The 559122-nt window shown below is 40.5% G+C and overlaps 35 protein-coding genes, 1 long non-coding RNA gene and 1 other non-coding gene across 56 annotated transcripts; 16 read left to right on the top strand and 21 right to left on the bottom strand.

Moving 5' to 3' along the window:
- Positions 1-35364: 35364 nt before the first annotated feature.
- LOC119719254 (corticotropin-releasing factor receptor 1-like) lies at positions 35365-86316 on the top strand. The gene is made up of 12 exons (XM_038188630.1): positions 35365-35765; positions 58582-58747; positions 75291-75404; positions 75578-75672; positions 76959-77041; positions 77307-77415; positions 78366-78525; positions 78842-78902; positions 79470-79551; positions 81164-81255; positions 81852-82041; positions 82893-86316. Exons 1-12 carry the CDS (start codon positions 35649-35651, stop codon positions 83403-83405), a joined length of 1782 nt encoding a protein of 593 aa, XP_038044558.1. The 5' UTR covers positions 35365-35648; the 3' UTR covers positions 83406-86316.
- A 3091-nt stretch (positions 86317-89407) lies between these two features.
- Positions 89408-100623, bottom strand: LOC119719253 (low-density lipoprotein receptor-related protein 4-like). The gene is made up of 13 exons (XM_038188629.1): positions 99488-100623; positions 98273-98512; positions 97460-97613; positions 97081-97227; positions 95864-95981; positions 94280-94457; positions 93680-93802; positions 92898-93143; positions 92377-92536; positions 91877-92004; positions 91437-91712; positions 90759-90957; positions 89408-90578 (listed from the first exon to the last, which is right to left on the bottom strand). The coding sequence occupies exons 1-13, from the start codon at positions 99558-99560 to the stop codon at positions 90119-90121; spliced, it is 2502 nt and encodes an 833-aa protein (XP_038044557.1). The 5' UTR covers positions 99561-100623; the 3' UTR covers positions 89408-90118.
- A 1660-nt stretch (positions 100624-102283) lies between these two features.
- LOC119719234 (leucine-rich repeat flightless-interacting protein 2-like) lies at positions 102284-124540 on the top strand. 2 transcript variants are annotated; one of them, XM_038188607.1, is made up of 12 exons: positions 102284-102470; positions 103770-104091; positions 105568-105654; positions 105784-105837; positions 109579-109683; positions 115399-115569; positions 116572-116664; positions 117240-117458; positions 117616-117736; positions 118521-118600; positions 119554-119658; positions 120314-124540. In XM_038188607.1, exons 2-12 carry the CDS (start codon positions 103951-103953, stop codon positions 120416-120418), a joined length of 1281 nt encoding a protein of 426 aa, XP_038044535.1. In that variant the 5' UTR covers positions 102284-102470; positions 103770-103950; the 3' UTR covers positions 120419-124540. The 2 variants fall into 2 exon arrangements, with proteins under 2 accessions (XP_038044535.1, XP_038044534.1); XM_038188606.1 differs by having other exon boundaries at positions 102285-102475.
- Positions 124541-126265: 1725 nt separating this feature from the next.
- LOC119719771 (uncharacterized oxidoreductase YtbE-like) lies at positions 126266-139567 on the bottom strand. 2 transcript variants are annotated; one of them, XM_038189259.1, is made up of 9 exons: positions 139258-139567; positions 134679-134759; positions 133663-133770; positions 132326-132514; positions 129858-129949; positions 128906-129004; positions 127900-127993; positions 127400-127581; positions 126841-126971 (listed from the first exon to the last, which is right to left on the bottom strand). In XM_038189259.1, exons 1-8 carry the CDS (start codon positions 139304-139306, stop codon positions 127427-127429), a joined length of 867 nt encoding a protein of 288 aa, XP_038045187.1. In that variant the 5' UTR covers positions 139307-139567; the 3' UTR covers positions 126841-126971; positions 127400-127426. The 2 variants fall into 2 exon arrangements, with proteins under 2 accessions (XP_038045188.1, XP_038045187.1); XM_038189260.1 differs by lacking the exon at positions 127400-127581 and having other exon boundaries at positions 126266-126971.
- A 1453-nt stretch (positions 139568-141020) lies between these two features.
- Positions 141021-154316, bottom strand: LOC119719837 (all-trans-retinol 13,14-reductase-like). The gene is made up of 11 exons (XM_038189333.1): positions 154154-154316; positions 150241-150477; positions 149927-150109; positions 148995-149239; positions 147480-147681; positions 146514-146711; positions 145751-145873; positions 144793-145044; positions 144241-144407; positions 143004-143163; positions 141021-141523 (listed from the first exon to the last, which is right to left on the bottom strand). The coding sequence occupies exons 2-11, from the start codon at positions 150455-150457 to the stop codon at positions 141393-141395; spliced, it is 1878 nt and encodes a 625-aa protein (XP_038045261.1). The 5' UTR covers positions 150458-150477; positions 154154-154316; the 3' UTR covers positions 141021-141392.
- A 1225-nt stretch (positions 154317-155541) lies between these two features.
- LOC119719835 (short transient receptor potential channel 5-like) lies at positions 155542-168885 on the bottom strand. 2 transcript variants are annotated; one of them, XM_038189331.1, is made up of 16 exons: positions 167371-168885; positions 166777-166947; positions 166217-166341; positions 165578-165685; positions 164437-164652; positions 163895-164089; positions 162312-162502; positions 161758-161951; positions 161308-161447; positions 160215-160300; positions 159156-159536; positions 158398-158593; positions 157718-157888; positions 157083-157124; positions 156795-156919; positions 155542-156159 (listed from the first exon to the last, which is right to left on the bottom strand). In XM_038189331.1, exons 2-16 carry the CDS (start codon positions 166931-166933, stop codon positions 156003-156005), a joined length of 2484 nt encoding a protein of 827 aa, XP_038045259.1. In that variant the 5' UTR covers positions 166934-166947; positions 167371-168885; the 3' UTR covers positions 155542-156002. The 2 variants fall into 2 exon arrangements, with proteins under 2 accessions (XP_038045259.1, XP_038045260.1); XM_038189332.1 differs by lacking the exon at positions 167371-168885 and having other exon boundaries at positions 166217-166369; positions 166777-166864.
- Positions 168886-169272: 387 nt separating this feature from the next.
- On the bottom strand, positions 169273-173242 carry LOC119719834. Its single transcript, XM_038189330.1, has 5 exons — positions 172883-173242; positions 172321-172417; positions 171789-171876; positions 170429-170595; positions 169273-169683 (listed from the first exon to the last, which is right to left on the bottom strand). Exons 1-5 carry the CDS (start codon positions 173088-173090, stop codon positions 169497-169499), a joined length of 747 nt encoding a protein of 248 aa, XP_038045258.1. The 5' UTR covers positions 173091-173242; the 3' UTR covers positions 169273-169496.
- Positions 173243-173556: 314 nt separating this feature from the next.
- Positions 173557-197206, top strand: LOC119719833 (DNA-directed RNA polymerase I subunit RPA2-like). The gene is made up of 25 exons (XM_038189329.1): positions 173557-173664; positions 175325-175462; positions 175677-175751; positions 176869-176988; positions 179146-179286; positions 179686-179784; positions 180530-180625; positions 181400-181476; positions 182252-182452; positions 183426-183543; positions 184194-184281; positions 184825-184931; positions 185193-185328; positions 186054-186334; positions 186534-186731; positions 187044-187151; positions 188148-188324; positions 188786-188927; positions 189805-189901; positions 191239-191380; positions 192000-192156; positions 193501-193626; positions 194290-194417; positions 195906-196070; positions 196934-197206. The coding sequence occupies exons 1-25, from the start codon at positions 173557-173559 to the stop codon at positions 197162-197164; spliced, it is 3456 nt and encodes a 1151-aa protein (XP_038045257.1). The 3' UTR covers positions 197165-197206.
- A 2234-nt stretch (positions 197207-199440) lies between these two features.
- LOC119719581 (CD209 antigen-like protein E) lies at positions 199441-200496 on the top strand. The gene has a single exon (XM_038189057.1). The coding sequence runs from the start codon at positions 199604-199606 to the stop codon at positions 200372-200374; it is 771 nt and encodes a 256-aa protein (XP_038044985.1). The 5' UTR covers positions 199441-199603; the 3' UTR covers positions 200375-200496.
- Positions 200497-204241: 3745 nt separating this feature from the next.
- On the top strand, positions 204242-223991 carry LOC119719205 (polyunsaturated fatty acid 5-lipoxygenase-like). 3 transcript variants are annotated; one of them, XM_038188569.1, is made up of 12 exons: positions 204242-205048; positions 215724-215768; positions 216352-216477; positions 216842-216939; positions 217472-217604; positions 217870-217965; positions 218298-218512; positions 219495-219754; positions 220195-220286; positions 220555-220728; positions 222059-222222; positions 222644-223991. In XM_038188569.1, exons 1-12 carry the CDS (start codon positions 204455-204457, stop codon positions 222756-222758), a joined length of 2112 nt encoding a protein of 703 aa, XP_038044497.1. In that variant the 5' UTR covers positions 204242-204454; the 3' UTR covers positions 222759-223991. The 3 variants fall into 3 exon arrangements, with proteins under 3 accessions (XP_038044497.1, XP_038044499.1, XP_038044498.1); XM_038188571.1 differs by lacking the exon at positions 204242-205048 and adding an exon at positions 206041-206762; XM_038188570.1 differs by lacking the exon at positions 204242-205048 and adding an exon at positions 210861-211682.
- A 1168-nt stretch (positions 223992-225159) lies between these two features.
- LOC119719207 (tubulin alpha-1A chain-like) lies at positions 225160-227979 on the bottom strand. The gene is made up of 3 exons (XM_038188572.1): positions 227829-227979; positions 226810-227032; positions 225160-226680 (listed from the first exon to the last, which is right to left on the bottom strand). Exons 1-3 carry the CDS (start codon positions 227829-227831, stop codon positions 225551-225553), a joined length of 1356 nt encoding a protein of 451 aa, XP_038044500.1. The 5' UTR covers positions 227832-227979; the 3' UTR covers positions 225160-225550.
- Positions 227980-230951: 2972 nt separating this feature from the next.
- Positions 230952-272397, bottom strand: LOC119719203 (polycomb group protein Psc-like). Of its 3 annotated transcripts, XM_038188567.1 has the most exons (11): positions 272378-272397; positions 267965-268032; positions 251625-251688; positions 238624-238757; positions 236043-236139; positions 235471-235526; positions 235259-235306; positions 234491-234705; positions 233971-234069; positions 233598-233687; positions 230952-233468 (listed from the first exon to the last, which is right to left on the bottom strand). In XM_038188567.1, exons 4-11 carry the CDS (start codon positions 238736-238738, stop codon positions 232002-232004), a joined length of 2187 nt encoding a protein of 728 aa, XP_038044495.1. In that variant the 5' UTR covers positions 238739-238757; positions 251625-251688; positions 267965-268032; positions 272378-272397; the 3' UTR covers positions 230952-232001. The 3 variants fall into 3 exon arrangements, with proteins under 3 accessions (XP_038044495.1, XP_038044494.1, XP_038044493.1); XM_038188566.1 differs by lacking the exons at positions 251625-251688; positions 272378-272397 and having other exon boundaries at positions 267965-268028; XM_038188565.1 differs by lacking the exons at positions 251625-251688; positions 267965-268032; positions 272378-272397 and adding an exon at positions 243347-243538.
- On the top strand, positions 253626-271038 carry LOC119719204 (polycomb complex protein BMI-1-like). The gene is made up of 8 exons (XM_038188568.1): positions 253626-253909; positions 262511-262667; positions 265633-265729; positions 266936-267042; positions 267382-267599; positions 267982-268080; positions 268722-268811; positions 268947-271038. The coding sequence occupies exons 2-8, from the start codon at positions 262547-262549 to the stop codon at positions 269136-269138; spliced, it is 924 nt and encodes a 307-aa protein (XP_038044496.1). The 5' UTR covers positions 253626-253909; positions 262511-262546; the 3' UTR covers positions 269139-271038.
- A 2759-nt stretch (positions 272398-275156) lies between the features above and the next one.
- LOC119719179 (phospholipase DDHD2-like) lies at positions 275157-291308 on the bottom strand. Of its 2 annotated transcripts, none has more exons than XM_038188537.1 (16): positions 291132-291308; positions 289691-290253; positions 289303-289513; positions 288930-289126; positions 287354-287561; positions 286521-286610; positions 285436-285577; positions 284840-285048; positions 284032-284285; positions 282911-283006; positions 282197-282356; positions 280163-280329; positions 278361-278466; positions 277386-277608; positions 276177-276311; positions 275157-275356 (listed from the first exon to the last, which is right to left on the bottom strand). In XM_038188537.1, the coding sequence occupies exons 1-16, from the start codon at positions 291241-291243 to the stop codon at positions 275239-275241; spliced, it is 2991 nt and encodes a 996-aa protein (XP_038044465.1). In that variant the 5' UTR covers positions 291244-291308; the 3' UTR covers positions 275157-275238. The 2 variants fall into 2 exon arrangements, with proteins under 2 accessions (XP_038044465.1, XP_038044464.1); XM_038188536.1 differs by having other exon boundaries at positions 276177-276309; positions 277375-277608; positions 291132-291307.
- Positions 291309-291356: 48 nt separating this feature from the next.
- LOC119719180 (MOB-like protein phocein) lies at positions 291357-300011 on the top strand. The gene is made up of 7 exons (XM_038188538.1): positions 291357-291467; positions 292265-292327; positions 292578-292721; positions 294404-294490; positions 296386-296465; positions 297601-297712; positions 298536-300011. The coding sequence occupies exons 1-7, from the start codon at positions 291399-291401 to the stop codon at positions 298677-298679; spliced, it is 699 nt and encodes a 232-aa protein (XP_038044466.1). The 5' UTR covers positions 291357-291398; the 3' UTR covers positions 298680-300011.
- Positions 300012-300676: 665 nt separating this feature from the next.
- On the top strand, positions 300677-315632 carry LOC119719726 (protein white-like). The gene is made up of 19 exons (XM_038189224.1): positions 300677-300732; positions 301243-301571; positions 301803-301851; positions 302010-302199; positions 302602-302673; positions 302838-302936; positions 303657-303823; positions 304955-305129; positions 305445-305534; positions 305868-305899; positions 306178-306286; positions 307689-307820; positions 308620-308712; positions 308909-308966; positions 309252-309329; positions 310282-310387; positions 310655-310755; positions 310922-310995; positions 313302-315632. Exons 1-19 carry the CDS (start codon positions 300677-300679, stop codon positions 313401-313403), a joined length of 2112 nt encoding a protein of 703 aa, XP_038045152.1. The 3' UTR covers positions 313404-315632.
- Positions 315633-317321: 1689 nt separating this feature from the next.
- LOC119719081 (growth/differentiation factor 8-like) lies at positions 317322-329527 on the top strand. Its single transcript, XM_038188389.1, has 3 exons — positions 317322-318085; positions 325248-325630; positions 326039-329527. The coding sequence occupies exons 1-3, from the start codon at positions 317515-317517 to the stop codon at positions 326426-326428; spliced, it is 1344 nt and encodes a 447-aa protein (XP_038044317.1). The 5' UTR covers positions 317322-317514; the 3' UTR covers positions 326429-329527.
- Positions 329528-330911: 1384 nt separating this feature from the next.
- On the bottom strand, positions 330912-339546 carry LOC119719082 (protein Abitram-like). Its single transcript, XM_038188391.1, has 5 exons — positions 339373-339546; positions 337723-337774; positions 336889-337018; positions 334488-334634; positions 330912-332432 (listed from the first exon to the last, which is right to left on the bottom strand). The coding sequence occupies exons 1-5, from the start codon at positions 339530-339532 to the stop codon at positions 332235-332237; spliced, it is 687 nt and encodes a 228-aa protein (XP_038044319.1). The 5' UTR covers positions 339533-339546; the 3' UTR covers positions 330912-332234.
- LOC119719080 (cholesterol 24-hydroxylase-like) lies at positions 332431-346951 on the top strand. Of its 2 annotated transcripts, none has more exons than XM_038188388.1 (13): positions 332431-332517; positions 342456-342533; positions 342851-342932; positions 343272-343432; positions 343583-343721; positions 344569-344682; positions 345025-345259; positions 345451-345523; positions 345655-345739; positions 345844-345954; positions 346223-346311; positions 346450-346516; positions 346672-346951. In XM_038188388.1, exons 2-13 carry the CDS (start codon positions 342472-342474, stop codon positions 346810-346812), a joined length of 1359 nt encoding a protein of 452 aa, XP_038044316.1. In that variant the 5' UTR covers positions 332431-332517; positions 342456-342471; the 3' UTR covers positions 346813-346951. The 2 variants fall into 2 exon arrangements, with proteins under 2 accessions (XP_038044316.1, XP_038044315.1); XM_038188387.1 differs by lacking the exon at positions 332431-332517 and adding an exon at positions 341462-341856.
- Positions 346952-347790: 839 nt separating this feature from the next.
- LOC119719078 lies at positions 347791-353193 on the top strand. The gene is made up of 4 exons (XM_038188386.1): positions 347791-348696; positions 349042-349208; positions 351503-351715; positions 352293-353193. The coding sequence occupies exons 1-4, from the start codon at positions 348386-348388 to the stop codon at positions 352670-352672; spliced, it is 1071 nt and encodes a 356-aa protein (XP_038044314.1). The 5' UTR covers positions 347791-348385; the 3' UTR covers positions 352673-353193.
- A 435-nt stretch (positions 353194-353628) lies between these two features.
- LOC119719077 (polyribonucleotide 5'-hydroxyl-kinase Clp1-like) lies at positions 353629-363439 on the bottom strand. The gene is made up of 12 exons (XM_038188385.1): positions 363010-363439; positions 360607-360693; positions 360098-360211; positions 358550-358675; positions 357921-358034; positions 356740-356938; positions 356351-356440; positions 356033-356133; positions 355671-355809; positions 355470-355550; positions 355187-355280; positions 353629-354844 (listed from the first exon to the last, which is right to left on the bottom strand). The coding sequence occupies exons 1-12, from the start codon at positions 363061-363063 to the stop codon at positions 354730-354732; spliced, it is 1314 nt and encodes a 437-aa protein (XP_038044313.1). The 5' UTR covers positions 363064-363439; the 3' UTR covers positions 353629-354729.
- LOC119719854 lies at positions 361198-361332 on the top strand. The gene has a single exon (XR_005270009.1). It is a non-coding gene; the product is annotated as a U8 small nucleolar RNA (small nucleolar RNA).
- Positions 363440-367042: 3603 nt separating the features above from the next.
- Positions 367043-382560, top strand: LOC119719449 (dnaJ homolog subfamily B member 6-like). 4 transcript variants are annotated; one of them, XM_038188903.1, is made up of 10 exons: positions 367043-367220; positions 368707-368847; positions 373240-373349; positions 374466-374534; positions 374863-375000; positions 375132-375213; positions 376200-376265; positions 377449-377523; positions 377795-377902; positions 380406-382560. In XM_038188903.1, the coding sequence occupies exons 2-10, from the start codon at positions 368783-368785 to the stop codon at positions 380503-380505; spliced, it is 813 nt and encodes a 270-aa protein (XP_038044831.1). In that variant the 5' UTR covers positions 367043-367220; positions 368707-368782; the 3' UTR covers positions 380506-382560. The 4 variants fall into 4 exon arrangements, with proteins under 4 accessions (XP_038044831.1, XP_038044834.1, XP_038044832.1 ...); XM_038188904.1 differs by lacking the exon at positions 367043-367220 and adding an exon at positions 367300-367429; XM_038188905.1 differs by lacking the exon at positions 367043-367220 and adding an exon at positions 367366-367442.
- Positions 382561-383225: 665 nt separating this feature from the next.
- Positions 383226-407755, top strand: LOC119719285 (adhesion G-protein coupled receptor G6-like). The gene is made up of 14 exons (XM_038188684.1): positions 383226-384197; positions 398326-398642; positions 400775-401031; positions 401446-401654; positions 402125-402384; positions 402581-402668; positions 402954-403084; positions 403919-403957; positions 404159-404259; positions 404559-404821; positions 405142-405223; positions 405394-405515; positions 405902-406050; positions 406647-407755. Exons 1-14 carry the CDS (start codon positions 383864-383866, stop codon positions 406965-406967), a joined length of 2673 nt encoding a protein of 890 aa, XP_038044612.1. The 5' UTR covers positions 383226-383863; the 3' UTR covers positions 406968-407755.
- On the bottom strand, positions 394852-397857 carry LOC119719288 (E3 ubiquitin-protein ligase TRIM33-like). Its single transcript, XM_038188687.1, has 2 exons — positions 397700-397857; positions 394852-397499 (listed from the first exon to the last, which is right to left on the bottom strand). The coding sequence occupies exon 2, from the start codon at positions 397467-397469 to the stop codon at positions 395673-395675; it is 1797 nt and encodes a 598-aa protein (XP_038044615.1). The 5' UTR covers positions 397470-397499; positions 397700-397857; the 3' UTR covers positions 394852-395672.
- A 117-nt stretch (positions 407756-407872) lies between the features above and the next one.
- LOC119719286 (tolloid-like protein 1) lies at positions 407873-420618 on the bottom strand. Its single transcript, XM_038188685.1, has 13 exons — positions 420070-420618; positions 416835-416967; positions 415830-416045; positions 414871-415233; positions 414452-414502; positions 413834-414181; positions 412460-412828; positions 412202-412249; positions 411612-411971; positions 410911-411100; positions 410055-410233; positions 409345-409566; positions 407873-408926 (listed from the first exon to the last, which is right to left on the bottom strand). Exons 1-12 carry the CDS (start codon positions 420163-420165, stop codon positions 409358-409360), a joined length of 2562 nt encoding a protein of 853 aa, XP_038044613.1. The 5' UTR covers positions 420166-420618; the 3' UTR covers positions 407873-408926; positions 409345-409357.
- A 1918-nt stretch (positions 420619-422536) lies between these two features.
- LOC119719287 (bone morphogenetic protein 1-like) lies at positions 422537-430154 on the bottom strand. Its single transcript, XM_038188686.1, has 9 exons — positions 429268-430154; positions 427576-427696; positions 426971-427186; positions 426182-426547; positions 425947-425994; positions 425688-425833; positions 425079-425283; positions 424375-424756; positions 422537-424006 (listed from the first exon to the last, which is right to left on the bottom strand). Exons 1-9 carry the CDS (start codon positions 429412-429414, stop codon positions 423493-423495), a joined length of 2145 nt encoding a protein of 714 aa, XP_038044614.1. The 5' UTR covers positions 429415-430154; the 3' UTR covers positions 422537-423492.
- A 2794-nt stretch (positions 430155-432948) lies between these two features.
- Positions 432949-440729, bottom strand: LOC119719333 (probable proline iminopeptidase). Its single transcript, XM_038188747.1, has 7 exons — positions 440483-440729; positions 439158-439281; positions 437954-438129; positions 436498-436582; positions 435722-435909; positions 435417-435561; positions 432949-434058 (listed from the first exon to the last, which is right to left on the bottom strand). The coding sequence occupies exons 1-7, from the start codon at positions 440686-440688 to the stop codon at positions 433951-433953; spliced, it is 1032 nt and encodes a 343-aa protein (XP_038044675.1). The 5' UTR covers positions 440689-440729; the 3' UTR covers positions 432949-433950.
- Positions 440730-441809: 1080 nt separating this feature from the next.
- Positions 441810-454629, bottom strand: LOC119719330. 2 transcript variants are annotated; one of them, XM_038188744.1, is made up of 11 exons: positions 454566-454629; positions 448578-448614; positions 447725-447809; positions 447413-447538; positions 445467-447184; positions 445262-445357; positions 444541-444688; positions 444068-444211; positions 443596-443892; positions 442964-443126; positions 441810-442614 (listed from the first exon to the last, which is right to left on the bottom strand). In XM_038188744.1, the coding sequence occupies exons 2-11, from the start codon at positions 448604-448606 to the stop codon at positions 441980-441982; spliced, it is 3441 nt and encodes a 1146-aa protein (XP_038044672.1). In that variant the 5' UTR covers positions 448607-448614; positions 454566-454629; the 3' UTR covers positions 441810-441979. The 2 variants fall into 2 exon arrangements, with proteins under 2 accessions (XP_038044672.1, XP_038044671.1); XM_038188743.1 differs by lacking the exon at positions 454566-454629 and adding an exon at positions 449922-450146.
- Positions 450096-455577, top strand: LOC119719332 (tetratricopeptide repeat protein 19, mitochondrial-like). Of its 2 annotated transcripts, XM_038188745.1 has the most exons (8): positions 450096-450182; positions 451030-451633; positions 451764-451852; positions 452841-452951; positions 453250-453407; positions 453742-453979; positions 454602-454764; positions 454993-455577. In XM_038188745.1, exons 1-8 carry the CDS (start codon positions 450165-450167, stop codon positions 455166-455168), a joined length of 1557 nt encoding a protein of 518 aa, XP_038044673.1. In that variant the 5' UTR covers positions 450096-450164; the 3' UTR covers positions 455169-455577. The 2 variants fall into 2 exon arrangements, with proteins under 2 accessions (XP_038044673.1, XP_038044674.1); XM_038188746.1 differs by lacking the exon at positions 450096-450182 and having other exon boundaries at positions 451020-451633.
- A 3681-nt stretch (positions 455578-459258) lies between these two features.
- Positions 459259-464891, bottom strand: LOC119719725. Its single transcript, XM_038189223.1, has 3 exons — positions 464773-464891; positions 461333-463116; positions 459259-461115 (listed from the first exon to the last, which is right to left on the bottom strand). The coding sequence occupies exons 2-3, from the start codon at positions 461970-461972 to the stop codon at positions 459386-459388; spliced, it is 2370 nt and encodes a 789-aa protein (XP_038045151.1). The 5' UTR covers positions 461973-463116; positions 464773-464891; the 3' UTR covers positions 459259-459385.
- LOC119719608 lies at positions 464451-465668 on the bottom strand. Its single transcript, XM_038189089.1, has 2 exons — positions 465588-465668; positions 464451-465171 (listed from the first exon to the last, which is right to left on the bottom strand). The coding sequence occupies exons 1-2, from the start codon at positions 465612-465614 to the stop codon at positions 464707-464709; spliced, it is 492 nt and encodes a 163-aa protein (XP_038045017.1). The 5' UTR covers positions 465615-465668; the 3' UTR covers positions 464451-464706.
- A 952-nt stretch (positions 465669-466620) lies between these two features.
- Positions 466621-484002, top strand: LOC119719221 (lysine--tRNA ligase-like). Of its 3 annotated transcripts, none has more exons than XM_038188591.1 (16): positions 466641-466729; positions 467814-468081; positions 468809-468953; positions 470463-470628; positions 472549-472642; positions 473255-473337; positions 473605-473708; positions 474665-474790; positions 475054-475173; positions 475833-475995; positions 476812-476988; positions 478786-478871; positions 480556-480641; positions 481703-481829; positions 482764-482907; positions 483245-484002. In XM_038188591.1, exons 2-16 carry the CDS (start codon positions 467924-467926, stop codon positions 483314-483316), a joined length of 1851 nt encoding a protein of 616 aa, XP_038044519.1. In that variant the 5' UTR covers positions 466641-466729; positions 467814-467923; the 3' UTR covers positions 483317-484002. The 3 variants fall into 3 exon arrangements, with proteins under 3 accessions (XP_038044522.1, XP_038044519.1, XP_038044520.1); XM_038188592.1 differs by having other exon boundaries at positions 466682-466729; positions 467890-468081; XM_038188594.1 differs by lacking the exon at positions 467814-468081 and having other exon boundaries at positions 466621-466729.
- A 2524-nt stretch (positions 484003-486526) lies between these two features.
- LOC119719220 (urea transporter 1-like) lies at positions 486527-506249 on the bottom strand. Its single transcript, XM_038188590.1, has 6 exons — positions 505858-506249; positions 503188-503695; positions 493431-493656; positions 488621-488768; positions 487755-487889; positions 486527-486996 (listed from the first exon to the last, which is right to left on the bottom strand). The coding sequence occupies exons 2-6, from the start codon at positions 503628-503630 to the stop codon at positions 486758-486760; spliced, it is 1191 nt and encodes a 396-aa protein (XP_038044518.1). The 5' UTR covers positions 503631-503695; positions 505858-506249; the 3' UTR covers positions 486527-486757.
- Positions 506250-508447: 2198 nt separating this feature from the next.
- LOC119719595 (short transient receptor potential channel 5-like) lies at positions 508448-524986 on the bottom strand. Of its 3 annotated transcripts, none has more exons than XM_038189074.1 (19): positions 524629-524985; positions 524104-524230; positions 522875-522990; positions 518072-518176; positions 517178-517366; positions 516776-516969; positions 516184-516392; positions 515804-515946; positions 515403-515473; positions 514987-515060; positions 513511-513573; positions 513334-513375; positions 512594-512960; positions 512033-512228; positions 511583-511741; positions 511120-511167; positions 510631-510678; positions 510054-510178; positions 508448-509893 (listed from the first exon to the last, which is right to left on the bottom strand). In XM_038189074.1, the coding sequence occupies exons 1-19, from the start codon at positions 524737-524739 to the stop codon at positions 509839-509841; spliced, it is 2442 nt and encodes an 813-aa protein (XP_038045002.1). In that variant the 5' UTR covers positions 524740-524985; the 3' UTR covers positions 508448-509838. The 3 variants fall into 3 exon arrangements, with proteins under 3 accessions (XP_038045002.1, XP_038045004.1, XP_038045003.1); XM_038189076.1 differs by having other exon boundaries at positions 524845-524985; XM_038189075.1 differs by lacking the exon at positions 513334-513375 and having other exon boundaries at positions 524629-524986.
- Positions 518761-522047, bottom strand: LOC119719596. Its single transcript, XR_005269988.1, has 4 exons — positions 521616-522047; positions 520622-520820; positions 520134-520240; positions 518761-519805 (listed from the first exon to the last, which is right to left on the bottom strand). It is a non-coding gene; the product is annotated as an uncharacterized LOC119719596 (long non-coding RNA).
- Positions 524987-543244: 18258 nt separating the features above from the next.
- On the bottom strand, positions 543245-558262 carry LOC119719262 (ATP-binding cassette sub-family F member 2-like). Of its 2 annotated transcripts, none has more exons than XM_038188642.1 (13): positions 558097-558262; positions 555787-555952; positions 554918-555136; positions 552859-553047; positions 551353-551620; positions 550196-550298; positions 549784-549879; positions 549292-549411; positions 548855-548944; positions 547853-548026; positions 547193-547321; positions 546280-546483; positions 543245-545230 (listed from the first exon to the last, which is right to left on the bottom strand). In XM_038188642.1, exons 2-13 carry the CDS (start codon positions 555899-555901, stop codon positions 545051-545053), a joined length of 1887 nt encoding a protein of 628 aa, XP_038044570.1. In that variant the 5' UTR covers positions 555902-555952; positions 558097-558262; the 3' UTR covers positions 543245-545050. The 2 variants fall into 2 exon arrangements, with proteins under 2 accessions (XP_038044570.1, XP_038044571.1); XM_038188643.1 differs by having other exon boundaries at positions 558093-558231.
- Positions 558263-559122: the final 860 nt, after the last annotated feature.

Below are 559122 nucleotides of genomic sequence, written 5' to 3'. Positions count from 1 at the left end.
TATTAGTGAGACTAATTTGAATAGGACATTCCTAAGTTTGAGCATGGTTTGAGCTACGCAGAAGGGTGGCAAACAACAACTACATGGGCGTACATATGATGTAGTCTATAAATTGCAAGTTGTAGTTTTGCAGTAATTTAGTTCTGAAATCTTGACCACACCACGACTCGGTCACACACGTGCCCCACGTGCATGAGCGGACCACTGGCGACCTTTCGTGACCTTGTCCTGGGGCAAATCTGTGTGCTGCACATGGGACATTGTGACCAGTTGTGTGGACAAATAAACGGTTTGAACATACGCCCACATTCACCGAGCTCACTGACCCCTTCGTTCTGATTGACCATTGACCGACAGACAGCCTTGTCTTTCGCCAGAGAAATTCCGATGAAATTTCACTGTTGACTTTGGAACAATTGATGTAAACAGCTGACTGAAGAACTTGCGAAACTGTTGGGAAGTATCGCTAAAGGAACATCGGAAATATATCTACTGCAGTGTTCATTGGAGTTGTGTGGAGATTGTGTTTTGCTGGATTGCAGGATATATATCGTCATCTGGGGCACTGCGTTGCGTAACGACGATGAAAACAATGGAGGTGAGTAGATTACTAATCGCATTATCGTCAACAGCAATGTTGTAACGTATGGCAAGTGAATTTTAGCATGGAATATTTGCCATGTTTTTGTGATGTTTCTGTATTCGTGCACGAGGCATCATTGTGGCAGTGTTTGCTGTATGCCTAATATACATGATGTACATGTAGAGAAGAGTACTGAGAGTGATGTAGCAACAACGCGTTTGGTATGATAAGCAAGCCCCAAGTTTTGCATGTCTTCAAAAATGTGTAGCATATGAGATGAGGATGTAGCCTGTCCCTGTACCCCGCACCAAATATCATCTGTTGCCCCTCAGTTCTACGGCTATGTTGTACTTGTGTAGTAGGCCTATACCTCACCATGCACTTTCCAAAGCCCCCAAAAGCTGGAATGACCCTCTCAACTTCTGATGGACGTAAGGCAGAAAATGTACCTTATCCCCCAACACATGTCTTACGATGGTCGATAATGAATCGTAGGAATTTATGGGGAATGTTTGGAGTTCTATAAGAATTGTAACCTCCTGTTTTATGTCTGAAGTTGACCAGTACAATGACCTCAGCGGTATGAAATCCTGTGTAGTATAACTTTCTGTTTTGTTGTGGAAGTGTAGTTCATAGGCCTCATTGAGCCAAGACTGCCCGTGCCTAAACTTTTATACTCGACCAGTTTGATGAAGATTAGGGATTGGGTTTAGCCTTGTTATGCGTGCTGGTAATGTCGCTGATAACATGTTCAGAAAATTGTAAGAAACAGATAAACCTGCCCGGGCATGAGATAAAGCAGGCGACACTTTAGGATCATATCTTTGCAACTTCCCTGACCTGATAGGGCATGCATTTATTTTTTATTCATCTGTGAATAAGGGAAGTAAAGCAAGCTAGGGCAAAACTATACCAGGAGAGGAGTTGAGATAGTTGGTGGGATATGCGTGTACTGGCATTTAGAGATTCTTTCTTATCAGACAAATAAATGTAAACATTTCACATTTGGAAACATGTTGACGACGTTAGCTCAAGTGAGATGAGATCGGTCGACAGCAATTCCTCTATATGCAAAATGATATTAAGTATTTGTTTCACTGGTCCAAAGCCAACAAACTTAATCTCAACCCATCCAAGTGCAAAACAATGCAAGTTTACTTTGGGGGAAAAATTCCCCAGAACCACCCTCTGTAATGATTGGTGATAATACACTCGATGTTGTGATAGAAACAAAGTTGCTAGGAGTATGGATTCAGAACAACCTAAAATGGAACACCCAGACCCTCTGGTTTCTCTTCAAAAGTTGTCTATCGAAGCAGTAAAAAAAATGGTCTTTAGAAATCATCTTTGACCATGATTATTCCACCTATGTCTAAATTTAATGTTTATACCTTGAACAACAGGAGGGAAGTCCTGTGGTTCGAATTTTCCAAATCTTGTATTGTCTCTGAGCGTTTTAAGAGCTGTCTTTCCAAAAATATTCGCATGCCATGGAACTTAGGCCAAAAAACCCGACATTTTTTAAGCCTAAAGTCATGGCTAAAAGGTGTGGAAAAAGAACTATCCCGAATCTTACTAAATTACTTAAAATACACACTTGATCTCTGACAGTGTTTGGGATTAGTTATCTAGACCGACATGGTTGTAACAACTTTTACATATTAATGAATTGTACATTGAACCGCAATTCGGCCTTTCGGCCGTGCTGGTTTTCATAATTAAAAAATAAATTAATAATTTCCTATAAATATTTCCTTCAACAACAGAACATATAAGTAAAGCTCAGAGCACAGCCATCAATTAAACCAAGGTAAAGGGACAAAGAATTAAATGTAAGCTTATAATCGGCCACGATATTCGATATTATTGCCTTTCCGTCTGTTGCCATGAATATGAGCTGGTATCTTTTGGGGATTTTCTGGTATGATTTATTGAGGGAGAGAGCAACTGTATATGATGGAATATGCATCATAAATTCCAACCCAAGGCTGAATTAAATCTCTTGATGTACCAGACGGTATGCAGATTCAATTTTATTATCTCTGACTCAGGATTCATACATTAATTGACGTTTCTCTTGTTACAGGTGAATTGGGAAATAGTCGGTATATTATATTACTGTGTTCTCAAGTCGAGTCTCGGATTTCTATTATGCATTTCTTTGGATTAAATAACTGTCTGCTGAAGTACTTTGTCGGCCGTTGAAGTACTTCAATTTTCGCTTATCGTATTATAAATCTCTTTGTTCGTATCATTAATCTAAGAATGATCTAAGCCTTTATCTTACACTTAAGTTCTTACTTTGCATGTACGAAAAGTTGCTTTCAATGTTGTGCTTATATTGCAATTTTTTTTTACTATAACTGTCAATATGTACCGAGTTGAATATTTAGCTGTAGTCAGCTATAGGTGCCAGTTTACTATTTTCAAAGAGTGTATTGTTGTCAGACACTCAGACAACGCTTTGTTTTGCAATAGTAGCACACTTTTTCTGACAATCGATCACAATAGAATACTCAGGGTCTGAAGAAACAATGACTTATAGCTTACATTTGTGTACAACTTTGTTTTTCTCCGAATATCCGTTGCTGTCTATCGTTGGTTTGTTCAAAGCAAACTGAAATCACAAGACGTCCCTTTGAAAGCAAACCTCTGCTGCAATGTTTGTGGAATGGTATTATACTTTATCCCATCAGGAATTATCCAATGTATGTTCAGCTTCATTCTCTATTTTGTGGTGAAGGCCTAATCCACGCTGAATGAAGATACTCTTATGTTTGACCTTGTTGAAAAGTCTGGCGGACAGTTGGCAACATAAATAACATCATGCAAAACCGTGAGATATGAAAACATTCGACTCATGGGAAGTGACATCGTTCCGTGCGGTGGCACTTTAGTTCTCATTGAAAGACGGATGGTCGCCCAAGGACAGTGCCATAGTAATAATATATTAGTAATAATATATCGTATCACATAATCACGGGTTTAATTGTTATAAAACTGATGACTGTTAGACCTTATGCCTGAAAAACAATCGTATGTTTATAAACCTGTAGTCGTGTTGGAGTTTTTGTAGTATATAGTTGTGTCTTTTTTCATGATTCCATATTGCTATTAGGTATAATCGCCCACGAACTTACGAAGGAATAAAGATACAATAAAAAATATATATATATAATATAAGAATATTTGTATTCCTATTTTCCTTCATGAATCACCAACACCTTTCTAATATCCATATCAAAATGATGAAACTGAATATACAGCAGTCGCCTAGTGAAATTATGATTTGAACTAAATTCACCCATTTTGTGTATTACTACTTTTTCTGACTTTTTTTTTCTTCAAATGGATGAAACGTTTGATCTCCATGATAAGAACGAACCATTGCTTTATGGTCCGATTTCGTGACGTAGTTCTTCTTTCTGCTATGGCTGTAAACCCTTAAAGGGAAGATACAGCATTTGCAAACATCAAAAAACGAAATGATCAAATTATCACGAAACTAAATGATCTTACTTGCTTGTTAAGGAATGCAGTCTAAAGCATCCTGTAAAGTTGTGGCTCCCGGTGTGCTGACATTTTCAAGAAAAACCGACCAGCGTTGGAGAAAACTGGCTTTTTTTTTCAAAAAGTGCTCCTAGTTTTTCATATTTAATTCGTCTGCATTTTCTTTGCAATTGATTACACGCCTGTGAAGACTTCAAGCCTGCTAGACTGATTCTCTGATCGTACAGTTCCCCAAAGTCTATAAATTGCTCCGTTTCATCTTAAGTGGGGTCTGGGAACCTGACTACAAGAATATGATTGGTTTTCTTGGTTTTCTACGAACCCAAAACGCGAAACAAGTCAGTGTAACAATATTTGCTGTAACATACTAATCCTCCAAATCCATTTATTTCTGAAAATTGCAGCAAGCAAATGTTGTACATTCTCTTTAAGTGATTATAAACTGTTGCACCGTGTACATTTGGAACCAGTTAAGAGATTCTCCGGAGTTTACTCAAATGTCTTGAGGCTGTGATGAAGGCACGTCCAACACGTGTGTGTTTGTTTTACGTCTCAATTAGGGACTGTTGGAATTCACGTTTTGGTATGTCAAGGTGAAGCAGTACGCATACGGACATGTCTATTGTGAAGGTGTTGATCTTCGCCATAAGTAAATATTTGTGTCTGTTGTGCAGGACGACTGTTGTCAAATGGGGACTAGCTCTGTCCATGGTTGGCCTTCCTCCATGCTCTATCCAATGTTAATAAAGAGTTATTATCTGAACTATATTTTACTGGCGTTAATTATAATTAGCTCAACTTCAGTATATCTGAATAGTATATCTAATTGTGGAGTGCCATGGCCTAGTGGTCTGGGGCATTAAAGTCGTGGCCTGCGGGTAACACTGCAGATTGTGGGCTCAAACTCTGCCTGGGGTACGACACTTCTACGCCTAATATGCATAGAGGCATTATTAATGCCTTGCAGTGGACTAGATACCCATTATAGCTCCATGCCCATCCCAACCCTATTCATACTGTGAAGACATTAGATTATCTTGTCTTGCTTCAGTTTGAGGGGCTGGTTCGTCCACACTTTCTTCTGTAGCCCACACCTCGAGTGGCCTTTGGCCTTGTGATGGGCGATTTGCATTAAAAATACATTTAAAAATGTGTGGTTACCTTGCGCCGCCTTCCTACCATTTAATTGTCTCGCTCTTTGCTTGAAATTAGCTTTGACTTATTCAGTCCGTAATAAAAAATTAAAAATGAAAGCGTAATTTGTAAAAACTTTTCAGAAAAACAAACTCAGATTTATATTGATGAATGTAAAATGTCAAAATTTCATCAGAGCAATAACCACTTCAAATCTTTCCTAAATCTGGCGTGGTGTATCTTTCTGTAACTCGAGACTGCAGTTGAAGGTTGACCAAATAGTCCTCCAGAGTTCGGCCAATTACTGGATAAAGTGCTCCTTATTGTTAACTTCAATGGCAAGTAAACCTTTTAAAATCCAGCACTGCTAGAAGTTCCTTTTTCAACGTAAGCTCCTTATCTTAGCGAACGCTCAAGGGATCAGTCCGCAAGGACATCGTAGCAAGGTTTCTCTATTGACCCTTTACAAACCCATATTACGGTGACGTCAGGTTTTCAATAGGAACTTACTGCTAATAGCATGAAAACAAACGGTGACGTCAGGTTTTCAATAGGAACGTAATGCTAATGGAATGAAAAAAAATTTGGACAAATTTGTAATAAGAAAGTTCAACGTCCTTAACGTCTCCCACACTCAGTGCAACAATCGTTTCACTCTCAATTTTGTGCTTTCAGGCAAGAAAATTTAGTACTGTTTTTTAGAAACCTTCATGTAGTTAGGCGAAACAAATTGCAAATTCGAAAGCTGTATTTTGTGTACTGCTTGGATCAATTTCTGACCCTATTCAAAATTGGCTTGTGTAGTTATGCAAGATGTGAAATCTGTCATCCTTGGAGACAAACGCGAAATTGCCACTTAACGTTTCAACGCCAAAAATTCAATTAATTTTGGAAAATCTAATTGTTGTAAGCGATGCAGCACCATATAGCTCCTACCCCCTGTAGGGGTCTCTTTAATTGACGGCGCCTAGTTTAATTAACTCATCGATTACATGTAACAGGTGTTGCCTTTAGGTTTGGTGTTTTGTACAGTCTTTTTGAATGGCGTCAAATCCACCTGTTGTTTTGTTGACTCTTTTTGTCATCCCAACGCAATTTTCGAAAATCTGTTCGGCCGAAAGATGATTTGTGATGGGAATATGCCTGCAGTGGTACGTGTTGAAAAAAGCCGAGTTGAATTGGCGTGGTGTTTTATTTCAATTTCAATTTCAGATCGGGTAAGAATCCTGTAGACGAATGAATTTTGAATGCAGAGTAACAACTGATGATCGGAACACCCTTACTCTGAAGACCTTAAGAATAGAATTTATCATGATGAAACCACTCTGTAATCCTTCTATCCCTTCGAGAAAAAAGAAATAGCACTTTGAATCCCTGGAATATATTGGCCTACAAAGGTTCAGATACTTAGCATGGCAACTTCTGCGCTTCAATTGATTTGAAAATATGCTCAGACTCAGAGAGAGTTGTGGCAGGTCAAAGAACGGATGAAGGACATTGTTCTTTACTTGGACTCTCGACCAGCCCAGCTGTACAAGCATTACTGTCACTTTGTGGACTTTCGAATAAAAGAAGTCCACATAAACCAGGTATAGCACCAGCAGCGACGTTGTGTGGACTTGCCCACGTCCACATAATGTTTTCCCGCTCTGGAAAACAGGTTTAGAGGCATTTTTGGGTTAGGTTTATCGGTAGCAAAATGAAGAGAAACACTAAATGGAATCATAGGAAAAAGTGAGTTGAAAGAGTTTTCACAGTGTGAATAAAATGAGTTTTTTTGCACAGGTTTTTCTTAACTACACGAAAACAAAAGACTGTCCACACTAGGTATGCAACGTAAACATGTATGAGTTCGAGGGTAAGGAGTGGGTGCAGAGACCCTTAATTTGTCCATGGTTGTATATCTAGGTCTTTTTTGGGATTCTTGTTTTTGAATAAGTTTCTTTTAAAAAGTTGAGACACTTTCAAAGTCATGGTCACGAAGCCTGGGTATTTTTGAACTGACTGCAAACGCAGCCCGGCTTTGTCATAGAGCAAGGAGCCACGAATCAGACCAGTTATTAATTATTGATTTCCTGATTTTCTGGGAGGCTTGCCAACACCAACAGATGTTGTATCGTCCACAGTTGTGCCTAATTTCTATACCTCTCTCGAACATTGTTTATGGAATTCAATTTACAGGTTCATACCAGCCGTTGCCTGGGGCAACATGTTTTCCTTTGACGTTCGCCGCGTGAATGAACACATGTCAGCTACCGGCTAAACCAACTTCAGAAAATAAGTCATGAGTCAACTTATTAAATGAATTTTTTCGTTCGGAATTCTCCTGTGTAGGGTTATTCAGACAACATTCAAACAGCTTGTAAATAACAATTCAGCTTCAAGTCGGGTCTTTTCTTTGATCTTTGTGCTCAAATAATGTAGACCAACAGGTTCGCGTCGGGTCTTTTCTTTGATCTTTGTGCTCCAATAATTTTCAGACCTTTTGTTTTTGATGAAATGTCAACTTGCATTGTCTATGCATGCATATGTTTGTATGCATGTTATCAGTGCGCATAATCGTGACTCATATTAAATCCACCCAATTTTATAATTATACCGTGAACGATTAATACTTGGATGTCGTTACCTTGACATATCAAGTCGTATTGCGGGCTTATATTCATTATCTCATAATCCATTGTACTTAAGAGTAACGTATAATTTCAGTCATTGTACCACCTGTTAAAATCACTGAGTCGATGTATTTAAGGAATCAATATGGCTTATACTTTTTTATACTGCAGATTTTTCTCATTTGAATTGCAAAGTATATTGATTGATAATTGGACACCTGTGGACGCCTGTGGACTTCTTGAATAATTTGCTTTCAAATTATGTGAACATCATAGAGTTATAGTAAAACAAAATGCGCGCGATGAACACAGTTCCTATACATGAGGTCTGCTAACAAGCCAAGTCAAAAGAGCGCAAGCTTACAACATAAATATGTATATGGACTTCAAATTTAGGAGTAAATGATATTCATCTCGATATGTCCATGTTCTAAGTAACCATATAAATATTAACAGTAGACATATAATATTGCGTTATATGTCATGATGTGTTCGATTCAGCCACGCCAGATGTTCAGCCTTCAGGAATCTTTGAAAAGTAGATTGAACCTTTCGTTCAGTGCATGAGTTGGTCGTAAACTGAGGTGAAATTCAGTTCTGTTCAAAATTTATGGGCAAACATTTTGATACGGGTACATTTGCTATCTGAATATGTACACTGTGGATATACGGTCTTGCTTCGGCAATCAAGTGGTATAAATCCATGCAAAATGGGCATTAGACTTCAATATGTCAATGTACTTTGTGAGTACTAACTGTCTTTGAGTGATGTTAAATTCTGGTAAGATTTTAGCGCCTGGAGTGGAGATATTTTGGAGGAGTCGCGTCAGATCTGTTCCTGTTCCTACGCAGTGTACATGGGCGTCGCCAGGATTTTTTCTAGAGGGGGGCAAGACATATTTTTCCCAAAGAATTCCTGAATTTCTCAACATATTCTCGATTTCTCAGTTTTAGAGTGGGCAGGGACATTTTGCCCCCCCCCCAACTCATTAAATTTACACCACTATGACTTCGCGCCTCTTTTTCGTTTTTTTTTTTTTGGTTTTTTGGGGGTTTTCCAGGGGGGAGCAAGCGCCCCCCCCCCTTGCCCCCCCCCCACGACGCTCATGGCAGTGTACTGTAATGCTTGAGCTAAGAGCACAAATCACTTTATGTTGCTTGAAATCAAGTGACATTGGCCGTGTTCGAATGACTTGGCTGCAGCTGGCAAGTACACACGCGCCTATGGAAGCGGCTGCAGATACTTCCCATAGAGCCGTGTGTCATTTCAAGTCGTAGCCAATACGGGCGATTCCCAATAGTGCGCCTCCAAGAGTTTACAACGCGTTGGCCAATCACAATGCGCGAAATCAGTCGACCTTTTCCAAACGCGCATTGGGTCGACAGATTTTGCGCATTGTGATTGGCCAACGCGTTGCAAACTCTTGGAGGCGCACTATTGGGAATCGCCCGTATTAAATCGGACACGGCACATGGATGTTATCGGTAACGCCATTATCAACTGATACCGCCCTCTGTTGGCATCTGTTTATCATAAAGAAGCCATGACCATTTTATTGGTAATTTCACCTTATATTTACATACATTTGTAAAAAGGATTTTTCCAAGAGATAGGTATATGTGCTTATTGTTATGCCATTAAATACAAACAGCGCCCCCTATATGGTTGGAGCTTATCATGGCGGTAACTCATGCAGTTATGCTTCCTGTACATATGAGAATACACTGTCGTTAAATGGCTCGGAGGTGCCTCGATTTCTGTTTGGTGCTCAAGACTGTGATAAAAATGAATTTAAAAGCCCTGTCGCTCTTAATTTAAACTTAAAGACTCATTTTCCATCGTCTCTTTTTCGGATCATGATGCATTTTATGTTTTAATTTAACATGACGTAACATGTTGTGATTAAAGGAAGCTCTTTAAAAAGAGCTTTGATAACGTAGACGAATCAGTTTGGTGAAATACCCAAGTAGCAGCTTTGTTACAACAAAAACATGGGTCCCCTTGCCAAACACGAACGGGTTCGTTAGTTTGCCCATTCACTGTGCCTCAATATAAACCACGGAGTGCCTGTCAAAAATCTCTCCCGAGTGTTTAACCAGGCGTCATCAGCGACAAGCTGCCGTGAATCAAGAGCAATCAACGGTACTCCTTGTGTGCCGGCGCACGCTGCGGATTCCTTCCTCGTTGGGAAACCCTTATTTATTCATCTGGTCTCTGACGTTTAAAATGAAGCAATTAGCTGCCGATGACAAGTCTTGTGTAGAAGGAGGAAGTAAGCCCCGGGTGTTTTTTTTTGATAGAGTGTAATTCTCATTCGAATGTAAATAACTTGACTCGCAGCTGCGTGTTGGTCGTTGAAAATGTTTCAGTTCTCGTACTGTAATTTGAAACCAAAGGACTCCATCAAGTTCGTCAAATTTTCATTAATTAAAACTCCAAAAAGTGAAGATACTTAAATCTTGTCATAGTTTGGTATCTTTTCCCGGAAAGATGTATATTTTCGTAACATATATTTTGAATACAAATAATCTGAAGAAGAAAAACCATCGAAAATTGACAAAATTCAAATACGAAAAATGATGTAATTCGGTCGTTGACAAAACCAAACTGAGATGGGTTTTGTCCGTTTGGGCACTGGTTGCAATGCTCTCAGCAGTCAGCAACTAACCTTTCTACCAGTAACTTTTTCGATTTCAAAATAACTGTAGACAACATCTGCTAAATTCCCAGGTCGCACAGAGAAGGTGGAAAGTACAGTGACTCGATCGTATTTTTGTTATCGTTTGACTGGCCTTTTCTTTTCGATTGCACTGTGGCCTGTTCTTATTCGGGCAAGGTAGCGCGTTGAATCTATAACCAAATGGTAAAACAGTTGACTGAGTGAAAAAAACGATTTTTTTCCCCCCATATAGGGACTAACGCAGTGAGTATTTTTTGCAGTGTTTTCAAAGATAACATCGCCTATTTATATGTCAGTTTCTTTTCTTTTTTCTAGTTTGGATGAACAAATCTCAACCCACATCTGAGTTTAGATAACTATTCTTGTCTATATGCCCGCTGGGGCATCACCTCACATTTCGTCAATTACCACTTTCTCTACTTCGTCCCAATTCGATCAAATCACATTTTTATTTTGGACGGTGCACTTAAAAGATTACCCCCCCCCCCAAAAAAAAATCGAAGGAAAGTGGGCTAAGTAGTGAGGTGCATTGATGTCTCGCTTGCCGTGTCAGTTTGCTTCATATCACACTCAGAAGTCGACGAAATGCTCCAAGCAGCTTTTATTATACTGCCTGTGTCACTTAACAGATTTGAGGGCAAAACCCAGAAGTCAACAGAAAAGAAAAAGAGACACCCATGAACGTCTTAGTCGTTCCGTGCTGATTCTGATTTTCTTGGCATTCCATGGATATTTTTTCAGCGTGTCTAACATCGAATCATTACACTTCAGTAGAAACCAGTGGCATAAATTCACAGTTCAAAACAGACTCAATGTCCTCAAATCTACCGAGGGATCTGGAAGAAGTCGTAAAAGTGTCAAGCTTAGTACAAGTCGCATCGTTTCAGTTCGAGTACCCGCGATGAATGAGACACCAGACCTTTGACAAACTGGTAGGCTTCATCCTCAACGTAATCCCCTTTAACAAATATCTTTACATTTCAAGAACGTTAAAGGGATTTCTATCGCGTTAAAGGCCATTGGTGCTGTTTGGTACCAGTCCCTAACCCATATAAAATGCCAAGATAATTTAAGCAGCTAATCAGCTCTGTGTTACGTCACCTTTAATTTCGATCCCCTGGAATTGTTCTTAAGAAAGCATCGGTTGTGCCCCCCCCCCCCCCCCCATTTAAAAAATATTTTTGGACGGGGGGATTTATTTTACGGATCTGAATTTGTTCAACTAATACAATATTCAGATCTAAGTAGACAAAAGCAAGAAGTCGACACGAATTGGCTACTTGTTCCAACTTGAAGAAAAATCCGATTAAACATTAAATGAGTCAGGATATAGTTTTGGCAGCTTAGTATTTGTTAAGCTTGTTAAGGAATACATACGGACGGTTGTAATAAGTGCAGTGTATGAATCTATCGCCCTCTATTGTCAGATTTCACCGCAATAAGTATTGACAATTGGTAAATGTCTGTGACTACAAATTATACCTTTTTGGCTATTTGTAGAGAGAACAGACATGTTTTATTACGCAAATCAGCAACTTGGCAGCGTATACTCATATGGAGAGAGTGAAATAGCTAAGAAATATCTTGAACAAAGCCAGTTCTCTTAATCTTACGGTCTTTAAATTTGCAGATCTTTGCTTTAAAAATTCGTCACTAGTTTAATATCATAGGATGTACATTGTTTGGGTCCATGAGACTCATGTTTGTTTTTGATGGGGATTTGTTTAAGGTAATGTACAACATTGCAAACATAAAAAAACAGAACTACCAAATTACTATGAAATACCTTACTTGACTGTAAACTGAATTATAGTCTCAAGCATCCTGTGAAATCATGGCACCTGATGTGCTGTCATTTTCAAGAAAATGGGAATTTTTGTGTCAATTTCCAACGATAGTCTGCTTGCCATCGTTGGAAAAAAACTGATTTTTTTTCAAATACTGTCCCCAATTTACCACTAACAGGTGCAAGCCAGCTAGTCTGGTTCCCTGCCGACGAAAACTACTCCGTCTCGTCTGAAGTAGGATCAGGGAACCAGACTAATTACCAACCCCCAAATCCATCCATTTCTGAAAATTACAGCAAAAGCAAATGTTACCTTTCGCTTTCGGCGACATTTTGGTGCAGCTCACAGCGAGGCTATAGCCTCCAGTGAGACTTAGGTCCTGTGGATGGCTACCAGCCTAGTCTCCCTCTCGAGACGTTTCCATGCCAACCCTCTCAAAAGAAACAATTGGCTTCCCTTAAGTTATTGACGTTGTCCACTGACTATGCATGTACTGGGACTTACTCAATCACAAAACTTCAGGATGCAATTTTTTTTTTTTGGATTCTGACATACATGAGGCGTCGGTCGAATGTGCATGATGTTCGTACATGAGACAGGCAACAATATGTATGTATTCCATGCCATCTACTCTGTCCCAGACATGGTTCAGTTTTTGTTCATTTCTAAGATTTTGCCTCGAGGGGTAAAGATGGGCTTGCGAGACGGAACATCTAAGGCACATTTGGCATTGCATTGCTGTCTATTGGGAAATCGGTGTCCTGTGTATCTTTTCTTCCCCCGCTAGAAGAGGAAATTTTATACTATGAATTTTTCAAGATTGCTTTGACGGTGTATTGTTGATTTTGATTGATTAGATTGAACGCTTATTTCCCAAGCGGGAAATGCTCATCACGACGCACTACACCAACTTGAGCAACAGTTCAATGTCTGCTCGATTGAAACTGGGAATATTGCACCAGTTTCTTCGCGATCCCAAAGCAAGAAGATACGGTCTATTTCCCCATCGATTACATTGTTGACAAGTTTGCAAGGCTATGTATCTTGACTAAAGACAAATATTCAACTGATACACAGAAAGGTAAAGCATATCGTTATAAGTGCATCCGAAGTGGTGAATAATGGGAAAAGCAGCCGAAATTGTAACTAGATACGCTCAGAGCTGTTCTTGAGCCATAAACGGCCGCCACAAAGTGGAATTTTTGTTAATTCACTACTGTTGGATGTCAGAATCATTTTCCCATCCTTTCATTCAGGATTTAGCGCAAGGGCCGCGAGAAAGCGATCTTTATTACAGCCAATTTGTCGTTGACCTGGCACCAATCATCGACTGGAAATCAGGTTAAGCAATTTTCCCACTCACTGTGTGACTCCGTAGGCGCGTGAAGACCCACGCGGAAAAAAACCCTAAGAAATAGTTGATCAAATCTTTGAATTTTCCACCTGAATATTTCGATTTAATTGTCTGAATATGTCAAGATTTCATTTGCAGTTGTGTTGGTGAACCTCATGCGTCGAAGCAAATGCAGGGTGTCACAAAAAAATGACGCCAACGTTTCCCCCGTCACCTCAGTTAAAACTGCACAGGCGCGGATTGGCATACGAGAAAAGAAAGACATATTGAATACAGTCATTGAAATGTCCTGGCGAATGTGCCAATAAAGAAAAACAGAAACAGTGTTTGACCTTGTGACATTTCCAATGAACATGACCTGGCGGGATCTCCGGCGTGTTTGTTTGTGGCCCTTGAGCCCTGCCTGCGTGAGACATTGTATACCGGCTGCACTGCACCCAGGATTGCAGCCACGAAAGACAAAATGCCCAGGTCCCTGCAGACAAATCGAAATTCAATCAACTTTGTCAGTCTTTCCCTTCTTTTGTTGTTATCTTCAAAGGTCAGTATCTGGAATCTTGGGATTCCGAAATTCCAAGAGAGGGAAAATTTATATTTATAATTATTGATTCCGAGTACAGCTCCCGTATTCCCATTTGTTTGTCCTATCATCTCGTTTTCATCCGATAATTTTTAGCTGCGGGATAGCAGCTCAACAAATAATCATGTCTCTCCGTTATTTTAGTTAGGTAGTTACAACCGTTGACATTGTCTATTCCTCCTACATATTTCGACCGATTTCAACCAAACTTTTGTGAAAAGTATATAGCCCAGCCCCAACATGTCACATGACCAAACTGGGGTCAAAGTTCATCAGGGGGTCACTGGGGTCAAAAGCTGATTTTTGTTAAAACTCACAGCACTACTCCTTCCAGAAATTACATGGCACAGTCACGTGACTCATGCATGAACATGCATTCGTTGGCCCGCAGCTTCCAAGATCCGATCGAGTTTGTTTTGTATCTTGGTAGTTTTCTGCATCATTTCCTCCTCTCTAAAGTATCGAGCTAAACTTCTCCATCTCATGTACAATGAGAAACGCACTCGAAATTCGCATTGTTAAAGAACAGACATTAGTCAATTCATGTTATCCATAATCCATTAAAGCATCTAATTTTGTTCCAGTTAAAATTGAAATCAAATTGATAGTGTATCGCCAACGGCTTGACAGTGCATTAATTTCCACTTGCAAAAGACAGAATAGCACCATTGCATATCGCACTGGATGGACATGCAGGCTTATACGCATACGCAAGCCGATTGTACCGCACAGTGCCGTTCCCAAATAACTACGAATTTCTCAAATTGAATCGCAACGTAGCCGACCCTCCAGGACACCCCTTTACTTGTATTAGTGAGAGAAAGAAAATTGCCGAAACCATCAAACAACTGACTGGTGATTGATTATTGCCCTTTAAACTGTACCCGCCAAAGAAAAACATCATTATTGTAATTTGATTTGAAGAAGGTGGTTGAGATAATAGCGTTTTCTGCCCCTCTGGACCAACTCTTGTTCCCCGGGGATGGGGGGGGGGGGGTACCATCCCATCCTCTGCATGACTAGGGGCCTGCATAGAGATTACAATGTAATTACCATTGACTGTTAGCGTGAACGTCAGTTTTATTAACGCCGGCATGTGGGCGTGAGATTCGCAGCGGAGGTGCAGCATTTAATTTCGCCACATCCTCAGTTTCTTCTCTTTGTGATTGATTCAAGCGTGTGGGCAAACCAATGGCCAATCTCATTGAATCTAAACCTCCTTCCCAGCTTTATGACGGACCATCTCCTCTTACAAAAGGAGGTTGCAGATTTATCTTTTTGTGTTTGATGAGGCGATACGGTTTATCAAGCCTAGTGTTGTTACGAGTCGCTTTTACCAAGAACAACCTGTAATATTTTGCTCTCCTGAGATAACACTCTTAGTCTTACCAACGGACTGTTTTTAACTATGCTCACGCTCTAACGCAATCGAGAGTTTCATTAAAAAAAATGTGCGGGTTAATCAAAGTGGTGAGAGAAGACTTTCAATGCATAAGCAAGTTTGATATTTTTTACGCGATTCGGTGATGCGGTGTTCGTGTACTCGAGAAATGAACTTCAACTAAATTGACCCCATTGATCAACCGAAGAGGACACTGAACATTAACAATCACGAGATGCAACTACAAGGTATTGAGTGCGAATGGGGCAGACGCAGAGCAGAAATGACGTCAGAGTGTTCCCTTTTAGCATTAATGTTACGCATTTGTATCACTGACTAGATAACAGCCAACAATATAACGCAATCCCAAAGCTTGATCCAGGGATCACTAGTATTGAGCCCGACCATGGAGGAATGGCTGTACCAAATAATGCCACCTTCCCCTCCTCACAAAGAACACGTGCAATCCTCACGAGTAAGCAAACACCACCGTTGCTCAGATTCTCCTAAATCTCGGAGGGATAAGGTAGCCCAACCTCAGCCCCTCGGGGCCACGAGGCTTGTTCAGCGCGGCAACAGCTGCCGGCTACCTAGCCCTAAATCCAGGACTTATTTGTCCAGTCCTCGGCAAGCCTCAGCGGACATTCTCATTTCGAAGGTGTAACCAGAACCTCCCAGATATGATACAGTGGTTTGTGACGACAGCACTTCGAGACGAGGGGATGTCTTCAAGATTCATCAGCTTCTCAAACTCGGAGGGATTTTGCGTCCTGGCTACCTCTTGAATCGAACCCCGTGCTGCTTGCTGACCACCTAGGGCATATTAATATCTCGCTCGCCTACCTCATTCTCGATATTTTTCTACCCCTTAATTGGAAATCCCGGAATGTACAACCGGCCATGACGAATGCGTCTGTTCACATCAAAAACTATCATCTGAATTAGTTTTTAGAAAACAGCAAGGTATCTTTAAATTATTCCGGACGACACAGGGGATCGTTACACAAGACCAACGCTTTAAAGTCTTTTTCTCTGAAAGCGTATTTGGTGTGAGATGTGTTGATCGTAGTACACGTGTCAAATTTGAAACAAACAGTTCCAAATTTAGACACCATTTTGTGTTTCTACGCAGTACATGTGCGCAATGGGAATATCATATATTTTGATTTGCAAAGATACATTTCTCTGAGGGCTTCTATTATTTTTTTTACGTAGAAAGGAAATTCGGAAATGAGAAAAAAAGAGGAAAAATTTAATATATTCATTTTTTAAATTTGTTTTTATTTACATGTATTTATTTCTCCCAGCCAACAGCGAAAAAATGGCAATTACAGGCCGACTGAAAACATTTAAGCGAATATTACAATATAAATTTAAGATAAAATTATAAGAATAATAATCTTACTTGTGCTACAAATTGATAGAGAATAGATGCAAGACCGTAAGACATATGACTGTCGTAGAATATAGGTATTAAAATCATTTGTGAATTATGTTGAATCATGTACTTGACATTGAAGACTGGCATACGAGTCAATGGACGTAATGTTCACTGAACGAGAATACATATATATATCCCTGTAAAAGTTGTGGAGTTAACTATATTCAGGGTATGTACCGGTAATATCCGCATGTCATCAGAGGTATAAAATAAATTTGCTGTGAGGCGAGAATTCTGAATCTAACCTTATGTGACCCGAAACCTACTCTAGGGTTTTGAGCGTCTGCCTGCTAATTTGCCATAAGGAACACTGAAATCTCCTTCAAATCCTGCGGTGAAGCAGTCCGCACTCAAAGGGGTTTTTTTCCGTTGCAATTTCAAACTATTAGATAAACCATCAAAAAATGTTGTCTCACTAGCGACGTAATATGTGTAAGAACAACCGCGATGTCGCGTGAAATCCCGGGGAGTTTTGTTCTTTGAACATTAAATATGGCCATTGAATTTCAATCTCAGATAAGCCCTAGCCTGAGGTTGGTAAGCTGCACCATGAGATGGCTGCATATTTCACGCATGTGTAAGTAACATGGCAGGAGATGCTGGATCTCGATAGTTGCAGACAATAATGTTTTGCTCGGAGCTTTCTAATCCGTGTGCAGATTCGTAAATTGTCAATTGTCGATGTGACAGAAAGAAGCCACAGGCTCGCGAGAGATCACCCTTCACATGATTAGAGAAGGTCAGGGATCATGGATTGGAATGTGCATGTAAACAAGCTTGAAATGAAGAACAAGTTATATATTTTATAAGATGAAGTTCGTTAAATCCTCTTTTATGTAAAGTTGATCATTTGCAGCTATCCAAAAAGTAACTGAGAAATTATTGTTGAAAAGCAATAGTTGGCTTAAAGATAGTGATGACACTAAACTCCCTGTGAAATTATTCTTTCAGGCATGCTGCAGTGTCATTTTGAAGAAAACAATAAATAAAGCCAATTTCCAAAGATGCGTCAAGTGACGCATTTTTGGCAGTTTCCGTTAGTAATTAATTGTCGGTTCTGTGCGTGACATGACATCACATACATGTAGCTGCAATCGGCTGAATGAGAACGTGTCCCAGATGCTGATTTCGGGCGCAATTCAAAACATGGCTCTGCACCTGTTGAATTGAAATTTAGATCCTAATATATTGTTTTCTTGCAATATACAGCATTCATTGAGCTAAAACTCCTTCAGGTTAGTTGTTAAACACCCGTCTTTAAATTGAGAGCACTCTTTTTGCTTCAAACGAAAATAAATGCGCAATTGACAAGTGATCTACTCTACCTTTAAGCGAAGGTGCCGTTATATGTTTTTGTGTTTACAATGTAATGATTGCAACAGTATGTTTTTTTTAATTATACAAGACTTAAACTTCGGAACGATTGATTTATTTGAATCGGATTATTAATTCTGAAGCTGGCAACAGTTTTTACTTCTGTCAATGTCGTGCGTATATTTGTCATCAAAATGTGTATGTAGGCCTAAGCTTTAACAAGAATGACATGCATGTTGAGTTTTCCTACTTTCTCCGAACCACAACCATCTGAAAGGTGCACTGAGCTGATAACCCACTGGAGTGGACGCCGTGTGCTTTGCGCTTTAACGACGAAACCAAGATAGTGTCAATATTTTTCAGATTCTTGTCGAGGCAGAGGGAGTGCTTTTTTTTCTTCAGAAGTCGTTGCCAGGGGAGATTGATTGCCCGCAGTTATTCATGATCGTATCAAATTTTTGTAGCGGAGTATTTACTTTTCAGTCTGCGGCTGTTATGATAACAGGTATGAACAGGGAAATCATGGGTATTTTATTGGTTATTAATAGGTTAGTCGGCAAAGGTATATTGTGAATGTTGGACACTTTTTTAATGGATTCTGTGTCTTTTAAGAGATATTTCGGGTGTTTAGATGCACTGCAGTGGTTCCCTTTTTCTTCTTTTCAACGGCTGGAGAGATAATCGTGATCAATAACCGCAAAACTGTAAGATGGAAACAAGCAACTATTTATTGAACAAAGAACAGTTTCTTTGTTGGGAATTAAGAAAAGATGATACTTCCGTTGAAAGCTCTTGTTATTCTTGTGTGTTATGACCGTTTAACCTGATGGCATTGCATTTATTATAATGATTGTTTCTATAGCAAGAAATACCGCAGGTGTAATTGGGGTGGCGCAGGTGTAATTGGGGTGGCAGTTCATAAATTGATTTATATTTATGCCTAAATAGAAGTTAACATCTTATTTTTGGCTAATGAGAGCTACATATCACAGAAATAAGGGATGCAGATTGTCTCCACTGTCGGCTGTCAAAGTCTAATTTCCATAGCTTCCCCCGTAAAGCAACGAACAGCAAAGATAACATTTCACAAGACAGGAGATGTAAAAATAGCCCGCAAATCGATCTAGCTGTAAAAATAGCGCCGAAAAAAAAACCATTGCAATTGTCGTCGCATGCAGCAGGCAGACTTTTTTGATCGTCCTCGTGTCGCCGAGACAGCGTAATCGTACAAATGGTAAGTCGTTTGTTTGTCTTCCTCTTGGAAAGAGTCTATTATAGACATTAAATGATATACTTAGACGTCTTAATGATGTTGCCATCCTAATATATATATGTCATTGAGACATATATAACGATGATGCTTTTGCAGTAGCCGAAGTCAAATGACGCCGCTGTTTTTGTTGTTGATGTTTTAAGTTGTGATTGTCGTAGTGATGACCTCAGACACCGACGTAAGTTCAAATTCTACTTTTGCACTTTCTATATATATATGCCTTTCGTGTTCCTTCGATTGGTTGTTTGATGTTGTTGTTTAACACACATAATGTGTTTAGCAACAGGATAATAATTTGTCGTTCAGTCCTGTAGCTGATTAGTCGTAACCATAATTTTCCGCAGCTTCAACTGGGGTTATCGCGCACAGATTTACATTTGCTTGTTGTTATTCCTCCAGGAATCCAAGATGGTCTTGCCCAATCAAAGCATTTCTTATTTCCTCATCCTTCCTCAGCATTTCTTATCATTCCTGATTCCGTCATCTTTCTTCGTCACACCCATCTTCCTTCGCCATGGCATCCTTTCTTTCACGGTGTTTGCTCCTGGGCTCATCAATTAAATTTCTAGAACAGGACTGGCGTCAGTGCTTTCTGCGTTTCTGCGAAAAAAAACCCCAGGATAATAAGACTTGAGGCTTTGCATATAGAAATAATGTAGAAATTTTGTCGTTTAGTCCTGTAGGATAATATAGAAATTTTGTCATTTAGTCCTGTAGCTGATTTGTCGTAACCACAATTTTCTGCAGCTTCAACTGGTGCTATCGCGAACAGATTTGCATTTGCATGTTGTTATTTTATTCACCTTCGATCCGTTTGTAAACCGTGCACCGCCCGTTCCATCAAACAGTTTGGTTTCACCGGTAGAGACGATGAGATTCTCGGCATTCATTGCTTAATTACTCCGAGCGGTACTCCGTAAATATCGAACCTGAGCGCGATCTATCAACCACGGGCCGTGGGGAAACAAGCAGCGGGAGCCCCGGGGAGAAAGTTGCGTTTTCCACCCTTGGTTGCCGGCCCGGCACGCGCCTTTGTTTATCCTCCCTGAAGAATACCATTTGCGGATATTTTTCTTTCTTCCTTTCCCCGGCGTTGCTGATGTTGTTAATGGTGATGATGATGAGATGAGAGCAATCTTGCTTGGGATTTTCTTAAGGTGTTTGCTCACCGGTCTCCAACTACACGAATTGCCTGGAATTGTCTAAACTAATTTGTGTAGAGTGTCAACATGTTGAGGGAGCACCGTGCAGAGAGGCTTGAGGGAAGATACTCGTTTCCTTGTCTTTGCTCAACGATGCCTTATCTACGTCATTTCTCTGTGGCGTAAACGTCAATGCCCAATCATCAATTAGAGAAGTTTCCACATTTATGCCGTTTTCTTTCTCCTTGAAATACTTCTTTTCACAACCTTTCCTTTCGCCCCGATTGACACTTTTACTTTTGTGGTAAATTGTAGTTTTGTTGTTAATTAGTGATACCTGTTAAAAGGCGTTCAATTGTGGTGTCATTTTTTTTTCTCCAAAAACGAGTTTGATTCTTTTGCCGAGTATTATTTTACGGACAACTTTTTTCCAAAAAGAAAAAAAGAGAAAGAAGACGAAAGTACCCTTTAGTTAAGGTGTTATATAAATTAGTGAACAAATAAAGTACATCCATCTCAAATCATGAAACATTTGTATTCTGATTATCTTGACAGATGCCCTTAAAAGAAATCAAAAACTTATATTCCGATGATGGTATTTTACATTGAAAAAGTGCCTCGTGGCCTTTCAGAACACTTGTGGTAATGTTGCAATTGAAGCCGCTGGGGTTCTGGTTTTCCACTTTCTCATCATCATCATCTTGACTATCTGTCCCTTTGGCGGTGTTGCTGTCTCTTCCTAAATTGAATCTTCTCTTGCCAGTCTTGATGGAGTGGACCTTCGATCACTTAAAATATTATGTGTACATGTTTACGACTCTGACAGAACATACTCTAAAGAATTGTTTATTGAAATTCCGGGTTGGTAGAAGGAATCTTTCACCTGCAAACAACCAATCTATTACTAGTTTTGTTCAGGTAGTTGTGTTTTCTTGTTTTGTATGTTAGGCCAACAGGAACTAGGAACTGCGTTGTGCATTCTCGAGAAGTACTGATGATGGCTGATAAAACTTGCGAGCCACAAGAAGCTGAAGCCTTAAGCTGTAATCGGGCATGTAAAACTTTCCTAAAGCATGCCTTCCTGAACCAAAACTGCATGTCTTCAAAATACAAAGGCCATCAAGGGAACCGAACACACTACCGAGCTGCTTTGCTACCGGCAAGACCGGTCTATGGCAAGACCCTTGGATGTGTTTGGTATGTCATACGCAGGAGATATATTGCCCGATGAGGTTACAGGCTGAGAAATCGAATGATAACAGAAAAGCGTTTGGAATAGTCGCCAGTGCGGCGATTGCCGCATTTCTGAGGCAATTCGGCTGTTTTCATCGTTTTGATCTGTCACTCCATTTTTACAATTCCACAGAAGATCCTCCGATAAACATCCTAATCTGCTTTCGGCAATTTGGTCTTGTACCGTACCGCTTGGATCAGTCTTATCGCCGCCGCATTCCTACACCTATATATTGCCCCAGATCTGCATAGGCATCTGTATAAACTACATCTGGACATGTGCTGTAATTAACATTGAACCAGACTGCGGTGTAATTTCCTCTGGAGTCGTTTCCTCCAGGAATCCAAGATGGTCTTGCCCGATCAAAGCATTTCTTATTTCCTCATCCTTCGCAGGTCTGATTCCGTCATCTTTCTTCGTCACACCCACCTTCCTTCGCCATCGCATCCTTTCTTTTCATGGTGTACTCCCGGGCTCTCAAATTAAATTTCTAGAACAGGACTGGCGTCAGTGCTTTCTGCCAAAAAAAAAATCAGAAAAGAAGATACATGTAGAAAGGTGGTACGGAGAGGAAAAATGGCACGATTACACCTTTCATCGCCAGATTCAATTTCCGAAGATGGATTTTTCCCCATGAAAGAGATGGGATTGAATTTGGCGATTGGAGAAATGGGGAAGATGGTAACATGTCTTGTTGCAAGGTTAGGCCTGAGCAGAAAGGGATTTAACAGATGGCTGCTCTTCTTAAGTCGTCGGTCTAGGAGAAACAAGTTGTCCACGTCTGCTCTCTTTGATCATCGGAGCTTAAGGTTAAGAAGAAGAAGCGGAAGGTCTGTCTGCAGATTGGATGTGATAAGTGTTGCAGTGATAGATGCTGTCTCAATAAGAACTGATCGAACGTAGACCCCACCGTTACAAGAACCCACAAATCCTCTCCAACAAAACGACACCGGCACCAAAACATGCCATTGCAGTTCTATCTCGATCATGTGTGGGAAAATGTTTAAGAAGAAAACTAAAACTTATTATCAGGTTGATCTCAAACTTTCCATTATGATGGCTGGCCTTTATAATAGCAATTTGTTTGGCATGGTACCTCTTGGAAATAATGAAAAGTAAGTTTAATCCCATGCTTTGGGATTCTTTGAAGTGGTGATCTATTTGTAAAAAAACAAATACTGAGTATTAAAAAGATTAGCTAGCAAAACCAAAGTGGAAACCATAACATATTTTAATATAGTTCGAGAGGCTATATAAGGAATTTCGAATATCAATACTATGGCGCTCTATTAGGTGCACGTAAACTGCACATCACTTTCTTATAACTGAAAGGTCGGCATCCTTAGATACAGCCAAACGCTGTTCACATAGAAGACTTCAACAGTGCATCAAATTTCGGAGCAATTTTGCAAAAGGGTCACTTATTACCCACTTCGAACCACAAAATGTCTTTTCAATTTGATAACGAAATATCACCTGTTTCCACTAAACGAATAAGTCGGCCTCCAAACTGCAATAGTCCGTGCATTAGCGACCGACTTACGCCGAGAAAAAAAATGGATCAGCTAGGTTTGTGTTTGCCATCGCGACGGTAATTATGTCCTCTAAAAGTACTCAGACGAATCTAACCGTGGCCACCTGAAGAGGCTTTTCCCGCCTTATTTTTCCTGCCTTATTTTCCCCGCCTTGTTTTTTTCCCGACGACTTCAGCGCGGCATCGGATGTTTCGCGGTGAATCGAAGACGGACGGGCAGGACGGTCGGAGAAAATGTCGCGGTATAAAAACGTTCCTCCTCGGGGCAACTTTGGTAAGCAAAGACGAGGACGGAGGAGAGGAGCAACCTGTGAGAGAGGAAAGAGAGGTAGCCGCATCCGGTAAAAGTCTGGAGTGGTTTGCTTGTGAATTCAGCTCTCCAAAGGTTTCCGGCCACTCGATAACGAGCGAGTGCGCTCAGTCAATACAACTGGAAGACGGTGATTATGTAATTTTAATTAGGACAAGGGTGAGGAGAGGCAGCGACAGAGGTTTGGTGGAACGAGAAGGATGACGGATGGGAGTTGAGAAGGATCTGGCATGGCACACTGCCATTTTGAATTAATGATATCATTGATGGACTAACAACAGACGGAAGCGTGTATACATCAACCATTCCATTAATGAAAACACTTCTTGAATCAGAATCATATAGAAACACGTGTGTTCAATATCCTATGCCTTTGGCTCACACGTCACCAGAAAATCTGAGAAATCAGGCTTCTTTGAGGAATGACGCTGAAAGTATAATAAGATCCCTGACAAACTACCACTACATGTATATAACTTTGAAAATCAGCAAAGTGAGCATGAAATACCGTGAGCATGATCTGATCTTCCAACCCAGCACTGCCAGGATACATGAACATCATATTGGTGGTACACTTAGAGCAGGTGGTTTTTTTTTTACTATTTTCCTGAAACTGACATACCTAGAATGTATTTGGCGTGCAACAGTATCAATGCCTTTAAACATATCAATACCTTTGACGCTCTCAATATAGACATTGTGGGCATTTCTCCTTCATGAACTCCTTACAATTTAATTATAAAACAGGTTGGTATCGACAGACGTGAGTATAGCTTACATCAAAAATAAATTTCAAACCTTTTTCACCAATGCGTCTCTTTTATGTTTCCAACTAGGTCAACTACGTGTAAAGCTTATCACCAATATTAACAAAATCCACGAGTTAATCGTTATCCATATATTCTTCCAAGCAATTTTGTTTATATACATTTGATCCTGCATTTTGTCGTCGTATATTCTTTTCTCGGTTGATGAGAGGCTGAAGTATCTCTGGGATTGAATTTCTATCCAGAAGAATACACACTCAGGATTGTGTTTATTGGTTTTTGATGAAAGACACACTTCTGGTATGTTGAACATCACGGCATGATGCAGTGGCGGTATTGCGGTTAATTTGTGAGACTGTCTAAGGACTGATGAAAATGCCACATACCTCCAAAGGTTTTGGTTGCTTTTCACTCGACCAACGGCGATAAATCAGCGGTCATTAATGTACATGAAACAGATACCTGATATAGTCGTCATGGATATTTGCCTTTGTTAACTCTGCGTTGTTTCAGTCACGACTGTTTCATGATCCGTATAACGGCCTAGCTTCTTTATCAGGAAGACTTCCAATATTTTCTGTGTATTAAATTCATTTTGGGTCCCTACAACTCAAAATTTGCCACAATTATTAAGCCACGGTTTGAAAGACCTTTTTCCTATGAATTTTTTTTTCGTTTCTGACTAAGAAACAAGGACAGAGTCTCACTGAGTGTTCTATTTTTCTGGCAAATGAAAATATTCTAAGACAGTTCGAGTTAAGGCTCAGAACTGGATGCCAATGGTCGATATCGCTAACCTATACAAGTAAAGGCAATGACTAAAAACTATACATGTACATTTGAAACCTTTGAACTATGTTTGTTTTCTCGTTATGCCTTCTTTGGTAAGATATCTTCCTTGATGCAGTTGCAGTACTGGTCAGATTGGTTGCTTATGAGAACAAAAAGACGAATTAAAAGTTATATATTTATTTCATTCCGAGATTCATTACTTTTTTATATATAATATACAAAATCGATTTCCAACAAAATCTGTACTCGTTGAGCATCAATGTCATTAAACTTTTAGGGCTTTGATCGTGAAATTCAACGTTTTCAAGCGAATATATATGATCTTTGAATGCAAAAGTGCACTCCAACTGGATGCAAGAAGGTCTTTGTTTTATATCTTAGGTTTTCATCCAACTTCAGAAAATGTCCCACAAGTTATCGCACTTTAAAGAAGGCGCGCACACGTACATCGCCCGTCGTCGTCCTTCCTTTCATAAAATGCCACCCATCTGCCATGGAGCTTCGCCCTGAGATGATGATCGCAATTCAAGCGACCAGGAAAAATCGATGCGGTGGAAATTCACCTGTTTCCGAATGACTTGAATGAAATCTTTTTGGGGGAACAGAAGGCCAGGAAAAACAGGATGGAAATATCCCGGAGCAATGCTTTCAACCGTGTTTTTGCTCTTGACAAAAGAGGGCATTCACTTGAGAAAATTGTCCATCTCACACTGAACTACATGAACCAAATGCCTTTGCTGTGATCGATACCGAGCGGAAACAAGCTGGTTGAAACTGTAATGTGAATTATATACAATGTATAACTGATTAAGAGTCGATCGTGCAACGCCTTCGTTCCCAGAAATGCCAGAGTCCCTTAGCTTCATTTCATAAACATCACTGAAGGGCTTTGCAGCTTGGACAAGCGTGGATGCGCTTGCATTTGTTTGATCAGGTTCTTAAACATTTAAGGTTATAATATAGGATAAGGAACGTTGTGTGTTGTATAAGGTGCTGTTCATTCACGCCATTATATTACTTTATATTTCCTATTTAGGTCAATTATACTTCCAACGTTTACTCAATTTCCAGATCACGCTTGTTGACAGGTTGAAAAAGTGCATGTACTGATTTCCCATTCACAATGAACGTGTCATGAAATATGCATGCAACTCATCATCGCTAGCGTTGTAAATCCGAAGGCATCAAGGCAAGGTGGAGGAATCGAATGCCTTGAGGTCTTTCTTCACGCTTGAATGATTTGGCGCCTTGAACTTGGCGGGATACAGAAAGTGGATTGCTTTTCTCTACAGAAAAAAAAACAAAGAAATGCCATGCATGAAAAGATCCGTCGTGGTCGTTCTTTGCTGACCATTTCAAGTGCGTTTGGTGTCAGGCATGTGCTATCATGGTTTGTGTGTGTGTATTATGTGTGTCGAATTATGTGTTTATTGTTTTATCAGTTTAATCCCGTAGTTAATCTGTGCAATGATATTCGAATAGGTATCATCGATGTCCGTGTAGCTCAAAGGTCGCTTGTCAGTTCTGTATCATTTATACACTGCATGTACTGGTAGCTTTTAAAGTTAAACGTCAAAAGGTGACCGGCGTAGGTCAATTTGTTGGAACATTAGGCATGGGCGATTGGATTCACCGTCGATGAAAGTGGAGCTCCATGATCCCAAAGCCTTTTTCAGACCTGAGAGTTCTGTTCCTATGGAATAACGTCCGATCAGTTCTCTATACTTCGGATAAATATCTGAGTCTGCAGCTTGGATATTATGACAGTGCCGACGACTTGAGGGCGAGTCTAATTCTACCTTAGCCAACCTTCATCAGGTGACTAATACCAAAAATCTTCTTTGTACATGCACATTGATCATGTGATTTCTGTTTTATACACGGACTGGGACGAGAGTCGCTTGTGATGGTGTGTGAACTCAAAGTCTAATGAACAATCATGTTCCCATTTGCCTTCTGGTCTGCGCTACCAGTTGGCACACTCAAGGGTCTGTAATGACCGCAACATCCCTTACTCAAATATTGACCTTGTGTACACTGGGAGTATGGGCGTGCGGTGATTTCTGCATAACGGATTGAACAAGCAGATACCAGTGTGGTACAAGTTACCTATTGATCGTTGTTCAGAACCTGCACCCGGATTTGTGTATCAGTCTGCGGTTGAATACTGCCTACTTCTGACGGAGTATTATTTTGGACATTTTGGTAACATTTGGCGTCGTGATTTTGGTAATAGCCCTACCATGGAATCAATTACAGCGATGGTGCAAAGGCGGATTCTGCTATCGGTAAGTTGACGATCCACCTGTGTCAAACCATGGAGGAATGTGTTTTTATTCCTCCATGGTTAAACCATGGACCAATACATATGCATTTTTTTCCATGGCAGGGTCTTCTCTTTAGTGTCCGTGTGTTTGTCGTTGCATTCAGATGGATCTCCATCGGAGCCCAGATCTATATAAATTGGATATTTGCTCATATACGTACTGGAGCTCTATAGGTTTGGTTGCTAGGTATTGAGCAAGTGTTCTTGATGGTATGCCTCGGTCTCTGTCCCTCGTGCAAATTTTCCAGCAGGTTCGTATATTGGTGGAATTTCTTCCAAAATGTTATCAACATCGTAAATGTTAGCGACATCGTTCCAGCCTGCCCTAGTATAAGCTGCAAGTATTATTTCAAGTCTTGTTGCACAATTTCCTGTAAGCATAGAAGTAACTAACATTTGTTTAAAACTTAAGAAGGTGAAGTCGTTGAAAAGCATGCCGAATCAGTAATTGTAATAATGTGCAATAAAGTAAGAACGACAATATTAGTCATATTAACTGTATACTACCTCTGGTACAGTTTGCTTTACGAATAGCATAATTTTATGCGACATATTCTTCTCCTTATCATAATTCGTATGACAAAAACCATAATGTTTTTGCACATGACCAACAAACCCTAAAAGTGCACTGAGCTTTATTTGGTTTGATCTATCCTCTCTCCACATCGCTACAGTATTCTCTGTTCTCTTGCCCTGAGGCCATGCCCGAGCCAATGAGTTCATTGTTATTCACCTGTCGCCTTCGACGGGGAAGATAATTGATGAAGTGTCCGACCATAAAGCATTGTGTCTTGTACCGTAGAGTACAACATCACTTACAAAGGAGCTGCCTCTAGTACGACCTTGAATTTATTTGATTTCCGCGCTGATAAAAAAAAATCCTGGCTTTTGGCCAGTTTGAGGCGTCAGAATTCGCATCTGATACCGATATTATCTCTCGTAAGGTGTAAATTGAAAAAGGAGGTTAGTCTTCCTGGCTTGGAATTTAGACTAATGACGCCCGCTACTTAAATCTGCATAACACCCAAAGCATTCTCCGCCTGTTCTTGATGATATTGTTTTGATCTGTAAAATATCAAGTCCGATTTTTACTCAGACCATCTGAATAAAACATATAGCCTCAAAGGAAAGCATTCTTCGAGGTATAGCTAAATGAACAAAACAGCTGCAAAATGCAAAATTTAATGTGTCATAAACACTGAGATGGTTGCTTGGAAATTGGCGGCGGCGAAGACTCTTGTCCGTGTCTTGGAATTCGGACTCGAAATCCACATTTGTTTTGTTTGGAGACGGGAGCGTAGTTTTGCAGGAGAGTGGATTATGTCATTATGCACAGTGTGCCGACACTTAATGTAATTACAGTAAGAAGTAGTTTTATTTGGTGCACCATCGCACTGGCAAATTTGTACAGCTAAATTTATGGGTTTTCTTTGAAGTCCACTCTCAAAAGGGAACGGGGTGTTTGAAATAAAATCAGTGGATGAATTTAGTTTGGGCCCTTATTTTTCTAACATGTTACTTTGTCCAGACGAGGGTGATGCCATGGCAAGACAGGATAACAATCTAACCAACATGGCGCAGTGTAAGTATGCGATATACGCGCATTGGAATGCAAAATAAGCATATTAGTGTATTATCAGCGCATAAATCGGATCATAAGTGGCCTTCTCTTCCGTAATATTTGGGATAATGGCTTTGCACTTTAACCCTTCAACCCGTGACGTCGGTAGCTTTTTACACTATTATAATTTTGAGGAAAAGTTGGACTCCATCGTTACATCAACAATTTTGGTATGGACATAACTTAATTGTTGGAAGGCAGAGCTATTCTCACCTTTGATAGAAATATGTCTTTTGATAATTAATTCTCAGTTTTGTGATGACATCTTCCTCTGCGCACTAAGCATCTGTGGATACACTCTTGTTCAATCAGTCAGAAAGCTCCTTAATATTTAAGTCAGTAAGACATTTTGTTATTACCTAAGTCCAGTTTCCAACTTGGTCACTTCGTCATAATGTGTGAAAATCCTTAGTTGCAGTAGAAAACCTAAAACCTGGCATTGCTAACACTCCCTAGAGACAGAGCAAGAACACATTCAACATTACTAAGACCGCGTCAGCTTAGAATCCTTTAGCAAGTTGTCGGTAAACAAGTGCGTAATGAAGCCGCACTGTTTGATATAGGGCCAACCACCGAAGAAGAAAATACACCGGGATGAGTTACATGTCTTATTTACGAGCGAGGAAGATTTGCGGTGAAACTTTTAAATCAAAATGTGACGCTTGAATTGCAGGTTGTGTCAAATTGGCTGGCTGTGTCGAATAACTGTCGTCATGTTATCACCCTTGAGCATGATGATTTATGTTGTGGCTTGTTCTTTAAGCACATAATCTTTACTCATTAGACACCTCGAGGTTTATTTTAGGATTCAATGGCAGATCGTGTTTTTCCTCCAGGATATATATATTTTTTAATGCCGCCGGATATCAACAATGTATAAAATGGTAACGGATATTTGAGCTTTTGATCATTTTCACACTTTAAAGGCAACTAGTTGTGGCTTTAGGGAACTGTGGAAACGGCTATTCAATTAATCACCACCTAATAACCTCTAATCTGTGTTTTTTTCCAATTAATCACCACATAATAACCTCTAATCTGTGTTTTTTCAATTAATCACCACATAATTACTTCAAATCTGTGGGTTTTTTTCAATTAAACACCACATAATAACCTCTAATCTGTGGATTTTTCAATTAATCACCACATAATAACCTCTAATCTGTGGTTTTTCAATTAATCACCACATAATTACCTCAGATATGTGGGTTTTTTTTCAATTAATCACCACATAATAACCTCAAATCTGTGGTTTCCCATGCGTGAACTGAAGAGTATATTCAGATTCTTCTCCAGTGATTTCGTAAAATGTAACATCCTTCATTAAAGTAAAAATATCAAATATAACTTTTCGTTTGAAGTGTTATAATTTTAGTTAAGTTTAAAGACAAACAGAAGCTGAATTCCTGAACAGAAAAAGTATAATTTCAAAACATTGTTTCTGGAACACTTGCAAATTATTAGTCTATAGTGATATTAAACGTTTGGCTTTTTTTGGTTAAATCTCGTTTTGTTTCATTGAATCGTTGTCTGAGGACAAAATGACTTTGACATTTAGGCTACCTTTAATGGGAGATCTAGACATAGCTATCGAACACTTCAATCTCAAAAGGTCTCATCGCTCCGATGCAGTCGGGTTTCACCACACTCTCGAGGTAAGAGGAGCCCGTACAAATCGCCTAATAAACCCGCACCCTAGGACCTGCGTGCCCCGAATATGCAGTGACTGCGAAACAGTGTAGTCATACCCTACGAAACACCTAAAGGTACGTCCGTCGTATCAGAGCTGCTTGCATGTTTCTATTTACCCGGGGCTCAGTGGGAGAGGTTACAAAAATACCGACGACGCGACATTTCGGCACATCCATTAGGATCTGAATTCACTCAAGAGGCGAGGGTTAATTTCTAGGGGAAGTTTCTCCAAATGTTAACTTGCACTGGAGGCGTTCCGTCAGCAGATATTTATGAAAAGGAGCGATGTTTTTTTTAATGGGTTGGTCGACCCGTTTGTAAAAAGAAAAAATCAATGGAGTAATTTAATGAATTGATATACTAGACAGGGACCTATTTTGTTGGCGTTGTGTAAATATATTCATTTGGATATCTTGACAATTGGCTTGGGGTGGTTTTTGAACGTGGTGGCCCGGGATTATTTAATTCTGCTCGATTTAACGCGGAAGGCAAAGATGCCTGAATAAAGAAAACACTTAGCTCATGCTCCCACATGCCCTTGCGGTATTTTTCTTCCGGCAAAGATAGAAATTGAAAACTGATGTCGAGTACAAGCAGATGGTTTTCCTTTTTAGTTTTTAGTATTTTTTAAGTTTTCCCCGAATAATCTGGACATAACAAAAGTGAAGAAAAGTGCTTACCTAGATAGATAATGTAACGAGAAACAATGGCTTTTAACGATTCCTTAGAAGTGTTGGACCACATCAATTAATGTTTCTAACTTTTTTTCACTCACACCCACGCATGGTGACATTTAATCAACGGCAACTAGAGGAGAGCACGACGAATATCGGCTCCGAAATTGCAGCTGTGAATTTCAGAGGCATTCTGATTTAGCGCCGCTATCGCTGACATTTTCGAGTCACGCTAAGTCAAGTTTCGTCCGCTCCTAACTCGAGATTTTTTTGTCTCCGTCCGATCGTGCGACTGACAGGTCTACTCCGTATATTAACGCCTGGCCTAGATGGAAATTAGACGGAGCATTTTCTGACACGGGAAGCCGTGGGGATTGGTAATTTGCACGGTCATCGCATACAATTCCAATCTATCCCGTCACCTCGCCTCCCTCGCCCTCTGGAGTCCGGAGTCATCAACGGTGGGGGGGGGGGGTCTTTTCGGCGTGTGCGCGTGGGCAAAAAGAGCCATTGAGAAAATGGCGCCAGTGTCACACAGATTTGAAACAGAGCTCCGGTTTCTGGAATGAGACTTTGAGAAGGGATTCGTGTCTTGTCTTAAAGCTAGGTCTGTTTCGCATCAGGCTAGATGAATGCCAAATGTCTGTGGGGTCAGAGTCGGCGTGCCCGCGCCGTGCCGTTCCCGATACGCGCGCGCCCGCGAGGGCACCTGCATGATTCCCCGGTAATGTTTCGATGGGTCTGAGGTGTCGAACCGTAAATTATAAATAAATCGGGATTTGAGCGCGCTCGGGTGATCTTCCCGTCTTCGCTACCACCCCCTTCGTTTCAATCTGGCAGATTAATGGACCGAGAAGAGGCCGCTCTCGCTGGAAACACTACGCCGGGAATCGAAGTGGAATTACCGGTCACTAAAGCTGACGGCTACGGGTGATGAATGGCCCTACGGTGGGTGATAAAACCACGGCCCAAAACGGTCCGGCTAGATTATTGTAATGGAGACAAAAATCGAAACAGTAGATGAAACATCGGATACTTTTCAGAGATGCCCGGCTGCCCCGCTAAACCGAGATCGAGACGGATCCGAATTAATTGCCTGAAAATCACCACAGGGTGTATTAGCCGTCAGACACTATTTCTTTGTTTTGTTTTATTCCCTAGGTTTGGATTACTTGGGAAATTACCTTTATGGCATCCGACGAACCGATATTAAAACGAGTCAAAGCCAATCAGTTGCTTCTCCGATGTTTGCTTATCTTTAGTACATTGTTAAACTATCAGAATCAAAATCATCTTGATGAAGTGAAGTATCGTACACTGCAAAAACTGTAGTGTTAAGTTAACACCATTTGGTATCTATATAGGACGACACCAGTAAAATTTAACACCAGATGGTCCTATAAAGATACCAATGGTGTAAATTTAACACTGCAGTTTTTGCAGTGTACTGTCATTTCAACTCATTCCGATTAATTAAGCAGGATAAAGTTTTACCCTAAGGGATTTATTTCGTTGGTTGGACGAGCAGTAGCCTTGCATTCCGTTGATAACATATTTTGTATTACACCATCTAAGTCATGTGTAATCATTTATCTACGGTGGTTGAAGAAACACACACCATCGGTAAATTGTTTGCAAGAAAGATGTATGACATGAGGCACAATGTCTACAGTATCAATTAACAGGAGAGCTGTGTGGCGGTCGTTATAATACTTGCTCAGTTGCTCAACCCCCTGAGCCATACAATTCTGATCAAGGAGGATTGAGTCAGATTTGATGCCGATCCTTCCCCGTTCAGCCTCTAGTACGTCGGGCCACGGCCCAACCCCGAAATCTTAGGTGTAGTTGTTGCGCATTAGGAGACACCTCGGGAATTCAGATGAAACCCGCGCAACTGTACCGAATTCGGAATCAGCGTAATGGAATGAGAAGGGCCCGTGGCTCTCTGGCAGCGACTGGTAATATATAATGAGATAGCTTTGATTCACTGGGCTATGGTTTGACCTGAGCAAATGTGACAAGAATCTGAAATTTGGCTTATTTCATCAAATCCTTCCAAAGAAGGAGCGACTTTTGCATCCAGACTTCTTGAAAATTGTCCATATTGTGAGACTATACATCCATGCAACATTAATTATTGTGAAGATCTGAAGGGGGATCAGGTCGGCGCAGCGTACTTTCCTCGCCCGGGTTGTGACCCGGGTTCAACTCCCTCCTGTGCCAATATGTGGATTGGGTTTTCAGTCCCTGCCTAAAATATCATTCCGGGGTTTTCCTCCCACCACTAAAACCTTCCTTCATTTCCTTCCAAGTCTTCTACCAAGGGACTCCACTGAAAAAAAAGTCGAACAATTCAGTGGGCGATATCCCGGCCGCGAATTTTTTTTTAAAAAATCCTCCAAAGCCTCAGGTTAGAAAAGGAAAAAAAAATAGGGTGCAAAACCGAGAACCCTTAACCTCGCGGTGCAAAATCCTATCCTCTATCGACTGAGCTGTCGCAAATTGTGGGGAAACAAATAATTATATACCTGCCTGCGTATCAAAAAAGTATCGTAGAGGGCGCTAAACAACCATGTATGCGGATGTCGTTTGGGAAAAGAAAATTTGCATCACGGCCAATTGCCGAAAAAATGATATAAGGAAGTACAAAGACTTCTTTAATGTTAATGACCTAATTAATTTCCAGACATTTAGTCATCAACTGCTGCCATATTGGTTGCGATGTCACCTGTACTCTGTCAGTTTATAATGGCATTTTGCTTGTTGTTTTAACAACATCGAGGAAAACATTTGGCACTCAATGGGAACGAAATCTATTATACTCGCAATTACCGCAGTTCATGTTCACACGGCATGAAATTATATTCCCGTCTGGTAAAGTCCGGTCAGGTTAATGTACCGTACGTCGAAACCAAACTCGCCAGAAAATCGTTTGATATAATTACTCCCCCCCCCCTTCAACCTGCTTAATAGACAATTAGTCTAGATTCCCGAATACGATATGCATGGGGTCTTACTATGGTCTGGCTGACTGTTAGACTGGGGTGTCGTCCCATTCAGTGATTCGACCGGAATAATTTATGAGTTAATGGAATGATATTTAAGATTGATAAACGAGCTTGCGTTTGGTTTTCATTTTGGGCTTTACCGAAGCAACCGCCGGTAAAAGAATATGTGTTTTATGTAATTAAGTTCCCCGCCTTTAAGAGCTTGTCCTCTTCTGCTAAATTCCACTTGCAGAGGAGAATTACTGAATACATTCATTCACTTGTTGTGAGTCCTAAGTACTTTTCAAGGCCTATAATAGGCAAATAGATAGGTCCAAAGCTCCCATGTAAATATGGCTCTTGGAGCCGCGGCATGACCAAACAACTGGGCGTTGTCAACAAATAGACCCATCTCTTGCCTCACACTCAAACACCGGTCTTTCCTTCATACCTCAATATTGCTGTGCACGCTCTATGGAATCGCCCAGCTTGTCAGAGCGCAAGTGCAGAATCAATACTAATCTATTAAAACCCCAGCTCTAGGTGGGACCTGTGCGACGCACGTTAGCGATGTACCTGCCCTGTAGGGAAGTGACAATGATAGAACCCGTGCTTTGGGTCGTCTAGGCTCAATGCGCACAGTCATAAGCGCGGTGTCATTTTGACATCAGCAATCTTCCAACCAGTGCAGGGACCGAGTGGCGCGCGCGCGTGGGCGCGCTCAGTGGACCAATCACCAACCACTCTGTATTCAGGTGTTGGATCAGCAACACATCGAGTGCTGTGCTGTCGTGTGAATGTGGCCGTCATATCTTCACCCGATTCGCGAGGGGCGTTCGTGATCGGTGTTTCAAATGCTCCTGGTCGGACCATCCCTGTCTCAAACAAGGATCAAAGTGGGCATTTTTGTCTCCTGATGCTTTTGGATTTTTTTACCGGCAGTTGTGGCGTTTACACAGTCAATTTTATCGACAAGTGTGCTTTGGATAAAGTGTTATCGATCCTTCTGTGTGCCGCACCACGTTTAGCAATGGTAAGAATGTTCCCCTTCTTATTTGTTTTGGTCGAGCTTTCTGGTAGGAGCTAAGGCTTAAGAGGCCTACCTCAAGACGATTTAAATACTCATTCGTTCAAAGCAGAGAGCAGGTCATTACATTTACGCTACCAATATGTAAATGAAACGTTACCAAGATGTAAATGTTACGTTACCATGATGTAAATGTTACGTTACCATGATATGTTACGTTACCTTAATGTAAATATGTTACCGTGATGTTTATATTGTAAAACAAAAATTCAAGCTCTCCCAGAATGCTCATCCTTTGTCATCGTGAGGATACGGTATGTCTCTCAAAACGCTCTCTTATTTGAAATTTTTCTTTAATATTTATTTGTTGGATCATAATCGATGATGTTTTTAAACAATTACTGTTTAAAAACAGTAATTGATCTCCTGACACCAGTTCGTGTAGCCTCCAAGATGTAACCTACTAAGTCTGGTTTTACCCTTAGCCAAGATGTTTAGTTTTGCGGAGTGCTGTTTTCCAGTGTACTGGACCTATGACTTGTATTGTTTTCTGATTCAAATCCCACATTGACTCGCCATATGCATGACTGGCGGAGAATCAAAAGGTGCAGATCAAGTTTGTCACCATGTATAGAAGCTGGATAACCCAAATAGCATCGCTTCGGCCTGCAGTCAAAATTAACATCATGATATACAAAATGACATAATATCGATGCTACTTGGAGATTGATACATAGTTCCCGTCAGTATCCTCGTTTGATTTTAACAGCTAGGTGTTTAATACATTGTACGACCCAATCCCCATTGCTTATATGCAAGCGGTAGCAGACAGCACCCATACCCCAAGCTTATCTTAAAGGGAATGTACCAACATTGGCAAAACTACATTAAAAAACTACCAACTCATTATGTTCAGTATCCTCATTTGATTTTAATAGCTAGGTGTTTGCATTGTACGACCCAATCCCATTGATTATATGCAAGCGGTAGCAGACAGCACCCAAACCCAAGCTTATCTTAAAGGGAATGTACCAACATTGGCAAAACTACATTAAAAAAACAAACTACCAACTCATTATGTTTAGTATCCTCATTTGATTTTAACAGCTAGGTGTTTACATTGTACGACCAAATCCCCATTGATTATATGCAAAAGGTAGCAGACAGCATCCAGTCCCCCAAGCTTCGCTTAAAGGTAATTTACAACATTGGCAAAACTACATGTACATTAAAAAAAACCCACCAACTCATTATGAAATACCTTACTTGACTGTAAGTGAATACTCTCAAAGCATCCTGTGAAATCATAACACCTGGTATACTGTAATTTTCAAGAAAAGTTTAGTTTTTTAATCAATTTAAAACGATGGTCAGCCGACCATCCTTTGGAAAAAAAACTGCCTTTTTAACTGCCCCTAATTTGCTAAATATATATAGTCCACATTTTGTTTGCAATTGGCTACATATCCATAAACGGGTGCAAACCAGCTAGTCTCGTTCCCTGACCTGACAATTCACCCATGTCTATAAACAGCTCCGTTTCGTCTGAAGTAGGGTCAGGGAACCGGACTACAAGAACAGCATTTTTGTCTTGTTTATTTCCAGCATCTATGAACACAAAACTTAAAAGAGGTCAGTGTAGCAATATTTTCTATAAAATACTTACCCCCGTATCCATTCATTTCTGAAAATTACAGATAAAAGCAAGTGTTGTATTCTACCTTTAAACTTAAAGTGACCAATCTACGAACCACATCTTACCTTCGATTTCAGGCAGGCAGACAGCCATACATTCTTTTAAACTCCGTGCAGGGGCCACTGTTTTCCCAATCAATGTGCAGCGCAAAACCATATAGGTAGCCGCTCACAATGTACTTGTCCATAGCCAATATTGCCACGTTTATTGCTTATTGTCTGCCGTTATTGAACTCTTTTTTCCAGTTACGGCAAGATTATTCTAAGCCTTTCAGGCAACCGTTTGACGTAAGAGATCAATGTTTGAAAATTGAAGACTTCCCCGGCATCCAATTTCATCAGGTGGCGCTCCTGTTTAATAACAAAAACTGGCTCGCTGCAAATTGCTTTGCTGCTCATCAGAACGAGATTGCAATAACGGCAGGGAGTGACGCACAAACGAAATTAGTCGGGATCTATCGGGTTTAATAGATTTTGTCCGCTTTCCTCTGGTTAAATTTGTCAAGATCTGAAGCGGATTCAGGTCGGATAAACCGCAGCTACAACTCCGATAATGGACGTCCTTTTAGGGTTCACCCGATTCTAGACTCAAAGAAAACAACCTATGTTTGGATGTAAGGATCTGTAGAGTGGCTCTTATATCTTACTGTACTAAGATTAAAATTTTAATCGAACTGCCTCAAATATATTGTTGTCGTGGACATTCACGAAAGTATTTCCCCTTTTTAGTTGGTCAAATATGGAATTGTGTTTCAATTTTGGATTGGGATTGAGGTGCTTGTTCTGCCATACCTAGAAGTAATTCAAATGATTGGTGCCATTTAGTTGTAGTACCATTGTATCTGATTCTCCGTAGTACCACTGTATACACAGCCAATGCTGTGTATACAGTGGTACTACGGAGAATCAATTTTGTTAATGGATCAATTCAGTTTGTTTACTTCCGAACACTTGTCTTTTCCAATCGTAAAACTAGGGTATGACGTCAAGATAGAGCCTGCTTCTTGAACTTCACTTCGTAAAAATCAGGCGTTTCCCTTATAGGGTCTCTTGGCTAAACGCATTAAGGAAATTGGAGTGGTATTCAGTGACTGCGGACATAAGATATTTCCTTCTAACTGCGGTCTCAAATAACACCACTTGAGCCTCGATTCCACGTCACGATCTTTTGGATTGTTAAGAAATGCTATCTCAATGAATACGCTGTGTGTTTATCTAATGCTACGACTTTTGATTGCTTCACTACTGGTTCTGAAAAAAAATCCATATTATGAACTGCAAAGGTGCCTGTGAATTGCACATTCGCGTTCCAACAAGCACAGATTGTTTTCATAAGCCCATGTTTTGTCAGGAAGGTAAAGACGGCCATTAAGTTCTTCAAACACCTCAGCCAACCATAATATTACTCCAGGGGAATCTCAAACACAACCCTGTAAGCTTAGCGCCTTCATTAAAGAAAGATTATCCGGGAAAGGATACTCTGGCGTGCAATTATCAGTCCCTTGTTTTGACATGTGAGTTCAGCTTTTTGCAACAGTGACACTTCACGTGATAAGGTTAAGGGTAATATCGTGCTGTGTCGTCGTAGGAAGGAATCATTAGCAATTCCATCCCCTCGTCTCTCCATGCATTTCCACCTCCGCGAGCCGTATACATGAAACGAATATTAAATCAGAGAATTTTATATGATGAATATCATCCCTAACGAGTATAGGAAGTGAAACATCTAAAGATATCGCGATATATTCACATTAGCCCTTGAACACATCTCTGGAGGGCGCCACGTATTTTTGAATATAAAGAACACCTTATTGTTCTTCTAATTTACTTCTTTTTTTTCATTGCCCACGTGGGACTACATCTAAGATTTTGAGATTCTAATTATACCCATGTGACTTTTCTGCGTATGCCCTTTGATATTTGTCAATGTTTGATATTGTCAATTGTAAATCTTGATACTTCACTGTACATCGCCTCTTAATATAAATAATATGGAAGATTAGGTAAGGACATATACTCGTCTTAAACAATCCAACAATTTTTGGATACTTCCCCGACTCTGTATTTGCACATGCACGAGTTTACGTCTTTGGGTATTATAAAACTCACCTGAAGTCTGTCAGTTAAAATTTCTCCCCGAAGAACGATTGCATTTTAATCATTTTCATCACTTTCCAAATATTGCGGCAACTTGAGGGCATTTGACGTCGGCGCCAACCCCCGTTGAAAATAGGCGACGCGATGCTCTATATTCCGTTCACGCAACCACCTTCAACTTGTCATTATTTCAGTATTTGACGTGCACCATGGACTGGTAAACAGTGGCGTCACCAGACTTTTCAGTCTGGGGGGCACAGGGGGGGGGGGCACCAGCATTTGATGGGGGGGGGGGCACTTAAGTGGATACGGATCGCCGTTCTGGGGGAGGGGTCTAAGGGGAGGGGGTGCCCCCCTCCCCTTTGGAAAATTTTCGCATACGGAGGATGGGCTAGATGCAAAATGGTGCCACATTTGCAGCTCATTTGAAGAAAATACGAATTACTGTGCTTCTTTGTCCTTATGAAAAACCAACTCAGATGATGGGAGTTGAATATAACAAAATATATATATATTTTTTTACCAACCCAAATCTCAGATGGGGGGGCACTCGGGGGGGCACTAGGTTTTCCAGGGGGGGCACGTGCCCCCCCTGGCCCCCCTTGGCGACGCCACTGCTGGTAAAGGATCATGTTTATTTGTATATTATGCAGGCCTCGTTCGTTTCACGATGTGGATGGTTGGAGAACCTTCCATAGAAATAATGGCTAGCCACATCAGCAAAATACGCCATGTTAACCAAAATCGATTAGGTGTTATTTTTTAAAGAGAAAAGTTGATACTTTAAATTCTGATATTTCAATCACGAAGATTCAGCTAGGGATATCCAGTTTTCGTTCTGTGGCCTCTGAACAAAATTCATTAAGTTTTATTGCAAACAGAGAAGAAGAACCATTTTAATGCATTGATCGACGACAGTTTTCAACAAATTGCATTGCCCCGAATCTTCAGACCAAACCGTTTTCTTAAACTCCTCTTCCGCCAAATCAAAAACCAGACAAATCCAGTGTTTGAAACCCTGTGTAAGCCCCACGATATGAGTCTGTGTTTATTAATACAACCCTCTTTCTAATACGATGGGACAACGCATTGACATATAAACATTGCAGGTGAACATAACAGAATGTAATCCAAAATAGGCTGGCCCCGGAACGGTTACAAGCCTTGCCTCCAGTTATCTGTCTGTCACGATGTTCCACAGCATTGACAATTGGAGATCGGTCCCTGGGGACGAGGTTGGCAAGGTGTCATTAAAACCAGGTCGTGTAATGCGCTTGCTGTGGTAAAGGTTTGCATTGTTGATAAAACGTCTTAGTCGGTCAAAGGTTGTATTTAAAAGAGATTTAAAAGGCACTTAAAAGAGTATTTGAAATTTGCTGGAAAGCTGGCCTTACCTTATCAATAACATCTTATGTGTAAAGTTATGGTCTTATTTTTTTAATGAAAAATGCAAGATATATACGGACGTGAGGTCATGAATAATACCTGAGTTATGGAATTTGTTAGAAAGACGTTCAGGCTTTGTGTTCCACTTATATCTACCCCTGAGTAGCGGAATTCAGTGACCTTGAAGAGAACATACGTCGGCTTAACATGAAGGTGCGTATTAACGGAAGTTATTACGTTTTTGCCGGTCGACTAAACACGATTGGCCCATTAAAGAGGCTTTATTCTCACTTGAGTGATCTCTGTTTTAACATCGTTTAGGACGGTTTAATAATAATCGGACTGTATGGAGGAACACCCAAGGCTGTCATGCTGCTAATTTCTCAACAGAGGGCGCTGTTAGCCTTAAATACCATACACTAACGAAGGTGCAATCTTACCTTGGATTTTTCTTCGGGTTCATTTTAGGATTGTTTATACACGGTGACCCATTCAACCAAGGTTGTTTTTCAAGGGGCCGTGTTGCATAAAAACATAGTAAAATTGAACAGCACACAGAATATAATCGGTCAATTTAAATCATAATATGATAAAAGTACTTTTAAAACAAACTGACACATTGTCGGTGTGCAAAGTAAGATCAAATCTAAGTTAAAACAAAACTAATTATATGAATGATGCAGACTTAAATGGGATAAAGGAAGAAAGGTTGAACCAGTATTGCTTTACTTGCCTACCACCTCTCTACCAATAGGGTTCGAACCTCACCCAGGCCCACATATATGGATAGGATGTTCAGTTCCAACTGATTACTAGAGCATCACTCCAAGCTGCTGAGCTTCATCTGCACTTTTGAGGAATTATCCTCAAGGTTCAAGTAAATAATATTAATTGGTAAAACCAACACTGCGTTTCCATGCAGCGCAAGGCTTCCATATTAAACATCATGTGCCCTACAAATCATCCACTGATGACTGGAGATATCATGGATGTCTTAGATACGCCGCGATGATCACGGTGTCGCAGACACAGACACGCACACATGACGATCGGAGACCGAAAGAATAATCAATTATTACTACTCGTGCACATGTTTACACATCTTAGCTTCGGCCTTACCCCGTGTCAATATTATTATTATGCTTCCTATGCGAGTGTGAAGTTTCCTCTCTGCGTGCGGATTCCTTGTTTTTGGTTGCACTGTACTGTGGACTAGGAACCTAAAAATTGATTACTTATTTCTAAAATTGTATCTGTGAGTGTTGGGAGTGTTTTTCAGACTCCCGCACGTAGAAGACTCTGAACACGACAGCATGTTGTCCGGGGAAAGCAACTCACTTTTACAGCGAAACCAATCAATGGTTTCGTTTGCAAAATTACCCATGGTGCATTAAGCTCAATGGGAAAACACAAAAGCTTGTCAATAATACACAGACTATATTGCCCTAAAGAAGAAAAGAGTTGAACTCGTATAGAGCTCCGGCCAAACTCACCACAGAGTATCGTTTAATGAAAAAATGACGTCCAAACGTGCGATTTGTTCGACTCAAGCGAAACCTAATTCACTATTTTTCATTATGCGTTCTTGAAGAGCGAAGATTGTTCCTTTTCTCCTTCAATCCTACGTTATTGCTCTCATCGGGAAGGGTGGGTCTAAATTGGTTTAAGGTATTAGCCTTTCTGCTTTCTGGTGCATGAGCTCAAGCCGTGGCTCTAAGAGAAGGACATAAATACATGTATTGCCGCAAGATCGATGGCGGCGTTGTTGAGCTTTTAAAAATGCACAAGGGTTTTACTCTGGGGTATAAAAGAAGCAGCACGCCTCGCCCATCCCCTTGTCTGTTACAATCCAATATAGTACCAATGGTTGACAAATAAACACTGAATCGTTCATCTGCGGATTCGATAGTGAATCGATATTTCTTTCGAAGAGATTGATACTAGCTGTCAGCAGACCGGGAATGACCTAAGTGCTTGGTAGAGTTCTATCGAATCGATCTGTTGAGAATGAAAGGAAAAATCATTTGTGACCCCAAAATGGCCACGTGATCGCAAATAATGGCGGTGTTTGTGGAACGGTTAATGACTAAGGATGTGACATGTTATTTGTCACAGGCTACCGTATCATGAGGCATCAATAATAAAACAATGTCTGCGAGGAACTACATCCTTGTCCGTAATGGTGGCTTTTATACCAACTAGGCCTACCCTTTCCTTCATCAGAAAGGTCACCTTTCACTCGGATAGCCAGTTACGAATATTAGGTAAGGAAGCCTGTGTCCTTGGAGACCTTTGCCTGAAATATTTGATCTGTCATATACCACCTTGCGCAAATTACAACCGAAACGATGTTACTGACGTCCAGCAGGTCACGTTTTCCTGTTTTGGTTTTTGGTTAACTCGATTGGGTTGGTGCTTCGGACGACGAGTAATTGGGCCAAATTTCATTCTGATGCAGCAAATTCATGCAATCAAGTCAGCCTCGACGGCGAAATGGTCACGTATGAAGCCTCTCTGGTCTTGAGGTCAAACCTATTTTTGTGTGTCGACTCGCGGCTATGATTGACCACTTTAAACCATCGCTATGTTGAATTGGACAAAGAAGCTTGCAAGTTCCACAAACACAATGTTCGTCGTGCAACCACACCATACCAAAGACTTTCTCCACCAAACGTGTACTTCCTGGTCTGCACCAATTTTATACCTATGCATTCATGATAAGCGGACTCGGGGTAACGGGAGGCCACTAGCGAGATTTAGCAAAAAAATCGAGGCTTTGATTGGCTTGAAAGACATCCGGTCGTTCTTTTTTTTAATTTCGATTACTTCTGATGACCTCAATCAGAGCCCACTGATATCGGATACCATGTAGCAACTGGGTCTGCTGGCCGGCCAAAGGCTACATTTAACGGCTGCTGGTCGATCGTTAGCTACGCTGGACAGACAATCAGTCCGTAGCTGAACTGCATCTGAATATTGATTGATTGGCAACCTAATAGCAATGGTCTGTAATTGTCCAAGCGGTCATCTGTCCCTTGCAGCAGACTGTAATTAAGAACAAACCAATTGACCATCTCAGGACTAAGTTCTTTTTTGTACACATGTGGAGGAATACTCACCGTGGCTTGATTGGACAAATTTGGGCCACATTAGCCAAAGTTTAAAATTCTGAAATATCAAAGACAAATCTGATTTATCTTTACAGGTTGCACGAATCAGCCATTTTAATTATACCAAATGTGTGTATACTTTGTGCATTTCCTGGATCTGTACCTGCCTCAACATTTGCAAACCAACACTATCTCTTTAGCTTCTCTCCATCAAGTCATGCATGTGCAATCAGCAAACATTAAGCATTCCTTTCTCCTCTTCTGATCACAAGAGCCAAGATTCAAGTGTTTTCTGAGGTAACACGATACCCTCTCTGTGACTTGCCATGGGTACCTCGACACCTACGCAGTGTACCGAGCCTCCCTGATTCCTTTCTTTTGCACACACCATTCGCAGCTTCTGCGTAAAGGTATACAGAATGAATAAATCTAGTTAGGTACCATACCCTTATTGCTTTAGGATATGAGATCTAGAGCACGGTTACTTAATATGCTGAATGTCATTGATCGAAGCATGCATGATTTATAACTCGAATGTTAAGTTCGAACCTTTGTGGAACATGACAGCGTCAAGTTTAGCTAATTATCAATCATACTGCGTATACGCAGCCAGCTATGTTATACATTATACCAAGTGTTAACCGGAAGCATAATAGGACCACTATATATTAGCTTTTACATGGAAGTACGTCACGATGTTGTCATATTTACATTTAAGGTAAAGAGACGAAGTCACGATACTTAGAGATGATCTTTGTTTACCTCCTATTCAAACAAATACTCCCAAATCGATCCAGAATGTACCGTTTGTGTGGATTGTGAAACCCAATATCTATCGTTTTTTTAAGCTGAATCGTAAAATCACCACTGGCCACTCTGCACCATGTTTGAAGAAAGTCACAAATGCAATCAAACCGACGCAGAATTTCTTATTCATCGTCGGATTACTCTGCATAAGAACACTTTACAAATTCAATCAAATATTTATTTTTCCCCATGGAAAATTCACCTAAGAAAACTCCCTCCCCATGCACGGTGGAGCTGCCTGACCTTAGTTAATCCCTAGACATCTCTCCGCTCTTAAAAACCAAGTGGCTAACCCACTTAGCTCTAAGGTAGCGCTGCGGCACAATGCGATTACAACCACCTAGGCGGCTCACAAGATAAGAAACATTTCCAGCTACGGATCTGAGCAATGTAATCTAATAATATTAAAGCACAGGCGTAATGGCGCTGTCATTTAACCAGCCTTTTTCTTTCCCTCACCTGCGGTAACCTGCCGAGCTATGTCGGCGCGGCCATCAGCACCGAACCCGCTGAGATAATTTTTCTCGGTGGAGCAGGTAGGAGTTTTCGCACCCTTTCAGCGAGTGTATCTTTACAGCATTATATTATCAAGCTGTTTTGTCTGCTCGTTGTTATGGCTTGATTCCCCATGGGGTTTAATGGAACCGTTCGTAGTGGGCAGGCTAATATTCATGACCAATACGTATTGCTGCTGTAATGTCTTTTTGCTCTGTGGCACGATAATTGAATGTTCTGTGGCCTTGCTTCGCCGCTGCTGCCAATTATAAGGTAACAAATGAAGTCTATATTCTACGGACCGATTTTGAGAATAGGATGCATATAGGCTGGGTTATTAATAAGGTTATCAAACCTGCAACGCATACCTCAAGTTGCTCTTATTATGCAAAATGCCGAGTGCACACTGCATCCTGGTCCTTTTATGACTTGCAGGTTTTGCATGCTTGATTAAGCCCGGTTCATACTCGGCGCGAAAGCGAAAGCGAACGTGAATTTGTGACGTCGTGGCAAGTATTCGCGCTGCGAATTCGTAAAAGTTGAACATATTTCAACTCGGGCGAATTTCGCAGCGAATGCTTCGTGACACAAATTCGCTTCACATTCGCATTCGGGTGAAGTATGAACCGGGCTTTAGTACGAGATTTCAAATAAATCCATCATAAAATGATATTTCATTTGTACGTGACGTTACTCTACTCAAATCCGTAATAGTCCTGACAACCCTTTCACGTCATTATGACGTCAATGTACAGTCTTGAGACTGTCTAATTTCCTCCCTAACCAACCTTCCCTAATTCCCCTTCCAGTGGTGTGAGGTCAGTTGATGTAAATTTAGTACCGGCGAAGCTCTTCGGGACATTAGGAAAATTGGATTGAAATGTCAAGAAAGTTTCCGAAGAATCGCAGTGACTTCTTGTTTTAAATCTTCCCTGCAAAAAGTAAGACTCTGTGGTCATTTATTGGAACTATCTGGTACCAATTCATATGATTCTAAAGATCTGATGTTATCTCTGCAAACCCTTTCCCAATAAAAAAAAAAACATTAACTAAAAACCACCAATGGTAAGATGATTGTATTTGTATGATGAAATGAGCCCCAAATGGAATATTAAGGTTGTCATGCTAACCAATACCTCTATGCACTGTCGTCGAGGTTTTACTGTCTATCTTTGATTGTTATCTCCCAGTGAGCAATATTCCTTAATCTTATTTTCCACGGTCTTATTTTTACGCTGCACGGGTTTTACCTTCAGAAATACACCATACATCGCACGTAGGCTCTGTCATTTTGCAAGATTGATACCGCTCGGTCCGCCGTCGTCCTCCTTAAAAGTGACCCGTAGTTCCTTCTGATCCCCTAAGCCGATCAAAATCTGGAATTTCCTTCGGTTTTTGGCGCGGTAAATACCCCGTTTGCGGGGCGCGAATCATCCTTGTCAAAATGTCGAAGACGCGATGTGCCGTCGGATAGCAATCGATAAATTGCTTGGTTCACTTGTCAGGACTCAGCAAGGTCACAATTGACGCGCAGTCCAACTCTTTTTTTTATTTTTCGCTCTGGCTTTGTTTTTCGCCACCGTTCAATGTGGGCTAATTGGTATAGATTTTATGGAGTGATATCGGACAGGGGCAAGTCATATTTGCATAATTTCACACGTGCATTTGTTGTGTAAATGCATTGCCAATTGAACACTGCGGTGTGAAGAAATATAAGAAAACAGATGTAAATAGCGCGTTTAAGTTGTTAAAAAAAGTGCCTCGGATTTTGAAATCAATTTATGAACGCTTGACCATTTTCGGGAAATACTTTTTTCCCTTGACTACACAGATTAACATCAAAGCTTAGCGATACATGTTCAGTTGACTGTGGGTTACTTGATTGGTCAAGCATTATACGTGAAGGTAACATAACAATTGAGCGAAAAATGTTTCGAATATTAAGACATATTAATTTGCCATGAAACTACAGTTGTTGGAGGATGTTTGGGAAAAGTTAAGATGTAATCTGCGGGGTTGATCATTTTTCACAGTCTGCAAAAGACCCGACGAAAGCATTCTTTTAAACGTGCCATCGCCGCGCGTGTATAGATCACGGATCGCCATCGCGGTACGGGAAGTTAGAACTCCCGAATTACAAGCTATACAGAATGGAGAAAAGAAAAAGAAAACCGCAGTTGAGACGGTTGTCATGGCAACAGAGTGCATCTCTCCTCCGCAATCTCCGTGCTGTTGTTTCCGAAGCGACTGTGACGGGTCTTAACCACGCGAGGGCGATGCTTCCTCCCTAAGCATGCTACACAAAAAAAATATTCAAAAGCGCAGAGCTGGGCACTAATCACTGCTTCAGAATTCCACGCCTGAAGTGAGGAACGATTTCCAGTTTGGGAGTTAATTTTCTTGCCGATCCCCTGTCGACTCGACTGTCTCGTTTTTCCATCGCTTTGAGGGATGAACGGGACCGGGAGAACCAATTTAAAGATTGCTCATGATTATTGCGCGGTCAGTGTTCAGGCCGCTAGAAAGAAGCTGACATGTTTAAGTGGAGCCGCAATCCTATTCGATACTCTTTCGGAATCGTGCCTGACAGTTAGGCGCTAAATTGAAAATAGATGGCGTAAATTGTTGTGTCACTATATACCCCGTAATGGACAAATGAAATCGCAGCAAGAACCAACGGTGAAAGTGAAGAAATGTCTCAATATTTCGCATCTAAAACTGTAACCTTAGATAAATCCCGCTATGTTCCAATACATGTAACCTCTGATAATCTTAAAATAATATGTTGTTTGTTGACTCAGTGTAAACATACTATTTTAAAATTCTAGGGAAAAAGTAGCTAGTCAAATTTCGCTTTCAGTAAAAGCAGATCTGTGAAATTTGGCTACATTTATCCAACTTGATTAGCAGTCAGAAAGTACATCCTAATTTTTTTTCTCATTTTCTAAAATTAAATGCTTTTTGTGAAATGGTTATTTAGCCTTTAAAATAAGGAATCAATTTATAACTAAAAACATAAATCGCACACGGAAAATATTGCAATATCGGAGGTTCTAGATTCGCTTGATTAACTTCATGTTATTCTTTTATGGTAATGAAACCAAGAATTCCTCAAAAGTGCCTTATATTCCTCAAAAGTGCCTTTTATTAAAACTTGATATCCTGCAGTTATAAAGTTTCACGCAACATGCTCTGCGACACGCTTTGTAAATAACCCGCTTTGCAAATAACCATAATTGTTGGTGTTTCCCTGGTTTGTGTAGGTAAGACCTTTGTGATCTTGTCATGTAAAACGATCTTACCAACAATAACATGGTGCTAGCCCTTTTTATTGGCGTTTCAATCCTGGCCAATATGTCGTGTTATTTTTGATATCAGTTGTCACGAATATGCCCATTTCTTTAAAAGCTAAAGACGACAGATCTCGTAAAAGAAAGGCGAGAGATGCGTTCGTTCACCTAAACTCAAGGGAGAGGCGGCAGCGTTCTAGTTGAGTTGTTTCGTCGCGATACATCGACTTGTTTGTCCAGCGTTCTGCAAGATTTGACCCGACTTATCCAGCAATTTCCAAGTTTGTTTTCCAAGTCATATTTGTTGTTTCCCCAGCACATCCGCGAACGTGCCATGCGAGATATTTCCCCTTGTCTTCATTCCTTGCCGGAGTGTCGTCGCAACGATTATTTTTATTGCGACAATTAACCTCCTCCCCAGAGGCCAATTGGACTCGTTGCTTCTCCTCCCCCGGGCTCGTCGGCTTGTTTTTCCTCGAGTCCCTTGACAGTAAGAAAGCTAGAATACGCCCGAATACGCGTCTGTTCTGTATCTGTTGTATGTCTGCCTCCCACGTTGAAGCAATCTGGTGTTTCAAAGCCTACGCAAAATTCAAGATAGAAGTAATTCAATGAACAGAAAATTACTTTTAAACCACTGGAAATCTTACTATTGATTTCCAGCCACAGATATCGTAATTGGTTAACACACAACGTGCAAAAACAGAAAAACAGAAAAAAAAGGGAAAGTATAGTGTTCGAAATTTTTGATGTCACCGATATTAAGTCTGCTTTTAGTGTTATTCTTTACAAATCTTGTACCCTTGTTAGACGATGCAAAACTGTGGAAACAAATGCAGGCAAATATAGGAATAGGATAATTGGATGTATTTAAAACGTTGATTTTAGTTATCACAAGCTTTTCCCACCGTTGATCCGAGTCCGCACCTAAAAGTTTTTTAGCTTCTTTTCGAGATTGAAGGGTGACCTCACATTCACAGAGTTCGTTTTCATAAAAAAAAGTTGACACGACTCGTTGATACCTCTCGAAACGTTGAGTTGAATCCAAGAGACGAGGAAGTGTTTACAACACCTTTCTTCCCTAGACTTTGCTAGGTCTTAAAGTGTACTTTATTCGGTACTTTCTTGAATTGTTGATGCGCATGCAGTAATTCATCCGTTTGGAGTTTTGGGTAGCGTTATATAGTGTGTGGTTATACCTTGATTGCACTTTGCAGAGGCAGTCTTTGAAAGAGACTTTGAATATTTGTTTTTGCCCATTCCCTGGGCATTTGGATCTCGAATCAGCTGTCACAGCGGCAGTAACACACCGAGTCGTCGGGGAAATGTCAGAAAAAGTGCGCGTTACCTGAACATAGTACCCCGCATCTCGGCTGTCAGTGCAAACGTGAATGGCTGTAGTAGTGGTAGTAGTAGCAGCAGATTTCTCTGAGCGGTATAACAGAGCGTGCACACAATTAGTATTTTGCCAATGATGCTGAGATTGTAGTTCATGGCATTTTTAACATCGGTAAAGTCAGTCAGGCTGATTAAATATTAATTGGGCACTTCCTTTTTAAAATAATTCCCGGAATCTCTCCCTCGATCGGCAAGTAATGGAACCTGTCAGTTGATGCCGAGCTGTGTGGATATTCGGCGACTTACCGCTAGATAGGGCAGTCCCTTTGCGAGGAAGAAAATATCGGATTTCCGGGCACAATAAAAAAAAACTCGTTAAGCCTGGATTTTATTTTTCGTATTTTCCACGAACCTACAAAGTATATTCACAGCGGGGCATTTATAAATGGGCTTCCGGCTCAACACTCATAATTTTCTCAAGAAGTTGTCCCTTTTGGTGGTTAGTATGGGCAAAGTGCGGCGTCGTGTACTGAGCTGTATATCGGAGCTCCAAGGAACGACATAATTGCTTGCTAGTCCCAGCACCTCCGTAATCCGAGCCGCCAAATTGAAACTGCCGACGAAACGATCGGCGATTTCGACAAAGGGGGAAAGTGAAACCTAAGCTTTAAATGTATTTCAAATGAGGCGGAGTGCGTGTGCGCAGGGTTGTGTTTAGGACCTTAGTCTCGGAAGGGAGTTTGCTTTAAGTACTGTCGCACAAGTGCATCGACACCTGCTATATGCTTGTTGTTTGGGGAGGCGGTTCGATCCAATCTCAGGTGGACTTTGCTCCATTCCTCGGCTCATGATCACGATCGGGAATCTCAAATCCGGCTGTACTGTGCCCATGAGAGTCTCATGAACTCGTGATCATTCTCCATGTGTGCTTCGTACACCTCTAGCCTCACCCATCGATCACATATAATCTCGAGTGGGTTTCCCAACCTTTCAATGGCGCCAATACGTGAGATCTTTTTAACAAGATTTTTTGAAACTGGTCTGTGGCACGTGGTCGTGGTTGAGGCGCGTGCTCTGCGACGATTGCTCAGCTCGATAGTTGCTGATTAATGACATGAAGTGTCACTTGAAGACATCAACAGTCATGTGATTGACATTGACAGTCCCTTGATAGGACTGAACTTGTGAACTCCATAGATACAGGGATGCCCCTACAGCTAGTGCATTCCTGATCCTCCGAATCTGAGTATATCAAAAATTCGCCTATTTGAGCCTTGAACGGCGGAAATGGCGTGCAAGTCTTATATTCTGACGTGCATTCATGATGTCCGTGTTTGTGTTCTTTAGGCTTCCACTACCTTCGTAGTGGATTGGAAAATAAGAGTTGTTTTTATATACATTTTTGCTTAATTTGGATATTTAAAGTCGAATTGTATAAAATGCACTAGACCTATTCAGCGTTGCGAGAGTCGTTTGGTGAGTGAACAGTCACCTCACCCTAGTTTTTATTATTTTATTTTTCGTGGTTTAAGAATACTATATTCATGAATAAAACCAGCACAATCATAAATCACCATGGAAAAATATAGTCCACACATTTTTTATCCACCTTGAGCTAATAAGAAGCGACAGGAGAGACAATCACGTCTTCAGGGGTCGATCATTGGCGCGTATTACGTCATACACATTGCCATAGTAACGAGCAAAACCTGTATGTCTTTTCGCAGCGTGGTTTTTTCCGTCTCCACTGTTACGATGGCTATCGGGATAAGATACAGTGAGGGTGGAATGCCAATGTTTAATACGGGGTCGATCCTCCGCGACCATCCAGCCTTGGTATGAGATGAGGTCTTGAGATAGAGAGGCGTACGGCACAGGGACATTTGATCATTGCTCATGGCATATCTCATCGATTCTTGGTGTCCTCACGCGTCCCACTGTTCTCTTCATTCTGCGTTTTGTTTCTTACTTTCGTTTGTTCCTTTTCATCGGATGATGCTAAAGAAACAATTTTCCCATGTAGGAGATTCTCCAGGTCGACCTTCATGACAAATACGCGGCTCTGCATCATAACATTGAATTTTGATGGGGTAGGAAGCTCAGTGACTTAAGGTTTTGCTAGCTGAAAGCTGATTGGCTAAAATAAGTTGCCAGATACGGTAGCAGCCAATGGACCACTCTTTCACTTAAAGGTTGACCTTTTGTTCCCAGGTAAAAAAAAAAATGAATGCAGGTAGATGATGTTTTCGAATGGTTGAGATCTTGTCAAATATTTACTCTAGCGTTTATTAAAAAAAACCATGCCGTTTAATCACTTTAAGAATTCTTGAATTACAATTTATCATGATGCTTGTTGTGAAGGTTACACCTCTATGTTCCGACACCCCTATGTTCCGACTGCACATATTCCTATTCCTAACCCTAACTCTAACCCTAACCCTAACCCTAACCCTAACCGGGAGTAACACAATCTAGGTTGTCGGAACATAGGGGTGTCGGAACATAGAGCAGTCACCGTTGTGAAAACTTGATCTGGAGGGTTGTTTTTTGGTGCATGGGTGGAGGTATCAAATAAAGCCTGCACATTCGTTAAGTACCAATGTTACAGGACGCTTGAAAGGAGAATGGTGCTCCAAAAGACATTAAGTGCCTTTGAAAAGCACCGATATGCCGGATACAGACTCGCCGCCAGTGCAGGTGAATTTGTACACACCGTCCTTGAAGAGGAGGGGGTGTACATTTATCAAAGAAACATAAGTGCATCATGTTACCCGAAGATGCAGACCCCGTTGGCAAATGCCCCGGGCAAAAAGTGCCTTGTAAACACGATACGCCTCCATGCGGAAACATTGCCTTGGTGTATTGAGTTATGTTTGCGTGAGTTTCTTCCAACGTTTCCGGCGAAATGGTAATAGGTACGGTCGCATCCCGGGGATATTTACATCATTTTTAAGCGAGTTTGAAGTGTTCATATTTCATAAGGTTTAAATATTAAACACTTGGTCGAGTGGTCGTTAATAGTGGCAGTGCTGCCCGAAATAAAAGACTTTACTAAAATTGCAGACGTGTATAATTTAGATGGGAGCAGGGTCCTGGATGTTTTGCAAGAGATAAGGGCTTGAGATGAGACGATGCACGAATGTCACGGTTCGTTGAGCTCGCTCGCGAGGGCAGAGTCAAGGTCGGGGTTCTTAAAGCTCGATCGGCCTCGTGGCAATTGCTGTCTCCGTCCATGTACGTGTTTAATGCCTTGCGATTCTTTAGGGGAAAAAACACCTGAAACCCTTCAATTTTATAGACATATATTTTGATAATGCACTGGCATTGGATGAGCAAGTGCTCAATCAAAGTGGTTTGGGAAAAGAAATTATGCATCTTTAGTAATTTTGTTATCGAGGGAATGTTTGTTTTGGGGCACAGGCATGCTGCACCATAAAGGATTATATTCTTTTCTTTATTGGATGAATACTTTTCTTAACAAAAGAACCGTACCTCAGACAGAATCAGGTCTTTCATCCAAAGCTCATCTCCCAGGGTAAAAAGAAAACTAGTCCAAGGAGGTCTCCAAGAATAGAAAAATTATGCTTACATTGTATTCAGTATACGCTGAAGGCCTAATCCTTCTGCTTGTAAGTTACCCTTCACCTTGGTAAGCCTTTCACGAGTCCAGGATTCACGAAGGTCTGTGAAATGACCTGCCCCAGATGTCAATAATTGAATTCTAATGTCATTTGCGAGCTGTGGTTAATTATATGCCAATACAGTAACTGTCATCTTATTCACATTATTTCGCGGTGTTCCTGTTGTGAGTTTCGTATTGTTTTATACGTAGTCATAGGTGCCGAGGGCTTTGATTGCTACCGTGCCCCCTCCTGAAACCCAATGTGATTTGAGGCTAAATATATTTCACTTTGGCTCGTAATGCCGCTTTAATTTAATCTTAACTGCATCATGAATTACTGTATTAGAGAACAGAAAAGATATACGCGCATATTTTTTTCCCTGTTATTTTTAAGGTACTACATCGCTTAATAAAGACATACCAGTTACGACTGCTTTTAATATATAAAGGGAGAGTTATCTCTTTGAAGGAAAAAAATGAATCGATTTTTTCCCGTGTACATTTGGACATGTTCAACCTTCCTCTGGTAACACATGTGTCTTTCTCGGTCTTGTTTTGACATCATTTGATGCGCAATCAATACGTGCATATTTCAGGAAACCTATCTTACAACCTATATGCCCAGAAGCCTTGTTGTCCATGTGTAACTGGGACGCCCGTAATTAGCATCCGCGTACCTCTGAGCCATGTTTCTTCATGATATTCCTGTACAAAGTACGAAATCTCGGATACAGTTTGAGATCTGTTTGTGATAGATTACCGTAATTTCAAAACGAGACTGTTAGGCGTTATTTGTAGTGTACAGCGGAGTTAATTACGGTTAGGCCCCACAACATGTCTAATGGAGGTAAAATGAAGTGAGTCGATTACTCTCGGTTCAATGAGCAAATTTATCCAAAAGGTAATTCATCTCCTTGGTCATAGTGTATACTCGCCATTAGTCATTGATTGCACGGTACCGGTTATAAGGAAACGATTTTAAAGCTTTCTCTGAAATTCGTGGTTTAACCAGCGCTGGTATGGCGGAGTGAGAACGTGATGGAATTGTTTTGCACAGACACGCTGATGAGCTGATTGGATGATTTTGCCGCGCGCGCGTGTGCTTCGAATACATTGATAACCACTCGTCACTGAATGATCCTCGATCGGTGGCATGATCGCTTGTTACTTGCGCCAAAACCGTTACGTTAATGTCTACGGCTTTGGCTGCGAGCGCCGTTAGTTAATTGGTACATAACCTTAGACGAAAGCTCCCTTTCATCAAGTCTGAGTGAAAGGGCCATGCAGTGCTCTGTAACACACAACAATCCAAACTAGGCAGCATTCTCGTTCTTTAGAACTCTCGAGAATTTTTTTGGAGGATATTCATCCATTAAAGCTAGGGCGTGGTACCATGTACCCAGTAATGTTGCCGCTGTACCAGTGATTTTGTGTCGCTGATTGTGCGCATGCTGTGATGTGTTTTTTTTTTCGAGCATTGGCCAATGGTACGCAGATTTAGACGTAGCATGTGGCCAACACGTACGTCGCCAAAGTATCATTCCTTTGTACGATAAGTTTTTCCTGGTAATGGGAAAGGTCGCCATCTTAACTTCAATGACCTAAATTAAAAGGGCACTACCCCCTTTTCTGTATTCTATATAATAGGTCCCTACTACTGAAAATAGGCCTACTCGAGAGTTAAAAGCCAGTTTTAGCCTTGCGGGCGTCATATCGGCACTTGATTTTAGGTTTAAAAAATACTTTTCTCTCAAAGTGCACAGTCTCGATGCTGAACCAGGTTCGAACATGTCACAAAAGAGGAATGTTTTCTTAAAAATCATCTGCACTATTCCCATTAACCTTCTCGAAGGGCACTTCGCAAATGGCGGCGGTGAAAGCAAAGAGATGTATATACTCTCAATCATCCGTGTGACCGTTACCCAAAAACGTCTATTATCGACACCGCCGATCGATTTCCGGACCTAGCCATTAACGTCTATTAAATGCAGCCTATTTTGCTCTATTCCTTTTTTTAGGGGGGGGGGATGTCCTGGCGCCATACCGAGTGGACAGGTATTGATAGATCTGTCAAAGCAGAGAAACTTCTGGGTCGTCTTGCTTGATACATCTACGCACGTACAGCAATCTTCGTTTTGTCCAAAATAATGATATAGGCTTGAGAACTCGGTCCCTTGCGAAATGAAATGCCGAAGATTGACATTCTCGCGGTATCCACGGAATCCCGACAGTCAGTCTGTGGAATAAATCTCTGTGAGTTTTAAGAGTCAACCGTCATTCGCCGCTCTAAATCGGATTATCAAGCATAAAAGCATAAAACAGTTGAACTAATTGCGGACAGATTAAAACAAAACGTAAACACAGTTCGTCTTTGTACGTCATTCTTTGTCGCTAAGAACCCTTTAAAATAAAATCATTTCCTGAACCTTTTTAAGGGTAATGATCGCTTTCTTTTATTCATCTGACTATTTTTAATCCTGAAGTGCGTGCTACTGGAACCAGTCCAAACTTTCTTATTGGTGGCAGCGGTGGGATTTACGGTAATTATTTTCGAGTTTCGATGTCGCTAGAAGTTTCAGAGTAGATTAAGCCAGTGAAGCTTCTTACGTGTTTGGACTCAAATTATTCTCTTATTACCGCTTCTACCTCGGCTTCGTGCGTATGCGCAGCCTGTCCTGTAACAATATGTCGGTCACGAAATACCGAATTCGAAGTCTCCACCTGGTCTGAATTTCGTAGCCTTAGGTTAGGAAAGTGTTTCTTAAGATGAGCTGTGTAAAATTAGTCTGGTGCAGCTATGCACAGCCATGCTTCCACTTGTCTTCTTTAGGCGTCTTCATGACACAGCCATTAGGATGCAATTTACGAGAGGGGAAATATCTGCCCAGAGTGTTCCGGAGAGAAATATTTCCACTGATTATAGGCTCGAATGCAGTGTTGTTCGCACCGTGTAATCAGTTTAGGGCACAAGATACAGTTGGAAATTAGCGAGAAAAGTCCACTAGGTATGTTTGGACTTTAAAGATAATCTAATTACTCTCCGTATTGCATCTGATCCCAGAAAGGGATGATGAAAACACTTGTTTGGAGGTGTTGCGGATCAGATGCGTGTATGCTCACAATCTGTGAGCAGTCGAATCGTGTTTTAAGAAGTTTCAGTCAGTATTGCTGATGGCGGAGAGCACAGGAAGTTTTAGGAATAACTTCCCATTATTGGGAGTGCTGATTTAGGTATCTCGAATATTGTCGTTTAAAAAAAAATGATAGCCTCCCTTTTTTTCAAAATGATTGAAAGTGTTCTTCCACATCAATTAGTTGTTTCTGTCAACCATTTGCAGACAGCTTGCTAACTCTGAACTTTTTGTATAAAACTTATCTTGAAGCGTTAAGAAAGACGTTTCTAATAAAAGATGATGAGGCAATTTCACTTGTATTGTGTGTATTCTTCCGGCATCACTCTGCTTATGAGAGTGCTTTTAAAACTCCATTGGGGCAGATGTATATCGATAACTCTATGGGTTTTACGCGCGATCGTATCTGCTGCAAACACAAAGATCCGTACGCTTAGATTATGTGATATGTCTTTTTTAAAGACGTTCACAAAAAAGCACTGCAGTCGCTTTAGGCAAAACACTTGTGTCCGTCCCTTGGGTATTGCGAAATACTTGAAAACATGTTGAATGTACTGTCAAGATAACATCACTGAGTCAATCAAAGTCCTGTCAAAATTGCCATATCTGTCTTATCTGAGGCCTGCAGGAAGATTTTTTTTATATATTTAGAAACCCTTTTCTAAGAAATTTACAAGTGTCCGTTGACCATTTTGTATACAGTTATTGTGTAGTACCATAACGGATGTACGCAGTTGCCGGTGGATATTCCCATGCCTCATTTAAATTGCATTGTAATGCGTTTGTGCACGTGGTTTGGATTGCTAATGCGTTTCATGCTGGTCACGTGATGGACTCGCTAGGTCTCTGTTTGTGCCGATCATGACGAGTCTTGCCCGACCGGTATAAAGGAGGCGGTTTCTTGGTCAGTCGGCCTTTTCCCCGCTTAAACTGTCCCAGCTCATCAGACTGTGTTTTTTTGGCTTTCTTGGAGGCTATACTTGCTCACATTTGTGGCTACTAGCCTTAAACTTTCCAGCCGATGGGTGTTTTTATATAATTACCAAGTGGCTTGTATCCACACTCACATACCTTGAACTTTGTAGGGATTGCTCACGTCGTTCATCAAGTGGTGTGCTATCTACCCAAGATGTGTTTTTGCATGTCTGAACGCTTGGCTCAGCAGGAATGGTTTTGTTATCCCAAGTCAAGTACAATCGGTCCATTTTACTGACATTGTATGATCTGTTGAAGGTAAGTTTGAGTGGCTGTATCATTTTGATGTACAGCACATTGGCCGTAGATTAGCGCTGTTAGGGCTGGTGATCGTTGTAGTCTTGACTTCAGACTTTCTCCTGATTTAATTTGGGAACCCCACGGGCAGTTCAAGGAATGCTGCTAGTTTTTTTCTAGTCTGCTATGATTTTCTAATAACAACTGATTGGGAGTATCATCTTGTTGTTAGCTTTGAGACAATAACTGCCTTCCAATTATCAGCGGATTTCTTGGTTACATGCTTACTGGGTTCGTGATGTGTGGATTTGGAGGTTCAATGACTAAGACAAATCGTGACTTTCAGTACAATTTCTCATTTGCTGTCCTTAATCCAGTGCTTAATTTGCTCCAAGCTTGCATCGTCTTGGGAAATGAATATTGTTTTTTTTCAACAGGTTCTCTATGACAATCGTGAACAGCAGGTTCAAATTACAAAACTGTTTCAGTGTAATTAATGCCTCAAATTTGTATAATTGTGGAGGTATATAATAACTTTATTGTGGTCAAATGTGTTTTATATTTGATTTTAATTGTACCATTTGGACGGGAAAGGGTATAGATAACAGTTGTTTTTGTTCCTTGTTTGTGTTGTTACAGGCGCGTCTTCCCGTGTACTTGTTTCTCCTCATCATGTCCATCCACGAAGGAGTTCCCGGAGCAGAGGCATTTGTAGACATGGATGATCTAGAGACATTATTGAGACTAGGGCAAGAAGAGTGCAGTTTGATGCACGAGAATGTCACCTTTCCGGGGATTGATCCAGGTAAGATTGTGCGCGATTTGGTTGTCAGTGTCGCGTTGTGTCCTTGTGTGTCATGACTGTGTCCTTGTCCATAATGTTCATGGTCGCCGTATGCGCCATGATCCATCTTTGGGTGAAGTTTTTTGTCGGCGTTTCTCATTTTCCGTTAAGTCGTCTAATGTCCTGACACGTCTCTGTTGTTCGTTATGCTTTTTGCAACGGTTGTGCAGTTAAAGCCTCGTCATGTCTATGTGCCATTTAGTAAATCTGCCTGTTAATTTTATTGGGCAGTAGCAACGATGAAGAAATCCACAATTAAAAAAAATTGACGATAGAGGGACGAGTAAATTGAATCGGTCCGCAAATTAGTTACAAACGTACGTCTACGTACTGCATGCGTATTATACTACTTCACAATGGCATGCACCTATAATTATAACTGTATAGGCTTTTCTTGCTTTATGCAATAATTAATGTGGCACAGTGTTATTGTTTGTACCATTCAAGCCCAAGCCAGAAAATGTCATGGCCCGGGTTTTCTTGTACCGCCTGGGAGCTCGGTAGACGCAATGTTCCGTTACACTGCTCCCTGATTTCAACTCAGTGTGTTTCTGCTCATTAGTAACGTCTCAGGCTTCAATCATCTGCTTAATTGCGAGGATATCGGAGTCAGCTAGACCATGCAATATGCAGTTAACATTAGTTATTTAATAGCCCAGACGGGTAAATCGAGAGTCCCGGATAATTTCTCCGTAACGGTCTGTTGCAGCGCAATTTATTGTAAACTCGAATCTTTCACCAGTGCCTATTTTATCTTTCTTTAGAAAGAGACGATCACTCTTTTCTCTGTGTTGAGGCCAGTCGTGCATCTCTCCTGTCTATCTTGTCTTCGACTCATAAAGGCTCACGAATGTGCATCATTTGAATAAGCTCCCTCTTTTACCGGTTGATTTCACTCAGTTACTGAAATTTGAATGTCCCATCCTTGACTGTTTTGTATCTGCTTCTGAGCTTTACCACTCAAATACTTAACGGAGTCCCACTTTCTTGGGATCTCCATGTTACCGTCCCAAAATATTCCTTCCTTAACAAGGTCCATGCTAATCTTCCATGGTTCCCTATTAGCAATTGTCTGGACACTTCCGTTTTTGCTCCTCTCATCCCCGTAAACCAAATGAGATTGGAATCTTGACCTCTCCTGGGGTCATTATCCTGGTACTAGTAAAGGCTTTTTACCAATTCGGGTAGAATCCCTCTCCTTTCATGCGCATTGCTCTACCTTTACCGTGCCCCAAGCTGATCGCGTAAACCATTCACTGCACGTGGAAGCGCCAACCGCTCACGCGCCAACTTCTCTGTATCAGATTCCCGAACCTGTGAAACCTCTGCATTTCCCCCAGGAAAACCAAAAATTCTCGGTCTCATCATTCCCCCCTCTCTCTCTCCGCTGTTGTACCTCGTCGTATTTTCGTTTCAGCCTGAAATCCGGTTACCGTAAAGGCAAGAGGATATAGCGCCCACGGTCGGAGGGGCGACGAAGCGTAACGGTCGCGTGGGCACAGCGGGTCCTCTAGGGACGCTGCAGCTCTCTGTGTCGTGCATCATTGTCTACCAGGCATGACGTGCTTTCTACCCCATCTGTCTTGCTGTGAAAATTGTTTCGATCAACACAGAGATACGAATGTGTGTGAAGGCAAACATTCCACGAAACCGTTTCATGTTACAAAGAAAATAGAAAACGGTTTGTGACGGTATCTGTCTCACTGGCCAATCAACGACTAACGTTTTATCTCGTGACCCATAGAACAATGCCGATCAAGGATAAAACAAACGTTAACCAACGGTGTTTGAGTTTTCATTTTTTGGCATTTTAACCCAGTTACAATATATAGAACTTAACACAGCATCGATCGTACCACGTATTTGTATACTTTCGAATCGTTACCTTAACAGACCCATTTATTTGGTATTTGGTATGGTGTTCTTTACAACTGTCGGTCTTCAGTTTCAAATTGGTTCCTTGTGACAAATGGCAAAGGGGAAGGAACCAATTAATTGCTTGAATTCTTTACCTTCTGCATTTCGTCTTATGGGCCAATTAATTATTCCAATTTGTGAATGTGAGCAACTCGTTTTGTTACCAATGGACTTTGTGCGTTATTGGCGTCGATAAATTAAATGGCATTGCTTTTTACAACGGCATGTCCTGACGCACGAATCAAATACATGTAGTACACTTTCGGGTGAGTGTTGATGGAAATATTAATCCTGACTCAATCTTTCAACTTGAGAACACCGAAGATATCTGCCTTCAAATATGATGTAAGCAACTCTTTCTTACCAATGGACTTTGTGCGTTATGGCGTCGATAGATTAAATGGCGTTGCTTTTCATAACGGCATACCCTGACGCGTGAATCAAATTAATACATGTAGTAATCTTTTGGGTGAGTGTTGATGGAAATATTAATCCTGACTCAATCTTTCAAATTAAAAACACCAAAGATCTCTGCCTTCAAATATGATTAAGGAGGCACTTTGCGCACCTCGCGGGCTGCGCTATCTAATATTGCAGCCTATAGATAAACCATTAATTAAACATGCAAACGGTGATGTCAGGTTGGCAGGTCTATCCCCAACTCATGAATAAAACGAGGCATTTTTTCCCATCTACTTTCATCACCATGAAAGAGACTCGTACTTGATGAAGGCTGTCATGCTGGAGCAATTCCAATGACTCCTCTGGAGTGGTTGTGGATCTATTAGATTAACTTTGATTATTGTCATCCTGCCCTCGTTTCTTATTCACATTGTTGTTTATGTAAAGGGAGAGGGTTTGTCGCGAGAAAGGTTAAAAATGGGTTAATTATTCCCCGAGTGGAAGTGGAGTAGGGAGCAAAAGCAAATCCCAGTTTCCTTCTCCTTTCTCCCTGCCTCTGTTCGTTCTTTCTTCCCTGGCGCATTATTGTTGTCTTGTGGTCTGGATTTGCTGGCGAGGATACGAAACCCCTGCGGGGAATCCGAGTCGGTGATGAGGTGGGCTAGGGGGAGCGAAAGCGACACCGTTGGCCATAATGGGGGAAGATTACGCAGGCGTGAAGACAGGACGTAATGAGATAGAGGGTCTGCCGTGGCTTTGAGACCCCCTTGTGATAGACCCCGGATAGTGTAACCCTTATACATCATAAGTTTTCGTGTGGTGCATTTTCCGTGTGTGCTCATCACTATATCTTCTCATAGGCTTGTTGACTGGTATTGTAGTACAGTCAATGGAGAAAGAAAAGAAAAAGAGACGCGAAATCATAGTGGTGTAAATTTAATGGGTTGGAGGGGGGGGGGGGAAAGTCCCTGCCCCCCTCTAAAACTGATAAATCGAGAATATGTTGAGAAATACAAGAATTGTTTGGGGAAAAATGTGTTTTGCCCCCTCTAGAAAAAAATCCTGGCGACGCCCATGTATACACAAGCACAACCAAATCGTTTTGATTATTTCCAGTGCAAAACAATATGCACTAAGCAGTATTTTGTGCATGATTTGTTTCTCCCCATTGAGTATTGCGATTGTCATCGATTGTCGATCATTGCTGCAGCTGTATATTGACTGTTTATAGCTCGGGCAATGCATGTCAGGTGGAGTGGTGTTGAATTGATATGAACTTGATTCAACCATGCGTCTTGGAAAGTTTGTTTTCTTTTTTGTTGTTGTGAAACTGCCTTTGATCATTATCCAACGCGCTGGTTCTTTAGAATTCCTTTGCTATCTCGTTCATTGCCCGCAATCCATTCTTGTGACGTCTTTCTTGGCAACATTGCTCTTCTTTATCAAAACAGTTGACGCAAAAAAACATGATCAGCAGCTTTCATTACACGTTATTCGATCCCACGTCAATTTCATGGAACAGCAAGAATGCCCCTACCTTTATGAAGCTGTTCAAACCTGTCCATGCTTCGCTGTTAGCGATGTAAGCGAACATCGATATATTTGCACAGTATGACTTTTGCCTGAGGTTTTAACCAAATGCGTCGTGTGAGCTTGAAGTCGAAAACAACACATTTTGCCATATCTTGTAGGACCTTTTACCTGTCGACATGTCGTAAATGAACTTCAAATGGCGCCAGACTAAAAAAAAAAAAAAAAAATATATTGAACTGAGATTACGAGGTGCCTGTATAGATTTTTGAAGAATGCCACTGCCCTGCGTGAACACTCTGCAGTTGCAATGTATTCGTTGTTTTTTGATGAGAGAATTTTGTTGCCTTTGGGGTGATAAGCGATCCTTTTTATTACCTATGACTGTCATGAAAAGATTATTTATACCAACCATGAGCGAATGAAATACCATGTCATGCCGTTATGCGTTCAATACACTGTCAAAAAGGAAAAATGACAGCTTGAAGTTACCAAAGATAAGCCATTCACACGATGATTGCCGACCTTTATAGAGAACACTTCAAGACAAAATCATAGCAAGCTTCGCAAACGAGCATCAATATCTCCACACTAACAGGCTATTGCCGAGGCCCGGGTTCTACATCGTGCTGCATTGCTAATCATAGTTGTTTCATGCCATTTACTTCGTCTAACGATGCAGTCACATCTCCTCAAATGTCAACGCAAACACTGATCAAAAAGTGATAGAAAATGTCATTTGCGGTAAACCTTCGCGTATTTCTACGGCTCATTGGGTTCTGCGCTCGATGTTTGACGTACGTGTCTGCGCTTGCAAAAATCACGTTAGTGGCTAGCACGCATGAGTGAAGTGCTTTGCGCGGTAAAAATGCCGCCATTTTGATATAGGATTCTGTCTACTTTAAGGGGATGCTCATATTGTTCTTTGATGTTCACCTAAAAATCATACTTAAATTGGTAAGTGTTCTTCTTGTACGTCATTGGTTTTTTTTTTCAAACTTCATTGTATCGTTTCAAGTAGTTCCTTTTCTGAAGACTTTGATAACTCGTTTTGACTTTACCTTGACATCTTTGTATGAACTTTCTTAAATTCTCTGCATATGCACTACACAAAAATGGAGGCAGCCAAAAATTGCAAACTCCTTTTTGAATTGGCGCACATTAATATCTGGTACTGATTTCAGCTACGCTATAATCACCTAATCAGTGAGCGGGACCAAATTGGCTGCTTCTTAATGCCCCAATTCCATGTCACCTTGGCAACCAAGTCCAAGTGCGGCGAGGAATGACCTCCCCCAAACACAGCCATTCCATTCACCAATTGATGCGTCGGGCGTGTGATCTTGTATTTGCGCGCGGTACAGACTTCTCCAAATTACATCCGTTGCCAGGGTTCTTCATAATGTGGTTAATAATTGCGATCTTCAGGTTTCCCATTTTGGTTCTAATTTATAGATCTTTTCCAACATTTTTATGGATATTGGGTCATAAAGGGAGAGGTAAACAAGGTGCTGGAGGGGTTACCATGGGATTCCTCTTACTCGTGTTCGCATTGTTAAAGTGATTTCGGGCATATTTTCTTCTCTATTTCTGCCAGTATTCATTTTCAAAGCCTATTTACTGAGAGTGGGGAGGCTGTAGAGCGCCACTTGTAAACTTGCGGCGATGTGGGCGTTGATTTGGGCTATTCGTGCAGCAACTTAAGCCTCGATGGTGCTACTTAAACGTGGTATATTGAAATCTATAATGAAAACAGTGGTGAAGACTACGTCAATCAAACTCGCCAAGATTCCTGTTTAAAAATTGGTTCGTAGAAATTGAGTGTTATTGGATTCTGCTTTGGAGTAAAAACAATTTGCTTTGAATGCTTGAATGATGATTGAATGATGAATGATAATACAAGTTTTCGGGTACTAAATTCAATGGGGAAAACAAAGTTAAAAGTCTCTATAAACATGCAACACCCTGTAGGCTAAATGCAATATATGAGAACTGCATTCTTGGGATAGAACGAAAGTTAATATTTTAGCTCCAATAGATCCAACATGAGTGTGAGAAGATTGAACTAAGACCAGAGGGAAAGCTTAAGTTGAAGTGAAACTTCGTTGATACTTTGGATGACATCATTTCAACAGCTGTGGACGTGTGAAGACTGTCAACGAAATTGGGCCATGCATAAATGTTATTTTCTAGAACTGTAACGACCAAAAGCATCCGCAGTATGATTGCACCCAGCCGTCCGAGATATGCCTTATCAAAACACGGAATCGTAAAGCATCTTCTCTATTCAGCCGTAAATTTTCTTCAGCCACATAAAAAGCGATGTACCTCTTGTATAAACCGCGGCCAGACTGCGACGAGATTGCCCGCTACCGCATCCTTTTAGCGCCCGCGGTGTTTATTTTTGCTCGTTTCGCCAGACGCTGAGAATCCATTGGACTAAATGACGTGGGTTATACTATGCTCCCGTCTGACACTGCGCCAAGATCAAAGACACGGGCACGCGCTGCCGACTTTTTTACGACCTTTGGAACATAAAATATCATCCTTCTTATCGTCGCGATGTGACAAGAAAATTGCACGAAATAAGCCGTGATTTACCTTTATCGCCTAACTGCCCCACACAACTTATCGAAAAATGGGTGTTAATTTTCCAGGTTTTTTTGGTACAAATAGAAATATTTTGACATATAAGTGATACCAAGTATTTAGCATTCCTTGTGAATAATTTGTCTTATAGTTAAGGAGGGAAACAAGTTTTAAGTATTCAGTGCCTTTTTGTAGGATTGTTGAAAAAAATGACCAATGTGAATGCCAATCTTTGGGTGAATTTGGTAAAAACATCTGGAAAACACACATATACCGTTTCTAATGCAAATTGGCGCCACCTTGTACATTTTTGTCCAGTATTCAGCGCAGATGTATTTCAGCAAATTAAAGTTTATCTGTTGATAAATTGAGATGAAAGTGCCTAAACCTTATCTGCGCGGGCCCCGCGTAGGTCGCTCTCAGAGATATTTTAGTCCTCAATAAATTGCAATTACTTTCAATTTCGATTTCCATCTCTGCCTCATGCGGACGTCTAGCGAACCAAAGGAGCATGTATAATGTGTAGGGGTACTTCTTCGGCAGGTTTTCTCAGTATGCGAAGGGTGTTACCCTTTGTTTTTGCAAGGATATCTTATTTTCATCTTATTTTTCCTGAGGCTCGGTGCTCGAAGCAATATGAACGGCTGTAATTAAGACATTAAGGAAGTAATAGAAGAGGACAGTCTTGGGTATAGCTTTTCATGAATGTGTACTTTATGGATAGGATGGGTCAGATGACGTGAGTAATGTTTGGATGAATTGGAAGTGAGTGTTTAGAGATAGTTTTAGTTACACGATCTGTAGTTGAAAAGGGCGGTGTATAATTTCGTGAGTGGTCAATGTACGTCAAACGTATGACTTTCGACGTGCAAGTTATCAGCGAAAATCAACTTTATGAATGAATTAAAAGCGAGACTTAAAGAGGAATAATAAACCCCAGTCAGAAATTAACTTAACTGATGGAGATGTGTAGTTTCTGATAAGTGTTATGTTGATTGAATCCTTTTATACCATTCCGAGGGAGTCAGGTTGGCGCAGTGGTTGCTTTCCTCGCCTTCCACCGCTATGACCCGGGTTCAATTCCTGCCTCGTCCAATATGTGGATTGGGTTTTCAGTCCCTACCTGATTCCGTGGGTTTTCCCCAGAATATTCTTCTGGGGTTTTCCTCCCACCTCTAAAACTAGTTTCTTCTCATTGTCTCCTCTCTACAGGTTTCTTCAGGCTTTCGAGCTACAGTGCCTAGGGTACTTTTGAGTATGGCTTCGATTCATTACCAGAAAAGAAATAAAATAAAATAAATCAATAGTTTCGTATTTAATGTATTTGCTAATCGTGTTTCAGTTAATGGTTTCGGCCCAAATGTATCAGTATCTTTGTCTTAAGCTTCTCCCTTACATTATTGACAAAGACATTTTACCAATTTGGCAAAGTTTTTTGGCCTTTTATACAAAATCTGTCGTAGGTTAGAACTCAGGAAAGTACAAATGTATCCCTCTCACAATTTGGTTTTACACGGAAAAAACGGAAGTCTGTAGTTTCTTTATTTGATCACGTTGAGCATTGGCGCGTGTACTGCTCGTAATTGTCGGCCGCGTCAAAGCCTTTTTTAATTTAGCTTGCCCCTACTGTTTTCTAATTTTCAAAAAAGCTTGTCAACAGTTCCTTCAATTAAGGAAAGGATGGGTGGGCGAGAAGATTGGCAATCGTTGGAAACTCGGCGGCCGAGCGAGAGGCGAGAACCGTAATAGACGCAGGTCGTGTTCTGATTGGATTCATTTTAGCGTCAACGGGGTACTAGAATTAAAACCAGCTCAAGTGTAGTGTTTCGTGCAAACCGAGCTATTCCTTGATTTCACAAGGGTGTGTGGTTTTCTTTTCGGCACGACATAAGACAATACAGCATTTCGACGAACGAGCTTTCACTTTTTGGTGTAACATATTGTTAGTAAAAATGCCCTGTAATACAACTTTTCATTAGTTTGCTCCAGTGTTAAAAAAAAAAACTAAAAGAAGACTCAAACTAAATGTCGGGTCTTATTATAATCAGCTGTCAATGGAAGTATGTTAAGCGCGTGGAGCCATACATGTTTTCGATTGAGGTTTTATATCTTTCTTAATTGGTTTTACGCCCCTAGTTTTGTCCGCATCCTGTCACTTTGTGTTCCGCAGTTTGAGTTTTTTATGAGTTTTGCCGCCAGGTTTCCAGCTGAGTCAACGCCGCCCAAACTGGCCGGTTAATAATTAGATTTGTGGCGGGAGAGTGAATGTGCTGGAAGGGTAATACCAAAGAGAAAAGAAAAGGTAATAATAACAGTATTAAAAACATGATAAGTTAGCATTAGCGGGGTTTTGGTTGGTATTATTTTTTTTGCAAGGCTAGTTATTGGTGGGGATTGTCAAGTCTTGAAGCAGTATCATGAGTGCACTGTCCGCATAAAATGTCTCTCTCAGTGAATTGAATTAATAAATGAACAAGTTCGGACGACTAGTGATTGATTCGTGACGTAACCTATACGCCTGCGCACTTAGCAACGTGCGATCGCCTCTAGTCAAACGCTAGTCAAAACGTCATCACGAAACTTCCTGGTCCTACCTCCCTGCTGTGATTCATGATGCGTGCGGCTATTGGTCACCAGCGATGGAACCATGCCATGTGGCGTGGTTCCAAATAGTCGAATAGAGTAGTCAAACCGTCCTTCGCTTGAGCGAAGTTAGTCGAACTATGGTTAACTATATCTCGCAACCGAACTTGCTCTATTATAATGATGTCTCCCTGGTTAAGTGAACAGCCCCCTCTGTTGAAAAAATAAGGGGTAACCTTGTAGCAGTGGCTTTCTTGTTTGAGACGTAGTAAATACGCAGTCTTAATTTAAAAGTATATAATTATATATACCAATGACGTCATCATCAGTAGTTTGGATGAAGTGTTGGATATTTTTTTTTTTTTTTTTTTTAAGTTTTGGCACGATTTTCCCCAGTTCTTTTGTCGTGTTTGATTGGTGGATGAAGTAAAAGAAGTCCTTGAAATGCTCAAGTTCGCTTGTCATAACAAATTGTGACTAATTAGCTGCGGTAAGTGCAGCATTTTAGAGTTCCGAATACCTGTGTTTTGCTCTCATATTACGATAACTTCAAAACACTCGGACAGTTTGAGTCGAGGATGATAAATTGAAACCAAAGTACCTCGCTGGAAAGTTATCAGATTTCAAAAACATTCTGGCGGGCCGATCGGTTGGAAGTTCCTGCTTCGTACGGTTTGGCTTGAATGGGGCGTACTGGAGTGCCGACGCCGCCGTAAAAATAGACTGAAGTGCCGGTATTTATTTCATGCCTGGACGTGGTCTAGTTTCGCTAGTCCGTAAACGGACGCACCACTCGACGACGAGCTCCCGCTGTCGCCTGGTCCATTCAAAGAAAATCCTCTCTACCATCGGCAAGGGACTGCGTGCGTTATTACACAACTGCTAACGCACTCTGGTATCGATCCCGTTCAAGCCGGGCTCTCGAAAAAAACCTTTATTCGCAATTTGGTATCGTGCCAGCATGCATAATCGAATGAGGTAAAGTTTCTCAGCGTTGGTATCGATCCTCTTCTTGGCCTCTCGAGACTTCCAAATCTGTAATGAGTATTGCAACTGTTTGAATTAACCGAATAATTTCAAGTTTTTAGGCGATGTATCGATCATATCTAAGTGCTACCACGTTGGTTCAGATCTCCTTGGAAGTACTACTGTACCCTCTCCAAACTAACATCCTTTCTTACACTCGTCAAAGTATCTGTCTTCTTGGAGTGTTTGTGGCGGCACGTGTTGCATGTAGTCTATCCCTGAGGTGTGAATCTTACCAATCAATTTGAGTGTTCTTTATCACCCAATATCGAAGTTTTTACAACGGATTTAGAAATTGGAAGATAGCCCAAGGGAGCAGGCAATTAGAGTGTTTCTGTTTCAACCTTGAAGGACCTCATGCCCGTGTCTTTGACACCTTCTGTCCAGCAACACGTTGGCGTGATTGTGTTATGCTCTCTACACTTTTTGTGCTCGAGAACTTGAGTGAGAGAAGCTTTTAACATCGATTTCGGCAGGGCGACCTTTCTGTGCCGGACTTTTAAAAGTCGTCAAGGTGTCTGTCCAAGTACTTGAAGATGCAACCGATCCTTCATTCGGTCTTGCCTGAGTCTGGAAGCATCTGCTAATAAGTCTCTTTATCTGTTAGAAGCCTTTTTGCAGAGAGCGCGCCCAATTCGCCCTACAGTGCAGCGCAGTCTGTTCCCGCCTCGCGCAGTACCGGTCTATCCCTAAGGGGAGTTATCTATTTGCGTGGGTCTGCCGAGACATTTCGGGTTATTTTTGTATGCCTTTTTGTTGAGGGTGTATTTCCCATGATGCTGCGGACGCTGTCTGTCTGTGGAATATACCGTCTCCTCATTAAGCTAGCTATGTGTCTGTTTGTCTGTTTGTTTTGACAATCAGACTGTGTTCTGAAAAGGGTATAGGGATAAGTTTAAGTGTTCTAACCTTACATACTCTTTTTGGACCTGTGAGCAAAAGAGGTCCAGTGGAAGCGTGAACGCTTTGTGGACTTGCACACGTCCACACTAGGTTCCCCTCCTCTCTGGAAAACAGGTTTGGAGGCATTTTGGGGTTAGGTTTATGTGTCGCAAAATGAAGAGGAACACTCAAGGAACTCATGATACAAAGAGTGTTCACAGTGGGAGTAACATGAGTTTTTCCCCCAGTTTTTCTTAACTATACGAATACAAAGGAAGGTCCACAATAGGCATGTAAGGTGTAAAGGATACCTCTGTATGTCATTCAGATTGTACATGGAAACACTTTCCGGAAGTTCTGGAATGTAACTGTGCATGGCAATGTGTATGTCTCTAAAATGTCAAGACGATTATGTCCTGTTTGGTTCTTATGTCTGTTCCTCAGCATCCTGCCTCTAACTAGCTCTTTTTTCTGCGATGGTCAAATTTTCGCCACTTTGTAAGTTCAATTTCTCTCAGGATATGCGTTTATTTCTCAAGTATCTCAAACCATATCGTTTTACCTCTTTGCATGTTTCTCTTCACGAATTATTTTAACGTTCTTAGGTAGGCGATCCAAAAAAGACGAAAATATAAGTTAGAAGATCCAAAAATATCAAAGAGCGTAATGTTTTTTTTCATGATCAATATTTCATCGATTGCGCATTCCAGTAGAGCGCTCCGTCTTCCATTTTTGATCAGAAGACAAACACAGACGCATTTTCCGGCTCTATATTTGAACTGCATATTCCAAAGGGAGCCTACTTTCCCAGGAAAATGTCCAAGTTACTCTTCTGTTTTGCTCGGAATTGGTGGAGAGAGATTTGGTGTGTGGTATCCACGGGTCATTGAACTCTCCAGAGACCGTTTTCCTTTTTTCGCCGACGGGATCTTCGAGTCGACTAGGACAAGCTTCGGAATTGATTAATTTGACTCACGAGTTGTAGGAGTCCTGACGCAATCACGCCAACCCTCCCATCCTGGGCATCGGAAAATTTCAATTTCGTAAACCCTGGCTGTCAACATGTCTCTCTTAGCTCTGACTGCATGCGGCCAATATGTTGAGAGCGTTGATAGAAACTCTCCCGTTCTCTTCTTGTTTGTCCTCTTCTGCCTGGGATGACCGCACGGAGGCGGGTAGATGCCACGAGCGAAGTGCTTTAATCAAGAGGAGTCTTTCTTTTAGATACTTGATATCAGAAGAGAGGGTCTCTCAGGCGTTAAGACTATTCATTTTAATCTCCTGACCAGTCGGGCGCTGCTCTGAGGATTTCACCTCGCGCGTGAGATATTTGTTAAGATGTTAAAGTTTCGAGGGTGGTGGTTATTGAGTTTCAGCCTGTTGGAGTCAGAGCCTTCAGCTTTGAGTGATGCTCATTGCGGCTTGGCATCTTTCTGATTATGGTTTGCGAACATCAACAGGAAGTATTTTTTTTTAGCTTATAAACCCAGTGTACAGAGTGTGCCATAAAAGTGCAACATTCAGAAAACAAATAATTAAAACTGTTTAATGTTTTTTCTTCAACGAAATGATATTTTGTATTAAAGCTGGACTATTTCTCAATCCCCTCCTTTTTACTCCATTCCATTTGGGTCCCTAGATCCAGACCTACAATCAGTTAAGTGAAAGGGTGTAAACAATCACCTGTGATGTCACCAACTTCAGTGCCTTTTCAATGCAATGCTTAACCCAGATTCAGCATGTCCAGGCGAGAGTGGCCCAAGTAAAATGTACACCATTTCACTGAATTGATTGTATTCCTGGATCTAGGGACCCAAATGGAATGGGGTGAAAAGGAGTGGATTGAGAAATAGTCAGGGTTTAATGTAATATATAATTTCATTGAAGGAAATAAACATTAAACAGTTTTAATTATTTGTTTTCTGAATGTTACACTTTTTTGGCACCCTCTGTATACAACTCACTTACATATGGCAGAAACATTGCCGTTTGAAGTCTGCACTCATGTTAACTAGATGTTTAGTTTCAATCCTGAAGGATATCTCTAAGGAAAATATTTTTTTTTAGTTCTAAGTCCTTTATTTGTAAAATTATCATGGTCCTTTAGTTGTATAATATTATCATGGGCCGCTTGTCAATGATTCACTTCTTTGCCGCCCACTTATCGCCAGAGTCTTAAATTTACTTCTGTATCCTAACTCTGTACAGCATTTGATCGAACGTCGTCTTTTGTGACATATCCCCCTCAGGCTCGGCAGTTTGAAATCCTAGGTTTCATTATTTTAATCGTCATCCAATTGCAGATAGCCACAACCGATCTCAATTAATGTCATAACTGCCAACTCGAGTACGATCAGTTTCTCCTTGGGGCTTGATCAGACGATTGTCTGGGAGTTGTGAAGGATAGAGAGAAAAAAACCTCGGAATTGATGAGGTGTTCGAAAAGGGGACTGATTCAATGAGCTGCGACAAGTCTTGTGTCAAGTATCGCCCGCAACATGAGCAGGATGAGCCCAACACTGATGAGTTCAGTCCAAGTGGGTTTTTATTTTAATAAGAAAGACAACTTCGACAGTTTGCTCCTAGCATCTTCGAATGATGCGATTTCGCCCGCTGATAAAATTTATCTCAGACGTCATTCGGAGCTAATGCCTCTCTCAGTGCGTACTTATGACAGGGAACCGCTCGCGTGGAAGTTATTACATGTAGTACTGGGGATTATCTAGCAACATTCTGATGGAGGGGGGGGACAAAGTAGAGAAGGGTGTCTTAAATCCGGCACATGGAGCCTGATAAGACTCCTCTTTCCTGCTAGACTGTAGAAGACTCACGCCTTTTCGTTTGCTATACTGATTTGGTTTGCCTGACTAACACATTATATTTAACTTTCATGTTTGCACTCAAACTCCGTTATGCTTCATTGCGATGACCTTTTTATTGATGAATTTATCGGATTTATACTTATTCGAGTCCCACTCTTACTTCAAAGATTAACAAACAAGGGTACCTTCAGCCGATACCTCAAAGACCTAAAAATCGCAGCATTTTATTTCACAACGTTTTGGTCGGGACACGATGACTGTTAGCTGATACCAGTTCCTTCCTTTCCTCTTGGCAAATTACATTTAACGGATATTCCTTGCCGACTATTCCTTGACAATTTTAAGATGCCTGGGAAGAAAGTCGTGGCCAAATAACGGGGATTTATCTTGCTTGTAAAGTAAGTACAGGGACAGCATGAGGAGTTTATTTCGAAAGTGGCCCTAGGCGTTGGATATATGGTATAAGATATTTCGTCGCTATCATGAAACCCGAGCCTCATCCATTATAAATCGTTTCAGTTGACACAGCGGAAATCTTTCTTCTGCAAAAACAATTTCTGCAGAAACATTTTCTGCTTCTTCAGACTGGCATGTCCGGCAGACCGGACATCAAAGTCCACTCCGTCGGAAGTGAAGTCGTGGGCTGGGGATCGCTTCGGGCAGGGTAGTTTCGGGGACCGTACTTCGGAAAGGTTTCTTTTGGCGAGATAAAACGAAGGGCCCTCAAAACAGCTACAATGACAGGGTACAGTGTTGAATGACATTTGTTTCGGCTCAAGTTTCGAATGAGTTATTTTTAAATTTTATGAATCCGTAGAAGGTGACGGTTTCTGAATTCGAAGGAATCGATACAACATCTCATTCCTTCCATCTAGCAGTGTTGGTTTAAGAAATCCTTGATGTGTTCCTTCCTGAATGTCGACATGGAATTATTGTAGAAGCACACACCCAAGAAAATGTTCGGATCGAAAGTAATGACGATCCAGTATCGACATCAAGAAGAATCGATATTGGGAACGTGACTTAGGAAGCCTTCGACAACTCGCCCTGAGTATGACTCACTGTATGATGACTTTTAGTCTCCTCATCTTCAGCCAAAGACCAAGATGAAACCTGCCTCTCCGAAGACAGAATCAGATAAATTACCACGGCGTTCTTGCACGACCGGTAATTGTCCGGCAAGTACGGACGGCACGGCCGGCTGTGACTGTGGAGGTGAACTCGATTAGCTCTGGTCCTATATGACAGTATTGAAATTTTGCCGTGGAGGTAAAATTCAGCAGGGAGGCTTGGAGCTTTGGTGTTCCTTTTAAAGAAGAGCTTCTGTTGATGTTTGTTGAAAACCACAAATTTACAGGTTTTGTTTATGCTCTGCGCTTTAAAGATAGATTGGAATGCTGGTGATTCAAAGATGGCATGTTTACGATAGCTTTTTGACCTGCAAAATCCTCTGGTTTCATGGGAAAATTGATAGGTTAAAAGCCTTTGTTTAAAATCTCAATGCACCGCTCCACAGAGACATCGATGACATTTAGGCCGTAGCTTTACAGCGGACCTCGTTTCCTCAAGCAACGTGAAAGGTTTCACGGCGTGTGTGCTTGTCCTTGCAAGTACTTGGTCCCTTTGTAGTTCTTATAGGGAGTTGTAACTGAATGTATAAAGCTAATCATCCAGTAATTGGTATGTGTATGGTTAATGTATTTAATGGATTACATTATACTGTTTTTAAGTTAAACGATTGAACTTGGCTCCGATTACTAACTAAATAGGTTTTACATGTAGTGGTTAATCCGGATTAAAATGCAATTTGAACTTCCACGAGTATCGATCGAGTCGTTTATTGAGAGTCGTGTTGATTTGCAGCGTATTTTACGTATAAGATTCGGTGGTAAAACACATAGAGTCAGTGTTACCCTCCCTGTACCTCCGCATTATTATCGACTCAACCTCGACCCCTGGGGCCGAGGAGTGTTTCTTGTATGCAAAGCACGTACCTCAGCGGTGCAGTGTCAACATTGCCTCCTCGTTCCGATTGCGTGGCACTCCACAAACCGGAAAGCCTAGCCTGGCGGCCAGAGCAAGGCTAGCATGCCGATACACAGACTGTCGTTGTATCGGCATGTTAAGGGAATTAGGGTGTGACATGCAGGCTATTTCACCTACCCGTCTGAACATAGATTTTAATGATAACCCAACCTAACCCTAAATGTGTGGTATTTTCTTAGCGTAGGTTTTATGTTTGTTCTTTTAGTCGTTAATGGAGGAAGTATTTGGAGACTTTTTGGAGTGTGCCACACTACAAATAACAAATATTATCCATGGTTAGAACCGGCTATTACGAAGTCTGTCAAACTAAGCGTTTGTGGATTTTAATAGAAAATTTGAAAGCTTCAGCGGCGACATATTCTCACTCGTAGCTGCTGTCAAACTCGCATCACATTATGTTAAACATAACCTTTACAGGTTGCCATTGTCTCATTTTTTTCAGGAAAGCAGTTCTGTCAGTAAAATCAGTTGCTCAAGGACACTAATCTCATTCGTGGGTTCTATAATTATTGCAAGTTTCCTAAAGCAGGTCACCGTAAGATACCCTCCAGAGCTCTTAAATCTAAAATTCTCATTTTCTCACAAGTCATTCCTTATTGCATATAAAGCTGCTGTTGAATGGCATTCAGAGATGTAACATCTGAATTTGTTCCTCCTGATTTTTCATTTGTTTCAAGTATCATTCCATTTTGTTTTGTTTTATCTAGACTTTCACTGCGGCGCACAATTTGATGGTATAACCTGTTGGCCACCCACCGCCCCGGGTGTCATTGCGGAGCTGACCTGCCCAGCAATGTTTGACCGATACCAAACAACTTCAGGTAGGCCTATGCAAAGCAGCCACAGACATTACTCGACACAGATTTCTTACATTTGACCTATTTTGTTGGTTGCTCTACATTTATTTCTGCTGAACTGCTTTTTGGGTATTGATTCAGCGGGGTGCAGCCCAGTAGCTCAATAAGATTCACCGTTTCGTGTATTGATTCAACAGTTCACAAAACATGCTTCCCGAACGCCACATGGAAGGTGGACGATGTACTTGCTATCTACGGAGGCCAGGGGGAGTGCCGATGTGTCCAGTGTGAGGTAAGCAGGACGCCCTCCAGCGTCCAATTATACTTGTTAGAGTGCTTCTTACACAGAGTGGCCGATTAACGTTAATAGAAAATGCTATTGAGGAAATACATGTGCTAAGGAAAAATCTGCCACGAACAGGCACATCATGCAGGCAATATACTTGAAAACATTCGGGCCGGTAACCCATTTCTTTGTTAGCAAATTTCTTTCTGCTTAATTAGCAAATGTCTTATATTGCCCTTAATTGATATGATAATTGTGAGACCGTTGCGATCACAGTGATGGTCACATCGAGTTTCACCGCATCAGAGGTTCGCTTGGACATCTATGCACACTAGCTTCTACCATCTCTGTCAACCCCCTTCCTTTAACGCTGTGCTCTGAGTGAGTATGGCGTCTGGTCGCCTCGCCCACTCTGACTGCCTCAGTGAACGGCGTCGGAATTCCTGCGACTCGCTGGGATTTGCCGAGTCTTATTCCCGACAAGGTTATCACGCACGACACCAGTGTAACGAGGAATGATACAGAAATGAATTGGAATCGATCTGAAATTAGAACGAGAATGTAACATGACAAATAAAGTGATAGTGATTAAATACTCTGGAATTGAATTCCGGAGTTTAATTGGCCTGCATGCATGGACGGCAGTTTACTTAAGGAATGTAGGCTTAATCTTATAAGAGCCTAGGGCGGAATCCGCCCCTTCTCCGTAATCATCAACATGCGGTGTACTTCTGTGTCCATCCATGATTTCTTTCTTTGGTCCGATATCTTGTTATCATTATTATTGACATTCATTCCACAAGGTTTTGATCTTTTGAACTAAAATTAACCCTAAAAGGGCCGGGGCGGAATCCGCCCCCTTCCCTCCTCAAGTTTTTCCGCGATAGCGTTGAAAAAAATTGTGACTTTTTACCCTCGAGCCTTGCGCATCTTTTGGTACCAAAATTTTTCCCATATACGTCGTGTGCTCAGAGCAGAATTGCCATTCGTACATATTAATAATTAATTAGCCATAATTCCAAAACCCTTTGACCTATAGTCCTGAATTTTTTGGGGTATATTTGTGAAGAGTTGCTCTATGCATGTACCGAGTTTCAAAAATGTTCGTCACTCGATGCCCGAGATCTTAGGGGGCGGAATGCGCCCCCCCCCCCCCCCAGGCTGAGAGATGGTCAAAATAAACCAGCCCTTTTAGGGTTAAAACTCCCCTTTGTAAACTTAGTGTGAATTAACATATTTACCGATTAGTCTTCTTATTTGTAACTTTCGTTTCCTTTTCACGCTTGCCACAGGTTGTCGGCATTCTACTCAATCTGGGATACGGTCTGTCGCTTGCAGCATGCGCCGTCGCCTTCATCATATTCATGACCTCAAGGTACGTGAATTATATACTGTCAACTAGGTTTCTTTTTGTCAGGAGTTTTTTAGAAGGGTTTGTGAGTCTTTTAATTGAGAAGAGACTTTACATTTATTGTCATCCCTGCTCAATCAATACACATAACCTATAAGACGTCAAGGTGCAAAACATATAAACTACTTTCCTACCTACGTTAATACAGAACTATTTTTTTCGCATGTGATGCATCCTTTGTATGCACATGCTATTGTAGGACCTTACCTTTGACCTTTGACCTTTACAGAACCCTACGCTGCACGAGGAACCTAATCCATTTGCATCTGATCTGCTCCTTCATGCTGAAGTACATGGTATATTTCATCCAGCCTCCCGTTGTGGTCTTGGAGTCTTTGGTACGTCTTTGAACTTTGTATTGAATAGGCTTCCGTAGGTCGATTTGAATACCAAACGAATTCGAGGGTATTTTACCTAGGATAAAGTTTGGGAAAAGGTTTTGTTAGAACTTTTCAGGGTTCATGACGTAAAAGGATCCAAGCTCAGAATGTGTAAACTGACAGACAAGTTCTAAATAGACGGTGCCTGTTATCAGCGTCATGCTATTTGTATTAAGACCAGCTGTAACTTCTGTTCAACCAAAATATATTCTGTGATTTCCAAACTGTCTGTCTGATGAATTTTATTTCTTAAACCGGGAAACAAAGATTTGTCTCAAGATCTCAAATATCTCTAGGAGTTTCCTCATGTCTATTTTAGAATCTGATTGAGAGTAATCATCTGATTGGCTGCCGAAAATCAGAATAATAATCGAATTCATAAAGCGAAACAAGAACGATTTCATGTCTTATTCTGATTTACGTGACTATTTGTCAAACGTTCTTTCCAAGGCATGAAATCGGATTTCAGTATCAATTATTGAGTTAGAGTGACAGGTAATCTCGGCTTTTCTTCTTGCGAGTGGTAAGATTAAATCAGTCACTGAAGTTTAGAAATCATCAGATCGGGGCAAATGTGCCTCTCATCTTTTCTAGTGACTTGTAAGTCGTTATCGAGGCTACGTAAGTGGCTTATACTTTCTAAATGGGCCAGATTGTTCGCGATACGGAGTACGCTCGGCACAAAAAAGAATTGCCTGAGTTTGAGACCTATTGTTACAATGGTGATCAGGTTTTGGTAAACGGAGCACTTAAACTATTGTACTGCATGATGTTGTCACTATGGAAGATGTGTATCGTTGGAAGAGGGGTCGAGCGCCCTCCAGCGTTTTACATCAGTCCTTGTTCCTACCGAGATTTACTTCTTACTGTTAGAATGTAAAGGTAACCTTTGTGAAACCTTTCTGCAGCACCCGAAGCGAGTGGTCGTGTTCCTGCTCTACTACTTCGAGCAGACCAATTACTTCTGGATGTTTGTTGAGGGGCTCTATCTACACACGCTGGTGGTCTTTGCTCTCAGAATCGACGCAGACAAGATCAGCTTCTTGGTATACTGCGTCATCGGCTGGGGTAAGTTTTATCTAATGGGCTTGTGCATCTACCTAGAGGGCGCTGTTCGTTTACTGTCGTGCCAAGTGAGGGCACTAATTTGTGATATTAGGAACTTAAGCCTCCCCGTGGGACAGGTGTGTGTTTAGTCTTCAATTGAATGTGCACAAACCTATGTATGTGCATGCACTGCGATTAAAATGGTGCCGTGAGCTTTCTCATTGTTTCAAGTTTTGTGTATTTCGCCTCCAGAGGGCCACTGGTGAACCGTTAGCCTTATTGAAGTGTTCACTGTGCAAAGTAATATTGAAGAGAGTGTGTCTCTTTGTTTTACCAGCCATGCCTCTGGTTTTCGTGGGAGTTTGGGCCATCGTCTCTGTTGCACTGTATCCTGAAGGGTAAGCTATACGGAAAGTATTTTCCATACTTTACATATCAATTATTCTTTCATACAATCATATGACGCAGAGACATCACTAATATACTCAAACACACACAGACAAGTGTATATTTGCCGCAATCGGGGACCCCCTATTGTCCCTCTTTTGTTTGTACTCTTACTTTTTAGAGAAGACCTCCCATATGTTTTGTACACGAATCCAAATTCGAGGACCTCTCGGGAATTGGGGACCCTATTGTCCTCTATTGTTCAATGTCCCCCATTGAATGCAGAAACAAACTCACTCACACAAATTTCATTTGTACCACAACTGAAAAAAAACACTCAATGTCTTCCATTTTATATACACAAGGTATGTTTTGTACACAAATCCAAATTGGGGACCTTTCGGGAATTGGGGACCCTATTGTCCTCTATTGTTCAACGTTCCCCATTGAATGCAGAAACAAACTCACACACACACATTTCATTTGTACCACAAATGAACAAAAAAAAGCACTCAATGTCTTCGATTGTATATACACAAGGGAGATATAATATTATTATTGTATCTCTATGTTTTCAGTGATCTCATCGACTATACAGTGGAAACCACAGTGGTACACGAATACGTCTGCGTGATTGGGCCCATTCTCCTCGTGTTGGTGGTGAGTGTCTGTTAACCGTCAATTAGGTTTGTTAAACTTCTTTCAGAAAGACATTTGAGAACCTTGAGCCAAAAAGTCTGATAGTTTGCATAGTGTTTATATCAAAAGAGACACCAAACGATTTTGGCGTGTCATTGCATGTGTATTTTGAACTCCCTGCTTGAGCAGTCATATAAATGGGTCTTGTGGAATGGTGGCATGAATGGCTTGACCTACATAGGTAAGCGTACTTGAATGCCTAAAGCGAAAACATTTTTCCCCCATTCCATGTGCAAAGTTTACCAAGCCGATAAAATCGTGTATCGTACTCCGTATTTGTCTCTCCACCTCGCCTCCACTGGTGCCTCGCTGACTCGCGAGGTATCACCTTTCATATTGATTGCAGGACCGATAACTTTGCGCTATTGATGGCCGCCAGATCACGGCAAGCAAAACATTATCCATCATCTGTTATTCCTTTTTGAGCTCTGTTTCCTGCGGGTTGTTACAGCGTCATTATTGCCAGACTTGGGTAGTGTTACAGATTGATTGCTCTACATGAGCCGGACGGAGAGATTCTGTCACGCGCCAGAGCATTTCCAGACCGATTTTGAAAGGTATTTTCTCGGAGACATTGTTGGTGTCACTTTGGTGAACATCCATGGTTCTCATCAGTGAGCTGTTTGATAACCATTGCCATGAGAGGAACGTAAGCACATTAAAGTCATGTTCCTAGGAGTTGTTTTAAGTTGGTTGTACCATGATTGTAAGGCTGAGTTTTGATTTGTCAATGGGAGATAGTTAATTTTGCCAGATGATTTCTCTAGGTACTTAATCTTTCAAAGGATTCGCCTTTTTTCAGGCAGGTCAATATTTCTAAGTTCAGGCAGTGATAGCCTTCCTTCTTCCGACTTTTGTAAGGCTTTTAACCACGTCAGTTTTAAGGCAGAGTACAAAGTTTTGGTGAAGAAGGATTATCTGATACTATAGAAATTGAATCTTTGGGGTGGATTCTCGCCGTTTTGACTTTTGACTGGGAAGGATTAATTGGTTATGGATGTCGTGGGTCGTGCTTTCGCCTATGCTTGTTCTGTTATGTAGATGATAGATACCTGGCGTGCCTTGTAACGACAGCATTCTCGTTCAGAATCCACCTTATGCTAGCAAAGATTAGAATCTCTCTGTGTCGTGTCTGCGCTAATTAACCACACGAGGTCGTTCATTATAATTAGCATCGCATCGAGACCCCCTTAATCTTAATCTTAGTGGGTCGTGTTGAAAATCCATGTAAGTGTTGGTACAAGAGCCAGAAAACAAATTAGTTTCTCATTTAGTTGGCGTGCATTTAATTCGTCTTAATTAGTCATCATCGAGGAGTACCAGACAAAGTCTTTGAGACGCGTCAGGTGATTTGTTCAATTTGACTGATAACTTAAACTGTTCTTGATAACTTCAAGTTTTCTCCTGCTCAGCTGTTAACAGTTTTCTCCTTGGCCTAATGGCCTAGTTGCTACTTATGTACACGTACTTGCCTTCTCGACGCCACAAAACTCTCACACGATACAATCAGACCAAATGCTCGGAAATGAAGGCTAATGATCATCATTATCTCTTTATCCATCTCCCATTTCAGATCAACTGTTTCTTCCTCCTAAACATCGTGCGTCTGTTGATGAGCAAGCTACGCATGCAAAGTAACCGTACAAGTGACATCAAACAATACAGGTAAACAGCGGGGTTTGTCAACGGGTTGTTACCGGAGCATCTCCCGCCGTCTCAAGGGGAAAAAAATACCGCCTTGTTTGCTCTCTGCTCGCGTCCTTGCGATGAGTGTTTGTATACGGCTCTTTTCAGAAGAAGGCTGATATCTTGAGGAAGTGTTTGAGAATACTAAACACAGACTGACCGTCGCACGTCCGCACGCTTGTCTGACGTGAACAATTCTCGTCATGTTTCAGTTTGTGACTTGATGCTCTCGTATTTGTTTCTTGATATTGATACTTGCGCTGATAAATCACCAAGAATGGGGTGTTTGGATACCAATTAGGACCGAGGTACGATTCGTGACCAGACAGCGCGGCCTCGTTACGTCGAAATTCGATACTGTGTGACACTCATTTCCTTTCCTGGTATTCGGTTTTATTTCGTTCTCAAGAAAGATCATTTTGGTATTGATTAAGAGCCATAACTCTCAGTGAGAATATATGTAGTAGCTGGAGGAGAAACTAAGGGAGGCTACAATCGTGAGACTATGGATGGGTGTTGTGGCAAATAGTTCGACTTTTTCGATGAGTTTTTTGTGTGTCGTTTTGTTTTTACAGGCGAGCTGCGCGAGCAACTCTCTTCTTGGTAGTCTTACTGGGAGTTGGCTACGTCCTGATGCTGTGCCGGCCCTTCCTGGAGGAGAACCTGCCAAACATCGTCAAGCTCATCTTTGAGTACGTCAGTACCTTATTGGCCGGCACACAAGGTCTCGCCGTAGCTGTTATCTACGTCTTCTTAAACACAGAGGTAGAATCTTGTATTCTTTGGAGGCTTTACATGCATACCCTAAATCTGAATCGCATGCCACCCTGCAACACGGCTATCGTTTCGTACATCATTTTGGGACATCATCCGTCAGTTTAGCATTCAGGGTTCAGATTCTGAAGTCTGGTTTACCAAGGGCGAAGTTGAACGAGAGAAACATAGACAAACGATGTTTGAGAAAAAGTCTGGGTCAGTTTTTCTTTTGGTACGATTGGTTTGCATTTGTGAATCATGAGGCCGATGCGAAACGAAAGCCGTGTGGTATTTGGCTATTCGTGACTTATACAAAAGCGTGTATCTGGATTCTGTTTGGTAGTTGAGGGGCATTTTCAAAACGCTTTTAAGCATTCGTCTGTGCTAAGCACTGGAAACTCTGGCTTAGCATAACAGACAAATGCCAAATGTGTTAACTGCTTCTGGCTGATTTTAATACGGTTTTTGTTGCAAAACAATTATCTTACCATCATTCTCTGCTTAACAGCACTATGAATACAGAGCCTCGACACCTACCTATTCTAAAACAAAATGCATGAGTGTTTGTGTTAGCTGCGGCTGTTGGGATAAAATATTGTCTGCATGCGACGAATCTGTATGAGTTTTTAAAAAAAAACGAGCTGCTTCTCAAAAAAAGTGGTGAAAGCGAAACCAGTGTAGATGTGATGTTTCTCCCGCTTGGCAGGTGATTACCGTGTTACGCAGGAGATGGTACCAACGATGCGGCAACACAGCTTCGTCGTGCTGCTGCTTTAAGTGCGGCGACCGCTGGAACTCAGCCTAGCCCATGGCTGATGAGTGATTATTCTCAAACCATTCCCTTCCCCCTCCTTCACCAGGTCCGCACCGTGTTGAAGCGGAAGTGGCGCCGTCGATTCGGCCACAAGAGCCCGTCGTGTCTGAACCGCAAGCGCGCCAAGCCTCGGACTTCGTCCTACTCCAAGTACGACGACCAGACCTGCATGAGCACCATGCGCAGTGTGGCCCACAATGACACCGTGATGGACTGCTACCATGACGACGACCAGGGTCACCGGGGTCATCACCAGGGCAACAAGGCCGGCAACCGGGGCGCCACCACGCAGGGAAAGAACACGGGCACCGTTGCCAACGGGGACGCGAAGAAAACGGACGGCGAGGAAAAATTGGAAATGCAAGTCGTGAAGAACAACGGGACTGTCGGTAAATGGGATCGGACTGAGAAAGGAAACGAAGCGGACGAGGTTGAACCTCTCTTGGAGGAAGGAGGTAATCCTCCCAAACCCGCAGCCACCATTGTGATATCAGAGGCGACGCCCGTACACACAACTGCCAAGGAACCAAATGCCGAATATGAGGAAAACCAAGAGTGAGAATAAAACATTACTGGAGGTATCATACACCAACAATCTAACATTGAATACGGCGGCCATGTTTGTCGTGTTCCTCGTGGACTATGATCACTATGACTTTGGTACTACGACAATGGTACCAGTCTGAAATGGGACATATTGCGAGTTCCATAGACTCTTCTTAAAAAGAGAGTTGTCCATCTTGAGCGAAACTATCTGGCATATAATATTGTACATAGTGTACCATAGTGTATACAAGCTACTTGCACAGACGCCCCTTTTGATATCCAGTGTGCCCCGCCCCTCCTTCTATCCGTTTCAGAACTCGATTTTGCCTCTACATATTTCTTAACTACCTGTGTTTATTTATTTTTTGAAGACAACACACTGTTTTCTATTTGTTTTGAAATTAAGTATGTTTAATTATTCTTTCTATGTCAAAAGCAACTTTGGTCCAGCAAAAGGACCGTATGAAGTTAAGGATGGCGGCAAATTACGTCACTGCCAGGATGTAGTGATAGAAGTGTATTTTCTTCAACACAAAATTATTTCATGTGACTTTGGTATTCTTGTGTTTCTTAATGTGAACCTGTGTAAAGTGGCCACCAAGTCTGATCATGAAGTGGCCGCTATAGGCAGGTTGCTATATAATGTAAGCATTGCAGTCGCCTGGCAGATTTTAAATGACTTCGCACTTGGGAAATGCGAACTTAATTTGTGAACCTGTGTCTACATGGCCTATCCCTAACGCGTGTAGAACAAAGTTCCTCTTCAGGTTTCGGGATATATTTCCCTCTGGAAAAAAAAGTAACCCACTTTATTCTTACTCGGGATGGGATTTGTAGCACTGCCTCCAGAAGGATTTTTTTCGAACGCCTTGGTACTTAATTCTCTTAGGCTTAAAACGAAACAATTGACGCTCTTCCAAAGAAGTAGGCCTACGCATACCGCTGAGGACAAACCTCTTTGTGTAGGACATTTTTTCCAAGCTTGGGTTGTGCAGTTTTTGTGCAAAACCATTCAGCTTTTAAATTCATCAAGGTAAGGCGATTAAAGCACTAGCAAACATGGCTGCCGGATAAGGTAGCCACACGTTTAACAATACTGGTGCAATGTTCGTCGCGTGTAAGTGGCAAATGTGTAACTACAAGATGAGGGCTTGGACCTGACTTGTCGAAGTAAAAAACTTGCATGGTAAGGCCTGCTGTTTTTCTGTTTTATGCTATAACGTTTGAGTGCGAATGTTCTCACAAAATAACGGTAATGCTGTACAGTGTATTTCAGAGCAACTTGGTGCCAGTAAAAAATTGAGGTATAGGAACATTTCTCCCTCGTAATCTCCGCGAAAGTAGGGGTAACATTCTGACAAGCATTTTCTTTATCAGAAGAAATCATTGTAGTAAATTTCAGCTAGGTATTTTGTTGAAAGTCTTGTATGTCGGTCATGTTGTGCCGTCCGCCATTTTGTTGTGCCGTCGCCATTTTGCCGAAGTTGCGAACCGTCTCATATGTCAATGTCCGAGGCGTGCTTGGAGGCCTTTGCATTTCGAATTGGAAGCCTTAGATTCTTGATGCATTTTTTTTAAGAACGCTTTGAATGTAAAGCGAAAGGCGTTGAATTTTAGAGGAAAAGTCGTTGTTTACGCAGTTTCTTATGGTAGAAACCTTTGCAGTATTAAAGCTGCAACGCCGTATTCCTAACTATATACATTATTTTGGTGCTACATATAATTTATTCTGCCAACATCTTTGAGGGATATGGTCGGTTCTCTAATGTCTGTAATTAAGTTGACCCCAATTGACCCCGGTCCTTGGTTACAGCGCTCTGCTTTTGTGCACTCTACATAGAACATAATCCACGGAACGTGTACAACTTCATTTTGTACCGTTTGGAGAATTCTAGTCATATCAATACATGTATCTACTGTACAAAATTGTGTATATACATTGTAATCTGTATACGTGCGCTATAAATCTGCACTTGTTTTTACATTGAAATCACGATAAACTGAAATTAACCTTCCAGATTACATTTTTCTATACTTATGGGAAATGAGTTTCGGATTTGGTATGGTCGTTATTATTCCAAGGCAACGGACAAAAATATGACTATTTTTTTTTGAAACTAAATGCTGGAACCTCCACAGAACCTAATATTTCTGTGTTTTGTTTCTTTTCTTTCTTTTTTAGACTTGTTTTAAGGTCTTTATCAACTGCTTCACCTATATAACTTCCATATTTCATACACAACTTTATGAGGTATCTTAACTGACAACTACCAATCCCTAATTATGAAAATGAGTTTAAATATACAATCAGACAGGCGGGTGTTGTTAATTTCTGGGTTGTATTTCTGGTTGCCAGGGCAATACGGCATACCACAATATAAATGGTATTTCTCGCCAACGGAAAAATGTAAATTTTTGATACAAAGAAAGTTAGCTGTAGGTTATCGTTCGACGAAACATTCCAATAATTGTTCAGTCTTGTCATTTCGATTATCTGTAGCATTCTGTAAAAACAATTTGAAAGAACGAACCGTCGTGTGCCCGGCAGAAGGTCATATGTGCGTATGCCCTTATGTGCGAACACGTGATCACGCAGCAAAAGGGCCTATGCAGAAAACTGCCTCTACTTTAATGAAATTTAATCGTTTTCGTCAGAAATTAATACAAGTGTTGTTCCAAAACTTATGATTCATACGTGTGACAAATTTCATAATACGTGTGGGAGAACATTGGATTCATATTACGCGTGGGCAAACATTGGAGCCTTTCAAAACAATTTTCTTAAAAATGATTTTTGCGTCATAACGCTCATACCCTTCTGCCGGGCACCCAACGATTAATTGTACTTGAAAACAGGTGCTTGTTATTGTGACGAAGCGGTGAGTGATTAATCTGTCGAATGAAATGCACGAGTATTAACAATGTACAGTGGCTCGTTAATTAATATATATGCGTTTGCATCTTCGTCAGAGATAGATACATGTATCAACGATACAGGTTGAGACAAACGTTTGGTTTTGTGACTTAAGTTTTGGTGCTGTTTAACTGTGTTCTGTGAACAGTGACATTTACTTTACATGTACGTGCTTTCCAATCGACTCTCTTCATCGTCTTAACTACCACTGTGTGATGTAAAACGTGTCAAATTGAAACTTCGTGAATCTTCCCATATTTTGAAAATATATTCGACAAACTATCAATTCAGGGGAAATTATGTTGCAAACTGGTGAAAGCCTTTAGGCAAAGTTTTGGCTCTTTTTAACCCCAATGCCCGGAGCTGGCGACGGAGCTGAAAGCCGTCCGTGGGCAAACAGTTTGGCATATGAAATTTCTTAACTATCATATCTCAGAAACAAACACGCATTTACAATCAGTTTTTCGTCACTTATGTGAACAATATTTTAATACCATTAAATTGAATTTTTTATAAATATGCTCAACAAGTAGGTGAAAATTGCTGACAAAAGTTGGTTTCCTTCATTTTTACACCACCCTGTATTGTTATTTATTGCCTTTATTTTGCATGGCCTTAATTGTTGCTAGAAAAAAAATATGGCGGCGGTGGGATTTCTACAGCCAATGAAATGTTGGCTTCCAATCCATATATTGTATTACAACATGTAACATTTAGCAAACGCGTTTCTGATTAGAGGCAAGTGATTTTTAAAAACAAAATCAAGTGACATTATATTAACAAAGTGTTAACGTATCTTGATGAGCTTGGCGGAGTCAAGGTTGTTAAATTTGGTCGCGCTCAGTGGCGTACGCAGGATTTTTTCAAGGGGGGTGTTTCAAAATTGGATGTCGTCATTTACGACGCTAGAAATGAAGATGGTAAATTGTGTTGGCGCCAGAAATAAAAAATAGTATCAGTGGGCTAAACTTTACGCTAAAATAAAAGTCAGGAGTTTGTGTTGGCGCCAGAAATAAAAGAGGGTATATTTGGACGGGTTAAACTCGAAGGGCCGTGAACCCACGACCATCAGTTATCTTTTTGAGCTAAAGCATAGTAAATCGGGAAAAAAATGTTCTGTGTCTTTAGAGTATGATGAACATATGAGTAAAGGGGTCAATGTGGGCAGTCCCCTCCCTCAACAGCATTTAAACAAAAAAAGAAGAAGAAATTCAAGAGAAAAAGTTACACGGGCTGCGGAAGTGCTAGGATCTGTTCTTGTTATTGGCTAAAATCACTCAGCTTCGTCCCCTGGATCTCATGATTCTCATCCGTTGGGAATCTTTGTGTAAACCGCCCCCACCCCTACGGCCAAACTTCAGATACAGGATACATATGCGCTCTGGTCACAGGAGCGGATTCAGACTGCCATTTGCCGGGGGGCCTAGAATTATTGTAATGAAGGGTCCAGCTCCTGCGAAGCCCTTACGGCGTGGGGTCCGGGGCCCGCTTAAGGGCCCCGGAAAAAATTTGGATTTTAGATGCTCTGTGGTGCAATCTGAGGCGATTCCTGGTCACTTCCACCGTTTAGAAAACGTTTTAAACATCAAAAATTCCATTTAAATTTGTTATTTTTTTTGTTTTGTTTATAAAGTTTGTTACGTACAAACCATGTTCCATCTCCGTATTTTTTCACAATTTTCTATTTTGGAAAGGGATTTATGCCACTTGTAGAGCCATTCGCTGCTGAAGGTACAAAATGGTGGGGGCACCGTTAGGGTGAAATTATAGCATAGAGGGAATTTGAATCCCGGGACATACCGTTATTTCGTTTTACCGTTTTGGATTTCCTCAAAAACAAAAACAGTAAACGAATCATCGACCGTTTTGTCGTTTTACAGTGTAATAAAACGACAAGCGGTATTAAGATAAATACAGTTTCTCCGTTTTATAAGTTTAGTAAAATTCATTATAGCATAACGATCAATGATTTTTGTTTTACAGATTACACAAATACAGACTGTTTTTTTATTCCAGTGTCATGGTTAACAGTCCGTGGTGCATTTTGTGGCGGTGGGCAAGGGGGTGGAGGGGGACCATGTTTTACACGAAGAAGTGTTACCTCGGCATAAGTAATGCGTGATGTGATTCCTGGCGCGGACCCTGACCCCTTTCTCATGCGATTCAGTCAAGTTGGTGGGGCTTAAAAAGTTCCAAGCAAAATGGCGCTGGAAAACTTCAAGGGAGGACATTACTTTTCACAATGGAAACAGGATGGTAATAAGACGTTTGATGAAGTTGCAGACATTTTGAAGGAAACTGGGGTTCAAGTCGACGCGGCTCTTCAATAGCCAATTCGCAAATGTTGTCGTGAGAACGAAATGTAAGGAGCGGGGCCCAGGCAATGACTCGATCCCAAGGACGCATTAATTAACATTCCGGTGCATTGCTTAATTGCCGAACCTTAAATCAAAAAATGGTCGGCAAGACTATTGACCGTTTTGTCATTGTTATGATTTTGTAAAACAACACTCTAAAAATAAAGCAACTAGCCGTTTAACGCTTTCTACAATTAAAAACAACAACCCAAAGTATTTTGTGTGTGTGACTTAATACCGTTGACCGTTTTGCAAAACTGTAAAACGAGAAAACGGTCAATGGTTCGTTTACTGTTTTTGTTTTTGAGGAAATCCAAAACAGTTAAACGAAATAACGGTATGTCCCGGGATTAATTTGGCCGGAGGACCAATGCGAGCGCGGAGCGCGAAGCACTTACGGCGTGGGGTGCGGGGCCCGCTGAAGGGCCCCGGGAAATTTTGGATCGTTGATGCTCTGTGGTGCAATCTGAGGCGTTTCCTGGCCAATTTTCCCCGTTTTTTTAGCAGAAGTTTTTTTAAATTATGAAGGGATATTTTGTTTCATTTGTTTCAAATACATATAGGCCTATATACTCTTGCTCTTATAAAGTGTCTTCTGTATTCAAAGCTTAAAGTTGAGAACATGCACATAATTTGTAATTGTTCCGCGCTCGGTCACATAACTCTCTTTTCCCTCCATATTTTTACATGGCAAAGGGGGGTGTTTAACAGCCAAAACACCCCCCCTGCGTACGCGCCTGGTCGCGCTTGTAGGTTCGAATGTACAAATGTAATTAATAAATCCAGTAAATGTTTTGATTAATGTCAATTTCTGTAAATATATAAATAAAATTATCACTGTACACTAAAATAAAAAAATTATCGAAGTTGTAAATACAATGTATTCAGTTCATAGTGAAGAGATGTGTCGGCGGTGTAACTTTAATACGGTCTGCTATTTGTGTTTCATGTGTGTCGAGACAGTGTGTCGTTTGACAAAAATTGTTTTATTGTAAAGAGTAAACATCAATACTTTTGAAATAATACGTCGGGCCCACATGGTAATGAAAATTAGATTTCGTTCCTTTCAGCCCATGGAAATCCAACTTAATTCACTTAAAATAAAACGTGAAAATATGCTACAAAATTTTCTTCTTACGAATTTAAAGAGACGTGTGTTTTAATTTTACTAAATTATAACGGCCATAAATTCCCATATGCATTAAATTCCCATATCCACAAAATTTATATTAGAATTTATTTACTTATACAAAAATAGCATGGAAGAGCAATAGATAGGCCTGCCCAGTTTTCCCGTGAGATCTGAAACTAAAAGTATAATTACATCTGAAGTTGAACGTTTCGGCAATACTGCCTCAGCTCAGTTATCTAAAGAAGAATGTAGCCATTATTTTCAGACACCTCAGAACCCAACAAAATAGTTAATGCTACTCCAAGTTTTTTTCCCTATCCGACTTAAGGTGCTTGTACCCTTAAGGCCATATAGTCCTGTTCTTGTGCTGCATCTGGCGTCAGATACGTCTGATCCGGGCGTGGTTGTGTCTTCTTAGCTCCTGGTTTAGCTGGAGGTTTGGGCGCCGGTTTCTTTGCTTTCGGGCGTTGCTCTGGGTTTTTAGGAGGGGCTGGCGCGGTTTTCTTCGGCGCGTCATCGAGCGTGATACGCTTGACGTAACGCGCGGACGCCGCCTCGTCACCATCTCCTTCCCTGAAGGCCGGATTCAGGTAGGCCTGGTAGGCAGCCCCGGATTTCTGGTACTCGTCGATGTCCTCGTAGATGGGGTCGCTCTTCTTACGGGCTGGGGGTAGAGGTGGAGGGTTGTTGTTGGCTAGGACAGGGGAGGGGAGACCGCTTGGGTCGTAGGAACCGACAAATGATGTGCTCCGGACTGACATAGGTACGTGGTCATCTGGGCCCCTAATTCAACAGGAAAAAGGAGGGTACAAATTGTAAATTCAGTTAATGGAAAGGAAACTAAATATCCTAATTGATGCGTCAGAACGATTTTACCGGTAGCCATAATAAGCCATATTAATAGTAATTTGTTTTGTATTTTTTGATTATTCGTTTATTTTTTGCAACCTATTTTTAGCTTACCTGCCGCCTTTTGATCGCGCACATTTCACCACACAGCAGACGACAAGGACGATGACCACAAGCAAGGCAAGCCCGCCCCCAGCGGCGGCGATGATCACGGTGAGGTTGAGGGCGCCATTCATAGGAGGCGAGGCAGTTGTCGTAGGCGAGGCGGGTACGTAGTCAGTGACTTCTGATCCACCTTCCGTCACCGGAGATTCTAATGACGAAAACAAAAATCATCCAAAGTTGATTAATGGCCAACGATTTTATTTCATTTTCAATTAAAGTTTGTGGCTGGATAAGCAGACAAGAGATGAGAAAGCAATGAATTGAGGGTCAGAAGAGGTGTCAAAAGACTGCATTTATAGATGCGGTGGGCTTAAAACCACGATAAGTCCACGATGGATTTATCAATTGAACCTTTTTTCCTTGCAAAAAGTTCATTTGTTATCAAATTTTGGACCAGATTTTGTAATTGCTAAACGATTCAAGAAGGCATTGAAAGGGGAAATAACCTTCAGAATGAGTTACATGTTTCTTGCTAAGACAAGAGAAGTTTGTGAGGTAAAAAGTCAGTAGTGCGTTGAAACGTATCAAATTACAAAATGTATTGTTACTTTACTATTAGTACAACAAAGTACAGCAATTATAGAAGCTGACTTGTATCATTTTGAAGTGTTGTGTGTGTGTTCCTACCTTCCTCAAAGATGTCCGCAGTTTCAAATGCAACAAGTCCCTGCATCCGCAAGAACTCCTCTTTCCCCACTTCCTCCAACCCTTGCCCCGTCCACCTGTCGGCCCTCGTTAGCCTGTGCCTCAGCCAATCAGTCCAGTAGACGTAGTCACCGTAGATTACAAGAGAGAACGGGTGCACCTCTTCGATGAATTCCACCAGGGTGATGCGATTGCCACCGTCCATGTCTGACATCTCGATGCGATCACGCAGCGCATCGCACCAGTACATCACTTCATCTGAGTTTCAGAAAAATAAATGTGGGACCAGAAGTTCTTAAATCCAGAAACGTTTCTTAGAATTAAGAGCTTAAATTTCCATGTGTAGATGAGAAAATTCTTGCATCAAGCTGGCCCTACTGTATTCACAGAGTCTTTACTACTGTTTCCATCTTGGAACTTACTTTGTGAGTCTAATGCCAGGCAGTTGGGCCATCCAAGTTCCTGATCCACTAGGACTTCTCGGTTAGTGCCGTCACGTGACGCACGCTCAATCTTGGCCACCGCGCCCCAGTCTGTCCAATACACGTCACTGGAAGGAAAAGTGCACAACACACAATCTATAAGTATGATCGTGATGATATGTATGCTATGGTCTAAATGGTCAATCGTAATTATTATGATGCCAATACCCTTCTAGACCCATGTTTTTACATTGGCTGCAAGGTAAACCACTGATGCCTTGGAGTCTATAATAATAGGCGCAGTATATACTGGACTCTTAAAGAAATACACTTGACCCATTTCCAATGCACATTAAAAGTGATGGGACTAGCAAACTAAGTACTCCAATCTGCAGGATTACGGTTCACATCTCACCAGAGCCACTGCTTATGTTTCTACTGTTTTCATCCCGATTCCCCTCCACTCTTCCTCCCTCCCAAACTCTGACTAGTTGACTCACCCATTCAGCAAGTCGACAGCGATAGCGCGGGGCTCGTCAAGATCTTGGTCGATGAAAACCCTGGCCCCGAAATCTATGCTCGCCACACCAATCTCGTTCTTGTCCTCGTCGGTCCAGTACACGAGTCGTCGCCTCGTATCCAGGGCAAGACCACCCGGGTCTGGATAAGAGAAGAATACATCAGACACGACGGACAAGTTAACATACTTTGATCTCAACTCTGTCATGGTGTATAATCGGTCATCAAAAAACTTCAAAACTCTGTTACACTTTTAGTACATTTTACGAGTTTCCTGAGGAAACCCCTATCAAACTTTTGTAGTATCGAGCACGTGCTTAAAATTCAGTGGCATCTCGTTGTCTTGGGTTTGTCAATGGAATTTACACATAACATACAATTCGCCACAGGAGGGCGGTTTTTTGGGGGGGGCGGGGGTACGTTGTCGTTGCTTCCCTAAAAACAAAAATTTCGACAAGTGCCTGGCTCAATCCAATATTCCTAGAAGAAAGGACGGGCCTACCGTTGATATTCCCAATCAGCACACTCTCCGTCATAGATCCGTCCAGCTTAGCCCTACGGATAGCCGAAAGCGCCCGATCAGTCCAGTACACCATACCCTCCACATGGTCATAGGCCAAGGATACTGGGAAAACCAGATCGTCTATGGCTAAGGCTGCGATATCGTGGCTGTCGGTGGACGCGTCGATTTGGAAGATGGTGTTGAGGGAGGAGTCAACAACAAGGAAGAAACGCTCGTCGCTGTAGTCTGCAGATTAACAGAAGAAGTGATTGCCCAGATTTCGTTTCTTATAAAAAATTATGAGGATTGTTATCGTTTCTTTTTAGGAAAATCTTCTGACCGTTCGACAGAGGGATTACCTTCGTGTTTTTGCATCAAGCCTGCCGCGATTCTGAAGATCATTTTAAAGAAATTTCAACGACAGATTTATCGTTTGAAAGACGTTGATGCGTCTTAAACCGTCATTGTATTTTCTCTTTGGACATTATCATAGCAATCTCATTTTTTGCATCCTCTATTATCCTACTTTAACTAGCTTTTTATGGCCCACTTAATGTTGTATTTATCCACATTCAACAGCAAAGAATATTTGGTAAATCTTGATCTAAACGCGCTGAGTGACTCCCTGAGAAAGTCAGAGGATCGAGATGGATGGAGGAAGCTGGTTGACAAGTCTTCAAGGGGTGCCCCACGATCAGAAGACTACGGGATAGGGACAAGGGGAATCTAAAAGAGCAGATGTCCTTCAGGTTAATTACAATGCGCAAGAACACCAAACTCACCGGTTACACACGAGACCCCGTCGTCAGCGAGTCGGTACCCTGTTCGGCATCCACAGGCTCGTCTGGCTGCGCTGGTTGGCAAGCATAGATGGTCACAATCGCCATTCAGGCCACCACACGCACCTGTTAGATTCATCACGTGACTGACATTAGTAGGCGTGTCTCTATCCTTTGGTCCGGGTAATTCAGCCGGCTTCCACAATCAACATCAGCGCCATCAAGTAATCGGAGTCGTTTGTTTTTAATGGATCTTGTTTTACATTTATGTTTTGTGTAATATTTTGTATATTATTTTCTGTCCACTTTTCTTGTATCAGCGCTTTTATTTGTGATGGTCTAAGTTTATTTTCATGTAATTTCAATGTGAGGGCTCCTTTGGAAAGCATATTTTAAAAAAAATATTGAAATGGACTATTCTCTGTAAAGATTACCATTATATTAGACCAAAAATACAAAATTGTGGTTTCACCAAACAAATATCATAACTGGGCAATGCTAAATCATTTTACCTTACTTCTAAAATGTTTAAAATCTCCAAAACACTAAGAAACTAGATCTCCCTGTTAGAGATTTGGTACGAGAATTTCCAAGTAAACTTACCCGTTAATCCATTCAGTCGTCTTGGTTGGTAAGCCATATCCTCCGTAGTTATTCCCAAGGCTTGGCCTGTATGCTCTAAGGTTTGCAGGACCTGGCCCTCATTGACACCTTGGTAGGTGATGGCCATGATCTTCCCATCGGCCTCCGTAGACTGCCACACTGTGGCGTACAGAACATCCTTAAAAAAAAAGATAACATTAGGCCAAAAAAAAAAGTCTCCGGTTTCTGGTATGGAGCTTGCCCAAAAAGTGGTGCGGCGACGCGGCTTTTTTTTTTTTTACCTGTTTTTTTTTTGCTTCAAATGTCGGCTGATGACTGCAAATGGTGCCCGACTAAACTTAGTGCAAATATTATGGGAGACCAGAGAGGCCACATAAAGCTTATTCTCGATCATAACCCCATCTAAAAACACGTTAAAATTGTGCAGCAGCAGGATTCCAGTCAATCCAGTGAGTTTGGCGGTTTTGAGACATCATCTTTCATTGAAAAAAAAAACTTTTCATTTTGCCGACGCGCATGGCTACGGCGACGCGCGCGCATACCAGAAACCGGAGACTTGTTTTTTGGCCTTATTTACATTTAGAGGGTGAGAGAAAACTATTTCTTGAGGTTATATATGAAAGCCATGGAATTTGGGACATTTTTAAAGCAGTCAGAGACAGAAACAACACCTGGAAAGTCATACAACAGGTAATATAGGCCCTAAGGGCCGGAAAGGAATCTATATTCCGGTAAGGCACTCCAGCCATGCTCGTTAGCAGAGGAGGCCTCTGAACTCAATTTTATTTCAAAAAAAAATTAGGTTTGGGCAGATTGTTGGCGCATCCGTCAGCTAAGCTGGATGGTGTATTTTAAGTTGACACCATAACTACAGGGTGAGTCAAAAAAAGCGGAACCAAAACCCCAAAAATTATATTTTATATTTAAAAAAAAATATTTAGCACCAAAAATAATAATGACTGGAAAGCCAATTTCATTAGGTACTTTTAGATGAAAAAATGACTGAAATTGGCCAATCCGTTCAGAAAATATCACCATTTAAACACAATGACCCGAAAACCTGTCTCGTCCAAAAAATGCGATTTCAAAAATCGTTGTCGCAATTTGTTGTCTTCAAACATCACCAGCGATAAAATCTCGGTTTAAACGTTAAAAATATTCAACAGAATCCCTTTGAAGGCCCGTGCTTTTAAAAAAGTACATTTTATAAATCATATTGTTTGCCTAGCCAGGGTTGTTTGTGTACTACAGTTGGTGACAGTTGTTGAAACAAGTATTCTGTGTCATTTTCTTTGTTGTTCCAAACAGTCAAAACACAAAATGAATTGCTTTTTTTTTTGGGACGAGACAGGTTTTTGGGTCATTGTGTTTAAATGGTGATATTCTTTGAACGGATTGAGCAATTTCAGTCATTTTTTCATCCAAAAGTACTTTTTAAAATGGGCTTTCCAGTCATTATTATTTTTGGTGCTACATATTTATGAAATATGAAATATATTTTATGGTGTTTGGGTTCTGTTTTTTTTTACTCACCCTGTATGTACGATACATGTATTACATTACCCTGTATATGCATCAACTTACTCCATGGATTGTAATGCCAAAGAAGTCGGCGCCAATCTGTTGGTAGAGAACCCTTCGGTCTTGCCCGTCGTAGGTCACTGACTCGATTTTGTCGGTTCCTCGATCAGCAAAGTACAATCTGCAAAACAAAGACAATGTAATAGTAAAAATAATCAAATCTTCCATGGTTTCTCGCAGTGAGGAAGGTACCAATGGCGCCGTTTTAAACTTGTTTTGTTGTTTGATGTTCAGAAGAGTGTAGCTGTAATGCAGTTTATTAATGCAAAGCTGAGTTGCTAATGGATAACAGCTAATTCTTCGCAGGACCACGAACGCGAATCTCTCACCATTACTCAAGAGGTTTACTCCAAATTTCATCATTCTTCTTTCACAGCAACAGTGTCGCATTGAGTTTGTGTAGTGCGCCCTCTTTTTGAAGAAATTGACGTTGGTAAAATGTACGGGAGTGCCCTTACACACTGTAGTTTTTGTTTTTGTTTACATTTTTTTCTTCAACAGTTTCTGTCGAATTTGAAATGGATTGTGTCGTATATTACAGTCAATAATGGGACGCAGTTTCAAATCAGTGCAATGTGTTTTTCTTAAGTTATCATCTCCACAAAGAGTGCTTTAATTTTGTTCCATTAAAAGTGACTCGAATTCGAATTAAATTTTTCGCGATTAGTACACTGTATTTCCTTTATAAATCATAATCAATTTATTCTTCAATGGTTCCCGTCGAACATTTTGTGTCCCATATATCGACCAATTATTGGACGTATTTTCAATTCAATGCAATGTGTTTTTCTTGAGTTATCGTCTCGAGAAAGAGTGCTTAATTTTTGTTCAATTTAAAGCGACTCGAATTCGAATTGAATTTTTCCCGATTAATAAATTGTATTTTCTTAAAATCATATTAAATTTATTCTTCAAGTGTTCCCGTCGATTTTCGAAACATTTGTGTCCTATATCCTGAACAATTATTGGACGAAATTTCAATTCAGTGCAATATGTTTTTTTCTTGAGTTATCGTCTCCACAGAGTGCTTTATTTTTGTTCACTTGAATTCGGATTGAATTTTAATAAACTGTATGTTCTTTAAATCATATTAAATTTATTCTTCAAGGGTTCCCGTTGATTTTGTGTCCTATATCCCGAACAGTTATTGAACCAGATTTCAATTCAGTGCACTGTGTTGTTCTTGAGTTATCGTCTCCACATATGCATCTTTCAAATACCTTTTCTCTTGGAAGTCTATGACTAGTCCGCTAGGGGAGACTAGATCGTTGTCCACGATGGCAAACCGTGCTGTGCCGTCCATGTCACTTCGCTCTATACGCCCCTCTTGGTCGGACACGCCTCTTAGATCGGCCCAGAAAAGTAACCTTAAGAAAGAACACCATAATTTTGATAACGATGTAATGCTATAGTTAATAAACTACTTAGCGAGTCAGCACTTGAACTAGTTAGCTTTTAAGGCCGGTATCCGTCTCTCATCTCGCCATGAATGTCATCACCTAGCAAGCTTAGATCAGAAGGCAAGTTTATGAAACAAAAACTCCTTTAAAACTGCCATCACGCGTCTTTGAATTATACACTTGTAGAAAAAAATCTTACCCATCGAAAGGTTCGGTAACGATTCCCCTTGGGTTTAGCACGTCATCGCTGACGATGATCGCTCGATTGTTTCCGTCATATCGAGACACGCAGATGTGATTCAACTGAAAGTCTGTCCAGTAAAGATTCTTGGCCAGCCAGTCAACAGCAACACCTGGAGGAGAATGGGATGGTGGGTTGGTTACATGGTTGATTCGTTAGTTGTCTCAACGGTCGACTTGTCCCGAGTCGAGTTGGCTCAACGGTCGACTTGTCTGACATTCGTTTGATAAGTTGGTCATTTTATTTGTAGTGTCTAGGTCGATCGGTCAGAAGCCATACGGGTTGATTGGTGTTGGATGATACCTCGATTGCTTGCTCGGTTAATAAGGGTTGTTCGCTCGTTACTTTGCTGCTTGTGGCTGCATGGCTGACAGATCGACTGGCTTTCTGGATGGTTTGATTTGCTTGCTTGCCAGTGCTAGTTTACTAACTTGCTTTAATTACTTTCTTTCCTGCAATGAGCCAGCCGACTACGGTCACTGACTGATTGACCGATTTTACATGTATACAATTTCAAAATGTTTATCCTAAATTTAGACCTCCTGCCAAATCCACCTCGACTAGGCAAGGCTTGTTACGGGTTTTTTTTTGGGGGGGGGGGGGGGGAGGGGGGCGTCTATCTTTCAAGTAATTTCCCAAATATCTTTCAAGTACATCATTGAGCATTCCTTTGGCAAGCAGTTTATTAAACTGAAATTAACTACTCTCGTAAAAGATTACAATAGACAAATAAATAATGATAAGTAACTCTCTCATTTGCAGTGTCCTCACCTTCAACGCTACCCAGTCCATACAACAGTTGCGCAGGCTGAGCCTGGTCACGTCTGTACTTAAACAGCTTCCCACTGATAATATCAGAGAAGAAGATGATGTTTTCGTTTGCATCCGTTGCCAAAGCAACCACGAAGTCTTGATCATCAAGGAAACAGACGGGATTTGTGAGCAGCTTAGTTTCGTTGTCGATCCGATAGGAACAGATGGACTCCCCTCTAGCTTCAACAATAGTGTTGGCTGCAATTTCAAATAGATTCGCAGAAATAATTATTGTGAGTCTTTGGTCTCTATTTGACCACTGTAATGGCCCAAGGGCGGATCCAGGGGGGGGGGGGGGAAGGGGGCCATGCCCCCCCCCCAAAAAAAACAACACCGAAACCAATTTTTTTTTTTTTTATGTGACGTCGCAATAAAGGCAGGCAATGAGTACACCACCATCTTTTCCTCAAAAAACATTGGCTAAGGCCAAAAAAAAAAGTCTCCGGTTTCTGGTATGCGCGCGCGTCGCCGTAGCCATGCGCGTCGGCAAAATGAAAAAGTTTTTTTTCAATACAAGATGATGTCTCAAAACTGCCAAACTCACTGGTTTGACTGGAATCCTGCTGCTGCACAATTTTAACGTGTTTTTAGATGGGGTTATGATCGAGAATAAGCTTTATGTGGCCTCTCTGGACTCCCATATATTTGCACTAAGTTTAGTCGGGCACCATTTGCAGTCATCAGCCGACATTTGAAGCCAAAAAAAAAAAAAAAAACAGGTAAAAAAAAAAAAAAAAGCCGCGTCGCCGCACCACTTTTGGGGCAAGCTCCATACCAGAAACCGGAGACTTTTTTTTTTTTGGCCTAAAGTGGTCAGAAATTGCCTCAGATCGCACCACAGAGCATCGATCGAGAATCCAAAAAAAATTCGGGCCTTTGAGCGGGCCCCGAACCCCACGCCGTAATTTTTTGACCCACTTTTTGGGAGACACAAAAAAAATTTTTTTGCCCCCCCCCAAAAAGGGGGTTCTAGATCCGCCCTTGTAATGGCCTCCAGTAACGTACTGCATTTGAGTCAAAATGGTGTAAAAATTAGTTTAGTAAACAATAACGTGGATACATTTTGGTTAGGTTGCTTTGAAAGAAGCAACTTGAACCAATGCAATTTCCACTTTAGGACATGACCGATTACTGTCTAATGAAACTGTATTTTTAAAGACACCATCATCTTACCTTTTGTTCCATCGAAATACACATCAGCCATTCCAAGCATCACTAGTAACCACGGTGACAGCAAAGGAGCCATTTAGAGGGGTTTTATTCTGCTTACTTGTATAAAGGTTAAGTTGACTCACCGCGCATATAGAGTACAGTTATTATTGTTTTGGTGCATGGGCTTAAACTTGCATGACTAGTTCCTGTGTAACCCAATCTCTCGGAACCATGGACCAAGGTTGTCTGTGCGATCGTTGTTCCTTGCTCTATGAATGATCCTAGCAAATGTACATTATGTACATGTACAATCAGTAGGCCTAAACAACTTGTTGGCAGCATCAAGCCTCAAGGATCCCCGCGATCCGGCACGTACAGCCGGCCAAGCACCACGCAGAGCTCGCGGTACAAAAGGATTTACTCTGTGACCCGGGGTCACTGAGTGTTGTTCCACTGAGGCCTACACTTTGCTGAAGACACTGACAAGCAATATACGATTTGGGGTTCAATGGTTGAGTAATGTTCTCGGTTTGCTAACTAAACGCGATGTCAACATGTAAGAAAACTAATGTGTTTCCTCTGTTGTTGAGTTGATCATGGAGATGTGATATATTCCCTAGGAGAGATGACCGAGTTATTTCTCGCAAGTCATCACAAATCTCACAGCTCCAGACTCGATACTCGTTCTGAGATGAGGTTAAATTCCGAATACGACGAAACAAGGGTTCCTCCGTCACAAGAAGGAGTAAGGTTCTTGCTGGAATGTAACTGATGAGACCGTCCTGGGAGAATTGTGGAAGAGAGTTTTCCTTTCACGCAGCGAAATGTCTTGATGCTATTGTAGATTTCACACCAGAAACTGGCATCAGTAAAAACGACTGAATTCCCCGTACAACATCTCTGGCCAGAGTACTCAGCCAAATTGAATTTCCGAATCTTTTTCTGAAGTTATAATGAGGAAGACACTCTAGACGAAAGATGCTTGAGACGTTGTACCAGGAAGTGATGGTGTCAGTTTGTTCGCATCGTCATCCGCAGCACAATGATGATCCCAACTTATGACACAGCTACAGAGAATGCATCGTCGGGCCTAATAAGCTATTATTCACCACCAACACTGAGTGAGTGGCCAGTCACCCATAGGGGTGCACGATGGGGCCCACAAGGGGTGGTCAGGGAACAATAGAGGTCTGATTACGTAGGCAAGGTGTACATGTACAATAAGGGAATACTGTTACATGCACTTATGGTCAGGAGATGGAATAAGTTTACAATACAGGGATCATTGATGGATGCGTGTTTGCGGCTTAAATTTTCAGTTACATTCTGTGTAAGAAAGAAATCTGCAAGACTCGTATACTTTAAGGGAATGTACATCATTGGCTTTCGCTGTAATTTTCAGAAATGAACTATAGTTGAGGGGTTAGTATAACAGATCAAATAGGCCTATTGTTACACTGACATGTTTGAAGTGTTGTGTCCGAAAATGCTGGAAAAACCAAACAAATTTCACGTAGTCTGGTTCCCTGAATCCACTAAAGATGAAATGGATCAATTTTTAGATGCCAAAAATTGTAAGGTAAAGGAACCAGTCTAGCTGGCCTGCACCCGTTCATGAACATGTAATCAATAGCAAACACAATTTGGACTGAAACAAATGGTAAATTTGGAGCAAGTAGTTGAAAAATAGTCAGGTTTTTCAAACGGTGGTCGGCCGACCACCGTTGGAAATGTATACAAAAATACCATTTTCTTGAAAATGTCTTCACACCAGGTACCATAGTTTTACAGGATGCTTTAGACTGTCATTTATCAACATACTAGTAAGGTTTTTCGTAAAAACTTGGTAGTTTTATTTTTCGATGTTTGCAAATGTTGTATTTTCCCTTTAAGGCCTCACCGCAGCATGGCTATACTTCCATGGTCAGTTCAGGGAACCTAAAGAAAGAAAGAAAAGTCATAGGCACTGATGATAGAGGCAGGCTTGGGAGTGTTCTAATTCTTCCATCCATGGGAGAACTCGTTTATTTGGAAAACAGCTAATGGAATATCTAAAGCCTTCTGAAAGACACTCGTGTGCGTGTACTCGGAACAATAATAATAATCTCTCGCGAAGGCCGTTGAACGGTTCGGCTGTGATGAGAGTGTATATGGTTTTTAAAGAAAACGGAGGAAGTGCACATTTTTTTTTTTTTTTTTTTTAAAACGTCCGTGTTGTCGTCCATGGACAAAAAGGGCGTGGTGATGGACAGTACGTGGGACCACCGCTTCAATGAAAAGAAACTGTCATTCACTGGACCGACAATGGAGGGGAAAATTAAAGTGGCAAATGTTTCGGGGACGGATGTGAGTAGTGGTATGCCAATTAAGTAGGCCCCAATTGGCATGGGCGTCGCCAGGATTTTTTCTAGGGGGGGGGGAGGCAAAACATATGTTTTCCCCAAAATTCCTGTATTTCTCATAATTTTCTCGATTTACTAGTTTCAGAGGGGGGCAGGGACATTTTGTCCCCCCCCAACCTATAAGGGCCCCCCCCTTGCCCCCCCCCCCCCCCCCCTCGGGCATTCACGCAGTTCTACCGAATGCTAACGAGCGCACATTATTGTTATAAGACCTCTTTTTTACAGTCGGGAATTTAGATTTTTCTTAATTTTTATTGTTAGTATTATTTTCGCACAAAAAATTGTTTCTTTTTAGTCCTAATAACCCGAGGCCCCATATTATGGTCGCCGCCCACAAAAATACCAGGCGCCCTCTATAACAATATTTAACATCCGGGAATTGCTTTTGTCTCCTTTTCAGTGGTGCCCGGCGGTACGTGAAGAGCGTTCACACTTTTTAGGAACCAGCGACAATGAACTCGTTTAGCAAAACAGGAAGAATTTTGACATTGAGTGCTGAACACGAGAAAGGAATGCGGTCGAAATTTCCCGATAGAGGGAAAACTTCAAACCTCCTTTGGTTCTGCTTGTAACGTCTGATAGAATGTACTACATGGACTCAAGTATGGTAAATTTTAAGCATAACGAGTGTCAGAATTAGACGTAAAAAGGATGTTATTTTGGTGTGAAGCTTGGCCGGTACAGTTAAATCATAGTCTGGTTCACGTACATTACGGTAATGCATACTGCTGGATGGAGAGAGGACAGTACCCAGACTGTGTTATTGCGTGTGTAAAATTCTAAAAAGAAAAAAAAAAATTTTAATTTGTGTACATTTATTTATTATGATACACATGATGTAGGCCTAGGTCTAGTAAAAATGTTTTACGTCTGAAGTATCTTAGGGGAATCACACAGCTTTTGTTTTCACGGTCTTTTTCATTTGTTCACTCAGCATGCTCAGTCATCATGGTCATGTCTGTCAGTTTGTCTGTCAATGACGTTGGACAGTGTTGGAATAGCCTTTGAAAAAAATATAAATAGGCCTAGGCCTAGGCCTACATTTCAATTTTCATGACATTGCGGGCCTACAATCACCTACTTGCAGTTGCAATAAGGTGTTTCACGAAAATATGCGCCATCTTGCCTGCGGGGCAATTTTACACGCGTTGCTGTGTACGCATCGTCTTTCGAAAGCTTTGGCGCTTCCAACTTCCAAGTCATCATGCGTTCATTCTAAATGTGCCCGTGTCTAGCAACGTGTGTTCTTTTTGCCCCGCCAACAAGATGGCGCATGTTACTGTGAAACACCTTATTTAAATTATTATTATGCTGCCAATACCGACAATATGATTGTGTATATTATAATGACTTGAATAAGCACGGTAATAATATACGGCATATGGGACAAAAAGAACACGCTTAGCTGACGCGAGCATATTGGAATGAATGTACATGTATGATGACTTGGAAGCCCAAAAGTTTTCTATTGACGTGTGTACTACATCAACATCTACTTCCAGAATTGTAAGGTTTTTTTCGACCTCCAAACTCTCCCTTCACGTAATATTCGGCCCCAGTATTTCACATGTACTACTTTGGTGTAGATATGTACCTAGTCTAGGGTGGGTTGAAAACCCTCAAATGTTAACAAAAAATGTGAAATTTACCAGAATTTTGCTCACCAGCATAGGCTCCGCAGCCTTCACTCGGCCGTCTGTCAGTCTGTCAGGTCAGCTGTCGACTTAGGGCGTTTTAATTCCCTTGACCAATCACATTGCATCTTTCATTCACGGGCGAGATGCAAGGGCAATGGAGAATTGATAGGCGCATTTCTTTTCATATACATATAAAATAATCCAATTCATTCTGTGTTCAAAGAGTTAAATACAATTTTTTTTTCATTCCTCTTACATGTACAGGTATGGAGCCGTCATAGAAAACTGCAGAATTGAACCTTATTGAGGAGACATCATCTACGTGCATCATACAATTTCAAACAGTAGACTTTCAACAGTGCCCTTTTTAAGCTGTACAGGAATAACTGGTCTCGTTCAAATTTCATTGGTGCCCGTCCTGCAGTCTACCAATACCATTAGAATCATGAGCACGGTGACGACCAATGGGGGCAGCAGTCCGGGCGCGCTCAGTCCGGGGGTCAGCCCGGGGGTCAGTGGTCGCAAACGAACCACCAACAGGGCATATAAGGCAGAGGACCAGGCACTGTCTGATATCACACAGGAGGTAGGCATCGATTTCACTGGTTTCCATTCTCAAAATAAACATACGGTTAATGAGAGCATGTAAATTTATTTTCAGACTTTTCATGCAAATGGATGAAAGGGATGAAATGAAACTAAGGCCAAAAAAAAAAATATTCGGTCTCTGGTCAGACCAAAGTTCCGGAATTGACGCGGCGATGCAGCTTTTTTTTTTTTTTTTTTTAAGCTTGGATTGTACAGACAAGGTGGGGTACTATTTTGCTTTTTTGGTGTCCTCATGTACATTGGTGTCCTCCATAATTTGCCTTGGTGCTTTCGATCATTTGCCTTGGTGCAATTTCCCATTCCTTGGTGCTCTTTGGTAAAAAAAATTGAGGAGGTGCGGAAATAGAGGGTGCTGTTGGAGCTACCGCGGAACATATTGGGAAAAAAAAGATCGACGCGCATGATTAAAATCGACGCGCGCGCTGACCAGAGACCAACTTATTATTTTTTTTGGCCTAACCTTGTAAAAAGTTGAAATTTTTTCTTGTAAAAAGGTCTTGTATGCAAATTTTATCGAGTTCCATCATAAAGGACATCATGTACATGAATTGTTGAAAACAAGCTTTTCACACAAATCCTAACTTTAATTTCCTGCTACTTTTGATCGGATGTTTCCTGAATCAACCAAATTCCCAATCCTTATACGACCCTGATACTTGAACGGTCCGAAATCCATAAAAAGTACTACAAATCTACACAAAGGTGTTGGAATTTTAGCAGAATTTAGAGTAATAAGGATATGATGTGTTCAAATGAAATGTGTATTGAAAGATTATTGTGCTCAAATTCTTTCCATTTGACCAATACAAGGTATGTTAACACATATGAAATGCCAACAGCAATTCATTTATGTTGTCAATTTAGGACATGTAAATATATGCAATGACTCATAATAATGCAATAAAACAGGGATAACCAATTACCCATGTACGGTACTTGTATCGTATTTTATAAAAGCCAGTTACATGTACTTTATATGAACGCCCACTTTGTGTGGTGAGCAGGTGGTGTGCAGTCGATGCCTCACACTGCGAGGCGTCAAGAAATCGCAGCCGGGGGAGTTGTCTGTTATTGTGCAGAATATATTGACAATTTGATCTGTCTTTACGGTTTAAGCATATATAAAATGAGATTCACAAATGTACAAAAATGTAGTAGGGCCTATGTGAAAACTGTGGAGGGAAAATGATTTACACGAATTGAAGGAAATATGAAGGTGACCAAAAAAATATCTTTCTTTTGTTTAACTCACTTGTTTATTGAACTTTGTTTTGGTGTTCGTTTGTGTTTGTGATATTTTCATTTGAGGATATTTACAGGCAAAAACTTAACACAAAAATTGTTCTAAAATGTCCGTTTTATTAGCACCCCAACCTCCTGCACGGATTTCCCACCGTTTAAAATCGCATACATGTATGTGACTTACGTTTTTGTTTTTCTTTCTCTAATTTAGGCGGAAGCTAGACTGGCCAAAAAGCGTCAAGCGAGGGCCGAAGCGCGAACTATCCGCATGAGGGAGCTTGAAAAACTGCAAAAAGAGGTAATCATTTAATTTCCATTTTTAAAGGATTCAACTATTTCTCCACCTCTGTATATTTGTTTTCAGTGCATACACGGATCCTCCTAAAAGAATTTTAAAATGAAAACTTGTCTGTGTTTGATTTTCCAGGCAGAAGAACAAATGGATAAGGAATATGAACAACAGAAAGAAGAAAAGAAAAGCGTAAGTAGCTCAAAATGAACTCAAACTGAAGTTGTGGGTGTGTCTTGTTCTAAATGTCACTTGAGATCAGAGAGGTCACTTTTCATCATTCTAGGGTCGATCCCACGCACTTGACTTGCATCATTTTCATACCAGCTGGTTTATATTTAGAAAATGGAAGTCAGCAAATATGTTAGTGCCCATTAGCCATGTTTTCTAGCTGTTGACAATCGAAGTAGAGCTTTCAATGTGTAATTATGACATAAATTCATCTTTTTCTATTTTTCTTTGTGGGCAAAAAGTGTGTGTAAAGTACATAGGCATGTATTAACCCTAAGCCCTTGAGTAATTTATTAGGAACCTTCTTTACTCTTGCAAAATCCAACACCATATGGTAAACTCAACACCTAAACTGTTGGACTCTGATTATGGTGGTATGCCTGACCCCATGTAAAGCATTTAATCAGTTTACTAGTGCAGTACTCACTCCAACAGATTCCAACAAAACATGCAGTTGGATTTTGAAGGGTTGGGTTGGTTAGGGTTTTAGTGTATATTGGACCATATACAATAGATTTAGTGATCATTCTAGCTGTCTAGCATTAGCACTGTTTCATGCAATTTTTCTTAATCTCATCACTCGTTGCTCACCTTATTTGGGATCGTTTGTAGCACCGACTAAGAATCATGGTAAATTGGCATGCTATTCAAATTGTTGGGGTAGTGTGTACATCTTGTGAAGGTCCAATTAGTTATTCTTAGGCCAAAAAAAAAATACTCCGGTCTTTGGTCAGCGCGCGCGTCGATTTTAAACATGCGCGTCAACTTTTTTTTTTCTTCAAATTAACACGGAAGCTACAACAGCGCCTTCTATTCCCGCACCTCCTCAAATTTGTGTACCAAGGAGCACCAAGGAATGGGGAAATTGCACCAAGGCAATTGATAAAGGGCACCAAGGCAAATTATGGAGAACACCAATGTATAATGAGGGCACAAAAAAGCAAAATAGTACCCACCTTGTCTGTACAATTCAAGCTGGAAAAAAACAAAAACCAAAAAAAAAAAAAAAACGCGTCGCCGCATCAATTCCGGAACTTCGGTCTGACCTTAGACCGATTATTTTTTTTTTATTGGCCTTATGTGTTTTTTTTTATTTTTACATTTTTTTTTTGTAAGCCAAATAAATTGTGATATATTTTGATTTGTCAAAATGCATGTTCTACCACCAATTTTTTTTCTTCCATCATATTTCTATGTCGGTTTTGTTACCGTTTCCATTCTTACATTTTTTATTGACTTTTAGTATATCTTTTTGGAAATAACATACATTGTTACTTTCATTGACCATTCAGTGAAATACATTTAAATTAGTGATATGTACACAAATTTTATGCATCGTACATATACATATTTTGTTTAGGTATTTAGTCATGTGTTCTTATTTGACTTATCATCGTGTGGCACTTTGTCCCGTATGTTTTTAGATTGCAATCCTCACTATGTTAATCATTATGTCCCCATGCATGCACCCCCAGCTGTATTTGATATCCGGTGTATTTTCATTGCAAGTCATGTATGAATAGAGATTCTGTTTCTACACATAACACAGTGGCGTCATTGATTGCACAGTGGCCCAAATGCCACCCCGATGAAAAGATAGCATGTCAAGCTTTCAATAATTCTCATTGCATGCACTGTCTGCTTTCACAAGTTGTTTATTAGTTTTTATTTTTTTCCCTAACCCCATATTTAGTTCAAGCCTAATTTAAAGGGAGTATACAACATTTGCAAACATCGAAAAACAAAACTACCAAATTTTTACGAAATACCTTACTAGGATGTTGGTAAATGACAGTCTAAAGCATTCTGTAAAATTATGGCACCTAGTGTGAAGTCATTTTCAAGAAAAGTGGTATTTTTGTATACATTTCCAATGATGGTCGGCCGACCACCGTTGGAAAAAACTAACTATTTTTCAACAACTGCTCCAAATTTACCATTTTGTTTCAGTCCAAATTTTGTTTGCTATTGGTTACATGTTCATGAACGAGTGCAGACCAGTTAGACTGGTTCCCTTACCTTACAATTTTCCGGCATCTATAAATTGATCCATTTCATCTTTAGTGGAGTCAGGGAACCAGACATCTTGAACATTTTTGTTTTTTCTTGTTTTTTCCAGCATTTTCGAACACAAAACTTCAAACATGTCAGTGTAACAATATTTGATATATTATACTAACCCCTCAAATAGTTCATTTCTGACAATTACAGCAAAAGCCAATGATGTACATTCCCTTTAAAACGTGTGTATGCAAACTTAGTCCACATTTTTTTGCAGACATGTTATTATTATGTTAATGTGTTCATTATGTACAGTGTATTCTCCCCATGGTTTAACTTTTAAATCAACAATTTTTTTTTTTTTGCTGGTTGTTAAAAAAAAAAGCATTAAGTTGAATTCTGGAGCCATATCTGCAGTTGGCATCCACCCAGTACTCATTGTAGTTATTGTTTACGCGACCTGAATTTGAAGGACGTCTCGTGATAAAAAGGTTGAGGGGTTTCACTATGAATGGAGAAAATTTGGCACCAGAGTATAGAATGTTAAAGGTTTGGGAATTCTCTAAATTGTCAAGGTCAAAGTACTGTCAAATGTATTCTGGTTCCACCAGTAGTGTTACTTCTAGTGATTTTTGTCAAAACCTGTTTTGAGTTGAAATGATGGTTTAATCCACACAACCTCAAATATTGCAAAATCCAGTGATACGTTTTGTAGGATTTTAATGGATGTGAGATTTTGTAGTCCAGGAACTACAGTATATTATCAAAAGGAAAGCTTGATTTTTCTAATTTGTGTTGTTTAGCACACAAAAAACGATGTTATTTCAAGTCGACTTGGCCATACTTATATGTAGGTTTATTTATGGTTTCCAGCAAGTGTTAGAGCTACTGCAAAGGCAGCATCTTATGACCTACATGTATTTCACTATGTGATTAAATAACATTTAAATATAGTCTAAGGAGTGGTGACATTAAACAAGCCATCATTAGCAAGACATACTGTACATCAAATAATTGTTGCAGTCATCAGATTTTTTTTATAGCAGATGAAGTCATGCATGACAATATTCTGAAATATAATGAGTTTGGAAGGGCGTGGCAACAACATTAATAGGAGATATTAACAGAAAACAATATGATAGAAATCATAACAATACATTGAACATAGTAAGTGTCTAAACTTGGTATCAAGGATATTTTTAATGGCCCAGTGCCAACAGGAAACTTAGTGGTGTATTTGAATGTAACAGTCATTTTGTGATAAGGTCTTAAAAAAAGAAAACTGGTTATTCATCTCGGTATGGTTTAGGATTATCTTACATCAAAATAGTGACGCCACAGACCACGTAGGACAGGAAAATAATGTCCTATTAGTGAATTTCTTTGTGAGAGTTCTGGGTAGGATGATAAAAATGGTAAGAACGGCATGATGTGCCACGAACTTAATACTCTAAGTGAGCCGAATATTTGGGGGTTTGCTCCCTGCTTATAAAAGTAATGACTTACAGGAATGTGAATTGTCTTCAAACATTGTGTCCTTAAAAGTTTATATTTTTGCCAGGTCTAGATATAATAAGTTAATGGTTTTAGCATTAGGTTTAGCAGTCGTACACACTAACCTGCACATTCATGTTGAATTGTAAGTGTCAACACAAATATGTACAGTGTTGGCTCTCATTTTTAATTCCTCTTTTTCCCCAGAAATCTACCGGAGTTCTCCCGGCAACTGTCCCCAATTCCAGTGGGGGCAGCTCCTCTCGAAGAGGCAGCACTGACTCCAACGAGTTTGAATCGGCTACACTCAAGGTAAACCAGTTGTCAGTGAATGGGCATTATTGATACCAATCTGATAATTGTTTCTTTGTTTGTTTGGGTAAATTTACATACATCCGAGGTGAAAAATCTCAGAGGTCCTTTGTGAAATCTAGCATGTGTGAATGGAATTTTGAGTTGGCCGTCAAGGCAAAAGCTGAATATTCTAAGAGGTTTCTTTGTGGAATTCTGCATGTGTGAAAAGGACTTCTCACTGGTGCTTTGTGAAGGTCCTGTCTCTCAGTGGAAGCTTGAAAACCTTTGGGGCAATTCCACGGTTACTCATGTTACATTTTTAATGTACTTTTGAGTTTCCTTGGGCTGTAATTACCTTACTGAAAAGGTTTAATAACTGTTATCCCCATGGTAGATAGAGTAGACCTAGACCTACCTAAGCACCAAAGATGACATCCAGAAAAATATGTTATGTATGATAAACAAGACGCACAAAATCGGTTACTCACGTTACGAAAATGTAACGTAAAATGTGCGTCTTGTTTACCATACATAGCACATTTTTCTGGATGTCATCTTTGGTGCTTAGGTAGGTCTAGGTCTACTCTATCTACCCTGAGGATAACAATTATTAAACCCTTTCAGGCAGGTAATTACAGCCCAAGGAAACTCAAAAGTACATCAAAAATGTAACCTGAGTAACCGTGGAATTGCCCTTTGGTTGACTTGGAGATAACTTGATTGAAATGTGTCGCATCTAATCGGGCACAAGATTTTTGAGACTGTTGTCTGAAATCAGACTTTTTGAATCTGAGAGAAAGACAGTAGTAGTATAGAAAAATATGCATTTTTCAGACATTTTGTCTGTTTCAGACCTTTTTTTTTCAATTGACAGTCTCATTCCTGAATCTAATCCAGTGTAATACATATAGGTAAATTATAATAATTGGTTATTGGTGAAATTACATAATTTTTTGAGAGTTGTACTTTTTGTTTTTAGAGTTGTACAACTGTACATTTGTATTTCAGTGGTTTGGGTCTAGACAGTGCCTAACAAAGTTCAATAGGAATGAATTTTGATATTGATTTAAGAAAAAAGAAAAAAACCTATCTTGACGCTACTTTGATTAAGAACCTTTTTCAGACGTGATAAATGTTTGTGACAATTACAGGTTATGCGCATTTTATATTTTTTGCATGGGTAGCATAAATACAAGAATGACTTGCACATTGCATTTTGTGTAATCAATTGAAAAGACTCAAGTAAAAGTGGATATTTGTCCAGTCAGTGTGACAGATACGTGTGCGATACAGGCGTCCACATTTTTACGGAAAAAGTATCTTACCGTGCATAAGGCAAAAAAAAAAAAAAACACTCGGTCTCTGGTCAGCGCGCGCGTCGATTTTAATCATGCGCGTCAACCTTTTTTTCTCCTCAAATTAACATGGAAGCTACAACAGCGCCCTCTATTGCCGCGTCTCCTCAAATGTTTGTACCAAGGAGCACCAAGGAATGGGGAAATTGCACCACGGCAAATGATAAAGGGCACCAAGGCAAATTATGGAGGACACCAATGTATAATGAGGACACAAAAAAGCAAAATAGTACCCACCTTGTCTGTACAAAATACAAGCTTGAAAAAAAAAAAGCCACCCAAAAACAAAAAAAAACGTGTCGCCGCATCAATTCCGGAACTTCGGTCTGACCAGAGACCGACTATTTTTGGGGGGCCTAATTTGCATGTTCAATTTGTGTTTGATTAAAGTACAGCAGGTTGTTTTCAAAGAATGACTTCTTACAATCCGAGGTATAAAAACACAACTGTTTCATCAAGGTAAATAAAAAAAAAAAACCAACAACATTTTTCCATATGTGGTAACTTGCTTATTGGCCTTTGAAATTGTACAAGTATGTTAATTTTCCTGTGGGGAAACAGCCTATGGGTTTTCCAACACGTACTGCTCCTTATAAGTGCTAAATCGTCGGCCACTTTTCTTTCACTCACATCAAGTCACACGACTTGCCATGTTTAATGCTTCCTTGGAAGGTGATGTTCAAGTCTGCTTAAGTCTTAACCACTATAAATACACATACGAACTGTATGCATCGAGAAATTTGTTATTTTTTTGTAAACGTTGAAGAATGAGACTGAGTCCCTTGAAATTTATGATGCTCTTGTTTCATGATATCAAGTGAACCTGTGTTTTGAATGGTGTTAATCTTGAATACTAAGTGCATTTTAAGTATGATACATGTATTAAATAGGGTGACGGATTTAACATTTTGCCGGGTAAGAACATGTGGAGGTCAGAGGTCATGACCTACAACCTGAAATGGTACCTTTGAACAGTCAAGTGGATGGACACGTACGAAGCTGACAAAAGGTGGTTGTAGTCTGCATGTAATAAAGCATTGGCGCTTGGATGCATGTAGGGAACCCTGACTCCTCCAATGGGATGCATGCATGTCTTGGAACTGGGATGGTGCTGAATGAAGAACAAATAGTCCAACATGCCTGTCTTCACAGTTTTGTGTCAGGTTTAAGAAAAAAGATGTGCATATATGCTGGACAGAATACTGGCCAAGATAAAATTAAAGCTATAGTCCATCATTTGTAATTTGTGCATTTTGTTCGTTTGAAGCAACAATAGTGCTCAAAATCTAAAGAAGGGTACTGAACAACTAGCCTGATGAAGTTTCAGCTCAACTTCAGCTGTTAATATTTCGAGAAAAACAACATTCTAGGATCTCGATTTCAAATCAAAAGTTGCTGAATCATGTTTTAAATTGGGCCTGAATTCAGCGCCCGAGACACATTCTCACTGAGCTGATTGCAGCTGCGCGATGTCACGCACTGATCCGACGAATTCGGACGAATTATGGCAACCGCGCGCGTGTGCGTCGTGCCAATGCTTGCGCGCACTTCGCCTGCACTTCGCCTATTGAAAAAAACGAACTACTAACGGAAATTTCCAACGGTGCTTCTTAAGACGCACCGTTGGAAAGGCCTTCTTTCGTTGATTTCTTCAAAATGGCAGCTTGCCAGAAAGAATAATTTCACAGGGAGTTTAGTCCCCTTACTATCTTTCAACCAAGTATGTTTTTCAACAATAACTACGCCAGTTACTTTTCGGATAGCTGCAAATGATAGACTGTAGCTTTAAATACTGCACCAATGCATACAGATACAAGTTGGGTTTTGAGACGTTAAAATCCAATGTGTCATTCATTGAATACTCTGTCAAGTTCACTATTCCGTTGCATGAGAGAAAGTCAGTTCAGTGAAATTTAGGTTATTGCCATTCAGCCCCATCCTTGACTAAGCTAGGACTTGAGTCCATATTTCCAGTACATGTATAAAGATATCTCCGTCTTAATGTCCAAACAGAGTGATACATCAGAGCCCCTGGGTGAGGAAGAACCCAGTCCAGAGGAATTGGTACGTTGTCCAAAGAAAGAACAAACAAAAAGTCTGCACTTCGCTCAACCTCATTTTTGTTTTCGTTGTGGATTTCTTTCCCTATTTTTGATTGGTTCAAAGTATACTAATGACACCTGCTATTTAACCAATCAGTGCGCTCCTTACAGCTTGCTCCTTTTCCCTCTAGTAGATGGAGTTTAGTGGTATACAGCCGAGGGGTTTTGACCTTGTAGCTGAGGCATAGAGGTCGAGTCAAAATTGTAAGATCACAGTTTTCATGACTGTAGTGTATTTAAAAAAAAAGAAAAATTGTTAGTCCAAATATCTGTAACGTGAAACTAAATCACAAAATACCGTACACACATCCCTTCTAATGCTCTTTAATATGAACCCTGAGTTTCTTTTTTCTGTTTCAAAGATCCTTTTGAAACATTTGTGGTTTTGATTAAAAAAAAGTTGTACATTGCTGAGAACTGTGACTTAAAGAGGTTGTGGAATGCTCGAAGACATTTCCGTCATTTTTCGGGTATATGTAGCCTAAGGTGTGATGAAATAAAAACAACTATTGTTTCTGTCATAAAATGAGTACAAAAGGTACTTTTGAGAGCTGTTTTTCAAGTCCTGTCATGCCTGTTTCGACCCGAACGTGCAATTTGTGTAAAAGTCGTCGTTGCGGGCAGCAAACAAAACACAGTAAATCGTGACGTAATAAACAGGACTCCCGATGCAGAGTAGCATAAACGAGTCCTGTTTATTACGTCACGATTTACTGTGTTTTGTTTGCTGCCCGCAACGACGACTTTTACACAAATTGCACTTTCGGGTCGAAACAGGACCTGAAAAATAGGTATCAAAAGTACCCTTTGTACTCATTTCATGACAGAAACAATAGTCGTTTTTATTTCATCACACCTTAGGCTACATATACCCCAAAAATGACGGAAATGTGAAATGTCTTTGAGCATTCCACAACCTCTTTAACTTTACATTGACTCGAGGTACTTGGATTGTCAAGATAGCACTCATGGATAGATCGCGTAGTGTGTGAGCAAATAATAAAACAGCAGTGTATAATGGTCGGATCTGGGAATGTAAGATGGGTTTTAGCTGACCGCGTAGATGCTGGGCACTACAGAATGTCCAAATTAAAAGTGTGTCAAAATATATTTTTAAGTTGTAGGTCTAGTCATTCATGCAATAGTATTTACAATTCCATATTTTTGTGTAAACAATTGCAGAGAAAACATGACAATCTTTTGACTGTTTTTTTTTCTTCATGAAGTTTTCTATAATTAGAGTAATCGTACATTTTCTTACAGTTTTTTTTTTAGAAATTCTTCCATCAACTGTACATTCATTATATCTTTACTTTATGTGGATCTTTAAGAGCAGTTTTAGTAATACATGTACACTTCATAACTTTTTGTATGTGTTACATATCCATGAAGACAGTAGCACATGTATGTTGCACAATAGTCTCTCAATACAACGTTTGGCTAAAAGCTCACATAAAATTACCCGTAAATTCTCAGCCATACATTAAATCCCCAAGTTGCAAGTGGCTTGGTTTCCCTTTTATTTATAAGCAAGGTAACATCATTTGTCAAAGAGACCTGGATCGTGGATAATGTTTTTTTGCCCTCCGAGCATGAAGTTCCATGCCTGAATTCAATTCCTATACGATACAAGAAAATGAACAATGCGACTGTATGTTGTTGGCCTGAATCCCATAGAGTTAACACTAGTATTTTGCTGTACCTTATTGCCGTCCCCCAAAAATTGCAGTGATGGTCTGCCAGATTTTATGCAAAAGTGACCAGAATAACCGTAACGGTTATAATCAGAACCGGAGGACTTTGTTGACTCTAACCAATTCTTTTCTCTTTATCATCAAGGAGTGAAGCTATCAAGTTTTAAAGTTTCATCTGTTTCGAAAGATTATTTTTAAGAAATTGATTGTTTTGCTTCGAGAGCCGCAACAGGTGTATAATTGGTTTGCTTGAATTGATTTTTTAAAATGGCAGGTTTTGATTTTGAGGCAAGATTAACCGGCTGCTTTTAACCCAAGGTTTACCTGCAATTGAAAAGGTTGATTGTTGCTAATACATTTAATAATGCAAGTTCATGTATTATTCATTAGCTAGTGAATATTCATCACGGGTTTGTTAATACCGTACCTGTACCTACCAAGTATATTTCTGTCATCTTATCAGGCCAGTGTGCTCCATCTGAAAGAAGTACACGTACAGTAAACCTATGATGAATATGCATTAGCCTAATGAATATTTCATTTATATGAATACTCATTTGCATGTGTGTCTGCTGCCCGCAGGAAGCACTGGCTGACTTGGAGGAGAAGTACAAGAAAGCAATGATGAACAATGCCCAGCTGGATAACGAGAAAGGCACCTTGATTTTTGAGGTTGACATGCTGAAGGACCTGCAGGAGGAACTAGAGGAATCAATGATGGAGATACAGAGGGAAGCGAAGGATAAACACAGGGTAAGTGCTGGCAAAACCTCGAAGGTTATGGCTGAACCTCATGAGTGTGGGTAGAAACTCATTGCTTGTCAGCCACCTTGATGGTTGGGGTCACTTGAGGTACATATGCTCAAGGACCTGCAGGAGGATCTAGAGGAATCAATGATGGAGATACAGAGGGAAGCGAAGGATAAATACAGGGCAAGTGCTGGTAAAACCTCAAAGGTTACGGCTGAACCTCATGAGTGTGGGTAGAAACTCATTGCTTGTCAGCCATCTTGATGGTTGGGGTCACTTGAGGTGCATATGCTCAAGGACCTGCAGGAGGATCTAGAGGAATCAATGATGGAGATACCGAGATACAGAGGGAAGCAAAGGATAAACACTGGGTGAGTGCTGGTAAAACCTCAAAGGTTATGGCTGAACCTCATTAGTGTGGGTAGAAACTCATTGCTGGTCAGCCACCTTGATGGTTGGGGTCACTTGAGGTGCATATGCTCAAGGACCTGCAGGAGGAACTAGAGGAATCAATGATGGAGATACCGAGATACAGAGGGAAGCGAAGGATAAATACAGGGCAAGTGCTGGTAAAACCTCAAAGGTTATGGTTAACCTCATGAGTGTGGGTAGAAACTCATTGCTTGCAGCCACCTTGATGGTTGGGGGTCACTTGAGGTGCATATGCTCAAGGACCTGCAGGAGGAACTAGAGGAATCAATGATGGAGATACCGAGATACAGAGGGAAGCGAAGGATAAATACAGGGTAAGTGCTGGTGAAACCTCGAAGGTTATGACTGAACCTCGCGAGTGTGGGTAGAACCTCATAGAAGGAATGAGAGACAATCTGAAGGTGAACCTCAGAGCTCTGGTAGAACCTTATTGGTAAACAGAAAAACATCATTGATGTCAGAAGATCCTCACAGATACTGGTAGAACATCAAATGTTATTCCGGTACCAGTGACCGTTCTGAGGTGGGGATAAACAGTTTTGGTATTCATTTTTGTGTTTTGATTCTGTACAGGAACTAGAAAGTAAAAAGAGGGAAAACAAGCTCCTTCAGATAGAAGTGGACAACTTGAAGGAAATGGTGTCACAGCGAGACACCCTTATAGCAGTAAGTATAATATATATGTTGCAGCTTGGAGCTTAGGGGGCCTTGAAGTTTTTATATTCAGTAAAATCATGTCGGGAATGGGTGTATTGCAAAGCAGCAATGTGATGTGATAAAATCTGGTGCTTTCAGTTGATAAAGCTCTGGAACTGCATTCTCTAGGTCTCGGGTTCACTTCCTGGGTCAGTCAAATTGTCTACAATTTCGTGTTCAGTCCTTCTGATTTGAAAATCACAGGCGTGTGGAAAAAGGCACACCTGGATTTTTCTAGGCGTGTGTTTTTTTCTAGGTGTGTGGTTTTCTAGGTGTGTGATCTGTGGTCCAGGGAAATTCAGGCATGCAATTATTCACACTTCTCAAGAAGCTTTTAGGTGTGCGATGGTGTGGGGGTGTGATCGCACGCCTCAAATCAGAAGGACTGCGTGTTGGAATGTGAGACCCTCGGCTATAAAGCAGATGGTGATAACTTCTAAGGGCATAAACCTCAGCAAGTTGATAGAACACTAAACCTGCAACCAATAGGTCTCAGATTCAAGTCCTGATACATCCAAATCTTATTTATTTATTTATTTTCTCAGGAAAATGGTCTTCTCCTAGTGGGTGCCGGTGACGAGGAGCGTCTCTCGGACAAGGACCTCCCGGAGGGGCAAACCTCGCACAAACCCAAACTTCCCAAAGTCGGTACCATCGTCGTGGTCTCGCCTGAGGCTGCCGAACTCCTAGAGGTGGTCGGTGATGGTCCGCTGGACGTCCGGCTGAAACGCTTCGTAGAAGAGAGAAAAGAACTCTTAGAAAACGTAAAACATTCACGTTTCAGTCAAGTTTTTGTCTTATCTTTGTCCATGGCTATGGGTCTTTAATGTAGCACTCAATTGGGAAAAAAAACAAAGCATAGCTGCAAAGCAGCCAGAAGTCAGTTATTATCTTTGGATCTTTGATCTTTTTTTGTAACAGATTAGAAGATTAGAAATTGATTTAGAGGAGGAAAAGGAAAAAGTTGCTTCAGCGGAGAGAAGACGACCGGCCCAGACGTCATCGGTCAACGGACCGGAAATAGAGATGCTAGACATCCAAAGTAAGCGTCAGTTTGATTTATTGGATGTTGAATACTGTGAAAGATGGAGATTGAATAATTGAATGATTGGTAAATTGATTGATTGATGAATTGATTATTTGTTGATAATTTGATTCGTTGATAAATTGATTGATTAATAATTGATTTGAAGAATTGATTGGTTAATTGATAGATTGATTGGATTGATAAGTTGATTAATAAATTGATTTCATTGATTGATGTTGATAGATTGAAAATTGATTAGTTGATAAATCTATTGATTTTGGTCATTGATTGAGAAGTAAATTGATTATGTGGTACATTCATCAACTGATTGTGATTGGTTAATTGATAGATTAATTAGATTGATAAATTGATTAATAAATTGATTTCATTGATTGATGTCGATAGATTGAAATTGATTAGTTGATAAATCTATTGATTTTGGTCATTGATTGAGAAGTAAATTGATTATTTGGTACATTCATAAACTGATTGTGCAATTGATTATTTGTAAATTGACTGATTAGTAAATTGATTGGTCAGTTGATTGGTTGATACTGATTGTATTGATAAATAGATTTGAATGAAAAATTGATAGATTGATTGACTGATTGATTGACAATTGATTGTTAATAAATTGATGATAAATTGTGTGATTGGTTTAACTGACTGATAACTTTTTGGTTATTAAATTGATTGATAAACAATTTGATTGATCAATAAATTTGTTAGATTAATTGATTAATATCTTCTAAATGTTCTTTTATCTGAACTATGATTCTCTGATGTTCATATTTCACAGGAGAAGCCAGTAGGCAAGTCAATGAATACAGATTCAAATACCAGAAAGCGGAGCAAGAATTAGCAACACTAGAAGGCCACGTAAGTAGCTATTTTTCAAATATGGCAGACATGAAGTACTCTTTGTGTTACATGGAGAAAGGCTTTGAGAAAAGTGGGGCGCCTGCAACATGACACATAATAACATTGTTGTCTTGATCTCTAACAGTCCTCCTCTCGATATTAGTCTCCAGAGTAGGTTTTGCAGTTTTCGCAACGCAATCTTTAAATGTGGACCCTCTCTGTAATAGTCTGTAGCCAATGCAGCATTACACAATCCTTGTTTGGTATTTTGTAACAACTTCGTTGAACAGAAGGAATCCCGTAAAAGGTGGTATGATAGCGTACCTTTAAATGTGAAATCAAACTTGTCTATCCTTAGGAACGTAATTAATGTTAAAGACGGCGCTTTTGAATGTGAAATATTTAATGACGCTGACGTCTTCAACATTATGATATCTGTGTCAATTGAGTTTCATTTTCTTTGTATATATATATATACAGTCGAGTCTCGTTAATACAAACTCGTTCCGACCTAGCCAAATTGTTTGTTATATCAGAATTTTGTATTAAGAGGAACATCAGTCCCATTCATTGTGCACATAAATGCACAGTCGAGACTGAGGCGTTATGTTTGTTATAACCAGAATTTTGTATTAACAGAGTCTGTACTAATGAGATTCAACTGTATATGTTTTATATATATTCTTTGTTTTGTTTATTGTTTATATATATGTTTTAGATGAGCGTTTGTTGAGAGGTACAAAGCAAACAACCTAGGTCCCAGAGATCCTGCTATTTCCACCTCAGCTCCTTAAAATGAAACAAAATTTAATAGAAAAGTGGCATTTTTTTTGTACAAAGGGCACTGCCATACTTCATAACAACAGAACACCACCGCACTGACTGGATTGTTGAACATTTGGGTACAAAAGTGTGAGTGTGTAATGCATTGGGTCAGAGTCTCATTTTACTTGTTTTTTTTGGTTGGTCAGGTGATGAGGCTAGAAGGTCAGGTGAAACGGTACAAGACGGCGGCAGACACGGGAGAGAGGGTGGAAGAAGAACTGAAACAGGAACGACGCAAACTACAACGAGAGGTACATTGATTCTTAGTTAATTGAGATGGCATCAAGGGTTGTCATTTGGGCCCAATTTCATGGCGCTGCTTAACAGTTAGCAGAAAAGTTGTGCTTAGCATAGCAGAAAAATTTGCTAACCTTAAGCACTATTTCACGGCGTGGATGTGCTAACAGTCGTGCTTGGAGATTTCTATTGTTACGTCACTGAGTTAAGCAAATTTTTCCTCTGGAGTAAGCGTGCCTTTTGCTGTGCTTATGCTTACAGTCTCCATGAAATAGACGGAGGCTCTGTTAGCAGAAAATCGTGTGCTTAGCAGCGCCGTGAAATTGGACCCTGGTCATGTAGTCAACCTTGAAATTCATGAATCTGAATCCACGCAGTTCGATTTGATTTTCTCACAACCTAGACGGCAAAAATTAAAAAAAAACCACTTATTATTCCTCCATTGTTCAGTTATCTCATCTCAGCTTGACAAGTGCCCGATTTCATCTTATCAGCCATCTGCCTTAAACTAAGTCAAGTAGGGCTTGAGTAGCATCAACTAGAGTCCCCCCCCCCCTTCCTGAATGCAAGATCCGCCCCTGTGTCTGCATTTATTTCTACCTGTATTTGTCAGCCTCCAACATTTTTGGGCATTTACAACTAGTTTCTTTTATTCCTCTAAATCTACAGATCCGCACTCTGAAAGACCAGAACGAGGAGTTTGAAACGGAAAACAGCCACCTCACCAAGCGACTGGAGAAAATGAAGAGTGCCAAGCTAAGCTTGATCAAGTGACGCTACCAGACATCATAGTAGCGTCTCTCTTAGAAATAAATAAAATATTCATGTAGTAATAAATGACAAACTATTCACCTTCCATGTACTAAAATAAACTGTACCCATTTTTGTTTACAATTAGAGCGCCCTCTGTTGACTGAGTAAAGTGTGAATAGCGCCCTCTGTTGACACAGTACCAATTGCTTGGCATGAATTAAGTAGCATTTCATCTATAGCTATTAATTTTTATGGTTACTGACATCAAAGTGCTTAGCCACTACATATTTGTCACAACATGAATGCACACTTTGCAAACAAATGAGACTGTACCTAAAATATGCATACAATTTAAAGAGCATTTTGAAAGAGTTGGAAATGATGTAAAAATTCATGATTTTGTACAACTGTTTTAATTCTTGGTTCTTGAAAACTCTGCTGCTAAGGAAATGTCTAAAATTATTCACAACGCATATTTATGTCTATCTTACTGTGACATTCTTGCCCGTCAAACTGTGATTGATATCAATAGAGGGCGCCCTAATGTCAACAACTGACTCCCAATTGTAGGCTTTTCTGTACAAATCCAACATATTAAAGTAAAACAAAGGTGATGGGTGAAAAAAGGGTAATTGCAGAATGGGGAATTTTCTTCAAGCATTTTTGTAACTTGAAAAAACTTGAAAGTTTCTCGTCACTAAATTGGACCACGTGTGAGTTTGCTAAAACAAAAGCATTTGCATGAATTGAAACCCCTTTAACTGGTTTTGTTTCACTGACTTTTCATTCACATTTTAGGCCTTGGCTTTTTCTATCAAACTTGGAAGTTTCAAAAATATTGTAGGTTATGGTAGAGTGTTTAACCCAATGTACTGAACCATGCACAAAATCCTTGCTTTATGTTGGTCATGGAGTTGTAAACCTAAAGTAAAGGTCTTGAAAAATATTCAAAAAGCAATGCAACGTACTGGGCCAAGAACCATCCAAGCTTGTATATTGTACATTTTAAGATTTACGTTGTACTACTGTTAACTTTACATCTGTATTTCACTTTAACTTGGATAAGATTACCCAGCTTGCGTCAAATTACACTGACAATTATCAACAAAGTTGTGAAAAGAGAAGTCTTTCTTCATTCAATCTCACCAACTCCCTTGTGAGAGTTTCCAATTGTACAAGTGCACCAAAAGAACTGTGTATATTATTTTTTAGCTACTTTAGGACCACTTACGATTATGATTTGTAAAAGTAGATTTTACAAAAATCTGTAAAGGCCGTATATATAGTTTTTCTTTCCATATCTAAACATTATTTTTGGTGTGTCTGTTTGGGGACACTAGACGCCTAATACTCACTGCATGCATTACAAGGGCAAAGGTCACTATTGTTTGATTGGTCAGTTTGAGGATACGCTAATAAATTATTCATGATGTGAGATGCTCTCATTAGATTACACCCATGTGTAGGTTTCTTTGCAACAATCTACTTTTTAAGGTAGTTTTAAACCATTCAGATTTTGTAACAATGCCACAAATTTCTTGCATCATTAAAATAAAATCCTTATGTCCCCGTGAAATTGTTAGCAAATTGTTTTCCTAAATCCAGACTTGTTACATTCTTACGGGAGAAATTCATCAAAGTGCAGGAAAAAGTTAAACAAATAGTTTTTAATTTTAACTCACTCCCACTATACACAAAGATAAGATACTCTGGTAAGAAAGTCATCTTAAATTTATCAGTTTTATAATTTCTGACTGTGAGCAGATGAATTTACTGTAAAAATATACGGCAGTGCTGAACGAAACCCAGATTTTTGCATACTGATTTTTTTTTTTATATGAGCAATTTGTATTTAATTTGCATTTGATGAATATTCACATCATGAATATTCATGTTGTTTCGCAATGTTTTAACCTAAGGTTTATATATAAGGTCCGAACACAAATTTATCAAGAAGCAGTTGGCTCAGTAGGATGAGCTCAGGATCCGAACCGGGATGTCCCCGGTTCAGATCCTGGGTCCGTCCTGAGGAGCTTTTAGACTTTTTTCAAAATATATACTATCTTTTCTGACAAAATTGTGCATGGGTAGGACTTGAACCGGGAACCCTTGGGTATGTAGCCTTACACTCTTACCGCTACACCACCGGGTTTTTCTTAAAAAAGTAAGGATTCTGGTAATTAAAACCCTTAGGTTGTTCTGACTTAGTCTCCAGAGAGAGTTTGAAGTTGAGGGGTAGAGGCCTGGGGTCTGGGGTAGATTGGGACTTAGGTTTTTTTCGGCTGGTCTAGCTACTCACTAGCTGGATGCTTGATACTTATACTTTATACTTTATACTTAAAACATTTTATCTTCCCATTCATGTTCTTTGGGAGGTATTATTTTGGACTTAGTTTCTCTGGGAATTGATGGTGTTAATTTTTCAAGGCATTTATTTTTAGTGCTTCCAAGACTATCTGCTTTTTCATAATATTAAATTTAGGAAGACACCCTTTTTAAAGACAGGTAAATAGGAATAAAAAAATGCTACAATGCTAACATGTTTTACTTGCAATACCATGGTTTTGGAATTTATTTCTGCATTTGCAATCAAAACAACAGCAGTACATAACACACCAATTTCAGTTCAGTTAATGTACAATGTACACGCTTACAGTGCATCACAATGTGATACAATTTCTGTTAACAGTTTTTTTACTTTAAAATTACATTAAAGTGATGTAGAATTTTCACCGACGATCAATTTCGAATGAAAAGTTAGACCATTTAACCGGTCTCATTTGTTGTAATTCTGGGAACATGTATATAACCATAAAAGCACAATTTATATAATACACCTCCAATTACCACTAACAGAAAAACACTCATTTTTCTTTAAATTTTAAAACCAGTTTTGCAGTCCCGTTCAAATCACAATTGCCTAACAAAGGTTAAAGAAAAGGTCACTTGTAATTTCATTTTTGCGGCACTTTTAAAAAAAATAAATTGTGCATAATTGCATTGCATATAGCTCAGCTTTCGGAAGCCAAAAGTCGCAGTTTGACTCGATTTTTGTAGATTTTTTTAATACTAGGTGTAAATAACTTGGTGTAGGAAACAGCTTAATATTTATTCGTATAAAATTGCATTTTCGTGAATTGTAAACTCAGTAAAGAAAATTAATTTAGTGCTTTGTTTTTGTACACAAAAAAAAGGGTCACTTTTTTCTTAGCAATAAGTTCATGAATGTTCCTTATGCATTTGTCACTGGTACTGTTATAGTTTTTGTTTTTAGTTAATGAATGCTGTGCTATGCATGCATGCAAAGCCAAAGGGTACCAACGGTGCTGTGTTGTAGTATTCTTACGGAAGTGTAGTTGAGTCGAAAAATACAATCACATGCTTGGTTTTATCCAAAGTGATCATGATCTACGTGTACATTCCATCAAGGTAATGTAGGATTGTTCATTTACGACAGAAGTTTGACTATACTTTCCATACTTATCTAATGTCCAATAAGGTTGAATATATGGGTACCAGTGAATTTTACAACAGTTCACTCTCTTACAAGCAATATTAACATCAAGTGTGTTTACAAAATATAAACAAGATGTTATAAAAATGAAAATTAGGGGTTTTTTTACGCTTTTTTGTTTTGTTGCTACCTTAAACTTTTGTACATGTAACTTTGGTTGTCTGTTGATAGGTCATCATTTCTTTGGCCAAAAAAACCGAAAAATTCAAAAAAACTTTTTCTCAGTATTCTATTTTCTGTTGATAGAGAAAGCATTTTTGATATCTTTAAACTGTCCCTTATTACGCATTTGAAAAAATATTGATTTATTGGCAAAAAAATTTGCCAGACGAGTAAACTTCTGCCGTAAATGAACAATGGATTTTCTTCCTAGAATTTGCAGGAATTAATGCCATTTTAACATTAAAATTAAAAAAAAGATTCCACGTAATTAATTTGTAGAACTTCAGTGACTGCTTTTTGTAAACAGGTACTGCTTTTGAGTTACCCAAAAAAAAACCAAAAACAATAGTTTTTGGAAGTAACAGTAACAGTCATGAATGTTCGAAAGTCTTGTCAACCCTCGGACTGTTTGTAAGATTTGATTGATGATTTGAATTAACAATTAAAACAAACTTGACGAACTTTGATCGAATTTACCCGTTTTTTTTCCTTTTAGTGTCAAAGAAACAGTTTTGCATCATTCATCATGGCTCATAATTTTTCACTTATTCCTTCAATTCTAAATTGAATATAATATTGATATTACAAAGGTATATTTCCTAATTTTCCTCATCAAAAAATTAACGAGTAAAAATATTTCAGTAATTTCACCCTGATCTCTGCTATTAGCATGTCATCAACAACATTTAGGCCGAGACTAAGGCCAAAAAAAAAAAGGCTCCGGTTTCTGCTATGGAGCTTGCCCAAAAAGTGGTGCGGTGACGCGGCTTTTTTTTTTTTTTACTTGTTTTTTTTTTGCTTCAAATGTCAGCTGATGACTGCAAATGGTGCCCGACTAAACTTAGTGCAAATATATGGGAGTCCAGAGAGGCCACATAAAGCTTATTCTCGATCATAACCACATATTAAAACACGTTGAAATTGTGCAGCAGCAGGATTCCAGTCAAACCAGTGAGTTTGGCGGTTTTGAGACATCATCTTTCATTGAAATGAAAAAAAAAACTTTTTCATTTTGCCGACGCGCATGGCTACGGCGATGCGCGCGCATACCAGAAACCGGATACTTTTTTGGGGGGGCCTAAACACCCGTGTCTCCAATTACCTAACCTAACCTAGGAAACAATGCAGACTTAAATCTTTTCTTAAAAAAAACACCCCAAAATAAAAGGATTGATAATGCCTCCCCCTCGTTTTTGCGGGCATCTTTCTGCGCTAAAAAAAAATCTAATATTTTTAGTGATCCGCATGTGCAGTCTTGCTACACCATGCAGCGAAACCTATGAACAGCTCACCAAATGCAAGATGAAAAGTTGATCATATGTTTACTGCTATGAATCCATGAAAAAATATAATGAGAAATAATCAAAAATTATTTTGGGTATAGAATTTAGAGCACAAATTTGTTTAAATGTTACGCACCCACCCACCCTATTGTTTTTGGCAACATCGTTTCAAACTTGGCCTTTTTTCTTCAAAACAATACTGCAAAACTTGACTTTGTTTAACCTCCAAATTGAATAATTAAAGCGCCCTCTATCAGCTAATAAAATATCCTCTCAGCCCTTGGGACAATTTCATTAGGCCTAAGCTGCTAAGCTCAAAAAACTGCTACATGCAGCAAACATTTGTTTAGCTCAAATTGGTCACCAGCAAGAATGGCATGGAATGCATACTTTTAACTGGTTCCCCGCTGATTTTTGCTTACTGCATTAATTGTAGGATGCATTTTTCTGATTAGCACAGCCACAAAATTGAAGGTCTTCTTATTGTGTCATTTCTTTTTGACAAAAAATTACTCCTGCTAAGGCTGAATCTTGGAAGTCTGTTTAGGTCACGACATGAAACAATGGAAAAGTCTTGAGGTGAAAACAGTTCAAAGAATTGCGCAATCATGCCCTGCATCTTCAATTCGGGTGATTCACAATGCAGTGCGCCACCAAGAGTTTGCCACGGAGAGTTCATTTTTCAAGTTCACCGCCGACAAAACATGACCCATTTGAATGAGTGTCGGTAGACAACTTGAGCAAATATGTCATAGATTGGGGCATCGCGTTCTGCCGCCTTACCAAAAACACCATATTGATAACAAGAAAAGAAATGGGCAAACAGAGCCTCGAATCATACGCTTACGAAAACCGCTGACCGAAAACAATTTCAAATGTCCCGCGCTGCAAATTTGTCGACCATCTCCCAATGCACTTGGAAAAATGAACTCTCCGTGGCAAACTCTTGGTGGCGCACTGCATTGTGAATCGCCCGAATTAAAGGGAAAATCATTATACGTACTTGCTGTGTAGTTGAAAATGGTGAAAACCTTTCTGAATATTGTGTCTTTATCGTTATATTTTTCTCCCTGACTCGCTGACATTTCACAGGTTTTAGAGAAACGTTCAAATCATGGCTGTCCAAAAATGTGGCATTTGACAAACAGTAAAACTTCTCAACTTATAAGAATACAATTTCCTTACCGACTTTCATCATCATTTTGAGACGGCTCCAAATTTTGGGCATTCTTTTTGTTAAAATACTGATAATCACGGGACGATCAAATAATTGGATATTTGGTATACATGTATTCAGCACAGCTCTAAATACCCGTTTTTGGAGTCAGAAAAAAAGCTAGCAGATAATGGTCATTGTAAAACGGCGCCCTCTATGTTGCCTGCACAGACCCAATAGCCAAAAACAGAGCGCCCTCACTCAGCCTTTGCATCCTGGGAGTTGTACTCAGTATCATGCCTTGCCTTCTTCACACGATATCTGTCGGATCCCTGCACAGCCTTTCTCCCCTGTGAAGATTGGTCAACGCGTCCAAGTCGGCCTCTGCGAGTGGCTCGAGATCGAGCGACGCAATGTTCTGCTCGATGTGTGTCGGGGAACCTGACCTCGGAATAACACCTGTGGAAAGATAGTAAATAAAAAAATATATATATAAAACAAAAATAACCTTTATGAAACTAAGCCTGTCAACATTGAGTCTCTGAGGTAAAGCAGGTTTTTTTTTTTAATTTCAATTATTATTTTTGTGTCAACGATTACCTTGTATTAAAAAAATATATATAAATGTATTTAAAGGGACACTAGGTCCTGGAACAGCCCAATTGTGCTACAAAACGCGCTTTGAACGAGATGATGTTCATCGGAAATAACATTTAAAAGTAGGATATCACGGTAAGACATTAGGTTGGTTTCCTTTCAACCAGATGTTTGAAATAGGCTAAGTAAACAATCCAAAACATGAAATTTTCGGGGATTTCAGGACCTAGTGCCCCTTTAGATATTTGTTACCAGAGAAAAATATTGAAATAATTAAGAATATGCTTTACCTCAAAGGGACAATATTGGCCCCGGCTTCAAGCGACACGCAACGGATCCCAGCAAAACTTTTCCCCACGGTGAAGGTCCGAGATGTTACGCATATCTTCCTCTGTTAGCCACTTGTCGCCGTGTTGAAAGACGGCGATGTTTTCGGCTATGTGGTCTGGATTTGTTGACTTTGGAATGACACCTGTTACAGATTTTTTTAAAAAGGGGAAAAAAATCATCATTTGAAACCACAACTCAGTGTTTCCATGACCACATTAATTTTAAAACTCATATTCTGCATTGGCATTTGGCTCTGTAAAAAGCTAGGGTGAAAAATGTCCGCCTCATATCTCATTTTTGAAAATTTACGGGGCGGACAAACATTGCTAGCAAGTTATTAGGAAACTTTAGCTAGGAAAAGTTAAGCTGGGAACCGGTTGCCAATGGTATCCGTCACATGACAGAGGACTTGCTTTCCAAAACTTCTCAGTATGTAAAGATTTAAAGACAGTCTACGTACCTAGGTCTTGCTGTATGGCCCACTGGAGTAGAACCTGAGCTGGCATCTTGCCGATACGCTCTGCAATAGCTACTACCACAGGCTCCGACAACAGCTGTGAATATCAATCAAGGAGAAACTAGAAATTCAATTTTAAATAAGGGAATAAATGTGTGCTCGAGAGGTTTTAATCACTCTGTTTAAGCCTGCTTAGAGTCTGGGTGCTGATAATTACCCGAGCCGGAGGCGAGGGTAATTATCAGCACCCAGACTCTAAGCGGTCTTAAACAGAGTGATTAATACCGACCGAGCACATATTTATTCCCATTCATAAATACCTTTTCGGTAAAAAAAATCAAGGAATTCGTTCAAAAAATCCCGATTTTAATCAACAAGTTCACTCAAGCTTTTTGAAACATCCCTCTAGCAAAATAATGGAGTGTTCAGCTGGCGAGTAAGATGTAAACAACCCTTTTATGGAGATTGACGCGCGCGTAGCACGTTCTGCGCGTTGTCGCGCAGAACGCACCTGGGGCGTTGCGTTTTGAATTTAGAACTATAAAATTCTGACTCACTGGTAGTGTTGCGCATGCCTACGTGAGGATTGTGAACGTTCAACCAATGAAACGGTTAGAGGCACTGGATTTTTAGGAGTCCACATTTTATGTGACACTGGAAAAGTGTTTAAGACCAGCTAGCCATGTCTTTATCATCCGTTTAAGACCGGCTACATGACGGGCTCTCGACCAATAGGAATGGCTAAACTGTCTGAGGTATTTATGAATCAGAAATTAATGTGAAGAGAGAGAAGACAAGGAAAATAACTGGAGATGAAGAGCAGTCCCACAGTCAGCTCAAGCAGATAAAGTCAGGCAATTTTCAGTTGAAAAGACTAGTGGCTTAATTGGGATTCGAAGCAAGTTCAGAAGTCGTGTACCTGGGTTCTATCAATCTAAGTAAACTTTGGCAGGACTCGAACCCAAAACCTCCCATTTAATTGATGATTTTTTTTTAACCATGTACCTACCTTCCCTTTTCCAAGTGACCTGTATGTCTGCAGGAGAACGTTGTTAGCTTTGCACCACTGTAGCAGGTCCCTCTGGACAAGCAATGGATGGTACTCCACCTGTTCAAATAAACAATTAAGCACTTCAAATTAAGACATAATACCTGCATCAGTCAGATTAACAGAAATGCATAAACAAAGAAAAAAACATTTTGACTGAACAGCCATACAAGGATGAAGAACTGTGCAACTGAAATGGGTACCGGACATAGAGCTATATTAAATTACTAGAGCGCTAACTTGATGTACAAAGTAATGCCTGATGGGCCAACCATGTTTGTGCACAAACCTATTGGAAACTTGAAATTTTGTACGGCTTTTGTACGGCTATTTGAATATCTACATTTGTATTCCATACCGGTGCGTCATCGAAGCCGATACGCCCAAAACCGAAACGCAGGATCAGCAAATGAGCGTGTCATTTTGCTCTACGTAAACAGCGCAACGTGTGCGCGTATTCGCTGCAGATGCTTTTTGCCGTCACAGTTTCTGAACCGTCATGACGCGCTTAAATTGTTTGCGTATCTTCTACTTGCGCGTTGCATTTTTAAAAAAAATTTACAATTCAATCCATCTATTTTGATTGTGTTCTACAAACGCAGACATAAATTCAAAATGTCTGCGCCCAGAGCGGCTTCAAAGCGTTTAAGCTTGTGCACAAACATGGATGCGCCCATCAGGCATTACTTTATACATCGAGTTAGCACTCTAGTAATTTAATATAGCTCTATGACCTTTATGAACAATCTGAAGAGCACCTTTCAAGATTTGAATTTTGGGTTGGGTTTAGTAATGAACGGGTACCCAGGTACCCGTTTTTTTTTCAATCGGGTACCCAGTTCACATACCCAGTAAATGCACACCCCTACAAGGGTGGTAATTGATTAATACTTAAACACTTGATAATTCTCACCTGTAAGACAGCTGGCTGTATGCTAGCATAGGAAGCCATCTCTTCTAGATGTTTCAGGGTGTAGTTGGAGACGCCAATGTGCTTCACTTTGCCTGCAATGAAACAAGAAATCAATCAATGTACAATTATTTTACAATTGGGTTCTGCCCTTCACTCCTTCAATTACGTAATTTCAGAACAGCTCAAGCTAAGTGGTTTGTGAGAGCCTGCAAGGGAATTTGAAATGTACAGTAAACTCCGGCTAAGGCCAAAAAAAAGAATAGTTCTGCTTCCGGTTACCCGACCAACCCTATTTTTAGGCTGCGACCCTAAAAAATTTATCGGCAATTCCCAAAAAAAAAAAAAAAAAGATTGAATAAATAAAAATAAAATTTTGTTGTCTTTTCTGTCTTCACAAAATACCTCTCAACAACCCTTTTGCATCAAAAAATGCTTGTATTTATTTGTTTTCTTACTTACATTCGCTTTTTTCAAAAGAAACCTCCGTTATTTTTACAAATTCGCTTCGCGATATAAACTATGTCCGTACGGTGACTATATCACGTGGCGACGACTGGTTCCCGCCGCGCCGCGCAGGGGCCAATTTAGAAGACATGATGAAAATGCGGTAACCAGTCCATAGCTATGCGATCGCGACCGATAGCGCGCTAGCAGTGCAGGCCACTGTCAACTGGTCGGATTCGACATCGTGAAAAATGCCAAGAAAACACCGATGGAGAAAGAAAACACCGATGGAGAAAGAACATTTTTGCAAGTTAATTTACAGAATTGATCTAGCTTGTCTGTGTATGTATTTTCTGTGTTCAAGAGTTCATTTTGAGATCGCACTACTCGTATTTGGAGTGATACATGCCGCGTGTTTCCCGAAATTTTTGACCGTGAAAACAGGTCTGTCGGCCCATGGCGGGCCGCTCGCCACACATGCTCGCATCACACACCTCAGAGTTTTGGCCAGCTCCCCGCGTCTTGACTAGCGTTGTGCATATGGTGCGAACGACCTGAATTTTCCATTATTTTTTGAAATTATCGAATGTAAATATATTGACAATAATTAAAGGTAGGTTTCATTCACTTTTTGTTGCCATTTCGTGTATAGCTTTCGTAGTGCAATGGAAATAGTTCAGGCTAAAACTTCGCATATAATTGAATACCCCATTCAATCTGCATAAAAAAAATTGGCCAAAAAAAAAAAATTCTGACCGACCGACCCTATTTTTGAAGGGCATGTAATCGGAAGCAGAAATATATATTTTTTTGGCCTAAACCGGCACTCTCGGGACCTGAGAATTTGTGACGACTTACACGAATGCCAATATCTGCTGTAAGTTGTCATTTTGCCGACTTACATGAATGGTCTTTTGCACACATGATTCATTGCACTAATTGGCTTAGATTTACCCTGGAGTATCTCCTTAATGCTTGAGTTGAATCCAGCAAATTAATCCTCGAATTGTATCATCACATTTGGGGTATTGATAGTGGAGACCACAATACATACATGTATGTACGTGCACAGTAACGAATTTAATGCGTGCGTGGTCCGGTATATACCACGCACGCATTGACTGCAGCAGTAGTCATTCAATAAGACGACCCCCAAAATGGACAGAGCGCATGCGTACAGCCTAGAGGGGGTACTGGTATTGATATGCTCACGATGCATATGCGATGTATGCAGTAGGACACCCTTTTTCGACACTGATGCATGCAGCGATCACGGGCCGTGCCAAACCACTTTTCACTCGACACTTTGCCAACTGCAGTACAGGAAGTCGATGCAATGCGTGATTTTTTGAATGCCGACTTACACAAAGGATTTTGTAGTGCTTTTTATGGAAAGGGGACCGAGAGTAACACGACGACTTGAGCAAAATGGGGACTTATAAAAGCCGACTTAGAAATAAAAAATTCAATGGAAATGATGCATTACGGACAATCGGGACTTTAGTCAGACGGCCGACTTGAGCGATTTGACGAGTTGTACGATGTCGGTTTAGCCGGAGTTTACTGTATGCTCTATCTGGTGGGACTCGAACCCAAAACCTACTGTTTAATGCTGCAAATGTCTTATCACTCGATCACCCAGGTTCCTGGGGTCATCTGGCAGATCCCAGGGGTGTGAGTGACCAATGATAAAAATTGATGAAAACAGCTGGAAAAGGTGTGAAAAAGCTGAACTTTGGAAATCTCCTATACTTTTGTACACAGCAAGTGAGGGAAAAGCTGAAAAAAAAGCTGAAATGCAACATAAAAAGAGCAGAAATCAGCTTTAAAGCTGAGATTTCACACCCCTGAGATCCCAGGCACTCCCCAAGCATGTGCAGCGTAACTTAAATAAAATCATGATGAATTTGACATGTTTAGATTACAAATCAAATCCACCTCTGAAGAAATTACTTTGTTGATTGAAAGAAGCACGTTCAGCTAGCTCACTACTATAACAGTTGTAGTAATACAAACTAACCTACCTTCTTTGTACAGCTTTTCCAGGGCCATCCACGACTCTTTCCTGTAGCCAGCGTGTCTTGGATCATCCGACTTGATCTTGGCCTTGGCTGGCCAGTGGATGAGGTACAGGTCCAAGTAGTCTGTCTGCAGCTTAGCGAGGGACTCCAAGCAGGCTGTGTAGGCTTCCTCTAAGCCATGGTCCTTGGGATCTGAAGGAGGATGCAACGTTGAATTTAGACGAATCCTGGGGTCACGTAAATCTTACGAGTTTTGCTTTCTACGTTCTAATAAAAATTGAGGGAAATTTGTTGCTTGTTCAGAAAGAGGGTGGATGATCATGATAATGAGCCGCAGAACCTTGCCTGAATCAATACACAGTTCTTCTTACAGCATTAATTAACCCTAACCCACCTCACTCCTCCAAAATCCTCCTGGCGGTTTTGGAGGATTCTAGAGGATTGAGGATGAATGGTGATTGAATCAAATGAGGATTCTGGAGGATTGAGGATGAATGGTGATTGAAGCACATGAGGATTTTGGAGGATTGAGGATGAATGGTGATTGAAGCACAAGAGGATTTTGGAGGATTGAGGATGAATGCATTTTGAGGCAGGACTGTCTGATGATTTTGAAGGATTTGGCGTTGGTTATCTTTCATTTAAACACGAGTGCAAAGTTTTGGGATGAGGAGGATTTTGGAGGATTGAGGATGAATGCATTTTGAGGCAGGACTGTCTGACAATTTTGAAAAATTTAGGCGGAGTTGCAAAATTTTGGAAAATTTTGGAGGATTTTGGAGGATTGAGGATGGTTGTAAGCAACAAGGGCCTAGGGGGTTAGGGTTAACAAAACTTGTCTTAAATAGCGCCATTTTGTCTTGTTCCTGACAAGCCAGTGTCATGGGAAAACTGATATCAGTGCCAAGGGAAACAGTAAGAATGTTGTTTCTATCCTTCACTTTGATAATTAAACCTCAACCCCCTTTTACCACATTTTAATGTGTATACAACATTGTCGCGTCAGTGTAACAAGGTCGTAACTCGATTCTGCAACAAAGTCGAATCTCACCTGAATACCCTCTGTGCAAGAAGGTCGAATCTCGCGTATCGCGACGTCCACTGACTTTGCGTGTACATCCGGGTTAAGTGAGATACGACCTTTGAAATTCAAAACTCGCGTTTCATGTACGTGACGTCACACGCCATTTTTTGGGATACGACCTTGTTGCACGGACACGACGATACGTCTAATCTTTCTGGTGCGACCGTAAAATTCTCCTGAAATAGTTTATCCTTCCACTTTGTTCAGGATACCATAATTACAGCATCTTAATTCCTCTAAAACTTTGCCTGCTTACCAAGTTTGCTTTCCAGGAATATATCTTCCCGGCTTAAGCCATGTTTTGGAAGGAGTTCCAGCAAACAGTCGCCAATGTCTTTCTCATTTCTGTAGCAGGCTGCTGTATCTGTGGAATAAGAAAACACTTCACTTTAGGCCAACAAAAATAAGTCTCCGGTTTCTGGTATGGAGCTTGCCCAAAAAGTGGTGCGGCGACGTGGTTTTTTTTTTTTTTTACCTGTTTTTTTTTGCTTCAAATGTCGGCTGATGACTGCAAATAGTGCCCGACTAAACTTAGTGCAAATATTATGGGAGACCAGAGCGGCCACATAAAGCTTATTCTCGATCATAACCCCATCTAAAAACACGTTAAAATTGTGCAGCAGCAGGATTCCAGTCAAACCAGTGAGTTTGGCGGTTTTGAGACATCATCTTTCATTTAAAAAAAAACTTTTTCATTTTGCCAACGCGCATGGCTACGGCGACGCGCGCGCATACCAGAAACCAGAGCCTTATTTTTTGTGGCCTTACTGACCTCTCGCCATTTGCGAGTTAACCATGCCCCTTTGACAACCCTATGGAATTTTTGTACACTAATTTTGTTTGTCTCAGATTTTGCGCATTCCGCATCCTTTTGTATACAACATGTAATTGGACAATATTTCACAAGCTGTGTTGACGCGATTCTTCCATAACAGGTCAATTTATACCCCCCCCCCCCCTGATCTGATCAAAAAGTGGGGGCAGGCTGACATCATCCGATGAAAACATCTTTTCATTTGCACGCCAGTTTTCTTCGGTTGCCATGACACGCAAGTTTTCTTCAGTCTGCACTCCAGACTCAAGAACCATTGAGTTTCAAATTCCTGGATTTCCGTGCACACAAGACATTTTGGGCACACTATGTTTTTGAAAAACAAGCCTACTGGCTCTATGCAGTCACTTTAGAGGGCTCTGTTTATGTGGCCCATCACACAAACTTAGGAACGTTAAAGTTATGCTTCTTCAAATGTCAACATCAGGATTTATCCTTACCGATTAGTCTGTAGCCCGACTTGAATGCAGCATCAAGCGCGTTGTACACGACGTCATGGCCAAGCAGCTTATCACTTCCTACTGTTGGGAAAGACATGAAAGACGTTGGAAATAAAACCCGATTTTTATCCGTTTTTATAGCTCCGTGGAGGATTGAGGATGAATGCAACATACAATCTTGGAGGATAGAGGGCCATGGACATGATTCAGTATCGGTTGATTTTGGAGGATTGAGGCTGTAAGCATTTTGACAGGCAGGGTTGTTGAAGGCTTGCGGCCGTTGGCATCCGACCTTCATTTGAACATCCCCATAAGTGCAATATTTCTGAGGACTTTGGAGGATTGAGGATGGTTATACTCCTAGAACTATGATGCTCTGAGTAGCGGAGCCTCATAGACAGACAACTCCCTTATGCCAGAACAAGGAAATACTGAAACGTTGGGGTTTAAACTCATGCACGCGTCAACCCTAGTGGAACTATTTAATGAGCTTTTGCAACCTTACCCCCCATGCCGCCCCCCCCCCCCCCCGGCCCCCTATAAACCCAAGGGTCTCGCCTTAAAACTTCAGACTTGTTTGTTTTTTATGTAAATATATTTTTGCCATCGTTTTCAAACCACAATTGGATGTGAATGCCTTTTTATTACAGTTATTCAATCGACCTAGCTGTCTTGATTTGTGTGCTGATGAGAATTGTGTTTCCCTATTTTTCTTCTGTACTTAAAGCTATATATAGTCCATCATTTGCAGCCATCCGAAAAGTCACTGGCGTAATTATTGTTGAAAAACATACTTGGTTGAAAGACGGTAAGGGGACTAAACTCCCTGTGAAATTATTCTTTCTGGCAAGCTATCATTTTGAAGTAATCAACGAAAGAAGGCCTTTCCAATGGTGCGTCTCAAGACGCACCGTAGGAAAATTTAAATTAGTAGTTCGTTTTGTTATTCGGCGAAGCACGCACAAGCATTGACACGACGTGCACGCGGTTGCTATAATTCATCGGATCAGTGCGCGACATTGCGTATAGCTGCAATCGGCTCAGTGAGAACGCGTCTCGGACGCTGAATTCAGGCCCAATTCAAAACATGATTCAGCAACTTTTGATTTGAAATTGAGATCCTTGAATGCTGTTTTTCTCGGAATATACAGCTGAAGCTGAGCTGAAACTTCATCAGGCATTGTCAGGTGAGGCCAAGTTCGTGCAAGGACTATAGTTGACCAATGGTTAACTAACGTTTGCCCGAACTCTGTCTAGTCGACGGTGGTTGACTACGGTAGTCGACTATTTGGAACCAGCCTACTGGGGTTGGTTGCTTCGCTGGTAACCAATAGCAGAGAACCAGGATCCAGAAGTTTTGCGATGACATTTTGACCAGCGTTTGACTAGAGTAGAGACGTTCGCACGTTGCTATGTGCGCACGCGTAAGGTACGTCACAAACATTGATCTCCATATACACAGACTGGATAGGACATCGCGTACGAACGTGCGTCCGCGCGCGCGTTTTTTGAAAAGGGTAGAGAACACAAAATTCGCATTCGAATTGTGTACACTTTCGGACGGAGGATTAAAAAATGAAGTTGGGTTTTCTTCGGTTTCTTTGTCATTTTTGAAAGAATAAGAGAAACAGAGATCTAAATTGATCAAAATCGATGAGGAGTATAGTCAAGGTGTGCGCAGCATTAGATTGCTGGAGTCGGGAAGTAAGGAGCGTTGAAGAATAGGACAATTATTCGCAAGTAAGTTGCTTTTTAACGAGGCCTATACAACATGGCATGGAGGAATATGAACATAGCAAATTATAATATCGTTAGTGTTGTCGCTCTGAGTTTGAGGGGATGGAGGCCTGTGTGGTAGCTAGCGAGATATTCTGTTCAAATTCCATGCGATCTGAGACCTGTCATGCTGGTCGCCGTCCATGTTTTTTTAAGACATAGGCCTAAACGTGCATGACTGACCCGGCAATGGCAATGAACAAAAGTTGACTTGTTTAAAATAGTTTATTCGAATAACCTTTATAACTTTTATATGCAAAATCTGATTGAATTATATCTGCCTTGGCTTTAGCTCTACTCAGTGGAGCGCTGGAACTTCAGTACCCTCCGTACAAGCTTGTACGGAGGGTACCGAAGTTCCAGCGCTCCACTGAGTAGAGCTACCTTGGCTTAATGCCTACCGAAATGTTTCTATTATTTTTCTTTATAAAGAGAAACCGAGGAGATGGTTTATGCTAACTTACTGCACAACTGGCCGATTGACCTTCATATCAAACAAAGAACTTCAACAAAGCCATATAGCAAAAACCACCAGCTGCAGGACCGAGCCGGACGAAAATGGAGAACTTCACGGAGGGATGGAATGGACTGTATCATCCACTGAATGGAACATGCGATGTGATAGGCATCTGAGCGTTTGACTTAATCAATTTTTACGATGTGGAACTGTTAACAATGATTGCTTTTGGTTTTGGAAAGAAGTTGTGGAGTTCAACGCAAGTATTTTTATGAGCTCCCAAGATGACTGTCACATTATTGACAGTTTGTATGGTGAAGAAAGCAATGAGTACTTTTACGGTTTGAAATTATGTTGTGTACGCCGTTATATAAGATTACTAGCTATAGCCATATACACCGTCATATTCGCTCACAAAACGATTCACGTTACACTTATAAGTAATTATATTTATTTTCAGAAGTATAGCTAAACATTGAATTATAAACAAGACCGTGCGTAGCTTGAATTATTCTTTGACAAAATTAGTAAAGTACTATTTTGGTTTGTGATTCATCTCCTTTCACACAATATCACAAGAGATGAACGATGTCATTCCCTGATCAATCTAGGGACGGGAAGAAGTTTTTACTGATTACCTTGTTAAATTAAGGTTTGTTTACCTTTTAGATTGTAATTGGTGTATGTTCAGGTTTTTTAATAAATATATCAATCATTTGAATGAATCTCCATACAATTTCTCGTGTGAGTGTTCAGTTAAAAAAATATGATGTCATTTTAGCATATTATTAATACAATTATTCGTTTCGTTGATTGAGTAATTCAGTGTGCTCTCATGACCAATGTGCCAAAATGAAATGGCAATTTACTTACAATCATTTTTGGGAGGAGGAGGGATTAAAAAAAAAATAAGGGAAAAGGAAAGGGGGGGTTCTTTAGCTGGAGTTACCCAGCCCTGAGTTTTATCATTGGGTTGTCATCTAGGGCTGGAGCGCATTTTTCTCAAAACTTGTAGTATTTGCAAAAAAAAATTGGAAAATGTTCAATTTTGTCCCTGTTACACACTAATTGCAACTGCAACTCACCCCAAACTTGCCTGGAATAACCATTACACAGGTCCTTGAAGTAAAAAACGATCCACGATGAAGATTCAGCCTACAATTGCAGTGAAAACAGGAGGAATAACCGCTAACTTGACAACCTTGCTGGATTGGCCAGGACCGCTATTGGTTTGTGCACAAAAAAAATTGTGTACAATGAATGGCGGTCGATTAATAGGCACAGAGAGCGATCGCTGTCAACTACTCGTTTTTGCCGGCTGCGCTGGCTGTTGGCGCATGACGTCACGCGGAAGCGTAACACCCGATGACTGTTTTATGCACTAGTATAAGGTTTACCACTCGCATCACAGCTTTGGTACTGGAACCGCAACCAATAGTGCATGAAACAGTCATCGGGTGTTACGCTTCCGCGTGACGTCATACGCCAACAGCCAGCGCAGCCGGCAAAACGAGTAGTTGACAGCGATCGCTCTCTGTGCCTGTTAATCGACCGCCATTCATTGTACACAAATTTTTTTGTGCACAAACCAATAGCGGTCCTGGCCAATCCAGCAAGGTTGTCAAGTTAGCGGTTATTCCTCCTGTTTTCACTGCAATTGTAGGCTGAATCTTCATCGTGGATCGTTTTTTACTTCAAGGACCTGTGTAATGGTTATTCCAGGCAAGTTTGGGGTGAGTTGCAGTTGCAATTAGTGTGTAACGGGGACAAAATTGAACATTTTCCAATTTTTTTTTGCAAATACTACAAGTTTTGAGAAAAATGCGCTCCAGCCCTAGATGACAACCCAATGATAAAACTCAGGGCTGGGTAACTCCAGCTAGGGGTTCTTGAATTTCGAAAATGCATAATAAGAAAGTGTATATCAAGAAAGTGTGGAAAAGCTGTTTGGAGGGATTGAGGGTAACTCTTCATCGTTCAGTTATTCTTTTTTAAAGATTGTTTTCGCTTGAACTCCCTTCTGTAAGAAAAATTTCACTCAATAATCCATTTCCCAAAGTAAACAAAGTGAAAGCACAATGCGCGTTTGCGCGTTTACCCGTCTGACAGTAAACGCGCCGCCATTGTTCGGCCGCGCATTCGTGCACAAACACGGCGCGATGTCCTATCCAGTCTGTGTATATGGAGATCAATGGTCACAAATCAACCACTAGTCGACTAATGGTCCTTGCCCGAACTTGGCCTTAGTTGTTCAGTATCCTTCATTAGATTTTGAACACTGTTGTTGCTTCAAACGGACAAAATGCACAAATTACAAAGTAAGTGTCGCGATGATGTACAACTCACAACCAATTAGGGGCATTTTCAGTCCACTGTGGAGTGCCGTAAACTTCATGGTAAACACGACTGTTTTCGTCACCAGTAGGCAGTAAGCTTGATGTTCTAACCCCAATAAACTTGCAGTCTAGTTTCGCACGCCGCGTCTTTCACTCCGACTCCGTACCGTACCCGTGCAGTTTTCGCGCGCCCGCAGTTTACTCCATGGATTCTACCGCACGCATTAGAATACATACAGTAATGGCATAAAATACGGGATCTGCGAGCTGCCATAGATTTTTGTGATCATTCCTTCAATGCTCTCACTTTGGTCTTATGTTTTCGCTCGTACCCCCCGCCCTGCAAACAGGACGCTGGGATACTTTGATGAATTCACGCTCTGATTGGTTGGATTTTGCGTGACCAGTGACCTACGCGTCATCAAGGTCATGACTCTGCAAGGTTTGAAACGGCCGTTAAGACTGATTCATTACTCTTTTATTTATTAAAACTTATCTGTTGTAAATTTGCAATTCCCGTCACATGCTCAGGCTTCGTTTCGAATCACGAACGGTCGGATTGCATTATGCGACACTCAAAATTTTGTCCACATGGTCCGCGCTGAAACAGAAATCACATCCGGTATGGACTGTGCGCATTTCTACGGGAAGTTTTCGGATAGCATTTGCGCACATTGTCTAACTGAGGTCTTGAGCAGCTGCAGCCAGATGCTTTTTACATAGGTCATAGGCCACTTCCTTCACAAGATTCTGTGAAGCTCATCAGAGTATCCCAGCGTCCTGTTTGCAGGGCGGGGGGTACGAGCGAAGTCTTATGTGTTGCCGGTAATAAAAAGACATCTAGAACAAATATGAAGCAGTCAATCTTTATTTTTATAAAGGTATATTAAGTTGAATTTATAAATGGTATATACCCCAGTATTATCATTTATGAATGTTAAATTCCTAAGCACATGCCTAAGCACAATTCCTAAGCACAATAAAATTTAATCGCTCTCACAATTGCATAAAAACAACTTCATTTGTATCATACAGCAAAATAAATTATGATCATGCACACATTTAAGCGTTCAGCTATCATAATCATAATGCACATTTCTTCTTTGGAAGTTTATGACAGCATTTCTTTGGTGATTAAGGACAGAGTAATGCACCTTTCGTAATGAACCATTGAAAACTTGTGATTATTCTATTCATCCCCTCAATTCAAGCTGGTCATAAAAAAAATCATTTTCATGCAAAATCTGTTGCATGCACGGCAAACCAAGAGTAAAAACATACCTATTATGCCACCATAAACTGAGAAAGACTGTAAACTGTCTACCCTGGGTGGAGTGACCTGATGCCCCTGGGGCATCAGGTGACCAAATTTTTTGAATAAAAAAAGAAATTGAGGGCCAATGACGGTCACCTCCTATCTAATCCTCATTCAACCATTGCCAAATCAGCTGGTTCAATGAACTTTGCAGCCAGGGCTACACCCAGGCCGTGTCAACAAACTTTCGACCAGGCCTCCTGCCAAGTCTCATTGAAACATATACAAAGACCTGTAACTTGACACAGTCATCTCCCTTCATAACTGCATACCACAGCCACCAGTCAATTATCTTTCCAGCGCACTGTCTGGCAACTGTCTGGACACTGTCTGGCACATGGCTTTTTGTTGTATTGCTATGAATAGGGTCTTGCGTAGTGCGGGAAAGTACCTGCTGCCCAGAGGGCCCCCGTTGACGAGTTGTTGTATAGTTTTTTTGTAAACGCTGCGCAGGGTTTTAAACGACAGTTTGAGTTTGGCGTCTGATTAGGTTTGAACAAAAGGTACCTATTGTAGCACTTTCATGGGCACATTTCGGAATGAACCCATGATGACTTGGAAGTGCAAAAGTTTTCAAATGATGATCCGTAGACAGTAACAACTAACATGTGTAAATTTGCCCCGTAAGCAAGATGGCACATATCACCGTGAAAGTGCTTAATATATTTATAATTTTGTAACTCTCTGGAAAAAAATTAACAAATAATTAAAAACAGATAGCAAAATTCTAGCTGCTCTCCTTAGAAAGAATTAAACATTTGCCAAAATTGTTGTTCTTGCTAGTTGATCTGAGTCAACTGCAAGGGTACAAGGTTGACTTGTTCTCCATGTTATTTCTGCTTGATGATCCTCTTTCTCAGGGCTGCGGCGTCAGCCATCAGGTTGCGACCCAGAATCTTGCAGCAGCTGATCAGACCCGAGAACATCGCCCCACAAAAACCACAGGTCATCACATCTTGGCCTGAAAAGACAGGACAAACATCCAAACTTGTCAGATTGAGTGAATCTGAAAATAGACACAGTGCTACATGGAACGGGCAACGAGTTCAAAGGAATTTTGAAATAGGTCCAATTAATTAGCAAGTTATCATTTGCACATCGGCACTATCCCTTAGATGGGTTCCAACTTTTTGGAAACACAACTAAAACAAAGTTACCAGACTTTTTACATCTGTTGTTTCTGAGTTCACAGTTTGTATGGCTCCTTACTTTGTGCATGCACTGACGCGTAGCTACAGTAAACTCCGGCTAAACCGACATCGTACAACTCGTCAAATCACTCAAGTCGGCCATCTGACTGAAGACCCGATTGTCCGTAATGCATTTCCATTGAATTTTTTATTTCTAAGTCGGCTTCTATAAGTCGCCATTTTGCTCAAGTCGTCGTGTTACTCTCGGTCCCCTTTCCATAAAAAGCGTTACAAAATCCTTTGTGTAAGTTGGCAATCAACAAATCATGCATTGGCATCGACTTCCTGTACTGCGGTTAGCAAAGTGTCGAGTGAAAAGTGGTTTCGCACGGCCTGTGATCGCTGCATGCATCGGTGTTGAAAAAGGGTGTCCTACTGCATACTACTACGCGGCGCTATAGGATCTTTGCTGCATACATCGCATATATGCGCATCGTGAGCATATCAATACCAGTACCCCCTCTAGGCTGTACGCATGCGCATTGTCCATTTTGGGGGTCGTCTTATTGAATGACTAGTGCTGCAGTCAATGTGTACGTGGTATATACCAGACCACGCACACATTTAATTCGTTGCTGTGCACGTACATATGTATCGTGGTCTCCACTATCAATACCCCAAACGTGGTGATACAATTGCTGGATTCAACTCAAGCATTAAGGAGACAATCCAGGGTAAATCGAAGCCTATTAGTGCAACGAATCATGTGTACAAAAGACCATTCATGTAAGCCGGCAAAATGACGACTTACAGCAGATATCAGCATTCGTCACAAATTCTGGGGTCCCGAGAGTGCCGACTTAGCCAGAGTTTACTGTATTTTGGTTGTTGGGAGTCAGGTTGGCGTAGCGGTACTTTTCTTGCCTTCCACCGCTGTGACCCGGGTTCGAATCCCGCCTGGGCCAATATGTTTGATCGGGTTTTCAGTCCCTACCTGATTCTGTGGGTTTTCCCCAGAATATTCTTCTGGGCTTTTCCTCCCACCTCTAAAACTGTAATTACTTCTCACTGTCTTCTCTCCACAGGTTTCTTCAGGCTTTCGGGCTACAGTGCCTAGGGCGCTTTTGAGGAATCCTTTGTTTCATTACCAGAAATACATAAAATGAATAAAAAATAAATAAAATAACAATTCGTAATGTAAGGAGCTAAACTGGAAATACTCATGATGTAAACACATCCAAGGACGAATGTGCATTTTGATCGAGTTTCCTTTGGAACAAGTACAATGTAGTCAGAATGTTTGGGTCTCACCGGTCAGGTAGAGATTAGGGATGTCAGTCTCTGGACGCAGAGTGTGCCAGGTCTTGGAGCTGAAGCGTTCCTTGTTGTGGTCCAAGCCGTAGATTTCTCCCTTCATGGACTGGATGTAGTACTTATTGGTGACTGGACTACCAACGTTGAAATACTCCACCTGCATGGATCAAAGGACTCAAGGGTTTGAAACGGACCTGCCCTATAAAACCCTCTTCATGTACAATGTTCTAGATACACAACACTAGAAGCACCAGGGGCAAAATCTGCAAAGTGTGTTTTCTGCTGACAGCTTCATGATTACATTGCGTCAATAGCATATTAGGGGAGAATGCAAACTTAACCCTTTCATTACCACATTGTTTATTGACTTGGCTCTTCCCAGGACCAAATTGTTTGCTCAGTCATGTGGAAATCACCAGAGCGTGAACAACATGACCACAAGTCCAAAACTCACTTGTTTTCAACCCAGATTTTCACTGCCAAGTAGTGATTAAAATCATAGATGTTGTGTGTAAAGTTTGTTCCTTGATCTTTACTCTTTTATGTGATGTAAAAATGAAGTCCATATGTGCAAATATAAGAAAGTTATGCCTGTTTGTTCATCTGGTTCTATTTATCAAACTGCAAGCCATTTCACCACATGCCAAATGGCACTCCATACCTCAATTTGTGCGTGGATACTTCTGAAGCACTTTCCTCATTTTTTTTGTAATGGTAACACTGTGAATAAACTACACCATTAGAACGATCCGAAAATACTCTTTCAGCTGGTATTTGGCTAATGTATGGGCGGCCAAACATATCAACATGCCGCCTCTCTGAAAAGTAGTAAATATATCTGTGTTGAGGGTGTTCTGTGTGAGGTTTCCTGGTCGACTAAAGTCGCCCATGAGAATCAGCAGGGGGGTACTTCTTGTCGACAAAAGTCGCCCATGGTAAGGAAAGTGTTAAACCAGTGGTAACTTGATGTTTACCGCAAGGTTTTACAAGGTTATAAAGGGTTTTGTGGGGTACCTCAGGATAACAAATGGAATTATGTAACCCTTGTTTAATTTTGCATGCTTCCCTTAGATAAGTCAATCGGCTGATCTGAAGGCTGTGCCAGGATAACAGCGCCCTCAATCAACAACGAGGTGCAATGATCATGCGAACTTATATGGTAACCTTGGCCACTGCAAGCAGACCAAATAATATTATAAAGTTTTCAACTGTTAAGGTCAAAGGTTGAATTCACCTTATCTTTCAGATGAGGGTAGAAGGATAGACACTGTTCCCACATCTTGTCACCGATAGCATCTTTGATCTTATCGTACTCTTCGCCGCGTTTGGACATCTTGCCTTCCTCCCACTTAGAGAACCATTCCCACTTGGCTAGGGTCACCATGGTGCAGGTAGACTTGCCTGATTGGGAATCATGCCCGATTAAGAAAAGAAAAATTGTAAGTGGAGAGAAATATGTATCCAACCAATTCTAAAAGCCACTGGCAGATGATTCAAATTGCAAAAATACCAAACTCTATGGAATGAAATCACTGAAGGATTAACCCGTCTCTGTAAACCCCAAACTGCCCTGCCTGTTACTCCCTGTACCACCTCATCCGCCCCAGCAGAAACAACACTATATGGTTTGATGGATTCATCACAGAATAAGCACAATGTAATACAATGTAATACAATGTAATACATTGTAATACAATGTAATACAATGTAATACAATGTAATACAATGTAATACAATGTAATACAATGTAATACAATGTAGTACAAGTGCTAATGGGTTAACTAACCTGGGTATCTTTCAGCCCAGCTAGGATCTTTAGCGGATGGGAAGGTGATGAATAGCAGTGGGATGTCGTCCTTCCCTGCATCCTCAGCGCTTCGGTTGATGTACTCCTCCAGACTCTTATCATGGTCGTTATCTGTGAAAGCCCAGATCTGACCCGCTGGTAGTCCGAGCTCTTCCTTGGTTCCCTTCAGGCCGATGAAGACCGACATGGCACCAACGCCGTGCTGAACTCCCTTGTGACGCTTCTCGATAGCTGAAAGAAATGTAACAACTTTTTATTAGGAATCTGTAAAGGGCCATTCTGAAACTGCTCTGTGCAGTTATCACAATCACATCCACAATAATCTGGTAAAATGAGACAGAACTGGGCACAGGCCTTTGTGGAGAAAAATGAAAAAAAAATCAATTTTTAATTTTTTTTTTTACCCTAAAAGGGCCGGAATCCCCCCCCCCCCGACTTTTTCCGCAATAGCCTTGAATTGGGTTTTTTTCCCGCGACCCGAGCTGTTATGACTTTTTAGCCTCGAGACTTGCGCATCTTTTGATAACAAAAACATAAAAATCAGACCACAGGTTGACTGAATTTTACCATATACGTCGTGTACACAGAGCAGAATTACCATTCATACATATGAATAATTAATTAGCCATTATTCCAAAACCCTTTGACCTATAGTCATGAAACTTCTTGGGCATGTTCAGGATGAGTTGCTCTATGCATGTATTGAGTTTCAAAATTTTTCGTCACTCATGGCCAAGATCTTGGGGGGGGGGGCGGAATAAAAATTCAATACTTTAAAGGTCTTTTTCTCAGAATTTCACTTTTATGACCTGCCGATAAATGTGACAGAATGTACCATTGAAGTGCAACATCACATGCCAAATCACACAACAGGCCAATAAGTAACACTGGATATGCAATTGGCCTATCAATTCTAGGATAAGAGTGAAGTACCCACGTTTCTGAGCAGACGTGACTTTGGAGGGCAGAAGTTTCTGGAATGTGTTGTAAACTCCAGCAGCTGAGATGATCATGGGAGCATGGATGTCCACATCACCCGACGTCTTCTTAACCTTCACACCTAATGACGAGAAATCAAGACACAACTTGGACATTCAAGTACAGGGTTGAGTATGATGTACCTATGCAAGTACCCCTCAGCAGTGGCATAAAGATGTACGTCAAATACTTGAACGGCATTGCCAACGCAGAGAGGCTCTCTTCAGTCACAATGCCCGCCTCGCCGACAATATCCCGGCACACAAGGCACTTAACATCGCCATTCATGGCAGGGCAGAATTCCCCCAGCACCTGGCCGGTCAGGACCCCGAGGCCGACTTAAGACATCCTGGCTCGAGCAACTGGGACCGCCCAGCAAGGTTGACAGGCTCTGGAACCAGGCTACAAACAGCGGACACAGGAGATCAGCGTGATGGACCCCAGATGTCTATGTGGTAGAGTGAGTGAGTGATTGCCACAACATTCTTGGCAGCTACGCTATGGGACATTCAATAGTACACAAATCAAGCATCATCTATGCCATAAGTGCGCATAAGAATGGGCAACTAGCTGTCTCCTCTTATAGCTCTCATGTGCAGGAGACTCTTTGCGGTGTACGAATGCCTAAAGGAAAACTGCACAGCCGTAGAACATTGTCTCACGTTCCCTTCAACTTCCAAAAAAACTCAAAGAAAACACAAATTGAGAAACCTTCTACTCACCACACGCTTTCCCTTCACTGTCCAGCAGAATCTCCGTCACTGGTGCACGGACCAGCACCTTCCCTCCAGAACGCTCAATGGTAGGTATGATATGGTAGGCGATCTCACTAGCGCCCCCTATAGGGAAGAAGGTGCCCTTCAAGAAGTGGTTGACGAGGAGGCAGTGCATGGCAAAGCTGGTCTTGGAGGGCTGAGTGCCTGTGGAAAGGAAGAACTAGCTCGACAAATCTAGTAAACTTGGTCCCAGAGGACACCGAATTCTATTAAAGATATAGTCCATCATTTGTAATTTGTGCATTTTGTTCGTTTGAGGCAACAAAACTGCTCAAGATCTAAAGAAGGGTGCTGAACAAATAACCTGATGAAGTTTCAGCTCAGCTTCAGCTGTATATTCCGAGAAAAACAGCATTCTAGGATCTCGATTTGAAATCAAAAGTTGCTGAATCATGTTTTGAATTGGGCCTGAATTCAGCGTCCGAGACACGTTCTCATTGAGCCGATTGCATCTACGCAATGTCAAGCACTGATCCGACGAATTGTAGCAACCGCGCATGTGTGCGTCGTTTCAACGCTTGCGCGCGCTTCGCCGAATAAAAAAAACGAACTACTAACGGACATTTCCAACGGTGCTTCTTAAGACGCACCGTTGGAAAGGCCTTCTTTCGTTGATTTCTTCAAAATGACAGCTTGCCGGAAAGAATAATTTCACAGGGAGTTTAGTCCCCTTACTATCTTTCAACCAAGTATGTTTTTCAACAATAATTACGCCAGTTACTTTTTGGATAGCTGCACATGATAGACTCGGGCTTTAAATTGATCAGAATGTCTATTCGGCGGTAGTATTTTCGTGTATCTGGTCTACACAAATGGGCCCAGATTTATGGCGTAATCCTATATAATAGCACTGCCCAGCTCATTCCGCCAGTTTACAATCAGTCACCCACTGTGATGAATTACAAATCTTACCATAATCTCCAAAATTGTAGGACAATACGGCCTTCAAGTCTTCGTTGTCGGTCAGCTCGTCCATGACGTCTTTCAGAGTGCGATCAGCATAGGTAAAGTAGGATGAGATCAAGTTGATGATGCCGTAATGGATCAGGAAATCACAGACTTTCTTGGGGATAAGCTTCAAAGCTCCAGCAATCAGAGACTGTCTCTTCACCGTCTGAAATTATTGGTAAGTGATGCATTTTGTCAATACCAACAAATCACAAAAACAGACTCCCTTGTCTTTTGCATATTCAGGTCAAACCTCAGGTCAACATGGTCAACGATAAAATCTACGAACATTTTCTGAAACACAGCATACTAGTCATGAAATTAGGATCAGTGATTCAGAGAAGATGAAAGTCAGGACTATCATCTGTGTACCTGAAAAATGACAGAAAACAAACTATAAATTTCTAGTTCATAACTAAATGTACATTAAAAACAAGTCAGGTGTGTTTACAAACACAAATGCCCCGCAACCGTGACTGTTCCCATGACATAACACCACTCTTTTAACATCAACTTACATGTACCTTGGTCACATGGAACATTCATTGACAGCATTAGTGTCTTCTGTAGGTTTTATATGAATTAATCCCTAATCCCTATAATCTCAGAATAAATACAAGATTTCTATTGTTTTAGCCACTGTGAACTTGACCCTTGACCTTTTGGCCCCAAATTCAATAGGCTTCTTAGGATTGCCAAAAACAATCCACAAACCAAATTTGAAGTTCATATGTTAAGTATTTCTCAAGTTATCGCGCTGACAAGATTTCTATTGTTTTAGCCACTGTGAACTTGACCTTTGGCCTTTTGGCCCCAAATGTGAAAGGCTTCTTAGGATTACCAAGAACAATCCACAAACCAAATTTGAAGTTCATATGTTAAGTATTTCTCAAGTTATCGCGCTGACAAGATTTGTCCGGACACACACACCCACACACCCACCCACCCACCCACACAGACTTGTTTCACATACCTAGTGTGGACTTTCCTTTCTTTTCGTGTAGTTAAGGAACACCAGTGGAAAAACTCATTTTTCTCAAACTGTGAAAACTCTTACAACCCAATTTTTTTCAATGATTCCCTTTAGTGTTTCTCTTCATTCTGCTACGGATAAACCTAACCCAAAAATGCCTCTAAACCTGTTTTCCAGAAATGGGGAAACACTGTGTGGACGTGGGCAAGTCCACACTTCGTCGCTGCTACCTACATTATGTGGACGTCTTTTGTTCGGAAGTCCACACTGCGTATGTAAGACAAGCTCACACACACACCCACACACCCACCCACCCACCCACCCACGGAAGGACAAGGCGGAAACAGTATGCCCCTTCGGCTTCGCCGCGGGGCATACAAATCATCACGTTATACTCATAAACTTCATGAAAGTCACCTAGAAAATTCTAGGAGGTAGCATAACGTCTACAAAAAAATGATGTCAAATTTACATTTTGGTGTCAGAAAAACACGAAGAGAAATTACCCGCAACATCTTCATGAATTTGTTAATGGCCTTCTCCTCTCCAGGGAAGCTTTCCAGCAGAGCCTTGCGGTACTGGTCATTCCGTCCGCTCTTGATCGGATACCGACGCTGTTTGCCTTCTTTACCGATGACCACAGTGTCAAAGGTCTCGTCCAAGGGTTCCCACTGCAACTGGCCGTCGGTCAGCTGGTCAACTAGGACCTTGGAGATGGTGTTGTTGGCCATCTCACCGATGTAATGGATGCCTGGATTTTGAAAACATAATAAACAAAACCTGTTGAATTGACTTCGTCTTGGAGAGTAGAAAAGGCAACTTGAGCGCAGGTTTCAAAAAAGGGGGTCACTTTTGCGGAGGTGATGAATTCACAACTTGTTGAGCAGAGAATTGTTTTGTTCGGCAGGACCAGATACTAGCCAAAATGAATGTAATGGGGGACTTTTGAGACGTCCTTTTCAATTGTTTACGTCATGTTTAAGCTACAGCGCGCATGCTCAATATGACGCAAACAATGGACAAAGGACAGTGTATTTGCTGCCACAAACGTCTCAAAAATCTCCCATTTGTAATGCATGTGCCCGATTTTCATCTGAAGTTTGTTTTGCCAAGCGGGATACCCCATCAGTGGCTCCAAGAAAGCGGCGTCAAGACATTTAGATCCTAGTCCCTACGTCACAGTGAGGGTTGTCTTTAATTTTATTTCGTATTCCCGAAATGTAACGTGACAGAATTTATTTTTAACAGGTGCCAAGTTATACAACTGGGTGGAATGAGACAATTGAAGTAAAGTGTCTTGCCCAAGAACATAAACACAATCAGCATGTTCTCCCATCAAGGTACAAACCAGTATCAAACACTGTAACCATTGGACCAAGACAGGATGTGAGTGATTTAACTGAAACGTTTAAGTGGCCTGTTCAGCTGCAAGTCTTACCAACGTCAAACTCGTAGCCTTTCTCCCTGAAGATGTGACAGCAGCCCCCAGCTTGGTCATGTTGTTCTAGGACTAGGACCTTCTTGCCGATACGAGACAGGATAGAGGCGGTAGTCAGACCGCCCATCCCGCTACCGATCACAATGGCATCCAGATTGTCAGGAATCTTCTGTGCAGTGAAACCTGGTTTAGCGTGGGAAAGAGTTTAAAAAAAAAATATGTTCCATTAGTGAGTGAATCACACCATTCCTATAAAATTAGTTTAAAAATAGTTCCACTTTTTAAAAAGAAAATTACCAATTCTCCCAACTTACCCTGCTTGAGGACTTTATCCTTGACTGCATGGTCCTTCTCTAGGGGCTGTGGAGGCCGCCTGGTGTCCATGGCAAACGGGTTAGGAGAATTTGAGGTGATCATGAGTTTGTTGAGGATCTTGTTGAGTAGATAGATGAAGGTTATTGTGAGGCAGACGAGGCCAACTAAGGTGGAGTTGGCCGTGAGGAAACTGATCGCTCTCGCAAGTACAACCATGGTGGATAGCAACCTGTGGACTGTGGATATACATGATATATATGGAATTCAAAATTGATAACCATTCATGTAGTTGCTGGTTAATACACATGTACTTTGACCCTTTAATTACCACATTGTTTATTGACTTGGCTCTCCCCAGGACCAAATTGTTTGCTCAGTCATGCGGAAATCACTAGAGCGTGAAAAAATGACAACATGTTGAAAAATCACTTTTTCTCAACCCAGATTTTCACTGCCAAGGAGTGGTTAAAATCATAGGTGTTGTGTGTAAAGTTTGTTCCTTGAAGCTTACTCTTTTATGTGATGTAAAAATGAAGTCCACGTGTGCAAATATATGAAAGTTATGCCTGTTTGTGCATCTGGTCATCATTGATCTAACTGTAAGCCATTTCACCACATGACCAAATGGCACTCCATACCTCAAATTGTGCGTGGATACTTCTGAAGCTCTTTTCGTAGATTTATTAATGGTAACACTGTGAATAAACTACACCATTGGAACAATCCGAAAACACTCTTTCAGCTGGTATATGGTTGATGTATGGGCGGCAAAACACAACAACATACCGCCTTTCTGAAAAGTAGTGAATATACTGTGTTGAGTGTGTTTTGTGTGTGGTTTCCTGGTCGACCACGGGAATAAGCAGGGAGTACTTCCTTGTTGACAAAAGTCGCCCATGGTAAGGAAAGGGTTAAGAAAAGCCCTTCTTTCCTCTCCTCCAATCAAAATATTTTTTGTTAGAAAGAGTATTTCGTACATTTTATTTTGCGGTGTGATATGGCTCGGTGCGATAAACAAAACAATTTTGCTGTTCCTTTTAGTGACCGAACACCAGGAATACGGCCAGAAAACATTTTGACCTCCATAGGAAACCAAAATTGTTTGTGTTTTTATTGGCATTTTTCAACTCACAAAGGACCCAATGTTCCCAAAGGTGTCAGGTCAACTTGACCATTTGCCAGCTCAACTTCGACCAACGTGACCGTTTACCAACAAAACCGTTTACCAATAAGGCCATTGGTAAACGGTCAAGTTGGTACGACGGTCGAGTTGGTTGAGTCGAGTTGGCAAACGGACAAGTTGACTGTTATCCTTCCCGACCATGCTATACATTAAAAATGTGATCATCTTGAAGAGTATGGTTATACTTTCAAATGCTTAGGCCGAGGGAATGAAAGTCATAGAATACCATCCACCGCCCGCATGTGCCGAAAGGTGCCGCCAAAATTTTTCATTATTTACAAAAAAAATCATTATTTACCCAGAATATTAATCTGCCACATCAGTTTACTTCTAATTTTATCAGAATCCGCTTTACACAATTTTTCTAAGGCAGAATAGTCGTATTCGGTGTACCACATTGGCGCAAAACCCAATCTGCCCACGCGTACAGAGTACGGTGAACACGCGGTACATATACAATAAGTGCATACAATGTATTGCACACAGTTACCAGCACTAGCGCTGCTAGCTTGAGTAACTCCAGCTCTAATGCCTATCGCACTAATGCAATAGGCATTAGAGCTGGAGTTACTCAAGCTATAGCACTGCATGATACCAACGACTGCCTGTGGCCGTTTTCCCAAACACTTTCTTAAAGGGACACTAGGTCCTGGAACAGCCCAATTGGGCTACAAAACGCGCTTTGAACGAGATGATGATAATCGGAAATAACTTTTAAAAGTAGGATATAAACATCCACACAACTATCCTTTCAAAACTGGGCGTTTTTGTGTTATTCCTGTATTATGCGTGCGAGAACAAATTTCTGGGTCCACTTTTGCGACCCCATAAATTCGAGCTGTTTGGATGCTAGTTGTGATTTCATTCGTACACGTAAAGTGTTGAAGAAACCACAATTTTTTGCATTGGTGATTGGTCACCGCGCGCTGTTCCAGAGACACACAACGTGTATAGCGTGCACGAGAACGACACGAAAAACGTATTCGTACTCCGCCATGTCCGATGTAAACAAGCGGGGTTTTTTTTCGTCTTTTCTCGGGAACGGTAAGACATTAGGTTGGTTTCCTTTCGACCAGATGTTTGAAATAGGCTAAGTAAACAATCCAAAACATAACATTTTCGGGGATTTCAGGACCTAGTGCCCCTTTAATGTCCACGTAGTGACATCATGCAATTTGTCATCTGAACCGCACAGCGCGCAAGCATGGAAACGACCGGAAAAAGACTAGTAGGGAAGTCGCAATTGAGCAATTAGAATACCCCCTCTGGGGAATTGATTTATGGCAAGCGCACGTGTGGGGCGATATGGCTACTTCTAGCTGTGCTGTGGAAAGAACATTTTATGTGTAAATTGGTATACTGCATATATAGAGCTGTTTACCTATGATTTTACCTGATTCTGGTGTGGTTAGTACTTCAGAATAATGAATAATGAATAATGAAAAAAAGCCTCATTGTTTTTCAAAATCAGCAGGACGGCATTCTATGACTGCCATTCCCTCGGCCATTTTTTTTTAGCGATATGGTTAGAGATATATCAATCCTTTTTAACATGCGAAAGTTCAGAAGAGGTACAAAATGTATGTGTTTTGTGGCAAAGCACAGTGGGGCTGTGCCGTTGAACAAATGTCTGCAAGTTTTTTATATGCAATACACGTGAACATTAACACTAGACACAATGAAAGCATGATGCTGATTAGCTGATCAAAAACTAGAAGAAAAAAATGTTTTATCAGCCAATTCGCTTCAAGCTTAAGTTTCATTGCATCAAGCTTTCAAAGTTGCCATCTTGGCTTTTGAACCTGCTGCAGTGCCAGTGTTAAAGTTTTACACAATTTCCCTCATCAAACCCCATGGACTCTTCACACAAAATGAAACCTGCCAATGTTAGTAAGTAGGCCTACTGAGTACTGGCTGTTCTGTGTTCAGCTAGCTACACGATACTTCTGGAATCAGAAGGCAGACGGAGAGAAGCCTTCTGATTCCAGAAGTAGCTAGGCCTACACGACATACAGGCATCGCCGGACGCGGGGGGGTCAGACAAGTCGACCGTTGAGACAACTCGACCGTTGAGACAACTCGACCGTATGTGCGATAAATGGAAAGACAAGTCGACCGTTGAGACAAGTCGCCTCGCATGTTTTGGGCCTAGTTTCGGGGATAGTACCGGGGATTTTGACGGCGGCTGATCGCCATTTGGGAGTGATGACACATGAGTTTTTATTTTTGCATATAACAGAGCCGATATAGCGCAGCGTGATTGTCCGTGCACATCGTTCGGTTTTTTTTCAAGGCCACGTGCGCGCATCCCCGGTCAACGTGGCCGTACCGTGCACGGTGACATCGTTTTTGCCAGCCCTGTGCGCCCATTTGCCGCGCCCTCTGTACGTCGAGTATGCCCGCGCCGCACCCGTGATCGGTCTTGCCACAGATTTGTGCAACTTTTTCTGCTCCACGTGTATTCATTTCCATTAAGTCGAGCAGTCTCAACGGTCGAGTTGTCCCGAGTCGAGTTGTCTCAACGGTCGACCTGTCTCAACGGTCGAGTTGTCTCAACGGTCGACTTGTCCCGAGTCGAGTTGTCTCAACGGTCGACTTGTCTGACATTCGGACGCGGCCCCACCATGAATATACATGTAATAGGACTACTGACTGTGCCATGGACTCTGGAGTAACTTGGTCAACAATTTATTGCTATATCACGGAACAAACACTTCCCCATCACTTACCGGGTCCCCGTACAAAATGGAACAGAGGCCTTGGTAGAAGCAGCTCGCACAGATAACGAACAACAATCCGTACTCAGAAAAGCAAAGTCCACTTCTTTTGGATTTTATTTTTAGGACTAGGACGTACATGTACTTGGACCGCTTTCGCGTGTGGACTATGGGAATAGCGCCACCAATATTATTTAGTTCGGACCAGCTGGTTTGGGCCACATACTGTGCATGCAGGGTTATTGGCCTCTCAGTAAAATCTCATATGCTTATAGTGGTGCTTTTCAGGGAGGCACACGCACGAAATTCTAAAAAGGCACTCGTTACAGCCGCTAGTTAAAAGGGGCACTCACTTTGGTGTTGGAGAGGGCACTTGTCAAAAAAGGGGTTACAAAAAAATATTGGAATATTGGAAGGGGGGCGTTAAACACTTGCGAAAAAAAGGCACTTGAATGGAAAACGGCAGTCTTTACAAAATATTGGGGAAATACTCAAACAAGTAAAATCTAGGTGAGGGTATATTTTCCCCGGACTCCATCACCATCTTCTGAAGTGAAACAGAACACGATGCGTAAAAATAAATCAAGACCTTCCATTTTGTTTCTGAGTATTATTTTATTGTTTGAAAAGGAGCCTACTCCATTATTACAAAGTAAAATACGGGACTATGCGCTATATCGGCATGTACACTCTATCACAACTCCCCTAATATCATGCGATCCATTGTGAGTGAATAGAATAACATGCAATGTCACAAAATGTAATACTCCTATACTTCATTTATAATTATGATAATAAAATTATAAGGAATCAATCAATCAAACCATCCCACTCCTATCGAGAACAGTACCACTATAGCCGATGTACTCTAATATCAATTAATACAGTTGGCCAATAACAACGATGCATGGGTGTTGTGAGGGGGGACAAGGGGGCGCTTGCCTGCCCCTTTCCCCGGACAAGCAAAAACAAAACAAAAAAGGGGGGGGGGGGGAAGGAGGTGCGAAATCACGTTGCTGTTAATTTAATGGGTTGGGGGGGGGGGGGTGTCCCTGCCGTTCCCTCGAAAAAACTATCAATCGGAAAAATGCTGGAAATATAGGGATTTTTTTTGGGGGGGGAGGGGGTATGTGCTTTGCACCCCTCTAGAAAAAATCCTGACGACCCCCATGCAACGATGTTTTTTTTAATAATAATCGTAATAGTGATGAATTGTTACAAAAAAGTCATAATTATTATTTAAAGTTTGCTGCCAGTTTTGATGAAAAGATGCACTCCACTGATATTCTCGAGTTCCAACTCGAAAAGAAGGTTTTTCATTCAATTTTAGTAATAGCTAGCAACGGAAAAGTTACTTACTTTTTATGATCTGAATAAGACATTGAACCAAAAAAAAAAAATAGTTCGATTATATTATGCTTAGGTTCTGTCTCGGTCCAACTGCCCGTGTGTACTTTTTTCTGCTTTGTGTTTGTCAGTCCACAACAAGCCTAGGCTTCCAGAATATATATGTCTCCATACCAATTTATATTTTCGCCTTTTTCGTGCACTTTTTGACGAACTCTATTGATTTATGTGTATTCTATGCTTGTACTTCTCATTTTGGTATGGAAATAAATGTGAGTTTTGAATTGAAAATTGAATTAAAAGTCTATCCCAGTGCTTGTTAGACACCTACAATCCCGGCCAAAGTGGTTGGGACACTTCCTTAGCCTCCCACGGTCACCCACTCCCCCGCTCCCCCGGTCAATGTTGTTCTCTCCAGCTGATGGAGTACACACCACTCATGAGAGACAACATTGAACGGGGGCCGGGGGGTTGGGGCCCAGCGAGATTTAGCCGGGATTGTAGCCTGCAGCAGCTACATGTACGACTCCAAATCCTCAGCAATAGACACCGTCTCCAGTAGATCATTATTAGATATCTGCTTGTAGAACCGTCGCAGGTACGGGTCGGCTGCGACACCTGTGCTGTACGTGTTCTGCACTCTCCGCTTCTTGTAGACAGAAGAACGGGAACTAAAATATAAATATAAATTTGCCAGTGATCTGACACGGACAAAAAAGAATCTACATTTATACTGTAAGAAATTCATTAGATCTCGATGAACAGCTGCAGTGGTGGCAGAGGTGTCGCGCAACAAACGACGGCCAGAACAGGGGCTGCAAGATTTTCATAGCAACAGTAGCAACAGCTTAATTAGCGGACTTAGATCAAGCAAGTTGACTGAGCAACATACATTGCGGTGGATGTAGCAGTATAGCTAAATAGCAGCGGCACAGCAGAGACAGTATAAAGTAACAGCAGCAACAGCAGAACCCTACTGTTAGCAACAACATCTTTACAAGCATCAGACAGCATAAGCATCGTATCTTCGCATCTCCACAGCATCTTAAGCAGTGGTGTGGCAGCAGCTGCAAACAACTCCAGCAGCAAACTAGGAAATGCGGCATTGCGACATGCAACAAAGTGAGCAAGCATGCAGCCACAGCAACAGTAGCAGCAGCAACAAACATCAACATCTCACCTCAGAGTATCCACAACATACCATACCAACACATCATACCTCACCATTTAAAAAGTAACAGCATCAGCAGCAGCTGCAACAGACAGCATTAACCATTTTTACCTGCCCGCCACCTCAGCATCTTACCTGACCATTTCCACCGCATCCTTGAGGAGTAACAGCTGCGCCTGGACCTTATCCTTGTGTTTGACGCGAGATCGCATGATCTTCTCCTGCCACAGAAATCGCTGAACCAATTTCTTTACGATATGCTGTATGAGGAAAAATACATTATTTTACCTCAGTCCATATTGCATCAACTATCTGGATGGTGAACTTCTCCCCAACTCTTTGAAGGTACAAGTTGGTTTAAGCATATAATCACTATATTGTATATAACAATGTTGGAAAACATGCAGTTCTGTTAGACATTACCTTATAACCATCCTGCTGGAATTTCCTGCCCGCCTCTCTCCTCTATACGCAAAAAATAAAAATAAAAATAAGTCGAGATAACAGTTATTTCAAAGATGCAAATGAATTCGTGGTGTTGCTTTACATCCCTTGTTACCCGTGACAGGACTTGTGAATTGACTAGCTCCTTCCGACCTGACGTGTAAATTAACTCACTACTTCTGGCCGGACTTGTTAGGTCCTCGTGATCCATCGAAATCTTGACTAACACTGCTAAGGCCAAAAGTAAAGTTTCCGGTTTCTGGTATGCGCGCGCGTCGCCGTAGCCATGCGCGTCGGCAAAATGAAAAAGGTTTTTTTTTTTCAATAAAAGAGGATGTCTCAAAACCACCAAACTCACTGGTTTGACTGGAATCCTGCTGCCGCACAATTTTAACGTGTTTTTAGAGGGGGTTATGATCGAGAATAAGCTTTATGTGGCCTCTCTGGACTCCCGTATATTTGCACTAAGTTTAGTCGGGCACCATTTGCAGTCATCACTCATCAGCTGACATTTGAAGCAAAAAAAAAAACAGGTAAAAAAAAAAAGCCGCGTCGCCGCACCACTTTTTGGACAAGCTCCATACCAGAAACCGGAGACTTTTTTTTTGCCTAACCTGATGTCTAGGAGGCGAGCCTCTGAAAAATTTGACCACACGACGGATCAGTCTCCGAGTGCTCCTCGTAGACGGCACGATGTTGAGAGGCGGCGGTATGGTAGCGCTCTCTGACAGGTACTCGGTCATCAACCGCGTGCGGGCAACCTTCCATTCCACGTCCGAGTTTTCCTTCACGAGAACACACAGAACAACGTTAGTTTTTCGTTGGGTTTATCACAATTCTAAATTGCAACAAAAAGTATAGGTACCCCCAAAAAATTAGGCGCTATATATTATTGCTCGAAGAGTCCAAAACGAAGGAAGCAACATAATGAATATGCCTATAGTTTAAACAAAGAGCTAGGACCCAAGGAGTCAGAACTCTTGGGCGATTTACTTTTAACCATAACATTCTAATATTAGTTGAAACGGAAGACGAGTAAAGCTATACAAAACTAGCCGCGAAGACGTACTCTTGGAACATCATGAGGTATGGATGGGTTTCGGGTTCAAGAGAAGTTCGGATGATGGAAAATATTATTTATCACTGCCTGGACAATATTTTAACTTATCGGCAAAAATTATCAGAAAGAGCCAGCGTGGGTACAGAACATGCAAAGCTGCAACTACATGTAATATTCAAAATTTTCGACAAAGTTCCATCTAAGAGTAAGGCTTGTCTCTCGCATTCAGCCTACCTCAACACGGGTGTACGTGTTACTCATCATAGCGATGAGGGCGTTCATGAGCACGACCACGCCCAAGACGGAGTAGGCGGCATACAGAGCCGTGCCAATAGCCTCGGAGAACTTGAGATCGGAGGCCATAGTGAGATTGTCCAGATCCATCAGGTCAAAGAGAGACCAGAACAAGGTCCCTATTGTGAGAAACAAGCTGGGGAAAAAAGGTGTTGCCATTTAGTGCAAGAGCATTATAACGGACCGTCTGTTCCGGTGTGTTGTGGAATTTGGATAGTGTGAAATAGGGACTCATTGGTTGTATTGCGCATGCCTAGATGAGGACAGTGACATGTCACGTGTGAGGGTCAGAGTCCATCGGAACCCGAGTCACCTCAACTTCTCCTTGGACAAGCAACACTGCTTGTTAGGAGTCTACACATGAAACATCAAGCACAAGTCCATGGGTAAAAGAGACCCAATTCATATATGGAGTCCAAATTTCATATGACACTGGATTTGGCAATAAAGTCCTACCTATACTCTTTTGGTCTGAGTGAGTTCGAAGGAGCGTTTGCTCACCTGATCAAAAGTCGAGATCTAATTGAGTCTCCTGATGACGGGCAGAGTACACTAAACGTTGAATTTCCCCCGGTTACTCACAAATTCACAAAAGATCCTTTGTCACAAACCTTCAACTCTTAATTATCTAATAATCAAGCGCCCTGTTTGATTGACAAGCAGGAAGGTTTCGTTGATACGCATATCGACCATCTCACCTTCCAAATACATGCGGGTCACACTCTCCCTCGCAAGTCTGCTGCCTGACCATCTCATAAGTCCTGAAGATCTGCGTCATGCCCAACGAGAAAGCCAACAAGACGACGCTGAAGAGCAGCAGAAACTTACCGATGTCTCGGGCCATGCTGCCCATGGAGATTTGGAGCGGCCCCACGAAACTCATTGCCACCATGGCGTTCAGGAGACTGAGCAGAGTCAGCACGTTGCCTATGGCAAAGGCTGCCTCGGCAACAAAGAGGGGGTCGTAAGGGGACCATATCACGACGGTAGGAGACCTGGGGGTCCTGGGGCCACCCATGGTGTCGTTGTACATGGCGCGGGGGCGACAATTTGGCGGCAAGCGGCTATCTGGTGCCAGCCTGAAATTAACAAAATATTTGTCTATCCATAAAGATGGAATATATTTGCCCCAAGGATTTTCGTCATCGCGATGTCAACATGGTACGGTATCAAGTTACGTTACATTAAAGGTGTATTTTTCAAAGCCTTGTATCTTTTAAAGTACAAGTCTGATTGAGTCGACAATTTGGTTCGTAGACAGGGACTTGTTATAGATGAAAATGGAAGTGAGGTCATGATGACATCACATGTCATGTGATGTCACATTAAAGGGACACTTTTCTAAGGCCTATCTAACTGCTCGACTAGGTTGTAACTTGATATGTACCTATAATTCAAGTGACGTTATCAGCCATGACGTCGTCACATGTCACAGAGTCATTTCAAACAGCCGAAGCAGTTGGTGTTTGTCCACTTGATCTCAGTTTTCGTATCTTTTCATCAGGATTTGAAAGATGAAAAGGCTCTGCTATGTATTCCAACCTCACAACAGACCTAAGCATTCTGTGCCGACAACGCTCGGGCAGAAAACCCTGCGCTAACGTGACACTGCAAGTATTACGGGATATATAATTCCTTGCCAACCCGTGAAATACGCTAACAAGTAAGCGTGGAATTGTCTGTTATATAAGCTAGGACTTGTCGCTTACGGTAACCAAATTCAGCGTAGCCTTTTCTGATGAGTTTGGTTTACTCACTTATGCAGTGATGCACACGGCACGGCTGTAGGCAGGCCATGATCATCGTAGTTGCTTGAACCCAGCACGTGAAATAGATAATCCAACTGGACAAAAGAACACGATAAAAATGACGCTCATAACTTAAGGTTGGTGTATACGTGTGTTTTGGGCGTGGCAACTTGAAATATGGATTTTTAAATTGCATTGATAATTTTCTAGCATTACATTAGTTATGAGCTTTCCAATGAGACATCGCACGAAAAAATAATACCCCATGACAAGTAATCAGTTGAATTTCAACATGCTTCTAATTCTGAATAGTGTGCGCAATTTCTGAACTGGAACACGCCATTTTAAACCAATTTTTAAAACTGTATAAAGGCCTGTGTGGATGAGTATTAGTTTTCTTTGTACTTTTTACTCCCTTGCCACTTGTACATAGCTGATGCCAGATTTTTCCTCCTGCTCATCCATTCACTGAACTTAAGAGGTGTTGTCATTTAGTGCCGCTAGAGTGAATCTCTATTGGTGCTGTGTTGCTATTATCTATTATCTATTATCTATACTTTTCTCTTTCTTTTCCTCTCTTCTTCATACCAATTTTTTTTTTTTTTGCTTTTGGAAACCAGTTGAAGTAAATTTTGAAGATACGTTTTGAGTTTTGGATAACTAAGTGTTCCCCTTTTAAAATAATTTGTTGAGCAACTAAAATTTCTTTTTTGTGTGTGTTGATTTTGTTGAGTTTCATGTGAATAAAATATTTTGTTGTTGTTTGGAAATCAACTCCTGTTTCTGTCCCAGCTTCTTAAAAGTATTTCGCGCCCAGTCATTTGAACCAGGACAATTTCCTCTCCCACGTGTGTTTAAGACAGTGTGCTATTTTTCCAGGTTACACCTGCAAAAACAAACAAGCAAATTTGTGTGTTACAGGACATCATATTCCTTTAAATTTCGTTCGGAAAAGAAAATCGAAACGTGGGGAAAGCAGGGATATACATGTACCAACTTTAACAGTGACCGAAGTTATTCGACGGACTAATACCTGTCAAAATGAACCTATTTTGGTAAAAAAAAAAATCGTTTTTCCAATCATAAGAGAGGTCTTCCTTACCTTAAAATAGGAGACGAAGCTGAGAGCGATATAAGCCCAGTAGAATACGAGTTGAATGGTATGCAGCCAGTTCCAGGGGTTTTTGGCGTAGAGGCGGATACCAAGGCGCCATAAACCTTTGATCTCTCGCCAAGTCATTCCTAACAACGTGCAACAATTAACAACAACAACACTTCAAAAAGTAGGAAGACTGAATTATCAAGCTCATGCAAGCTACGAAGTATAGCTTGAACGAATGATACAGAAAACGGTGGCATATTGGAGTGCCAACGACAAATGTTTCATGTGGACTCCTAGGCAGGTGCGCACTCATTCCTAGCTAGATATCAAGCACAGAGCACACCTGTGCGTTTTGCGAATGCTCTCGCGTGAATGATGCAGCATCGTATTCACAGTTCCTGCATGGATAAACCCATAATGTTCGAGACAAATAATCTATAAATCGTATACCGATAATCCAGAACATGACAATCCAGGGTACGGCCTGGCTGAGCTGCACTTCCTCGTGCACGCGGTAGGATATCAAGGTGGACCCGTCTACCGAGCCCTTGACGCCTTCGAGATGAAGACGTGTCACGGAGGTGAAGATGAGAAGGAGTAGGAAGGTCAGATGGGAGCCGGTGTGGAGAAGGAACCGCACGTACCTGTGGGATAGTTGTGGAATTTTCACTCGTTCAGTTCTGGCGGACATTATTAATAGCCCTCTTTTTGGGGGGGGGGGGCAAATCTTCTATTTCAGGAATACTGAATGCATTTGAATTAACTATTTTGCTGAAAGTCTCACTGAAGACATCAGGTGGTTGAGTGTCAACATAATATAGCTAAATGATAAGAATGTTGTCGAATGTATCCATCGAGTTAGTTTGGGTGAGTCTGAGTATGGGAAACAGTCCTCTTTGACTTGGCGCACAGGTACGCCGACTAACTTCAACAGCTCCTCTTTTGGAATAAGTTGCTACCAAACAGGTGGTTCAAGACTTAGTAGAGTATCTATTTTGACTCACGGGGTACGGATGAAGTCCACCATTTTCCCCCTCGGAGCAAAGATGTAGAAGAGGCTGAGGAATGGCCACGTGACCATGATGAGGCTGGAAATGGCAGCCATTCTGAACGAGGAGAGCTTACGCCATGTTTTGTCGGAGCCGCTATACCAGCGGGATAGCATGTAGTCCTGGCAGGTGGAGTGGGCTACAAACTACAGGGCGAGTCAAAAACGGAAACCCAAATGGTAGGACCAATGTTTTAACCCTCGGAGTAGAGTGACCAAAAAAATCACACCGTGAAACCACATGGAGAATTTTATCACCACACTGTTTCTAGGTCCATAACCCCCTCATGCACAAGATATAGGCAGGTCACATGGCCTTTGTGTGCGCCAGGATTGTTTACGACCTGTCTGAGCTCTGGGCGGCACGAGGGGTTGACACAGAGAGATCGGCGGCACAAAGGGGTTGGCCACTAAGATCTCCAATTACTGCACAAAGGCATAAGGCGCCTCTTGGGGCTGCTGTCTTTCAACACTCCTTACTCGGCAGTGGTTAGGGTCTGGCCAATGGGAGTCTACAGGCTTGTGGTGTATAACAGGGATGAGGATTACATGGAATCTTGGCCTTATTGGCCCATTGAAAAAAAGTTATGACCATATTTGGAAAATGTGGAGAATTTTATCACCACGTGGCCACACCGAGGGTTAATAAAGTTCTGCAATGTAACACGATCAAAATCTAGGATTATGAAAGCCCAATGAATAAGCTTTCTTTAAGTACAAGAATCATTCAAATCACTCATGTACTGTTTAAGTTACGGAATTTTAAACACAGCCACCATTTTAAACTTCTGTCCATGCACGGATCACAACAAAAAGGTGTGTGTTCTTTCAGCAAAACGAAATCAATTCACACACATCCCTATGTGAATTGTTTTTAAACTCACACACACTGAAATTTGTATCATTGTGGAGACATTTCTTTGTTCTCGTGTAGTAAAGTTTTCGAGTTTGAAAGTGAAGTTTCAAAATGCTCTTATTTTAACCAGAATTAATTTCCTTGGCTAAAATTTGGACTTAATATCCCTTTTCTAAAACTCTTCAAATTTGCGACAGATCAACCCACCTTGGAAATTCCTAGTTTTTGAGTAAAATCCATGTATCTATTTCGTGAAAACCTTATTCATTTATAGAAATTGCCCTGTGGTGACGTATACAATCTTTTGTTCCCTATTGTACACACGTCTCCAGAGGGCACGGTGTATCAGATCACCCTTTACACCCACACAAGGGAGGTTGTGTGGTGATCTTGTGATTAGCAGTCACAAGGGACAGGAAATGAACATAAAGATATAAGGTGTGGTCACAGATCATCTGAACTTAGCTTGTGACTTGACTTGTGACTTGACTTGAGACTGACTTGTGAATGACGTGTTATTAATAACTAAACTTTGATGGACTTGTGACGAACTATAGTAATGGGCATGTGACACACTCGACCAAAAACACTGCATGTAAATCCCAGCACTTGAGATTCTCCCGAATTAATCGGAGTGGGGTTTAGACTGCCGCCTTTTCAGTAACTCCGGTAACTTATCCTACCCGTTTGAACCCGAATTTGACGGCTTCTTGCATTCTGACTGGCAGCACGTCGTGCGTGGCGAAGATCTCGGAGTTGGGTTCCGAGACGAATCGCTGAGCTCCCAAGACGGCCTCAATCTCGTCCAGATTACGGGCGAAGCCCAGGAGGCGGGTCACAAACTGCTCCAGGTGGGCGGATAACTCATCGTACTCTTCCTGGTAGGGAAGTAAGAGAATGTCTTAAAACGGACCATTCCAGCCGCTTGCCATCAGTGACGCATTGGCCACTTACATCTGGAGATTTTGGCGAGGTGACCACGGTAGAGCGGTCAAACTCGGTCACAAGCACTTTGAGAAATGTCAGGGATGATATTGTCAATTAAAAAAAAAGTCTGAAAACTGATGAAAGGTCTGAAAGATGCATATCTTTCCATACTAATGTCTTTCTCTCAGATTCAAAAAGTCAGATTTCAGACAAAAGGACACAATAACATCTCATGCTCAATAACTTGAAGGTAATAATTTTGCCGGTTCTCGAACTAACTGTGCCATTACATACAAACCTTGAGTTGGGTGACGGTTGTCGACAATGACCGGAATTTATCAGCGAGCCAGAAGGCGGCATCCATGGGGTCCTCGCTAGCCAGCAGCAGGTAGGCCTGACTGGTGATGGCCTGGTACCAGCGGAGCTGAGCTAAGGCTCTCTCGAAGCTACCGTCTTTGATGCGGGCCAAGACAGAATTCAGGCTGGGTATGCGGGCGTCATAGTCCAACAAAACCTGCCAACATTGATAGCGTTATATTTTGTATAAGCTTTACTTCTTATTGAAGGATTTACAGCAATAAGTTTTGGCTGAGCGGTTTCTTAAAATTAGACACCCATAGGTTAAAAAAACCCGACTGTTTGACCAGTGATGATGCTGGGCCTTGGCCTTAAGGCTGCCTTAAGGCTGGACTTAAGGGCCTTGGCCTTGGCCTCGAGGCTTGAGGGCAAAAGCCTTGGCCTTGGCCTTGGCCTTGAGAGATCAGTGCCTTGCAATTTTGAGTCAAGGCTCTTCAATGCCCATAGATTTTTTGCATTTTCCAGATAAATCTGTTTGTATACAATTATGGAATAGATCTGATTGGTTGTATATGTCTCCCTGATAAGTGCTAAAGATTTGCATGTATCTGTTTTAGATAATGCTAATATTTCTGACCATGTTGGCCCAGCAAATACAAATTTCCCAAATCAGTTTCTTGGATCCCCCTTTTGTTACACTCGGGAGAATTGTGCGTCAATATATCGTTATTTTGTTTTAGTTAAACCATATTCATGAAGACCTGAACTTATACTTTAATAGATACAGTGCAGTCATAAAACAGTGTATGCGAGCATGTTCTTCTTCTCAGTAATGAGTGATTCGTGATGATGTGTCATGTGACTATAATTAGTTCTATATTAGTGGTCATTTGATAAAACAGGGCCTTGGCCTTGGCCTTAGCCTTGAGGGTCAAAGCCTTGGCCTTGAGGGTCAAAGCCTTTGCTCCAACACTGGTTTGAACAATTTTTTTAGTCATCAATCTCTTTTTCAATCAGCAATCTCTAGTAACAGAGTCGACGGTAGCAACTGCAAAATTGTACGAGAGCTGCATTTTCACGATTTGTTGGTGGATTAAAATATTGGTCAGTGCTCGCCCGATTTGTCAGTCCATATACGGTACCTTCACGACAGCGTAGTCGTTGAGGAAAGCGGCTAGTTGCAATGGGTTAGAACCCGGCGGAAAATTCACACTGGACGGAAAACCGTTCACGAAATCTTTCCCAAACTCCTGCCAAAAAAAAAGAACTACTGCTTTGATTGGTCTTCAAGATTATTTCAGAAGTTGAAGGCAAAAACAAGGGCCAATCATTACTTTTTCAGGGATGTACGTATATGAACATCTTCATCCCTTAAAAATTCAATAAAGAGCCATCATTTTCCCTTGAAAGTATAGTTAACTAAATGTTCACGGATTTTTCAACATATTAAGCCAGATTAGGAGTCCGTGAAAACCGCTTTAGAAAGTCCTTTGTTTACCCATGGAGATAGACCCAGTGTACCGTTATGTATAACCAATGGTAATCCCCAGTGGCCAGGGTCATTATAAAAACCGTGAAAATACCCTTACAGGATTAGTCCTATATAAGCCCCATGTAAATGTCCGTGAAACATTCTTTTCACGGAGAAATGGACTTTTAATGAAAATTTAAGGGATCAGATGTTCATAGTCAGCCCAGAGAAAAGTCAAAGTCAAATTTACAGTAAAGTAAAAGTAGTATAAAAAGTATGAGGTAAAAGTGAAGGTAAAAGTAAAAGTTACCTTGACCTTCTCTGACTCCGAGTATCGACAAAGAGCCTTGACGGCCCCTACAAACTGCACCTCAACCGCCATCAGCAACGCGTCACCGATATACACATCATGCTTCAGTAGAATATTAATTACATCTGTGAGGTGAATGAATATTAATTACATCTGTGAAGTGAATGAATATGTATTACACCTGTGGGGTAAATGAATGTTTATTAATTCGTCAACTATTTATTAATTATCAGTGATTTTCCCCATCTTTTTCTATGTTGCGTTTTCTCTCATGCCATACAGCTTGTTTGGCGGCGCTGATTAAAAATTGACGTTGTAATTTTACAAAAAAATACATGTAGGCAACTTCTTCACTTGTTTTTTAAATAATTGTATTACAATCCAAGTCAGTATCCATTGTTTTATTTATTGAATAAATGCAATTAACAGTACAAAATCGCACAGAAGTCGAAATCATAAAATTCAAGAGCTAGAACTTTTGTATTGAAAAATACATAATTGTTTTCTATTATTGTTTTGAAGGCACATGAAATTGTGGTGTTTTTTGTTTCTGAACTCACCTAGATAGCCCTCCTGTATAGCAATCATGAGCGGGGTCCGTCCGTCCGTATCTCGGCATTGAAGGTTGATCATACCGCCATAGCTGCCCAGAATCCGTCTAACCTCGTCCACTTGATTCTGTTCCACTGCGTCCAGGAAATCCGCCTCCAAGGACATCTTGGCTGCCAGCCCTGGGAAAGAGGTGATTATTTTCCACAAGGTAAAATAATGTAGTTTGCACTGGCATCGAGAAAAATCCAGGGGGAAAGATTCAACACAGTCAAATTCTAGAAATATTCTAAAATGTTTGGGAATTATAAACATTAAATTGTGCAAATTTACAGACATACTTTCCCCAGGCAATCTGTACAATTCATAAAATATATTAAATATAAAAATATGACATTATTTAACAGACATTCCTTCCGTGTCGCATGAGGAATCACTTGTAGACATAAACAGACAAAAACAAAATTACGGGAAAACTAAGCTCTGGTGGTCCACTACAATACAGGAAATATTGATATTAAAGCAAGCATCGTTTTAATTGTACGGTCTAGCTAAGCTATAGGCCTTAACACGTGAATCAATTACGCAACTCAACGTGTACATACCTGTCTTTATATGTCTGTAATCTGCTACTCCTCTGTCAGTGGAAGGAATATGTTAGAATAACTTCAGAACTGACGTCACTGATGACGCAAGTGTGATGTCACAGACAACAGTGGATTGGTATCATCTGCTGGATTGGTTGGAAGATAGACATCTCGAGGAAAAAGTATACAGACGATCCATGATGTGACGTCTTTATTTTCAACAGCGCGTCTTCAAAATTGACAGTGCTATTCGTTTAGTGCTGCTTTGATGTGATTTTTACTGAAGTCTCGGAATAAAAGTACCAGCAGAAGTCGTAGAAATTCCCTGGTGATGGTTCTGGATCAGTGGTTTTATGCAACGAGCATCGAATCACGGCAGTGTAACACATTTCAAGAATCCTGTAAAGCCATGCATGCTATATTTTTTTTATGACGTTTACCTCAGTTCGCATCGGCGCAGTTTAAACACAGAGAATGTACTTCACGAAGTGGCTTGTCATGCTGGTATGATTCCAAACGACAAAGGGAAAAATACACATGAGATTCCAAACAACAGTATAATATGGCCTTCTATTCAAGCAAGTTTTTAATATATTCTTACAACTGTACAGAAAAGCAATGGGGAAAAAAATCACGTTTTTTACACAGATGTGGTCTCTCAACAAAAAAATAAAATAATGTCCAACGTTTAAAAAGTGGCTTTTCTTGTTTTGATTTTAAATACATGGTACAATTAAATTCAACAGAATATTTAGTCAATGTGACTTTTTTGACACGAGCACAACACATGATAGTAACCTTCAAACAGTTTGGTTTCATAATATCCATTGAAATTCTAATACATTTTATTGACAATGCTATGGAATAAGTACATTTTCTTTTCTTTTCCTCTCCTAAAAGCTTTTAATAACAAAGAATTAATAAATTTGAAAGAAACAAAACTTGCGAAGAAAAACAGGAATTGTGTATTTAAAAAAAAATAATATACAACATAAAGAACACGAACAATTATTGATTAACACAAAAAATGAAAACAAAATGAAGTACACGTACAAGTGAAGATATGTACTTAAATGCCAACCAAATGCCCTACCTACCGTGTCCGAGTTTAACTTGTGTACATGTATATGCTTCTTAATAAATGTCTATGAACCCAAAAAGTGTGAAATGTACTTGCACTTTATACTCTTTTCTCAAAAATTTTCAATTTTTTTGAATACTATACTGAACAAACAACCGTTGTACATGTATAACTCAATATGAGCAATCTATTTACACCAAAATCAATTGTTTGTGTGTCTATAACTTCAATTGTTTAAAGGGGAGACACAACATTTGCAAATATCAAAAAAAAAGAAAAAAAAGATCAAATTATCAAACAATTTCTTACTGGATTGTCAGGGTATGACAGTCCAAAGCATCCTGTAAAATCGTGGCTCCTGGTGTGCTGAAATTTTCAAGAAAACTTGTATTTTTCCAACAATGGTCGGCTAACCAGCATCAGAGAAAACTGGCAATTTTTTTTTTCAAAAACTGGTCCTTATTTTTCATATTTATTTATTTATTCAGCATTTTCTTTGCAATTATTTACACACGTAAAAAGGGGTACAAGCCTGTTGGACTGATTCTCTGACCTTTAATTCCCCAAAGTCTATAAACTGCTCTGTTTCATCTTCGGTGGGGTCAGGGAACCAGACTACGAGAACATGATTGGTTTTCTTGGATTTCCCAGCATCTACAAGCCCAAAAAGTGAAGCAAGTCAGCTTAACAATATTTGCTATAACATACTAATCCTCCAAATGCACTTATTTCTGAAAATGCAGCAAAAGCAAATGTTGTACATTCCCTTTAAAGCCATGATTATACATCAATTTAAAAAAAGTATTTCCAGAAAAGCTGGCTCAACTTAGAAAAAATAATTAGAGAACAAACGAAAATGCACCCACAGGGTAATTTCTGAGTGTGGGGTTTTAGTAATGGATAATAATAAGGAAAAAAACCAACACATTAAATTTAGAAAACAAGTAATTCATAAATAAAAACAAATAAATCAATTGAATGAAACAACTAACACAAACGAAAGCAAATAACAGACTGAACGGTGTAACAAATTAACACAACATCTGAAATCAAATAAACCACCTCAGACTAACTGGGTCAGGATCTTCAGGGTGAGCTCATTTTTGGCCGTCAGAATTTCTTCCTGACTTTTGTTCAGTTGATGAAGCTCTGCGATCATTTCCAACACTGCAGCCTTTCTCATTTTCGTTTTCTTGGACTTCTTTTGGGGCGGTGCAGATACTTTCAGGAGCTGGGCATTAATGTGGTCACTGCAAAAAAGAAAAGGAGGAAAACAAGGATAAACATTTATCAACTGAATTATTACATTATGTGGGACACTCGCTCTATTAACTGGTTCCCAGTTCTGCAGTGCCATGTTTTTGTTGCAACAGAAGGACTAGCCTTTTGTCCTCTGATACGACGGAGTCACAGCTGACTGACTGACAGTCAATGAAATTCGGGCGATTCACAATGCAGTGCGCCACCAAGAGTTTGCCACGGAGAGTTAATTTTTTCCAGTGCATTGTGGGAGATGGGCGACAAAATTGCAGCGCGGGACATTTGAAATTGTTAGTTTTTCCGGTCAGTACTTTGCGAGTTAGCCACACCCCTTAGACAACCCTATGGAATTTTTATACACTAGTTGTGTTTGTCTCAGATTGTGTGCGTTTCGCGTCCTTTTTGAGTATCATGTAATTGGACAATATTTCACAAGCTGCATTGACGTAATTCTACCGCCATTCTACCGCGATAGGTCAATTATTCAAAGATCTGTTTGCCCTTTTCTTTTCTTGTTATCACTATGGTGTTTTTTGTAAGGCAGTTGAATGCTACGTCTCAATCTATAACAAATTAGCTCAAGTTGTCTACTGACACTCATTCAAATGGGCCGTGTTTTGTCAGCTGTCGGACTGTAAACTTGAAAAATGGACTCTCCATGGCAAACTCTTGGTGGCGCAGTGCATTGCCAATCTCCCGCATTTAGAGCCGGTACCAGAGACATGGAAGTTTTACCTGAGCTCTTCCAGGATGGTGCCCTCATACCGTTCGCTCTCTTCCTCTTGAACACCTTGTGGTTCAAGCTCCAAGGTCCGTTCCACATCTCGGAAGAATGGCCAAGAAATCGAAGGGACTAACTTTTTGCCATCTCCTGCATCAATGGTGGGCTGATTCACAAGTCTCTGAGAGCAAAAAGTGATTAATAAAATGAAATTTACATTTTAGCATTTTAATTTTTTTACCAACACAGGGTGATTGAGCACGAACTCTGTGTATTTAATTTGACATTCTTGAGTTGGGTCGTAAATATGTTATGCAAACAGGAAATAAAAAAAAGGAATTCATATTTATTTATTTTTTGGTTTCAAACTGAACAAGTTTGTTCAATAAACATATTTTTTTGGTTTCAAACCGAACAAGTTTGTTCAATAAACATTTAATTTGAACAAATGCATCCTTTTGGGGTCGCCGATAGATTTCATTAAACAGATTTGGAAAATATGAAAAAAGAAAACTGAAAGTAATGGTCACTGCAAATAACTTAGTAGCACCTACAATAAAACGTCTTCATCAACTACAATACTGTAAGTGTACCTTTGCTGAAATCTTTATTTATTAACTAGTAAATATATTCTTCAAGTAGTACTTTTGCCTGGCAGGAACAACTGCTTTCGCTTACTGACCGGTATTGTTTTACTCAATTAACACCCTTCTTTATCAAAATTCACTAACTTTCTTTTTTTATTAGTACCTTTGCTCATGTGAAGAGCCAGTTAGAAATCATAGCCTTTTATTAATATTTCACTTTTATCATTCATTCATTCATTCATTTCGGTTTTATTGTTAAAAAAGATGGTGACCAAAGAAAAAGTCCAAGGACTAAAAATATTTGGTTTACAGTAATAATTAATATTTACAATGATTGCTAAGCATTACATACATGCAAACAGAAAAGCTTGAACAGATAAAAAACAATTAGTCGAATCTCGTTAGTACAAACTCTGTTAATACAAAATTCTGGTTATAACAAACATAAAGCCTTAGTCCCGACTGTGCATCTATGTGCACAATGAATGGGACTGATGTTCCTCTTAATACAAAATTCTGATATAACAAACAATTTGGCCAGGTCCGAACGAGTTTGTATTAACGAGACTCGACTGTACAGTGACTCACATTACAGATACAATTTGAGTAATTAAAACAGAATATCGGCGCCAATTGAATGAAATGTCGGAAACTTTAGAAGTATTGTTCTGAATTAAATGTAAAAGGGGGGGGGGGGGGAGCTTGGGCTAGTGATTGTTGAAGACAGTTGTCCTCTTTCGCTGACATATTTACTTGTGAATGCAACTCAGTGTGTAGTTTCCCTTACCCTGTAAAGCTGCGCCATGTTGTTCCATTTTTTACGAGCCTTTGAAGGAGTCACCTGCCCTGTCAGACCCATCTCCTCAAGAATCACTCTAATGAAACAGAAACATGGACAGCAAACAAATACAGAGTGGATCATCATTTTCATCTAATTATATGAAATAAATACCAATCAGGCCAAAAAAAGAAGTTATGCTTCCAGTTTCCCTACCAACCCTATTCCGAGAGCCCCACCCTAATATTTTTTATGGGAAAAATTACAAAAAAAAACACCCAAACCATCAATTCTTACCTTTTACCCTTGACTACACACATACGTTTAAAAATATCTTACAAAAAAATTGGCAAAAAAATAAAACAATAATTCCCTACTACCTACATCATTTTGTACATGCCCTATTTTTTGGCTTCAATAACAAATTGCAAGCACATAATTGAGTAGAATACAATTTTACGACACCCCTTATAAAGTAGTGAATCACCCCCAGAAAAACCACAGAACAAACAAAATGCACATTAATAATATATCTCCTTACGCATATGTGTCCTGGATGCTTCCTCGCTTCCCTGAGAAGAAGCTGTCGATATGTTTCCGCCGAAGTTCTAGGAACTTTCTTGTTTGTTCATCTGACCCTAGTTTGGCATGAAAAATACATGTATGCATTAACAAAAAATATTAAATAAAGAAAACGAAGGGCCCCTATTTTGGAAAAAGACATGAATCCTTTCTAATTTTGTCAGAAAATACTTTGAAAATGCACTCGAATTGATCTCCATAAACTTATTGCATTCTCTGAAATGAGCTCAAATTGGCATCTCTGAATTAGGCCTAGGCCCCTAGTCCTTACTAATACTATAAAAAAAAATTCTTTTCCAACATGTTTCATAATTCCAATAAGTTGTTTAAAATTAAGCTGCACAGTACAGATCGAGCTGAGAATTTGAGATTAAGAAAGGCCATTTCACCAATTCTGTAAAAATTAACAACAACTTGCCCGCACGTAGCCGGCGCCGCTTGAGCCAAAGAGCAATGAACAGAAAAAAACACATTTAATACAGGCATGACAAATAGTAAATACCCCATGTTGCTTTACGTACATTTGAACTGATCTTCGGGCTTTCTTAAGAATCTTTTGCATGGTTTGTGAGTTGTGGTAGCTAAACCTGGGCCGTAAACATGGTCAACTAAAGCTGGCGTCTCGTTTTCTTTCGGCAGAATCTCCTTCAGCTTTTCCTCGTTCACATCTAAATCATGTTCCATCCGAGATGTAGTTAGCTTTCCCTCGTTCACAACTATAAGATCCATCCGACTAGACGTTGTTGACGTTTAGCCGAAAAAGTTGTCAAACTTGCCCGGAGACAGCAGCTCTTTCCTGGATGGCTACAGCTCAAAATGGCGGCGATAACGTAATTTTATCGCGGGACCGGACGGACGTCGTACACGCCAAGCCTAGCCTTGTCACGTCACGTAGCCGCGCCAGAATTAGCACATAATTCTATGAAGGGCACAAAAGAAAACAAAATTAGTCTGCAGAGAAATTACAATATTTATAATAAATAAAGTAGTTTGATTGGAAAAGTGACTATTTAAAAAGCAAAGATTACATTTATAAAAATTATGAACTCGTGTTTTATGTTATAATGTATATTTAAATGTACGCCATGCCATTAAACACTTTTTTCTCTTATAATTTTTTAGTTTTTACGTGCCATATCTAATGGATATTTCGCTGGTGCACTACATCACTTGCAAGGTACACAAATTAGATTTAATGTGCACCAACGTGAACACACGTGTTCCTATTTCCAAGATGGCTGCGCCCAGCTTCAAGAATTTGCAGTGTGAAAACTACGGGAAAATATCTGCTGAACAGCACTTGGTAGGTTCCCATATCTGGCCACCATTAAATTTTCCCCTCAGTGACCCATCAGCCATCAGAAAGTGATAATGTCCTGGGAAAAAAAATCAAATTTAGCAGGAAAACATTCATTGTTGTGCACAGTCGGCCACAGCCACAGGTGACAGGGTGACACTGACAAGTCATGCAAGTGATGGCCAGATAATGAGATATGGGAATCTTTCCTCTGTCTCTGTTGAATACGGTGTTTCACGGTAATACGCGCCATCTTGCCCGCGGGGCAATTTTACACACGTTGCTGGGTATGCATCGTCAATGGAAAACTTTGCAGTCAATTGAGTAGTCCTAGAACTATGAGGCTCCACGTAGTCTCCACTACGTGGAGCCTCATAGTTCTAGGAGTATCAATTGAGTAGTGTTGTGAATGTTATTTGGTGTGATGAGCGATTGTCTGATTGTAGGCAAAGGGTAGGTACATGTAGGTAGGGATTTTTGGGGGGCAATTTTTTTATGTACGATCATATTAATATTATTATTATTATCATAATATGAAGGTGTCTGCATGCAGTCAAGGGTAAAAGGTAGTAACTGATGATTTTCATTTGACCCCTCATCCCCCCCCCCCCCCCAATCAGGGTAGCGGCTGTCAATATAGGGTAGGAAGGGTAAACAGAAGCAGAACTATTATTTGTTTTTGCATTATTGTTGGTGTTTTACCCTGTAATTTTGCTCCAAAATCAAAACACTATCCTCTCTCCACCAAATTAATCCTGCCGCATGACTTCGCCAGCTATTTAGGTTAGTCCGGAAACTAAAAAATGGATTTTCCTTCTCTTATAACTAGTACTACTACTAGGAACGGGGTCCTAAACTATGCAATCAGCTTATCCTCTTGCAATCTTCTTGCCAGTTGTTTTGTTAAAGGCACAAGCTGTTTCATGAACGACTGATCGATCCAGGAAGTTGGAGAAAGTTTTTTCCCTACACAATTGATGGATGATTTCACAAAAATTGTGCAATCAGTCGATACAATACGACTGATTGATGCTTTCGCTAATGATAAACAGTGCTAGTTAGTGCAGCTCGATTTACCCTTCCCTTGATCCAGTGTTCTCCAACCTGTAAAAATAACCTGGTGCCCCGCCAAGCTTTCTGAGGCACCCGCCAAGCTTCAAAAGCTGCCGCCAAGCTTAAAAAGTTGCCCGCCATGCTTAAAAAAAATAATAATAATAAAAAAGACAAACAAGTGGGACTACCCTTACCCTCCAGGGTATATTTTGGCCAGAAACTCTGCCAAAAGCAGTAACATGCAACACTTGTCAAACTGACAAGCCTGCCCTTTGTCGCAATCAATCAGGTCAAAAGTCTCAAGGCCAAACTGCCTCAGAGTCCCTGGTCAAGATGATGCTGAGCCAGTATAGTACTTAATTGTTAGTGTTACTGTGTTAGAAATGTCCTAAAAGCTGTTATCTGTACATAAATTACATGTTCATCTGCATATAGCGCCCCCTAGCATAAAGACATGTATGACTGCAAATAGCGCCCCTAACATAATTATAGCGCCCCGCCCCCTCCACTTTTTGACAGCGTACCGACCTTTAATTTTCAAAGTTGGAGAACACTGCTTGATCCACCAATTAAGTTTGGTTTCTGAGATGTTTCTTTTGCCATTCTTTCCCAGCCTTTACAAGAACTCACAAAGCCTCACATCGAGTCGTTCAACTATGTCATGAGAGAGGGGCTCTCCCTGGCTGTTCGGAACATCCCACCTGTAGAATTTGAGCTTGAGAATGGAGACAGAATATCATTTGCTTTCAAGGTGAGGACTTATGCCTTAAATGGACCAGACAAAACAAAAAGTCTCATCTTTTTAAAACTTTTTTGGGGTAACATTGATTCTTTTTATAAAGTAATGAATTGTTGACATGCAGAGTCCCTCATTGCAATTAATGAAGGCCATTGATACATATTTGTTTTGTTTGTTTTGTGTTTGTTAATTATTTCTATCTGAATTCTTTGTTTTCTTTCTTCAGGATGCAACTGTTGGCTTACCTATGGTCAGCGTTCGCAACCGCTATGCAACAACTCTGAGAATTTTTCCAACTGAGGTATGTAGAGAGGCTTTCAGTTTCAGACGAATAAAATATGCACACTGTATTTATTGTCCATTGACTAGACCCTTAAGTTGTTCAAACAGTCAAACTTTTGACGTAGTTGCTCATGACTTTCTGAAAATGCATAGAGCTATATTAAATTACTACAGCGCTAACTTTGTGTACAAAGTAATGCCTGCTAGGCGCATCCATGTTTGTGCACAAACCTATGGAGACCTAGAAATTTTGTACGGTTTTTGTACGGCTATTTGCATATCTGCGTTTGTATTCCATACCGGTGCGTTATCGAAGCCAATACGCCCAAAACCGAAACGCACGATCAGCAAATGAGCGTGTCATTTTGGTCAACGCAAACAGCGCAACACGTGTGCATATTCGCTGCAGATGCTTTTTGCCGTCACATTTTTTTTAACCATCAATGACGCGCTTAAGTTGTTTGCGTGTGTTCTACTTGCGCGTTGCATGTAGAGTACACTTTCCAAATTCAATCCATCTCATTTCATTATGTTCTACAAACACGCACATGAATTCAAAATGTCTGCGCCCAGGACGCCTTCAAAGCATTTCAGTGCGCAGAATGGTGTGCTGGAATTTACTACCTTACGGAGACATGAACACAATAGGGAACAAAAGATTGTATACGTCTCCAGAAGAACATTTCTATAGATGAATACGTCTCCACAAGAATTTCACGAAATACATATATGGATTTTACTCAAAAACTAGGAATTTCCAAGGTAGGTTGATCTGTCGCAAATGGAAGAGTTTTAGAAAAGGGATATTAAGTCCAAATTTCAGCCCAGAAAATTAATTATGGTTAAAATAAGAGCATTTTGAAACTTCAATTTCAAACTCGAAAACTTTACTACACAAGAACAAAGAAATGTCTCCACAGGAATACAAATTCCAGAATGGGTGAGTTAGCGCTGTAGTAATTTAATAGAGCTCTATGTGAAAATGTCAAGAGTTTTATGTTCTTAATTCAAATCTTTGAAATACTGAACAGTTCAGCACCTCTCATGAAATCCAGTCTGATAAGGGAGGAACCGTCCCATCACACACCAATGCTTTTCAGAATGTCGAAATTAAAGATGTTTCTGTTCTGTTTCAGTGCCGACAGCGTGGGATCACATATCGGGCCAAACTGCAGGCTGGGATCGTGTGGAAGAGCAGCAATGGCACCCTTGGAGTCAAGGATGTAATGATGGGTGAAGTGCCCATCATGGTCAAGGTAATGAACCTTAAAGGGAATATACAACATTTGCAAACATCGAAAAATAAAACTACCAAGTTTTTGCGAAATACCTTAATAGGATGTTGGTAAATGACAGTCTAAAGCATCCTGTAAAATTATGGCACCTGGTATACTGTCATTTTCAAGAAAATCGGTATTTTTGTATCAATTTCCAACGCTGATCGGCCGATCAGCGTTGGAAACAACTGGCTTTTTTTCAAATACTGGCCCCAATTGACCATTGCACTTGTTTGCAATCGATTACAAACCTATGAACGGGTACGAGCCAGCTAGACTGGTTCCCTGACCTTACAATTCCCCAATGTATGTAAACTGCTCTGTTTCTTCTTATATGGAGTCAGGGAACCAGACTACAGGAAAATGATCGTTTTTCTTGGTTTTTATAGCATTTTCGAACCCAAAACCTCCAAAAAGTCAGTGTAACTATATTTGCTTTATATTTCCAACCCCCCAATTCCATCCATTTCTGAAAATTACAGCAAAAGCAAATGATGTATATTCCCTTTAAGACTTGACTCTTAACCCCTCTATATCCTGCAAAATCCTCCAAAACATTTTGGAGGACTTTGCAAGTTTTACAGCACAGCTACTCCAACCTTCAACCCTAAAAGGGCCGGGTTATTTTGACCATCTCTCAGCCGGGGGGATTCCCATCGGCCATCCAGTGACGAAAAAAAACTTGGTACATGCATAGAGCAACTCATTATGAACATACCCAAGAAATTTTGTGACTATAGGTCAAAGGGTTTTGGAATTATGGCTAATTAATTATTCATATGTACAAATGGTAAATGTGCTCTGTGTAGATGACGTATATGGGAAAATTCAGTTTTTATGGCGTGTAGCGTTGGAAAAAAATTTTTGGTATCAAAAGATGTGCAAAAAGTCATAACAGCTCGGGTCGCGAACAAATTTCTTTTCAAAGCTATCGTGGAAAAAGTTGAGGGTGACGCACTCCCCCCCCCCCCCCCCGGCTCTTTTAGGGTTAACCTCTCTTGTCCATAAATGCAACAACAAGCAACATTTTTAGAAGTGAGAAACCTGACAAGTGCTACGAGAATCGAAGAGGTTAAAATTCCCAAGGCCAAACTTCCTCCAAGTCCGTTGTCAACTGCAACAGGATATATATTGGCGTTGCTTAATGGGATTCAGACTTTAAAGTTTATGCACTGCTGTCGAAGGCTCAGTACAACAAGGTCCTACAGACTTGCAGATTGTCATGGCCTAGCGATTAAGAGCACCGCACCAGACTCATGCTCTGGTGTTTCAGAGGCAGCAGAATGTGGGTTCTAGCCCGGGTCTGGACACTTGTGCCCTTAAGCAAGGCACTTAACCATTATTGCTTCATCCTTCAGATGGGACGTAAAGCCGTAGGTCCCGTGTGTTGTAAAATGCAGTGCACGTAAAAGAACCCAGTAACACTTATCGCTAAGAGAAGGGGTTTAGCCTGGTGTTGCTGGCCTCCTGTTAAACTCCCCTGCGGAGTATTTAGGAGAAGAACCAACCAAGTACTCTCACACTTCTATTCTATTCAACTTTATATAACCGACATACAGATCCTTGTCATTTGATTAGTGGAACGCAGATCACGTGACATTTGTTATTACATGTACTGCCATTCATGCCGGGGCTCAAAAAGTACTATCCGCCCATGGGGAATGGGAAATACTATTCAACAGTTAGGATCATTCTTGTTCCATGACGGGGTATTTGTGTGCAAATGCATGCTGGTGTGCGCATTCATCGTTGGGCGTAGCGCGTATTGTTCCAAAGAGCCAGCGCTACAGCGTTGGGTTCAAACATTTTCATGAAGGGGTGGTTTGGAAGAGAGAAATACATTTTTCACCAATTTTGTATGGAAATAAAAGTTCAAATATATCAAATGACAAGGATCTATATGTATATTAGCAAATATTGAGTGGCTTTAAATTGTGAAATGGGAGGAATATTAGCGCTCGGTAAAATCTGGACTTTTCCAGTTCACTCGGCTTCGTCTCATGAAATGGAAAGAATATTTTACCTTGCGATAATATTCCTCCCATTCCACCCTGATCCACTCAATATTTGTATACTATTGTATCTGGAAGGGATGGGTCAATTATAAATTTGTGTCTTCATTTGTTTTGCTTGCAGTCTGATAATTGCAACCTGCGGAAGCTCTCCCCGTCTCAGCTTGTCCATCATCATGAGGAGGCAGAAGAGATGGGTGGATACTTCATTGTCAACGGCATCGAGCGAGTCATCAGGATGCTCATCATGCCCAGGAGAAATTATGTACGGATGTGATTATCTGAAATAGTTTCTTAACTTTCCATCCAAGTATTTTCAAATCTGACCACGGGCCCTGGCAATGGTTTATTTTCTGTGGATAAATTTTGTTCACCCAGTGATCTGAGGTCACCATGATTGAATTTCATTGTGCATACAAATGTCCATGCATTTTTGATGGCGGTAAAAGTACTCGGAAAGTTGGGCCTTAATATCTTTGAAGCATTTTGTGGAAAGGTTTAGCCATTTTCAGTGTTCCTGGAATGAGTAATGGATATGAAACTACCCTATATACATGTACGGTTAGTAATGTCTGTAGCATGAAATCATAACATTGTGTCTTGAAATAAACGAATTTACTCTCTAAAGCAACACTGATACGTTTTTGTTTTGTTGGTTGATTAGCCAATGGCCATCAGTAGACCGAAATGGAAGACGAGAGGCCGAGCGTTCACTGAGTACGGTGTCACCATGAGATGTGTCCAGAACGACCAAACTTCTACAGTGAGTATGAGTTGCTTATTGAGTAACAAATCACTGAGTTCCAGTTGCTGTATCAAATTCAAAGTCTTCAAGCTGAATCCGTAGTATTGTTAGTAGTCTAACAATAACGAATCAAGTGCTCTTGAGTACAAATTTGGGTAATGGTTAGTTGTAGATGAGTACATTACCCTTCGTGGATCAAGCCCAAAAAATTTACGCAGTGGAACCAAGTGGAGAATTTTATCACCACATGTGCTTATAGGTCAATAACCCTGGCATGCCTGTACATGCTGAAGATATAGGTCATACACATGGCCAGGGATTGTTTACAACCTGTGTGAGCTCTGGGCGGCACGAGGGGTTGACACAAAGGGATCGACGGCACTTGGGGGTTGGCCACTAAGATCTCCAATTACTGCACAAAGGCATTAGGCGCCATCTTGGCTTCTGTCTTTCAACACTCCTTACGCCGGAGTGGCTAGGGTCTGGTCAATGGGAGTCTACAGGCTTGTGGTGTATATTAGGGGTGAGGATTACATGGAAGCTTGGCCTAATTGACCCATTGAAAAAAAAAAATTATGCCCATATTTGGAAAATGTGGAGAATTTTATCACCCCGTGGCTGCTGCGAGGGTTTGAGTTTCAGTTCAGAGAAGTGTACCTGAGTAGTATACAAGTTTGAGTTTTACACTTCTGTTGCTTTAGAAAGATGTTTTCCTCTTTCTTAGGATTAATTCGTTCCATTTGGATTGTTTTCACCTTTACAGAATATAATCCTACACTACATGAACAATGGAACTATTGTTCTGAGTTTCACTTGCCGGAAGGAAATGTTCTTCGTCTCGCTTGTCATGGTTCTAAAGGTATTTGTTCCTTTTTAAAGATTTAACAAAATATGCTACTATTGCAGCTGTTCAATTGACCATCTTTGTTTCTGTAACAGAATCGTGGACATTGAGAACTGCAGGAGTTAGTACCATTAGTTTTTCTTAAAGGGAATGTACATCATTGATTTTTGCTGTAATTTTCAAAAATGTACTATTTGAGGGGTTAGTATAATAGATCAAATATTGTTACACTGACAAGTTTGAAGTTTTGTGTTCAGAAATGCTGGAAAAAACAAGAAAAACAAAAATGTTCAAGTAGTCTGGTTCCCTGACTCCACTAAAGACGAATTTTATAGATGCCGGAAAATTGTAAGCTTAAGGAAACCAGTCTAGCTGGCCTGCACCCGTTCATGAACATGTAACAAATAGCAAACAAAATTTGGACTGAAAAAAAAAAATAGTAAATTTGGAGTAGTTGAAAAATAGTTAGGTTTTTCCAATGATGGTGGGTCGACCACCATTGGAAATGTATACAAAATACCACTTTTCTTGAAAACGACATAATTTTACAGGATGCTTTAGACTGTCATTTACCAACATCCTAGTAAGGTATTTTGTAAAATATTTGGTAGTTTTGTCTTTCGATGTTTGCAAATGTTGTATATTCCCTTTAACAAGATATTTTATGGAATCGCAAAGACATGATAACGATCTTAGTGTGCCAATTTTATTCAAGTTGAAAGAGTGTGCCATCGGTTAGGGTAATAAGGCATGATGCTTAAGTTTTTTTAAAAATATTTCTGACCTAAGGCTCTCATAGACACGACAGACCAACACATCTACAGTGAGATGCTGAAAGGAAAAGAGCAAGACACTTTCCTCATCGGGTGAGAAACCAATTCATCATTTCTAACTTGAACCGTTCAGTCCATGCTTGAGTCACAAGCTATTCAAACTGTGACACAGGTGTCCTTTGTTATTCACCATCCCCTGTTACTTCAGGCATGCAACTTGTCCTCAGATCTGCTGATTTCCTCATTTGTTTACTTCTCATGAATACTATTACAAATTGAAAAACACTGTACAAAGTCTTGTGTGGTTTGGAGTTTCTTCGTTTTGTCTAAATTCCCAGTCGCATGCCATGTTACTTGTGATCTGTGACTTGACCTTTGAAATTACTTGTGGCTAACTTTCAACCAGACTTTGTGATGCGGATAGCTGATCTGGTACACCGTGCCCTCTGGAGACATGCACACAATAGGGAACAAAAGATTGTATACGTCTCCACAGGACAATTTCTATAGATGAATACGTCTCCACAAGATTTTCACGAAATAGATATATGGAAATTACTCAAACACTAGGAATTTCCAAGGTGGTTTGATCCGTCGCAAATGGAAGAGTTTTAGAAAAGGGATATTAAGTCCAAATTTTAGCCAAGGAAATTAATTCTGGTTAAAATAAGAGCATTTTGAAACTTCACTTTCAAACTCGAAAACTTTACTACACGAGAACAAAGACATGTCTCCACAAGGATACAAATTTCAGTATGTGTGTTTTGTCAGAGTATAACGATTCAGATCCAGATCCAGACTTGTGATGGACTTGATAAACACATGTTTTCGATTAAGTAACTGGTCTTGTTTCCATCTTTCCCTTTAGTTGCGTGACTGAGATGCTTCGTCAAGCGCAATCCCTGAACCTGACCACACAGAAAAGCATCCTTACCTTCATTGGTGAACAGTTCCGTGTCAAGCTAGGCCTGCCTAGCTGGTACTCGGCCGAAGAGGTCGCCAGATTCCTGCTCAGACAACAGATCTGTATTCATCTGGACTCCAACGTGGACAAATTCAACACACTCATGTAATTAAAGCTATAGTCCATCATTTGCAACTATCCAAAAAGTAACTGATGTAATTATTGTTGACAAACATACTTGGTTGAAAGATAGTAAGGGGACTAAACTCCCTGTAAAATTATTCTCTCTGGCAAGCTGTCATTTTGAAGAAATCAACGAAAGAAGGCCTTTTCAACGGTGCATCTTGGAATTTTTTGTTAGTAGTTCGTTTTTTTATTCGGCGAAGTGTTGGCATGACGCACACAAACACGCGCGCGCGGCTGCTATAATTCGTCGGATCGCTGCGTGACATCGCGTAGCTGCCAACGGCTCAGAGAGAACGTGTCTCGGACGCTGAATTTAGGCCCAATTCAAAACATGATTCAGCAACTTTTGATTTGAAATCGAGATCCTAGAATGCTGTTTATCTCAAAATATACAGCTGAAGCTGAGCTGAAACTTCATCAGGTTAGTTGTTCAGCACCCTTCTTTAGATTTTGAGCACTTTTGTTGCTTCAAACGAACAAAATGCACAACTTACAAATGATGGACTGTACCTTTAACCCATTAGTCACAGTGACTGCCCCAAACTGCCCTGCCTGTTACTGCCCCAATATTGTATGGGCTCATTATCAAGGAGTGAATACAATTTAATACAATGTACTACAATTTAATACAATGTAACAATACATTGTAACTTTAAGTAGCTTTGTCTTCAGCCTCCGTTTGAGGAGAATCAAATCCTATATAAATGCGAGGCTATTGTCAGGAATATTTCCCCTTAGTTTGGACATTAAAAGCTTTTAAATGATTCCAAGGTTTCAAAAAACCCTGTTTGAATCAAGTATCTCTCCCCCTGACTTCTCTCCATGATTTAAAAAGCAAGATATTAGGCTGTCGTAAGTGAGACTTCAAAATGGTGACTCATAACTCATCACTCATGGACTTCTGAGAAGTTCATGTTCTCCTGTTTAGTTATCCTGTTCTGTTTCCCTGTAGCTTAATGGCTAGGAAGTTATTCTCTTTTGCCCGTGGTCAGTGTTCAGCAGACAACGCTGACAGCCCCATGAACCAGGAGGTCTTGATAGCAGGACATCTCTACCAAATGCTCCTCAAGGTATGGAATTGCCAAATTTGAAATATATTTCTGTAATCCCTTCCGAGAATTTTTTTTTTTTAAAGGGAATGTACAACATTTGCTTTTGCTGCAATTTTCAGAAATAAATGTATTTGGAGGATTAGTATGTGAAATAGCAAATATTGTGAAACTGACTTGTTTCACGTTTTGGGTTCAGAGATGCTGGGACAGCCAAGAAAACCAACCATGTTCATGTAGTCTTGTTCCCTGATCCCACTCAAGATGAAACAGAGCAATTTATAGACTTTTGGGAATTGTAAGGTCAGAGAATCAGTCTAGCAGGCTTGTACCCCTTCACGGGTGTGTAATCAATTGCAAAGGAAATGCGGAATAACTAAATGTGAAAAATTAGGAGCAGTTTTAAAAAAAAAAGCCAGTTTTCTCCAACGCTGGTCAGCCGACCAGCATTGGTTTTCTTGAAAATGTCAGCACACCAGAAGCCACGATTTTACAGGATACTTTAGACTGTCATTCCCTAACAATCTAGTAAGATATTTCGTGATAATTTGATCATTTTGTTTTTTGATGTTTGCAAATGTTGTATCTTCCCTTTAAATGTAGATTTAGCTTTGTTTACTTCAAATTTGAAGTAAAATGTGATATGAATTGACAATGTTTTTTCTGGACAGGAAAAAATGGAGTCGTGGTTACTGGGTTTGAAGTATGCTATCTTAAAGAAAGAAAAGAACTCGATGAAGAACTTCATCTTTAATAAAGGTAATTAAAATCCCAAGAAATAAACTATGCATACTTCTTGTGATTCAAACATCTCTGGAGAATATACTCTTAATGCTATTTGTGATGTAATATTCCTAGAAAAAATTGAGAATAAAAAGACAGTTAACATTTGAGGCCATTCCATTAAGTGACTATGATTTCCTACTTCTTCTTCTTCTTCTTCTGGGTGGCATTGGTGGCTTGTGCGTAAAGCACTCGCCTCTCACCAAGGTGACCACGGTTCGAATCCTGGCCGCGGATCGCATGCATGTGAGTAGAGTTGTGCGTTGGTTCTCTCCTGTGCCACGAGGGTTTTTCTCCGGGCCTTCCGGTTTTCCTCCCTCCGGAAAAATCAAACACTTTCGATCTCAGGTTGTGCTCCGTGGTTATAATGGGTCGATGTGGCCGGCAGCCATAGGCGCCTTTACGTGCCAGCGGCCCGACCACGTTGTAGCCGCGTCCTTCGCAATTCAGCATACCAGCTGCGAGTAAGGATGATTAGCCTCCCAAATTATTATTATTATTATATTCTTCTTTTGTCAGCCACCATGTCTGAGGTACTCAAAAGTGTTAATGATCTTACCCGACCGATGGAATATCTTCTTGCAACAGGAAACTTGGTCTCTAAGACAGGGCTTGGTCTCATGCAGGTAGGTATGGGAGGATCTCGATATATTTTTATGAAGTAATATTCAGTATCCAGCAGTAGCCCTTGCTGTATTCAATTTGCACTGGTCAGCCGACCCTGGCAAGCTCGGCAGTTGAGTAAGTTTGTGAATATTTTTTCTCAAAAACTTGCCGACAGCACTGATTGTGAAATTACATTGCTGAACAGCAACTCAAAGTTTCAACTCTGAACTCTGAGCGCATGACCTCTTGCTAACCGTTTTTGTGTTACACATCAATTCCAGGCTGCTGGAATGACTGTCGTTGCTGACAAACTCAACTTCATGCGCTTCGTCTCTCATTTTCGCTGTGTCCATCGTGGGTCGTTCTTCTCTGAGATGAGGACAACATCTGTCCGGAAGCTTCTCCCAGAAGCTTGGGGTGAGAGAAGTTCTTGAATTAAGACTACAAATGCCTATGGTATTTGATATGACATAATGTCAAGCTACAACTGGGTTGTCAGATTCTTTGTGTAAGCATAATTTAGTAAATTGTTAAATGTAACAAATGTTACAAGTGTAAGTGTTAAAGAGAATGTACATCATTGGCTTTTGCTGTAATTTTCAGAATTGAACTATTTGAGGGGTTAGTATAATAGATCAAATATTGTTACACTGACATGTTTGAAGTTTTGTGTTCGAAAATGCTGGAAAAACCAAGAAAAACAAAAATGTTCAAGATGTCTGGTTCCCTGACCCCATTAAAGATAAAATGAATCAATCTATATATACCGGAAAATTGTAAGGGAAGGAAACCAGTCTAGCCGGCCTGCACCCGTTCATGAACATGTAACCATTATCAAACAAAATTTGGACCGAAAAAAAGTGGTAAATTTGGAGCAGTAGTTGAAAAATAGTTAGGTTTTTCCAACGGTGGTCGGCCGACCACCGTTGGAAATGTATACAAAAATACAATTTTGTTGAAAATGACTTCACACCAGGTGCCATCATTTTACAGGATGCTTTAGACTGTCATTTACCAACATCCTAGTAAGGTATTTCGCAAAAATACGAGTTTTATTTTTCGATGTTTGCAAATGTTATATATTCCCTTTAAATGATGATGATCGTGTTCTTGGTTTAACATTTCACCTGTTTATTACGCAGGTTTCCTGTGCCCAGTTCACACCCCTGACGGGGCCCCCTGTGGCCTCCTGAATCACCTTACAGCGTCCTGTCAGGTGACCAATACTCAACCAATGATGTCTCACCTGCCACGCCTTCTATGCTCCCTGGGCATGGCCCCACTGGATGGCCCCGCCCCAGCACCCGTTGTAGACTGCTATGAGCTTGTCATGGATGGGCGTGTATTGGGACTGGTTGCCAAGGACGTGGCCCCGGAACTAGCGGAAAAGTTGAGGACACTGAAGGCAAAACAAGAAAAAGGGGTCAGTGCAAGCTTAGATAATTTGTAATCAACTGTTCGGATTTACTTGCATATGATCCAATCCGAAATCTGTCATAAATTTTGTTACCCTACATTTTTGGGTCTAATATTCACTTATGATCTTAAGGTTAGACATCTTTGTCTCATTGCCAGAAATACAAGTACCCGTTTCCCCGAAGTTATTAGAATATTCTTTGCAGGTTCCAGCGACGCTTGAGGTAGTGCTCGTTCCCATGACCAAGCATGCCAGCCAGTACCCAGGTCTCTTCCTGTTCACCACGCCGGCGCGACTCATGCGACCTGTCTTCAACTTAGCGACGCAGTCGACACATCTGATTGGTACACTGGAACAGGTGTATCTGAATATTGCAGTCACGCCAAAGGAGATACATGAAGGGGTGAGTGGGTAACCCAAACACATCACAGTACAACAGGTGTAACAGTCTGTGCGACCTAGTAGCATTGGGCCGTCAACACCAGTGCATATAAAATGCCGATTCTGAGACAGTGCCACTGTCGTATCCTGTAGCAGTTGAAGAACACGGACGCTGAGGCAGTTTGGCCTTGGCGATAGTTTACTTGTTGGATTTTGTTACACTGGGCAGAATTCTCTCTTTGACAAGTGATGCACGTTGGTGTGTTGGATTCCTAGCCAAAACACTTGAGAGTTTGCACTAACCCCTTGATGATAATAATTTGTAATCCGACAGGAGACAACCCACATGGAGCTGAGTGAGACCGGTATACTGAGTGCAGTGGCGAGCTTGACTCCCTTCTCCGATTTCAACCAGAGTCCACGTAACATGTATCAGTGTCAGGTACGTTGGTCAAGTAACCAATGAAGATTAAAAATGTGAAGTAAAAGCTACGTTTACTTCGACTCAGTTGGCACAGCTCGAGAGTTGTAGTTCAGTCCTTATGAGTCCTCAGAAGTAAATCACAAGTAAATCACAACTAATTCACAAGTCAATCACAAGTCAATCACACGTCAATAACAAGTCCTCACAAGTCCATCACAAGCCAATCACAAGTCCATCACAAGTCAATCACACGTCAATAACAAGTCCTCATAAGTAAATCACAAGTCAATAACAAGTCCTCACAAGTCCATCACAAGCCAATCACAAGTCCATCACAAGTCATCACAAGTCCATCACAAGTCAATCACAAGTCAATCACACGTCAATAACAAGTCCTCATAAGTAAATCACAAGTCAATCACAAGTCCTCACAAGTCAATTACAAGCCATCACAAGTCAATCTCACGTCAATCACAAGTCCTCATAAGTAAATCACAAGTCAATAACAAGTCCTCACAAGTCCATCACAAGCCAATCACAAGTCCATCACAAGTCCATCACAAGTCCATCACAAGTCATCACAAGTCCATCACAAGTCAATCACAAGTCCATCACAAGTCAATCACAAGTCCATCACAAGTCAATCACACGTCAATAACAAGTCCTCATAAGTAAATCACAAGTCAATCACAAGTCCTCACAAGTCAATTACAAGCCATCACAAGTCAATTACAAGCCATCACAAGTCAATCACACGTCAATAACAAGTCCTCATAAGTAAATCACAAGTCAATCACAAGTCCTCACACGTCAATAACAAGTCCTCACAAGTCAATTAAAGTCATCCAGTCCCTAGTCTAGTAACAAGATTTCAAATCAATCATGAAAAAAACCCAGTAATCCAATGTCAGTGATCGTCCCCCTTTTAGGTAGAGGTCCATTAAAACAGCTCCCAAATTTTGCCATTTTGAGTAGTTTTCTGTTCACATGGTTGTTTTGTTTTTCTTTCAACAGATGGGAAAGCAGACCATGGGAGTTCCCTGCCATACCTTGCAATATCGCAACGACCACAAGATGTACCGTCTTCAGACTCCACAATCGCCTGTCGTCAGACCCCATGCCTATGACCATTACAACTTTGACGATTACCCACTCGGAACCAATGCTGTTGTCGCCGTTATCTCGTACACGGTAAGCTGATGTGGGTTTTTTCAGTGAAGACTTTCAGCAATTCACAGTAAAGTGCACAATGCAAAGTGTTTGCCTGGAAGAGGCAACAGTTCAACTTCACTGTCGTCTTTGTCGAAAAATTGTCCTGAAATTAACCGTCAGTTATTCTTCGTTAACGTAACAAACACAAAGGCATTTTGAAATCTCTTAATCCAAAAATTGTCATTCAAGGCACAATGCATGTGTGCAAAAAGTGTAATACTGCCAAGTGTTCCCTAGTGCAGTGCCATTCACCAATGAAATGTATTTCAACATATTCCTACGATGTGGGTGCAACATGATTCAGGCCTCCAACAAATCTTTTCTCTATCGTGAAGTGTCCAAATCGCGGGTTGTTCTTCTGAATATTTATCGACAGGATTCAAAAAATTGTGGAATCATATAATTTCAAGTTTTCCCCTGTGTTTTCTGGTCGTTTTCAGGGCTACGACATGGAAGATGCCATGATTCTCAACAAGTCATCAGTTGAGAGAGGTTTCTGCCATGGCACCATCTACAAGACAGAAGAGATTGATCTCAAGAAGCAAGGTGGCGGGCCGGCAAACCAAGTCACACACATATTTGGTAACTTCCTAGACTGGTAACCTTGCCCCATTCCACAATGTTATATGAGGACAGACAACCCCTCGATGATTCTGAAATCTCATTGGTTGCTAAGCACCTTGATGATGCTGCCTGTCCTGTAGTCTGATTGGCCTTCCCCAACACGTTTTATGTAATATAGAATCCTAGGTGGCCTCGGTGTGCCAGTTTTTAAAGAGGTTGTGGAATGCTCGAAGACATTTCCGTCATTTTTTGGGTATACGTAGCCTAAGGTGTGATGAAATAAAAACGACTATTGTTTCTGTTATGAAATGAGTACAAAGGGTACTTTTGAGAGCTATTTTTCAGGTCCTGTTTAGACCCGAACGTGCAATTTGTGTAAAAGTCGTCGTTGCGGGCAGCAAACAAAACACAGTAAATCGTGACGTAATAAACAGGACTCGTTTATGCTACTCTGCATCGGGAGTCCTGCTTATTACGTCACGATTTACTGTGTTTTGTTTGCTGCCCGCAACGACGACTTTTACACAAATTGCACGTTCGGGTCGAAACAGGCATGACAGGACCTGAAAAACAGCTCTCAAAAGTACCTTTTGTACTCATTTTATGACAGAAACAATAGTCGTTTTTATTTCATCACACCTTAGGCTACATATACCCGAAAAATGACGGAAATGTCTTCGAGCATTCCACAACCTCTTTAAATTATGTTTATCCTACATCACAGGTCAATCAGCCGGTGGCAGAGTGGCCTACTTCTGTAACATATTTCACGTCCAGCAAAACGCAATGCCCTACTATCCGAGTATCCGTGTCATATTTAAATTAGTTGACCCAACATCATATAGGACAATTGGCCAGCCTCAGTCTCTAAATCTGCCAAGTCTTGTTTACCCAGGTTGTGATGTGAACAATCAACGTGCAACAGGCAAGCTGGATCCTGATGGCTTCCCACCGATAGGCACAGTCATAGAGCCAGGAGATCCGTTCTACAGGTTAGTTAGGCTGACACCTGACAGGCAATGTGGGACAGTTAACAGCCCTGCACCCGATTTCACGAAGCGCTGCGACGCGTCGCAACTCGAGTTACAACGTGTAACACGTCGCAACTCGCGACGCGTCGTATCATCCATTTCACGAACGCGTCGTAAGTTCCTTGACAACGGCTTAAAACACGTCGCAAGTTACGACGTGTCTAGTGGTCGTCGCAAAATAAGAAGAGTCCGTTTCTTAGCCAGTTTAATGCCATAAACATTACATAAACGAGATTATAATACCGAGGCAATGTCTGTAAAGTTGTAAATAGAAAATTCATTGAATAATTATGAATTAGCCTGGAATATTGCAGTTGAAATTTCAAAGTAGCTACACAGTCCACTGAGAGCTTGTTCTCCTTTAAAATTGCATTGCACGGCCGCCATTTTGTTTTAACAAATTTCGAGCGGAGATCCGACGACTCTTTGTTGAATATCAGACAACTATTTACTGTACGCTGACTTAATACATAAAACAGTAACAGTCACCGAGTTGTGCTATAAATACACATACAACGCGTCGCACGTACAACGTGTTTTGTGAAATGGATCGCAGGAGCTGCGACGCATCCTAGAGATACGACGCGTCGCAGCGCTGCGATGCATCATAAGTTACGATGAGTTTCTTGAAATCGGGTGCAGTGCTTCTATTATTGATTGCTAAGCATCTTGGCTGTGCGGCCTTTGACTCATGAATGGCGATGAGTGGTAGACGGTGGTGTTCTGATTGTCCGTTTGTGGCTTGATTTGGTGGAAATGTGTGGTAGATTGTCGACACTGATGACAAAATTATAATATTGGTATTTGAGCTTGTTTCGCTTCAGCTGTCACCATTTCGATCTCAGGCTGTGCTCCGTGGTCATATATGGGTCGATGTGGCCGGCAGCCATAGGCGCCTTTACGTGCCAGCGGCCCGACCACGTTGTAGCCGCGTCCTTCGCAATTCAGCATACCAGCTGCGAGTAAGGATGATTAGCCTCCCAAATTATTATTATTATTATTATGTAAAGATGCCGGATAGGTTAATGAATAAATTATGGACGAACTAAGTTATTGTGGCCTCTCAGTCTGGAACGTGGTTTATTTCGAACACTCCAGAAGACTAGACTATATTCCAGTCGCCTCAGATACATCAAGGGCGCCTCTCATTGGTGAAACATTTTTACGAGATATGTTGCAGAAAGCAATACATGTATTCTTTATTTTAGCATCTCCATGAGATTGGACATAATATCCAATTAACCTTGACGTGGACAGAAACTCGGCTACAGTTTTGGTTACTTTTTTCCAACCCTCAGTTTTCTAGATTTAGAGACTCGTCAGTATAAGGTAGAGCGATACACTGGTATGGAGACTGGAGTGGTCGACCATATCAAACAGACAGGGACTGATGCTGGAAGCCAGGAATGTCAGAAAGCCTACATACAACTCAGAATACAGGTGGGTCTGTATTTCTTTCAGATTCTTCAAGTCACATACAATTCGGGCGATCCACAATGCAGTGCGCCACCAAGAGTTTGCCATGGAGAGTCAACTTTTCAAGTTTACGGTAGACAAAACATGGCCCATTTGAATGAGTGTCGGTAGACAATTTCAGCTCATTCGTTATAGATTTGGGCATAGCGTTCCGCCGCCTTATAAAAAATCACCATATTGAAACAAAGAAAAGAAAAGGGCAAACATATACTTGAATCATATGCTTATGAAACTACTGACCAGAAAAAAACGAACAATTTCAAATGTCCCGCGCTGCGAATTTGTCGACCATCTCCCACAATGCACTGGGAAAAAATAACTCTCTGTGGCAAACTCTTGGTGGCGCACTGCATTGTGAATCGCCCGAATTGGCCCTTCTTGTCTGGAAATCAAACATTGCATATTGACAAGTTAAATCGTGGTTTTTGGTCGGGTGACTATGATAGCTTGTTCTAACTTGGCCATGAGGACTTTGAGAAAGGGACACAAATCAAAAGTAGGCCGAACTTATGGCGAAATCGGGAATAGTCCATGGCGATTTGCTTGTGCATTCCTTCAATCTAAGTTATCTTTTACTCTTTAGAGAAATCCGATCATCGGCGACAAATTTTCCAGTCGGCACGGACAGAAGGGAATCTGCAGTCAGCGATGGCCGACAGAGAATATGCCATTTACAGAGAGCGGAATGACGCCAGACATTATATTCAACCCACACGGCTTTCCCTCCAGAATGACCATCGGTAAGTAGGAGTATCTGGCGCCCTCTATCGGTAAAGTTCTCACAGGCGTTCCCAATTTGCATCCCAGCAAGTGCAAGTTGAAAAACAGAAAAAATTCAATAAAGTTCAGACTTTCATCCTATAGGTCTCTTGTTCAATTCCCAATGAGGCAATATCCAAAAGGATAAGTTGCAGAGATGAAACTTTTCCGATTTTAATCGGAAATCCGACTTTTTGAATTTTCCAACGAAATTTCCGATTTTCTTACAATGTGTCCCACAAAGTTTGATTTTGTAACGATTTTTTTCACAAAATGTCATTTTATTTCAATCATAATTTCGAAGAAAAGTCGAAGAAAAGTCGATGGAAATGGCACGTTAAAATCATCGCGAACGTAGTATTAATCTCTTTCACCAGTCGTTATTGGAGTGTTTCATTGACGATAGAAACACAAGCCATAACACTAATCGGAGCCTTTTCCGGCTGGACAAAAGGTTAAACATTGACAGGTGACATGGAAAAATCACTGTGTAGCACGTGCGTACGTGCGAAGATGATATGCAATGGTACCAGCGTATGTATGTACCGCACCGTACCGTCCGCTAGCACACGGCCGGTCGGGAACGGGTATCCTTGTGAACGATCAGTGGATAAAATCATTATGTTGTGCGATTTTCGGAGGTTTCAGATTTAGTTGTACAAAATGCAATGCTTTAAAAATCATGATGATTATCTCGAGGATAGCGAAGAGAGCATAAGCGAAACATTTCGCTGGCATTTGTTGGAAGAGAAAGACGATAATGCCTGATTTTTCCCCACGTACGAATGCTAGTGGAGTTGTGTGGTTGAATCATGGACATGATTGAAGCACCATAAACGGTGCCCTTGTCTTTCGGACTTTTTCCTCGACTTTCTCAAGTACGTAGTGAACTTCTTTGTTGATGTCTCCATTACTCTAACCGTAATTCAGGTGTTTTATGCAATGAAAACACTGACCATTTTTTTTTCTTCCTAAAATTTTGTTTGAATCGAAAATAAGCAGGAGTTGGTGTCTGGAAATTGGGCATGAAGTGTATTGTACATGCATGTAAATGCGTGTAACTGCAGCGCGGATTTTTGTTCGGCCTATTTTCCGATTTTTTTGCCATATGCCAGTTTCATCTCTGTAACTTAAGATGCTGTTGGAAGAAGTTGTCAGTCTGACAAGAGAGTCTATTAGCAAAGATAATGATGCTTGTCTCACAAAAGCACGACTCCTATGCAATTCCCACCAGAGCAGTTCCCTGCCTTGCTTTCCCAGCAAGCCACAGGTCGGAAGTCAGAATCCCACCAGAGTCTTTATTTTTCATATTTTTCATCCCTCAGGTATGATGATTGAGAGCATGGCTGGCAAGTCCAGCAGTCTCCACGGCCTGTGCCACGATGCCACGCCGTTCACATTCTCCGAAGACCAACCAGCCGTGGATTATTTCGGGAGACTTCTACGAGCCGGTAAATCACAAGAGAAATCTTAGCACCTTAAATAGCAACGAACATGTAGTCCTTTGCAACGTCAGGCCTTATGTGGAATGTACTCCAAATTTGGTGTAGTTTCACGGGACTTTCACGTCAGGTAGATAATGTAGTATCCTCACTGATAAATAGCCACAATCACAACTTACCCAAACCACTCTTTTTTTAAAGCTCCCAGATGTGGGTCAAGTTGATAGGGTACGTCTATGAACAAAAAATCCCTGTTTGTCCTTTATATAACGCCATGTTTTCTTTAATTACATAATCATCACAAAGACTAATAACATAAAAATGGTTGTGGTATTTTCCTTACAGATGCCCAAAAGTAGAATAAAAAAACACTGAAATCCATAAATATCATATGGGTCACAGCTTGTGCGAATTCTTGGCCGTGTAAAGCAGCTTAGCACAACAGACTGCTTAGTACAGACACTTACTGAGCACAAAAACTAAAAGTACATAAAAAGTTTTGCCAAGGAAAATCATGACACCAGCTAAAATACCCTGCCATGTCAATTGCTTGTGACTGAATCCCAGCCAATTGTTGCTTGGAACTTTCATTTACTAATATCTTCTGAGATCAAAGCCCTGTTTTTGTGAGGTAAGTAACCAAATAACATGTTGTTTTGTCTGAATGAACAGCTGGTTATAACTACCACGGCACAGAGAGAATGTACAGTGGAGCCACGGGGGTGGAGCTAGAGGCAGATATATTCGTGGGCGTCGTCTATTACCAGAGACTCAGACACATGGTCTCCGACAAGTTTCAGGTACACTTGAGCATTAATTTTAGAAAACAGATATTTAGGAAGTTCAAGCAGATTTTGTCACAACTCTCTCTTGCTGTCTCGATCCTGGTCCAAATACCACCTTGATCTTTAAATGAAGTCCGAAAAATGACCAGTATGGCAAAGCAGGTTGCTGCCATGATTAACTCGGCACAGGTTGATTTAAACACTCCTGGGCCTAAATACAGTAAACTCCGGTTAAACCGGCACTCTCGGGACCCGAGAATTTGTGACGACTTACGCGAATGCCGATATGCTATAAGTCGTCATTTTGCCGACTTACATGAATGGTCTTTTGCACACATGATTCATTGCACTAATTGGCTTCGATTTACCCTGGATTATCTCCTTAATGCTTGAGTTGAATCCAGCAAATTAATCCTCGAATTGTAGCATCACGTTTGGGGTATTGATAGTGGAGACCACGATACATGTGTACGTGCACAGTAACGAATTAAATTCGTGCGTGGTGGGGTATATACCACACATGCATTGACTGCAGCAGTGTAGTCATTCAATAAGACGACCCCCAAAATGGACAGAGCGCATGCGAAAAGCCAAGAGGGGGTACTGGTATTGATATGCTCACGATATGCGATGTATGCAGCAAAGATCCTACAGCGCCACGTAGTGGCATGCAGTAGGACACCCTTTTTCGACACCGATGCATGCAGCGATCACGGGCCGTGCGAAACCACTTTTCTCTGGACACTTTGCCAACCGCAGTATAGGAAGTCGTTGCCAATGCGTGATTTGTTGAATGCCAACTTACACAAAGGATTTTGTAATGCTATTTATGGAAAGGGGACCGAGAGTAACACGACGACTTGAGCGAAATGGCGACTTGTAAAAGTCGACTTAAGAAATAAAAAATTCAATGGAAATGCATTACGGACAATCGGGACTTTAGTCAGACGGCCGACTTGAGCGATTTGATGAGTTGTACGATGTCGGTTTAGCCAGAGTTTACTGTAAAAGATATTGCTTACCACACATACACTTAACAGGTGTGGATCAAGCTTTGGCTCAAGAGGGGGGGAGGGGTTTAGACCACCCAAACTCTCCCCTCCCCCATAGATTCGCCACACTCATTTCGGGGAGTCCGGTTGGCGTTGTGGTACTTTCCTCGCCTTCCACCACTGTGACCCGGGTTTGAATCCCGCCTGGGCCAACATGTGGATTGGGTTTTCCGTTCCGACCTGATTCTGTGGGTTTTTCCCAGAATCTTCTTCTGGGGTTTGCCTCCCACCTCTAAAAACTGTAGTTTCTTCTCATCGTCTTCTCTCTATAGCTTTCTTCAGGCTTGCGAACTACAGTGTGCTCTTGAGGATTCCTTGGTTTCATTACCAGAAATAAAATAATAATAATAATCAACAACTGCCAAACCAAGAATCGCATATTCTTTCAAGAGAACACTATCATTATACCAAACTCACCTGTTTGGACATTTTCCATTTTCACATTTGCCAGGTGCGTTCCACAGGGCCCATTGATGTCATCACCCATCAACCAATCAAAGGAAGGAGGCGAGCTGGAGGTATCCGCTTCGGTGAGATGGAACGAGACTCGCTCCTCGCTCATGGGACATCCTTCTTACTCCAAGACAGACTACTCAACTGCTCAGACAAGAGTATGGTAAGGAGTAACAATTAAAAAAGGATTGTTTTCTACCGAGTACTTACAGGGGGAGGGGAGGGGAGGATTGGCTTTGAAGTGAGGACATGTTCCGGTCCCTCCCCCATATTCTGGAATAAGCAAGTCGAAAATATTGTGAAATTGAGCTGTTTACGGAGTAAGTGCAGAATACCCCGCCACTCGGAAATACACCCCTAAAATCTCTGGCTACGCGGTTGGAATCACTGGAAAAGAAACCATTCAAGTCCATTGCCAGCTATGCGGATACTGAGTGGGGGTCCCCTTGAGAACGAAGCAACACAAAAGGAATGGGAGTTGCTGAAAAAATTATAAGTCCAAACCAAGTACCCTGTTGCCGGCTACGCGGCTACGAAGTGGGAGTCCTTATATGCTTGAGAACGATGCAACACAAAAGTAATGGGAGTTGCTGAAAAAATTCTAAGTCCAAACCAACTACCCTGTTGCCGGCTACGCGGATACGGAGTGGGAGTGCAATGGAGCATGACGTGTACTGAGTAGGCCTAGTGCTGAGAAGGTTTATTGAGGGCAATCAACCGTGACTCCGTAGCCGGCTACGAGGTGGATAGATCGAGTGGCGGGGTATTCTTCAATTGTGCCCCGTTTACTTTTTAGCTTGTTTTCACTGTCTTTACCTATTAATATTGTAGAATCATTGCGGACCTGATTGACAGTGAGGTTTACCATTTGTCCCCATTGAGGAAACCTTGGCATGCAGCCAAATATGTTGCATGTCATTTTACCATACTTCTAGAGCAAATTGCATCACTGGAATCCAAGATGGCGGCTTCCATATATGCAAAATTGTGATTGATTTTTTTTTACATTCCCCCTTCCCCCCACAGAGCCATGTGTGCACAAAGTGCGGCACCATCCTCGGAATAAATCTGGACAAGAGGAGTGCCGACCATGACGAAGGCATCAACAGCGCCCTCTTTGGATCAAACCAGAAATGGACCTGCAGCACGTGCCAGTCGGCCGACCACATCGACGTGATAACGATACCCTATGTTTTCCAATTCTTAGTAGCAGAGCTGGCAGCCATGAACGTTAAAGTCAAACTGGATGTCAAATGAGTTTTCTTCGGTGCATAAATCATGGGCCAAGTTTGGGCAAGGACCATTAGTCGACTAGTGGTTGATTTGTGACGTACCTTACACCTGCGCACTGATAGCAACGTGCGAACGTCCCTAGTCAAACGCTGGTAAAAATGTCATCGCAAAATTTCTGGATCCTGGCTCTCTGCTAGCGTTATGGATGTGCGCGGCTATTGGTTACCAGCGAAGCAACCAACCCCAGTAGGCTGGTTCCAAATAGTCGACTAGCGTAGTCAACCATCGTCGACTAGACAGAGTTCGGGCAAACGTTAGTTAACCATTGGTCAACTATAGTCCTTGCGCGAACTTGGCCATGGTACGGACTCTGAGGGGGTACAAGTACCCCCTCATTGGCAAGAAAGGGAGAGTTGGGGGAGACCACTGGAAGAGATATTCAAACACATTGCCAACAATGCCTGGTGCTCATGTATGCATTGCGCTATACGTACGCAAACCAGTATGCTCATGTGGCTCATCCTGACTGGGCTCTGGTAAGTGGTAAAAAAGCGCCCTCTCTGTTCACGCACTAAGCCCATGGAGACCATCACAGGGGAACCACGCGTGAATGATACATTGTCAATGGAGACCGACACTCATACCAAGATGCAATGGGCTTGTGCAGATCTGAGTGTTGGTGCTGCAGGCGCTACATCATTAATACCCTGCTCACTGGGCCAGTGAAACATTCCAAAGACAATCTCAGCTCCCTGGGGAGTATACAGCTCCATGCTGCCATTTTGGGGCAAAGCAGCTAAATCAACCATCTCTGCCGTCACAGGTACCCATTTGCTCCTGGGTGGAGAGAAGCAATGAGTGACAAAGTGCCTTGCCCACGGGCGCATGCACCACAACCTTAGGCTGGACTCGAACCCACAACCTGCAGAATTACCCGCAGACCACGAATTCAATGCTCCAGACCACGAGGCCACGGTGCTCCATAAACCATTAGTACCTAGTGTCTTACGCACCAACGACCTTGCACACATGATGTGTCCCCGTCACAGAGCTCTTGTGACTATAGACAAAGCACCACTAACTGGTCACACTTCAGTTGTTACAACCCTGCCATATATTCTTGTATTTGTACTATTGCTTACTATGAAATGGGGGCACAAGTTCGAGGACAAATGTTTTGCCCAGGTTTGGATTCTCTCTCGTCAGTCCTCTCGTTTTCTTAATATTATTTGACAATTGTGACGTGACTTTGTTAGTTTGTAAAGTGACTTTCTCAATTAATTTTCATAGTTGTCGAACCCTTTTTCTATTTTGTTGGCGGCATGTATATAGATGTACATGTGCAAGTATATACTTCCTCTCTTATTTAAATTTACATTTTGCTGGAATTATGAAATTAAACAAACTTTAAATCATAAATGTCCTTCATGCAGTCATGTATTGACAAATATCATGTTATAAGATGGAATTTTTTGCGCCGGGTTGATATAAATCAAATTAGGTTTTGCTCTTCACCGACGTTTTAAACACTGTATACTCAGTCTGATGTACATCAGATTCGAACCGGCCGGCCGATCCCGTTGGCTCGGTGGTCGAGTGGTGAGACATCTGCACTAGAAAGCAGGAGGTCGTGGGTTTGAGTCCCACCCGAGTGATTTTTTCCAACTTTCATCTCGGGAGGTAACACACTGAGTATACAGTGTTTAAAACGTCGGTGAAGGGCAAAACCTAATTTGTTGTGATGATTACCTAATTTTCTCGGTTTGATTTGCATGATGTGCAGCGGAATGACATTGAATATAACAGGCCTTTGAATTTAGTAAAAGATTCAGAATTTTATTTTGTGTTCGTGTCTTTCTTAATAGCCAACTTACAAGCCAATCTTCAACAAGTTGGAGCAAAAAAACCTGGGAATTGCAAAACATTAATTATTCAAATGGTATCCAAGGATAATAGCCCCTTAGGCCTATGCAATTATATTAATTTGATTGCTTTCATGGTCGTATATGCGCGCTCCATCTGCCGACATTAAAAATTAAAACATTAATTATGGAAGTCGCAGTAAAAGCATCGGTTCTTTTTGTTTGTTGAAGACTAAACACGTGTTTCCGTGGAAACCATTTTTTTTGACGAGCTTGTTGCTATAGCGGGGCCTAAATGGTTATTGACCTATCGCCGTTTGCGAGTTAGCCACGCCCCTAAAGACAACACTATGGAACTTTTAAAGTTGAGTTTTGTTTGTCTCATTTTGCGCGTTCCTCGTCCATTAACATATATAATTGAACAATATTTCACAAGCTGCGTTGACCCGTTGTACCGCGATATAGGTCTAGTCGCCTGGGTGGCGCATTGATGGACATAACTGGTTCTCGTCGTTTCAACGAGTTAACTTCTGTTGATTGAACATCGCAATCTACTCTCCAGAAGAGACATTTTTTAAAATTTTACTGCAAGTCGATAAAGATGTTGCTGGTGAAAGTGAGTTTCGTTTTGGCGATCAGTTCTGCGTTTTTGGTACTGTGGGGTTGGTGTGACTGCGTGCCCAAATGCTGCCCGTCAAAGTGGCTCTTTTGGCGCCGATCTTGCTACCGTCTCATCTCGCCTGCTAGCTGGGAAGCCTCCCGGTCAACTTGCGATGAGATGGGTGGGTTGATTGCCGCTCCCCATTCGCACGAGGAGAACGAATTCATAGCGAGAATGGCACAAATTGAGAAACACAATTATCGGTTGTGGATTGGATGCAATGACAGAGAGGCTGAAGGGGAGTGGGTTTGTGAGGGGCAGAAAGGAAAGAATTCCTTTCTGGATCAGAACTGGGACTTGGGAGAGCCGAATTCAGGATCATCAGAAAACTGCGCATTCACAAGGTGGCAAGCAAACGGCAAATGGCACGACGTGTCGTGTGATAGGCAACTCCATGCTGTCTGCGTTCGTGACGCAACGTGCGTCTCTCAGTCCAAGCATCCCCGTCACTACTGCGTGTCTCTCGATAACCGTGGCCGTCTCCTCAACTCCACCTGCCTCGTCGGCCGAGTCATCCGGGGCTTCGTTACCGACAGCTTCGGTGCCTGCGGCTCGGCATGCGTCGAGGATGGCGACTGTCGCTCCTTCAATGTCAGAAAGAAAAACGGAGAGAAATACTGCCAACTGAACAACTCTACAAGCTCAGATGATCGGGAGCAACTGCAAGACGTTGGGGCATTCTGCGTCTACTCGGAGATTTGTGAGAACTAGCCTTTGACAAGAACCGAGGAAGCTCGAAACAAGAGATAGACTTAAAAATTAATTCAAGAAACTTGCACTGAACTTTAGATATAGATTTGAACAATAATTGTAGACACTTTTTTGCACGTCATGTTTTTATGCCCCGCGGCGAAGCCGAAGGGGCATACTGTTTCCGCCTTGTCCTTCCGTGGGTGGGTGGGTGGGTGGGTGGGTGGGTGGGTGGGTGGGTGGGTGGGTGGGTGGGTGGGTGGGTGGGTGGGTGGGTGGGTGTGTGTGTGGGTGTGTGTGTCCGGACAAATCTTGTCAGCGCGATAACTTGAGAAATACTTAACATATGAACTTCAAATTTGGTTTGTGGATTGTTCTTGGTAATCCTAAGAAGCCTTTCGCATTTGGGGCCAAAAGGCCAAAGGTCAAGTTCACAGTGGCTAAAACAATAGAAATCTTGTCAGCGCGATAACTTGAGAAATACTTTACATGTGAACTTCAAATTTGGTTTGTGGATTGTTTTTGACAATCCTAAGAAGCCTTTCGCATTTGGGGCCAAAAGGCCGAAGGTCAAGTTCACAGTGGCTAAAACAATAGAAATCTTGTCAGCGCGATAACTTGAGAAATACTTTACATGTGAACTTCAAATTTGGTTTGTGGATTGTTTTTGGCAATCCTAAGAAGCCTTTTGCATTTGGGGCCAAAAGGCCAAAGGTCAAGTTCACAGTGGCTAAAACAATAGAAATCTTGTCAGCGCAATAACTTGAGAAATACTTTACATGTGAACTTCAAATTTGGTTTGTGGATTGTCCTTGGCAATCCTAAGAAGCCTATTGCATTTGGGGTCAATAGGTCAAGTGTCAAGTTCACAGTGGCTAAAACAATAGAAATCTTGTCAGCGCGATAACTTGAGAAATACTTAACATATGAACTTCAAATTTGGTTTGTGGATTGTTCTTGGTAATCCTAAGAAGCCTATTGAATTTGGGGCCAAAAGGTCAAGGTTCAAGTTCACAGTGGCTAAAACAATAGAAATCTTTTTTTTATTCTGAGATTATAGGGATTAGGGATTAATTCATATAAAACCTACAGAAGACACTAATGCTGTCAATGAATGTTCCATGTGACCAAGGTACATGTAAGTTGATGTTAAAAGAGTGGTGTTATGTCATGGGAACAGTCACGGTTGCGGGGCATTTGTGTTTGTAAACACACCTGACTTGTTTGACTCTGTGCTTCAGTTTATTTTCACGTGGTGACTGAAAGTTAGAAGAACAAGTTTTACCTCTAATTGATATTTTCGTCGATTTGAATAGAACACTTACTGAACTGAACTCTTAAATAATTGTTTGGCAGTTTTGAGTGCCATGGGAGAAGATTGACAGTTAATGGAGAAAATAAATAATTTTCAACAATTTCATCACTCCATCGATTTGGAAAAGAACTGACAAATTTCAAAGGCCATTTGATTACCAAGTCGAAACATGCCTTTGTGGAAACCAAACAATTATGACTTTATCGCAAAAAATGAGTAAAGAACAGTAATTTCAAAATAGAAATCAAGTGACTCAAGGACAGACATTTGGACTTAGAACTTGCCCTGTTGCACGGAATGCATAGTGAACCGAAAGCTACAGTTCAAGGAAAGCAAATCAACTATTGAACTTTAAAAAACGTAATTGTAAATATAGTCCATTCACATTTTTTTTCGCACAATTTTGATCAAGATTGCACAAACGTAGCACTTCACTTTTTTAAAATACAGGATTTTCCTGATAACATTTATTTATTTCATTAAATGAAGCACTAATAATACCAAAAAAATTGTTTAGATGTTATGAAACATGCCGAGGGATAAAATCTGAATCAAAAGGATGATGACCAAAATCCTTCCTCGTTTCCCTTTAAGCCACCCCCCCCCCATTGGCCCCGCCCCTTCAGGAAATAAATTTTCTTGAAACACAATGATGAAACCGCCTATACAGGTTGAGTATAAAAAAAACCCCGAAACCCAAATAACAGGACCAATTTTTGAATCAAGTTTTGCCTGTAGCACTTTCAAAATCTAGGATATGAAAGCCCAGTCATTAAGCTTTCTTTAAGTACAAGAATCATTCAAATCACCCATGTACTTTTCAAGTTATGGAATTTTGAACACAAACAACGTTTTAAAGTTCTGTCCACGGATCACAAAAAAGTGAAAGTGTTCTTTCAGCAAAACGAAAACAATTCTTATTGGGATGCATGTTAATTGAAAGTAGGTGAGTGATTTGAATAATTCTTGTACTAAAAGAAAGCTCATTAATTGGGCTTTCATATCCTAGATTTTGAAAGTGCTACATGCAAAACTTCATTCAAAAATTGGTCCTGTCATTTGGGTTTCGGGTGTTTTTTTTTAACTCGCCCTGTACCTGGCTCTAACACGAGTAATTAGCCATGGATAAATAAGAAGACAAAAACAACCACCCATTATAGGCTGCAGGATTAATGGATTCAATATTAATTGTCGCATGTCATTCATAATTAATCGCTTTTTTTTAGCTGATAAAAAAATGCCTTGGACAGTATGACAACTTACCGTACTGCATGCACGCATATACTAATCTTTCCTTTTTATGGGGAAATTATTCGGCACGTCTGTCAGCACACAGCACAAAGTCTGAGGTATTTACCAGCACGTTATAAACTTTGGAATCATGGTACATTTTTTTCAGCAATGAATCAGATAAAAGAGAGCTGATAATCTTATTTCTGTGAATGTTTTTTTTTATCGATACATATTCTAATCTCGGAGCGCACAGTATAGTTTCGGCAGAAATATTGCAGTTATGCCGAACATGAGAAGCTTGGAGATAAATCAAGTGATCAATCAAATTTTTATCTCATCATAATTGATCAGTGACACGAAAGTTTCAGTGTGTTTTACCAGATATAAAAACTTCATTTATTATGTCTCTACAGAAAAAAAATATATATAGGAAGAAATTTGTCATGGCGGACGTCGTATTCTAATAACTTGTTGTTTTCGTTTAGCGTGAAGTCTTCTTTGATACATTGAAAAAATGATAAATGTCTTTCAAGGCAGCGTCAACAAATGCGACACTTTCAAAATCCTGGGCAATGCATCAGTAATTCTTGACGGTATGTTTCTTTTGTCTTAACTTGTTGTAGAACTGATAAGCATAAAATAGCATATTATATTTGAACATATCTGATTTCAGAGTTTTTCGCAAATACATGTACAATGTACATGTAAGACTGGAACAGTGACAGAAAATGGATTTGTGTGTAAAAAGGTCACGGTACAGGGTGTTATGTGTACAATATAAGACATTTGTGAAACTGAAAGTGTTGGTTCATGATGATGTACTGGGTCATGTTATCAGTGCGGGGTCCACTATTTTTCCCTGCCCCTGTTTTATCTGACATCTAAGATTTTGTAATTCTTAAAAAGGTGCAGGATGTGTAAGACATCCCCATTTTGTGAAACTGAAAGTGTTGGTTATGTACTGGGTCATTCTATCAGTGTTGGGTCCACTTTTTTTCATGTTCCTAACATCTATGATTTTGTGATTCTGATGCACTCCTTAACGCAGACATCCTCCAAGAACAGCAAACTGTCTACCTGAATGACAAGTTAGGTAAAATTGACTGTTCAGAAAAAAAACATATCGCACTTTGGACCCTTTTTTATTAAATGGCCCAGTTGCATGACAGCGTGGAGTATATTTATTTCACAACATGCTGTGAAGAGAACGCGCCCACACTGCATTTGCATATTTTCGCGTCCCATGGGACGTGACCTCTCCTAGCTCTATGGTGTAAACTAACACTCCGCCACCCTACTGGGGTCATCACAGAATCGATATACATTGTATTGCCCCCCTCCATGCCCAAGTGAACCTGCTTCATAGTCGACGTACAGTGGGTGGGTCTCTGCATGTAGAGGTCAAAAGTGTGGCGACCAAGGAGAACGGCTGTGTGTATCACCATAGACTAGAGCAAGACTGTACATGTAGATTGAGGCTTTTTGAGCACAGATCATACTTCATAGAATTAAGCCCTTCGGCTTTGCCATCATCTTGTGATCTACTCGCAATCATGTCCTGCTTCACTGCTTGCTGCCGAGGAGGGTCGTCCACTGACGACACAGACGGTGAAACGGGAGTGAAGTTGATGGAAGGGAAATCAGATGACAACTTGGCAGGAACCCACTCCAAGTACACGATCTTGGTCAAGACGGGAGACCGTAAAGGCGCTGGGACGGATGCCAACATCTTCATCATCCTCCACAATGAGAACCAAGTCGCCTCCAAGGAGATCAAGTTGGATAAGCTCTTTCGCGATGACTTCGAGAGAGGCAAGACAGACGAGTTTAAGACCAAACTACCTGCCGAGTTCGGCGCCGTGGCGAAGATAGAACTTTGGCGAGATGAAAGCGGTGCTTTTGACCCGTGGTATCTCGAGAAAATCGACATCTTCGAGGTTCCGAAGGAGGGTGATAAGAAGGGGCCGTACGTGTTCCCCGTCCATCGGTGGATCCCAGCCAAGAAGAGGGTCATGTTTCATCAATTCGACTCGATGCTGCCTCAGAATGATCCTCTTAAAGACACCCAGAGGAAGGAAGAAATGCAAGAAATACGGGAGACTTATAAGTTCACGAGCCAAGCTCCTGAGGCTGGGCTACCATGTCAGGTACGTGCACAAACATTCCGTTGGGGGTGGGGTGGGGTGGGGAGGGGGTAGGACAAGAGTATACCCCTTTTCGCACGTGGGAACGTTCAAGGAGGGGTCGGACAAGGGTCGAGCAAGGGTCAGTCCCCCGCTCAGAACTGGGTAAAGGAAACATTGACTGAAGCTAAGAGTTAATGACAAATCCATATTGCTCAAATAACATGTAAATGACAACGTGGATTCCACTGCGTCTATCCATGTCCTGCAAATAAGATCAAAGTTTCGTCATTGCCAATAACATTATAAATTGAAGTGCTTCTAAATTACGTAAAGCCTACGTTTGATTTTCCCCTCATGTGGTCATTAATTGCACTGTTTCAAGACCAGGTGTGGCATGAAACAATAGGCCTCTCATAGCTCCATTGTTATACAAGTGACGTCATATCAAGGCATCATGACGTCCGCGCACATTTATATTATTTTATACATTTTCTTTTGACACAGTGTGCACTGTTCTCTGCTAAATTCTTTCAAATGGACATTTTTCCCCCTTATTTTGAGAAGATGCTATCGAGCACGGTGTTTCAATTTCCTAACGACTGTTGCTATGAAGTTTCGTGGAAACCTGTTGTGGGCTTGCACTCAGGACCATTTACAGTGCACTATGCACAAAACACGTATACATATACGCGTGAATGCTTGTTCATGTCAATGTACATGTACATGCACACCAGGGATGAACTACGCCTACAATGTAGGCCTACCAGCCCCTCCAGCGCTGAACCGGATCTATAACCCTGGAGTTTCATGGCCTTGTACAAAACCAAATTTTTTTTTGACATGGCCTTTTATACAATACGTAGGCCTACTCTGTAGTACTTATTGTGTTTGAGGATCGGAGCGCAATAGCGTGCAAGGTTTTCCGGTTTCAGACATAGCAGTTGATGGTATAGGTCCACATGTGTAGGCTTGTAAAGTGTGTGTAAACACAGAGGCTATAGTTGTTTTTATTAGTAGGTAGTATCGTAGAGCAAGGAACAGGGAGTATAGGACAGTCGCAAAGTTTATTGTCACATTTGCTCACTGCTAAGTTGCTCTTAGTTGACTGGATTTTAAAGGTATACGGCTGTGCACCAAATACTGACTGAGGACATCATCACGAACTTCCGAATTTGTCCCTGACTTGGCGCAGCCCATATACAAACAGGTGCTCTTTTTTTTTAGCAACATGGCGGATGATAAGGCTGCTACTGCTACACACACCCGCTACAAAATCTTAGTCAAGACGGGAGATCGTAAAGGCGCCGGTACGGATGCCAACATCTACATCACCTTGCACAACGAAAAGGAAGTTGCTTCCAAGGAGATCAAACTCCACCGCATCCTCCACGACGCCTTCGAGAGAGGTAGAACCGATAAGTTCAAAGCCAAACTCCCGGCCGAGTTCGGTGCCATCGCGAAGATCGAACTCTGGCGGGACCAGCACGGCGCCTTCGACCCTTGGTACTTGGATAAAATCGACATCTATGAGAAACCGAAGGAGGGTCCCAAGAAGGGGCCGTACGAGTTCCCCATTCATCGGTGGATACCGGCCAAGAAGAGGGTGATGTTTCACCAGTTCGATTCCCTTCTGCCTCAGAATGATCCGCTCAGAGAAACGCAGAGGAAGGAAGAATTGGAGCAACAGAAGGAGTTTTACAAATTCAAAAGCCAATCCCCAGGCCTGCCTTGTCAGGTACGTCAATTGCTCAAGGCTTCGAGTTTGTTTAACTTCCATTTGTTTCTTACAAGTTGCCAATTAAGGTCCGATTTAGTTTTCAATAAGCCTGTGTACTAATGACGTCACACTTTGTTTACATGTGCACTTCCCTATGAAGCTAGTGGGGGCCCACGGTCCACTGAGCACCATAGGAAAGCACACACGTAAACAAAGTGGGACGTCATTAGTACACAGGCTTATTCAATCTTATCGTGAATTTTTCTATAGTGCCACAGGAGGACGAAAAACCTTTCCACTTTTCTAATCTCTCATCAATTTCAGCTCCAACTACAAGCGGACAATTATCTGTCCAAGATCAATACATACATGCATTAATTATTCAACGTACAGATGAAGATAATGATGGTGATGGCCACAAAATAATGATGATGATGTACCCAACCTTCTTTTGAATATTCGGTCAGTATTGGTTGAACAAGATTTGTCTTTGGCAAACGGGTGCCTTTAACCTAGTCCGGGTCCATGCATCTTTACCGTCAACAACCATCCACATTGCTTCGGTATTCATCGAGTTGTTTGCTCTGTACATGGTATTCGTTTATTCTTCAATTCCTGATCACTTTGTCAACACAGAAATAATACGATAACGCTTCCTGGTTATGAATTTCCACTTGACCTCAAGTTCAGTATTAACACTTTGTCTGCAAATATATACGCCGTGTTGTTTGCTTTATTGCGTTGGCAAATTCATGGCGGTCAGCGCACATCAAACTAGGTGTGATCGTGCGTGTGCCATTAAATTCAATTCAATGTTCCACGAAATGATTTTTTTTTAACACATTGTGTGTGCAACTTTCTATATAATAGCTACATCGACGTGTTTACGCAAGAAATCATCTGAAAGTAAAGGGACAACTTATATATTTGTCCTAATACGTGAGCAACATATTCAGAGTGTTTTTGTTCTTTTAAGTTTACTTTATTCTGTGTAAAACATGGCAAGTTCCTGTAGGCCTACCCTCACTCCTACGTGATACAAGACCTTATTTAGATTTTCGACAAAATTGGACGCATCTTAGACGCCATGCAAAAAGGTGTCACTGTGTATTTTTGCCTTTTCTTTTTATTGATTACAAAATAAACACGATGTCAGAATTCACTCATCACGTGGTTAACCAAAAATCAAATACGGTCAAAGTCAAAAATAAATATTTGTTCCATCGGTGTAATAAGGATAAGGCTGTCAAGTGGATTGTAAGCCCTGACTACTATGTGTCAGTCAACACAAACTCGGCAATTCGTGTTCAAGTAGTACTACCTGGAAACAAGCCGAGTGATTCACCAAAGAAGGTCCAGAAGTCCAGCTTGGTTGTGTGATGTATAGTTGCCAATTGCACCTGAACGCGGAGAATTGAAGAACGCAGAAGACACCGAGTTTACCAAGATGTCGAGGTACCGTTTGGTGGTTAAGACCGGAGACAGGGCCGGTGCCGGTACCGACGCCAACGTCTACTTGGCCCTCTACAACGCCGCAGACGCCCGCTCCCAAGACATCAAAATGGACAACCTGTGGAGGAACGACTTCGAGCGGGGTCAGATGGACTCGTTCACGGTCAAGGTGAAGCGGGCGGGGTTCGGTGCGGTCTCGCGGGTCGAAAAAACCTGGAGAAAATCGAGGTCCACCAGGTCTCCATATTTGGCAAGAAGACGGGGAAAGCTCCGAGCATCTTCCCCGTGCATCGATGGATTCCTGCTGACAAGAAGATGCAGTATAAGGAGTTTGACTCCGTCTTGCCGCAGCGAGATCCTCTGGCTAAGACGCAGAGGAAGGAGGAGCTGGAAGAGTTCAAGAAAAGCTACAGGTTCAGGCCACAAGCACCTGGTCTTCCCTCACAGGTATCCATGGTTTACACTTTGCACTTGGTGTTAAAATTACATTTGAGGTGTTAAATAATATCACTAGATTCACAGCGGGGTCAATGTTTTCAGTTGGTCTTGCCCAGACCAAGTATAACACCAGTAGCCTTCATTAGAATAGCAGATGGACGGCATACATTAGTGTACATGTATGTCTTTATTTCCACTTTGTAATGAGTGTATTTCATCTTTTTTCAAAAGACGACAATGTGGCCTTTACGCCATCATGTCAGTTACACCATCAGTCATAACTGTAATTGGATTAAATAAATATGTCTGATCAAAGTCCACGCACCCGAACGATTGACTGGAATTGTGGAAAACCCTTTTTCCAAGATGGGGTTTTCCCCAAAGTTATTCATGTTGTGAAACTTCGTGGAATCTACACGAGCAGCTGCCTGCAGCAGATCCGGATGTACGATGGAAACCATGAACCGAAACAAACGGAACCGATAACATTGTCAGCTTTGGTAATGTTTAGCCAGAGTTCGTCTGGATTTCCTGGTGACCTCTGCAGGAATGTTGCACTTGAAATGCTGCTTATCACTAACATTCGATCCGTGTCATGGAAGGTACGTGCTGCTTTCTGGCATATTATGTGGCGAATTCAAGGAGTATTGCAGTGCCGTATTGATATTATTACGCCTGACAGATGGGCGTATATATAGTCACTCTTTTAACAATTCAATGGGAAGTACGAGTTATTGTTTTGGCACGGACGTGGCGGTTGGGGGTGTAGTGAAACTCGATTACACTGAATGCCCAAATCTTTCGCTTCATAATCTACTCATGATGAGGCACAGAACATGGCAAACTGTCTTGCTTAAGGACACAAGAAACACAAGTCATCCGAGAGGATTGGAGCCTTCATTGCTGTCACGATGAGAAGAGCCCCTGATGGCCTAGACTCCAAATAACTTATGACGGGCTTTATTTATCCATCCTGCTTTGGTGACATCGGCCTTGCACAATATTAACATGGACGCCCCTTGACCATGAATTTTGTCCCTGCCGTTTTCAAGCGCAAATATTCGAAGTACACATGTACATGTACAAAGGCTACGCTAACACGCTGAATCGTAGGTTAAAGAAATACTGCCCTCCCGTTTTCGAGGCCCTTAATCGTATGCATTCAAACACATTATGTCCGTCTTCTCTGCATCGATCATTTCTTGTCTGGCGATCGAAGTTGGATTCTCTTACGAAAGACTATCAAGAAGGCTTGATTGACGAACTTATAATTCTTGCAATAATAACAGTACATGAAAGGAATCTGGAAACACATTGTACAAATCAAACTCCCCCATGTTTGTTTCTTTCCGGGATGTTATATTTTAAGTTCTCCACAGATAGCTGTACTGCAACGGAAACATGAAACAAATAGAATTGTTTCGCTCATTAACCTTATGAGCGGCACGTGACTTTGCAGGCGCATGATGTAGGGTGGTGATATAAAGTCATTGCCATAGCGAGATACAGTCTACCTAATCAACACACATTACTCTGCAATCTGTTTTCGATGTGAAAAATACAATGTTTAAAACTGATATGATTCCTTTCTATAATACACAAATCAATTCTAGAAAATACATACATCCCAGCTCTCGAATGACGCTTTTGTTGGCTTTTTGAACCAAAATATCACATCTGACTAAATGATGGAGTACCTCATCACCCCATGGTCAAAAGTTTGGAATATGCCCATTAATTTTTTTAGCTCCACTTTATAAAATGAAAGTCCCATTGATGTTAAACGGACCGATTATAGATTGGATGTGCATGGTCGCATAATAACGAGATAGTCTCCTACATGTATAGCACCAGTGTTCTCTGGCCTAATCTTGCTTTCCGGCGTAAAAAGTTTAATGTTTGAATGTATTCAATTCTTTTCCATAACACACAAATCAATTCCAGGAAATATATAAACTCCAGCGTTCGAAGGATTGGCAACTTTTGTTAGCTTTTTAAACAAAATAACTTCACATTGACTGAATGATGAACGGTCAAAGGTCTGGAAAATCCCATTATTATTTTTTTTAGCACGACTATACAAATCCCTTGGTGTTAACGGCATGAATACGGCTGGGATGTGGTCGCATAAAAATGTCGGGTCAAAGCTGTAGTTTGCATATTCATGAGATGACGTCCTTCACTGTTGTCAACTTCCTTTCATGTGTTGCGAATCCATTTATCACAGTGGGTGCTTGGGACGGGATACGTCCGTATTCCTTTTTTCCTGTTCAGCGAAGCAAGGTAGAATTTTTGCATTGTTGGGAGCTGACACGCCATAAGCTCTACCTGCTGTTGGCCACATCGTGACCAGTGTTGGGTGTGATATCCCATGATTTGGAGCGTTCTCGGTGACGAAGTGAGTTTTGTGACTTCGGTAACATATATCAAAGTTAAGTTGACGGCAGTAGTTACTCCAGTATGGCTTGTTTGTTTCCGTGTTGTCGTGGTGGGCCTGACGATGTCGAAGATGGTCCGGGCAATGGGATGAAAGAGGCGTCGTCAGAGGACAACTTGGCCGGTGCACACACCCACTATAAGATCCTGGTTAAGACTGGGGATCTAAAAGGCGCTGGTACGGATGCCAACATCTACATCATCCTCCACAACGAAAACCAAGTCACCTCTAAGAAGATCAAGTTGGATAGGCTCTTCCACGATGACTTCGAGAGAGGCAAGACCGATGAATTTAAGGCCAAGCTTCCCTCTGATTTCGGTGCCGTGCATGAGATCGAGCTGTGGCGTGACGAACACGGCGCATTCGACCCTTGGTACCTGGAGAAAGTCGACATCTACGAGAAACCGAAAGACGGAGCAGAGAAGGGTCCTTACGAGTTCCCCATCCATCGGTGGATTCCTGGCAAGAAGAGTGTCATCTTTTGCCAGTATGATTCTCTCTTGCCTCAGCAGGATCCTCGCAAGGAGACCCAACGCAAGGAAGAGTTGGATGAAATTAAGAAGATTTATCAGTTCAAGAGCCAAGCTCCAGATGTAGGTCTTCCTTGCCAGGTAAGACTGTGTGAGAAAAAAAATCAACATTCGATCGTATATTTCACCTCACTGAAATAATTTGTACCGATAATGTCTTCCATAAATAAAACTTTTCATGAATAAAATACACCTTGAACGGTTTAATCATAAAACTATCCCGGGTATCGATGTATATTTATGGCACTTAAACATTGACTAAGTAACCCTTGTTTTAGGGTGGTATTTCAGATACAAAATATGAATGTACACAGAGTTAATTTTTGAAGCAACGATCAACATTTTAAGATCAAACATGTTTTTCCTCTCCATTGGCGATTGCGCGATAGAAAAATATGTATCTTTTCTTTTTTTTAAATTGAAATGCGACTGGTCTAATCAATGGTTTACTGTTTCATTTCATCTACTGTATGATTCCTATCATTACTGTTGGTAAAGTATGGCGATTCAGGTAAAAGCAATTTTTCCAAACATTTACCAGCTTTAATGTGAAAAATCATACTAAAGGCTGTTAGGGTAAAAAAAAAAAATATGTGACGGCATGGAAGCATTCAAATGTGAATCTGTCCTTTATTTTACTGAGAGGCAGCGGTGTTGTCATGCTTTTCCTGTGAATTCCTTGGATTGTTCATTATTGTTTTTTACGAATGTAGAACAGGAGAACTAATATCCTTCCTTTCGTGGTAAAAGGAATTTCAGGACGTTGGGAACACCGGATACATGTACATCTTCCCCGAGGTTACGGGAAATCCGGGTTCATGTCTAACGTGGACCTTCGTGTTTTGTTTCTGTACTAGGACTCCCTACATCGCACATATTAGGTCCAAACCACAACATGGGTTGTCATGTTCACAAATCCGTAAATCGAATAAGCAATTTCACAAATCCTGGTATCGAGTAATAATTTTATGATGGTACGCTACACAAATTAATACATTATCATTATTTTTATTACAATGGAAAAGCAGCTTCGAAATACATGTATTCGAAATCAGAAGACCAACATCAGACACGTTACATAATGACAAGTGATCACTAAAGTTGTCTAACTCCCAGCGCATCAGTGTACGATCGATAAAGTCTGGAGTCTAAACTAGCTTTTGAAAATGTTCAATTTCCCCACCGAAGGGGCTAAATTTACAAGCTGCAGTTGGTGGGATAAGGACTCATTAGATTCAAGAGCCGACCTTGTTTACAGTTCGTTAACCGTTAATTCACTGTATAGAAACAAAAAGGAAACAGTAGAATTTACCCTGATACAAAAATGGTGAGAAAGTGAAAGTTGGGGAGAGTTGGGATTTCATAATGCGATACATGATACATGTACATGTATAAAGCATTTACACAGACTCATCTCGAGGCAAAAACGAACGAAAATTGGTTTTGTAAAGGCTGGAGTTTTATGTCCATTTCACTATACACGTATGGCGTATACCTGTGCCTTACAAATAGCACCAAGGCCATTTTACACAATGGATTTAACCTCACTTCGTGCACATGCAGTGCAGTTAGGCCTATTTTTTTGGTCTGTATATCTCATTGTATTGTACTGGCCTTGGCGGTCTGTTTGGGAAAGTGGAATAGGAAAAGGGAAGTGGCAAATATATGACCTCTGTGTTGTACTATTATCGTCATTGTCGATGCAACCTCGTTCAGGGGTGTGAGTGACCCCTGGATAAAAATTGCTGAAAACACCTGAAAAAGGTGTAAAAAAGCTAAACTTTGGAAATCTCCTTTGCTTTTGTACACAGCAACTGAGGGGAAAAAGCTGAATTCCAAAACAAAAGAAAGCTGAAATCGGCTTTGAAGCTAGCTGAGATTTCACACCCCTGCTCGTTGTTACGAGTTTCGGATCTTTGCACTACGTGTCGTTTCACAGAATTGATTTGGCAGTAAAAGTACACAATGAAAGACTTCTGAAGATCCGCAGTCCAGTATTGAATTCTATGTGCAGGATGTGGTTTTCATTTTGAATGTTCTTAAAATTGAATTAACGTGTTGGCTTTCGTTATGAAACACTCAACAACGAAAAGAATGGTGAACTCTGGTATTTACGTGGGACATATTCATTGTATTTCAAAATAAAAAAGTTAACATGGGTCCTATTGTCCTCGGTTTAAATAATAAGCCTATCTCTCCCCACTCCCACTCAATCCCAGGTCAGCATACCATCCTAGGTTTGCCATAAACCATCATACATTGTACCTTTAATCCTGCAACTCCTGGAATTCCAGGGTTGAATGGACTAACTGTTTGATGTCGCTGAATGGACTAACTGATGGATGTCGCTGAAGTTTACAAAATATTCCCCATGGCGAAAAATCTAGAACCCATACCCAATTCTGTACGAACGTCTTTGTGATGATGACACGTCAGTGTTGCACGCTGGGCGGCGGAACGCTTTTCGAAGGGGGGGGGGATACCGGGGGGGGGGGAGATACCGGGGGTACTTATCCAGAAAAAAGGCACCTTCCGTCGGTGTGAAAGTGAGAGCCCTTCGGCCTCCGCAAAAAACTTTGGTCCCCAAAAAGTGGGTCGACAAAATTTTCACGGTGTGGGGTTAGGGGTCCGCTTAAGGGCCCCGAAAAAAATGGATTCTAGATGCTCTGTGGTGCGATCCGAGGCAACTTCTGACCACTTTAACCAATTTCATTTTAGGAAAAGATGGTGCTGTACGTAGTGGCTGCCTTTGTTTGTGACGTCACTAAAAAACACCAAAAAACAATTGGGTTCGGTTTCTTTTGGGGGGGGGGGATGGCCTAGTTGCCCCCCCCCCCCTTGGATCAGCCCTTGGGTCCGTCCATGAATTTGACTAGTTATGTAGAGAGACCTTTTATTATCGCGAGAGGGGCACTGTTGCTTTTGATGCCAGCTCATGTGACCATTTTATTCGCGTGAGTAGAAGCACTATTATTTTTAAAGGCCAATTTTCCATGAGGGAGGCACAATTGTAATGTTGTGCAGTGGGACACTAATAAAATTGTGCTTTCGAGGGCCAGTTTTACATCTCGAGAAGTTACCGCGAGAGGAGCACTATTGTTTTTGATGGCCAATTTTCCATCTAGAGAGGGGCACAATTTTATTATTGCGAGAGGGGTATTTGTGCTTTCGAGGGGTAATTTTCCATCTCAAGAAGGTGCACAATCTTGTTAATGCGAGAGGGGCACTTGTGTTTTTGAGGGGCAGTTTCCATTACAAGAGAGGAAACAGTTTTATTTGTAGCGTGATCATATGCTTTCATGTGTGTGTTTGAGGGGCAGTTTTGTTTTCATCTCGAGGGGGCACACTTATAACCGCGAGAGTGGCACTTTTGTTGGCCTGGGAAAATCTGCCCCCCCCCCCCGGTTCTGCCGTCCCTGGTTGCACGGCTTGCAGTTTCATTGTGTTATTGTGTGCACACCGTCATGCACAACAATCAAGTTACTCAACTGAAATATTTACACATTTTTGATGGCAGATTTTTAGTCGAACACTGATAAAAAGTGCACTGTTAAGCAGCTGATAACAAGCAACATTTTAGGTGTCAAGTCTTTGGGTTTCTTTGTTTTCCATTACTGTTAATATATAAGCTACCTATTATAACAAGGTAATTTGTTAAGTCCCAAGGACCTTGTTATAAAGGTGTTGGACTGTATTTCCCAAAACTGCCCAAAACCCATTTCCCCACCGCATTTCAAATATTCTCTGAAGAGCCCTATTATAATAATAGAACAGTTGAACCTCCTGGTTGATACTGTTTCCTAGTTTTTGTTATTGTGCTTTATTTTGGCAGGAAAGGGCGTAAGCCCCCCCCCCCCCGAAAAGCAACCCAAAAAAAAGGAGAACAAATAGAGATGCGAAGTCATAGTGCCGTTAATTTAATGGGTGGGGTTAATGTCGGACCACCCTCCAAAAAAAAAAAGGAATTGAGAATATGCTGGAAAAGTACAGGGATTTTTTTTGGGGGGGGGGGATGTGCTTTTCCCCCTCTAGAAAAAATCCTGACGACGCCCATGGTTGCAAGATATTTATTGAAAAATAATTGTAAATATTAATATTTATGTATTTTGTTTTTAATAATAGGTTGCCGCTCTACCCAGTGATGAGAAATTCTCCTTTGATTATTTGGTAAGTATTGAGTCCTCAAGAAGATCAGGCTATCAAACAATCCATCAATCACATTGAAAGATCGATTACCTATGTTTTTTTTTAAGATAAAATCGGACAAACGGTTAATGATTTTGAGTTGCTCTTTCATTGTGCTCTCAAAATGTTTGGTGTTTAAAAAAATAATAGTTTTGTGCGTTAATATAATGCGGAGTCAGGTCCGTCGCCAGCCCTGAGCATGGGCCCCGGCACCAACTAGGGGGCCCACTACCATAACAAAATACAAATGAAATACATATGTATGGCGTTTGCTGTTTGGGGGGGGGGCCTGCCCCCACCCCCCTAGCGACGGGCCTGACCAGAGGGCAATGGTTTTGTATCGCAGGGATAGGCATGTGTAAAGCTTTTTGTACATTCATTGTTACTTCATTGAAATGAATGAGATTATCTAAAACGCATAAATTCAATTGTATAGTTGTATATCGTCTTATGTTATGGCTGTCTTGTGCATCTGAAAATCTGTCCCCAAAGTGCTGGTTAGTGACAGCTTTTCTCTTTCTGATGCCTCTTTTCGTTTGTCTTTTATTTTGTCTTCCTTTTTTAGTTCGATATTGCCAAGCGGAAGGCTAACCTCCTCCTGCAAAGCAAACTGTCCAAGATTTTCACCGGCAAATGGGAAAGTCTGGATGACCTCAGTAATGTCTATCACGGAAAATTCCCCAAACCTGCCGTAAGATCCGATTTGTTTTGCTTCTAGAAGATTTAGGCAAAATTAGTGAAAAAGGGGCATGCATTTTAGCAGGGCTGAGTAGCATGTTTTGTTTCTCATTGATCATTTTGATATTTTCCCAAATTAATTGCTCTCATTTCCTGAAGATTTCCAGTCGAATTCTGTCCACCGATTGAGAAAGTTGGCTTCATTTAATACATTTTCCTCTACACTTTATCACGAGTCATCATGGTTTCTTTTACAGGCTGTCTTCACATTGAACTTGTTTTATCTCCAAGAGGATATTTCTGAAAACAAATATCAACGTGAGATTGTTGTGTTGTCAGTCTTGATGATAAAATTCTTTCCGTGTTTGGATATTCAGGGAATGCACATGTGGCGATCTGACATTGAGTTCGGACTGCAGCGTCTTATCAGATGCAACCCAACCCAGCTTAAACTCTTCACGGAAGTCCCAGAGAAGTATGTAAACATCTTACATCCCATTTCCAATAGGCCAAAATGTTTGGTTGTACCTTTTCCCAATTATACAAGAAGAGTGAGTAGCTGCAGGAGTTGTTAAAAACTTATAGCTCCTGAAACGTCCACAACATTAGCATGCAAAGTCCTCTTTGTAAAGCACTCCATTTGCATATGACAATTTCGAAAGCTTCTCCAAAAGTTGATGAAAGTATCCTTCAGAGAGGAGGCTATCCTACAAAGAAGGCTTTGTCAAATCCTTGGAAAGATTTAAGGTCTTCTGCCTTTGTCTTCCAAGACTTTAAGAATGGATGTATGTCCTCCTGCAATCGCCTGCTTGCAGGCTTTTGCAAATTATAAATACATGTAACATATATTGGCATCTTGTGTGTGCATGTATTACTATGCTTCAAATTTCAGGCACAAAAAATGTCAGAGCTACATCTCTACAAGCCAGATAAACTTGTACATTTGCCCGAATCCCATGTCAAGCAAGAACAAGTCTAGAACTCACCCGACTTTCTCGGTCTTTCAGGTTTGGAGTGACAGATGAATTGGTTGCACCCTTCCTGGAAGGCATGACCATCCAAGAAGCGATCGAGAAGAAGAAGCTCTACTACGTCGATTATGAGATCCTGCTGAAGCTGCCTGTCAAGCAGGGAACACCGGTAAGATGGCCTCCAAAGGTCTAAGAAAAAAATAAAGAAATTGGAAGAGTTAAGACAGTTTTAGCTTTTAGCACATTCAGATCACAGAAGTGCGCCACTGTAAGGCAACATTATGAATAAAAAGTTTATGAACTTCAAACTAATGTAGCTGCAGGGTTTCACAAAGCATGCCATTTCAGAGTATAGATGTGTAGCTTGTTTGGAATCTCTTTAGAATAATTTTTCCAGCAGCCTTTGAGAAATCGGGGATTTTTTCTGGTCGCAGGTCGTTTCTCCGATTGGACTGTTCTTTGTGGACAAAGACAAGCATCTTATCCCAGTGGCCCTCCAACTTGAGCAGCAGAAAGCACCTGATAACCCGGTGAGTAGTTCTCTCTCTTCCGTATTAATTGATTCATTGCTATTCTTCTATTGGCGTGATTATCGATTGCTGGTTGATTGAGTTTGCTGACCAGCTCTATAGTTGGTGATTGGTTTCAGCATAGGCCTACATTGTATGGTTATTTGCCACGGTTAATTCTTATTATACCCTACAAATCGGGAGCTTTGTTTGTCTGTTAGTTGTTAGCAGATTTGTCCACCGAGTATAAACAATAGCTTTAATTGAGACTTTTACGGTCCAGCTCGATAAGGCAAGTCTTGTCTCACATTAAAAACAAATATTTGTAAATTGATTTCCTTTTTTTCTTTCAGATCTTTGTCCCTAGCGACCCTGAGTACACCTGGCTTCTAGCCAAGATGTGGTTCAACTTTGCGGATGCGTCCTACCACCAATCCGCCACCCATCTGGGTCTGACCCATCTGGCCATGGAGTCCGTGGCAGCCACCATGCACTACTCTCTCTCACCGTCACATCCACTCTTCCGGCTGCTGGCACCGCACTTCCTGTTCCTCATGGCCATCAACAGGTACCTTTGACCTCTGGGTGCAGACCAGTAAATCGGTCCGAAATTGCCTGCGCCGGCCAAATCACGATTTGCATGCCCTCAAAATCTTCGGTATTTGAACATGCTGTGTGCCATGAACTTGAGGGTTTGTAAAAGATATGGGTGGAAACCGTGCACAGGACTGGGAGCTTGCAGTTCTGTGTAATTTTGATGTAATTTGGACCCTAAAAGCGCTCTACTTTGCAATGGATTGTAGGCATCGTTTTTCAAAATGGCGATGGGCTTCAGGACTATTTTCAGGGGTGATCATCTTCAGATGGAAATTTCTCCTAAAAGTCATTAGTTGACCCCCCGAAAATTGAAAAGACAATGAAAGATGATGAAATAAGCTTTAATTTGATGTGTGTCTCGAACACCTTGGAGAGTTGTGATTATTTTTCCTGAATTTTTGAAGTGGGAGCATTAACCATTGGGGTCTATGGAAGTTTATTTACTGGTCTGCTACCCTCTGGGTTTGACCTCTGTGACCTTGGCTATTTTTAACCGATTGTGGGCGCTGTTGTGCTCATTGTTGAGGTACAACTAGAAATTATAAGTTTTGGTGCAGTTGACGGTGAAGGCATAACTACAAGTGAATAAGTTTTAGTGGGGTTGTTACTTTGTAATGTTCAGTTCAAGTTCTGTTTCAGAACATGAAAACCGATAATGACAACAACAAGAAATAGTTTCAGAAATAAAAAAAAGGTGATATAAGTTAGCCAGAGCAGTAAGAAACTTGAGATTTGATCAGTAAAAGGCTTGTTCATCGAAAGTGGATCAAGCCGAAAATGTGAATTTAGAAAGAGATCTGCTGAACCAAGAAAAAATATTAAAACTGAAAGTCTTGAAAGTAGAATGAAGTTTATTGAGAATGGAAAAGAAAACATGAAAAGAGCAGATACCAGTGCATTGTAAACATTGTAGAGTAATTTTTATGCCTGTTTCATACGTGCTTCCTCAACAGCCGAGGTCTCGCTCTTCTGATTTCGGTCGATGGCTGGGTCGACAAGACCATGAACATCGGTCGTGATGGCATGTTCGACCTCATCGGCCGTGCCTTCAAAAAATGGCGGCTGAACGTTGAGGGCACCCTCCCCAATGACCTGAAGAATCGTGGGGTCGATGACACGGAAGCACTCCCCAACTACCATTATCGCGATGACGCCCTCTTGATTTACGATGCGATGAAGAAATATGTCACAGAGGTTGTTGAAGCACATTATGGTATGTCCGACTTCAAAGTTCCAAGAAGGATGTTTCATCTTGCTTTGGTGGACCGTTCCCATAGACTGACTGTCTGACAATGATAAACCAGTTAATATGAGAATGAATTTCAATGGGAAGAACAGGAAACTTGTGCAAAAAAACAGAAAAATATGTGAAATCAGCCAAGGAAGCCCCAAAACAGGCTAAAAAAAGCGGGAATTTGGGCCCAAAAAACAAAAACAACACAGGAATTTCTGAAACGGGAAGATTCTCATGTCTGCAATAAACTGACTGACTGCCTGCATAGGCCTACTGAGCTACAGCTCGACACTGCAAGCATAGTCTTCATTCATAAAACACAAAGTAATGTTAATAATAATTGACCTCATGGGTATATTAAGAGACTTTCATCTTGTACGATAAGCATTTCTAGAAATTTCTATTTTGTGACTTCACAGAGACTCCTGAGATGATAGTTGAAGACTATGAGCTCCAGGAATGGGGGCGTTTGATGAACACGCCCCAAGACGAGGGAGGAGTAGGAGTACAGGTATTTATATTTTACTGTTTATAAGAAATGGATGAAATCGAAAATAGTATTTCTTACAAATACTTGAAAAACAACAGATACAACCAAGCTATGAAATAAATATAGGAATATGCTGCTGAGTACAGGTTTTCAAGACACGAACAGTCGAAAGTGTGACAAGGTATTTGTTTTTTGGCTGGGACATTCAAAAATCAGATGTCTGAAGAAAATGAACCCACACATGTCGATACTGGTGTAAATAATGTTAGAATTAACGATCTATTTCAAGGGCGTGCCAGCGGACGGCAAGTTTGCCACCGTCGAAGACGTGATCAGCACCATCACACCCATCATGTTCACCTGCAGCGTGTCTCACGGGGTGGCCAATTTCTCCCAGTATGACGACTATGCCTTCCCGCCTCACTACCCAGCTGGTATGAGGATGCCTCCACCCACAGATAAGGTACAAATATAGACTTGTGCATTCAGCAGTCATTTTTTAGGTCCTTTTGTGTGTGGAAAGAATGTAGTATTCAGACGCCACTTCAGTGGTTATGCATAAAGTCTATGGAGAGTCAAGAATATTTTCAATGTATTTCCTAACAAAATTGGAAATGTTTCTCACTCCCAGATTCATGTCTTTTCAACATTTTTGTATGATGAAAAAAAAAATCTGCGTCAGGATGCAACATTCTTTCCTTGTTTTTTTTATGCAACTAATTATTTTTTAGTTTCAGAAGCTGCCCTAGATCTGTATTTACATACTATTAAAGATATAGTCCATCATTTGTAATTTGTGCATTTTGTTCGTTTGAAGCAACAAAAGTGTTCAAACTCTAATGAAGGATACTGAACAACTAACCTGATGAAGTTTCAGCTCTGCTTCAGCTGTATATTCCGAGAAAAACAGCATTCTAGGATCTCAATTTCAAATCAAAAGTTGCTGAATCATGTTTTGAATTGTTTTGAATTGCAGCTATACGCGATGTGTTATTACTGTCTTACGTGTTGTTCATGCATAGCTTCAACACAAGCGCGAGCAGTGCGTGCACGCGCGTGTGGTGTCTAATTTGCATAACAAAGGGCCCAAACATTTTCACCAGGTGCGTTTCAGCGCCGAAAAGTTGTGGTAGATTTCAGCCCAAATCGTCTGCTGTATAGATTTGGTGGAGTTTACATTGAATGCAATACAACGGCTATCAAAGTATTGGTTCGCACTTTTAGTAAACCTTATTAACGGAAAATTAAAAGGGGAAATATTCAAGTTATCTTTCAAGGTTTCGACTGGGGTCGAATGGTCGAATTTATGATTTTTCTTTTTTCGAAGGGTCCATGCATTCACAAAATATCTCCACTAGTTAAAAAACAAATTCATGAACCAAATATTACACAATACACGTTAGCATGTAGCTGTGTTTTCTTAACCAAATTGACAGGATTTCCTCTTCTTGGTTCTTGGTTGGTTCTTCTCCTTAATACTCCACGTGGGAGTTTATACAGGAGGCCAGAAACACCGGAGCAAACCCCTTCTCTTAGCGATAAGTGTTTACTGGGTTCTTTTACGTGCATTTATACAACACACGGGACCTACGGCTTAACGTCCCATCCGAAGGACGAAGCAATAATGGTAAAGTGCTTTGCTTAAGAGCACAAGTGTCCGCCGGCAGGCTCGAACCCACGTCACTGTTGCCTCTGAAACACCAGAACATGAATTCGGTGCTCTTAACCCCTAGGCCATGACACTCTGTCGTGCAGTATTTAACAACAATTCCATTCCTGTTTCTTACCTGAAGTCCCCACGCACTGAGAAGGACATCTTGGACAATCTTCCAGACAAGAACGTGACCGTTGACGTCATGACTGTGACGCGTCTGCTCAGTGAGAAAGCCACCAAAAGCCTGGGTGATTTCGAAGTCCAGTACGGATTCTGTCCAATTGCCGTCAAGGCTCTCGAAGAGTAAGTTCACGTCTTTATTTTATTGTAGTTTTACATTCATGTTATAAAATATACATTTCTTGTTCATTATAGATTTTTAAAAAATCTTTTACCTAATTATTGTTATTTTCATACCTGTATGTAATACGCTTGTCATTGCTGTCTTTTTTCGTTTTGATTTTTCTGAGACTGGATTATCTTTGGTAAAAAGAAGAATTCTGGAGTCATTTTCTTTTCTTCTTCTTCCATTTGTTTGTTTCTTTCTTTAATGTTATTGCGAACTTACTCCGTTTTTGCTTCTACAAGTTTGTATAAAGCTGCTATTTTGTATTGTCAATATCGCTGTCGTGTTAAAACGTGCACATTATTTTGTTTCTACATCATGAATTTAACTACATCACTTAAATTTATGTACTTCTCCCCATTTGCATCATTTGCCCAGGTTCAGGAAGGAACTCAAACACATCGGAATCATGATTGACGAGCGCAACAGGTACAGAGAATTCCCCTACGATTACTGCCACCCTAACGAGGTCCCAAATGCCATCAGTATCTAATTACGAATACCGTAAACTCCATAGAGTAGCCTACAGTGAGATGACATGAACGGGGCATGGCTACAGTAAAACAAATATACATGTATTATCATTAAATCGCTGAAACGTAGTACAATGTAATGTCTTTAAGACTATAGCCGTATACATTGTAAATTTTATTGGGATTTTATTATACGTAAATATCAGTATTTTGCCGAGTTTGAGGACTATCAAAATTTCTGCATGTAGGACTATTTAGGCTTTCGTTTTTTTTCCAGCGGGCAAAGGGTCAAGAATTGAAACATTTTCATGTTTCCACATTATTAACAAAACACATGACATCACAAAGCCTGTAAATATTGCATGTATAAATTGATTTGAGGTTTAAATAATTGATTAAATTAGTGTATGCTGTTACATGTATTTCCACAAGAACGTTTACAGACAGTGATTATTAATGTGCACATTTATACTCCGTAAATTTCTGTAGTACCATGCAGAAACCATTACTGGCGAGTTCGGTATTTATCTAATATCGTTCACTGTATTTTGTGTTGCACTAAACTCGTATTTGGAAGCTTAGATTTACTATTATTAATTGTAATGCACCGTTACTATTGGTATGGTTAATTTGCCTAGAGTACTTTTTGTTTACGTTTTTGCATATTTTCGATATCTTGCACTTATAAACTCCTGTTTAATTGGCATAGTACAATGAATTAAGCCTATAGTTATGACATTGTTTGTTGACTGAACATAATTTCATCCTATGAAATAGTTTAACATTTTGTTGTCTTGACTGGAAATGGAAAATTTGTCATGTTTGTTGGTTACACTATCTTTACAGATATTTAGTTTTTTTGTATGTTGCTATTTTTGTACCACAATGTTTTATAAGCGTTACAGTATTATTTTTGTATTGTTTTTTTTTGGGAAAAAGGGTGTAGTTATCTGCGAATCTTTAGATTTTTTTGATCCATTTCTTAGAGTATTTTGCAGGTTATTTTTATACACGTAGTTTTTCTTGAAAGCCACGTGATGAAAGTATAGTTTCGCACATATCCACCTCAAGTATATCGAATACACCTGTAGAAGCGTTGAAAGCTTAAAATTTCATGGATCGAATGATGAACACTGCATGAGGTTCTTTGAAATAACACATTTTTTTTACACCGTTGATAGATTATTGTGGCACCCGGGTGTCTATTTTGGTTGCAAATAAAACTTGCTTTTGCAGATCGGGAATAATGGTTATTTTCATTTCAAAATGTCTGTTTTCAGTGTTCATTATAAAGTACACTTTTAATTTTAAGGGGAAAAACAAAAACATTTCAAATATTGCGGCATATATTGATACATATAGCCTAACATAATTGGTAATTAGTGAATCGATTCAAAGCTTGTTGCAGACCAGTAAACTGCCATAGACCCCAAGATAATTTTCCCCCACTACCGGAACTCGGGAAAATACAACTCTCCAAGGTGTTCGAGACACAAATCAAATGAAAGCTCGTTTTTTATCATCTTTAATTTCTGTTCAATTTTTGGGGGAACATTTGGGAGATGATCAACCCTAAAAATAGTCCTGCAGCCCATCGCCATGATGCCTACGCTTCATTGTAATATAGAGCACTTTTAGTGCCCAATTTCATCCAAATTTGAAAGAAATACAAGCTCCCAGTCCTGTGGACAGTTTCAACCCTTCTTTCTTGTACAAACCCTCAAGTTCATGGCCTACAAAATGCGTTAATAGCAGAGAATTTGAGAGCGTGCTAATCGTGACTTGGCCGGCGAAGGCATTTTTTGGGGCCCATTAATGGCCTGCAACCGTTGGCTCCCTAGATTTGACAACTCCATGTACATTTCTACTATGTTTCTTGGAATTAGGCGTTGAGGGCGCCGTTTTGGACGAATAGTAACTCGACGTTTTGATAGTTCTTTGACGTCATCAACCGTATGCCGCCAGACGACCAGTCGGCATGAAGAAGCGTCCACGATAGGACTGTGAAACCGTCGCAAGTTTAAATTGCAAGTCCAGTTGACCAGATTATATTATTTCAGTGTAATTGTAACTTTTGCTCTCTCATTGTTCTCAAAATATTTACATGAACAAAATGTATACCAATGCTTTCAACTCAATTGTATCTTTCCCCAAGCGATACTGTCCAACGTTTCTTTAATTTCACCCAAACCCCGATTTTTCTCTTGATTTGTAATCTTTTTAGGGTGAATCAGATATTCAGGCCCCCGCCCCTGCTCAATTCTTTCATTCTGAATCCTAGCTTGAAAAGCCATTTTTTTTCTTGCATTATTATTTCGAGCTTGTCCCTTTTTCCGTATTCTATCATGTTTTCAACCTCCTCCCCGAGTTTTCAAATAAATAAAAATTAACCTTCAATGAAAAACAAAGTACATCGTCAACTTAAATTACTTCGGATTAGCAGCTTTGTTTTATTGCCTTGCATAATTTGGAATAACGCTTTCTGAAAAACATTTGGAGCACCGAAAATAAACTGAATAATGTAAAAATAGAAAACAATCTAAATTGCAGGACAGTAAAGGTTTAAATATGAAACACTTGAAGGATAACTTTATTAAAATCTGTTTAAAAAGAAAGAGAGTCGGTTAGAAATATCTTAAAAAGATATTTGAATTTGTTTTCATATTTTTCCATTCGCAGCATTCTTGGTCTGTTTGCTCAGCGAGACATCGTTGTATCCGTGAAAGGAATTCTTTTGGGTAGGCCTATAGACTTTTCTTGGTTTTCTAAATGTTCAGGTAGGGAATTGTTTGAGTACTGGGATTTTCGCGGTTTAATACTCCTCGCCTTCCTGCTCGCCTTCCTCGTCAACAGAGTCGACACCGACCTCCTCGTAATCCTTCTCCAAGGCAGCCAGATCCTCACGAGCCTCAGAGAACTCACCCTCCTCCATACCCTCTCCCACGTACCAGTGGACGAAGGCACGCTTGGCGTACATCAGATCAAACTTGTGATCCAGACGAGCCCAGGCCTCGGCGATGGCAGTGGTGTTGCTCAGCATGCAGACGGCACGCTGCACCTTGGCCAGATCACCGCCAGGCACGACGGTGGGTGGCTGGTAGTTGATGCCCACCTTGAAGCCAGTTGGACACCAGTCGACGAACTGGATGGTGCGCTTGGTCTTAATGGTTGCGATGGCAGCGTTGACATCTTTGGGGACGACATCGCCACGGTAGAGCAGACAGCAGGCCATGTACTTGCCATGACGGGGATCGCACTTCACCATCTGGTTGGCCGGCTCGAAGCAGGCGTTGGTGATCTCTGCAACGGTCAGCTGCTCATGGTAGGCCTTCTCAGCAGAGATGACAGGGGCGTAGGTGGCCAAGGGGAAGTGGATACGTGGGTATGGCACCAAGTTGGTCTGGAACTCGGTCAAGTCGACGTTGAGGGCACCATCGAAGCGCAGAGAAGCAGTGATGGAGGACACAATCTGACCAATGAGACGGTTGAGGTTGGTGTAGGTCGGACGCTCGATGTCGAGGTTGCGACGACAGATGTCGTAGATGGCCTCGTTGTCGACCATGAAGGCGCAGTCGGAGTGCTCCAAGGTGGTGTGAGTGGTAAGGATTGAGTTGTAGGGCTCAACAACAGCAGTGGAGATCTGAGGAGCCGGGTAGATGGCGAACTCCAGCTTGGACTTCTTACCGTAATCGACAGAGAGACGCTCCATCAACAGGGATGTGAAGCCAGAGCCGGTGCCTCCACCAAAGCTGTGGAATATGAGGAAACCCTGGAGACCTGTGCACTGGTCAGCCAACTTCCGGATTCTGTCAAGCACTTGGTCAATGAGCTCTTTGCCCACGGTGTAGTGGCCTCTGGCGTAGTTGTTGGCGGCATCCTCCTTGCCTGTGATCAGCTGCTCAGGGTGGAAGAGCTGACGGTAGGTGCCAGTACGAACCTCATCTGAAATGTCACCAATATAAAATAAATAATAAATTGCTGTACAAACATAGTAGAATATTAATTTATTAGCATCATGAAGTCCATGAAGAGTGAACTGTTTTTATATAAAGATAACTGTTTTAGTCTTACCGACAACGGTGGGTTCAAGATCGACAAAGACGGCACGGGGGACGTGCTTGCCGGCACCGGTCTCGCTGAAGAAGGTGTTGAAGGAGTCATCACCACCTCCGATGGTCTTGTCACTAGGCATCTGACCATCAGGCTGGATGCCGTGCTCCAGGCAGTACAGCTCCCAGCAGGCATTGCCCATCTGGACTCCGGCCTGGCCGACATGGATAGAGATACATTCACGCTGTAAAGGAAAAAAAAAGGAATTTAGTTGTCACTATAGTATGAAAATCAATTTTTTTAATGTACTTTAATTCCATAAAGCTCTATTGGACCCACCCAAATAAGACACAATTAAAGAAACATTAATGAATGAGCCGGCCAGCCACCGTACGTCTGCGAGGCTTGTTATTCTGTCGGTCAAGGTTAAGGAACCATGGTCTTTTCAATTTGTTATTAGACTTTCATGGAAGTTACGCTTATGTTCACACTAACAGTAATGGAAATATTTGGGCAAATTTGTGCGATTCAGAATTAAAAAAAAAATGCATATTTTTTTTAAACAATCGTGTTTCCGTACGTCTTCTTCTAAATTAATATAACCATATCGATTCAACACACACAGACACATGGAGCTGTATATTAAAGTACAGCTCTATGATTCAACCACCCAATCAGGCAATTTTCATCTGATCGTCATTTACAGTAGAGGTTCGTGAATAGTCAATCTACACGTAACCCGAACAAAAATCTGAATTCTAAAAAATACAAGTTGCACACAATAGCTTGCACATTTTTTTGGCGGTTAATCTGCGGAACTATTGTGGAATGTTGGCCCATCCAATAGCTTGCCAATCACATTTCGTCCCTTGCCCTCTTTGCTTTTCATTGGCAAACATGCAAACGTCACTATGCTCGCACGGCCGTTGCGCTCTTGCAAAATTTCCGCCATGAACGACCCAAGAATCGTTGCAAAATTGCCCATCTTCCCTGTAATCCCTTCGCACCAAACCATTCCTACATAGTCGATGGTTACTTACCATATTTGCAGAGTAGTTTCAGTCGATTTCTGACGAAGAAAAATTCGTTAATTTGGCGTTTTAAGCGGAGAGCTGTCCTGACTTCACCCGGTTCAATGTCGGGATGTAGTGAGAAATGTGACGGTTGCGATCCAAACACGGGGTTTTTATAGGGTGCGCCCGGGCCGCCTGGCGATTGGTCTCTGGTCGTCTAGTGACGTCATGATACATATTAATGAGAAGCAAACAGGAGCTTCTATTGTTGAATGTTATCGGTGTGTTTGGACGGGTCGCTACGGTGCAACCTTTACCCCGCAACTTAATCTGCTGCATTGCGAGTGCTTTGGTACTTCCATTGCGAGTGCTTTGGTACTTCCATTGCGCGTGACACCTGTGTAGCGGTTGAATATTTTCGGCCAAAATTTCTTCCAATGTTTGAAGTATCTAACATGATGGAACAGTGAATAAAGTTAAAATTAAGAAACAAAATACAATAAAAGAAATAATCCAATAATTAACTGAAGACCGAACAGAACAGAGGTGTTTTTGGAGTAACAAGATTTCAGAACATTAATTAAACTGAAAACTAGCACTGAACCATAATAGGGGGTATACTTTTTGTCATAATTCATATAGGCATAATTCATATAGGCATAATTCATATAGGCATCATATTTATATGTCATTCTAAAGAGTAAACATCTGACTGACATATCCGTAAACCGTTATATACTTGTAATGTTTATTTCAAAGTGAGGACTCAAACAATAACCGGAGAAATCTTCAGTTTGAACTTAATTAGTAAGATCACTTCACCCTTCTTGAACTTGGACAGTGGCAAAACACAAATTTGAATTGGGTCGTTAAATTATATCGTCTTTGCTTTCTCTTGCATTTCAGGTCACCTGAACTTGCGCATTGAACTTGTAAACGGAGCCGATATGATTAAACAAATTTAGACAAAAAGCACCAGTACCACAGGCGATCTCTAACCGTGTACTGAGGAAAGTCGTCCCCTTACATTCTCCTATGGCTAGATTCAAAAATCGATATTGGCCATTTTTGACCCCTCACGCACACAATGCGTAACAACGGTGCACCCGTTTATGGGGCTTAATGAGCTTAAAAGGGGTACACTGGTCGAATAGCTATGCCCCTTTAGAATCTTAAAGGGGCAGTCTATCTGGATATAGCGGGGGGGGGGGGGGTGGAGGGGAGAGGGTTTCCACAGTCCACATGAATTTGTAAGGGATTGGGTAAAACATACATGGTAAGAAGTAAGAAGTAAACGTTTTATGACAGGTGGTGTTCATTAATTATTGTACACTGAATGAGCCCTGGCCCTGAAAGTGTACAGTTTTCTTGACTTCACGCAGATTTATTTAGTCGAAACAGTGGAATCCAGACTTATTAAGCTCCTTTGACATTCGGGATTCTAGATACTCACAGAGAAGAACAAAACAAGTAGATAAGATCGGAATGTTTGCATTGTTTACTTAATGGCAAAAAAAGTAACGATCAAGTTACGGTAGCAACATGTGACAAATCTCTGTTGTGAGTTTGTGAGGCTCTGAAAAGAACCGGGGAAACTCGACGTTTCGGATAGTGTACTCTGCCCATCGTCAGGAGACTGAGAAACAACCAAAGATGACTACGAGTCCTTGGATGGGAGGAAGCTTGGTCTGCCCTGTCTTTGGCATGACTTCCATCGGGAGTGCGAGCAGCCTCCGCGGCAAACTGGCTTTATAAAATATTGTTACTCGAATGTTTATTACACATTGACTGGAAAAATGGATAGAATGTGTGTCAATCCCCATATCTGTTTGTGGATTAACAGTTTTTTTAACTGATCGAATTCAAAGGGTTTTATTTATGAACTCAGTTTCTAATAACATCCATATTAGTACTGAAGCTCCTCAAGGCTGTGTGTTGTCCCCAGTGTTATTTTCACTTTATTCCAGTGACTACAGAACCGGTGATACATCATGCCCTATAATTAAATATGCTGATGACACCTCTCTGACGGGATTGATTTCTATGAATGATGAATCTGTTTATCGCAAAGAGGTAGCTAATTTTGTTCAATGGTGTGATCTTAATTATTTAACACTGAATGTGTCCAAAACTAAAGAAATTGTGTTCGACTTTCGTAAATCGAAGACTAGTATTGAACCTATTTATATTAATGACACTAGGGTTGAAATGGTCGATAACATTAAGTATCTTGGTACCTCCATTGACAACAACTTGAATTGGAAGATCAATTCTCAGAAACTTGTGGCTATAGGCTAACCAGAGGATGTTTTTTGTCCGGAAGCTGAAATCATTCAATGTTTGCAAAGACATTTTATTTCTTTTTTATCAAAGCGTTATCCAATCTATCATCACCTTCTTTATGGTTGCCTGGTACGGTAACCTTAGAGCCATGGACAGACACAGACTGGAACGTGTCACCAAATTGGCCTCCAAAACAATTGGCCTGGACGTTAGGGATTTACATTGTATGTTTGAATCTGCAGTTATCTCTAAGCTACATGACATAATGCAAGATCCTTCCCATCCGCTCCATTCTTCGGTGGTGTCAACAAATCAGGAAGAATTCGCCCTCCACGAACCCGCACTAAGCGCTTCAGAATGTCATTCTTGCCTAATGCATGCCATCCATTCAACACTCAATTCAAAAGATAATCCCCTGTTTTTTGTCTTGTCCTTTTTTCCTGGTATGCTGGCATCCACTCACGTGTTTTTATTGTAAAGAGCTCTTTTTAATTGTGTCTCTTACTAGGTTCCTTGTTCTAACAATCTGGTGTTTTTATTTGTTGGATGACAACCTTGTAATTTTTGATAGTCTGTAAATATAGTCTCTCTCATTTTGTGTTAATATCTTATAGTACCTTTTGTTTTTTACATCAAATTTTATTTATTTTGCATTCGTATATATCTGTGGTCTTATTGTACATGTATAATGCACACTGGAAATCAATTTTCATGTTTTTTACGTGACGAGTATAATAAATTGAATTGAATTGAATTGTACACATTGTGAGAAAAAAAACCCACTTCAAACGGATGATTGAAATTATCCAAAGAAGATATTTCAGGGGATCAGGATAGTTGTAAATATGTTGAATGGAAACGAAGTTATCTTATGTGCATGAATCAAATTTAATGTTGATCCATCGACAAACGAATTAACACAATTAAAAGGTAAATGTGACCGATTTAGGCCTCGTTTTTCTACAAACTTTACTTCATATTCCCTCGTAATTCGTAGAAGGCGACATTTATAACGGGAACGTGCTCTCTAAATCAAAGCATCGTCTCTTTTATTTTTCATGTTTTGGGCCGAAGGATTATAGGCCTATCGCTCAAACGGATCAGTGAGTACTTAACATTGAAGGAAAACTATTAAATACTATTAACGGTGGAACTTGCACAAAACTTGTGAATGTTTGTTTCATGGTACCAATTCGAAAAAGTAATCAAGGCATGGATATTGGTTGAAATAAGCAAATTTGCACGTAATTTGTTTCACAGACACTCTCAATAATCTTTCCATTGTACAATAGGTTCAATCATCTTCATCTCTGCTTTACATTTTGCTGCAATGGTTGAAAAAAAATCGTCAACTATTACTTAACATTTTCAAAAGGTATGCATATTGTTTACTGGACACAATTTATGACATCTGTGGCAAAGGAATGTTTTGCACTTTATTCTATTTAGGACTACTTTGCACTAAAATCTAATTTGGGTAAAGTTCACTTTGACGTAGATTAGAAATTTGGCTAGTACATGTACTTGGTATAAACAGGTGACGGGAAGGAACTGGCTCTCTTGCAGGTGAATGAAGCAAAAAGGGAATGTGCAACTTGCCAATTACAAGAAACAATTCAAATCTAATAACTTTTACAACTTCCATCTTGAAAACAGGGGAACTTCCATCAATAGCAAATTATTCTGACAACACATTGTCTGCCTTAATAAAAATATAATCGTATTGCGTAATTCGAGTAGTTTCTTAAAAAATTACATCTTAAACACCTTGTTTGATTATACAATGCTTATGTTTTATGCAACAGTTCAAGAAAAACTTGTAATGGAATAACGATTCCAACTTTGTACAACTTTGGTTGAAACAGGTCCCAAAGATCCGCTGGATGCAAACCAAAAGTAAGCAAATACCTCAAGAGATCACGTCTGCAACAACACGGGCGTGTCAATCATGACGCCATCAGAAACAGACACGTCCATTGGCTCTTCGGGCGCGCTACTGTTTTCTGTGGGCGGGGTCTTCTCTGTGGGCGTGGTCTTCTCTGTGGGCGTGGTCTCAGCATTTTGGTCTACCTTCACAACAGCCGTAAGCAACGCCGATTGGTCCATTTTGATCTCATTCTTAGTCTGCTTGGCAGCGATATCCTCGCTTTTCACCTCAGGTGTAGCCAATTTTTCTTCCTCTTTGATGTCACTTCTTGCAGCTGGTGGAGTCACTTTTGCGTTTGAGGTGGTCACACCTTTATCCGTTTCAGCTGGTTCTGATGCCTTGACATTAGCAGACGTATCTTTCACCTGTGAAGGCAACATAAGGGCACTAGAAAGGGTAAAGCTGATCGGAGGGGTATCAGCCTTTTGTGACGTCACGTCTGGCTTTGGTTTAATCACGTCGGACTTTAGTGACGTGTCGGGATTCGACGGCGTCGTACCAGGATTCGATGACGTCGTACCAGGATTCGATGACGTCATGTCGGGCTTGGTCGACGCCATATCTGGCTTTGATGTGACCTTGTTATTTTTGGACAACGTCGCGGTTGGTTTTGGTGACATCTGTGTCTTTGTCGATGTCATGGTCGTGCCTGTCGCCGCCGATATCACGTCAACTTTTGCTGAAGAAATAGTTGAACTCGATGAAGTAGTTCCTGACTTTGGTGACACCAGTTCTGCTTTCGACGCCGGAGTTGATTCTTTCGATGATGTCAGGGAAACTTTCCGTGACGTCATTTCTGCCATCGATGACTTCATTTCTGCCTTTGGTGATGTCAAACTAGTCTTTGCCGATGACTTGTCAGGCTTTGGTGACGGCACTTTACCATTTAAAGAACCCGAATCAGTCTTTGGTGAGTTGACAACAACGGGTAACAAGCTGTTTGCGATCTTGGGTACAATCAACGAGGCACTGGCCACAGTTACTGATGACGTAGACACAGGATTCGCCGACGTCACAATAATAGTATTCTTGACCTGTGTGTTCGTAGAGGAACTTTTCTTGAAGGGGGTTGATGCGGAAGACGTAGTCGGTTTCTCATGTTTACCAAGATTATTTTTCTGCGGCACATTTGCATTTCTGTCGAGTGAGGGCAACTTTCTAGACGGTCCAGGCTGATCCGACGAGGGAGCTTTAATCGGCTTGCTTGGCACTTTGGCGGCTTCTGGAGCAGGTTTCCATTTAGCTTGTGGCTTCTGAAAGTGTTTGTCCTTGTCCGGGAAAGACAGGGGGCTGGGTGATTTGGAGGGGCTACGCTGGCGCTGAGCTGCAGGGGGTGAAAGTTTCTTACTCCCGGCCTTGGATGGGACTGATTCCGAGGACGAGATACTAGACTGGCTCCCTTTTCGTCGTTTGCAGTAAGGCTCGAAAACTCTGAACAAGAGAGGTAGGGGACCATTCTGCACCGAGGTGGAAATATATACGAATCAGAAAAAGATTAACAATCTTTAGATATCCACCTGTTGCTATACTGATAATTGATTGATTGGTTTATTGATTGATTGAAAACTTGCTCTGTTGAGACCTACCCTTCTCCATGTGTAGATGTAGGCGATATCCATCAAAGTGTAATCATCGCGAAGAGGTTCATCTTCGCCATTTTGGTGAACAACTTCGATCTGAAATCAAAAATCAGGCTAATCAAAAACTTACAGAGAAATCATTGTTTTTTCCAACTCAACTTTTCATTTTTGTAAAAGTAAATTGCATAAATTAAACAGAAAAGGTAAAGTGAAAGACGTGAGGGAAATTTAATAAGAATTACGAATTCGAGACTGGGGTTTATAACAGCAATGTTCACATCGTCCTTTTAACTCAGACGACTTTGAAATGTTTAATTTCATTTTAACATTTGGCATTTTCGACTCTATTTTTTTTATTGATTTTCTTTTCCGTCATTACCCTGTGCGCCGGGGAGAGTCCAAATTTATTCCTGATGAATTTCTTGATGTGTACGATGCAGACGGCAGCGGGACAGCGGAGATATCGCTTCTCGACAACCTGATAAAGGCACACATTGAAAAACACCTGTTATGATTGTTAATCAAGGAAAATTGAAGTAAAAGAAATTCTTCACACAATGGAAACAAAAATTGCAAAAGTTCGTACGCATTCGTGATGTCTGCATTTAATCATCAACTGCAAATAATGAACAACATGGTTCTTTTGGCTCCACAGCAAGCCTACTGAAGCTCCTTTCAATAGACGAATTTCAAATAAATATTGAAAAAAGAGGGCTTAAGATTGAATGAAAAAAATCTACGGTTGAATGGCTCAGCACCGAGCACCTTGTCTTGGATGCTCATTTGCAAGTCGTCCGTAACCGCTTTCTTGCGCAAACGCACATTCAAATTTATAAAACTCAACACAGAGGTCTTTATTTCGTAATTTTAGATGACATCAATTATCCAGCAACACTCACGTCCCCAGGCAAGCCGTTGGCATCGCCGTTCGGCCGCTTGCCGTTGGCGTTGGTACCCCCTTCATCAGTTATCTTCTGCCGTTCGTCCTTGCGTGGCTGCGCGAAGTAGTAGTCCAGCGACAGGCTGATGTGTTCATCCTCCGTGTAGATGACCAGGGAATCTTCGCACACCTCCCCGCGCTCCTCACGGGCGTTCGGTGACTGCATGCTGGTACCTGCAGGAAAAGTTGCACATTCAAAGACGTTCTCAAAGTGAGGAAAAATCTGCCACAACTATTAATTCTGATTAAATACCTAAGCAATTCTCATGCATGCATTGTGAAGCCACACAAAAGAGGACATCCTAAGACTTTAGATGACTTTGTACAGTGTTCTGCAAGTTGTAATGGCAGATATGGGAATTAGCTGATAAAGAGGAAAAGTTGCATGTCTGAGTTTTCTGGTCAGCCAAGAAAACAAAAACACCCACAAGCTCAATTCTTGTCTAGTTTACAGCGTGTGAAACAACTCTAAGCCATTGGTCTTTGCAATGGGTGAATCGTTTTTGCCTCTCTGTATTATCCCAGAAACATTTCCTGAAGGCATCTTTTTCTGCTGACACCGAGCAGGTTTTTTTCCGGAATAAGCAAATTTAATAATCGCATTAATTAAAAACAAAAAAGCCCATTGCATTAGATAATGAATCACTCACAGAAAGGACAAAACAAATAGCCCTAAATGAAATGTTGCTACAGCCCAGACAAAAAAATACATCGATGTTGAACTTACTTGCTTGAGGATGCTGAGCATAAAAATCTCTCCTACGCTTCATCTCATCTAAAAATAGAACAAACATCATAAGACAATTAGTACATGAAGGAAATAAACTAAACAAACACGGATCACACGCGACACGGTTTATGGTTAGTTATTTAATTGAAAACAAAATCACGATGAAATGAAGTAAGGACTAAGTACAAAAATGACCTCTTGGTCCTTACCTTTGAAAAGATTCGGGACAAGTTTGTAGACTAGATTCTGAAGTGTTTTATCGGATCTGAAATGTCAATGAAACAAAGGTGTCAATGGCTTTCGATCGGAAATTACATGTTTCGTTTTTGATCATTTTTAAACAAATCCTCAAATAAATTACAAAGATGCGTATATAATAATTAGAAAATTTAACAACGAAATTGACTGGAGCAGGGTTTGGACCTGCGACCTTGACATTGACTGGAGCGGAGTTTGAACCTGCGACATCCACAGGTCGCAAGTTCAAAGCCCACTCGAGTCAATGTCTTTGTTCAATTTTCTAATTTTTTTAAACAAACAAAATCGGTGATGATAGCATCTATGAATGGCAGCCATCAAGATACCGTAGATGTTCACCTGCGTCACTGCAGATTCACGACATTCACATGACTATATCTCCAGCATCTGAACAATCGCTGCAGGTTTTTATCATAATTCACACTTATTGCAAAATTGATTTGCTGTGCTATTTTTAAACCGTGTGGCTATTTACGGCAAAGAATAAAAATAAATAAATAAATATGTGAATATAAGGCCGAACCTTATGTTGAGTAAAGGTCGGGTTTTGTGCACTACCGTGTCGCACCGTGGACACTGCCGGCTCTGACGTAGATATGCAACGATGCACGCTCTGCAATCTAAGGAATCCGAAACAAATTAAAGCATGTTTTAGTTTATAATAAAGAAAGTATAAAAATGGAACATTGATCAAGGTGAAATAAATGAGAAATGTGTAGTTATGTTCGAGCACATGACATAATCGTTTTTTTGGGCAGAAAAAAAAACTGGGCAGAAAAAAAATGATGTCAAAAATAAGTTGAAAAATAATGTCCAAAATTAGATGAACAGAATTATATTAAAAACTAGGTGCACAAAATAAGGTCGAAATAAGCTGCACAAAGTTAAAAAGCAAGGTGGACAACATTTTAAATATGTCTTATTTATTTCCATGTTAAGATTTTTCTCGCAACATTTGACAAATAAAGGCATTATGGCAAACAAGCACTTATTCCTGACTTTCAGAAAATTCAAAACCACATCTCAGCAGCCCCCATCGCTGGTCGACAATCAAATCTTGATGACATTTAAATTCACACGTCTAATCGCCAAGGCATTTGCTCGATACTCATTGTTTCATTCCAGAACACACATTTTTCATCACTTTCTAGGATAACTGAATAAATTTCATAATTTCCTAGAACACAAAAACAGATTTTGTTATATATGCAAGGCCATTATTAGAAATAAAAATAACCAGTCAACATCATGTTGTGTACTTCGACATTTCCTGTACTATTCCCAGAAATTGTTTTTTATGCTTGAAATCAACAGCATAACAAACACACGAAATTATGCAAATGACTCACGGGCATCCGTTTCATTTTGTACAATCGACTTTGTATTCGCATGAGTAAGGAATAGGCCAACGGTGGTATCAAAGGTACTATCGGTGTGATAAACAAAAGTGGGCATGCATGCAGTAAAGACGTCTTGTCATTAAACAAAATGGCAATAAAATCTTCTTGTGGTTAGATTCTGTATTTACATATTTTTGATATGAAGATTTAACAATACACCTCCGAGTACCGCTGGATATAATTTCACTTCATGTATAGCCAAAAACACACACCTACATACTGAAATTTGTATCCTTGTGGAGACATTTCTTTGTTCTCGTGTACTAAAAGATTCGAGTTTGAAAGTACAGTTTCAAAATGCTTTTATTTTAACCAGAATTAATTTCCTCGGGTGAAATTCGGACTTAATATCCCTTTTCTAAAACTCTACCATTTGCAACGGATCAGCATACCTTGGAAATTCCTAGTTTTTGAGTAAAATCCATATAATTTATCTATTTCGTGAAAACCTTGTGGAGACGTATTCATCTATAGAAATTGCCCTGTGGAGACGTATACAATCTTTTGTTCCCTATTGTGTGCATGTCTTCAGAGGGCATGGTGTATCAGATCAGCCGTGCTATCCTATGCAGATGGGGACCTCCTATTGTTCCCTTCTGCTTCTGTTGTTCCTATTGTTTGTACTTCAACTGTTTCTCAACACGTCCCATAAGGTTTGTACACGACAACCTCCCGAGGACTTGGCTCAGGTCCTCGGGGTTATTTTTATCGCACACACCCTATTGTCCCAAGTCCTCAGTTGTAAAGGATAACATAATACCCCCCCCCCAAAAAAAAAAAAAAAATTAAAAAAATACCAAACTCGAAACAACCAGAACGAAAACAAACACACAAATACACCCATGTTTATGGTGTAAATCGAAGCTTGTCTATTGTTCCTCTTCCCTTTTCCTTTGTTCATACAAACTTTTTTGCAACAGCTCTCATTGGTTTTGTACACGTTTTCTAATCGAGGTCGTCCTCAATTTGGTATCTGTCCTCAATTCATCGATGATGTTGCACATGTGTGTCCTCGATTTACACCATGAACCTACTCGCACAAACCCAAAACACCCCCAAATTTATGTTTAAATGGCAACTTAATATAGTTACCAAATTGCAGGACTCGGACATGGAAGTGACTGTTTCCGCAATGATGTGCAGCGATCTCGATATGACTGGCATTATGTGGGAGGGTTAGTTTTATTATGCATCGGTGAGCTTTGATTTACCAAAAGGTTTTGCTGACAAACCACACAACGCAGAGAAAAAGGTCAGGGGCGAAAGTAATAGGGCTTGGCTGGGAAGGATACAGCGTTCACTTTACTCAATGCATTGCAAGGGGCGGGAGCACATTGGCCAATTAAATGTATGCATTATAATTGACGCGGATGCATCATTAGTATGAACACGTCATGAACGAATGTGGCCTCACGAGGAAAGCCTTCTAACAATGAAGCTCCAAGGTTACAGTCATAAAAATGTTACGACCTGCATACGTACGAATAATGCCTTGATGATGTAATATGAATATAATTGGCACATGGACAATATTGATATTCAGAAGGCAACACAATTTCACATGCTCAATACTACGAAGCAAAGCCTGTTCGTTTTGGTTCTTTTTTATTTTCTACCCAATCCAGCCAACTGTTTTATCAAGTGTTAACAAAATGTCCTCTTTTAAAAAACTTTATTCCCATCACATTAAAATGGTTTACTTACAAGAGTGCAGACATTCTATCATCGTAGTGGCGTCGATGAGGTAGCCGCCACACAATATGCAAATGAGGTGGGGATTGACGTCAGTGATCTTTAAACGCGTGGGCCGATGCATCATGGGAAGGTACCGGTAGAGTCTGCAAGCAAAATAAACAACTCGTGAGAAAAATGACTGGTACTCCGATTTGATGCACGTGTGGACGAGAATAATGCGAGTTATACGCGTCTCAATGTCATGACACACACTTGGGATCAATGTCATGCATGGAGCAACTGAGCATATGTAAAACTGCAAATAATGGATATTTGATGAGCAAAATAAGTTAAGCAAAATACATGTAGAAAATTGTTAATGACAGAAACTTGCTTAGCAAAATAGGTATAGCCAGATTGTAAAGCTTATTATGTAATCCTTTTTGCAAGGTTCTCGGCTTCTTTTGCTTAGCACTGCAAGATTCTATACAATGGGCGTCGCAAGGGGGGCAAGGGGGTGCTTGGACCCCCCCCCCGGAAAAGCAAAAAAAAGAACAAACAAAACCAAAAAACAAACAAAACAAAAACAGGTGCGAACTCATATTGTTGTTAATTTAATGCACATTTAACAACATGGGTATCCGCAGGGGTGTCAATGGGGGTGGGGTGGGCAAATGTCCCCGCCCACTCTCGAAAAAAATATATGATAAATTGAGCATATGCTTGAGAAAGAACAAGGATTTTGGGAAATAATGTGCTTTGCCCCCTCTAGAAAAAAATTCTGGCGACGCCCATGTTCTATTCAATGTCTTAATAATTGGGCATTAAAATGTAAAGTTTGTACCAGTCAGGTACAGTTTTAAACACACATCATTTTGGCGGCTAACTTGCTTTTGAATAACCAATGCTACAATACACAATGGTCATTATCATGACTGGTTCTGAGATTTTAATTATGGGTGCATTGCAACCAAACATGACAGGGGCACCAGTCAATATTGATACAAGTTCGATGTCTCCACACACGAGCTGTTTCTATCAGACTTCAGTCTCATGATATTTACACTGATTTTGCCTCAATACCCTCAAAATACAAAGTTAAAGTGTGGGGAAAGACCAAAAATATATGAATGCATGAACAAATAATAGTCGAATGAATATTAACTGAAAAACAGTTAAAGCTCTCCGAAGTGAAACATACAGTCACATTTTAATGTTCGGAATGACTATTCTTTAAATAATTGAATATAAATTTCTTGATAACATGAAAACAAAAGGAACATTTAAACGAAATACATGTGCGTTTTTATGCTGTACTCTGACAAAAATAAATCAAATCCTTTTCTAGCGGACTGAGAATTAACGCAGGAGTTGAATTTTTGCTCATCAGACAAAAGGCACCCGAGGCACCTGGTGCCGCGACGTTGTTATCATTAATAATTAAATAACAAAGAAGTGATTAAACATTTTGTTTGCCTGTTACTATTTGTTTGTGTCCTTATCTTTTTCTTCACTATGCCAGTGTGCCAGTTGATTTCCCTTAGGAGCAGATCAGGGGAAAAAAACGTACACAAGAAAAAGACGACTTGAAAGAGAGGCTTCGACTGAAAATAAAAAGATTTCAAATCTTCCTTTAATTATCAAATGACAATCAAACCCAATATCTGATCTTGCTTGATTTAAGGCACTGTCGAGCTAGCAAAACATTTCTGTTCACTGCATCCGATATTCTCTAAATATTTGGTTTACAATGTAGTGGAATAACCAAAAACCATTTCACAAAAATAATGACACAACTGAATAATGAAACATTTCAATTCCATTTGAGTTTGATGTTCTGTTGGGCCATTTATTTATGAACATCACATTACACAAAGCCTGATATTCCAAACATTTTGCACTTGTAACGTTCAAAGGAAATTTTTATTGAAGAATAATGTTGGATTCGGGCGAAGTTGTAATGCTAATGGTGGGAAAAAACCTATGGAAACTTCAGGAAAATGGCCACTACTGACATAATTTATCTCCTCGACTTTTTTCTCATGATTGATAAGTTAAGTTTAGTTTCCTGGAAATAATCAGGAAAGCTTGTGAGATTAACACTTCAAACTGTAGAAGTCTTACATGACTGGCATAGGCTTTCAAAAGCCCAACAGATTCTCTTGAGGAATTGTCTTTGACAAAAAGGCTTCTTAGATAACGTCTGAACAAAAACTGCACCAAGAAAATGGAGGACGGAAATCGGGCGGGAAATGACTGAGCTTCCTAAACCAGTTATCAATAATTGAACTGTTGAATAGTTCCGGAGGTCCTAATAGGGAACGACTGGTGTACGAACTGAAGGTGTTTGACAAACACAAACGTGTTTTTGTTTTTGGTTCTTTGTTATTGCTATATGTTTCCCCCTGTGTGTTTAAGGACCAATTTTAATGGAGAGGGTAAAATAAGATTTAAGACAGCGTTGCTCGCGTGACCAGTTACTCACGTGACCAAACACAATGATCCTTAGAAAAACTCAGTCTCGTGGACTGCTTGAACATGAAACTTTCCGTTTTTCGTGTTTGCGTGAATGATAAATAATTATGCTCGCGCCTGGGGCTCAGCTTTGTGTGTAAAAATAACTCGTACTGAAAAACAACTTACTCAACCTTGGCTTTTTCATAAAAAAAAACACATTATAGAATAGTAAATGTCCCTATCAACATGCTCTATTAACATGTATGTTTAGCCCAATTTTATTTCCTGTGTTTTGGATGAAACACCAAGGTGCACATAGGATACAAAACACACGTTCGTGTTTTCCCCACACAGTTTTGTTAGTAGGCCTATGTATAAGCCCTCATGAAAGGGCGAATTATCCACAGCGATGGGCTTTTTTTTTAACATCATTCTGTATAGTCGGGAGGGCTTCTTTATTTCGTAGACTTAATTACAAATTGAATAAATGCAAATTATCATTTTAAATACGCACATCGAACGCCATGATTACAAAAATGTGCTGAGGTAAATGGGTGTTTGTTTTATTCACTTTTGATATTTTATTTGTTTAGTTTTTGGAAGTTTCACTTTTCATGTTGGAATGCAAGCAAATACAAACACATGTCACATGATTGGTAAGCGATTGGTCCTAAAGGGGAATGTGTGCATTATTTTGTCAGTGAGTTCAAAATGTTTCATTTCACTTTGTCCGCACGTTCAATTTGCGGTCATTTTCCCCCTTCGCTGTACGCATATACAGGATCTAGTCATGCAACATGTTTTTTCGTCACTCTGCTGGAATGAAAACAGCTTCTTCGAAGGAATTCCTTTCAAACAAAAACAAACGCTTCTGAACTTGACCAATATCTGCATGTCAACTTATCTCGGAAACCCGAACTTACATAACAGTAGGTAATGAAATAATTACTGGGATTTTCATGATACTAAAATTACTTCTAAATCTCTCTTTTTTTAACATCGAGCATTACAACTCGTGAAGACAAATTTATATACAAGTAAATAAACTCGGATAACTTTGACAAGCATTGTAAAAAAAACAAAAAAAACAAGCTCTACAGCAGGAAAATCCAGAATAACTTAAAAAAATTGCAAACAAAATGTTTATAACCCCATATATATTGTTCAGAATTGCAATCAATGCAGATTTGGAAAAGCTATTTGAAATCAGATAAATCGCCATTGCAATGACAGTGATATAAGCAATAAACAGTGACCACTAGCTACAAAACTATGAAAAAGATAAAAGATGTGACTGTGTTTTGATTCATATCAAGGTAAATTTATTATAAAGTTGAAATTTATTCATAAAATACAGAATCAGTCCCTGATGTGCTCTGTGAATAATCGTTACTTCCTTCATAATACTCGTTGTTCCGGAACGTTGACGACACAATGATAAAGCGAAAACGGCGCATACTACACACGCTGTAAGTTACAAAATTACTGACACACCGACTCGAACTGATTTCCGATTGAAAAACACCCAACGCAGGTTAAGTTCATAAAAGTCAGCATTGTGGATTCACAGGTTCGAATATCATTTATTTGGGAAGGTTGACCATCTGGCTAAACGACCATATTCAATTTAAGCGGGTGTCGCCAACGAAAAAGATGAATTTTGGACCGTTTTTCTGGCGCGACGGTGGCGGAAATTGGGTGGTGCTGAAAAATCTGGGTTCGTGTGGGTTAAACGTGGGTGAAACAAGGCGCCAGATGGTGCAAAACGAACGAAAACACGACAGTAAGATTGGTAAGGATCAAGAAAAAATCTAAGTAATGTAAAATGTGGTCAGGGCAAGTGGTACGGGCTAAACTGGGTTAAACCGCGGCGAGCGCGACACCCTTTCCCGACTGGGTTGCACTGGGCGATGTGCGTGGGCTCCCACCGCCATGAGCCTGTCTAGAACCTCGCCGAACCGCCGGCCAGACACCCTCCCAAAAACGAAACAATTCGGACGACTTCGACCAAAATAGGCACACCCACCTCCCCATTCGTTAGCAGGTGGTTTATTACACCTGGCGTATAAACTGCGTGGGGAGGAACGGCTAGTATGAGGATTTTTCAGGCCAATTCCAGCCAGATTGTTGTGCAGTTTACGATACGTGCGCGGCCATCTTGTAAAAACTCACTGGATCATCCAAAAAAAGCCCGGCCCACACACCCCCAAAAAACCCTTCGTTCTCGATACATACGTAAAAGTAACACATCACCATACGAAATTAAACAGTAAACATCACATAGATAACGGATTACCTTACTGTTACCCGTTAACTCGTCGCGGTCAGACGTAAAAAGCAGAAAACACCGGTGATTTTTTTATTTCTCCGCGTCGAAGTCTGAAGCTACACAGTGTGTAGGATAACGTATAACGCTATGAGAAAACAAGGGTTGCTCGTGCGTGCAACCTGCCCTGTGTACCGACACATACTGTACGTGGGCTGTGCACACATTACAGGCGAGGCGCTGAATGGTGCAGAGGGATCACGTGACCCATACTGGATTCCATACAGTGTCAGCGTACAACGTGTGACACGTAGAATGGTGCTATCTGGCTGAACGCGGTAAACGACCAAGCAACAAGGACGTTAGGCTCTCATCCGATTTACGTGGATTGGTTTGAAACGATTCTCTACATTATCGAAAAGGACTACATGTACATGGGAAAACTCCTGCAGATTTTGCTTGTTTATTGGCTCGGCTCCAACCATCAGAAAGAAAGGTACTTCATACAAAAAAATCGACAACTGTTGAGTTGAAATCATTCTCCGCATTTGGGTGATATGAGCGTTGTTTATGATTTATAAAAGTAAATAAGTTTAAATGGTTCTCGCTCATAATTTCAGGAATAACAACAATATTATCTCGTCATCAATATTGTTTTTTTTTTATTCACACAAGCTGAATGGTTCCATCTCGCTCGCTCGAGGATGCTTCAAAATGTTTAACAATTTTTATTTAGACCAATGTTCTTAGTGTAACTTGTTTTTCCCTTTAGCGAACAAAATCAACTAATATTTTTAAATTGAATCTTGGCTTAGTTCTTTCAGGTAAAATGGTCGTTAACTATCAATTTAAACTTCTACAATAATTCAGTCAAAAATAAGCGAAAACATCCAACGATTAATGGGATGGCTTGGGAAGATGAGACCAGCTTTGGTTTTCCAAAATACGATGTTTTTTTATTTGACGAGGGCGCATTAGGTGTCTGAAGACATACACGACAAAAACAATGAATACATTTTTACACGAATCCACAAAATAACACCTAGGCTGAAAGGTTGATTACTGCAGTTAGTTTGCCTCTAAAAGAGAATTGTTTGAAAAAGAAACGATACATAGGTCTATCAATTAAAGTTGAGCATTTTAAGCCTGTAACGTCATTAAAAAAACCCGAAGTTTGATGTTTACTTTAAGTTCGGATATTGTGGGCTAGAATCTTGATCATTCGGTTGTGGTACATGTGCAAAACAGAACAAAACGTCTTTTGTTTCTGAGTTGATGTTGAGTTATTACCAACATCCGGAAAGTGTTGAATTGTACTTATTCGAGCAGATTGACGGGTGCTTAGCCTGGTGCGAGTAAGAGAGAGGTCAGTAGCCCGGAGGCTGGGTATTAGGTCTTGCTGTGAGGAGGATGGTATAAAGGCAAATCTCGATAGACAAACTTGACATCGCGGACGTGTGCCAAGTGCACAAACCTGTGTGATTTCTTTCTTTCACAGTAAACTCCTTACTAAATAGCAAATTCTACGGGGTACGCTTCGGATGTTTTCTCCATATATGTAAGGTGTCAAAATGTCATGTCTTTATGTATTTATTTATTCATAATAACAATCTCTTGATGTTTTAGAGCTTTAACAAATAAGACAAAGAGCTTCTGAAAATGTGGCTTCTTTTTATTGAACGTTTATAGCTTGACCAACAGTCCTTTGTCCAACACTTTAACCCCCTCCAAAAATGTCGCTTGGCTTCACGGTATTAAAACATTACACATTTTTTTAATAAGTGCGAAACAGGAATATAATAAACTAGGTGTATTTTTGGCAGATTGATGAGTGTTGCTAAATATAATTTCTTTTTTTCAGTCTATTCCTCTCAGACTTAAAAAGGACGTGTTACAAAGAAATATCAGTCTTCATAAAGGGACTTTCTTTCATTAAAGAACCGACAGATTATTTAATCGTTGTTATGATATTAATACTTATTGAATATGTTTTCTAGGAAGAGTTACATGAAACACTAAACTACTATAATTAGGTTGGTGAATTCACCTTGACACAAAATCACTTTTCCTCGAAGCCCTGGTCTGCAGAAATAGCGATGGTCGAAACAATAATCATCTGGGTTTTTTTCAAATCAATTTTTTAATCCGAGAAAAGTATAGTATTGAAGTACTAACGTACAAACAAATACACACTGCTTTTTGAAAGCAATTTTATTACAAATAAACAAATCACAATACAGAACAAGCACACATAATCACGCACTCTGAAATATAATTTCAAATCCATTTTAATCGTTCTTAAAATGTATAGAAAATGAATAAAATCATGTAAATTGCAGGCAATAAGTTCCAATTATTCTAACAGTATTCCAAATTTCGCCGTGCTATTTCAGTCCCAAAGCGGAAAGATGACGAACCAAAACAAGAAGTGAATCCGAAATGTAACTCTCAGACAACTGTTTACAAAACTCCCCGAAATATTTGGAAACGCATGGAAACCTTCCCCGTGAAGTCCCTTGTTGACTTTAAACACCACAATTCCTGGTTTAATGCAACACTGGGATAACAAGCAGTACTTCAAAAACTGTTGTGAAAAAAAAAACCCCATCATATTGAAGCATTTTGAATATCTAAAATTCTATTCCGGGTGACATCAAATCTACACAAGTTTGGGTTTTCCCCAACTTTGCCAGCATATATTCCGCTATTAGAGCACTGTTCTTGACTTCGTCAGATGATTGCATGAGCAATGTTCAACAATAACAAGATGATGATGATCATGACGAATAATTCTTTAAGGAGGAAAAAGGAAATACAACTCTTAGTAATTGCTAAGCTCACATAGTCCCGTAGCCTGTTTGTTGATGAAAATCGTCAACTATCAATATCAGGATGTATCCCGGATGTATTCAAACCACTATATACGAAAGCTGGTTTATATATAATTGGCACGAGACAGTTGCACTGAAATCTCAGTTCTCAATAAAAGATGAGCCTTGGATATTAACACATAAAAAAATGCTATTAATAGCTTGGCGATTTTCTTTCTCCATGTCATTCCAGGATGAACAGTCCTTACAACTAACTTCCCAGCTCTGAGGACGCTAAAAAATATCCATCTAATTAAAGACTTTTTTTCTAAATTAGCCTATGCAACAGCCGGTTCGTTTCAACAAAATACAACAAACAATCTCAAGTTTAGCGAAGCTGCGACACACTCCGATTCCCATACCCCATGCGAGCGGCCATCTTTAATTGTGACTACACCGCCGACCAGACAGCCCATTTCGCGCCAAAAATTCGCCCTTTTCCCGCCCAAAACACAGAGTCCAATACTCACCGCCAGACGAATAAAGGAAGGTCACATTACAGAGTTCCGCATTTACCTGTTATGGCGCGAATTGGGGCACCAGGGGGTCTCCAAAAGTGGAAACACGGAAGAGCTTTCCCTCTTTTTTTTTACGAGACTGCGTGAAGCATGCGCACGTTGGGCCCCTATTTCACTGCACATTGTACAGCACAAAGCTAGCGAGCCACGCAATCCAGACAGACACGCAGCAAAATCCAATGACAAGTTGATCACGTGATCACCGTTTTCTCTGAAGGTTCATGCCATGTGTGAGCTGCACAGGTTAGCTCAGACGCGGCGTCGACCGGTGTATGGAGAAAGTGACTCGACTTTTAATATCTTTAAAATGAGAACTCGGCAAACTTGTAACTTTTAAAATCCGATGGCAGAAAGGCTAACAAATGAGGATGTAAAGAAGAAAAAAATAGGAATGATTTTTAATCAAGCCTGATTGTTTTAAGTATGACTAGCTGGGACGCGACACGATACATCTGCGTTTTTTCTCAGCGCTTTTACAGAAGGTATGATTAGAGTATGCATGAATGGTGCAACTTTGGCTGAATTTCCGGCTTACGAAATTGATTTGTTGGATGTTAAGAACTCCCCGTGCAGCTAAAGCTGAAATTCGAAACCCGAGCGGTGCAATTCACTTATCGTCTTCCTGTAGTCACATTCACGAAACTTGTCCGTTCAGATGCGTATACTTTTGGAAAATTCGTTTCGTATCTGCCCCAATCTCGTAATCGGAATTGGTAATTATTAACATGTTGACTAAACATGCATGACATCGATTTTTAAAATTAGAGCTACATCAAAGCTTACATAATTGTGAAACATCGATAATTTATTGTGAAACATCGAAAGTTGAGACAAAGGCGGAAATGTGGTCTACATACTGCATTATTCAATGTGAAGAACAAACAGGTAAATATCGAAGTATCATGTCTTCGTTTTATACAATGTAAAAGAAGCCAATTCAGCCTTGCGAGGATTAAAAAAAAAAAAGAACCAGAAAGGTTAAAACGTCTATTTGTTTATCCTCGGACGAACTAGTTGACGACGGTTTCATTCGATTTACTAAAAACGTCCCAAACTGCCATAACCAGGTAAGTCATGACAATATCCTCTATAAAAACGAGTATTTTAATTTACACATGTCACCATTAATGCAAAGTGAAAGCTCTTAGAGTCTCACAAGAAGATAGAAAACGATAAAACCTGTATTTATGTTACAAGTGAAGTCCTACTTTTCGTTCTTCGTTGCAAGTCTAATTGAAAACGGCATATTAATACAATACGTGACAAAATAACCTTTCACGAGTGTTTCATCAGCACATTTTTGGAACATTGTCAAAATGTGCAGGAAAATGCGTCATCGATCATATTAAAGCAGCTCTGCATGAAACTCAAGATGGAGTATGAGTTTAGCTAACTATAGGCCAAAGTCAACTCGTCTTGCTGATGTCGAAACAAAAGTTGTGATTTCACGATGAAAACACAGAACTACGGGAAAGCATTAAGTGTTTTCCCGTATGCAAGCCGTTTTGGCACTTGGTGGAATATCATAGGAAAAGGTGTCATCGTTTCCTTTAAAAGCATGCAGCACCGCGTAAAATATGCTGTCTCCGTGTGAAAAATTGAGAAAATAAACTTTTAATAAAACTGTGGGCAACTCCTGTCTCCTGTTTAGTTGACTTCAGTTGAATAGACCTCGTGAAAACAAATAAAACAATGTGGCTTAATTTGCTTGTCAAAGGATTAAGGAAAATAAATTATTTAATAAAGACACAATGCGGCTGAATTTACTAGTCAAATGATTAAGGAAAATAAATTCTTTAATAAAGACACAATGTAGGTATAGCATGCATTTAAAAATGGTGTAAAACGCAGTCACTTTTTAAAGCGATTAGCTTCATTCCAAATGCGAAAAGGGTTTGAATTTCGTCAAGCTATACCGTAAAAATTATGACCAATCCAATGAAACTCTACATCCGCATCGAAGTTTCAAGTAGCAGAAAGTTTCGGTGGTCAATGTTACAAGGTTCGTTATAGTAATCGAAACGAAGATGTCAGTTTCATGAAAATATCTTTACTAATTGAATATACCGGTGTTCAAATTTGCTCGCGCACTTCAAAATGTTACAGTAGTTCTCGATTTAGATCTCGGTGTGCTTTGTGCTAAGATCTCCCATATCGTGATAAAACGATTGTTTGAATAGCTTTGTCCAAACCACTACAATAGGTCACGCAATAAGGTTTCACCGTGTGGCAACGAATATACGGCTGGGTAACCATCAACATTAATAACGCATTGTCCGCTTCAGTGGCTAAGTTATGAATGGTGGGTGACCTTTATTCCCTCGGGGTACCGGGGACTGGAATCGGAGACTAGCGTGGCTAGTCTCACTCTCATGCAAAGGTCACTTCCGAATGTTTAAAAACCATCCCCCATATATCTTTTGACAACTGCGAATGTTGTTCAATTCATTTTTTTTCGTTGCCGGTGTTCAGGCCGACCATACCGGGGTCGAGCGAATGCAACGGACGATTTTTAAATTTATTTTCTGAGAGTGTGCAAAACTCGAAAATAAAAAAATTCATTGTAGCCTACATCAACAGATTACTAAGCCTTTTCTTCGAATTTTTTTTTTTTACACAATAATAGAAATCGCACCCACACGCTATGACAGTCATAAAGCATACATTTTGATTCAGACTATCACCGCAGCCAATTTATTTTTATTTTTTTTTAATTTTTGGTTAGCCCACTTCCTCAGAGCTACTTAACATCATTAAAACTTTTCTTCCACAGACCCATGCTAAGGACGTGTGTGCGTGTGTGTATCCTAAATGCGTGGCCCCTATTGCAGTGAGTTGCGGGGCCTACAACATCCGGAAAACCGACTACATCTAGGAACAGACGTTCCTCACAAACTTGAAGTTGATAGTCCAACACATGGTGGGTGTTCGGACGTCTTTCCGTCTTGGCTTAGCCGGGACATGTCGGGCTTATCGAGCGGGGGAGGATAGAGTGTTGCGGGGTTTATCTAAAAGGTTTAACTGGCTATACGTACATGGATTCCCTTACGGGCTTGGAGGTGTGTTTGAACAAATGTTTACGGTACCGCGTGAAATTTGCGGGCTGTTTCCAAAATACGCGCACCTTTTTTTTCTCATGTATCAGTAATCAACATGTGCTAGGATAGTGGGCAAAATGATTGCAAAATCTGACGTGACCTTTTCAGAAAAATGAGCTCTTGTAGTAGCGGAGAGCCTTTTCAGATGCTTAAACGACTGATTTTCCAAGACGAAATCAACCCAGATTAGATTCATTCATATACGTTGTGTGCATTATGCCAAACAAAGTGTATAAATAATGATTTTTTTCACCGAGTTTTTTCTTCTTTTTCTTTGTCTTTCACCGGATATCTTGCCATAAAGATTCACTTCACGAGAGAAGATATTTTAACCATTACAGCTCGGAAAAAGAACAAAAAAAATCTTCTCTGTATTGTTTTGTTCTTGAGGAATAAAGTGGTTCTGTCAAAAATTGGAATTGGATTCGATGAACTCGCTGCACAAGATATTGCCTTTGATTATTAAATCACTTTCGCCATTTCAACGTAAGACCAGATACAAGCAAACGGGAAAAACACGACGGTAATGAAACTGAGAGAAAATTAATTGCCTTTCAAAGTGCAGGGGCTGAACGACGCACTTTGAACATCGTCGGCTATCACAGAAATACACACATTTATGGCTACTACATGTGTTTATCTATGTGCAAAAGACCAGCACAATTTCGATTTCATTGACATTGTTCGAAAAAAATGCTGACGTATGGGTTGGAGGTATAATATTTATTAGAAGGTAAAAACTTTACACGGGAAACGGCTTTAATATACTCGGTACCTCAATGCGATAACTACGAGCATTGTACAGCGTTTTTATGTGTTCATGTTATTATACTTGATTAATAACTTTGAACAACTACAAGTGTAAATCGACAATAATTACGCAGCTAAGTTGATAGTTCTATTCGTTTTGTGAGATATAGGCCTACTTGGGGAAATCCGAAAAGGCTACGACCATATTTTTGAAAAGTTTCACACATGAAAATTCACAGACATAGCTCTCATTTTCAAAGTGAATTAAATAAAAAAGATTGCGAATGAAGTGCAATATGTGTAACCACAGGACAAGTAAATGACCGTACGTGGAAAGTTGATTATGGAGATGAAGAATTATTTTGCTGGGTCGACTGACGATCATTGTTTGCAACAAATTTGCTCACCTGATTATTATTCATCATGTTTCAAATCAATAAATCAAATTGACACTCAATTTAAAACCTAAATCTGTTTGACATACGTAAAACTTTTTCAGCCTTCATTCTTAGGAACACCGCAAACGAATACTCTAGTTTTCGTTCCTGTTCTTGCAGCAAACTGCTGTCAAAGCGCCCTAAATGTTACTCCCTACAAACCCGTGCGTGCTGCTCACAGAATGTCCCGCTAAATCCAGCGGGCCTCTATGTTATCCAGCATCGGTACGCGAGCATTTACCCCGTGTTTTCACGTCAAACCAATCCTACGTGAGGGACAATTATGCCGGAGGGTTAGACCGAGAAACCTCGTGACCTCTCGGAAACCTTAGCCGAGGGTGACGTTCACGATCTTGACCTTAAAAGAAAGAGACAGGCGTTCGGGGGAAAGGGTGTTGGTAAATGTTTTCATATCACACCGCCGCTTTTTTTGTGTCCAAGGAATGGTTATGGAACGTTGAAGATATTTGGACCTGATTTTCGTTGGGAAGTATGATAGTGAGGAGAATTTGTTGCTGTCGGTTTGATGATGAGATTCATAGGAATCCCCGATCGTTTAGAACAATCACGATCAATCTTGAAGGCTACACCGTTAGAAGCACACCATGTATAATAAGCCTGATTAACGTCATTACCTAACGTGTTGCTCCTCCCATCAGCTTGAACATCAAATTATCCCAGCTTAGATGTAGAAATCAGCTGTTTGAAATGAAACGTTTAAAAGAAAATGTAAACTTTTTCCTTCATGACGCATAAAACAGACAAGACACACACTCTCTAAATTCCGAAGAGTGAAAATTCACTCCATTTGAGTGAAGATTCACTCCCACAATCGGAAACTAGGGACTACACGTTTTAGAGTGAAATTCCTTCAATCGTAAAGATCGAGTTTTCCCGAGCTTCGTCTGAGGTGTTTCTTTTTCAGACTTTTTCAATGTAAATGAGAGTGATTTTCACTCGAAAACGTCTATCCCTAATTTCACTCTTTGGAATTTAGAGAGCAAGCAAACGACACACAAGCAGAACCTAATCAAGTTCTTTTTTTAGTTTTAGGGTGACAAAGTAGTTCAGTATTGCGGCCATCCTCCGGAAACAAATCACACAAGGCTCAATTACTATGATTCGTTTACTAAATGTAGAACTGATAAATTCAATTCAATTCAATAGACATTTATTTCCATACACTGCAGAGAAAATAGACAAGGAATAATAATAGGTCAGATAATTAATCAAATATACGGAGGCCAAATATAAAGTATGCATGTTCGGTACCGTGTGACTTAATTCAGCCTGCTATGAATTTCTCCTTGCTGTAGCCGGATCGAACAAAATAACGCTCTCAATTGAGTTCAGAATGAAACGCATTTTCGGTAAATTAACCACCAAAAGAGAATCAGTTTCTGTCCAAGTACTAATTCAACGAAAAGATCTATATACATACTCATTTCTGCTTGCTTAATCATATATGTTTCGCGAACCAACTTTTTTGTTCCTAGAAGCCAACTTATTTTGAAATAGATAAGACGAATCGAAGACGTAAAGAAATGAATAATTTTCTTCACGTGCGAATTGGTGCTTTAATGATTGCCATGAATAGAAACCATTCAAAAAGACTTTTTAAAGCCTGATAAGTTATCCAACTACGTGTATGTCCTACTTATTAACGAACCATTGCTGATTAATCTCGTGGAAACTGAGCGTGAATCCGTAACTTAGATAAAGGTTGGATTGTTCACAAAATTAACAATCAATTATAGTTTTCAAGAGTGAACGTGAATTATAATAAAATTCTGCCCGAAGCACAATTATTACCTTATAATAATTAGGTTGGAATCACATTCTAACAAACTTACCTAATAAAATGAGAATCGACCATTATTCTTTGTGATTTACAAGGGGCTTTCCTAGTTTTGTCAGCTCTACGACAGATTTTGTGAGAAAACGAAGTTCCCCGAGATTATTTTCAAACGATCAAAGCGTAAATAGTATGGACGAATATAACCGATTCGTTTTGCTCAACTTCATCTATTTTAATTAACTCGTTATAAACAACTGTTAACTTTTAGTTAATGTTACGTGATGCAATATTTTGCAATTACTATATAAAACTAGTAGGACTGCAATTTGACCTTGTTTTACACTTTACGAACGTTAAAATCAAGCCGCTTCCTTTTGATTTCTAATTATAACGATGAGGAAAAAAACCACATCAATGAGTTTGTAAAAACAGGCTCGGCTGTTTATCTTAGTACATCATTTTCAAGATGATTGTTCCCCTTTTGTCAAAGGCAAGCTCTTGGCCGGCTTGTCTCTTGCCCGCCCAGTTCACTTGAGTGATAACAGCGCTCGCTGTCAGATAAAATAAAATGTCAGTTTGGTGGGGTTTTTTTCAGCGAAGCTGTGGGGTATGATGAGCACATCCACGGCAGACAAGCTCCCTGGACCTGCCAGCCCCTATGATTCACCGGCCAGTGAGGACCGTAGGGAACCCCGTCAGATATTAATGGTTCAATGCATGCAGAGCAGGACGGCACGGTAAAGAAACACAGTCCGCAAGAACCCCGCAACAACACTACACTCTGGCTGATAAAATGCAGCCGCTATTGACTGGAATTCAAGTCACGTGACCACCAAACGCCATTCATTTTCCCCGCACCCGATAGATGTACGCATGTGTACGCACGCAGGGGCGCCGATGTGTTTTTTCTCCCCAGATCGACTGTACGTGTTTGGAGAGAGATCGGGCAGGGCACAGTTCGCCGTGCATTAGCTTGACACTGCACACGGCCTTGCATGGCGAGTACAGCGTACGTGTACGTGTGCTACATGGAACTGCTCAACACCGCCTAAATCCGCGAAGAAAACAGCCCGTTTTTCAGCCCGTGTGGACGAATTGGGACCGGAGATCACCGGATTTAAGGTAAAACATGTCGTCTGTTTCATGTACTGCTAGATTTCGTATGGGTTTGGGGTAACACGATCGGGAAGGGGTGCAAATCTGGCGACGACTGTCACCAGTACTGAAACTCGGAGAGTGGGGAAAAATTCAAGATGGCCACTGAGTGGGAGCTCATTGCCGCTGAGCGACTTCCTACGCAGGATTCGCTGAAATCGCTGTCTTCCTGCCTCGATGGACGCTCAAACAAAGAACAGGAATCATGTCTAGGATCTGATCAAACGAAATGAGATAGCTGTGAGGGTTGACGTGTCGATTTGTGGCTTACCATGGTCGTTTCTTCGGTGTAAATTTAGTCAATTTAACGTACTTATCGCAAACAGCCGCCCGATGGGCGACAGTACGTGTACGTCAGACCCAGATAGGACTGATAGAAACATACCAGCTGCGAAGGAGCTTTAAATGTTCCCGACATTAATGTTTCTTGCTGCCACATTCGAAACAGATCTATGCTCTTGGTCTCGTGACCTAACACGTAATGTAAGGTTTTTCTTCGTTGAGGGATTTTCTGCGAGATTTCGTTTCTGGCGACCTCGTTTAGAAATGCTAATTTCGTACACCAGGAGCTATTTTTACGCACCTAAATGCCGTTTTTTACAGGTTTCGCAAGGTACCAAATCCAAATTGAAATTTATGACCAGGAAATTTGCAAAGTAGTCAGGAAATTTGGAGTGGTGTTTGTCATGCTGTAACCGCTTTGAAGATTTTCTGAACTTAATCTGGGACGTATACTCTATTCTCAAGTTCGTAGAACTGTGCCGAATGCGTTGCAGGATACGGATATACGCGCTGACGCCAACTGACTGGCGGTGTGGCGGGAAAAAGGACTTTCATGGGAATTTCGAAATCAATCAAGCAAAACAAAAAATGCCACAGGGGTTCTACTTCTCTGCAATTCCAGGGAAAAGCGGACATTTTCTGACCAGTTAACCACCTGATGTCTCCGTGAATTTATGGTAATTATTCAAGGCAGCGTAAGAAAATTGTTGTAATTGCATATGCATGATACGAGTGATTGCAAGATTGTTTTATCCAATCTGAAATGAATCCTATCCCGCGCACTCTTTGCTCGTAATCACACCGATGCTTGACTAATATCCCTTTTTAAAAACAGGGATTATTGTTCATGATCTATTAAAAACAAAAAAACCCGCTGAGAATCGATTCCAAAGTAACCCCTGGAGGCGAGGGAAGGCAAGGGGAAGCAACGATCATGTAACACCGTCTAGCTTGAAGGGAAAGAAACTAAGTAGTGGTTCTCGCCCAAAGGTGATGGAGTGTTTTGGTGCAACTCCGCGACAGAAGCACGCTTTAATTATTCATTCGGTGATGGGATCATATTTTTGTTTGCTGTGAATCAGACGAGGTTAACTCATTGTCATTTTTTTTATTCACATCCATCTGATATCTGGTTACAATTATTATAAGCTTAGTTTTGTCTTTGGCGAGCAGCCAAGATGTTCGCACACACGAACTGTGAAAGACGGTGTTAAATTTACTGACTATCTTCGCATGGCCGTTAGCAAAAAGGGCCAAATTCCTGGAGCTGTAAGCACCAAGCAAACGAACCCGCTAAGTGTCGAAGGTTTGTTTGGCAGAAACCAGTACCAGCCAGATGACTTATGACCTGCACTTCTTGTAACCATTTAATTCGTGTGCACATTATAATATTTTTGAAATTGTGCAATGATTCTGTCTATGTTTCATCCATTGTAATGTTTTTTTTTATTGAAGCTTAAATTTTTTATTGTGAGCTTTTATTACTCATTGTGAATTCAATGCAATTTGCCCTTGGCAACCAAATTGAATTTTAATAAACCATGAATAATAAATAATAATAGTAACTGATTTTTAGTACTTTTGTTTAGTTAGCAAATAAATTAACTGAAAAAAAAATCTTCTTAGCAGCTCTCACCATTTGGGATTAGCATATAGACCGACTAGAAACTTGGTTGAGCACGTTTAAATAAAAAAAACACGGATTTCTAGGCTAAAAACTATTTTTCTTTTAAAGTATGGCGACTGCGGCCATGGAAAATAAAGCTATACGAACTATGAAATCTGCGTTTTTATATCCTTTTCTCAATTCCTTTGTCAGGGTTTATACCAGAGACATTAGAATTTCATTATGGCGGGGAAAAGAAACTGAGGACTCGGCATGGTTAATGACAAGAGCTTGGGGAGACCGCAGCGAGTCATATTGGCAACACAGCATGATATTTCTCTGTTGGGTGTTAATCGAATTCACGAACAATAACAACAAAATGCTGTTATAATTTTATTGTGATACGTGCAGCACTGTGTCGTATGGATGCACAACACGATAAATTTCATTGAAATAAAATTTAATCACGCGAAAAATAATACATCAGTCCATTGTGCACAATGTCAGAATGGCAGCACATTTACTCAGAGGTGAAAAAAATACACCATGAAAAATTTGCAAAACTACCGGTTCATGAACAACTTACCTAATGACAAAAATGATCAGAGGTAATAGCTATTCCGTTAGATATTTCTCAAAGCTGTGAAGTTATTGATGTTTTTTCCACAGTTTCTTAAGAGAAATTCCAGCAAGGACAGGAATAAGGTTCTTGTATAAGATGTTGTTCATTTCCGCAACTCGACCGTATGAAAACACGCGCGAATCAACGACGACTCATTCAGGTTAAACGATCCGTCATAACTGCTTTACACCCCGTATCACATCTCGTTTCTCCCTTAGTCTGGCAGCCGTACATCAGCCTGGTTTCAGCCTCTTTGCGGAACCTGGACGCGTTGTGTCTTGCGTCAGACGTCTTGAGATTGCGATGATCAGTTTAATCCCGCGCTAACTCGTGCTGACAATGCTCCGGGAAGCGAGTCTCACCATTCGCTGCTCATTACGAAATGGAAGAGAGATAGTCTTGTGCATGCTTCGCACTTAATTCTCCCGGTTTAATTGTAGGCTTCCGCAAGGAAATCAAATTGGGTGCAATTGTTGGAATTATAACCACATAGCATGAAGAAAATTAAAGAGTATCCATACTGTTGCATCAAAGTGAATTTTTATCACTCAATCAATTTTAATCTCTCGGATCCAATTTTGAAGATGCTCTTAAAAAGGTGTCGGATAACCATCACTGATATTTTATTTATTCTTGATTTGCAGTGAATGCGTGTGAATGTAAAAACAAAATGCGATACCCAATATCAATAAACTATTTTTAAATTACTACCATTATAGACAGTGTACTTTTGTGGCTTTTCGTGTCTGAGAGTTTCGTGGTTAATATTAAGTCAGAAGATTGTCCAATTAGCGCCTTTTTTTTGTTTTCAGTTTTACGACCCCCGCATTAATGACTTAACAGTCACAATAAATTAACGCCGTATTGTCAACACCGTAATTTACAAAGACATTCGCTTGATACAGAAAGCGCAAATAGAACCACGTTTCACTTCAATTTAATAACAAAAGAAACTTGTGATTTGTTTTATTAATGAAAAATTGAAAACCTGATATTATAATGTCTATTACTTTCGTCGCTGTCTAAATATTGCATGCTTTTGCTGTAAAGCCCTCGGAGTTGCACTTTTGTCAATGTGCAGATTGGATTATTCAATATGGGACATGTGCGAAAACTCAGCGGCTTGTTGTGGACGATAACAATTTCGTCACACGGACAGTCTCAGCACGCGTATATTCGCAACTGGCAGAGACGAAGTGCAGTGTCACTTTAAGGTTTCCTCAATGATGTATTGATCGCTAGGGAGAGTGTGGACATTAAAAAGGCATAAAGGCTTCTTTGACGTCATTGTGATCATCTTTGATGACATGTTGTGATTTCCTGGGGTTTTTTTTAGCGTCCGTGGAATAACAAACGCGACAGCGCAGGTTAATAGATTTACTGACGTGAGGATGTTGGCGACAAACGAGGGTATGATCTCGATCAAGCCACTCAGTGTCTAGTTTTGTCAATCTGAAGTTTTCTGAACAGCGGATGTACACGTGTAAAAGCGAATATGATTATCGGGAGCATTATCGTACAATGCAGCAATCTTACACAGTAATAGGCATTTCTAATTTACTAGCTTCTACATCATGTACTCACAGAAATTAAAGAATTTGAATGTGCAGTCGATATGACAACAAAATCTTTGGTTAGATCTCATGGTGATATAAACCTGTTATAATATAAGGCAACGCTATATTACCATGTGTCTCTCAGTGCGATCATAATACATAAAACATGATGTTAAAGGTAAGCAATACGGAAACTGCCACACACACCTCGTTCAACGTGAGCTGATGATAGTACAAACACGCACGGGCCGCGCTGGGCGGGCGAGGACTGGCCACGCAACGTGCCCACACGACGCGGCTACGCGCGGCACGAGACTAGCCGAGTCCGCGTCTAATTGTCGTGGGGGAAAAGGTTTAAGTTTCTCGTACTCGCGACCACTCGCGCTCGCTTTGCCCACGGGGCAAAAACGATCGTTCCAGACAGAGATATTTAAAGAAAGGAGTGCAGCGGATGATAATACCGACGCGTCAGTGGGGGCCCTGGGAATGTCTTAAAAATCTGGCCTTGGAGTCTTAAGACCAGGGTGATGGTTTTAACTAAAAGAGATAAAAAAAATATCCAATATGGGTGATACAAAGGAATTGTCGAAGTAAAAGCTTCAAAGAATTGAATCGTCGTCTAAGTCGATTATAAAACGAGCATTTAACTGATGCGGCTTTTCAGGATTTCAATTTGTGCCGCATTGTTTGATTTTCTCTTGAGAGGGTCTTTATAATCCTGCGACTTGTCAAATAATGTAGTCTATTGATGTAGCATTCTGTCAGGCGACTTTCAAATCAATGAATTGATTTATTATCCTTGACATATATTTATTTTTAAAAATGATTTCGGCATGTTAATAATGATATTGTCATTATGAATATGTAGCTGCAAAAAGAAAAGATTGAAATGGTGTAACAATAAGTCTTTGTTATAAGTATGTTATTGTATTAACTGCCGAGATATCTTGCTGTAATTAATTTGCAGTAATTGATTAAACGGTCACATGCAGAGGAGTAGGATTATAATGTTCTGTCAGGCTTAAATCACACGTAATGTGAAACTATTTCATGATTATATTTTTGCATCATTTTTTGAACTGTATATTTTCGTTTTAAGTCATTGAGATAATAATCTTGCATGCGCCTATACTTAACGACCGGCATAAGTGACTGTTCACGTACACGTATTGTGAGCCTATTACGAGTTAATCTCACGCAGCGCGTTATGTATGATTCAGTGCCTCATAACTCCAATGTTCATTTAGGCGTTAGATCATCTTCTTATAGAAATGCAGGCAATCGCCGTATTCATATCGAGATGGACGCATTAACGCTGCGCGTGCCTTAATGATTGGCGCGTTGCCAACTCGCAAAGCACGTGCGCCCATTTCGTCCCCTCCGTTTGCGGACTAAAAATAGTTTATTCAGAGCGTGTGTAGAAATATCGCTTTGTAATTACACGAAGCTGAGCGTATGTTTCTACATTCTAATGCACTGCACACGACTGCTTTAATATGTGTGCAGTCTAAAGTACATTCGAATCGTTTTAATTTCATTCACAAAAGACAAATCAAAGTGACATAAAGAAAGTTTTTTTGGTGGTTCAGTTTAACAGCCAATTTGTTTGCATTATTTTAAAATACAGGACTCATCTTGAATAAAACACCTCTTACACAACAGTGGACCACTTCTAGGGCCTAAATAATACCTTTGTTGTTGTTAATATTCTTTTTGCCTCTCCTATAAATAAAATATGTCTTACCATTCCCAAAAATCAGAATGCCGTTCTGCAAGGCCTACTTTCTCTATTCCAATGTTGCGAAATGTATTATTATATGGATGACACGCACTACCGTTATTGTGATTGGATATAGTTAAGTGACACCATTTTATAGGCCTTTCCTGTGTCTATTTCAGTAATTAGGTTGGTACCAACTGTCACGTCCATATGCTTATCGATACCGCGGCTCGCGATAACGAAAAAAGAACATGACATCAGTCGGGCTCATAATACAACCATGTCAAATGTCGACTTACTCGAAATTTTAACCACAGAATAAAATTGTATCCAATTTTACTAATGGAGAATGAATGTTATAGCAGTTCTCAGAAGCTACGGGAAATGTCACACTTTCAATCTACCCACGAGTTTGGTTTTCACGAGTTTGGTTTGTGCTTTTCTGCGAATCGTTACGGGTTGTTTGCGGGGCTAAGATGTAGCATACGGACCGTTGGTCGGTGTCACCCTGCGGCCCATCAACGCGATTCTTCGCGAAATACCGCAAATCGTCTGGTGTTAGTGTGGTCGCCTTTATAAAAATATTACATTGCCTGCTAGAAATCATAATTATATTTATTTTATATTAATTGCGTCTGGATTATGGAAAATGTATTATTAGCAAGGGGTATGTTTAGGTTACACCTTTCGTTGTTGCCCTAAGTGTGGTTAACAAGGTTTCACTACCTGACGGTAAAAATCACTTGCACCGGGACTTACCTATAAAAAAAATTCGCACCCCCCCCCAAAAAAAGGGTGAAAATTAACCATTTTATATAGAATTGCCTGCAAAACAATAATATAAATTATATTTATATATCACCGTGGTAACATAAAGTATAGCACCGATGATGTCACTAGTAATCTGCAAGAAATGACGGACACAAGAAGATTGGCAGCTATAAACGAACCGCGTTTTATAACCCGAGGAAAAAACGACGAGGAAAAAGGAGCTCGATGTGAGATTAATTTAAGAGATTACACGCCAGATTGCGCTTAACATCTCTGCCAAGAGGAAATGAAGCTGTAGATGAACAGGTCCGGTTTGGGCTGCGAGCTCTGATACCAATTACGCGATGGATGGGTCTGATAAAAAAAAAAGGAGCCAAGAGAATTGACAAGATTGGCATATATAGTTGCCGGAAATATAAGAAATCTACAAACAGTTTTTATGCATATTCTTATTTAATGTATACTGAGATGTGAAAATCAATGGATGTTTGATTCCCAGAGAGTGAAAATAGGGACCATTATGAGTGAAAATCACTTTAATTCGAGATTGAATTACTTTGAAAAAGAATCACTTCAGTAGAAACTCGATCTATCCAAGTGAATGAATTCTCTCATCGTCTTCCCTACATAGTTCCACTTCGGATGAAGTGAATTTTCAGTCGAGTAGAGTGCATTTCGCTCAATGAAATGAAGATAGTGAGTCAGGAAGTGTACTTTCCCAGCTGTATTTCATGACTTAATTTGCCTTTGAAAGTCATTCCGTTGACACATTACTTGTTCGTAGAGTGAGGTTTGGGGCCAAAGTTTGTCCCGTCTCACTTCAAAGTTTGGCCCCCGCTCCTTTGGCAATTATCATGACTTTGCCGCCGGCAGTTCCAGGAGAGTGAATACTGTATGCGAAAGCTATCAGTCAGCAAGTAGGGAGTTTTGAGATGAAATTGATCAGGTTTATGAAGCCCGGTAGGGCAAGGCAAAAGACTTGACAGGCAAACGAATTGAAAGGAGTCGCAAACCTTGATGGCATGCTCACCGTTATAGGGATTCGACGCATTTCGGCCCGAGAAAGAGAAACACAGATGGGGATGGGGTGGATTTCTTACTTTTCGGCCACGAGAAAAATACATAAGACATCATGAAGATATGTTCATGCTTATTGGCTTTAACGAAAAATCATCCAAGTTAGCAATAACTGTCGGAAGCAGCAATTCACCACCACCACCACCAGTGTTGCACAATCACAGAAGAGTTTTTGTTTGAGAAGTGGAACTGGAACTGGAAGAACCCTAATTTCGAAGTGGTATACACATGTATATGTATGGGATCGCACCACTTCAATCACGTCCCCACCTAACCAAAAAATATCCTCAATCACTACCAATATTACAACCACCACTAATGTCAGTCAGAAGTCAGAATTTGTGGCGTCATTCTTGCGGAAAGAACTCCAAATAACCCCTGTCTCTTTGCAACCACCAGCTCAGCTCAACCATTTCTCTTCAATTGATCTCCGTGACACAAATTCAATGGCCTTACCCATTAAATACTCCCAGTAAAGGTCACGGCCACATTGCTATTAATCAATTTAAAGTGCAGCCGCAACAGATTGCTAAAAATCATGTGCCGTTTCTGGCAAAAAAAATCTCTTACACGAGAAAATGTGAAAGTTTGCACAGGCTACAAGTTTACCAACTTTAATTCCTCCCTTTTCAATACTTAAAATTCACGAAAATAGTTGCAGTTTTATACAAGCAGAAACGAAAAGACTGAGCTTGCCCAGTCGAGCAGGACCCAAAAGTGTTACATTACAGCTTCATTCGACCAGTCTTATACTATGGGCTTAACTTGACAGAACATTAAACTCGGTGACTCTGTCAGTCACTAAGACGGTAAGTGACACGGTCAGTCGGTGATTCATGACAGTCAGAAGACAGCAGGCTAACCCATAAGGTCCAGCAAGAATCAAATGACAAAAAGTAGTTAACATCGTCCTTGCTTCTTTTATTTCCTTCAGCGACACCGACATTTTTGCGAGAGAACACCGAGCAAGATGGGAGATCGTGAGCGACCCCCGCGGCCCAAGATGACGGACATCAATCCCCTCATCGTCTGCATACTGTGCGGTGGCTACTACGTGGACGCTACCACCATTGTGGAATGTATGCACAGCTGTAAGTGGCTTTTTCAATTTTTTCTGTTTGTGTCAGGAAGGAGCAAACAAGACTCAGGAGAGCAGTGAAAAGTAGAGAAGTGTTGGGGCATATATAGACGTGAGAGCAGAATCGTCTTGCCTTTCAAAAGCAACTGCATCATTTTCGATGAAAGATGGTTTGAAAAGATAACATATCATGTCAAAAAAGGACCCGAGAACATTTTGGGAATTGGTACAAATAGGGCAGGGAACCAAAGCGAAAAATATAATTTGGTACGTGGAATGTAAAGTTTTAAACATCACTAATTAAAATTATAGGAAAATACAAAATTAATTTCAAGCGTCATTGCTGTCAATTCACCCCTAACCCCAAAGAGTACCACACACTATACTATGAGTGTTGTGCCCACTTATACACGAAGTAGTGCATACTACAGTTTACTACACTACAGGGTGAGTCAAAAAAAGCGGAACCCCAACCCCCCAAAATATATTTCATATTTAAAAATATATATAGCACCAAAAATAATAATGGCTGGAAAGCCAATTTCATAAGCTTCTTTTAGATGAACAAATTATTGAAATTGCTCAATCCGTTCAAAGAATATCACCATTTAAACGCAATGACCCTAAAACCTGTCTCTTCCAAAAAAAACCTATTTATTGTGTGTTTTGACTGTTTGGAACAACAAAGAAAATAACACGGAATACTTGTTTCAACAACTGCCACCAACTGTAGTACACAATATCTTTATTTATAACAACCCTGTTTAGGCAAACAATATGATTTATAAAATCTACTTTTTTTTAAAAGACGGGCCTTGAAAAGGACTTTGTTGAATATTATTAATGTCTAAACTGAGATTTTATCGCTGATGATGTTTGTGACGACGATTCTTGAAATCGCATTTTTTGGACCAGACAGGTCATTGTGTTTAAATGGTGATATTCTTTGAACGGATTGATGAATTTCAGTAGTTTTTTCATCTATAAGTAGCTTATGAAATTGGCTTTTCGGTCATTATTATTCTAGGTGCTACATATTTTTGGGTTCCGCTTTTTTGACTCACCCTGTATAAGTATTTTGTGGAATATGTGAGGTTAGGGATACATCTATCTCTTTGAACAGGTTTTTACACTTAAAATATTGATTTAATATGTCAATAGCCTAGGGTTTTTTTCAATTCACCAATTGAAACAAAAGAGCATATCGATGCAGTAATGATTTAAATTGGTTAACATCAGTAAACGGTTATGACTGGATCTCTTTCACTGAATGAAAACACTCGTACGTGTATTATCTTCGAAATCGACTTTACGTAGCGTCCTGGAAAAAAAACTCCTTAATGTGTTATATCCACAATCTCCAGTCCCTGCTTTTTCTCAATTCGCAGTGCTTTTAGTTCTCCTTCAAAATCTACAAACAGAATATTTCCACGATCGTCAAACTCGTCTTTTGAATAGCGTGAGAGTGACTAGTGAATAGGACTGCTCTCTAGTGCTCACAATGCAATTTTCCGCACAGCTTGTGATGGTGTTTGCCTCTTTATTTTCACCGCCTATGTTGCACCTTGCGCTCGCTGTATATTGCGCTGTTGCGATTGTAACCGAAGACTGTATTGGTCTTTGTGAAGAGAAGGACTTGATGGCAATTGCATGGATGATTCTAGGTCCCTGTGTAATGAAATCGGATAGTTTGGTTTGGTCGAGGACAGGTCTCACCAAAAATTGCCCGCAGGACAAAAACATGAAAAGGGAAATCGGAGCGACGACTCCTATAGAAATGACAAAATGGTCTCTAACGCTCGTACTGGTAAATGTAGTTATATCACTCTCAAAAAAGAGGGAAAAAACGACGGAAATGGCTTTTTTTTTTTTAAAGTAAATTAAATGTTTCGATACAGGTCTTGCAAGCCAAATCCGCAAAAATGAAAGCAGCATATGATCAAGTACTAACGAATGATATCACAACTTTATGTCGAAAAATAATCAACCAAAGCCACGACACATGGCCAAAACCCAGACATCAATATTATATCATTTGACCTGCAATTTAAAAATTGCTCTGAGATCAAAAAACAACTAAACAATATGAATGGATGGCAAGCATCGTCTGCATCTATACGTCCGTGTGTTCGACGTCCACGGATACACACGCACGTCCTTCAGAATCAATTTCATAAGTAATTGCTGTCGGGACGATTAAGCGTATCAATCGCGGTGACATCGAGGGACAGGTTTTACCCCTGATTAATAGATCGGTGATTATCTCATTACGCAGGATGTATCAATGGAAAAGGCTCGGGAGATAATTATCGTATCCTGTTTGTTTTGGAGATTCGCAGATTTTTAAGGCACGGGGCGGTTAACCAGTCATGTTTTGATAAGTAGTATAATATCATAGGTGTTTATTTGAGAAAAGATTGATTCTCATTATTAGGTAAACTATTATTAAAGAATATATACACATTATAGACTCTCACAAATTGTTAACAAGATTGGATTTGGTGGTCACGTGATGCCGGCTTTCAACGAAATATTCCATTCTGTGCTGCATAATGTATCTCATGAAATATGGGTGGTAAAAATGTAGTACATGTAATTTACTGCATGGTTAATGTGGGGGCTTGGGGAATAACATGTCATAGAATGTCATGATGTTGTCGCTGCATGCTGGCAACCGAGACATGATAACATGATTAGTCGCATTATGTGAAAAGAAATCTCTTCAATCATCGTCATTCACGTCACAACGCTCTCTTCAGATAATAACGTTCACAGGTTCAAATCGAGTGAATTCACTCGTCCTTAGCCTGAACATGGAGCTATAAAAATGAGCTCCATAAACATTAAACTGAATACAGCAGAACTGACAACACGATATTAAGTCAAAACCTCAGATCTATTTTCATCTGTGGCATTCCCACGTGGCTGACCGTAACTCTTTATTAAGAGTGGGCTATTATTGGTTCAATTCCCTACAGATTGCAGAGCCTGTATCGTGGCCTACCTGCGGCAAAGCAAACAGTGTCCGACGTGTGACATTCTCGTGCATAAATCCAGACCCATGCAGAAAATCAGGTAACGTGTCTCATCAATTTGATTTCTTTTAAACCTTATTTAAAGAAAAACAAATTATCGAAGATTATAATACAAATTGTGACAAAAAACAGAAAAATACTAAAATGCATCAATTTATTTTTAGCAGACTTTTTTTTAGCTGACACAAATTTCATTTGTTTCTTATTTATTTGTTATTTTTAAAAAATTGTTATAATGTTAATTTTTTTGCAGTGATGCTATTATTTGCTCAATAGCAAACTGTGCATGGTTACAACATCTCTCGATTTCAAGTTGACGCTGTGCACAATTATTATTGCAATCTAGGTTATTTTTCCACAGAAAATAGTTTCAAATTGAATCGAGTTGTCTTGCGAAAAAAATCCAAGTCTTCTGAAATCTATTTTACGCTGATAATCGCTTCTTAATTTAGAAAGATGTCAATGCTTCAGTTGACCTCTTTCAAGAGTTACATCTTTACATCCCTAACAATTACAAGTTAAAATGTCACGATAAACTGGAAGTATAAATGGGATTTGTGAGGACCACCCTGCGGTCGTAGGATCACTCCCGCGATCAAACTAGAGACTGGGGGAAAATGAGGGGACTAAACGGCCGTTCGTGCTTTCCTGGGGTGATACTGTATAAAGATGCAAGATGTTATTCTGATCAAGGTGTTTTTGTATACTCAATAGCAATGTCAGGCACCGTTCTTTTGCAGGTTTTTTCGCATTAAATTTTTGAAACAAAAATGCTATGGTCCAGTGGTTCAGTGTTTGACTCGTGCACGATGATACGTGGGTTCGAACCCTGCCAGGAACATATTTTTTTTTGGCCTTAGGCAAGACACTTAACTATTATTGCCTCTCTCCACCCAGGAGTATGAATGGGTACATGTGTGCTGATATCGGCTGCCGCGTGGTCTCATGGCCTGATGGATGGGGGTCGGGGGAATAATTGTAAAGCGCTTTGAGATTATTAATACGATGGAAAACACTATATAGGCATTACAAAAAAAACAGATTCTCAGTAGCGTCATGAAAGTTCACTTCCCCATCGCAATTAGAATATTCGTGAAGTTTTTGGAATACGAACACGTTAAAAATCCACTCAGATAAAACAGTGAAAATCATTGGGTGGACACAAACTGCTCTCGAAAATCATAAACACAAACCCTACAACCAATTTGCAACAAAATAATCGATTTGTATCGCTGTTTTTTCTCAGGCCGGACACAACACTTCAGAAACTTGTCTATAAGATGGTTCCCGGATTGTACCGAGACGAGATCAGACGGAGGCGAGACTTCCACCGTACACACGTTCAACATTCCGGTGAGTAGCTTGCGTACACTGAGGTCATTTTAAAAATGGAATGTAGAATATTGCGATTCGCTATTGAGTTGCCTTTTTCATGGATACATTTTGAAAAGTTTACTTCCATTACAGATTGTAGAATTCTACTTATACATATAGGGCCAAATATCAGTAATTGTCACTCAAATTTGGTACACGTGTATTTGATCGCAAGCATTAAAAGGTTTACAAAAATGATACGTAGTGTATGTGCCAAAGAATTGAAAATATTTGTTTCCCTTTTTCATATAGTGTGGATGAAATTTACAAAATACATGCATGTTTTAAAATAGAAAGAAATGTTGTTGGTAATCGCAGAAAACGGCGAGTCGACCAGTTCGAGCCCCCCTGAAGATCCGACCAAGATATGCGACGACTCTATCATCATCTACACGCACGATGAAATGATCAGCCTATCGCTCGAGTACTGTCAACCCAGTGCATCAACTACTCGCGGTAAAAAGCAAATGAACGGAGACAGCGAGCCACGGGACGCGGGGACGGATATCAACGGCAACGCCATTGCCGACAAAAGGGCAAGTAGCGTTTTTCGCACGAGAGTTTGCACTTTAAACGCTATTAGCAATCGTTGTTGCCAGTGAAAACAATATCATCGTATGTTCCGAACTTACAAACACTCAATCCGGGCGATTATTCACATTTTAACAGTGGCGACTTCAGCTGTAGACTTTAATACTATTATATAGGCCCTATTATTATGTATAAATTAATTATACACTATAAGTCACAGAGTATATATCAAGCACACACTGCAACTATCTACAGACTATAACTAGATACTTGAAGAAATTACTGATGACTGCACGGAAGATAAGGCACGACATATCTTATAGTTCTACCCTTAAAAGATAACTTCTTCCAAATGATAGCAAGTCCTTACCTTTATTGTGATTGTAGGACATCGATGCCAGATATCTCAGATGTCCAGCGGCAGTCCAGATCAGCCACCTGAAAAAGTTCATCCGAAATAAGTTCGGTTTACCACAAGCATATAAGGTGAGCAAGGGAAAATGAAACACTCTGTGGAAATAAAAGCTTTCAAACCTGAGCTCAAGCGAGTTAAACTCTTCCCAAAAAGGTATAAATTTCAGTGGTTTAGATGTATTTGATAGTTTGGTTTACATCTCCCAGAGCATTGCGTATAGTGATGACGTCAATCAGGAATGCATCCTGCACTTTTACACATCAGGAAAGAGTAAGAAACACAAGAATGATTTGCGTAGGGGAGGAGGTGACTTACAAAATCGCAACACTCAGTGGAATGACGACATCATTTTTGTGTATACATGCGGTGGAATGAGGTGTTAAATAAAACAAACTGATGTTTATTTTTCAAATTAAGTTTTGCCCTTCACCGACGTTTTTGGAGGTCGTGGGTTCGAGTCCCACCCGAGTGATTTTTTTTCCAGCTTTCACTCGGGAGGTAACACACTGAGTATACAGTGTTTAAAAAAACGTCGGTGACGGGGCAAAACCTAATTTGATTTATATCACCCCGACGCAAAATTCCATCTTATGATGTTTATTTTGGCATTTCGGCGTCACGGCATTCAGGGCAACGCGCTGCAGTTATTGACATTTGAAACCAAATCCGAGTTCTCTCGCCTTTAAACCTTTTAACTTTTTCCCCCCTGTAGGTTGATGTACTTCATCGTGAAGGAGGAGATGACGTGCTAAGAGACAACTATACCTTGATGGACATTGCTTATATCTATACGTGGAAACGGGTACAATTTCGATTTCTTACCGACTGAGTTTTGGGTCAATTTAAACGAAAGGATCTACTTGTGTGTTTATCAGTTATTAAATGAGTATTTTATTTAAATTTCATCAGTAAAACTTAAATCTTTTTTTTTCCACAGATGGGACCCTTGCCACTTCTTTATCGCATCTGTGAACCACTTCCCAGTAATAACAAAAGGACGTGTAGTGACGCCAGTATGACGTCAACGCCAGCTAGCAACGGCGAGTCCCCCGCCAAGAGCGCCAAAATCCAGCCGCCAATCAAAGTGACGATTACCAGCACACAGCCACAGCCAGTCTTAGTGACATGAGGGTGCCGTGATAAAATTTCCTTTTTTTTTTAAACAGGTGCACAGATATTGCATATTCCTCCAGGTACCAAATTTACAACTATCAGAAAGTTAATCTAGATATCTGTCTGACATGTAGTGTGCCTCTATGTGACACGGGGCTATTTAATGTGTAAATGCAGGATTGCTATAAGACTACTGAGACTATACTTAAGACACTGTAAAAACAGAGTTTAGAGTTTAAACACATTTCGCAACACTTGTTTTTACCCACTTTTAAAACATGTGTAAATCGAAGACATGTTTAGATGTATGGACGTCTGTGACATGTTTAAGTGCGTATAAAGCCCATTAGTACCATCAAGTATAAATTGTAAAAGTGAATAAAAATGATGGATTGTTTTGCGTCGGGTGATGTTAATCAATATTAGGTTTTCCCCTTCACCGACATAAACACTGTATACTCAGTGTGTTACCTCCCGAGTGAAATTTGGAAGAAAAAAAAACACTCGGGTGGATAAAAATGACTTATCGGGTTGAAGTCAAATGACAGGCTATAAATGCACACTTTTATCACACTTTCATTATCATCTCTCTACGTAAAACGAACATACAGATTTGACTCTTTTATAAGTAATTATTAATGGCACGTTCAGGCTTTCATACAGTGCAAAATCCTAAACATGTCTCAGACTAAACATGTAAACAAGTGAGTACCAGAAAAGTGTTTAAATGCTAAGCACCATTTTTACAGTGTACTTAAGTTCTCATTGTCTTTTAGGTCAACAATGGAAGCCAATGAAGTAATTCTCTTCACAGTAGTTTCGGTGGACGAACGTTTCGAGGTTTAGTAACAGACAAACTCTTAAGTGTTTCTTCAAAGATGTGAAATTGTGTTGTACTATTTGAATTAGATTTATGACAATGTACAGTCGCTAAATGTACACATGTGTATTAATTTGTAAAGTATTAAGTTCAGTTCTGGAGTGCAAAAAGAAGATTTAGAAAAAAAGCTTACAAGCAAGGAAAAGAAAGGTGCACGAACCCACAATATCGTGGTTCAAATAGGTTTCATCATTTTCGTTATTCCAATTGCTTTAAAACTAGGACAATTCATGTTGCAGTCAAGTAATGTGGAAGACATATAACTTGAACATTTGTAACCTTGATACCGGTATTTAATTATCATTGAGTCGAAATGACAAAAATCTGCAATGCAATTTTGGCGCAAATCTACACCTTTTTTTACATCCCTTTTCTAAATTGGTACAAATGCTCTATACTAAAATGCTTCGTATTGTCGCTGTGAAATAATGTATTGAGTTTATTAACTTTTAGCAAAGTTTGTGTACAGTTATGGTGATATATGTTGGTGTGTTATTTTAACAAAGAGGTTTTAGAATGATGTAATTCAAGACACTGAAACAGTAAATGTTCATAATGTTTATAATAGATACTTATAGGTAACAAATGCTTTGCTATGAGGTACCTCTGTATAACGGCATTCAATGGTTTGTATTGTGTGGAACGAAGTGTTGTGTTTTACTTGATATATCTGGTTTTGTAAAGTAATGTGTTATGTGTTAAGTTATTGAAAAAAAGCTGAAAATCTAAATTGTCAGAAATGAGAATTGCGTCCATTTTGTCGAGGATCTTGTGGGAGATGTTACCATGAGTATTTTGGGGAAAATGAGATTTATGTAACTCTACCTAAATTTGTATTCCAATCTTAATTATTCAGTTTAACACTCCATTTTTTACACTTCCTATGGAACAAATGAGACTTGTGTTCGGGCGTAACAATTTTTATATCTTGCCAATCACCTGACATTTTATTAATTTCCAAAGTTTTATATTTCTTTATTTGAACATATTAAAGATCATTAAAGAGCAGTCACATTACAACCTGCCACAAATCGAATTGAGCAGTTTGTGTTGTTTTTTATTTTGGGGATTTCTCTTTTTAGTTTACGTTGGTGTTTTTACATAAATCAAGGTCAAAATCACGGGGTTTATAATTTCTACGATTTCTCTTTTATTTACTCACTTTTCAGAGCAATAAGAGAATGATTTGTTTAATTTTCAAAATGAATCCTTGAACACCATCACATGCATACCGGAGTACATTTTATTTATTTCAAGAACAGTAAACCCTTAGAATCATTTTGGGAGCTAACTTCATGAAACCACCAGACACTGAAAATAAAAGTACCGTGCACTGATTTTTACTGCTTGTTATGTTTGCACATGTTAGGAGATGAACTCGCAAACATTCACTCAAAGCTTTTAAATTTGTGAAAATAGAACAATGCCAGAAAAATAATTTACATACAAAATCTATCAACGATTTTAGTTGATCTATTTATATCCAGGTTCATTTTTTATACCCTGAGCTTTGGATGCATGGTAAACACAGTAATAAATACAATGCAAGTAGCGTTATTCAGATGACTTAATGATAAAAAAAATAAACTAGGCTGACCACCAAACACTTGGAATGGGGGATTGGAATGAGGGCTTGGAATGGGGGATTGAATAAATGAGCAATTCCCAATGCGATGGGTTCAATATCTTACTGTAATACTATGTCACAAAAGTTTTTTCGAAACCAAAAAGCTAATATATATAAAAAGTTTAATATCTATCTAGGCTTGAGGTGTGGTCGGTTACTGTCATTGTGCCAAGACATAATCTATCTACGCTTGAGATGGGGTCTGTTACTGCCAAGACATCTTTCCTGCCTATGTGGTAAAATTCCCCCATAAAATCCCGCAAGACACACACAAGTCGAAGCGGCCGTCCATCAGCGCGACCAGCCCCGTGGCACTGGACCGTGTTGCTGCCAGGCCCTTGCCCGTGTCCTGGCTCGGTCTGCCCGGCAACCACGCACGATAAAGACGGTCCATTTCTATCACCGTACCGGACTAATGTGGTCACAGTGTATAGGGATTGACTAAATCTTGCTACAAATGGGAATCTACTCTGCATTTAGAGTCTTATTGGATGGACCAGGAATATTGAAAAGTAGTTTGTGTGACCGGTGTGACGCTGTGTGCTAGTAAAGTTATAACATACCCGTCCGTTCAATAAATACAAGTAAACAAACATGGCGGCACAAATATCGGGGTAATTTGTGCGTCGCTTCTGAAACTTTTGAGCCATGTTTTAGGTTCAGGATAAGCACTACAATATTACAAGTCTCCAGAAATTATTGTTTCTGTGAAATTACTTAAATGTGGGGAAAAACAGACTGTACTCACTTTGTCCGAGCATACAGCAAGGAATGGTCGTAGCACTGGCATAAGCAAGGAATGGTCCGAGCTGTCACACTACGGATCGCGGAATGCAACGCCGTGTTGTCAGTGGGCGAGACACACGTGCCGAAATTGTAGTTGTACGCCTCTGGTTGTCAAAATATTGACAAACCCTGCGAGTTTTGACAATGTTTTGGTTTCCTTTACGAATAAATAGACGCCATCTATTTGCAGTCCTCGCTAAAGCAGCTGTTGGAAGATGTTTGGGAGCTGTTGTGTCCAGTTGGAGGTATTTCCTCGTGAAACAAAAAAATCGTAAATCTGCGTCATGTGCGTCGTCTGCTTTTAAATAATTTTGACACTCACAAAATGGCGACAATGACAAGCATACCCACAATTCCTTGCGAAAAATCAAACTGATCCCCGGCCCCGCGCGCGCAGGATCAGGAGGATCAGGAAACGGGAAAACGTAGATTCTCTCCTTTTGTCAGCAAAACTTTTTCTATAATGATATCAAATTTAAATATCTGAAAGATGAGTTATGTGTGGTCGTAGGTAATTACTTCGTTATTTCTTGAACAAGAAATCAACATCGTTGAGTGTCTTCAGACTTGATTGCTGATGACCATGGGCCAATAAAAGTATAATTTCATTAGTCATTTTTGTGTGTGTAGAAAAACGGATTACTCGGTACGGATAGAATTACATGTAGTATCCAAAATTTGGAATATGAAGTTTTATTAGGCAAATGTGGGCAAACAGTTTAAGGGTAAAAATTGGCTTTAAACGTAAACACCCCCGCCCCCCCCCAAAAAAAAATGACCACACCCCCTCCCCGCCGCAATAAAGAACCACTGATTTGACAGATTAAAAAAAAAGGATTTAGAAAATATGAAAAATAAGTAAATAAATAAAAACGAAACAACTTTGTTTGGTTTTATTTGGTTTTATTTATACAAGAGCAAACAAAAGCAAGTAGGCCTATAAAGAAGATTGATATACTGCTAAACGAGATAATTCAACAAAAAAATAATAATGTATTAAATAGCGTTGTTCTCTAGCTGAAAACAAAACAAAACAATCGACCGAAGAAATTTGATAACTTTTAGCACAAATATGTTAACATACATATTTCGTTTTTCAGTCATAATTTTTAAAACGTAGTTAGGCAATTATCAGTATGTTCAATTTTTTCACAGATGCGTTTTATTTGGCAAGATTACCAATATATGCTTGTTTTACATTTTATTCATGTTCCTGCCCATGTGCAGACCCACATTTGTTTTTACACTTTCTTTTCAATTAAAGGCTGCGGCTGTGATTGCAAGCTCCGAGTTAACCAGTAATGCCTATAAAAACATGAAGAATTGTAGAACTGTTAGCTGTCGGTGAAGTGTGCTGCACTCAATATTTTCCCTAATTTTTTTTGAGGGTTTAAGACTTCAAAATTAAATAATTCAATCATTTTCTTAATTATAAAGTGGTTTGGTTTTGAAATCTTGCGTTAAATCAAAACAGTTCTGTCTTTTTCAAAAAGCTACAAGATTTCACAACAAACATTAATCTCCGGCATTTTCTCCTTTTCTCAATGGGTCAGTTTAATACAGCTAAGTAGGTTAGGTTCTGAGTTTTGCAAAGCATCTTTCCTGGGTCACAGCCTTAAGAGTCAGGTCAATATACAGCTCCCTAACCCTAACCGAACACAACCCATCAAAGTTAAGTTCAACAGCAGGTTTGTGTTTAAATCTGTTGGGATAGGTACAGTTCCCCTAAACAGATGGTCTTTTACACTGGGGTTGGCATACCTCCAGAAACTAAGTCCAACAGCGTGTGTGTACAATTTCCCATGTGGGTGTTGGAATTTGCCTGAATGGGTATGGTTCCTAGTAAATTAGGCTGGGGAGTTAGTTAATGACCAAAAGTCTTGTCTAAAGGCACAGTGATAGCCACTGATGTCAACTTAATGTTTCTTGGGGTCATTTAAAAAACTTATAGTTACTAGTCTCATTTTGACAACTTAACATTTTCTTGCCAAGGTTTCTGAACAAATATATTTAACATAATACAACCATGTGCTACAAATAATAACAGAAAAATAAATCGACGCAAATGGACATGACAGATCAAATTTTAAAAACTCTCACTGCCGTTGTTTAAGTTGACAAGCCAAATTTTAATGATTAAGATAACTCTGGAGCATCCGTTATTTATTTTTATACAACACCTGCATAAATCCCCGTCATCTGATTGGTGAATTGTAGATCACGTGACATATTATTATTCGGTATAATGCACGATGCGACCATGCGTTATACCCATGCGTTATTGCGTTATACCGTTTCACTTTGCGCTTGTTCCATGACGCGGTATTTGCGTGCAAATTGCATGCTGGTGTGAGCGTTCAGCGTAGCGCGTATTGTTCCAAAGAGCCAGCGCTACAGCGTTGGGTTCAAACATTTTCGTGAAGGGGTAGTTCAACATCTTTAAAATCAAAATAAATTGTAGTTTATAATTTACCAATCAAATGACGAGAATTTATTCAGGTGTTGTATAAAACAAATAACGAATGTTTTACGTTCGTGCGATGGAAAGAATTATTTCATTCGGTGACAGATTGAATGTTCTATTCCACTCGGCTTCGCCTCGTGGAATAGAACATTCAATCTGTCACCTCTTGAAATTATTCTTACCATCGCACTCACAAACATTTGTTATTTGTATAATCTCATATTTTAAAACTGTGTGATATATTACAGAATTTTTAGGCAATGTTGTGTATATTTCGCTAGCAGCAGTTTACTACAATATGTCAAAGCTGCTCATATTCCTTTAAAAATTTAAAGTAACGATGAGATGTCGTTGATGTGCTAGTGATGTAAGGGCGTGGCTGGAGTGGAGTCTTGCTTGGGACCATGAACAAGAGGAAACACGCCCAATGATGCATACACCTCCTTCAAGATCAGTAGTACTGTGTCCTCAGAATCCCTGTACACAAAGAGACAGGAAGCTTTAAACCTCTTGCAAACATAGATGTAAATAAAAACTAGGTGTACACGTTGAATAAAAACATTTCTTCATTTGTTTTTTGTTTTGCTTTTCTCGTTCTTCCAATTTTGTTTCTGATTTTTCTGTGAGTTGGTAACAAATTAATTTGAGGGTGCACTGAAATCTACTAAGAAGAAAGTGAATTTATAGTATGCCAGGGTTCAAAATTAGCGGTAGCCCGCTAGCCAAATGCTAGTCAAAACAGCGGCGGGCTAGTCACACTATTCCTTAAGTAGCCTGGCTGGCGAGTCAACAAAATTATTGGGATATGGCAAAGATGAACGGACAGGAAGACATTAATCATTAAATTCAGAAAGAAAACCTCATCAACTTGTGTCTAATTTTATGAACTGTTTTTAACAGTTCAATTACTAGATCTGTTTATTAAAAGCACAGATAATTGCCTCAGAATTGAGCCTGAAAATACGCCATTTTGTGTTTGAGCTTAAAAAAAAATGCAGGCTTGTGAAAATGCCAGCGGGCTGATTAAGAGTCTGTTTCAGTAGACCGGCTGGCTAGTGAACAAAAAAGTTAAGGTAGAACCCTGAGTATACCCTCGTTGATGAAGGGATATTCTTTTCTTGACCTTTTAACTATCTTTGCCATGAGGCAGGTGAATTTGCGAATGTGAATACAAAGCTAATTTGATGCAAAATTTGATACCAAATCGTTGTGTGAAAATTTACGCGACGTCACAAATTCACGTTAACGTTTGCTTTCATGCCGAGTTGTATTAGCCTTAAGACTTAAGACTACTCACCAGTAGCAAGTGTGGCTTCCCAGTGCAAAGAGATACTCATTGAAGCTCTCCAGTGGTGCCTCTTGGAGGACGTAGTCTATCCGACGTCCATTGTTCAGCTGACCCAATCTCAGCTCACATTCTGTGGATGGACCTATGTTATATAACAAAGAAAATATCAATCAATCAATCAATCAAAAGAAATTTATAAAGCGCCAAAATCAAAAAGTTTGCTCCAAGGCGCTGATGGGGCACCAAAAAGAAGAAAAATTACTGACGGCATGCCTCCTGAAACAGGTGAGCTTTCAGGAGTGTCTTGAATGTATGCAGTGAGGTGGTATCTGTAATGTATTCTGGAAGTTTGTTCCAGATTCTGGGGCCGTATACAGAAAATGATCCATCAGCAAAAGAGACACAATGGGTTCTAGGCTCAACAAAGTGCAGTGAACAGGAGGTTGATGATCGAAGTCGTCTCTGTTGAGAACTAATTTGGAGCATGTCCATGATGTAAGCGGGAGCTTGTTTCCAGTACGCTTTAAACATAAGAATGATGACCTTGTAGTTGATTCTTTGTGTGATTGGAAGTCAGTGAAATTTGATAAGTTCAGGAGTGATGGAGTCGAACTTCCGTTTGTTTGAAATTACTCTGGCAGCAGATCGCTGAACATTTTCAAGCCTCTTTTTCAGTTTCTGACTGATACCAATCAAGAGGCTGATTACAGTAGTCCAGTCGTGATGCACCAGAGTGTGGACTGCTAACACGGTGCTTATATATGGAAATGTGAAAGCCGATGTAATCTTTATTTTTAGGGCTGTGCTTTTACAGGTATTGTGGGAGCCAGACACCTGATATCATCGTGGTCAATTATCCGGATGCCTGCTGAAGAGTTTAAACACATGACACACTACTTGGCAACCACTCTGCAACTTGATGGAACTTGAATGCATGTCAGACAGAGCCGACTCGCTATGATAATTCAAACACTAGCCTTTCAAACCCCGGCCAATTGCCAAGACTATGGTAGGGCAACACTCATGCCCATGTCTTAGTGTACACATACCACTGCAGGTGTTGTGCCATGTCAGTGCTGGCTTCGAATTGTAGTCATCAGATAATTAAGTCTTTACTCAGACATGAAGTTGTAAACGTTTCCTAGATTTTCTGGCTTCGTACAGTGTTCTGAAGCTGGAAAAATATAACATTCTATTGAAATCATACCTGGTTCCCTTGATGACAACCCTTCTCGTTCCTGCTCTTGTCTCGCCATCTCCTCCATGCTTAGCTTCTCGGCCACCGCCTCCATCTCCTCCGATGAGACAGCAGGGACCGCAGCCTCCGCACCGCTCCGATGAGCCAAGGCAAACTCGTGGATGGACTTCCAGGTTTTCTTCATGGAGTCGATCAGGTTGCGCTTGAGGTCTGAGCCAAAGGCCGAGAGGCTCTCCCTCAATTCTGACAGGAAACGACGCGGTTTGATTAACCCTTTCCTTACCATGGGCGACTTTTGTCGACAAGGAGAACCCCCTGCTGGTTCCCATGGGCGACTTTAGTCGACCAGGAAACCACACACAGAACATCCTCAACACAGATATATTCACTACTTTTCAGAAAGGCGGCATGTTGATATGTTTGGCCGTCCATACATCAACTATATACCAGCTGAAAGAGTGTTTTCGGATCGTTCTAATGGTGTAGTTTATTCATAGTGTTGCCATTACAACAAAATGAGAAAAGTGCTTCAGAAGTATCCACGCACAAATTGAGGTATGGAGTGCCATTTGGTCATGTGGTGAAATGGCTTGCAGTTTGATAAATGGAACCAGATGAACAAACAGGCATAACTTTCTTATATTTACACATATGGACTTCATTTTTACATCACATACAAGAGTAAGGCTCAAGGAACAAACTTTACACACAACACCTATGATTTAAATCACTCCTTGGCAGTGAAAATCTGGGTTGAAAAAAGTGAGTTTTGGACTTGTGGTCATTTTGTTCACGCTCTAGTGATTTGCGCATGACTGAGCAAACAATTTGGTCCTGGGGAGAGCCAAGTCAATAAACAATGTGGTAATGAAAGGGTTAAATCAAAATGTCACGTTCAAGCTAACAATTAGGCAAACCCAGAAAACTCTAATCAAAGAAAAAGCCCATCGCAATCATATGAACCGATACATCAATCTTAGAAGATAGGAAGTTACCTAGATGGAAGCGTTTGCGACCTTTGTGGTGTGGCATCAGGAATGGCTTCACATCAGCCATGTCAGAATGAACCAGCGGTTCCATCCTATAAGCAACTGGGTCAAACTGGCAAGAACAGAGCAAAAAATTACAACGATGAACTCTCATTTCACAATAGAAATGATGACATGGGTGATAATAAGGAGTCCAAGGGTAATAAGGGAATAAATGTGTGTTCAGGAGGTTTTATAACACTCTAATTAAGACCGGTGGGAGTCTGGATGGGTAATTATCACCCATCCAGACTCCCACCGGTCTTAAACAGAGTGTTTGATACCGACCAAACACATATTTATTCCCATTCATAAATACCTTTTCGGTCAAAAAAAAAATCTTTTCGGTCCAAAAATCAAAACAAGTCAAAAACTAGACGTTGCCAACCATTTTGTTCAACAATTTTGCTTCATGTTTTACGAAACACCCCTGTGACTATAATATGGAATGCCCCTCCACAACTCGTTACTTATAAGGACATTGGCGTGCGCGTCGCGCGAACTGCGCGATGTTGCGCAAAACGCAGCTTGACTGGTGTAGTGTGAATTTTGGACCATGAAATGCTGATTCACTGGTAGTATTGCGCATGCATATGTGAGGAATGTGAACGTTCAACCAATGAAATGTTAAAAGGCACCGGATTTCATGGGAGTCCAAATTTCATGTGACACTGGAAAAGTGTTTAAGACCAGCTAGCCATGTCTTTATCATCCGATTAAGACCGGCCACGCGACGGGCTCTCGACCAATAGGAATGCGTAAACTGTCTTAGGTATTTATGAATAGCTGTTAAACACCTGTGTTTAGATTTTGGGCACTTTTGTTACTTTAAACGAAACAAATGCACACATGGCAATTGATCTACACTACCTTTAATGGATCGGCCCATTAAGGACAACGTTGATGGTTTCCCAATTTATCTATTTAATTGACTAGGCGATAACAGCATTTAGACTGATATTGGACTTTGTCACGTTGACATAGAAATTAACAGTTACCTTTCAAAGTCTATTGATGACCACCCCAAAGGTGGTCATGTGAGCAGAGGGATTTAGCCACAACGCTGAATGAAGAGGTCGTGACGACCTCGCAAGCTACGTCGTGCTTAAAGGTATAGTCCATCATTTGTAATTTGTGCATTTTGTTCGTTTGAAGCAACAAAAGTGCTCAAAATCTAAAGAAGGGTGCCAAACAACGAACCTGATGAAGTTTCAGCTCAGCTTCAGCTGTATATTTGGAGAAAAACAACATTCTAGGATCTCGATTTCAAATCAAAAGTTGCTGACTCATGTTTTGAATTTGGCCTGAATTCAGCGTCCGAGACACTTTCTCACTGAGCTGATTGCAGTTACGCGATGTCGCGCACCGATCCGACGAATTATAGCAACCACGAGCGCGTGTGCGTCTTGTCAACGCTTGCGTGTGCTTCCTTGAATAAAAAAACGAACTACTAACGGAAATTTCCAACGGTGCTTCTTAAGACGCACCGTTGGAAAGGCCTTCTTTTGCTGATTTCTTCAAAATGACAGCTTGCCAGAAAGAATAATTTCACAGGGAGTTTAGTCCCCTTACTATCTTTCAACCAAGAATGTTTTTCAATGATAATTACGTCAGTTACTTTTTGGATATCTGCAAATGATGGACTCTGGCTTTAATTAAAAGACTGTGAGAGGGAACCATTAATTTCTATGATTAGGGGACGTTTACCAGAGGCCACATGGAATATAAAGGCAAAAGAAAATTAGAATTCAAACTTGGACATGACTTACAGGATGGAACATATTGAAGAAGCCGTCACAGGTTGGTAGTTTGTATTCTTCCCCGACCCTACTGACCCCTCGGACAGTCAGGAACATGCCGATGGGCGACCCGATGGCAAAGAAAGCCTGGGGCTTGAAGTCTAGCTGAGAGTATCTGACAAGCGGTTGGCCGACACCTAGGCAAAATGGATCAGTAAGGTTGGTAGTCAGGACACAAGTTCATACCAATGCTCAACAGGTTCAGAATCTATTCATAGGATGGAATTTGCATCGGGGTGATGTAATTTCAATATGAGTTTTGCCCTGCACTGATGTACAAAGAATAGTTTCAGTTTCCAAGGTTCAGAATTTGTTCTTAAGACTTGGGCAAACAAGTGACATTCAAGGCTAATACACTTTGCAAAGTTAAGAGTGTGAAGATTTGCAGTGATGAATTTCTTGGTCAAGTGACATGTTCAAGCAGTGTATTGGGTGGCACGCAAATCTCTCCTCTAAGGCTATAATAATAATAATAATAATAATAATAATAATAATCGGCATTTAAGAACGCTCTTATTAGTAAACTAAATCACAGCGCTTACAGTATTATTATTACCCCTGATCATTGGGCCAATTAAACAATCCAAATACCATCTCAGCTCCCTGGGGAGTATACAGCTGGATGCTGCCTGTTAGGCGCAAGCAAGCTTATTCAATCACAATAACCATCTCTGCCCTCACAGGTACCCATTTACTCCTGCGTGGAGAGAAGCAATGAGTGACAAAGTGCCTTGCTCAAGGGCACACGCACCATAACCTAACAACCCGCAGCTTTACCCACAGACCACGAATCCAATGCCCTTAACTACGAGGCCACAGCACTCCATGTAGACTGTACCATGACCCCGGCTGGACTCGAACCCACAACCCGCAGCTTTACCCACAGACCACGAATCCAATGCCCTTAACCACGAGGCCACAGCACTCCACGTAGACTGTACCATGACCCCGGATGGACTCGAACCCACAACCCGCAGCTTTACCCACAGACCACGAATCCAATGCCCTTAACCACGAGGCCACAGCACTCCACGTAGACTGTACCATGACCCCGGCTGGACTCGAACCCACAACCCGCAGCTTTACCCACAGACCACGAATCCAGTGCCCTTAACCACGAGGCCACAGCACTCCACGTAGACTGTTGTGACATTTGACAATGTTCAGTTTACTGGTCTGTTGAAGCAGCAAGTTATGTTTTGAGCAAGTATGCTTTCGAGCAAACATTGGCGCTCTACAAGACTCTGTTATTATTATTACTTTTGTCAAGGTCTTTGACAATTCCAACTGTGTGGGAATATACTGCCAATAGACACAGAAAAGGTCAGGAGATCTGGCTTTACTTTAGACTTAACCTCCATCTTCACGGACGCCAAGGTAAGGGTCCTCAGATAACCTTGATGGAGCAAACTGGTTCTCAAATTATCTACACATACCAACACTGGCTGGTTTAAAGCTATAGTCCATCATTTGCAGCCATGCGAAAAAGTAACTGGCGTATTATTGTTGAAAAACATACTTGGTTGAAAGATAGTAAGGGGACTAAACCCCCTGTGAAATTAATCTTTCTGGCAAGCTATCATTTTGAAGTAATCAACGAAAGAAGGCCTTTCCAACGGTGCGTCTTAAGACGCACCGTAGGAAAACTTAAATTAGTAGTTCGCTTTGTTATTCGGCGCAGCGCGCGCAAGCATTGGCACGACGCACAGGCGCGCGCGGTTGCTATAATTCGTCGGATCAGTGCGCGACTCGCGTATAGCTGCAATTCAAAACAATTCAAAACATGATTCAGCAACTTTTGATTTGAAATTGAGATCCTAGAATGCTGTTTTTTCTCGGAATATACAGCTGAAGCTGAGCTGAAACTTCATCAGGTTAGCTGTTCAGTATCCTTCATTAGATTTTGAACACCTTTGTTGCTTCAAATGAACAAAATGCACAAATTACAAATGATGGACTATATCTTTAACTGGTTTAGGAATTGTAGGTCTCATCATACCCTACCTTCTGATCCAGGTTCAAAGTCAATGTGTACAGAGTGTGCAGACACATCGTTGAACTGTGATGCTGATGAGGCTTCCTGCCTCTCACGCTCCAAGACTTCTCTGGCTTGTTTCTCTGCTTCAGCCTTCATCCTGGCCTCGCGAGCTTTCCTGTTCCTCTCCTGTAAAGATGGCAACAATCTTTCTCAACTATTTTGGCCCAAAAGTACGAGAAACTTGGCTGTGGCACACACCTCTTAGATTCTTAACTGAATCACTGACATTGAAATATATTACGTGAAGTCTAATAGCATTTAATACAATTTCTTATGGATTTCTAGGCTTTTTATACCTTTATTTTCCTAAACAACAAGACATCAACAAGAAATCCTCAAAAGTAGTGACACAGTTTGCAACAAAACAAATTTTCCAATGGAAGATGATTAAGATATGATTAAATCCTGGTAAAAAAGCATTGAAAGTTGAGGTCAGAGCTAATAAGCCTCTGTACTGATGACGTCACACTTTGCTTACATGTGCACTTTCCTATGGAGCCAGTGGGAGCCCACGGTCCACTGAGCACCATAGGAAAGCACACATGTAAACAAAGTGTGACGTCATCAGTACAGAGGTTGATATGCTAGGTACATGAATTAAAATGGCTCGCAAAACTTACTAATAGGTCAAGGAACTGATTCTTTTGAGTATAAAATGGGTTACATTGTGAGCTACTGACCTCTTTGGTTGCTTGCTCCTTCAAGAAGCCACCTAGTTTCTTCCTGGGTCCGAGAGGGAGACCCATCTCCTTCAAGTCAGAGTCACTACACATGAGCTGAGGAGTAAAGGATGCATGAAATCGTAAGATTTAAAGGCATAGTCCATCATTTGTAATTTGTGCATTTTGTTTGTTTGAAGCAACAAAAGTGCTCACAATCTAAAGAAGGATGCTGAACAACTAACCTGATGAAGTTTCAGCTCAGCTTCAGCTGTATATTTGGAGAAAACCAATATTCTAGTTTCTCGATTTCAAATCAAAAGTTGCTGAATCATTTTTTGTATCGGGCCTGAATTCAGCGTCCGAGACACGTTCTCACAGAGCCCATTGCAGCTGACGAATTATAGCAACCGCGCGGGCGTGTGCGTCGTGTCAACGCTTGGGCGTGCTTCACCGAATAAAAAAACGAACTACTAACGGAAATTTCCAACGGTGCTTCTTAAAGACGCACCGTTGGAAAGGCCTTCTTTCGTTGATTTCTTCAAAATGACAGCTTGCCAGAAAGAATAATTTCACAGGGAGTTTAGTCCCCTTACTATCTTTCAACCAAGTATGTCCATGGGCGTCGCCAGGATTTTTTCTAGAGGGGGGCAAAACAAATTCTTGCCAAAAAATGCTTGTATTTCTCAACACATTCTCGATTTATCAGTTTTAGAGGGGGGCAGGGACATTTTGCCCCCCCCCCCACTCATTAAATTTACACCACTTTGTCTTCGAGCCTCTTTTTTTTTTTTTTTTTCTTCCTTTTTCTTCCTTTTTTTTTTTTTTTTTTTTTTTCCAGGGGGGGGCAAGTGCCCCCCCTTGCCCCCCCCTCGCGACGCCCATGAGTATGTCTTTCAACAATAATTACGCCAGTTACTTTTGGGATAGCTGCAAATGATGGACTCTGGCTTTAAGAATACAATTTTGGTGGTTACTTACTTCGTGGAGTTACATTCTTTTGATCAATCATAGAAATTTGTTTTCAAGTGTTTCAGAAGTCATTCACTCTTTCTACTATCAAACCAAATTTTCTTCTTACGAAAGATACATGCAGTGCGTCAAAATTTTTCAAAATTGATCACATCAGCAGTTTTCTTTACCAGAGTCTCTATATCAATCCGCTCCTCCTGAAACTTGGGCAGGAAGTCGATCAGTCCCAGCTGAGCGAGGGCACTGTCTAGGGTCATGACCTCTTCCTCGGCTTCCTCATTGGCTACATTCTCAGTGAGTTCATCGCCGGGCAGGGCGAGGGATTGGTCCGGAGTGACGGGTGTGTCCGTGTGGGAGTCGGTTGTTTGTAAGTTTGGTTGGCCATCTCCCTGGTGGGACAGGAGGTCAAAGACGATCAGAGAACCTGCAAAAGAGAAAACGAAAAGTGTGATTTTGATGTGAAATAGTTAAATTTATGGTGGAGAAACTACAAATTTGTCATCATGTGATTGGCCAATGAGACCACACTGGCAAAACAGTGTTTGCACTATCAGCTTTCAGTGTACAAGACACCAACTTACATGCTTGATGGCTGAAGTAAAATGGAGTTCAGATAGAGAACTAATTACGCTACAAATGATCAAAAAATCCTTTGGTCCCTATTTAATTGTGTATCCTATCTAAAAATATGAATCTAGATTTAACAGGAGAACTTTGCAGTTCTCTTCTGAAGGGTGTGTATAAATTACTTGACTTCAACTACCAATTACATATGCAGCTTTGGAAGCGGCTGAAGACGCTTCCCATGGGCACAAGTGTTGCTGTGAGCCGTAGCCTATAATTCAGATGCGGCCTGAATGGGATACGGCTTGAAATTACACGCGAGTCAAAGATAGCGGCTGCAGCCACTTCCTACAGACTCGTATGTAATTTCAAGCCAAAGCCAAGTAATGTGGACATGGCCAGGGTGAGCCTCACCTAGACTGTGTCCAACAATAGAAGCTTGTCCCCGGAAGTCAGGGTTTCTGTCTTGGAACAGCTGGTAGAGGCGGTTGATCTCCGAGCAGACGTGCTCAGCGATCTTCTGGGAGTAGGAGGGACTGGAGTAGAAGAGGATATCCAGGAGGGTGTCGTTGGTGAACCGGCGAAGACGGCTGATGCTTGGCAAGGTGATGCGTCTCAAACGTCTGAAAGGATTTGTGTAAAATGCTTTCGTCACAAACATCTGAAACAATGAAACTTATTTCAGACACTGCATCAAAAATTCACTGTTGACTTGTCCTTTTTTTGATAAGCGTGCTTATGCATTGGTCAAGGCTTCAAAATAGGAACACCTCCAGTTCCTAGGATGTTTCAGGGACAAGTTTACAGAGCTGCCAAGCACAATACTATGCTAAGCACTCAAGAAATTTGCTTATCTCAAAGAGGTTATCAACCAAATTGCCACTTGTGTATAATGCCTGTGAATGGATCTGGCTTGTTTTTGATAAGCAGTCAAATTTGATAGGTAATAATATCTCCTAAATGGAATATTTCTAGTATCTCTGAGTTTTTTTAACCCTGGCTAACCATACCTGTCAACACCTGTCGCGTCTCCATGCAAGGCATCATACCAGTAGACGGGTAGGAACTCGATCCGTCCAGTCCTGCCATCTTCTTGTGAGTGCTTGAAATGTGAACGCATCAAGCCCAGCGAGACAGAACGAAAGTCATCCACTAGGAGGCAACAAAAGTTAAAAACTAATTTATAACAATAATATCCAGAATCTGAACAGATCAAGCTTTTCATTTCCTTTCTTTTCATTCATAAAAAAAGACTAAAAAATGTGACAGCAACTTGGGAAATGTCTTTCAAGAGATTTATGACAAGCTGAAGAAGTGGTCACCTTTTACACCACTGGCCAGAGTTGTAATGACTCAAGTCAATGACTCGACTCAAGTCCGACTCGAGTCACAATTTTTGGTGACTCGACTCGACTCGAGTGGGCAAATGACTCGACTCGACTCGAGTCACTGCGAGCAAATGACTCGACTCGACTCGAGTCCCTCATCAGAATGACTCGACTCGACTCGAGGAAGGCTAATGAGACTCAAGTCCCAAAAATAAAAGCAAAACTGTTTTTGTTCATGTCACGTTAGAATGTTCGCGAATAATGTATACATATACATACATGGTTTGATCAGTGTCCCCATTAGTTGAATGACGATCAGCTGGCACCCCCTTTTTATTTTCATTAAGAGGCAAATGTGGTGTCGCCACATTTAGCCCGAATGTAAAATTTGAAAAGCCAGAAAATGACTTTCTCTCTTGTGTTTATTTATTGTATAGTGCTCAAATATTTGTGACTTGAATTGACTCGAGCTAAATACTTGACTCGACTCGACTCGACTACACATTGTGACTCGACTCGACTCGACTCGACCGTCTTGACCTAATGACTTGACTCGACTTGAGTCACTTCTTTAAAATGACTCGACTCGACTCGAGTCACAAAAATCAGTGACTCGTTACAACTCTGACACTGGCTCACAACTTCACCCGATTTGAGTTTAGTTGAGTGGCTGAAATAATAGGGTGACGGAAATTTGGTAGTTAAATTTAGTTACATTATAGGGTATTAGGGGAGCTAGTAGGAGGGGTGAATCTAAGGTTTCTTACCACACTCAACGATCCCTCTGAACCGTAGGTCACAGACAGGCCCAATGCCATGGGCTATGAAGACCAAATGATCAATTTGGTTCGGTTCTCCTAAAGGAATACAAACAAGAGAAGAAAGACCAATAGACCGTTGAAAGACAGCTGTCGGAGTTATTCTGTTCAATATTTCAGAAATAAGCAATGAGTCACACCAGTTCTAATTACATCAAGCTTTACGACGTCTGTAGACAGGTCTACATGTATGTAACAAACATATGTTCACTACACGTTTCTGCCATAATTCTCCCGCAAACAGGAAAGTGGCCTTATATGTGACCGGCTCCACAAAAAAGGGTATTATGTTGCAAAAAGGTGAAATTGAGTTATATACATGTTTGGAAAGCCCACAATGTAAGCTTTCATTTGGTACATAACAGAGCTCCATAGCCCCTCCCGTTCTGGAAATATGATGTATTTGCATATTAATTACTTCCTTGGAGTTCAAATTACACAACTGAGGAAACAGGCTTTGAAATAGCTGGCTTTGTTGTTGAACAACAGAACGACACACACAAAATGGTTGTTTTTTTCCACTTTATTCATCAGAATCAACTTTTCTGTGACTGAAACCTGAAAATGTAGGTATTAAAGATGTCATTCATGACAAAAAATGAAAATCATATTTTGACAAACTTTTCACCTTCTCAATGTTGAGCGGGTCATTACACAATAATGCTCAGCGTGACTTAATACCCTTTTTTGTGGAGCCGGTCACATATAATCCAAAGTCGGAAAAATGAAAGTACGCAGGAAAAAAACAACAAATTGCTAAGAATTTTAAGTAAATCTCCAACCTTGATCAATATTTTCCACATCATCCACTCCACGTTTGACAACCCTGGGTCTCATCTGACCATCGGGGGAGGTGCCAAAATCATCTGCCCTAGACGGGGGTCGGAAATGGACGATGACGTTGGGGTTGTGCATGACAATGGTCTCGCCATCCGCAAACTCAAGCCTCTTGTGCCAAACGTTGTTGAGAACGGCAGTCTCGTACTCTTGCTGCAATTATGACGTTTGAATTTTTTAATTATTGGAAGCAAAAAATGGAAGCTCTATAACCTTTACTCCGTAGTCATATAACCTTCACTCCCTATCTGCTTGGAATTTTCCTGAACCCTCCAACATATACGGATTGGTAGGAAAGTAAAGTAAAAAGTATGTCACAACCAATGTGAGATGAGATTTGAAGGTTTGCACCGTAAATGTGGCAAAATCTCTTTTGTGAGAATGTGTGGTTCTGAAAAGCACCAGTGGGTATTAAATGTTTCGGACAGTATACTCTGCCCGTCGTCAGGAGACTGAGGGATTCCAACAGTGCAGATGGGTTATATGGTGCCTGGAAGCGATGAAGCATGACAGGGATGCAAATGTGGCCCATCAGGCCGGCGTTTATCACTGGTTTCAGTAGCATGATACGACTGAGAATATTTCTATTCCCCCTGGATGGGATGCTAGTCCATCGCAGGTTACTCCCCAGCTAATGCCAGTACCCATTTATACTCCTGGGTAGAGAGAGGCAAGCGGGGGTGAAGCGGCTTGCCCAAGGACGCAATATATGACCAGCAGCTGGTCGAACCCCTGACCCGCTGATCATGAGTCACGAACCCTAGCCACTAGGCCACACTCCAGTAGATGGGTAGGAAGCCAAAGCACATTCATTGTGCATGTAATTAAAAGTGTCAAAGGGCATCGAATTCCACAGTAAATGGGCTTAACCGTCTCAATCCTGCTGACTCCTAAAACCTTGCAGTGGATTTCGAAGGACCAGGAAGGGTAATGGTTCAAGCTATAGTCCATCTTTTGCAGCCATCCAAAAAAGTAACTGGCGTATTATTGTTGAAAAACATACTTGGTTGAAAGATAGTAAGTGGACTAAACTCCCTGTGAAATTAATCTTTCTGGCAAGTTATCATTTTGAAGTAATCAATGAAAGAAGGCCTTTCCAACGGTGCATCTTAAGACCGTAGGAGAATTTAAATGAGTAGTACGTTTTGTTATTCGGCGCAGCACGCGCAAGCATTGGCACGACGCACAGGCATGCGCGGTTGCTATAATTTGTCGGATCAGTGCGCGACATCGCGTATAGCTGCAATTCAAAACAATTAAAACATGATTCAGCAACTTTTGATTTGAAATTGAGATCCTAGGATGCTGTTTTTCTCGGAATGTACAGCTGAAGCTGAGCTGAAACTTCATCAGGTTAGTTGTTCAGTATCCTTCATTAGATTTTGAACACTTTTGTTGCTTCAAACGAACAAAATGCACAAATTACAAATGATGGACTATATCTTTAAGACAATAAACAGGTAAAATCACCACATCTCAATGAGACGAAAGAAGACAAATATAAGAAGAAACGAAACAAACCTCTAGTTTATCGGCCAAGGCTTCCTCGTATGGCAGGAATCGGTTCTCGCCGTCGCTCTTGTAAAACCACGTGCATCGACGGACACTTGAGGGCCTCTCATCCCAGTAGACTGCGTGTCGTTGTCGCTGCTGGATGTTCACGTCATAGCGCCCTCCATTGGTGGAGATGATGATGTCCTCATTGAGGTTGTTATAAGCTACAAGGCCAAGACACAGATTGAGATACATTAACAAATAGTGGCCTGGGTGTAACTTTCTCAGTACGCCAATATTCATAAAACCTCTTCATGGATTTTTGACAATTTGGGGAATTGGATTAAATCATTTTCTTCATATTTTTTAAGAGACCAGAATTGCCTTTTAATTTACTCACAAGCATGAAGTGCCTCATCCAGTCTGATTGAATCCATGATACTAAAGGGGTTCCACACTTCACCCCTATCAAACTCCTTACAGTAGAACCAATGTGGCTGGACAGGGTGGTATGGGGTACCCCCGGGGCCTGGAGAGGCGCCTGACTGGGGACCCGTGGACTGGGCATGGTGAAGATCGGCAGAAGTAGGTGGGGGCCTTGAGGAATCAAACTGCAAGAAAGAGAAGCGGTGAATAATGAAACGTGAACATATGTAAAAACATAATGAGTTCTACTTATGGATTTAACTGCAGCAGGAACTTTGTCCAAAACTTGCAAAAAACGAAATAAACATTAGCAATATTGATTGTAACAGAAAAGAAGCCACTTGCAAATCAACTGAACTCACCATTGGGAGACCAGGGGGTCCAGTGGGTGGGGCTCCAGTGGGTGGGGCCCCCATAGGGGGTCCGCCCAGAGGGAGAGTCCCCATCGGAGGTGTACTTGTAGGTGTCGATCCCACCCCACCCATAGGGTGGAGTACCGGCTTGTATCCCTGTCCAAGCTTTACCCCTCCAAAGCCCCCAGTTCGCCCCTGTGGTGGGCCTGTGGGTGGGGGTGCATTGGGATCATGGGGCGCAGACATGGGGGGTCCTTGTCGATTACTAGGGGTGCCAATGGGTGGACCGCTGGAGTACTGCTGAGAGGGTTGTGGGGGTGCCGGACTTGAGAAACTGACAGGCTGGTGACAGGAGGATGAAGGGGCATATAGCGGAGGCTGGGTTGGATTTGTCGTCAACGTGGTACTTTGTTGGGCTTGAGTGGGGAGGGATGCTGGTTGGCTGATGTTGGCAAAAGGGTCCGAGGCACTGGCGGACGATGCAGTTGTGAAGAAGGGAATTTGTGGCTGGGTGGTTTGGCCAACAGAGGGCTCGGCTGTCTGGCCAAGAAAACTGTCAGCTTCACCATCTTCTACAAGAAGAGACAATGAAATGAAGAGTGAATTAAATGAAGGCAAAATGCTTCTGGGTTTTGGAATTTGAGAAATATGATATTACCATGGTTACCAGTATTGATGTACCACAGCTTAAATACTGTGGTTAGTACACTGAAAATGCTATGATTGACGCATGCGGAACGCTGCAACTTTGCAAGGGTATAGGCACAACCCCTTTCAGATTTTGGCCTATTCAAATGTTGCAAGTTGAAGTAGTGAAGAAGGAAGTCTACCTTTGTTTCATATACATCATGTATCCTCGATCCTCCATAATCTGCGCAGATAACTTTTCGCATTGCGTGCGCGTTGTCAAGCAAAAGTGAGTGCGAAAAAATAGGATCGCGTAGTTTTAAAGGGTCTGTTCACGTTGCACTCAGACTCAGTTCAGCAGTGTTCAGGCTAGTCAGAGTAACTTGGACCCAACTTATCACCTTTTTAACATTCGGACACGGTCTGGCGATAGACCATGTCCGAATGTTAACAAGGCGATAAGTTGGGTCCAAGTTACTCGGACCATGTTCAGGCCTATTTTGGTTTTGAATTATAGGCCTATCCTTCAAAGTTTAATGGCGTTATTTTAACCACGATTTTACTGATTATATACAGCCACAGGATCAATAAGCAAAAGTATGGTTTAGCTATGATGCAGTCTGAAAGGAAGTTAACCATGAAAACGTTATAATCTTTCTCTATCTCGTGATCCTCGATCACTTAATCAATCCATGATCAATCATGAATCAAACTCAAAGGCTTCTTAAAAATGCCACAGTCCACAGATGCCGGTAAAATGTCTTCCGTATTTCAATAAGTTTCTAACTGTAAACATCATCAAAAACTCACACAAATTACTCACCAGTTGGAAAGAGTGATGCAGTTGCTGGAACCGGTCTAAAAGCGTCCGGTGCCAAGCTATCACTGGCAGGAAAAAGCAATAAAGGCGGAGGATTCTGATTCGGATCAGCCATGATTCAGCCCCTTTTCTGCTGCACGACACGTCATATAAAAGTTCACCAATGGAGGGCGCTGTTTATACCTGTTCCGGTCTGGCGACCAACTTGTGAAATGTGAGTTTTTATACGAGTTCTTTTTTACGTGAACCAGACTATGAAAACTGAAAAAGATGGCTGACATTTCAGACGTCGCTGACAGCTTAGTGCTCCGGAGAATCCGGCCTGGCACGAAATTTGAGGCAAGTTTTTCGATTCTTTTCATGAATTGTGACTGATAAGTGTTTTGTTTTCGTATCCTTGATGCTTAAAATGTGATGATATGTTCCTTCAGATTGATCAAATAAGCTGTTCTATTTGGGCACTTCCTAAACAATGAAAAAGGGGGGCGTGGTCATGGAGGGAAGGGACTATTTAACACTTGCTGGATCGAGCACCTTTAATGTTTACTATCCAATGACTGTATGGAATGTGGTTTCTACAAAATGTAATTTGAGCCACCCGACCCTCACAACCAGCCCATTCACCCCTGATTAACCTCTGGCATGTCTGGAGTATCTCTCCAGCCCCAAACAGCCGTTAAAACCACAGACATAACCCCATTCGACATTCCATTTTGGTCACAGGGGTGATCGAAATAATCCCAATGTATATAGTGCATTTGTACACAAGCCTATGTAAATGTGCACAAGCACACAGGGTTTTCCCGCCAATTTTCAACCCCTCCAGTATGATCACAAGACTGACACCCCCTCTGAAGGATGTAGTATGGTCCATACTACGATCTGGTGATAGATGGCCCCGGGTGTGTTTACCACGTGGCCAGGACAATATAAAACATAAAAATGTGTAGAGTCAATATTCCCTCCTGAATCCAGGTAAGGTGGGAGGAACAAAAAGCCAATATCTGTTATTGTTTTGTAATTGTTTTCTCAGTTATAACATTAATGACATAATGTAAATCTGTGCGAGCATTGATTGTCTTTACATTTATTTAATTTTGCGAATGAAAACTTCTTTCCTGTATTGTCAAATACAGGATTTTCACAACTGGCCAGACCAGTCTTTTGAAGAGATGGACAGCACTTTAGCCGTCCAACAGGTACAGTATTTATCACCGGTCATTTCACAGATATCAATCATATTGTAGTAATGAAGTTGTCTTCCATACATTGCCATTGCTGTATGTAGCAGAGATTTCAAAGTCTGACAGTAAAACTGGGGGTAACTGAACTGAATTTGTGTTTGTTTTCTTTTGTTCAATTTGTAAGAGTTATTTATATGGACCTTCATTGTGAAACCAATCTTGTGTTGAATAGAAACGAATATACCCTTTTCATGTTCCAAAACAGTACATCCAACAGAATATTCGGAATGCCATCAAGAACATTGACTTCATCTTGGAGGCACCTGAGGGTCAGGATGAAGGAGTCTGGAAGTATGAGCATCTAAGACAGTTCTGCCTGGAGCTAAATGGATTGGCAGTCAAACTGCAGGTGAAATATCAGACATCAGAGTGAATACATAAAATAGGATTCATCCCTTATAGGCCTTAGTACTACTACTACTACTACTACTACTACTACTACTACAGGGTGAGTCAAAAAAGCGGAACCCAAACCCCAAAAATTATATTTCATATTCAAAAAAATATGCAACACCAAAAATTATAATAACTGGAAAGCCAATTTCATAAGCTACTTTTAGTTTTAGATGAAAAAATACTGAAATTGCTCAATCCGTTCGAAGAATATCACCATTTAAACACAATGACCCTAAATCCTGTCACGTCCAAAAATGCGATTTCAGGACTCGTCGTCACAGTTGTCTTCAATCATCACCAGCGATAAAACCTCAGTTTAAAAGTTTAAAATATTCAACAAAGTCCTTTTGAAAACCTGTGTATTAGAAACAGTGGATTTTATCAATCATATTGTTTGCCTAACCAGGGTTGTTAATAAATATATTATGTACTACTGTTCTTGACAGTTGATGAAACAAGTATTCTGCGTCATTTTCTTTGTTGTTCCAAACAGTCAAAACACACAATAAATTGGTGTTTTTGGACGAGACAGGTTTTAGGGTTATTGCGTTTAAATGGTGATATTCTTTGAACGGATTGAGCAATTTCGGTATTTTTTTCATCTGAAAGTAGCTTATGAAATTGGCTTTCTAGTCAGTATTAGTTTTGGTGCTACATATTTTTTTAAATATGAAATATATTTTTGGGGGTTTGGGTTCCGCTTTTTTTGACTCACCCTGTAGTACTACATGTACCTGCTCTGAAGAACACATGTAGAGCCACTTTGTTGACTCTCTCGCCAGCGCGCTGAAACTCTTTCCACACAAGTACACTGTTCAGTTCAAACATGTACCAAAATTGTTTAACTGGTGTTATACATGTAGGTGGACGCAGACCTACAGGAGTTTTTTACATTGACCTATTTAGCTCCTCGACCTATGCTGTTGAAACTCAATGGTTCTTGAGTCTGGAGTGCTGAGTGTTAACACATAGCAACCGATGAAAACTGGTGTGCAAATGAATAGATGTTTTCATCGGATGACGTCACTCCGCCCCGATCTATTACCAACTTTGCCCAATTAAAATCAGCTCAAGTATTTCAGTTGTAGCCACTCCATTAAAACCATTCAAGTGTATGACTATGAAGTTTTGTTGGATTCAGTACCCACACGCTTATGGGCAATTCCACGGTTACTCACGTTACATTTTTGATGTATTTTTGAGTTTCCTTACTGAAAAGGTTTAATAACTGTTATCCCCATGGTAGATAGAGTAGACCTAGACCTAACTAAGCACCAAAGATGACATCCAGAAAAATGTGTTATGTATGATAAACAAGACGCACAAAATCGGTTACTCACGTTACGAAAATGTAATGTGAGTAACCGATTTTGTGCGTCATACATAACACATTTTTCTGGATGTCATCTTTGGTGCTTAGGTAGGTCTAGGTCTACTCTATCTACCATGGGGATAACAGTTATCAAACCTTTTCAGTAAGGTAATTACAGCCCAAGGAAACTCAAAAATACATCCAAAATGTAACATGAGTAACCGTGGAATTGCCCATATGCATTGTACAATCATGAAATAGAATCAGGGTTTCTTTCGTTGATATAGCAGGTAATTCAAATATTTTATTTTGTTGACTGATAGACTGAGTGCAATCCAGACACATGCACCCAAATGACGGCAACAGAGCAGTGGATATTCCTATGTGCAGCTCACAAGACACCCAAAGAGGTGGGTAATGTAATTCAGGGTGTTCCTTTTCTTTTGTTTTCGTTATCTATTTAGAAGTCACCCATCATAATGCTGATGGCTTCTAGTTGTAATGGGATACTAAGAAAAAAATGTAGGATAAGGCCAAAAAAAAAGTCTCTGGTTTCTGGTATGGAGCTTGTCCAAAAAGTGGTGCGGCGACGCGGCTTTTTTTTTTTTTACCCGACTTTTTTGCTTCAAATGTCGGCTGATGACTGGAAATGGTGTCCGACTAAACTTAGTGCAAATATATGGGAGTCCAGAGAGGCCACATAAAGCTTATTCTCGATCATAACCCCATCTAAAAACACGTTGAAATTGTGCAGCAGCAGGATTCCAGTCAAACCAGTGATTTTGGCGGTTTTGAGACATCATCTGTCATTGAAAAAAAACTTTTTCATTTTGCCGACGCGCATGGCTACGGCGACGCGCGCGCATACCAGAAACCGGAGACTTTTTTTTTTGGCCTAACTGGAACAAAAGGAGCGAACACAAAGGAGAGATTCATTGATTCATAAGGAAATAATTCACATTTCTTTTGAATGATTAAGAAAAGTGTCTCAGTTAGTAAGTTCAACAAATGGTGAAACAGGTTTAATTTTATTTGTTAAAGATATAGTCCATCATTTGTAATTTGTGCATTTTGTTCGTTTGAAGCAACGAAAGTGCTCAACATCTAAAGAAGGGTGCTGAACAACTAACCTGATGAAATTTCTAAAAATTAATGTGGCCTGATGTTGCGAACTTAGCAAGTTCTTCTTCAGAGGCTAAAACAGAAATGACAGAGGCACATACATTAACAAGGGGTGCACACAAACATGCAGGGGTGAAAGAAGAAACACAAAAGGAGGATTAGGTGGGAAAGGTGTGGAAAGATGCAGGGGAGGGTGGATGAGAGAACAAAGAAACAAAGGGAGATGGCAAACCACAAGGGGTCTGGTATGAACAGGGGAGGGACCAGAAAGGGGAAGGATCAAAGGTCACCGGGAGTGGGAACGGACAAAAGAGTGTGGGAGTGAAGGGGGATTATGCGGGGGGGGGGGGGGGGGGGGGGGGGGGGGGGGGAACAGTATGGAGGTGGAAAGGGATGAAAGATGGGGGAAGATGGGTAAACACAAACAATGAAGACCAGGTGGATTATCTGTAACAGAAGACAATGGAGGAAGAAAAAGATTAATCATTTCCAAGTTGGATGTTGAGACCATGTGGTTGAATAGTTCGAAGACGATTCATCCACACTTTCTCTCTGCTGAGGCGAACTGAGTCCTTGCGATGGCCAAGAGATTCAATGCCCTGCAAAATCATATCAGAAATGGAGTGGTTAGGCAGGTTGAAGTGGTGACCAACAGGGGTGTCTAGTTTCTTGGTGAAATGAAATTTCAGCTCAGCTTCAGCTGTATATTGCGAGAAAAACAGCATTCTAGGATCTCAATGTCAAATCAAAAGTTGCTGAATCATGTTTTGAATTGGGCCTGAATTCAGCGTCCGAGACACGTTCTCACTGAGCCGATTGCAGCTACGTGATGTCGTGCACTGATCCGACGAATTATAGCAACTGCGTGCGCGTCGTGCCAATGCTTGCGCGCGCTTTGCCGAATAACAAAACGAACTACTAATTTGAATTTCCTACGGTGCGTCTTAAGAAGCACCGTTGGAAAGGCCTTCTTTCGTTGATTACTTCAAAATGAGAGCTTGCCAGAAAGAATAATTTCACAGGGAGTTTAGTCCCCTTACTATCTTTCACCCAAGTATGTTTTTCAACAATAATTATGCCAGTTACTTTTTGGATAGCTGCAAATGATGAACTATAGCTTTAACAACTATTGAAGGAGTCTATTACTATTCCTTGATGACATTGTAACCTGTTGTACTCCTAGTGTCCTGCCATTGACTACACAAGACATACCTTGGATGGAGCAGCGTGTCTACTCAACAGCAACAAGTATTTCCCTAGCAGGTAATGCACAGTCTTAATGTGGCATCTATTGATGCTGATGTTTACCATTTCAGCTTTACATTCAGTGGAGTGCTGTGGCCTCGTGGTTAAGGGCATTGGATTCATGGTCTGCGGGTAAAGCTGCGGGTTGTGGGTTCGAGTCCAACCGGGGTTATGGTACAGTCTACGTGGAGTGCTGTGGCCTCGTGGTTAAGGGCATTGGATTCATGGTCTGCGGGTAAAGCTGCGGGTTGTGGGTTCGAGTCCAGCCGGGGTTATGGTACAGTCTACGTGGAGTGCTGTGGCCTCGTGGTTAAGGGCACTGGATTCGTGGTCTGCGGGTAAAGCTGCGGGTTGTGGGTTCGAGTCCAGCCGGGGTCATGGTGCGTGTGCCCTTGAGCAAGGCACTTTGTCACTCATTGCTTCTCTCCACCCAGGAGTAAATGGGTACCTGTGAGGGCAGAGATGGTTATTGTGATTGAATAAGCTTGCTTGCGCCTAACAGGCAGCATCCAGCTGTATACTCCCCAGGGAGCTGAGATGGTATTTGGAATCTTTAATTGGCCCAATGATCAGGGGTAATAATAATACTGTAAGCGCTGTGATTTGGTTTACTAATAAGAGTGTTCTTAAATGCCGATTATTATTATTATTATTCCATTTTTGACTAAATTAAATATTATTGGACACAAAAGAAAACACACCTCACACCATTCCTCTTGAGATTACCATGCGACTCTTGAGATTACGCAGGGCCACCTCAATTTGATGGCGTTACATTGGGGCAGTTTATTGGAACAAGAGGAACCACAGTGCTTCCACAATATTAGAGGTGTACCAGACGAGGAGTGTGTAGTGATCACATGGAAGAATTTGTCTATAGACAATTAAATACCCTGCCCCCCTCCCACCAATTTTTTTTAAAGTCAGGCATGCAACTTTTCCTCGGATCAGCTGATTTCCTCTTTTTTCACTCCCCATGTGTGCCATTGAAAATAGAAAAACACTGTACAAAGTCTTGAAAAGATTTGAATTTCCTCTTTTTTGTGACTTCCCAGTTGCATGCCTGTTAAGTAGATTGTTAACAAATTGTAAAGCTGCCTGAGAGGATCATTTAAACCTATGTTTTCTTTGCATCTCTGAATTAAACATGTAGGGTGAGCATCAAGGAGTCGTCAGTAGCCAAGCTAGGATCAGTCTGCCGTAGGATATACCGGATATTCTCCCACGCTTACTTCCACCACAGGGTGCTGTTTGATGAATATGAGGTAAGTCATAACTGATTCTTTCAAACTAAACTTGATTCAGATAAATGATTGTTAGTAGATAATAAATTGATAGGGCGGAAATACATCTTTGAAAGAATGCAGAAGGCATCTCAACAAGTTTTCTTTAAATACCTCTCCCAAGTACATAATCTGAAAAAAGGGATTCTTTGTTCAAAATTAAAGGGGCACTAGGCCCTGAAATCCCTGAAAATGTTATGTTTTGGATTGTTTACTTAGCCTATTTCAAACATCTGGTTGAAAGAAAACCAACCTAATGTCTTACCGTTCCCGAGAAAAGACGAAAAAAACCTGCTTGTTTACATCGGAAATGACGGAGTACGAATACGTTTTTCGTGTCGTTCTCAGTGTACGATATACATGTTGTGTGTCTCGGGAACAGCGGTGACCGATCACCAATGCAAAAAAAAGGTGGTTTCTTCAACGTCCGCAAAAGGCGAACACTTTATGAATGAAATCACAACTAGCATCCAAACAGCTCGAATTTATGGGGTCGCAAAAGTGGACCCCGTTCTCGCACGCATAACACTAGAATAACACAAAAATGCCCAGTTTTGAAAGGATAGTTGTGTGGATGTTTATATCCTACTTTTAAATGGTATTTCCGATTAACATCATCCCATTCAAAGCGCGTTTTGTAGCCCAATTGGGCTGTTCCAGACACCGAGTTGTAAAGGCTGGCTCAGGGTCCTACGGTATCAAATCCATCAAATCCAACAAAATATCATGTAAAAGATTATTAGGGGACTAATCCTGAAGAAGGAAGTAGATACAAGTAGTCATTTTCTTGTGACTCCCCTTTCAGAATGAGACTTACCTGTGTCGTCGCTTCACCACGTTTGTCACCAAGTATAACCTGATGTCTAAAGACAATCTCATCGTGCCAATCTTGGAGCAGAATAAGACGGAGCTCGAGATAGCTGAACCCCCCTCGGAATCATCCGCTTGATGACTGTCTTATAACTACCCCAAATTTCAAGCACAAAATAACTTATATTGTCTAAACATGGGCCCACTTTGACAGCGCTTCTAAACATTTTAAACAATTCACGAGAAGTATCAATTGCCTAACATTTTGGCCAGTTTTGTGTTGAGTATCTATATCCTGAGGATCTCCACGATATTGGACTTTAGTCTCAGGCTTTTCTCATCCAAACACTTGACCCATACAAATATCTGCATCATTCAAATACAAATTGACCGCATCTAATATATTGTGATCCAAATTTGAGAACAATTATCTGCCAAATTCAGCAAAGCACACAGGAAACTTGCAAGCAATGGCAACCTTTCACTTGAGCTAAACCATTTTTTTCTAAATTTGAGTTCATGACCAACAAGTCCTGTCAAAGCCGTTCTGGAAACTGACAATAGAGAGGTTTCGCATGCAAACGGATACGTTTAGTGCGATGGATACGTCATCAGTTATGACGTCGTACGCCACTCACTATCTGCTAAACGTGCAGACGACACGCATATCTCGCTCGCTACATGTAAGTAAAAAACGGATACGGATAGCTAAACGTAAGTGTCAGCGTATCCGTTCGCTTGCGAAACCTCCCTAAAAAGTGCATCCTGTACATACATGTATAATTAGTGAGGACTTAGAAATGATACTGGAAACCACCAGTACATGTAGATTATGTATCCTGTCTTAGAAATTAGCCATAAAAGACAAGGAGATACATTTTGCATTCGCATGCCAGTATTTTACTCGATTAACCAGTTCGCGTCGGAGGACATGATAAAATACACGGTTTAAACGTCAAGATTGCTTCGACTCGCCTTTGGGTGACGTCTAAACACGCTAATCCCTCGTGCCTTTGGTACACACACACAAAAGTCAGTTTGTGAAGTCTGTGGAGGCGAACCGTGTGTTGATATTGAATCGGCTGTTGTGCACGGCCTATTGTTCGACAATTTACGCTCCAGTATACACCTCGGAGTATTGAAAAATATGAGGTCTCGGCAAGAAATATACAGATACTGTTGAAATGACTCTTGCAAATCAGTATTTGTGGCGTTTTGCTGTATATCAGAAGTTGGCTGGAATATTTTGCCTTTTGCAAAAAATAGAGATATTCGGCAAAAATAATCCCGGCGCGAACTGGTTACGACACAAACACCTTCATGGCAAATTGGCATCTTATTCTGTAAGAGTGTGTAAAACTTTGTTTAACTGTCAAACCTTGTCATCTTTGTGAACTGTATAGAGTGTGTTATTTATTTGACCTTTTTTTTTAGCAATAAATAAACAACAGAGATACTTGTTGGTACTATATTTGTTATGCATACATTGTAAACTTATTTTGGTTGTTCAGGCAGTTGGGGCGCCCCAAAACGGATTCTGCTACAAATCTGTCAAAAAAGGATTTCATTATCTTTCCAATAAATAATTTTTAAGAATTGTGTGAAATGATGGGTAGGCGTACACCGCGTTATGGGGAAGTTTTTTATTGTTAGGCAAATTAGGACCGAGTTATGGGGACTTTTTGCTGTCCCCATAGCATTTTCGGTCCCCACAAATACCTTGCACAGACAAGTGTAAGTCCCCACAATTACGGAATAAGAATGTGTGTTCTTTGCTTATCATTCACGCCCAAACAGTATAAGAAATATAGTTGCTGGTAGTAAAAGACATCGCTTTATTTGGTTATTTTATCAAGTTCAGTATCACATTTGTGTGTGGTTATCTTTGTTGATGCAAGAAAAGCAACCAGCATAAATCTAATCAGAGAGATAGAAAATTTATAAAAGATTTACACTTGATAAACTAATGCAGCTTGCTCGTTGGAGCTTAGTTTCGCAACGACTGTAGCAACTTCGCTTCGCTACAGAAAGTTAACTGAGCTTTAAGTGTTATTTCAACCTTATACGCCAGTCACAAGATTCTGCACTAAGTTGATTTTGGTTAGTTGACTTTAAGTTGACATTAGTGGATCCACCATGGATGTGTCCACTGCAAAGAAAATCAGCAGCTTGTGGAGTTCATTCAAGGGATGGTGAGTATTGATTTCATTAGTGGATTTAAAACAATTGGATTTAAATGTTCAGTTTTTTTAAAGCACTGGGAAGAACGTTCTTGCGCTAGTAAAGTACATGTATGTTTAAGAATAGACCAGATTTAGTTATGATTTGTGATCAAATGATATTCTGAAAAAAATAAATACAAATCTTAAAATTAATGTGGCCTGACGTTGCGAACTTAGCAAGTTCTTCTTCAGAGGCTAAAACAGAAATGACAGAGGTACATACATTAACATGGGGGTGCACACAAACATGCAGGGCTGAAAGAAGAAACACAAAAGGAGGATTAGGTGTGAAAGGTGTGGAAAGATGCAGGGGAGGGTGGATGAGAGAACAAAGAAACAAAGGGAGATGGCAAACCACAAGGGGTCTTGTGTAAAATAAATACAGTTTGTTTAAAAATAAATACAGTTTGTTTGAACTGGACCGTACTGTTTGTGGTAATGTGAAATCAGTGGTTGATGTTATTTTTACTGAATTTACAGGTCACGGAACAGATCCGACGACCGCAGCCCAATCCTTACCTCAGCCCCTCTAGAAGGAGAAAGCTACACAATGGAAGATGTCTTCCGGGTCGCAGAGGAACTGCAGTCCATGGATCCTCCTGGCTCTAGTCCCTGCCCTGAGACGGGCATCCAGGAACCGATAATCCCTGTGAGACGAAGACGTCGCGGGTCCTTCATTGAGATTGAGAGGAGGATAACGTTGCTGTGGAGTGACGTATGGGTGGAGACAAAGGTGAAGAGGAGGGGGAAGATTTGCGAGACGATATGCGGGAGGCGGGAGGAGCAACCCAAGGTGATACTGAGAGGAGGTAAGCCATAATAAGTCTTGGTAGAGTTTGTGGTGTGGGAGGCTTCCAAGATTCCATGTGATAGCCTCGCTGTTTGAATCTTCATTCTTGTAAGTACTGCAGTACAGGGTTCCTTGAAAGTATCTTTATTAGCACTGTAGCTTGGAAGCTCGGAAGATTCCTGTTAAAAGAAGACAAAAAGGATCATTTAAAAAATTTTAACTTGCTAATGATCATGTTCTTGTTTCACAGTGAGTGGTTTTGCAAGGCCAGGGAATCTAATTGCTGTTATGGGAGCAAGGTGAGTATTCAAACTAAAGTTTATGACTGAAAAAAAAACCATGAATGTCATAGCGAGGAGTTTCATTTGTTTGTTTTGCTTAATGTTGATTTTTTCTCTATAGATGAAGTCTGTGTACTGTAATTGTTACAACATTTATTAACTTACGCTTATTTCAGTGGTGCTGGCAAATCAACCTTGATGAATGTCCTGACCCAGCACAATCTTGGCAGCCTGGAGGTCAGGGGTCAGGTGTCAGTGACGGACTCCATTGAAATACTGCCCTGTGTTGGTGAGGTATCAACATACATCCAGCAGGAGGATGTGTTTGTTGGGTCTCTCACTGTCAGAGAGCACCTCTTACTGCAGGTGCATCTTCTTTACTTTCTCTCTCTTTCTTAAGAAGGACCCGTCGGTGAGAACTTACTCCAAAAAAAGCATGGTTGTTTTAAAGGGATGGTGAAGCCAAGCATGGCTTCATGGTATAGTTAGAGTCAGAATTAAAAGTATAAATTTTGTGATATTGAAAACTGTGGCTTTAAAGTTAGCTTGATGCAACCAGGAATGGAACCCAAGACTACCAGATTACAGGTCCAGTGCTCTACCAATGAGACTTTTAGCCCATACATTTGTTGGCTTCTTCTCAAATAGCCCATCAAACTTTGCTAGTGGTTGGAGATAGGATTATATTGCACACCCCGAAAGAGTGCACCCTTTGAAATGTGATAGAAATCAGGAAGCTGAAGGTTGAGTTGTTGATTGTTTTTCCAGGCAAAACTGAGGATGTCGAGGGAAATCAGTTTGGAAAGGAAGATGGAGCGTGTTGAAGATATCCTTGAGCAGGTGAGAAAGCTTGAATTTTTTTGTAAAATTGAATTTTAGGAGATGTGGAATCTTGGGTTTTACAACCAGACTTAGGATCATTACTTCTTTTTGCATAATTACATCCACTCGCAAAATGATTCATAAGAAACTACTTTTGTTTTCTACGTTTTGTCTTTTTATAGCTTTCATTGGTGAAATGTGCAGATGCGCGGATAGGAAATCCAACAACTTCAGATGGAATATCAGCAGGGGAGAGGAAGCGTCTGTCATTTGCATCAGAGGTCAGTCGATCTTGTCATTATCAAACCGATATTCCAAATGGGGCAAAGTGGACTAACCTTTTTCTTAAATGCAGATGCTGCAGAGATGATGGAAAATACTTAAAGGGAAGATACAACATTTGCAAACATGACAAAACGAAATGATCAAATTATCACGAAATACCTTACTGGATTGTTATGGAAAGACAGTCTAAAGCATCCTGTAAAATCGTGGCTTCTGGTGTGCTGACATTTTGTAGGAAAAATGGTATTTTCCAACGCTGGTCAGCCGACCAGCGTTGGAGAAAACTGTTTTTTTTTCAAAAAGTGCTCCTAGTTTTTCATAATTAGTTATTCCGCATTTTCTTTACAATTGATCACACATCTGTGAAGGGGTACAAGCCTGCTAGACTGATTCTCTGACCTTACAGTCTATAAATTGCTCCGTTTCATCTTAAGAGGGGTCAGGGAACCAGACTGCAAGAACATGATTGGTTTTCTTTGTTTTTCCAGCATCTACAAGCACAAAACGTGAAACATGTCAGTTTAACAATATTTGCTATAACATACTAATCCTCCAAATCCATTTATATCTAAAAATTGCAGCAAGAGCAAATGTTGTACATTCCCTCTAACAGAACAAATGAGCAGGTAAGAGGTTAATAGTTTTAAAGTAAAGTTTCTATCCAAAACAGCAATTCCAAATCTTGAATTCACGACTTTGTTACATTTCTGCTTCAGCTTCTGACAAACCCTCCACTCCTATTCTGCGACGAACCTACATCTGGTCTAGATTCCTACATGTCCCAGATACTAATCAGTATGCTACGTCAGCTTGCCCTAGAGGGCCACACTATTCTGTGCTCAATTCATCAACCATCATCTGATGTGTACTCAATGTTTGACCGGTAAGTTAAGAAAAGAAAACAAAATGTTAGACACTCTGAACCAACTGGTAACTTGGTCAAATAATATATATCATGGGTCTACTGTGCTTTGGTCTACTATGCTTTGGTCAATTCATGTTGTTGTGTTGTGTTGTGCGATAAAATTATAAGAAATACAAATTATAAGAAATATCAGAAACTATGGACATGTGATTATAAAAATGGTCAAAGTTAACGGACTACTAAATGTTGCTGAATTCATCAATTCTTATCTCAGGTCTACCTCTACTAACATATTGCTTTATCGAGAAAAAAAAGCCACAAATTGTGAACTCCACTTACTCTCGACAAAAGCTTGAGATCTCAAATCTGTCTTAACTTTTGATCTCAACACAGCTTGAGATATATTTAGGATACCAATATTTTTTAATATACAGCCTGTCTCAAAAAAAATGGTACAATCAGAAAAAAAATTGGTTAAATATGAAATTTCAAAATAAGTCATTCTTACTTGGCATAATATTAAAGAACAAAGACTGGGCTTTCCAATAGTGTTTGTTTAATCTTATTTGCTTTTGTCAATTCAGAGATATAATCAATTTAAAGCGATACACCAAAATCGATTTTGTGCCACTTTTATGCATGGGCAGAGTTGTTTCGAGTACTGTGCCATGCTGTCTTGAAGCTCACAAAAGATTGCAACTTTGCAAAAGAAACAAAACACAGATTAAAGTACACAAAGGAAGTCTGGTTTTCTCGATACAAGCTTTAATAGTCAACATAATAAGTTCAATGATAAATAGTTTCTTTATGAAGTTAATCCCTTCTTTGAATTTCAAATCTGTTCAAGTGTGAATAAAGTTTTGTTTGACTAATTCTTTCACCGTTCTCACTCAACCAGAAAGTGGCACAAACTTGATTTTTTTGTTCAGCAGTAAACTGGAGTTATCTCTGGATTGACAAAAGCCAATGAGATGAAACAAAAAGTATTGGAAAGCCTGGTCTTTTTTCTTTAATGTGATGCTCAAAACGACTTACTTATATTGAGATTTAATATTAAAAAAAAAATCATTTTCGATTGTACCATTTTTTTTTAGACAGGCTGTAGAGCTCAAATCATTTGCAAGAAGCCTTTTTTTTTTTTCTTCCTAGCTTGATCCTGATGGCTGATGGGCGATGTGCTTACCAAGGAGATATAGACAAGGCGGTAGAGTACTTTGCTAGACTTGGCTACCAGTCCCCTGATGATTACTGCCCGGCTGATTTCTTCATTGATACGCTCTCCATCAGACCTGGTGATGAAGAAAACTGTAATAGGAAAGTTGATGTATGGAAATGTTTATATTAATTTATAATTTCATATTAATCTTTTGTAATACTAAATGATAAATATTCATGTAAGGTCATTATTTACTCATATAAAGTAAAAGGAAAAAGGAAAAGCACCATTGTTACAAACCGTTTCTGAACCAAAGCTCTGTAGACTTAATTTTCTGGGATCTAATTATCTGCCTGTACAGATAAAAACTACAAACCCATTTGGATTATATAACACATTTTTTCCAGACGTCTACTCAGTCCATGTATTTCTGAAAGTGGCTTTCCTCACAAAACCTTCACTGCTCTTTTTCTTATCCCACAGGTTCTCTGTGATGCATTTTCCTGTAGTGCCGAAGCCAGAGTCATCCAAGCCACTATAGAAGAGGAATACTTTCAAGCCAGAACGGAATATGTAAGTAATTGAGAGTTGGTTTCAGTTAGTCAGGTGTGGGCACAGGCACCAGGGCGTGGGTAAGTACTTAGAGTGAAATTAGAGAAAAACTTTCAAGCTAGAACTGAATATGTAAGTAATTGAGAGTTGCTTTCAGTTAAGGGTGGGCACAGGTGCCAGGGCGTGGGTAGTGGGTAAGTACTTAAAGTAAAATTAGAGACAACGTTCTCTAATTCACTTTGATTTTTTTGATCGATGGATCAGTTGTTAACACGCCTCCGAGTTTCCACTCAGACGTTTTACTTTAAGACAAATTGCAATGCAAGTATTGTTTGTATTTTATTTCCTTTTTAGGAATCCAGTGATGATATCCCATCAAGAACTAGGTAAGAAAACAACTAGGCAAAGAAGTCCCTGAAACTCTCTGATAAATACTTCACAAAGTTTGGCAAAAGGGTGTAAAGCTGCTTGCTCAAGGACACATCACAGGACACCTGTCCAACAGCTGGATCAAAAGCCATTCCCCTCCAGAGCCACAAACTCTTTGCAAGGTGCCACTTATAATTACCCCTCAAGATTTACTTACCCTTTGAGGTTTTACAATCTTTTTATAACCGTTGTAATTCCTGATAGTTGTTTTTTGTCCCTGTTATTTGTAATGAAGGTCCTCCAAAGCCTCTTACTGGCAGCAGTTCTCTCTTCTTCTCTGGCGATGTGCCATAGATGTCTTCCGTGAACCATCACTGCTAAAGTCTTATCTGGTAACATCCATTGTAAGTTCGGTTACCTTTCACGGGCATGTCCACGAATTCGCCCACGCTATGTCCCATACGTAATGAAGGTTTAACCCTATGAGACATTTATAGTTTTCAGTGATGTTCATTCTACTGTTGGGCATCTGTATGGGGAATACCCACAAGAACGTTTATGTTATTAGTCTTTGCAATGACTATATAATAAAGAAAAGTCTTGCATATGGGACAAAAAGGGACCTTTTCTTGGATTTGCCCTAAACTTACCATGCTAAATGCGTAAAATTCAGCAAACGGCAGTCTTAAATTTTGGAGAAGGGTGTGCTTGACCCTGAAGAAATTGCCTGGGGGATTAAAGGTTTTAGCTGAGTTCAAAACTTGCTTGGTGTTTGTTATTCTTTTTCCAGATTTTATTTAGTTGGCCTGTGGCTAATCAAAAGTATCTACTATAGAAAAGATAAACATTATCCTTATGTCTAGAACACATCTGACCTTTGTAGGTGCTGATTTGTAATAGAATGATAAGATAAGAAGCAGAAAATTAGGTCACAAAAACAACAACTTGAAATCATAACTTACATAGACTCCGGCCGTAGGAGATTATTAATAAATGAATAAATATAGACCTACAGAGATAGAGCATTGTTACCCTTGGGAGTAACCTTCCAAATCTCTTGGTTCAAATTTAGGGAGACAGATGCCCTGAAAGAAGAGATTATCTCTTTTTGGGCGATTTGAAAGGTTAATCCCATATTAGTCCTGAAGATATCCAGTTTTAATCCACATTTATAGGGGTGTTTTGCTAGATTCAAAGGTGATACTAGCTTAGAGTGAACTAAGTCATAGCCTTGAAATGTCAACTGAAATTTTCAACGGCATTTTCTGAAACCTGAAGGTTGAAATGATAATATGGTAATGTTTCATTTTCTCCCTTCCTTTAGAAATTCTTTAATTTTGTCCGTGTTTTAAGAACTAAACCAAAGATTCCCCCAAAGTACCTGCTGTGCCTCACAAAACCTATGGAAAGAAAACATGAAGAAATTGATTAAGTAATAATAATAATAATAATAATAACGGAAATTTATACCGCGCCATTATCCGCCATAAATGACGCTCATGGCGCAAACAAAAATTATATCAAATCAGAAATAACAAAACAATTAAATTTAAATAAACAAGAATATTCTGAGTGGTCTGAAACAAATAGGTCTTTAGGGCAACTTTAAATTCAGAAAGTGATGAGATATTGATGTGAGAGGTCGTTTGGCATCAGACAAAAAACTATCAAGACTTTGATTGGAGTCCTTCTTAAATACACAATGAAGCCCAATTTTGACCTGTCAGTTTACTAACTTATATTGGACAAATGTAAAAATTTTGCCCTTTCTCAAATTTTTATTCTCAAATTGATGTTGTACCACAGGGTCTTGGAGTCTTCTTAGGCCTTCTGTACTTGAATCAACCTTACAATCAGTCCTCAATCCAGAACATCAACGGATTTCTCTTCCTGCTCGTTGTGCAGATTAGTACCACCACGCCGGCCAGAGTTGCTGCCGTAAGTATTCTGGGTGAATGGGTGCTTAAATGAGTCGCTAGAAAAGACGAGAGGGATTTCACAACGTAGTGCAAATGGAGTCCAGTTCAGGGGCGGATCCATGTTTGGCTCCAGAGGGGGGTTTAGCTGTTGAGGGTGGTGTAACAGCTGTCTGGTGTTGTTTTTCCTGTTATTAAAAAAAAATGCCCAAGAGGGGTTTCTACAACCCTTAGGCCAAAAAAAAAAAAATATTCGGTCTCTGGTCAGACCAAAGTTCCGGAATTGACGCGGCGACGTGGCTTTTTTTTTTTTCTTCAAGCTTGGATTGTACAGACGAGTGGGGTACTATTTTGCTTTTTTGGTGTTCTCATGTACATTGGTGTCCTCCATAATTTGCCTTGGTGCTTTCGATCATTTGCCTTGGTGCAATTTCCCATTCCTTGGTGCTCTTTGGTAAAAAAATTGAGGAAGTGCGGCAATAGAGGGCACTGTTGGAGCTACCACGGAACATTTTGCAAAAAAAAAAAGATTGACGCGCATGATTAAAATCGACGCGCGTGCTGACCAGAGACCGACTTATTTTTTTTTTGGCCTTAGCCCTCAAGGTAGATCTGCCACTGCACTTTGCTGTAGGGCAGGCGGTGCCTGGAAAGGGGCGGGAGACACTCATTGGTTTTAAACAGTAACAAACGCATCTTGTACGCCCCCTAATTCTGAGTGGGGTCAACAAGGGGCGAGGGGTTAAAACAGGGCAACAACGATGGGGGTTATGCTAACAGGAACAATAAAGCTAACATTTTGTTACCTTGTCCTTTTGAAGGTCATACCCAATGAGCTTCCACTCATTGTCAGGGAACACCGCGGTGGAACGTACTCATCAGCTTGCTACTTCTTGGCAAGGGTTTTCATTGAGGTAGATACCATCCTTCCTGTCTGGATATTCCGAGAAGTTTAGACAAACAAGTTTGCAGTGGCGAAATGAGGCACCTCTTTTCAATCGTATCTTTGGAAATAAAATAAATGTTTATACCAGTGCCTATTACCAGTAGCTTAATTGCACCAAATTCTGGTTCTTTAACCTGTTGTCGTAATTCTTAATTGCGTTGCAGGTAGTCACTCATGTTTCACAGAGCCTAATCACAATTGGAATCGCATACTATATGATTGGTAAGTAAATTGTAAATAAAGAAATACAGCTTAAGTAGTTTTTTTTATAGAATAATGTCCATTTATTGATGAAATAAAAAATTACTTTTCTTATTTGTTATTCCAACACGTGAATGTGTGAGCAACAGTCTAAAAGCAAGTTCTTGTAAATTGAATGGAAATTGACTGTATATTAATTTCTCAAATCAAATTCCAAGAATTTTGTATTTTGGGTAGTGTGTGGTGCTTCTCTGGGAATTTCCCATCCTTTTTTTACCAGATGTTGTTTGTTTCATTCCCATGAAGGGCTGAACAGGAATATTTTTTGCTTCCTTGTTGCCGTGGGAACCACTGCCTTGATGACAATCACAGCTGTCAGCTTTGGTAAGCTGCCGACAGCCCCCCCCCCCAACTAAAAAAAAAATATAGCTGAATTCTGGTGGAAATGCGACTGTACCTTCAAGTTTATTTGTGACTTTATCCTAAGTAGCCTTTGTAAAAAAGTCAAATTTACCTGTCAAAAATATAAGGTAGCCATTTTCTTTCAAATGTGATGAAGCTTTTACTATATAGGGCAGTGCCAGGGTTAAACATTTGCAAACCACCTGTTATAATTTATGAGCATTGTCCAACTGTCATTGTTCCGAGATCAACTTATTACTTTTTATTACTGTTTTGGGAAATTCCTCCTGACAAGAAGCGTCCAAGTTTTTGTATGTTTGATGATAAGAAGCCAGATTCTCAATTGCTCCCTTGGTATGTGACACTTGATTTCTCGAAAAGTGTCTTGAACATTAACCTAGTCTAGTTCGCTTTGTTAGCATTTGAAGATACATAATGCTTAATATTGTTCAGTTGCAAGGACAATGAAACTGTGTGGTTTGGGTTTATTCACCTTGGCGATTTGAATGATTGAAAAGTCTGGGGTAAAAACAGCATCAATTCGTCACGCCGTGAGTTATGAAAGCACCATTTTTTTAAAGTTAAAATGTTACAATCTGGTCCGCCAATATGCAGTATCACATTTCATATTAATATGAGCAAACTGGAAAGGAAAGGAGTATTTTTGAGACGGCGTGGACGTTATAATTACAATGATCGTGAAAACACGTAATGCACGTTAGAAATAACAACACCAACTACACGATATAAATCCATTACTAGCAAATTATGGTATCGAATCAGGATACAGGAAGAAAGTTTCCTATCCAGGGCTTACTATTGGAAACGACGTTGGAAATAAAGTAAGCACTGGGGTTACGAGGTTGGGTTCTGGGTTGAACATTTTCATGTCTCCACCTGTTTTCAATTAAGGCTTTGTCTCTTGCATTTGCAGGTGTGTTTCTTTCAGTGGCCAGCCCAACCTCCGAGATTGCTCTCAATCTGATGATTCCAATCTTCTTCCTCTTTACATTGTTCGGAGGCTTCTACATGAATCCACTGTAAGTTTAATATTCTGGTTATCAAGAAGCTAGCAATAATGAAATATTTTCAGGGAAGGGGGAGGTCGGGAGTCTTATTCGTTACATAGCGGGCTAGTGGAAAAGTAGTATATTGGGAAAAGAAAATTGGGCAAGCTGTTCAGGAAAAGGGAGTGTTGTCTCACATTACATGTACGTCAGCACTCAGTCTATGGACTTCATTTTTAGAGTTTGTAACCCAAGGGAGCAGATAGTAAAACGCATTATTGTTCTTGTCTCTTTGGGCAGAACCACACCAGTCTATTTCATCTGGGTCCGGTTTGTGAGTTGGTACCCGGCTGTTTTTGAGATTCTGCAGGTGAACCAATGGGCTACCATCGAAAATTTAGGTGAGATGTTTCTTGCAAACATTACACAAAGCTTCAAGTATCTGTATCTGTAGCGTACTGCAAGCAAGTAGGTACAGATGATTTCAATTTGAATTCAAATTACCAAATTATCTTTTTAAATGTTTTTATTTATTAACGACTGCTTTTTTTTTTATCTCCATAAAAGATTGTGAGCTAAACAGCACCCTTCCCTGCCTTGAAAATGGAGAGCAGGTTTTGGACAAATATGGCTATGATCAGGTAATAACCATAAACGACGTTACATTTCATCACCACATTGTTATTTTTCATGGTCAACATCTGCCAGCGATCACTGACCTCCACCTCATGTTACCGAGGGGAATAATGTTGCACCATCTACAGGTGTTTCGAATCATGGGAACAGGTGTATCCAATTAAGATTGAGTGACATATTTTTATTTTTATTGTTTTGGTATGAGTTCAGTTTTTTAATGGGATGACAGAGAGGTTGTGACCTGCTTCCTAGAATAAGCTGGATGTTGGAATGCTTTGCTAGCAGTTTCTCGAGGCTCAAAAACTTTCTGAGCATTTTAAGTTTTTGAAGTTGATGGTCAGTGGTGATAAGGATTTCAAAGTGGTTTTTCTCATAATTGTATTTTCAGTTATCAAAATGATGTATGTGTTGACATTTTTATGGTTCAGGATACTTTTTTCCCGGCATGATTTCCACGAAATCTGGTTTGCAATAAAAACAAAACTTTGGGCATTAAAAACGTATGACAATTTGAAGAGAAAATCAACAATTTGTTGATTTAATTTAAGTAAAATGGTTTAGATTGCAATCTTTAATTGTAATTAACCCCGTATCAGTATCACCCCATCCATTTCACCTAAGCCTACTTACAATTTTGACTTGCGCAGCAAACTAGACTTAATCCACCCCTAGAAGGCTTCCTGTGTTTTCCAATGCCTCACAAATCCCTTAACATAAAAGTGCCAAATCCTACCTAACATCTCCATGGGTGTCGCCAGGATTTTTTCTAGAGGGGGGCAAAACATATTTTTCCCACAAAATTCTTGTATTTCTCAACAAATTCTCGATTTATCAGTTTCAGAGGGGGGCAGGGACATTTTGGCCCCCCCCCCCACAACTTATTAAATTTACACCACTATGACCTCGCGCCTCTTTTTCTTTTCTTTTTTTCTCTTTTTTTTTCTCCTTTTTTTTTTTTTTTTTTTTGGCCATGAACATCTCGACATAAATGTTACGGTTATTCGTTATTTCCCAGATACTCCTAACCAACTCTACATCTCACTCATGTTGACAGTTTCTCTGGACGCAAATACTTTTAACAGCTGATCGCTGTCAAACTAACATTAAACGCAAATTCCTAACATTCAGCCCAGATAACATTTATCTCACATCATTCAGAGGGTCAAGGGCGCCGGATGAACATTTTCGTGAACTATCGGCTGAAACTGTCATGAATGTGACACATTCGGTTTTTATCGGGGCTAAGTTCCAAGATACGTTAAGCGAGACATGTAGTGATTGTGGTAGCCGCTAAAGCTGTAAACCTTCCGTGGAATTTGGAAAATTCCTTGATATCAAAACATTGATGTCTTAAGTGCCAGACGTAATCTGGATTTAGCTTCCAAGTTTGTTGACGGTGACATTTTTGAAAGTGCTGCAAAGAAATGTTAAAAAAAAGTAAATGGACTTTCTGATAGAAGCAATGGCTGCAAGTTTTCAGTGTGACGTAGCCGGTACCGTTTGATTTGGGTGAAATGCTGATTGCTCGGAAATCACTTGGAGACAATTATTGTCTAAGAGGCAGAATACCGAGAATTTTTGAGAGTTTTGTTTGCAGTACTCCACACAAACTTTCGTACCATTTTGCAACTAGGCTAATCATCAGATAGTTCTGATCGGTTTGTTAAAAAAATAGGCCTTTGTATTGCGCCTTTCTTCTGGAAGTATATTACTAGAAAACAGACTGTTTTCTCGATTGGTTTACCAAAATAATGCCGTTCTGTTATTAGAAGATGTTATAAGATCATGAAAAGAAGTGGGTTCGGTCACCATACAGCCTTTGCGCAAAATGAATTTGCAGCTACTTAAGCTTTAGTATAAATTACAAATCTCAGTTATGTCATCTTTGACTTATTTTACATTTGCCATTTATCACATCTCTGTTGCATAGAAATTAGGAAAGCTCTTCATGCTGTCATGTGTCGAGGGTCACCCACTGTCAAAGGTCATTTTACAGATATCCTTGGCTGTCAGCTCAGAATAGTCGCTTAAACCTAAGTCCATATGAAATAGCCATCATAATAAATATCGTTGAAGATAGACATATTTTTCACCACATTTTTGTCTGGTTGCATGCGATTTTTTATGGCTGTTATTAATGTTGGTGACATATTTGTGTTTCATCTGTTAAGGCTTCAACCCATGTGCAGTATCGATCATAAGTATACAGTGGGAGATTTAAACCACATTTTGATTGGATTCTTTTACGACTTTCTGAGCTGGGATTCTCGAGGGATAGACTTGTGGTATTTTTGTGTCTTCCTGTTGACAGGATAACTTTGTCCTGGATGTGTTGTTGGTGGTTCTGATGACCTTGGGGTACCTGATGCTGGGTGGCATTGTGATCAGGATGCGGTTGAGAGGGGAGAGGTGAAAATGACAAAAGCAGAAGTTTGGTGGGAATACGTGCAGACAATATTGCCATTAAGACCATATCAACAAGGCAGAAATGTTTCCCTTTGTGATTGTTGTTTTTATATTCGGCATTTTAAAGTGCAGTTGTTCCTGATCAGATTCAATTTATGAATGAATAACTTGGAACTGGCAAATTATCTGTAGTACAGCAGTCGAATACCTTTCAATGAAGCGGAATCTTTTTTTTTAAAGATAGCGAGCGAATTCTACTTGGATGGGAACAGCCGGTCAGTAAATTATTTATTTCTGGTGACTTCAGTTGGTAAAAATAAAATTAAAAAAAATGCTTTAGTGTTAAGTATAATTGGACCTTTTTTTCGGAATTAAGCATCCTGAAGACATTTTCTCGGCTAAAAATAGTTGGCAATTTTGTTTCGTTTTAATTTCGAAGAAAATCGGATTTTACGGTGACTGTTTCCTCAGATATGCAGTATCCATATCCGAATGGACCCTTCATTGATGCAAAACAAAATAATTTAAAACTATACAAGCGTGAAAAAGGATGTGTTTACAGGATATTATACAGTTTCCAAACCAAGGCCAGAATAAAACCAGGACAAAATGTGCTCCAACTTCCGGTTAAGGCCAATGACATGTTGCTCATCGTGAAAATGTTACTATTCTTAGTTCCCTTTATGTTCAAGTTTGATTTTTCAAATACGAATCATGTCCTCCATTGAATTTCGCCACAGGGCAAATGTCTTTCATGCATCTTTTTTTTAAAGTTTGTATGTTATTTTGCTGAACTTTTGTTGTTGTTTTCGCAATTTGTTAAGCAAAGTTTTAACAATTCCTTCTTTTTTTTTGAAAGCGGGGTTAACTTGTTTGCTGCAGTTTCTGCTAAAGCATAGATTTATTTGTAAAGAAAAAATAAAGAAACCAAAAGTGTTGTTTTTATTTTTATTTAGAATTAGGTCTCAGATTTTGAGGGTCCACTTTGTGCTAATGTGTTTTAGAAATGACGCGATCGGAGAAAGTCTAATCCTCAAGTCACGCGAGATGTGTCACGACGTGGGTGACGCAAGACGTTGTGTGACGTAAGAAAACGATTCGGTGTCTCAACAGATATCTGGGAAGAAGCATACAAACAACCGCAGGGAAAAATATGTTTCCGGATGAGATTTCTAGATCTCTTACCCCGATAAGATAGTGAGTCAGACAGAAGCCTAAATCCTGGCAAAACACCGTACCATTTATTAGTCTTGCCTCTGGTAGAGTCAACAAGTGAGAAAACACGAGGCAATTAACAAGAAGGGAGAGGACATGTTTTTATTACGGGCACTGGAGCTGCTTCTGTACTCCGACAAAAATAGTTATTCCCCTTAATCGCGGAAGAAGTAGTTAATGATACATCTTGTGCCATTTCAATCAGACTAAGATATTTGTGTTTACCATGATCTTCCGAGGGGTGTTGGCATGGATTACGGAAGTGAAAATGAAACAAACAACGTTGAGAGTTCGAGCGATCTGTACTTGTTGTTGAACTCATTTCGTTCAGTGAAGTTTTTTTAGTCAAATATTGTTTTGGAAATAAAGTTATGTTGATATATATATTCAAAATAGGATCAGTAAAGTTAAATTTATTTAAAATAAATCATTTGAATTCGTGGGATGCAGAACTTTAGATAAATATAAAGGAAACAATTGATGATTGCTTGTTGTACTATGTCAAGTTAGCTAGTGTCCGTGTAGGCGTATATGACTGCCGAGGAAATGCAATTATTCACTGTCACGCATTTGTCACTGTATTAATAGCACAATCATCTCGCGTGTTGTAAGGCGTTAGGATATTCGTCTTTTCATCTTTAAGGCGCGAAGATACGTCTCCTTGCTCTTCGATTTGAAAGTTCAGATGTCATGACAGACCGTTCATCGAACGCTATCAGAAATAAATATTTCATAGAACGGAATTACAAATACATATTTAATAACGGAGTTAATCAGAAAATATCCAAACAAGCGCCTGTATGACAAATTTATTTTGATTTGGTATGAGAATTTTTGAGTTATGAAAGATGCCTTGTTGCCCGTTTCTATTGCATATTTTGCCGGATTGGTAAACTTTAGCAGTGTCAGTGAGTTATAACATTTACTTTATAAAGTAAAGTTTGTTTGTTTATTAAAGTGGAATTAATTTATTATTGAGAATTAAAATGTTATGACCGGATTGAGGGCCGGAGAAAACATCCAAGTTTGTTGATATCGGTATCTACATTTTTTGGTGTGTCGTGAAACAAAAGTCTTCTGTAGGCCTAAGCTAAGAAGGACATTGATTTACCATTTTCTCCCCACCAAACAGAAAACACGACAGCTTGTCGAAATAACATATACAGATTATCAAACAACACCAGACATACGGACAAGTTAAACATGAATTAGTCGCCCTGCCTCTAAATCAAACATTACCCAAAGCATGTACTCCCACGTACGTTTCTGTAAATCAATGTCGTGAAAGGAACTCGCGTCCTGGCTGTTATTTCACGTTTAGATGACTGATGTCACCCGTTCGTACTTACTGGCCTTACTTATGTTCCTGATGGATTTACACTACAAGGGACGAGTTTATGGGGGCGTTAGATGGAAGTGTTTTAGGCCTGTTCGATCGAAATGATGATGTCATTTAAAACTTTTACCCCAAAGTACGGAAAGTCAGCATGATTGCAGATAGGCCGGGAACACTATGTTTTGCCTGTGCATTTTCTCTTTCAACCAGCTTCGCGAAGGTCCGGTGGAGTTTCTGAACGAGACACCATCACAGCGTGTATGCAGCTAGCCCACCATCACGAACAACTTTGCACGGGTTTGAAGCAACTGACGCATGCAAAACTATCTCAGCCGATTCTCCGTGGCTGAAATTTTGCCTCTTATATCGGGGTAACCCTTCGGCTATCCGGTAATAATCTTCGGACTGATCCACGTCTGCGCTCCGTATTTACTCTAAGATGAGTAATCTGGGATGAATCATGGCTGGGGAATACGTGCGTGGGCTGATGCTGGCATCGGAAAGCTTCTGACTAAAATTGGTCGTCTGAATCCATTCTAAAGTCCACTCCTTGCACAGGTACCCCCTCAACGGGGCCAACTCGAACACGCTACGAGTTTGTGCAGTTTCTGATACGTGCGCGCGTAAACCAGTGCGCGCACGTGGTGCGCGCGTCTAGCAACGGCCCTTTGCGATTGGTCACGAAGCGTCACCCATGCATAGTGCATGACCCGTATATATATGACTGACCTCCACGCATTACTGACACACAGTGACACCCTGTTCGTTGTTTTGCATTTACATTTGACAATGAGGGTGTCGATATGGTGTCAGTGACGTGCTCCGTGCACAATGTCAACGGTCTCCATAACCTCATAGCAGTCGCTCATGTAGGCCTACACAAATTAGGCTATCGGTCTTTAAAAAAAACTGTACAATCCGAGCGCATAGGATAGACACCGCCGTTTTGGATATAGCATTGCGGCACACCCAACTACGAGCATATATTGCACCATGTACACTACCCTCACCCTACGGTTGTACATAACAAAAATAACAGCGTTGCTGTTGAAACCCCTCATGGCCAGAGTCAAGTTGGACTCCACTAGGCTAAAACAAGACTTATTTATGTATTTATGACGTGTCACTGTACTTGTAAACTATATAGACGCTACTGCCCGGCCTCAAACCGTTATATCATAATAATGTATAATGAATGCCACACACGTGTGTTGCAGCATGCGCACACGTACACGACGATGAAGTCACCGCATCGGTGCCTTTGAAGTATAATAGCGCGCGCGCTGAGCCAACAAACAGATTGACAAGGGGCGGGGTTTGACCGCCGGGTGACGTCACTCACCAGGGATAGCACCGCGGTTGCCCTCGACGCTAATTTGTTTTGCAGAGATCAGCTGTTTGGTACGGTGCGATGAGACGAGGGCGCCTTGTATAAAGTAGCCGGGTAACCCTTGTGTCTTTCCTTCAGCCTCGCGCGATCAGCTGCCTCGCTAGCTCGGCCCCTAAGCTGCATGCAGAGCGGAGTCTTCACCAAGAAGTCCTCACCCCTGCCATCCAAAAAAGAAAAATGAAGCATCTACAAGTTGTGCTACCCGTCGCGCTAACACTGCAGCTTTTCTTTCTGGCTTGTTTGGCAAGACAGCTGCCGAGCTCCAAGCAGTACAACCCGGCTGATAACGGGCACCTTAGAGGCGGCAAACCCTTGAGAGGTCCATCCTCAGAGTCCGGACCAGACACGGGTGGAGACATTGTTACCGAGGACCACAGCTCGGGACAGACCCCCACGACGACAAGCACAGATACTGCCGTCCTGAATAGAACTGCTTCACCTGCAAGGGAACGGGCAGCTAGGTGCGGAGCTTGCGAGATGCGCGACCACCAGAAGGCCCTACGGATCGAGTCCATCAAAGAGCAGATCCTGAGGAAATTAAATCTCAAGTCGGTCCCCAACATCACCATGCCACTTCCTAAGATACCGCCTCTGCAGCAGCTGATGGGTGGGCAGGACTCAGACATGAGCGCCATGCAGGGCGACGCACCTGGTCACGAACAGTTCAGGATGCCCCACATGAATGATTATGACTCCACGCCCCACTACGGGGCTACCACCAAAAGGATTTTCACGTTTGCAAAACCAAGTAAGTATCTTTGCATCCCATCTTAGATTATGCTTTACATGAAATTAAGTTGTAATATGTAGGCAGATTGTGTGCATCGTAAATCAAAATTGGGTCACAAAATAATATCCAAAAATTCTGAATTGAGTACGATTATTTAAAAATCCACGTAAGGTATTACATTAAGCCAATGTGACAGTGGGAAAGCTTTCGGTTTTGGTGGTGATTCTAATCAAATTTCGCAATATGACCAGACGGCTTCGAAATGACATGTCAAATTACTATTGTATTTTGTCCATGTTGATTTCGAAAACAACTCGCCGAGACAAAGAAGAGCAGGCAACCTTTGAACTTCGAAGCTGAAAAAAAAAACAGTTAAGTTTTGGACCCTGTACTCTCATAAGATAAGGTTTCATGTTGCAACTTGGAACGCGGATTTTCCCTGTAGGCCTAATTAAAAGTTTCCTCAATGGATGAAAAAAAAATTCAACGAAAACACGCACCATCTCATAGATGAATTGGGTTAGGCAAACACTTTTTTGGTTGAATGAAAGGAGGAATCTTCGCGGCACTTCCCTGGTTTGATTTTAATGACAAGAAAAGGCCTCTTCGATCCTTCAAATGATCAAGGTTACAAAACCATTTGACTTTATCCCAAGACTTGCTAAGAAAAGTTTGATTGGTGAAGCCAAGGAATTCCACGCCGAATCGCATCACGCCCACGCTCACATTGGATCATTTTTATTTTTTTACGGAGGGGTTTCCCTGCCTCGACTTGCGGTTTTCATCTTAAATTTGACCACCCTGGATCCCCCCGCCCCTGGGAAGTTGACAGACGGCGTCAGATTATGTAGGCCAGTGAAGTACGTCACGTCCCTAGATCGTCCCCTGGCGACCTGTTTTTATTAAGAAAAATGAAACCTCTCATTTTAGTTTTAAAATCAGCCCAAATTTCTGAAAATAGAAGCGGGCAGACGCTCGTTATTGGCACCAAGTTGATAGCCATTAGCCTGGCCGCCAAGCGATGAAATATGATATTAGGATTGAAGAGAGAATGTCAGGGAAGAAATGATGGGAGTATCTGGGGAGGATTACATGTTCCTTAGAGGGAAGGGATTATCTCTACTGTCACCAGGCTAGTGCTATGGCCCCTTCATTTATAAACTAGAAAGGTAATTAATTTAATGTCCTTATTGGAAACCACCTGCAACCCCATAGAACTCCCTTCATTACTTAAAAAGTTCCTTCTTTCGTCATTCGTCAGACAACCCCACATAACTGCCTTCGGGGGTGTCTTTAGCACGTCTAAAAAAAAAAATGGGCCTCCGGCATGGATTAATTTTGTCACTAGGAGAAAACTGGGGGAGCGGGAGACGAATTTGTTAAATTGGAGCAAAGTACTTGGAGCTCGTTAGAACAGGTGCGGTGAAATATGGCGAGGGGCACAGGCATTTTTGAGTCGGATCATTGATATCAATTTATGGTGCACAGAGTTCCTTTAAATAAAAATTGGGAACGATCATTTGTTAATGTGTTCACAATAATGATGATGTCAGTTTACATAATGATTTATAGCTGTAAGTTATAACATGTCATTATTTTGGTACTTGTCATTTGGTAACTTAGGCCAAGTACGTGGGACCTGATAGCTCAGAATTCGTTCAGAACATGTTACAATGGATGTGAAGAGTTATCATTATGAACCCTCAGTTGTATGCTTTCAGCTCTTTTAAACTTGACTCCAAATTTATTGATACACACTTGGGTGATTTTTATTTGAAATAGAAAAACCGGGTGGTTATTACCAGGAGTGACCCAGATGGTTCACAAAGAGAAGTTCGTTGACTTGATAGGTAGTGAGTCTCTCTGGTGAGGATTTAAGCGATCACTAGAGCGATAAATTAATATTTTGGGGGAACAAGTTTTACTCCACCGTGTCAACTCAAAGTGATAATGTGCTGGTATAAACGTTCAGAGTGGTAAAACTGGCCAAAACAAACCTGTAATATAAACGGGATCTAGCAAATAGAATTGTTTGATGGGTGCAACTCCACGGGCTGGTTGCAAGACGGTGCATGAGAAATAACTTCATGCAAGCAGATCTAAACTGCAGATGGGTTTTGTAAAAATCAACAAGATTATTACAAGATTAAAGAAAGAGTCAACAATCAATATTGTAGCCGGTATGAGTCTCTTTGTGTGACTTCATTATGTCACTGTTTGAAGCCTTTTGGAAGCTACGGTTTCCCTGGCAACCCATGCCCTGTCAAATTCTCAGAAATCATTGACTGGTGAGAATGGCGTCAGAGGTTGCCTTTGCCTGATTGGCAAAGACAACCTCAAGAAAAGAGTAAAATGTTTAAACTGAGGATGACACAGCTCGTACTTGGCGTGGGTGTCCACTCCGGTGAAGGTCCGAAACGTGACGAGTCATTTCATCTTCACTCTGTCACGCTTTTCGCCGCAATCGAGGCCGAGTCGTGAAGCGCCATAACCTGAAATGTTGACATTGAAGTCGGGCACTTTGCTCGCACTCGGAAACAGCCATCGTTGGGAGAAGCGTTCGACGTTACGGATGTAACGCCTTGCAAGTACTGACCTTTCTTGTGCCGTAACACGCCTAAATAGTCACTAGTCGTCTTGGTAACCGAGGTGTTCTCCTGTGCTTATACGGTATTGAGATGAATTCTTTGAAGAATTATGACGTCGTCGACTTTAGAACTTGATTCATCATCTGTGTTGCTCAATTACATCTGGTTCTACCTGAACCAGAACATTGAAGACATTACTTGGGAAATTTGCGTCGTGTCTGAGTCAATATGAATTCTTTTTGTGTTTGACTAATGACTTTTGACAAAGTAATGACTAAGTAATGACTTTTTTGGTTGCGTCACAATGATGTCATATTACGTGAGGAACTGAATTAGGCAATCACGACGAGATCGCAGTTGTAGTTTGACCTAACTTAAAGTTACCCTAGCTTTCTGTCAGACATAAAAGAACGGACAAACTCTGTATCAGAATCCTTTGGGCACATTATTGATGTCATTAATGTTACATTTACGATGTAGGTGACATAATTACAGAACATTTCTCGCTATAAACCTACTGTTCAACGTCTACCGGCCACCTGATTAAATTAACTCTCCCGCCGACTTGATGCTGATGCGATGACTTATAAGATGTCTCATTAATTTGGAGTGATTGTATGTAACAGAGAAACCCAGATGTACCGAAATGAGGTCACAATGACGCATTTTGGACGAGTGATCTTCCTGGGGCTTTACCTCTGCGCAAAGCATCCCCACCACGCAATGTTCTTTCATTACATAGATTGTAATCACTGCGAAGACATGATGAACGAGCAGAGAAAGTAGTGCATAGTTCACCTTCTGGAACATTTCTTCTTTTTCAAAAAAGAATCCACAAATTAAAACTAGAAGCACTCAGAGAGCGCCAAACTCCGCCAAGGCTAAACAATTTCCCTGCCATAATGTCAGTAGGCTTACACCCAAAAGAAATGCTCGTGTAAAATGGTGAAGAATCCTAAAAAAAAAAAAAATGGATCCAGACTAGGACCAGATCCGGTTCAGGCAAATCCGTCCATAACTTTTTCACTTATCTTTCCTACGGACAAATCAACCATCCAACCAACAAACAAACCAAATCTGATGAAAACATAATCTCCTTGGCGGAGGTAAAAAGCATCATTCGGCTGACTCATCCTTGAACAGCTGACAGAAAGCGATATTCCTTAGCCAGGCAAGTGACGTCTCAGAATAATAATGAATGAGGACCTGGGTGTTGAAAAGATATTACGGGGTGTTTCGCATCGAGACGCCAACTAAAGCCGTGATCTTGTATCGGTTGTCTGCATTTCTTGGGGTGTTAGAGGTTGATCTGGAGCTGTGCCTCACTTTTAATCCTCAGCAGTTTCTTAACTCAATACCCCCATTATTTCCACGTGTCAAAAAGGTACCATGTCAAAAACGAGGCAAAACTGAACAATATTAATCCATCTCCGTATCAGATTTAAAGAAAGAAGATATTCTCAAGTTGAAAATGAAATGTCATTTGAAAATGAAATATTTTGACCCTGTAAATCATTTCACAGTGCATTTAAAATTGAAATACTGATCCTAGAATCCAAAACCAAACTGATGGAAGCACTTATGAAAGGGCAACAAGATTAAATCTGTTCTAAATTTGAAGGAGATGGTCCGTGAAGTGTGAAGTCTAAATTGGAAAAAATCAGAAAGAGGAATTTCTCTTTAACACGCAAGAAGAAGCAGTATTTTATTTTTCACTGCACGTGTGGAATTATACTGGCTACCAGTAGGAATATTCATGCCGGGGTCTCCATCGGAAGCAAGCGATGTCTTTCTTACAAAGATCTCGGGGTAGTCACAGGGACTCTTCCTTTGCCCTCTGGGGAGTAATTTGGTTCTCTAATTAATAATATCATTTGCCTTGGAGTATAAGAAGCCGAAACAAGGTCTGTTGTGCCCACGGGCTAGACTGGCTGATGATGATGACGTGACTAGGATCGCGGCATCCTTGGAGAGACTACAAACTCAGGGTTAAACAGCAGCTCACGCTCACATTAAAGTGCCTCTCTAGAGTTTTTTTTAATTAAGCTCCATCCGGTAACCTTTTGTAAGCAAAGTACAACCTATAATTAAACCATAGAGCATAGTTCCTTGTTCCATATAGACAACTTTTCCATTCAAAACTCATCATTTAATCCTTCCAAAATCTGTTGACATACTTAACGAATATCGACGGGTTTTAAGATATTGTCAACGTATGCACGTTTCATCAACATCTCTTCAGCATCTTCTGGACAGAGACGATTCCTGCTCGCTGCATGACTGTACGGAACAGTAACGAGGCTGAATGTATAGGTTGCCGATCCAAAAATTAAGTTTCCATCCAAGTTTCCAATGCTTGCACGTGGCCAATGAGAAAACAAGCAAATCCCGTACAACTGCTTTAATCTCGCACAAAGCGTGATTCACAAGTACCTAGGAGTGTTATCTTATCTAGGCCTAGTCGAGAGCTTAATGAATGCATGCTCTGAGAGATCTCTGGGGCTGTTCTATATACCGTCCGGTGCTAATGGTATTCGGGGGCGAGCGATTATGAGGATAGACCTTCCGGTTGGCAAGACCAATTTCGAGTTGGGCAATAATCTGGCCTGCTCTGTCCTAATCAAGACTTGCCTTTCTCTCTTTCAAGTCGGTGCAGGTAATTCTAAGATGCTAATGATGATGAGCTATTGATTTCCGTCAGCTGATTCGGTCTTGATACCCTCCGGTAACTGCTTGAGATCCTTTCAATAACTAGAAAGGGCGTAGGTCCTTCGGTCTTAAACTGACCTTCCTTAAAGACCTTGTCCATCTGCACCTCTTTGTGCTTTTGCTCTATTCATTGTTGCAATTCTAACTGAAATCTGAGGTCGATCGTCAAGGGTATGCCTAGAGGCAGTGGTTATAACTGATTGGTGTTTACTCTTAAATGAGGGGAAATATTAACCATCCCGTTTCTCCTTGAACACTATTTACAAAGGAGAATTTAAGAACACTGATCTCCTTAATCGTGGTTTAGTACATTTACCTAAACTTAACTGAAATAAGGATTTGTTGGTACTGGTTCACCATTAATCTGGCTGATAAGATCATCTTAAGATGTAACCGCTAAGCCCCCTCAATACTCTTGCTCTATAATATTTGGCGGTTTGTGGTTATGCGGTTTGTGATTGACACCAATAATCTCTTGAGAGTAGGAGACGCCTTGTGGTCAGCTTAACCACAAACACATCATTAGGACACTGATACACCTTCTTGACAGCTCTCCCAATAGATGCTTAACAAACATTTAAAGTACGGGTCAGTAATGCAACAAGAAGCTTTAAGCTCTATTATGATAAAAACATTAAAAACCCTAGAAGATTGAGTCATGGGTGGTGTAATAATTGATCGCCCTTCAGATCAATCTTTGGGAGTTAATACACACGCCTACGCTTGCTAGAAAGAACAATAACACAAAAGATCCATGGAGTCTCTTTTGGCGTAAACATGGGGTCTTTTAGTGGCGTAAACAAGCGAGTTTGGACATTTGATGAAAACAACCGACACACTTGCAAGTGGGGATTACAAATGGGTCCAAAATGACAGTACTTTGTATTATTGATCAATGAGTAACGCTGGGGAGAGTTCACATTATCCCACCTTTTTCCCCCTTCTATCCGAGCCTTTTGGGACCCTGGATTTTTTGTACTGGGGATTACAGTAGTTGACAAGTATTGTGAATGCTGACACGCTGGTATAAAGGCGTCTGTCAATCAGGATTTAGAGTTCTGAAGGAGTTTGTGTGTCCCTCCTCCGAATCATCAATAAACATTTTAATAGGTGTATTTGCCTTTAACGGTTGGGGTAACCTCCTCACCCGAAGCAAAACCTTAACAGACTTGGATCAACAACGGTTTGTTCAATGAGCTTATGGGGATAAGTGTCTTGAGACGTACCTGGTAAGCAGGGTGTTTCAAAGATTGAGTTCCTTTGAGAACGAGTCGATAATCTACATAGAATGGTTCTCCAGTCCTACCATCAACAAAATTGCACTATACTTTGCTTACTTAACTGTCAGTCGTCTGAGGGTTTTTCCTCTTTTCTCTTTTAGGATACGAATACAATCTTTTTAGGATAAGAATTTCTTGCAAAATTAATCTTGTTGAGGTAATAGATGTCAGGGACCTGGATGGAAGCAATTGCAACAAGTTATCTTGATTAAGGATACACGCATCTTCGTTCCTTGCACCAATGTTTCCAGCAACAAAATTATTCTCCAGACAAAAAACAGACTTGCCAAAACATATTGCCAAACAATTGTCGGCCACAGTATCTGCCTAGGCTGCCGTAAAGAGAGGCTTGGAGACATTTATGATATGAAACTGGGTAATAACACTTTAGGCCCACGATCTCGATCTTAACTAGAATGTCTGCACAGATTGCCCCATGGTTTTCGCTATCAATGAACTTAAAGTAAAAAGACATTGAGAAATTGAGACTGCAAATATAGCTAAATTGGTAGGGCACCGGTATGGTGTTCCGCAGGTCGCAGGCTCAATTCCCGCCCCAGTCCACTAAATATTGAACCACTTTCCTAATTCTTATCCTTGCAGCACCTCCAGAATTGCATTTAGAAGACCCAACAATATGCTTCTTCGATGTCCAAGACAAGACAGATGGATACGTAGTCTCAAAGGCCACCTTGTACTTCTACGTTCAACCTGCTAAACTTCTCCAGACTACGGTACACCTGATGAGCGTGAGCCGGGTGGTCATGATGAAGGGCGGTCGGGGAATGATCAAGTTGGACACGGTTCGGGAGGAGAAGATCGTACTGAGCTCAAGACACGGCGAGTGGCAGAGCGTGGAACTGACGGACGTTGTCACAGAGTGGATTGACAGCCCGGGTACGAATAATGGGCTCAAGATCGAGTTGTATGATGATGGAGGCAACTCGGTGGTCGTGACTGGACTGACGGATGACGAGGAGACCAAGGTAGGTAGAAAAAAGCCGCTGGAGCTCCTTATCTCTTAGTTACATCACCCTTATCTCTAATGACGATTCCCTTTTCCAACCTTTTGGCAACCTCTTAACGAAAACTGCAGTACTAAAGAAAAACCTACACCATATCAAGAATGGTGTCTCTTGTGAGTTCCACATCGACCTGCTACCTTGGCCACAAAGATCTTCCTGTACTCACATTAGTAAACCCCTGAGCTACACCCATCCTTGTTGCTCACTGACCATTAAGCCACCGGTGTCTCGCGAGTCCTCCCTTAAAGATCTTCACGAACACAGAGGTTCCCCAGAACGGTATCCTTGTAAAACAATGAGGGAGCAAGGAGTGGTATGGAGCTCGAGCAGTATTGACGATTAAAATGATTTGGTTTTTTTCCTCCTTAGAAACCCTTCTTACAGCTGAGACTACACGACGCGAGGAGGCGACGCAGCCGGCGAGCAGCGGGCCTTATCTGCATGGAGAACCAGCCCGCCGAGCGATGCTGCCGCTACCCGCTCCGAGTCGTCTTCGCAGACTTTCAGTGGGACTGGATCCTGATGCCCAAAGCATACGAGGCCAACTACTGCTCCGGTCTCTGCCCCAGAATGCGACTCCAGCAGTACACCCACACCAAAATCATGTCCATGGTCAACCCCCCTCCGGAGGGGTACATGGGCCCCTGCTGTTCAGCTAGTGATATGTCCCCGCTAACGGTGCTCTACTTTGACGACAATGCTGACATTAAATACAGCCTCTTGACCAATATGGTAGTAGAATCATGTAGCTGTGCCTAAACGGGCAGTGTCCTTAATCGGACATGCTACAAATTAAGGCTTCTTTTCCCTAAGAGCGTGATGTTCAATTCCTGGCAGTACTATCACGACGCGAATGGATATCAAATATCCAAACTTGTGCCCAGACGAGCCAAGAAGTCGGCACTACTTTCCGTTATTTGTTATGCACCAGTACTGTGATCCGATAGCAGTCCTTTCAGTGCAAGAATTCGCACGTTTTGACGCTACTGCCAAATTTGAATAAGCACGGTTTTGGGCAGATTACAAATAAAGAGACTTTAAGAGAACTTGCAAGCAAATTGGAATGTAGTACAAACTAGTTTGTCGACCAAGTTGTATGTGGTATGAATGTTCGTTTGCTGGTACTAAACGAACACTAAAAGATAATGTCAATAAAGACACTGTTACCTAGGGGCGGCCATCTTAATTTTGACAAAACACGAACTATGAAAATATCAGATTGGTGCCCGAGTGGTCGTGGAAACTAATCATATGGTTTTCAACAACATCCTTGGGAACTATACCAAAGATGGCCGCCTCGTCTTAGCCTGATGTTAAGCAAAATATGGCTTCGTTTTACAAATTCAAGAAATAATCTTACCTAATTCCTGCTATTTATCTTTTGACTGGCGCCCGGCTGCTTCCCCGCAGACAAGTCACGGGGAACTTGAACACCAGTGGTGACGTCAAGCTTGGTATAGTTTTGCATGACTACAACCGCGGGTACCAGTCACTTGCCTACAAAATGGCGAAATAAATGTGATATTAAAAATCATAATCTAACAATCTAGCACAGCTGATAAAACGGCTGTGGGGGGAATAATGATGGACGTATTCGTGAATATAAAAAGTCATGTTCGTTAGCTGGTTCCAACGAACACTAAAACCAAGCAGGGTCAGCAAAATAGAACTATTCAGATCTATATTTTATTATTTTTTTATTTGTGTTCAGAGCAGGTTTGGCAGTTATTGGTCAGAAATTGTGTGATATATAGGAATCAATAATAAAATTGGAACAATACTTTTGTGGCGGTTTGAGGTTAACATTTGATTATAAAATAACAATAATGATGTCTTCAAGGTCATGCTATTCTGCAATTCGGTTGGAATTCGAATGTTACATAATTATAATGGACTACTACTGCAGGTGGACGGGCCATTAAAGCGTTCTTGTACACGAATTCTAAAGAAGAAAAATGCGAAAAAATAAAAGAATTTCTGTTCTCTTGTAGACTTTAACTCGATGTCCCAATATTAAGTGTTAATAAGTCGAGTATAAGCCTTCAGATTTATTGATTTGCTAGTCACGGACAAAATATTTTAAAAAAAAAAAGGTCGAGTCCATTTGTGTTGCCTCTGGGCTTCCGCCAAACTACTAGAATTATTCATAATATTCAGAGCGTGCATATTGAAAAGCCAGCTTGCTTCATTGTGGTGTTATTGAAAGTGTGTGAATTATGGCCTAAGCCTCTGTCTGCCCTGATCCAGCGGCACTATGTAGCATGGATATGCATGCCTTTCTATAGGGCTACCAAATTTCTGTAAACACTCTTTCTTCCTGTTGCAGTTTTGTGAAAGCCTGTCCGTACCTTTAGTAGAGTTCTCGCTGTATTTTGCCTTTCAGTGAATGGAGAAGGTTATTAGACAAGTACAGAATATGCTAATGGACGTAAACTTAAATAGGTAACCTCTCGCAGTTTCATGTTTTACAACTGGAAAAAAAACCCTGAAGATTGTTGACTACTGCCAGCTTTATACAGCAGCATCAAATTCCTTAAATCCGGATATTAAAAATGCATAATTTTATTATTTTTACATGAAACTTGCGGAATGCCTTTAACCACCAGAAATCGCAATCGACGAAAACTGGTTTTATTTTCGAGGCTGAAATCAGATTCATAAAAAAAGTAAATGACAAATTGTGCAATCTGTTTATGCGGTTTCAAGGAGCCCATAGAAGTACATTATAAGGTAAAACTAACATCAGTAAAATGTATAAAAGTGTATCTTGAACCTTTTTTGTTTCATAATAAAGGAGCAAGCCCCTTTCGACATTAAGTTGTGTAATATATTAACAAGTTAATTGCTTTTGAAAATACTGGCATTCGTCCATTTTGTGTTTCCACAAAAGATTAACAAGTTAAATTTACGGACCGAAAGGGTATCAATCCAAATGTACTCCAAACTCAATCAATTATCAAATATTTGAACACCTGTGTTTCACCCGTTTCATAAAAAGAAGTAAGCGTTCATATACACTGTGTAAAATAAGCAACGGATTTTTTCCACTCAAACTGCAAAAAAAAGCAGAAATTATAAAGTTATACACAGATTAGTTTTTTTTTTTTTTTTTAACAACAATTTAGCACAAAAGAAGACATTGAACCGGATTTTGACCTTCGACAGTACTAAACACAAAGCATAGGCTTAAAAATCAACACGTTCTTTATTGAAGTGAGCTTTGGAAATATGACACTGAATTAAATGTATGAAGTGAACCATGAGAACCATTATCAGGAATACTGACTAAAAACCGATCCGATAGTTCAGGCAGGGATCAACAAACTCCGACAGGTGTGAAAAATCAACCTGTGTTAGGGACTTAAGACCTTGAACTGCAGGATCAGGTTAGATCTAAGGCCTGCAGTGGGATTCATTAGATTTTACAAATTTGGTGCAACCGATGATTGAAGATGATTATATTTCATCTGCGCGATAGAGAATCTGTTGTTTAAAACCACTGTGCATATACCATGCAGTATTAAGTTCATTGGCTCCAAGTGTGATGGGATGAGATTACGCCATGCTGAATCTAACCCGCGGGTAACTTGAGCATGGGCAACTGCACTAAAGCATGGGCCAGTGACTACAGGCGCATGCGCATTTTGTTTGCACGTTGGGTAAGTTCAGCACGGGAGGTGATTTCGCCGAGTGTGTTCTACACAATAACATGATTGGTATGCATTAAATCTCAAAGTTATTACTTTTCCAAGGTCTTTCAAGGATAATTTAGTTGGTTGCTAATTGTTGGAGCGGCGTAAAGAGCTTTTATTTAGTATTAATAAAGAACAAGCAGACCCAGAGACTGGGTACGAAAAACAAGTCTATGGCTCATTTATTTTTTATTACATCAGACAGCTTTTACTTTTGAATTAACGTTGTGCACCTGTTATGGGCAACCTTCGTAATGTGTTTACCCCTGTGCACATTCTTCCGACAACAGGTGTTGTTTTTGCAAGACCATCTCTGTATATAATCTGGTATCATATAATGGCATTTATAACCATGTATACCCCCTATCAAAAAGTAACAAGTAAAAGGTGTTTTTCCCCTTCAAGTCTTGGCTTTCTTTTGTTCTTGAAAAGCCAAAGGACAGAGCAATTTACAGTGAAACGAAACCCGACCAGAAACGTTTGGAATAAGTCGGATTAAAATATCGGATTACAATATCTACATAACAGTTCAATTGTTGCGATGATGGCGTAACTATTTTCACAAATTGTGCAAATACAAACATCTCAATACAACTGTCCAGTCAAAATCGCCTTCTGATGGTATAACTTAAGTAACGACTTGTATGATTTATGAAGAACCCGAACCACCGCGAAAACAACCTTAAGTTAACTTTAATTGCAGGTCCTGGCGGGTAGTCTTAATTTGACGAAAATCTGTCACTTTTTTCAGATCGCGTTTTGGAATCGGCTGTTTGGACAACAATGCTCGCTCTGAGATTTCACGCTGCAAGGTGTTGTGACCTTCGTGTAATGGCACACGACACAATGCACTTTTATCCCACCTTTGTACCCAGGAAAGCAAGTTGGGTCGGGTCCGCGTTGTGCCCGAATGGTGAACAAAACAACAACCAAGGAAGCTGATTTACAACCAGAGCCGATACATTTTTTTTAACTCACCTAGTTATTTTTTTTGTTAATAATATACAATCCCACCGTGCTTTAAATTGACAAGGTTTTTTGGTCCTTAACTTGGTGACCCGCGCAGAGCCCATCCAGGGGTCGTGGTGTTATGCTGACTTCTCAAAATACGGGTTTGGCGAGTAGTAAACAGCTTTTGTCAGACCAACAATACATCAAAGGAAACCCAATTATTACCGGGGCATTGCTTTCACGCTCAATTGCAGGTGTCACAAGGGGTACCCTCGCTACAAGTCGAAAAACACAATTTGCCAGATCTGTTTTCACGATCTATACACTCTCTGGCGATCTGTTTTTCCATGGCGGTGGGGCCACGGGTCTAGAGTTTGTTTCTCTCACCGTAGTACCGCACACCTGCGTTTGCCGTAAGGCTCGAGACCCGAATCAGCTGAGTCTCCGCCAAATAATATTGATCTTAATACGTAAATACAAGGTAAAAGGAATGATGACTCAACACTAAACCAAATTCAGAAAGGTTACTGGTTTCTTTACAAATCCTTATTCAAAGTAGTGCGATAATAATTTGAAATAACAGAAGAAAGAAAAAGACATTCTAGCAACACTTTATTAGATATTTGGCGGTTATGCTTTATTTATTCAATGCAAAGAGTAACTGTCATACCAAACATGGTTATTTTTTTCCGAAAAAAAAAATGAGAAGAGAAATGCCAGTAAATACAATTCATAAATCGCCGATTTCAAAACTACACAAACAAGTCCAAAGTTTGACTTGAACAAATATTTACAACCCAAAATGAACCAACCGCCATACATGTTTCGAAATGGACAGATAGTTCAATCAGTTCCATCTCACAAGTGTGTATAGTTATAACAACTCCAGTACAGAAAATTTCTACACATTTGAGACCTTATCCCTTTCATATGGTTTGCATTAGCCTTGATCCACGCGTAGTTGAAATGCTTTTCATAAGGATACTACTACACTGTAAAAACGTTGGGCAAATAGGTTGATATGTAGACCAACGTTGGTCAACATATCAACAGGTTAAATTCTTGGGCAAATTCTTCCCTAATAGTTGGATAATTTTTACCCAAATTAGGTAATTTCAAACCAATGTTGGTTAAAATCATATTGTGCAACAGTGTTTTAACCATTATTTTTTACAGTGTATAGTTGAATGAAATGTACATTTCTTTTTTTACAGATCGAAAGTTAGGCTTTTTTTCTCAGCCAAATATTTCCCAGCTAGCTTTTGAACAGGCACCACTTCCAAGGCCACTCACACAAATTTCACCCAAACTAGTTTTGAAGTGGGTTTTCTACGAAGCAAATCGATGACGTTGGTGTGCCTACCCTAACCCCTGGAAGTTATTAGAGCGAGTCAATAGTTGGGTCCAGCTGTAGTTTACGTGTGCTTGATGGGTTTTTGTATCTGGTTTGGAGAACGACGCTGTGTCAGAAATGTGGTCTAGTGCAAGTCTGCGGGTGCCATGCGCGTCGTGCACTTCCGAGAATTTTTCAAAAAGGCAGAGGTGCGTTTTATGCAAACAAATTTTTTTAAAGGATTTTCATAAAACAATTATTGAATACACCAGAGTTGTGCACTCTTTGACCTTCTGACATATGATACTTGACCTACGCTGGTTGATTTGAACCCTCAATCTTCAACATGTCATTCAGAAGTTCAGAACTGGATACACATGTATATAAAAGAACTTGAGAGAAAAAATGTACATATAAATACATTATCTTGTGGGTTTGTACGAAGGTGCACTCAACCAGTTCACTTCAGACATGCGCACTGACTGTTACTGAAACACGTGACATCGACAGTAAGACAGGACCGCGGAAATCTCATTTAAATAATAGCTCAAATAAATGTCAAGTTGGTAAAACATTTTGCGTGGTATTCTCAGTCCCTGGTATCACATGATTGACCTTCAGATGTTGATGGAGTATCTTCGGGTGTACTCTGTCCTTTTTCTTTTCTCTCCTCGAGCCTCGCTTTCAGAACAGCCTCGTACTGAGCTGGTGTGAGGAGTTTCTCCATCTGCTGGTCACATCCTCCGAGCTTAGGAAGCACTATGGCGATGTAGCCTTCACCGCATGGCTGGAGAAAGGAAAATACAAACAATCATACCACCCACTCCGATCACCTTCATGTATAGGCAGTTTGCACTGTAGCCATCTCGGAGGTATGTACTTTTGTTCAACAGGAACACGCATGGGCAGAACTCTTGTGCATTCATTGTTAATTAATTTACATAACAAAACACACGGCTGCTGCAATTGCAAACAAACCAACCATTATTAGGAAATGAGGACATTTAATCATCTGTGTAGGCGTAGGAGACAGTGTTGGAACATAATTTGAAATTAAATCGACTACAACTGATGTTTTATACATACATGTATTTTGGGGGGTGATCGATCTAGGTTTGATTCGACGTCACCCCTTGCTTTTTTATTTCTAGATAACATACAAAATACGACGGGTTTTTTTTTTTAGATAAGCCTCGATAATGTGAAAAATTTGTTTCCAAAATTTACGCTTTAATGCAAAATGCCACGAGAGAACATAATACAAACGTACGTATATTTATATGGTATGTCCGATTTGTAATTTGCTAGGATTTGAACGATTGTTTTGTTGACAGGTGCAATATATAAGCTGGGAACAATCTTAATTGCGTACACCTGTCTACAAATCAGCTGCCGTGTTTTCAGGTGCGAAACAGCGTAAACAGTCTCAAGGTTCAAGATTTTTAGAAATAATAAACAGGTTGCTCTTTAATAGACAAAAAAAATGCTGTCAGACGTAAACAACTGATCAACGCGAGCTGATCTATTGTCCCCGATATCAATCTTGATAGGGAATACATTTCCAGACAACAATGTCACTCCAGAGATCATGGGTAGAAAACCATTCAGCGGGAATTGGTTTATCTCACATGATGACCTTCTATTTCTCTTTCTTGATAATTCCCTGAATGTTCATGAATGTGCCGACACTAAACAACATACCTGATGCTGACAGACATTAAGCACATAACTGTCTGGAGCATTACCTTCCAGACTCTACGTCATTTCAATGAATGTTACTTTTAGACAACATTCTTGGTTGCACTTACAATAAAACTGGACCATCTGTTGTACAATTATGCAACATTCACTCGCTTTGATTACTGACGCAGTCAATTAAAAAGAGTGTGCTCTGTTCATGTGTTCTTATATTTCTCTGTGTCAAGTGTACATAATAATAAACAAAGACATTTTTTGTGCATTTGACTTCGTTTATGTAAGATTTTACACAAAAGTTACTTGAAGTAATTGAGGAACGGACATTACACACTCTATCAAAACACGAAAATTCATTACTTTAAAATGAATTTCACCTGAGACAAAAAGATCATAGTCACAAATACCTCCCGCTGAAACAAGCATTTTCATTGCTATATCACAGCACAAGACGTTTTGTATTAAAAAAAACAAAAAGAAAAGAATCACATTGCAATCTGAATTTTCTTTAAGACTCGGGACCGAAAACTAGACTTTGTATTTCGCTGTCGGTTTTGCCAGACGGTAGATTGCGCAATATCTGCGATCAGCTGATAATAATTCATACACAGCAGGGTAGGATCATGAGCAGGGACACACTGTACGAGGCTCTACGGGACAGACGCGCATATTGTCACGTACGTGCGGTGCGTGTGTACCGCATCACTGTCCCTATGGATCATGACGAGTGTGAAGGACACACCAAAATCCCATACATCCAGACAATTGTGGTTTTTAAATACTTGAGGTATTGCACAGAGGAGAACACAAAAGATGGAAATGATTTGCGAAGGAACATTGTGATAAATCTTTAAACAAATAAATAAAAAAAAGTGAAGACAACCAGAGATTCTACATGTATATTCAAATACATAGGCCCATTGCACGGTGTTGATTAACATTAAGTCAAATTAAATGTTTGCCCCCTGCACTGATTTTATTTCAACCCGAGTGTGTCCTGATAAAAAAAACCGAATTCGATAAAAATGAGTTTGATAAATGAATTCGTACTTGCGATGAAAAAGGGCAGATTTACAAAGGGAAATACAGGGGACAAGGCCTCAAAATGTTTACAACATATTCATCGGGTATTTTGTTTGTAACATACCCTTGTTTGAATGAGCTGGGGCTCTTGGAGAAGTGTTTCGTTGACTTCGACGAGTTTGCCGTTGATGCAGCTGGACATGGTGTAACAGGTGCCATCAGCGCAGGTGACTTTGCAAAGCTGAGCCGTTTGGTTCAGCCACTGCCCACCCTAAAAAAAAAAGTAAAACGGCACAAAATCATAAAGAATCGTGACTTTAATTTCATCACCTATGCTCTTCTTGAAACTATTGGATTTTTTGGCTCGGAGAATGGAGGAGGCCATCTTTGTTTGTCGACTCTTATGTCAATTATTTCATTTTCTCTTGTTTTCGATGAGTTTAAAACATTCTTGACTATCTTTTTTTTATTAAAAATGTATAATGTACCGTGTTGAAAATAAGTACGTGATGTGGATTGTCTCACGGCAGCATTTGATTTTACCAAAATAAACAGTATGTAAAACCGAAAAAAAAAATCAAAGAAAACTTTTCGAAAAACCAAGAATGAGGGGAATTATTTTTACTGACCTGAGGTGACAGGTCAAAGGTGAAAGGTTATGATAAGATTGGTAGTGAGCCTTTCACTGATTTAATACCATTTGGGGCTGGGAACTTAGATAATATTTTAATTGTATTGTTTGAGAGTAACAATGGACTTTACTGACTTTGTTGTCACAGCTGCACATATATCATAATTATGCAATGCGCGTCAGGTGTCTTTCTGCAAACATTCCACTGTTAGTGTCCACAAAGGGTCGTTACATTAACAGTGATCAAACACACTTATTAAACATTGAAAGTCAATAACATTAAACATTATTGACAGGTGTCTGTTCTCGGACAATCATGACGCAAAGTTTCAAACAGGATTGCATTGCGAAGTCACGCGAGGGGTTGCATCATTAAGCAATAAAAAGTAGATGAGACATTTTGAAGGAATTTCTTTGACCCTTTCCTTGTTCACCTAGTAAGATGTGTGTCAATGTGTATCTCACTTCTACCTAGTACCTTTTTGAGTAACAAAAACAAATGTATATTTCAGTCGGTTTATTTTCTCTATACTTCAAAAATACGGATAGCTTGCGTGGCTGTTCTTCATATAGTCTGCAGTCTTCTAATCTAAACAAATTGAAATCTTGACAACCTTTCGGCTTATATTTCGAAATAAAATCACGAGCCGTTAACTCGCAATACTTAAATTAAATCGCATTTAAGTTTGGTCGTTGTTGTTGTTGTTGTTATTGTTTACATAGAAATATCCTGATACATTTATACATTTTGACAGTACTTGAGGTGTTTGTGCAAACACCGCTTGAGATTTGTTCAAATAGAAGTAATCATCTGTTGAAATTTGTGTTTGTTTCACACTTCTACTAACTGCGCAACATTAGCCTTAACCAAACTAAAATCTCACGTGCACTGAATTGTGTTGGTAAAGGAACATCGTCGTTTTCTGCTCAAATACTGGTTTACATGTACAGATCAAATATTTTATCTTTAAATTAGTAACCCGAGTATTGAGTAGTGAGGGTGGGAGGAGGGGAAGGGGGTTGGAGATGAAGCAAGCTGATGGACTGATTTAGTGAAATGACGCACAAGTTGTTCAACCCCACCCCACCCCCATTCCACCGACCTCCTACGACACGGCCAAACACCCGTAACACAAACAACCAGCCGACAACACCACATAATGGACAAACAAACCGGAGGAAGGGAAGGAAGTGCGGAGCAAACACCTACGGGACATGGCGGAGAGGAAACAAATAATAAGAGAACTAGAAGACATCTCGTGCCGGGACGGAATTCATTTGGAGGACCGGGCAAATATTGAAAGACACCCACGCCCTGTTGAAACCTTAAGCTCGGGAAGCACTCAGGTAATGCCCAGTGACAGACCCCTTGAGAGAAATGAGATTGGACAAGTGGAGGGAGCACGTAAGCCTGACACACTTAAAGGCACCCGCCAATTAATTTTTTTTCTGTGGTTTTCTGATGATTAATCTTTCTGTCTTTTGAAGGTGATAGCCGGCAAGTTCGAGTTGATTGGAGGGGGTGGGGGAGTTGAGCTAACCTAATTACATTTTCAGGAATTAATGAGTCTATTAAACCTGTTAAGATTAATTTTTAAAATAAATTCTGGATAGCTGCAAAGTAAACTAATTTCGTTATCATTAAAAAGAATGAGAAAAAGGAGTTACTTAATTTATGAATTGGCAAATTACACAATTAGCTAATTACTAAAATATTTTGTGATTATTGAAATGTACATATATTTGCAATGTCAGAATGAATAACAACAAAATTAATGTTCACCATAAAATTTTAAAGGTTGCAGAATTTCTTACATTCCTTCAGAAAAAAATCAATAACTTAGTGCACTGAAGACAAAGCTATAAACAATTAAAATCTCTCAAAATTGCTTACCTTTTTCCGTTTGCCAACGACCTTATTCTGCATTCTGTTCGTGTTTGCTCCAACTTGGAAATCTACCTTCAGAATCTTTTTGTTTTCCCGGATCAATGGATGACCTTTCGCAACCGTTATCAGGCAAACTCTTCAAGCGAAAACAAAACCCCCAGTTAATTAGGTACAAGAATTTCAACAGAGTAAAAGAACATGGTTCTTCTTAATATCTACAGTGTGTATCAAAAGAATGCAAACAAAATTCAACCACTTTCTTGCCATCACCTCATGCTAAAAATGTTTGGTATGTAAACATGTTTACAAACTGATAGCAAGAAAGTGTTTAGAACTGTGTTTACTCGCTAAACACATTTTTTTTGTAGGCCAGGCAAGTAGTCACACAGAGGCAATTAGGCTACCTTTGTCCCAATGCCTAAAATTGAAAACTTGGTCCCATGGTCAATTTGACCTCTCTTGGAAAATTACTCATAACTCTGTCAAAAATTGTCAGATTTGAATGTTTGATGTCTCATTTTAAAGTGAAAAAGGCGTACCTTTCAAACCATACCTATATTATTTATGCTGGTTACACATTCTGCGTCTGGCATTCTGTTAAATTTTGTTTGCATTTTTTGTTATTGATACACACTGTATATTGAAAAAGACAACCGAATTGTTGAGTTGTTGGGTTGTTTGTTTTGGTGGTTTTGTTTTCTCTGTTTATCAAAAGGTTATTTATAGAAAAAGATTATAAATTCTCCTATCTGATTCAGAAAAGTTAAGTTCCTGATATATATAGGTATCATCTATTATTTGATTCAGGGTCATTAAAACAAATATATAAACTATTCTTACTTGTTGGAGTGTTTCAGTATACAAAAGTCTTCGCAAGAATTCCCATTCATATCTGAAAAAAATTAAAGAATTTTTACATTACATTTTTTTTGTATTGAAAGATTTTGTTAAAGCACATCTATTGAGAAATTTGCATGATAATGTTGAGTAGTTAGGTGGAAAAAAATCTGATCCAAAATACAAACAGATTTGAGGCATGTGTGATTGACTATTGAAAATGCAACTGGGCATTACGGGGAAATCAGGTTGATCAACAGATCAGGGAGGGGGCAAGTCTGATTGTCGATTAGTTTGTTTAGTTGTTTATCCATAATCCTTCTAGCATTGTCTGTCTATCTAGAACCAGCCCATTAATGTCAAGACACAATCCCCCGCCCAACTTTAACGGTTTCCTTAAAAGACCCCACAACACTCTAAGGATTGGAAAGGCTAATCTGTTGGATCTATTGTCAATTTGTTCATGACAGGTAACATCTCAATTATCCCACAAAATGGATGTAAACGCACCAGGTAGTAAGACTAAATTGTAGGGGTGTGTCCTAGTGAAAGGGTATTTTTCGGATGAAGATAATGGCTGATTCTGGGTGGTGTGCTCCTCTATTACTCCTTGACAGGAAAGCAGAGTGGGTGGCCTCTCCTAAACAATCTCAGGAGTTCTGGTGTTTTGATTGAGAAATCACTGAAGTTGTTTTCAACACATTTGACTTTTCATGGGACGAAAAAACATGTTGTAATTATGCTAAAGAGTGAATTAACTTCAAACAAGCCAAGCAACAACGGACAGAAAAGAAGGTTAATTACACACATCAACGGACAACATATTTTTTCATGATGCCTTTTTTCATTTGTGATTGTTATTAAAGAGTACATGGGCCTACCTAATGTAATGACTCATGCCAAAAAAAAATGATAAAAATTCATTTCTGAATGCCCCGCCTCCCTTGCATTTCTTGGCATTCTGAGGTGCCACTTATTGTCTTGAGGATTTTTGATACATGTACTTAAAAAACGCAAGTCATGAACAGTTTCTAAGTGGTTTGGAATTGTTAAAGTTTGCATTTTTTTTCTGGTCACAGTTTAGGCAGTCATACAGTGCAAACATGTATTTTACAGACTGCTCATTGGAAGACTTGGTAGAGGGCGCTATTGCATTGACACTGCAATGTTTTATACTGTGATTAATTTGATTGCATGATATTGATAGAGAGTTTACCGAGTCTCGCATGTAAAAGGGGGAAAAATCGTTAAACCAGGCGGAAAAAATGTTGCAACCTGACGCAACTTTTTTCTTCATACATCATCATGATCATCTGAATAATTAAACTAAGTCAGTCAATGCAAAAATGTTGAAATGAACAGAGAAACATTTTCCAATTTTGTTAGGAAATACTTAGAAAATTGTCTTGACTCTCCATGGACTTTGTACACAACCGCTGAAGTAGCGTCTAGATACTACATTATTTCCGAGCAATAGGCGCAGTAGTACGAGACATGGCCTTTAAGTTTAACCCACGCGTTTGCGCCGCGCGCCGTGGGTGAACATGGACATGGTGCCGGTGAACAACATCATGAACAATGATGAACATGCCTGAGAAAAACAAAATTAAATTTAAATTGTGATTTACAGATCATAACTCAGAACCAACTCACCAGTCTTGTAACCCGCCGTATAGTATCTTTCCACGACAGATGGATGTGTTCCCGAGAGAGGAGATTGGTCATCTTGTCCAATCCGACTGAGTTCATTCTCAACGCTAACATTTATTTCTTCCTCCATGGGCGCCGCCATTTTGATTATGAGATAAATCATCAGCCCAATTGAGGGCGCCTGAACAAAACACGGTATCCACACGACGATGCAAGGGGAATAGTTGAATTTATCTGCATCCATCACAGATATTCGAATCGATGGCACTTGTTTACTAAACGGTGATGTTACGTTGATAAATAATTAAGTTTACCTGAAAATATTATCTGTTTCGTGTTTCTTTTAATTTGATTAACGTAAGGCCCTATTCAATTTGATCGATTCGCATGCATTTTTTTGGAATGGTTTTCTGTTTCTAAATTCTGTCATTTAGTGGTCCCGTGCAAGCACTGCTTCTTAAGGACATTAATCCACTCTCGTCAACTTCCAGTTTAGTCCCTGGTGGACCGTTCGGGAGTTTAGTCCCTGGTGGACCGTTCGGGAGTTTGATCTACAAGGTACAGGGTAACGGTCCCCTCCACCAACTGTCATGTATTGTTCCTTGGTGTTTTGGTATTTATGTATTATCGTATGTTGTATTTTGGGGGCAATTCCGTAATCATGTTCGGACGTAGGATGTCAGATTGTTCAATGAGCAGTGTGAATGTGATACATTACTAATATGTGACATGTAATGAAGAGAAAACAATTACAGGCCAAACAAAATGTGCTACCAACTTTACGATCTTATACAATTATGCGGTCAGACGTACAAAAAGAGCTGGAATTGCTCATGTATGAAGTGGAAATAAAGTTATTGAAATGTAAAAATTGAATGATAATGAAAAATTGAATGAATGATGATGGACTTTATAATCAGAATCGATCATTTTTGTCGAAAAGTACAGCAGCATTATAGCTTTAAAATTGATCAAGTTAATGCTTTATTATTCTTTCCTTTTTAAAAGTTTATATCCCCATGTTTTCCTTTTCTTTTCCGGCATTTTCTTTTCCGGCATAAAGCTTTTCCGATTACGCAAGATGCGAGTTCGATGATTTCGTAGCCATTTTACGTATGTCAACCAACCTTTCAAAGTAATTAGAATTTGCCGATTTTTTAAATTGAAATTTTTATTTACGTAATGATACAAAGTTTAGCCTTCATATCGAGGTAATTTGTGTATTCTTAAAAACGCAACATCAGCGGCCATCATTTCAATAGGCCTATTTCTTCTTGTATTTGTGGATGCGTGCAAATTTTTTAAAAATAAGTTTAATTTACGATTTAATGTTATACTGCAGTAGGAGAGTGATCCTAAAATTGTCCCAAAAGGCTAAATTTATTAAATTCTTGAAGAAAAAGCTTTGATGTGTGTTGAACTTTACAAATCACATGTTGATATTTTTAACTGGAAATGGGAGAAAAATATTAATGTGTCCCTTTTCAATCTCCATTTCCGTTGAAATGGTTTGAGGTTTGAACTCGCGCGCACTTTTTGAGTTGAGTGTCCGAGCGGTCATTCCCCCCGAAATCAAGTGGCAGAGTCGTCAAACTTTGCGTCTGAAGAGGAGTCTAAAGGTTCGGCAAAATGTTGTGAACAATCGAGCTAGAACAATGGTATCTATCCTGATTGCAGTCTTAACAATTTCAATAATTGCCTGCACAGAATCACGAGGATAAGTGTCGACTTATTATGTCATGGGCGGGGAAAGAAATTAGAAAAGGGGATGCGGACGAGCGAGTCACCATACCAATTAACGTCGGTGATTCTTTATATACCCTGAGACAAATTAACAAATTCTCCAGTTGTGTTTTAATATTCTTGTTGACACAAGTGGCTCAATATAAGCATTCCTTTAAAAAATCAGTTACCATGATTATAAAATTAAATATATTAATTACTTAATAGCTTATAACAGCATGTAGTATAGCCGTGCACTTTACCCCATAGCTGCCCGATTTATGCCTCTGACGGTGCAGTCAAAGGTCAATTTTTACGGCTTGATAAGTTCATTTCGGTATTTGTGTCCTTCATATGATATGATTAAGCTTCATAGGTATGCATGATGACCGCATTCCACGGTTTGTCGACTTTGACTTCGGGAATGAGCAATGGTATAACTGGATCGGGAACAGCTCAGGCGTACAATCGAGGCCCCGACTGAGAACTGAACATACCTATAGTACGCTGCGGGAAAAGACAATTTGTGCGAATATTTTCCGCAGAGACAACTTCTAATACACCTGTTGTAGGACCAATTAATTAAGGACTCTGACATTCTGACTGTGCACCTGTTGATAAACTACACACCATGGAGTTGTTTTCACCGCTCGGTGTACTCGGCGTATTCGCTGGTCTACTGCTCTCAGTGTTTCTATTTCTGGTGGTCTATTTTGCCTACTGTCACAGTCTCTATGCTCATATACCGGGTCCAAAAAGAGACAGGTAGGTGAACTTGTTTGGCGTGTAATGCCATTCCCATTGTAGCCCCTATCCACCAAATCTTCAGTAAACATGTTAACCCCATAAATGTGGCCAATTTACTGGACTACCTCCGTAAGTAAAGGCCATGCACACTTGCACCATGTACAAAAACATGTAGAACTTCCAAATTTTGATTTTCACATTTTAGGCTTACTTTTTTTGCTTTAGAAGCATACTCACCCTCTTTAAAGGCTAATCAGAAAGTGATGCCTTTTTCAGATGTCTATTTTTCGTGAAATTTCCAGATTCGTTTGCACACGTTTGCGCATCAAAATTTCAACCTGAAATTTCACGAAAATTAGACATCTGGAAAAGGCATCACTTTCTGATTAGCCTATAAAGAGGGTGAGTGTGCTTCTAAAGCAAAAATAAACTACAAACTAAGCCTAAATGTGAAAATCAAAATTTGACAAAGTTCTACATGTTTTTGTACATGGTGGAAGTGTGGCTTTTACGGAGGTAGTCCAGTAAATTTGCCACATTTATGGGGCTATCCACATGTATAACCTTGGCTGATTAAATATCCTGTAAAACTACCACAAGAATGTTTGGTTTTATAGTTTCTTCACAGGAAACATGTCGACCTTACGGAAGCGTGTACACGAGGGGAGTAATCTACCAGAATACCTGTACGATCTGTAAGTAGGCCTTTACGGGACTTTTGTTAAAAGACATACTTTTCAAACGGCGATCACATCTGATGATATGAAAAAGTCGTATGTATAATTAGTCGTTCACAGTCGCTATACTGAGGGTGGGAGCCTGGGAAGGGCACAGCAGAGGAAGGAGAGGGGGCATATGCACCGGGGCACACTGGGGGGGGGGGGGGGGGGGATGGACAGAGGTACTTATCCCCGCGTTCAAAGCCTATCCCCCAACGGCGGCACCCCCCCCCCCCCACTTCTCAGAATATAAAACAAGTCAATGAGCTTTTGTGCTTTTATCATTGTAACAGGATGAAGGAGTATGGTCCAGTGTATCATATATTTCTGATGCATCGTGCTATTGTCATGGCCTTAGATGCACCATTTCACAAGGTTCGTAATGCTTCTAATCTTAAAACTCATCCCGTTTAATAAATTTACACGTCGTCCATAATAATTCTCCTTTATCTCAGTCAAAACTCGGATGATTTGTCATTCGAGAAACAGTTAAAGATGACCGATTTAAAGCAAAATTTTTAATTCATTTTTTATCAGGGGTGTGAGTGACCACTGATAAAAATAGCTGAAAACAGCTGAAAAAGGTGTTAAAAAGCTGAACTATACTTTTGTACACAGCAAGTGAGGGAAAAAGCTAAAAAAAGGTGAAATCCAACACTCACAAAAGCTGAAATCAGCTTTAAAGCTGAGATTCACACTCCTGTTTTATTTCAGGAAGTCTTCACTACAGTAGCACACATCAAACCCTACAGTGGCTACAGGTATCTGAGTAACGTCTTTGGAACGAGGTTCATGGGTAATGGCCTTATAACGGAAACCGTCCCCAGTAAACACGCCAAGCGACGTGCGCTCTTCAGCCCAGCTTTCCACAGGAAGTAAGCAATACCGAGAACATTTGTTTAAACAGTATTCCGAAAACTGTTGTCAACCCGGACATTATGGGTATTTACTTGTATGTAAGATGATCCCCGGGCAACTTTTAAGGATTGAAGATAATCACAAAACTGATTTGATTTTACTCACAGATATTTGATGAGCCTGATGGACCAGTTTAACTTCAGCGCAGACGTGTTGGTGAATAGGTTGACAACGATTGCGGACGGGAAGACAGAGGTGGCGATGCTGGACGAGTTTAATCGTCTTACCCTTGATGTCATTGCTAAGGTAAAGACAAAAAGAAGGTTTGGAGTTTATTGCGATACGAGATCTCAGTAACTGTAACCCTTGACTAGCATACCTGAATAAATTATATTGAAGGAAGAAAGGGTGCATGGAGGAGACTAGTATCTGTCAGAACCCGAATTATCTGCTATTTCACACAATCATATCTCAGACCTGTCTTAAATCCTGGAGCCTTTTCAAAAGGCAGCGGCGTAGCTAGGGTTCTCGATCTAGGGGGCGTATGGGGGTTTGAGATTACAATGGAGGGACGCCCAAAAAAGTCATCCGTGCTGAAAGGTAGACAGCTTTTTTTTTTCACCGGACACCTGCCCTCCGCGAAATCAAATAGTGGAGGTGGGGTGGGGGTGACACCATCTTCACATGGGGCGCTGTTCCAAACGTATATCATGGCTACATTAGACAATACCTCCGTTATTCGATTTCCAGGGGACGTTACAATAAACAGTCACTCGCGAAAAAAAAACAAGTTATGGTAAAAAAAAAATACGCACAAAATCGCTGAAAAAAGGGATTTTATGTTCTTCCAGCTAATCATGGTACCTCATATGACTGTGCTTTTCTTCGTATGCCAAATTTTCAGTGTGGGGGGGGGGGGGGCGACTGGGGGCGCGAACTACGCCCCCCCCCCCCCCCGCAGCTACGCCGCTGTTCAAAGGCCTGAGAGATGACAAATCATGCATGGTTATCATTTAAAAGGTTCTGCACAAGAAATTGTGTCATTGAAAATGGAGCTTTGAAGAAAAAAAAATGTTATCGCTGAGCAAAGCCATTGGAGGTTTACATGTTTACATAATCACTCAACAGTACAGTGACATTTTGTATTTGAAAGGTCGCATTTGATCTCCGGCTGAACATCACTGAGGAAACAGAATCTCCGTTTGTGAAAGCTCTGACGATGACGATGCAAGGCATACAAAACTCATTCAAAGCTCCATGGAAAGAAGTAAGTATGATTTGTATATATCCAATTAAAAAAAGTCCACCAAATAAGGAAACGTTAAGGTTTCCATCGAATGACATTGCTGAATTCAAATAAACATCTAATCATAACAACCGTCTGATCAATGAAGACGTCTTATTCAAATGATCAACTTTAAATCACCCAATAATATTTCAGACCGTTGCAATTAGATTTCGAGCAGAGTTGTAACTGCCTAAAGAAATTGTCAAATTAAAAACAAAGTTTGCTTTCAGTCCAATTTAAATTCAGCTCTCTGTCGTCTGATTGCCAGTACAGACGCTATCGTCCAATAAGATTGCTCTATTTTCTTTTATCTAATCAAAGTTCAGCCCATTGCCGTCCGATCGTCAGTATCGTCACCAAGTAGGCGAGGCCATCACGTTCCTCCGTGAGACGGGACGGGAGTGCGTTAAGCGCCGTTTGGAAGCCAAGAGGAAAGGGGAGGATCTCCCTCAAGACATTCTGACTTACATCCTACAAGCCTCGGAGGACCTTGAAGGAGACGAGGACTTCAAGATGGAGGAGATGCTGGATGAATTCGTCTCATTCTTCTTGGCAGGTAAGGAGACGGTTCACATCTAAGGAACTGAGGTTTCATTCAAGCATGTTTACTTTAATGTGGTTGGGCATTATTTTACAAGCATCTCAAAGGAGGGATGAACACTTTGTTTTCTGTTGCACCATTTTGAGACTTCAAACCTTTTCTCGGAAATATCTGCATTTTAACACCTGTCTCTCCATCTGTTTCAGGACAAGAGACAACGGCAAACACCCTGGCTTTCGCCCTCGTTGAGCTTGGTCATCACCCGGATGTCATGCACAGGTAAAACCTTTTTCTTTTTCCAACTTAAACCGTGTAATGCTGGTCACGTCAGGCTTTCGTTTTCTTAGATTAGGATGAAAAAAGTTACAGATAGTCAACAAGGGTGTTTTATTTTCCTCTGTATATAACAGATTGAAGACTGAGGCTGTAGCAGTGATGGGTGACAACGATTACGTTGCATACTCAGACCTCGGCAAGCTGGACTACATGATGATGGTTCGTAAATTCATATTTTTTTCAAATGCATTTATTTTTTATTTAGGAAATTTATTAAGATTACTTAAACGGTCGCGCCATCTTTATGTTACTCTTTTATTCAGGTATTGAAGGAGACGTTGCGACTCTGGCCGCCCGCGTTCTCCACAAGCCGTGATCTTGGGTACGACGTTGAAGTACGAGGTTACACAGTACCAGCGGGGACCACAGTTTGGGTAAGCTTGAGATTTCATTCAGTTTTTAAATTCAAGTCATTCTATAATTAACATTTCTGGACTGGTATTGTAGGCTATTTATAAGAAGCAAATTAAGTTAAAACGAAGAAAACTATGAATTATTGGGTAACCGCCGCTGATGTCCGTGCCCGGGAACAGTTCTTCATTCTCTTGCTATGAATTATAATGAATACGATGTGAAATATATGAAATTCAAAAAGAAATGTTATTGTCCATTTAAATAATTTTGCTAATTTGTTGATTCCAGCTGAATGCCTATGTCATGGGAAGAAATGGGGAGTATTTCAAAAACCCTCTCGACTTTGATCCTGATCGGTTCAAGGACAATGAAGACAAGTGAGTATTTCTTTCTCAAGAATTTTGTTGTTGCTATTTTCGTAACCGAATATGTACAGATGAGGTCCTCTAATAACTTTTAAACACACCTTGAACAGCTGCACTGATCTGATCAGCATGACTTTCGTTTGGTTGCAGGACTTTGTATGCATATTTTCCATTCTCTCTTGGACATCGTTCTTGCATTGGTCAACCCTTCGCTCTGGTAAGATTCCGCTCATACAACATTTATACCCCCTTTTCTCCTCCTAAACTATTCCTTCAAACCATTGGTGAGATTGCAGAGCAGGAATCATGAATTGGGTTTAGATTTCTCAAGAAAACTCAGTATTTATTTGGTCCCCTTATAAACCTTTTTAGATCGAGGCACGAGTTATCATGGCCAAACTACTCAAGAAGTTCGACTTTGAGCTCGTCCCTGGTCAGGGATTTGAGATACTTCAGGAGCTGACGCTGAAGCCGAAGGGCAGAAGTCGGAACTACATCACCCTAGCCGAGTAAATCCGAGTAGAGACGAGTCATGCCGACCAAAACGAGTAGAGTCGAGATGACTTTTTAAATGGGCCGTATTCACGAGTTGGCCATATTGAATTGAAAGTGAGGTAAATTCTTAATTTTTGGAACTTGCGAAGAAAAACGAAAGCAAGTTAATTCCTAATTAATTCCAGTCTGCTTCAATGAATAATTTTAAATTTGTAATTACAAATTCCCTAATGTTTAAAACCAGATTAAAAAAGACAGTAAAATAATGCTGCATTGTGCCTGCATAGATAGTCTGGCGCCATCCCATTGAACAGTTCACACTTAAAGAAATACGTTCAGGGAACTCGACAAAAATGGCCAACTCGTGAATAAGACCCATTCACAGTTTATAATGTTAGGTACGCCTTGCAATTTTTAATAATAAGATGGTTCAAGATTTTGTTTATTTACTGCCTATTTTAAAAGCATTTTTTTTTGCTCTAACTCAAATTGTTATTATAAAGACTGCGATTTCGAAAATCATGACGTAGCAAATGTTCAAACTAAGCATTTTTTTCTGTTAGTATCCTCTGAATTAAAATTTATCTTTGATTAAAGAAAATTGAAAGTTATTAAATTTGCAAAGTTGGTAAAAGAATGTCGTCAGATTTTGTAGCTTTGCTAATAAATTTACATCTTTGTTAAACGGTAACCGGAAACACATTGCCATGACAATTTCTTTAACGAATGCACGGAGTTAAAAAAGTTGCTCAAAAAGTTTGTAATTTCTTTTAGAATATATTTTGTTTTACCTCACCAGCGGAAATAAAACCCTAATTAATTATAATTATAATGAAACCAACATCAACCATGCATCGCGAGCCATCAATATAGCTTCAGTCTGAGATGATAATAAAGCTTTAACCACGCAATAGACTATTGGTGTTGTCAATTCAATGGGAGGACTGTGCAAAAATCAATAAGGCGTCTCTTGTAAACACTCGTTTCTTTACTGTAGCCATTTCTCAATAATGAAGCGTTACCCCGCATATGGGTTATGTACACCTGGGTGGCGTTGATGCGTTTCAGGTACGTGTACAAAGATGATGCTAGATGTTTTTACATTGCAGTGGGACAGCAAACACAATTTCAAATATTTGTCCGTTTTATTGAGCATGAAGCGCATCGCAAACATTGGTTGGAGGACTTCTTAAGAAGGATGTTGACTCTGAAGACACGTAATATATATTTAGGATCAGGTGCAGCAAAGAGGTGAAACGAATCACGAGATGACATATTTTGGATAAGAAGACAATCCCGAGACAACACCGTCGGATCTTGAAGAAGACACACACGATAATGCTCTCGCACTTAGTATCGGACAATGAATAAGCATCCAAGTGAGTGTTGAAGAGTATAATGTGACAAAAAAACAATAGTTGGCTGAAGACATGATCATGATGATGGAGGACATGAAATATCATTTTGCTCAAGATAACTGATGTTTCGATGACATCTGCACATGAGGTACGGAGAACACATTCGAGGCGAGAACCCTTATAACTGTGTCCAAGGTATTTAGACTTTTTCCAGGCAACTGACCACAGGTACCATGCGGTTCTCGAATCGCGAACTTAGACTGATTCTCTACTCTTTCTTCGTCGGTGCAATAGTCGCCACTCTCGTTAACCAAATCATCAACCAGCGATCGCCACCCAGAGCACGGAGGAGATGCCCACCTCTTAAAGAGTCCCAGGAGAAATTCTGTCCTCAATGTCCGAAGCTTGAGTGTCCGAAATGCAAGTCCCTGGATGGAGGCAGTGCTGTCCAGCAGGTGCCTAAGACGCTGAAATCATTTCTGAGTAGGCATTGGGAGGTCATGCACAACGATGCGGTGGTGTTTGCCAAGACTCGCATGAAATCGTAAGTCAGGACCTATTTTATTAGTCTTAGAATAATTAGGTCTGCATGATGGGTTGGGTTCTAACCCACGACCACCTGTTTGAAGATGCAGATGATTTGTTATGTCTCTTGACTTTAATGTGTGGTTCTTTGATATATGGTTACTTTTTGAATGAATTAGTATCTTGAATCAAGATATATTTTTATATGGTGCATTTCAATCAAGCAAGGGCCAAATACTGTCTGTGAATGCCCCCGAGTTTTGTTTTTTTAATAAATATTGGTGCTGATATTTATTACTGTTTTAATCAATATTGGATCATTAGATTGATTTCTTATCAATTGATGTCAATTATCTCTGCTCAGTGTTCCAAGCTACGTCATCTCTCTACATCCCAGTGAGAAGGACCCAGAGATAAGTCACACCTTGATAGAGCGAGGAGGATGGGAGGAGGAGCTGATTGTGCGCATGTGCCGTGAGATGAACAAGGCCCCCAGCGATGCATACTTCGTGGATGTGGGAGCTTACGTTGGTAGGTTGTCCTTTCTCTATGGTTGTGGTTGTATCATGTTTTTACAGCGTATGCATGGTGACAAGAGCCTCAAGAGGGCATTAAAACAATGTCATATACATGCATTGCAATATTAAGGTGCATTTTTACTGCCTAAAATGTCATTACCTTCCCCCATCGCCCCCAACAAAAAACAAAAATCTTACAAGCTGTGGTACTAAATAATACAGCCTCCTGCATAATACAATTGCGAATCAACCCGCGGTTAGGCGGTTTATACACCCACCCACCCCAACCCACCGGCCGAAAAAAATTAATAAATAAAAAAATTATGCCATGCCTGCCATCCCTCATTGAAAGCTCCCCCAAAAGCTTGACCAAAAGCTGGATCCGCCCCTGTCATATTTTCACTTTATAACACAAAGAGATCGTAAATTGTGCCTAAATGAGCCGGTATAACTAGAAATGTTTTCACTGTTATTGCGAATTGACCATTGTGCCTCAGTTTAAACTCCCCTACTCATCATAGGGTCCACATAGAAAGCAAATTGTTCCCCAACCATGCGGGCTTGAAAATGGAAATTTAACTATTAAAACCAAGGTGGCTTGTGTCAAATTATTGGTAATCCTTACTTTTAGGACCCCGTTCCTATATAGGAAGGGAAAGACTCACCAAAACAGTTGACAAAATGACACTCAAAATTTACATTCTGATACTTCTTGGCACATCTGAACAATTGGCATTGGCAATGACACCTTCTTGAATATCAGCAGGTTTAATTTTGTGGAAAGAGGGCAGGGCTTTGATTTATGAGGGAAATTCAGGGGTAAGAGACGACGATGACATCCTGAAAACAGACTCAAAAACCTAGATGGCAAACGTGAAAGCTCGATGCAATGAAAGCTCGTTGCTGATTGGCTGATAAAAAATAAACATCTTATTTATTTTTTTTAGCAGCCAATCAGCATTGGGCTTTCATTATGTAGGGCTTTCACTGTGTTGTGAGAACTACAACATGCACGTCTGACTGCGAAAAAAGGTAGGAAAGTCACATGATTTTCTTTGAAAGTGCTTTCAAAATTACAACTAACATGAGTTTATCAGTTTATATGAAGAAAAAAGACTGCTTTAGCCTGCAAAAGTCACTTTGGTACTGGACAGACATCTGCAAAAGTCAGTTTTGAACAGAACTCGTAAAAAATAGAGGCGTCCTAAAAGTAAGGATTACCAAATTATTTATTAACAACAGAAGAAAAACTTACCCAGCTAACTGAAATGAAAGGATGAAATATAAAGGAAGCTTACTTCTTCGGAAGCTCCATGCAACCCGATCTTGCGGGACATTCAGCCTCCCCGAAGCTTGCAAAACTCTCCAGACGGACGAAGCAAAGCAATGTTTTATATACCTTGCACTTTCCAGAACTCAACATCGTGTTCTGTTATAACACGGCAGTCTTTTCACAATAGAGAGATTCAAAGGCAGCAACATGAAGACATAGGTTTTTTTGACGAACATATTACCGCATGTCAGTCGCACGAACGGCCTTCCAACTTCGAATGTCAAACTTTCCGTTTCATTTCCAAAGAAGAACCGTCCCAAAATTCAACCAAAATATCGTTGAGAAGTGGACACGTGAACTTCCAGTTGTCCCTGACATTGCTCAAAGGTACATAATGCTGACTCGAATTAGAAACTTCACACTGGTTTTCATAAAAGTGTGTGCTCGGTGCACAACCACAAGTTCAAAGTTAAAATGGCGACCTCAATTAAAAATGCATTGCGTAATGCACGCACAGGACGACGACAGTGACACGCCGCGTGAAGAACGCGCATGCGCAGGAATGTGATCTGCATAATAAGAACAGGTGCATGTACAAAGGAATGTTGGCGCGTGTATGATGCTGCACTGGCCCATTGTGCAGAAAGTAAACTTTATTGAAAAAGGACTGAAATGAAAGGGGCAATGGGATATTCAGTCGATGCATTATATACTTGTGTCTTATTTCTGCATGCACTTTCACAAACCAAGATTTGGAAGTATTTTCAGGCAAAATTCAAAGCTTAAAAGATCTGTGAATGTAGGTCTCAAAATGTTGTCAGATAATGCTGAATTTCTTGTTTTGATTCTTTGGACACGTCAAAAAGTGCTCGAGTGACAAGCCAAATGCTTCAGTTGTGAAAAGAAAGCAAAATATTAAAAACTGCTTACTTACTTGATTTACAAAATACAAATAAATACCTAGGGGTAGAAATATATGCCTAACAGAATTAGTTAAAAATACAATAATTATTTACTATTTTCCCCTTAAACAGGGAGCCTTTCTCTTGGGGTGTCGGCCTGTGGACATAAAGTCATAGCATTCGAACCAATGACCCGGAATGCCTTTCTTCTCAAGGAGAGCGTCTTCCTCAACCAACTCTCCTCCGAGAGGTTCACCATTCACAACATGGCGCTGGGAAACGTCAACGGTAAAGCCTGCTTCTTGGCCAGCTCCGGTAACCAAGGAGACGGGAGATTTGTCTCAGGTGAGACGCTGGGAGTGGGTAGAGACAGTCGGAAAGCTTGGGTTGGTATCAAGGAGAGGGGAGATTTGTCTCAGGTGAGACGCTGGGAGTGGGTAGAGACAGTCGGAAAGCTTGGGTTGGTATCAAGAGCAGAACGAAATTTAGCGAAGGATAAAATTAAGAAACTCAGATATCGCATTTGACACTGAACTCTTTTGAGGATTTTTTTGGCGGAGTTATTTTATGTTCTTTGTAGTAGCTACTCGCTACGTCAATTTTTTTTTCAAAGTGAAAATTTTAAGGACATGCTCACTTGATTTTAAAAAGTGAAGAAACAATTGTCTCCTTGTAGTTTGATGATGGTCGTAAAGATTGAGGTTGTTTCACTGTTTTGTGCCTACAATGTCGGCTGCCCTTCTCCAGCCAAGCCCAAAACCGCTTCTATATTTCTGATAATTGTCTGTATACTGCGACCTACAGACAGAGTAGGAACAATGGGAGAGTGTTCTTCTTTAAAAACAAACAAACGAGGGAGTAATTTTGCTTGTTCACCATTGATGATGATGCTGATAGAACTACACTTCTCTTTACTCAACAGGTGGAGATGAAGGGCATGAATGCAACTCGCATGAAGACACCATCAAGATGGCGAGACTTGACGACGTCCTCCAAGAAGACTTTATCATCTGGACACTGCACATCGACGCGCAGGGATTCGAACCAGCCGTCCTGGCCGGCGCCGAGTGGATTCTAACCGGTCCCAATCCACCTCGTTATCTGCACGTGAGACTAGGAAGTGTCTACAGTCAGGAGGTGATGGAGGTGTCGAGGGGGTTGGTGGAGACGCTGGCTTGGTTGAAGGAGATTGGATATGCCTTGAAGAATGCTGCTAATGAACCTATTAGAGATCTGTCCAAGTTTGTCTGGAGTCTTGGACATGAAAAGAGTTATGTTTTCGGCGTTTATGGCATGCCATGAGAGGTACTTTGCTGGTCGATGGTTCGAATCCATGCTGTGAACATATAAAGCACCCCCCCCCAAAAAAAAAATCAAAAAAAATCAGGGATTTGCCCAGGTTTGTGTAAATTCTAGGATGTTTATGAAGTAATAATAAAAATACGGGTTCTTATGTAGCGCTTTTATCTACGATCAAAGTGTTTTACATGCATTATTATTACCCCTTGAAGTAGGGGTGTATGACATAAAGTAATGTGAGGCATCTCACTGGACGAAGGTTCGAATCAATGTTTCTTGGACTTTAATGATAATGACAGTAATCTAGTTGAATTGGAAGACAATGGCTCTTTTCCATTGAGGATAACTGCTATGGTTTCATTGATTTAACAGGTGATCGGAAAAATGAACTGTTTAAGTTTGTGAAAACCAGAACAACTGTACATATACAATTTTGAAAAGTTTCCCCTGTGTATATTGAGTTCATTGATGAGTTTACATTTAATTAATTTGATCATAAATAAATATTTGCACTAAGCACTTAGCACTTTGTTTCAGATCTATTGCTTTATTCAATTCAGCAAAAAGTCCTGAGTTAACCCTAAAAGGGCCGGGTTATTTTGACCATCTCTCAGCCGGATCTCGGCCATCGAGTGACGAAACATTTTGAAACTCGGTACATGCATAGAGCAACTCATCCTGAACATACCCAAGAAATTTCGTGACTATAGGTCAAAGGGTTTGGGAATTATGGCTAATTAATTATTCATATGTACAAATGGTAATCGTGCTCTATTAGGCTAAAAAGTCATAACAGCTCTGGTTGCGAAAAAAACAAAATTTCAAAGCTATCGCGGAAAAAGTTGAAGGGGGGGGCGGATTCGTCCCCCCCCCCCCCCGGCCCTTTTACGGTTAAAACAAAAAATATACAAAAAATTAGTTAAAAACAAGAAGGTGTACTGCTCTTAAAAATATTTTTAAAAAGAAAATTAAGTTCAGAAAGTTATGCTCTTGCCTTGTGGGTGGCTGCCGATTTTACACATCTGAAGACTTTCAAAGAGTAAATAGTAGGAAAATGAGTACTGTCTGACTTATCAGGCCTGAGAATATAACAAGGCAGCAAAGTGCACGTCATCCTTCCCCCTAATTTTCGCCTTGTGACCCTTGAGTATTTTTATAAAAATATTTTATGATGGAAGCATATTTTTAACCAGTTCACGCCAGGATTATTTTGATATGACCAGACCGAGGCACAAGATTATTTTCCACTCGACTCAATGCCAGGCAGGTTGAAGCCATCACCCTCGGGCAGCACAATCATATTTCTGGCCTCGGTCGTTTTCTGAGGGTAGCTGACAGATATTTTCAAGCCTCGCTCATTGCGTGTTTGCCGTTCTGAATACCGCAAAACCTTTGCGTGTATACATGTCATCCGATGCGAACTGGTTAAAAGGAACATAGCCTCGCTCCTTCAAGAGTGTACTTCCGTGGGTGTACTTCCGTGGCCTTTTTAATAACAGTTGTCAATGCAAAGGGCATTTCTGCTGGTGTCCTTATCCTGCTTTCTACATTTACAGAAGCTGTCAATGCCCCCTCCCCATAAAAACAAAAGAAATCCCACACCTAGCTGAGTTGGCATGTCCCCCTCATCTATTTACAAACAATGACATAAGTTGGCATAACTCCCAGTGTGGTTTCGACTGAAGTACCACTGACTTTCGACTGAAGTACCACATTCTGAATTCCAAACCTGTCAAAATTAGAGGAAACAAAGTCAACAGAACTCTTCATCTTCTTTTCTTGCTCTGGCCTAGTCTAGAGCTCCAGAACCACACGGAAGCCTTTACCACCAGAACCAAATGAAAAAAGGTTCCGTTCTTTGGCTTCATATCAAAATTATTTCATGTCTTGAGACACTGATTTCCATGGAAAACATGAAACCACAGTCTAAAGCCACAGCCTGAAGCCTTATCCTGAAGCCACAGACTGAAGCCTAAATGTCTGACCGAAGTAAAGCTCCGACACTGGTAGAGAGTCATGCTAAGTGGTCGACATTGCAGGATATCCACGGAGAAGATGTTTCACTGATGGAGGTCCATGAACTGGACTTCGCTGAGCAGCAGGTAACGTCGGGGGAGCGGCCTAGGGGCTGGGGAGAGTACCGTGAAGACACGACGGTCCATGTCTACGTGAGTGCTACAGAAAATAAAAAGCAAAACAACTAAAGCATTGAAATCTCTCTCAATATTCTGAGGACAGGGAAAGATGGACTGTCTACTTTGGACAATCAATTTAGGACAGGACATTTTGAGGTTATTTTCGATTTTCATTTTCCTAAGCTAGTTTTATCATTCAGTGTAAAAATAAGATTCGATGGAATCTCTTGGAGCTGACAGAGTTCTCAAGTTTACTGTTTAATCAACACGTAAAGTTTTCAGCAATTACCTTTAACTTTTTGTCTATTCACAACTGTCAAATTTTTTTGAGGAAAAGTTATTACTTTTTTAAATGGAAGAGTTTAACGGCTATGGTACTTACACACAAACGAAGCCGGCAACATTTGTCTTCAGGAGGTCATCTTCTTTGGATTTGGCCAGACTCACACTGAGGAGGTGATGAGACAGCTCATTACCTAGAAAAGGAAACCCAATAAAATCCATTGATGAAAAATTATCCAATTAATAACGTTTCCTCACTTTGAGTCCTTTTTTCTCCATTATCGGCAATAGTTACAGGTTTTCATTTATGACTTGCTCATTCAAATCAAACATTGATCTTTAAAAAAATGGTGAAGAAGTTTATAAAAAATATTGTTTTTTACTTGGTTGTACTGCCACCAGCTTAGTTTGGTTGTCTTCTGGAGTCATTCCGAGGGGTAGGCAGGAATTTGGAACTGCAGGAGCTGAAAAAAGTAAGAGCTGAAAAAAGTTAGAATATAAATGAAACGTATTAAAATAGTAACGATACTTTGGCTCATACAAACATGTTTTTAATGGTGTATAAAAATAGAAGAAAAACCAACCCCCAATTTTGAATATCTCGACATCGCTGAATCTGACTTCAAAGGAGTGTGGGTAGAAGCAGTTTTCAAAGCCGTAGAAGTATTCCCTTATCCTGCTGTCACGAGCTGTGGAACGGAAGGCTCTTGTCCTTTCAACAACCTGCGTAAGACAAGACAATCAACAGATATGAGTACTCATTCGGGTAATGACCAAGAAATCCTCACACAGGTTCACCCCATTGCACTGTACCTCAGCCTTTGATCCTGGTTCCACGGGGTAACAGTGCCACTAGTATTCTGTGCTATTAACCACGCTGAACATGATCTACACTTTTTGACTTAAAAAAATACAAAGGGAAGTTGAAATCAAGTTGCACACTTACCCCGCCTGATTTTTGTTGAAGCACAACTTTGACAAACGAAGGCATGTCACGAACTAACTCATTGTACAGTCTTTCCTGATCCAAGACGACAATAACATCAACTGCACGATGAAAAATATAAAAGAAGAATTGCCTCAACTGCAGGATTGCAAATGGAATGACAATAGAAAAGATTCAAAGCTACAATTAATTTGCAGAAGCAAGGCCCATGTTTATGATATTTGGATATTTCTTCGGACAGTGTAAACAAATCATCAAATGTTTTCAATATCTTAATTTCAGGATGTGAATATTCATATATGCTAATGAGCAACTAACCTTCAAATGCTTTTGCTGCGTGCGTGATACACTTGTAGCCGTCTCCTTTAATCCAGCCACAGGTGTTGATAACACAGCCACTCACGCTGGCTGCAAGAGAAATCAGTGAGGTCAGAGGTCACACAGGGTCAAATGTGAATAAGAACCAAGGTCAAAATGATTGATGCAAACAAGTACAGAAGCAGAAAAATAGGACAGACAAACATCGAGGCACAGCCCAACCAACCAACAGAACAGTTTTAGTTATTCCAAACTGAGTGGATTCCAGTAACAACAAACACAAGGTATTCCTAACTGGACAGCTTTAAGCACTATTAAATTAAAGAGGCATTCTCAATTGGGCGAATTTCATTGTAGACCAGTATTCGAAAATGGGCAGATCTAAATACCTCTCTGATTGGTCATGCAGCGTTTGTTGAAGACTTCTGCCATACTGGACACCAGTAAGGTATACAGCTTCAGATTGGCTCCTGGCGTCGTCGCTCCAAAATGATACACAAGAGGACCAGCCAATGAGAATCCTTCTTCTATATCCGCTGGCCGCTCGATCAGTAAGGCACCAATAGTTCCAGGAACAGAGATAACACCCTTTTGTGATACAGGAAGTGAGAAATTGAAGACTTAAGAATATTTAAAATTTCTAAATGGCAACTCCGTAAATTAGGATGTACATGTCAGACACTTTAATGAGCTGCTATTGGAAAAGTAAATGCGACACATGACTAATATGTGACATCTAATGACTAGAAAACAATAACAGACCAAACTAAGTACCACCACCTTAAAGTTATAGTCCATCATTTGTAATTTGTGCATTTTGTTCGTTTGAAGCAACAAAAGTGCTCAAAATCTAAAGAAAGGTGCTGAACAACTGAACTGATGAAGTTTCAGCTCAGCTTCAGCTGTATATTTCGAGAAAAACAGCATTCTAGTATCTCAATTTCAAATCAAAAGTTGCTGAATCATGTTTTGAATTGGGTCTGAATTCAGCGTCCGAGACACGTTCTCACTGAGCCCATTGCAGCTACGCGATGTCGCGCACTGATCCGACGGATTATAGCAACCGCGCGCGTGTGCGTCGTGTCAACGCTTGCACTCGCTTCGCCGAATAAAATAACGAACTAATAACGGAAATTTCCAACGGTGCTTAAGACGCACCGTTGGAAAGGCCTTCTTTCGTTGATTTCTTAAGAATGACAGCTTGCCAGAAAGAATAATTTCACAGGGAGTTTAGTCCCCTTACTATCTCTCAACCAAGTATGTTTTTCAACAATAATTACGCCAGTTATTTTTTGGATAGCTGCAAATGATGGACTCTGGCTTTAACGACTTTATTGTACAATGTACATGTACATCATGTGGTCAGACATACGCAGAGAATTGGATTTTACAGAATTGCCCCAAAGATTCATCTTTGCGGGACACCAATGGCCATCCTACTGTCCTGTGACTGAGTAGTTAACTGACTGAGTAACTGAGTATAAATAATGTCCTTAACGGAGACTTTCTGGTCCAGCTTGACTAGAAAAGCTGTCGTGACATTGTGAATCATAAGAGATTTATACCATACCTGGCCAACATCAATGTCAACAAAGGTTGGTCTCCTTCCAACACGGACAGCATAGTTGAGCAGAAGACGACACACTGTGCTTTTACCAACATCAGTAGGACCAATGACCATCACCTGTAACAACATCGGCAAACAAGGAGCAACAAAAACTCAGATGTGAAAAAGACAGGCTTCTAGTCCAGGAAGTTGAGGATGCAAACCTGCACAGCCAAAGACTGTAAAGTAATTTACACTCGGGAGCTTCATACAAGCTGCACTGCAAACTTGCAACAGACTCCCCCGTCCACCGAGGGTAATCACTGTTCACGACTTTAACTCCTTTAGTCATAATTCCATCCAAAACTGCCTGGCGAATTTCTCACTTAAAGTGTACCCTTGCTACCTGTCAATAATACAGCGCACATTAACGAATTAGATCTTGACATTTTGTCAGGTGACTACATTAGCTTGGTCAAACTTGGTTAACAGCACTGTGAGAAATGTACACAAATTTAAATATGGTCCGTGTCCAAAATTTCAGTATCTAAACAACGAAAGCTCGAGAACAGATCTGAGAAATGGTTATGGTGCTTCTTTATTTTCATTACAGTAGAATGACAGAAATTTGGAGGATAAAGAAGAGAGCTTACTCTTGGCCCTCTAGTGCCCTCCTGCTCAGCCTGTTGCCTCATCTGTTCCAAGGCTGCATGGGTGTTGAGATAGACTGTCATGGGTGTGTCTCGGGAGATGTAGGCTACTTCCGTTTTGCCCTTCAGGTGCAGAACCAAGGTCAAGGAAAGTCTAACTTTGTACAATGTTCCCCTCTGTATTCGGCCATAAGCCACGCCCAATTTGTTTGCATTACTTTCGAAATAGGCTCCTGTTTCACATTTACTTTTGTTCTTTAAGGCCAGTTCATACTTCGTGCACACAAGTGAAAATGGACATTCACGAAGTCAAACTGTTGGACGTAACCCTGACAAATTTACTTTACTCTAAAAGTTGGGTAAAGTATAACAGAATACAGGACATAAATAGAGGCTGTGTCTTAAAGGGAATATACAACATTTGCAAATACCGAAAAACAGAACTATCAAATGTTTACGAAATACCTCACTAGGATGTTGGTAAATGACAGTCTAAAGCATCCTGTAAAATTATGGCACCTGGTGTGAAGTCATTATCAAGAAAAGTGTTATTTTTGTATCAATTTCCAGCGGTGATCGGCCGACCACCGTTGGAAAAACCTAACTATTTTTCAACTACTGCTCCAAGTTTACCATTTTTTTCAGTCCAAATTTTGTTTGCTATTGGTTACATATATTCACGAACGGGTGCAGGCCAGCTAGACTGGTTCCAGTACCTTACAATTTTCCGGCATCTATACATTGATCCATTTCATCTTTAGTGGAGTCAGGAAACCAGACTACTTGAACATCTGTTTTTCTTGTTTTTTTTCCCAGCATTTTCGAACACAAAACTTTAAACATGTCGTTGTAACAATATTTGATCTATTATACTAACCCCTCAAATAGTCCATTTCTGAAAATTACAGCAAAAGCCAATGATGTACATTCCCTTTAAAGGGAAAATACAACATTTGCAAACATCAAAAAATAAAACTACCAAATCATTTTGAAATACCTTGCTGGACTGTTAGTGAATGACAGTGTAAAGCATCCTGTAAAATCATGGCACCTGGTATACTGTCATTTTCAAGAAAAGTGGTATTTTTGTATCACTTTCCAACGCTGGTCAGCCGACCAGCGTTGGAAAACACTGGCTTTTTTTCAAATACTGGCCCCAATTGACCATTGCACTTGTTTGCAATCGATTACACACCTATGAACGGGTACAAGCCAGCTAGACTGGTTCCCTGACCTTACAATTCCCCAATGTATGTAAACTGCTGTTTCTTCTTATATGGAGTCAGGGAACCAGACTACAGGAAAATGATAGTTTTTCTTGGTTTTTATAGCATTTTCGAACCCAAAACGTCAAAAAAGTCAATGTAACTATATTTGCTATATATTTCCAACCCCCCAATTCCATCCATTTCTGAAAATTACAGCAAAAGCAAATGATGTATATTCCCTTTAACATACGTTTGTTCAACAAATATCTCATCATCACCAAACATATTAATACTAAATTGTGCATGATGGCTATTAAAGCAATACTGTTACTAAAAAGGATATATTTAAGGAGCACCCATGCCATGTGTAGACTGCAACTTTGGCTAAGGAGGTGAACTTGTAGACGCGACTCTTCAGCAGTTCTGTTCCAAAAACCTCCGCTAGGCCTTCTTTTAACTGGTTTAAAATTAAAGCGGAAAAATTATACAAACATACGAAGAATGAGCCTCCTGCAATATGCATAGATTCTGAATAACCTAACCAAAATATTTAAAATATTCTCTGAACTGTCTGCAAATTCAGAACCACGATCCTTTCACAAGATGGAAAAAAACTTTAAAAGCATTTTGTTTAATTTTGTAAATTAATTCAGAAGTGTATTTTGACACAGATACTTCTTTCTTTTTATTGTTAAGCTAAGTGAAATGCTGTATTAGAAAATAAACACAATTTTCTTGGACACTAAAATAATTCAAGCAAGTAAAAGTACTTTTATTTAAAAAAAAAAAAAAAAAAAGAACTTTCAAAATAAGTCTAATCTACAGTTTAATGATGGAGAAGTTTTACATTACCCTGAGTTCTACTATTTCATCTGTTTCCACTTCAAACCTCAACTCTGAGTCCTTCTCAAGTTTGTATTCTTTAATTCCCTGTTGACTCTAGAAATAAAATCCAAAAAATAAACAAAAAAAAGCATATTATTGATAAAAAATGTGTGTTATCAATTATTATTGCCATGTAAACATCACACAGCATATCATGCATAAACATTATGGACATTGTGCCTGCTGCACTGGTTCACGCACACAACCTGCACACAACCAAGTTGGCAACAACAGAATGCTGTGCTTGACTACCAGTGAGCTGTCAATAATGCCTTCTATATTTGCATATTCATACTTAGCATGCATTATTCATACTACAGTGTAAGCCCTTTTTAAGCATTAAGACTGAGTACATTTACTGTTTTCTCAACATGTAGAAGTCAAATTGTGATCAATTTTACAAAAGTGTTTCAGGAATTAACATTAACAAACATTACTGACAGTTGAACAGGGTTTGCAAGGGTGAAAAAGCAGAAAATGGGGCTATTTTATTTCAGCAACTGTGAAGTAAAATGTATCAGGTTTGCATTGGAGCGAGGTTTCACTTTATTCAGTACCTTCTCAGTAGGAATATCACTTACCTGCAGACTCCACTCGGAGTCGCAGTTAGTGCATGATGAGATGACTGTGATGAGTCTTATGATTAACGCAGTCTGGGAACAGGTTGTCCGAAGCCTGAACCCAAACTCTGACCCTACTCAGAAGGTCATTACCATTACATAAACCCAAAACTAAGTTTTAAAAAGCCATACATGTACAGTTTCAAATAAAAGTCAACATAAATTTCAACTGAATAATGACTTTCAATACATGAACATCAGAGTGAAGCAAATTTGTAAAATTTCGACCTTGTTGCTTCTTGAAAGAATTAATGACAATAATTTCCTAGTCTCACACTTTCCTTTTTTAAATGCTCCTGCACGTAAAGTTTGTGATGTTGGTTAATGTGGCCAAAAAAAAAAAGATGAATAATTGTGTGTCTTCCAAATTCTAGAGAAATAGAAAATGAACATTTTACACAGATAAATACAAACTTTGTAGGTACATTTTGCACTACATTGCGCAGGACAAACATTTAGCTGAAGAATGGAGACTAGTGCCCTGCAAATTGTCCTGCAATTTTGCAAGGCAGAAGGAATTAAATGCTCTCTATGAGTAAATGCTTGTTTGGCAGCTTTCTAGAACCAAAAAAAATAAAGTTTTACATCAAGCGCAGCTTCACTAGGGCCTATATTTTATCAAATCACGGTGGATGTTCCCAGCGGCGCACCCAGGATTTGGCTTTGGCTTGGGGGGGGGGGGCTAAAAAAAAAGTAAAAAAACGTTGCCCAAAATTTTCTGCCGCAGAAAAAAAAATGTTTTTTTTTCCGGGGGGGGGGAGGAACTATTTTGACATTGGTGGCGCCACTTACACCCCTATTATACTACTCGAAAATAGGCCACATGCAAAAAAAACACCAAGTTACCCCCCCCCCCCCCCCCCCGGATGCGCCACTGGATATTCTGTTTATACTTATTTGTATTTTTGTGCATTTTCAAACTGCTTCAATTTAATGTCTTAGGTTGAACCTGGTTCTGTTATTTAATCACATGGAAAAGTAAGGTAGCACTTTAAATGACCAACTACAGATTGACAGTTTGTCTTCCTAGCAACAACTTCATCAGTGTTCATCAGACGCAATGAAGAGGGCATCATCATTCAAGGGGTTTATTATAGGGGTACATGTACAGTAAAAACAGACGATGGTGATCAATAAATAATCAATGGTGAAGTTTGTCCAAAAAGTCAAGATCTCATTACCATAGGCCTCTTGAAGATAGTCTAGTCTACAAATAACCCTTTCTTCAGTTTATTCAATCAAGTACATATCTATATTTTATATTTTTATTTATGGTTGAAGTCTCCTTTAATTTAATGAGGTATGTTCGGGTATGATTTCACTTTGAAACCATTTAAAATACATGTAACCCTCCTGCTATTTAAGAGGTCACAAACGGTCAAAATTTCCTTTCACTCCCCCGGCATACTTTTAACAAACCAATGTGGGTCTTGACCAATACTGACCAAAGTAATAACATGGCTCAGAATGCATGTTTTCATAGGAGATCAGGAATAATAAATTATTTAAAATTGTGATGACGAACAGAGAGCCTTTTAAAACTTAACTTTGACAATTAATACAAAACTGTCCTGCGAGATTTCCTGATTAACCTACTGAACATGTACCCCTAGAACTATGGGTATTACGAGTAATGCTAATACGCATAGTTCTAGGGGGGTACTGAACATGCTAAAGTGAAAATGAAAAAGTGAAAGTGAAACTAAACTAACTTTATTTTAAAATGTGAGAACAAAAATTATTTTCTTACATCATCTTGTGAACCGCCGGGCTCTACACCACTCGCCTCAGCCGCAGTTGCCATTGTAAACTTATAACATCGACTGTTTGAACCCAACGAGACGACGAAACCTTTGACCAGACGCTGCTGCCCTCGCCGGCCGACGATACGCTCGTACGGACGGTAGACGAATCAGCCAAGTGCCGGTCAACTGATCCTCCGCCGTTGCTCACACTTGTTGGTAAATAACGACCAGATAAACATTGAAATCCGTCACAGTTGACACAAAACCTGCTATTGTATTGATCAATGGATATTCACGATCTGGTAAGTGATGTCTTTAATGACGTAAAACTTAAAAATCACCGTTTGTCCGCAGCAATTTTTGGCAATCGACGCGATTCTTCCTGTACAAAAGCGCCGTGCACGCATATCGTGCAAAATTTGAAACGTGTGCATGTGTGATATGAATGTGGTTTGTCTTTGTGTCTTTGGCTGGCCTACGGTGGCCCACAACTGTCACGGCAAAAGCAAAAGCGCCACGGCAAGCGCAAAAGCGCCGCGGCAAGCGCAACAGCGCCGCGGCAAGCGCAACAGCGCCACGGCAAGCGCAAAAGCGCCAAGGCAAAAGAAAAAGCGCCAAGGCAAAACAAAAAGCGCCGCGGCAAAAGAAAAAGCGCCACGGCAAAACAAAAAGCGCCACGGCAAAAGAAAAAGCGCCACGGCAAAACAAAAAGCGCCGCGGCAAGCGCGAAAGCGCCACGGCAAGCGCAAAAGCGCCACGGCAAGCGCAAAAGCGCCACGGCGAAGGCAAAAGCGCCACGGCGAAGGCAAAAGTGCCACGGGTTTATTGGGAAGGGGCGTAATCATACATGCCGCTACTACATCAAAAAATAACATGGGAAGGAGAATGGCCGCCACCAGGAATTCTTATTAAGCACAGAATTTAATTCTTTGAGAAGTGATTTTATGGCTGAGAAAATAGCAAGGCCAAGGAAAACCGGTCAGGAAATAAATCGTCGATATTAATTTGTTGTAGGATAATTATTATTCCAAGAGAGTTGCTGCCGTGAATCAGAGTTTATCAAGGAGTGGGACTCGCTATCGGCACCATCAGGGCCGTTCCTCATTTCTTTACATTTCGTGGGATGCAAACAATTACAAGGACGGGAGGCTCTGTGAGCTGATGCATTTTTGAAAACATTTTTTCCCCTTCCGACTAGCATGCAGAGAAGAGTTCCGTTAATTTGAGCCTTTTTTTCACAGGTGTGTATACCAGTGTAGGCACGAAAGTGAGCTGCCCAGAGTGTATGAGTTAATTTTTTTTTCTTTTTCAGTATATCATACACATCTATAGGAAGTCGATTAAGGCTCTCCTGCAGGGCTGCGGCAGTGGGTGGGTAAGGCTTGTCAACACGTAACTCGCGCGCCCGCGGGCCCATTAGGTTAGAAATTCCCAGAGAGCGGGAATTTCAAAACTCTTCGCTGAACGTTGCTTGCACTGACCGGTTTTCCTTGCTATTTTCTCAGCCATAAAATCACTTCTCAATTCATGGTGGCGGCCATACTCCTTTCCATTTAATTTTAGATGTAGTGGCGGCATGTATGATTACGCCCCTTCCCAATAAACACGACTGAGTTGAAGATAACTCACAAATCGAGAAATGGATCGTTCTATTAGACAGTTGCAACGCTTTCGACAGAGGAGGTTAGGTCGTGGATTTCATGTAAGGAACGTAACACAGTCGAAGACTTTGGATATAGAATAAGAAAGAAAGAAATTAACTTTAAAAAGGGGGGGGGGTAAGGGAGAGACACTAAACAAAGGAGAAGTGTTATCGTTGAGATGCACAGTTCTAAGCTCTTCTATGAAAATTTGGTGAATCTGAAAAGAGCCGTTTGCTTTGTTTCGAGTGAATACGGAACTATTTGATGCCGGAAACAAGCCCTCTTTCTGCCCTGCAGGCTGATTCTGCGATGATGTGGAAGACTGTCCACAGGGCAACTCATCATCGCTATCGCTAAGCATCATGAGGTCTTGTTCGGCTTGTTGGTTTCTTGAGCCGGGGGTGGGTGGGCCAATGAGTTCTAGGTTCTGAGTTAATTTCTTTCTTTCTTATTCTATATCCAAACTCTGGGCAGCTCAATTGTGTGCCTACACTGGTATACACACCGGTGAACTCATGGGCGTCGCCAGAATTTTTTCTAAAGGGGGCAAAACATATTTTTCCCAAAAAATTCTTGTATTTCTGAACAAATTCTCGATTTCTCAGTTTTAGACGGGGGCAGGGACATTTTGCCCCCCCCCCCCCACTCATTCAATTTACACCACTATGACTTCGCGCCTCTTTTTCTTTTCTTTTTTTCTCTCAGTTTTTTCCCCTTCCTTTTTTGTGTGCTATTCCAGGGGGGGGGGCGCCCCCTTGCCCCCCTCGCGACGCCCATGGGTGAACTAAGTCTCAAATTAACGGAACTCTTCTCTGCATGCTAGTCGGAAGGAAAAAAACTCTTCAAAAAAATGCATCAGCTCACAGAGCCTCCCGTCCTCGTAATTGTTTGCATCCCAAAAAATGTAAAGAAATGAGGAACGGCCCTGATGGTGCTGATTCACGGCAGCAACTCTCTTGGAATAATAATTATCCTACAACAAATTAATATCGACGATTTATTTCCTGACCGGTTTTCCTTGGCCTTGCTATTTTCTCAGCCATAAAATCACTTCTCAAAGAATTAAATTCTGTGCTTAATAAGAATTCCTGGTGGCGGCCATTCTCCTTCCCATGTTATTTTTTGATGTAGTAGCGGCATGTATGATTACGCCCCTTCCCAATAAACCCGTGGCACTTTTGCCTTCGCCGTGGCGCTTTTGCTTTCGCCGTGGCGCTTTTGCGCTTGCCGTGGCGCTTTTGCGCTTGCCGTGGCGCTTTTGCGCTTGCCGTGGCGCTTTTGCGCTTGCCGCGGCGCTTTTTGTTTTGCCGTGGCGCTTTTTCTTTTGCCGTGGCGCTTTTTGTTTTGCCGTGGCGCTTTTTCTTTTGCCGCGGCGCTTTTTGTTTTGCCGTGGCGCTTTTTCTTTTGCCGTGGCGCTTTTGCGCTTGCCGTGGCGCTGTTGCGCTTGCCGCGGCGCTGTTGCGCTTGCCGCGGCGCTTTTGCGCTTGCCGTGGCGCTTTTGCTTTTGCCGTGACAGTTGTGGGCCACCGTAGGCACCAGACTAAATCCACATAATTCATATCCCAATTGCGAATAGTGACCTAATAGGAATATAAATTTTAAAGAAATGTAAAGTTGGTAGCACTCATTAAAATTAGAAACGATGGAAATTCTAAAACAGTTTTTAATAACTTGTTTGATTCAACAATATTTTTCTCAGGTGCTAAGTAAGAAAAAAATGCGAAAAATGTCAGAATACATTGGTGTCATGTATAATTATCAGGTCTTTAAAATGTTGTTTCTCAAGTATAAAGAAAAACATAGAACAAAGAGGGGAAGGTTTGTTGCTTTTTGTTTTGTTTTGTTTTGTTTTAGTTTGTCTTTTTAATTCGGGAGTGGGAAAATTCAAGTTACTGTAATTTTAAATTAACCTACCATTTCTTCTTCTTTTTTTCCCCTTTTTTTGGCGGAATTATGCTTTAGTAACGGTTCAGTCACTTCAGCTCAAATTAATGGATCAAAAACTTTAATTTTCCTTGAGGATCATTCTAATCAAACTTGGGTTTGAATTGTTCAGAAGCTGCACCACAAAATATTGGCTTTTGGCCTTTAATGGTCAGCAGTGAAATCTTGAAGAGGCATCATTCGCAAAGCGGCCGCCGGATATTGTTGTGGGCCATGTTATTTTGCACACCGGTCGCAAACAGTGAACGTTTGGAGGGACCAAAATAAAATCATCCATTCTATAAAAAAACCACCACATATTTTTGTTTTTAAAGAAATTCAATACAAGTATGTTGAGCTCTAAACTATTTTAGATATAAGTAACTAGTTTGTTTCGGGAAAATAGTCTTCTAAAGTAAAAAGATTTAAATTTCAACATTATTAAGCCCCTCAGCCTCTTTACCTGTTCCAGAATGGTACCGCCATCCTCATAGATTGATATCACATTTATCGCGGAATTTCCCAGACAAAATTTCCCTGACAACTGGCTATAAAAAGTACCGTTTCGCAACTATTTCTGAGGAAGAGTTGAACACAAACTCATTAAACAAGTTGTGACTGTTTCGTCATCAACACATCACCATAAACAGGTAAGAAATGCCGACGATCTGTTAAAATTTCGAGTTGAATTGGGAACTTTACTGTCGTGTATTATTTATTTGTGAAGGGGATGGATCGGGAGTGCACAAAAGCCCAAGGCACCGACACGGTATGTCATCGCATTCCTGGGAATCTTGCCGTTTTCCACGGTCGCCATCAGCGGGGATCTGGGTCAAATCTTTCGCTCATCTTCCAGGCTGTAATTTGTAAAAGTATTTTAAACGATGATTAGAAAACGTTGAATATTTTATATAACCTGCAGTTTGTTCACACATGTGAAAACCTGTCCTAGTTTTGTGATTGCAGTAAAGTTGTTCAACCATCACCATTAAAGCATTATTCACTTTCCCTTTATTATACTATTCCTTAGACCTTAATATGTATTTCTTGTCATTTAAAAATCCTTATAAGTCTTGCAACTTCAAAGCTCAAGACAAGTGTCTAAATATTGACATCGTCAAACTAAGAAAAGTTGTGGTCTCCCTCTTGTGTTATTGTAATGGCTTTGCATGATTTGTAAAGTCAAAGATCAGTTGGTAAACCCCTTTTTATTTGTGAACAAAGGAAACAGTTTGATCACAACAATGGAATATTTATATTTGGCGTGGAGGTTTTATAGCGTATGCAGCATCACCAGTGAACTGTGAAGGTTATGAAAACTTTGGATGTGTCTTTAGGCAGTTTGGAATTCCATTTCAGTGGCGAATGCCGGTCGCGAATCAGTTTTGTAGTACCATGGAGGAAGGAACACATTCCTCCATGGTAGTATTGACATATATATATAGGCCTCATGTATTTTTATGTACAATGTAGTTGTGTTTCCTTGTTGAGTCATACCACATACCAGGAATAAACACTACCAAAAGAATATTGCAACCTGAAGCCACTTTTTTCTTCCTATATCATCTCAAGCTCCAAAGGTCAGTCATTGGCTCTAGTAAAAATGTTGAAAAGACATGAATCTGGGACTGAAAAACATTTCCAATTTTGTTAGGAAATACATGTACTTGGAAAATTGGAAAGATTTCCATATAGGAAGTTCACTAATTTTCCTCTGTATTGACTAACAAGCCCCGGCCCAGATAGCAATTTCATGTCATCAAAGTCAATTTGAGCAGTGAGAAAATACAAGCATTTTCTTAGAAAACACTTAGAATTTTTCAGTCCACTCTCATAGGGTTTGTACACAGGGTGTTGAGTGAACTTCTTATATGGAAATCTTTCCGGAAAATTTTCTTGACTCTCCATATATATAGGCTTTGTATACAACAGCTGGAGCGGTGTCTGGATACCACATGCTTTGCAATTCATTTTATATACTGTGCAATTCATAGACATTGTTTCAAAATATTTAACTTTTGGAATGTAAAATTGAAAATTATATTTGAACAAGTCCGAAAGATAAACAGTCCAAATCAGATACTGATTTCTGTACTGTGCATTGGGCTTTAATATTTTCTGTAATGTTCTTTTCAGGTGATTTAAGTATTTGCCAGCAACTATCATAGTGTGCCACTACAGATTAGGAGAGTGGTGAAGGCTTAACGTCATCATGGTGGAATACTACAATGTGCTCGGCGTTTCTAGAGGTGCATCGTTGGAAGATATAAAAAAAGCGTAAGTAATCTGAATTGCTGCTTAAGGCGCTAGTGATTTCCTTCCACAGTATGGGTTCCGTGCACGAACAAGAGAGGGCGCTTCTTTACCACAATCGGGAGCACCGTGGACGGAACACACCGCGTGTGTGTACTGGTTCGCGCACGTATGGTGTAAACTACGCACGACTTATTATAACTTATATTCTGATTGTACCATAGCGTCTTCACGTGAGCATCAGGTGTCATTGGCTATGCGTTCGAATGTCACTCAAAGTGTCTCCCCCAACTCTCCCTTCCTTGCCGTTGAGGGGGTACTTGTCCACGGAGCCTATACCATACCGGCTAGTAGTAGTAGTGAGACATGTCAGTGCATTAGGGGTGCTTGTGTTGTATGATATGATGTTTTGATTTATCAAACAACCAACTCATCTTGGTGCATATGTAGCAAGATATGTGGCAAAGGGAACCCCCTACTGAGGGGGGGGGGGGGGGTAGCAATAGTCTAGGGTGTGTATAGGGTGTAGGAACATGAGGAGGGGGGGGGGGTTTACCCCTTGGTCACAAATTGTGCAGAGTATATTTCGGTAATATGATTTCTTTTTTGCAAATGAAAAAAAAATCATTACAATAATCAAGAGTTTATATTTTTGGTTAATTTAGCATCAAGAGTTGGTCGACAAATTTCAAAATTGTGTCGAGCAGAAACTCACACAAAACATGCAAAACTCACCCAAAAAAATGCATCATGCTTCACAATAAACTATACGGCAGAAATACAATGCACTGTTATTTTAATATCGCAGATTTATTCAGTGAGAAAGAATTTAATGATCTTTTTACAGCTAACCAACTTACGCTTAAGGCATAGTCTGCGAGAACATATGTACATGTATAGGAAGCGTCATCTGTAAATTCCATAAATTGCACAATTTGTGCCACTCGTACATCAGCTATTGAATTAATGTATACAGGGATATGTAGCGTGTATCTCTACTCTGTGTACATTGTACATAACTGAGTATGCGCTGGCACAGCAGACATGACACGATGCATATTTTTGCATGTGGCATACTGGACCTGTCTGAAATGCCATGGCGCTGATGTATCGTGATTGAACAGGTTTATTTATATTGAACGTCTAATTCATCATCGCGACATTACCATATGCTGAAGGTATGTTGTTTTATGATAATGTCTATTTCTTCACTAAACCTGAATTTTGTTCTTAAAAATCTTATATCTGATGATGTACTAGTTCATGATACGTAATTGACACAATGCCAGCAGTTTAATTTAATTGTCATTGCTATAGAAGTAAAAGGGAAAATACAACATTTGCAAACATCAACAAATAAAACTACCAAATCATTTTGAAATACCTTGCTGGACTGTTAGTGAATGACAGTGTAAAGCATCCTGTAAAATCATGGCACCTGGTATACTGTCATTTTCAAGAAAAGTGGTATTTTTGTATCAATTTCCAACGCTGGTCGGCCGACCAGCGTTGGAAAAAACTGGCTCTTTTTTCAAATACTGGCCCCAATTGACCATCGCACTTGTTTGCAATCGATTACACACCTATGAACGGGTACAAGCCAGCTAGACTGGTTCCCTGACCTTACAATTCCCCAATGTATGTAAACTGCTCTGTTTCTTCTTATATGGCGTCAGGGAACCAGACTACAGAAAAATGATTGTTTTTCTTGGTTTTTATAGCATTTTCGAACCCAAAACCTCAAAAAAGTCAGTGTAACTATATTTGCTATATACATGTATTTCCAACCCCCCAGTTCCATCCATTTCTGAAAATTATAGCAAAAGCAAATGATGTATATTCCCTTTAATCTTAGGCCTATGACATAATTTGAAAAAGGATAATTTCTATTGTAGAGCAATCAGAATTTCCATTTCACTTCGAATTCCATTGTTAACACTTTTCTTATCCAAAGGTAATTGGAAAAGCCTATTAACAAATACCGTACCTGTCAAAAACCTTTTGGGCAATTCCACGGTTACTCACGTTACATTTTTGATGTATTTACCTTGGGTTGTAATTACCTTACTGAAAAGGTTTAATAACTGTTATCCCCATGGTAGATAGAGTAGACCTAGACCTTAGTACCTAAGCACCAAAGATGACAAAATCGGTTACTCATGTTACGAAAATGTAACGCGAGTAACCGATTTTGTGCGTCTTGTTTATCATACATAACACATTTTTCTGGATGTCATCTTTGGTGCTTAGGTAGGTCTAGGTCTACTCTATCTACCATTGGGATAACAGTTATTAAAGCTTTTCAGTAAGGTAATTACAGCCCAAGGAAACTCAAAAGTACATCAAAAATGTAACTTGAGTAACCGTGGAATTGCCCTTTTTGAATCCTATAACATCCTGGGCTGTGTAGGAATCATCGGCAGTTTTGGGTGTATAAATTTGAAGGCTCTACAGTTCTCATGAAAAGTAATAGTTGCTGGCCTGGTGTGCATTTACTGGTAGTACGGGAACGGGGTACCTTACTTTAAAGGTAACACACAGGTACCCGGCTACCCGTAAAAGAAACCCAGCCCCAAAATTCAAATCCCGGAAGTTGTCTGAAGGGCTTTATACTTTATAGCTTTGCGGTGTAAACTGTAACTTTTGCGAGCATCATCTGTCGCGCATTAAAATGCACATAATGTGAAACCTGGGTGTTTTTTTTTTGGGGGGGGGGGGTTCCATTAGGCAAAAAATAGTTCTGCTTCCGGTTTCCCTACCTACCCTATTCTGACAGCCCCTACCCTAATTTCTTTATGGGAAAATGAGAAGAAAAAAACACCCAAAACCATCAATTTCTACCTTTTACCCTTGACTACATGCAGACGTCTCCATATGGTCGTACACAAAACAAATTGGCAAAAAAAATTTTTCCCTACCTACCTACCCTATTTTCAAATGCCATGTAAATCGGAAGCTGAACTATTTTTGTTTGGCCTTAGCCTGTTTGAGGTATGGCCAACACAAAGAAGGGCACTAATTGGTTTGGGTAAATACAAAAAGACTTTACCCAAAATCACAAAGCACCTTTCTATTGTGTCTGATACACGTCAAATCTAGGCTAAGGTAGCCTGGTTTTCGTTTTGAAAATTCTCCGGAAGTGGCATTCAAAGCCTTTCTTTTTCCTTGTCTGAGAAGTTTCTGAAAACTTGTAAAGTTGGTAACCGGTACCTAATCCCATGATCTGGAACCGGTTCATGACATCACCCGGTACCCGGTTCCGATACAGCAACCAACCTCTCTAGATACAGCAACATTCTCAACAACCATCTTGTGAAGTTTGAAAGCACTGGGAATGTTGGGGTTAAAGTCACCTTTTCCAATGTCCTTTTCTATTTTGACTTGAAAATGCGACCATGGATTTTGTAGAATGTAATCAGGATGATGAAATCTCTAATGTACAGTACATGTACACTCCACCTTGTCTGCCTAATGCTATACATGTGTGTTGTAAATCAAATGCCACTTATGGATTGTGTATTATGGTTCAATTGTGGTTAGGCAAATCTTTTTCCCAACATGCTGACATTTTGACCCTGGCTGCCTCTAGGGTGTTTTTTTTTTGCAAGGAACATTCCAGAATACTTACATGTACTACGTATGCCAAAATCCAGTATGTTGTAAAGCAGTGACACGTTCTGTGTACTGAAACAAAATTTGGATGACGTCAAATCCTAATTTTAATCCCACCATTATTAAAAAAGACAGAGCTCTGCAGTTCTTGGTCCAATTTCACATGACCGCTTTTAACTGGTTCTTTCTGCTTTTATCTGGTTTTATCAAAGATCAGTTGATGAGAACCCGTCACTAGCAACATAAATTGCATGACATTTTGGCTGGTAACCTGTTTTTGCTAAGCAAGTAATTTCTGTGCTGAGCAGCTCCCGAAAATTGGCCCTAATCCTACATCCAAGAGTGAAAATACTGCAAGCCTTGGAGTAAAGCAAAGTATTGTGAGTAGGGGGAGTGTGGCCAAGTGGTTAGGGTTCGTGACTCATGATCAGAGGGTCAGGGGTTCAAATCCAGCTGCTGGTCATATACATGTACATGTATTGTGTCCTTGGGCAAGCCACTTCACCCCCCACTTGCCTCTCTCCACCCAGGAGTATAAATGGGTACTGGCATTAGCTGGGGAGTAACCTGCGATGGACTAGCATCCCATCTCAGGGGGAATAGAAATATTCTTAGTTGTTTCATGACATGAAATTGGAGATAAACGCCGGCCTGATGAGCCACATTGGCTCGTGACATTACTTTACTTTACTTTATTGTGAGTAGCAACATTTTGGGTTAATAAAAGATTCAGGATCCTGTATTATTCTCACGTAGTGTTTGAACATTCTAATGTCTGTTTTCAACCTTTGAACCCATCTCCAGATATCGGAAGAAAGCGTTAAAATGGCATCCAGACAAGAATCCAAACAACAAAGAGGAAGCGGAAAGAAGATTCAAGGAGATTGCGCAGGCATATGAAGTCCTGTCGGACAGTAAGATACAAGTTTTGTTGTTTAGTCATTTACAAGTTCATAATAATAATAATGTGGTGATTATATAGTGCTTTATACCAAAGGTCTCCAATCACTTCACAATTATTCCCCCTGTTCATTAGGCCATGAGTCCAGTTTTTGCAGCAACTCGAGATCAGGGCATTCTGGTCTCTACCTTCACAGGTACCCATTTATAGTCCTGGGTGGAGAGAGGCAATTGTAGTAAAGTGTCTTACCCAAGAACACAAGTACTATGTTCCTTATCACGTGAGGCGAACGCCGTAACCATTGGACCACAGCACTCCACATGATTTGTGATGAGTTCATCACAAGTCATTCCCTTAACAAGCTATCCAAAGAAACTGTGAGAAGGACATTCCTTTTTTTTCATGCCATGTTACTTGTAATTGTGACAAACCTACATATTAAGCCAGTGTCACTCAGGCCTGAAGTCACTTCTCAGTTGTTTAAGCTTTTACTGCAAATGTGTTTTTTGGCAAGTTAAAGGGAATATACAACATTTGCAAACATCGAAAAATAAAACTACCAAGTTTTTACGAAATACCTTACTAGGATATTGGTAAATGACAGTCTAAAGCATCCTGTAAAATTATGGCACCTGGTGTGAAGTCATTTTCAAGAAAATGGTATTTTTGTATACATTTCCAGCGGTGGTCGGCCGACCACCGTTGGATAAAACCTAACTATTTTGCAACTACTGCTCCAAATTTACCATTTTTTATTCAGTTCAAATTTTGTTTGCTATTGGTTACATATTCGTGAACGGGTGTAGGCCAGCTAGACTTGTTCCCTTACCGGTAACTTACAATTTTCCGGCATCTGGAAATTGATCCATTTTATCTTTAGTGGAGTCAGGGAACCAGACTACTTGAACATTTTTGTTTTTCTTGGTTTTTCAAGCATTGTCGAACAAAAAACGTCAAACATGTCAGTGTAACAAAATTTGATCTACTATACTAACCCCTCAAATAGTTCATTTCTGAAAATTACAGCAAAAGCCAATGATGTACCGGTACATTCCCTTTAAATGCAAACATAAAGGCATTTCTTCCGAATATTGAGCTTGTCATGTTTCATGTGTTCTTTTGTGTCTAGAAAGCAAGAGAGATATCTATGACAGATATGGCGTCGATGGTCTCAAGCAAGGAGGTACACCGTTCCACAGTAAGCATGTTCCTGCTCAGGCTTATCATTGACAAAACCTTGGGGAGGGGCGGAACTTAACACCCCTCTTAAGAAGAGTCACACAATTTGGTGAAAATATCTGTTTTTACTGGGAACACCGGTTGTTTCCACTGGTCTTGGATTATCGAGATTTCACATACATGTATATGGGAACATTTCCAATACTAGTGCAAGCTGAGAACAGTGTGCTGGAGCTGGTTTTTTTTTTTAGTTTTGTTATCATTTTATTCTCACGAATCAAATTTATTTTCTACAAACGCAGTCATTTTGGAACATTTTCTGACTCCTTTATTGTTTGCGTCTGTAGGGTCGGCAGCGAACACCGACTTTGGCTTCAACCACTTTGGCAACTATGGCGGCAACTTCCACTTCACGTTCAGAAGTCCAGACGACATTTTCAGAGAATTCTTCGGAACAAGTGATCCCTTCGCCGCTTTCTTTGAAGGTAAATATTTTTGGATATTTCAAAGTTTTTGAGACGATTTTGGGATATTGTGTTTTTTCAAGCCACAACTTTGTCGATAGTCTTTCAATTAATTCATGATATGCAAATTTATGTAAATTCCATCCTGACAGATTCAAGAATGGGCCAATCACAGAGAGGGCAAGGCAACCTGTTCCAGGAATCGTTTGGAAGGTCAGGTTTTCCAGGGCATGGGTAAGTTTCTTTGTACCTGTCTGGATCATTCCGGCATTCAATCATTGACATACTAAAAAAAAATGCAGTTATCCATCCTACACACTTATTCAACTTCATAGTGTCCCATCATTTTAAATACTTCCTTCCGTCATCGGCTAGCAGTTTCAAACAGTTGTGCTGCACAGGTTTTGAAATTGAAAAATATTGTCATCATTTTTCATTTTTGTTTATTTCAAATTATTAACTCAAAATGTTTTTCATTCATTTATTTTGCGTTTATGTTTTTATGTACTTACTAACAGTTTTTAAAACATTAACTTCAAGTAAGTTTTATTTGTTTATTCTTAGGTGTGAAGATTAAAACTTCAATAGAGGAAAACAAAAGTCTCATTTTATTTCAGTTTTTAATGTCATTTCATTTTCTTTGTAGAATTGTTCACATTCCTAATATTTGTTTAACAATGCTTTTAAACTGTTAAGTTCCAACATAGGCCCACATACACAAATTTACCATAAACATATTCCTAAAACATTTACCACATTAGGCCAACAAAAAAATAGTTCTGCTTCCGGTTTCCCTTCCTACCCTATTCCAAAAGTACCACCCTGATATTTTTTATGGGAAAAATGAGGGGAAAAAACACCCAAAACCATCACTTTCTAGCTTATACCCTTGACTACATGTACACACAGATGTCTCCATATGATTGATTGTACCCAAAAAAAATAGCCAAAAAAATATAAATAAAACATTCCCTACCTACCTACCCCCTTTTTTTCAAATGGCAGGTAATCGGAAGCAGAATTCTTTTGGCCTTACTGCAAACGGCATGTTCATTGAACACATTTCATCCGTTGCGATTATTGCCAAATAAAACCATGTGCTTGATCCATTGGAAAATGCTTATGAGGGAGTGAACTGAAACGTTCCATCATGTATGGAACATTTTGACGTGTTTCTCTACCTCTATTCTTCCGACCTATCTCTCACTATCCCTCTTCAGTCCTCTCACTACCACCAGTTTCTTCACCCCCTTCGGTGATCCATGGAGTTTTTTCCAACCTCGTGGGTAAGAAAGACACATAAAGACCCATGAACAAGAACCCTGAACTGCCTGTACTTGTAGTACGCCTAGCTAACTTTCATTGCTGTATTGTCTCTGTGCATTAACATAGAGGGCGCCATGCTGCATAATCATTAGAGCCAATTGAGGGTACATGTATGAAAGTCGGGTCATGCGTATTAACAGAACATAATGTACTTAACCAATTTCAGGTTATAACTTAGCTTACATTAATGAGTTTGGTGTCGCTGTTTTTTTTACACAAGGAACACGAACACTTCTGGGTGTGCAGGTTTTTTTGTATAGCAGTTTGCCAGTAGAGAGCTATGAAGCTCAGCCCAAACGAGCTTGAGGTCAAGGGTCAGCTGTAGCTCTCCTGTTAGATGCTGCTAAAAATTACTGTTAAATAGGAGCACTGCGTAACTTCACGAGCAAAGAGTTTCTCTGTTGTTTTAAGCAAAAACAGAATATTGTCAGTGACTAACTTAACATGTTTAACAAGAAAAATGCAATACAGGGTTAAAAAAGACGTTTAATCTTTTGGAAGGGGTTGAAATTTGATAAAAAGTCAACAGAGGGACTCAGATCACAAAGTGAGGAATTCAACCCCACATCTATGTTTCAGCTTTCAAACTAATCAGCATGTAGGTTTTCCATTAACTTTATTTCATTCTCACATGTACATTTAGATGTAGCACCTGTGCTTTTTAGTTTAATTAATAAGCATTTTTTTGTAGAACTCTTGAGCTCTTTGTTGAATATTCTAAACACACTTGACATTTCGGATGTTGCTTGTTCAACCTAATGACAATGAAAATTATGCATAATTTTTCATAAACTTTTTCATTAACCTTGTGGAATGACCAGAAAATGTGGACGCCTAATGTGTCAGACGCCGTGATTAGAGACGGAACCACTACTTTAACCAACACAACATATGGAGCTGCCAAACTCCCACACCTACTATTGCTTGCCGTCCTCCTTTGTTCCCAATCCTTAATAACTACTCCTTTGTTTATATCCAATATCTGTCAACTAATAGTTCAAATTTGCCTGTTATCCCCCCCCCCCCCCCCGTTTTTACAACCTGGCTCCTCCCCCATGATGAATCGTGTATTATATTCCCTCTGCCCGACGTCAATGCATGGATTTTGACCTGCTTGTCTGCATGATGACTTCTCGTCTGTAGTGCTCAGAGTACGTTCTTCTCTTCAAGTTTTGATGATGGCTTCGGTAGTTTTGGTGGTTTCGGTTCATCTTCAGGGTAAGTACACAAAGACAATTATCGCTGTTCGGTGTCTTAAAAGGCTGGGAATGTCTCCATTTAGTTTGTCGAGTCTCAAGTCACTCTGGTCAAGTCTCAAATCACTCTGGTCAAGTCCCAATTTATTGTTTTTAACCCTGCACTGCTCAGGGCAGTTGGTAGCGACTACCCAGGAAACATAATCTGTGCACCAAAGGGTAAAGAAGAAACAAGAAAATGCCAATCCATCTTTTGCAAATAAATGAGATAAAATTCCTGCTTTCTTTCACAGGTTTACATCGTTTTCTTCATCGTCTTCATTTGGGAATGGACCAGCCAATGTAAGGAGTGTATCGACATCGACAAAGATGATTAACGGCAAAAAGATCAAAACGACAAAGTAAGTTTAAATTATCAATTATCCCAACTTCTCTTTACTTGCTCTGTGTCATACTTGTCTCTAACAACCTCTTTAATGTCATACGTTTGTAATCCTTGAATCAATTGAGGGTCTCCTAAGAATGACAAACAACCTTCCATACTAGCCTTGAATGCAAGGCTGTGTGTGTGCTGTATCATTGTGCGTGAATCTTCAGGCACTAGCTGGCAGTAGCTAGCTGATTGCCCAGCTTGGCCGAATCCACAAACACGGCCAAATACCCATCCATTGCATGCACGAAGCCCACAGCACATTACATGTTCACACACTGCCGCCATGTGAGAGTCCCACGTGCACTGGCTCTTGTATTGTATTACGCTCGAGGACAGACAACAAAAGGAGCACAAAGGAGCCTTTGACCCTCGGACGACGGTGCCTATTGTTAAAACCGGTCCTCGATCGTACGGTTATGTGCTTAGTCTATGGGAAAGTGTTATATTAGAGGGACAAAGGAAAACACAATAGTTGACCTCAGGCGTATAGTAAAAAGAGACGGTGGGGGTGTACATACATGTGTGAGTGAACTCACACAGCCTTGATTATTGTGTAACTTCCGGGTTTTACGTTTTTCTTTTCTTTACGTCGGGATCCCGAGGAAAATGGAGGTGGGGGGAGGGAGTTAGGAGAATATACAAATTATCAAATGTGAGTAATGTAGGTTTCACAACGGCTTGTTATGCCACAGATCAATGATGGTTGGTTTGGTGACCCATCGCTCGTGATGCGACCCAATCCATATTTTTAAACATCTTGGCGTGTCCAATCAAGGGTCAATCAGATCCTGTTTGATCGTAAGCAGCTCATTCTCATTAACGCAACCAGAAAACCCGGAAGTTACAGTTGAATCAAGGCTGTGTTCCTTCAGAGCAGGGGCTGTGACTCTACATGGGGCAGTACTATACTGCATGTGTACAGTCGACTCTCGTTAGTACAAACTCTGTTAATACAAAATTCTGGTTATAACAAACATAAAGCCTTGGTCCCGACTGTGCATTTATGTGCACAATGAATGGGACTGATGTTCCTCTTAATACAAAATTCTGATATAACAAACAATTTGGCTAGGTCTGAACTAGCCCCATAAATGTGGCCTATTTACTGGACTGCCTCCGTAAACATAGGCCACGCATCCACATGTACAAAAACGTGTCGATTTTGCCAAATTTTGATTTTCACATTTAGGCTTACTTTGTAGGTTTTTTTCGCTTTAGAAGCATTCTCACCCTCTATATAGGCTAATCAGAAAGTGCTGCCTTTTTCAGATGTCTAATTTTTGTGAAATTTCATGTTGAAATTTTGATACGCAAACGTGTGCAAATGTATCTGGAAATTTCACGAAAAATGGACATCTGAAAAAGGCAGCACTTTCTGATTAGCCTATATAGAGGGTGAGAATGCTTCTAAAGCGAAAAAAACCTACAAAGTAAGCCTAAATGTGAAAATCAAAATTTGGCAAAATTGACACGTTTTTGTACATGTGGATGTGTGGCCTATGTTTACGGAAGCAGTCCAGTAAATAGGCCACATTTATGGGGCTAGGTCTGAACGAGTTTGTTATAACGAGAGTCGACTGTACATGCACTGTGTGGGCTTCGTGCGTAAGATCGACGGATCGGGGTTTGCCGTGTGTGTGGACGCAGAGCCCGGTAAGCTACGGCCAGTGATGCCTGCACATACACATATACAACCTTGCATTCAAGGCTATGCCACACTGGTCTCTTGTAGAAATCAGTTTTGGATCAGTGAAATAAAACCAACTACAGCCTGTCTCAAAAAAAATGGTACAATCGAAAACGATTTTTTGTTCAATATTAAATCTCAACATGAGTAAGTCGTTTTGAGCATCACATTAAAGAAAAAAGACCAGGCTTTCCAATACTTTTTGTTTCATCTCATTTGCTTTTGTAAATCCAGAGATAACTCCAGTTTAGTGCGGAACACAAAAATCAAGTTTGTTTCTTTTGCCAAGTTGCAATCTTTTGTGAGCTTCAAGACAGCATGGCACAGTACTCGAAACAACTCTGCCCATGCATAAAAGTGGCACAAAATCGATTTGGGTGTATCGCACTAAATTGATTATATCTCTGAATTGACAAAAGCAAATAAGATCAAACAAACACTATTGGAAAGCCCAGTCTTTGTTCTTTAATATTATGCCAAGTAAGAATGACTTATTTTGAAATTTCATATTTAACCAATTTTTTTTCTGATTGTACCATTTTTTTGGAGACAGGCTGTATAATTGGATCTGACCCTCCCACCTGTGGTTCACATTTTTTTTCTTCAACTGATCCATCTTGCCCTTTTGGGGCAAAGTTTCTAATTAGCATTGTATTTAATAATTTAAAAGTGTAGGTCAAAAATCTATTGTTAACTTTTACCTTGGAATTGCAGTGTTGGAATCACTCTAAGTGGATGCAATTTAATTTTTTTTTTCCCGTTGATATTTTACTACTCCTTGTAGGATTCAAGAAAACGGTCAAGAGACAATCATCAATGAAGAGAACGGCATGATCACGTCGAAGACAATCAACGGTGAGCCGCAGCCGATGATTGCCAACTAGTCCTGAATGCCAGGTTTGTACCGTCACTGCTCTGTGCCGTCACTTTGTGCCAGGAATCCTATCTGGCTTGCTCCAATGAACTAGACATTTGGACCATCGCTATCTTTTGCAAGTTGAAGTTGCTATCAACCTTTTACAGTTTGGAGTCCGGACTCAATTTGCTACAGATGTACAGCGTGGTAGATTGGTTGGTGATGCTCAGTAGGAGAGTCCAGCCTAAACTACGCTTACCCAAGTTTTTTTAATTAAGGGTATTCGTCACTTTTGCGGCTTTTCAGCAACGGCTCATGGCTGTGCTTACTGGAATTATTGGATCAAATCTTAGCTTTTGTTATATCGTTTGGAATCCAAGTCAAAGTGAATGCCTTTTGAACAAGAAATCTGCATGCAGCATTTTTTCTACCAATTTTTGTACAAAATTCTGACAGCAGAATAAGGAAGATGTGAACAGATGAGTAGTGCCTGTTTTTGTAACCTGTGGACTGCTACAAATTTGTGATAAGTGATATTATTGGGGGCTAAGTTTGCGTTTTGTTTTCAGGCATGCAACTTTTGCTCGGATCCGCTGATTTCCTCGTTTTTAACTTCTCGTGAATGCTATTATAAAGTGAAAAATACTGTACAAAGTCTTGTGTGGTTTAAAGTTTCCTCGTTTTTTTTTCTTTTTCTAAATTCCCAGTCGCATGCCTGTGTTTTAGGAAACATGAAATGTGCAATTGTGAATAGAACATTTGGGGCAATGTTTAACAAGGACAGACTTATTTAAAATCGAATCTCCTCTCAAGATGGGAAAATCAAAGTCCAAATCAAATTTGAATGACATCCTCATGTGGAATTTTCATGTTTCATTTGGCTTGTTTCTTTTCATACCTATTTGGAAACAGTTCACTGTATATTAAAATGACCTTGTAAATTACCTACAGATGATGTTTGTGATGTTTGTATTAAATTTGCATGCTTTTTAAAAGATTATAATCAAGGGGGAAAAAAGAGAATATTTTGAGTGTTATCCTTTATGAAATTCAGAAGATTTGTCTTATTGCATCTGCATGTGTATAAAACAAAATGTTATGTTATATAATAATTGGATCTTTATGTTACAAAAGCCATTGTCAAAGTATTCGTATCTAGCAACAAACGTTTTGTCACTACATTTGTAGCGCCAGACAAGTTTTGAGATGAGCTTCATTTTGATTTTTGGTACACTTTCTGGGTACAGAAATAATGGCTGCTAAACTTGGAGGTAAATTATAAGACATTTTATTGGTCCTGAGTTTACTGATGTAATTTATTGTTGAGTGTTTTGTTATCATTCTGCAGACTGTTTTTCATGATTTGTTCTTTCATTCTTTATGAGAAAACTCTTCACGTTCATCCTTTTTGTGCTGTTAAGTGTTCTAATTAATTTTGTTGCAAGTTTATGAAGCGCCCTCTATTGGTTGTCAATGGAAAGTCACATTGGAAACGTACGGCTTGTGTGCCTGCAATTACACCGATTACTATATGGCTGCGTCTTTTTGCGATAGATTGATTAATGAAATATACAAAAGAAAGGGAATTTACAGACAAATTTAAAATTTTTGTAAAGCAGAAAACCAATAGAGGGCGCCTCCGATTTCTTGTGAAACAGTTCAAACTGTTCAAGTGGTGTTAAACTTGTTTTGTTGCACCATTCGTCAGTTCAAATTGAGCAGGTTTCGCAATGACTTTTGAACAGATAGTCACTTCTCAATAGTTTGTCTCCATAAGGATTAAATACGGAAAGAAAAGACGATCATTTCATTGCGTTCATAGCTACATACTAATATTTTGTCATAATGACAAGTGTATAACATTTTGATTATTGAAGCTAAGCGCTGTATTTATCTCATAGTGTTGCTTTGAATCTATAGTGCCCATATGATGCGTGATTATTTTAAAGATAATATTTATTTCTGTAAATATTTTCCCATAAATACCGATATTGATAGAGAAGTGAGCATGCGCATATCAAGCCGTGCTCGTACATACGTGCTGTCCTTGTGCGTGCGGATAATAAAACACGGACTTAAGAAATGTCTCGACATTTTATTCTTTTTGTCATGTCAAAAAAAACTAGAAGGAAAAAGCCGATTCTGTTTTAAACTATGAAGTGTATCCTTCCTAATTACAACGTCAATGCATAATCCATCCTCTTGCATATTTAACTTGTGGAAGCGCGCGTTTTGATTCCCGATTGACCAATCACAGTGGGGTAAATGACGTGGCGTATTACGATTGGTTGTAGATCTTCACGTGACAAATATACCTCGGCGTGGGAATCGGCTTCACAATCATACATTTTTACCATCGACCATGCATCATAGCCCGACCCTGCCAAACATTGTGGGCATGCATTTGCAACAATATTTGTGGGCATGCATTTGCCCTTATACAAGTTATCATTAATTTTAGAATTAAAACCTCATGATTTTAATTTCGTATGAGTAGGCCCTACGCACGCTCATCACGCGGAGCTCGTACCCGTACACGTGATATAGTAAGCTTAATATGCTTCTGATGTTTACCAGTCCCACTCCGCCAAGGTTTGCGGTTTCCCATTGTAAATTCTTGGGCGAGCGTTAGGAAGAATTATTAAGGGATTATGATGTAAGGAGTTATATTAGGAAAATTATCTCCATATTGCGCCGATGGGGCACCTGATAAGTGCGAATTAAGATTAAATTAATCCATCGTTCAAATACCTTTTGGGACCTTACGAGGCATAGTACAGGGCTATGATTTGGTGTCTCTAAATCCACGGATCTCCACCACAAAAGGTTTGTGTTTAGTACGAAACGGTGAACAAAACTTGACTATTGTTCGGAAACATGCTTTTTGTTGCAAAGTGCACTGAACGGAAAATAATTTGGTGGATAATTGTTTATGGTTTACGGAGTTAAAAACTGGATTTTGTCAAAGAGTTATTCGACGAATGAAAAGAACACTTCAATAACTGCACGTTGGAAAACAGCAACTCATCGCAGCGTACAAGAGTGACCATTTTGATACTGCGCTGCAAGGAATAGCGCTTCTAAGATACAACGGGATAGATACCAAGGAATATACGTCCTTTTCATCATTTTTTTTCAGCGTCGGAAGTGGTAGATATCACTGTTGATTTTACTGAAAGCAGCTATAGAATTTGAAACGGGTATCGAGATTTGTCGATATTTGACCGAAGAATAGATGTTTTATCTCACAACGCTTCCATCAAGTAACGGCGATATCCAACACACATGGTATTAAAAAAATATTTGGTAACATCGGTTGGGAAAAAAAGAGGATTCGTGACATTCTAGATTGGTCAATTAAGGTAGCGGACAAAAGTTGGAGGAATATGAAAATGGCTGGATTAATTCGAATAGCGCTGCTCCTCTTGGGTCTGTGCGCGCACAACTCGGCCTTAGCCATCCCCAACACGACCCACACTCCTACCAGTACCACACAGTCATCAGAGTTAACAGCATCAGCCAACAATGGGACCATCTCCCTGATTCCCGCCGTTGGACAGCTGATGAGTGATCTGGAGGACATCCTAGCTAACTTGAATCTCACCGTTCCGCTGCCCGTGAACGTGAGTGAGGAGTGCGATCTACCGACCATTGCACCGCCTGAGGAGATTGAGAGAGTGCGGTCCGAGAACGAGGGACTGCCCATCGAATGCAGGAAAGGTAAATGTTGATCATGTATGTAAGATTTGAGGCTTTGCATGGTGAAGATACTAAATAATGAAAGGTTTGCGGAAACACTATGTGCGAATAATTTCTCAACTAAGAGAATGGTTCTGAAAAGAACCAAAGGTATAAACTCGACGTTCCGGTCAGTATGCTCTGACTCTCCTGAAGACGGTCAGAGCATACTGACCGGAACGTCAAGTTTATACCTCTGGTTCTTTTCAGAACCATTCTCTTAGTTGAGAAATTATTCGCACATGGTGTTTCCGCAAACCTTTCATTATTTGATCATGTATGCCTGATGTACATTATACGTCTTGTGCACTTATCTCTTTGTTCTGGAATAGGTCCCAAGTTCGCAAATGAGTCGTACATTAAGTAGGACCTCATGCGCTGAAGGAATGAATATGGGTGGGGGCGAGCTGACGTCTCCAATGAAAACATCTATTCATTTGCACACGTTTTCATCGGTTGCAATATGTAACCATTCAGCACTCCAGACTCAGGAACCATTGAGTTTCAAGAACATAGGTCTGGGAGCTAGATAAGACGATGGAAAACAATTCCGAATGTCCGCACCCACATGCAAATATATATATATACCAAAACATTTTTATGCATCATCATTTTTATTTCCATCTGCACTTTTTTTCAGTTACGTAGTGCTAAAATGAAAATTAATTAGTTAGGCTTTCTTAACTGTTGTTATTAAGCTTTATACATTGTATTGTATATGACCTTGCGCAATAGCAGTCAAGGACAGCTGATAATAGATACACCATCATTCAGAGTTACTAGCCCAAATGTGGCTTAAAATATTAATGTGCTATCTTGACATTCCTGGGTGTTATTTTTTTACATAAGTTAGGTGTAATTATAAAAGCCTTAGATTTTTTCACAAATGTGATGACAAATAAGATTTTGAATTTCGTTAATGGTTGCGTAATATGTAACATAGTAACCTAGTGTTACCAAGATAATATAATATTCGTAATTATAGGACTGACTGTACAGTACAATTTTTCTCATCTTTGTTCCAACCTGATGTGATTCTGATACTGATTGAAATGAGTTTCATTAATATGAAGTTTCATCAGGCTCTTACCGTTTCGTTTGCATTGCCCACACTATCCAACGAGTACCATTCACTCCTTTTATATTGTTCCTTACTTAAGTTAACGTAGCCCACTTTATTTTTCAGATATTTTGGTTTCCCATTTTCTATGCACTCAGCCACAAGAAACAATTCAATTAAAGACGTCAGTATTGGAGTAATGACGCGTGTTCTGCAGCTAATATATTGGCCTATGGATGCCAAAAAAAGTTTCGATAAACTAGAAAAAGTCTGCTAATTACTTTGCAAAACAATTTCTTCAACAAATTTATTATACAATCATGCAAATGCTTGTCAAAACATTGGAAAATCGAATTCTGAATTTGCTGATTTACACAGCCACCGAATCAAACAGAATGGCATTAAAAAATATCTGCAGGCTTATGTTATTTTACAGCATAATTTTGACAACTTGATTCAAAATCGACAGGTGCCTTAGTGAAACAGGTGCACTGCATTATTGTAAAGCAATTTCTGTCTCCAAAAATTCTTATTAATGTACGCATACACTGTAAAAAACGATACATGCAACTACCTAATTTAATTGAGTATTAGTACTTAAAACATATGCTAATAAGTGAATCGAGTTGACCAATCCCACATGGATCTTTTGTCAGCCCGGTTTCATGATGTCTGACTCTTAAATGAGTGAAACGACAAATGATTTTGATATTTTCATCATTCAGATTTTGATGAAGCTCTGGCGATTAAGTTTGACGTATTGTGTGTTACTTCTGTTAAGCCCGCTCAATTGTTTTGTGTGACCGTACACCTTATACCCTTTCGTACTTCCACAAACACCCTTCACTCAGTATCAACAAGTGACCCTCAAGAGAAAACTTCATGTCAGTGGCATTTTTGCAACCATCGCACATCAAAGTGTCGAGGTATGTGCCATCTTCACTGAACTGCCTGATAACGCCTGATACTGCAACATAAATGTTACCAGTTTTATCGCAGCACACCAATCCTGGCAGGCGGCCCCCACACTTGACATTTTTGAATATTTCTTTGCCATCAAAGTCTATGCACCGGAGTTCGAGGTGTGTTTTGGAATAATCTGTGTTTGTGTAAATGAGCCGTTTGTCACTGATAGCCAGATGATGACCAACCTTAGGCGCAGGCAACGTTTTGATGAGGGAACCATTTCGGTTGTGTGTAGATATCGTATCCTTGCCCTTATAACCCACTGCTATTTGGTGACACCCTTGCACTGCGAGGCATGTTGGTGTGCCAGCAATGTTTGCCTCTGTAGCTGGTGTGAACGCGTACAATTGCTTATATTCTTCGTTCGCAGTTTTAACATCAGGGCCGTCTAACATGATGATTGTATCCATGTCTAGTATTTCAAGAGCAAGTAGATTTACAGGTGTAAGCGAATTCGTATCGTATTTCCCAAAACCCCTACGATATCTATCAATGCCTAATTTATCCCGTCTACCACAAACAACGTTCTTTGTTGAATATGCTGCAAAGCATGTAATATTCCCCCCAGCTGTTAGTACCTTCTCCCATTTTTCTCCCAACAACAGACTCCCAAGCTCACTTGCATCGTGACTTTCCTTAAACCCAAGAAAAGACTTCGTGTGGTTTATACTCGATCGTTTCTGGAATTGCACTTGTTCTCTCAGATCTTGTAACAGTTCTGTCTTGGACTCGAGGACCTCGTAGCAACTTGATGTTGTCACCACTCTGTTCACCTTGCTCACCACATGTCCTGCTGTTACCGGATAAGCAAATTCATTGTCCCTTTCCTTAAAAATATCTTCAGCTCCCTGTCTCAGTTGTTGTTCTTTCTGTCTGATTTTGGCAATCTCCTTCTCGGCCTTGATTGAAATTGCGATCTTTGTTCTTCTCAAGTGCGTCGCTAGTCTCTGGCGTGAGTACTTCGTTGCTAACGGATTGGTTTGAGCAAACTCTTGCACGCACTGATTTGTTTGAGTAACTGCATCATTAATTTCTTGTTTGCATTTGTTGAAAGCTTCGTCAATGTTGCTATGGAAGTGAGTGGAGGGCTCATGGTTGGAAGAAGCGCATTTGTGGCAAATCAGGACATCACACGAGTTACAGTACAAGCAAACCTCCTGTCCTGGATGTTCCTTACACTTAGGCACAAAATCCTTGAGTTTACCGTCTGGCCCCAGTTCTTCCAAAGTTGCAACCTTGTGACTCCTCAGTGCTGCCCAGCGCTGATGTGCTCTCTGGCATTCCTTGCAGAGGTAATGCTCACAATCCATACATCTCGAAATAGCCTCATTCTCCTCATCACAAGCCTGACATATGACCCTTGGTACTTGATCTCCGTCTTGATCTTCCTCCTTAGTAACACCCTCTTGGCAGCCAGGTAGTTGTTCTACTCCATCTGTCAGAATGGTTTCCTTGCGGCATAAAGGACAGCCAATTTTCTTGTCATCCTTGTTCTGAGCTTGTTTGAGTTCTTCGAGACATTTCAGGCAGAACGTATGTGAGCACTCAAGCATCCTGGGATCCTTGTACTCGGTGAAGCAGATAGAGCATTCCTGTGTTTTCTTGGCAGTTTCCGCCGATCCTGTCTCAGATACGCTGCCCTCTGCCATCTTTCTGTCCCTTTGGTCGTGGTCTGAAAGGGGAAAATTATGGGCCTATATTGAAAAGGGAAATTTTTGGCGTTCGCTGAGCCACTCGTTTGACGTTCCGAAACATATAAATTCATGTTTGGCTTACTATTGCTTTTTGTTATCGTTGATTTGATGTGCGATTTTGGTATTACACAGAATGCCAAGCATTACTTACCTGAACGTATTCCAGAAGATAATGGAGGTACAATCCAAACGTTCTTTAAATTATCCTCTGACAAAGTTATAAATTTCCGTTGCCTTCAGAATGATTTTAGAAATAGGGCGCGTTTTATTTCTAGCTACGCCACTGTTGTGAATATTGCCTGAATATTCACATATTCCATCGCCTGAATATGACCATCAACATTTAAGTCTCTATAGCAACATTGTTGACTATTTTTATTACCTTCGGGTATGTTTACTATGTTTGTGTATGTCACGTTGTGTAGTTGCCATGACACCATTGTGCATAATGCTAGGTTGTTCATTATAGTGAGCGAGTTATACACGGCTTGCACGTAGACCCTGTCTACATTTTGATGAGTGTCAAAACGCAGTGATGCATATCCTATCCGATAAAATGTGCCTGGCCTCAACACGTTTTGTTCCTTATGAGATGACGACTACTAATGTAGAACACTGTTGATGCATTACTTAATTTTGAATCCGTCCCACCCTATACAATTCAAATTGAAGTATGAAGCGGGAAAACCAACGAATAACGGACCCTCTTGCATTCAATCCTGGAAACGCGCTTTTTATTACCGATTGACCAATCACTGTAATGTCAATGACGTGACGTAGCACGATTGGATGTATTGTTCACGTGACAAATCATCAGTGCCACCATTCTTCTCATCTTTTGGCATTTTTAATTCATATTTTGTTATGTATATACTTGTTATGTTTCCAAAACCAGTTACCATTTTGGTATGAAAAACCTCATTATTTCAATTAAAATGAAAAATATATATATATAAAAAAAAACGCACGCACATCACAATTTACATTACTGTGCACTTCTTGTGTACTTGTTTCTTTGTTCAGGAATAGGTCCCAATATAGCAAAGAGTCGTGTTGGTGTCAGCGGTGGGATAAGTCACTGCATGCCCTCAAGGAATGAATATACAAAAACATCTTCCAATGCTATGTGCATCATTATTATTTCCACCAATTTTGATTGTATACGTATAGGTCTATAATAAAACTTTTTAAGGGGCCCATGACATGAATTTTACTAATGAACATAATTTGTGCACATTTCTACTCTTAAAATTAAATTATGAAAACAACTTGACATCCCTTTTTATTGATCCGGTTGAAAAGTGCATATCTTTCAACATCCAAAAAAACAACGACATAAAAAACATGCTTTTCCTGACAAATGAGGGGACTGTTGCTATAATATCATTTCAGAAAGACACTGTTCAGTTCAGGAGTTTTCTGTTCAAATGGTTAACTCACAATTTGCTTACTGAAAACATTTGTGAGAAAACTTTTCTCATTGGCTGACTGTCATGCACTGAAACAACAGCAAAATATCCAAAATTCGTGTAAATTTTGGTGCTGAAATAGCTGTAACATTGAGGTTTGTGCCTGAAATGACATCACACTTTTGCTCATGAATATGCAAATAAATTTGCATTAGTATAAATACCCCCAAAAAAGTAACAAAATGCCCTTTAAAGTGGCAAAATCAAAATTGACTGCGGTTAAAACGAGACACAAAGGTGCATTTATAAGGACTGCATTAAAACAAATTACATTACACGGGCCTTTTAACTGTTACATTATATACACTGTGTGGTAATATAACCATTGATGTATCCTATACAATGAAACATAATTACAGTTAATTTCCGGTATAACAGTAAATATTTCGAATCATTTCATATACCAGCAATGACGTTTTGATAGATATATACACAATAATCGATTACATTGTACTCGTATTGAGATGCTACATGCAGTCTATCTTAAAAGTACATGTATGCCTTAAAGTTGCGTTCCCCGTGCTCAAGAAATTCGATATTTTTTTGACTTGTAATACATTTTAACTTGCCTGTTTTACTACAACCTCCCTCCCCCTTTTTTAGGACGTCTGCAACATTCTAAAAAAAGTGTTTTTGTTTTGGCACAAACCATAGAGCTATATTAAATTTAATATAGCTCTATGGCACAAACAGATCGGCTTTGCTAGCAGACTGGTTCCCGGTCTGTACATTATCGATGCTGATTGTGGGGCGGAAACCAGCCTACCCCGCGACAATGGAAATACGGTCTGGCAGCAAATCATTCAAAATAACTAAACATGACCATAATTTTTCCCGGTCGTTTTATCATTCAAAAGTGAGTAACTCTTGTATTGCTAGAACACTAGCAACTTTAGAAGGAATTATTTTCCTCAGATGAAACAAAGAGAATAGCACAGAAAACACATTTTTTAAAATAATACTTTAAGTATAAGATAAGTATACCAAAAGAGATCCTTTGAATTATTGTATGATCACAGATAAGATCTTTGATTGTCACCAATGATTGTGTGACAAGTATTCCTCATACCAAGTATTATAACGATAAAGTATAGACCATAGAGCTATAATATACAAGTTATTATAACTACAGTTTTTTGTATATGATTAAGACCCATCGTGTGATGAATCCTTCATTCATTGGATTAATGTATCAGCTAAAAGAACGGTTAAGTAAAGTATTGAAGCTACGTCAGTTTTTTTTATTTCCAATTTGCAATGCGCATATACCCATTGAACACCATATTTAAATGCACTGCCTTTGCATTCAGAAAGGAGTAATAATATATAAAATGTTCATATATAATAAATAAAACAAAGACAACTTATTATACCTTCAATTAACAATCATCCTGACGTTCCAGTGTCGTTCCGACTTCAAAATTATTACGAGCGACTCTACTCAACCTGAATCAAACGACTTCATTCGATCTTTCGACAGGTGCTTATTAATTAACGTGCTTCGAATCTGCGCGACTCTGATTGAAAGTCAGTCTGAAATAGATGTTAGAATTTGTGCAGTTTCTGCAACTTGGCAAAGGTATGCCACAAATTGAAAAATAAAACCTGGTATTTTAAAACTATGTAATTGAACTTAAACTTCTTTAATTTTTTTTATTATATTCTGTTTCGTCATGCAACCACCCGCGTTGGCTAGTCATTCCTTGTTTCTTTTTTCAGGTGTTTTTACTTTATTCTTGAACTATCAAAGACCACTATTTAGGAACTGAGTTTAATTGTTTTGTTTGCGCACCACTAAGTGCGTGACCAGTGGCGTTATTGTTGTTTGTTTGATTATTAATTGTTTTGCTGATCATTACATTCATCATTATTCGACTCAGTACTATATCGACTGTCTTGTCGACCTGTAATTCATTGTTCTAATTTTATCAGCCGAGAACCGGCCAATTTAAAACGGATTCTCTTTTCAGACAAAACGTTTGATACTCCCACAAACCCTCCTTGTTTAGCATCAATAAGCTTCCCTGGGGAGAAAACTTCATGTCGGTGGGATTTGTAACAGCCTCGCAACTCAAAGTGTTGATGTATGTGCCATCGCCATGGAACTGCCAAATCACATCTGATACTGCAACAAAAATACTTCCCCCACCACTGCACACCAACCCGGGTTGGTGGCCCTTGCATTTTACGTTTTGGAATATTTCTTTGCCCTCGTAGTCTATGCATCGGACCTCTACCTCGTTCTTGTTAAATTGCGAATATGTATATATGAGCTTTTTGTCACTGATAGTCAGATGACGACCAATGCCCGGAGCAGGTAAATTCCTGATATGAGATCCGTCTTGGGTATGAAGAGATACATTTTATAATTATAATTATAATTTGTATTTGTTTTCTGTTCTCGTAACCTACTGCTATCTGACCGTTATAAGTATCCGCTGCAAGGCATGTTGGTGTACCACCAATGCCTGCCTCTTTACCTGGTATGAACGTAGACGTGACACTTGAATCGTAAATTTTCACTGTGGGACTGTCCAACACAAACAGGTCTGTATCTTGTCTAGGATAAGTAATCGACGTAAGCTTAGTTGGGTTTATAACTTGAAGTCGACTTCGAGTTTCAGAAAACTCGGTACCATCACAAATTAACTTACGGTATCCTGCCAAAACAACATCTTCTTTTGAGAAAGCTTCGAAACACGAACAATTACTGTCATTTGTTTTTACCATTTTCCATTCATCGTTCAACACCAGACTCCCAAGCTGACCTGCATCATGGCTTTCCTTAAAGCCTAGAAATGACTCTGCGTGGTTTATAAATGTATTTATACTTTTGTGGATTTTCACCTGTTCTCTCAGATCTTGTAAAAGTTCTGATGTGGACTCAATGACCTCGTAGCAACTTGCTGTGCTCATCACGTTACTCACCTTGCTCACCGCCTTTTCTGCTGTTATCGGAGACGCAAATTCCTTGTCCCTTTCATAGAAGATTTCTTCAGCTTCATGTTTCAGTTTTTGTTCTTTTTCTCTGATTTTGAAGACCTCCTCATCCGCTTTTAGCGAAATTCGAATCTTTGTTCTTCGTAACATCATTGCAAGTCTATCACGCGAGTGACTTGTTGACAGTGGCCTGGCGCGGGTGAAATTCTGTACGCGCGCGTTCGTTTGAGAGATTTCTTCGTTGATTTCTTTTTTGCACCTGTTGAAAGCTTCGTCAATGCTAATGTAGAGATGCCCGGGGGCCTGGTGACAAGACGCAGTGCATTTATTGCAAATGAGGACATCACACGAATTACAGTACAGACAAACTTCCTGATCTGGATGTTCCTTACACTTGGGGACATAGTCCTTGAGCTTACCGTCTGGCCCCAGCTCTTCCAAAGTTGCAATCTTGTGACTCCTCAGTGCTTCCCAACGCTGATGTGCATTCTGGCATTCCTTGCAGAGGTAATGCTCACAATCCATGCATCTATAAATAGCCTCATTCTCTTCATCACAAGCCTGACATATGACCTTTGACACTTGACCTCCGTCTGGATGTTCCTCCTTATTAGCGCCCTCTTGTGAACAAGGTAGTTTATCCACTCCCCCTTCGGGCAGAATGGTTTCCTTGCGGCAAAGAGGACAGGCAAGTTTCTTGTCATCCTTATTCTGTGCCGCCTGTTTGAGTTCCTGGAGACATTTTAGGCAGAACCGATGTGAGCATTCTAACAACCGGGGCTCCTTGAACTCAGAGAAACAGATAGAGCATTCCTGAGTTTCCTTGGCTGTTTCCTCCAATCCTTCCTCAGAAACACCACCCTCTGCCATGCTGGTGATGTCCTTGATGTTCTGTCGAAGAAAAAAATATCATTCGAAGGGATACCGATTAACATGTCTGCGGTGAATATCGCCATACTCATTAATACCTCACACCGAACAAATCTGAGCCCTGATTTTTTTCGATTTACACCGATTAAACCATAACTTCACGTAGATAACATATATTGAATTGTAATAACGGTAGTTACGGAATCGGACTAAAGTTGCACTTACCAAAAACTGTTAATAACAATATTTAGTTGAATCTGTTGAGACCGCGTAATGCCTGCGACAAATGAACTGTCAGCCCACAACCGTACATGTTCACGCATAGGCCTATCTGAAGTACAGTTTTCTCAACGCCCACTCACAATTTCCGTATCAATTTCATTATTGTAATAATATTGTGAGTGGTCCTACTTTCACATTTATTGTACACGCTGACAAGAAAATTAAATATGGCGAACTACATTCCGTCTCTGCATTTTGTGTTGATATAGCATGACCTATGGCCCTAGACCTATGCACGTGATCCTGACATTGTGGGTGAGCGTGAATATTAAGTAGCCCAGCCTAATAGACTGGAAACCTATCCTGTTTTAAAGTTGTGTGTGCTCAAATCAAGTTCTAGTGGTTCGTTCATCGATCATAGAATGTCAGCATTTGTTTCTGATTTTTTTTGAAAAATGGCAAATGAAGAGCGAGGCAGGGAAAGATAATATAGGCCAACTGGTTCTGTACAGAGCCGATAAATGTTGGCTCTGTGTATTTGGTTTGTGCTTGTTTATTCTGTTTATCTGCTTGTAAAGTCTTGTTTTACTTTGGTTCAAAGGGTTATTTTTACCATCTCACAGCCGCGGGGGGGGGGGGGGGCGGATTCCCCCCGAGATCTCGGCCATCGAGTGACGAAAAATTACGAAACTCGGTAAATGCATACAACAACTTAAGAAAAACATATCCAAGAAATTTCATGACTAGGCCAATAGGTTAAAGAGTTTTGGAATTATGGTTAATTAATTATTCATATGCACAAATATTATTCTGCTTTGTGTACACTACATACAAGGGAAAATTTAGTTTTCACGGCGCGTAGCGCTAAAATCCATGGTCGGAATTTAAGTTGGTATCGAAAGATGTGCAAGACTGGCTAAAAATTCACGAAAGCGCGGATTGGGAAATTCTTTTTTTTTTGCAAGGGTATCGCGGAAAAAGTTGAGGAGGGGGGTGGAGTCCGCCCCGGCACTTTTAGGGTTAATGTTTTCATTTGTTGGCTTTTCCCCTCGAATTTACTAACATTTCTGCCAAAAAATCGCATTTTTTTCGACACCCAGATGTTTGTTTCCAATCGTTTACCAACGATCTCAAAGGTAACTTCACGTGGGGTGACACCTTAGCGGGTGACTATGCCTTCTCCCACTGTCCCAACGGCGTCCGTAGACCGTACAACACCAGCGGGGATCGCCCGCTAGCCTACCGGGCCTGCAAGCCGCCTGTCACCTGCGGCATATCCTGCCTAAGCCGCGGCTCCCGTGTAGCGAGCGCCCGTACTTGGGGGACGTCAACGCGACGACTAAAATTTGTCCCATTGTGACACACAATACATCATGCAGTTCTTTTTTATTGTTTTTCTTTTAAATTGTGCCAGTTAATTACTTTTTAGTAGTAAGGATATATTTATTACCCCCGCCAAGTAGGTTATGTTTTCATCGGATTTTTTGGTTGGTTGGTTGGTTAGTTGATTGATTTGTTTGTTAACAAGATAACTCAAGAAGTTATGGAAAGAATTGCATGAACATGTTTTTTTGGCTGGTCCTAGTTGTACAAATCCATTAGATTTTGGAAGTGATCCGGATCTGGGTGAGGATCCAGGATTGTTTCTTAAGGATTCTTCACCATTTATGCGAGTATTTCTTTTGGGTGTACTGACAATATGGCGGGGAATTGTTAGCCTTGGCGGAGGTTTGCGCTCTCTGATCTGCTTTCTAGTTGCATATTGAATTAACTTCTATGAACTTCAGCCTAAATTAACATAATCCATATATGCGTTTCAAAAAATTAAAATGCTACACTTTAAAATAAACATGCACCAGTAATTCCGTTTGCAATTGAAAAATCTCGCTCAAATCACAGAAAGGCATGTGATCTCTCATTTTGTTGTTAATTGTTATTGTAGCACGTAAAATCTTGTCGTTAACAAGATTCTGGAAAATATATCATTGAATGTTCAATCGTATTTGAAAACTAGATCCATGGACAGTATCTTCCAAATAAGTCACAAACTATATAGGCAAGTTTTTGAAGAAGGGGGGGGGGGGGGCGTTGAGGAGTCAGGGTAGTGGTCTACTAGCATAAATGACGTCAGGGACCTTCTCATCAAGCCAGTTCCAAAAATAATTGTTAGTCGAGTTGTTGAAGAGCACAAGTGAAACAGAAGTCCATTTTCGCTTGTGTACCAACTCAAAAAGTCTCAGTATCCAACATAACACATGCGCACATCTTCCTCACCAAGCACATGAATTTTGCCTTCATCAGGGAGATAAATAATATCTTTAGGGCGAGGTATATTACTGCGTTCCCAAGACTGTACAATCACGCCATCTGCGCTGCAGTGAAGCAAACTGCCTTCAGTTGCAAAATAAATGTCCCCTGCTTCATCGCAACATGGCACACCATGGGAAAGGTTTGTGTCGATGGTGAATAGTGAATCTCCAGCGAAGTCTGCAGCCGTGATCTTACAATTATCTGATTTGTTTTCTACTGTATAGATCAGCCGCTTGTTGCTGACAACCAAACGGTTCTCGATCTTTGGAGCAGGCAGTGTTTTGATGAGAGTTCCGTCCGGGTTGTGAAGTGATATCTGTTCTCTTTCGTTGTAACCCACTGCTATCACATCGTGTTCATCCACTGCAAGACATGTTGGTCTGCCATCGATGTTTGCCATTTTACTGGGTACAAACTGATGAAGCATCTGAAATTCTTGATTCAGAACCTTGACCGATAAACCGTCCAGGAGAACTAGTTGATCCTCACTGTTCACTGTGAGCGCAGTTGGGTTATAGCCAGTGCCTTTCTCATGTAAGTCTGTATTACACGAAATGAACTCATCATCGCCTGAAAGTACTAGCTTACCCGTTGAATATGCTGTCATACAAGTCCATCCGTGGGGCTTGGGCATTTCATCGTTGTATTCGCACGATATCCCGCCGGTGCGCCAATACTCTCGCTCCTTAAGACTGCCAATTTGTTTACCATACCTAGAATGACCTTTTTCGAAGCAAACAAATGACTGCTGGTGGCTAATGCCTCTACCTGATCGTATCTCCGTGTGTTCTCTCAAATCCTGCAGTAGCTTCGTCTTTGACCCAAGAACTTCATAACAACTTGCGTCGCTCAGCATGCTCTTCACTTTGTTTACAGTCTGGTTACCTGTCGCAGCAAATGCGAACTGCTTGTCCCTCTGCGCGAAAATATCTTGAGCTTGTTGTCTCAGTCCCTGCTCCTCCTGTTTGATATTGGCAATCTCCTCTTCAGCCGCGAGGGAAATCCGTATCTTTGTCCTTCGTAACATCGTAGCCAGTCTGTGCCGTGAATGATCTATGTCAACCCGATCTGACTCCTGTATGCACCTGGCTGTCTGAGAAACTGCTTCATTTATTTCTTGACTACATTTCGAAAAAGCTGTTTCAATGCTGTCGAAGAAGTGCGAAGATTTCTTGTGCTTGGAGATGGTACATTCGCTACAGATCAGAGCATCACAGGTGTTACAGTAAAAGCAAAGTTCCTGCTCAGGATGTTCCTTACACCTGGGTACATAGTCCTTGAGCTTACCGTCTGGCTCCAACTCTGATATCTTGTGTTTTCTAAAAGCTACCCAACGCTGATGTGCTCTCTGACATTCCTTGCAGAGATATTGCTCACAATCCATACATCTACAAATAGCCTCATTCTCCTCATCACAAGCCTGACATATGACCTTTGACACTTGACCTCCGTCTTGATCTTCCTCCTTAGTAACACCCTCTTGGCAGCTAGGTAGTTGTTCTACTCCTTCTGTCAGAATGGTTTCCTTGCGGCATAAAGGACAGCTAATGTTCTTGTCTTCCTTGTTCTGAGCTTGTTTGAGTTCTTGGAGACATTGCAGGCAGAACGTATGTGAGCACTCCAGCATCCTGGGATCCTTGTACTCGGTGAAGCAGATGGAGCATTCCTGTGTTTTCTTGGCAGTTATCCCCGATTCTGGCTCAGATATGCTGCCCTCTGCCATCTTTCTGTCCCTTTTGAAGTTCGCTTTGACCTGATTGAAAACAAAATGGATAGAAACTGAGCTTTGCTGAAACAAGATCAGTGCATTTTGTATAGTCCTAAAACAGTCTCAGTCTTTTGCATTAGTTTGGTATAATTTGTGTCAAAAAGCAAAGGAAAAGTAAACAGCAGTGTAAATTATCAGCGATGCAACAGGCTATTTGGTATAGGCAAGAAAGTCATAGAGCTTACCTTAGCGAATCGTGGAAAATAGAATTAATGTACTCAAATGGGGCGATCTCTGTCGTTCAATCGAGCTAGGCTGTTGCATTCGAAATGATGTTAGAAATGTTACAAAATGGCGCTCGTTTTATTTCCTGCTGCGCCACAGTGGTGTTATTCGTACCGTCGCCTCGGTGCATATTCCAAACAATCCTTGGAACTATTATACACACGCAACGCCTACGTCGCATTGCAATATCCATATAACCTTCAATACTTCGCGTTGTTAGCATGACACCATTGTGCATAATGTGTGGTTGTGCATAATAATGAGCAAGCGATGCACGTAGGCCCCAGGCTACTGCACGGAGAGTATAATTATGAGTGTCAAACACACAGTGGGATTAAACAATGTTCCAAGTCTAGTTTTTTTTGGCCTTACATCAGGTTGTGTAAAAAACGGTGCATAACAGATAAATTAGTGTTTGTTTCGTTACACCCTACATTAAATAAATCTTTTGGGGCCAACATACATTTTGAGTCATGCTCCAAATAATACTTTCCTTTACCACGATCGAAACTTGTTTTTCTCACTTTTTGTATCTTTTGGTAAACTTTGCCAAATTATTCAAACATTCTTCATTTTCCTTGCTCAGATGTTTGTTTCCAATCATTCACCAACGATCTCAAGGGTAACTTCACGTGGGGTGACACCTTAGCGGGTGACTATGCCTTCTCCCACTGTCCCAACGGCGTCCGTAGACCGTACAACACCAGCGGGGATCGCCCGCTAGCCTACCGGGCCTGCAAGCCTCCAGCCACCTGCCGCCACATCCTGCCCAAACCGCGGTTCCCGTGTAGCGAGCACTCGTACTGGGGAGACGTCAACACGACATTTTGCCGCTGGAACTCCGACATCACGAATGAGTTGGAAGATATTCTGTTTGATTTGATTGAACTACTCCAGAAAATGGTACGAGCTCTTGAACTGGATGCATTTCTATAAGTACTCTATAACTTAGGCCTAACTTCACAAGCCAAGTCAACCTAACCAAACCAACTCATCCCAACCCAACCCATCCCATCCCATCCCAACCCACCCCATCCCATCCCATCCCATCCCAACCCAACCCAACCCACCCCATCCCATCCCAACCCAACCCATCCCATCCCAACCCAACCGCACCCAACCCATCCCATCCCAACCCAACCCAACCCAACCCACCCCACCCTACCCCATCCCATCCCATCCCAACCCAACTTGCCCATCCCATCCTATCACATCCCAACCCAACCCACCCCATCCCATCCCAACCCAACCCGACTCATCCCATTCCATCCCAACCCAACCCATCCCATCCCATCCCAACCCAACCCAACCCATCCCATCCCATCCCAACCCAACCCAACCAACCAATCCCAACCCAACCTATCCCAACCAACCCAACCCAACCCGTCCCATCCCATCCCAACCCAACCCAACCCACCCCATCCCAACCCAACCCAACCAACCCAACCCAACCCAACCCAACCAATCCCATCCCAACCCAACCTATCCCATTCCATCCCAACCGAACCCATCCCAACCCAACCCAACCCATCCCATCCCATCCCATCCCAACCCAACCCAACCCAACCCAACCCAACCAATCCCATCCCAACCCAACCTATCCCATTCCATCCCATCCCAACCCATCCCATCCCAACCCAACCCAACCCACCCCATCCCAACCCAACCCAACCAACCCAACCCAACCCAACCCAACCTAACCCATCCCATCCCATCCCAACCCAACCCAACCCAACCCAAACCAACGCAACCCAACCAATCCCATCCCAACCCAACCTATCCCATTCCATCCCAACCGAACCCATCCCAACCCAACCCAACCCATCCCATCCCATCCCAACCCAACCCAACCCAACCCAACCAATCCCATCCCAACCCAACCTATCCCATTCCATCTCAACCGAACCCATCCCAACCCAACCCAACCCATCCCATCCCATCCCATCCCAACCCAACCCAACCCAACCCAACCCAACCAATCCCATCCCAACCCAACCTATCCCATTCCATCCCAACCGAACCCATCCCAACCCAACCCAACCCATCCCATCCCATCCCAACCCAACCCAACCAACCCAACCCAACCCAACCCAACCTAACCCATCCCATCCCATCCCATCCCAACCCAACCCAACCAACCAATCCCAACCCAACCTATCCCAACCCAACCCAACCCAACCCACCCCATCCCAACCCAACCCAACCAACCCAACCCAACCCAACCCAACCAATCCCATCCCAACCCAACCTATCCCATTCCATCCCAACCGAACCCATCCCAACCCAACCCAACCCATCCCATCCCATCCCATCCCAACCCAACCCAACCCAACCCAACCCAACCAATCCCATTCCAACCCAACCTATCCCATTCCATCCCATCCCAACCCATCCCATCCCAACCCAACCCAACCCACCCCATCCCAACCCAACCAACCCAACCCAACCCAACCCAACCTAACCCAACCCATCCCATCCCATCCCAACCCATCCCAACCCAACCCAACCCAAACCAACGCAACCCAACCAATCCCATCCCATCCCAACCTATCCCATTCCATCCCAACCGAACCCATCCCAACCCAACCCAACCCATCCCATCCCATCCCAACCCAACCCAACGCAACCCAACCCATCCCATCCCATCCCAACCCATCCCATCCCATCCCAAACCAACCCAACCCAACCCAATCCAACCCAACCCAACCCAACCCAACCCAACCCAACCCAACCCAACCCAACCCAACCCAACCTAACCCAACCCAACCCAACCCAACCCAACCCAACCCATCCCAACCCATCCCATCCCATCCCATCCCATCCCATCCCAACCCAACCCAACGCAACCCATCCTAATCCAACCCAACCAAACCTCAAACCCAAAACCAACCCAACTATCTTTCCGAACCGATGTTACTCAACCAAAACAAACGAACACACTTTGTTATTTTAGATTTTTTTTACCTAGCCAACAAACCAACTTTTTAAACCATTAATAACTCACGAATAAACATGACGATCTTTTGACCATATAGGTCGACGAAAGGGAGGCTAACGTGACGTCAGTGATCACTCTCCTCCAACAAACCAATAAAATCCTCTCACCGACTGATCAGCTGACCGTGGAAGACGTCAGCCTGACGGCGTCCATCATGGACCTGTGTGTCACTTCTGGCGTAGATGACGTACTGCCCCTGCGCAGTGACCTAGGGGAGGAGCTTGTTGCCATGGCAGACAACATACTCAAGATGGAGGGGAAAATATTAGAGACGGTTCACACTGCATGCACCAGGTTGGTGGGACATCATTTTTGGAAGGGAATCGAACCCTCGACCACTGACTCAAGATTCTAATCAAAACTTTTTAGGAAGCGCTTGACATTATGTGGGTTCAAGACAAACGTTCATTTGCTGTCTTTGGAGGTTGCTTTTAAATTTCTTCTTAGTAGACATTTTTAATGTACCCCGTTATCCACCTGAGTTTTGCAATGCTTAAATTTTGATTATGACCATATTAATTTGTTTATTTGCAAATTAATAAATACAATTTAAATTGTTTACGAAATGTAACATTTCTGGCTTCAAGTATCCAAAGAGAGGTCAGATTTGTTGCCGGTTATCCTGGCGGTTAAAAAAAAGAATTAAATTTTGAAATGGCTTGATGTTTTAAACTGTATTTAAGCATTAATTTAATTTCTATTCCACAGCATAGCCAAAAGCCTCCAGAACTACGCGGCCCACGTCAAGCTTCCAGTCATCAGTCGGAGTGTCAAGCATTCCTTCAGTAACATCGTGCTGGAGATCAACGAACCGTCTCGTGACCTTTTCAGCCTACCGATAGAATTCAACTTCTTCATGCCGGAGTCACAGGCGGAGACGGTGGCCACAATCAAATTCCCGTACTTTCTTCTTAGTGGTGAGGAATCAGGTTCTCCTCTTAAAGATTTCAGACAGAGGCCCTGGGCTACATTTGGCAAAGGTTTCTAATCGGGGTGCACCTAACCGAAAACTTGAGAAGCAAACGCAAATCTAGCCAAATCATGGCTTATTATGGGATATACTATTAAATCAAGTACGTCCGACCACATGATGTACTTGTGTAGGTCATCACAGTGGTGGTACCTTAGTTTGGTCTGTAATTTTTTTTTTCACTCATTAGATGCCGCATAAAATGATATATCAAATTCCTTTGTCCAACAACAGCTCATTAAAGTGTTTGACATGTACGTCCGAATTTACAAAATACAAATTAAACTTTGAACACTTTAACTTTAAAGCATGACTTGTACTTCATTCATTTCAAAGGACAACTTAGATGTCATACATTTATTGCTCTTTTTCTCGACTTAACTATTTATCTTAAGTTTGTTTTTGAAATTCTTTAAGGATTGATAAGAGATGCAGATCCAACCAGCAATAACGATACAGAGCCAATCCAACTCCAGAACATCCCCGTTCCAGTCGTTCGGACCTCCGCCACTGTCTACTACAATTCCAAGTTCTTCACTGGAGATCTTTCCATTGAAATCCCTGTTGAAGATACTGTTTTGCTATACGCAAAGGTCTACAGCGACGGGGTGGAAGTAAAACAGCTGCAAGAGCCGTTCTCGGTGACCTTTTACCACCCACAAATGGATGACGATCAGGTTGGTAACGCGTTTAAATTCCCGACAAGGCCCTTAAATTACTGGACTTCCTCCCTTAACCTTTGAGTCCTTCTTAAGTTGCCTTTTCATTAAGCTGATCAATAAAATCTAGACATTGTATTACGAAATGTGATTCTCTCCTCTCAAGTGGTGGATTCCATTCTCATCTTTGTTCTTGCCCCCCCCCCCCCCCCAGCTCCCGTCAGACGATTTTCAGTGCGGGGCAGCCCGTCTATCCAGAGACGAGTCAGAACGATGGAACTTCATTGATCGAGTCCACAAAGGTAACGAACTCCTTACACAATTTTGATGGATATTATCTGATCCCAAAATGACAGTGCTCGAATCATTTTCTGCTGAGCTTGACCATCATCTACCAGCTTACATAGTTTTTACAAAAATACTAATAGGTCTTGAAACCTTTCAATCGTACATAAACTTTTGGAGACAGAAACCCACTCAGCCCAGTGACAACCGTGCTATTTACTTCTCGATTTCGAGCATAAGCTGACTTGATAAGAACAATAACAATTGAGGGAATGCTAATTTTGTAAACCATTTGCTTGTAGTAAAACTTGAGTGGGATTCGTCGGCCTGTACGCTTAATTACACGGATGCCAATCAGACTGACTGCATCTGTAAGGTTCTGGATCTACTGGGACTGATACAAGATCTTATCCCTGCTCCTACTCAACCACAGGTATATCTTCTTCACAGCGGTTTTAGTTCACTTTTCAACAATTTGGATCGGACTGCTAAAGCTTGTCGTCTGGGCATCAGACATTCGCGGGGCAGAGAACCACGGTAGCACATCTGATGTATCATAGCATCAGGGTGACCGGAAGGTCAGAGCCAAATTCTGCTAAATGCACATCGAAAATCTGTCAGATTTATCAAAAATCTGCCAAATTCCCCAGAATTACTCGAAATACACTATTAACACTTAAAACCGCATGCAGATTGGTAGTATTGCCTTAATTGAGATTCAAATTACAGAATAAACAATCTAGTCACATAAAGATGTTTGTGAAATTATTGGTAAATTTGGGGTAAAACGCGGATCCGGCCATGACGAAGTCCGTTTCCCAGTGAACCTCAGCACCTAGACCAGCCAACCTGTCCCATTATGCAAGGGTTTGTTTGAAAGGATTGAAGCTTTTTAAAAAAATGTACACTTTTTTGTTCAAATTTGCTGTTTTTCTGTCAAATAGGCCTAACCATTTTTGCAGAATTCTGCCAGAAATCTGCCCAAAAAATGCATTCTGTCAAATTTTCCGTCAAACTCGTTTTTTTAACAAAAATTCTGTCAAAGTTAGCCGAATATCGGCTAAAACGGTCACCCTGCATAGCATGTAAATTTTAGCAACCCCGCGCCCCAGCCAATCGGAGTGGTCTTTAGAGACTGACGTCATTTCGAGTGTAAAGCTTGTTGCAATGCAACATTTAGGGCTTAACACAGCAAAGCCTCTTAATTTTTGGATTCTGCTTCTGGCACCTGGGAGAGGTTAATTTCTGGCTTTAATTGTTTCCACAGACGACGCAAGAAGTTCCTCAGGATCTATTTGGATTCTTGGTGAGTCTCCTCCAACAAGAAGATCATTTGATTATGGAAAACCAACAGATATAAGGTTATGCCAGTACTCGAGTACTTCAACAAAAGTTCTATACCACTCCTGAGTATACTCAGGAGTGGTATAGAACTTTTGTTGAAGTCATTCCGATGAATTGACTGAAATATAATTGTTGTAAAACCTGAGTTTTCATTTGTTGACAGAATTTTCCTTATTACGTGACACTGACTGCACTTTGTTACATCGGGTACTACATCTCGCTCATCAGCCTCGTTCTCGTCATTGCGACGTATGCCGTATTCCCGTAAGTACCAGCCATTTATAAGTACCTCGTTCCGTAAAGCGCTTTTGTTAAAATGTGGGGTTTTTTTACGGAAGGGCTACGGAAATTTCTTACAAAGGAAGCTAATAAGCTAACTCGAAGACGATACTTAACGACAGAGTTATAGCGAAAACAACAAACCTTGCTGATAATTCTACCAGAAAAGTAATTGCCTTACCAACAAGTGTGATCCATTTTAATCAAGGCACCTTTGTAGCGATTTTGATTGCTCAAGCTGCCTTTTTCGTTTCATTTATAATGGATTTATTGTCCACCTGCAGTCGAGTTCGTCGTGGCAGACCCACCCTGATCCTAATTAACCTGTGCATCAGCATCGTGCTTCTCATCATCGTCCTGGTCACCTCCACCCTGTACTCCAACACCCTGATAGGCTGCCGTATCGCCAACAGTCTCCGCTTGTATTTCATTCTAGTCTCGCTCATGTGGAACGGTGTGGAGGCGGTCCACATGTACATCGCGCTGGTCAGGGTCTTCTCAAGCCCCATCAGGCATTTTGTCATTAAGTGTGGCGTTGTCGCCTGGGGTAAGCAGACCAAAGTTATCAGAAACTCTCGACCAAAGTTTGATGTTTGCACGGTCGCAATATTGCAATGTAGTCCAGGCTTTACATGCAAAGAAAGACTTTATTACTCTTCAAATTGAGAAAAATTGTTAGAAAAAAATCATTGAACTGAAGAGGTTATAGCTTGCCAGCAGCAGCCCTTGTTTCAACAAGACACATCCTCGTGAGTAAAACTTCAACCCTTCCTGATACTCAAGTTTCAACCATGTTGATTATTGAATTTTTATGTCAAGTCGTAGCCCAGCTTGGAATTGATCGAAGTATTATTAACTTATGTTCAGGACTGCCCGGTATCTTGATTGGGGTACCACTCGCCTTCAACTTTGAAATCTATGATGGCACTTACAAAGACTGCGATTTTGTGTAAGTAGAAACAACTCTTGTGAGTATCTGCAAACTTTTCCTTATTTTAATCATTTCTCATTTTAATCACTACTCGAAAATCAAATTAAATTTTGTTCAAGCTGGCTGATCTTTTTCTACCGCCCTCTCATTTTGTTTTGCTCCTGATCCTCTCCTCTCTTGACAACTAGGTGCCAGTTATCAGCCGAGGCTTTTAGCTTTGTGTTCTTGACGCCCATGATAGCTATCGTGACATGTAACAGCATTGTCTTCGTTATGGTGCTGTGGATTATCTGCAAGATGTATGCAAGAGGTACGTGAGCCCATTAATGGTTGAAGAGGTTATGGCTTATGGTAAAGTGGTAGTTGCTTGTGGGAAAATGGGTGTGGCTTATGGCAAACAGTGTGGCCCGTAGTAAGTAGCTATTAATGATTGAGTGGGTGGAGCCAGTTGCAGCTCATTTGATTAATGACACTTGGGACATTTTGGAGTAGCTATATGAGGTGTGGGTGTGGTTGATGAGCAAAATGGGTGTGGTTAATGATCATTGGTGTGACCCCACGATACATTTTTTCAATTAGAACATGAGATATACCAAATTACAGCGTCCAGCCAATTACGAGTCAAGTAGTAAAGTCCCAACATACATAGTGACATACTCATGTCTGAGGTTCGCATCCCTCTGTGCACATTTCTAGACGAGCGCCGGTCCCTCCTGACCCAACTCATGGGTGCCGTGGCCTTGCTGGTTCTCCTCGGCATCAGCTGGGGGTTTGGAGCATCTGCTGCCATCACCTACACACAACCTGATGAAGACACTGTATCAGTCGGTTACTTCATACTGCAGGTGAGTAGATGAGTGGCCATAAGCCACGCCCATCTTTGGGTGCATTTCTCACATTGTTTGTGACAGTTTCAACGCACTATCGCAGTCACATAATCGATCATTCGTAATCTAATTGGTTGATTGGCAGACAGGAGTAGACCATTCAGATCAATGCCTCAATGTTTCTTTGAACACTGAATTGCAGATAATGTGATGCATGAAGCCACGTACCAGCTGTTATCGTGTTATATCGGTCACTGTTTTGATTAATACAGGATTAACGCTTTGATCTGGAGAAGTACTTATGATAAAATGAGTAAAGTAAACATTGGAAGGCACAGAGTGGCTAACATTACAAAGAATGGAATATAATCTGGCAGATCGAGCTCCAATTAATCATAACATGTATCTACCTGTACATTGTCGTACCTCTCGGTTGTTCTTCTGTCATGATCGAAAATTCCCACTTTATCTGCGAACTGAAATAAGAATTGAGACCGAGGGCCTCAGTACAGTGTGCTCATTCGTTATGGGGATAAACAAGTAGAGGTCCACAAAGTTGCACAGGTTTTTAGCAATGATAGCCTCGGTTTGGCCGCTTTTCTCTCTGTCTTTAGACGCTGTTTGTTCTGAGTGTGGCTTTCCAGGGTTTCTTCATCTTTATTTTCCACTGCGTTCGCTATCACGACATTCGCAAACAGTGGCTCAAGACGTTCCGTCCCTGCTGTAAGGTTTGTCGCTGCTCCCGCTGCACCAGCCGTACCAAAGACGTGGACCGCGTGCTGGTTCCCGTCTCCACGCCCATGGCAACGCCCATGACGTCACCCATGACGTCGCCCGTGACGTCACCGATGTCGTCACCGGACCCATCAGTCGGGGATGAAGTAGACAATGTTGGGCTGGAGTTGGACGTACATGACGAAGACACGCACTTATGACGTAATGTGCGTCATTCACGTGTCATTGAAGTTGTAAGGGATCATATTGGACACTGTACATGGTACTTATATTGTCTTATTCCGTATCGTTCTAAGAAAAAGGAATGATCAGTTAATCCTCAATAGAAGAACAAACAACCATTTATACTCAGAAGTTGTGAAGAAGATTAGGATGTTGCTAGGCTAGAATGAGATTGATAACCAACTTTACCACTGGATACACACACAAGTGTGTATTTGCCTGCGATTGGGGACCCCTATTGTCTCTCTTTTGTTTGTACTCTAACTTTTTAGGAAGACCTTCCATATGTTTTGTACACATCGCCAAATTGGGGACCCTATTGTCCTTTATTGGTCAACGTCCTCCATTGAATGCAGAAACAAACTCACTACAACTTACGGCATCTTTGTCGCCGGTGTATAATATTTTAATGTAATATTTCTCGGTTTTTTGTTTTCATTAAGGTTTATATTCTGTGTTGTAACGTTGTCTGTTGATGTTTGAAATTATTTTCTGTTTGTGTTAAACGGTTTAAACTTATTGTTTTTTTAATGAATGTATAAAGGAAACTAGCCCTCTCAAAAAGATGCCACGCCCCCGCGGAAATTTAATGAAATAATCCTTTTTGTACAATTTTAACAATTTTGATCAAATTTACCATAACATCATTATCTTTAATCGAGGAAAAATCATTTCCGACACTGTGGAAAATGGTTTGGAACCTGTTTTCGAATGTATGCCAATAATAATGAGAAAAGTATTGTGTAAATAAAAGAAAAGCAGTGTTTTTGTTTTTCTATTTTCTTTTCTTATGTTTTTATCGTCTTTTTAGTTGGCCCTTAAATTCAATCTGTGAGAAGCACTCATGAAAGAACATCAACCAAAATAGTTCGCAGGAACATCATAATTTGATATAACTATTTTGTATTTATTAACCTCTTTGTAATACATGGAATCACATCACGACATGCTTTGGTTAATATTTTGTGCTGTGGGTTCATCCTTCCAATTTGTCTCCTGACCTTTGACACCTGACCTTTGTCACCAGTGCCAAAGGTCAAACAGTACTGTCCTATTTTCAATGGTAAAGATTTGTTTCTTATAAGAAGTTAAGAAAACAGTACTATCTCTGTCAAGCGTAACCCCTTTAGTACAAGCAAATACAAAAAGTGATAAGCAAACTACCCAGGAATCTAAAAACAGTTAAGCATAAAACAGATACATGCTCGTAGATTGAATAATTATTCAAAACAAAAGCATTCAGGTCTAATATAACGATTTTACGAAATAAAAGAATTTATCAATGAGTATATTCTAATTTTCGTGTCGCTTAAATTTCACAGCCAATTACAGTTTGTTAACACAAAGGGTCACTAACACATGGACTTACGTCTACTAATAATTAAGAAACTAAATCTACGCGTTCGAAATGACATTGAAAAAAGGAAACGGGGATATCGCAGCAAAAACAAACATTCAGTTCTATTTTAAAAAGCAACGTCTGAAAATAAATGGATAAGACTAATATGTTGGCAAATATGAACTATTTTTAATATTAAACTAACAAAAAGGTAAACAGACTTAACATTTACCTGCTGTTTATCTCTGCTTCTCAGATAACACAAATATCTCTTTATTTTGTCCAGTTATCCTTTCTCTCAGTGGCTTTAGGTCCTTTCAGGAAAATTTTAGGGGGTTTGTGATCACTTGGGGGACCTTAGACATTGATTGTTGCAAACATGAACCTCGGAAACTTAACTCTTTTCAAAATTTACCCCTTGACTGACACTAAAGATTGTCAGATGTGTAATGGTTTGGATAATTCAAGTATGGGGTTCAGCTACGATGATATTTATTAATTTGTGTTCATCTGAATAACAAAAATGTTGACATCCGCCATGAGCGTCACAACCTCGATCCCCTCGTTGTAGACGGTATCAGGCAAAAAGCTCTTTTACCTGGGGAGGAACAGTAATACACAGAATTCAGAATCAGTAATTTTCTTATTTTATGTACAGTTGATATAGGAGCATCGGAAAATTGCTATTCACGTTTGCAAATGTAGATTTGTGCAAGACGGTATTTTGGGGTAGGGCCTACATGTACTTTGTCCATGAAACGATACCAGTTAGTACCAATAATCTCTCCGAAATGGCAGCATCCATTTGAAATCGCTAACTTCATCATATCTACTGCCACCAATCCTGTCCAACTCTGATGATGTGGGCGGGCCGTCACCGCGTTATGGAGAAGTTGTTTAGGCAAACTAGGACCGAGTTATGGGGACTTTCTGCTGTCCCCACAGCATCTTCGGTCCCCATGGTACAATGGGATAGTCACCAAAGCTAACGAAACAAGTATGGGTTGTTCTCTTACCTACACTCCGTCCTTACACGGAGTACTCGACATCGGGCACATGATCAGGCACCTCAGTTTCCATGTGTACCTCGGCGCCGGGTCCATCGTCGTACCAGTCCGGGTAGCCACTGCCGCTGCCCTCGGTGGGTCCTGGCGAGGGGCCTGCGGTGGATGTGGCCGGGGTGGTTGGGCCTGGCGGATCGCATGGGATCCTGGAACCGTCCTCATTCAGCGAGGGTTCTGTAGATGGAGAGCAATGTTAGCAAGCTCCTCATTCCCGAAACAAAACTTATACATTATGCCAAACTTGCCTCTAATCTGGTATTGCTAAACAAACATATTGCTCTAACCCCGGGTTAGTAACTCATTGGGTATTTACCCTTCCATCATGGGGTATCCTTCAAAATCAACGTTGCATGATACAAGGACATATTCTTTGTATTGAACATTTCGAGTGACATCAAGCCTATGTGTAAGTAACATGAGCTTGAATATGGCTTCCTGAATGCTGCAAATCCTTCAAAAAAAAGTGGCTGTTTTAGGATTAGGAAAGAATTCGAATGATGGAGGAACAGAGGAGTTCAGACAATTTTAGAAAGGCATGTACTCACGACCTTCAGAATAAAATACCGCAAAGGCTTGTAGGATGGATTTTTTTCACGTCGGAGAGATGTTAAAATCATCACAGGAGTTATTCCAAATCTGACCGGGAATCGACTTCATCTTACCGCCTACAAGACCCGTGTCGCTAGCCACTATCTTCCATCCTTTGTACGGCCTGTCGTACTCCGTAATCCATCGAATCCAAGCCACGCTGGTCCGGGGGATAAAAGCGTCATACAACGGTCGGGTGAAGCCACTATGCTGGTCCACGATCACGCTGCTACCAAAGTCCTTCTTCCTACACCTGAAATCACGAGAAAAGGGTACAGAAAATACATTTTCAAATCCTCTCGGAACCACATGTAGTTTGTTCCACCATAAACACTAGATACCGATTGAATGTTTCTTGGCAAAATTTCAATGGCAATGATCCATACTCTGTTGCTTTCGATCTTACTGCATTACAAAATACACCCAAGGCATGGACACACAGTTTAACAAAGTGGTTTTCCATCCGCGTGCAAATGCGATTTTCTTGAAAACCATTTGAGCTCGGTAGAGATCTGAAGCTTATCAGAAGATAGGAGGCCTACTGAGTGAAATGTCCACTGAGTGTTCATCAATTGATTCTTCCAAGAACTTTCTTTTTAGTGCATGTGCTGAAAAGATATATATAACTCCATGGTGTACGGCTACTACAAAGTTTAAAGAGTTTACAACTTTACTTAAAGGTTAAAATCAGCTCTACTTCAAGAGGAAAATAAATTCCTTTCTCCTGAAATCTCTAGTCTCTTCGTTTAATTTCTCAGATCTTTCTGTCCTCGTCCACTTTCCTTTGTAGCCTTACCTTGTGTGGCTTTCAATCTTGTAATGGGCGAATCCCCCCACCCCCCCCCCAAAAAAAACCCCAAAAGCAACAACAACAACAAGAAGAAAGAAATAAGAAGACGCTTATTGGCCCTTTTGCAATCCCCAACCTACCCTTCTCCGATGCTGAGAATACCACCATACAGCTCAGACTCGAAGTCAGCCACACTGATACGTACACGTCTGTTGTTTGGCCCCACGATGGTGTAGACGCATTTCTGGTCTCCCTCGTAGCGGTATGGGTAGCCGGGAGAGGCGATGGAGATAGAGGCGTTAGATGGTACCACGATATAACCACCACATTCTGTGTTGGGGATAAGATATTATTATAATCACAACTTTTGATAAATTTCATTTGGTGGTATGTAAGTGTCGTTTTATCAATCTAATTTGGTGGTATGTAAGTTTCAGTAAAGTGTTTTACTGAGGGTTCTCCGGATTCCCCAAAAGGTCTTTATTAGAAAGAGCTTACACAGAAAATAAGACATCATGTCATCAATGGCGGCTACTAATATTAAGACAACATCTTTTACAACACCGATTTCATCTTCCATTTTCAAATCTTGCAAAGTAGATTGACTTATAAGATCACTTTTGAGAGTTGTGAGAGGTAAGTTGTGGCACGATCGGCCTAATTGATATGCCAATAATACTCCGACAACAAACATTCCTAACTTTCTCCTTCCATCATCCACCTTTCTCATGTTTCTTTGCAAAGTATTTCTTCACAAATATGCCCTATACAAGTGTTTATATGTTCCAGCTGCTTAGCTAAGCAATCATTATATCTGGTTCACTCTATCAACGTTCCTTACCCTCAGTGGGAATAGAAATGACCTCCAACTTCCACCCGGTTAACTCCGTCTGGAAATCGGTCAAGAACTTCACCCACAGTCTCTTCTGATCCGTCTGGACGTCTTCGGGTCTGGCGGCCCCGCTGTACATGTTGACCAGCGCCGTGGACTCATCATCAGGGTTGGTGCCGGTGCCCACGCTGACCACATCCCGGTATTTCTCGGTGTTGAACTGATCGAAGTGCAGCAGGACGTCTCCCTCGTACGGGATGTCGATGAACCACTGACAGTCCAGGATAGGGCGGTACTTGTACGGGTAGTCGGGCGAGGTAATGACAGCCTTGCCCATGCTGGGATCGAAGCGAACCGTGCCACCGCAATCTGTTGAGAGCAAACCATTATTAAACGGAATAGAAACCTCATTGTAAGATTAGAAGCTCGTGGATACAGCACCGAAACACTCGCCCGATACATACCAAGCAATTAAACTAGCTCCGGCAGTGTTAATTACTCACAGTTTTCTGGGGGTACACTGATCACTAAGGAGAAAGGGAAAAAAACGTCTTTTTAAATTGATAATAATAAAAAAATAAATGATAATATTCACATACCCCTGTCAGGTTTCTTCTTTGGCTTCTCTTCAACCGTTGTGTTTGACGCTGTGAGTGGAGAAAAATACAAAAATGTTAAATACAACTTGGAAGAACAATGGCAGGAGAATGTGTTCGTCACACATGACTTTAGATAACTGTTGATGCTTGTGATAACCTGCAGTTGACTTATGATGATTTGTGATGATTTATGACAGTCTGTGATCACTTGTGTGAAGACTTACAACAACTCAGTAACAACAGGATTGATATACTCACACATGACATTATTATCGAATATCTGGACCTTCCAACCACGATCAATCACAGTCCCATCGGTCTTGAAGTGGATCCACATCTCATTGTCATCCGTCATGAACTCGGCAGGTTCCGGTAGCTCGTCCCCGCTCCAATTCTTGATCACATAGTTGGAGCCATCTCGGGCCGGCTCGGGTCCGAATCCCACTGAGACCGTATCCCACTGCTTCTCGGTGTTGAATTTCTTGAAGACGGCCGTCAGACCCCTCTCTGGGTCACCCTTGATCTTCCAGAGGCAGTTGTGGTTGAGATGGTAACCAACGTCCGGGAATTGAGGAGAGGCGACAACGGCCGAGCCATCGCGACTAATGGGGACATCACCTCCGCATTCTATCAGAAAGAGTAGACAGTACTACTTTTTTTAACAGGTTTAGCTCATTCATGTTTAGAGCTATAAAAACATGGTTCAGCTACGGTGCCAGGATCTCACAGCGAGGGTAAACAATTTTGAAAAATTAAGTATTCGTTTTTAGGCTCTCAGCTAAAGTGACAAAAAAATCACGGTTAAATTGTTGGTCTGAAATTATAACTTTTTGCCGAAACCTCTGATTTCTAGAGGAAGAATCACTGCTCAAAACTGTAGTTCATAACTGTTTAATCTGCGAACTACATCCGATTCTGAGCGCCCACAAACATTTTTACGTACTCATACTCCAGCTCATTATTTTATGAAAGTAGTCTTCAACCCAAGGACTGTAGAAGATACTCTTAAATTTGCAGTGTAATGCAGGTGGGTAGGCATTACATTCACTGTGTGGACTTCCGAACAAAATAGGTCCACATAAACCAGGTAGAGGCGACGTTGTGTGGACGTGGGCAAGTCTACACAGTGTTTCCCCCTTTCTGGAAAACAGGTTTAGAGGCATTTTTGGGTTAGGTTTATCTGTGGCAAAATGAAGAGAAACACTAAAGGGAATCATAGAAAAAAAATTGGGTTGAAAGTGTTCACAAGTGAGAGTAAAATGAGGGTTTTTTTCAGAGAATTTTCTTAACTACACGAAACCAAGGGAATGTCCACACTTGGCATGTAATTGTAACGTAAACATGTGTGTGCGTGTAGGTGTATGTTCTGTCTGCGTAAGCTTTACATGCACTTTGTTACTCATAGCGCATTCAGCATTGTTCACCACTACTAAAACCCTTACCCCTCAACTGCATCAAAATCCATCACCCGTTTGGTCCTGCAGGCCTGGTTTGACTAAATGATGGTGGAGTATGATGGACTTGGTCCCGGAGGCCTAAAGCAAAGCATGCATTGGAACTTAAGTAGTTTGTTTGATGGATTTTTGCGGACTTGGTCAAGTACTCAGTAAAACTGTGGAGTTGTAAGCATACCATTATAAGGTTGTTCCCTGACAGTAGCCTTGAATCCCAACCTGTTGATACTCGGGTCAGTCTTCAGTCTCAACCACACGGTACCCGAGTCCAACATTGTGGCTTCCTCGGGCTTCCTGTTGCCAGTTAAACGGAGAGTGGGCGCACCGGGTCTGCTTCCGGCACCGATCTCCAAGAAATCCGCGTCGGGCTCCAGGTCCAGCGTCTCGAAGGAGATACCAATGCGCTGACCGGCGTCGATGGAGACGATCCAGTCGCACTGGTAGTTGTTCGGGTAATTCTGAGGGTACCGTGGGGATGTGATGGTTACTTCTCCGTCGCTCTTGAGTTGGATGTTTTCACCGCAGGCTATTGAGAAGCAACAATAACATGGTGGTGACACTTGGGGTGTAATTATTGCCACACCCTTGTATGATACTGTCAACTCGTCCACTAAAGATATCTAACAGTAACAGGTTGGATTTACTCTTGTTTTGTTTACTCTTCAAATCCAACAATCGGTTCAAGTTGCTTATTATTACATTCGTTTTAATTCAACAGCTGAAATAGTAATTGTCTATTTGGCTAAGGTATAATTGCCATGACATTAGAATGGTGGTCATCAGCAATGATACTTACTGGTGTTGACACCACCATCACCCATAACGTCTGTGATATCCACTCCTGGGTCTAAAAAGGAACAGAAGAAAATTGACAGGTGAAATACAGGTGAAATAAGGGTCCATTAGACAACTTGTCAATGAGGAATCTTGTTGATGAACCATGCACTGGTGGTGCTCTCGAAACCTAAACATGCAGCACAGCACACTGCTCCAAATATATTTCTGATTGAGAGGATAAAGTCCCTCTAAAATTGGTGATTTTTTTACCGCTTTCAAATCGCGATATTATTTTCCAACCCTCGATCAAAATTACTAGGTCGTCAAGCAGACAGGTTACATTTTGTTAGGCCCCCTCAAAAACCTATACAGCACCGCTAAAACAGTAACGTACTTTGATTGTCTTTGACGTATGGATAACATTTCAGAGATCCTTACCGTAAGCATCCACGTCAGCAAACTCGATCTCGAATCCCTTGAAGGTGACCCACATATCAGATTGAAATGTCAGGAACAGGTTGTTGTCTGGCGTAGAGAAGGCAGGTGTTGGCGGGAGCTTCTGCCCGCTGTGCTTGTAGATGTAATGAGTGCTATCATCCTCCTTCATCTTGCCAGACCCAATGTCTATGTAGTCGTAGTTCTCCTCTGACTCAAAGCTCTTGGCGTTGACGCTCAGGCGGACCCCTTCCGCACCTTGGATGGACCACTCGCACTGGGTATCACCCGGGTAGCTACCGGGGAAGTATGGTGAGTAGACGGTAGCTTTGCCTCCCTTGGGAACGTTCACCACACTGCCACAGGCTGCGAAAAAAGAGGAAAGACACTCTTACTTAAAAAGACTGGCAAATCACTAAAACATCCACAAATAATCATTCGTTTCAGGAAGCTCGAAGTCCCGGCTCATGACGTTTGGCAAATCGCAGACGTTTTGTTGCCTATGTACGCAGTGGTGGGTCTAACGTTGAAAGAGAGGTTTTCACTGTTTTGCAAAAGTAAGTCACTTGAATGTTTCCCATTACGCAATTGCTTAGCAATAAAAAAATATTAATAACACAAAACACTCGCATTGCAAGCTGGGGCTGTGTCCAAAACGAGCTTCCAGAGCTACGTCTATTGTCAGTTAGTTCCCACGTAGCTGTAATGGGTGAAGATCTGGACAATAGCTCAAAACAAGAAATTGGGACGAGGCCATAGTCTTGCTTTGATTCCAAATATGGCGATTTCGTGCGAGGAAATAATTGGCCGGTATTCTGCTTTCGCTGAGTAATGGTTTTCCGCGCTCAGCCTACTGGCCCTTGTTTCCAGGTCTCGTCATTAATATAACGCGGAAAGCACAAAGTCACACGCTCACGGGGACACACTATGGCGTCACGAGATCTGGTATCCCGTCTACTTACTATTGGGTATATACTGCGGCAGCACGCACCAGTCCTTGTTCTCATCTCCATTGCATAGTCTTTCTTGAGGCACGCCGTAGGTGACGGAGGAGCTGTTTAGACAGCCAGCTTTTGTCTCCATTCCACAAACCTGCTCCTCGTCGCATATCCCTTCCCATGGTACGCAGAGGTTCTCCTCGGGACACTGCACGCCTTTGGTGATGTCTCCTTCGCACACTGCATAGACAAACAGGTAAAGATACCTTGTTTATTGATATCTAATATAATAGTGGTCATTTCCTATTAGAAGTGCTGGTATGAATAAACAGGAGTAGGCCCAAGGGGGCCCTTAAAGGGAATGTACAACATTTGCTCTTGCTGTAATTTTCAGTAGTAAATGGACTTGGGGGATTAGAATGTGATGGCAAATATTATTAAACAGACTTGTTTCACGCTTTGGGCTTGAATATGCTGGGGGGAAAAACAAGAAAAACACCATGTTCTTGTAGTCTGCTTCCCTGACCCCACTTAAGATGAAACGGAGCAGTTTGTTGACTTTGGGGAATTGTAAGGGCAGAGAACCAGTCCGACAGGTTTGTACCCCTTCACATGTGTGTAATCAATTGCACAAAAAATGCGGAAAAACTAATTATGGAAAATTAAGAGCAATTTTGGAAAAAAAGCCAGTTTTTTCCAACGCTGGTCGGCCGACCAGCATTGGAAAAATTCAATTTTTCTTAAAATTGTCATCACACCAGGAGCCACGATTTTATTGGGTGCTTTAGAATGTCGATCCCTAACAATCCAGTAAGATATTTCGTGTTTTGATGTTTGCAAATGTTGTATGTTACCTTAAAGCAGGCCCCGAACCCCACGCCGTAATTTTTTGGACCCACTTTTTGGGGACCAACATTTTTTTGCCTCCCCCCCCCCCAAAAAAAAAATGTGTTCTGGATCCGCCCTTGAGTAGGCCTTAGTGTAGTCCCCTATAAGTGACCCGGAAGTGGTTGATACATCCGGTCTTACCTTGCAGGCTGAGGTCATCCATGAGTTGGTTCAGGATGGACAGCAGGTACTTAGACTGCCTCATGGTAGTCGGGGTTCCATCGGTCTGGCGCCGGACTCGCTTCAGAAAATTCTCCTCATCATCTTGTCCAGCCTGTAAGATCATGGAGGAGTGGTAAGATGATGAAAGGCATGGTGAGAAAATGGTTCATAAAAAGAAAAATGACAGTTCAATAGCATTCCTTGGTCCCAGGCCGAAACATCAGTTCGGAGTCATGTGTCTTATTACTTACCTATAGAAATGGCCGACCGCCAACAATGTCTTATTTTCAAAAGGTTTTACAATGTAGGCCTATCGTTCGAGTTTTCTGCCGGTATTGTGCGTATCTTTGTTCTTTGTAGGGCAAGGATAATATTGCATGTGACCCTCCATAGCCTTAGAAAAACTATTTAATTAAGGCCAAAAAAAAAGTCTCCGGTTTCTGGTATGAAGCTTGCCCCAAAAGTGGTGCGGCGACGCGGCTTTTTTTTTTTACCGTTTTTTTTCCTTCAAATGTCGGCTGATGACTGCAAATGGTGCCCGACTAAATTTAGTGCAAATATATGGCAGTCCAGAGAGGCCACATAAAGCTTATACTCGATCGTAACCCCATCTAAAAACACGTTAAAATTGTGCAGCAGCAGGGTTCCAGTCAAACCAGTGAGTTTGGCGGTTTTGAGACATCATCTTACATTGAAAAAAAAAAAAACTTTTTCATTTTGCCGACGCGCATGGCTGCGGCGACGCGCGCGCATACCAGAAACCGGAGACCCTTTTTTGGCCTAAACTTGTCTTCTGTATAGTGTTTCTTGAATGTGTGTCATTCGACTATCCCTTTAAGGGCAATTCACAACTCTCATTGTGATGGTGGTGTAAATAGCGCCCTCAATTGAAAAGTACAGAGGGATTGAACGACTATGACCCGTGCTGTCGTGAACAGTTGGCTCATAAAGTTTGGCATTTAGCCCAAAATTAGATAAGATTTTAAGCTCAGCACGTACACTCCGGAGAAATAACGAGCTTGGATTTCCCTTGGCCTGCGACCCTATGAGCTAGAAATTAGGAATGATTTGGACCAAACGGTCTGAGAAAATCCGCACCAAACCTTATGAAAATAAGACATTGTTGGCGGTCGACCATTTATATAGGTAAGTGATAAGACACATGACTCCGAAGATGTTTCGGCCTGGGACCAAGGAATGCTATTAACAAAATGTACACCATATTAAAGCAACAATGGTGATTGCTGCATCCGATCATCTTGGTTGTACCACTTATTTTTGTAAAACACCACACCACATTTTTTCTCATACAAAGTACAAGATAAACTTTGAGAATCAATTACGTGATAGCTTAATTAATTCCTTTTAAGAGCTGGCCGACTACTAAATTGAAATAAGTGAACAGATGCGCGGCCCGGGTTTTCCAGAATAATTCAACGGAAGTGGAATGGGGTAAGAACGATTCCCGTGATCAGATTGTATCCATGCAGACTGCGCATGCGCGGGGTCGTCTGTCGCTATCTGCATCAACATTAATATCACACCAGGTGCAATCACACCTGGGCAAAGTATGAGCACGATAGACCGACCAAGGCGACCGGCCGTGAGAAACTTGTCTCCTTGAACTGTTTCTAACCTCTATTAACCAGAACATGTGGGTTACATGGGGTCGAACCCTATCAGCACAACGTGTTCGCGGATGACACTAGCTGTACACCTTTGGTCGTCTCTCATTTTTCCCCGAAGAATTTCTGAGTCACGTTTCAATTTGTTTTGCCCAAGTCTAAGAGCAACAGGTGACCATGTGGGCGATCGAGCAGTGACATTGCCTACATCCGGTTCCATCTGTCATCAAACATCAATGTATGTTTGCAAAAACTATTTACATAACACTCTCAAATCCCCCAACCATTCTTTAGTCGACAAGAACATCCAAAAACAGCACCCGTAGTTATATGTATTTTTGGAGAGCCGAATGTAGACCTACTAGTATTTCTAAATCTTCAGAAAGTGCTATACGAACCGCGTTTCATAAAGACATTAGAAACAACATTTCTTAATTAAACCTAAAATGATAGATTCATTTACGTATTACAACCTTAATGTCTTAAAACTAAAAAGATACAATTTGGGGGATGCATAAAAAAGCAGATGTACATGTATGTTAACGACTTCTTCGTTCTGCGATTCACAACTTAATAATGTTTAGTGTCCCTACGTGCATTATGTCCTACAATACAAAGACCTCGGGTGCCGTGTACTTGTATTTTCATAGCTAAAGCTATGTCAGCAATATTTGTAGGCCAACGAGCTTGCTAGACTCGGTACAGTCCTTTAAGCAGTAAATCGACAAGAAACATGTTAATCACCCCAAGAATGTTGATCCTCGTCAGATATAAAAACTAAATAAGGTTTTGTACGTCACTTTGCAAACTGTCTCTTCCCCTTTTAGGCGAAACGTACAGTAGTTTACCAGGCAAATTTCTCTCACGTAATATTCGCTCAAATGGTCCGACGATTATGACTTTAAAACACAGCAGCCATTTTCAGTAGTGTACTGACCAGTTTTATCCTGATGAACAGGATCTCGATTTAGAAAAATTACAGAGACGTAGACTAAATGTGGTTTACTTTTAAGACAAATATGCCTGTGTGTACATTGTGTGAATCATTATGGCGTTTACGTAAAATTAAAAATGGTTATAACATGGTTGTATAGGTCTAGGTCCTACCCTATAATCAATACGGCCAAAATGAAATCAGCTGTGTAGCCCAATTCTCTAATTACTTGTGAAATCGTCTTTAATAAACTAGTCAGCTGAAAGTGAAACACTTTACTTTCGAAATATTTTAAATGGCGTATTTATTGGTACCTCGAAACAAAGCACTTTGAAGGCATTATTTAATTGAGGACTTATCAGGCAACAAATAAAAAATGGCCTTTAGCGGCCAACTATAACGCAATAAGTAAAACAAAAGTAGCCTTTGGAGGATTAAAAAGTAAACGAAAAACCAGACGCAAATTGAGGCGTAAAGATGAAAGCCCTTCGGGCGTTTGTTGAACATTCGATACCAATCTGTAACGAGCAGAGGTTGGGACAAGGTCAGACAGACGGGCTTTGCGAGACCATAGAGCTAACGTGGCTAAGGTAAGAGTGAAATATCAAGAAACAATTTGGGACTCAGTGAACCGTTTTACAGTCGAGTTTCTTACCGTTTCATAGCCGAAGAGAGCCGTTCTCGGTCGGGCTTCCACCCACAGAATCCCCGCTAACAGCACCAGCCACAAGATCCAGATTTGCCGGCCCATGATCAGTTAGAACCGTCCAAACAATCGCCCAAAAAAGTTCAGACCCCTGTAAACTCCTGGCCCCGTAAAACCCAACCAGTCTCCGCTGGTTTGCACGCAGAGCCGGTGTTTTTAATAAGACGCTACCAGTCGCCTACGATGTGACGCGTCAGCAAATATAACATGAAGAAAAAACTATAAAAAAAACATCCAACGCCTCCACAAAGGGCAACCCAGACAAGGCAAACCCAGCCACAAGAACCGGGGCTCAGCTCACTTGGGAAACAAGTTCCCAGAAGATTTATGGGGGTGGGTAGTGAGACTTTTACTGGTGATGGGGTTAGTGCTCCGTGTTGCACTCATCGATGCTGCGTGACACCAAATCGTGCGTACCAGCGTTTTCTTGTTTCACACCGGTGTTTTGTCATCTAATATTCCTTTCATTAATTTATGGGTTGTGCAAGGTGTCAGGAAAGGATGCCAAAATCTTAAGAGACAGGGGAAAGTTGGGATTGAGACGGGAGATGGAAAATCAATCTTTAGGGCCGTGGGGAGGCCCTCAGGGGGTTAGAAGGAGGAACCAATCAGGGCGAGCCCGCCGGCTGGGTTCTGCCAAAACTCGAATTAACCCCAAGGCTGACTTACCGTGAACTACCGCCACAGGGGGAGATGGTTACCTAGGTAACAGCTCCGGAAAGTTGCTGAAAGCTTAACGGAGTCCTCTGATGAAAGATGGTGGCTCAAGCTTTATCAAATAACCACACAATTCGTAATGTGAACACATTACCTTATCGACACACTTGATGAGTTTAAAATTCACAACTTCGAACATATTTTCGTCGTAAACAGATGTAAAAGGACTTAATCCTGCACCATAAACTATATTAAAACACATGCATTATGCATATTCTTGCAATTGTCTGACTACTGACTTTTAACGCAGCATGGACAGAGTGACCGTGTACAAAATATTAAACACATTCTCACCAATACTCATTCAGAAATCAATATCATCAAGTGGTGATTATTAAACGGTTCCTTTAAGATTTAGTACACGCAGCACCTGTTGATTTAATCACAATAAATTGCGACATCTCGCCTACAGCTGTAGCTTGTGGCGCCACCCTGCGGGGAAAAAAATACCTCAAGAAATTAATATTTTATCGTAACATTATGCGGTAACGGTTTCCAAATAATGCGTAGGACGGTTCTACTTAACTACTGATTAAAAACGTGTGAGTCAACTCCAAGAAATCGGGTGAACATCTAAAAGGGGTGTTATCCCTTGAGCAACTAACCTGCAGTTAGATTGCTTAGTAATTTGCTTATGCTTAGAGAAAACATGTGAGCTTGATAAATATTATAACACATTGTGTTGTATAGTAGCTGTGACTGGTGTGGATCATCTTTTATTAAGCAGGCAAATTTGCTAAGAATAAAAAAAGCTTTCATATAAAACCATCTTGGTCAACTCGACCTTGTTTTTAAAAGCGTTGCACTGTACAAACATAAAAAAAATAACTACATAAGGTTCTCAAGGCTACGTGCACGACGACGTCAACTGCCTTATACAAGTTCAATTTAAAGCAGGTCATGCATCAAAATCTCCTCTCTTTTTTTAACAATTACATTATAAGATCGAAAATTAATGGATTTCCAGTGCTCCAAATTTGGGGAAATATCAACTAATCATCAGAAACGACTTTTATGTGCTGAGAGGCTTGGCCACCAGAAAACCAAAGTATGTTCCATGGGCCCTTGAGATATTCGAGTTTATGAGGTACCCATTTTTTTCAGAAGCCAGCAAATGGCATTTCGAATAAAAAATGGGAAAGAAACATTCTTTTGAGTGATTTTTTTTTTCGTCGTAACTTTGTATAACTGCATGAACCAATTATTGTACGATTATTACTTTGCGTTAATATATCGCAATGGTCATGCTGGTATAAGCTCGTTTTTGCCGAAAACATAATTAATGGCCTAAACCAAAAGCACAGCGCTAACCTTGGACATGAGTGATTTATTAGTCGCTAGTGAGAGGTCAGAACAATGAACTTTTGCAAGTCGACGACAGGTGCACGGGATGGAATCAGCGGGCTCATTTCAGCCCCTCCACCCTCCCCCAAAAAGTGTATCCCCATGTTTCCTTCATAATCATATCGTGACTCGAACATGTATAATAGCCCCTAGACAAATATTTTTTATTTTAATTTTAAAAAAACCCACTGTTTCTTTGTTTGCAAAAATTCTTTCATAATAATTTCTCGACTTTTATGGGCTCCAACTGATAGAAAGTCACAGTCTGTACACGTTTACGACCTTGGGTCAATAAATTGGAATTATTCGGTTCTAGAGAAACCGAGTAAATAAATCCAGCAGGTCTATCACTCGCTTAAATGTGCGTACACGAAGTGGTTTATTACCAAATTCATCAAGTACTTCACTGTACAGCAAGTGAAACGTTGTGTACATTTATTTTAGAATTTGCTAATAACTACATTATTCAAATTCTACTATACACGTAACTTGTCATAATTGGCAGGCGCATTGCGCCCTCTTCGTCAATACACCAAACGATTAAAGGTGGATCAAACATTGATCAAAATCTATTTATAAACTTGGATTATTAAGATCGTGATTTAAAATTGTGGCCTTGCTCCTACGTGTTTTATTGAATGCATTCGCAGGTGAACTTCCTAGTTATGTTGAGTTTTTTAAGTCAGAAATTGGTACCACATGTTTCCAAGCTGTTCTTTGTATTTAGCCTGAACGTATAACCATGGGTATAACCCAATTACCTAGTAATTTAAACCCCGTGATAGTGCGTCAGGTGCATTTACCAAACAAGGTCACAAGGACTAACACTGTCATAACAGGAGATTTGATTGGTTGAAAATCTTGCCCTTTCATTTCTGATTGGTCAAGCCAGAACTTCTTCTTGCGTGTACTTGTTTGGTCAATCATAGCCCAATGATGTATACCCTAATTCGAGTGATCAGACACTGAGTTTAATAATTACAAAATGTACTTGGTTGCTACAGTTTCTTAAAGCTATACAAAAAATTATCTTGGCATTATATTGCGTACATCGCAAGACATAATGTTGGCGATTAAAATTTGACTTACTAAAAATAAAACTTGAACCCCAAAAAAACTCATTTAAAATATCAAAACTCAGTTTAAGATTAAAACAATTGAAATCTTATGCAAGATTATGTATATGGATATAAGGTTGTGTTCAGATGAAGATAACTTGGGAAAATATAAATGCATGATGGATATTGAGAGACAAAAGTTCAACTTTTTGCAGATTGTGTCGCCTCTGTGCCCATGCTTTGCGGTGGTTCTTTAATTAGAAGAAGACGTGGAGAATCCGCTTTCGTAGTCAGAGCTGTAACTGGAACTGTCCTCGGCGTCAGCGTCAGACGACGTGGTCTCTTCCTCGGTTGTCATGACTGCCTCCGTGGTTGTCACTGCCATTGTCGTCGTCGTGGGCTCTTCTGTCGTGGGTGCCTGCGTCGTGGGTTTCTTGTTCTTCTTCGGCTTCTTGCCTCCTCTCTTGGGAGGTCTTTGGGTGTCTGAATTCCCGTCGGTGTTGACTTGGTCTTGGTTTTGGTCGGTGACAACGTCCACGTTCTCAGGCTCCTGAGGTTCAGGCTCCTGAGGTTCAGGCTCCTGAGGTTCAGGCTCTGTTTTCCCGCCGTTGGTGGCGTCCTGATCACTCCCTTGGTGGGCATTGGGATCATCAACTTCCTGGTCTTGAAGCTGTATGCCTGGTAACTCGCTTCCCACGCTGAAGCCTACTACTAAAACATCTGTGTCTGATGTTGGCTCTCCGTAGGAGATGGACTCTGCCACAACCCTGACAGAAAGTGCAAATTGTCAAACAACGTTAAACGAAGAGTATCTCAAACTTTGGTCTTGGTGCATTGGATTGGTGTTCCAACAGCACCATGTGACATAGACAAAGTGGTCTAAATTTCGGTTCAAACAGTCAAACCCAGTTCAGAGTTCACAAAACTGAGCAAGTCAATTCAAACGTACGGCATCTTTTGCCAGAATTGTTGAATATCACATACAACGACTTACACATCTCAGATATGAAATCCAATTGAACAATACATGTATCGTGTTTAAGTCTCTTCGTTATAACTTCAAGTAGGCCAACACTTGGTTCGATTTGTACTGTAAGGAAGCTATCGTGAGAGCGTGTTGATTAAAACAACTCACCAGGGTGACGAATCCTCATTGTACACATTGAATCGGAATCCTTTCTTCTGGTTGAAATCATCCGCCTTGAAGTCCAGCCAAGCCACCGGTCCGGCAGACTCGAATACCAGGTCTCCAGGTTCGCTATAACCGGGCAAAGAGTCTCCGCTGTGCTCTATCTCGATATTAGACCCGTTGACGTTGGGTTCGAATCCGTTGCCAATGCGCATCACGTCGTAAGCGTACTCCGAGTCGAAATCCTTGAATCCGATGTGGATGCGACGGTTGGAACCGGACCGGAACTGCCAGAGACAGTCGGTGTCGGCCGGGTAGTTGTTGGGATAGTCTTGGGAACCGAAACTCATCTTGCCGTGACTGGGGACTGTGAAAATGCCGCCACAATCTGTTTGGGAAAAAGTGGCAATTCATCAAGTTGGTACGTTTAGTCAGCACCTATAGCCGGCATAAACCAAATAAGTAACTTCTAACAACTACTATAAATCCTCTCTTTTTAAACAGAGTTGCGTAAATATGTCAAAACGATTTCTTGTCATTGTCACACTTTTAAGTCTACTGAAAGCTATCATTAAAAAAAGAAGAAACTACTTACATCGAAAAAAGAAGAAACTACTAATATCTTACAGTTGAAAGAAAGTTACCAGTCCTCCAGTTTTAACAGCAATAAATTCAAAAGTTGCCAATTCAAATATTTAAAGGTGACATACCGTTAATAGGTTGTTCTGTCAGGATCGCGTTGAAGCCCGTGCGGGCGACCGCAATGCTGGTGACAAACTTAAACCAGACGTCACTGCCCCTTGAAATGATATCAGCGGGTTTGGTGCGACTGCTGTATTTGTAGAGGATCGGGGCCCGTCTGCTACTGACGCCATTTCCGACGCTGAGATGGTCTTTGACTTCTTCCACATCGAACTGGCAAGAGAAGGCGAGGAGGAGATTAAGATGGCTGGATGTAGGTGGAAGACTTTGGATGGTTGATGAGGAGCAGTGGCGTAGCCACGGGGGGGGGGGGGGCGTGGGGGGGGGCGACAGCGCCCCCCACTGAGATTTTGAGTTTCTAAAAAAATTATCATTGATCTACATGACGCCCCCCCCCATGAAATGTTCCAGCCCCCCCCCCCCCCCCAGCGCCCCCCCCAGCGCCCCCCCCCCCCCCCCCCACTGAAAAATTCCTGGCTACGCCACTGATGGGGAGGATGACGAGGAAGGTGGAGGTGGTGATGAAAATGATGTGTGCTCATCAAGCATCTGTCATCAAATCTTTTAGTCAAATTACGAACAAAATATGAATCCCCCCCAAAAAAATCAAAACTCACGGCTTCAAAATGTATTCGAATACGGAGCCCCTCCTCGATCGACACGACCCATTCACACTCGATGTTGTTAGGGTAGAACCTTGGGTGGCGTGGTGAATGGACAGCGGTCTCCTTGTCGGGTTGCATGAGGATTTTACCGCCGCAATCTAAGAGCAAAGAAAGAGCGACTCTTCAGAATCCAAAGTTTTTGTTAAGGCTCTGGATAGTTTCAATTGTTAATGAACATTATCTTTCCAAGCTTCGTCGATGAATATTTTACCTCTATTAGGCTCCTGATTGAAGGGACTCCTTCCCAGAACTCCAAAATCTGTTCAGAAAAGATGTAAGCAATTATTCATACAGAAACTGACAATAATCAAATAATCAAATCAATTTTTGCAATGTACTGCTATGCATCTCATCACATTGCTGATCCCACCGCTGCCACCAAATCATTCTATAAGAATGCCACACAACTGGTTCGTATCTCTCCGTGATAGCAAAATGTATCTTACGGTTTTTCTCTCCGTCCATGAACTCGATGGAGAATCCTTTGAAGTTCTCCCAATCATCAGACTTGAAGGTCAACCAGACAGTGTTGCTATTGACATCGAACTTACTGGGAGATGGCTTCTTTAAGCCGCTGTGATTGAAGATGATCACAGAGCGTTCGTTCTCCCGATTGTAGCCCGTGCCGAGGGACACCAAGTCATAGTTGGGCTCAGTCTCGAAACGTTTGAATTCGACGGTCATAGTGTGACCTTCAGGGACCGAGATGGTCCAGAAGCAGTAGTAGTCCCCGGGGTATAGGTCAGGGTACCCGGGGGATTGGATCCGGTACTTTCGTCTGTTGGGTCCTAGGAAGATGTCCTCTCCACATCCTACGGAGATAGTCACACAAAATATATTACTTTAAATATTTTGAAGAAAAAGTGGGTGGAGGGGGTAGCCTCTTCCAACACATGAGCAACGACAGTGACAATCACAACAGCGACAAATTCCATGAGAAGTTGCAAGATGGCAGGCATACAGACAGTGATCTACAGAGGTCATGACTCTTTTTTATACTTGCAACCATGAAAGTACAAGATAGTAAGAATGATACGTAATGGTAAAACACTGTCATTTTTGAGTGGTGACGAAATTGGTATATCCCCAAAGGATCCTGGCAATAAGTGGCAAAGGCATCCTCCTCATCTTCGTCTTAGTTACCTTTGAAATGCTTAGATCCGCAAAACTGGCATGCTAGGATTTTTCTGAAAACATAACAAATCAATAAAACAAATTCTAACAACTTTACGTACTGACAGGTGCCTGGTATTTCCAATGACACCATTTGGGATTCTCATCTCCGTCACAAAGCCTAGAATCCATACGGCCAAAGGATGCCTCGGACCTCTCCAAGCACTCAGCTCTATGCTCCAGGGCGCATATCTGCTCCCCGTCGCAGATCTGATCCCAGGCTGCGCAGAATGGTTCCTCTGGGCACTGGACCCCACGGAAGGCATCACCTCGACAAACTGGTCATGACCGAGAGAGAATAAAGGGTTTTTTTTCTAAATAAATTTTAAACTGACCGCCGGCCCCAAGTTGTGTCCAAGTTGGAAAATTCAAATATTAGAACCTGGTCCCAATTTTACTGAGCTTCTATACCAAAGCGCTTAAAAAAATAAGCCGGGAACCAGTCACATCCACCGTTTAAAATCAGGTAAAAAGCAGTTTGGCTGGTAACCTATTTTCCAGCGAATTAGCATATGTAGTTCCTGTGATTATTCCATTCAAGTAAGATTGACCTTAAGACATCTGCTCACAGTCAATCTGGTTTGTTTGAGATATTTTAATGTTTTAAAATTCGTTTATTTATTATCATTTTAATATTGGACGTTTTGATAGAAGCTCCAGAACTTACAATACAAGTCATTGTTGTTGAGATCGTGCTTCAACACATCAATAGCATGGCGTGTGTATCTCCATGATCTAGGCACCTCTACAAATCTCTTACTGCGATGTCCTTGCAACAAGTCAATAACCTGACGAATAAACCAGCAAGAAATACACTAGATATTTTTATCATTGCATGATTTTCTTCCTATCATATCATCCTGTCATCTAATCAAACACGAGCATTATTTTTATTGCCCGGGTTTAAGTGTTCTTTTGTTTCACTTGAGGCAAATTGTAAAATGCGGGAATGAGGAATAAAAATCGAGCCTAGACAAAGTTGTGACAATATCGAAACAGTGTTTCCAAACCAGAATCACTTTCGATTGAATCGATACATGGGCTTATTTACTGAAGAAAAAACATAAAGAAGCTTGCATCATTCTGAAGCTATTATTTCAGAAGAGGTATGTAACGGATAGGTGTAAATAAAAATTGGATTTGCCCCACACTTTTTGTAGATATTCTGTTAAAACGATGATGATCGTGACAGAGTAAAAACAACTAAATAAAAACGATCCAAATTATTGCAAGGGTATGTTATTACAAAGAAACACGTCTGGTAACAATTGTATCTCCATATGGAGAGTCAAGTTGTGATTGCAAAAGTTCAACACACAAGACGAACTTTTTTTGTGCAATTTCGTCATTAATGAGATCTATACGTGAGGGGTTAAAGTGCGAAGAAGCAACCGCAGATTGGATCAGGAGCGTGCACCGAAGTTCAAGTAGTTCGCTGTTTTCTGATCTCAGCATGTCGATGAAATACTGACCCACATGGTGCCTTTTTCCATCTGCAAAAAAGCTCAGAAACCTCCACCCCATCCCCCGATGGGACACCATTCAACGGGATTTATAACGAATTTGACAGTCTATTTTCATTTTTTGGCTCCTTCCGAAAGGAAGAAAAATTGAGAGAGTTGGGAACTGATTGAACTGTTGATGCTCTGGTGGTTGTAGTGATGAATATGCTCCCGCTTATTTCGATGGGAGTTCCACATTGTGTTGTTGAAGACTTGAGATGCTTTGCGAGGATTTTGCCAATTCTTGCTTCCTAAAACTGTATGCTTCCTTCCACATCCCCATTAATATTTTTTTATGATATACAACGACGTGCAAGGTTGAATCCACTTTTGTACTTTTAAATAAAGCAATGTTTGGCATATGTATATTTTCCATTTTTTTCAGTATTTACAATTGCTGCTTTCACAGTACTAAAAAACTACAGATTTTGAGAAATAAAAACTTGTGGGCGAAGTTATGAATATATATACAATGTCTCGACGATAACAAAGTCAGTTTATGCGTCTTAGTTGGTTTTAGTTACGGTGTTTTTTGCTTCTTAACGGTAACCCTTGTATTTTTTTGACGTTTTAAGTTCGTTTGGGAGTCCAGATGTGATTTACCTATAGTTATACTATGACAATATGTCACTCATGTCACATAATGGCAATCAAGGTCTTACCTACGAAAATAAACATCGACAAAAATACGCCGATAACTCTGCGGGGTCTAGTTTTAACGACACGACTATAAGTGTATTTAACCTACGATTTCAAAACATTGAGACCAAGAGAAGGTACCAATGTAAATTGAAAAGAAGAGAAACGAATTGCAATGGCAGCTTAATTAAAAAATGGTAGGAAATGTCGTGTCTTACCTTGTCTGTGTTATCGTTTGCGCTGATGAGAGGAAGAAGTAAACAGATAATGGAGAGTTCAAGAAGAAGAAGAAGAAGTGTCGGTTTGCTGGTGACTTGGTGAGCCATGTTGGACAATCTGGCCTTCTCGATACGGCTGGGTTTCATTATCCCAAGGATCCCCAAAGGACTTGATCTACCGACTCCTGCCAAGAGTTTACCCCTTGGATTGCCTTGATGGAGGGTGGGTGTCTGGTGATGAAATCAGTCCTCGTCTTATTTACGCGATTGGAAGTCGCGGGAGTGGATTAACCGTCTGCGGTCGTGTCTTGGCAGCTGGGGGTCGCTAAATTCTTCAAGAGTTTGTAATTCGCTTAGGAGGAATTTCGACCGCATTCGGAACGCGTATCGCTGAGAGGTTACGTGATTGAGCCGCAAACTTTTGTTCCTTCGGCAGTTGTTCAATGATTCGTTTATCCTTGATTCAAGCGCATATCATATCAATGGTCTTTAACTAAAGATGTCCCATACGATTTATGTACACGAACTGAAATTCTCCAGATTTACACAAATTTAGTAATATTGCGGGGGGTTTTCTAGAAGACCTTGGAACAAGTCCGATCGGGTTTCAGGTTTAATTTAATTTAAGCACCGTTTTTACAAGATGCACAGTAACTGGGATTTCCTGTTCGACTGACGACATAATGACGTCTTTTTCCAAGTTAACCCAATATTATTAGTACTAGAGTACAGGTTCGCCGTAGTTTTCTTTTGAAAACAGATGTCAATGAATGGACAATTCTTCGAGGGTCAAGGATAAGTTCAAAGATTTACTCCAATCCCAAACCAAAACCATGAAAACACCATTGCAATCAAGTATTTCACCATAACGACAAGTGTGTGATGTGAATTACAGTCAGGAAACGGGAATAATTATCAACTGTCATAAAAAGTGAAGCCCCCCCCCTTCCAATTAATGGAATCTCCACCACCTTCCAAAATCAACACGTCATAACAAAGGTCAGTTCCGGCAAACAAAATAATGGCATTCATTACGTTGCCGTGGTAACGATTCCGATTATACACTGCTTTTAATGAGATTCCAGGGTCGATTAACGACGCAAAGCTTTCATGAACATTCTCGACGTTGCCTATGACCACATTTCCTCGACTTCAGGGTGACTTGTATCGAGCTCAGTAAATGAAATACCACCTGTGCCGAAACTGTTGGCCTGTCGCCCGAGAACTTTCGATTGTTTGGACTTTGAGTTCGTCTTACCATGGAGTACACTCAGGATTACATGGCCAGGGAAGGGGAGAAAATCATGGACCGGGTGTCAAGAAATCTGGCATTACCTCTTTGTTTTGTTGGTTATTTGGGAAACCATTTCCAAATATAGCAAAATATCACATTTTAAACACCCGTTTTTTATTTAGCTTTGCGAATTCCGGTGGGTCTGAAACTACCACTCATGATTACGTTTATCCATCATCATAAGACACCACCAAGGAGTTTATTGCAGCTAGCTAAGAATACGGGTCAGTGTTAGATGGGTCGACTCTATAGGCAGCCAGCATGTCGGCGGTCTAGACCAACGCCATACCTTGGGATACATTACTATGACCCACACTGCGTGTCGGTTACCAGACTGCAGTGCGAAATATCTTTATTACACTCGCAAAGGTCTCTTGTATAAACGAGCTCCATAATTGTTTTCGTTAGATCACTTTCAAGTGACATGTTTTAGTGATAAGTTCAAGGTATATGTGTAGGGACAACATAATCTATATATATTTTCAATTTTAAGTTATAGTGATAATCAATCTCATACGTTATTGTTTAATTAAACAACCATGTTAGTTTAAACATGGAGCTATATCGTTTAAACAAAGCAGCATGCACCGCGCATGACAAGAGTTGTATCTGTGAGTAGTACCCCCGCTCCGGGACACCGCCCCATATCCAAACTTTATATCGTCAGAAGTCAATAAATCGCTAAGAACGATGTGCCTTCGATAACACTGCTTATATCGCTCAGCACCCAAATCAGATGTTTTTCGTCTTCCTCTCTGGTTTTGGCAGAGTTTACATAATCTAGGGTCAAGGCAAAGGTTTGCACCACCAGTACTAGTGAACCTGACAGTGGGAACGTGCACATACACGAAGGGAGTACAGGGCCATTTTGTTACCTCAAAATTAGGTGCAGTGCGCGACGCGGTGCGGTACCGATTCTCTGTCCCGAGTGCCAGCTGGGAACCTTTATACATGTGAATTCAACTCGACAGGATACGACTCGGGCTTAAATCTTAAACAGGGGTGTGAGTGACCACTGATAAAAATAGCTGAAAACAGATGAAAAAGGTGTAAAAAAGCTGAACTTTGGAAATCTACTATACTTTTGTACACAGCAAGTGAGGGAAAAAAAGCTGAAATCCAAAACAAAAAAAGCTGAAATCAGCTTAAAAGCTGAGATTTCACACCCCTGCTTAAATACATTCTTAACGGCTTTGATATGCACATAAAGAGCCAGACATGTGCTGAAGCTAACGGTTTTGGGCTTTGAAGCCGGATACTGAAGTTCGGCCAAAATTTCGGGAATGGCATATATCTTTCTCCATCTATACCTGGGGAATGAGGGCGCTTTGCGTTTGCGAAAGAGACTAGTGCTCCATTTCGCATTGTTCATTTTTTATCGAAATTTGACATTTATATTTGAAAGGTGTAATACAGTTGTGAGATAAGATTATGTTGATCAACTGGTCAAATGTAAAGAACTCAAACAGAATGGCAAAATAAAAAAAAATGTGGCAAAAACAAAAGTCTTTATGAGACTTCCTCATCAAAACATGCGAAACCAGCAAGAAATTAAAATATACAAACATTCAACTCGAAAGCCAAGAACTTAATTTATCATTATAAAATGTCAACTATCCACTAAATATTCAATAGAGTAAAATGAGTAATAAAAAAAGAGGAACGAAAATAATTGATAGCGTTTCAAGGAAAATAATAACAATTTAAAAAACAACATCGTTAGATGGGAATATTTTGACAAAGCCATTACTTCTATTATATTCTTTCTTGGGTTTAGCTTAATTAACTGTATAAGCAACATTGTGAAAGTGGATGTGAAATTTTCGCATCCTATAAATATGATCAATTAAACATCTTTAAAAAAAAAAAGGAAATTACAGAGAAAACCGGTAAAGAAAACATTTTTTTTCCACTGAGCATCACACACTCCGGTAATACATTATTCTTATGCATAGCATGCACAACAGAAAGTTTAACAATAAAAGGTATTAAAGCTACAGTCCATCATTTGTAATTTGTGCATTTTGTTCGTTTGAAGCAACAAAAGTGTTCAAAATCTAATGAAGGATACTGAGCAACTAACCTGATGAAGTTTCAGCTCAGCTTCAGCTGTACATTCCGAGAAAAACAGCATTCTAAGATCTCAATTTCAAATCAAAAGTTACTGAATCATGTTTTGAATTGTTTTGAATTGCAGCTATACGCGATGTCGCGCACTGATCCGACGAATTATAACAACCGCACGCGCGTGTGCGTCGTTCCAATACTTGCGCCCGCTGCGCTGAATAACAAAACGAACTACTAATTTAAATTTTCCTACGGTGCTTCTTAAGAATCACCGTTGGAGAGGCCTTCTTTCGTTGATTACTTCAAAATGACAGCTTCCCAGAAAGAATAATTTCACAGGGAGTTTAGTTCCCTTACTATCTTTCAACCAAGTTTGTTTTTCAACAATAATTACGCCAGTTACTTTTCGGATGGCTGCAAATGATGGACTATAGCTTTAAACTTCAAATCAATTATAACCATTGGAATTGATATTCTTAAAATTATATTCACAGTTGTATCAAAACCTGAGAAAATGACAGCAGTGCTCTTCGTGAATGTTACAAAAGACTACTGTTTTCCAAAAAAATAACACTGTTGCTTTAAACAGTGTATTTTTTCTCTGCTATTTTTGAACAGCGTCCTCAGTTGTTTGATGGGGAGCTCTTTTATAATTTTTATTTTTATCATGTAGTTGGTGTGTTGAACAGCTGGGCCCAATTTCTAGCTAGCTTAACGATTAGCAGAAAAGTTATGTTTAGCATAGCAGAAAAATTTGCTAACCTTAAGCAGTATTTCACAGCGAGGATGTGTTAACAGTCGCGTGTGCATGGAGATTTCTCTTGTTACGTCACTAAGTTAAGCAAATATTTCCTCTGAAGTAAGCGTGCCTTTTGCTGTGCTTATGCTTACGGTCTCCATGAAATAGACGGATGGCTCTGTTAGCAAAAACTTGTGTGCTGAGCAGCGCCGTGAAATTGGGCCCTGGTGTTGTGAATGGAGCAGTGTTAAACGACAGCAGTCTTATTGAGTTCAGTTTTCTAACGAACTTAATAGCGACAGTACTCGCAGGACATTTCATTGTTTCTCTGTGATACGCATGAATAGTCCCCTAATTGTACTTTTATTGTCACTAAATGATCTGAGAGCTCTCTGTGCAGGCATTCTGATCCATACACTAGATTTACCCGAGGGTATCTTAGAAACCCAACACCTTCAAAAACGTAATGTAAGCCTCATGAAAATATCACGTCAAAGGAATTTCAGTTTGCACATTTCAATAATCAATCCTGAAACAGAGCGATGTTAAGCTGATCAGCATGTTATACTCACATAGATTTTCTCTACAGAGTTTTGTACTTGTCTGTGGATTTCACCAGACTCTCTTGGATCAGAGGTTCCTTAGAGAAGTGGCCAGCTATAAGGAAATGAAGCTCTGATTTGGGAAGTATCTGAGAGAGAAAAGAAATGTTTCAAAGATATTCATAGTTTTTGTCCTCTTTTCACCAATCTCATCACTGACTGACTGACTCACTAACTGAAAGTTGTGAGCTGGGCAGTGCTATTGTATAGGATTTCCCTTTAAAGGGAATGTACATCATTGGCTTTTGCTGTAATTTCAGAAATGAACTATTTGAGGGGTTAGTATTTTAGATCAAATATTGTTACACTGACATGTTTGAAGTTTTGCATTTGAAAATGCTGGAAAAACCAAGAAAAACAAAACTTTTAAAGTAGTCTGGCTCCCTGACTCCCCTTAAGATGAAATGGATCGATTTATAGATGCTGGAAAATTGTAAAGTAAGAAAACCCGTTTTAGCTGGCCTGCACCCTTTCATGAACATGTTACCTATAGCAAACAAAATTTGAACTAAAAAAAAATGGTTAAGTTTGGAGCAGTAGTTAAAAAATAGTTAAGTTTTTCCAATGGTGGTCTGCCAACCACCGTTGGAAATGTGTACAAAAATACCATTTTCTTGAAAAAGACTTCACACCAGGTGCCATAATATTGAGGATGCTTTAGACTGTTGTTTAACAACATCCTAGTAAGGTATTTCCGAAAACTTGGAAGTTTTATTTTTCGATGTTTGCAAATGTTGTATATTCCCTTTAATTCCAATGAATGGGCTAAATCCAGCCCATTGTGTAGACCAGAAATGTGTGTGTTCTTGGCCCAGTTCTACACTTATTGGTTTAAAGGGAATATTCATCATTTGCTTTTGCTGTAATTTTCAGAAATGGATGGAATTGGGGGGTTGGAAATATATAGCAATTATAGTTACACTGACTTTTTTGAGGTTTTGGGTTCGAAAATGCTATAAAAACCAAGAAAAACAATCATTTTCCTGTAGTCTGGTTCCCTGACTCCATTTAAGAAGAAACAGAGCAGTTTACATATATTGGGGAATTGTAAGGTCAGGGAACCAGTCTAGCTGGCTTGTACCCGTTCATAGGTGTGTAATTGATTGCAAACAAGTGCGATGGTCAACTGGGGCCAGTATTTGAAAAAAAGCCAGTTTTTTCCAACGCTGATCGGCCGATCAGCGTTGGAAATTGATACAAAAATACCACTTTTCTTGAAAATGACAGTATACCAGGTGCCATGATTTTACAGGATGCTTTACACTGTCATTCACTAACAGTCCAGCAAGGTATTTCCAAAATGACTTGGTAGTCTTATTTTTTGATGTTTGCAAATGTTGTATTTTCCCTTTAAGGCTGTGTCTTATCTATGTTACCAGTAAATAGTTATTGAAGCTTGCACTCACAAACAAATTTTAATTTTGGGGGGATTAAGAAAAATACCAACCTGATGTAGTTTGAAGGCAGATTCAGGTGGGCATACAATATCATAACGTCCTTGAACTATGCTGCAAGGAATGTCTTTAAGCTTGATGGCGTTATCTAAGATGTACCTGTCCGACTCTAAGAATCCCCTGTTGATCATGTAGTGGCTGAAGAAAAAAAGGGGGAAACATTAATACGATCTTTCCATCTTCAAATCGGTTTGTATTAGTCAAAGTATGAGCTCCCAAACGGTTACCACTTTCTCTTTGTAATTATGGGTGTGTGTGTGTTGGGGGGACCTTTTACACAGTGTTCATTGACTAATACCTCTCAATCCTAGCAAACTGAGTCACCCAGAGATCGTTGGTCACTTTGATGGCTGCTTCTTTGTCGGGAACCAGTTTGGAGACAGAGCATTCCCATAGACTCCAAGCCCTGGCACACGTCATCTTGACGTCTTCATCATCACCAGTCAGCCTCTTGTGGTAAGCGGTGACAAGGTCGCCTCTCTCCTCCTTGAAATGATTACAGAAAGGGCCGGAATTCATAAAATGAAAATAGAGACAGAAAGATGGACAAACATATGCAGACGTGGTCTTCTCAAAGTTCAGGAGTCCCGGTCAAAGACTGGATATGGATTGTATTCCACTAACGTAGAAAATCCTGACCCTTGGCAGTGGCGGATCCAGGAGGTGTGAAGGGGGCAATTCCCCCGGTCCCCCCCCCCCCCCCCCCCGGCAGTGACCTTGAGACACTTGAGAGAGCCCCCCCCCCCTCCCAGTAGTAAGCTCTCTGGATCCACCCTTGTGGCAAGTGCGGACAAGCTGCAACTGAGACAGGGGCATTATCAACACGATGAATCAAATCATGCCTTGGGAACATTTTCAGTGGGACCCAAGAAATACAAAGCACAGCTCGTGTGCGCTATCTCAAGCTACTGCGCACTCATGGGCTATGCTCAGAATTTGTTGGGTCCTATAATGCCTCAGTTCCCAAGATTGGATCTGGTTCATCGCCCGTCAGTGCTTGTCAGAGAGGCTGCACATGGGTGCCAAAGTAAATAAAGTCATAGTCCAAGACTACAAGCTCAGTTGCTCGATTACCTCAGGGATGACAGAGATGTAGCTGTCCCAATGATCTGGGTAAAAATAACTTGCTCCTTCTTGGTACAGCCATTTGATTTCTTTCCTTGATGAAATAACAAATTTAACAAGTCAGTCTTGAAAAAAATGTTACACACGTACACATGTATTTTATAATTTAAGATACATGTAGAGGAATATATGCCTATGTAACAGAGGAATATTTGCCTATGTAACATTATTTCCTCAGCTCTAGGAAATACTGCCTTCTTGTCATTCCAGTCCCTCTTGGCAAATAGGTGTACTAGTGCCTTCATCCAGTCAATGCATTGTTAGGCAGTACCATACTACTGTTGCAATGTCAAGACCACCCAGCACAGTCCAGTGCTTTAGCAGTATTTCTACAGCTCTAGGAAATACTGCCTACAGTTCATGCACAGTCCCTCTAGGCAAATAGATATGTATTAGTGCCCTCATCAGCAGAGGTGGCAGCAAGTCATTTTTTGCAAGTCCAAGTCAAGTCACAAGTCATTGTTTGGAAGTCCAAGTCAAGTCACAAGTCATTTGGTCCAGTCACAAGTCAAGTCACAAGTCATTAGGTCCAGTCACAAGTCAAGTCCCAAGTCATTAGGTCCAGTCACAAGTCAAGTCTCAAGTATCTTTGTCCAAGAACACGTCAAGTTGCACATTATTTTGTCCAGCTGTAATAAGCTAAAAGAATTAACCTGGCGTGAACTTACAAGTTATTTTGAACATGCCTCCTTAATTCCCCTTTTTCAATGTGTTGCAATTACTATTCTTGTAGTTTATCACATATCTGTCGGATATTAGCCCTTTGTATACTTTAATAAATTTACTTTACATTGTAGAAATAAATGTTGAGATGACCGTGAAAAAAAGACTTCCTCAACTCGATTACATGTAGTATACTAACACTTTTCTTGTTCAATTTTCATGTATACTAAACGCCTACCAATGGGTTAGGCTATCCGGTATTTTACATTTAATTGACAAAGGCCTGCTTTCTTTTCATGAAAGGTTCCTTTCAAAGTTTGTTCAACCAATACATTAAGCAAGAGACAATTGGTCATTGAAAACTGTAGTTTGTTGTGACAGTCTTATTGAACACTTTTTAAACTAGTGGGAACTATTCATTTTACTGGATTCAGTCACTGAGGTCTATTTTCTGGAATGAAAAAGCTAATTAAAAGTATAATAGCTTAATTAAAGTGTATTGGGTCGCTCGAGTAGCGTCTGACTTGGGTTGGTAACAAGTCATTTTTTGCAATCCCAAGTCAAGTCACAAGTCATTGTTTGCAAGTCCAAGTCAAGTCACAAGTCAAAGCTGGTATTTACAAGTCAAGTCACAAGTCACAAAAATAGCGACTCGAGTCCGACTCGAGTCCAAGTCACATGACTCGAGTCAGCAACTCTGCTCATCAGCCATTCAATATATTATTAGTAATGATATACTAACGGTTGAAATGTAAAGACACCCCTCAGCACCATTGCTTTGACCCTCTTTGTGTAAATCTCTGCATACAAGAGGCTCAGTGTTGCCCCCCAGCTGCCCCCAAATATCACCCATTGGTCGATCTTCAGGTGCTCTCTCACTGTTTCTATGTCTTTCACAAGATGCCATGAGGTGTTATTCTGAGAGGAAAACATAAAAAACATTGTCTTGAGAGAAATAAAACTAAAACTGGGGGGGGGAGAGATATTGAAAGTGGCATTGTACATTAGGCCAAAAAAAAAAAGTCTCCGGTTTCTGGTATGCGCGCGCGTCGCTGTAGCCATGCGCGTCGGCAAAATGAAAAAGGTTTTTTTTCAATGAAAGATGATGTCTCAAAACCGCCAAACTCACTGGTTTGAATGGAATCCTGCTGCTGCACAATTTTAACGTGTTTTTAGATGGGGTTATGATCGAGAATAAGCTTTATGTGGCCTCTCTGGACTCCCATATATTTTCACTAAGTTTAGTCGGGCACCATTTGCAGTCATCAGCTGACATTTGAAGCAAAAAAGTCAGGTAAAAAAAAAAAAAATCCGCGTTGCCGCACCACTTTTTGGGCAAGCTCCATACCAGAAACCGGAGACTTTTTTTTTTGGCCTTAGGGCTGGGTTTTGTGTAGTCCGAAAACTTGGGATTCTCAATACTGTGTATGAGAGTCCCAAAAATTAAGATATTGAAAACATGCAATACAAGAAAATAGACTGGCACATGAAACAACCAGTCCAACAACCCTTTAGTACTGCATCAGTCAACTGTGCCACAAGAACATCCGGCTTGTCTGGTACTGGTCTCTATTTCTACACATTTCTCAGACTAATGAAGAGGTCAAGTCTTTTCAAACAGTTGGACCATAGTTGGACATGTACCAGTCTAGTCTTTGGCCTCAAATTGATATCACTTGCCTCTCATCAGATGCAAAATATTGAAGAAACGTCTCCTTTAAAAATTGAATTGAGACCTCAAACTTGGTTGGTGCAATACTGAGGATCTTGTCTTTGCCTCGTGAACATTTTGGAGAATTTTGTCAGCCAAAGAGTGAGTAAAGTTGGCCTGATTTTGTTTTGCATGTTTTTCAGCACTCCAGGCCCCAGTCTGGGTTTTGTTGTGGAATTTGCTATTGCTAAAGAACAAAGGGTCATCAGTCCTCATTACATTTGTGGTAAATTACCCGAAGTTCTGCAGCCGGTGTTGACTTGCCTGACCCACGCTGATCAAAGATCACGATCCGGTAGAATTGAGGGTCAAAGTAACAACGATCGGCAGGGCTGCTACCGCCCCCTGGACCACCATGACTAGAGGATACAATGAGAATAAAAATAAACTTAAAAGAGCGACTGATAACATCTCAGACAATATGTAGAACTAGTTTCACAAGATTGGATTTCCCCCACTGTTGCCAATGTGCCCATCCTTTATCCTACATGTCATATCACAGCGCTGGGTCCTAGTAGTATGGTCATATGTATACTCCCAGACAGGGCTCTGGAGTGCTCTGAAACGTGCAAAACTAAATCAGGCCCACTTTACTCACAGTTTAGTCAGCAAATTTCTCCAAAAGTTCCACTGGGCAAAGAAAATGTCCTCAGTATTTCACCAAGCAAGTTTGCAGACTGAATTCAATTTTTGAAAGAGACTTTTCTTCAATATTTTGCACATGAGAGGGAAGTCAAGTGATTTCAAAATGAGGCTAAAGACTAGACTGGTACATGTCCAACCATGGTCCAACCATTTGAAAAGACTGACCTCTTCATTCAGTGTCAATAGTCTGGTGGCTTGACTATGGAGAAATGTGTAGTAAATTGAGACTAGTTCCCGCTTCATGCCACATGTTTCTTAAATTCTTTTGGCATGGTTGATAATGCAGTTCTGAATCCGTGTTGGACTGGTTGTTTTAGGTGCCAGTCTATTTTCTTGTTTTGCATGTTTTGAGAGTCCCAAATTTTCGGACTAAATGTGCCCATCCTTTATCCTACAATCCCTCTCACATTTCAAATTTAGCCTAAACCTTGGAGTTATTACATGCCTAAACTTAATGTGAAAATGTCAGTTTGGCTTCGAGGGCATTTTCGGACTAGGACATGCATTGACAATGCATGATGCACTTTCAAAGTATCAAACGAGACATTGCCAGAGTTTCGGACATAGGCCCCTATTTGTACCTGTTATTGTCAAATTTATAACATCGGTCAAAATATGAAGTCGCTTCACAATCACATTAACATTGTTAATGTGATTGTGAACCGACTTCATATTTTGCCAATCACGTTAATCAATAAAATTGTTATTTTAAAAATAACAATTTTATTGATTAACGTGATTGGCAAAAATAATGACTTATGACACTGACAGAAAAAATTATAATCAGTTTTATTAAATGTGAGTGATCATTGATAAATGATGACAATAACACAAAATACACGACTACTAGTACTAGGCATGCTACTGCTAGGCTACACAGACATCACTAGTGACTGATTGTATTTTTGTACGTACACGAACAAGATTGGATTGCCGTCTGGTTTGCCGCTTTGTTCGTAATACAGCTCGTGTATATCGTCAACTTTCAGCCTGCCGGTGTCATACGGCTCGATGGGTGGGTACATACTCGTTTCTGCCATATTCCTGCCGAGATTCCTTGACGATTTGTTAAATTTTACGTTGGATTTATTCAGGCTACGCGTGAAAAACCTCCTCAGCATTGTTATTGTCAATACGGAAGTGATAAAAGGTCACTGAGAGGTGAACGGCTGTTCCATGTGTATAAAACGATTTGCATATAACAGTCGTAAGCTTGACAGTCCGCAGGTGAGGCAACATATGGAAATTTGTATAAACTTTTGTCCAATCAAAGGAGAGCGAATCAAGGTAGTCATAATTGACATTTTGAAATACTAGGCTAATTATGCAAACTGATAATCAGCCGGAATTCATTTTGGACACTCAAATTATAAAATGTAGAGATAACATGTAGCTAAATTTCAGTCTGGATAATTCTATAAATTTGTGGTCCACTTTTTTATCATGTCCTTTTACATTGACATATGTATGACTTTATATTCTGAAGCTCTCCTTAATACATGTATAGCCTATTATTTCAAAATGTCAATTATGCCTACCTTGATTTGCTCTCCCTTGATTGGACAAAAGTTATACATCTCCAAGAGTGGTAATGAATATCACACTGCATTTGTGCACTTATACATGTACCTCCCCAACAAAAAATAAAGAAATGTTTGGAGTCATTCTTAACGACACTTGATTGGCAAATTACAAATTAAACTTTGGACCCTAAATTGATAGAATGAACATATAGGCCTGAAGATGGGAGGGGGGGGGGGGGGGGGGGGAGGGCGGAGGGGTGGTTACAGGGGGGGGGGAGCAGGATCCAAAATTAGGCCCAAAAAAAAGTCTCCGGTTTCTGGTATGGAGCTTGCCCAAAAATTGGTGCGGTGATGCGGCTTTTTTTTTTTTTACCGTTTTTTTTTTCTTCAAATGTCGGCTGATGACTGCAAATGGTGCCCGACTAAGCTTAGTGCAAATATATGGGAGTCCAGAGAGGCCACATAAAGCTTAGTCTCGAGTCGTAACCCCATCTAAAAACACGTTAAAATTGTGCAGCAGCAGGATTCCAGTCAAACCAGTGACTTTGGCAGTTTTGAGACATCATCTTTCATTGAAACTTTTTCATTTTGCCGACGCGCATGGCTACGGCGACGCGAGTGCATACCAGAAACCGGAGACTTTCTTTTTTTGGCCTTAACACTTCTTTTTTCCTTCCCTCTAGTCCAGATCTGATAGCAAAAGACAGGCACATTTGACATACGTTTCAAATTAACAATGGCGTTTATTTTCATTTTATGATAGAAAATACATCGCACATGTAAGCAAATTTTTAAGGTCTCACTTTACAAGCTCATCTCATGGAAAAATCTTTCAAAGTTTCTTCGTTCCCTCCCTTTTACATTCACCCCAGAACTACCTCAACATCATTCACAAAATCACTAATTTTCCAGAATGGGAGGATGAACCAGACTTGTCTTGCTCCTGAACCCCCGTCACAATATTGGCATCAATCCGCAGAACTGTTTTCAGCAATGTCCATGCATTCTCCCATGCAGTTTTCTTTGCTGTGTAGCTGTCGTAAACCACACCGTTGCCATCGCAACCAATTGAGGTCTTGTCTCCAGAGCTGGTAAGACTGTCTTTATTTTGATTGGCCGTATCAGTTCTTTTTGATGAATGTGTTTCAGATAGACACTTTGCTTGTGTATTGCATCCGCTACTGCACGCAAGGTTACCACCAGGTTCACTAGCTAGAGCATTAAACTGGCTTTTACTGGATTTATCCGGTTCTGGCCAGTTACGGCCTGTTGGGTTTAGTGTGTGATCTGGCAAATCGATTCCATTAATAGGTTCAGGTTGGATTGAACTGGAAAGGACCGGTTCTAACTTGTCCTTCTGTAGTCCGCTCATAATACTAGCTTTGGCTAGAGATTTATCATCCAACTTTCCCATATTCTTCAAGACTTGTATCAGGTAGTGAATGAATCCTTCCACAAAAGACGACACAATGCTGCTCTTGAAGAAAGTCAGGTTGTCATGGTACCCAGCAGTGTGAGTCAATTCTGAAAGAAACCGAAAACAAAATTGTTGTCCTTTTTTATGTAGATCGGCCTTTTAGAAATTTTAATAATTTGTTTCAAAAGGTCTCATTCAAATGACGTCATTTCCTACAGACCATCCACGTGCATCTGCAGTTTGGGCGTCAACTTGCACAACGTGCATCAGCTGCGTCGTATTTCAAACACATTTCGAGCAACAAGCGCGCATGTTTGGAACATTTTCAACACTGCGCAATGCGTGCTTCATTGCGTAAAATACGCAGTTGCAGTCCTCCAACAGAAATGGCCGTCTTTGAGCGAGCCCTATTCTGACACACACTTGTTAGATCTTAGAATCATAATTATGAATTACCATTTAATCTCAGGAGTTGTTTGATGGCCGTCTGTTCAGGCAAGCCAGCTCCAGGCAGGAAACAGCCGTCTGCTACAACGCCTTGGAGACTGTGAGCACTGGCCCAGAATCTGGCCTGTGATGCTGGCAGTAGGCTAGATACGGGGTGGCACAGCACTGCAGTCTGTTAAGAATTAATCATGAGGATCTGAAAGTTAATTTTGTATCATGACAGGCACGGGTCAATGGGTGGAGATAGGGTTGGGGTGGGTATGATGAAGAAGGTGGCGTATGGGTCATATAAGGCCATGTCTGAGATAAGCTTCTGCAGTTACTCCTGCCTATATTGCTAGCACGTTCCCACATATTTATAATTGTGAAAGACCTAGACAATATCAGGATGCTGCCTTATATTTGTTGAGGTCTGGTGTGATAAAAACAATGGAATATGACCAAAATGACAATGAAGATAGTAATGATGATGATGCAGTGATATAGTGACGATAAGGTTGTGGTTATAAAATTGATAACATGGAGATAATTCAAGAGATGATTTCAGTGAACTTGAATTTGAAAATGGATAAAATGTGACAATGGAGAAGAAGTAAGCAAGATTACATCTTCAACATGTATTTCTTTTCAATCCAACCTACCTGCAACACCTTCCCATCCACACAAACCCTCGCAAACAACTTCCTCTTGAGCCCCTCCCCCTTTACCCTAGTCCTCTCAGCCCATCCAGACTCCCAGCATGCAACATTGATACCACAAGCAGTGTCATCCACCGTGGCATCAGTGAGGTAGGTGAGTATGGGAGCGCTGCAAGCTTCCCCCAGAGCCAAGAGGGACTTATAAGGAACATCTTGAAGGAGAAGGATCTTCTTGGAGATACAATGATGGACGAGGTGCTCATCTGCGTGACCCTTCAGAATGAGCAGTTTAACATCAAGCTGTGGGGAATAAAATTATTATTTAGACAGTAATATTGCAAGACAGTAATATACTTGTGTTATGTCCACAGGGTTGAAAACTATGACAATGGGTTGAATCAAATCTAGACTTATAAGCACTTGTCTATGTGACCTCTTACTTTTTTATCCAAAGTATCAAACATGGAGTTCATACCTCTTGCAGTAAGATCACTATCTGTCTGAGCCAAGATTTCTCCTCAGTTGAAGGGATTCCTGTCCATGTGTTGACCGTTGTCCTTTTGACTTTATTCTTGTATCCAGCATGTTTGAAGGTTGGCGTAGCGTCTCCATTAACAAGCTATGGGATGGTCAGAAAGGAACATTTGATAACAACAACAATGCATCCGCAGTCAATCTTCTCAATTCAACCATCAATTTATCAAAACTTATGGCAGTCAAAGTCAGTGTCGTAGTCGAGGTACATGTTGTTGACTGCAAGTCAATCAGAAGTCCTGCAGTTTAGTCAACTCGTAGACTATTCAAATGAACTGTGACAAGGCATTCCTTTGTAATTGTTCATCATCTGTTACTTGTGAACTGACTTGTGATTTACCTGTGACTGGAATGATGATGCACTGTGCACCGGTACTTACAAAATACATTAGAACTGACTGCAACTGAACATACCAACGCCGCCAGACATTTTCCTTCAGATTCTGCAATGACAGTTCTGTGCCAAGGATCAACTGACAGCAACAGACCAGCTTGGAGATGTGAATCTGAGGCTTGTGGCCCTGCGATAGTGCACACATTGAGGCAATTCAGGTCTGGTACCCTGTAGATGTAAAATAAAGAAAAGAAGTGTTGTAGTCGAATCCATCACTAGTCCAAGTAAAGAAAGGTTTGCGGAAACACCATGTGCAAATAATTTCTCAACTAAGAGAATGGTTCTGAAAAGAACCAGAGGTATAAACTCGACGTTCCAGTCACTATGCTCTGACCGTCTTCAGGAGAGTGTCAGAGCATACTGACCGGAACGTCGAGTTTATCCCTCTGGTTCTTTTTAGAACCATTCTCTTAGTTGAGAAATTATTTGCACATGGTGTTTCCGCAAACCTTTCTTTAGTTAGTTTCTCCACCATGCAACGCCTCAAATCTTACTCATCCCATGTCCATTCACAAGTACCATCACAAGTGACAGCAATGAGCAACTACATAATTAATTTGAAGAGCATGTGATGACTTGGCTTTGGACTTGATGACTTGTGATTGACTTGTGATGGGCTTGACTACAACGCTGAAGAAAGGGTAAGGCTTACGACACTTCTTGAGCATTCCGCACTACTTTTCAATGCAACACATCCTCCTCAGAAAGAAATGGCCAACATTGGTTAATATACATACATACCTTATCATGTCGTTAAATCCTTGTTTGTCAATCTGTATCTTGAATGCCTCAATGATTAGTCCCATTTCAAGATCTGACCCATGACTCAATCCAAATCTGTAGAGAAACATTAACAAAACATTGACATGCTCATCAAAAATATGTTCAAATTGTTCAACTCCAGTATCTGCTTTGTCATGATCTTGAATCTTATATTTATATTTACCCAAGTTGTTCAATATCGCATATTTGTTGCTCATCAGTATCCTTCAAATCTCTCCAATTTGTTGCAGTATTCATGTAGGTCTCGGAGAAAAGCTCAACATGGCTGCCACCACGCCTTGATTCTTGGCAGTCATCTCTGGATGAGGAGATTCTCTTATGCTTATCTGAAACCTCTGATGTTGCCAAAGTGACCTCAGGGTTTAACCCCTGACCTGAGGTCATATGTACCTCCTCGGATACACTCTGTATCGCAGCAGATTCCATTGTTCTGAAGTGCCTGCTGCTGTTTTGTAAACTGACTAATCGCCTCGCAACAGTCTGGTTGGTTCTTGCCTTTACAAGATCTTCAATCACTTCTTGCATTCCAGACACACGCTCCTGTTGGGGCTTAGTTACTGTAGTTTTTGATTTTCCATATTGTGGACTTGGGTTAGGCAACGAGCTTCTTTTATGAACATTTGTGTCACATTTGGAAGGTATTTGTGAAGCCACTGTTGGACAAGTAAACCCACTGCCTTCTTCGGATTTGAGAAATTCTGATACTGCTTCATTTCTATGGCAACCACTTGTTGAACTTTGGTCCTCGTTTATAAGCTGGCCCATCACAGTTTCAAAACTTCTGAAGTGCCTGCTGTTATTTTGTACAGTGCCAAGTTGTTTTGAAAGCACCTTTTCCTGTTTTGTCTTCAATACTGTTTGAATTGATTCTAAGATTGCACTTTGACATTTTGTTCTGGTTGAATTATCCCGAGTAGCACAATCCATATTGCGCCTGGCTGCGTCCAAACTTGCCATTTGGTAACGCTCCAGCTTCTCTGCAGTGTGCTGTGCTTCCAAAGGATTTGTTGCAGAATTAACATCAAGTTCATTGGTTTGCTGATTATCAGTATCATCTCCCTCAGACTTGATGCCATTTGTTGACTCTTCTGTCTTAATCTTCTGGCTGGTAGTTGGTACTTCTACAGGAAAACATGAGTCAAATTCATCATCAGAGTAATCCTGAGTGGGCTTTCGGATAGAGTTTCCCACATTATTAGGAATGGTATCCTTTTCCTCCAGGGGAAAACAAGAGTCAAACTCGTCATCTGAGTCATCCTGAGCAGATTTTCCATACACACTTTTGGTAGGTTTAAATATGGCATCTTGCACCTGCAGAGGAAAACAAGAATCAAATTCATCATCACTGTCATTCCCAGAAGTTCTTCTGATGGCATGTTCTGTCAGAGATTCAGTTGCCTCCTTTCCATCCTTGGTACACTTTTCTCCTTCCAATGCTCTGAATACAGCTGCACAGTCTGATTGATGCTGTTCCAAAGAATAGTCGTCAGTCTGGGACGTTCCTTCAAAGAACCAAGAAACATCATCATCATCATCATCTTGCATCTCAGGAGCTGAATCTCTGAACAGGTCGATTTCAGGGAGGTTTGCTCTTGACTCAAACATTGTAGGCCTTGAAATAGACTGATCATCGCTTTGGCTGCTAAACTGAACTTCCACAAACTGATCATAGGTCCTGAGTTGTTCCCTTGTGCTTGAGTTATCTTCACAGTTATTAGACCATTTGGAGGAAGTATTGGCTTGAAGTTTGGCATCTGCGAATATCTCCAAGTCACTGAATTCAATGAGTTTGGTGCATGGCACTGCAATGGACTCCAAGGATGATAGGCACTGCTCCAGACATTCATCTCCATACTTGATGATTGCTGGTATAGGAATACCCTAAAAGAGTCACAAAATACAACATAAATACACTTCAAAATATAAGTGTTATACAAAAAGAAGATAAATTAGAATACTGGAACTGAGAGGATCTACAAATGCACTTGTATATGTGCCTGTCTGGCTTTTTCTTTTGACGAGCAAAGCATTTTTTTGTTCATCTGGCAAATCTTTTAGGAAAAAAAAAACACTGCCTGTGGGAATATAACTTTTGTCTGCTTTGTTTACCTGAGTTATGAGTGATTGTATCTCATTTGCCCACAGGCCTGCCATTGTCATCATGGTTGTAGTCCCTGTGCCGTGTGACTTCTGATGAGCCACTGAAGCCTCAACAGCTATGCGGCCGACAGGATGCTGTAGGATAAATAAAAACAATTAAATGAAATTCAAAATTGTTGCAGAAGGCAGTTTTCCATTTTCATTGGCCACTACTGAAAGCTTGAGGCTTCAAGCTGCAGCTTCATAAATGGTGAAGGTGCAGCTTGAAGCTGAGGCAAAGCCAATGTTTCAGAAATGGCTTCACAAACCACCTGTCCATACCTCAACATCAAGGCTACAGAGAAGCTCAGAGCAGCTGGAAATGAGACAACTATCTCCATCTTCATCTTCAAGGACGAATTTCATCCTGCAAAATATACAAAACAATCCTTTAGTAAGCACCAGTCAAACTTAAAGTGAGGTATTAAGAACAGTAAATAGTCTACACAATTTTAGTTATGATGAGAAAAGAAAATAACTGTTTATTTAAAAAAAAATATTATAAATGATTAGCATCTAGACCTTTTAAAGGGAATATACATCATTGGCTTTTGCTGTCCGTCATTTTAGAAATGAACTAATTGAGGGGTTAGTATAATAGATCATATATTGTTACACTGACAGCGTTTGAAGTTTTGTGTTCGAAAATGCTGGAAAAACCAAGAAAAACAAAACTGTTCAAGTAGTCTGGTTCCCTGACTCCACTAAATATAGAATGGATCAATTTACAGATGCCGGAAAATTGTAAGGTAAGGGTACCAGTCTAGTTAGCCTGCACCTGTTCATGAACATGTAACCAATAGCAAACAAAATTTGGGCTGAATTAATGGTAAATTTGGAGCAGTAGTTGAAAAATAGTTAGGTTTTTCCAACGGTGGTCGGCCGACCACCGCTGGAAATTTTTACAAAAATACCATTTTCTTGAAAATGACTTCACACCAGGTGCCATAATTTTACAGGATGCTTTAGACTGTCATTTACCAACATCCTATTAAAGTATTTCGTAAAAACTTGGTAGTTTTATTTTTCGATGTTTGCAAATGTTGTATATTCCCTTTAAAAAAAGTTAAAATAATAGAAACAATTCAACAATGAACAATAAACAAGGTAAGTTCCTCATTTATAGTTAATTTACCTCTGATCTGGTCCTAGAAATGATCTCATGGATGAACCTGAAATTAAAAAGAAATACTCATATTCCTTTTCTTAAAGAACCAGAAAATATATGAAAAAACAAATAGGCCTACCTTGTTTTTAGCTGGAGTTACCCAGCCCTGAGTTTTATCATTGGGTTGTCTATTAGGGCTGGAGCGCATTTTTCTCAAAACTTGTAGTATTTGCAAAAAAAAATTTGGAAAATGTTCAATTTTGTCCCCGTTACACACTAATTGCAACTGCAATTCACCCCAAACTTGCCTGGAATAACCATTACACAGGTCCTTGAAGTAAAAAACGATCCACGATGAAGATTCAGCCTACAATTGCAGTGAAAACAGGAGGAATAACCGCTAACTTGACAACCTTGCTGGATTGGCTAGGACCGCTATTGGTTTGTGCACAAAAAAAATGTGTACAATGAATGGCGGTCGATTAACAGGCACAGAGAGCGATCGCTGTCAACTACTCGTTTTTGCCGGCTGCGCTGGCTGTTGGCGCATGACGTCACGCGGAAGCGTAACACCCGATGACTGTTTCATGCACTAGTATAAGGTTTACCACTCGCATCACAGCTTTGGTACTGGAACCGCAACCAATAGTGCATGAAACAGTCATCGGGTGTTACGCTTCCGCGGACGTCATGCGCCAACAGCCAGCGCAGCTGGCAAAACCGAGTAGTTGACAGCGATCGCTCTCTGTGCCTGTTAATCGACCGCCATTCATTGTACACAATTTTTTTTGTGCACAAACCAATAGCCGTCCTGGCCAAGTTAGCGGTTATTCCTCCTGTTTTCACTGCAATTGTAGGCTGAATCTTCATCGTGGATCGTTTTTTACTTCAAGGACCTGTGTAATGGTTATTCCATGCAAGTTTGGGGTGAGTTGCAGTTGCAATTAGTGTGTAACGGGGACAAAATTGAACATTTTCCAAATTTTTTTGCAAATACTACAAGTTTTGAGAAAAATGCGCTCCAGCCCTAATAGACAACCCAATGATAAAACTCAGGGCTGGGTAACTCCAGCTACCTTGTTTTAGAAATCGACTACGGACTAAAAAAAAACGGCAGATACGAAAGTACAACAGCTTGAGTAACACCAGCTGACGGTGACATGCTCATCAGGAATTCACATATACATGCATGTGAATTCCTGATGAGCATGTCAGCTGGTGTTGGAGGAATAGCTAGAGCTACGAAAAAAATGATGATTGACTTGAGTGACAATCAGCATGATGATCACAGATCAGGTAATAAAAAATCATAAATCGTAATATTAATTTCAAGCAAGCGATCATCGATTTTCATACAAATTAATAACTTACATATTGCACTCAGTACTTGTAACGATGATAAATGCGTCATCTCAGTTTCTTTAAACAAATATTTTTTGCCGAGAATTGATCAACATCAAAATTCATCCAGCCGCTCAATTTTGTTTACTGTCGTCAACATGAGTCTGGTTTTTATTTCACTGGTCTCTTTTTGTTATCAAATATATAAGCTTAGGTCAGGTAACAAGACCGTGAAAGTGCGCCCTCAAGAGATGAATCATTTTTAAAAGCAAGATGGCGGCGTCCATGAAGGGACTGCGCAATAGTCGTAGCCTTGTTGCCATTTTGTGATTGGACAATGAACGACGTTCATTTGATGGTGTCTTCGTACCTCCAGTGCAAGTAGCTGCAAGCGGGGTCGCACGGTAGTGCTGCTTACCGTATACGCACCTGGGATCCGTCCGCTCTGTTTTCATAAATGAACATCATGTAAAGAAAATAAATTTGTAATTTTCCAAATGATCTATGATTACATCGTGAGATCGTTTAGACACCCCCCCCCCTCCCATAAATGCATGAAAGCATGGAGGAAAGTGAATACGGAATTGGAGTGTTAAGTAATTCTTCCGGTCGCATTATCAGTCCTTTTTAGATATTAGGGAGGTATTTTTTTAAATTAAAACAATTATTGAAGAGAAAAGCAGGGATCAATTTAATACGCATAATAATTAATATGTACATAAAATTAATAAATTTACATTCATAACATCATTTTTTAAAGAAAGCATGAATATAGATGAATAATATAAGTTTCTTTTTAAAGAGAGAAGTATTCCATAATTTCCATTCCCAAAGTTTATGCACAAAATTAATGTCCAACGAATCATTGCAGATAGCTTGCAATGTTCATTCAAATATCGAGATGTATACACAGTAGGGTTTTGTGAAATGATTTTTCTTTTCCCCCTTTCTGTATCATTATGTGAACGAAATGTGTCACAAAAAACCTGCAGAATCTGGCCTTGTACGATGAACATGTACATATGCGGCGCCCATACGTGAACATGGTACCGTACGTACTTGCGTACATGTACTTCAACGTCGTTAATTGACCAATCACAAAATGGCAACAAGGCTACGACTATTGCGCAGTATGAAGGGAGTTTACCAAAATTTATCTCGAATATTTCTGCTCAAAAGGTCACTACATAGCTCGTTGTTGGTACATAGGAATGCATTCAAAGTACCATCGATACGTCCGAAACAATTGGAATCTACCAGATGTGGAAATATTTGCCTGCGAAACCATTCTTTGGTATTGGTAAAAACTTTATGCACCGATAGTACGACCGATAACGTCGGGTTCAGTAAAGCGGCGCGGCGCACAACTTCCTCAAGTCAGAAAAGTGTCACATCGTCAGACTCAGAGATTCTCCGTAGCGATAACAGTGGAACAGGGATAGCAGGCCCTAAGGAACAACTTGGACAAAAACTGAAAGGAGATATCAACGTCAGTCATGACTCTCTGTACGACTTGTCATCAGACTTAAAAACGACAGTTGAGTCACAAGAAGAGCAGGCACAGAACCCAGATTTTTACCGTCGCCGTGCTGAAAGTGAATTTGGTGCTGATGGCAAGAGGAGGACATTCAAAGGTTATCACGACAGTAATCAAGGGCCTGGCCAGTTTGTGGAGGAGCCGCCCATTGTACGGGAAAAAAGAAAGCCGATGTATGAACCAGCATATTACTATGGATTTGCAAGTATGGAAATATTCATATTATCAAAACAAAATCATTTCGGTAATGAAAAAAAAGAAGATAGTTTGAGAAAAGTTTTTGAAAAATACAATGTCAGTCTGAGTTTTTTTTTTTTTTTTTTTTTTTTTTTTAGGTATTCTGTGTTGCTCAGTGGTTGTAGCACTGGCACTCTTCAAGAAGGAGCAGAAAGATACGATAGAACTTCTTATTGCAAAATCTTGGGTAAGGCCTAGTCCGAAAATTTGGGACTCTCAATACTGTGTATGAGAGTCCCAAAACTTAAGGTATCCACATCGTGCAAAACTTTGTGCTGCATGATAAAACCAGTGTGAATCAAATTTGCAAGCTTCTTACTCACTACAGTTTCTTCAATAATCCCCGAAACTTCTGCCTAGCAAAGTTGCTGTTGTGAGCATTGCATCACCAAAAATTCAGCTTTTAATTCTAATTTTGCAGAGAGTTATCGAAATCCATACGTGAGACATCACGTTGATGTGTACTGCAATGCATTGTGCAAAAAGACTCCTCAGCTATAACATTTTCATCGTGTAGATAAAACAGCGCCCTCTTGTTGATCTGAGTGAATGCAAAATGTTTCATTTTTTAGCAGAGGGCGCTATGTTCATTTGGCCATTGATTAAAAAACAAGTAAGCTGCAAGGTTCTTCCTACACCTACCCACAATACATTGGGAATCACACACATATTTCCAGAGCATGGAGAATGACGTGGGTGGTTTTTGAACTGCCAAAACCTTGCCTTAAAATTGGATTTAAGGTCTCAAATTTTGCAGGTGTCATGCTTGCAACTATAGCATTTTGATGTATGTGTTGTGTGGGCATTAATTAGCCAAATGGTGAGTAAAAAAACGTCAGTAGTAATTTTGCACATTTTTATGCACTCACGGTCCCAGTCTGGGTAAGGCCTATGGTTACCATTTTGCAAGTGTAGTATTTATGTGTATTTGGTACTTGATTCTTTGTTTTATTGTTGTAAATTAATTTGCCATGTTTACAAATTATTTTACCATTTGTTGTCTTCATTTAAGGCTTGTTTGGTTTATTTAGGTGGTTTAGGCCTATTTAGTTTGTTTATTTTTAACAACTCAGTTGAAGAAATCATAACAGTAACAGAGGGCCCGACAGTTTGATCTGTACATGATCTTTCTCATTGGCAAAAACATAACTTTGTTTTCTTTGCTTCTTTATTAGGCAGAAGACAGAGAAGGAAACTTAGCCAAGGCAGAAGCTCTTCTCCACAAAGCTCTCAAGATGGCACAGGATGATAAGAACACTAATGCAGTCACTTATATCTTTGATCAGGTAGAAGCCACTTTTCGTAGGAATTTTCTTCAGTTGTTTGACCAGCCGAGTCCTTTGAGAAAATGTATTTCCTTTATTCACATGTGATGAACAAACATCAACCATATTAGAAACAGACAAAAGAAGACATCTATTCCAAAAACAGCTGCAGCAGTGTTTTTCCTCCCACCCTTGCGTGCTTGTTTGTCCCTACTCGTTTGTTTCTGTACCACTGTTATTTTACCTTTGAGAAAAGTCCTGCCAGAACCTAAATATTATGCCCTCTGATTTTTCTTATTGGTAATATGTTTCTTTCAAGATGGCTAATTTATCAATGAGGCACGGCAACCTAACCAAGGCTGAGGGTCTCTTCAAGGAGACACTGAAATTGATGATCTCCTCAGGAACAGCGCAGGACGACAGCGCTGTGATTGAGATCTCCCTAAAGCTGGCAAGAATGTTTGACAGAATGAGAAGGTAAGAAGTTGCTCATCAGAAAAAAAACATGCTTAGCAAAGTTTCTTTCTGAGCAAATGTTCAATGAGAATTAACTGTCTTGAGCTAAGCAAACGTTCTCTGCTAATCTTAATTAGATTTGTGTGCTCAGAGGCTACATGTACATGGACTTGTCACTCTGCATAATTCTGTCAACGTTTTAATTTTTAGGCATCTATTCGAGAACAAAGTGTAAAGTGAAGAGTTTACACTCAGGGAAAAACAAATCCAATTGAACCTCACAAAAAAGTATTAAACGCCAATTCTCTGTTATCAGTTATTCCAAAGTCCTTGCATCTGATCTGCTCCTCCTCAGGTACGATGATGCAGAGCAAGGCTTCAAGTGGTGCATCTCCACCACAGAGAAGAAGCTTGCTCAGCCAAACGACAAGGAAACAACACGCAACCTCCAGTCCCTCCTTGGAATGTGCCTGGACTGCCACGCCAGGTTTCTAGCTGCTCATGGCAGACTACAGGAGGCAAAAGAGATGTACAAACGTGCCCTTCACATCTGTGAAGAGGAATTAAAGATTGATGGAATACCACATCCTCAGGTAAAATGCCTTATTTCAAATATAATAACCAGTAATTTTACTATCAACTATTTCTTCTTGACTAGAATTGTATACATCTTTTTATTTATGAGATAAAACCACGAATCCTGTTTGTCCTTACTCCTACGTGTTCTAGAAATTTGTTGCAGTGATGAGCCACCTTCATAGGTACCCATTTGATCCTTGGTAGAGAGAGAGGGAAACTAAGGCCCAGTTCGGGCAAGGACCATTAGTCGACTAGTGGTTGATTTGTGATGTACCTTACGCCTGCGCACTGGTAGCAACGTGCGAACGTCTCTAGTCAAACGCTGGTCAAAATGTCATCGCAAAACTTCTGGATCCTGGCTCTCTGCTAGTGTTATGAATGCGCGCGGCTATTGGTTACCAGCGAAGCAACCAACCCCAGTAGGCTGGTTCCAAATAGTCGACTAGCGTAGTCAGTCACCGTCGACTAGACAGAGTTCGGGCAACGTTAGTTAACCATTGGTCAACTATAGTCCTTGCGCGAACTTGGCCCATAATGACCAGATTACTGTACAGTGTCTTACTCAAGAACACAAACACCATTAGTTTCAAGAAAACTAACCTGAAATGTTCAACTTTTCACATTTTCCCACTGCAGACGGTTATCTTATTGAATGACCTCGGCACCGTCCATGACCTTGGAGGTGACTTTGCTGAAGCCATTGAACTCATAGAGAGGGCCTCTGACCTTGCAGAGGAGAGGTCACCACATGACCTACCCACAGTGCTTTGCAACTTGGCATCAGTGAATATGCATGCAGGTACAAAATGCTTCATCTTAGTTCAAGCACGATTTCAAGTCCCCCTCCCAGCATGCAACTTCATATCTTCCAAAAGAACATTGGTTTGTCTTATTCAATTTTTTGAAAGAATGAACTTCTTTCACTCAGCATTTCTGTCATTTTAGTTTTATATTTCAAATTGAATATATAATCAATATCCTCTGAACATCAGTCATTTCAAACAGTGTCTTTTCTCTGACTTTCTAGAGAAATTTGAGGAGGCGAGGAGTCACTACAAGAGAGCTCTGTCTGTAGCTGAGAGGCAAGGAGATGCAGCAGCCATCTTGGAGATCAAGAACAGCATGGCTCAGCTGGATACCAACGTCTTCCTGAAGAAGCAGAAGGAAGGAAACAAGAAGAGAGAATTAGGGCAAAAGTCTTAGATTAATTGTAAAATTGTTATGATTATAATTATGTTGATACCCTACATTTAACAACGTTAACTTTGTTGCCTGAGTTGTGTGGTACATGTACTGGTGGATTTGACGACTCCTCAAATATTCAGACATTTCTTAGAAGCAGGCAAAACCTTCGGGGTTTTTTGGAGGGGGATGTTCGTTTCGTTTTGTTTAAGGGCTTGCCTTTTATTTCTATGATTCTCATATTTTTTGCCACTGAAGTAGGGTCGGTCGGTCATAAATTAAACACCTGAAGAAAATCAAAACAAAATTGCAGTTGCGCTAGTTCCTAAATTAAATGTCAAATGCATATTGTCTCTAGTTTTGTTTATCAAGAGTTCATCATGAGTTGATACACTGAATTAAATAATAAAACCATAATTGGCAAGACGCACATGTAGTTGACTTGCATTATTTCTGCACCAAGCTGCTCACCAACGTTTTAAATGTAGAGGCAGCCATGACCGGTGTCACATGAAAATCCGACTCCTATGAAAATCGGACCCCTATTTCCCTATTATTGGTTGATCCCTCGCACGTGACAGGTCACTCTCCCGAAACGATCCTAAAAATAGCATAGTATCGTACTCACGCGTGCGCAGTACTACCAATGAGTCCACATTTCATGGAGTCGGATATTCACGCTACACCTGTCGGGTATATAGACGAATAATTTGAGGGGAGGAATGTCCTCTCTAACTTCTGGGATTCCACTGGTTACCTTACCCCGTACTTGGTAAAAAAAAAACAATAATGTGGTATTCAGTTTCAATAGCTTTGCAAATAGTGCGCCTATCAAATGTCCCCCCCCCCCCCGCGCTGCCCCAGGTCCGATGTCGGGATTTGGTCACGTTTTTCATGCCACAGGGTGGGGATTTTGGTCACTCAAATTACATTGTTTACATTGGCATACTGCATGGAAAGGCAATCACTGGTACGCCCCACGTATGTATGTGGGGGCATGGTCGAGGATTGTCACTTAAATTTTGCCCAAAGGGGTGGGGATTTTGTCATTTCAAAAGTGACAATCCCCACGTCTTGGGTGGGGCAGCCCGGGGGGAGGGGTGGGGAAACAATTGATAGGCGCATAACATAGAACCCGATTCCCTGATTTTTTTGATTTTTTTTTTTCATTTGTTAATTTTTTGTCTGAATTGTACGGAAACGTATTACCGCCACACATTTATTTATTTTTTTCACGTACGTACGTGATAAGTTTCACGTACGTACATGATAAGTTATCTGTTTCACGTACGTACATGATAAGTTACACGTACGTACGTGATAAGTTTCACGTACGTACGTGATAGTTTCACGTACGTACGTGATAGTTTCACGTACGTACGCGATAAGTTTTCACGTACGTACGCGATAAGTTTTCACATACGTACGCGATAAGTTTCACATATGGAAGTACATTTACACGTGTTAGTTTGCTCGTATGACTTACGCACTTCTGGTCACATCGTTGACATGCCGCGACTAACTGAAACTAAACGCTCATCTGGTTCCCAGACCAAAACATTCTGACTATTCCCGATGAATCTTGTGACTAAAACGGGAGGAATTCCTCCTTTTTCCCGAAAATTTCCGAACTTTGCCGAATTCGTTTCGTCGACCATCGGATAGCGCCCGAGTATTTCCGAATATAATATAGGTTTAATTAACTGCTAATTGCTTATTAATTTTTTTTAAAAGAGTTGATAATTAATATTCACTGCTATTTTCATTTAGAAATCTTGAAATTCAACGACGATTTTGTGCATCAAATATAATCGGATCGTATGGGCGAACTTTTTGCTGTGTCATGTACAATTTTGAATTTGACGACCATTACTGAGATTTTCCAAAACTCTGTCTTCATTCGGCTCCGCCTGCTAACAGTGCTATTTGGGTGCCTAATTTTGAAGATTCCAGATCAACATTAGTCAATGTTATCTTACAAAAACATCAAACTGTATTAGCATTACTGTATGATATTACGAAGCAAGTGATTTACTTAAAAATTTGATCACAAAACATTAAAAAGCTAAACGTGATAAAGCGAAATCGGAAACGAAGCCGAGCTTTGATAAAGGGCCATCAATGTCGTCATGTTTATTTTTAGCCACGGAGGCTGCCTGACCTAAGATGGCTGCCTGACCTAACTTATCATGTACGTACGTGAAACTTATCACGTACGTACGTGAAAAAAATAAATAAATGTGTGGCGGTAATACGTTTCCGTAGAATTGGGTTCTAGATAGTCGGCAGTAATAAAAAAAAGGTGGGTTTTTTTGCCTTTGGTTGGGATCCCAAAATAGGGTCGGTCGGAAATGAAAGCCAAAGAAATAAAAAGGGATGCCCTTAGTAAACTATTTGCATCACCATGTTCTTCTCGGGCTCCGGCTTCTACATTTATGAGATATGGGTGGAAACGATTCGAGAGTAGAAACCCGAGCCAGCTGTCGCTATCCTACCTGAAAGGGGTGGGTGGGCGGGGCAAAAGGAAGAACTCCCATACTTACAACAACGTCGTGCGTAACCGCGGCTCCCACTCCTACCTCATCCTCAGATCCGCCAGAATCGCGACTGATGTACATCTGTCGCCCTCAACGATCACAGCGATGCAAATAGTAAACTATTTGCATCACCATGTTCTTCTCGGGCTCCGGCTTCTACATTTATGAGATATGGGTGGAAACGATTCTTCGCTCCAAACCCCCGACAGGCACCGCGCTTCCCCCTAGAATACCTTACCCCAACTCCTCCCGTATCTCACCCCACTTCTAAAATAATCGAAACTTTGAAAACTTATCCAGTATGTTATTCATTTTATTACCTTGGCGTTTAGGGTTACTGTGTATATACAGATTGACATGCGATTGACGTGTTTGTTTTGTCTGTCTTACAAATGAGCACCCAAATCCTGAAATGCCGATTCCGCTTTGAATCCCGAGTCTAGCAGCCGGTAGAATTGCCCCGCGAGGTCTGCTTTAGATGCCTGACCGCCACTGTCCTTATCTACTGCCTGTCGGAGCATCTGAACTGTGCCGCAACGCCTCGTGACACGCTCAACCTCGGTGTAGTGTTTAAACGTCTGCCGTGTCGCCCATCCGCAGTGATCCATGATTTGTTGCTCTGTCGCTCCCAAGAACCTCAGAGTAACGGCAACTCCAGCCCTACCTCCATGTGTCCTGAGGTCGAAGTCACTCTGATCCGATGAAGCTGAAAAATACAGCTTCAGACGATTGTTGGGATTATTCCCCGTGAATGGCTTGTTTGCCAAGGACCTGCGATCTGGCGTAGCCGGACGGAAAAGATAACCTCCCATCAAGTCATATCCGTGACTGCGAGCTAAATCCACCATCTTGTCCACAGCCCCAACCGGGTCTATCTCCTCGCTGTCTAACTTTGGAATGACGACGAGAGAAGAATCTCCTTCCCTCACTGTCCTGCCGATGGTGTGATTAAAAAGCAAGTCTTTGCCATCAATTCTTGTCGCTTCACAGGTCTTTGTGCGGCCTAAGTCCGCCGCGCGATCTCCCGCCCACCATAGGCAGAGAAAAAATGCGAGGTCTCTGTAGAGAAGGTAATGTTTGATGAAGCTTGGCTCTGCCGCCTCCACCAAACCCTGGACACGCCCCCGAATCTCACCAACGAGCCAGCGCAGTTTGTCAGAGAAAATTGGAACCGCTTGCTTTGGAGTAATGTGTGCTTCTGCCTGTTCCAATCGAATCGCCTTCAAATATCTCCTTACCCGATCCGATATGCATGGGTTCCCGTCCTTGGTACGAGGGTTCCAAGGGTGCCTGCTACCTACTGTATTGAAATGGGCTCTCAACTGTCCTATGTATGAGTCAACTGTTCCGGCTGCTAACCGCCGCTGACACCCGCATCCATGAAACCCTTGTTTACCCAGATTACGACACCCGAGAATGTGAACTTGAGTCTTCCCTCTGGAGTCCCGGTCTATTAAAAATTTGACAATGTCCTCAGGGAAAACGTCGTCCAATCTGCTGCCCTCCGTGCAGTAGCCGCTGTTATGGTTCTGCAGTAGAAATACGCCCAAACTGATCACTAAACTGCTCTTCTGCTTGCAATAAGGGCGATCATCTAATTTCCTATCCAGCTCGTCTAGTCTGGTCTTCACTGTTGTGAGCTGTGCAGAAAAGAAAGGATTTCCTTTACTCACCATGCTCATTAATTTAAAGCTAGTGTGCCTAAGAGGAAGGTCGATCTGCCTCGGGATGTATGGCTACTCCTGTGCGCCCGCCACAAATGGATCTCAGGAACATCTGCAGCCGCCGATGTAGCTTGAGGCTGCCCCACACTGTCAAGTGGACCTGGTCTTTGAGATCGCGCTGATAAATGTGATCGTTCGACAAAAAGTGCCAGCCAGGCCTCTCACAAAGCTCTCTCAGTGCGGAATTTACTGACGCTACACGATGATTGATGTCAACGCTCCGCGTCTGACAAACTGCTGACAGCACAAACTGGACGTCCGGACATTGCACACGCAAACGCCTCGACGCTACCTTGAAAACTCGTAATAGCTCCCCTACTCCCGCTGCGCCTTTCCCCTTGTTACTGATGTCGTTGATACCACCATGCAAAACTGCCAAGTCAAGTTTTTGTGACCGACATGCTGCTGCCAGGATCCTAAGCAGGGTTGCCATCTTTGCTCCACCATTTACATTCACATTGACCTTGAGGAAGGAGGGCCACGCGAACTTGACTATACCTTTGAACATAGAATCAGAGACAATCAGGACTGACTTCTGTTCGGTGAGGGTACGAGATTCTCGCAGGATATCGGGTCCTGGCGGAAAATAACACCTGAAAGCCCAAAGCTCAAATGGAAGCCCCTTGCCGTTAGGCACATAACCGCTACGAGAAGGCACCTCGAGTACTCCTGTCTGACCTGCTTCACTTAGACGCATAGACTTCTGAGCGAAGGAGTTTAGATGCGGCCACCAGGGCCTAGGGTGAGGGTGCTTTGGGACGACCAGTGTAGCAACCACGTCCCCCCACTCCCGCAACAGCCGGATGACAGATGAAATTAGGACGAAAGGGGGAAACGCATACAATACTTCTCCCCTAGGACACGGCTGAGCAAAGACATTTACCCCTGAGGTGCCAGGGACCAGGTCTCTGGAAAAAAACTTAATCGGAAGCCCATTTTTTCCCTGCGGTACGTTCGACTGCAGAGCCATCAGGTCCAAGGTGAATCCGGTGTTTCCTCCAAACTCCTCTTGAAGAAGCCACCACAGAGACGAGGAAAGCTTTGAATCAGCCCTGGACAGCGTCCTTGAGGGAACATCAGCCCGATTACTGCCGGATGGTACCCACTGAAGCCGCAGATCAAAATTCGCTTCCAAAGTAAACGCTAATATGAGTCTCAAAACTCCCGCTAGAGCAGTCGACCTCGCCCTCAGACCTGACCATGCATGGTATAATCCCTCCGAGTCCACCTGAACATCCACCCTTTTGTCCCATAGCTGGTTCATCACTGAGATAAGGACAAAGTAAAGGGCCAGAGCTTCCTTATAACAGATGTCCGTTGACCTCTGAACTTCCGGGGGCCAGTAATCTCCAAAGGTGATGCCTTTGTTCCCTTGTGCCAGCACTCCACCCCATCTATAGCCGGATGCGTCTGAACTTAGTAGTAATCTTAAATGACGTTCTTGTCTCCAAGGTATTGGTTGCGAAACTGAATCAATGAACCTCCAAAATAGGACCTCCTCTCGTACCGACTGCGTCAGCTGAACGGGCGTGACGTCATCCATCTGGGACGTGAAACTGCAGCATTCCCTTACAAACAGACGGGCTGCAGGAAACACTAATACAAAACTCTGGCATTTTCCAATGAACCTCTGCATGGTCTTCAAACACACCCTGTCTTCAGACAAAATATCTTCCCTCACTCCGGCGAAGGTTTCCTTCTTTTTATCTGGTATCCAGAATGACAAAGAAGTCGAGCATAACCCCAACCCCAAATGGACCATACTTGAAACTGGTTGGAGCTGACTCTTCTTCAAGTTGACAAAGTAACCCAACTTTGACTGCATGTAGCACACTACGTATAACGCCCGTGACGCCCTCTTGTAAGCCTCATCGCCACTAGCATCCGATGGGTCCTGTAAATGAGGTACGAAATGTTTGTACTTAGCCGTCCACCTTTCCATCTCCGCCCGCTTCCCCTATGAAGCGGTCGTCAATCCAAACTTCTGTGTGAATGCCTCTGTTTTTTAGCCATGTCGAAAGACAGAAGCCGACAGTTGAGTAAATATAGGCACTATTTTTGAAGCCGAACGGCAGGGTCGTATCTTCAAAATAAAACCCCGCCCATTCGAACCCGCAAAATGTCTTAGACCTCCCTGTAAGAAGAAGCTGTTTGTACCCTTGGGCATCGTCAGTTCCTGAAAAGAAACCTCCCTTATGTACTGGCTTGACAATATCTCCCAATGGTACCAACTTAAAGGGTGTGTCCTTACACCATAGATTTGGGCCTTTCATAGACAGGACCAGTCTGGGTTTACTTGGCTCAATCGATAGGGCATTTACACATTTTGGTGGTGATACCTCATGCACGGCCCCCAATAACTCCACTGAACCCTCTATTAACCGTTTTGTGATTGTGTCATTGATGGAAGGTACAAACTGCTTGCAGATAGGTGCGTTAGGAAAATACATGTGAGGAGGCGTTTCTGAATTAAAGTCCCTGCCTCGGTATTTACCTTGATACGGCTGGAAAAATTCAAATAAATCCACTCCCCCGTGCAACCACACCCTGACCTGATCACCCATTCCCGGGCATTCCGCCAAAACCTGATCCCAAATTTCCAGATGGTCGTGTAAACTACCAGAAACAAAGAAATTAGGGTCGCGAAAGCGAAGGGCCCTGAAATCCGGTGGACAAATACCGGCCAAAACATCCGCCGGCTTCGGGGCAGACCCACTTTGGGCGTCTGCTTTTCTCCCCGATATGTCTACCCATGAATATATTCCACGCCTCCGCACTAGGACCTGCGCCGCAACGGGGTCAAAATCATGGCCCGTGGAAAGTTCCCAGTTATGAGTTCTGAGGATTTCCAGATATCGCTTGTATTCCTGCAAAGGGTTTGGGTTGAATGGGGAGAAAGGGGAAAGAAATGACATACTGACAAGAAAACCCGATGCAAGAGATTTCTATGCTGTTTTATTCAGTCTCAAACACTCCACTCAACATAATATCAAGGATCGATTTTCCTCAGTTATAATCTCACTTTTCATCTAAGCGGCCCCGACCTCGCTTGACCACATGGTATTTATATCCCTATTCTGTCACTCAAAGATCAAGGGATTCATTGACAACAACTTTTCATTTTGTTTTCTTTCTTATTCTTTCCTGCCCCTTCGTCTTGTTTAGCCCTTGTGTGCTGTGCTCCTTATACAATAGACACTATATGATCTCCTTACAATCTCTGGCAAAATGCCCTTTCTTTTGACACCGATAACATGTATCTCGCAACCTAGATGCCGCAAAGGCCCCTCGAGGACCAAAGGACTGACGGAACTGCTGGTAACCTGTTCTGTATTGTGCCCCTTGTCTGCCCCTATTTTGCCCCCCTTGGTTGGACATTCGCGCTCTGATATCAACGGGCGGGGAAGTCAACCCCAAGTGCTTTCTAGCAAAACGTAGACGCTTGTCAGAGTCTTCCCCTGTTATGGATTTATAGATGTACATTGCCACTCCCTCCATCTTTGCCTCTACATGCTTTGTACACTCGGACAGGAGGTTTACATATAGTTGTTTCTCTTTCCAGTCCTCTGTTGACAGGGGAATGAACTCGTCTACGTACTTGCGCAGAAGGGACATAACGTACGCCACATTTCTGTCATAGCCCGTCTCTGTGCAAGCCCTCAATAGCTCCATGCGGCGGGGTTTGTGTACCTCCAAAGCCGACCTGGCCTGCAGTTTAAAAGAACCAACCCAAAATATTTCCCCCTTTTTTCCTTCTTTTTATTAGGGGGGGGGGGGTATCATCTATTACCGACTTCGTCAGGGTTCACCCCATTACGAACCATCTCTGTAATGCAATTACTAATCGGTATAAATCTAGATTTTTTATTTGTGTGTGTGTGTGCGATTAACACACTTTCCTGGACCTTTATCTTACAACCAATAGGCAATTTCTTCGCCTGCCTTCATCTAGCTACTTTCAAACCATCCCTACAGGTGTTCCCATACCGATTTATTATTATGTATATGTATTTCTTATGTTCGATAATTTGTACCCATAAAAGATACTTTGAGATATTGCGGCGGTCAAGGGGATCTCCAACGCCCGCCATTAAAATTGAAAAGGTTGAATTATGAATGGTTGCCTCACCCTTTTATTGGTCTATACAAAGAACGACGGAGTTCCTCCCCAACATACATTACTACTAAACAAAAGTATCTGCTCACCAAACCTAATCTCTTGAAACGATCTTCCCCCAATAAATCATTAAGAAACCAAGTATTTCTCTTTGGTTTACCCTAAACGGGTTTCCCCTTTCTATGCCTGAAAACGGTTTTGTTCTTGATTTGTTTTCCTTCATAGATTATCACCTCAAGACGGGGCTTTTCCCCTTCAAACATCAGGGCCTGAAAACGGGGCTTTTCCCCTTCATACACCAGCGCCTGAAAATGGGGCCTTTCCCTTTATAGCCTGAAAACGGGGCTTTTCCCATTCATACAAATAGCCTGAAAACGGGGCTTTTCCCCTTCATACATATAGCCTGAAAACGGGGCTTTTCCCCTTCATAAATATAGCTTGAAAACGGGGCTTTTCCCCTTCATAGATTTGGACTGAAAACGGGGCTTTTCCCCTTCATAAATTTAGTTCGAAAACGGGCTCAAGTTCCCCTTCATAAATAGAGCTCGAAAACGGGGCTTTTCCCCTTCATAAATATAGCTTGAAAACGGGGCTTTTCCCCTTCGTCAATATAGCTTGAAAACGGGGCTTTTCCCCTACATAAATATAGCCGGACAACGGGGCTTTTCATAGCCTGAAAACGGGGCTTTTCCCCTTCATACATATAGCTTGAAAACGGGGCTTTTCCCTTCATAAATATAGCCTGAAAACGGGGCTTTTCCCCTGCATACATATAGCCTGAAAACGGTTTTTTTTTTTTTTTTCTTCCTTCACACACATAGCCTGAAAACGGGGCTTTTCCCCTTCATAAATAACCCGAAACGGGGCTTTTCCCCTTCATACATATAGCCTGAAACGGGGCTTTTCCCCTTCATACATATAGCCTGAAACGGGGCTTTTCCCCTTCATACATATAGCCTGAAAACGGGGCTTTTCCCCTTCATACATATAGCCTGAAAACGGGGCTTTTCCCCTTCATACCTCATCGCCTGAACACGGGGCTTTTTCCCTTCATACCTCATCGCCTGCAATGCAAACGGGGCTTTTCCCTTTCCAAAGATTATTGTTGTCTGACAACGGGGCCTTTTCCCTTCACACCTTATTTACCATCGCCTGAAAATGGGGCTTTTCCCCTGCATAAATTATTGTCTGAAAACGGGACTTTTACCCTTCCTTATGATTATTATACATGGTAATAGTGTATGTACCTGGGAGGTAGTCGATTCCGTAGCGGTCTGACCTGCTGCCGCTGATCCGCTGGGGCCTGCACCTTGATCCTTGTCTGGCTCCTGTTGGGTTGCAGCCACTTGGGAAGGCGGGTCCGTCTCATCGTGCCGGCGCTTTCTCTTAGGCACCTGCCCCTCCAGAGGGCCGGCCTCCACCCGCTCGATCAGTTTTTCGAGATTTCTTTTCTGGCCCCCATTTGGCGCCAAGGCAAGGACATGCGCCTTCCAGGCCCCTGTCAGGTCTGCTAACTGCTGCACCTCATCCCATCCGTCCTCTACTAAAGCCAGGAAACACTTCTCCGAAATCTTGAATGCGGAGCAAAGGCCTTTGAACAATGCCCCGACCGGCCCTGCAGCGTCTCCGTAGGCCCCAGCGTTCTCCTGAAACGAGGAACATTTTATCAAATCTAGATTAATGTCTCAACACACGCAATGGTAGAACAGCCATATGAATTTACTGTAATTTATATTGTGATTTATTAACGGTTCCCACCAATTACACCCGTCCATACCAATACATATCTATTCCCTCTCGACGCCCAGTTTAGGAGCCGCAGTGACATTCGATTTAGGTCTAAGCCTGCTAAGTGTGCTGAGCCTTATTAACTAGCGCGTCTGTTAATTGCAACCTCTCTGTATTTGTGTCATTTGAACCCCCTTGATTGCCTGGTGACGTTCCTGGAAACGAACCCTTGTCTTCTCTACTGTTCCTGCTTTGTCTCATTGTTTCTCAACGAGGTTGTTTGCTATGCTTGTCATTTTCTTATTTATTTAGTTTCATCCTGAGTGTAACTAACCTCAATTGCGTCGTATACCTCCTCCATAGCTGACCGTGGTCGAAGGCCTGTACGAGCGCTACCAACACCAGCGCAACACGACAACTGAAACGCCGTTTGAATTTGAGCGCGCTGGCCCGTGACGCCATATAGCCTCAACAAGCATTCCGGTCTCGCCGTTATGACAATAGCCGCACTGCATATTCAGTTACTTTAAAAAGCAAACGGTCACACCCGACCAAATTCAAAAGGCAACAGTGCTATCCAGCACACACATTGCGCTATTGTTATTCAAAATGTACCTTTGTACCTGTGGACCTGCAGGATCTCGCCTAGGGAGGAGCAGGGCTCGTGTATAACCCCTCCTCGCTAGATGACCATGTTCAATCCCGTAATAAAATTAACCATAAAGGTTTTACCTTACGTCACCAACTCTCTAAAGGCCATAAACACTGTTATAGAGACCACCTTCTGAAAAATCCTCCCTCTGCTACCTGATGGATTTTGGTTTGGGGGCATTTTCGGCTGTTTTTGTGCCGACCAAGCCCTCAGACCACCCAGCTGTGGAGACGCCAGAATCGCGACTGATGTACATCTGTCGCCCTCAACGATCACAGCGATGCAAATAGCTTGTGACAAGGGGGATCACTGCGGGATATGCAAGAATTAAACCAACAAAAATTCAAGCTTAAGGGGCGTGTCCTGAAAAATCTTTATCTTCACACATGATTTTACTAAATGTGTCTGCATGTACACATTTATTTCTACCTTTAAAAAATAGAAATAAAAGGCAATTTTTACGATTTCTGCGCTTACATCTGACTAGTTTAAAATGAAATATTTAAAGTTCCCTTGGGTGGCTGGATTTCTCGGTATTGCATCATCTGAGGGTTTTATGGTAAATAAATAAAACTTACTGGGGGATTTTTTTTTTCATCATGCGGGAAAACCTCGCTTCAAAAAAATATCCGTGATAATTTCAATGCGTTTCATCATTTGAAATTAAAAACTATAAAAGGGAGGAAAACTTGTAATGTCCATTTTTTAGCACAGGCTGCAGGATGTGCCAACGACAATTGAGTGCATTTATCGATTGAGGGCGCTCTTCAAGGTTACCGGTACACGTGAAAGATGGCAGACACGAGCGAGAAGCCGAGCAAGAGGTTTGTATATTTTACCATTTTTTACAAGATAACCTCCTTTGGAATACCAGAGACTTGAAAATATTTAACAAAATGAACGAGTTTTTCTTATGGATGGGTCCAATTGGTAGGAAGGTAGGGAGGGAGTTTGTGTTTTGTTGGCCTCAATTGGCACAGAATCCCACGAACAATTGGCACAGAATCCCGTTCATTTCACGTTTGGCGTAAAAGCCGTTGCGTCATCCTCTCTCTTTCTTGACCTTGCGTCAGTCTGTTTACATGTTCTACGTGTAAATATTTTGGTGTTTGTGTTCAAAGTATATGGGAATTTGTAAATATTTTAATATTTGTGACTTTTATGAATAGTTAATAAAAATTTGTGAATATTTTAAATATTTGTGAATTATCACTCAATATTATTATCAGTGTTTTAAATATTTGTGCCAATTTTTATTTTGGCCTAGTATAGGGCCTAGGTGGCTACATGTACATTAAGTTAGTATCGGCCTTTTTCAGAAATTCAACTGCGCTTGTGCATAAGTTAAGTACATCAAGACACAAGAGCTTACAAGTATTTAATTAAAGAGATAATGCAGATGAAACATGAATACAATCACACAAGTCTATGGGGGACATGGTGGTAACCAAATCCACATTCTGCAATTTTTCATCTAAATCAAAAAGAAGATTGACGCTTCTGTTCGCACACCATTTTGGAGTATACAAATTTTACAAAACCTCTTAGTCTTACACCATTATGCTGTAAAAAAAAAATCAAAACTTTGCATTTACTTCAAAACAACAACTTTTCTTTGATTTCATTGGTAGGCCTACCCAGCATGTTATTATTTTGCACGCGTGTGGCAAACTGTTTATCTCTCAAATCTAAATTGTGACTGATGATGTGCGGACACGGTTTGAACTTACTAAAGTTGGAAATGTTGCTCCATGTTCTCAGACACAAATTCATGGATTTTTTTCCCAACACACATTTGTTATGGTTATATACAAGACAAGTAAATATTTGAGGGATTTTTATTGTATAAAATGTGCATGGGAGACAAGGTCATCGTGCAGTCATTTTTCCCCTCTGTTTTTGTAACAGTCTGAAGCTGAGCAAGCAATGAAAAGACACACAGCGCCTCCAAATACATGACATATGCCTCAATCTGCTCAAACAGCCCCCACACGTAGCTTGCGTCAAGAGGCAGTCCCATGTTGTACACAAGCTTGAAATATGGCGCCCACTTGTGCCGAGCTCTTGCCAGGCCTGGATCACCCAAGCAAGTCCTAAATTTGATCGGGGTGCTGAAATCAAAACGGGTGGCAGTCAACTGCTGTTGCCTGTTCAGCAGTGGGACAGACAGTGACAGGTTAGTGGAAGATTTGAAACTTCTTGCTGTAAGTGTCCATTCTCGTCACAACCTGTCATTGTCGTTTCAAAAGTCGACCCCTTGAAAGCCTGCCATGATTTGCTGCTGTTTATCATGCTGTTTTAACCCTAACCCACCTCACTCCTCCAAAATCCTCCTGGCGGTTTTGGAGGATTCTAGAGGATTGAGGATGAATGGTGATTGAATCAAATGAGGATTCTGGAGGATTGAGGATGAATGGTGATTGAAGCACATGAGGATTTTGGAGGATTGAGGATGAATGGTGAATGAAGCACAAGAGGATTTTGGAGGATTGAGGATGAATGCATTTTGAGGCAGGACTGTCTGATGATTTTGAAGGATTTGGCGTTGGTTGTCCTTCATTTAAACACGAGTGCAAAGTTTTGGGATGAGGAGGATTTTGGAGGATTGAGGATGAATGCATTTTGAGGCAGGACTGTCTGACAATTTTGAAAAATTTAGGCGGAGTTGAAAAATTTTGGAGGATTTTGGAGGATTGAGGATGGTTGTAAACAACAAGGGCCTAGGGGGTTAGGGTTTGACAAATTATATTTTCACTGCAATTGCAAATGTCTGAAAAGTCTTCCATGTTGTGGCAACCCTTTCATTCCTTGCTCTGCTTGTAATGTCTAATGGAGTTTAAAAAGAAATGAAGTAAAATCATACTTACTTGGACCAACAAACTTTTCTCTACTTTTTTTATCAGTGAGTTGAAGAGGCGAGCCAAGGCCGCCAAGAAGGCAGAAGAGAAGGAGGAGAAAGCTCGTGCAGCAGCTGAGAAACAAGCTCAAGATGGAGCCAAGGGTGGGGCTAAGAAACCTGCAGTGGATGAGGAGTCACTGGATCCTAGGGTAGGTAGAAGCTGTAAGCTCTCTGATCAGTTGCAGAGGTCTTGCTAGTCCGAAAATTTGGGACTCTCAATACTGTGTATGAGAGTCCCAAAACTTAAGGTATCCATATCGTGCAAAAGTTTGTGCTGCATAATAAAACCAGTGTGAATCAAATGTGCAAGCTTCTTACTCGCTACAGTTTCTTCAATAATCCCCGAAACTTCTGCCTCGCAAAGTTGCTGTTGTGAGCATTGCATCACCAAAAATTCAGCGTTTAATTCTAATTTTGCAGGGAGTTATTGAAATCCAAACGCGAAACATCACGTTGATGTGTACTGCAATGCATTGTGCACAAAGACTTCTCAGCTAAAACATTTTCATCGTGTAGATAAAACAGCGCCCTCTTATTGATCTGAGTGAATGCAGAATGTTTCATTTTTTAACAGAGGGCGCTATGTTCATTTGGCCATCGATTAAAAAACAAGTAAGCTGCAAGGCTCTTCCTACACCTACCCAGAATACCTTGGGAATCAGACATACATTTCTAGAGCATGGAGAATGACCTGGATGGTTTTTGAACTGTCAAAAACTTGCCTTAAAATTGGATTTAAGGTCTCAAATTTTGCAGGTGACATGCTTGCAACTTAAGCATTTTGATGTATGTGTTGTGTGGGCATTAATTAGCTGAATGGTGAGTAAAAAACGTCAGTAGTAATTTTGCACGTTTTTATGCACTCACGGTCCCAGTCTGAGGTCTTGCTAGGCATACCTAAAAGTGACACCCGCGCCATTCAATTCCACCCTAAACGTACACTACTCTTGAAAACTGTATCAAATAGTAAACTGGAGACACTTTAGCTTCCCAAGCCTGACAGAAAATGTCCCTTAACCTTAACTTTGTCTTTCAGTATTTTAAATATCTACCAACCTGAATGAAAATCCTTGTGAGATTGCTGGTCAGTTGACTGTATTTGGGTTAAGAAAAGTTATGACAATGTTGCCAATATTAGAAAAAGTAGATTTCTATTCTGGATGGCTCATGAACTTGAATATCCCTAGTTTCTTGTCAAACCATGTGGGGTGCTGTGGTCCAGTGGTTACGGTGTTCGACTCGTGTGCCGTGGTACATGGGTTCGAATCCTGACCGTGGGAACATGGTGCTTGCGCTCCTGAGCAAGGCACTTTACCATTATTGCTTCGTCCTTCGGATGGGACGTTAAGCCGTACACATGTAGGTCCCGTGTTTTGTGTAATGCACGTTAAACACTTATCGCCAAGAGATGGGGTTTGCCCCGGTGTTTCTGGCAGTGGCTGCTTAATGCGCCGCAGCACCTTGTAAACCATTATAAAGGTGCTACATAATGGTTCTCATATTTCTCATGTACTTCATTTACCTGTCTCTAGTAAAAGACATAATTTCCAGCGCCTCGGGTAGCTAATTGTTGGTAGATACGTGCGCTTTATAAGACTTCGGTATTATTATTATTAAGGTCTGGATTTTCAGAATTTTGTTTTTCTCATTTGATCCAGGAATACTTCAAGATTCGTTCTCAGATGATCAGCAACTTGAAGGCGGCCAATGAATCTCCCTACCCACACAAGTTCTTTGTCACTATCTCATTGACTGAGTTCATTGACAGATATAATCACGTAGAAGCAGGCCAGATATTAGATGGTGATGCACACTCCATCTCAGGTACGTGTCCCTGCTCATTCTGTTATTCCAAGTTAAACTTTGTAACTAGGTGTTGCGCTAAAAATCGAAAGGGCTTATTAAAGCTATAGTCCATCATTTGCAGCAATCCGAAAAATAACTGGCGTAATTATTGTTGAAAAACATACTTGGTTGAAAGATAGTAAGTGGACTAAACTCCCTGTAAAATTATTCTTTCTGGCAAGCTGTCATTTTGAAGTAATCAACAAAAGAAGGCCTTTCCAACGGTGCGTCTTAAGACGCACCGTAGGAAAATTTAAATTAGTAGTTCGTTTTGTTATTCGGCGAAGCGCGCGCAAGCATTGACGCGGTTGCTATTATTCATCGGATCAGTGCGTGACATCGCGTATAGCTGCAATCGGCTCAGTGAGAACGTGTCTCGGACGCTGAATTCAGGCCCAATTCAAAACATGATTCAGCAACTTTTGATTTGAAATTGAGATCCTAGAATGCTGTTTTTCTCGAAATATACGGCTGAAGCTGAGCTGAAGCTTCATCAGGTTAGTTGTTCAGTATCCTTCATTAGATTTTGAGCACTTTTGTTGCTTCAAACGAACATAATGCACAAATTACAAATGATGGACTATATCTTTAACCCTAACCCTCCAGGGTATTTTGGCTAGAAACCCTGCCAACATGCAACACTTGTCTGCCCAGTGTAGCAAAATCCATCAGGCCAAAATTCTCAAGGTCAAACTGCCTCAGAGTCTGTGGTCACCGAATGCAGCAGGATGCAACTCTGGCATTGTTCAATGGGACTAGCTCTCAGTGTTTCAGATAGTCTAGAGGCTAAACGTTGTTATTGTTTGTACGCGATAACCGGCCGCCGCACGAGGGCACTATCACGACCAATCAATATCGCCCGTGTACCCGTCAGAACAACGTCTAGATCACTTGCTAAAATCTCCCCCTGAAAAATGGGGGAAATTAGTGCGCATGCGCGACTTCTGCAGGCAATTACGGTCCATTTTCAGTCCCACACACACTACACACAACAAAAGAGCTGACCAGGGCTATCGCGTACAAACAATAACAACGTCTAGCCTCTAGACTATGTTTCAGAGCTGGCCGTTTATGCACTGGTGTTGGTAGCAGAATGCATCAAAGTGCACCAGTTCTTTTCCACCTGATGCACTGTGCTGCGTCTGGCAGGCTCAGGGTTAACGATCTTTCTCGTTTTCTTATTCTGAGTTGATACACTGTATTTTGGTGTAACTGTCAACTGAAAAATCAGTACAGCCCAATGGTTTTTAAAATAGCCATGCCTAACATGTATCCTCGTCATACTGTATACAAGTATAGAGTGGCTCAGCGTGGAATGGGAGGAATATTATCGCAAGGTAAAATCTGGACTTTTCCATTTGACAAGGCGAAGCCAAGTGAACTGGAAAAGTCCAGATTTTACCGAGCGATAATATTCCTCCCATTTCACAATTTAAAGCCACTCAATATTTGTTTTATATATTAAACTGACATATAATCCTTGTCATTTGATTATTTGAACTTTTATTTCAATACAAAATTGGTGGATAATGTATTTCTCTTTTCCACACCACCCCTTCACAAAATTTTTTGAACTTAACGCTGTAGCGCTGGCTCTTTGGAACAATACGCGCAACGCTGAATGCCCACACCAGCATGCATTTGCACACAAATACCGCGTCATGGAACAAGAATGATCCTAACTGTTCAATAGTATTTCCCATTCCCCATGGGCGAATGGGACTTTTTGAGCCCCGGCGTGAATGGTAGTAATAACGAATGTCATGTGATGTGAGTTCCACCAATCAAATGACAAGGATCTGTGTGTCGGTTATATAATAACAGATATCAATTTCCAAAAGAGAGAAGGAAATGAAGTCTATTGGCCAATGTCTTCATTTCGTTTGATTCTTTGTTTAGGTCGTGTGCATGCAAAGAGAGCGTCCGGAGCCAAGTTGATATTCTACGATCTCAGAGCGGAAGGCAAGAAGCTACAAGTCATGTCTAATGCCTCGTAAGTCACCTAAAATTTACCAAATGTGAAAAAAGTCAAGAAGCTAAAAAAAAAACCTCGAAAACTGTCATTTTACACAGGGTTCGACCATAACTTTTTTGCTCACTAGCCAGCCGGGCTACTGAAACAGCCTCTTAACTAGCCCGCAGGCATTTTCACTAGCCCGCATTTTTTTTTAGCTCAAATACAAAATGGTGCATTTTCAGGCTCAATTCTGAGGCAATTTTGTCAGTGTTTTTAAATATAAACAGATCTAATAATTTAACCTTTTAAAACAGTTGAAAAAACGAGACACAAATTAATGAGGTTTTCTTTCTGAATTTAATGATTTATTTCTTCCTGTCCTTTCATCTTTGCCGTAGCCCAATAATATTTTGACTCGCCAGCCGGGCTACTTAAGGAATAGTTTGACTAGCCTGCCGCCGTTTTGACTAGCATTTGGCTAGCGAGCTACTGCTAATTTCAAAGCCTGTTTTACATCTTTCTTTTTTTAACAGTGGAAACAAAACTTTCATCAGTAGAGTATTAAAATTTCAGAGGACATGTGATAGGTTCATGGCTATCTGAAATATAAAAAGGTTATTGATAATTTTTTTTATTTGTCAATTGCAGCAAATTTTCATCAGAAGAAGAATTCTTCAAGGCAAATGACAAGATTCGTAGAGGAGACATCATCGGTGTCAGAGGTAACCCAGGTAGGCAGAGATATCTCTCACAATTTTAACTTTAAATTCAAACCACTGTGATGCCTAATGCCCGGTTCATACTTCACGCGAAAACAAGTGCGAAGCGAAATTCATGTCGTCAACAATGGTGGACGCGCTTCGAACGTGTTGTTGACGTCACGAATTTCGCTTCACTTTTGCTTTCGCGTGAAGTATGAACCGGGCTTCAGATTGTTCCTACTAGAAAGTTCCATTTGTCCTGTACATTGATAATTGATCAAAGTTTCTTATTTGTAGGTAAGACCAAGAAGGGTGAGCTAAGTATCGTCCCATCTGAGATGACCCTTCTGTCTCCTTGTCTTCACATGCTACCTCATCTACACTTTGGTCTCAAGGATAAGGTAATCAAACACTTCTGAAATATGGCGAAGGCATAATATTTAAAGGGAACGTACATCATTGGCTTTTGCTGTAATTTTCAAAAATGAAATATTTGAGGGGTTAGTATAATAGATCAAATATTGTTACACTGACATGTTTGAAGTTTTGTGTTACAAAATGCTGGAAAAGCCAAGAAAAACAAAAATGTTAAAGTAGTCTGGTTCCCTGACTCCACTAAAGATGAAATGGATCAATTTATAGATGCCAGAAAATTGTAAGGGAACCAGTCTAGCTGGCCTACACCCGTTCATGAACATGTAACCAATAACAAACAAATTTGGACTGAAAAAAAATGGTAAATTGGAGCAGTAGATAAAATGGATCAATTTATAGATGTCGAAAAATTGTAAGGTAAGGGAACCAGTCTAGCTGGCCTGCACCCGTTCATGAACATGTTACCAATAGCAAACAAAATTTGGACTGAAAAAAATTGTAAATTTGGAGCAGTAGTTGAAAAACAGTTAGGTTTTTCCAACGGTGGTTGGCCGACCATCGTTGGAAATTTATACAAAAATACCATTTTCTTGAAAATGACTTTACACCAGGTGCCACAATTGTACAGGATGCTTTAGACTGTCATTAACCAACATCCTAGTAAGGTATTTCGTAAAAACTTGGTAGTTTTATTTGTTGATGTTTGCAAATGTTGTATATTCCCTTTAAGCTCTCGTGTCAATTTTGGGAAGTGTGTTCATTGTACCAATAGCCGACAACCATCAATATGAAAGTTTGGTCAAATTAAAGCCTTGAACGTTAGTAATAATGGCTGTGGAAAATTGCTGAATTGTTAGGATGACTTTAGGTAACTTTTCTAACGGTGAGGAGGAGGGCCAGAGGGTCTTCCCAATAGGGTTGGGAGTGTGGACACTAACACCAAAATATCTCTATCTCAATCGTCTTCTTTCTTTTACTCCAGGAAACTCGTTTCAGACAGAGGTACTTGGATCTGATCATGAATGAATACGTTCAGCAGAAGTTTGTTGTCCGAGCCAAGATCATTGCCTACGTCCGCAAGTTTCTGGATGATCTCGGCTTTCTAGAGGTAAATTAATTCTTAGTTCTTCAAAGTTTGATATGTTTTACACATCTTAATTCTTTTAATAAGATAGTTGGAAAGTAAAATAAGCCTCGAACTGCAGGATTAAAAACGGTATCCAATTTGCATCTGTCATAATTTATGGTTGATAAATAATACCAAGTAGACATTCATGGCCAGTTTATGGAACTTGTCTTTTTGTTATAAAAACTTGACGTTTAATTTGACCTTTCCAATTGATGTGAATTTTTTTGTCGTTTTTTCATTAGGTGGAAACACCAATGATGAACATGATAGCAGGTGGTGCCACCGCCAAACCGTTTGTCACTCATCATAATGATCTGGACATGGATCTCTTCATGAGAGTTGCTCCAGAGTTATACCACAAGGTGAGCAGAGCAGCTGTTTCTCGTCTGGATTAGTCTTAGTTCGCTGTGCAGCAAATAGAGCCATGTGAAGCAGCCTTAACCCTAAAAGGGCCGGGTTAGTTTGACCATCTCTCAGCCGGGGGGAGGGAGGGGGGATTCCCCCCCCCCCCCCTAAAATCTCGGCCATCGAGTAACGAAATTTTTTGGAACTCGGTACATGCATAGAGCAACTCATCATGAACATACCCAAGAAATTTCATGACTATAGGTCAAAGGGTTTTGGAATTATGGCTAATTAATTATTCATATTTACGAATGGTAATGTTGCTCTGTACACGACGTACATGGGAAAATTCAGTTTTCATGGCGCTTAGCCCCCGGAAAATTCATGGCTCGAGGCTAAAAAGTCATAACAGCTCGGGTTGCGAAAACATTTTTTTTTAAGGCTATCGTGGAAAAAATTGAGGGATTTCCACACCCCCCCCCCGCCCCTTTTAGGGTTAAAGGCTCTTTGGACTACAACCAAAATGGTGCCCTCGCTTAATCCTGTTATGGACAGGGATTTTTTTGGGGTAAATTTCAGTAAAGTGCCTTGCCAAAGGACACGGGCATTGTGCCCAACAATTGGATTCGAGACTGAAACAATAACATGACAGTTCATTCTCTCTGACTATTTACAGATGCTGGTGGTTGGTGGCATTCAACGCGTGTATGAGATCGGTCGCCAGTTTCGCAACGAGGGTATTGATCTTACCCATAATCCCGAGTTCACGACCTGTGAGTTCTACATGGCTTACGCAGACTACAACGACCTCATGGACATCACAGAGAAAATGCTGTCAGGTTAGTCACTCTTCCAGGATTGTAGTTAAAATACGTCTTAAAGCTATAGTCCATCATTTGCAGCCATCCGAAAAAGTAACTGGCGTATTATTGTTGAAAAACACAATTGGTTGAAAGATAGTAAGTGGACTAAACTCCCTGTGCAATTAATCTTTCTGGCAAGCTATCATTTTGAAGTAATCAACGAAAGAAGGCCTTTCCAACGGTATGTCTTGAGACACACCGTAGGAAAATTTAAATTAGTAGTTCGTTTTGTTATTCTGCGCAGCGCGCCCAAGCATTGGCACGACGCACAGGCGCGTGCGGTTGCTATAATTCGTCGGATCAGTGCGCGACATCGCGTATAGCTGCAATTCAAAACAATTCAAAACATGATTCAGCAACTTTTGGTTTGAAATTGAGATCCTAGAATGCTGTTTTTCTCAGAATATACAGCTGAAGCTGAGCTGAAACTTCATCAGGTTAGTTGTTCAGTATCCTTCATTAGATTTTGAACACTTTTGTTGCTTCAAACGAACAAAATGCACAAATTACAAATGATGGACTATATCTTTAAGTCATGTCACAAAAATTAGGAGACAAACGAGAGGAGAGAAATATACCTGTTAACAGTTCACTTGAAAAGCTTGTCGTTTGACTCCAAACTGGATGACTTTCAGTTGACTTGTTACGAATGTTACCAGTGTCGTTCATATGTCATAGCAGCAGCTACTGTATGCTTCCCCTTTCAGGTTTCTTCACAAAACATCTCCAGCTGTCATGGTTTCAAGAAGTTCCTCAGTGAACCTCATTTAATTCACGCTCTCTCTTCCCTAGGTATGGTCAAGTGTATCACGGGTGGCTCCCTGAAGGTCACCTACCATCCAGACGGCCCAGAGGGAGAGGCAAAGGAGATTGACTTCACCCCTCCATTCAGAAGAATACACATGATAGATGACCTGCAGAAATTACTTCAGGTGGATTTCCCCCCTATGGATCAGCTTGACAAGCCAGGTATGAGGAATAATTTGTGTTTTGGTTAAGATTGTATCTCCTCTCAGATGAGATGTACAAGTAACAGTGGTCATTCTGCATATAAGAACGCAACCTCGATCCCATGGGTACGAGATCTTGCTGCGCCATGTTGTTTCCCATCATGCCTTGCACGATCTCAACCCCTGGAATTGTGTAATTTAAGTGTGTCAAAATATGGCACATTATAATTAGGCTGCTGTTTATCCGTTTTACGTGCTGACGCCATCTTTAAAATGTTGAAAGTTGTGATTTTGAAGAATCAATCCTTTCAAACATACGGTTTGGACGTTGCGTTATTAGCAAAGATTTGCGTAGAATGTACGTACCCCTTTCGTCCCTTTGCAACCGAAGTTACAGGGTTTTTTTAAAGCAAAAAAGAAGGCTGCCATAATCCATATCGTACAGGCATCGCAAGTTTTGAATAACAAAATAAATTCTTACTTGACTTGACGTGCAAAGCACGCAAGCGCATTATGGGCGCGCCCGGCGTGCAATCTTCGAAATGCGCACGCAGTACGCTCTGAATAGCCAGTCAGCATCGTTTACGTGTACATCATGGCCAGGGGTTAGTGAAGGAACGCGCACGCGCCCATGGAGTCGAGGCTGATAAGAACGGGCCCAATTACTTGAAGTGTCTGTACAGCAAAGTCGTGAAACCAAATACAAGTGGACATTCAGTCAAACTTAAGGGAAAATACAACATTTGCAAACATCAAAAAATAAAACTACCAAATCATTTTGAAATACCTTGCTGGACTGTTAGTGAATGACAGTGTAAAGCATCCTGTAAAATCATGGCACCTGGAATACTGTCATTTTCAAGAAAAGTGGTATTTTTGTATCAATTTCCAACGCTGATCGGCCGATCAGCGTTGGAAAAAACTGACTTTTTTTTCAAATACTGGCCCCAATTGACCATCGCACTTGTTTGCAATCGATTACAAACCTATGAACGGGTACGAGCCAGCTAGACTGGTTCCCTGACCTTACATTTCCCCAATGTATGTAAACTGCTCTGTTTCTTCTTATATGGAGTCAGGGAACCAGACTACAGGAAAATGATTGTTTTTCTTGGTTTTTATAGCATTTTCGAAACCAAAACCTCAAAAAAGTCAGTGTAACTATATTTGCTATATATTTCCAACCCCCCAATTCCATCCATTTCTGAAAATTACAGCAAAAGCAAATGATGTATATTCCCTTTAAATGTGTCAAAATATGGCACATTATAATTAGGCTGGTGTTATCTGTTTTACGTGCTGACGCCATCTTTAAAATGTTGAAAGTTGTGATTTTGAAGAATCAATCCTTTCAAACATAAGGTTTAGACGTTGCGTTATTAGCAAAGATTTGTATTAAATGTACGTACCCCTTTCGTCCCTTTACAACCGAAGATACAGGGTTTTTTTAAAGCAAAAAACAAGGCTGCCATAATCCATATCGTACATGCATCGCGAGTATTGAAAATTAAACAAAATTAATTCGTACTTGACTTGACGTGTAAAGCACCCAAGCGCATTATGGGTGTTCCCGGCGTGCAATATTCGAAATGCGCACGCAGTACGCTCTGAAAAGCCAGTCAGCATCGTTTACGTGTACATCATGGCCAGGGGTTAGTGAAGGAACGCGCAAGCGCCCATGGAGTCGAGGCTGATAAGACCAGGCCCAATTACTTGAAGTGTCTGTACAGAAAGTACAGCAAAGTCGTGAAACCAAATACAAGTGGAGATTCAGTAAAACTTAACAATTTGGTTTTCATAATTTGTTATTTTGCAGAGGCTCGCAAGTTCTTTGATGACCTTTGTGTGAAGCAGGGAGTAGAGTGTTCTCCTCCAAGGACAGTAGCTCGACTCTTGGACAAGGTAAGGATGAGGAGGAGCTGTAACTTGCACTTCAGAAAAAATGTTGCAACCTGGCACCACTTCCGCAATTGTGCACAAAGTTTATAGAGAGTCAAGAAAATGTTCCAAGTATTTCCCAACAAAATTGGAAATGTTTCTTAGTCCCAGATTCATATCTTATCATCATTTTTGCAATGAATGACCTTCATTGAGATGACGTATGAAGAAAAAAAGTGGCGTTAGGTTGCAAAAATTTTTTCCTGCACTTCTTACACATTGTCATGTTATTTTATAATTTTGTCCCAATTCCAGGTATTATTTTTACTCAGTTTTTTGAAACTGCTCTTCTGAAGTTTCATTTGTTTTCTGTTGATGAAAAGTTCAGTCATTAGATCTCAGATTGTTTATCTCTTCCTGTTTTTCACAATTTGTTGGAGTGTACTTTTACTGTTTGTTTTTCAAAGGGAATATACAACATTTGCAAACATCGAAAAATAAACTACCAAGTTTTTACGAAATACCTTACAGGATGTTGGTAAATGACAGTCTAAAGCATCCTGTAATATTATGGCACCTGCACCCGATTTCAGGAAGCGCTGCGACGCATCGCAACTCGAGTTACGACGTGTAACACGTCGCAACTCGCAACACGTCATATCTTCCATTTCACGAAAGTTGCGATGTGTTGAATGCGTCGTAAGTTCCTTGACAACGCCTTAAAACACGTCGCAAGTTACGACGTGTCTAGTGGTCGTCGCAAAGTAAGAAGAGTCATTTCTAAGCCAGTTTTATGCCATGAACATTACATTAACGAGATTATAATACCAAAGCAATGTGTGTAAAGTTGTAAATAGGAAATTCATTGAATAATTATGAATTAGACCGGAATATTAGAGTTGAAATTTCAAAGTAGCTATACAGTCCAATGAGAGCTTGTTTCCTTCAAAATTGCATCGCACGGCCGCCATTTTGTTTTACGTTTTAACAAATTTCGAGCTGAGATCCGACGACTGTTTGTTGAATATCAGACGACTATTTACTGTACGCTGACTATATGCATAGAACAGTCATCGAGTTGTGCTATAAATACACCTACGACACGTCGCACTTACGACGTGTTTCGTGAAATGGATCGCAGGACGCGTCGCAGCTGCGGCGCATCGTAGAGATACGACGCGTTGCATCGCTGCGATGCATCGTAAGTTACGAAGAGTTTGATGAAATCGGGTGCTGGTGTCAAGTCATTTTCAAGAAAATGGTATTTTTGTATACATTTCCAACGGTGGTCGGCCGACCACCGTTGGAAAAACCTAACTATTTTTCAACTACTGCTCCAAATTTACAATTTTTTTTCAGTTCAAATTTTGTTTGCTACTGGTTACATGTTCATGAACGGGTGCAGGCCAGCTAGACTGGTTCCCTTACCTTACAATTTTTTGATATCTATAAATTGATCCATTTTATCTTTAGTGGAGTTGGGGAACCAGACTACTTAAACAATTTTGTTTTTCTTGGTTTTTCAAGCATTTTCGAACACAAAACTTCAAACATGTCAGTTAAACAATATTTGATCTATTGTACTAACCCCTCAAATAGTTCATTTCTGAAAATTACAGCAAAAGCCAATGATGTACATTCCCTTTAACCCCAAAGGCAGAGCAATTTGATACAAAATCAAGTATTTTTCTAACTTTGTTCTCTACAGCTGGTTGGGGAATTGCTAGAGGTGCAGTGCATAAGCCCAACGTTCATCATCGACCACCCAGAAATAATGAGTCCTCTCTCTAAGTGGTGAGCCATTTTCATCTGATTTCCCTACTGAATTTTGGAGCCTGTATCACAAACGATACCGGCTTTTCCCCAAAACTCCCTTAAGAATTTCAACCATTTCCCAAGAGTAACAAGCAGGTTTGAGTCGTAATTGACCTTGCAAAATCTTTTGAACCTCTTGAATTTTTACCAACACTTGGGAATTCTTAATCCCTCACTGTTATCACTGGCTTTTCACTAATGAAAACAGTTCTTTAATTCAGTCCGTCGTCCGAAGTGTCGATGGAGGTTTTGGTTCTTTCTTACTGATTCTACATGTACTTCTAATCAGATAATTTGTCCATCCCACTTGGTTATTACAATCCCACCCCTGCCACCAGTTTGCACTTCACTAATTGCACTCGGCTCAAGCCACTATCACAAAAGTTAATTTCAAACTCTAGCTCAACTGTAATTGTTCTTGCTTTGAAGGTCAGTGAATCCATGTTGTTTGGCTACAATTTAATATCAAGGACCGTCTTTTTTTGTTCTTGACCGATCGTCCTACTTCAGGGAACGTGCCTATCCCGCAGCTGCCACCAATGCACCTGGAGCACTCACACAATTGAATTTGTGGCGGCTCAGCTGCACCTGCACTTTCTTGTTGAATTTGGTGTTTGGGAATTCCCTCTGACATTTGTTGTCAATGTTTAGCTCTGATAGAGAATATGTCGAATTAAAAAAAAAAAAAACAAGGCCCAAGCTGCATAGGTGTTTGATTTTTTTTTGGGGGGGGGGGGGGGGGGGGGGGGGGGGGGGGGGTGTTGAAAAGAGAAGGATGTAATTTCTGATAATAGCTGAATTTGTGCTCAGGTACATCAATGGTGGCAATACATGTAATTGGATTTCTATGAGCATGCAGAATGAAGCAGAGAAGTAAATTAATTGCACACTTGTCATGCATGATCATTTCTAGACATGTACATCACTACACGTATATCATGCTGTTTCACTTTCCGTTACTTAAAATCAATCCATAGGAATAATTCTACGCGACCACTGGCAACCTATAATCAAATTGACTGGTTTATATTTCAATGCAGGCACCGGACAAAGAAGGGATTGACCGAACGCTTTGAGCTTTTTGTCATGCAGAAGGAAATCTGCAACGCCTACACAGAGTTGAACGACCCCTTGGTGCAACGCGAACGATTTGCACTGCAGGCCAAGGTAAAAGAAAATAAGAAAAAACACTAAGAATTCAGGAAAATTCCTTGTTACGACAGACATCATCAGATCTATTAATAAAACATCCGATTGAATTGTCAATCTCTTACAATCTTCTTAAAGGATAAACATTCGAGAAAAAAAATTGATGGACATCCCATCTGTTTAATTGGGCATAGCCATCCAGGCGCAAAACTCTGATTATCTGTGATGGGTATTGATAAATTGTAGTAAGTGAGGTTGAAGGATGAAGGACATGTCAGTGGGACACATAATATTATAAAATATCCCGCGAGCGCGAGTGGAACACAGAATTATGTAGTACGCTGTGTCCGGCCGAGTGGTATGTGGGACACAGACGCACTACATTTTCCGTGTTCCACGAGCGCGAACGTGATAACGAATTTATCTTCAAGCAAATTTGACGCGCAGTACAGTTGGAACGAGCACGTTTTTTACGAACATTTCAGCAGTTCAGCGCATGCAGCTGGAATGTCACTCGCATCTTGGAAATAGCGCAATACGCAGGGTGCGATATTGACCGTGCAATACAGCCTCATATCACACTGTTGTTGCCATGGATCGACCAATCAGGGTCGAGGATACAAGTTTGCTTAAAGATAATTAACCCTTGCAGTCATACTACAGTACATATCTTTAAATCATTACAAATAAGGGTAATGTGCTTAAAATGTAGCAGTGATTTGTGACATTTTCACTATTTAGAAGGTATTTTTGAAACTTGCCAATAATGCTGTGATACTTTTTGAAGTGTAGACAAGTAAAAACTTATTATCAAGGATCTGTGATCATTTTTGTGAATCATTTTGTACTCCTGCTGTTTTAATTTGCAATATGATGAATACATATAAGGTATCTGTCAAATTTCCTTCTAAAAATGTTCGTCCATTAAACATCCCGATATTTTTTCTTCTAGGACAAGGCAGCGGGCGATGATGAAGCCCAAAACATTGATGAGAATTTCTGCGTGGCCTTGGAGTACGGTCTCCCGCCTACTGGTGGGTGGGGCTTGGGTATCGACAGATTGACAATGTTCCTGACAGACTCCAATAACATCAAGGTAAAAACCATGAAATGCGTTGTTACCGTTCTCAGCTAACTATAGTACACACATGGCTTATGTTCAATCTTAATTTTAATGAGGGTTGCAGGTAGTGCCATATGATAGTATTTCTCTGAAGAAATATTGCTTCTGAAAGAACAAGATGTGTGAACATTTTCTTAATACATCAGAGAGTATGTTCCTTAGAAGAATGCAAGGAGTAGTTTCAAATGATACTGATCTTTCTTCGTTGAAGAAAGTTAAGAAATGATTAATTATTCCATTGACTCGTCTCGAGAAATTAATGGAAAAGGTAATTATCTCGAAACTGATGAACTTACATTTTCCTCTCCAGGAGGTGTTGTTCTTCCCAGCGATGAAGCCAGAGGATCCCAAGCCAGCAGAAGATCAGAAGGAAGCTTCTTAACAATGACCTTTGACATTGAGGTCAGAGGTTATTCTCACTGAGGAAGGCTGACATATGAAGGAAGTGACCAATTTGTACCGGTTGAGTAACGTTATCCACATCTGCCATCTGGGAAGCAATCTTCATGAGAGGATGAGGTTTGTCAGGAATAGGAGGTAAATCTCAAGGGTCTTGCTCTTTTCCACTTGTATCACATTTTTAGGAACGTTAATTAAGACAGGGGTTTGGATGCTAATCTTGATGCACATTACAGTCGAGTCTCGTTAATACAAACTCGTTCTGCCGTAGCCAAATTGTTTGTTATATCAGAATTTTGTATTAAGAGGAACATCAGTCCCATTCATTGTGCCCATAAATGCACGGTCGGGACTAAGGCTTTATGTTTGTTATAACCAGAATTTTGTATTAACAGAGTTTGTACATGTACGAACGAGATTCGACTGTATATATCTGACAGTTTTAAATTGTAACTAGGATCAGGGACTGATGTCCAGAACACCTAGCAGGTACAGAGTTTGGTTTGTAAACTTGAAATTTATTCCAGAAGGGTATCTGATAGTTGCAACGCATAGCATGGCAACGAAGCAAGCACACAGTTATGTGTCTGTACTAGATTCCTACCTCCGTTTTTTCCCTTTACATGTAATTAAGAATGCTTTATCGTACTTCACTTTACCATACAAAAATAGCATTACTAGAAAGTTATTGGCAGTACAGCTTAACCTTCCTATACAAACATATTCTGTGCCAAGTTGTCCTTTCAGTCAAGCTCAATCAAGTGACTGTTTTCAACAGTTAAGAATTCCCAACTTACATAAAGCAGGATTGACTGGCTGTGACTGTCTATGTAACTTGATACAGCTTTGGTTTGGCTGTGGGTGATTGATAAGCCAGCTGTCCCCACAACTTGCCTGCTTTGTCTGTTCATGGTCTGCAGGGCCCAATTTCATAGAGCTGCTTAAGCACAAAATTTGCTTAAGCACGAACAAACATTGCTTAGTAAAATTAGGTTACCGGCCAAAACTCCATGCGATGTACATTGCTTTTGACTGGTATTTAGCGGTTGTTTACTTAGCATAACAATCGCATGGAGTTTTGGCCGGTAACCTGATTTTATTAAGCAAGACGTTTTTGTGCTTAAGCAAATTTTGTGCTTAAGCAGCTCTATGAAATTGGGCCCACTGTTGACTGAATTTGACTAGTCACAGTACTTGCTTGACACATGATCTGACTGTAAAACTATAGCAGCAGAAGTGGATGGACATTTTAACTGTCTGTGACTGTTTAAATAGCAGGAGGGTTAATGAAAAAACTTGTGAATTAAGACTTCGGCGGAACAAAGTTGACAGTACATGTACACCTCATTTTGAAAAGCAACCATGGAGACAAATTTAATCTTCTAGGACATCGTGCAAATTTCTGTTATTATGTATGAAAATTAAACGACCTCAAAGGATTTTAAACATTAATATTTAGTGATCAGCGGAGGAACTCGAGTAAAAAGCACCATCGAAGAGTGGGCATGCTTCCTTTTTTCTTCAGATGTTTGTTCGTGGAAATCCATAACAAAAATCAGTGTTATAGATTAAAGGGAATGTACAACATTTGCTTTTGCTGCAATTTTCAGAAATAAATGAATTTGGAGGATCAGTATGTTATAGCAAATATTGTTAAAATGACTTGTTTCGAGTTTTGGGCTTTTAGATGCTGGAAAAACCAAGAAAACCAGTCATGTTCTTATAGTCTGGTTCCCTGACCTCACTGAAATTGAATTGGAGCAATTTATAGACTTTGGGGAATTGTAAGGTCGAAGAATCAGTCTAGCAGGCTTGTACCCCTTCACAGGTCTGTAATCCATTGCGAAGAAAATGCGGAATAAAAAATTAGGAAAAATTAGGAGCAGCGTTTTAAAAAAGCCAGTTTTCTCCAACGCTGGTCGGCCGACCAGCGTTGGAAAAATACAATTTTTTCTTGAAAATGTCAGCACACCAGGAGCCACGATTTTACAGGTTGCTTTAGACTGTCGTTCCTTAACAATTTTGTAAGATTTTTCGTAATAATTTGATCGTTTCGTTTTGTGATGTTTGCAAATGTTGTATCTTCCCTTTAACTCTTAATCTAAAAAAAAAATCTACCCAAGTAGACGTTTACTACCGATGTTTTAAATTATAGAAACGTCTGAAGATACCACAAAATGCTTCTCGGAAAAATGTTGTATCAGTTTAGTCCATATCCTCAAATAACTTGTTATTCAACACAAAATAAACTACACATGTACGTTATACGGAAATCAAATATCATTTTGTTTCTTTTGTCTTATTTTATGTTTTGTTTATTTCAGTTGTTTTTGTTGTTTTGAATGCTTACAAAAATATTATAGGATATTTTCGGGAATTTTTTTTCAAATTTTTTTGTTTAATACTTCTTTTCAGTTTTTCCTTTGCATTAGTTTTTGTTCAAGAGAGCAGTTTTGGTGCCTAATGTATTTACAGAACAGAATTATAGGCTTGTTTTTAAAATTGATTTTAAAAAATCATTAGCTAATTATAGCAACAATAGAATATTATACAAAACAATTTTGAATTTTTCATGCCAACAAAGGAATGGGTGTATTTCAGTCCATTTAAAAAGTGATTAGACAATTGAAAACAGTTAATTACCCCCCCCCAAAAAAAAAAAAAATTGTTAAATTTAAAGTTTTATTTACAAGGATTGTTACCGTCTGAGAAAAACGTTCATCACAGTAAATACAGTAAGATATTTTACAGTTAAAATTTTATTTTACACAGTTTTAAAAGTCTTCTATTTGCGTATGCAAAGTTATTACGATGTCAGGCGCGGTTCTACGGGGGGGCTGGGGGGGGGGGGCTTTATCCCCCCCCAAAAATTTTGTCTAGCCCCCCCAAAATAAATTACATAAAAAGAAATTGCATTAGCAAAAAGAAGGATTGTGATGTACATGCGAACTGTCTCCCCCTAAAGAAATAGTCATGACAAGGGTGCATTTGTAGTTAATATAGTGTGAATGATTTTAGGATTTTATTGGGGCTCCCCATTGAAAATATGGCATGAGTCCCCCCCCCCCCCCCCCCCCCCCCCCCAACCCACCAATTGATTTTCAGAGGCCTAAGTGTCTGGAGAAAATAACCAGTCTACATTTCAGCACGCCTCCCTGAAAAAAAATCTGGATCCACTCTGCTAGCCCCCCCCCCCAAAAAAATATTGGTTCTAGAACCGTGCCTGTACGATGTAAGATTGGCAGATACGCCCTACTAGCTCCAATTTTGTGTGAAACACGTCGTTTTTTCTCTCTCACAGAAATATATGTTATATATAATATAACAGTATTAAAAAACCCAAGTTTCTTCAGTGCGGGCCATTGTTTAATTGCCACACTTTGCACCTGTTTAAAGTTCAAATTCCAAATAATCTACCGTCCATTCACGTGACTTCTAACGCCTCCCCTTCCTGAGCATTAGCCACACCCCCTGGCTTGAACCTCCTCCTGTGATCCTCGGGCCACGTGATCTTGTCCATGGGAACGCGCATGAGCAGTTTACTCTCGCTGGTTACCAGGAGGAACAGTCCCGCCGCGATGCAGAACGGGAAAGCGATCTCTGGTAGCCCCGCTGGCATAAGAACAGCTGCCATGGCACCTTTAACAACAGCTGCAAATATGGCTGTTGAAATGACAAAACAAAATCGCAGTTAAAGTGCTTTGAAGATTGCAAACATGAAATGTTGATGTCTACATTCTTAATGATTTTATCTCGGCATTTGGTATGATTCTCTGTGTACCTAGGATTACCTCGACTTTAAAAATGGTGTCTTTCCAATTGACAATAATTATAAAACAATATTATATTGTTTTCTTAAGTATTTCAAATCAGCATTGAAAATTACATTTATTTTGAAATTTGCAAAAACTACTAAATGTGACTGTTCATGAGTGTGAGTACAGTCGAGTCTCGTTATATCAAACTCGTTAGGATCTAGCCAAATTGTTTGTTATATCAGAATTTTGTATTAAGAGGAACATCAGTCCAATTCATTGTGCACATAAATGCACAGTCGGGACCAAGGCTTTATGTTTGTTATAACCAGAATTTTGTATTAACAGAGTTTGTACTAACGAGAGTTGACTGTATTGCATTTGTACGAGTACATGTATATCTTATCCTGGCAATTAATGAGAAAGTGAATTTTCCTTCGGAGTATGTTTTTACTCTCTAGGAAAAAAGTGAGAACTGGTCTCCTTATTCCTGAATAAATCGGTAATATCTAAATTGTCCGTATTTACCATATGAATAGAAAGTACAAACATATATTTACCATGGTTCTGCAATCATGGATAAAACACACTATTGTTTGAATGTGAAACAGTCAAAGTCAGAAAGTTGAGAAAAACTGACATCAGTTGTCGCCAGTAGAGACTCACCCGAGAGCAGAGCAATCAGGTGCGAGGGCCAGGTGAGAACGAAGAAGAACCCACCGACGGATGCACAGGTGAGTACGGAGTTGTAGCCCCACAGGCCCGCGTAGATATCAGCCAGAGGCGCCGCCATGGCTAAGCCTGAATTGTAGGAACAGGAAGCAATAACCATGAGATACAATCAAAGGTTTGCTAGATAAGATGATGGTTAGTTCAGTAATACAGTCGAGTCTCGTTAATACAAACTCGTTCGGACCTAGCGAAATTGTTTGTTATATCAGAATTTTGTATTAAGAGGAACATCAGTCCCATTCATTGTGCACATACATGCACAGTCGGGACCAAGGCTTTATGTTTGTCATAACCAGAATTTGTATTGACAGAGTTTGTACTAACCAGAGTCGACTGTGCGTAGTTTCCAGTAATCTCTTTTGTGAGTTGGTTGTAAATTCAGCGTGTAAATTCAAAGTGTTTGTGGGTAATTAACCGTTACTTTACAGCACATTAACACCAGGCTTTTGTATGTCACACAGGCAGTGTGTCCGAAATACATACCACATATTGCTATTTACAGTCGAGCACCTTTATAACAAGGTCCTTGGGGCTTTACCAATTACCTCGTTATAACAGGTACCTTGTATTATCAGTAATGGAAAACAAAGAAAACCAAAGACTTGGGACCTAAAATGTTGCTTGTTATAAGTAGGATGTTGTATCAACAGTGCTCTTCATCAGGGCTCGACTGTATTGGTTGTACCTATACGCACCAAATTGTTTAAGCCCCACTCCAGTCAATGTCTTCGTTCAACTCGTCAATAAATACAGTACACCTGCACAATACTTGAATCTTCGGTCATGCCCCTGTTACTTACCCGTTAGGGCGCCAAGAATGGATCCAATCAGTCCATGCAGGAAAATAGTCGGTGAACAGACAAGCATTGCTAGCGCCATCAAGCAGCCAGTAATTAAGTTATCACAACCATAGCACTGACCAATGCCTACGGGGATTGCCTGAAGAATCTGATAAAAAAAAGAGATATAAATAAAATAATGTAAAAAACAGGGGTGTTTTTTTAAGAGTCTCAAAGCTCAGAAGGTAAAATTTAATCAAATTCTACAGAGTTGAACTAGTTTGGTATAAATTTTGTTATAATAAAAAAGACTGATTCTATTTAGAGACTTAATTTTACAAGGTGAATTTCAATCAAATTGTACCGAGTAAAAATACTGCAGTGATAAACGTATGTGATGACATTTTGTGTGTGTGTGAAATTTCATAAATTTGGGATGATCACAAGGCGACATTTAATCAAATTCGTCAGAGAAGAACTGATTTCAGTAGTTTAGTAATGAAAATAGTTCAGTAATGACATTGTTCCGAGAGAAATAACTCGCGAAAATAATTTTGGAGAGTTGCGTCTTCGGCAAAAAGGTGTTGAAGATCAAAGAGCGTTCCTCTAATTTGATTCTATTCTGTGTTCTGAACTGACTAATGGTTGCGCGTAATTCTGTTTGCGAATCCCTTCTAAAAGCTGCCCCAGTTTTCTGAAGACTAACGAAATTGACTTCTAGGTCCTTCGCATTTAATGAAATGACTCTATTGGAATGATGAAATCAGAACGTTTGCTGCTGTTTTTTTATGTGAAGGCTTGTAAATTTATTCCTCAGTTTTCATTTTGATTACAGAAAAAGCAAAATAGGGAACCGAATATTTATTTTCAGTCACTGGACTTGGAGAACTCGATCAGATAAAAAAAAAATCCTCTTAAAATGTATCATGAAAATTCACGAGGGAAGGTTAAAGTACAGTCTTTGTTATGCCGCGGAGCATTTCCTCAATAATGTTTTGTCAAGGTTGAATACTCCGCTCTGTTCATCCCTACAGAATTCCCAAAACAAGACTTCCTTTTTTTCTCTGGAATTCAATTTGACAAGATTAATTACATCACGAGAGCCTCGCCATTGGCGATCGGCCGTGTATGGCATTGGTAATACGGACTGAGTGCACTTGGCATATTGAATTAACGCTCGAGTTTCCTGTTATCGTCCACATGGCGAGACCGACCAATATTTTCTTTAAAAGGTCAGTTGAGATAGGCATAAGTTTAAATTAGGTCCCTTGCCATGGATCTCTAATAATAAAACTGTCCGCATTTGAATTCTTCATGTCCATGCCGTATCAGACCATGAAGGCAGTAATACATTTATATTAAACAAGTTAAATTATTATTGGGGGGAAATAATAAAAAAAAAAAAAAAAATTGTGATTCAAAAATACTTGGTGTTGCACAATAAAACAGAAAACTATCATCCAGAGGATTAATGCATAATAGTTTATCAAAATACACGGAATTACCTAACTTTAAGTTCAGGTTTATTCTTGGAAATAATAACCGCAGGAGCAATGACCATGACAATAAAATTTATTTAATACCCGTTAATAATGAATTACTGTATAATGAACACGGCTTCATTGTAAGAAGACAAAATGCACTAGAATTATGTTTAAAGGGAAGATACAACATTTGCAAACATCAAAAAACGAAACGATCAAATTATCACGAAATACCTTACTGAATTGTTAGGGACTGACATTCTAAAGCATCTTTTAAAATCGTGGCTCCTGGTGTGCTGACATTTTCAAGAAAAACTGTATTTTACAACGCTGGTCGGCCGACCAGCGTTGGAGAAAACTGGGTTTTTTCCAACAACTGTTCCTAATTTTTCTTATTTAGTTATTCTGACTTTTCTTTGCAATTGATTACACACATAATATGAAGGAGTACAAGCCTGCTAGACTGATTATCTGACCTTACAATTCCCCAAAGTGAATTACTTTGCTCCGTTTCATCTTAAGTGGGGTCAGGGAACCAGACTACAAGAACATGATAGGTTTTCTTGGTTTTTCCAGCATCTACAAGCCCAAAACGTGAAATAAGTCAGTTTAACAATGTTTTCTCTAACATACTAATCCTCCAAATCCATTTATTTCTGAAAATTCCAGCAAAAGCAAATGTTGTACATTCCCTTTAACCAGATGCGAATAGCGGATAATGTATACAAATCGCCACGGAAAAAACATCAGGAGGTAATTGTAAACGATGTAGCGTATCGCAGCAACGGCACACGAACACACAGGACGAACGTTGGTAATAATCATACCGTATGATTAAGGGCTGAAATCATTTCAATAAAAAACACAGGCAAAGCATTGTGACGTGAAGTAAACAGACATTAATGTCAATTCTTGCACTGATTGCACGCTGTCGTCTTCCTGTCTTCTGTAAGTCTATAGGCTTATGTGATATTTGGACGAGCTGCCAATGCATGCTAAGCCATGTTTTGAGAGGAGCAGAAGGTGGAGAGGCACGATTGAGCATGATGCGTGTCTAGGTAGAACAATCACGGCGATCAATGGCACTACCATTAATGTTGATAAATTGCCGATGAGCATATACTGTATAATTTAATTTGTATCCCTCCGTCATTTAATGGTGTTAGCTTTGGTGGTTTCTCGGCGTTTTATACAAGGAATTTCCAAAGTTGAGTCAATTTCTTCCAATCTTACTGTCGGTTATAATGTCCAGTGTCGCCCCTCACAAGCTAATGGCTCACTGAAGGAACACTAGTCTTGTTCTTGTAAAGGAACTATACCAAAGAACCGTGTTTTTTTGTAGAGGAACCATGATTCATTGGAGGCCATGGTAGAAGAACCATGCTTTGATCAATATTTTGCTGATCCTTTGGTTCCTTCAAAATTGCCAGGGTTCATGTGAAGGGAACCAAGGTTCTTTTGGAGGAACCACAGCAAGATCATGGAAACCAACACGGAATCAGTCTCCTTCATTAACAATGAACATCGTATAAAACTTAAACTTTAGGGGCTCATGTAAGTTGTAAGTTTTTCTTCAAGAAAAGCGCACGCGTCGCACGCCGTGACTCCACTTTGCCGTCAATATAAATTCGATTTGGCTTCAGCGTTTGGAGCAAGATGCACCTGAAGCAGTATTTGGCTATTAAAACACGCTTAACCTGCTCGAAGATCAAACATGCATTACTGACAATGCTTTACAGAATACGATCCTCTGTAAGCTCATATACATTAAGGACACGTTTACAAGGTGTTTTCCCTGCGGATATAAATACGCGCACGCATATAATACGTGCGCTCTGCCGATGAACAGCGGATAATAATGCTTGTTGTGTACAAAAATTAAAGCCGTATCGCGCAGTTTGATTGAATTTTCAAAGATAATGTCTCTTTACGTCGCAAATTATGAGCTAAATATCGTCAATATCTGACAAAATGGTAAAGAACTTGGGGTACTTGATATCCCATATTTTTATATGCAGTTAAAAGTACACATTAGCAAATCCGATTAATGAAACCAGTGTGTTCTTGCAGTTTGTTATTATTGTACCTTTATTAATTATCAATGCGTTTTATGATCAACTATACCAGGTTTTTATGTTCTTTCGTGAAAGCCGATTCATTATTTGCACGTTAAGTGCCTGGCCAACATAATGTATACGTATTCGCACGAGTGATTTGTTGTTTGAAATATTTATAGCTTGACGCGTGTTGCCAGTGCCATACGGCGTTGTTGATTAACATCTAGGATCATGTATATAGATTGGGCATCTTGGAAGGAAATCGCTTGGCATTAACATTAGACACGACGTGACATGCGCCTCGATTGTCATGTTTACCTTAAAGATTAACGATCTGTCTGCGTGTACGGTTGGGCTGTTTTACAATTCTCGTCTTATCAGTGGCATTTTATCTGTTTCAATGGACTGTTGATATACGGTCTCAATGCTTTTATCCTGCTGAAAAAGATGTCTTTGGCTTTATAAAATGATACTGCCGTTTGTTATCGGTAAAATAGGTACATTATATAAACATGTTTCAATTCAATTTAAGTAGACATTATATGGCACTTTATCTGTTTTACCATTATATAGTCTGTTTTCTTTGTTTGATGTAAGGGTTGTTAAAATTAGATGTAGAAAATTAGAAAATAAAATCTTTCCACATCTAGCACATGGCGTTGTAAATTACCAATCAAAAACAAAGGACATTTGGTAGAATTTTGCATCTAGGAGACGTACATTTTGTCATCGACGTAATTTTATGCAAAATTAGATCAAAGACAAAATCACATGCGGATATATTGTTCGTGAAAACGTAAATATGTAATTATCCAGGTAGGCCTATTGTGAAGGTGACTGTGAAGTGTTAAATCAAGATACAGATACTCAAAGTAACTTCTTACTGTTATACCTAAGTCAACGGTAATACCAACAAGCCGAATACGATGACATTCTGGATACCGTATTATTGAATAATGCATGTGTGTTATGTAGTGAACCAGCCCAAAAGAGAAACATGCATCCTGTTTTTGAAACGTAGCAATCGAGTTGTTATTCGGAATGAACAGGCCAAGCAATTGCAAATTCAAGAGCCACGTTTTGACATCAACAGCACGTGTTCGAAGAGAGCTTGATCGTTAAGCCTAATGCTTATACACAGTACAATGTATCATTAATTAAAGTACAGTAGCTGACTGATGCTAATGATATATGGCTCCCACCATCAGTGGCATACGTCTGGATTCCTGTTTACTGTTTTGACACCTTGCAGTATTAGAGACCCAGAAATAGACTTCACTTATAGCATACCATGACCCAATTGATGGGCTCGTCCGTTCCATTAGCTGCTACCTGCTCCAGCCCCGACGTACCTGCCTCGTTCAGCTGGTCTGTCGGTGGGGGAGGGGGGCCGTAGTACGGGTTGCTCGGACCCGAAGCAGCCACGAAGATGAAAGTTGCCACGTTAAAGGGGAGATTGAAGGCTGGTATGCCCCACTGGCCGAGTAGATTGCCCAGTGCGACGGCCAGGATTGCACTGTAGATAGACAGGGGAAAAAAGTATCTTAACAGTGGCGAACTCTACCTGAGAATTTAGGGAAAGAACACAAATTAGTTTCCCTTGTTAGAAGAACAAATGAGCGCCCATTCTGAAATTGAGACACTACAAAATGGATCCCAGTACGCCATTGGCTTTAAAACATTAGAGTATCTGGCTTTGGGATTAATGTCTGTTGCAATGCATACCAAAGTTGTGATTAATTTAAGCATTTGAAATTAACGTTCTTAATATATTACGGGCTTGGTAATGCAGGATTCGTTCTCGCCCTTTTGTTTTGCCTTTGGGGCACTGCATGGAGTGACGAACTACGCTATGAAGGCTGTGCTGTGCGTAGGACAAAAAGACGTGACAATTTCAGAATGTAATTATAAAAGAAAAAATGGACAGAAATTTGACAGGTTGAGATTGCGGACTTGGTGTTTTATGTGGCGATGCAGGATTCTATACGTTACCCCACTGTGTTTGGAACTCCGGAGTGCCGAATTACTCGCTGAATGCTGCATTTTGCGTTTGTAATTTCGTAGAAAGCATTCAGAATCGTCAGTGTAATTATAATCTACACTGGATTAATTTGCCTTGACCTATTTCTGTGACGTCACACTATCCCAGCCTTGATGTTATATTGCAGTAATGCATGTAATTTGTGCCGTAATTTGTCTGTGGTTTAGAGCGCTGAAGCAGCGATGTACTATGAAAGCGTATAAACGTACATTCGTAATTAGGCGTACGTGAAATAAATTTGCGTACATGGCAGCCCCGGACGGTAATTAGGCCTAATAACATAACACAGACTGGTGAAACAGCGAGATTTTATTTGCAGCGCGTGGACGGTCTCGGACCGTTCGAGATTGCACGAGGTTTTGCGAGTGTTCGGTGGTGCCCCTGGATAAAGTGACAGGAAACCCGTTTCGTAGCAGTAGCTGACTAAAAATGGAGTGGATTCTGAAACTACGATAATTTCTGCGTCGATTGATACCATTTTTTGCTGATTATTACAAGCTTAAAGTTATAAATAAGCGATGTGAAATGAGAGGTGATTCTCGAACATTTTCGACGATGCCTGTACTTTTTTGGTGCTCCTGACTGTTTTGGGATATTTGGGGACAAAATTCGTCACTTTCTGGTAAGTTGAAGAGTTACGCTTTCGAACCATAGCATTCCCATCTCTGCAGGTTCTACCGCCGATTTTTAATTTGATACGAAATATTTGCGAAAATTGCATGATTGCAGTCGCAATGTGCGATTCGAATGACGTCATACGTATATTTTGTGTACGGGTTGTGTGTACTGTGTGCGTATTTTGTGGGTGCATTACCACCGATGTCGACAATAGGTTCCTACCCGTTAGTTTTGCATGTCGCAAGTACGAACAATGTTTATACTATACGATTAAAAATCAGAATTTTTTTTTTAATTCATGAAATTAAACAGGCATCACTCAAGATTGTCCTTGTCGGTCAATTCATGTCAGTCATAAAATATGAAGAACAATTCTTTTCTGGTACTTTTTTCAGATCTTGCCGTGGGGATGGGATTTTTTGAAGTAGTCTAAAACAATTCCTTCCTAAACATGCTAAACATGCTAAATCAGCAAATACATGTAGATTATTACTTAGATTTGTTTTCTCTCTTTCTCTTTTCTTACAGGCCAAGTACGCAGAGTGATTGACCCTTTTTCCTGTCAAGACTAGTTGAACACAACACCTGAACTTGCAGACAGTTCGCAACTATTTCAATGGAACTTTATTTACCATGAAATGAAACTTTATTCTGCGACCGGATTAGTGTTGTTAAAACCCGACCAGAAACGGACCAAACTTAAACTGACTTTCTGTTAGGTCGCCATCAGTTTGTCCATCATTTTAGTCGGGTCAGGTCGGTTTCTGTATTGTGTTTGCAGTCTTCTAATTGCGTTGAGTCAGTTCAACCCAAAATAACCCCAAACAGTTTGGAAATTCACATGGTAAAAATCTTGCAACCTGACGCCACTTTTTTTTTTCATAACTTTCCAATTTTGTTAGAAAATACTTAAAATTGTCTTGACTCTACATAGACTTTGTACACAATCCTGGAAGTGGCGTCAGGTTACAACATTTTTTTGCGTTGGTTTTCCTTAATTTTTTGTCGGGTCGGATCAGGTTGGTTTTAGGGAGTTCAAATTGGTTTCCGTTCGGATTCGATTTACAAAATAATGTTTCGGGTTGGTCGGCCTGGTCAATCTGACCCAACACATCACTAGACTGAAATCCTTATTTGGCATGTCTAAATTCAAAGACGTGTCATCAACAATCCACAAATTAGGCGTCGGGGATTCTCATGGCATGTTGTATTCAGATCATGTATAAGAAGAACCCTGAAGAATCAATTCAATCATTGCTGAATTTCCACTGTTTCTTTTTTTTTCTTCAAGTTAGTCATTTTGTGAGTGTGCTGTATATTTAAAAACCAAAAATATGATGAAAATTTCTGCAGACGGCTGTACACTGCATTCTAAACAAATCTTGTAAAAATTGTAAAGATTTGTTATATAGATAACTGTTATTGCCGAGGAATGGAGCAGTTCAATGGCCTCGTTATTGTCCTAGAATGAGTTGCTTGTGGACAAGCTTGGGTAGGGAATTTGTTTTATAAGCTCATGAAATATAGCAAGAAAGTGTATGTACATCCTAGAGCATTAGTAACCTTGCACTTTGAAGAAAGTTTGGCTTACATGTATTTTTAAGTTTATTTTTTTTAAGTTGTTTTATATTTATAAGTCATTAAGTCATTCTATGTTTTCAGAAACTTTCTTTTTGTAAGCAATGTTTTGTAAGTGTGAGTGGTTCAAGTTTCCATGGTTTAAGTAATATGTTAACTCATTGATGTAACTATTATGTCCAGCTCAAAAGTATGTGACTTTTAAAAAGTTCTGATTTTATGATTAAATCGTTTTCCAGAATTTCAGTCAAGAAAAAGAGACATGCCTTTGATTATTTGTGTTTATATTTTCATGTTCATACACATTGTTATTTGTGTTTATATTTTTCATGTTCATGCACATTGAACCTGTCAACAAACAAAAAGCATCAGGAAAATGGGAGACATTATTGCCAAAAAATAATGGTTTATTACATGAATCTTAAATCATAACGGTCTAGAATAATAGCATTGACAGTATATTATTTTCTTGCACACCAGTCGTTGAAACTAGATCGTTTTGAGAGAGGACACATCGCCAGTTTATTTTCTATAGTTGGGCACATTTAGTTCGAGATTATACGATATCCATAAGCACGCGTAGAGCGGGGTACCCGACATACGGAAGACCCGTGTGCTGTTACGTGATTGGTCAAAACGCGTGTTGGTTGCGGGTCTTGCCCAATGAGGAATGTACACTCATGCCGTGCGGCGCTTACACGTGCTTCCAGAGTGTCATTTTTTTCGTACCCGGAACGCTCAGAATGGCCGTAAATTTCGCGTGCTCCTGACTGTTTTGAGTACTTACATGATTCATGGTTATGAAAATTTGTGAATTTAATAACAAAGCTTCTCATCAAACTGTAAGATGATGCTGCACGGTTTCGTTTTATATAGAAAAAAGACGGTTTTCGCAAACCGAAATTTCTCGACAATTTCAGTAAAACTTTCATTCTCATATTTCTTAAAATACTTAATGAAAATTTTAGAAATCTCATTTCACAATTAGGCTTGAGTATTCTCTACTATATTTGTGAGTAAAAACTTTCTTTTAAAGACTGGTTATCAAGAAAATGAATTTCCAAATGTGGTCCCCGATCTCATGAATATTCATTTAACCAAGCGAGTTATGCATACGCTGCAAATAAACGCAAGCACTTTTCCGAACCCTGCGCACTGACTGCGGTACGGGTTAATCTTTGTATCAGTGTTTGACGTAAATGTATGCAGCGATTGCAAAACAAATTAATATCGTAATGTAGGCTATAAATCTAGAGACTGTTCAAGCCGAATATGAAAATAACTGCTTTGAAACATTCTATAGTTCACGAGGTGCAATTTCTTTCTGTGAAATATTTACCAATGCATGTGTAAAAAAAAATACTCTTCCGCTTATTTCAAGCGGAACTTAAGCTATGACGAGTAATGTGAAGTTGCCAATCTACATTTAAAAAAAAATCAAATATTGATTTGCTTTTAGTTTGCATGACTTGTCCGGTAATTTGTGGCTTTACCGGAAATATTACAGCCAAAGCTACAAAGGCCAGGTGCGCATTAGTCCAGTACCTGATATTTTTATTCTTATTTTTTTTTTTTATGGCTTAGAGGTAATTGAGTTGGAAGGAAACGGAATCGACATGGAGCTCTTTGACTGTGGAGACATTAGTCATGGGGATGATGATGATGGCTATACTCCACTTCAGGAGAAGGAGAGAGAGAGAGAGGGGTGCTCTGTAGCAAACCGTCTAAAGTATTATACCGACTTGTCTTTTATTTTGATTTGAATGCAACGAGAAGGAAGGAATCGAAGGGAGATAGGAGATTATCTCACCTTGAGATTTAAACCTTAGATCACATCGCTAGCACTTAGGGCGCAACCGGGCTTAAAAAGATACTGCAGATGAAAGCTGGTCAACTGAACACAAAGCACTTCTTTTCAGTATTTCGTAGTTTCAGTGATGGGTGGTATTTTTATAAATATTTTTTACTTGTTTCGGCAAGTCAGCCGAAACAGCTATTGTCTTCCTTAAGATTTTTTTAGCTGTTTCGGTGACACACCGAAACAGCTCTTGTTTTCGTTAAGATTTTTTTTTTTCTTTTTTCTTCTTTTTTTGGCTTTTTCGCAATTTTGCGAAAAAGCCTTTCTTTTTGTTCTCATTTTTTTTCTTTCTTCTTCTTCTTCTTTTTGTCGCCTAAATCCCATAGACTTTGTACACGTTTTTTCTCAGTGCCACTTTTGACATTTATCTTTGTCATACGTCATTCAAAGTTAGCATAGTCATAGTCCTTATAGCAGAGATGTGCCCCGAAGAGTGACGTCATGGTGACGTCATCGACTAATTTATTACGGATTTTTAAATATTTAATTTTTCCCATTGACTTTGTACACAGAAATTTAAAAAAAATTGTCGCTTTTCAAAGGGCATTTTCGACTCTTTGCCAGTTATTCATTTACACCACTCTTTGTCCAAGCAAAGACCCTAATTCAAACAACATTGTGGAATGATGACGTCATGATGACGTCATCCTGTGTTTATTTATAGGCAATTAAATTGTGACACTTTTAATATTTAAAAATGCATAAGAAATCAACCATACGCGTCCGCAGCATTCTGTTGCCGGCAAATGGTAGAGTAGGTTGAGGTCTTCATTTCATTCAGTGTGCGTGCAATCACGTGACCCTTGCTTCCGGTCGAAAAAGGCCCAAACCGGAAGTGGCTTATTATTTGAAAGTGGTAATAGAAATGAACTTGCTTTTAACGGTGTTAGTCTCTTGGCCGATAGTATTCTTCAAATCATCTACCGATGACGTCATGCAATCTTCGAGCGCCCTCTAGCGACAGGTTGAAAATTAGCAAAAATGTATTTTGAATAGATGTCTGTGGCGAAGTCTGTCGGAATCGCCTAAATATTTGTGTATATGATGACCTTGACCCACTTAAGACGTGTGCGAAGTTTAAGGCGAATGACGTCATCAGACCGGAAGTTATAATAAAAAGACCCTTTTTCATTTGAAAATTCCTGAAAACTCAACCATGGCAGTTTTTATATTTGTTTTTACTTTAATTGTCGATTGAAGGGTAGGTCTAAAACATTTCAAAGTTTCGAGGCGACAAGCGAACTCGAACATACCCTGCGCACGCTTAAAACTTCACGTTGACAATACCTCTGCTTCAAAACATGCACAGGTCAGGACGTCCACAATGTACATGTACTTGCACGTACGTTGTACATAGGCACATACATCGTATGTCAGTCAGCCTGCAGCGCACGTGTTGCTGAGGTCAAATCCTGTCCACAGTGACCGTTTTAGCCGATTTTCGGCTAACTTTGACAGATTTTATGTTCATGCATGCCCAAAGACAGGGACGTATTATAGCACTTTTGGCATTAATCTTTGTCAGATATCATTGAAAGTTGGCATAAGCATAGTCCCTATAGCCAAGATGTGTCCCGAAGAGTGACGTCATGGTGACGTCATCAAGTGATTTATTATGGATTTATGAATAATTAATTTTTCTCATAGACTTTGTATACAGCTTTCTCCACAAGTATTTCCCTATACAACACTGATATATCTTACTGAGTAGTTCTGAACTTCGGCTGAGAATTACTATGAGAAGGAAAAAGAAATCATATTTTTTTTACGCCTGTCATTTGATTGAAAATATTCCCAAGAGTAAGAATAGCAAGTAATATTTTATAAAAATGTTCCAGTTTAAAGGAAAATCACGCATTTAAAGGTGCAGTTTTTCTGCTGTGGGATTTTTAACCTATTGACTTTGTACACGTTTTCAAGCCACCATTTTCATAACTTGGCGATCTGGAATCGTCATCAAAGTTACAGCCAAGGAAGACCCTCATACAAAAATTATGCCATAACTATGACATCATGATGACGTCATCATCAAGTGATTTATTATGGAATCATGAATAATTAATTTTTCTCATAGACTTTGTACACAGCTTTCTCCACAAGTCTTTCCCTATACAACACTGATATATCTTACTGAGTAGTTCTGAACTTCGGCTGAGAACTACTATGAGAAGGAAAAAGAAATCGTATTTTTTTACGCCTGTCATTTGATTGAAAATATTCCAAAGAGTAAGAATAGCAAGTAATATTTTATAAAAATGTTCCAGTTTAAAGGAAAATCACGCATTTAAAGGTGCAGTTTTTCTGCTGTGGGATTTTTAACCCATTGACTTTGTACACGTTTTCAAGCCACCATTTTCATAACTTGGCGATCTGGAATCGTCATCAAAGTTACAGCCAAGGAAGACCCTGATACAAAAATTATGCCAAGACTATGACGTCACGATGACGTCATCACCTAATTTTTTTTATTGATTTTTGAAAATGTACGTACATATTGTGAAATCTTATATCTACAGAAATGTAAGTCCGATTGGGTTGAAACTTGGTATGTGGCTATACCAGGATGTGTTATAGATTAAAAATGAGGTGACGTCATGATAAAGTCATCCTGAGATTTTATATGAATATTACTTTTTTGGACCTTTTAGCCATATCTCCCGAACGCAACATGCAAAATGCAAAATTCTTTTTTGCATTTGGTCTGTTATGTAATAGCTATTTGCACAAAACTTGAAAAATGTGTGACGTCATCATTAAGTCATCAAAATGCGATTTTTCAAAACTCATATAAGGAAAGGTCCAATTGTCATGAAACTTGGTGGGTAGGAAGTTAATCATACTAGTATGCAAAGTTCGAAGTGACGTCACGATGACGTCATCAAAAAATTTAAAAATATTTGTCGATTTTCAAAGTGCGTTTTCGACTCTTTGCCAGTAATTTATTTAGATCACTCTTTGTCCAAGCAAAGACCTTGTACACACGCACATACATCGTATTGCCGAGGTCAAATCCTGTCCACAGTGACCGTTTTAGCCAATTTTCGGCTTACTTTGACAGATTTTATGTTCATGCATATTCAGGGAATATTATTGATTAAAAAAAATCATAATGCGGAAAAGCCCTATGTTCTGTTGCAAACAGACATAGACCTCTAGTTTTTTTTTCTTCTCCTTTTTCAGACTTTTTCTCCATAGGTTTAACACACGTTTCTTCTACCAATCCACTTTGCCACTTTTTAAAATCCGATGGATTTCAGACTTGGTACATACTTAGACCACCACCCACAGATGGTCCTAGAAGAAATTTGTGATCGTGACGTCATCAGGTGTCAGGTTACGTCACATTAAAGATGCATTTTTCCCCATATGTTTTGTACACGTTTTAAAACACTCCAGTTTGGCATTTTCGTAAATCCGATCGACTTTAAACTTAATTCATACTTAGACCGCCACCCACAGATGGTCCTAGACGAAATTCGTGATCGTGACGTCATCAAGAGTCAGGTTACGTCACATTAAAGATGCATTTTTCCCCATAGGGTTTGTACATGTATTAAAACGCTCCATTTCGGCACTTTTCTAAATCCGATCGACGTTACACTTGGTACACACTTAGACCATCACCCACAGATGGTCCTTGAAGAAATTCGTGATCGTGACGTCATCAGGTGTCACGTTACATTACATTAAAGATGTACATTTTCCCCGTAGGTTTTGTACACGTTTTTCTGATTGGGTTAAAACTTGGTATGCATATTCACATGGATGTGTTATAGATGGACATTGAAGTGGCATCATCATCAAATGTCATGTAAAGTCCCTTAAAGGGGCATTTTATTCTTTTATAGGTCTATATATCTACAGAACTAAAATGTTCGATTTGGTTGTAACTTGACATGTACATATTATAATGCGCTGTTATAGATGACATTTATAGTGACGTCACTGATTGTTCATCCCGTGCTCAGAGTATTTCAAATATCCGAAACAGCTGGTGTTTGTCCACAAACACATTTCTAGTCTGTATTTGTTTTTTTTCTTCTTTTCTTTTGCAGACTCTATAGCACTTGTACACGTTTTTATTGTTACTTTCGTAACTCTGATCGACTTCAGACTTGGCAGACACTTAGACCGGCGAAGATTGTTCACACAAAAAATGTCTATATCTACAGAACTGCAATTTGATTGTAACTTGGTCGGTACCTACTAGACTGCGATGTATTATAGATGTAAATCGAAGTTACGTAATGATGACGTCATCACATGTCGTGTGACGTCACATAGAACTAATGTAGGTCAGATTTTGTTGTAACTTGGTTGGTACCTTATCTGGAATGCTTGTTATAGATGAAATTTAAAGTGGACGTCATGATGACGTCATCACATGTAACAGAGTCATTTCAAACAGCAAAAACAACTGATTTTGTTTTGTGTTCAGGAATGTGATGTGAGAAGCGACAGTAGTCTCCATAATTCTTCATTTTAATGGTCAAGTTTTTTCTTGAGATAGTATTTCCACTGAAACTAATTTTAAGTGGCGCTGGTATAGAGGAACTTGACATAATTATCCTGACAACTGTGTGGCAGCCCACAGCATTACAACATCAGTTTTATCAGCAGTTGTGTTAGCAGCAATACCAAAAGTGCCTGCAGCAGAACCGCGAAAAGTATTCTACAGCAGCCACATTCTAACTGGACAGCAGTAGGACAAGATGGGTACCGAGTGATCGCTGGACAGCAGTAGAGTTATCACATTAACAGAAATTAATGATTACCAACATTGGAAAAAGAAGCAGCAACAAGTGTCACATTTGAAGCCTAAGCAGATATACTTTATGCATTTCAGTTGATCGATCATGCATTATCAGCATCAGCAGTATAACGGCATGCAGTAGGAGAATGCTAGGACAGCGGCAATAGAAAGGAAATGAAGATGCATCGTGATATCTTACCTGAATATCGCAAAGAAGATGACGGGTATGATAAGCAGTCCATGCCAATCAGTCACCCCGGTGAGAGCCGGTATAACCAATCCCGTCAGCAAGCCTTGGAACGCTATCCCACCGCTATCCACGGCTCCCTTGGGCTGCCTCGTGGCTATCGCCGTCAGCTGAGCTGCCAACAACCCCAAGATCCCACAGCAGGCCTGCCAGGGACTCTGCACGAACAGCCCCGCCATGATGATCAGTCCACTGATGGGATTGTTCAAGAAGATGGGCTGCCCAAAGGCCCGGCAGCAGGCGTTGACGAACCTCAGCGGGCAGGGTTTACGGGCCAGCCACCTGTCCAACGGCTCGACGGTCCCCGTGAAGTAGTCAGTCAAGCCGCAGAGTCGCGCCATTGGTGTCTTCTCGCTGGCCGAAGTGGACTGGTTCTGGGTCTCGCGATCTCCCATTTTGTTTGCCACAATAGACAAGTGTTTGTTGGTTTCAAAGCCGATCAATCAATGCAGGATTGGACCTGAAGAAAAGGAGAGAAATGTTGATATATCGTTATTGAAAATGAAATATAGAATTTTGCGCAGTGAAGCAATGGTCACTGTTTTATACATGGAAGGCAACATCTCATCACTCCATCAATGATTAGTCAAGTCTGAGAACCTGTTACTAACGCAAGACCTGCTCCCGTGCGGATCTTCCTCCACGCTGTTCCCGCAATATCAAATTGCGTCCGTCACCATCACTGCCTTGGCCAAATTAAACTCTGAAGAACTCTACTGATAGCAGCAATATACACAGATACGAATATATTACCCCGAGGTCCCCATGGGACACGGCTAGGTTTTATATACAAAGCTCAGAGTATTCCTTGGTTACATATAATAATATAGGCTATATTCTCTAGCCATGGTTGCCATGGAAACAGACAGTCCATCAACTGATAAGTGCATTTTCATCAAGGTATTTATTTCCGGTTTGATGAAAAATGATTTGTTTTTTTCCCTTATCTTTCTTCTCGAGTAACGGGAAAAGCTGCCGTGGCAATCTCGCACGGAAATCAATACATAATGCCGTGTATAAATTACAGTAAATCTGAGGACATAATTGGTTTAGACTGATTGTAATCATAGGCGTAGCCGGGGGGGGGGGGGGTGTTAAGGGGGTATTAACCCCCCGAAACTTTGTAAAGACTGCCCTTTTCCATTCAAACGCCCTATTTTTTAACGGGCTTACCCCCCCCCCCCCCCAATAATTTGTAAAGAGTGCCCTTTCTTTTTTTAAGTGCCTTTTTTTCTGAAACAGTGCTTTTTTTGGAAAAGAATTGTTGCCCTTTTTGTGGCATCTGCCGTTTTTGGTGCCTTTTTCTGAATTTGGCACCATATATTGACCGTTGGTGTGCCGCCACCGACAGATGGTTCCTGCCTACCCCCCCCCCCCCCCCCCCCCCCCCCCCCCCCCCTTTTTGATTTTACGGAGGCAAAGTGTCCGGGGAAAAATAACCTGATTATATTTCACCACGCGGATGTGCAAGTGCCCTTTTAAAAAAAAATTACCCCCCCCCTTCCCAATAAAAATGACCGTGCTACGCCACTGATCGTAATTATAATTTAAACAAAGTTGGGAGGCCACTGGAAAGGCCAGTTAGGAGGGATCCGCTGCAGTGTTCCAAATGTGGATAGTTCACATTCTACTCCATTTAATATCTTTGACCAATTTTACTAATACATTTTTTTTAGGAATCATAAGGACATAATGCACAGCCCAACATAAATGACCTAACACATGCTTCCCGTTCACTGAATCTTGTATTGTAGAATTATCATGTTTATTCACCAAGGTATTATAATTCTAATATGTTTATTCACTAAGGTATCAAATCAAACCTGATGATTATATTCTGATTAATTTAATCACCAACACGACGAGACGCGACCAACTAAATTACGGTGATGGTATTGAATTCTGGCTGAGCTGAGCGCTGATACTGCAATCTGTTTGCTGACGAGTTCCACGAGGACGGAGATTGTGGCACCATCATTTCGCTTCTGAGAATGACAGCGAGTCAAGATTATGTTAAGGACACGCTCTGGCCGGAAATTACGGATTCCCAGAGCGGTATTTTTGTCCCACGGCTATGAATATGTCGTCCCAACCCAAGGCGAAGGTTTGATCCAAATACAAGCCAGCTGATAAAATACAGCGGGATAGAGGTAGTCCAGTATGGAAATAGTGGAAATGAAATTCAGTTGCCTTATTTAATTTTGTTTCTGGAAATGGGACGTATGCGATGGCGCTCTCTAGGCTTTGTGGCTCGGCTGTTGACAATCCCCAGTTTGAATAAGCCTCTGTACTGATGTCGTCACGCTTTCCTATGTGCTCAGTGGACCATGGGCACCCACTGGCTCCATAGGAAAATGCACATGTAAACAAAGTGTGACGTCATCAATGCAGAGGCTTATTGTCATGATGCATGAAATTTATCTTCCAACCAGCAACTCAAGTGACTTATGGAGATACTGTGGTTCTCACACTCACAGAATAGGTTTGTCAGATTTCTTATTGCAATGTCAATGGTCTTTGTGGTGCTGATTGAACCAAAGGATTTTGAGGGTCTAAAACAAGCAAAACGTCAGTTCGGGAAACCAGAGCCTATAGAAGCAATATTCTCTGATGCATACGTACATGTACTTGTGCCAATGTTGTTTCATCGGTTGCTTTTCTTGGATTATCAGCAAGTCGTCGTTGGTAGTCTGCACCTCCCGTTGCTTTGCGTGTGTTTGTCCAAGTCGCCAAAAACAAAATCGATCACGAATCCTGAAGACCACGGTGACTGGCCCGTTCGGAGCAAACAGAGTCAGTTCGTGGGGATTGATGCACTGTTTTTATACTCTTCAAGTCAAGCAGTCCATATATGTACTCAACGCTAGCGATTCTTCATTGAAAGCTCTCTATCCATTCGACGTCCTAACAAGTCCTGCTTGTGCTCGACTCGACTACACACCGCGTGCGCGTGGTGCGCGCGATAGAAGATCGAGGCGCTTTCTCTTGCGGTTTCACCATGGTTACTCATCTCTCGATGCGCGGGTGTTCTGAAGAGGATGTGATTGGACGATGAAGCCCTTTGAAGCATAGCAGTGCTGGTGTGTCTTTTGTCAATAGAGCTTGGTGATCAATGTGGTGGATGCAGAACGCTGACTTGTGATGCCTCGTAGATCTTTGTTGACGAAACGACGTCGATGTGCAAACAGGGAAAGACAACATGGGCACACGATTTCCGTCGCTTGCTTCAATATGAAAGAGTTAAAATGTAGGCCTGTGATGAAAATGTAATGTTCATTCATCCCTGTGGCGAGGCTTATTAATTTTGATTGACATAAATTCACTGATTTGCCGTGAACAAATCTCCCAAGTGTGTTGTTATGATAATAACGATGAGGAGAATTAATCTTATTATTATTATTGGTATAAAAACAATACGACAGTGGGTATTGTATTCAATACAGTAATTACTAAAATGGGGTTGCGGGTACAATATCGTAGACTGAATTGGTTGTTTTGACGGGTAGTGCGGCAAAAATCTTAGGAGAAATTATCTGCTATGTTAAACTCGTCAAACTTTCATATTTAACCATGGAAAGGTGCATATACATATCGCGGAAAATACACCCACCTTGCGTTCATTCGCTACACATTGACAAACAATTTTTTATGGAGACGTCTCATTGAAGTTGTGCGAGATGAATGTTAAACATAGAGCAATTATAGCTCTATGATGTTAAACGATGTTTATATTACACGCTGGCAAGAGCCTATAAATCCATTTAATAGCCAAGCGTATAGCCACACGGGTGGAAACGTGCAATCGCGACAAATTGTCTCGATATGATTGTCCGATATGAAGTCATCACCCAGTAGACAACGATCTTGCGAAGCGCCAGTAATTAAGTGAAGTTGAACACTTATCCTATTTGCCTGTAAAACACTTTCAGTCTGGTTGATATCGGATTACTGAAGGGATCCTTGAACTGAGATTGAGTTTATTCTAAGCTTTTGCTTTGCGGTTGTTTCACTGATACGCATTACTAGAGTTGATGGTTGTATGAGACTTTCTTTCTATGACGGATGGTTACTAATTCGATCATTTGATACTTCTGTTCGTTAACCAGTCTTGCCTGCCATGGTCAAGGTTTTCTCTGAGCCGAAGATAAGCTTGTTATCTCTCCTAGAATTTGATTTTAAAAATGACCATTGGATCGCGTCTTTTTAACCACGCCTCGCCGGAGTCATGATCACGGAGAGCTTATTTATTTTCTGGCTGCGAGTTTCTGTGAGCGCGCGTTTGTGTAGTTTCTTTCTCATAAATGCCCTTTTCATAACTTGACACCAAAGGAATGGATGGTTAAAAAAAGAGAGAAATGAATACTAAGCGTGGTGAACCTAATTGTACAGCTGACTGAAGCCACGTTGATTTTATAAAACAAACATGGATATAAAGTCCAAGAGTAAAGGCAGATTGAGTTCTGTGTTAAGTTCTAAAATGAATTTTAATGCATCAAACTGAGTGTAAAAAAACTTAAAATGTTTAAACATGTGGCATGTCGTAAACTCAATTTAAAGAGTTTGTGTTGAGCTGATGTGCAATGCATGTTTGTTAAACGTCAATTTGTAATAATTGCTGATGTATTCAATTCGCATTTGTTAAAAGATGTGCCGCATATTCAAAGTTCAGACGTCAGGAAACTAGTCCAAGATGGATGACACGAAAGTCCTGGTGTTTTGATCGCATACACCTCAAAACGTAAAGCCTACCTGTGTACGTGCATAAAATCATCTAAGAAGTGTGTCACTTTATTCAGTCTGCCCGATTGAACAATTACCAAGAAGCTGCGAAATTGGTGTAGCGAGCATATTGTATACGTGAACGCTCACGTCATGGCCAATCGATTGCCTAGCAGCTGAATGCATACATTTCGGAGCCAATTTCGCCATTAACAATCCAATCTCAAGTTCCTTCCATTGATTTTTCCTGATTGCCAGGTGCTTCTTATATCCTATCGTAATGGTTTTTTTATATAAAGATCGGCCCATTATTGTCGTTTAAACCTTCCTTATGGCAACCCTAAAATTGTGCCAGAGGATAAAATGTCAGCTCAGTCTAGTTTTTGTGTTACCTTGTCGACCTTGTTTACCATATTTTTGCACGTTATCTAGTAGTTTATTGTATTATTCCTTTCTATTTCCTTTTAAAACACTCGCGGACACAATGTAAAAGTCATTTCAATAAATTGAATCATTTATCAGCAACTAACGTTTAATTGATCGAACCTCGATTTACAACATTTCTTGAAGTACAATTTGTTTACGCATGTCAAGACATCTAACTCCTTTATATCTTGTTCGTTACAAGAACTCCGTATTTACAAATTGGGTTACCATCGCAACTTGCTCAATTTGCAGTTTGAAACTTAATAACATTATTTCCATTTACATTCAATTAACAGATTTCTTTATAGACAAACTTGTTTAATTGTTGAGACCTTAAAACGAATACATTTCCCTGCACTCTCTGCACTGCAAAATCTTGGCCTTTTTGGGGCGAGTAGGCAAACATACGTACAGACAAATGTAGAAATAGAAAATCGTTAAAGAAAACGCACAATTCAAGTTTGTATATTTTTTTTAACAACAACTGACTTTACAAAAAGCACACAACAAAAATTCCAAAACACGTTTTACTCAGTATGAAAACAATTCAAGTTTTGAATTATATTTATACAGGGTTTTTGGTCATCCTTAGGACAATTTTAATACAGTCTTACTAAAATGAATCAATTTTTAAAGATATTTCGACTTTCATCTAATTATCATTTTATATCTTTTTATTAACGGCTCAAAACGACAACTGCTACATTTTGGGTCATTACTGCATATTATAAGTAACATAATAAATGAGGGCAATCAATTATTTATCAATGCAGACATATGCAATTGTACCAAAAAGCTAGAAAAAACATTCTGAAACCGTACCTTTTTTTTCATAAACTTTAACTTTTAGAGACCTTCAAACGAAAACGTTTCTCTGAACGGCAAATGTTTGACTTTCTTGTCAAGTAAACAATATATAGTATATACTTTTGAAATAGAAACTCATTACTTAACGTTAACGCCTGATTAAAGTTGTGAGTTTTTTTTTTTAAAAACTTTGCCAAATCACCTTTTACTTATTGTGAAAAATTCAAGCTTTGAATTGTACAGTCTTTTTAATGTCATCCTTTTGACATTTTTAAATGAAATTTTTGACATTAGTAAAGTCTGACTTAAAATGAATCGATTTTTACAGATATTTCAATTTTCATCCCATTACACATTTTAGTTTCCTTTTTTAAAATTATTTATTCACAACTCAAAACGACAACTGCTACATTTTGGGTCTTTACTGCTCATATTTTTTTGGATCGTACAAATTGTACTGAATATAGAAATTAGTAATAGCCATAATAAATTAGAACAATCAATTATTTATCAATGCAAACATATGTAATAATTATACCAAAAAGCTAGAAAAAAATTACACAAATTCTCAAATTACCTTTATTTACATAATCATTTGTCTTTTCTAGGAAACGACTCCGAGCGGCTCTTGTCATCTTCTTATGGCTGTGGCTACTTACTGTACATGAACTTTTGCATTTGCAGTTGTAACTGTCGCATTTCATCACTGCGAATTAAAAAAGTTAAAACAAGATTCACTCTAACAATTTGAACCTCTTTGTGTGTAACTTTGTTCAGAAACCGATACATGTATGTGCAATATCGTGCACTGACTTTTGTTGTTTTACGGACCGTAAAACAAACTCAATAACATTTTAACTACCTACCTGATATTTTCCACTGTCTTCTTGAGAGCGGCCATTTCTTGCTTTGCTTTGCTCTTGTGTTTTTGTTTCACCTTTTCCATCTGCGATGCCCTGTGGCATCGCTCGGCAAGCGCTCGGCTGAGCACCTTCACGGTAAGCAATAAAAAATAGCATTAAAATTGTCTTATTAGGTGAATCTGGTGTGATGTCATTTAAGTGTAGAAGGCGTCAAATCATTTTGCGATATAACGTTTTGATTTGGTTTCCGTATGTTGTGGTGAGCTTAAATTATATTTGAACAAAATTGTTTCTTTATGGATCTTCTCTGTTTGCACAAGGACGGTGTTTGTGGTCAATCGATGCCACAACAATTCTTCCCAGAGAACATTCTGTTTTTATTGTTGCAAATATGTTATGATTAGTTCACACGACATTTGTATGTTATGAATTTAATCGATTGTTTGGAACACATTAGCCATCTTAACGGTTTACATATTTATGCAAGCTTTATATACAATATTTTGCAATCCGAATAAACATCAAAGCTAATTGTCAAATATCAACGTCTCTGAAATTCTAAAATAACATTGCCACTCACCTGGTAGTCAGTATAAATGCCTGAGTAAGATGGCTTTTTCGTCTCCAGCTGAGCAAGTTAAAAAAACCAGAAAGACTTAACAATTGTAAACCCGTAATAACTGTGCAAACTTCTTTTATAAAAACATCTCAGTCGAAGTGTTCAGTGCTCCTTCGATACTCGAGTTCGAATTTACAATTTCGAGGTCAAGTACTTTTCGAGTACGCGCACTGTGTATTGGAATCGAGTTCTTCGATATTTGATTTCGAATACGAGTACTGACAGAAGTACTCGACTCTGATAACCGATCGAGTTGAAGTACACCTGTCCGATGTACCGATTAATGATATTCAAACGTGTGAAATGGACTTTATCCTTTAACCCTAATCTCTTATATAACGTGTGTGAAAAAAATATTAAAATTATTGGGGTTAAATTCACGAATTTGCCTATTTTGTGATTGCATTCTAGCCGTTGTGTTGCTTACGAATAAACTACACATGCACTCACCTCATATGTTCCATTGTTGTCATTAGAAGTCCGGTGTCCACGATCAAGCTACCATTAAAAATAGAAAAAGCCATTCTGGTAATAAAGTTGCTTTATGTTTTTTAAATGATAGAGATTTAAGCGCCTGATCAGTATTATATATATATATACATTGTGTAAAAACCTTACCTATAGACTTTTATCATGCTGCCTTCATTTCAGTCATGTTCCCTGTGTCTAATAACAGTACCGAATGATAGTTTTGTGCAAAAAGGAACTAGACTATTTTTCCTTCCAGCCTCGCTTTGGTTACGTTGGCTTGAATGGGAATAAATCAAAATGGCCGCAACATGATAATGGTCAATAGAACCACTTAACATATGAGGTAACACTTTCCTCAATTATCTACGCATGTGGGATAACTATTAAATGGAAAGGCATGTAAATGGAACCTTGAGGTGACGAAATGTTAGTCCAATCTCACCTGACGATTACAACACTTCCGGTAGAGGCAACAAATGACTCTGAGAATTGATTTGCAAGATGGAACGAGGTTGAAAGGAGGTGGCAGAGTGACGCTAGGTGTCATGTATTCCGCCATTAGCTTGGCGCGTGCAAACTTCCACTCCACTTCTGAATTATCCTGAAATTACACACAAGAAAATAGTTTTTTTTCTCAACTTTCAAATGCAACTTTTATATACACATTTTTCATGCGGAGGGAGTAACGAATTGGGTTATTGGCATCACTAATTTGGAGACAAAATGGCCTCACAATGACAAAAACACACACTGATTGCATGTGATGCTCACGGAAACCATTATTGTGTCCAGGTTTTGGACCCTGTTGTTGCGGTATAGAAATCAGTGGGCTGCGGTGTACGTATGTGGTTAACCTCGTGAGCCCTCTAAAGGTAGAAAACAGATAGCGTACCTCAACCCTTGTGTATGTGTTGCTCATCATAGCGATGAGGGCGTTTAGCAGCACCAGCACTGCCACCACCATGAACGTCAAGTACATGAGTTTGCCGACATATTCAGTCAGGTACAGGTCTTCGTCTACCGCCAAATTGCTTTGGTCGATCAGGTTGAACAACGACCACAGCAGCGATTCCATGGAGGTAGAGAACCTTTGAAGATTGAGAACAATTGCTTAAAACCCTTAAAAACATATGATCTACATTGGCCTATTGATCAAGAAGTTTGCAGATGAGCTGAAAAATTAATATACCGATGGACGACCTTTCCATCAGGCAAGGAACTATTGTTAAAATAGGGCTAGTTAAACAAGAATCGGTTTCCTTTAATTCTTCCGTGGTCATCTGTTTCGAATGTATCCCTTTTTAAACCAACTTTTACAAAGACAATTACAAGATTAATTATTTTTGATTATAAGTCAAGCATTAGGCCTTAACAAATGTTTGTAAAAAATATATAATTGTATTGTTTTTCTACTTTAGATAGAGAGGAAGATAACCACAATGTGTTAACTCACGAGAGAAACGGCATGTCGGGGCATTCTGACTTGTCGTTGATGCTCATGCATGTCTGCAGATCCAATCTCTCAAAGGTCCGATACAACTGAGTCAGGCCGAGAGAGAAGGAGATGACAAGAAAGATAAAGATGACGGCCACTTTGGTGACATCCGCCACCATGCTCTTGTAGGAGATCAGTAGCGGTCCCAGACTCTCCAGGATCACCAGGCTATGAACAAGATGAAGGTAGGTCAAGACGTTGGCCAAGGCAAAGGCAGATTCGGCGACGAGGAGGGGATCGAAGACATGCCAGTCATAGCGACTCTCGTTTTCATAGTTGCCAAGTATGACATCATCACGGATGCTTGCACGATCTGGCGGGCCTCCTGTCAAAATGATGTCATAGAATGTTAATGATAACAGACGTGTGTTAAGGGGTCTCAACCTTGCACTTCTTTCATTTTATCAAACTGTTACACTCGCATGTATCGGGCTCTGTGTGAAGAGGAAAATTGCCGTGCTCATTTTTTTTTTTTTTTTTTTTTGGGGGGGACATGATGATTTTTTTATTCTCGATCATTCCATGATTAATGCAATAGCATGCAACACACTGACAATTTGTTTCATGCCCTCGTATACTGCAGGTAGTTTTCAGCAAAAATGGCAAAGGTAGCAAACCATCAACTAATAACATGCAAAACTAAAGCGGTGTTCCTGGAATACAGGATCTCACAAAAAAATCTCAGAGCTGAAAGTTACCTCCCAATAAAGGCGGTACCAGTGGCGCGTTGACGTCCCAGCCTTGAGAAAAATAAATAGTAAAAGAGGACATTGAACGTGAAAGAAAACAAAAGCAATTACTGATTTGTTAATTTTCACGTGCATGTAATAAACTTCACACGATGTAGAAAGAGCCTGACGTCACAGTTTGTTTACCTTCCTGATGGAAAACTTGTGGATCAAAATCTTCAAAGGAGTCGGCGGCATCTGGGGGAAAACCTGTCAAAAAATCAAGGTACAAAAAATATTTTAAGCTATAACACAAAGTGATCAGTTAATTGACTATACGATGTTTTGCTGGTGCTTGGTTTAATGTTTTCACTAGGATAATATATTGGTTCAGAAATAGATTCCACCTCTGCCATTGTTATATTTCTTATTTTTATGCCCCGCGGCGAAGCCGAAGGGGCATACTGTTTCCGCCTTGTCCTTCCGTGGGTGGGTGGGTGGGTGGGTGGGTGGGTGGGTGGGTGGGTGGGTGTGTGGGTGTGTGTGTGGGTGGGTGGGTGTGTGGGTGTGTGTGTCCGGACAAATCTTGTCAGCGCGATAACTTGAGAAATACTTAACATATGAACTTCAAATTTGGTTTGTGGATTGTTCTTGGTAATCCTAAGAAGCCTTTCGCATTTGGGGCCAAAAGGCCAAAGGTCAAGTTCACAGTGGCTAAAACAATAGAAATCTTGTCAGCGCGATAACTTGAGAAATACTTTACATGTGAACTTCAAATTTGGTGTGTGGATTGTTTTTGGCAATCCTAAGAAGCCTTTCGCATTTGGGGCCAAAAGGCCAAAGTTCAAGTTCACAGTGGCTAAAACAATAGAAATCTTGTCAGCGCGATAACTTGAGAAATACTTTACATGTGAACTTCAAATTTGGTTTGTGGATTGTTTTTGGCAATTCTAAGAAGCCTTTTGCATTTGGGGCCAATAGGCCAAAGGTCAAGTTCACAGTGGCTAAAACAATAGAAATCTTGTCAGCGCAATAACTTGAGAAATACTTTACATGTGAACTTCAAATTTGGTTTGTGGATTGTTTTTGGCAATCCTAAGAAGCCTTTTGCATTTGGGGCCAATAGGCCAAAGGTCAAGTTCACAGTGGCTAAAACAATAGAAATCTTGTCAGCGCAATAACTTGAGAAATACTTTACATGTGAACTTCAAATTTGGTTAGTGGATTGTTCTTGGCAATCCTAAGAAGCCTATTGTATTTGAGGCCAAAAGGTCAAGTGTCAAGTTCACAGTGGCTAAAACAATAGAAATTTTGTCAGCACGATAACTTGAGAAATACTTAACATATGAACTTCAAATTCGGTTTGTGGATTGTTCTTGGTAATCCTAAGAAGCCTATTGAATTTGGGGCCAAAAGGTCAAGGGTCAAGTTCACAGTGGCTAAAACAATAGAAATCTTGTATTTATTCTGAGATTATAGGGATTAGGGATTAATTCATATAAAACCTACAGAATACACTAATGCTGTCAATGAATGTTCCATGTGACCAAGGTTCATGTAAGGTAATGTTAAAAGAGTGGTGTTATGTCATGGGAACAGTCACGGTTGCGGGGCATTTGTGTTTGTAAACACACCTGACTTGTTATTTGATAAGTTTCTCTATCCCCCATTCTAATTCCATACCTGTTGTCTGTGGCATGTTAACTAAGAACTGTTGCTCATCAGGCTGGGTAGGTATTGGTGTCGATGGGACCTGTCTGTATATGAAGTAGAAAAGAACACGGCATTAACCTTAAAGGTAATTGACACAATTTGCAATCATTCAAAATGAAACTCCCAAAATATGAAATATCCTACTTGATTGTAAGTAGATAATAGGATCAAGCATGCTATGAAATCTTAAGCCTAGTATGTTGCCATTTTCGAGAACTGCAGAGATTACCATCATTTAAGTCGCCGCGGTGATGGTTAGGACTAAACCATCGCGATACAAAAAAAATTGAGGAACAAATGAAAGGGGTGATTTGGCGCCAAAAGCCCAAGTCCCAAGCAAAGAAAACAATATCTGCTAATCAGGACGATGATTAAATTGAACGTACCTTTCGTTTCTTGTTTCTGGTATGTCGGTGACGTCATTTGCAAGCCCCCACGTTTGTGTTGTCTGCCAAGCCTTCAGAAACAAAATCGAAATCATTCATCAAAAAAAACTCAAACCTCGTGAAATTTAAATCCATGATTTTGAAAATTCAAAAAGTACGCGTCATTAATTAAATATACTAACATATCATGAGGCTGTTAAGTGCACGGACATAATTGTTGTTGACGGCTGTAAACGTAAATTATTATTTCACTATCTGATAACTAAAATTGCTTTATTTTTTTCGGTTTTAAGTTTTTCTCTCTAAAAGTTATGTAATATATCGTTAATAAAAACCTTCCTAAGATCTTGTGCAATACTTTCTAATGTGCGTGTACTCTCCAACGACCAACTTGAAATTACCTGCACATATGACACAACGCTCATGATGATGAATGTCCAGTACAGAACGAGTTGTAACAAGTCGAGAATGTTCCACTTGTTGTTAATGAGGTATCGCTTCAGGCTGTGGTGCCAAACCTCCTTAACAGCTCGATATGTCATTCCTATGAAGCCAAAGGAAAAGTAAATGGATGGTTTGCAATCTCAAACTGACATTCCTGAAATCAAGAATATCCATCATCAGTCTCACCAATAGCTCCCTCTATCGGTGGTACATGTATATGAATCTGGCCTGCAGTGTCGAAGTTATTGTCTTGAAACGACTACTGAAAACGTCAATAAGTTATCAGAATAATTGCACTGGAAATAAATGTAACAACAAAAATAAGTACTGTACATACCTACAATCCACATAATTATGAGAATAGTAAATACATCCCATGGCCTGGCTTTGTAGTTCATGTAGAGTCTGATCCTCTGGTCGGCGGTGAGATTCTCGCTCATTGACTGTCCACTGCTGACGACCAGTACTCTCGGTCTCATTGTGGACAGGATGAGCAGAAGTAGAAAATATAACTTTGATGCTAGATGAAGCAGAAACCTCACCAGTCTTTCGCCAAAGACAAAAAGAAGAAGAAATAAAACATAAGATGAATCGCATGGAACGGTCTGAAACCGTTGCTGTTAAATTTACACACACACACACACACACACACAGAAAACCTCAAAAAAATTATAGAAATAAAGACATGGAAACAAAACGTAGCTATTAATTTTGGTGATCTCGAGTTGAACTGCTTTGGTAATTTTCACAATCACACCCACAGTCAAAGTCTGCTCATTCTACCGTGTTTTGACATTTGAAGGTATTTTCAATTTGTACTTTGTTCACATTCAACTCATATCTTTCTAAAGAACATATCACATAGTTAAGATGTTTCTCTACGATATTTTGATTATTTTAAAATAAAGCAACTCCAATATATTACTCACGGTCGCTGGAAAATACGTAATTCCTCCACTGGAAGGATAATGTACAAGATGCATGTCACGGGGAAGAGTAACATGAACAGGAGGTAGATGAGGTCACACAAGATTTCAGATGACATGGCGCGACGTAAAAAATGCAGAGATGGAACTCTCCATTGGGATATCATGTAGTCCTGACTGCTTGGGTGACTAACAAACTGCAAAGTGTAATACCATTGAAAACGGATGTTCAGTGTTAAGAAAGGAAGTCATCTTTAATTACATCTAATCTTGAGGTACAGTACTGTGTATAATATATAATGACATAAAAGCTGCAAATCTTGCAGATGTAATGACTGAATGTTCTACGGACATGTGTTAATATATTCCTATATTCAAGTTCAAGGATCCTCAACTAAATCTTACTTCTTTGAAGTCGATGTCAAAGGCTTGTCGCAGTCTGCGTGGTAGCCTGGGTTTCCCTGCCTCTTCGTCGTCTCCACCATTCAGTAACAACGCCACCTCCTTGTTGTCTCTTGCCAGGCTAAGTAGCTTGGTGCTCAGGGCTGCTAGATTAGCTTCGATGCGGTCACAGCCTTGCTTAAATCTAGGAACCTAAGAGAAGTGCCAAAAACAAAGGGTAATTTGGAAATTGTGCTACCGACTACCTAGGCAAGACCTGTCCTCGCCTAGAACTGAAGTTTCTAATCAATATTTTGCTTTGCAACATCATGCAATTGGTCACCTGCAATTTGTCCTCCAGTTTCTCCAGGGATTTGCCTAGGTGGAAGATGGTCTCCAGGGGTCAAGTGAGGTCAGTAAGATGTAAGATTCACTGCTGACTGCCTCATACCAGTGGAGCAACGCAAGGAACTCAGCATAGCTGTCATCGGCTACGTGTGGGTTCAGATCCCTAAAGGGTGGTATCTGGGCTCCGTGCTGGATTAAAGTCTGTATCCAAAATAAGGAGACGTAAATTGATACAGGTTCTTGTATTTTTGGCGAGGATTTGGACTGATACACGGCATCGTGATTTGGTGTGTAGTCAGGTTCTTTCATGGTTTTGTGAGCCGGTTTGAGTTGTGGTCGAGATTGTACATGCAGAGACAATGGTCACGGATGGCTATAGCTGATGGTAATAACATCCACTGATCAGCTTTGCGCATCGTGCATGTGGCAACGCAGGTACATTTGTATATCACATCGGGCTGGAATCAAGTTATAATGAATTGACCAAGTATGAACGATTGTGTACCGTCTACAGTCCAACATTTTATGGAGGGGAAGAAGTTGATAGAGGATGTCTCATCTCTTTTATACCTTTACAATGTGATAGTTATCCTGCCTTGCTGCCAGTATCAATGGCTTGCATGTTGAGGGCCAACTCGGAGTCACTGGAAAGCGGTTCAGAATGTCCTCTCTTCTCTGTAATCAAAGACAAAGACCTTATCTTTAATTAATGATGCAAGATTAAATGCAAATTGGAATGCAATGAGACCTCAAAAGGGTAAATTAGTAGCACACTGTTAAACTGGTGTAAGCCTTTTTTTTTTCCCCTGCAACTATTCCTCCACTATATTATATACCATTAAATCCGCATCACACTCTAAAAACAGATTGGTTGAAATAACCAATATATTGGTCAAATTCAACCAATGTGGTTGGTAGATATGTGTCCAACCAATCTATTGGTTAAAATAACCAATCCGAAATGGTTTGCTTTTTAACCAATTTATACTGGTCAGAATACTAACCAACATGTCTTGGTTGTTTATTTAACCAATCAAGATTGGTTACCTTTTCAACCAATCCATAACCAGTCTTGATTGGTTAATTTTCCAACCAACCGACATTGGTTAGAATACTAACCATCACATATTGGTCAAAACAACCAACATATTGTTAAAGATAACCAATTATATTGGTTGGAATAACCAATCTTATTAGTTAAAGATAACCAATTGTATTGGTTGGAATGATCAATACTATTGGTTAAGTTTGACCAATTACATTGTTTGGAATGACCACTATTATTGGTTAAGTTTGACCAATTACATTGTTTGGAGTTACCAATCTTATTGGTTAAAGTTGCCAAGTGGTTTAATTTGTTTACAAAACAAAAACATTTAATAAACCAACAAAATTGCTGGGATTTATTCTCTGCATGTAGGTTTTATTTCAAAGAATATCAGTACGTACATTTACAATAGACACAGCGACTAGATTCACATTCTGAATTATAATAAAGTTGAGAGTTTACGAGTTGAATTGATTCATATTTAAGATGAAATATCATTGCTCTCTGAATTGGAGTGAGAATTTAATATCAAGGAACAGGATTACAATTTTGAATTTAAAACGGATGCAAGCATCTAGAGCATCACTGCTGTTGCAGATTGAATTGGTGCTGTGTTTTAAACAAAAGACAAACAAAAACCAAACGACCTGGCCATGCATGAAACATGCTTAATAAGTGGATATTATATTTTAGTCACCCTCTTCCTTGGATTATGTAAAATTTAACTTTTAGTATGGAAGTTCGATGATATTTAAGATTTGTACTTTAAGTTCAGCATTTGATTTCTTCAAATTGACAATTTGGCAGATAGACTTGCTGCATTGTCTTGTAATTCATTATAAATCTCATTAACTACATGTATTGCCTAATCTTGAAAGTAGATTTTTAAAAACTTAGTATAAATTGTTTTGATTCATCTCGAAAGGGAGCAACTTAATTATTTACTAGATAAGTACAAGCTATTGAAAAAAGTTAAGTTGCTTTCCAAATGTTATTGCGTCACTTTTCACAAAATATATTTTTTGGCATCACTTTAATGAGAAAAATGAACTTCCCAAATTTTCAGAAAACCTTAAATATGTTATTTAAAAACTTTAAAACCATAAATGCTTATCTCAAAACAACTTTGCTACTGTCACCTCATTAACGAACTGAAGAAATGGTGCACTGGTATGTCTTGAGAGTTACTCCCCTCTCAGTGCATTCCTCGAATCCTTGTCCCTCCTCTGGGTAAAGCTGGCAAGGTCTGTTCCACACTGAAAAGCAAGGTTCATAATATTATCAAATTTGAAACTCATAACTGTTGAAATACATGTAGTAGGTGCAAGTTTTCAGTCAGCAAGCTTCACATACGAAAAATATCATGTAGAAGCAACAAATCAATACCAAATTGCAAAGAATTAACTATATTAAATTAAGGTTCTCTTTTCCTTTCAGATAAAGTACCGCAAGTATTTAGTTCCATGCAGATTGATGTGTGTTATTGGTTACCCTGTCCATGTTACCTGGCGGCATTTAACATGTCGCATGCATTCTTTCCAAAACCTCATAAAACAAAGTTATCTCCAATGGTACCATGCATACCTTGTGGCCGTATGCTTGGCTTCCACTTTTCACCTTCGCAGTAGACACTGTTCTTGTGTAGCATCGGCAGTTTGACAAGCACTGTGTTGCAGCTACATGTATGTCCTCTGCAAAGAAGCAATCATGGAATAATAAAGCGGAGTGCATAGATAAATGCTTAATATTACAGCACTAGAAGGTGGTCATATCCAAAAAGAAATGCCAAATTTCCTTCAAGCGATGTCCAGCAGGTATACTGCTGTAGTCCCTCTCAAGGGGCCCATCTGACAAGAGAAGTTCCAGTCTTGTATACAACCTACACGACCAGTGTAATGGCCACTCTGACCAGGCTATCCCATGGCTATCAATGACCCTAGGGTGGTCACGTACAGTAGGTGCACGGTGGACTGCAAGTGCAACAATTCTTTAAAATATTGAACCACCCCTATAATGTTCACAAAATTTATTATGCCAACAAAGGTCAGCTGAATAAAGAGGGCAAAACTAACCCAGGGCTGGGTAGTAGTCAGCATCCTCTTCATCATCGTCTTGACCAGGAACAAGATTCAGCTAGAGCTGCTACAAGGCGCACAGCTGTGTCATCGCAACGGTCTAGCTGTTTTTGTTTCAAAAACTTTGGTGCCACCATCTCCCACTTTGCGTTGAAATTGCCTGCTCCTTGAAGAGAAGCCGGAAGTCCTCATCAATCTGAGATACACAATAATGAAATATACAAACAACGCTAAGAAAAAAATATGCAGTGAAGATTACATATGTATCAGTAAACAAATACATGGGTTGTTTCTGGCCCAACCCTTCCCACAAAACCAAGACTTGTTAAGGAAAACTGACATCAGATTTTCTTAACACTGGAAAAGTACATGTATAATTCCAACTTCCCCAACAAAAGATCCAGTCTCCCCAGTTGCCTAGCACTTGCCTCTATACATGTCGTTGGATAGAACAACAGGGACGTAGATTGACCACAGTCAGAGCCCAGGCTAGTCTGGCTACTTAATTACCCAACCATATGTCTCTGGAATGTCCACCCAGGGCTTGGGCCACGAGGCCTGGTTGGGCGGCCATTACACAATCTGTAGTGTTCGTAACTAAAGTCAGAAAATCTGAACTCAAAACAACTGAATTCGAACTAAACACAAATAATTTGTAAACAAAACCACTAGAAAAAAAATACATATAATACACTCTCGGAAATTAGAGTTATTTAAGCAAAATAACATACAATTCCAAAGAAAAATCAAGAAATAATTCCACACTCCAAAACCAGAATATGGTGAATTTTAGTGACCATAGCATACGTAATGTTCACACAGTGAAAGAGTTAAACAATGCTGTGAACAACTGGCAGTAAAACTGTAAAAAATACTAGATTTCTTCAAGCCCCCTAAAACAGTCTTTAAAGACATTGAACAAAATAGTCTATAGCTTTCATCAAAGTACATAAACCAGCAAATTTTGCCAAGATAAAAGACAATTTCTTACCTGAAACAGAGAGACAAGCAAGCAGCGGATTGTCGAAGCATGGAGCAAGGATCGAGTAGCAGTTTGAAATCGCATGCGTGGCTAGGGGACATTCCACTTTTATTGAGGGTCATTCTATTGTAAATGCAGTAAATTAAATGTTTGACATCTTTGACAAACAGGATTGGAATTTCAATTCCTTTTTTGCAATCAAATCTCTTATTATTGACAAAGATTTTTTTACACATTTATTTTCTATTTCTCTTTGGAATTCCTGTGAGAAGCTGGAACACTGGATATCTCACACCCAAAAATAGTAGATTTGGTCCAACCGCTAGCAACCATGCAATATGGATTGGTTGATAAGGTTGAATCAACCAATGTGATTGGTTACCGGAAAACCATCCTAACTGGACACAAGTTGACCAATATATTGGTTAATCTCGATAAGGATTGTTCATGTCTGAAATGAAAACTTCAGGATTACTTCATTGCTGAACCAATGTGATTGGTGGCTTCCTATTGGTCATTATTCCAATGTCAACCATTGAAGATTGGTTCATTGCTGGCCCAATGTGATTGGCTGCTTGAAAACTAACCTATTTGTGACCAATAAGCATTGATTCGTTACTCAACCAATGTCATTGGTGGCCGCCGAGCAGCAACATATTGGTTAAAGGATTGGTTTATTGCTCAACCAATGTGATTGGTTGCCGAGCAACCAACATATTGGTCGCTATTGACCAATGTATTGGTTAAAGGATTGGTTTACTGCTCAACCAATGTGATTGGTTGCCGAGCAACCAATATATTGGTCGCTATTGACCAATGTATTGGTTAAAGGATTGGTTTATTGGTTAACCAATGTGATTGGTTGCCAAGCAACCAATATATTGGTCACTATTGACCAATGTATTGGTTAAAGGATTGGTTTATTGCTCAACCAATGTAATTGGTTGCTGAGCAACCAACACATTGGTTACTTTTGACCAATGTATTGGTTAAAGGATTGGTTTATTGCTCAACCAATGTGATTAGTTGGTGGACAACCAATGTATTGGTCACTAGTTAACCAATATATTGGTTAAGAACAACCAATATGGGGTCAACCAATTAGATTGGTAGTTTATTCAACCAATCCGTTTTTAGAGTGCATCAGCAGTCGTCAAAGAGAAGTTTGTAAACAAACTTTGTTTTAGTTTATCTATGCCACTATAACAGGTGGTTATGGGTCATTACTATCAGGCAGCCATGGGTGCTAGTTTGAATAATTTTAGTACCGTTTCTTTTAGTTGACGACACAGCGTCTGCACTCCCTGAATGCTGTGGGTTTCTATGGCGTAGTATAACGCATCCCCTGGATCCAGATCAGATTCCAGCAAACATTGCAGCATTTCTGATTAAAGAAAAAAATACATACCCATTCAATAAAACAAGAAAAAACTGTTTGCATGCACTTTGCTATTCCATACTCTACTGACTAGTTTCATTACTGAGAATGGGCTGAATCCACAGATTTTCGACAAGCGGAAATATAGTTTTTTATACACCAATTTCAAACGTGACTGGAAAAGCTAATGTCATGTGTATGTTGCGAAATATTTAAAATGCCTGATTGTTACCTCGGTTACAATGTGAACTTTATATGCATATTAAGGGATCGTATTTTTCAAACACCCCAAACCCAGGCGCGGTTCTAGAACCAATATGTTGGGGGGGGGGGCTAGCACGGTGGATCCAGAATTTTTTTCAGGGAGGCGTGCTGAAATGTTTCCCAGACACTTAGGCCTCCGAAAATCAATAGGTGGTAGTGGGGGGGGGGGGGGGGGGGGCTCATGCCATATTTTCAACGGGGAGCGCCAATAAAATCCTAAAATCATTCACACTATAGCAAGGGCGGATCCAGAACACAATTTTTTTGTGGGGGGCCAAAAAACTTTTGGTCCCCCCAAAAAAATTGGGTCCAAAAAATTACGGCGTGGGGTTCGGGGCCCGCTTAAGGGCCCCGAACAATTTTTGGATTCTAGATGCTCTGTGGTGTGATCTGAGGCAATTTCTGACCACTTTAACTAATTGTTTTTGAGGAAAAGATGGTGGTGTACTCATTGCCTGCCTTTATTGCGATGTCACATAAAAAAAAAAAAAAAATTGGTTTCGTTTTTTTTTGGGGGGGGGGGGGGCGATGGCCCCCTTTGGCCCCCCCCCTCCTGGATCCGCCCTTGCACTACTAATGCACCCTTGTCACGGCTATTTCTTCTTAGGGGGAGACCGTTCACATGTACATCACAATCCTTCTTTTTGCTAATGCAATTTTTGTTTTTACGGAATTTATTTTGGGGGGCTAGACAAAATTTTTGGGGGGCTACAGCCCCCCCCCCCCTAGCCCCCCCGTAGAACCGCGCCTGCCCAAACCACGTTTCAAAATGCCAGATCGTTACTGATGGAGTTTAGACCTGCATAATGAAAATGTCGTCAGATTAGGCCTTCTCATTTTGTCCCAACCACTCACCAAGATAATCGCAATCAATGGCAATAGTCAACGCTGACCGCCCAAGCTCATCACACTCGGTCAAGTCATTGATTTCGCCTTCAGCAAACAGCCGTCTGACCCCACTGATGTCATTCTCTTTGACAAACTGCATGCCGATTTCAAGGAGGAAACAAACACAATATTCGAAAGGATTTCAAAAAAAAATGAAATAGACAACAACACTATTTTTTCTTGTCTGTTACACGTTACACTTACAGTGTATACATAATTAAGGACGCCACGTTAATCATTACAGCTTCACGAGGACGACCAAGGCAGTCAATTTTCGTCTCAAGTTGTGGAAAGTTTTAATGATAACGGTGATGGTTGCACGTACATGATGCCTCATTTTACATTTACACACCATAACTTACCATAGCTACATCTGTAAGTTTTGGTTTCAAACAGTGGTAATGCTTAACCCAGATTTTACTTTGGCCGGTAAATATTATAGCGAAGTACCACAAAGGAGATATCATTAGTGGCTGACATGCACAAACCAACCTTAAGAAACCGCGAATCACAAGACGGCGTGATGGATTTGGTCGGCGAGACGTCGGGAATTGTCAACTTTTTTGTACTAAGAAAATGTCCGTCGATCTGATCCTCGGCCATTTTGCCTCTGCCACTTTTTAAAATCTAACCGAGACCAACTGCACAAGCGCTGTAGGTTTGTGTTCCTATATGAAGAAGCTTCAACTCTTGAGACTATCAGCTCACCTCCGTGTGAAACAATGACCACATCGCGTATCGGTACAGGCCTTCGTGGGCATAGCGAAGCTAGTCAAGTGGAAACACGGCACAGTGAGTTGAAAGGATCGATGAACAAAAAGAAGTCGAGTTGCGGAAAGCTGTCTACAGGAATGGGTCGGTTAAAAGCATCTGCAAACTGGCCTTTTGTTTGAGTGTGTGCGCGCACACAGATGTTATCTACATTTTGCTGCATTTGTTTTTATGGGGGTTTTTTTGAGGATGTGGAAGGGTTTTCTGAACGTGGTGCAAGGCCAGTCCCGGACTCCATGCATGTGCTTAGTCTGGTTCCCAGACCAAAGACAATGAATCTTAGGTCCGGTGGCCTCCGGTAATACATTGTATTACAATTTACGTCACGTGACTAAAACGGGAGGAATTCCTCCTTTTTCCGAAAATTTCCGAAGTTTGTTTCGTCGACAATCGGATAGCGCCCGAGTATTTCCAAATATAATATAGGTTTAATTAGCTGCTCATTGCTTATTAAAAATTTTTTTTAATGAGTTGATAATTAATATTTATTGCTTTCATTTAGAAAACTTGACATTCAACGACGATTTTGTGCATCATATATACTCGGATCGTATGGGCGAACTTTTGCTGCGTTTAATTTGACGACTGTTAGGCCAAAAAAAAAATAAGTCGGTCTCTGGTCAGCGCGCGCGTCGATTTTAAGCATGCGCGTCGATCTTTTTTTTCCCCAAAATGTTCCGCGGTAGCTCCAACAGCGCCCTCTATTTCCGCACCTCCTCAATTTTTTTTACCAAAGAGCACCAAGGAATGGGAAATTGCACCAAGGCAAATGATCGAAAGCACCAAGGCAAATTATGGAGGACACCAATGTACATGAGGACACCAAAAAAGCAAAATAGTACCCACCTTGTCTGTACAATCGAAGCTTGAAGAAAAAAAAAAAAAAAAAAAAAAAAAAAAGCCGCGTGGCCGCGTCAATTCCGGAACTTTGGTCTGACCAGAGACCGAATTTTTTTTTTTTGGCCTTACTGAGCTTTTCCAAAACTCGGTCTTCATTCGGCTCCGCCTGCTAACAGTGCTATTTGGGTGCCTAATTTTGAAGATTCCAGATCAAAATTAGTCAATATTATCTTACAGAAACATCAAACTGCATTATCATAACTGTATTACAAAGCAAGTGATTTACATAAAAACTTGATCAGATCGAACATTAAAAGATAAAAGTGATAAAGCGAAATCGGAAACGAAGCCGAGCTTTGAAAAAGGCCAATTAATGTCGTCTCATTTATTTTTAGCCATGGAGGCTGCCTGACCTAAGATTCATCAGGAATAGTCAGAATTTGTTGGTCTTGGAACCAGACTAGCATGTGCTTCGGTCTTAGAGCAAAAAAACACTATGCGGTCTGAAACACTGTGGGTAAGTTTGTAATCCCGAAATAATGTCAGAACTAAAGTCCGGACTTTGATTTGTGTTACCAGATTAGCAAAGGAAGGGAGAAGATCGACTTAAGGTAGCAGACCAGTAAATAAACTCCCATAGACCCCAATGGTAAATGCTCCCACTTCAGAAATTCGGGAAAAATACTCACAACTCTCCAAGGTGTTCGAGACACACATCAAATTAAAGCTTATTTCATCATCTTTCATTTTCTTTTCAATTTTTGGGGGGTCAACGATGACTTTTAGGAGAAATTTCCATCTGAAGATGACCACCCCTGAAAATAGTCCTGAAGCCCATCGCCATTTTGAAAAACGATGCCCACACTCCATTGCAAAATAGAGCGCTTTTAGGGTCCAAATAACATCCAAATTACACAGAACTGCAAGCTCCCAGTCCTGTGCACAGCTTCCATCCATATTTTTTACAAACCCTCAAGTTTATGGCCCACAGCATGCTCAAATACTGAAGATTTTGAGGGCATGCAAATCGTGATTTGGCCGGCGTAGGCAATTTCCGACCGATTGACTGGTCTGCATCCTTAAGAAGCCCTTGCTGTGAGTCAAGGGCTGGAAAAAATGACAAGGACTGAAAGAAGTTGTTCAGGAGGCGTTTGAACCGAGGCCACTTGCGATGAGAGCCAGGAGTCTCTACCTTGCTTGAACTGGTGAGCAGACCATTACAGAATTGCTCGTTCAATATTTTAGTGATGCATTTTTTTATTCAGATATTTGAGCACTATTTGGTATACCAGGGTAGCCCAATCAGGCTTTCTGTGAGATCAGAAGACCTGATTTTGTTAAAATTCAACACACTATGAAGCTCTTTAAACCAACTTTAAACAAGAACTAGTCCGAAAATTTTGGACTCTCAATACTGTGTATGAACCCAAAACGGAAGGTATTGAAAACATGCAAAGAAAGAAAATAAACTGGCACCTGAAACAACCAGTCCAACAGCGCTTCAATACTGCATCAATCAACTGTGCCAAAAGAATTTAAGAAACATGTGGCATGAACCGGGGACTAGTCTCAATTTACTACACACTTCTCCGTAGTCAGCCACCATACTAATGACACTGCAAGAAGATATCAGTCTTTTCAAATAGTTGGATCATGGTTGGACATGTAGCAGTCTAGTGTTTAGCCCCATTTTGAAATCACTTGACTTCCCTCTCATGTGCACAATACGGAAGAAAAGTCTCCTTTAAAAATTAAAATTTAGTCTGCAAACTTGGTTGGTGAATACTTCAGACCTTTTCTTTACTCAGTGGAATTTTTGGAGAAATTTGCTGGCTAAAGAGTGAGTAAAGTTGCCCTGATTTAGTTTTGCACGTTTCAGAGCACTCCAGAGCCCTGTCGGAACAAGAACATTGGTTGCAGGAAGAACTTTTTTTCCAAACGAGTTGTGAATGCTCTCCCCAAGAAGTAGTGAATGCCTAAACTGTGCATTTAAGAAATAGCTGGACTCACTTTGGAAGAGAACAAAGATAGGGTATTGGGTCATGAAGGATAGTAGAACCTAAGAAAAACATCCCATAAACGGTAAGTGTACGTGTAATTGAGTTTCACAACATGACAAGAAAGTTAATGTGAACTTTGTACTTTCCATTGAAACATCTTTAAGTTACAAAGTAAAGGCTCTTTTGAAAAGCAGGTTTTTTTTAAAACTGAAATGGACTACCCTCGGTAAAGAATACAGTTATACAAAACAAATATCAAAATTGTAGTCTTTGGAAGCATACTATATTCTTGCTCTATTATATGAATTGAATTGATTTTGAATAGTACATTTATTTCAATGCTGTCTTTGGGAAAGGGAAATGTACAGTGTTTACAAAAAGCTGAAATATAATATTACAGGTTAACTTTACTATCAAATTATTACACAAAGGATAACATTTAGGTTTTGGTGAAGCAAAAAATGCTTTTGTCCCCTAACAGACAGTGAGACAGATGGGACAAAAGACTACAACAATTATAGGATCATTGAACGTTACCAACCCGTTATTCCGTAGACACTTGTGTCTGACCAAAACTATTTCATCGACTTCCAATTTTGATAGGAGAAGAATCAAACCTGGCGGTCGTTTCTCCAGATGCTTAAACCATTGCTATGACGTCACACTATTGTTAAAAGTGTGGATTCGGAACTACGAATCTGTTACGCTGGTCACAAAGTGTGGATTCGGAATTACGAATCCTCACTTTGAACACGTCAGACAAAATGTTCTCTATAATCAGTGGCGTCACCAGACTTTTCAGTCTGGGGGGCACAGGGGGGCACCAGCATTTGATGGGGGGCACTTAGGTGGATACGGATCGCCGTCCTGGGGGAGGGGTCTAAGGGGAGGGGGTGCCCCCCTCCCCTTTGGAAAATTTTCGCATACGGAGGATGGGCTAGATGCAAAATGGTGCCACATTTGATGCTAAATTCGATCTGAAGATATCTCCAGAAATTGCTATTTAACCAACTCAGATGATGGGAGTTGAATATAACAAAATATATATATATTTTTTTACCAACCCAAATCTCAGATGGGGGGGGGGGCACTCGGGGGGGGGCACTAGGTTTTCCAGGGGGGGCACGTGCCCCCCCCCCCCCCCCCCCCCCCCCCCTTGGCGACGCCACTGTCTATAATGAGCATTAATAGGACCAATGCATCTTGTCAGATTCTCCGCCGTCACTGCAGGACCTACTTCGAGTCAGAAAGAAATCATCGTCTGACCTATCAATTTGTCGACGGAAGGAGCCGGGACAAATGTTGCAACCTGGCGCCACTTTTTTTTCTCCATATATCATCTCAATGAAGGGCATTCATTGCAAGAATGATGATAAGACACGAATCTGGGACTGAAAAACATATTTCCAATTTTGTTAGGAAATACTTTAAAAAAATCTTGACTCTCCATAGACTTTGTACACAATCGCGGAAGTGGCGTCAGATTGCAACATTTATCCCAAGTCTTTTCATCTCCACTCACTGTTAATGCCAATACTTCTTTTGACGCAATGGTTTAAGTCGAAGAATACACTCGCAAGTGTGGATTCTTAATATACGAATTCACTCGGCGCTTCGCGCCTCGTGAATTCTTAAATTACGAATCCACACTTTCTCGTGTATTCTCCTTAACTTAAGATAGGAAATGTTTTTTTTCATAGAAATGTTTACATTTGAACTTAGTTAAAATTAAAAACAGAACTCAACCCATCAAACCCCAACGGCATGTTTTGTTGGAATGTGTCAGGATGGGTACAGTACCTCTAAACTGACAGTCTTTTTTACATTTGGTTGGCACACCTCCAGAATCAAAGTCAGAAATATGTGTGTGCGGTTTCCAATATTGTGTTGGAATTTGCCAGGATGGGTATTGGTCCTAGTAAATCTTGCTAGGGAGTTAGGGTTAATAGCGGAAATCCAAGCTTAAAATATATTTGTTGAAAGCTTAAACTAAACAAGAGTTTAAGCAAAGGACTTGTTGAAAGTAGTGAAAATGAAACTAATCATTTCCTATGTTAATGATTGACTACATCCCTTTGGTTAATTGACATTTTTTTTAATTTACTTTTTTTTCCCACGGAAAAAAATGACAGTAGAGCAATTGGCGCGTCATACCATCATCCCTAAAGCTATTTCGAAATAAAATACTAAGATAAATATATGATAGAGTGCACAGCTTGAGTAAATAGGGATGAGGGTTTGGAGGGGAATATTTATAAGATAAATATGACGGTCATTTGATGGAGTAGGGAATTTGTAATAATAAAAACAGTTTCGATTGATTGATTGAGAAACAAGAGGCGTTATCAACCTCCCCTTTTACACTGTTTGATTTATCAAGTGTTAATTAGTGGTGATGATTATATTATTCACAATTTCATCTGTCTTGTTGAATTTTTTTCTCACAGTAAATCTATCAGCAAATAAAAACGATGTGTTCTTATCATATACATATAATACTCATATAAATCATGATGTTTACTTTTGTTTACAGTCTTTTTACAGTTACAGCCACAATGACGCATGATAGATTCATTTAAAAAGAGCTACATGTATATGCATGAAATTGAAAAAAAAAACATTCCACAAAGATTACACACACAAAAATAATGCTCTTAAACTACTCTTTTTTTGTAATGACTGTTCGGTTAGGCCAAAAAGAAAAGTCTCCGTTTTCTGGTATGCGCGCGCGCCATGCGGGTCGGCAAATTGATTTTTTTTTTTTTTTAATGTTAAGCCCGGGTCATACTCGGTGCGAAAGCGAAAGCGAACGCGAATTTGTGACGTCATGGCAGGTATTCGCGCTGCGAATTCGTAAAAGTTGAACACATTTCAACTCGGGCGAATTTCACAGCGAATGTTTCATGACGTCAAATTCGCTTCGCATTCGCTTTCGCATGAAGTATGAACCGGGCTTAAGATGATGTCTAAAAACCGCCAAACTCACTGGTTTGACTGGAATCCTGATGCTGCAAAATTTTTACGTGTTTTTAGAGGGGGTTACGATCGAGTATAGCCTAAGCTTTATGTGGCCCCACTGGACTCCCATATATTTTGCACTAAATTTAGTTTGGCACCATTTGCAGTCATCAGCCGACATTTGAAGAAAAAAAAGTAAAAAAAAAAAAAAGCCGCGTCGCCGCACCACTTTGGGGGCAAGCTCCATACCAGAAACCGGTGACTTTTTTGCCTAAGTGGTTTAAACTACTTTATGATACTATACGAAGAGCAAGAGATCTGCTGTCTGAAAATCCCCAAAATAGACCGTTTGTACTGCAGCCATCTTTGGGTTTTTCTTTTGGCCAAAAGGCATACCAATGAGTAGACATGTTCGTGCATCTTTTACTTATAAATTAACATAAGAATACCAATGAGTAATTGGGCGTCAGTTTTTCCACCAGAGCGTTGTTTTCTGATCACCTATTCCGAAACATTTTTCTGACTATTTCCTGCAAGTCTTTTCTAAAACGTCGATTAGCAAGACTGTAAACGAATGGATTGACTGCACTGTTGATGAATATAATCCAGCCCATGTTGTGAAAAACAGTATAGGCGCAGTCCAGGGAATCAACTCCGTAAGACTGAGCGATGATTATCACGGAAACAATAAACTCAGGGATCCAAGTTATCAATAACACCATGCTCGTGATAAGCATCATCTGGGTTGTCTTCTTGTGGATTAAGGTGGCCATTGGTGTGACCGGAGAGCGCTGTGTGAATGCGTTGGTTTTGGTGTCCCCTTCATCAGAGTGCTGGTTGGGTTTTGGTGTGACGATGATGGTACTTTGATCTGAGGTATCAACAGGGAATCGGTTAGGCTCATCATCACCATCTGTAGGTCTCGAGTTTCTTGTGAGTTGGTTCATCTGGAAGATGTCATCGTCGATCCTTCGTCTGGCAGTGTTAGGTTTCCTTGAGTTGAACTCACCGTTGGTACAGCTCACAAGGTTGTGGGTACATTCACTTGACTTCAGCTCCATTTGAGATGGACTTGTCAGAGAGCTCTGGTTGATCGTCATTTTGCCAGAAGTGGCCACTTGGGTAGTACCTACTGCTGATTGCTGACAACAAGTGGTTGGACTGCTAGAATCGTGGATGCTGATTTTATCAAAGGAGACTTGTTGCAACTTCTGTTTTATCTTCCGGGATGTAGATAAGCTGTCATCCTTCAGGCCAAGACCAATGTCTGGACACCTCTGATCTGATTTTGACGGCATTGTTTGAGTCGAGGGGATTTGATCGAGACTGTTCAAGTAGTACATACCGTTTTTCATACCGTCTCCTTTGTTCCTGTGTTCACAGAGGACAGGATGATCTCGCTGGATCTTAGATGCTGAAGCTGGTGAAGTCATCACTCTGGTAGTGCTTCCAGCCGGGACGGCGATAACACATGGAATACCAATTTTATTTTGAGTCTTGGGTTTTTCTTCACTCAAATTGCTGCTGTCGTGGGGGAGGGAGTTCGGTGGAGTGTCTCGCATCTCAGAACCAAGAACGGACAAAGACATCCGAGATTCTACAGAAATCGAACTTTCTTGGGCTTTCTCAGTGTTCTTGCGATATGATGAATGAGGTGTATTGTCAGACTTTGATGGGTTGCCATCGGAACTAATGTATTCACTGGAGTTTTGTGTTCGGTTTTCCATAGATCCATCCGAAAAAAGTGGATCAAGGTTAAGACAGTTTTTGACAGAATCTCCAATGTTATGGTTATTAGATTTGAGCCAAGCAAGTTTCACTGTGTGACCTGAAACTGTTGCTCTGTTTTGTGTCTGCCTGTCTTGCTGATTGGTACCGTCACTCCTTTCCTTTGGGTCACAATTTCGGTGCGGCATTTTGTTTGATAATGAAGCTGAAACTGTAAGGTGTCGCTTCCGAATCGTTTTGTAAACTTTGGAGTAGCAAAGCACTACTACAAAGAAAAGCCCTACATAACCAGTACAGAGAAACATCCTTTGCAGGGCCTCAGTTTTATAGGATGGGTCAAACAAGTGCAGATTCAGCGGGGCTAGTGTAGCCACTGTCATAACCATGACACCCCAAGAGGCAAGCTTAGCTCGTCTTTGGTTTAAGAGACGTCTGTGAGGTCTACACACACAGTCGTACCTATCCAGCGCCACCACGACAACAATCGCAATGGAAGCCACGATGAAGATGTTGTCCAACACAAAGAAGATATTGTTAAATAGGCTTTTTCCTGGAGACAATACGAAGCTGCTGATGGTGAGGACCGGAAGAGTTGCACAAGAGGCGAGATCGATCCAAGCCAGAGCGGTGATGAGGACCTGCGTGCTGGTCTTACGAGTACGGTTCCTCCAGTAGACGCAGAGTATGAGACAGTTGCCTGGGATACCAAGGATCATGACGGTGATGCCCAATATCATCGGGAATATATCTCCTGCCATTGTTGACTGTTTGATGCGGAAGTTTTACCTTTCTGATGTTATAAAGTTGGAGCTGTTGAATCTGTAATGGTCAAATCTGAGAGTCAAAGTATCCTGCTTCCAACAAGTTCAGACAGCAGTATATATGTACATCTACATTGCAGTAATCTTTCTTGAAACTTCCTCCCTTGAGAGACAACGATGGATAAAGAAGCTTTAACTCAAAATCCAACATCCGTTGTGATGTGCAGTCGACTCGACTAGGGTTCTTCCCAGATCTTTCCGTAGCGATTGGTATTTAGAGCCATCATTTTGACGGTCCTCCCAGTCACCTGGTGTCAGCAACAGATACTCTTCTCCATTTCAGTTTGCGACACAAGTGCATGTAAAGCATCGCACCTCGTTGGAGAAATACTGTACATAAAGTCATCAGACTATGTCGGTAAATGCTTCTCTCCCGCCTCGTCGACAGATCGAAGATGATGAATCTCAAACCCAATTGTGCGTCACCACCATCGTCAAGTATATCATCAGTGAGTTTACTTTCCACATGTATCATTGATACACGATAAATTCAGAGCCAATATTCTCATGACGGAGACGAGGTCCAGTGTAGGCGTACATCTTCTACCTTCGATGAACCTTTCAAGTGCTCATGGGAACTTGTGCCCACGCAGGACACTAATTCCATTTTATTCTGCACCGTCATGAACAGTTTGTAAAAGCAACAACTGCGCCGGCAAAGTAAGTGTGTCTGAGAGGTACTCTTGTCATGGATGGAATGGTTTACCTATTAATAGCAAACTCGGTTATGTATTTTTTTTATCAGCTGTCTAAACCCACATCAGTTATATCGCATACCGAAGTTGATGATACATCTCAAATACGGTTTTGTTGGCACTCCGATCGATATTACACGGTGAGTGCTTTGGATGTTCATTAATAAGTTATCTGTAACTGATAAATGGAACTCGCTCCGCAAATGTAAGGTTGCTGGATAATCCATGGACTGGCTGGTAATGGACGAATGAAAAAAAGAGACTGTCGAAGTTTCATTATCTTTTCCTTCCATTAGCCACGGAAAGCTACAAATACATCTCACTGTAGCCTGGCAATTGAAACGTTCTTGATCAGCGTTATATGATACATAAAGAGTAACAAGACGTGTGCACCGTCTTCCTCACTTTGAGCACCCCCCCCCCCTTACCACTAGTCTCCTATTTTTTGTGAAGAGCAACTTTGATCGTTTTAAGGCTACACTGAGGTCAAGAGTTCAGCAAAGTTTATCGTGGCTCTGACTCAAAACCTTGATGTACATGTACATCTGTAAGCCTATACATGTTTGCAGTTTGTACAAGTTTTACCACTTTTTTTTTTTTTTAATTTTGGCCATCAATTGGAAGACATTTGTCAAGTTGGGCATACTGATGAGTATCCATCGATCACGATATTGACAGTCACTGCACTAATTTCCTGTCTTTGTCTACTACTTACGCATATTAAACCTCAATCGTATAATTGAACATTATTTTTCAAGTTCATTGTTGAATAATAAGTTAACTTGCTTTCGTGTATCTATGTGATTTGTAAGTTTAAGTAGATGTACGGCTTATCTATAGACATAATAATTATTGACAAACAGGCAACAGTTCTGAAACGCTTGATGGCGCCCTACAATTAAAGAAAAAATTCATTTTAATGCAGTGTATTTTTGGCCGATATAGGTCACAGGCTACCGAGCTGAGAATAAGGGCTTTCATCAGTAAAACTTGAGTTATTCTGTTTCCAGGACGTCAATCCTGGGGTAGGGTGGGGGTTTATAAATTCTCCCCACTTTTTGACTAGGAGAGGATGAGCTATTAAATCTCCCCCCCCCCTCCCCAGTTTTTTTGCGATGAGAAAAAACAAAATGCGGATTTCGAGGTATTTTTTTACATCCCAACAACAAAAATGTGTTCAATAGCATTGAAAAGTGAAGAAACAAAGTACAAAAGGTTTAAAAATTGCGCTTTTTTGATGTAAGCGCGAGCATACATTGGTATACATCTATACCCTAGCTGAAGAGCGTCCCCTAGTGTAAGGTGGTGTACAGCCCACCCCCCCCCCTCCACTTTTCGAATTTCCACAGCCCCCAGTACACATGTATGCCTCTCTTCTGTTTTAAGGGACACTGTGGAAAAAAAGGCAAAATTGTCTTAAAGTTATTCCAATACTAAAGTATTTTCAAATTTGGAAGTACACCGAGTGCGAAATCAGCACGATCGTGCTTCAATTTTTTTTATTATAAAGAGGGACATATTGCTCAAAATTATAATTAGTTGGGTTTGTATAGTTGAGACTGCACGGTTTAAGATAATTATAGGGCGTCACAATTGCCCTGAAATGGGTTGGTTTCCTTTTGAAGAGATGTGTGCCGCAAACACGACTGATTATGTTTTAGGTCACTTGTATGAATAGCAGTCAGTTCAGTATACGTGACTTTTGTCGTACACAGGTCGTGCAAAAATAACCCGGCAACGTCTATTACAGTTTGGAGCCCCATATTTTTCTTTAAGAATTCAAAAGATCAAAAGTTTGAACAGATTGATGTGTGATAATTCATTCCCCATTTGACCCACACGGCTGGTTTTAAACGTGTTTACAAAGGAACTACACTTTTTTCTACCAGAAGAATACCTTTGTCAGCATCAAATATTTCGAGGGAAAACAAGTAGCTTTGTTTATACCATCGGACAATTAGATCTGACAATTGTCAGATCTAGGTCACAGGTGGCCATGCTAAGAATAAGGGCTTTCCATCTTAAAAGTTTGCATTATGTGGATCACCAGGGACCAGTTTTAAGGGAAACTCTGGAAAAAAAGCTTAAAATGAAGGCAAAATTGCCTCAAGTTATTCTAGTACTAGATTCAATTTTGGAAGAACACCGAGTGCGAAATCAACACGACCGTGCTTCATTTTTTTTATAAACAGAGGGAAATGTGTAAAATTCCAAATATAAGGCGTGTGTGGTTGAGACTATGGTTTAAGGTATAGGGCTTCACCTAACCCTGCAAATAGGTTGGTTTCATTTTGAAGAGAAGCGTGCCACAAACACGACTGATATATGTTTTAGATCACTCGTATCAATATCAGTCAGTTCAGCACAACTATATACTAGAGTCTTTTGTAGTGCAGCATAACCTGGTACCGTATATTAAAGTTAGGTGCCCTCGTTCTTTCTGTAAGAATACAAATGATCGAAAGTTTGACAGATTGATGTGTGTAATACACTCACCAATTGACCCACACGGCTGGTTTTACACGTGTTTACAAAGGAACTACACCTTTTCTACCATAATAAAGCCTTTGTCAGCATCAAATAATTCGAGGGAGAATAAGTTTCCTTGTTTATTATCATCTGACAATTTATTAGGTTCATGTGCTGACTTAGTCAAATGAATGGTAGGCGCCGAGTGGCCCACATATTGAAATAAAGTCAGGAATATGTCATTGTTCTGGTTCTGCACTACTTAAGTTATACCGAACCATGCATGGACGTGAAAATCTGACCCGATGACGAAAGTCTTCTTGATTCAATTCTCTTGTCCACTGCTAATTAAATTGAATATCAAATCGGCGTATTCTGAAGAAACTGCCCGGGTCATCCGGCGGCGATCTGCAATTAATAACTATTGCGGACAGCTATAGAATAAGGCCGTTAGTGTGCCCGGGTCATATTCATCAGTCAAACTTGTTCCTTCTTTCCGTACCTTTCCCCGCGAATTCGTTTGAAAAGGTCAGGATCTCGCCTTTCTTTTTGCGGCTGAATGAATTTCAATTTTTTGGTGCGGTGTATGTGCTTTCGTGGGTTTTTTTTTCCTAGTGGGTGCAATATTGGACTTACTCTTCTGATATTTTTCTGGTGGTTTATCTGGTAACGATGAAAACTCCCATAACTCTTGGGTCTCATCATGCTCTTTTATACCTGGTTTTTAATTTTAGGACCTTCCAATCGGGTTTCCTATGAAGTACATTGATGCCAGGCGTAACAGTATACTGCATGCATGCATTGGCAATGTATCGATTTATTTACCACTATAGATAGTAGTTTCTATGTGCGTCTACAGGCTGGTTAGTCTGAGTATCACACGTTATCCGCGAAGCCAAGTCTCCTGTACAACATGGCTTTCGCCATGGTCTATTACGTAGACTACGGGTTGGTTGGGGTGACGTTGAACTTGTGGATCCTTAGCCACAATATGGTGGTATTTATTCAGTAAATAATTGTTGCTTCTGTGTGATAGCTAGACCATGCGAAATTAAACAGACGGTTTCAATCGGGATTGGGCCACGACGGATGTGCAATGTATCAGGAAATTGTTTGTATCCGTGCATGCTTTTAATTGGTTTATTTGCCATTTGGGATATTTTTCCTCAGAGTGCCAATTAAACTGTTGTAGGCTTCTTTTAGAAGATGAATAATTGAACCTAATTAAAAGAAACATGAGACTTGGGCACCTTCAAAGAAATCAGAGCAAAAATTGCGAGTCACTGTACGGGCAATGGTAAGAATAATGATTGGGGTCACAAAGAGAGACAGAATAAGGAACGAAAATCTTAGAAGAAAGACAAGGGTGCAAGACATAATAGTTGAGATCAAAAGAAAAAGTGGAGTTGGGCAGGACATGTCATAAGAAGAGACAACCTCAGATGGACCCTGAAAGTAACGGATTGGACGCCATTATCATTGAAGAGGCGAAGAGGAAGACAGCCTAAGAGATGGCGAGATGCAATCTCTGATTTCATAGGGAAGAAATGGAAACAACTGGCAAGGGACCGAAAAGCATGGAAAGTTAGTGGAGAGGCCTTCATCCAGCAGTGGATTGAATTAGGCTAATGATGAATTTCTCAGAGTGTGAAGGCCCAAAAGCACCGTGAGATACAACTTCTTTAAATTACAGCACCGTCGTAACGATTGGGGAATAGCTACAATGTAATACAATGTATAATGGGTTAACGGATCATGATTCACGAGGCAGTGTCTCTTTTACTATGAATTTTGATGTCTTGCATTTTCACCGGTTAACTGTATGTACGTAGGCCTACCTAAATTGTGATTTCCTGGTTGTTGTTTTTTACAGGACTACAAAGCAGACGAAGACCCGATGACATGCGACTCTGGATTTGGAAACTGTCTCCTGACTGGCAGGTACAGGGTGTATATTCTGCGAGCTTTGTTTTAGTTTCTGTTTGTTAGGTTGTCGGGCTGTTTGATTGGTTGTTTGTTTTATTTTTGTTTAGTTCTGTTTGTTTGCTTTTGCTTATATTTCGGGTTTTTTGTTTATTGATTGATTGACGTTACAATTCTAAGTATAGTTAGATAAACATTTCATGATTTCAGCGCATTGACTGGCCAGTAGAACTTGAAGTTTGAACTTCAATTGACTTGTAATGATGCGTAACCGCTTTATAATGGCTCAATACAAGTTCTTATTCCGTGCAGCTGTGACGAAACGACCACCGCTTTGTCCGATATGCATGTTTAGATTGTTATTAGTAGTGATGGTCGATTAGGATTTGGAACATTGTCGATTTTGGGCTTGTTCAAAAATTCCTATAATTATTCTCTTACAGAAAAGTTCGGTTCGTATGTGCGTCTACAAAATGGTTGAAGTTGAGTTCCTGTGGTTTGGCCTGCAATTCACGGTGGAAAGTCAGACACAAGAGGTTTCTATAGTTTCATATTTAAACTAGTACATTTACTTAGTCATCTCAATGAGCAAACCAACAATATTTTCAATTCTAACCCGATTACGTTCAGTTGAGGTTCACACCATGAGTATCCTTCATCATTTAAAGGGCCCATGAAGTGAATACTTCTTAACATATTTTGTGCAACTTTCTAATCCTCTTTAATGCATGCAAACTATTCGATATCCCTGTCTGGTTAATTAATTGAAAAGTTCACTTCTTTAATTTTGTTTCATTTTCCATGCTCCGAACAATTGAGGGCGCTTTGCTGTGACGTCATTTCAGGAAGACACGGTTCATCTTAGGGTTTTTTCTTTTCAAAATGAACCCAAACTTTGTTCATTAAAAACATTGGTGAGAAAAAAATTGCTCAGTGGCTTACTGCCATGTACCGACACAACAACGAATCACTATTAAAGGAAAGAAAATTTACGACAGCGAAATATCAAACAATCAGGCACCTTTTGGTGCTGAAAAAAAGGTTGTAAAATTTAGTTTTTTGCCTCAAACGACATCACACTTTGCTCATGAAAACGGATATTTGCATTAGCATAAAAAAACAGAAAAGGCACCAAAATAGTTTGAAAATGGCAAACCGAAAATTAGAAAATATAGGGATAAAATTACGGGACACAAAGGTGAATTTCAAGGTTTGCATTTAAATAAAAAAAAATAAAAATCTATGGGCCCTTTTTAGTTTAACCTTTAATATACATTTTCATTATTCGTCTTTCTATATCTGCAGCTCACAAGATCACCTAAAGATCATCTAAAACGAAGATCATCTAAAACGAAGTTCGTGAACTTAATAACCGTGAAGGAAAATTGGCTGATACCGTCCCTCCCCCTTCTCTCTCTGTCAATGAACCTTCTGCAGGTCACTCCGAGGTATCTCAGGAACCTCCATCGCCAGATGTTCTGCTGGGCAGATAGGCCTAAGTGGATTCGCTTATCAATCGACGATATCCGAGAAATGGAACCCAAACTTGGAGACGACCTAAGCAAGGTAATTCAAACCTATTATATTTCCGAGGCTATGTTGTAATCGCCACACTTGTTCTTTGTGGGTGCATTTTGTGTCTTCACAAAACTAAAGAACATTGTTGGTTCTTTGTTCTGTGTAATTGGTAGCGGAAACGTTTTACTTACACTTAGCATGTAAGAAATACAAACGTCTGCGTGTGCAGGTGGTTTCTATTTTTGCATCCGTTTCTGTAGTTTAAAGGGAATATAACATTTGCTTGCCAATCTCATAAACTACTTTTCGTTGAAAAACTTACTGAAATTGCTCAATCCATTCAAAGTAGCCTATATCACTATTTAAACACTCCCTAAACCCTCTTTCGTCCTTGAAAAATGCGATTTAAAGAATCGTCTTCACAATTGTCTTCAAACATCACCAGCGATAAAACCTCAGTTTAAAAGTTAGAAATATTCAACAAAGTCACTTTGAAGGCCCGTCTATAAAAAAAGGGGGATTTTATAAATCAAATTGTTTGCCCAAGCAGCTGGGTTGTTAATAAATATATTGTTTACTACAGTTGTTGACAGTTGTTGAAACAAGTATTCTGTATCAAATTTCTTTATTGTTCCAAGCAGTCAGAACACACAATACATTTTTTTGTGTTTGAAACTAGGGTTTAGGGTCTTTACGTTCAAATGGCGATTTTCTTGAACAGATTGAACAATTTCAGTATTTTTCCATCTAAACGTAGGTTGTAAAATTGGCTTTCCAGTCATTTTATTTTTGGTGCTACATTTTTTTGTTTAATGTGAAATGCATTTTGGGGGGTTTGGTTCCGCTTTTTTTTTCTCACCCTGTACAATTATTTCATCTGACAACGTCTTTAAATGACTATCATTCTTAATGATTTCATTAACGGGCAAAAAATAAGGGATGTTTGTGGAATGAGATATGGTACTACAAACGGCAATTAACGATGACTGCAATGAAAATCTACGTGGAAAAAAAAACACGATACTCCTGCAGCTTATTACTGGTGTGAAGTACGCTACACAAAAATACAACAATTACAGAGGCAACTATATAGGAGATATATCAGATAAACAAATTAGATCTTATAAACTTTGCGTACTATGTAAGCTAGTTTGAAGTCGCTCACAATTTGTGACCAGCCATAGCGTAATGAGGAATAACCCCCACCTTTGACTTTTCAAGTTATATACATCATGTTAAAGCGCAAATCATTAGCTTTCCAATGATACCAAATTTATTTCTGTAGCTGAATTTATTCCAAAGATATGTCGCAGGATCTTCAACAGTGTCCCGCTAATCTTCGCCAACCTCATTTCGAGAAAAACGGCTTTGAGAAAAAGATGCGCATTGCGCCGCCAACGACAGTGTTAAACGTTCTTCCGTTTCTCCACTTTTTGGGGTATGTTTTTCCCAACAAAATTGCACGGTGTGAATCTTGGGTACCTTGACTGCACAAAAATACATAACAACCAATATCAATTTTGACATGATTTTTCTACTATATCCGACTTTAGGCCAAAAAAAAAAAGTCTCCGGTTTCTGGTATGGAGCTTGCCCCAAAAGTGGTGCGGCGACGCGGCTTTTTTTTCTTTTTTTACCTGTTTTTTTTTTTTTTTTTTTGCTTCAAATGTCGGCTGATGACTGCAAATGGTGCCCGACTAAACTTAGTGCAAATATATGGGAGTCCAGAGAGGCCACATAAATCTTATTCTCGATCATGACCTCATCTTAAAACACGTTAAATTTGTGCAGCAGCAGAATTCCAGTCAAACCAGTGAGTTTGGCGGTTTTGAAACATCATCTTGTATTGAAAAAAAAACTTTTTCATTTTGCCGACGCGCATGGCTACGGCGACGCGCGCGCATACCAGAAACCGGAGACTTTTTTTTTTTGGCCTTAGGCGTCGATTACTCAAAACAAGGTTTTGGAGGACATTCCTCATTTGCCTCAGTAGGTCACATTTGTCAGACATTTTTTGGGAGTATATTATTTCATGAATTCAATACAAATTCATTAGGTAGTAGGGGTTCAAGTATTTGGTTAATGACTGGTATTCTAGATGATTCTATGACATTATTTGGCTTGACTTATTGGTAATTTTTAGATTCTAGTTATTGATTTCAGCAAATCCCAGTTGTAATTCAGGTAATGACATGACTCTACTAAAAAAACATTTGGTTTTGGTCTAGTTAACGGTGTGGTATGATTTAAACTAATATGGCATAACATATACTTATAGCTTTAATTATTCACAGTGCTTATTACTTATGCATATAACCTTTTTAAAACATGGTTTGATTGTAGTTAATGAGAAAGATATTCTTTAGTTAATGGCTTAAATTGATGGTATGATTTTTCGCTGGTTTAATGACATGGTTTGAATTTGGTGAATAATATAACGGACTGTGTTCACAATATATCACGCATGATCAACTTGATCAAACGAAACATCTGGCATGTCTGGTACTAGTCTCTATTTCTACACATTTTTCCATATTCAGCCATGTACCAGACTTATGGCAATGAATAAAGCGGTAAGTCTTTCAAATAGTTGGACCATGGTTGGTTGGCCAGTCTTCAGCCTCATTTTGAAATCACTTGACTTCCTTCTCATGTGGAAAATACTGAAGAAAAGTCTCCTATAAAAATTGAATTGATTCTTCAAAATTGGTTGGTGAAATACTTAGGACCATTTCTTTGCCAAAAACAAATTTTGGAGAACTTTGCTAGCTAAAGAGAGATTAAAGCCCGATTTCGTGTTGCCTATTTTCAGCACTTAAGGTCCATGAGGAAAGAATTTCATATAGGTACGCCACTTGACACCCTGTGTACAAACCCTATGAGTCTGGTCTGAAAAAATTCTCTGTTTTCCAACTAAATGATTCAATATTTTCCCTGCCAAATTTCACTTTTTAGGACATGTTAATTGTTATTCCTATCTGGTGGTTGATGAGTCATTGCAGGGAGAGACTAGTGGAATTCCGGAACAAAAGAACGCTATCAGTCTACATGTATACGTTGTGTGGAGTTTTGCTGTGTGGCATAAAAATCCATTCCTATAATACCACAAAAAGGAGGGTCTTGCCCCGCCCCCTGTAGGGATAAAGGTAATCGAAGGTCACATACCTGGACCGGGTGTGACGTCATTGTACCTACTTAAAGCGGCAGTGGGTACATGGCAAGATCACTTGTTCTAAGATCAATTACAGAAGTTAAGTTCGGTAAAAAAATTCTCAGGTATTGTTTAAATTCACAGAATTAACATGTGTTCTTGATAAATGACGGAGGAGGAGCGAAACACTTGGCATCACTGTTTTAGTAGAAATAAAACAAGCCAACAAGTAAGTATAATATCACTTCCATACACATAAGTTTTTTATTAAAATATTCCCAAACTGTTTACAGATTGGTCATAACTGAATAAATGTAATACTGTTGTAGAAAGCAATAAATACTCATTAAGGATTTAAGTTACTAAACAATCTTAAGTCTTAAAGAAACTAAAACTCTTAAATTAAATTAAACAGCCATTGAAAATGGCAACCACTGATGCCAGAGACTAACACCTAAAGTAATTTTGCACATCTCCATGAGAGTCCCAAATATCAGGAATATTTATTCGTCAACCAAATATTTGAACCGCACTTTCATGAAGGTGGCCGCTGCTGGTAAAACTTGATCAGTGAGTTTTGAATATTCGAATATTCGGTCAAGTGCAGTTTCTAATAATCGAATACCAAATTATTTGAAAACAGACAGCCCTACAAATGTCCGAAGTAAAATGGGAGCCATACAGTCTGCAGCAAGATCTAGAATGTAAGACTGATCTTGGTGTCTGCAGTCAAAGTGAAATGTACTGCATTGCCATGGTATATCCCCCTAAAAGAAACAAAATTAAGAGCTAACAGTCCATATATCGTCACCGGTTTCACGAAGGGATGGGCATGTCAAAATTGACAATTATTTCGATTTTGATTTTTTTTCACTATTTTGCTTTAAAACACGGTGCTTAAGCATTCTGACATGTTTCCGCAAGCAAAACATCATTAATTCCTGAATAAATTAATGACATCTGGGGCAGGCATCTCGATAATTGCATTATGCGATTTCACGAAGAGACGCGAACATGCATGCCCCCGTGAACACGTACAAAATGTAGTGCATGGAAAGGCAGTAAAAGTAGGTCATCGGGGATTTTCGTTTTCACGAAGGGACAGGCATCTTTGTTACATTCTCAGCTGCGCACGCATAATCGAACACGCACGCCCTTCCCTATGGAAAAGCACATTAAACAAGAAGGGCGTAAATGTTGAACAGTTAGGTATTCGTTTTCACAGAGGGACAGGCATCTTTACTAATTAATTTTGGCTAACTAACCACTGTATTAATTATAATTACTGGGTTCAAATTAAAGTTTACCTATCCAAGAATTACGTCAAGGTTTCCTTATTGCATAAAGTTGTTGCAAAGTAGTAGTTTTTGCTGTTTTAAAAACGAAGAAATTTCTCTTGCGATTTGCTCAAAAATGGTTTTTCTTCAAAATCCACATGCCCGTCCCTTCATGAAACCAGTGACGATATGTCTTTTACAGCTTGCAAATAGCCCTGATGAGACATGATGTCAAAGGTCATGGGAACCAGGGATGAGAGCTACCAAGCCCTTATAGAACAGGGCACATGTCAACAAAGAGTGACATGGTTATGTTGTAGGTCTGGTATGACCTGATTTGATTAACTGAACTACAATTTGTTAAAACGTTCGCCCTCATTTCCCCTCAAATGAATCACTCAAATGAGACTGGAATTTCTTCTTTTAAGAATGTCCATGGTTTTGTACACACCAAGATTTAACTTTTTTTTGTTCCTTTTTTTCCACATTAAATTAAACACTTTGTTAAACATCAAAAGCACACAACGACCACATATTCAAATTTTCAGGGCAACAATAAACACCAGCAGTTCTCATCAAATATAAGACGGATCGCTAGTTATGCATCTCTGTATAAAAGCAAAAATGTCAAGACAGTTAAACATAATATTCGCAGAACATTTTGTTGAAATGTCTTTAAACTTTTGTCTTTGACAGCTCAATCGCACTTTGTCATAACAAACAACACTTTTTATGAGTGCGCAACCTTTGAAGTCATCCAATTTTACTTCTTGCCATTTTTGTTGGCCCCATTCTTAGCTTTGCTTGCACCCTTTCCACTTTCTTTCTTGGCCTTCTTCTCTTCCTTCAGTATGTGCTTCTTGAGAGTTTCCTTGTAAGACAAAATATCACCTGTCCACTTGGTAACCGTTTTCTTCTCACACACCCAGATCTCCTTGGCAACCTTATAAACCAAAAAGAAAATGTGTATTTAACACCTAGCATTGGAATTGAAAATTATGTGGAGGAATTTTGTCTTAAAGTGAAATTTGGACCCAACACGTTGTGAAATTACTGTCTTGCATAATGTCATGCAATTCGGGCGATTCACAATGCAGTGCGCCACCAAGAATTTGCCATGGAGAGTCCATTTTTCAAGTTTACTGTCGACAAAGCATGGCCCATTTGAACGAGTGTCAGTAGACAACTTGAGCTATTTTGTTATAGATTGGGCTTTAGCGTTCTGCCACCTTACAAAACACCACCATATTGATAAAAAGATAATAAAAGGGAAAACAGATACTCGATTCTACGCCTACAAAACTACTGACTGGAAAAACGAACAATTTCAAATGTCCCGCGCTGCGAATTTGTCGACCATCTCCCACACTGCACTGGACAAAATGAACTCTCCGTGGCAAACCCTTGGTGGCACACTGCATTTTGAATCGCCCGAATTGAGGGTAGTTCTCAAATGCTCTTTTGACATTCCTCCTAGTGTATATTCAAACCTAGACTCGGGGCCAAATTCAGTCTTGGATGCCATAGTAACTGGAAAATCCAACACTTAGCAAGCTTACAATCGCCCAATGGCCCAAGCCGAAGGCAAGGGACATAATTAGCCCCTAACCGATTCTAAAAGCACTTGTTTAATACCGGCCAAGCACATCCCATTCATAAATACCTTTCGTTTATAACATGTAAAAAGTTCACAACTTTCCAACAATTTAGTTCGACTCTTTTACTTCATGTTTTGTGAATCAGCACTCTAGCCAAGTCTACGGTAAGTGCCTCATGGGCAAAGTACTCAAAATCTCCTTATATGAAAATTGGCGTGTGCGCGGTGTAGGCCTAGCGCGGTGCGTACTGCTTGATGTGGAGCAGAACACAGCGGCGTATTACCGGCAGTTTAAAACCACCCACATGACGGGTTCTCAACCAATAGGAATTGGTAAACTCTCTCAGGTATTTATGAATACAGATTTTTTTTTAAAGTTGAAATATTGTGCCCACCTGGTTGATCAATCTGAAGTCGTGACTGACAAGAACAAGCCCGCCCTCAAAATCGTTGATAGCGTCAGCCAGAGCGTCTATGGTCTCAATATCCAAATGATTGGTAGGTTCGTCTAGGAGTAACATATGAGGACTCTGATAGGACAACCAGGCAAATATACACCGACATCGCTGACCATCCGAAAGGTTACGTATAGGACAGATCTGAAAAGGTAAAACAAACAAAAAAAGATTTTAATGATCAACAAATGAAATATATTGCTAGGCAGAGTTTCAATTTCTATTTGCAGAAGATGAATTCAAAATGGAGTTTTCCACTTTCATTTATTATAATGATTTCCTTACGTTGGTTTGCTTTAGCTATTGTCATCAGTTAACCTTTACTCTCAAAGGCAAGGAACTTTTCTGAATCCTACCAAATACTCAACTGTGCAGGCAACCTATGGCATATTCTTTGTACTGGAACTTTCAAAGGGAACCTGGTCCCATGGAATGCAACACCAAAAGGGCTGCAGCTTTCTGTGAAATCCTAGCAAACTGTTTGGTGGATTGTGAAGGGATATGGAAGGGTTAGGGTAATTGCCGTACATCAAATGCAGGTTTGGTGCTTTCTTAACCACCTAGTGGGAAGTCCATATTCAGAGTAAGTTGTACAACCTTTAAAAGCCTTCAGTTTATATGTATGTCACACAAAAAGTCACTGCTCACAAACAAATGTGCCTGCTTGCTCTGAGCTTAACCTCACACAAAAATTGTGCAGGAAGTGCTATCCACACTCCACAGAAGATTACCTCGAAGGAATTACAAGTGTGGGTGTGGTGTTGCAAAATTTGAAGGGTTGTGAAGTGGAGAAGACTAAGAGGGTGAACGGCGAAGGGGGTACATTTATACGGAGTCCAACTGTTTAGTTTACCTGTTGCTTGCCAGTCAGGCCGTACCGTCCGATAATTCTCCTCATTTTTTCTTCCTCTTTGATTTCTGGAAAATTCTTATTCATCCATTCTAAGGCACTCATGTCTAGATCAAGCAGGTCTTGTAAATGCTGTAAGACAAAAAAAAAAGACGTGACAATTTACCTATATGTACCTTGATTGCCCTTCATTTTTCGGGGGGGGGGAGGGGGGTTGTTATGGGGGTTTGGAGTTTTCTTGTATTTTCCAAATCCTCCTATATGCATAAAATCAATGGTTTAATCTTTGTACATGTATATAACTTTCAAGGGTCATCAAGTCCTGTGTACAGTATTATACCAATATAACATGGTTTGAAAGTGTATAGTTGATATTATTAGCTGCCTGAGGTATAGTTTGTCAACTTCCAACACTGGAAAAAAGCAAATGTTGCAGCAGACAGGTGATGGTGAGTGGACCTGTGAGAAATTGGCTCTTGATCAGGAATATGTATGAGGTATAGTAATAGTAGCTGGACTCTAGCTTGGTTAATCTTGCAAAATCGTCCAGGGGATTTCGAAAGATCTGGAAAGATTAGTTTACCAGTTTCATAATAAATGGCCTTTCTTCCTGTCACCCTGATCACCTCAGGCTGTTTACAATTTACACTCTGAAGTCCTTACCTGATGATATCTACCAATTCGTAGATGAGAATTCTTTCGTATAAGTCCGTCTGTTGGGTGCAGTTCTCCGACAATGAGCTTGAGTAGAGTTGACTTGCCGGCACCGTTGGGGCCCACTAACGCGACCCTACTGTCGAGATCCAGACCAAACTCTACATTCTTGTAGATGTGTGGCTGAAGAAAAAAGGGGGGAAAAAAACCATCATTGTCATTGCTGAGGGGTGCTTGAATACCACTCCTTTCAAACAATCAAGTGTGCAAACCAAACAATCTCAAACTCTGCCCCTTCAGGTTGCTAAGAGAATTCCTGGGTTGGAAGAGATATCACGGTAAAGTATCTTGCATAGGAACACAGGAACTGTGTTCCACTGAGCTCAACATGCAACCTGCTCTGGTTTCCAATTTACATGTAATTACCTCAACCAACAATAGCACTGAAAATGTTACGTCCATTGGGAGAGGTGATTGTGATAAAGTATCTTGCCTAAAGACACAGGTGCTGTGTACGACTAAGTGCACGAGTGACAACTTTAAATTCTAGGGCTTTGGTGCATGTATTTGTTTCATACAGGGCGAGTCAAAAAAAGCGGAACCCAAACCCCACAAAATATATTTCATATATACAAAAATATGTAGCACCAAAAATAATAATGACTGGAAATCCAATTTCATAAGCTACTTTTAGATGAAAAAATTACTGAAATTGCTCAATCTTTTAAAAGAATATCACCATTTAAACACAATAACCCTAAAACCTGTCTGCAGGTTTTAGGGTTATTGTGTTTACATGTTGATATTTTCTAAACGCACTGACCAATTTCAGTCATTTTTTCATCTACAAGTACCTTATGAATTGGCTTTCGAGTCATTATTATTTTTGGTGCTACATATTTTTTAAAATATGAAATATAATTTTTGGGGTTTGGGTTAAGCTTTTTTTTACTCACCCTGTACAATACAGTTTTTTTCTTGGGTGGTGATGTTTAATAATATGAGTATTACCTTGTCTTCAGCATATTGGAAGGACACATCCTGGACCATAATCACAGGAGGTGGAATCTTGTCCACTTCAGGGAAGTAGAATTCTATTGTCTGCAACAGAAATACAAAAATAAGTCGGCTGAAAGCACTTCTCTAACAGTTTGTTTTTATTATAATGTCATCATCTGTATGTCAGGGTGATAATGGGGAAAATACAAAAATCCACAAAAGTATGTGGCCGAGCAATAGACCAACATGGGGTCCATTTCTTTATATCGAGAAGCCTAACATGGCACCCTTAGAAACTGCAGATTACCATTGTACACTTCCCAATGCAACAAACCCTGTGACCCAAAAAAGAAACAAATACAGTGATGAGAACTATTCCTATCTTATTTTTTTTATACTGACAAATCTGGGAAATTTCAGAAAATGATAACACCTCAGATAACTCTTACCTTATCTGTAACCACTTTCTCAGTCAACCCTGCTTCCACCATTTTTCGTAGCGTCTTCTCTTTGCTCTGAGCTTGACTGGCTAGCTTGGCGTTACCATGGCCGAACCTAGCGACGTAATCCTGACAAACAGAACAACAAAATGGACCCAATTTTACAACTTCCTGTTAGATCAAAATGACCTCTTTGAATGAAACACAGGCATGCAACTGGAAATTTGGCGAAAAAAAACGAGGAAATTCCAACCACACAAGACTTTGTGCAGTGTTTTTCATTATGTAATGGCATTTATGAGAAGTAAAAAACGAGGAAATCAGCGGATCTGAGGAAAACTTACATGCCTGAATAGAATATTTAGTTAGCAGTGTATTTCAGGGTTTTTAAATGAAAAATGGGAGAGAAAACATAAGAACTGAAATGAGAGTTGTGAACTTGGTTTACTCTGACTAAACAAATTGACCATGTCAATGATGACGACTGAATTCTTAATCTACCTTCATGTGTTGTATCTGATCCTGCTCCCAGTTATATTTCTTCATCTGATTCTCCTCCAACTCCTTTCTGGTTTTGACGTAGCTGTCGTAATTCCCCTGAAAAAAAAAATGACAAAATTGTGTTTCGTGATCAAAAGGTTGTGCATCGTTTGCACTGTTTTCTCAAAAATTTAGTACATGTATCCACTGAGCTGAAGCTTTAACAGGCCCGGTTTTGAACATTCTTATTTGGATTATGAGTGGTGTTATTATTGGAAACGAAAAAAATGCATGAAAAGCAAATGATTGTATATGCCTTTCAACACAATATGAATAGACTAACCACTCAACTAAAGAAGATCCAACTAAAAGTAGCTAGCTGTTGGATTCTGTTGGATTTTCTAGATTCTGTGGGGTTTGGGAATTGACTTACACTGTAATAGTTGAGTTTACCCAGGTGCATATGGATAATGTTGGTACACACACCGTTCAGGAAGTCTTGAGAGTGCGATATGAGGACCAGTATTCTCGTATAGCTGTGAAGACAATGTGAACATTAACAATTCGTTAAAGAAAATTACTTTAAAAGAACAAGCATAGAAGAGGGAAAACTTGTAAGTTAGCACCTCAATAGAAGGACTGTTATTGTTAATCTTCAAGTAGATGTGAGCATGGGGGATATCCAAGGCTGTTCCTAGCCTTGGTCAAGGTGTTTGAGATCAAGTGTCCGATGTTCGACTCCTAACATAAACAACGTTGCAAGCCATGCACTCACATATACTGTACGAAGTGTGAACAGCGACCTCCCTTGACTAGGCTACAACACAAGGCTAGGCCTGGGAGCAAACGTGCGCCTTGGCTTATGGTTTTCTTTCTTTTGTTGCTGGATTTCCAGCGATGACCTCGTGTGCGAATAAAGATGAGATTATTATTCAGTACTTGGTTGTGGGGGTTCAGATTGTACATGGACCATAGAGATGGACAGTGTGGCTAAATTCTCCAACAAGTTTGAAATCCTCAGACCGAATATAACTTCAAATAAATCCAGCGACAAACTAACAAAAATTTCTTAAAAAACATAGGCCATTACATTCGTTCTGCACAAACTGATTGTCATTATGTAGCCTAGCTGCATGAGGTCGCTGTTTGCGCTTCGACAGTACATGTGAGTGCCTAGCATGTGGCTACTGTTTTGTTTAAAAGCGGCGAACCATCGATTATCGGACACTATCGCAGGACACCTTGACCCAGGCTAGGCTGCTCTCAGCAGCAACCAGGAAAGCCCATAGAAAGCTCCCAAAATGCCCTCTCCCAATCAATTCAAAGATGTCTTATGAATCCAAGCTCTTATCGTTCTATCAACTTTCTATTTTAACTTTAACATCATATTTATCCTGGGTAGTTTCATTATCAATTTTCTTCTAAGGTCCATTCACTTCCTTGGTTAGACAGTTAAGGACTTTTGGTTAAAAAAAAGGGAAAATTCCAAGTAGTCTGAAAGAATCCAATGCAGTCGCATTGCTTTGGTGGAAATCCAACCAATGTCACCACAGATTGAAAGCTGAAATATCCACAAAATCGTGAGCTTACTTTTTCAGTTCCTCCTCTAACCACACGCAAGCCTCCAGGTCCAGATGATTGGTGGGCTCGTCCAATAGTAACATATGCGGCTTGACAAAGAGCGCCCTCGCAAGAGAAATCCTCATGCGCCAGCCACCAGAGAAGTCACGGGTCTTGGTGTGCATCATGTCGTGAGTGAAGCCGAGACCGTGGAGGATGCGAGCCGCCTTGACTTCAGCATTGTCCGAGTCCATCTCGTCAAGACGCTCATAGATCTCCATCAGTGTGTCTTCAGCATCTGCAATGAGGAAAGATGGTGATGACGGGTCAAAGTGGTGACAACTTAATCTTTCACCACTATGACACCCATGACAGCACCCCTTCAAATCTTGACAAACCAAAATATGGATTGATACATACTGCTGATAAGGATTTCAGCTCATTTAAGAGGGGACAAAACTCCACCCCCATACATTTGAGGGGGGGGGGGGTAAATAACTGCCCTTTGATATTATCCTTTGAATTTGTAGACTAATGTCTCTCAGACACAAATTGTATAAAATTCGGACACAGAGTTACCTCAAAATATCAAAATTTGACACAGGGAAAAACAAATCATTGCTTTTGGTCAACAATGTTCAGGAAAATGCAGTCCATTTGCACTCATTCACCAACAGAAATACGGATGCCCAATGATCATAATTATTACAAAACACTTTGTCAAACTATAGGCGGGTTCATACTTCACACGAATGTAAATGTGAAATACTTTGCCATTACAAAACATTTGCTAAGAACTTCACCACAGTTAAAATGTGTTCAACTTTTGCGAATTTGTAGGGCATACACTTGCCATGACATTTCAAATTGATGTTCGCATTTGTGTGACCTGGCCTTGAGTTAAACTTTGCATAATTATGTCCCATGAAAAATCCTACTAGCATATTAAAGGGAAGATACAACATTTGCAAACATCAAAAACGAAATGATCAAATTATAACGAAATGCCTTACTGAATTGTTAGGGACTGACAGTCCAAATCATCCTTTAAAATCGTGGCTCCTGGTGTGCTGACATTTTCAAGAAAAACTGTATTTTTCCAACGCTGGTCGGCTGACCAGCATTGGAGAAAACTGACTTTTATCAAAAACTGTTCCTAAGTTTACATATTTAGTTATTCTGACTTTTCTTTGCAATTGATTACACACCTGTGAAGGGGTACAAGCCTGCTAGACTGATTCTCTGAGCCTACAATTCCCCAAGTGTATTAATTGCTCTGTTTCATTTTAAGTGGGGTCAGGGAGCCAGACTACAAGAACATGATAGGTTTTTTTGGTTTTTCCAGCGTCTACAAGCCCAAAATGTGAAACAAGTCAGTTTAACAATATTTTCAATAACATACTAATCCTCCAAATCCATTTATTTCTGAAAATTACAGCAAAAGCAAATGTTGTACATTCCCTTTAAACTTCATGAAAATCTGTCAGTTTGTGTTCGCGATGTTCCCCCTATCACGTGTGACCCCACCCATCCTACCTTGTCCGTCCAGATGAGCTAGCTCTTCTGCCTCTCTCTCCAGTTTTACTCTCAACTCATCCACCTCCATCACACACTGTAAAGCCGTCTTGTCCGAAGCAGCTATCTCCCTCTTCAAATGAAAGATGTCAAGGTGGTCCGGGATGGGAACCTCCCGATTCCCCAGGGAGGATAAGAACGAGGATTTACCTGAAAAAAGAACAATGAGAAATACCCAATATGATGCTTTTTAATTTGATATATATATTTTTGGGGGGGGGGGGGCAGGTACAATTATATAAACCTTTCCCTCACCGGTCTTCTTGTTGCACTGTTTTTATTTTAGAGAATCCAACAACAGAAACATTGGTACCCCACTAACTTAAAGGGAAAATACAACATTTGCAAACATCAAAAAATAAAACTACCAAATCATTTTGAAATACCTTGCTGGACTGTTAAAATCATGGCACCTGGTATACTGTCATTTTCAAGAAAAGTGGTATTTTTGTATCAATTTCCAACGCTGATCGGCCGATCAGCGTTGGAAAAAACTGGCTTTTTTTCAAATACTGGCCCCAATTGACCATCGCACTTGTTTGCATTCGATTACACACCTATGAACGGGTATGAGCCAGCTAGACTGGTTCCCTGACCTTACCATTCCCCAATGTATGTGAACTGCTCTGTTTCTTCTTATATGGAGTCAGGGAGCCAGACTACAGGAAAATGATCGTTTTTCTTGGTTTTTATAGCATTTTCGAACCCAAAACCTCAAAAAAGTCAGTGTAACTATATTTGCTTTATATTTCCAACCCCCCAATTCCATCCATTTCTGAAAATTATAGCAAAAGCAAATGATGTATATTCCCTTTAACAAAGCAGACCTTCTTTCAGTCACTTCTAAGATCAACAGAGGGCGCTTGACCATGGTTGGACATTTGTGAGAGTTAATATTATATATGACTTCAAGCTTTGCACGGCGGATGAGATCAATTATAAAGTTTCCGGGTAACACCATGTGGTGTTACCCGTAAACTTTATAAGTTATTTACAGTTAATATTGCTGGCACTTTTGCAATCTTTGATTCATTGGGATTTAATTATGGAAAAAAGTTAAAACAAAATATTTTCAGATCCCCAAGTCTACAAAATTAACTGTTTAGAAATGTTTTGAGAACAATCCTAAGGAATGGACCGTTTGACAGATACTGCCATCTTTGTAATCACATGGCAATCTTTGGGCCATTTAAGTTAAGGAGAATACACGAGAAAGTGTGGATTCGTAATTTAAGAATTCACGAGGCGCGAAGCGCCGAGTGAATTCGTAAATTAAGAATCCACACTTGCGAGTTTATTCTTTGACTTAAACCATTACGTCAACAGAAGTATTGGAAAGAATTCTGCAACCTGACGCCACTCTCTTCTTCATATATCATCTCAATGAAGGCCATTCGTTGCCAAAATGATGATAAGACATGAATCTGGGACTGATAAATGCTTCCAAAATTGTTAGGAAACACTTGAAATGACTCTCCATAGACATTGTACACAAGTGCGGACTGAGTGGCGTCAGGTTGCAACATTGTTGTGTATCGACACACCCGTACAACCAATTAAGTCATTTTGTGTGTATAGGCTCCTTACGTCAAGGATAGTTCAGACGACGATTTCTTTCTGACTAAAAGTAGATTTTGCAGTGACGGCGGAAAATCTGACAGTGAAGATGCATTGGTAATTTTAGAAAGCAAATTTTCACGTCCTATTCATGCTCATTATGGAGAACAAATGTCCGACATGTTCAAAGTGTGGATTCGTAATTCCGAATTCACACTTTACTCAAGATTCGTCGTTCCGAATCCACACTTTGTGACCAGTGTAAGAGATTCGTAGATCCGAATCCACACTTTTAACAATAGTGTGACGTCATAGCAATGGTTTAATTGAAAATACGTTCCATCATGCTGCAGAAACAATGGCATGAAGGGACATATTTACTACGTGATCACACAGATGGGGGGTATCCGTGTGTAACAAAATGGAACGTGAAAATGGGAAGATGCTGGAACTTGATACATACCGCAACCATTGGGGCCAATCAGTCCGTACCGCTTCCCACATGTTAACTCCACCCTGGTATCCTGAAACAACTCCACGCCATGGAACGTGAGTGAGTAGTTATCGATCTTCAAGTCCCTGCTGCTTGGATGAGATGAGAGAACACCGGTGCAGGCGCGGGCATCCGAGGCCATATCCAAGGAATCTAATTCATCGATTAGGCCATTCACACCATTTGAAGCTGCATGTGGACAGTGGTAAACAGGCGAAAATAGTAAACTAAATAGGTGCACATGGGCTTCATATTATACATTTCAGTGTGTTTGCTTTGATGAAGTCAATGCCTTGTTAAAATTAAGTAAAAGTTACCAAGCTCTACCTTGCTCCATTTTGCAAAATTTCCCTGAAATTAAAGTTTTTAACAAGCTACGTCATGTACGTGGAAAAGCAAGTTGCATCCTGATGCCCGATGCCACTTTTTTTACATATTATACATTGTGTTTATTATCTCAACGGATGGCTAAGCAATAAAGCAAACAAGTTCAACATATAGACCTTTCTTTTGTTTGTAAACATGGGCGCCATTTTATATGGGCTGCCGCAAGCGTATTAATGGAAGCCGTGGTTGGCAACATGTTTTTCCCAAAAAAGTCCCCTTTACGCCCTCAATACAAAGAAAAAAAAACATGTTTAGGAATTATGTTTTAGCTTTGTTGACAATATTGTATATCCAACAATCAAATAATTTTTTGGTTATTTGTAATATCTTCTTCACTTTTGCAGTTTTGGACCTTCCATAGTTTTGCAACCAGTGGTTGGCAAAAATGCAGTTTGTCAACCAAGCGTAGAAAGGTCTATTCAAGGGCAAAATCTGTTTAATTTGCCGCCCACCTTTGCCATTCGTAGCGGCCTTCCCATTGACTGCCTTGCCATTCACTTCTTTGTCTGTCTGCGCGGCCTGCGCACTGCCTCTTCTCTTGCTAGGGGGCGCTCTCTTCTTCGGCATGGTCAGTGATGTTGGTGGTAGAATTTACTTCAAAACTGTTCGACAAAAAACCTGCACGAAACAGAAACATACATGTTGGTCAACTCATCTCTTTTTAATAATAACCTTAACCCTAACCCTCCAGGGTATATTGGCTTGAAACCCTGCCAGACGCAGCAACATGCAACACTTGGCGAAATGACAAGCCTGCCCAGTGTAGCAAGATCCATCAGGCCAAAAGTCTCAAGGCCAAACTGCCTCAGAGTCTGTGGTCCCCCAACGTAGCAGGATACAACTCTGGCATTGTTCTATGGGACTAGCCCTCAGTGTCTTAGAAGTGGCCTGGTTTATGCACTGGTGTTGGTAGCATTTTCAATCAAAGTGCACCAGACTTTTCCACCTGATGCACTGTGATGCGTCTGGCAGGGTTAGGGTTAATTTTTGGGAAAGATTCCCATATCTGGCCATCACTTATTGTTCCCTTGGCTTCAGTAACTAAACATGTAGGCTTTCGAGTCAACTTGCACCTTTGGCAACTCGTACATGTACCTTGGACATCTCGTGCCTTGGACAACTCGTACCTTGGTCAACTCGTACCTCCTGTCATATCAGTTAAGACGACTCGTACCATGTAAAATATGTAAAGTACAGTATGCAAGTGACTATTTTTTGTGTGTACAAGTGCGTGGTTCCTTGACTCCCAAATGATACGATGCTTTCCAAGTCAAAGTTAAGTTCTATCCACATGTACTAGCATCAGCCATTAGCCCCGTAAATGTGGCCAATTTACTGGACTACCTCCGTAAACATAGGCCACACATCCACCATGTACAAAAACATGTTGCACTTTGTCAAATTTTGATTTTCACATTTAGGCTTAATTTGTACTCAATTGTAGGGTTTTTTGCTGAAATAGCATACTCACCCTCTTTACAGGCCAATCAGAAAGTGCTGCCTTTTGTCAGATGTCTATTTTTTGTGTAATTTCCAGATTTGTTTGCACACGTTTGCGTATCAAAATTTCAACATGAACATGATGAAATTTCATGAAAATTAGACATCCGGAAAAGGCTAATTAGCCTATGAAGAGGGTTAAGTATGCTTCTTAAGCATGTTAAGCAAAAAACCCTACAACAAACTAAGCCTAAAAGTGAAAATCAAAATTTGACAAAGTGCGACATGTTTTTGTACATGGTGGATGTGTGGCCTATGTTAACGGAGGAAGGCCTAGGCCTAGTCCAGTAAATTGGCCACATTTATTTTAGGCAGTGTATATTTTGCCGGAGACGGCAAACCTTTAGTAAACGTTAGTTTGCCGGATATGCACTGAACATGCGCAGTTACTGTTTTTTTGTACTTAAACATTTTCCGGTGACAAATTTTAGTCTGGCTCCATGCAAAAATTGTCGTTGTAACCTCGTATTCACAAGATGGGATTCAGACCATTATATAATTTCGGACTTTATTTCCCTTTTAAAACAAATCCTCCACGGCTCCAGAGCCACAAATCTGAAAAAGAAAATGTAATACTCTGCAAAAAAATGTTTGAGACATGTTAAAATAATAAGAGAAGAATATTCTTATTTATTTGGGGATGAGAAATTTTTTTTTAAATGTGCTGCGGTCGGAATCGAACGCGAGTCATCCCGCTTACTAGAGCCTTTGTTTAACCACTACACCAAACGTGCTACACAACTTTTGGTGGGAATTTAATACATCTTATAATTCAGCCCTATCTTAAAGAGTACAGCGCCCTCTGTTGATATGGATTACCGCCGGCAAACCTTTAGTAAACGTTAGTTTGCCGTCATTACCTCCGGCAAAATATCCACTATCTTTATTTTATGGGGCTAAGAAAAAACGTGTACAAAGTCTATGGGATTTAGTAAAAGAAGAAGAAAGATAAAAATGAGAACAGAAAGAAAGGCTTCTTCGCAAATTTGCGAAAAAAGCCAAAAATAATGCGTTGACAAGAAATGGACATGATTGATCAGTTGATGATAGGCTGAGCATGCTGCTGAGCACACAATAAAGCATGGAGGAACTTCAGAAAGGAATGTGACAAGTAGGCCCTACGTCTCATTTTTTGACAACCGATTTCGCGTTTTTCATTGTTTTTTTCTTTCATTAAAGATCATTAGAAAATGGTAGAAATGTTCCCTTATTCACTCTGCGAAATTCCCGATAAGATTTTGCAACAGAAATCACGTACTTACTGTGAAAACCGTGTAGAAAAAGGCGAACTCTGAGGACGAAAAGCCGGTCGGTCGCGCCAATATGCCGGATATGATGTCGCAATACCGTAGTCTGGCTCCAACACTCCCTGCGCTGATGATTATTGCTCATGAATGAAGAGTCGGATACAAGACACGTAGCAGGTGCATTAAACGCGTAACGGAAGTACTGCGCACGTGTGACGTACATGTATGACGTCAAAGTGGATTACCACGTGATCTCCAAATTATGAATGAAAAATGCTCAAGTGTTTGCATCTGGCGCGGCGCACGTTTCTTTTTTCATTGTATCTTTTTTTGGGGGGGGGGGTCAATACTGGGTCACAATAAAATCGGTAAAACGAAACGGTTAGATGGCTTCATGATAGCGCCCCCTATGTACACATCAAGTAGTGTACCTCCGAGTCGAGATTAACTTTTATCGGTGGGTGTTTCTCGGTTGAGTGGGGTACGTACGCGTGTTCTAGTGAGACTAGGTAAAGACTTAAATTACACGTGAAGTCGAAAAATTGTTCCCGATACTTGCTTAGTTTCAAAATTTTGACAAACTTTCCAATTTTTTTGCAGTCGCCCCCCCCCTCCCCCAAATGAGGACAGCGAAATAGTAGCACGCACTCAACTGCACAAAACTAGCGCTCCTATAGCCGCGCAGATTATGGGTTGAATAAAGAGCAGTATTGAACACATATCCATAATGAGAAACTACCACGGGGACTGGTTCAGTGTGTTGCCGCGTGCAGTAGAGCTGAAAAAAAAAATGGGCAAATTACTTGGTCCTGCTGACATGCATGATGAGCGGAGGCGAGAAAAATAACAAGTATCGGACCTCCAGACGGAGCACCGATTCATGAGAAACAAAGATGCATGCCGTCGTTTTCTTCGCCTATAGCACAACTAGATAGGCATGATTAAATTTTGTCGTTTTAATCCTGGGCACGTTTTCCTGTAATTCAGACGAAAGTAAAGTCTTCCTTTTTTTCTTCTGTTTTTCTTGAAGTAGGCTATGTG

This window comes from Patiria miniata, unplaced genomic scaffold (assembly GCF_015706575.1).
Source record: "Patiria miniata isolate m_02_andy unplaced genomic scaffold, ASM1570657v1 HiC_scaffold_8, whole genome shotgun sequence".
NCBI classification, from domain to species: domain Eukaryota; kingdom Metazoa; phylum Echinodermata; class Asteroidea; order Valvatida; family Asterinidae; genus Patiria; species Patiria miniata.
Note: the sequence above shows the minus strand (reverse complement) of the source record. Positions and strands in the feature narration are given on the sequence as shown.

Coding starts and splice junctions, on each gene's coding strand:
- LOC119719254 (XM_038188630.1), top strand. CDS start 35,649: ATGCTTTTGGATTTTTTTACCGGCAGTTGTGGCGTTTACACAGTCAAT. Junction 35,766..58,581: donor CCGCACCACGTTTAGCAATG/GTAAGAATGTTC, acceptor GTGTTGTTACAG/GCGCGTCTTCCCGTGTACTT. Junction 78,526..78,841: donor ATACTGCGTCATCGGCTGGG/GTAAGTTTTATC, acceptor TTGTTTTACCAG/CCATGCCTCTGGTTTTCGTG.
- LOC119719253 (XM_038188629.1), bottom strand. CDS start 99,560: ATGGCTCCTTTGCTGTCACCGTGGTTACTAGTGATGCTTGGAATGGCT. Junction 98,513..99,487: donor GTATTTCGATGGAACAAAAG/GTAAGATGATGG, acceptor TTGAAATTGCAG/CCAACACTATTGTTGAAGCT. Junction 92,537..92,897: donor GCTGATTGGGAATATCAACG/GTAGGCCCGTCC, acceptor TCTCTTATCCAG/ACCCGGGTGGTCTTGCCCTG.
- LOC119719234 (XM_038188607.1), top strand. CDS start 103,951: ATGAGCACGGTGACGACCAATGGGGGCAGCAGTCCGGGCGCGCTCAGT. Junction 105,838..109,578: donor AGAAAGAAGAAAAGAAAAGC/GTAAGTAGCTCA, acceptor CTTTTTCCCCAG/AAATCTACCGGAGTTCTCCC. Junction 117,459..117,615: donor GAAAAGAACTCTTAGAAAAC/GTAAAACATTCA, acceptor TTTTTGTAACAG/ATTAGAAGATTAGAAATTGA.
- LOC119719771 (XM_038189259.1), bottom strand. CDS start 139,306: ATGAAGTTTACGGCACTCCACAGTGGACTGAAAATGCCCCTAATTGGT. Junction 134,760..139,257: donor GAAAATGCCCCTAATTGGTT/GTGAGTTGTACA, acceptor CTTTCCCAACAG/TAGGAAGTGATAAGCTGCTT. Junction 129,950..132,325: donor GGAAAAGCTGTACAAAGAAG/GTAGGTTAGTTT, acceptor GTTTCATTGCAG/GCAAAGTGAAGCACATTGGC.
- LOC119719837 (XM_038189333.1), bottom strand. CDS start 150,457: ATGGTTGTACTTGCGAGAGCGATCAGTTTCCTCACGGCCAACTCCACC. Junction 150,110..150,240: donor GGATAAAGTCCTCAAGCAGG/GTAAGTTGGGAG, acceptor ACGCTAAACCAG/GTTTCACTGCACAGAAGATT. Junction 145,045..145,750: donor AGTCACGTCTGCTCAGAAAC/GTGGGTACTTCA, acceptor CATTTCTTTCAG/CTATCGAGAAGCGTCACAAG.
- LOC119719835 (XM_038189331.1), bottom strand. CDS start 166,933: ATGTCCTTGGAGGCGGATTTCCTGGACGCAGTGGAACAGAATCAAGTG. Junction 166,342..166,776: donor TATACAGGAGGGCTATCTAG/GTGAGTTCAGAA, acceptor TTCACCTCACAG/ATGTAATTAATATTCTACTG. Junction 161,448..161,757: donor TGTCATGTTCTGGATTATCG/GTATACGATTTA, acceptor GCACGTTGTTAG/GAATGACTTGGCGAGAGATC.
- LOC119719834 (XM_038189330.1), bottom strand. CDS start 173,090: ATGGATCTTATAGTTGTGAACGAGGGAAAGCTAACTACATCTCGGATG. Junction 171,877..172,320: donor AGCATCCAGGACACATATGC/GTAAGGAGATAT, acceptor CTGTTTCATTAG/AGTGATTCTTGAGGAGATGG. Junction 170,596..171,788: donor ACATGGCGCAGCTTTACAGG/GTAAGGGAAACT, acceptor TTTTGCTCTCAG/AGACTTGTGAATCAGCCCAC.
- LOC119719833 (XM_038189329.1), top strand. CDS start 173,557: ATGTGCACCAACGTGAACACACGTGTTCCTATTTCCAAGATGGCTGCG. Junction 176,989..179,145: donor AAGTGCCCATCATGGTCAAG/GTAATGAACCTT, acceptor TTTTGCTTGCAG/TCTGATAATTGCAACCTGCG. Junction 193,627..194,289: donor CGGGAGACTTCTACGAGCCG/GTAAATCACAAG, acceptor CTGAATGAACAG/CTGGTTATAACTACCACGGC.
- LOC119719581 (XM_038189057.1), top strand. CDS start 199,604: ATGTTGCTGGTGAAAGTGAGTTTCGTTTTGGCGATCAGTTCTGCGTTT.
- LOC119719205 (XM_038188569.1), top strand. CDS start 204,455: ATGTCCTGCTTCACTGCTTGCTGCCGAGGAGGGTCGTCCACTGACGAC. Junction 205,049..215,723: donor AGGCTGGGCTACCATGTCAG/GTACGTGCACAA, acceptor TTTTAATAATAG/GTTGCCGCTCTACCCAGTGA. Junction 217,605..217,869: donor CTGTCAAGCAGGGAACACCG/GTAAGATGGCCT, acceptor TTCTGGTCGCAG/GTCGTTTCTCCGATTGGACT.
- LOC119719207 (XM_038188572.1), bottom strand. Junction 226,681..226,809: donor TCTTGAACCCACCGTTGTCG/GTAAGACTAAAA, acceptor GTGACATTTCAG/ATGAGGTTCGTACTGGCACC.
- LOC119719203 (XM_038188567.1), bottom strand. CDS start 238,738: ATGATGCATCGGCCCACGCGTTTAAAGATCACTGACGTCAATCCCCAC. Junction 235,307..235,470: donor TGTCCCGAATCTTTTCAAAG/GTAAGGACCAAG, acceptor TTCTATTTTTAG/ATGAGATGAAGCGTAGGAGA. Junction 233,688..233,970: donor GACTCTCCCCGGCGCACAGG/GTAATGACGGAA, acceptor TTTTGATTTCAG/ATCGAAGTTGTTCACCAAAA.
- LOC119719204 (XM_038188568.1), top strand. CDS start 262,547: ATGGGAGATCGTGAGCGACCCCCGCGGCCCAAGATGACGGACATCAAT. Junction 262,668..265,632: donor TGTGGAATGTATGCACAGCT/GTAAGTGGCTTT, acceptor AATTCCCTACAG/ATTGCAGAGCCTGTATCGTG. Junction 267,600..267,981: donor ACGCCATTGCCGACAAAAGG/GCAAGTAGCGTT, acceptor TTGTGATTGTAG/GACATCGATGCCAGATATCT.
- LOC119719179 (XM_038188536.1), bottom strand. CDS start 291,243: ATGGCTGATCCGAATCAGAATCCTCCGCCTTTATTGCTTTTTCCTGCC. Junction 289,127..289,302: donor GGATGAGGCACTTCATGCTT/GTGAGTAAATTA, acceptor TTGGCCTTGTAG/CTTATAACAACCTCAATGAG. Junction 283,007..284,031: donor GGATTGATATAGAGACTCTG/GTAAAGAAAACT, acceptor TTTACTCCTCAG/CTCATGTGTAGTGACTCTGA.
- LOC119719180 (XM_038188538.1), top strand. CDS start 291,399: ATGGCTGACATTTCAGACGTCGCTGACAGCTTAGTGCTCCGGAGAATC. Junction 296,466..297,600: donor AACAAGTATTTCCCTAGCAG/GTAATGCACAGT, acceptor TTAAACATGTAG/GGTGAGCATCAAGGAGTCGT. Junction 297,713..298,535: donor TGCTGTTTGATGAATATGAG/GTAAGTCATAAC, acceptor CTCCCCTTTCAG/AATGAGACTTACCTGTGTCG.
- LOC119719726 (XM_038189224.1), top strand. CDS start 300,677: ATGGATGTGTCCACTGCAAAGAAAATCAGCAGCTTGTGGAGTTCATTC. Junction 306,287..307,688: donor CTTATCTGGTAACATCCATT/GTAAGTTCGGTT, acceptor GTTGTACCACAG/GGTCTTGGAGTCTTCTTAGG. Junction 308,713..308,908: donor TGGCAAGGGTTTTCATTGAG/GTAGATACCATC, acceptor ATTGCGTTGCAG/GTAGTCACTCATGTTTCACA.
- LOC119719081 (XM_038188389.1), top strand. CDS start 317,515: ATGAAGCATCTACAAGTTGTGCTACCCGTCGCGCTAACACTGCAGCTT. Junction 318,086..325,247: donor TTTCACGTTTGCAAAACCAA/GTAAGTATCTTT, acceptor TTATCCTTGCAG/CACCTCCAGAATTGCATTTA. Junction 325,631..326,038: donor CGGATGACGAGGAGACCAAG/GTAGGTAGAAAA, acceptor TTTCCTCCTTAG/AAACCCTTCTTACAGCTGAG.
- LOC119719082 (XM_038188391.1), bottom strand. CDS start 339,532: ATGATTTATCTCATAATCAAAATGGCGGCGCCCATGGAGGAAGAAATA. Junction 337,775..339,372: donor TACGGCGGGTTACAAGACTG/GTGAGTTGGTTC, acceptor AATTTTTTTCAG/ATATGAATGGGAATTCTTGC. Junction 332,433..334,487: donor CCCAGCTCATTCAAACAAGG/GTATGTTACAAA, acceptor TCCTTTCTCCAG/CCATGCGGTGAAGGCTACAT.
- LOC119719080 (XM_038188387.1), top strand. CDS start 341,723: ATGGAGTTGTTTTCACCGCTCGGTGTACTCGGCGTATTCGCTGGTCTA. Junction 341,857..342,455: donor CCGGGTCCAAAAAGAGACAG/GTAGGTGAACTT, acceptor TTGGTTTTATAG/TTTCTTCACAGGAAACATGT. Junction 342,534..342,850: donor CCAGAATACCTGTACGATCT/GTAAGTAGGCCT, acceptor TCATTGTAACAG/GATGAAGGAGTATGGTCCAG.
- LOC119719078 (XM_038188386.1), top strand. CDS start 348,386: ATGCGGTTCTCGAATCGCGAACTTAGACTGATTCTCTACTCTTTCTTC. Junction 348,697..349,041: donor GCCAAGACTCGCATGAAATC/GTAAGTCAGGAC, acceptor ATCTCTGCTCAG/TGTTCCAAGCTACGTCATCT. Junction 349,209..351,502: donor GGATGTGGGAGCTTACGTTG/GTAGGTTGTCCT, acceptor CCCCTTAAACAG/GGAGCCTTTCTCTTGGGGTG.
- LOC119719077 (XM_038188385.1), bottom strand. CDS start 363,063: ATGGCAACTGCGGCTGAGGCGAGTGGTGTAGAGCCCGGCGGTTCACAA. Junction 360,212..360,606: donor ATGAAATAGTAGAACTCAGG/GTAATGTAAAAC, acceptor ATTTTAAACCAG/TTAAAAGAAGGCCTAGCGGA. Junction 356,441..356,739: donor CTGCATGACCAATCAGAGAG/GTATTTAGATCT, acceptor TTTCTCTTGCAG/CCAGCGTGAGTGGCTGTGTT.
- LOC119719449 (XM_038188903.1), top strand. CDS start 368,783: ATGGTGGAATACTACAATGTGCTCGGCGTTTCTAGAGGTGCATCGTTG. Junction 374,535..374,862: donor AGGAGGTACACCGTTCCACA/GTAAGCATGTTC, acceptor TTGCGTCTGTAG/GGTCGGCAGCGAACACCGAC. Junction 375,001..375,131: donor CTTCGCCGCTTTCTTTGAAG/GTAAATATTTTT, acceptor CCATCCTGACAG/ATTCAAGAATGGGCCAATCA.
- LOC119719285 (XM_038188684.1), top strand. CDS start 383,864: ATGAAAATGGCTGGATTAATTCGAATAGCGCTGCTCCTCTTGGGTCTG. Junction 401,032..401,445: donor GTTCACACTGCATGCACCAG/GTTGGTGGGACA, acceptor TCTATTCCACAG/CATAGCCAAAAGCCTCCAGA. Junction 404,260..404,558: donor GCGACGTATGCCGTATTCCC/GTAAGTACCAGC, acceptor GTCCACCTGCAG/TCGAGTTCGTCGTGGCAGAC.
- LOC119719288 (XM_038188687.1), bottom strand. CDS start 397,469: ATGGCAGAGGGCAGCATATCTGAGCCAGAATCGGGGATAACTGCCAAG.
- LOC119719286 (XM_038188685.1), bottom strand. CDS start 420,165: ATGGGCCGGCAAATCTGGATCTTGTGGCTGGTGCTGTTAGCGGGGATT. Junction 411,972..412,201: donor AAAGAAGAAACCTGACAGGG/GTATGTGAATAT, acceptor TGCTCTCAACAG/ATTGCGGTGGCACGGTTCGC. Junction 409,567..410,054: donor CGACACGGGTCTTGTAGGCG/GTAAGATGAAGT, acceptor CTCCATCTACAG/AACCCTCGCTGAATGAGGAC.
- LOC119719287 (XM_038188686.1), bottom strand. CDS start 429,414: ATGAAACCCAGCCGTATCGAGAAGGCCAGATTGTCCAACATGGCTCAC. Junction 427,697..429,267: donor CAAACGATAACACAGACAAG/GTAAGACACGAC, acceptor TTTATTCGTCAG/GTTATTGACTTGTTGCAAGG. Junction 426,548..426,970: donor GAAATACCAGGCACCTGTCA/GTACGTAAAGTT, acceptor CTATCTCCGTAG/GATGTGGAGAGGACATCTTC.
- LOC119719333 (XM_038188747.1), bottom strand. CDS start 440,688: ATGCTGAGGAGGTTTTTCACGCGTAGCCTGAATAAATCCAACGTAAAA. Junction 435,562..435,721: donor CAGTTTGCTAGGATTGAGAG/GTATTAGTCAAT, acceptor TTTTTTCTTCAG/CCACTACATGATCAACAGGG. Junction 434,059..435,416: donor CTGCCTTCAAACTACATCAG/GTTGGTATTTTT, acceptor TTTCTCTCTCAG/ATACTTCCCAAATCAGAGCT.
- LOC119719330 (XM_038188743.1), bottom strand. CDS start 449,961: ATGACGCATTTATCATCGTTACAAGTACTGAGTGCAATAT. Junction 447,539..447,724: donor TCTGTAGCCTTGATGTTGAG/GTATGGACAGGT, acceptor TTTATCCTACAG/CATCCTGTCGGCCGCATAGC. Junction 443,127..443,595: donor TGGATGGGAAGGTGTTGCAG/GTAGGTTGGATT, acceptor AATTCTTAACAG/ACTGCAGTGCTGTGCCACCC.
- LOC119719332 (XM_038188745.1), top strand. Junction 453,408..453,741: donor ATGTTTGACAGAATGAGAAG/GTAAGAAGTTGC, acceptor GCTCCTCCTCAG/GTACGATGATGCAGAGCAAG. Junction 453,980..454,601: donor ATGGAATACCACATCCTCAG/GTAAAATGCCTT, acceptor TTCCCACTGCAG/ACGGTTATCTTATTGAATGA.
- LOC119719725 (XM_038189223.1), bottom strand. CDS start 461,972: ATGGGTGATCAGGTCAGGGTGTGGTTGCACGGGGGAGTGGATTTATTT. Junction 461,116..461,332: donor AGATGGAAAGGTGGACGGCT/AAGTACAAACAT, acceptor TCTGGATACCAG/ATAAAAAGAAGGAAACCTTC.
- LOC119719608 (XM_038189089.1), bottom strand. CDS start 465,614: ATGGAGGAGGTATACGACGCAATTGAG. Junction 465,172..465,587: donor AGGTATACGACGCAATTGAG/GTTAGTTACACT, acceptor TCCTCGTTTCAG/GAGAACGCTGGGGCCTACGG.
- LOC119719221 (XM_038188591.1), top strand. CDS start 467,924: ATGTTGTACACAAGCTTGAAATATGGCGCCCACTTGTGCCGAGCTCTT. Junction 473,709..474,664: donor ACTTTGGTCTCAAGGATAAG/GTAATCAAACAC, acceptor CTTTTACTCCAG/GAAACTCGTTTCAGACAGAG. Junction 482,908..483,244: donor CAGACTCCAATAACATCAAG/GTAAAAACCATG, acceptor TTTCCTCTCCAG/GAGGTGTTGTTCTTCCCAGC.
- LOC119719220 (XM_038188590.1), bottom strand. CDS start 503,630: ATGGGAGATCGCGAGACCCAGAACCAGTCCACTTCGGCCAGCGAGAAG. Junction 493,657..503,187: donor ATCTTCTTTGCGATATTCAG/GTAAGATATCAC, acceptor GTCTATCTACAG/TGCAATCCTGGCCGTCGCAC. Junction 487,890..488,620: donor CATTCTTGGCGCCCTAACGG/GTAAGTAACAGG, acceptor CCTACAATTCAG/GCTTAGCCATGGCGGCGCCT.
- LOC119719595 (XM_038189074.1), bottom strand. CDS start 524,739: ATGGCCGAGGATCAGATCGACGGACATTTTCTTAGTACAAAAAAGTTG. Junction 512,961..513,333: donor GGTACCGCCTTTATTGGGAG/GTAACTTTCAGC, acceptor TCATTTTGACAG/GAGGCCCGCCAGATCGTGCA. Junction 510,679..511,119: donor ACAACAATGGAACATATGAG/GTGAGTGCATGT, acceptor TAACTTGCTCAG/CTGGAGACGAAAAAGCCATC.
- LOC119719262 (XM_038188642.1), bottom strand. CDS start 555,901: ATGCCGAAGAAGAGAGCGCCCCCTAGCAAGAGAAGAGGCAGTGCGCAG. Junction 550,299..551,352: donor TTAGAGGAGGAACTGAAAAA/GTAAGCTCACGA, acceptor TTGTCTTCACAG/CTATACGAGAATACTGGTCC. Junction 547,322..547,852: donor GAATTGGTAGATATCATCAG/GTAAGGACTTCA, acceptor TTTGTCTTACAG/CATTTACAAGACCTGCTTGA.